Source organism: Ictalurus punctatus, chromosome 17 (genome assembly GCF_001660625.3).
Source record: "Ictalurus punctatus breed USDA103 chromosome 17, Coco_2.0, whole genome shotgun sequence".
Lineage (NCBI taxonomy): Eukaryota > Metazoa > Chordata > Actinopteri > Siluriformes > Ictaluridae > Ictalurus > Ictalurus punctatus.
Window position 1 is genome coordinate 1,420,115 of NC_030432.2, and position 576,716 is coordinate 1,996,830.

Genomic DNA, 576,716 nt, shown 5'->3' on the forward strand with positions numbered 1-576,716 from the left:
ACACCCAGATGGAGCAAGTGGTTGTGGTGCCATTTAGCTCTTGTAACTCTTAAAAATGTAACTTTTTAAAATCATTTTTTTCAACATTGAATTAAGAATACATGCGTTAAAAAAGGTGACAGACTATCTCAGGCGACAATCTTGTTTACAAGGTTTCTTTGCTGTTTTTTTTTTTTTTTTTTAGAATATAATTAGCAACCACATGAACTGTGGCTGACTAGCATTCACGCTAATGGCATTTAAGATTTTAATTAAATTGCATTTTTCTTCAAATTAATCATTGAATGTATAATTTGGTCAACTGTGTTGTTCTTTCAAAGTGACCTCATCAGTCATGACTTATGACTGAAAAGAAAGACCTTTTTTCTTCTCACAATCTTCAGCTAGTTCAGATGATGCAACTTCCTGTCGAACGTATAACTTGTGGAGTTTTCCAAATATTTCATAAATGGACATTTTTTTTAATCATTTAAAATATACGACTGATGGAAAAGCATGTATCAAGCATAAGATCTTAAATTAACGCCCACTTATGCAAGAATAATATGATTATTAAAGTATTTCAATGATGAAAATTGTGCTTATGCGTTTATTATGTCTTTTATATTTACTTTAGTTGTCCAACTGAACAGAATATGGGTTTAATTCCAGGATTCAAGTAGGACCACTTCACTTACTATGCCATGGAGCTGGTGAATAAACTCCAAAACGTGTTTCTGAACAGCATGTTGAATCCTCACTACACAACTCATCCTCCTTGATCAATTTGCTGCTGGAGCCACAGGTAGTGCTTTGAAGAGACAGAGAGAGGGAGGAAGAGAGATAAAGAAGAAGAGACTTCGGCACAGTGTGGGGTGGATGGATGAAGGGTTGCTATAGTTACAGAGTCTGTAAAACTCCCCGTGGTAGATTTCTCATCTTTAGGAAACACCCTGAGGATGTGGATAGCTCTAGAAGATGAGCAGACACCTGAGGAGATTTTCTGCGATCGTGGGTTTGTTCAGCTACATTAACGCTGGCTTCAGGCAGACAGCTCACATCGGAATTTTATTTATTTATTTATTTATTTTATCTGTGGTGCAAAAAATCTGTGGTGCAAATAATGAATCAGTGAATCAATTATGTATACAAATAAATACACACAAAGATTACAAATAAATAAAGACAAAGAAAGACATTAATAAATTGATAATAAATAAATAAATAAATAAATAGATAAATATCATGAAACGGAAAGAAATTAAGTAGACAGTACGAAAGAAAGAAAGGATTTTTTTTTTCTGTCAGTCTTAGTAAAGGAAGTGTGGCCTGTTTGCTTGTTAGTATCAGTGAAGGAGGTGTGGTCTCTGTGTTAGTTTCAGTGAAGGAGGTGTGGTCTCTGTGTTAGTATCAGTGAAGGAGGTGTGGTCTCTGTGTTAGTATCAGTGAAGGAGGTGTGGTCTCTGTGTTAGTTTCAGTGAAGGAGGTGTGGTCTCTGTGTTAGTATCAGTGAAGGAGGTGTGGTCTCTGTGTTAGTATCAGTGAAGGAGGTGTGGTCTCTGTGTTAGTATCAGTGAAGGAGGTGTGGTCTCTGTGTTAGTATCCGTGAAGGAGGTGTGGTCTCTGTGTTGGTATCAGTGAAGGAGGTGTGGTCTCTGTGTTAGTATCAGTGAAGGAGGTATGGTCTCTGTGTTAGTATCAGTGAAGGAGGTGTGGTCTCTGTGTTAGTATCAGTGAAGGAGGTGTGGTCTCTGTGTTAGTATCAGTGAAGGAGGTGTGGTCTCTGTGTTAGTATCAGTGAAGGAGGTGTGGTCTCTGTGTTAGTATCAGTGAAGGAGGTGTGGTCTCTGTGTTAGTTTCAGTGAAGGAGGTGTGGTCTCTGTGTTAGTATCAGTGAAGAAGGTGTGGTCTCTTTTCTTATTAGTCTCAGTGAAGGAGGTGTGGCCTCTGTGTGTTAGTATCATTGAAGGAGGTGTGGCCTCCTGTGTGTTAGTATCATTGAAGGAGATGTAGTGTCTGTGTGTTAGTATCAGTGAAGGAGGTGTGGCCTCTGTGTCAGTCTCGGTGAAGGAGGCGTGGCAATAAACTAGCTCTAAATGCTAATAATTATCATAGTATACTGAATTGTATGTTTAGATGTTCTTGTACCTCATTTAAGTGTGTATGATTTTGCCTCAGATGGAGATAATATTATGAAATAAATCAATAAATAAAAAGCTAATTACAGTGCTATAACGTGTGTCTGCATTCTCAACAGCACATTCTCAAACTCCCTCTTTCCCTTCCCCTTCTGTCATGGCTAACAAGAAGCCCCAAACCCTGTGCTGCTGTGTGTGTGTGTGTGTGTGTGTGTGTGAGTGTGTGTGTATAAGTGAGTGAAAGTCTCTTCAGTCTTTTCAGTTCTCTGGTCTGAGGCGATTTATGCACTCACATTCTCATTGTGTCTCTCTGCATGAGGGAACGAGAAACGAACACAAGGACATGACTCTCAGAACTGCGAGGAACTAGCTGCTGATTCGTGCAAACCCCTTACAGCTCAGCTACTCAGGAGAACGCGCATATGAGTCGAAGTACTGAGGGGTACTTGAGGGTTCGTGCATGACATTTTCCTCAAGCAGACTGTTGTTTCCTCGGTCTGGTTGCTTTATGGAGCTTTGTGCAGGAGGAATTGCGGCCGTCTCAATACTCAATGTGAAAATATTTATTATCCATTTCATTTCACACAAATAACGAATTCATTTAATTGGATTACTCTAATCACACCCCGGCCATGTATCACATGCGGTATACTGGGGGAAAAAAAAAAAAAAAACATACTTGAATATAATCACATGCTCTCTGTTTATGTCTGCTCCCAGCTATAGTTATTTGTGTTTGTTTGAAAAAGCATTTCCTTCATGAAGATTTATGATTTGATTCCATTCCTCTTGCTGGTAAAATCCATGACTCCTCATGACCTGCCATTTTAATAAAAGTCACATGGATGGTGATTGGTTACGAGCGAGCACTTTGAGTGCTTTTGGCTGTTAGTGGAAGTGCTAAGCAAATACCTGGAAATGCTTCGAGTTCAGCTTGTGACCTGCCTTCTTTAAAACATTTCATTAAGAGCATAATGCGAGTGATTTTCCTGCAAATGTAAATTCTACTGCTGTTTACGTTTAGATGCATGGAGTCAGGAGGTTAACAACGCCACCTTTAAATCCACTTATTCTCCGAACCCCAAGCCTTAGAACCTGAACCCAGCATTTTTGTTAATCATTTTCTTCCCATTTCTTTTCTTCGTTTCTTTTCTTCCATTCAATTTTCTCTTTTGTTGATCATTCCCCTTTTCTTTTCTTTTCTTTTCTTCAGTTTGTTCTCTACCCTTTCCCCCTTCCCTTTTGTTTTCTTTCCTTTTTTTTTCTTCACGCCCCTTGTTCTCTTCCATTCTGTTTTTTTTGTTTTCTTCCCTTTCATTCCATTTTCTTTTCCTGCCTCACTTTTGTTTTCCTTCTTTTGTTCCTGTGCTTTTTTCTTCCCTTATACACCTTTCTTCCCTTCCCTTTTATTCTGTTCCAGTCCCTACCATGTTCTTCCTTTCCCTTTTGTTTTCTTTCATTTCCTTCCCTTTTTTCCATTTCTTTTCCTTCTTTACTCCCTATCCCCCTTTTTATTCTCTTTTGTTCTCCTCCCTTCCCTTTTACTCTCTTCCATTCCTTTCTGCTCTCTTTCCTTCCCTTCCATTTTCCTTTTCTTCACTCCCCTGTATTCTTTCATTCAATTCCCCTTTCTTCCCTTCCGTTCCCTTTTGTTTTCTTACCTTTCATTCCATTTTCTTTTCCTCCCTACAGTTTGCTTTCCTTCCCTTGCCTTTTCATTTCTTTTCTACCCTTTCCTTTCCTTCAATTTCTTTTCATTATTTCCTTCCTGTCCCTTTTTTCTTCTCATCTGTTCTCCTCCCTTCTCTTTTGTTTTATTCCCTTCCGTGGCTGTCTGTTGTCTTACCATCCCTTCCATTTTTTCCTCCTTTCTTTTCTTCACTCCCCTGTTCTCTTTCATTCAGTTCCCCTTCCTTTCCCCTTTTTATTTCATTTCTTTTTTCTTTTCTTTTCTTCCCTTCCATACCTTTCAATGTTCTTCCCTTTTCAGTCTGTTCTTTCCCTTTAATTCCATTTTTAGTTCCTCCCTACCGATTCATTTTCTTCCCTTTGTTTGCTTCCCTTTTTCTTCTCGTACTTTTTCTTTCCTTACCTCCGCTGTTCTTTTTTCTTTTCTATGAGACATTATACTCAGCATGAGGAGTGCGTTATGAACATAATGCTGAACTTTTAAGTATGTGCGACACTGCGTTACGACTGGAAAGTGTAGGTGTTTCTGTTTCTAATGAGAGCGAGGAACGATTATTGGGTCATGAAGCAGAGACGAAGAAGAGCAAACTGCCTTCCTACTGAATTCAGCAGCCTCAGTGACTTCAAGCTCGACTTCTAAACAGCACTGTTTCTCAATTACCAAATCTGATTGGTCAGAAAGGGTTGATTAGTTTTCTATAACATCCCCGTCACTGGGGTGCACGCTGGCTTAGTGGTTAGCACGTTCGCCTCACACCTCCAGGGTTGGGGGTTTCCCAACCACTTCACCCCGCTGCCCTGTGTGTGTGGAGTTTGCATGTTCTCCCCGTGCTGCGGGGGTTTCCTCCGGGTACTCCGGATTCCTCCCCCAGTCCAAAGACATGCATGATAGGCTGATTGGCATGTCCAGAGTGTCTGTAGTGTATGAATGTGTATGTGATTGTGCCCTGTGATGGATTGGCACCCTGTCCAGGGTGTACCCCGCCTTGTGCCCCATGCTCCCTGGGATAGGCTCCAGGTTCCCCTCGACCCTGTAGGATAAGCAGTATAGAAAATGGATGGATGGATGGATGGGTCCCCATCACTGATTATTTTCTTATAACTGTAAATATTTTGCCAGGATACCAGGCAGGCTGCTGTATAATGGTTTAAACAGTATTGTGTTTTTTGGAAAGAGTATAAATTCTTTCCAGTGGACTGCAGTAAAACCGTAACCGTGCATCACTGCATTTACTGCGTCTGTTTTCAGTGTATCGTTAGTTTAATTTTCAGAAAGAGGACAGCACTGCTATGACCCTGAGGTTAAACAGCCGCTCAGAACCTCATTGCAGCATGTCAAAGGTCTTTTTTTTTTTTTCTCAGCGTAGGAGGTCGATATGAGTTCCTGCATTTATTATCTACAGTAGCCTGTACATCAGCTCACCAGCAATGTGTGTATGCGATGTTCCAGTCCTCATGCGAAATTGATCGGAATTCGAATGGTCAAGAAGTTATGAGAAAACCTACTGTATGAGCATTACTTCCACCCTGCCAAAGGTTTCAAACTTTTTCATATCCTTTTATATTAAAAGAAAAGAAAAGAAAAAGCGGGGAAAAAAAAAAACCTTCAGGTAAATCTGGACTTAAACTAAAACGACTATTTAAGCACTTTATTTATTTACACTTGGATGAGGCTAGCTCCAGCTAGGAGTTCAAACTCAAACGTCGATTAGAGCTCATTTGTTTGTTTGTTTGTTTGTTTGTTGTCGTTGTGGTTGTTGTTACGAGAGTAGGATTACTACTTAATCTTAATTTGAGCGAAACCGAATTTCTGTAATGCGTAGTCTGAAGAGGAAGCCTCTGTTTTTGCCGTTTTACTCAGGTGTAGCGTAAAACAAACAAGCTAATTATTTAATTACCCATGCACCATTCCTAATGCGTGTAAATGACCTGATTGATGAACCGAGTGTGAATGTTAAACAATTAGCGCCGCTTATAAAGGCGCACAGGGGCCTAAAACGAACCTAAATCTCCCGGGGGAGGTTTCTTTGAGTTAATTATAAACTATGCTTGCATTCACGCCGTGGGCTAAACATTTCCCCGGCAGCCATGAGGGCTAATTAAAAAATATTCAAATGTACTTTCCCCTGATTTCACGTTTCTGAAGTTAAATGCTAGCCATGCCCTTGGCGTCGTCCTCTTAGGAACTAACTTCTGAGAAACGCTTCAGAATTGCAATTCTAACTACCAGGTTCATTAATATGGAAGAGCTGATTTGGGCTAATGAACTGAAATGTCCTTTCTTGTTTGTGCATTCATAAACGTGCGATTTTCCTGAAAGCGTTCTCAAGGCCAATTTATAAGCCGACCCAAAGCCAATCCGCCTACACGAAGACTACAGAATTTCGTTTGAATTCGCAACAATTTGTATTTAAACTAGAGAGAAGGAACGAGTGCAAATGGACTCAAAGCGGTGCATTCGGGACGTCATTATTTTCCTATAACAGCGTGTCACGAAGTGCTAGTGTGAGTGTGTACATTTATATAATTAACATACAGTAAATGCTCCATGAAACAAAACAGTCTTTCCCTCACCAGCTTCTCCTTTTTCCCCATTGTCTTGACGTTAATAAGATTAAAAAATAACACAGCTTGTCATGTTACAAAGCACTGACACTGGAGACTCCTTCTATAAATATATAAATATGCATCTCCTTACAGGAAATTTCACCATATCAACAATCCACCATACTGGTCCCTGTGAAAGGGCTGTTACTATAGAAACGATTGTGGTGTTGTAATTACAACTCGCCCAACTTCGCCTGTCTCAATCCCCTTTGAATTGGTGCATGGCAACGTAGGGAAATTTTTCATGGAGATTTATCATGGCAAAAAGGACCATTTATTCTACCTTCTTTAGTAAAAATCCTTGGGCTAAAATGGTTGAACAAAAGCTCTGATAGTAGTTGACAGGGTTAGGACCTGAAGATTGCAGCAATTCCGGTGATCCTCAGCGGGGCAGAGTTAACAGGGTCAGATTCTCCGTTCTGCCAAAACTGATTTGCTAATGATGAGGAAATAAGAAATCTCTTTAGCGCACAAGGGAGCAAGAAGTGAATTATGGGAAGTGAATATGGAATACGGGTTAAACAGTATACAGTCCCTTCCGAAACTATTGGAACGGCAAGACCAATTTAGTGGTTTTTGCTGTAGACTGAAGACATTTGGGTTTGAGATCAAAAGATGAAAATGAGAAGAGAGTTTAGAATTTCAGCTGTTATTTACTGGTATTTATATGTAGACATTTTGTGTCAGACCACCCATCTTGTAGGCGAGCAAAAATACTGGGATATGTGACTGACAGGTGTTTCTTGTTACCCAGGTGTGTCCTGTTAGATTGGTTGTTTAAACAATAAATAGCTCTGAACAATTACTCTTGGTTTTAGCCTTCAGTTTCACGTGTGAAGACTGCGTTTGTTGTTTAAAAGCATAAACCAACATGAAGATCAGAGAGCTGCCTATGGGAGAAAAGCGAGCCATTTTGAAGCTGAGAAAAGAATGAAAGTCAATCAGAGGCATTGCACAAACATTGGGTATAGCCAATACATCAATATGGAACGTCTTGAAAAAAAATGAGACCACTGGTGTACTGAGCAGCAGACACCGAATGAGACACCGAACAACAACAGCTGATGACAAATATTGTGAGAGCTGTGTAGAAAAATCCAGAAACAACAGTTAGTAACATCAACAACCTCCAAAGGGCAGGGGTGAAGGTCTCACAATCCACTGTTCGAAGAAGACTTCAAGAGCAGAGATATAGAGGCCAACCCACAAGATGCAAACCGCTCATCAGCAGTATTCAGAAATCCAGATTGCAATAGAGCAATTCTCTGAACAGTCAGTCATATGGTTGTCCTATTAAGTAACTGGTCTCATAAACAGAAAACACATTACTCTGTTAACATTAATACATGAACTCAATTCTGAAGATTAAACTAAGATTGCTTAACTTATTGAATGTTATTAATTCATATTAACATTGACTGAAATCTAGTCTCACATTCACTCTCCACAAACAAAAGCATTTCTGCTTCATCAGTGAAATCAAACTGGTCATATATAATATCAACTTTTTATATATTAACATTCACCGGATATGAAATATACTACTCTACAAATATATATTTCTGTGAAATATATACCTTTGTACTGTCATTCATCTTCATTTAAATCTTTAAACGGTGTACTGGCCCTTTAATTCAGCTCGAACAGCTCGGCAAAATTTTTTTAGACTTGACAGCGAAACTTCCGCTTCACTGCTGCAGTGCCCGGTGTAAAATTTTATCAGTGCGGAAATTACAGAGATTACAAACTGCAGTTTTGTCGTCATTCCACACAAGAGACATCATCTTTACACACAGCACAAATCCGATGTGTATCGTGAAAAATTGCTTTTATCGGCCGATACTGATCATTGGCCGATAGATCGGTGCATCTATGTATATATATATATATATATATATATATATATATATATATATATATATATATATATAATGGACTCTGATTAATATTTTGGCTCATGGGCAGGAAACAGATGGCTGCACATTAAGATGAAGATGAGGCTGAGAATTCTGCACAGCATGGCGTATATAAACAGTTTTCCAACTAGTGAGAGAACCATGTGAAGACAGTGAAAAAATTCCCAAGGTAGCAAATTCCAAAGCCAAAGATTTCAGAATTGGCTTTTCGCCAGTCCAGGGTTTGATTGTGGGAACGCGGAGTGAAACAGGCGTCGCAGCTGTTGGTACACTCTTACGGTGTTTTCTCACTTGAGTCTGCACTCAGGACTGATTCCGAGCTCGTTTGGGGGACTAGCTTGATATCATTAGTTAAATAGTACATATCATGAGTAGTTAAATATCATTAAGGCGTCTATCTCATCTCCTGATCATAACAACCCGTTCCACTCCAACACCAAACTCGAAACAGGAAGTAACAGGAAGCAACATGCAGCACTGAGATCAGATACAGTATGTAGCTTCCGCACCTGATGTGAAGCGCCAGACCACTGTTTTCAAGATGACCAGGGCTCTCTAGAACACTTCACCAACTGTACTACACTCTCAAGGGAAATGGTACAGAGTCCAGAGAAAATGAAACCTGACAGAACCCTGAAAGATTTACCGGAGTTTTATCAAATAGAGCTCTTAGTAGAACCATTAATTAACTAACAAACCCTTAAAGAACCCATTTTTCCAATAATAGTGTGACTTTACTCAAGCCCTCCAGGATTTTACGATCACTGAAATTAGTGCACAATGAAGCAAACTCCACAATATTCGGAGGAGCTTAAATTTTTCAAAATTACCGCAAATTTGGGCCAAGGCGTGTCATGTGACATCATCGCAACGTGCATTCAGCCAAAGCCCGCTTCGATTCATGTGCGTTGAAAATTAGTTCAGTTAAAAGGTCTCATTTACCAAAAAACATCACTGTGAAAGACCGTGCAAAACAATTTCATGCAACTGCAATTTCACCAATTCGATTAGTTGATTGAAATTTTGAAAAAAAAAAAAAAAAAAGCCACAGCAAAATCAAGCACTTTTGGCCGCAACAATCAAAAAAACTCCATGAAATCCTGTACGGACTGAAAAAGACCCCTCATAGTTCATAAGCATGGAACATATAGCATGATGCTGACTGTAAGTGGCTGATTTTATTGGCTACTCCGTAGGCAAGGATTAAGGATTAAGAGAAACCAATTAAACTAATGAGATAAAAATATTATACTTGGTCATTTATTTATTGAGGAAAATGCTCAAATATTACATATCTGAACCTCTAGTATTAGCAGTTAATTTGAAGGTGAAATTAGACTCAGGTGTTTTCAATCAATGGGATGATGATCAGGAGTGAGTGAGAGAGTGCCCTGTTTTATTTAAAGAACAGGGATATAACAGAGTCTGATCTTCACAGCACACGTTTGTGGAAGTGTATCATGGCGTGCACAAAGGAGGTTTCTGAGGACCTTCACCAATTTGGACTCCACCCATCCACATTCACACATACCGCGTACAAATGGAGGAAATTTAAGACCATTGTTAAGATCCCCAGGAGGGTTCACTCAACAAAGATCACTCCAAGAGCAAGACGTGTAATAGTCTGCTATGTCACAAAGGAACCCAGGGTAACTTCTAAACAAGTAAAGTCCTCTCTCACATTGGCTAATGTTAATGTTCATGAGTCCACCGTCAGGAGAACACTGAACAGCAATGGTGTGCATGGCAGGGCTGCAAGGAGAAAGCCACTGCTCTCCAAAAAGAACATTGCTGCCCGTCTGCAGTTTGCTGAAGATCACGTGGACGAGCCAGAAGTCTAATGGAAAAATGTTTTGTGGATGGATGAGACCAAAATAGAATTTTTGGTTTAAATGTAAAGTGTTATGTTTGGAGAAATGAAAACACTGCATTCCAGCATAAGAACCTTATCAGATCTGTGAAACATGGTGGTGGTAGTATCATGGTATCATGGTTTGAGCTTGTTTTTGCTGAAGCTGGGCCAGGACGACTCGCCATCACTGATGGAACAATGAATGCTGAAGTATACCAGCATATTCTTAAGGAGAATGTCAGGACATCTGTCCATGAACTGAATCTCAAGAGTAAGGGGGTCATGCAGCAAGACAACGACCCTAAACACACAAGTCTTTCTAATACCGAACGGTTAAAGAAGAATAAAGTTAATGTTTTGGAATGGCCAACTCCTTAATCTAAGAAAAATGTTGTGGAAGAACCTGAAGCAAGCAGTTCATGTGAGGATACCCACCAACATCCCAGAGCTGAAGCTGTTCTGTACTGAGGAACAGGATAAAATTCCTCCGAGCTGATGTGCAGGACTGATCGACAGTTACCCCAAACGTTTATGTGCAGTTACTCCTGCACAAGGAGGTCACACCAGAGACTGAAAGCAAAGGTGCACATACTTTTGCCTCTCACAGATATGTAATATTGGTATAATATTTTTGTCTCATTTGTTTAATTGGCTTCTTTCTATCTACTTTTATCTACTTGTGTGAAAATCAGATGATGTTTTAGGTCATATTTATGCAGATACATGGAAAATCCCAAAGGTTTCACAAACACCACTGCATCTAGCTATTATCTAACTATTAAATATGGACTCAGTGTCAAGGGGAAATAAAAAGAAATGCATTATTTTCTGCACAAATACTGGCATAATGAAACTCGATGCCCAGAATTTATGCACACAATTCTTTCAATCTCCTAAGCAGCAGCCTCTGCATATTCATGATACGCGTAGTTACCTGAACCCATGATATTTTCCATTTAGATTTCTGAGTCATGCACTTTCAGGATCTGTCGTGCATATAATTGTAAATTGTGAAGCTGGTGGACGGGGAGTGTGTGCGTGTGCGTGTGTGTGGGTGGGGTGAGGGGGGGGGGTGTAAGATAATTTTCTGCACGTTATTTGGAAGCTGCTGAACGCTTTCTGTCTCTGATGGAATAAAACTCATCAGGCAAAGGAAATACCTGTCAGCACAAACGAAGACACCAGATGGACTGCGTGACAGATTGAATGAATGAGCTTTCCTAATAGAGCCCCTTATTTTCTTTTCGGAGAGAAAGCTAAGGAGGGATTGGGGTGAGACGTAAGGACGTCCTATAACAGCACGCCTCGAAGTCTTCTTTTAATTCCTTTTACAACACAGCAATTTGACAATGATTACATGAAATGGCTTGAGAGCCATGATTTGATTCCATATGGGATGGGGGTGTGATGTATACATTCTACAGAGCATTTGATTGGACGGAACACAACAGGAGTCATCCCAGAAGTGAATAACTACACCGCTCACCCTTGGTAAATATGAGCAAAGAAAGCTGTGAAAAATTGACTTTATTGTTTAACCTTTAGATCTTTTGTTCAACAAATTCACAAAAAATACTCTGCTCTCATGGATATCAAACAATTGCATACACAACACACGTTTATAAAAAAAAAACTTTGTTAAATATAGACATGCCACAATTATTGGCACCCGTATGAATTCATATGAGAAAAATATATTTGAAGTTTTGTTTTTTTTGCCAATATTAGTGGAGGGTACTATATGCAGTTAAAATGGAAAGAAAAGAAAAAAAAATCCAAAGTTTCATAACTTGCTGTCCATAATACCAAGGAACAGGTATAGCTCTGAAACACCAGTTTCGATTTCAACTTTAAATTGGGATAACGTTGTAATAATACAAAATCCTATAACCAGTTGTCATAAGTTATCATTAAGGCTGACAGTTAACATATTAATGCGTGTGGGTGGCTTCACTTCTGCCCTTCATTTACATTCTGTCATGCATTTCTCAGTCGTTGGCCTGTGGCCATATGATTTCCTCATTTCTCTGTAGAAAAAAAAAAGAAATCATTTCAGAATGCATCTGCTGCGAGTGCCAGAAATGAGTGAATTATGACGCTTATTAAACCTAATGCTGTTACGGAAAGACACAGACTTCCAGCAGAAGCACTTATTGTCAGAGTTTTACAGCGTGGTGTTGAAATATTTAAGCGTTGTTATGGCTGAGTTTTCTTCTCAATCTTCTCCTCATAGGAAGCATTGACACGGCACTCCAGTGTGAAAGATTATATCTTCCCCAATCATTTCCTTTACTTTACCTTGCCTGCAATTCGGAGACCTATCCGGCTTTTCTAAAAAAAAAAATAAAAAAAATTTTAAAAAATGTTTTAAATACACTAAGTGGAAGAGCAAACCTCAGTTGAGGTCCAAATATCAAGTTTACAAACCACATAGAAGGAAATCCCTGATCTCTAATATCTAAGGAAATATACCTGATGTATATTTCATGTAGTCCCCCCTCCCCTAGTTTCTCTGATTTTGACCTCTGCTAGCTCTTGGATTATGATAAACTATTTGCCTATGGTTAGGGTGTCCTCCTGTTCAGTGACCCCAGGCATGGACTTGGTTATTTCAGATGTAGAAGCTGGGTGTTGACTTGAGATGAGCAGAGCAAGCATGCACTTTTTGACCTCTCCATAACCTCCATTTGACACGGTTTAGAGATCAGATCTAGGCAGACCTTGTATTTAATTCTGTTTGCTGCTGTTCTTGTTGGTTCTGAGAAAACGATGACTCATTTCCAGATTATGGATGCGCTGTGTGTTCGAGTTAAACCTTTATATGACGTTTGAAATGAAATACCTTTCATACCAACAGTATGTGAGTTTTATTGAAGTACGTGCTAATATACCAGCGACGCAAGCAGAACGACGGATCCGTGCATTGTAGCAAAGCTAAATTCATAGCATTTGTCTAATGTTCCTGAACGACGATAAACCACTCTGTGTTGTGCTGTTATAGGAAAATAATCAACGGCCGAGTGGTGTGATGAAGCGAAGTTACTCTAGCGACTTCAAAGGTTATAGTTTTCCAATAACAGCGAGTGTTTTATTCCTCTTACACCGCAGCAATTTGCCAAAAATACAATTTCAATAACAGCACACCGTACTGTTTGTCCGTTCGTTGTTATGTTTAATGTGGAATGTCAACCTCTCTTTTTTTTTCTCTTGTAGTTAATTAAAAAAAAAAAAAAAGACGTAGCTTGTCATGTTACAGAGAAACAGCAACATGTAAACCCCTTGTTCCCTTTTTAATGGAATTAATGTTGGCCTTTTAGTAATAATTAAATAGAAGTCTATAATACTTTGCAGTGTTCTGGGACATCATGCTAGAATTAATTGAAACATTGACTAAATAATGTGTGTGTGTGTGTGTGTTGTATTCACAAGTGTGTTGAGTGCGAATAAGAGTTTAATTACAGCTGTTAATGTGCACTTGTGTGTAACACGGTCCTCATCATATCCTTGCAGGTTTACAAAACGACGCGTGATTTAGTGCAGAAAGCTGAGCGTGTGCCACGGTTATGATGATGTGCGAATTGCAGGTGATTTACTGTACATGTCGGGTTGATTTCCTGCCTCTCGGGGATGTGATTAGCCCATTACGCGGTTCAATCAGAGTCTTCAGAGGTCTGCTGCTCCTAATGAGGAAGCCCGAGATCTCATGGGAACATCCATGAACGGAAGAGCGTCATGAGCTTTGAGCTTTCGAAATATGCAGGCAGATCATAAGAGTGAGTAACTCGCATGTGGTGGTGCGCCGGATTCATACATGTTTAATGTTACAGGATGAAGGACGCAATGTGTAGGCAGTTTCTCACCGTGTCTATACTGTTAAGATTGGGAGAGGAGAACATACGGGGATTATAGTTCCATTAATGGGAAATTCTTAATGCTACAACACTGCAGTATAAAGACATTTTAGGCAATCGTGTGCTTCATGTGGGTGTGATGGTTATGTGTTAGCCATGTAGTGTATATACATACAAAAATGTAGAAACTGCAAGACAAACAAAATAACATGGTGATTTTTTTTTTTTTTAAATGGGTGAAAATATTATGCATGTATTTTCAATTATTCCTAACATGATGACTGCTTTTTGGAGTTACAGGATGAAATACTAACAGTAGAAATAACGTAAATAAAAGTGGTTTAAAAATAGGTCTATACTCTAATCAAAAGAGTTCTGGGGTTAACAGCGTTGCCAGACTTACACGGTGGATTAAACACATCTCTTGTCTGTGAAAAATGTATTTACGTGTCATGTTTGTAGTGCGGTTTGTGTCTATGCTGTGTGTTATTCAGTACATGCAAAAGAAAAATGCAGCTCAGACATGTACAACGGCATCTCAGGAATACGGACAGATCTTTATCGGCTCAGATAGAGAGGTAATTCGAAGCATCTTTATGGCGCACATCTTTAAAACACCTCAAAGATGTCAATGTTTGTTTGTTTGTTTGTTTGTTTGTTTTTTACCTCTGAGGCTTCAAGGCCCATCGATTTGCTGTTTTTTGTCATCATTCCCTGGCTCGGTGCAAAAAAAAAAAAAAAGAAAAAAAAGAGACAATTTTATGGCTGGATATCGAAATGCCTGAGGATATAAAACCCTGAATGGAAACTCTGTCCTGCTTCAAGTCATAAAGGGGTGACAGTACAGTGGATTTGGCGCATCATTGGTCAGTGTGGAGGTGTTTCGTTCAGAGTGGAGTCCATTCTGTTAGTGCAGAAATCACCACGACGTCCACCAACCAACACCAACAAACTGATTACGGTAGAACTTAATGTAGTAGAAACACTGCGCATCACCCTGAGAACAACATCCAGAGTTTTATCATCCAGCCAGTGAAGCATGATGGTGGTAGCATCACCACATTAAGAGTTGTGGAGACTAGAGCAGGCTAAAACTTTTGTATTTATTTGCATCAGTGTCTGGCCTTGGGAGAAGCACATATTATCTAGATGTAACTACATAAAGACATATCTGAGCGGCTTTATGGGCTGGCCTTACTGAAAATGTTTTCCATCTCCCGAGTGGAAGAATATATATATATATATATATATATATATATATATATATATATATATATATATATATATATATATATATATATATATATATATGTATGTATTTTTGTATGTGTGTGTGTGAGAGAGATTTATGACTGCCAGGCAAGCTGAACCTGCCATGCTGATTTATTATAACACCAGGGAAAAGGGTGTCATATTTAGAGAACTGCTGACAGAGAAGTGATGACAGAGCTGACAGAGTTTACCACTGTGTCATATTGTGTAATAAAACAAACAGCATCATGAGGGGTGTCAGTAAAACCGGCTGGGGAACATGGCGGTGTCTTTGTGAGGATTTATGAGAGCGTTTTTAGAATCCAAGGCCTCGCTTTGTAAAGGAAGAAATAAACTCAGGAGTCGGCTGGCTGTAGTCAAAATATCACCGTGTTAGACAGGTTTTCTATTTACCTCAACCAAATTACAAACACACATGATCGTAAGATAGAATACACATGCAAGGGAAATCAATCCACAGCTCTGGTGTTTTCTGGAAAAATCTGTTTTTACACTCTAAGAACAACGCCTTATTGCCTTGTCTGATTGGACAAAAGTTATTGATTCATTTTCTATAACAGCGAATCAAAGCGTAATAATAATGCACTTGTTTGACATTTTTGGAAGGAGTCTCCAATGTCAGTGCTTTGTAACAGTCAGAACTTTAAGTGCACTGTGTTTTACGTTTTGTAAATGTTAATAAAATATGATTCATTTCTCGCGGTACCCTAATCATTATCAATATCATTATCCTTTACATGTAAATGATGTGCAATGGGCTGCAATAAGAAGTCAGTATCTGTCCTTACCATCTGAATACTAATAAATTAAAATTACGGCTATAAAAATCACCTTTGACTCTAAACACTTCTGATCTTATCAAGCACGAGCTCGTACAAGTTCTAATGATTTCCTTATTGCCTTTATGTTCCTGCGGATTTGGAGTGAGAAATCATCAACATTAAGTATATTGATTATAGGCCCGCTGCCTCTTCGGGATGGACGCAGACGGAGGAAGCGATATATCCTCTGCCTTTTATTGTAGCTGCAAAATTTTAAAAAAGCATGTGTGTGAGCCAATCTATAAACAATTAAAAATTATGGATGGTTAATGGCAGCGCCATTTGTACGACTTGATTCATAATAAATTCAAGAACATCTGTTTCGCTTGTGAGAATTCCTATCTCCATATATATGAGATGCGCTGGAGAACTGCAACTATTACACTGATTCTATGGCAAAAAAGCCTGTGATTGACGCGGCTCTTCAGACTTGAGTTCAGATATGCCCTGAACTCTTCTTGTAGCCTTCAGCCATCTTGAAAACCTTGTCTAAAGTCACCCCAGGAGTCCTTTCTGTCAGCTTATTCCAGAGAGAAAATTGTATAAATCTGAGGACCAGAGGGGTAAAACGACCAGCTGCCAATGGAGCTCCCTGATACATATGTATTAGCGGATTCAAATAATGTGCTTTTGGCATTTTGTAAGTGGGAGTATTTGAGATTTTGGAAGGTTAAGGGATTTTGTCAATAAGAAGACTAACAGTCTGAGTATAGAGAGGGAAACAATACATTTTTATACATCATGATATCTGAAATATTTCAGGACTAACACCACTATAGCAGGATAGAGTTCCTTAAATGACTAAAATGCCAAACCAGGTAAAGCTTAATTGCTTAGAAAAGCTAGACATTCTGCTTTTTCTAGCAGTTTGCTTAGGAGACATGCAACAGGTTCTGACACAAGTCACTGATTCGTATTTATTTGACTTTCTTATCTTTTTAACAAATCAATGTTAAGTCTAATCCATAATGGCTATTCTCATCAAATATTTACTTGGCTGAACAACAGTCAGTGCACATCAGAGCAAATCTTCAAGCTTCTCTGAGAAAACGAGCATTAAAGAAATAAGGAATGCAGACAGAATAATGAGGAATTTGATTAAGGTTACTGACCTGAACAAATTCATTTCTTCGCAACAGATTCAGAAAAGTTTCCTAAAAGTGTAGGCTTTGTCAAATATGTCCTAGAATGTTCATTGACATGATATCATGAACAACTCTTAGAGATCTGAGTGCAAACCACAATGATGATAGAGTCTTTATTGATCATATATACAATACAGCACAGTGAAATTTTCTGTTCTTCACATACCCTAGCATGTCAGGAAGCTGGGGTATGTGAAAAAAAGAAAATCAGAGCACAGGGTCACCCATGACACAGCGCCCCTGGAGCAGAGAGGGTCAAGGGCCTTGGTCAAGAGCCCAACAGTGGCATCCTGGCAGTGCTGGGGCTTGAACCCCTGACCTCCCAATCAGTAACCCAGAGCCTTAACTACTAAGCCACTGCCCCTTCAGTAGCAAAATGGGAAATTGTTGTTGTTAATGATGATGATGATGATGATGATGACGAAAGGACACCATAAAGAACCTGTCTGCAATCTTGTTCTCTTAAAAGTGAACATTTATTGCTCACGAAGAAGTCTGCTGTTATCAAGCGTCTACACCGAGATTAGGTTTTATTACGAGTATCTAATGCTTATGTTGGGCATCTGTAAAGCATTTGTGCTTTATAAAATCGTGCTTTATAAAGTCGTATACTGCCTGATGTATCGTGAACGTATATCTGCAGCATGGATTAATGGGTGGGAGTATCATACTCCAAGGCTGAGATGTCTGTGAAGTGCCTCTGCAAATCTTTCAGCTCTCGAGTGCCCCACGCCAACACATTAAACTAATGATGGAACTAGTCACTGGAAGGATGAACTTTCAGTTAGAGAGTTCAATTTCAGTCTGTTCCACTGAGAATCCTTCATAAATGGGCTCAGTACCTCCTCTTCCTCTCGAGTGCTGATTCTGATGCTTGTCTTTATTTACATTTTCCCAAATGACCTTTTATTGATTGTCAGATGCTAATTAGAGATAAATGTCACCATGCATCTATTAATATAGACTTTAGTTGCATTTTTTGTCTAAGCTTTTTTTTTTTCTAGCTTTAACACATGTAGAGTAATTTCTAACCCTTCCTCTGACACAATTAGTATTTCTCCTGAGCACCAACAGCCGGTAGTCTTTAGTTGAATTATAATAAACCTTTCTGTGATCTCCTGTTTATTCATGTCGAATCTGCATATCATTCAAGCTCCGCGAGGCCCTCGCAGCCACAATAAACACGTTTGTTACTTGAGATATGCACTCATTTTCAGTCTGATTGCTCTGTAGAGGATCTGTCAGCTGGTGTTTGTGCTTCTTTTTCAGACGAAGAAGTTAACTTGTATGAAAGGTTATGGCATTGATATGAAATGTAACAAAATACTTTTTTGAGCACCAGAAATTAGCTTGCCTGCTCTTTTTAATGAGTGCTTAAGAATAAAACCTGGAAAGAACTCTTAACTGAAGGTTCAAACTCAGGGTGAATAGTCCAATCGAAACTCTTACAGATTTGTAGTAGTAAGACCATGATTAGTAAGCTGGAGAGATGAAACGTTAAATCATTGCTACAGGATGTGTTTATTCCAATCAGCAACCGGCCTTACAGTACCATAGGTTACCAGTCAAGTCAAATCAATTTACCAGTAAAACTCAATAATGAGTATAATAACTCAGATTTCCATCACTGAAACTAATTGCGTCACTGAACCCTGGAGGTCCGCAGCACTCACTTTAAGAGGCACTGATGTAGGGTATAAAAGCTGTCTTTGCCTGACTGGGTGTGTAGCAAAACATATTCAGTTATTACCTGGAAATAGTCAAGACAGTACCAGCAGGTAACACCTTTGAGGACAAAAAGCTCAAATAGCTACCCTGAGAAATCGTGTACCCTGACAATGTTCCAGGACAGCGTTTGAAAATGTGTTTTTACCATCATACAGTGTAGCCATTTGACTATTCCCCTAGTGTGCAGATTGTCTACCTACCTATCCTAGCATACTGTACCACTTAATCTGTAATGCAGGTGTGGAATTGCGATGCCAGACACAAATGTACGTATGCTCAGTGTGTTTATTAGCCCTATTGCAGTAATTGTCATCGGTACGCCACAGGGTCGGCAAAAACCAAGGGAATACCAATTGGACACGAATATCCAGATAGAAGAAACAACCAACAAAAAGTGTGCTAACAAGGACATATACCGAATGTGAAGAGATGGACATGCAGATCAATGAGAATATAATTATGTTGGGCATGACACTAACTCCTGTGTTCATTCTTTCGCTCAGATTACTGTCTTCCAATATTTTGCATGTACTCCCGGTGGGTTTTGTCCAGGTTATCACCCCACCCAAGGTCTATTCCTGCCTCATGTCCAGTCTTCACAAGGTAGATCCCAGATCCACTGCAACCCTGAAGATGAATGAATAATTTAAAATCACTGGGGGGCACAGTGGCTTTGTGGTTAGCACTGTTGCCTCGCATCTCCAGGCTTGTGAGGTCGAATCTTGCCTCCACCATATATACGCAGACTTTGCATGTTCTCCTTGTGCTTCGGGGGGTTTCCTCCAGGTACTCCAGTTTCCTCCCCTAGTCCAAAGACGTGCCTGGTAGGCTGATTGGCATTTCCAAATTCTACATAGTGTGTGAATGTGTGTGTGATGAGTTGGCACACTGTCCAGGGTGTCCCCCACCTTGTGCCCCGAGTTTCCTGCAATACAGTAGGCTTCAGGCTCCCCTGTGACCCTGATGGACACTATCAGTCTGATCCTGTGCAAAATTTCAAGGAATTACCATTCTTTATTTTCTTTGATACAAATAAACCTGCAGTCAGACAGCACCCTTGCAACTTATTTATTAGAATTTGCATAAACCAATTTGTATTTGTAACTCTTCATACAAATTACTTCGTGCAAATTCTTAGAAATATACAATCATGTGCCAATTACAGCCTTAATGGGGGTCTTTTTAGTCTTGTTGCCTCTGAATCCTCCATCATCCATTACATTTCACAGAGCTTGTGCTGCATTCAGTACGAAAACCGTTCTTTTTTTCTAACACCCAAATGCACCATACCAGCTATAAACCGTCTTCTAACAAGATAATTAGCACCATGGCTTGCTGCCCATGGAGATTGTGCTCACAAACACACATCGTGTGGTCTGCATTATTTCCAGATCTGTTCATAGTTATTATAGCCATCTTTGGAGAGTTTATATACCATAATTAACTCCTGGCCCTGGGCAAGTTGTTGTCGTATCTGTCTGATCCGCTGATTCAGTACGCTGAGGAATAGAGAGGATGGCCTTCAATCATGAGACATCTTAAAAATCACCCAATAGTACACGATCCTGATTGATCTTACTTATTTGGGGCTTATTTGTTTAATGGTGTATAGATTAAATACGCAGTTAACAAAGATTGGACTGAGTGGATTTGGATTTATAGAGAGCATTAAAAAGTTGCTTATTAAGCAACGTTTGTAATGTCGAGTAGGCAATTAGAAGAGAACGCTGAGGAAGTAGAGATGTCACTTTCCCTCATGAACAACAGCATGACGTTGTCTTTGATTAGACGTCCATCTATTGGATTCACTAATCAGTTGAAAAGCAACCTATAGCCATGTATGTATTGGATTCTTTGACAATGCATATGTCCTCGACTACATATATTTACTTTAAAGAGAATAAAGTAATGTAAACCACAACCAAATACACTATATGGTCAAAAGTATGTAGACACCTGACCATATGTGCTTGTTGAACATCTCATTCCACATTTAATTACTTTTGCTGTTATAAAAAAAACTCTACTCATTCATTGATCTTTAATACGCACTTTATTCTTTACGTGTCAGGGTTGTGATGGATCCGGAATCTATCCCAGGAATGCTGGTTGTGAGATGGGAATACAATCTGGATGGGATATCGGTGCTTTGCATAGATAAAATTCAGTCAGTTGTATTTGGTTAATAGTTAAATGAAGTTAATTGAAGATCTTTGTATTAAAGCGAGGTGACCTAAATGGTGTATGTTTGCAAAACTGGGTCGGAAGAAATGGGACAGGGCTCCTAAGGCTTCAGTAAGTCTGTGCTAAGTCGTGGGTTCTCGGTAAGTGGTGACATGTGCAACATTTTGTTCCAAAGTGGGCTGAGAAATACCACTGTGACAAAGATTTACAATTCCACAAATGAAAGAAGAAGAGAAGGTACGCATGCTTACCACGTCCCTGAACCGAAATTTTTTTATTTTTTTTTTACTTTTCATCAAATTTGAGTCATCTGGATACTTATGAATATGCTTAAGTCCATAATTGGTTCTTTTCAGGGTGCAGTGTGTTTCCTTATCAAAGAGGATCCCACACAGATCTTGACATAACCCCTTGACTTTGTGGGTTCTCAATGGCTGCACTGTTTTCCTGTTCTATTTAACCTGAGGAACATCTTGTTCTCTGACATGTAATGACCTTTAAGACAGAAACGCTACAGAGAGCGCTGACATTATGTAGGCGGAATCGTATTATTAACTTCTGTAGCTTTAGTTAAATATTCTCCTCCTCGGTGGACCTTATGCGGCATCATAATTCTACATCAGCATGTAGAATTATAGCAAAAACCACACACTTTTTACATTATATTCCTAAAAGACATACAAAGTTCATGTGAAATGTACTGTACACATGGTTTTTAGACGTGTGTGCATGTTATGTTTGACACAATTTCCGCATGTACAGTGAGGGAAAGAAGTATTTGATCCCCTGCTGATTTTGTATGTTTGCCCACTGACAAAGAAATGATCAGTCTATAATTTTAATGGTAGATTTATTTGAACAGTGAGAGACAGAATAACAACAAGAAAATCCAGAAAAACGCATGTCAAAAATGTTATAAATTGATTTGCATTTTAATGAGGGAAATAAGTATTTGACCCCCTCTCAATCAGAAAGATTTCTGGCTCCCAGGTGTCTTTTATATAGGTAACAAGCTGAGATTAGGAACACACTCTTAAAGGGAGTGCTCCTAATCTCAGCTCGTTACCTGTATAAAAGACACCTGTCCACAGAAGCAATCAATCAATCAGATTCCAAACTCTCCACCATGGCCAAGACCAAAGAGCTCTCCAAGGATGTCAGGGACAAGATTGTAGACCTACACAAGTCTGGAATGGGCTACAAGACCATTGCCAAGCAGCTTGGTGAGAAGGTGACAACAGTTGGTGCGATTATTCGCAAATGGAAGAAACACAAAAGAACTGTCAATCTCCCTCAGCCTGGGGCTCCATGCAAGATCTCACCTTGTGGAGTTGCAATGATCATGGGAACAGTGAGGAATCAGCCCAGAACTACACGGGAGGATCTTGTCATTGATCTCAAGGCAGCTGGGACCATAGTCACCAATAAAACAATTGTTAACACACTACGCCGTGAAGGAGTGAAATCCTGCAGCGCCCGCAAGGTCCCCCTGCTCAAGAAAGCACATATACATGCCCGTCTGAAGTTTGCCAATGAACATCTGAATGATTCAGAGGACAACTGGGTGAAAGTGTTGTGGTCAGATGAGACCAAAATGGAGCTCTTTGGCATCAACTCAACTCACCGTGTTTGGAGGAGGAGGAATGCAGCCGTTGACCTCAAGAACACCATCCCCACCGTCAAACATGGAGGGGGAAACATTATGCTTTGGGGGTGTTTTTCTGCTAAGGGGACAGGACAACTTCACCGCATCAAAGGGGTGATGGACGGGGCCATGTACCGTCAAATCTTGGGTGAGAACCTCCTTCCCTCAGCCAGGGCATTGAAAATGGGTCGTGGATGGGTATTCCAGCATGACAATGACCCAAAACACACGGCCAAGGCAACAAAGGAGTGGCTCAAGAAGAAGCACATTAAGGTCCTGGAGTGGCCTAGCCAGTCTCCAGACCTTAATCCCATAGAAAATCTGAGGCGGGAGCTGAAAGTTCGAGTTGCCAAACGTCAGCCTCGAAACCTTAATGACTTGGAGAAGATCTGCAAAGAGGAGTGGGACAAAATCCCTCCTGAGATGTGTGCAAACCTGGTGGCCAACTACAAGAAACGTCTGACCTCTGTGATTGCCAACAAGGGTTTTGCCACCAAGTACTAAGTCATGTTTTGCAGAGGGGTCAAATACTTATTTCCCTCATTAAAATGCAAATCAATTTATAACATTTTTGACATGCGTTTTTCTGGATTTTCTTGTTGTTATTCTGTCTCTCGCTGTTCAAATAAATCTACCATTAAAATTATAGACTGATCATTTCTTTGTCAGTGGGCAAACATACAAAATAAGCAGGGGATCAAATACTTTTTTCCCTCACTGTAGGGCATGAGATTTTGACACAATTCCTTTATTTTCACATTCATTTTGTACAAATGATTTGTCATTTTGACACATGAATCCATTTATTTTCATGTTAGTCTTTCAGATGATTTAATTATTTCCATGTGATTTATTTATTTATTTAAATAATTCAGTTTATTTCCACATGCAAATTTTTCACACAATTTATTTTCCTGTGATTCTTTTTTTTTTTTTTTTTTTAACACTCGATCCATTTATTTTCACATGAATTTTCAGTTCACCTGGGCATCCACTCGCTAGTGCGAGGGAGGCATAGAAGGTGAGTGTGGAGGCCCACCTCCTCCCGTGGAGAGAAAGCGGGACCGGGCGGCCACAGTCCCTGCTAATAGGCCTGATCTCATTATGATCATAAAGGCCAAGCAGATGGGTCATCGAGGGACGTATCAGGGGACGTGAGGTTGTTATGGCAGTTAGCCCGCAGTACTACTGTAGGGCTTCCTCTAACCAAGGCTGTCCCAACTTTTCAGTCTTCGCTGGTCAGTGAAGGGCACAGGACAAAAAATATCTTAGGCTTTCCCTCCAACAGTATGTGGAGAAGTTGACCTAACTAAAAGACCATATGGCAACGTGGAAACTACTGCCAAATGTGTCTCCATGGATTCTGTCTGCTGTAGAAAAGGGTTACCAGGTCCAGTTTAGAGCTCACCACAGTAGCCAGCACAGAGTAGAGCCCAATGTTAGTGCAGGATGTAAGATCCCTCTTGGTCAGAGGGTCCATAGAACATGTACCCTGTTCCCTGAGGGAGGGAGGTTTTTACAGCTGTTATTTCCTGGTCCACAAGATAGGAGTATGCAGCCAATTTTAGATCTGCGTCATCTGAACCATACTCTTTGGACATAGAGGTTCAAGATGCTGATGCTCAAACTTATTGTTCCACAGATTCAGTTCAAGGACTGGTTTTTGACAATAGATCTAAAAGAAGCATATTTCCACATAGAAATATTTCCCAGTCACAGGAAGTTCCTGAGGTTCACTTTTGGAGGCAATGCTGACCATTATCAGGTTCTTTCCTTCAGGCTAGCTTTATCCCCTCACACCTTCACAAAGTGCATGGATGTCACTCTGGCTCCCTTGCGACTTCAGGGCATCCGTGTACTAAACTCCCTGGACGACTGGTTAATTCTAGCACGATCCAGGGAGCTGGCGATTCACCATCGAGATGTTGTTCTCGCCCACATAAGGAGCTTGGGGTCCGGGTTGAACCTCAAGAAAAGTATGCTTTCTCCAGTGCAGAGGACAAATTTTCTAGGGGTTATATGGGCTTCTACTATTATGGGGGTGTTTCTATCACTAACACGCGTAGGGTCAATCCTATCAACATTGATGGAGATAAAGCCGGGTCTGGGCATCCCCTCCAGTCTCTACGAGAGACTGTTGGGGCTTATGGCAGCAGCAACCAACATCATACTGTCGGGCCTATTGCACATGATACCATTTCAGTGGTGGCTGAAAAGTCAGGGTTTAATCCAAGGACAAAACCTCTGAGAATATGTCTACAAGCTGTGAGAATTTGGAGTTGTCCCCGGTTTCTAGCCTCGGGTCACACTGTAGGGGCATCTCCTTATCACAAGATGTTAATGACAGATGCCTCACGGGCTGGGGCACAGTCTTAGACGGCTGTCCAGCTCACGGTCTCTGAAGCGGCCCTCATCTGGAGTGGCATAGAAATGTTGGCCGTATTTCTACCACTGAAATTCTTTCTTCCTCAAATGAGAGGTCACCATGTGTTAGTCGTAACTGACAACACAGCAGTGGTCTCATATATCAACCACCAGGGAGGGTTACATTCATGCCCCCTGTTTAGGCAGGCCTAATTAATTCTTCTCTGGGTGGAGGGAAAGTTTTTGTCAGTGAGTGCAATGTACATTCCAGGCAACTAGAATGTGGGGGAAGACATCCTGTTAAGGCAGGGGCTGAGGCCCAGGGATTGGAGGCTCCATCCCCAAATGGTGGAGTCCATATGGCTGAGTTTCAGCCAAGCGGAAGTGGATGTGTTCGCGTCCGAGGAGACAACACACTGCCTGCTGTGGTTTGCCCTCATTCCTCGTGGTGTGAGGAATGTCGGCTAGACCCAGTCAACTGCACAATAGCTACAGTCCTGGAGCTCTTACAAGGATGTTTCTCAGCAGGGTTGGCTCCTTCTACAATCAGGGTCTACTTGGCCACCATTTCAGCCAGCCATGCCCCTATTGATGGAGCTTCTGTGGAGCAATATCCTCTAACATCGAGGTTTATGAATGGTGCCGGGAGGCTGAGGCCCATCTGCAGACCACGTATACCTTCCTGGGACCTTTCTGTGGTCCTGGAAGGTCTGTCAGGTGTCTGCTTTGAGCCGTTAGAGTCAACATCAGAGAAGCTTCTGACTCTAAAGGTAGCTCTACCTGTTGCCCCTTCCTGCCTTGACCTTGCCCTGGATTAGCCAAGGCCTTCTTATATCCTAGGCCGGATTATATTTCTAAAGTGTCTACATCTGCTGCCCAGCTGGTAGTGTTGTAGGCTTTGTGCCCTTCTCCATTCCTCACATCAGAGCAAGAGAAATTGCACCTACTGTGTCCAGTAAGAGCTCTCTGTACTTAAGTCCACCGCTCCGGCCAGTGGCGTAAGTCGGAGCTGCTGCTGGTCTGCTTCGCGGAGACGGTAGAGGTGATGCTGTGTCAAAGCAGCGCGTCTCTAATTGGATAGTAGAAGCAATCTCTATCATTTATGAGGTGCACGGTCGGACTACGTCTCTGAGCATAAGAGCTCATTCCACTAGGGGAGTCACCTCCTCGAAGGCTTTGTCCAAAGGGGTACCCTTACAGGATGTGTGTGCTGTGGCGAGGTGGTCTACGCATTCATTCCCACATTCATTTGATATTACAGCCTGGATATACATTCCACCCCGAGGGCGCTTCCCACAGTTTGAAGCTCATGCATCGTCTCGTTCCCTTCTCAGGGAACAGGGTTACATGCGTAACCCAGACATTTTATGTGTTTTTTTACATGTATTATTTTAGGTTTTTTGAGTCATGTGTGGTCCGGGGTTTGATTCCTGCTGGGGCCATGCATGTGTGGAGTTTGCATGTTCTCTCCGTGCTGCGGGGGTTTCCTCCGGGTACTCCAGTTTCCTCCCCCAGTCCAAAGACTATGCATGGTAATGCATGGTAGGCTGATTGGCGTGTCTAAAGTGTCCGAAGTGTATGAATCGGTATGTGAGTGTGTATGTGATTGTGTCCTGCGATGGACTGGCACCTTGTCCAGGGTGTACCCCGCCTTGTGCCTGATGCTCCCTGGGATTGGCTTCAGGTTCCCCCGCGACCCTGAAGAAGGAGTAAGCGGTAGAAGATGGATGGATGGATGGATGGAGTCTTGTGCAATTCATAACGTGGTGAAATGTGCATCCAAATGTTTGTCACATAATCACACATGAAATATATGTATTTATTTTGTTTTTAGTTTCTCTCAATAAAACACTAATGCAGCTAATAAACTAGGAACTCATTGCATTAAAGCTCCAGACTCAACAATGATCTTGCTGTAAAACTCACGTGATGATTAAACTTGTACGTCAATGTGTCTTTTGCTGCTGTGTTTGAGCACATTAATGTGAAACTCCCTGAGCGCGTGCTGAGAACCGCACATTCGATTTTCAGACTGATGTGTTCCAGGAAAGTGGACATTATTTATGTTGGCATGCTTCATTACTGAACCCACTAGCTGGAGATACACATCATAAACGTCAGAGTTTCCATTTGCTCTCGAAAATATCCAATAGCATCATCATTCAGTGCACGATAGAAAGGTGGCTTTTTTTTAGGACACAATTTATGGACCGTATTTTGCTTTAATGCAAAAGAGACCCCACAGAGTGTGGTGGTTCTTTTAATTACAGTAAAATTGGTTCTCTGTCTAGGTTCACAACCATAGTATGAAGTGTATGAATGTTTCTCTTAGTTTCTTTGGGTTTTATAGAAATGTTGCGTGTACTTATGGAATTCCTGCGAACTCTCAAACCTATTTCTTTATCCCTAATAGCCATGGCTGTTGAAATGCTGACACGGTATGGACTTCGGCAAATATATATTTGGCCTTACTGTTATTTTCTCCAGAGTGTTTTGTGCTTCTAGGTTAAGTGTAAAGTGTTCTTTGGTCTATCCCATCAGGAAAACCTTATATATTATCATTTATTTTAGTATACTTATTGGGTCTTCTATCGATCTTTCTATCTATCTATCTATCTATCTATCTATCTATTTATTTATATATACATATAGATAGATAGATAGATAGATAGATAGATAGATAGATAGATAGATATGAATTTTAAGTTATTTATCATGTATCAAGTAACACCAATAATCCAAGCTTTATCTAAGATTAGACAAGGATGTTATATATATATATAGATAGATAGATAGATAGATATGAAGTTTAAGTTATTTATCATATATCAAGTAACACCAATAATCTAAGCTCTAAGATTAGAGAAGGATGTTTCTTAGAAAAAGAAATGCTTTTTAACATTTATTACATAATAAAATTTATTATCTAATTCTGGATCACTATTTTAATATTTTTTTTCGTGAAACTGTCATAAACTCTTTTATGACAATGTTATTAATATGGAAAGATTGTCTTAATGGTGCCTTAAATAATAAACTATAACCCTAAACCATGCATTGGTTTGTTACTTTGGGATACTTTATAGGTTGTCTGTAGAAAAAGGTTACATTCCTTTAAGAAGCTATAACACAACACTTAAATAAAGATTTTTTTTTCTATCATAGTCAATATTGTTAGTATCTACAGTATTAGGGGGAGAAAGGTAAAATCCCGAATCCTAAAGCGTTGATAAATTCATTTTTTTGTTTAGGAAATATCTATAGGTTCTATGTATGTTAACGGTTTTATGTAGAATGCCTTTAAGAAGCTAGAAGAACTAGAACAACTTATTTCTAGTAACTACACTCGTAGCAAAAGGATAAATCTAGAACTCTAAAGGGTTCTTTGATATGTTCTTCTATGGTGGAATCTTTCAGTGGTTAGCATTTCTTTAACAATCACTTAATAAAATTTCTAAACGATGATGGAAATCTGTCTTCTTTTAACACACTCATGTCTGCAGTCACGGCTGTGAAAAATTGAATAATTTTGTCTTATTTTTTGGTCTAATGCCATCAGTTTTCTTCCTCCACATAAATTTGAAAAATGACTTTGATGACTAGATGATTTCTGTCCAAAAGAAATAATAATCACCAATAAACTGTCAATGATGTGAAAGTCCTAATGTAGCAAATGAATGTGGGACGTGAACTGAGCTCATTTCACAGATGAAGTGCTCTCTATAAGAAGTTCTGGCTGATAAACAATTAGTTAAAACGTCCTTACTTGATGCATCGAGCATGAATAACCTCGCAAATATCACATTACTGTCATTGCTATTCATATGATGATGACTCATTAGATTATAGCTGCTAATGAATTCCAGCTCCATCTGCAAATCTTTCATTTTCTTTCAGAAACCCGTGCATATTGATATGTCTTTATGGAGTATAATTGTATTCAGGGTTTTCTTTATCATTGACATTTCTGCTTTGAGTGAATATTTCAATGAACCTTTTCAAAACCCTTCAATTTTTTCTTTATTTATGAATTTAATGAAGGAACATCTGGACTTCTAGAAGGTCGGTTTTGTCTGATTGGGAAACCCTTATTGGTTCTGGGTAGAAAGTAAAATTGCTTTAGGAAGCAAAAATCTCTAATTATTATTTTTTTATTCCATATTCTAAGTATCTACAACGTTAGATTTAGATTAGACAAGTGTTCTTTGGTTTGTCCCATTATGAAACCTTATAGGTTATATGTAGAAAAGGTTTCACATACAATCCATTTAGGAAGTTTGAAGAACTCCTGAGAAACAATTTATTTAAAGAGCATATACATATCGGGAATATAATATTTCTAGTAAATATAAAACGATTAAATGTAAAACCCTAAACTGTTCTGTAGTTTGTCCCCTTTGGGAAAATCTTATAGTATGTAGAACAGAGTTCACAGAAGTTAGAACATTAAAAAAAAAAAAAAAAGAAAGAAAGAAAAAGAAGTAAAGATATTCAATTTTCTTAGTAACTACACTGTTAAGGGGAACACTTTAGGATTCTTTGGTTTGTCCCAGTTGGGAAAACCGTAAAGGTTCTATGTGGAAATATTTTCATTTAGAATGGCTTTAATAAGGGTGGTTTAGTGGTTAGCATTGAGTGGTTAGCATTGAGTCCAAAGATTGACATTGATTGGAATTTCCAAATTGTCCGTAGTGTACGCATGTGTGCACAGTTTTGCCCTGTGATTGGTTGGCACCCCGTCCAGTATGGAACCCATTGGTTTGTCCTTTTGGGAAACCCTTATAGGTTCTATGTAGGAAAGGTTTCATCTAGGAAGCTAAAGTTCAATAACAAAACATTTGGAGGAACTCCTCTATGAAGTCAGTTTTAAATGTACAATGATTGGAAATAGCATCAATGACATAAAATCCTCCTACTCTGTTTATAGCCACAGATATCCCATTTCTATTAAAGATGACCCAGTTCTGGAGAGCATTCTCTGTGTGTAATAATGTAAACAATAAATAGCATGTGCTATAATGCAAATAAAATGGTTTACCCTTGAATCCTCCAGATCCCCCGTCTCTCTTTTTTCTCCTCCTCCGCCATGCAGTGAATAGACGCAGGTCCCAGACTCTAAATCAATCTTTGGATGAAATAATGAAGTGGAGAGTGCAGGAAATTCATTCGCATTAGGAGAACGAGAGGTCTTGACATTAATTAATAAACACAGAAGGTTAATCTGGTCAAGTGCACATTAGTCCAGGACATGTAAATGAAATAACTTCAGAAGGTCGGAGTTTTGTTTCCAGTGGTATCATTTGGATGAAATTGTTAGTAATTCTACTAGGACTATATTATATGTATTATTAATGTGACTGAATATGCATTTATTTATTTTTTTAAAGAAACTTTAACAGAATGGTTCACAGGGTGTCCGTTTGAGATAAGAGGTGTGTATTGTGGGATCCCACTGTACACAACAAAAAAAGTCACGTGACTTTCATGCAGGTGTGAGCAAGCTGTCAGATATGAAGCTTGCTTGACAAACCAAGACCATTTACAGTGATTACTCATTCATGCTACATTTAAATCAGTCATTTTACTCATTTGGCAGATGCTTTTTGTCCAAAGTGGCAATTTAGAAGGTTTGGAGTCTTGCTCAAGCCACCAGTTTGGAGGTATCAGGATTCAACCTTCTGATCATTCGTCCGAACCCTACCCACTAAGCTACTACTACTAGTTTGTTCATATCTCGGGAAATAGAACCGGCATATCTCCAGGAGATACAAACAACAATAATAACTGTGCATGTTGTAAACGTACACATCTCTAGTTGAGAGCAATTATCGACTGAAATTATGTAGAAGAGGTTGAGGATCTGACTTTTCTACTGCTGGGGTTTTTCCATAATATGTATATCTGGAGTACTACAGAGCTGCAGATGTAGATACAGATAGTGTCATTGTGTTGTACCTGTATTAAATGCTAATTCATGTTTAGAATCATGTCCTCCTGTTGTGCTCCGTCTTCCATGGCCTTGTGAAGGTGCAGAAATGCTAGAAGGTTGACTGTCTTATTCTGACTCTTGTTTCTTTCTCTCTCCACAGGTAAGTGTGCAGATCCTGAGAGTGACAGTCAACCTGATCCAAAATGGACATCATGTGTTCTGCAGAAATGCAGTAAGATTCACCTGAACTCTTTCTCATGCGCTTTTCTTTTCCCCGCTGTCTATCTCCATCAGTCTTCTCATTTTGCCTTGCAAGAGAGAGCAATTATCTCTAATTATGGGTTATTAGATCGAGCTCTTGAGTGGGAAATCAGCTTCAAGAATCAATTTCCATGGGAAGTAGGATATTTAGCACGATTGAGTTTTTGTGTTCAGTATATTCAGTCTTGCATTTGAAGTGGATTATCTTGAGCACTTTTTCAGTCTTTCCAACTAATACCAAGTCAATGTAATAGCACTGTTCCAGTGGACAGGGTGACACGATGTAGGATGCTAACTAATACAAATCCAGCAACATCTTGCCTGAGAATCCATGCCCATTTCTCGTGACATAGCTATTACCTGTGAAAGTAGTAGGAGCGCTGTGGGGCTTGTGAAGTGGGAACTAGTAATTGTGTGCTCTCAAAATGTGTAAAAACAGGTATATCTTTGTTGCAACTACTGAACAAGACATGAGTAGCAATACTTTAAAAACATAGCAGAAAGACTTTTTTCCCCCCGTTTTTGAATTGAAACGTTGTCAGATGATGAACACAAAAACGGTGTCTGGCAGGGAAAGATTTTTAGTCCATTCCCAGTAAATACAGTTAGCTGATATTAACTAATATTGTCTGTTGCTCACTAAGTCAAACACACCCCGATAGCTTTTATTTCACATTAACTAACTCAAAACATTCTCCAAATCGAAGCTGCCACATCAGCAGGAAATTAGAGTCAAAACAAAGCGTTGCATAAGGGCTAGGGGCAGCGCTTCCTGGGATGTCGGTTAATACCGAAGACTTCAAAACACCTACATAACTGTCAGTCATTCCAGATTCACATGTGTATCGGCTCATCAGTTTTATTAGAGAGCTAAAAAGAAAATTGGTGGATTTTTGAGTGATAAATCTTGACAGGTATGCATATGAGATTTCTTTATGCTGTATACTAATAGTATTTTTCATAAAGCCTTATTAGTCTGTATTAGGCTTGTTTATATCTATTGTTTAGGCGTTATTGATTTTCCAACGCTCACGATTACCCATTTTAAAATATCGCGATAAACGATTGGATCGTCCTGAAACACTAGCCCAAAAAAAGACAGGAATACCTAACGTCCACATGGCCGACATTCCATTATGTCAAAATATGCATAAACATCATGCCACTGATACCATCCCAGTCTATTATTGTGTGGGAATGATAAAATCGTTTTTAAGCCCAGTCAGCATCTTTTTTTTTTTGTTTTGTTGAGGTATTAATCATTCGATATTTATCACATATTTATGTCATGTTGGGATCCACCAGCTAGGACTCCTCATACATGTCTTTTGGTTCATATCTTGACCTCACGTCCATGCCTTTGACTGTCCTACATGCTCATCATTGGGGTAGAAATGTAGGACACGCTATTCTGTAAAGCCTCCCTTTGATACACAGCAGGTTGTGTGAAGCCCTTGTAGAGAAAACACAGCTGAAAGGATATGAAATTGCTTTCTGCTTGATTGCAATGCATTATAGCAGCAGGGGTGGAAGGATATTCCAAGTGTATGCTTTAACAGGTATACTGTTGAGTTACAAAAATGCACCTGCTCTATCAATACAAGGAGCAAATGATCAGCATGTTGAGTCTTTTAAATGAATACGACAAATGCGGTGCCTTTTAGCTGTTTTAACTCCTAAAAATCTTTTTTTTTTTCTTTTTTTCTTTTTTCAACACTGAATCTAATTGCAGAACACTAAATTAACAATTTAGTGTTCAACAATTAAATTTCCATAAAACACTCTAAAGTGGGATTTGGTGCTAATTATGAATAGCAGGGAAACAAACATCTGAAATATGCGATACGAATATTTATGCCTATTTTTTTTTAAATTGTCTATTTTAGACAGAACAGCCACTGAGTCATTTGTGTGAAATGTTTCACATTGTTTTTGTTTTTGTTTTTTTCTTTTGTTGTTGTTTTTTTCCATTATATATTCAAAGAACTCAGATAAGACATGTTCGGTATGAATGCTTTTTCTCTACGTGATGTTGACGTTGACATTATATACAGACAGGAATTGAACAGGAACAAAAGTAGGCTCCGATGGAGGAGATTTGCAGATAGACATGAAATAAAATAATTAACCTCGAACACCAGAATGACCTTTTTAATTAGAGTGCTGTTTGAGAGGCGCCTCTGAAGAGAATTTGTCCCAATCAGAGTCTCCGAGATCAAGGATTATGGCTTTGTATCTTCGCTGAGAGAGTGTCCTGATTAAAATGCTTCCCCGTGGATTCCATGTGTGTGGACTGTGATAAATTTAACTACTTCCTGTTGGTCATTCAGGGGACGGTCAAAAATATGGTGTCAGAATAAATAAATAAATAAATAAATGAATAAATTTTCACCAGGTGTGTGTGGAAATCGCAAAAATCCCCCGGGTACGGAGAACACGGAGCCGGCGCTCAGTAATCCGCTACGTAATTATATAAATATCTAGATTTAAACGTTTTTGTGTGTTCACATCCAGCGTTTATTCTCACTTCCAGAACTCATGACACTTACTACAGCTCTGTCCGTTGGCTCAGTTTAACAGCTTGAATCTACAAATTGTGATTCACTTCCTGAGGTGAGTCGATTCAGACTTGGAAAAAAAAATCCCCGAGGGCACCTTGCTCAGATGTTTTCGGTCCACGGTGGGATCGTTGTGTTTTCAGCTACTGTAGCTTAAGATCCGTATCGAGATAGAGATCATACCAGGGTGTCATTCAGATGGATTAAATGCTCTACATGTGTAAGAACTCTTGGAAAGCGACGTCTAGAGACACAAAATGTCCAATACTGATAAACCGGTCTTGAAAAGATACAATCTGACCAAAAAAAAAAAACCCATTCGGTTCTTATAGTGGTTCCTTGGCTGGTTAATGGTGTTAACTCTTTAAAAGGAAACTTTTCTGAAGTAATATCTCTGAATATTTGCGAATATATTAACATTTCTGTATTAATATCTCCATACTTGGTCACATGATCTTGTATTTTAGAAGCTTGATGTGCGAGTCATGAGTAAACATTTCTTCCATCTTGTCTTGTGATTTATCCATCTATGAGGAACACCATTTCCCAACAACATAACGTACCTGCTTGAGGGGAAGAGAAAGAACGCATCAACACCAAGATGAAAGATTTATCTTGACGTAGTCCCAGCTATTAAGGATACATTGAGATTAAATGTTTATCCTATTGAAAAATTCACACACTCCATATGTCTCGACTACAATTTACTCAGTCTTCCCACTGCGTTTTTGATGACGATTTTTCGTATCGGAATCCAAGAAACACACTCTGCCAAAAACACAGCATAGCAAATGTGTACTTATGCTAAAATGTAAAAAAAAAAAAAAAAAAAAAAATTTTAATTCACGTTCTTTGTCTTATCGTCAGTCGCTCGAGGCAGCTTCGAGCAAATGAGAAACTTGGCTCAAACACACTAGAGGGAAATGGGTCACTTATTCATGATGGAGATTAACTGAGTGATGTGGAAGTGTGTGCTGCATTACAGAACAGGCGATAAAATAAAAATAAAATGAAAAAACACACCGTTTTAATCTTAAAAGACAGGCCATCATGAAGAACTGAGTACGAAATCACATCAACACATTATCAGTGGAAAAAGTATTCTTTTTATTTGCCTCATCAAAAACTCTGGAAATGAGCTGGATGGAAAACGTAAAGTTACAGCTTTATCTCTGACCGATACAAAGCACTGACGCTGGACATTAAAAAAACGTCTAAAAACGTCACCGTATCAACTCTTTATTTCATCTGTTTAGTATTAGTCGAGCAGTTTTCCGAAGTAATCAATAAAAATTATTGAGTTGAGTGTGTGTGTGTGTGTGTGTGTGTGTGTGTGTGTGTGTGTGTGCGTGTGTGAGAATTACTCTCTGCTGAAGAAAAAAAAAAAGGAAACCATCACAGAAATTCTAATGGTTTCCACTATAAATGCCATCACAAACCATCAGCTGTTAACCATTAACACCATTACCAAATGGTTTCCATTACACAGTAGTAAATATGAAGGACGTAGGTCCTTAATGGTATCCGCTAGACATAACATGCCACCAACAGAAAGCAACAAATTACCAGTAGAGACCCACAGGGACCATTAGAGTTTCCATTAAAACCAATACAATTCCCATTGTAACCATTAAAACTACGAAATTAGGAATTCTGTGAGGGTTTCTGTTGTTTTCTTTTTTCAGCAGGGCAGTGAGACGGGTGATTTTTTTTTTTTTTCCCAGAGCTTATTACTTCCTTTTATTTTTCTTGGGAGTGCTTTTTCAGCATGTGCTGAATCTTTCAGTTAGCGAACAGACGGCAACAAAATCAAACACTACGCCACTCACGGCTTGTTATGTTCATGTTCAATGTGTGAGTGTTGTGTCAGCTTAGTCAGCTCTCTCTCTCTCTCTCTCTCTCTCTCTCTCTCTCTCTCTCTCTCTCTCTCTCTCTGGCTCACCACCCTCTGAAAGAACAAACAAAGCACATGGCCATAATTACATACAGAACCCAAAACTAAAAAAAGGCTTGACAGGCCACATACACAAGTAACATAGTCATTCCTATGAAATCCCGCACCGGCATCACTGATTAGTATGAATGCAGAATAAATCAGAGAATGAGTGTACCCGTGTAAATTCTTTGGGTTCTAGTTAAACTCGTGCATGAATGTGGACAGATGCACAGTAAATGATGTTGGTGTTGGTGATGATGGCGTTCTCAAGGCTCGCTGCATTATATATTACAAACACGCTCCTTCTTAGCAATACTGGAGAGCGTGGACTTCACTGCTATACTGATCTACACATCTGACCCATTACACAGACTGCCTCCTGCCACTCTGCTCTCATGGCCGACTGGTTTAATGACCCGAATGACTGACGCTCGGAAATGACGCACTCAGGCCGTCCTGATTAAGCCCTCATCAGTCCAAAAGAAAATAAACCGCTGCCTACAGACTATCGCTGTCTACAGCCGCTTCAACTTGAGTCAAAAGGCTCGGTGTTACTCTAGACTCCTGGACAGCTTTATTTCATCTTAAGATTATTTATTTCACACCGTAGCATAGAGGTCGTGACCTGACTACCACCCCCGTGCTTTACGGACTCTGTTTTACAATAGTTCATGTTCGGATCCACACCAGATCCTGCAAACATATAAAGCGTAAACTCCTATGTCCTGAAGATGTCAGAAGATGTCGGTAGTTACAGCTTTACCTCTGACATTCGGGACGCCTTCCAGAAATGTTAAATAAACCATAACACAGGTGTTTTAATCGGGTTACAATATGCATACAAGTCCATGTGAACGAGCTGTTACTATAGCAACGATACCGTATCACCGAGCGCATTAATATTAACCTCTGACTGGTCAGAGCTATTGTTTATTGAAAATGAAATCGGTACACCTTTTCGACCAATCAGAATCCAGACCTCAACGGCACTGTGGTGTAAAGACTGCATTTAAGGTATAAACATGGCATGCAGGTTGCCACAGGCTGAATTAAATTATATTCCACCAAGACAAGAGTCTACATGATATTCAGTCGGCTGAAGCAAATTCAGAGAGAATAGAGCTATTTTCTCAGGAGCAAGTGCATTTATTTTTAAATGAACGCCGAACACCTGAACTCTTCAACCTTCCTTCAAAAACGAAATATCCTCCTATCGCCTTCAAAAAGAAAAAAATAAAGAAAAGCCTCGCTCCAGGTGATGTGATCTCCATAATAAAACATCATGACGGATCTGGATTGAAAGTGTAGCGGGATCATCCCCGGAATACCAATGACCTGAAATGTCAGAATGTTTCATCACGGCATTAAAACAGCTTTAAAGCTGATGCATAGTTTAAGGAGGGAGTAAATGGCATTCTCAATAACAATGATACTATCTTTCCAGCTACCTCTAGAAACCGACAGGGATATTTTCTTCTCGTTCACACGCACGATCAGTATTCTGCTCGAACCGGTAGAATTCCCATTCACGTGTTTGAAAGGCTGCTTAACATTCGGCCGAGTGAAGCTGCAGAGGAATTGACCGGCATTCAAAGCCATTAGAGTTTTCCAGTTGAAATCAGACAGTGATGCAAGTTGGCTCTGGAGGATGAGGAAGAATTTTCACGCAGGAACCTTTACCAAGAATGCTTCACAGGGTATTTTATTCCACAGCACTGTTGAATTCTCAATTCTGATTAGTTAGAAGGTTCCGGTTAATTTTCTATAAAAATCTAAATCACGGGCTCTTGTTAATGCACCCGTTCCAATACAGGGACTGAATTTTTATAATTTTTTTCAACAGATTTAAAAATAACCTCATATAATTAATATGAAGTTTTCTGTAAGGATCTGTTGTATTTTTTATTTTTTTTTCTTAACATTTATGGAACATCCTCAACCCCGTATTAATGAGCAAAAATTAATTAATTAATTAATTATTTTTTTCATTTTACTTATAATAATTTATTTACAAAATTATGTAAGCTGTTAATCTACTTCTTGTATTTTATTAATGCAGTGTTATATTTGGAAAGATCCTGTACATGAAATTAAAAAATAACGATAATGGTACAATAATTGAACCGATAACTTGGCACTTGTAAACAAATTGATTTTGAAAATGAAATGAATATTAAAATAATTTTTTTTTTAAACCCCTTTTGTATTCAAATCTCTCCATCAGTTCTCTTTTATTGTATTTGAATTAGAAACATTAGTTAACATCATAAGAAATATGACTGAAAAATGCAGTGAGCAAATACAATTCAGGTCATAAGTTTACAGTTTTTAGCATCTTCTGCATATTTGACTCCTTTCCAACAGCGGCTATATGATTTTGATTGAGATCCGTCTTTTCACACTGTGGACGACTGAGAGACTCGTACACATGTACACTATTTTAAAAGGTGCAAACATTCACTGATACTCAAGAGGCAACACGATACATTAAGAGCCCGGGGTGTGTAAACTTTTAAACAGGACGGTCGGAGTCAAATATGCAGAAGATGCTGGAAAAGTAAAGAATATGGAGGACCTGGAGGATTTTTCTGAAGAACAGTGGGCATATTAACTGCTCAGGACAAACAAGGGACTCATGAACAACTCTCACAACACATAAAAACAGGTAACGGCACACAGTATGAAGAAATTTCAAGGGTGTGTAAACTTTTGAGCTGGTTTATTTGCGCAAATTCAGTTATTATTGTGTCTTGTGGACTCAATTAAATTATGAACATTTAGAAGATTCTACAGTGTGGCTGTAAACATATGACCTCAACTGTAGCCTGAAATTCCATATAGGATTTAATTTTTTTTTTCTTAACAGAACTAATTTTCTTAATCCGTTCCTCATATTTGAACTTCCTGATTATCTTGCTCGATTAATCTGTCTGCTCGTCCATTCTCTTCTCTTATCTTTGATAATAGCGACCGGCGCTTCACCTTTTCAGCTCGCAGTGTAAGAGGAGGAGTAATTACCTCTGCAACCTGCTTCACTGCTCAGAGACCTTTCACATCAAGTGTGTTCGCCAACGCCTCATGGACAGAGTCCTGACCCCAGCGGCTAAGAGTTCCTGCCGGACATGTTTATTGTTTTAAATATAGAACAGAAGTGAGGAGAAGCAGTGACAGGGCGTAACACGAAGCAAGGACCGTGTTCTCTAGAGTTCGGTCGCGCATTTAGCCCGAGTGTGCCTACATTACAGTGAAAAATATCAATATGAGCATAAATTGAATTCAGCATTGATTCTGATCATCAAATTGTTTATTTACCTACCATCATCATGAACAAAACTAGAAATGATTGTAGAACCTGCTTGGGAAGCTAAGAACCTTTAACTATGAAAGAAAACCCTAAAGAACCCATTTTTCTTTAGAACCTCATAACAGAAAGTTTCCTTTTTCAAACTAGCAGTAGAAGGTCTTTGGAAATAAGGAATCTTTCACTCAACAAAGGGCATTTTAAAGAAAAAAAAAAAAGAAAGAGTGTATGCAGAACCCTTTTAGATCACGTTCAAGTTTCCAAGTAGAACCCATTTAGGGAAGCTAAGAACATTTAACTATTCAAAAAAAAAAAAAAACTTGAAGAGCGCTTTTATTCTGAAAAGTATATGTAGAGCCTTATAACAGAAAGTTTTCTTTTCTCGAAGAAGGTTCTAAGTAGAAACCATTTACAAGTCAAAGAACGTTTAACTATCCGAGGAATGGTTACTGGACCCTTTTATTTCTACGAGCACCTGTAGAACCCTAAAACAGAGAAGAATGCTCCTAGTTCCAATCAGATCCCTTTATTAGTAAGCTAAGAACCTTTAACTATCCAAAGAACTCCCTGGAGAACCCATGTTTTTTTATTTTCCAATTTGTATGTAGAACACTTTAAATAAAAATAAAAATTTAAATAAAAAATAAACAACGACCTTGAAGAACATTTTTTTCTCTAAGATCACCTGTAGAACCCTGCAAAAGTGGTGTTACCATGAAGGGCTTTCCAAGTCCCTTTTAGCTCACTAAGAACTTTTAATTATTCAAACAACCCCCTGAGGAAGTGTCTAAGGAGAACCCTATGTTTCTTTTAAGAAAGATTCTTTTTTTTTCCCCAGGAGGGCTACAAGAAGAACCTTTAACTTTCCAAACAATGCTTTTAAGCGATCCTTAATTAAACCTCAACCTGATTATGTTCCTATGACTGCACCCTCAAAAGTGCGTTATTTCTCGAATAACTTTATTAATGTTTAGTTACAGTGAATGTTCTGAAACTGGAGACAGTTCCAAAAACAAATACCCCCTTACAGAAAACGTCACTATATCAATAAATATAATAGATTATTATGTGTTAGACAACAGCATGTTTTTTTTTAGTTCATCAATTTAAACCAGCTGATATTAGAGAACAAATTCTGACCAATCAGATTCGAGAATTTAACAGCGCTTAGTCTTAATAAATAAAAGAGTTTGGACGTTTTCCATCGCTGCACTATATATCAGTTTCTCACCATGGCATATAATGCAGATATTATTTAGTTTAGACTGAAAGCACACTCTTTAATTATTTCTCTCTCTCTCTCTCTCTCTCTCTCTCTCTCTCTCTCTCTCTCTCTCTCTCTGTGTGTGTGTTTACTCTCACTGTTTGTGTTTGTGTCACTTGAAATGACACATATAATAAAAGGCTGTCTTTCTCCCACTGAGCATAGAGTAAATGTGATGATGTAATTTTATCCTCAGCCATTGTTTTATACACAACAGGACATGACACGCTTTTACACACTGTCTATTTAGCAGTGGCTGTGTGTTAGTGTTTCTATTTTTTCTTGTCATTTGTTTTTGTTTTTGTTTTTTTATCCTGCATGGGCGTTTGTTTTTGCAGATTTAACGTTCATTACATCCTTCTGCACAGAGCAATGTGACACTTCGTGAACAAAGGCGCTGTTCGTTCAGCCGCTGTAGAAATTTTGAGAATTCGCCTTTTCATGATGGAAGTGACACGGACTCGATTTTTTTTTTCTTCTTCTTCTGTGATCTTGCCCTGCCCTCGCTACATACAGCAGGTTGATGCTTGTTCTGGCTAGCTGCCATTTTAAAAATCGTACTGATGCGGTAATTACTTTACTGCTGTTTCACTTTAGTCTGGAAACCAACTATTAAGAGGTTTCAAAATCGTTAGTAATTAGATAGAATTATTGGTTTTAGAAAACTGCTTTATTAATAAAACTAATGATTGATAGTACACTGAGGATCACTTAACCATAAAGTGTAGCATCAATAAACCACACGCACGTTTATTAGCTCGTGTTTATACCGTAACACATAACTGGTGATTGATTTTCTGAAGAATGAACCACATGGTTAAATACGTTTATATTCATAATATGTTATTGTTTCTATAGTAACAATGTACAAAGACCACTCCTCATTATCTAAGGCTATGTGCAATCTAATATATGTGCAGTTATTTAAACGATGAAGCTTTCTGTCAGGAGATGTTTATTTAACATTTATGGAAGGAGTCTCCAGTGTCAGGATTTGTAGCAGAACAGCAGAGATTACACACTGAGGTAAAGTAACATGACAAGCTGCAATATTATTATTTTTTGTCTTATTAACTTCAATAGAGAGAAAGAAGGTTGGTGAGGGAATGACACAAGTGAGAACAGGGACTAACTTGTTTCGCAGACATTACATGTTAATAATTGGCAGATTGCTGTGGTATAAGAGGAATAAAACGCTTCCGAATGTGCTGTGATTGGAAAATAGTAGGAAAATAATCAGGACAAAGACGGATGCAAGCGCAGATTTTCGGTTTAATGATGATGAAAACAAAACACAGAAAGACACTATGAACACGTGGTAATGTAGCAGAACTAGAAAACAAACCTGCAACAATACATAAACGACAGGAGAGCAAGACGTCAAAGCGAGACCTTGAGTGCTGTACAAACCGTGACTTAAATAGTGTGCGTATTAACCTCAAGCGTGAATCAGGTGCAGATGGTCATGTGACAGTGATGCAGTGGGATGCAGTGGCTGCGGGGAAACGTAGTCCCGAGCTAGTTCCCATATATTCATGACAGACATGGAGCTTTCGCCTCATTGTGGATGTATTTAAGAGATTTTAAGTGCCGAAATACTGGGCGGAGTTTATGATGATATTAAGGAACCTTTAGCAGAAGCTTTTCTTTTCAAAGGCGGATCACTTTTAAGGCCCGTTCACACCGAGATGGGTTTTTTTTTCCAGCACATTAAACTGTCTGTGTCTAAATCAATGACTGTCAATGGGAGTGTTCACACCCACACGGTTTATTATACACATGGTGTCAAAGCGGCAAATTTTTTAAGCGTCGAGGGGTTGGTTTTTTGGGGTTTCCTTGACTTGCTGCTTTAAAAACTGGCCGACCAAAGAGCATTTGTGCTTTTGTTCACGTGCCCAGAGCCGCTGGAGTTACATAAAAAACACGACTGTTGGCGCTCAAGCACAAAACTGTCCTGCACACGTCGATACCTGAAGAAGAAGAAGAAGTCGACGCAAGCAAGAAGCTGTTTTTCCCCCCTGAAGAGCACCTCAATATATTTCTCTTCAAAACATTCTCTCAGTGTTGCAGTCTATAGTAAATATCATTGTTTCTTTGTCACTTCCCTACAAATGTTTCACGTCTCTGCTCTACGATAATCAGCTGATTGATAGTCCATTGTATTTATTTTGCACCTGGCATATATTTGCATATAAGTATTCTTGACCTCGTATTCAAAAAGCTAAGTGTCCCATTATTGCGTCGCTGTATTATCACACTGACCACAAAAAAATGACTATTCGTTGTCAACACTTCATCAATTTGCAGGAACATTAGCGTTTTCAGGCACAACAATAGTTACTTTATTACCCCCCCAAAGAAAAATTAATTAATTAATTAATTAATTAATTAATTAAAATAGTGGTAAGCACGTTCGCCTCACACCTCCAGGGTCCGGGGTTCGATTCCCGCCATGGCCCTGTGTGTGTGGAGTTTGCATGTTCTCCACGTGCTGCGGGGGTTTCCTCCGGGTACTCCGGTTTCCTCCCCCAGTCCAAAGACATGCATGGTAGGCTGATCGGCATGTCCAAAGTGTCCGTAGTGTATGAATGTGTGTGTGAGTGTGTATGTGATTGTGCCCTGCGATGGATTGGCACCCTGTCCAGGGTGTACCCCGCCTTGTGCCCCATGCTCCCTGGGATAGGCTCCAGGTTCCTCCGCGACCCTGAAGAAGGACTAAACGGTAGAAGATGGATGGATGGATGGATGGATGGATGGGTCTTCCCATAAGTATCATTATTTATTTCAAAAGCATATATTGCTTAAAATTAGAACTTTAAGGATTTATCTTTAAAGAAGTATTTGTTGCAGTGGCCAAATCACCAAATTCCTTACATTTCACAGAAGTTTATACGTGCTTTAACTTTGACAGAACATGTTAGATCAAAAATATTATATAACTGACACTTGGAGGCAATATGATTGGAGGCAAATTGATGATTCAATTTTGATGTTTTTTTTCTTTTTTTGGGGGGGTGGGGGGTGGGGGGGGGTGGGCAGTTTTCACTGTGTGATGGACCAACAGAAACCAAAGCAGTCAATTTCCAGATATTACTTTTCCACTCGCTACATTTTAGTATTTCGCTTTTACGCATTTTTAAACATGATAGTCTGAGTGGTTTACTATGTATTTTATTCAAACAGAGTTATCGGAGTGACTGGAACGTGACAAGATAATTACAGCACTTTTCAGCAGTTGCCCTAGACAGTTACACCTCGTACTGTAAAAGGTCAGCCTGTCTGTGTAGGCAGTTAAATAGGAGGACAGTGAAGCTTATTTTATAGCAGGAGCACTAAACATGCTGTTTCTGCAATGGTAGAGTTGCATTTGTGGTGCAATCTGATGTTAATCAGTGAATCTGTAAATGGGAATTGTGGACAGTTTATTCTATTTTTACCGTTGGCCGTGTGAGTGGCGTGCCCGCAGACAAATGCCACATTTTAAAGCACCTTCAATTATGACAAATAAGCCCTTACAGCAGGGTCAAATATTTCATTTATCAAAAACCAACAGGATGAGAGCAAACTATTTAACCTAGTCAGGTTAAACTCTCTCTCTCTCTCTCTCTCTCTCTCTCTCTCTCTCTCTCTCTCTCTCTCTCTCTCTCTCACTCTCTCTCTCTCTCTCAGGATATGACTGTGTATCTGTTCAGTGAAATTGGGATTGGTTTTATTAACCATTGGACGAGTTTATTAACCATTAAACTGGTTTAGTACCCATTGGACTGGCTTAGTACCCATTGGACTAGTTAATTAACATTGGACAGGCTTATTACCCATTGGACTAGTTTATTAACCATTGGACTGATGTAGTCTCCACTGGACTAGTGTATTAACCAGTGGACTGGTTTAGTACCAATTGGACTAGTTTACTAACCATTGGACTGGTGTAGTCCCCACTGGACTAGTGTATTAACCAATGGACTGGCTTAGTACCCATTAGACTAGTTTTTTTTTTAACCATTGGACTGGCTTAGTACCCACTGGACTAGTGTAGTAACCAATGGACTGATGTAGTCCCCACTGGACTAGTGTATTAACCAGTGGATTGGTTTAATACCCATTGGACTAGTTTATAAACTATTGTACTGGTGTAGTACTCATTGGACTAGTTTATTAACCATTGGACTAGTTTGCTTCCCACTGGACTAGTGTATCAACCAATGGACTGGTTTGGTTCCCACTGGACTAGTGTATTAACCAATGGACTGGTTTAGTACCAATTTGACTACTTTATTAACAATTGGACTGCTTTAGTACCCACTGGACTAGTTAATTAACCAGTGGACTGCTTTACTACCCATTGGACTAGTTAATTAACCAATGGACTGGTTTAGTACCCATTGGACTAGTTTATTAACCATTGGACTGGCTTAGTACCCACTGGACTAGTGTATTAACCAATGGACTGGTTTAGTACCAATTGGACTAGTTTATTAACAATTGGACTGGTTTAGTACCCACTGGACTAGTGTATCAACCAATGGACTGGTTTAGTACCCATTGGACTAGTTAATTAACCATTGGACTGGTTTAAGGCCCACTGGACTATTTTATTAACCATTTGACTGGTTTAGTACCCATTGGACTAGTTTTTAATCATTGGACAGGTGTAGTACCCATTGGAATAGATTAGTAACCATTGGACTAGTTTATTAAACACAGGACTGGTTTTAGTCACCAGTGGACTGTTTTTATAAATAATTGTGGTTTTTCATAAACATTGGACTAGGTTCTAAATCACTAGACAAGTTTATTAGCTATTGGACTGTTTATTTCCCTTGCACCATATCTATTCAAATGCAATGTTTTTATTAATCAATGTATTGGTTTTATTGCCCAGTAGATGACCTATTGTAAAGGGGGCTGGTTTTATTAACCACTGGGCTTGTTTATTAACTGTTGGACTTGCTTAGTTCCCAATGGACTAGTTTATTAACCATTGGATTGGTGTGGTACCCACTGGACTAGTGTATTAACCACTGAACGAGTTTAGTTCCCATTTGACTAATTTATTCTCCATTGGTCTGACGTATTAATCATTGGACAGGTGTAGTACCCACTGGCCTAGTTTATTAACCATTAGATTGGTTTAGAACCCAAAAAAACTTTTCAGAAAAGCACAAAGTGACATGAACCACCAAACAGGTCTCATGTTGGTTGGCAAGTCAGAAAAACAAACTTGGAAGCCAAAGTGGTGGTGAAAGATGAGTCTTATTAATGAGTGAGTATGAGGAGATGTTTGGAAGAGTATTTGGAATTTTTGAGACATTTACTGCTATGCAGTGTGATGTTTCACTTTAACTGTGGCGGCAAACAGTTGTTGCATAAGCAGTTAAAGCGTCTCTTGATTTTCTCACTCCAAAGCTACAGCAAAGACAAACAACCTCCTCATCAACAATAACACTCATCTGCCTTTCTGATAATAAATCAAACCTCTAAATTACAAAAGATTTGAACGTCAGTGAACATTATTTCTGAACGCTATCTCATCAGCTGTTCTCTCTATGGAGGAGTTTCCCCCTCTTGAAGGCAGAATCTCGAGTGACATCAGTCTCATTATGACTCAGCGAGACACGGTCTCTGCTGCATTATGGGTAACGTGGTGTGTCGTTCACTCGGTGGATTCAGCCACAGAAATGTTATACGGCGTGTACTGGACACGTGGTCGAAAAGTGAATAGTAATAATGGTGGAATGACGAATGACATAAATGAGAGCATCAGTTTAACACATATTCATCACCCGTAAAATAATATCTCTCAGACACACCACGTTATAGAATTTGATATAGGACCTTGAATGTGTTTCGTGTTTCCAGGCTTGTACCGCCCCCTAGTGGAGTCTTCCGATAGTCGCATCACTTTTGTTATCCTGGAGGTTTTAAAATGTGTATATTGTTATCATAATTGACGCAGGATAGAACAGATGCTGATTATTCTTTAGCTGAATTTGTTTTGTTTTGCTCACTTCTGACCATAGTGTTTGTAACAGCACAGATTATACCGTATTATAAAAGAACGTTAAATTTGATTGTGTGTAGATATGGAAATATATACTTCATTTACATGATAAACAAGATATTAAAAGCTGCAAAAATTAAAGGACTAACACAGTGACCGAAATCATACTAAACCTACCTTTATACCCTTTTCCTAGTCGTTTCATGTCGTGCCACTGCGCTGTCGTAGTCTGGATTCTGATTTTAAGTTTATATATATGCACCTGTTCTAATATATTATCAGATATATTATAAAGCAAATTCTCCACATAAAGGGGTTTTAAAAAATGTGTGTAATCATTGATGTGGTTTTAATCATAATATAGCGAAACATAATTGGTTTGGGAAATTATATAACTACTAATCAGGGTTATATGAGGCTTTGTTTCCGATCGTTTGTACCGTGAATGTTGTTATTTATTTATTTGTTTAATTTTCTACAGTATTATATTAATAATCAGGCATCTTTGAGCATAAACTGTGATTTAATCCAACCTGCATTGTAAAGCAGCGCCCCCTCCTGGTGATTAATTGGATTGTTTGATTTGGTGATTCAGCTTTATGTTTTAATCGAGCCAGTGACATATTAAGAACAAAGAGACATCATCCCAATTGTCAAACCAGCTACAGTAAGCTTTCTTTTGTACTTACAATCCTAACCGACGTTGGAAATATTGATGACCCGGAACAGAACCGATCATGTTCACGGGTCATTAATGATCACGACTCGACGCCCGAGATCTCATGAGACAAGAGTATGTGTCGATTAATTTCAAAGCCTACCTTTTTCCCCCACAAACTGGTGCATGGGTTCATAAAAAAAAAAAAAAAAAAAAAAAAAAGCTTCTTCCAAAGCCACACTCACACTGTAGACCCGCTTAAAGCTCTTCCATTTGTTGATCATAAAATATTAACACCACACACACAGACTAGAAGCTGAGCAAGAGTGAAGGCTTTTACACTTTTCTTTTTTTCCAAAACGTCTTTTCTATAGTCGGAAAACAGCAGCTGTGTCCTTTTCCGACAAGAACAATGTTTGTTACGGGACAAGGGGAATGTTTGTTATGTCTTCCAACCTTCAGCTGCCTTTCTTTCCTAAACGATTTGTCAAGTGACACTGACACACCTCCGTGTCAGGTTATGAGTTTCTTTAGTATAAAAAGTGGTACCGCTTGTGGAAAATGCAAGACTCAGGGTCACACACACAAACACACACACACGCATGCACTCCATTTGTTAGCTGACTTGTGCTAGCACTAAAACTATAGCAAACCTACCAGGCATGGTCTTATTAGTGATGTGATTTAGAAACAGAAATTATTTATTAATATGTTGCTCTCAATTTTATGTAAATGATAAATTGGTCTAGTCGGATATCAGATATTCAAAATAAATAAATAAATAAATCAAGCAAAGGTGACGTGGTTGTTTGACTTAATATATATGTCTTAGAAAATCTTATTCATAAGACCATTATAAAATAAAATAAAATAAAATAAATGAAATCAGGTTTCTTGTGACAATTTTGGCAAATTTTTTCTAGTGTTTAAAATAACAACAACAACAATAATAATACTAATAATAACATTTTTATTTTAGAGATTTAAATCTTTTTAAATAACAAAATCGGTTGTTATTTAAAAAAAAAAAACTAATATTGAATATTGTGTGTGTGCATATACTGTATATAAAATAGAGATTTAGGAACAAATAGTATCCTTCTATGAGCTTATTTGTTTCAACTACAACACCGCTTTGTGTGTGTGTGTGTGTGTGTGTGTGTGTGTGTGTGTGTGTGTGTTATTCTGTATTTGTGTGTGCATGGATATTAAAGAGAGTTTAAAGAACAAACAGCTCTGTGTGTGTGTGTGTGTGTGTGTGTGTGTGTATGTGTCTGCATGTGTGTGTCTGTGTATGTGTGCGAGTACACGTGTTTGTGCATCACCAGCCCTCATTAAGGACTTTCGGCTGGTTGGTTGGCGAGGGCGACCGTATCCAAGCGGTCGCTCTATGGCGTTGCCATAGTAACAAGCGTGCCTCTGTCAAATCAGCAGCGGAAAGAGACAGAGAACACAGAGAGAGAGAAAGAGAGAGAGAGAGGGGGAAATCAGATAAGACACCAGTCCATTCACACAGCCAGTCTTGAATCAATTTACTCTCAATAACACAAACACACACTCTCACACCTCTCACACAATACTAACACACATTAATTCCCAAGATTGGACAGCCTCTCTGACACAGCACCACCTGCTAGAGAGACAGTGTATGACCATGTCACACACACACACACACACACACACAATAAAATTCTCTCTTTGTTTATACACCATACTACAGTACAACACAGTGTTCTCTTCCATGCATATTCATTTCTCTGTGCATAATGGCACAAGAAGTCATTACTTTTTCAGGAAATAAGGCGAACCATGTTATAAAAACATCAAACCTTAATGCAGTGGTGATCATTTCAAAAGCTGAGTTTAAATCAGCCATCAGTTGTTAAATAGACGGAAGTTTTCTTTTTCTCTGTGCTTAATAGGTCATATAAAAGCACTAAATTATTATAAGACATTTTATCGCTATTTGCGTGAAATGTGTTCTGCCTCATTTGTAAGTCACTTTGGATAAAAGCTTCTGCCAAATGAATAAAATGTAACTGTGAAAGCAAAGCATTATGGATAATAACATTTCATTTGCAACCAAATGTACGTTTATAATCTGTCCTCTTCCGCTGCTTCCACTGTCGTGCAGAAGTAAGCGGGTTCTGCTGATTTAATCTCCGTTCCTCTCTAGTGGGTTACGGTTCTGTAGTTGTTCTGGTTCTGAGCTGGGAGACCTAGTGGTTAGTACGTTTGCCTCACACCTCTGGCATTGGGGGTCTGAATCCCGCCTCTGCCTGTTCTCCATGTGCTTCGGAGGCTTCCAGTCCAGAGACATGTATTGTAGGCTGATTGGCAAACTGGAAATATTTCCAAATTGTCCATAGTGTATGAATGAGTGCGAATTGGGGGTGGCACCCCATCCAGGGTGTCCACCGGCTTGTGCCCCGAGTTCCCTCAGATGGTTTCCAGACTCCCCCATGACCCTGTGTAGGGTAAGTGGTTTGGAAATTGGATGGATGGATGGATACAAGTACGCAGGTACTTGTAACCTAGTAGTCAATATTATAGTAGAGAGTAAAGCATTCGGGAGACTGCGAGAGCAAAATTGGCCGTGACCAAGAGAATAACTGAGATCGAGTGAAGATACAGTCTTTAGGATATCAATCCAAGATCAAGTCCAAATGAAAGTGAGACCGAGTCAGGATCGAGACTGAAATCCATCAAATGTTTGTCCTTTACTTCAATTAGTTGGCTTAATACATGCATTACACCAATGGTGAGTCTGTTTTCCAGAAGGTGGAACAATGTCCGTGTGAAACGAAACGATAACACGGGCATTATTTAACAAACTCTTTGTAAGACCAAAACCATACTTAGTGAGATTACTGCCCAAGACAAAGACAAGTCCAAGTACAAGGTCCTACAACCATGCGGATGTGATTACACTCTTCCATTTCAATCAGAGTGATAACCGATGTGCGCTTTCCTCCGAGTCTTCACCTGCCCTTTGTCCGTAGACTTAAAATAGAGCGAGCACCCTGGGAACATGAGCGTGATTTCTCTTGCACGGGCAACCTGTAGCATTACCAAAACAGGACGTACATGTGCGCTTGTGATGTTTCTGATAGTCTCATAACCTGATGCAACGACCATCACGTACCACATTATGACTTAAAAAGAGCCCTTCACTAGCTTTCAAACAACACCAACTCAATGCCTCTGCAATCCACGGTGCCTGAGAAAGAGACCGCAGAAAACGGGCATTTTAGCCGACTTTGGAGCTCTAGTCCCAGCTAAGATGACCCCTCAGGTGCTACCGCGGAGCTCATTGTGTTTCATTCGATCATTTTTAAAATGCCCAGGTCAGAGACTTTGTTTATTTTGTCTTTTCTACACATACATGAGTAATCATTTCCCGTTTTGAACCTCATATTGACTGTATAATAGACCACTGCGGAAACATACTGTCTCTATATTTATCGCTGTACATGCGATTTAGAAGCAGTTTGAAAAGATGCAGTGGCTTCACATGTCTTGGAGGAAACACATGCTAGGTGTCACCACGAGTGGTATCTTAGATGTGATGGAAGGGAGTTAGGTAGTGGGTGGGAGTTCAGTTCAATTGATTAGAAGTACTGCCTATCATGTACATTATTGCATATTGTTAAAAAATTTGTCCTTAATTAGTGTAAGATGATACACAGATTTATTGTTTTGCTCATTGATTATGCTGATTTATTTATTTTTCTTGTCAACAGTGCAGCCTAAAGAAGCGCTGTAGCTGAAATTTGTCAATCGAACAAATGAAATCGCCTAAAAAACAGCGATGCGCTGGATCAGTTTTTGCTTTAACTCTGGAAACGACGAAAAGTTGAAAAAAAAAAGAAAAGCTTGACACACCAATACAATCTTACGTATTATTTCATATACATTATTTCATACAGCGTGTATATAGAACAAAATATAAACGTTAGGAGAGCGACATTGAGAATTTGGAGCCAGGCAGCTCCAGAAGTATTGACTCCCTTGGTAAAGATGAATTAAAAAAGTTTATGAAGGTCATGAAGATGATTTTCCAAAAAAAAAAAAAGGTTTAATTAGTTGTACCACACATTGGGTGGTTAAATATGAGAAGAATCTAACCTTTAATTAAAAGCTGTACATTTATTCTAAGAAAATAATAAAAATAATAATCCATCCATCCATCTTCTATACCGCTTTATCCTTTTCAGGGTCACGGGGAACCTGGAGCCCATCCCAGGGAGCATTGGGCACAAGGCGGGGTACACCCTGGACAGGGTGCCAGTCCATCACAGGGCACAATCACATACATACTCACACACCCATTCATACACTACGGACACTTTAGACACGCCAATCAGTCTACCATGTATGTCTTTGGACTGGGGGAGGAAACCAGAGTACCCGGAGGAAACCGGGTGAGAGCACGAACGTGCTAACCACTAAGCCACTGTAAAGAACAAAATGTAACATGTTTCTGTTCATATTTTTTGAGTGTTTAGGAAGTCTTCCCAGACTTCCTGTTTTGCTGGGGTGTAAAGATGAGGTGATACAGAGGTGAAATTCATGCATCAAATGGTGGGAGATTATATGAGTAGTATATCCTAAAATATAAATCAGTCAAAGTCAATACTAAATGATATGGTTAATAAGCTGGTTAATAACTATTTTTAAATGAATGAGGTTAATAAGATTATGGCACTTCTGGGGGGAAAAAAAAAAGCTGTAATGATTTTGTATTAACCTCTCTGTCCACCAGATGGCGATGTTCTATAAAGTGAAACTACTCGTGAGCTTCTTCACTGCAGGCTGATTTCAGCATCTTAAAGTGGACGCACGTCATCACACACACGCCATCTCTGTGCCAGCTCGAAATCGCTACCCATGAATAACTCGAGTCTTACTTTATTACCTGCCCAGGGCCTCTTCATAACTCATATGCATAGATATTAAAATGGCCGCTGATGTTCACAGCGGTCTGTTTCCCTTTTTCTCCCAGCATTCTTATTTATTTATCATTTTTTGCAGTTGCTCCAAGCAGATGCCTCGCTTGGAGGGAGGTTTCATCGCATCGATGCGAAAGTTGATATGAAGAATAGCTTGTCACATACTTTGTCACTGTTTCCGTAGGCGGTAAGACGGTGCTCGTCAATATGCCTAAGCCTTGGGCTTCTACTTCACTTTTCTCCTCGAGCAAAAGCCCACGAGCTGAGAAAAAGACGGCTCCCTTTATTTATAGCCGTTGATGAAACACTTCGGGTTGGTCTTCGACACTTATATTTTTAAAGAGAGTCAGATGTTTGATTGATATTCATAACATGCACAGAAAACCATGTTCTTGAAAAATCCTGCTTAGATTTCATCAGATGTGTAAAAGGCTTGACGGTGATAAAATATTACAGAGGCTCCCAGAATATGAAACAGAATATGCAGTAAGTTGATTTTAGATGATTAATAATCATCCTAACCATTCACAGAGCACTTTTTTGGCATGTGTTGAATTCATTTCCAATAATATTAGCAGCTACACAAAGTACCAGTAGTACTAGCTGTTTTAAATTCGTCTCATGACGCAAAAATTTGTCAAAGCAAACTCGTATAAACGCTTATAAATGATCACCCTGTGTTCACGGCCATTATTGCTTCTTTTTCTTTCCCACCAAATGCTGTCCAAATCACTATACTGTGGGCACTAGTAGCCATTTCATACATGACACACACATTATCTTTCGTTCTGTAATGATCGATGTCATGGATTTATTTAGCAACACATCATTTTTAAGGGAAATCGGCTTAATTAATAAACTGATTATTAAATAAACACAATTAATCAATTGTCATTAATAAACAGATTTAATAAATAATTTTATGGTACAATAATTCTATTTATATATACATAAATTAAACGGAATATAGTCAATTATGAAAAGGATAGGGTGCATGGTGGCTTAGTGGTTAGCACATTTGCCGCACACCTGCAGGGTCAGGGGTTCAATTCCCAGTGTGACCCTGTGTGTGCGAAGTTTGCATGTTCTCCCCGTGCTGCGGGGGTTTCCTCCGGGTACTCCGGTTTCCTCCTCCAGTCCAAAAACATGCATGGTAGGCTGATTGGCGTGTCTAAAGTGTCTGTAGTGTATGAATGGGTGTGTGAGTGTGTATGTGATTGTGCCCTGCGATGGATTGGCACCCTGTCCAGGGTGTACCCCACCTTGTGCCTGAGGGATAGACTCCCTGGGATAGACTCCAGGTTCCCTGTGAACCTGCAGGATAAGCGGTATAGAAGATGGATGGATGGATGAAAAGGATATATAATATAGCAATAAAGAAAGATAATTAAAATGGTCCTAAAAGTTAATTAAAGACTGCTAATAAGACTCAGGATCTAGTTATAAAGCGAAACAATTTAACAGTCATCCTTGTTCCTCTTCTTGGCATCTCTATAGGGGATTGCTTTTAAAGAATTAAACACTGAAGACATGTTCAAAATAAATATTTTACAATATTCTCTAAATACAGTGCAGCTACAGTATTGCGTTTCAATAGTGACACACTGAAATGCAATCACTGTCCAATCACAGCCCTAAGCCATACTTGGCTGTGTGGCTATAATCAGGGAAGGGCCTAAAAGCATTTTCCATATAAAGGAATACACCAAACACGATTAAAACGTTAATACAACTAAAAATATTTACGGCTCAATGCAAAAGGCAGATGTTATAAAGGCAGATACTATCGAATTTCTTACGTTCTGTGATGCTGTATCTTTCATGAGCACTCACCTGTCATTCTGTGCCACGTGTCATTCTGTACCTGTTAGCAATATTACAAGACTGCATCCACCCTTAATTGCTCATTGAGATAAAATGGTAAAATTTTGACATTTCCAGTATACTAATCAAGCAAGTAAATGGCACTGAAGCAGTAACAAATGTAATCACTGTAATTATCACCCAGATGGTTGCAGCCCATGTTGAGATTCTGAGATGTGACTTCCACTCGAGGCGTTCTATGTATGTTTTTTATTACCGTAATTGATGAGCAAGCAGAGATTCTCATGCAGAGCATCTGCACACCAGCGTGTAAACACCAAGGTGTAAACAGCCGGCTAGTCGCAATAGGACAGGCTGCAACATTTTGCAAACAACAGGGTCAAACTAAGTTATCCACTTTACCTACAGCTATGTGGAGAAAGAAGTAAGCGGCCATAATATATCCATATATTTATTCATTTGGGCATTTTTATGCAATGGGACAAGGTAGAACCTTAACCACTCACCCCTTAGGTTAGCTTAGATAATTATCAGATTCTGTTAGCCATTTTGCTAGCATTAGCAGTGGCAATTATTTACATATCTGAATGACTGTCTCTCAGAAATCCACTCAGGTGAGCACATGTAGGCTAACTGGCTAGTTTTAACAGATACAATTATGAAAATTTATATACTGTATGATGTTTGAAAAAAAAAAAAAAGTAATTAAATCAGGTTAGTTCAAGTTAGCTTGCTGACTAATGTTAGCTGGGAAGATTTTTAATTATAAATAATCTTGTCAAGAAATAATCTTGTCAGGTTAGCTAACCGGCTAGTTTTAGCAGATACAATTATTACAAACATCTACGTAAAAGTCCTGTCAAAAGGTCTGAATATTAATCGCTCTCAGAAAGTCTGCTAGGCTAACTTATGGTGGCTAGCTGGTTAGTGTTAGGAGTAGAGATTTTTAGTTATAAATATGACTTGAAACTCCTGTGAGAAATCCTGTCAGGTTAGCTCATGAGAGCTAGTTGGCTATGAAGCTGTGAAGATTATGAATAGGAATTTGAGAAATCCTGTCAGAAATTGTGTCAGGTTAGCTCATGTTAGCTTACCGGCTAATTTTAGCAAATACAATTATGAATATAAAAATCCTGTCAGAAATGTCTGAATATTAATCCCTCTCAGAAAGTCTGCTAGGCTAACTTGTGGTAGCTAGCTGGTTAGTGTTAGGAGTAGAAATTTTTAGTTATAAATACGACTTGAAACTCTTGTGAGAAATCCTGTCAGGTTAGCTCATGAGAGCTAACCGGCTAGCTAAAGATTATGAATTATGAAGATAGAGAATTGATTTTAAAAAACAAGATCATTTTGATGATTAAATCTAAAAATAATTATAATAATAATAACCCCATAATGTACATTTATTAAGTTTGTAGACACTGTATTATGGTGTACTGATGGTGTTTGAAAGCTTTTATGATTTCACAACCTATGATTGACAGACAAGAGAAATTATATAGCGCAGGGATATTATGGATGCTATAATAATTAGAATACTTAATATATTAAAATAATAACCCAGTTTCCCTCCAGGGTGACGGTAATGAGAAGATTATGCAACTCATAAAGTTTATTACAGCGGATATGAACTGTGCTAAAGGTCAGAATAACTGATGCGCAACTTTGCGCTGAGAAGCATCTAGAACTAAATCGTTAAAAAAACAAAACAACAACACAATGCCATTGACTTCCTAGGGTCAATATTTATAGATTCTCAGGATGAAGATGAAGTGGATGTTGTGAGTTGCACAGAGCTGAGACAATAAGCAAATCAGTTCATCCCATTATTGGCATATTTAATTTACTGTGATATTTATATGGTGCAAGCAACCTGATCTTTTTGTTGTTGTTGTTGTTTTGTTTTGTTTTAAAGAAATTTCACTTCTACTCACGCAAACTATGTATTCCCATAAAACTATAACTATAATCAAAACTCTGAAAAATGTCTGGGAAAATCAAAGAAGAAAAGTCATACTGTATTAGAGGGGAAACTCTCCAGCCTAGGTAGTTCAAAACGAATATAACATTTGAGTCTTTGAGAAAGACTCCTATGAATGATTCAGGAAGAAAATACACTAAACATTGTAAGAGACTTTAGATAAAAATGTCTGCGGACTAAAACGTTGCAAATGTAATATACTGTACTCTAAGAATGCCATCAGTTTATACGCTAATTTTCCTTTGTAATCATCACTGTTTAAATATAATGAGCTTGAACTATCAAATACAAGCGAATTAGCTGATCCTTGTTGTATTCTTGTTGTATCCCGAGTGGCACGACTAAAGTGACTAAAGTTCATCGCCGTCAGATTAACGATTTATGAACTATCCTTCGGGAAAGTCACGCCAAACTGCTGGATCCCTCTTAAGATCTATAATTCATGTGGTTTATGAGTGTCCTTGTCATACATGGAGATGATGGAGAGGCAAACTGGATGGATGATGAAATCCATCACCGGTTTATGTTTCCGATGTGAGGGATGAAACTATTAGATAAAGGTGAAAACGGGTACATCGGCAGTATGATGCAGTTGTTGGGATAAAACAGTGGATTATTATCTGCCATAACTTTATACACGTATGTCACTATTTTAATGCATTGGTTTTATTTAGGATTATGTTTAGAAGCAATTTCGATTTCTTGATCTAATGGCGCTTTTCCATTGCACGGTATGGCTCGACTCGCCTCGATTCTGCTCGCTTTTTGGCGGCTTTCCACTTTGGATTGTACCTAGTACCTGGTACTTTTTTTAGTACCACCTCGGTCGAGGGTCCGAGCGAGCCGAGCCGATGCTAAATGTGAGCCATGCACTGATGGAGTGGGGAATTCTCCTTAATTAGTGGTTCTGTGTTGTGCCTTAGTGAATGTGTGTTAATTAATACATACTTTGCGTATGGTAATATTCTATTAATTGAAAATTATGTATCATTTTATCTCATTACAGATCAAATTACAACAAATGTTTCTGTCTTAGATTTTTACATCTCACTTGTTACTGATTTCCAAACAAGCATTTATTGAAGTCACTCCTGATGCAGCTGAATTGAACTTACTCATACAGAGCACTAAGTAGGTTCTAGAACGTTAATAGGGTCCGTGTTCAATCAACAGGAAATGCGTTTGGAATAAGGCCTGACCGTGTATTATTCCTGCGTGAAGGCGAGTGGAAGATGGCGCTCATGTTGAGGCAGCGCTAAACTGCAGTGGAAAAGCAAGCTCAGAAAAGTAGAGCGAGCCGAGTCGAGTCTTACCGTGCAGTGAAAAAGAGCCATAAGTTTTTAAGTTCTAGTGCTGAACTACTTCATTTAAAAAATTGCTTAACAGATCATTGATTAAAACCTTGACCTTGGATTACATCAGTCTGAAAATATGGATTTATATTAATGATATACTATTAAAGCTTAACACTTGTCAGTGAGACCCAGTGGTGAAAGCATTATAGACGCTTATAAAATAAATTTACACTGATTAGCCATAACATTGAAACCACTGACAAGTGATATGAATAACATAAATTATGGCACCTGCCAAGGGGTGGGATATATTAGAGAATAAGTGAACAGTAAGTTCTTGATGTAAGGATCTGAGCGACGTTGTTAGTTAGTTCCGTCCGCGCAGCGGGGCGCATCGGGCAACAAGCATTCGCCAGCGGGCTCGGTCGGAAGCGTCGATTTCCACATCTTCCCACTTGACATCAAGCGCTCGTAGATCTTCCATGAATGTTCGTCGCCAAGTATTCCGCGGCCGCCCTACTCTTCTCTTCCCCCGTGGCGGCGTCCAGCGCAGCGCGATCTTTGCGTGGCGGTGGTCAGACATCCGTAAAATGTGTCCTGCAAAGCGCGTTCTTCGCTCTACGACCATTTCTGCCAGGCTGCGGGAGTTTGTTCTTCTTAGAATTTCTTCGTTTGAAATACGATCACGGTATGATACACCGAGTATTCTTCTCAGGCATCGTTGTTGAATCACATTCAGCTTGTGGATGACTGCCCTCGAGCTCTTCCAAGTTTCAGATGCATAGATGGCGGTTGGGATGATGATGCTATTAAACAGGCGAAGTTTGCTGTTGGTGTGGATAGTTCGCCTAGCCCAAATCGGTTGTAGCTGTTGGAAGACTGCAAATGCTCTGCCGATTCTGCGATTGACATCCACGTTAGTCCCACCATCCGCAGCCACAATGCTGCCAAGGTAGGTGAACTGTTTGACTTCTTCGATCAGCTGGTTGCTCACCGTGATCCGCACCGGCGTCATCCGGCCGACGGCCATGACGTTGGTCTTGTCAGTGCTGATCCGTAACCCAACTTTGGCTGCTTCGTGCTCCAGGCTAATGGTCATCTCCTGTAAGAATTCCAGGTCGGTCAGGCGTCCCTGGCCTGTCCACGGAATTCCAGACGCTGGCTGTGTTAGTGCTCGTCGCATGACGAAGTCCATCATCATGAGGAAAAAGAATGGTGAAAGAATGCAGCCCTGTCTGACTCCAGTCTCGATGGTGAAAAAGGCAGTATGACCTGTGTCCGTCCGGATGCAACAGCTAGAATCCTGATATAAGTTCTGGAAAATGGCGATAAACCGCTGTGGAATGCCATATAGCCGTGCGATGTTCCAAAGCGATTTCCGGTGGACGCTGTCAAACGCCTTCTTAAAGTCTATAAAGTTGACCAAGAGCAGTTTCTGATATTCGGAACTTTGTTCAATGATGTTTCGAAGAGCAAAGATTTGTTCAGTGCACGACCGACCGCTTCTAAACCCGACCTGTTCGTCCCGTAGAGCCTGATCGACTGCTCGCAGTATCCGTTTGAGGAGGACGAGACAAAATACCTTGCCTGGAACAGACAGAAGGGTGATGCCTCTCCAATTGTTACAGTCTGCGAGATTACCTTTCTTAGGTAATTTGACGATGACACCCTGTCTCCAGTCATTTGGGACACGTTCCATGTGCCAGCAGTCATTGAGCAGCGTAGTGAGCACCCGTACAACTTCATCACCACCCGCTTTCAGCATTTCTGCCGAGATTTGGTCAAGACCAGGTGCTTTGTTGTTTTTCAGATGACAAATCGCTGCAGCGACCTCAGCATCCATGATGTCGCTCATGTCCACTTCCAGCTCACAGGGAGGAGGAAAGACTGTAAAGTCGTGCATGGCTACGGGAGCCGGCTGGTTTAGGGTGTCTTTGAAATGTTCCACCCAACGCGCGTCCTGCTCTTCTTTGCTAACTAGCATCCTGCCGGTTGTATCCCTTATCGGCCCAGTGGAACCGCTTCGGGCCCGAGTGAGATCTCTGACTACACGAAAAAGAGTCCTGCTGTCACCCTGGTCCGCAGCCAGTTGTGCTTCAGTGCCCTTCCGGTCCAGCCAGTCCTTCTTGTCTGCTCGGCAACTCCTCTTGACCCTGCGGTCGAGTTCTCGGTACGCCTGCGATGCTTCATTTCGCTCCTCTTCGGTCTTTGCTTGATTGCGCTGACGTTTCTTGACCCGTCTTTCATCGAGCAACGGCCATGTCCGGTCCTGAATCCACCGTTCTCGCTGCGTTCCACGCCGTCGACCAATCGTTCTCTCTGCCGTCTCTATGGCAGCATCCTTGATCTGTGCCCATTGTTCTTCGATGCTGGCCGAGTTGTCAAGAATCTGGAATCGATTAGCGAGTTCAATGTGGAAGTGCTCGGCGTTCACGCGGTCCTTCAATTTCTCGGAGGCAAATGACCGAACGGTGTTGCATCCGGCCACTCTTTTCAATTTTAGTCGGATTGAAGTCACAAGCAAGTGGTGATCAGATCCGACGTCGGCGCCACGAAAAACCCGTACGTCACGTAAAGCCGAGCGCCACCGTCGATGGATGCATACATAGTCGATTTCATTGTGAGTGGCCCCATCTGGTGACCGCCACGTCTTTTTGTGAATCCGTTTGTGAATGAAATATGTATTCCCGATGCAAAGGTTGTTAAGATTGCATAGGGATAGGAGACGCTCTCCATTATCGCTCGTTACTGCTGCCGATCCATGAGGTCCGATCACGTTTTCCCAGCCCTGCCGGTCGCTACTGAGATGCGCATTCATGTCGCCAATGAGGATCTTTATGTCATGGTTGGGGATGACATCGCGCCGGTATTGTTTAGACCGCTGGTTTTTGCTTGTTGTTTCCGTAGCAAGATAGATTTTACGGGATCAGGGTGCTAGCCTGATGCCCAACCCTCCTCATTTTTCACCCGGGCTTGGGACCGGCGTCGGCGGAGATAGCGACGTTGACAAGGGCCAAATTGTGATGGCTAGACTACTGGGTCAGATCGTCTCCAAAATGGCTGGTCTTGTGAGGTGTTCCCGGTATGCAGTTGTTAATAACTACCAAAATTTGTCCAAGGACGGAAGGAACCAGTGAACCAGTGACAGGGTCATGGCTCATTGATACCCGTAAGGAGCGAAGGGCCGTCTGGTCCGATCCCAGAGAAGAGCTACTGTAGCACACAGTGCTGAAACAGTTCATGCTGGCTTTGATAGAAAGGTGTCAGAACACACAGAGCATCACAGCTTGCGGCGTATGGGGCTGCGCAGCTGCCGACCGGTCAGAGTGCCCATGCTAAGGTGGGCTGATCTGATGAATCACGTTTTCTTTTACAACATGTGGAGGCCCGGTGCGTGTGTGTTGCTTACCTGGAGAAGAGCTGGCACCAGGATGCACTACGGGAAGAAGGCCAGTCGACAGAGGCGTTGTGATGCTCTGGGCAATGTTCTGCTGGGAAATCTTGGGTTCTGTATTTATGTGGATGTTACTGTGACACGTACCACCTACCTAAACACTGTTACAGAACAAGTACACCCCTTCATGGCAACGGTATTCCCTAATGTTAATCCCTATCTCTTTCAGAAGGATAATGCTCCCTGACACCCTGCAATAAATGCTCAAAAACGGTTTGAGGAACATGACAAAGAGTTCAGGGTGTTGACTTGGCCTCTAGATTCCCCAGATCTCAATCCGATCGAGCGTCTGTGGAATTTTCTGGACAAACAAATCTGATCCATGGAGGTCCCACCTCACAACTTGCAGTACTTAAAGGATCTGCTGCTAACGTCTTGGTGTCAGATACCACAGCACCCCTTCAGAGATACTGTGGAGTCCATACCTTGACGGGTCAGAGCTGTTTTGTTGGTACAAGGAGGACCTACACAATATTAGACAGATGGTTTTAATATTATGGCTGATCGGTGTAGATTGTTGATATAAGGTTCCTTAGTGAAATCATGTACGTGTGAAAGTGTTGGATTTTCTCATGCCTGGATTGAAGCTGAAGTATTCTTGCAGCTAAGCAACACACATTATACTTCTAGGTCTCTAATTAATCAGAGCGATGGTAAGCAGAAATGCCTCGGGCGTTCTAATGAGAAAGAAGTTCCTCATTTTGCTCCGTTATAAATGGGAGCTTTTGAAACTTCAAGCAAATTGCCAAGATGGTGAGATCACACTGTGCAGTTCTCAGCTCTGTTCGGAAAAATGTGACATTTTAAATTGCTTGTGTTACAAAATAGTTATACCACCTCACTTTCTGAATGATTTTGTAAGGGAAATACGTCTTATTGCACTGCATAAGCAGGGAAATTGAGGCTTGAGATGAATTAAAGCTAAGGTTGAGTTTAGCATAAAACCCCTGTCACCACCAACCTCAGCCCAGTCCAAACAGGAAGGAGTTTCTATTTGTTTCTCAATCATCCATCTTGTCAATTCAGAAAATTCCATCTCTTGCATTAGCATTCAGGCTTACTTCTGAAGCACAGCTTTGGAGGGAACATTTGAGATCGCATGATGCTTTTAACTTAAGCAACTTACTTTTGAGTCAGGACACAACTGAGGATTTGAAGGTTAAGGGTCTTGAGCTACGATCACGATGCCAGCTTGGCAGTGCTGGGGTTTGAACTCATGACCTGCTAGAACTTTACTTGTGATGGATACATAGTATGTGCAGAAAAGAAACACATTTCAGTTCGTCAAAGTTTGTAGTTTCAATACTTTATATCGAAGAAAGTAGCCAGCAGCAGCTCATGGTCATAGATTTTGGTGGTGCAGAACAACATTAATAACGGCATAACGAATAACCTAAAAAAAATACGTTGAGAGGCTATCATGCTTGACTTATACTATAGGCTACTATCTAGTGATATTCTAGAGTAACTCCCATGTTCAACTATGTTTCATACTGCAGGTATGTTCCGCACGTGTCCCCGAAACATACACAGTAGAGCTCATATCTTAAACCAGGGTTGCCAGGTTTCAGCAAAATATCCAGCACAAGTACATCTGAAAATCCACCCAAAATACTTAAAACTACACTGAAAAATCCACGCATTAGAAAAAGAAAACTTCTTTTTTTAAAAGTCTTTACAGAAAATAAGTCCACTCACCACGGTGCACACGCATTTCTGATATACATTATCCGCTCCATAATCCCCCTTTTCCTCTTCCAATCTTCCAATAGAAATGTTTTTGTACCATTTTAGTCAAACTGTCTGCACTTTATTAGATTTAATTCTGATTATTTGATATAAACCTAGATCCTGGCGGCCGTGGAGTATTTTTAACCTAACGCAATCCCATCCGCTGCACCTTCCCCGAGCCTGGGGCAGTATGAATGCATGATGCCCCTATGGGTCTCTATTAGTGCTTGTTGCAATTCCCATTATTTGACCTCCCCCTATGGACGAACTGCTACTGAAAGCAATTACATAAAATGTTTACACACTCTCACACACACATATGAAATGTGTTTCCGTAATACTTGCTTTATTGGTTGCTGGGTACAATAAAATGATGGCAGACCTCCATATTTTTGTTTTATCTCTATAGTGTATGAATGTTTACAATCGCTTCTGGAAGCTGCTGTGGATAAGGGCAACAGTTAAATGTTGATTCAAAGGGAAGTTTGTCTGGATGTATATTTTGGCATCGGCTGTCATAATCCCGAGATATGCCTCCTTTTCTGCATGCAGGTGAAGGTATTTTCTTGACACAGATTTGATGAAGCTTGCTCCTGGTCCTGCCCTTCCCTCGTCCCTGCAAGACACAATGAATTATGTAAATGATAAAAGAAAATGAGGCTCTTTATGGAAATGGTGCAATCTTAATTATTAGTCGTGGATACATGGGGGTATCTCTGCTGAGAAAAATCACTGCTGATTTGTCATTTTCATAATTCTACATGCTAATGAAGAGCCTGAAAATGATGATAGAAGCAGGGCGGGAGGACTGTAATACTTGATAGCTTCACTCCGACACCGTGAGGATAAATAGACCAAGGAACAAGGTCGTGGTGGGCCATGTTGAAGTAATCATACCCTTATTATCCTCAGCCAATTTAAACAAATATCATTAGCCTACTTGTTTGTGATTATGCATATTTATTTCCATTATTTTTCGTTTTTTTGTCTCTTATGATTGTTGTTTTCTGCCTTCTGTGTTTATAACTCGGCACTGCTGAAAACGAGAGCTTGCCCTCCGTGTGCTTTTTCTTAGACTCGAATAAATGAAATGAATCAAGAGTGCTACTTGCGACACTTTGCAGGCTTGCTAGATTATTTGAAGGTGAAAATCAAGCCTGGCGGAATGCCACCTCTGTGAGCGCAAGAAAGAGGCTTTAGAACCTCATAATGAGGCCAAATCCCATCATATATCTGGGTAATTAATGGTTTAATGAATAGTTCAGGCAAAAAATAATGAACACAGCATGTTCCTTATCCCAAATGCACACACTAAAAGCAAATTTAGAATAGTGTTTCTTTATAAGAAAGTGTTCCAAACTTTAAAAAAAAATCAAGAAGGTTGGTTATTTTAATTATTATAATACATCTTGTTATTGATTAATTAGTTTTAACAGCACATTGAATTTTTTTTTTTCTTCTTACGTTCCATAGTCATTAACCTAGTTACTAACTACTGATTAACCTGTTCATGAGTCCATGGCTTCATTTTTATTCATTTATAAGTGTTGATTGACACTCCTTGTCACGCCATAGCATGTGTGAGAGTGCACAAACAGGAAGCAGGAAAGAAAAATGTAATGGACCGCACGACATGGTCGCTTTCTGTCAGCACTCCGTCTTTTTTCTTTCGTTTCATCTCCCGGTTCGTTATTTCCTTCACTTTCCCTCTCTTTCTCATAGTCTCGTGGCAGAGATAGCTTAGGAAGAGTGAGACGCCTGCTCCTGTCAGCTGCCTCTCAAAACATACCAGCTTTAGGAAGCAGAAGGAAATAAGGGGGAGGGGGTGGAGGGGGGACTTCTCCACTCTCCTTTTTCAATCTGCAGCATATTATTTTTTACCCCAGCACTCAATCCACTTTTATCAATTGAGGGGGGGGATGGGGGGGGGGTGAAAGCTGATGGAGAAAATGATGGTTTGCTCTTGGTTAGGGACAAGTGGGAGTCTTTAACACTTCGGTCCTGTTCGAGGACTCGAGGACAAGATTTCGTAAAGAGGGCACGCTGGAATGGAGAAGGAAGGTGATGGGACTGAGAAAGAATTGAGAGTGGGTGAGATGGGGCCATGTATTACCTGGGAAATCGTTTACCATCCACAATTTGGCAATCATCGCAGTGAAAAAATATCAATCTCATTTCCGACTCAGGTCACAAAATTGGTTGATGTCATAATTTCACGGCTTTCGGGGTAAGACTCTGAACATATTAAAGCACTGTTTTTACTTGTTTTTTTTGTTTCTACATATTTTCTACCAGACTCTAGAGCTACTTCCCATGTGAAACCAAAACTTTAAATACTTATCGTTTATAACACTGTAAAAAACATGCACTGTGGGTGTCACGATTTCCCCGCGAGCTAGCGCAGTCGCATGCAGCGTGCTCGGAGACCCGAAGTGCGAGCTCAAAGCGTGATCTGTTGGCGAACGCACGCTTTTGGGTCTTCAGTGACATTAACTTTGTTTATGTCCTACATGTGTTTTTGTTATGGTTTTTGTCCTGTCTCCGCTCCTGTATTGTGATTGGTTGTTACCCATACTGTAGGTGTGACCTCATTGTTCTCAGCTGTCTTGTGTTTCACCCCGATTACGTTTGTCATTTAAACCCCTCGTGTCTCTTTGCAATTTGCGAAGTATTAGTGTTATCACCATACCAAGAAATTATACCCTGTCTTGTGACTTTACTAATGCCTAGTGAACAATATGTGACTTTCATCTCAGAATTGCCGTACTACATGATTAATATCGCTTGCGGTCTGGTGGTTTGTGGCCATAGCGGTGTGCACACTACGCAAGCGATTACAATCAAGGCTCATACACTACACCATCTTTCGCCATGAGACAGCACTGCCTATCATGTGAGAGCTGTCTATCATATGACTTGGTCAACCCTGTGGTAGGAAAAAAAGAAAGAAATGTGATGGATGAATTGATTGGGGAGACACAGGCAGCAATGATTGCCTGTTCTGCAAAGAGAACTGGAGGTATATTACAAAGATATATAGCTTTTTTTTAATGCTGTGCGTCACCAAGAATCATGTCATCATGTTTGTTTTGATTTTTTTCTCTTCCTAACAACCATTTCTACATGATGTGCATCATTTATTACAGATCCACAAAATTAGTCTGCAACAAGGAAACTGGGGCTATGTGGTGTGCATACCCTGAGCTATCTTACACACATGCGAGAATATAAAAGTCATGTTTTCGAATGCAGGTGTAAGTCATATCTGGTTGAGTTTAAGTCGCATCTGGTGGTGTCTTCATGACTAGAAATAAGTGTGAAACAGTGATCGAACAAAAAGTTTTTGCCAAGAAACCTGATTTGTCTAAGAATAAATTTGTTGCAAAAGCTATGAACCCTTTTCTATATATAGGCTATATAACAGCTGCTAATTAGTACTCCATTAAGTGTAGATTAACGCTACGAACCACTTGCCCACGCACTCACAGCGTGGATTCAACATGTGCTAGCGCAACAAATTTATGGGTGAAAGGATTTTCTTTTCTTTTTTGACTTAAATATTCTGGTGATACACAAGAACCCAACACATCAAGTCCACAAGCTGTTATTAGGCCTGACTATGTTTCTTATGTTTCTTAGTAATGCTATGGTGTTTTGCTGTGTTCATGCTAATGAAAACTCCTTCGATATGGATCTCAGGGTAGTCCGAGGTGGCATCAATTCAGGGGTTTCACAGCATGCCATAATGAGCCTCATTACACTCTCCCCACGAGAAGAAGTGTGTTACACACACTTGTGTAGGGTTAATGAATTCCATAATGTCCCCTGCTTTCATGAGCGATGGGATATCAGATCATCAACTCTCTCCGAACTTAGAGTGGAAGAGCAAATCAGACATGGGGTATCATGCCATCTTGCTTTTGCAGTCTCTGAAGCTGGTAGCCATTTTCTCATTCTCAGGTGCGGCGAAGATTAGTTTTCTTCCCACAGGATTAGTACAGCTCCGTTTGATCTTCCTTCAGATATGATGTAAGAGCGGTGCAAAAGAGAAGACCGATATATTAACTCAAATGAACTAACGTCATAAGACGTTCCGGTTATTAAGATTAAAGTTCTATATATTTCCTCATACGCATGTTTGGATTGTCATTATCATTTTAGAGAGTTTACTTTCACTGCAGCTGCCTTACCATTATTGCTGGGTCTACCCCAATATAGTGGCCTTTCAATTGTAATCGTTCACTGTTTGTGAATGAAAACTCCCAGGTCAAGGCTTTAGAATTAGAACCAAAATGCTGTCTGGATGGCAGGTTTTGAGATATTAGTGAAGAACTCAAGTTTCACGTGTCCTTCCTTCAGCTCTTAAGCTCAAGGTGTTTTATTGCAGGATGTCCAAATGTGTTTGTGCAACAACAAAAAAATGACATCTTGTATGAAGCATACGCTAATTCAGTCAAGCTTAGTTTATAAAATGACTCAAGGCTATCATCACAAAGTGCTATTTACATGGTGCACAACAGAGCAGCTTGACAATTAGAGACACAAGACAAATAACTCAATTCATATTGATAATGGCCCAAAGCGTGCATAGCAAATTTGTAATGAGCAAGCATTTCCTCTGGATAAAGACATTACTTTAGATTTACTTTCAAATGACAGCAGAATTGTCCAGTTTACTGCATATTTACCTCAGAAATACTTAAGAATTACCTTAGAATTACTTGATTTACCTCAGAATTACATGATTTATCTTTGTATTGTTTGATTGACCTCAGGATTGACCAGTTTACCTCAGAATGAGCTAAGAATTACCTCAGTTACCTTATTTATCTCAGGACTACCTGATTCCCAGAGAATTGCTTTATTTACATCAAAGTTAGCTAAGAATCAAATCAGAATGACCTGATTTACCACAAAGTTGCCAGATTTGCCTACAAATTTTCTTCAGAATCACATTATCTACCTCAGACTTGGCTAAGAATTACCCGATTTACCTCAGAATTGCTTAATTTACACCAGAAGTCACTAAGAATCAACTCAGAATCACAATCACCTCACTTACAGCATAGTTGCCTGATTTACCTGAGAATTAGTCATAATTTACCTCATACACTCTCTCTCTCTCTCTCTCTCTCTCTCTCTCTCTCTCTCTCTCTCTCTCTCTCTCACACACACACACACACACACACACACACACACACACACACACACTCACTATTGTATTACAAGGATTAATGGGGCGGAAGAGGAGAGTGCTGTAGCATATCTATGAGCTCTTTAAAAAAGCAGTCATTTAATTGTTTCATCTGAATTTAGTTATTTTACTTGCTTATATTGCTGCTTAATGCCTTATTTTTTGCTGTGTGGCCAAAAACACAGCTGTTATTGCAGGACAATTAATTCTAATCCTGTGGGTGTGTGGTGGTAATGTATTGTCATCAAGACGCTTTCTTTGCAATGACCAGGTGGCCTACAGGAGATCAGGGCTCGGAAAAAATGGCCTTCGTGATTAAGCGGAAAAATGATGAACAGCTCACTAAAAATCTCCACAGAGACGTTCAGCAGTTTAGTGAGATTCCCATCAAGGCGGAGGGCAGTCATCCGAGCTTTTGTGTTGGATGACATTCTCACAGCTACTTTTCAGTCCAGATGATTTTCACTGCAGTTTGAGTGTATAGAGATGTCAGATATAATTCAGTTAAATTGTACCTGTATAGCAATTTTAACAATAGCCCTTTTCGCAAAGCAGCTTTAGATACAGTAAATCAATGGTCTAGACCTAAATTCCTAATAAGCAAGAAGCAAACCCTGCTGAGACAGAATGAGAAAAAAACATGAGAGGAAACCTTGAGATTCAAAAGGCATCCCACCGTGAGCTGAGGAACAACAGATAGACGTTGTAAAATAATAATTTGAATATAAAGTCATACAGTGTAAAGGCAGATCGGTTGAAAATATACAGGACGTCAGGTAAGAGTGAACAGAAGTGAATAGTCAGAGCAAAGCTCATGATATGGACCATAACTTAGAGTTCAATGACTTTCAACTCAAAATATAAAAACTGCACGAGCATTAGATATGGTTGCTTGCATTTGGTCCATTTTTGGTCGACAATCAACATTCTGTGAAAAACCCTAACTATGGCTACTTATTATTAAGCCATTTTACACTTACCATTGCATAACCGACCATCCCGTACTGTTTAATTATCTTATTTAATCTCTCAGTGGACTCAAATATATAGTCATCTGTAATCTGGGTGGCACAAACGTGCAGAAGACCTGCAGATGAAAAGGAGCTTGAACTTTTCAAATATTAAAAATATCAACAAAAGATATGAATGGAAATACCAGCACTTCAACACTTCAGTACAAAGGTTTGTAGGTTTTTTTTCCTTTTTTTTTTTTTTTTTTTTTTTTTTTTCTTTCTAAAAATGATCTAAAGATTAAATGAATATATGCTAAATATTTTTGGTCCTGATGATTGTGTGAGCTTGGCTGGTGTTCTATTGATGGTTGTGAGTTTAAATCCCAGTGCTAGGTCTTTGAGCAACACCCTTAACTGCTTAGCACTGTTTTTGGATTAAATCGACCTGGATAAAAGCTGATGGAAGTGCAGTACCATTCATGTTTTATTTAGCCGACACAAAATGCATCTCTTTTTATATCTGCATCTCTCACTTTGTCTGACTGTCTATTTCTCTCTCTGTCTCTTTCATTTAGCTATTATTATTTGAATTTCAGTGCTGTTGGGCCCAGATCTTTATGAATCCATTCACTCTAGTGATATATACACTTTATCCACTTCATAGTCCCCCTCCGGTTGATTTAAATGGCAGGGTGTATTCTGGACGCTGCTAAAATGGATGGCCATTAAGGCATAAAAAGCCATAACTGTGGTAGATATGGGAATTACCAACAAACCTCTCACCACCTCCCTTTTCTCACCTCATATTTTCTCTCTATTTCGGTATTCATCAAGAAAGAACACATATTCGCCGCAAGGTCTAGAAACACATACACTTATGGATCTGCAACCCTTCAATAGTATGCTGTCACCTTTGATCAGTATGATATGAATCCATTTCACTTCATTTTCAGAGTAGATTTTTACAGAAAATCATTTTTCTCTTTTATTCTGCAAAGGAGAGTACTGGCTGGGTGAGATTCAATATGCACTCAGCTTGTCGTTAGTAGCCTAATTATGATTGAAAATGACTCGTCACCTTTTATGTAACGAGACAATATACTGAGGCTTTGATAAAAAACACTTTTGCACAATGAAAGTGAAAAACGCTTGAAAATAATAATAATAATAATAAAGGTTTAGCCTGAACCCATAGCATGGTGCTGGTTCACTATTCAAAGATGGTGATTACATTTCCTTGTAAGCTATGGTTTATTTTAATGGTAATAAAGCCACAAAGAAATGGAAGATCAGTGCTCAGCTGAAAGATATTTTCTGTAAAAAGGAAGTACATTATGAGCAGAGAGTTAAAAATGCTACCGAATTCCCAGGGGATAGACATTTTGTTGGAAGATGGAGATCTCAATCTGTATTCTGATTAAAGATGCCAGATTTTTTTTATTTCCCTTTTTTGAGGAGCAACTTGAGCAGATCAAACCAAAGAATTGTTAAGATTCTGTATATCATATTCCAACAAAAATTCTGCAATGTAATCGTTTAATTGACCCAGTTTTCCAAACTTGGGAGATTCAAACTGCCAATTACCCAGAATCTTTTCCTCAATATTTGGCAGTGGCCAAAAAGTTTAACTGACAAGAGCAAAGAATCCTTTTTCAGTTGACTTATTTTATTATTATTTTTAAATGTGATTTAAAATTGAACCAAATGGTACTGTGGTAAAAAGAAAAAAAAAAAAAAAAAAAAAAAAAACTTATATGAAAGCAACCAAATTACCTTTCAAAACTTCACACATCATTTCTATAATTTACTAAAGAAAAAGATAGCTGTGATGCCATGTGTGCTTCTAAAAATGTTTATTCTCAGCTCTTAATGATTAACACCTCATATTGCGCCAATTAGTACTATCTTCTAATGTCATCATTTCTGCACGTTTCAGTCAAGAACACACGTTTTTGGACTTGTTAAAGACCAAATTTCGTTGCTAAAGTAAAAACAACTTGCCCTTTTGAACCGCTCTTTTACTTGATAATGAACCTAGCAATTCCACTCTCAGATCTCGAATAAATAACTTGAATTTCCTGAACATAAGTGCAACAAGATGATCAGATTATCCTTGTGTGCAGTATCATTGGACTTGAGGGGGCTATAATCGAGCAAAGGGCCATTTCAAGACGTAATTACTCCAGAGACAGATGTAGCGAGATGTTATTGGTTTGTAGACTGTTAGATTGGAGCTGTTACTGATGGTCTTCTACAGTGGGGCCACACATTCAAGTCTCATATTCATGAATTGAGTTCCTCATTTATTGACCAGCCTCTTGACTCAGACTTCAAAGCTTACAACTTACAATTCGACTACATGTCCAAAGCTTAAGGCTTGCATCTGATCTCAGACTGCAAAACTTATGACTCATAACTTGATTCAGACTTCAAAGTATATGACTCATTACTCTTCACAAACGTCAAAGCTTAGGACTCACCTTGCATTTTAAGTTTTAAGACTTGTAACATTAATCAGGCTTCAAAACCCGACTCACAACTGGACTCGAACAGCAAAACTTATGACTCAAAATTCATCTTTGACTTTGAAGATTATGACCCCCAACTCCTCACAGACTCTGAGCTCATAATAAAAAGTTTTAATTATATAGCACCTTTCCACAAGTTCAAGAACACATTACACTTCATATACATTTAACAGGACAAAATGCATTAATATACATTTCAACAGAAGTTATTACTGGAAATAAGACATCAATCAGTAATAGACAGATAGTGTGCTGAGAAAAGATGTGTTTTAAGCTGAGTTTTAAAGATAAAAAATAGAGGCTCTTCGGTGCAACTATACCGAAGGATCACCCACCAAAAGTGGTAGGGACAGACAACAATTTGGATTCAGAAGAACGAAGAGTGTGTACTGGTGTGTATGGATGGTAATTGGTCTGCATTCATGTAACGCTTTTATCCAAAGCGCTTTACACTGTGTCTCATTCACTCATTTACACACACCAATGGTAGCAGAGCTGCCATGCAAGGCGCTAACTTGCCATCGGGAGCAACTTGGGGTTCAGTGTCTTGCCCAAGGACACTTCCGTATGTGGAGTCACGTGGGCCGGGAATCGAACCGCCAACCCTACGATTAATGGACAACCCGCTCTACCACCTGAGCCACAGCCGCCCACCTGTGGCTGATTACCTATATAATGGGGTGTCAGATCATTGAGAGCTTTGTGTGCCAGGAGAAGAATTTTAAACTTAATACAGCCTGAGACAGGCAGCCACTGAAGACTAAACAAGACTGGAGTAATGTGTGCAGAGCGCTTGGTGTTAGTAAGAACTCTAGCTGCAGAGTTTTGGATGTATTGTAATCGGGTAATGGTTTTAGCTTGTAGGCCTGTAAAGAGTGAGTTACAGTAGTCGAGACATGATTATATGAAAGCATTAACTAGTGATCCTGCATCCTTCAATTTCCCTTGAGAATGGGGCGAAGTCGTGCAATGTGACGTAGATGGAAGAAAGCAGTTTTAGCGATGGGTCTAATGTGGGCTTCAAAAGTAAGAGATGGATTAAAAGCGATTCCCAGATTCTTAATGGTTTTAGAGGGTTTGGTCAGATTTCCATCAATATTGACACAAATGTCAATATTTGTGGCCCAGAAATCATGATCTCAGTTTTGACAGCAATGAATTTGAGGAAATAACTGTTCAACCAATCATTGATACACTCAGTTAATGAGCTGATGCCACGTGTTTCATCAAAAGGTGCGGATGTATAAATCTGGGTGTCATCAGCATACACAGTAAAATCCCTAGTGTTGCATTAACACCTGGAGTGTTCACTTGTGTCCAATGGATTTATATAAAACACTGTAGGGTGTAAATTCAACACTCTGGGTGTTAAATCAACACAGGGGATTTTGCTGTGTAGCAGTGATAACCATGACGGCGTATGATCTGACCTAGTGGGAGAACTGTAAATTATGAACAGTAGTGGACCTAGTACAGAACCCTGTGGGATACCCTGAGCAAGAGGAGCAGGTGGGGATTTGTTTTTCTCAATTGAGATGAAATATTATGTGTTAGTGAGGTAGGGAGAAAAACAGGATAGAGCAGTGCCGGTAACACCAATATCTGAAACTCGGGAAAGGAGTGTTTTGTGACATACAATGTCAAAAGCAGAGCTTAGGTCAAGCAAGAATAGAATACTGAAAAATCCAGAGTCAGCAGAGAGGAGGAGATCATTAATAACCTTCAAGAGAGCAGGTTCAGTGCTGTGGAATAGGTGAAAACCAGATCGGAAAGAGTCATATAGATTATTAGGTGCAAGTTTTGATTGTAACTGGGAGGCTACAACTTTTTCCAGAAGTAGATATCCTTAAAGCAGGTTAGAAATAGGACGATAGTTGCAGACGGAAGGGGGATCTAAGTTGGGACCTTTAAAGACTGGTGTAACAGCAGCAATGTTTTCAAGATCAGTTGGAACAATGGCAGATGTAAGACATGTGTTTATCATATGTTTAAGAAGGAAGATTGGGGCAGGGTCCAACTGACAGGATGATGAGTTAGAATGTAAAATTAAAATCCGACTGATGATGGGCAAGTGGGGGTGAAGGTGGAGAAAGGGTGGACAGGGTGGTCAGACATGAATGTTTGGTAAACAGAAACCATTTTATCTTGAAAGAAGTTCATCAGAGCTGTACAGGTCCTGAGCCGGGGGATGAATTAGCTTGTTCACCGTAGCAAAATTGGCCTCTAGGTCTACAACTTGCTTGTTGAATAATAGAGGAAAAGTACATTGAATGTGCAATGTTCAGTGCTGCCCTGAGAAAAAAACCCTCTTTTCATTGTCCGCAGTTCAGGAGTAAACCAAGGTGATGAGTGAGAAGATGAGGGAGTACTCCTCAAGAGCATCTGAGATAGCTGAATTATAATTTGAGAGGATGTTTGAAGAACAGGATAATTTCAGAGAGTCAGAAAGTAAGCGTGTACAGACAGAGGTGGAGAACGATGAGAGGTCGACCGCTTTTAGGTTGTGATAAGATACCACATTTTTCTTGTATGACTTACAGCGAGGAAAATTCAATGAAAATTCTATAAGTTTGTGATCTGAGATTCCAATTTGTGTACCGGTTGTAGAAACATCATTAAGACCTGATGGACAAACTAAGTCAAGTATATGCCCATGGGTATGGCTAGAAAAATTCACATGCTGTGTTAAATTGAAGCATTCTGAGACATTCATGAGTTCAGTTGTATTTGAACGGTCAGTATCAACATGGATATTGAAATCACTAAGCAGGATAACATTCATTGAGAACTGAAGCTTTGTTTGTTAGAGTGCGACAGTCCAAAAGTACCAAATCCTGACGAACAAATCTGGTGTTTTGATGTGGAGTAGTGACTCATAACTCAACTATGATTCACAATTTGGCTTGAACTTCAAAGCCTATGACTCATAACTCATCTTGGACAAACCTGTGACTCTTAACTTGATTCAGACTTCAAAGCATATGATTCATAGCTTGATTCTGACTCCACAACGTATGACTCACAACTCTTCTGAGACTTCGAAGCTTATGTCTTGTAACCTGACTCAGACTTCAAAGCTAATGACTCTCAACTCATCTTAGACTTTGAGGTTTACGACTCATAACTTGAATGAGTCTTCAAAGCATTTGATTGACAAACTGATCAACCGATGAGTTTGCGACTCACTAATTGTCTTTGACTTCAAACCCATCTCAGACTGCAAAGCTTATGACTCGTATCTCAAATCTGACTTCCAACGTCTACCTATCACAAATAGCCTCGGACTTCAACGATAACTCGACTTGTAACTCGACTTATGACTAGCAACTCATCTTGGACTTTGAGGTTTGACTCCTAATCTGAATTCGACTTCAAAGCCTGTGACTCACAATGTGACTCGTTTATGACTCGCAAATCGCCTTGGGCTTCAAATACGAATGACATAAAGCTTATGATGCAAAATGCGACTTCAAAGCATATGACTCAACTGGACATAATATTAATCCAACGTCAAATGACTCATGACGTGACTCGGACCTTTAAGCTTGTGACCCCCAATTTGAATCAGACTTCCAATTCACCGACCGTTGGCTATAGTAATTCATGCATAAAAATATAAATAAATTTTAAAAAATCAATTGTCATATCCTATTTATTTCAGAAATTATATATTGGTAAGAAAAAATTATTTAATTGAAATAACAACACTCATGCTGAATGAGACTAACCATCCCTGGAAATGAGAAAATTGGGTTGCCAGTGGGGGGCCAGAGGAATCTGTTCTCAGCATAGCTCCATTATAAAAGCTCTCCTGTGGAAGTTCAGTGTTTTTGAATCCCAGGCGTTTCCCTTTAGGCGTAATTAATGCACCGTTTTAAAATTGGCCCTGCATTTGGTCTGTTAGCATAAATGAGAAATGTCACGTGGATTAAAAAAATATGTATCCTGATCATTTGCCAGTTCCTACATAAATGAGCTGACAGCTTCATCCTCCTGAGCTTTCTCGCCTAAATGGACCTTTTTTTTTTTTGTGTGTGCGTGTGTGTGTCTGCTGACACAACACGTCGACACACAATCGACCTGGGGTGTGAGTGAGCGAGCGCTGGAGGTAATTTGCTATCCCGTAGGAGATGGTGTGATTTTGAAAGCGATGGGAAACACACTCTGTAAACATGTCTCCTCCGGAGAGCTCAGCTTTAATTTCTCTCCCAATTCCCAGGAAGACACAACCTAATCAGGAGATACCTGTTTATTAGGTGTGTGTGTGTGCGTGTATTAGTCAGTGAGTTGCTTTCATGACGAGTAAACGTGTATTATGGAGAATGTTCATGTGTGCATATTAGTGTATTTCCTGCCGAATTACTTTGCGTGAGCATGAATGTGTTAGTGTGGTGATGTCGCGTGTATTCCGAATCTCCCGTCTGTTTGGGCGTCGCGTGTATACACACAACCTCACACTCGTAACCTGTAATTACCAGAGCAGGACAAACCACAAAAAAATTAAAATTCGAGAGATTAGAGAGTAAAAGATTCCAACAACAAGACCTTAAATCTCACGTCCAGTTGTCTTTGCATTAATCCACAACCTTTCATTTCTCTCTCATCACTGATTGGTATGAACGTCATGGGCCTTGAAAATTTGCAGAAAATTCAGGATAAAACATGACGTTCTTTGACTGATTTGGCCGTTTCGGCCCTCGAGGCACCGAGCTCCGTCTCTGAGCGCAACTTCAAAGGCCTCCTGCTGGAATAATAATACGTGGCGGAAAAGTTTTGGCAAAAACCGCTAAAAGTTCAAAGGGCCGAAGTGCTTATTTCCCGCTTCTCCACAACGTCAAGCGCAGATGAACCGCCACTGAGTTCCCAGTATCTGACACTCTTTCTTTTAAAGAAAAGGTTTTCGCAATAATATGTTGATCTCGTATTCAGTCCGGTTCTGTTTAGATCAAATTCCGTCCGTCAGATTTTAATTACAACTGTATTTAATTACATTTCATTGATTTACAACTCAGTGATAGTTAATAAAAGCCAATTTAATTGCAGTATAAGATTTTTCTATGTAATCTGTCCTCCCGTCTTTGAAAGGTATTATTTTCCATCCTTAGTATTTCCTGATTTCTGTCTAAATGACATTTAAAAACATTTCTTGCTCAGCAAATAATAAAATGAGAACGTTCAAGACGTCAAACCAGGCTCTATGATTCGCTCTCTTTTTACTGTTTTTTTTCTTCTTCATCATTTTCATTACGGTCTCATTACGGCCGGTCTGATTTTAATGCAGGAATTAAATGTCTTTAAGTAGCAAAGGGACCAGAGGTACCCCAGTGGTAACGACCAGCCTAAGTGTACTTATTCAGGTTACTTTCTGAAAGTAAGCAATTTGTGCGGCTTTTGTATTCTGACAGATGCATTAGTAATGGATCACTTTTCCCCTTCAGGTTCACTGCTGCACACTTTTTTTTCTCGTTCAACCGGATATTGTGTAAAAATCCACATGCAAGTTCAGTTGTTCAGGTGAGAGCCTTGAAAGTGGCTGTGAGTCTATATGTTGGTAATGTGACTGTTCGTCTACATCTTGATCGTCTTGAAACAGCTGTTAGTGAATCTTTTATCCCCCCTTCCTTCAGTTTGTATCGGATCACCAGGCTTTCGCTTTTGAGGTCAAAACGTCACGCATTTTGCAATTCTCCTGTTTTTCAAACACGTCCAATTGAGATCATAAGTTTACGCACGCCTTGCAGAATCTGCAAAATGTTAATTAACGTCCTGAGCAGTTAAACTGCCCGCAGTTCTTCAGAAAAATCCTCCAGGTCCTGTACATTCTGTGCTTTTCCAGCCTCTTCCAACAGCGGCTATAGGATTGAGATTGAGATCCATCTTTTCACACCGAGGACGACTGAGGGACTCGTACACATGTACGCTATTACAAAAGGTGCAAACGTTCACTGATGCTCAAGACGGCAACACGATACATTAAGAACCAGGGGCGTGTAAACTTTTAAACAGGACGATCAGTGTAAATTATTTTTTTTTTTTTGTTGTTGTCTTCTGGTAAATATCTAATGTAGCTTCTGAAGCGAAAATAATAGCAAAATAATAATTGACACCAATCATTCTGTCTAAAAGTTTACACACCCCTGGCTCTTAATAGCCACCGTTGAAAAGGGGGCAACTATGCAGAAGATGCTGGTAAAGCAGGATTTTTTTTCTGAAGAATAGTGGGCAGTGGGCAAAAATGTACCATTCCTCAAAGACAAAAAATAATCTCTGGGTAAAGTTAGCATTTCTTCCGCATGAGCATTTCTCTCAGGACAGCATTGAAAAAAAACATGCACGGCTTTGCATAACGAATGAGCCAGAAGTGAAACAGCAACACCTTAGTTCAAGATGATTTCACAGAAGAAGAAAAAAATGCTTCTTTCTTTATTAAGAAAGACATTAGCATGCTAATGAATATTAATGAGCATTGAGGTTATGCTTATGAATATTCATGGTAAGTGCATGGCTAGAGTGAAAGAAAGAAAAAAAAAAACACAGGCTGTGAATTTACAGATTATATCATTAAAAACATTTATACCGCAGGGCTGTTGAACTCTTGAGTCTGATTGGTCAGAAAGTGTTTGTGTAATGGTTTCTCTGCAACATGAAAAACTGCATGAAAAAAAAAAAAAGAGTAACTCCACTTCACCACACCACCCCATCCTTGATTACATTCATATAACAGCGCAACATGGAAAGTTTTCTTCCCTACATGGACATGATTGTTGCTGATGTGCTTTACAGACACAAAAATGTCTACAAACGATATACACCAGCCCTAGGGTGAGAGGGCGGGGTTAGTGACTTCAGTGCGACGAAATGGGTCTCGCTTGTTTAGAATTCGTAGGATTCATGAGGCTGGTGTAAAAGTAGGGTAGAGGAGAAAATGCTTCATGTCTTCAGCTGCTTAGACACATCAATCATTTGAAAACAGACTACAGCTGGCTTCAGCATCACACTCCAACTTTGCCTTTTTCAAGGACAGTGCACTAGAGAAACGAGCGGAAACTTGGAGAGAGAAAAAAATAAACCGCAGCCATTTAACACAAATTTCTAAAAATAGTCTCGGATGCACGCGGATGTGTTGATGGATGAAGATAAGGACTATAGTCTCTTTTGTGCGAGTCATTACGTCTCTTGTTTCGCCTTTTTAAAGAAAAACACCATTTGATTAAATGGGTTTGTTTTTTCCTCTGATGCAACAGCAGTTCCATTTGTATCATGTGCAAGAAAAAAAAATAATTAAAAAAAGTCTCAAAAATATAAAAATAGGCTCAACACTGATTATTTTATGATGCTTTTGTTTTGTTTAAAGGTACAACACATTCGTTCTCTCTGGTATCCTTTGCACTGCTCTGTCCAAAACAAAACCCTGTTCACTACCTAGTACACTAATTTGTAAGCCCTTTTTTCTCACTGTTTCTCTATTTGTCTGTCTGTTTGTCTTTCTGTCTGTATGCATGCCTCTCTCTCTGTGTCTATCTCGTTCTCTCTCCTCTCTGTGTGTCTCTCTCTCTCTATCTATCTACTTAACTATCTCTCTGTCTATCTGTCTGTCTACCTGTCAGTCAGTATGTCTGTTTGTCCCTCTACCTGTCTATCTATCCATCTGTCTGTCAGTTGTTATGTCTGTCTACTCTCTGTCTCTCTATTTGTCTATTTGGCAGTCTGTTTCTTTGTCTTACTGTCTTCCTGCATGCTTCTATCTATCTATCTATCTATCTATCTATCTATCTATCCATCTATCTATCTGTCTTTCTGTCTGTCCACCTGGTTGATGTAGTACACTTTACAGTGTAGTGGCCTACACACGGTGCTTATATAGTTATCTGTTTTAGATGGATAACAGAGAGAAAGACACAGAGAGAGAGACAGACAGGAAGTTGCTGTATTGCTGTGTCATGGCGATGATGATGATGATGTGGCAGAAGAAACACTGACACATCATGACTTACTGAACAAAAAGCAGCAGACAGTTGTTTAAAGGCAGGAATTAACGAATTTAACAACAGGTCAATACACACACACACACACACACACACACACACACACACACACACACACATTTTCACTCTGTGCTTGCATGTTTGCTGAAGCTGTAAACATGTGAACTCTGTTGGTGTGTGTGTGTGTGTGTATTGCAGGGTTAAGTATTTTGCCTTTGCTGTTGGAGAAGTGTCTCTTCTTTTCAGCCAAAATAATTTTGACTTTAAAAATAAAAATAACTTTTATTTCAAGCCGTGAAAGCTTTGAAAGCATCGTGGACAATATCCTGCTTGTTGTTGGAAATCCCACAACTTAGTGTACAAATGATGTGCACGAGAAGCGTACCTGTACTGTATGCATGGCCTATAGATTGCATAAGGTCTGTTTTAGTGAATTGGGACGCGTCCACTGGAGGGACTGATGATTGTCTGGTGTTTGTGACGGTGTTTATTTGTATTATGCAGTGAATATGGTGTGTGGTTTGAGACACATGCACTGCAGACTGATGAGGGCGAGACGTTTGCGATGCTGTTTTTGTGGCCTATATACTGTAGTGAATAGGGAGTGTGGTTTGGGACACGTCAAGAGTGGACTGATGAGGGTGATTTTGTAGTCTATATACAGTAGCAAGTAAGTCGTGTGAATCGGGGCGCCTCAACAGTGAACCAATGAGACATAGGCAGACTATATAATGAATACGGTGTGTGATTTGGGACATGTCCAAAATGGGTTGATTGTGGAGAGTCAGGTGATATGGTGTTTATGGAGTTTATCTAGTGAATAGGACATGGGGATTTGGGCGGTGAGGTATTTGTGATGCCAATTGGTTTGGGACACGTCCACAGTGAAATGATGATGTCCCATTTAATGATGACTGAGTCTGATAAATTGTCATAAAAGCCAGATATTGCTTTAGACATAACTGATGATAAAATCCATATCTCATCTATATTTATTTCACTTTCTTTCGCTCCTGTTTTACTTTTTGTGACAAATTCCAAAACCTCAGCATTTCACGTAATAAATATTTTATGCCTATTGTGTTGCAGTGTGTTTGTGTGAAGTTGTGCAGTTATTATCCCAGCTCTCTTCCTCTTCTTTCCACACTTACACATTTCTTTCCACACTTGCCCCAAGGAAACACTTCGTTCTTCTCCTTTCTTCTCCGCTCCCTTTGACCAATCCTTCTCAACTTCTTATTCGTTTTTTGCCCTCCAGCCCACCTGCGCTGTCCTGACTAATTTAAACAAGCTTGCAGGTGTGAACGACGTCTGATGAAGAGGGAGCACAAAGATGAAAGGAGGATGTACTGTACGTACTTTCTGTTTGCGCTTCCTATTGAAATTCCTACAGCGTATGTCCAGTGCATCTGGAAAGTCTTCACGGCGCCTCACTTTTCCCACATTTTGTTATGTTACAGCCTTATTCCAAAATGGATTCAATTCATTATTTTCCTCAAAATTCTACAAACAATACCCCATAATGACAATGTGAAAGAAGTTTGTTTGAAATCTTTGCAAATTTATTAAAAATAAAAAACAATATAAAGCACATGTTCATAAGTATTCACAGCCTTTGCTCAATACTTTGTTAAAGCACCTTTGGCACCAATTACAGCCTCAAGTATTTTTGAGTATGCTGCTACAAGCTTGGCACACCTATTTTTGGGCAGTTTCTCCCATTCTTCTTTGCAGGACCTCTCAGGCTCCATCAGGTTGGATGGGGAGCGTCGGTGCACAGCCATTTTCAGATCTCTCCAGAGATGTTCAATTGGGTACCATGCTTCACTGTAGGGATGGTATTGTCCAGGTGATGAGTGGTGCCTGGTTTCCTCCAGACATGACGCTTGCCATTCAGGCCAAAGTGTTCAGGCGGGCTGTCATGTGCCTTTTACTGAGGAGTGGCTTCCGTCTGGCCAGTCTACCATTCAGGCCTGACTGATGTAGTTCTGCAGAGATGATTGTTCTTCTGGAAGGTTCTCCTCTCTCCACAGAGACACGCTGGAGCTCTGTCAGAGTGACCATCGGGTTTTTGGTCACCTCCCTGACTAAGGCCCTTATCCCCCAATCGCTCAGTTTGGCCGGGCAGCCAGCTCTAGGAAGAGTCCCGCTGGTTCCAGACTTCTTTCATTTACAGACGATGGAGACCACTGTGCTGATTGGGACCTTCAATGCTGCAGAAATGTTTCTGTACCCTTCCCCAGATCTGTGCCTCGATACAATCCTGTCTCGGAGGTCTACAGACAGTTCCTTGGACTCCATGGTTTGGTTTGTGCTCTGACATGCATTGTTAACTGTGGGACCTTATATAGACAGCTGTGTGCCTTTCCTAATCATGTCCAATCATCTGAATTTACCACAGGTGGACTCCAATCACGTTGTAGAAACATCTCAAGGATGATCAGTGGAAACACACTGAGCACCTGAGCTCAATTTTGAGTGTCATGGCAAAGGCTGTGAATACTTATGTATATGTGCTTTTTTGCTTTTTATTTTTAAGAAATTTGCAAAGATTTCAAACAGGCTTCTTTCACGTTGTCATTATGGGGTATTGTTTGCAGAATTTTGAGGAAAATAATGAATTTAATCCATTTTGGAATAAGACTGTAACATAACAAAATGTGGGAAAAGTGAAGCGCTGTGAATACTTTCCGGATGCACTGTATGTCATCATTAGGCAGCTCAGCCGTTGCAGCACGCCAGATACCATAGACACACACTAACTCCTCCCCCTTTTATAGGGCGCCATTACTTTCTCTCCCCTTAATTGAATGGCTAGTCTTATTTGCCTTAATGTATGACTATCTTTTGGACTTAAACGGCTGAATTTCACAAAATCTTAATTAAATTGCAGTGTAATTGAAATAAATAAGCGATTTAAACTCGACAGTGCACTCCGTATATATAAAATCGGAGTAGCTCATCAGCAGATCTGCGACTCGAAGCCAATTAATCGAGGTTCGCATTAGTGAGTCTCCTTACATTCAAATTTACTCCTTACACACTCTCGGTGCAGAGTTAAAAAAGTCGACGGAAAGTCTCCAGCAACTAGATTTCCAGCGGGGGAATGCAAGCAGAGGCCCATTATATCTCGACAGCTGCCTTGTGTTGTATATTTTATCATTTTGCCATGTTTCTTTTTCCCTATAGCACTCGTATGACTGGCAGATTGCTTTATAGCATGTGCAACGTGTCAGCCAGCAGCGTCTCAACTCTGGCCGTTAGCATTAGCCACAGAACAGACGGCTGGCCCTGGGGACTCGGTCCAGAACCGCAGAGGACGAAAGCACCGTTAGCTGTCAGGTTGAGCATGATTGATGCCGCTGCACTGCTCCAAACAATCTGAGCACTTACAGAGATATTAAGTGATGAATAGGACGCAGCCGGGGCGCTGCTAACTCTGTTAGCCTTTTCTCAGGAGAGCTAGCTAATAAGGGCTCGTTTATTTTTCATCCTGAAAAAGTGAACTCGAAAATCGTCCGGACAGGCTTTTATTAAGAGGATACCGTGGCAGGCAACGGTAATGTCAGGCAGATCACTGACATTTCATTAAATTGTTTGTCTCTCTGAAGTACTGCATCCTGTTTTGACCTTTAGCGGAGGCTAACCGAGCGTAGCACGACAAACCAAACGTTCTGATGTCCAAAAAGCTGGGCTACATCGGTGGTTCATTTAATTTTCCTCAGTACGTGATGTATATTTAGAGAGAGAGAGAAGCTGAGAGAGATCAAATAGAGATATAAGAATGATACTCATGTTAACTGAGAACCTTTTGCTAAGTCAAACTGAATAATGAATTGAAGCAAATCACAGTGTTCAACTTGTTGGTTTTTTTTTGGCAAAGATCACAGAGTTGTGAATAAATGTGTTTTTTTTTCCATCGGATGAAGATGTCGTGTCTTACAAAGGGCAAACCGATCCGTGGTTGCGCAGTGCCCATGTTCATCAGTTCATCTTTCTCCTGCTGACGCGATTAAAGAACAGATGGCTCATAGAGCTGACGATACACAACGCAATCACACTCTGTCCAACTTCCCCATTATTCTACTCACAGAATGATTTACAATCCTAATCCGCATGGATCACAGCTTCTCGAGTCCATAAGTATTTGGACAGCAATACATATTTTTGTGATTTTGCCTCTGTACAACGCCGCAATGGATTTGTAATGAAGCAATCAACATGTGATTGAAGTTTGTGGGTTTTGAGGGGTTTAACAGTGGAGTCCCTCCATTTTGACATGCTCAAAAATAACTGGACAGTCGATTGATAAGCCGTTTCATGATGTTCGAGTGTTGTCTGGTTTCCACGTATATTTCATGACAAATTAAGGAGATAAAACGGTCCGGAGTTGATTTTTCCGAGCGTTGAAATTTGCATTTAGTAGCTGTTCATGGGAACTCTTAATTTGTGTCACTGTCCAAATATTTATGGTCCTGATTGCGTACGGTACGGATGGCAGAGACGTCACGTTCCAAGAAGGAAGTGGGAATGTGTTTCCTTTAACAGGATGTTTTTGGTAGTTTAGCTATTTTTGTTGTTGTTATTGTTTTTGTTGTTGTTGTTGTTGTTAGTCAGCCTGTAGCTCGCATCCTTGTTTAGATTGATCAAGATTACTCTGTACTTCAAGGACAATCTTAAAGAATCGTTCATCTTTAAAGTGCAGTGACTTAATGCCTAAAGTCACTGCCTAATGTTACTCGAGATGTTTTTGAGAGTGATATTCTCTTAATTTCCAAAGAAATATGGCTCCACTGCGAAACTGTAGGTGATGTATAAGATTCAGCGCCATGTTGGACATTACACCGTCTTCCATCAATCCTGACTTTGTTAAGTTTGCTTCAACAGAAGAGCTAGGCACAAGCTTACCTATAATCCCTCTACAACTACAAAGGGTTTAGGGTTTCGGGCTTATGCTCTCGGATCAGAGATCACCTTTAGAAAGCGAGGGAGCGGCTCGCTCTCAGGGTCTTCACGCAAGCGAGTAATTTCCATAGTTTCTACTGTGTGCGTCTTTTTTTTTTTTCTTGACTCTTTTTCTTCTTTTACTCTTTTGTCCCGTAATATGAAAGAAGGCGGGTGAGAAAGCTGTAGAGAAACTCAGGCTGCGTTTTTCATCTCCTGCCAAAGCCGAAGCCCGACTGAACTTTTTCAAAGTGCTCACGATCAAAGCTCTTTTTATTTTCCCCTTGAATTTGGATGGTCTCGGGGTGCATTACATTTTCTCTTAAGTTTTTATCTAGGGTATAAACAGGCCTTTGGAGCACGACTGTTTTATTCACTCTGAAATAGTTTAATTAGTAATAGTGGCTAACAAACGGATCATAAACGATGAATCAAAGGCGAATGGGATAATTTCTCAACTCGAGTCATTTTAAGTAGTGGGTGGAGCAACAATCAGGCGATGGTGTGAGTTTGCTAGCTAGCTAATAATTAGATTCTTGCTCTATTAAAGTAGACTATTTTATTGTGTACATAAGTTGATTCATTCACGCCAAGCAACATTGTGTATCTTACTAGCGGGGAAAGATTATGAAGGACAGCATGTTGAGGAGCCATTAGGATCTCTGGAAAATACAGAGAGCAACGTACGTGTCTGAACTCTGAACTTTGTAACTGAGCATGTTTTTTTTTTAATGACATGCTATCATTTATCCATCCATTGTCTCTGCTTTTTTTCTGCAATGTTTTGAGTGAAGCTGCTTGTCTTTTTTATTTCCTTCCACTTTTTCCCCCTGATGAAGTCCTTTGTTGGGTTGATGGTGTGTTTTGGATCGTTGTCTTGCTGCATGATGAAGTTCCTCCCGATTAGATTGGATGCGTTTCTCTATAAATTGTCGGACAGAATGTTCCTGTAAACTTCTGAATTTGTTCTGCTGCTACTATCATGAGTTCCATCATCAATAAAGATGAACAAGAATGTTCCAGGAGCAGCCATGCAAGCCCAAGCCATGACACTACCTCCACCATGTTTCACAGATCAGCTTGTATGTTTTGGACCATGATTCAGAGCCTTTCTTTCTTCTCAATTTGGTAGAGGTTCATCTTGGTTTCCAGAACTTTTGTGGCTCGTCTCTGTATTTCTTTGCGAATTCCAATCTTGTGATATGGCCTCTATATTTCTGCACATGAGGTTTTCCTCGAACGGTGGATTGTGATACCTTCACAATCTTGGGCAGCAAGAAACAGTCACATTTTTCAATATTTTGATCATTGTAAAAAAAAATGAGTTGGGTTGAAACAAAAGGTGCCATGTTCTCAGACACAAACATCAAAAACACTTCCGAATTTATTTCAGATTCTGTGACTTTACATTCGCTGGCTTGTGTTGTACTAACTCGATGTTGTCTGACCTAGTGTGATGGGCAATCATTCTAATCATTCAGTTATTTTTTTTCTCTCGTCAAGGGCCCCGTAGTGGTCACATGCTGAATAGGCCCTAGCTAGGAGTGAAAGTCACATGGTCAGGTTTGTGATTAGCTGGTTAAATTGACAAGCTCATCTGAAAAACAATTGAGCATAACATGGCCCTTTACCTGATGGACAGATAGTGTTAAAATTTTCTTCCAATGGCAGTTACGTTTATTCCCCTGCATAGTAACTGAACCTTTTGCCGCCATATTGAGTGTGCATGTTGCTTGTCTCTCATCATGTTGTGCTCGAGCGATGCTTAATTACTGTGTGGCTGTGCTGGTTAAGATAGCATCTGATGTGCCTTTATGGAATCAGATTGTGTGTGTGTGTGTGTGTGTGTGTGTGTGTGTGTGCGCACAAGTGTGTGATGTGTCACAGAATGATAGCCCTTGTGACGGAGCAAGCTGTGCTCATTCACAGTGCGAGGTTCAGCTGCTCACTCTGTGCAAAAGTGAGATCGTCTGTGGTGTGTAAGTGTGTGCGAGTGTGTGTGTGTGTGCGCATGCATGGTCATGTCCAAATATCTTAATGTGAGAACATGAGGAAGACACACTTGTACAAAGAGTACAATTAGCCTTGAAGCACTGACAAGATGTCTGATGTTCTTGAGAAAGCACTGCGTGGTATTAATTGGAGCTAGCCAGCTCTCTCGTCTCAAATGAATGATTTCCTTTTCCTCGTTTTCATGCAGTTGAATCATTTCAGCGACTGATTTTAGTCAGAAATTGCTAACATTATGGAGAGAAAATAAAATCTAGTTGTTAGCACTTCAGCAGAGCTAGCTAGGTTTGTTGTTGTTGTTGTTGTTGATGGCATCTAAAGAGAAGAACAGATACACTTTTAAGTGATAAGGACCAATTTTGCTCTGATCCAGGCTCAGCAAATGGACTAATAGGTGTAAAAGTGCATCATTTTACTATTATGGAGATGTTAGCATTACAATTCCTACAGCTAAAAAAGTTTAAAAGATTTTTTTTTTTTTTTTTTTTTTAACAAAAATGCTTACAAGCATTATATAAACCATTGACAGTTCTTTGAACCTAAACATTAAGAAAATGTTCCGCTAACACAAAAACTGGTCGCCCCTTTTAGTTGACCTTTTCTTTAATAAAAAAAAAAAAAAAAAAAAAAGCTCTAGTTTGTCTTGTGTCAAAAAGGTCAGTAGCTTTCTTTTCATTCAACTTCAGCCATTATAAATTTTTTGGAAGCACCCACCACTCAACAAAAAACCACTTTCCCTTCCACTCTTCATTCTGGTATTAAAGATCAAGGTTAAAGTTCCCACTCAGCACTCATGTTGGCATTTTCAAGGCTCTAACCTTAGATGCTAAAGTGATTTCATGCTCAGGTTAAGGTTTACGCGCTTTCACTTTCTCTGTGGCCCCAAAATGGCGAATTCTATCAGTGAGAATTGTGCTAGGGAGACCATGCTAACTGGCCATCGGTCGTTTGTAAATATCATTCAAAGTAATTAGCTTTATTGGGGAGAAATTCTCTCTGTAAAGTCCACTTGAAATTGTTTTGTTTGTTTGTTTGTTTGTTTGTTTTTACTGTATGAGGCTCTTGGTGCTGTAGATCTAAAAAATCAAATTATTCATCCAATTTGCGCCATTTCTTTGTTCCTAAAATTCATTCAAAAAATAAGCTTTCAGAAGGCATTCCACAGTGTTAACATTGTGCCACCATCAAAAAACATTCTGTTCATTTAGTATTCCTGTCACATGCCAAGAACTGGACACTGGAAATACTATTTGCAAAAAGTGCCTGGACCCTAAGATCGCTGCTTGCTGTTATTCGTGTTGTTGTTACTGTTTTTCTTCTTATTTGTTCTTATTTTTTTTAAATCGACTTTAAACTATAGATTCATCTTCGTACCATTCAAAACATGACTTAGCATTGTGTTAATAGCGAACCATACTAAATGGTCCTCGGTACTGATTGCTAGCCACTTTTATTTCCCCTCGATTCATAACGAAGCAAGTTTGCACAGCTCTCGCCTGACTATCGAACTGACTCCTGCAAGCCATCTATCAGCCCGAGACACATAAGACCTGATGTCTGAACACACTCCTCCTTGGGGAAACGTCTCGAGTCAATAAGCTATCTCTGACCTGCGTGATTAGCATCCTTCTTGGCAATTTCTCTCCATCTGCTTTAGCTCATCATCAATTAGATGGGTGCCCTGGTTAGCGAATTAGCACGACAAATAGAGCCTAGCATGTTTCACAGTGACCCAGATGACTTCAAGAATGTCTGATGCATTAAATGGAAGATTTTTATTAACTTGTACTAACAATGTTATGTATCTTCTGACCATAAGTAAAAATCATTTCATAATACTGTCTATAACACATGTGCACGCACTTATGACAATATTATCACATCATAATAACAGTGCTATGTATATTTTCTGAGTATTAAATAAACCGAGCTTGATCATTAGGCTTATAAGATGTTTATGCATATTTCTAACGATATTATTACATGTCTATAATAAGTTATGTATGTTTACTTTGACCATATATCTTTTCTGTAACGTGAGTTTCATACGGTCGCTTATAAAATGTTTATAAACACTTATTACAATGTTATTACATTGTAATAACCTACTTCTGTATGTTTTTGGACTTACAACTAAAGCGAGCTTCTTATTTCTGTTTCTTTTCTAACTCATGACAATGTCGTGATGCCAGACTGACATAATATCTGTGCGACGCATTTTCTCTGACGCTAAATTAGTACCGTGACATCACCCGTATGTCAGTCACATGTCAGAAGAAGCGTCATAACAGGACCTTGCATCAACTGAAATCTCACTTGACTCAGCTGTGATGTCATTTTGAAATCATGGAGTGGAATAAGTTGTCATAAATGGTTGTGTAGGATCATGTCAGTTGGCATGAATATATAACTAATATAATGATAAAATAATGCCAGCATTTCTATTTATATAGCATTAATATGCGAATCCTGTAGTCTTCTGAACACTTAAGTAAAATACTGTCATTATTTTCATTTGAATTTCTTTAATGTATTTGCTTTGATATAAAGAGGGATTTTTAAGTTGAATTCTTGCCAAATACACTTTGCTCTCGGTGCTCTATTAAAAGGCCGCTGCTATGAGAATATGTGAACTGCCTGCCTCTTGAGTGCGATAGCGTGATTCAGCTGACATTTATAGAAAAGCTGGTGCTTTTTTCTTCTTATTATTGTTCTTATTATTTATTTTTTATTATTCCTTCCATATTATTCACGCATCAGAGGTTAGAAAGTTGCGTCTTGGTAAGCAGAGAGCTGCTGGCAGAAGACGTCTGCACCTGCAGGGTCATGATCATGTAAAGTTGACTTATTCTAGAAGAAAAAGAGAGAGAGAGAGAGAGAGAGAGAGAGAGAAAGAGATGATCATGGTGATGGAGTTTCGAGACGTATTCCGTCCCTTGGCTCTGAATCAATTTCACTTTTAGATGCAAAGTTTACCGGGTTGTAGTGATATGGCCTTTTATACACTAAATACACAGTGTTTTTTTTTTTTTCTTTTCTCAGATTTGGCAAATCAGACACTTGCTGACCACTTGCCAGCTTCATCTGATCTCAGGGCTGGATATTCTCTCTCTCTCTCTCTCTCTCTCTCTCTCTCTCTCTCTCTGACACCTGGTAGCTCGAAGTTAAAATATCAACTTTTTTTTTTTCGGGAGAGTGGCCAAGCAGTAGAGAATTGCCCTTTGGGAGTGGGAGAGGATATTTTAAGCTGTATCCAGTGTCTCGGTTGCCTAATTGGCAAAAAGTAGAGCCAAAACACCTCAGGGCATTTTGGAATTAAAAAAAAAAAAAAAAAAGGAGAGAAAAAAAAACCCCACTCCAAAACACAATACTGACATGTATTGAATGTGATCTGAGAATATTCTTATTAATTACTGTGTTTTTAATCCATTTGATAGAATGGATACATTTTTAAAGTGGAATAAATGAAATTTCATTCATAAAAACGTTCATCGTCTTTTCATGTAAATTAATTCCAGTTTATATTTGTATCAATCTGTATGCTATCGAGCGCTGAATTTCAAACAAATTATTCCCTGCTTTGAGTTCCGGATTCTGATTGGTCAGAAGGTTCCGATTCGTTTTCTATAGCAGCGGACGCTGGTTTTTATGTGCTTCCAATATAAACATCTGGAATTGTTCAGTGAGGGGATATTTATTTATTGAAAACTTTTTTTAACACTTTTTTTGCGGTTTCTCATTTTTTGCTGGGTTTTTTTTCCCCGTCTTATTAACTTCTTGCAACTCTACTTCATCGTGATGTTAATAGGAAATGTTCATGCTATATGAACATGTTATAACATGAAAATATCACCGAGGGATGCGGAAGTCTCAGCTTACCCATGATCTCCATCCAGGAAGCTCCAGCAAAGCGCTTTGTAACAAACTTCTAACAACCTAGAGCGAGCAATTACATACATAATAAATGCAGCGATTGCATTGTTAAGTTCTGTGCCACAAGACGCCATTTCACAAAAGCAAGAATCTGTCTTACATTTTAACACCTTCGGCGAGGAAGCGAAAGCACTCTACATGCTCAAATTTCACACCGAATAAAAGGTCATAATCAGGCATCGTTATTCCGCCTGAGTCGGAGTAACGCTGTGATCCTGCAGGAATATGAGACGGAGTGTTGGAACAAAAGGTTGCCATGAAGAAATGAGAGTTTAGAGCAAAGGCCTAGAAGGCGAGGAACCATTTTGGTGGAGATAAAAACAGAGTGAAGTAAAAGAACATAAAAAGTAAAAGAACATTAAAAGATCCATGTACTCCATGTCTACTGAATGTAGACACCGGTGAGCGATTCTGATTCTGGTTCTGAGTGGAACCGATTGGTATTCCGCAATTCCTTCTCCGGATTGATCTTTTTACATGAAGATTTTCCGTAAACATTTTTAAATGTGGTGGCCAAAGAGGGTCAGCGGAAACATTTGGGTGGCACGGTGCATCGTATCATCATGATGCATCATAGCAGAAATACCATGAGGCGTTACAGAACAGCTGCAGAAAAGATCGAATTGGATTCACAAGATGTAAAAATGTTTCAATTATTCAACTTATTTATTGTACGTTTTTTGTGTTCTCTACAAACTGAGCAATTGTCTTAGCATAAATTCTTCAATTCACCCTTAAAATTATATTTGTCGATTGTATATGTTTGTAGATTTCCTAAAAAAAAGAAAAGAGGGGTTCACCTTAAAGACATAAAGCTGTAAATTGTATGCTGAAGATCGAAGGTGAGGCGAAACTGTTTTCAGATATATTTGAACATACAGTAATTAATACAGTATAGAATGATAAGCTCAGTGCAGTTGTGTGGAATGCCAAAATGCTAAGATGCTCGGACTGTAGGCAATACTGTGACCTTAACTGTCCAAGCCTGATAATTAAAGGATTAAAAACATGTAATCGTTGACGTTTATTTAACGTTTATGGAAGGAGTCTCCAGTGCCGGCGCTTTGTCACACACAGAGGTAAAGCTGTAACTTTAAGTTTCCCGACATCTTCAGGACAGAAGAGTTTACGCTTTTTTTTTTTTCTGTTGTTGTTTTGTCTGTAACATGACAAGCGGCAGGTTTTTCTTGTTTGTTTGTTTGTTTTTTGTCTGATCAACTTCAAGAGAGTGACAAAAGAGTGGCTGGTTAGAGAACGCCCGGTTATAGCTCCTATAATGTAAGTGGAAACTGGAACTTGTTTGATGGACCCTATTAAATCCAGAACATTGAATGAAACCACAAACGGATAAAAAAGTATTTTGTTTTATTTAATATATATTTTTAAATGCAATCTTTGGTCAACTGCTGTGCTACGAGAGGAATAAAACACTTCAGGACATGCTGTAATGGGAAAATAATCATTTTTTGGTGCTCCGCTGTCATTGATTATTTTACATTTAGTGCTGCATTCTTTATGCGTCAGAATTTATGGTAAAATTTTAAAATGTGGTTAATTAATTATTATAATTTTTTTTCTTTTTAAGTAGAGCTTGTTCTTGCGTTAGTCGCTCCTGTTCCATCAGAAGGTGGCAATGTGACCACAGTGTCCCTGAATCCTGTTTTTTTTCCCCCTCTTTCACTCTCTTTGTCCTTCTGCCTTTTATCTTTGTCCTGCTGTGTTATTGATCGTTCTCACTCTCAAACAGAAGCGACTGAACCATTGAGCCATTGGACGTTCCCAAATCACCCTTCACCCACGGCTACGATCCAGCAAACACATGTAGTTAAGCATCGCCGTGGTGACCGCCACGCCTTTGCCGCACACTCCTCTCTCTGACACCAACTTTGTAAATATCGATTCTTTAGATTTATATCTTTCGCTCGAGAGGGACGGTGTGTGAGATGTATTTAAGAGCGAGAGGTCGGGAATTGGAGCCGTTTTGATGTACAGAAAAGTCCAATCGTCTAGCGTTCACCGCCAAGGTCTTTTTATTCCGTCGTACATCGAAAAGTAGTGCAAAACTCGACGCAATTCCCACAATGCATTATTTAAAACAGTCTTTTTTTTACATGTGAGAAATACCTCATATGAAATTGAACACTATTAATAACTACGACACTTGTCTGAAAGTCACAAACCTGAACTGCTCTCATTTATAACTCGAGCAGTACTTATTATTCAGGTGTATGTTGTTATTGTTATCATTGAAATTGGAGAAAAATAAACATTTGATTCATTCTTTCAGCTGTTTTGACAACACATTTAATTCACTGTATAAAATAAAAACAAATATGAAAGAAAGAAAAAAATCACATTGATATATATATATATATATATATATATATATATATATATATATATATATATATATAAAACATATTCATATATATTTTATAATATATGAAAAATAACAGCATGTGCTGGATCAAGTGCTATTTTATAGGTCGATGAATAATGAGTGTGGAAGCCATATTGTTAAATGAAACAAAAGTGATTTAATATGCTGAATAAACCGCTAGCTCTGAAAAAGAATGGGACTAAATACGTTTTTTAAAGCTCTTTAATCGATCACATATTCTGACAGCACGACTTTCTTCAAGAGCCTTATACGTTCATATGGATAATCATTTTCCTTACAGCGTCTGACTTCCTGAGTCATCGCTCGACATTCACACACTCGTCCTACGCGCTGTCATATCTTATTACGACCGAGGATTTACTTACTGCAAAGAAAGAAATCTGTTGAGCGGAACAGTTGTTATGAGGCTTTTCGAGTCCCTCAGCTCCCTTCTCTTTACTTTTTCTCTCCAACACAAACTCCTCACTCCTCCCACACCTCTCTTTCCTTGTTGCTCTGTGTCCACTTCCATATCCGTTCTAATCTTGCACAGTTCGCTGCGTTTTGTTGTGTTTATTGTAGATACAGAAACATGGCTCAGATATGACACTGTGGGATGTTCAGCGGAGCTGCTGGAAGATGAAGGAATGACGGGTCAGTGCGAATTCATTTTACCCTCCATTCTTTTTGGTCTACTTTCTTTATTTCAGAGTTGGAAATATGATGTTGCATATTGAGGCAGCATGGGAATTCGAGGCAGGGAAGCCAATAGATAAGGCAGATTTACACAAATGCAATTGATCAGGCAAGATGTTTTTATTTTCATTGTGATTTATCTCGTTACAGTGGCACTTGTCGAGGTGTGGGATATATTTATTAGGCAGCACGTGAACAGTCAGTTCTCGAAGTTGATGTGTAGGAAGCAGGAAAAATGGGCAAGCATAAGGATCTGAGCGTCTTTGATAAGGGCCAAATTGTGATGGGTAGACAACTGGGACACCCATGACCCTGTTGCCGGTTCACAGTTGTCCTTCCTTGGACCACTTTTGGTAGTTACTAACCACTGCATACCAGGAACATCCCACAAGAGCTGCTCTGACCCAGTCGTCTAGCCATCCCAATTTGGTCCTTGTCAACGTCGCTGAGTTCTTCACGCTTGCCCATTTGTCCTGCTTCCTACACATCAAACTCGAGAACTGACTTGCTCACTTGCTCCCTAATATACAGTATCCCACCCCTTGACAGGTGCCAATGTAATAAGATAATCAATGTTATTCACGTCATCTGTCAGTGGTTTTAATGTTATAGCTAATCAGTGTATATCCATCTCCAAAATTCCCCTGATAAGATCGATAAAACAGAAATCAGCCATGATGATTGACATCTTTAATCTGTGGAATTTGCATGCATTAAATTTATGCTGGATCATAAGACTACCTCTCTATCCAGCTGCTACACTCAAAGAAAACTTTACATGGCTTTCTTTATTAGCGTTTCATGTATTTTTAGCTGCTCATTATTGCTGCACAGAATTAATTAGCGCATCTGCATGCAACGTCGCATTGCTCAGGTAGGAACGAGTGCGCGAAACCTAATGAGATTTCCAGCTGGATTACTTTAATGCCCTGAAGGTACTCCTGAGCCATGATTTAAAAAAAAAAAAATAAAAAAATTCAGGCCCAGAAGGAAATCTTTTTTTTTTTTTTTTTTTTTTTTTTTTTAACCGTGTCACATATTAGCATCAGCCGCTGATGAAATTGTGATGAGTTAGCATACGGGCTCTCACTTGGGTGTTCAGGGAAAGTTTGAATAATGATGTCTGTGTTACCAAATAACAAGACTTGAGGTTTCTTTTCTTTTCCCATGTGCATATTAGAAATTTGCTCATCGTTAAAAGTGATCAAGGGTCTTACTTTTACTCCTTGATCCATGTTAATGGTTTTGTGTTGAAGATTGGTCCTAAATATATTGAAAAATTGGTAAGAATTTAAACAAGCAAAGTTGATTTGGCGGTATTATTTATATATATATATATATATATATATATATATATATATATATATATATATATATATATATATATATATATATATATTATTTATTTATTTATTTATTTATTCAAATGAGTATTTTTCCATGACAGGAATATCAAATACCTTCTTGTAAATTTACTTCGGGGAAAGCAGGGAAAGGTGTTAAATTTGATTAACTAATCATACACTTGAAGACATTTTAATTAGCATTTTTAACACTTATTCTTCTCATAGAATGCCTTGCACAGTATAATAGATTAGCACAATGCTAACATTACGCAGATAGATAATTGGCTTAGCAGACATTATTGTTAGTTATCCAGCAGAATCTAGCCAAGCTTGCTAGCACTACACTATTTGCTAGCTGTTGTGAGGTAAGCTCTTATATTGCGTAATTAGAATGGGCTAGCAAAGAACAAAAAACATGTTAGGTAAACTGTTTCATTCTATCAAAGTGGATCGCTGGCTATGCCATATTAGCCTTCAATTTAAGTAGCCTCTTATATTTTGTAGTTATAACCTGGAGATATCTTTGTTAGCAATATATACTTGTCTATTATATTGCATAACTAGCATGACTATCCTATGACTGTGTAGTTAGGTTTCCAAGCAAGCATTCATTTAACTCTCATGATAACGTCATATGATTCGCGTATGATCAAAATACCTATTCAAATTGACTTTCAAGGCCCAGACACATCTGTGTCTGAGCTAAATCAGAGCATAAGTGAGGAGAACAATGGTTTCCTAAATGTAGCAGTGGCAGGTGGTGATCTTCAGTATGGCTCTCGGTGGACTCTAAATGTGTGGTGATGATCATCAAGCAGTTAAGCTGACTTCCTCAGGCAGATCTGAGGGAATTAGAGTGGGTTTAATGCATGACATACATATTTTATCAGTCTTTTATTTCTTCCTTACATGATTGACAGGCAATAAGGTTTCATTTCATTCCTTCATGCACTTGACTCTGGCCCCAGGTTGAATTTTGGATGGTCGCTGGTTGTGCTGCTGAACTGATGCGTATGAATTTTCCTACAAGTGGGGCCAGTTTTTCTACAAGGTCACCTGATGGTGACAAAGTGGATAATCGTGATGGCGGTCATGGAAAGAGTTATTTTCTTGTGTGTGGCAGCTTGATTCCAGATAGTCCTCATTCATATATAGTAAATTTCATAGCAAGCTTAAGGGTCTAAACATTATTTTAATAACCATTTTGCTGACTGATACGACCCAGGGTTGGGCTATAATGAAATACATGTAATGGTGTTATGACCAAAGTCGTCATGTGCATTTTGCTGAGGCCTCATTGATGGAAAGATGGTTGTCTCTCTTGCAGGTTCTCCTATTTCAAGGTAGAATCTGTGCAGGTCAATCAGAGTGATCTTTGGTTTCTTGGTCACCTCCATGATAAAAGATGTTCTTCCCTAATTGCTCAGTTTAGCTGGACTATTGATGGTTCTAAATTTCCAATAACAACGACGGGGACTATAAAGCAGCAGAAATGTTCCCCAGATCTGTGCCTCAAGACAATCATGTCTCACTTCCTTTCCCTTTATTACTTGTTTTTTTTTTTAATGATACTATATGGCCAAAAGTTTGTGGACCCCTGACCATCAAACCCATATGTGGTTCTTCACACACAACTGTATACAATTGTATAGAATGTCTTTGTTTCCTGTAGTGTTATAATTTCCCTTCACTGGAACTAAGAGGCCAAACCTGCTCCATCATGACAACGCTGCTGTGCACAAAGCGAGCTCCATGAAGACATGGTGTGTTAATGTTGGAGTGGAAGAAATCGAGTGTCCTGCACAGAACCCTGATCTCAACCCCACTGAACACCTTTGGAATGAACTGGAACACAGACTGCACCCCAGGCCTCCTCACCTAACATCAGTACCTGACCTCACTAATGCTCTTATAGCTAAACGAACACAAATCCCCACAGCCACGCCCCAAAATCTAGTGGAAAGCTTATTATAACAGCAAAGGTGGACTAAATCTGGAAATCTAGGATGTTCAAAAAGCACATATGAGTGCTAGGGTCAGGCGTCCACAAACCTCTGGCCATATATGTACATGTAAATCAGATGACTTAGTTAAAGTCTATATTTTTTAGATACAGTTGATTTGTCTTTATTTTTCAGTAAAGTAGTTTTGATGAATAAGTAACAGTGACTTAGTAAAATGACTTTTTGACCCTGCTCTACTTTTTGAATACCTCTCAAAGTTAATATTTTCCATTACACTGGACTCAACCTGCTAGGAAACAAAACAAAACAAAAAACGATGACTTAAAAATCAGTAATTAGCATATAGCTCATTTTCATTCTCTCTCTTTACACAGCTTAATCACCGTGCTGTTAGTGAAAATTAAATTAGTTTCAGAGCGGATGGTTGTAAATGGCACAAACAGAAACATAATAATCTCATCTGTACAGCTTGCCTTACACTCAATATGATCACACTGCCATTTTTCAGCCTTCTGAACCCATTCAAGTCCTGAAGAAGGCGTAATTGCCCAGTTTCTGGATTTACAGAATGTGTCCCTGAGTCATAGAACACAAACACTCAGGATGAAGTGCTGATGGAAGGAGGTGCTGGTGAAGTTTGTTAGTTAAGATGTTCAGTGTATGGTGTGTTCATTCTGTCTCAGACACATTCACAACAGAAAAGCTTTCAGACCCACAAACAAAGCATTTCGATCCGATAAAGGACAAGGTCTCATGGAAACTGCCAATGGGAGTAAAGATGGTGGTACATTTCTTGTTTTCTTTTCCCACACTGTAAAATATTGTCCCTGTTGTATGGTTCCTATTAGATGTTCATTCCTAGTTGTGATCCCTGAACCAACCTGTGGTACTAAATCAGTGCCGAACCTAGTAGATTTATAAACAGTGCACATTACACAGGTGCAACTATATCTCCAGACTATTCATTTTTTAACAGGAGAACATCTTGTTGGTCAGATGTTTGGTTTGAATACATTCTGTAAGTCAAGAAATGGTCACCAACATATAGTGATTCGGGCTAAAATTCACTGCCGGAGTAGACACAGCATTAACCAAAATTTCACTGTCTGCGCCATTACATCAGTTCTTGAAAAGCCTTTAAAATGTTTCACAGGGTGATCATTAGTAATAGAAATCAAACACAATGCGTAGGTAAAACATATGAGATATCTGCTATGCACAGCTGTATGTTTCTGTTAACGGCTTAATAAAGTTGAGATATTTGTAATTGACGCTAGACACTCAATGCTGAGTAATTTCTGTACTTGATTCTGAAATAAGACTTAAATACATCTACTAGGACAATGGGCAGTAATTATTTCTCAATTATGTAGTAACACTTGATGGTCATTCAGTTACATCATGTGCAGCAGTGGAAAAAATTAGACCTTGGTTTGATTATTAACTCCAGTTTCTCTTTTGAAGCTCATGTAGATAATATTAATAGGATAGTCTCTTTTTTTTCATCTCCGAAAGCTAAGCTAAGCTAAAAATATATATAATGTTTTTTATGCTTTTGGTACGTCTAGGTTGGGACTATTGTAACTGTCTGGATGGTCCTATAGATAGATGTATGGCCATTTGTGACGGGTTAATACATCAAAACTTTAGATAAAAATGTATGTCTTCAGGTGGCCGGTGGTCCAGTAGGTAGTGCTGCTGTCTCACACCTCCAGGCTCTCCTGATTTGATCCTGAGCTCCGGGTAGAGTTTGATATGTTCTACCCATGTCCGTGTGGGTTTCCTCCAGGTTCTCTGCTTTCCTTCCACCACCCAAAAACAAGCCAGTAGACGAACTGTCTACATGAAATTGACCCTAGGTGTAAACGAGTGTGTGTGTATTTGGTGTCCTGCAATGGACTGGCATCTCATCCAGGCTGAATTTCCTCCTCATGTCTAGGGTTATGATCAAGAGATTAATGAAGATGAATGAACGTATGTATGCCCTCACTTTCCCAAATCTATGTTATGGGGACATTCTTCTTTGTCTGTCATTACACCCTTGAGCTGATGGCATGTTTCCCTCGACCTCATTTCCCCCTAAGATTATCGCTTATTCTGTATTTAGTCTGTGTCCCAAATCACACATAGCTGTACTAAATCGTATTCAGAGTGGTGTACAATATGGAAAGCAACCACAGTCTCAGACAAATTGCTATTTTGGATGTAATGTATCTCTAGACAGTATATTTTCACCATGACCTCTCATATACATACTTATAAATACAAATGCGATATGAAGGGAAGGTTTGAATTCTCAGCTGTTGTTGCTTGTAAAAGTAGTTTCAGGCCTCAGAGATGCTCTTTGTCATCTGAGAATAGGTAGAAAAAATAAGTGGTGGCACTACATTGCTGCTTTGTCATGAATCATTACCCATGCAGGATCGGGGGTGGGGGTGGGGGTTAGGAGACGGGATACAGCAGATGCAATGAGTGAGAAAAGCTGTTTCCTAATCAGGTGGAACAGCAGTGCGTCCTCTTATACCACCTGCCAAACAACACAAGAACAAACAAACCATGACTGCTATCTTTGTAGGCTCGTCATGTGAGTTCTTCAGATATCTTTTCTTGTTTAATTCATCATTACCAAGAGAGGTCCTGATAATGCTTTGGAAACTTTTTGACTCCAGTCTTTTAGTCGAGTACCTTCCATTTCTGGCCAGTATGTGCTCAATGGTTCCTTTGTAGAACATCAACAAAGTCTGATGTGAGTTTCACTGGAACACACAAGATCACGAGAGGTTACGAAGTGATATGAAAATTAGCACCTCCAAATCCGAGGCCATGGTACTCTCGCGCGAAAGACTGGGATGTTTCCTAGAGGTGCCCTTGGTCAAATAGTTTAAGTATCTTGGGATTTTATTCACAAGTGTAGGAGATGAGATTGACAAACAGATTGGTGTTACAGTTGCTGTACTGGTCTGTGGTGGTTAAGCAGGAACTCAGATTGCATACTAAGCTCTTTGGGCAATCTACATCCCTCTCGTTATCTATGATCACAAGCTTTAGGTAGTGATTGAAAGAATAATGTAGAGAACAAGAGAGATGGGAAGGTGATAGGGTGAGGAACTCAACAATCTTGGAAATCCTAGGAGTAGAGCCACTGCTCCTCCAAATCAAAAGGAGCCAGTTGAGGTATTTGGTGAACGTTACAAGGATGCCCCCTGGTTGACTTGCAGTAGAGCTGTATCACAGGTATTTCTCACTGGATGGAGACCACTGGGCAAATCAAGGATGGCTTGGGAATGTCCCAGAAGGTGCTGGAATATGTGCCCAGGGATAGAGACGTTTGTATTGACCTTCTCAGCTTATTGCTACCGTGACCCTCACCAGGAAAATGAAAAGATAATGAATGAATGCACTAGCCATGCCTTTCACCAGATCCTTGCAAGTTCTTAAAAATTTCAAAGTGATCATGATGGAATCTCCATGTTGCCAAAATGGCTGTCTTAAACGTCCTCCAGGAAAGTGCTGCTGAGTTTTCCTCAAAAGAGTGGAGGTGCGTAGTGTCCGTGCGCCTCTTTTCTAAAACTAAGCAAGCAATCGAAAGAAAAAGGAAACCGTGTCTGCACAAAACGATCAAGATTTAGGTCCCAGATGCATATAAATAGCGCTCAGTTGGTGGAAATGATACAAACAGAGAGACATTTCCGAATGTAATAATCTGCACCATTAGATAAAATGAGGGAATGTTGATGCAGGCCATCTTACATCCACTTTAGTCAGAGCCATTTGTGCATCTCATATCGCTCGCACATTAATGGAGTAATAATGCTCTGAATTAAGCAAATTTGAAAAGCAAATTTATTCCCTGAACGTCCCCTTTCTGCAAAGCGGGTGCAGTCGATGGCACCGAATATTTTTGGAAAGCCCACAATTGCCTTTTGATGTTGGCTTGTTCAGCCTGAGTGGAAAGAGACCTGGTGAATATTGGTGACATCCTAATTGCAACATGTTGTGCGGCTGGAACGATGAGACTTATAAAAAGATAGCGGCGAGGCAGTTCCTGTTTCCTGCTGCTGAAAAAATACAGGAAATTGAATTGCTCTGAACCACAATCGGAAATGGTTCATATCATGCCTTTCACTGTTCTTATAAACACAATGTGCGCTACACAAACAAGTCCACTGTCTGTTGTTCTGCAACACCAGTACACTGTTTTAGCAGTACACTCATTGAGTATCGAGTTACTCCACAAACTTGATTTATTTATCTACTAATCTCCATGGCACAACCAATTTATTTTAGAGTGACGTGAAAGCCAGAGAGTTTGACCATTTTATTCTTGGCAAAGATGTACTTTTCGCTGGATCTGATCTATCTTTGCTTGTCTCCCTTCCTTTCAGGCTTACACCATTTCTTATATACTCTTTTCCTAACAGGTTTTTGTCTAAAAGTGCCTACTTCCCACCATTTATTGCCAACATCACAGAGTGCTTGAGTATCTACTGCATCCTGGATTGCATCTTCTCACACATTCACATATCTTGGGAGGCAGACTGAGTGATTTCACACCTTTTTTATTTATTTATTTATTTTTTTCTTAAGCAACATGCTCGTTACTGGATTCTTTTTTAAATTATAGTATTTTTCTTTGTCACCTTTCAAAGAGTCCGTGTCCTTCTTTTTTGGTTAATTTTATTTTTTTATTTTTTTTTTGTTTAAATTAATTGCAGTGAAGTTCAGTCATTAGTTTTAAACGCTTCACAGAGTCGCTCTCACGTTGATGTTTCTGCTTGAATGATTTTGTCAGATTTCCAAACGATATAAATAAACTCTCAATCCTCTCTTTTTTTTCTTCTTCTTCTTCTTCTTCTTCTTCAAATGATTTTTTTTTTCCGTCCATGGCTATGTTTTACAGTACTCATGTTCCTCCGCTCTTATTCCTTCTCTCTCTGTTTCTGTTTAAATGCACGAGGCTTCGCCGGGTCACGCTGCGACAGCAGCACAAAGCAGCGTTGACTGTTCACTCTCTGAAAAGCCATGAAATGACCCGTTTCTATCTTTTCTTTTCTCTACTTTAGGAGAGGAGATGGAATATTCCAATGGCCTCTTCCTCGCACTGCAATAACACGTCGCTGTTCAATTTTTACATCTGTGTCTATGCCACATGCGGTCAACGTTTCTTTTTTTGAGGGGGTAAAATCATTCCAGTTTGGCTTGACAGCTAGCTGAGCACTTATCTGAGCATGACAGAGTGTTGATCAGTACTGTAATGATTGTGCATTGCGGTGACTGAGATATCAGATAAAAGCAGGGCCTAGAAATCTGAGCCTGTGAACGAGAACTATGTTTCTTTCAACCTGAGAACAAATACAGGATTTTACCAAGTCATTTTTTCCATGTCATAAGTATAGGAGAATTGATCTAATATTTATCTAAATAAAATAATATTGATATATGATTTTAAAAAAAATCTATTTATAGTCCAATTTAAGGGTGTGGATGTCTGTAGAATTGAGATTACCACATGTGAAATACATAAATAAAATAAAATAAAAATCAAGTGACCAATGCCAATGCTTTGGATTCAATGGTAGACTGATTAGATTGAAGACAGGATGTTAGTGAGGGACTGCTTGTCTATGATCACACATCATGCACCACTGTGACTGGAAACACACTGGAAGGTCTTGCTCTGTGTTTTTTTGTTTGTTTTTTTGTTTGTTTGTTTTTTGCTTACTCTATCACTCTGTTGCATCACAATATGTTAGGAATAGGTGTCATTCTTAGATACATCTGAAGCAGTTCCAAATAAAGCTCCAGTTAGCCTGACTCCGTCATTCGTGGCTTGGAGAAGACTCTGACCCAGTGGTGTCTGTTCCATTTCACGTTTCCTTTCTAGAGAACCCAGGGAGCGAGGGCCAAACCCATCAGAGCGTGGAGGAATATAATTTCTGCCGTAAGAAGCTTACAGCAGTGCTCCCTTTCGAAAACCTGGTAGCTCTGCTAACTTGTGACAGATGGCAGGTCAGCGTATGAGATACGAACCTGCATTTAATTGGAAGGCTTGATTGCAGTTATGTAACAGACGTACACGAGGATGAGAGCAGCGAGCCAAAAATGGCCAATTATTTTTGACATTCCAATAAAGTAAACTTTGCGATTGGCTTTCACCAGATGATCACTAAACACAAAATATGGAGTGGGATGTGAAAATCTGTGTACACAACCAAGAACTGGTTTTATTCCGTGAGCAATAAAAAACTGAATTTGCTTTTTTTAATGTATTTATTTATTTATTTAGTATATTTCTTTTTAAAAAACAACAACAACAACATAATTTAAATATCAGGCTAATCCACTTTTAACCTGCATGAGAAAGCTTTGTGAGAAATACCTGAAGATGCTGTAGTTTCTTTTTATCGGTTTTTGTGACGGCGCATACTTCAATTCAATTCAATTGTGTAAAACTATTACAATATATTCCTAATAACTGTTATGGCTTAGGTCCATATTTAGAGTCAAGTTCAGAAGTTATGTCAGTATATATTCAGGGAAAGTTCTGTGTATTCAGAGTTGAGTTATGCAGCCGCTTAGGTTTTTCTCGGCTCCCATTTAAATGATTAAAATCACTTGTGTATCGTTAACGACTAGCAGGTTTCCAGAATGTTTTTTGTGAATCAAAGCCTCAGAGATGGGGGTATACAAAATCCTTTAAATACAAGGACTTGAAAACAATCAGGATGTAATTTTATGGCCTGCTTTGGCCACGAACCCCATTTCCCACAACACACCACTGCAACTCAACATGTCCAAAATACAATTAGACGATTCACTCACTCATTCTTCTTCCCCAGACTGACATTAACATGCGTCTCAGCACACCATAAATAACCCGGTCTTTCACTCACACATCGCAACGCCTCATCCTAGCATTCATAGTGCCTATACCAAGCCTTTTGTTTTGCTCACATGTTTGCATTCAATTTATTGACTTTGTTTCTGTTGTTACTTTACTTATTGGAACAACTCTAAATACGACCCTTAATGACTTACATGATATTGACTCAATTAAGATGGTCCTCTATGGATTATTCCTACCATCCCATCTGCTTTAATCAATAAGGCCAGGCTGTGTTGACTTTTATTAGTGAAAGATATTGAAAATGAAATCCGTGTTAGATTTTCCTGTCTGGTAAAATAGAAACAGGGACTCGTACTTTCATACCCCAGTGTAATAAAAATAAAAAAAAAGGCTGCCATTTCTGATAAACACTCTGCCTGATTAAACCCTGCAACAAGCTTTTAAAGTATGGCCGCAAATGTGGGATTATTAGATATTATAATAAGCTCGTAAGTAGGAATTGGTGCGACGGAGACAGTAATTCAATTCACCAGATAAAAGCATGTTCAAGTTGAAAATTCAAGGAGCAGCCAGTAAATGTCAATTTAGGGCGAGATAACGATGTCTGGATGCTTATTAAATTTCCACGAAGCCCGGAAGAATAAAGAAGGCTGCTCGTTAGCTTGTGAAAAGGCATGTCTTGTGCTAGGATTAGATTTATGGTGTTAAATCAAGCAAGCCTTTGCCATTTGCGATGAAGTATGTCCTGGATGTGTTCGTGTGGGTGGCTCGACAGAATGGTTGAGTGCTTGTCAAGATGTTAGCCACCTTTCTCTTGGGGATCGGTTTGGCTCCAATTACCGCTATTAGCTTTACTTCCGTCTTTATATCTTGGACAGAGTGGTTATTGACAGTTGTGTTTCTACATATGAATTGTTTCTCCACTTCGCACATATGTACAGAGGCTGTGATCAAAGTGCAGGGTTGGTTTATTGGATATCCTTAGATCCAAATCCATTCTGAATTCATAGGGACTTCGTGGGTCTCCATGGAAACTTCATGCACACGCATGGGATTCCCTTTGAGCTTCAATAGAGTATTCATGGGAAATCATGGGGTATAAGTTAAACTGTATAAACATTCATATGAATTTCCTTTGGCCTGCTATGGAAGATAGCTAAAGCTCAGAATGCCTGTAGAACTCATGCCATAAAAGTTCCCATAAAAACCCATTAAATCCACCAGTTAAATTCTCAACATATGAGAATCATATTAACGGACTGCATAACATAGCAGCATGTAAAAAATATTTCACGTGAATGACTAAACCCTTGAAATCCAGTATGAGCCACAGAAATCAGACTGTGTTCCAATGGGTAACGCTTAAAAATCCAATTAGATTGTAAGATTGTAAGGCATTTTGCCTCACAGCTCAAAGGTCCAGGTTTGAGCCTTAGCTTGCGTTTCTGTCTGTTTGGAGTTTCACATTTTCTCTCCGTGTTTGTGTGGGTTTCCTCTGGGTACTACAGTTTCCTCTTGGGCTAAACCGCCCCATGTGTGAATACAGTACGTGTCTGCATGCTGTCTTACTGGTGTACCATCTGAGGGGAATTCTTCAACCCTGCCTCCAGGGTTCCAGCAGTTGGCTTCGGATCCACTGCGACCCAGACCAGGATAAAGCCCTTACTGGAGATGAATGAGTGAATAATTAAAGAAATCAATACTAAGAATAATAATGTGCAGTGTGCGGGATGCATGTTTACCTCGCACCTCTGGGATTGAGAGCTCGGATATCCGTTTCCACCCTGTTTGTGGAGTCTGCATGTTCTCCCCATGCTTTCGGGGTTTCCTCCAGGTACTCCGGTTTCCTCCGCAGTCCAGTGTTGTAGGCTGATTGGCATTTCAAAATTGTCCGTAGTGTACAAATGTGTGTGTGATGGGTTGGGACCCCGTCCAGGGTGTAACTCAGCTTGTGCCCCAAGCTCTCCCACAACCCTGTGTAGGATAAGCGGGATGGAAAATGGATGGATAGATATGCAGTGCAAGATCTATAATAGGAATCCCATTGGAATTTTCCAAAATGTCTTGCTCATGGGCACAAGAGCAGAAGAACAACAAAAAAAGATGGAACTTGCATGCACCAGTAATGAGATTTGGGCTTTTGGTGAAGGGTAGAGCCATAACCATAACCATGAATGTCCTAGAGCTATACAAACAACATAGGGAAATACTGAACAGCAAATTCTGAATTTATAAAGGGATTTTCTTATTTATTTATTTTTGTATATAACTAGGTCTGCAACAACTAACCGATAATAATCAATAATTAAAATCATGAACGACGAATTTCATTATCAATTAGTCGGGTCTGTGACGTCACTGTGGAGAACCCTCGTCAGTGATGTCACTTCCCGACACTGATAAACGCATTTCTGTGAATAAAACCCATCTGAGAAACAGCGGAGGTCACAGAGTGAGCTGCTGCGGGAAAAGTGCAGGATCCCGGTCGTCCAAAACATGAGAATGTTCTATATTAAGCGCTTTAAACAAACCGGTAAGTGTGTTAACGAGGCTCGTCGTGTCGGACGCTGCGACAGATGCGAGTGCTGTTTAATGTGTTCCAGACATGTTTTCTTCAGCGCAGAAATTACACTTTGACGTCTATATCCTTATCTGTAAATGTCAGAAATTCACGCCAGTATTTCCATTTTACTTTACATAAAGTCTCGTCCTGACAGCGAGCGAGTCTCCGTTAAGCTTCACCGAATAAGCAAGAGTCCACGCGTGATAGAAAGGAAGCGCAAGAACTCTGACTAAAATATACATTCTGATCAAATATGTTGCTCGATGCTATATTTAGCGATATTTATAAAGTACAGTAATTGTTTTTTTTTTTTTAATGAGAGCAGTAACTGTAATGGAGTTATAACATGTCATTGCATATAAATGTAAGAAGTGTCGTACATTTACAGAGTAAAGTAACGTTAGTGTGTTCAGATGAGTGAATGTGTGTTACTGAAGAACATTCAGCCTCTTACCACTTACCACTTAGTCTGTGCTTTTGTTTTGGGTTTTTTTTTTTTTTTTTTTTTAGCATTTTTAATATAGTGATTTAACTTTTGCTTTAAAGCTTGTGGACAATCAGTTTTTGTTTTTTTTTTTTTCAAAATATAATGTTAATATTTTTTAAAAATCCTTTGCACAATGTATAGCATAGACCACACAGATACATTATAAACCTTTTTCATAGCCTTCAATTTGCACAATGTTTTTTTTTTTTTTTTTTAAAGAAAGTACAGAAAATAAAAAATTGGCCATTTAGTCCAACTAATCGATTAATTGAAGAAATAAACGACAGATTAACCGTTTAACAAAATAATCGTGAGTTGCAGCCCTATATATAACAACGTTTGATGGAAGCTGGGCTCAGAGAGCAAATCAACTTTTATATTATGCTTCGGGTTTCACTGAAAGTCAAAGGCTTAATTTAAGTAGCAGAACCTTTCCATCGCTGGTGCAGAACCTAAACCCCTCAGGCCCTATTTATTTATTTATCTATTTATTTCCTCTGCATTTTTTGGCTTCCTGTCAACATAAAAGCGCAGTTTGGGGTCACTAAAAATGAAGATTTTTTTATTTTTTATTATTATTTTTTTTTAAAGCTCTCCAAGGTGGAAGCATTATTCTCAAGGCTTTACACTGATGTAAAAGTTTACATCATGCATTTGCCTCCTAATGGGCTGGTCTGCCTTTGTGAACATTTTCAAATAGCTTTTTCCCTTTCGTATGACAAAAAACACGACTCTTCATGTGAATGGAGATATTTTTCACAAACACTCTCTAAACATTGTGGAAAGGAATTCCTCTATGGGTAAAAAGTATGTTTTTAAAAACATCTGAATAAATGTGGATGGGACCTGAGTCATGATCTGAAAAGCGAGACTAGCTAAACACTCATGCTTGACTAGAGAGCACGGCCACTTTTGCTCATGGATGGCTGTCGCCACCGCTAGGCTTTGAACTCGCGATCTGTGGACGATAGTTTTCTGTTGTTCCACTCAGGAGCCCGACTTGCTAAACCTGTGTGAAAATTTCAGAACTTTTGAAACACTTAGAGAATAGAGGCAATCTGAAGATTGGCGTGGTTGATGGTGGATTCTGAGAAGCACCGTAATACGACGTTAATAAGGTTAACGTTCTGGATGTTGAGTTCATTGCACAATTCTGTGTGAAAAATGTCTTCCTGTTGAAATTGAGAAGTCATTTCTTCCTTGTTTGCAGCGCTCCTTCTCCATTTTTGGTCGATCAGCAGTTAAGACGTGATAAACACTGTGCTCCAATTAGTTCCCAATCTGCCTGTAAAATAAAGGCGATGTGCAGAATCCCACTGAGTTCATTACCAAAGCCGCTGAGACCAACAGGATGACGCAAATGTTCTTAAGCATGTTGATTAACAATAAGCCATGGTTAATAAACACTGTGATCATCATCACTACCAGTTGAATGTTATTCTTATTTTTTTTTTTTATTTATTATTCTCTGCTATTTTAGAATAAATATTTTAGGTTCGTCATCAGTGAATGAGTTGTTACTATGGAAATGTGCCACTGTCAGAGCTGCTGTTAAAGGAAATTAATCAGTTGTCGGTAATGAATTCAGACTTTTGGCTTGCACTACATAGGCATCTGACTCAACCCATGGTATTACATGTTATCTTGTGCTAATAGATACCTATTAACTGACATATGTTCAAATACAGCTGCAGTAATGATCATGCAGTAATGATTCTGGGTTTGTAATTGTGTCCTTATTCACGTCTAAGAGAGTTAAGTAATGGCTGTCGATAAATCACGGCTGTCATTTCTCAATGTCAAAAAACAGCCTGTTCTAACCAGATTCATTAATTGCTGGGTAATGGGTTGGATAGATATGGTGGAATTAAAGTGCTTGATAAGTCACATTATTTCAAGTTCACTAATGAACAGCGGCCTTGTAATTACATGGTTCCATTCGGGGAACCGGTGCCGTGAACAGGCTGCTCGATTTGTAATGGATCAGTAAATGGGGAAAAGTGGATGAAATAAATATTAGCTTATAATAGTGTGCTGACGCATTCAACATCCAACTGTTGTTAATTTATTTTTGTCATATCTATGTTCAGAGATGTCAACACGGTGCTAACTGAATTCATCAACTCCTGGATTGTGTTCATTTACCAATTTGGTATCAAATTTCTGAATGAAATAATGATCTTTAATCTGAGAGTTAGACATTGTTTTCTTGTCACTGTTTGTAAGACAAAGTTACAAAATTGGTTAATTGGTTAATAATGTTGGAAATGGCGTTATGAAAGACCATCTCCAGTCGTATAAATGAAAGCCAATGAGGACAATGTTCGATGATCGATCAAACGATTGGCTGAATTGGCTAGACTCTTGCTTAAGCTTTTATACAGGGCTTGTAGCATATCCAGATTACCACAGCATAAAGTAGTCTAGCTCTTTGTCTTTTGCAATTAGTATAATAAAATGTACATAGTCAGTAGTTTTAGATTGCATGGTCTGGCAGTTACTTGTAGAAGAAGTAAGTTTTGGTCATTTGGTAAGCAGCGGTCCAGAAAAGAGCTTGTGCCAGATAGTTTGAGTTTGAGTCTGGAAATGGAGCTACTGTTGTGACACCTCTATGGTTTCGCCTTGGGGCAAGAAATAGATGAAGGAAATGTTTTTTTACAGCTTGTCGAAATCCTTTTGTTTTCATCTGTTGTCACTGGGAATTTTTATTTTCGCTCAGAGAACATGGGGAGCGCTTCTGCATGTTAAGTGACGTAGAAAGCTGGATCAGATACACACTACACTCACAGCTCCATGAACAGAACAGTCTATTTATATACATGCCTATGTTGCCTATATATAGTTTGTGTGTGTGTGTTTTTTTTTGTTTTGTTTTGTTTTTTACAGAGCAGGTTTCCTAGCATGGACCAACCAAATGTCCACACACAGTCAAAACTGTCAGATATTCGTATGATTGTGGGGAACGTAAATCACCTAAATCAAACCAGAACAAATGTTTTTGCTCATTTAGCTTGCTTTTTTTTTTCTTTTTCTTTGTAAAATCAATCAACAAACAAACAAATTAACAAATAAATAAAATGAATTGTTTTACTAGGATCAAGTGATGTGCCAGGATTTCTGCCTCTTTTCAGTGAGTCGAATAATTTGTTTCAACTCACCAATAAGAGTCAATTACTTTGATTCCCAAATAACTCCTTGCCATTTGATTCAACTCACTAATAAGTCTTATTCTTTTGATTTCCAAATGACTCACTGCCTTTTAATTCAACTCACCAATAAGAGTCTATTCTTTTGATTCCCAGATGACTCATTGCCTTTTAATTCAACTCACCAATAAGAGCCTATGCTTTTGATTCCCAGATGACTCCTTGCTATCTGACTCAACTTGCCATTTGATTCAACTCACCGATTTCTTTCTCTCATGATAACTGAGCACCTCCTATTGTACAGTACAGTATAGTACACATTTCTTATACACACACATCTGAGAGTCGAGCACATGAATCACCATCCACGTGAACATTTCCAAGGAATCATTTAAGCCGTTACTGATAAATGAATACGGAACGAATGAATCAGAAAGAACTGACTCAGAGAGCCGACTCGTTCACAAGTGATTCAGAAGACACTACATTTGACACTATCCTATTGTTATGAGGACATTTATGGTTTTGCTTTTTTCTCAGTTGCTATGATGATATGATATATTTCTCCACACTAAAGTACACTAGTACATATCTAGCAAAATACACCAATTACACAAATGCACAAGAATTAAATTCCACTTATTGTAGAACATTTTTTAATTAAGTAAAACAAATATTGGTCTCAAAACTACAGCCTTGTCATATTGGTTATTAAATAATACATTCCGCTATGTTCAGAAGGAAAATGGCACATCAACTTTTATTATTTGCCTGAAAAAAATTTTGTCTTTGTTTTAATACTTGTAAAAGATTTTTTTTTATTAATAATTTTTGCAAAATTATTATTAGTGGGTGTTGTGAGAGAAGTAAATGTGAGCTTCTGGAGAAATGTGTCCTATGAAGTAAGAAAAACTTTTTGGTCTTCACAAAGGGCACACACACACACACACACACACACACACACACACACACACACACACACATACACATACCTACCTCAAGTCCCCGCTGACCTTCTGCCATTCTGTTAGCCATTTGCAAAGAGTGCTTTGGTACCCTGGTGTGGATTCAAGTGTGCTTGCGTTTGTGTGTGGGTGTGTGTTTGCGCTCCATCAGACTCTGAAGGAGAGCTGTGAGTGTTCTGAAAGTCTCTCACACACACGCACATGCACACACTCACACACACACTCAAGGCTGTTTCTAAGTACAGGCAAACTAGGTGGTTGCCTAGGGCGCCACCAGCTTGGGGCACTCCGTAAATGCAGTGATGAGAGTGTAACATTCTGGTTCTGGCTCCTTTCTCACACACACACACACACACACACACCTTCCCTGTTTGCATGTGAATACTAAAACATCCGAGAGGTAATACTATATAAGAAAAAGAAGTGGAGAAAGAGAACGTTGTGTCAGGCTGTTGAAGGAAAACAATCAACGTGATGTGTAGCTGCACAACTGTCCGGGCTGCTGTTATAGAAAACGAATCAACACCTGATTAAATGACCAATCAGAATGTGTGTGTGTGTGTGTGTGTGTGTGTGTGTGTGTGTGTGTGTGTGTGCGCGCTTGACTGCACTATGACCTCTTATATATGAAGGTTCAGAAGGAGTGATTATAGCTCCTCTGAGATGGTGTAAAAGTTCAGGAAATGGTTTGTGTGTGTGTGTGAGATTGTTCTTGATTTCTGCAGCCAATTGCAGACATTGGCACCAGACTTGGGGGGGCGGGCAGTTTGGGGGATGGGCAGTATGTTACATGCAGGGCCGGACTGGCCATGGGGAGAATCCCGGGAGAATTGCCCTGCTGTTTTTATTTTTTATTTCATTTAGTCATTTATTTATTTATTTTTACTTATTGATTGATTGATTGATTGAATCATTATTGTTTTATATTATTGCGTATCAGATGTGCTCAAGCGATCCTTTCCGTATTCGGCATTCGATAACGAATCGATAATAAACCATGAACCTGTTAGCTAGTCTTGACTTGCAGCGCTACCGTTCTCCTCAGCTCCGGCGAACAGTCTGGAGTCATCGCTGCACAGAGCGAGGATGGAGAGGAAGTCGGCCAGATGGAGCAGAGAGGGAAAGGAAAACCCTCTAAAAAGAAGCGGTGAAAATGTAACAGCACTACCGACCAGTTCAGGGCTTCAAGTGCAGCTCGGTCTAATCTGTAAATACTGCAGCTTTGTGTTCGCTAACTTAGCTAATCAAGTATTACCCACAGTTTCACTGCTAGCAAACGTTAGCACTATTACTATTACGCCACTCACAGTATGCTAAAGGACAGCGTTATCCACTGTATAGTTATAATACTAGTCATTTACATCTTAGACAAATATCCAACATGCAGTACATTTAGGGATAAAAGGCAACATCATGTTCAATATTAGGACTGTTCTAAATACATATTGTATGATGTAGTTAGTATTGCGCTAACGGATATTTAGGCAAGTTAGAAAATTATGTCTTCCCATAAATCTCAGGTATTTTAAGTTTTTTTTTTTTTTTTTAAATACCTGAGTATTTAAGTTTAAAAAAACAAAAAACCCACATTCCCCTAACGCGATGCTTTAATGTTAACTAAAAGAAATGTAGATTCTCTGCTCACAAATGTACAGTGAGGTTAAAAAGTCATCGTTTTTGTAATGTGGAGTTCGTAGCAGTAGACCTGGTAAAGAAGTGACAGGTACATGAAAAATGGCAACAACAGCAAAAAAAAAAAAGTGTCTTTTGTTTACCTCTCGTCTGCATTTAATGTACTTCTGCGAGTGAAAAGTAGAGCGTTACTGACAGCTTTGCACTTCTGGTGTTTGTTAAACGCTCGGCATACGCATGTACGCTGATATAAATTAGGACTGCTTCACTACCTCTAGGTTGCTTGTTTATGTTTTTATGGGATGTCAACACTGAGTGTAATAAATTTAATTTAGGAAAGAAGAAATAGGGTTGTTGGTGGTTTCAAAATTTGGTGATGGTGTATGGGGTAGCTTGGATAAGTGTGAGACTCCCAGTCCCAGTCCGGCCCTGGCTACATGCTAGTTTCATGAAAACACTCATTTTATGCTAAACGCTCTTTTTTATCCAAGAAAACTCTTTCAACACCTCCTTCAGTTCCCACAGGTTTATGCTAACATTACTCATGTGTAGCATCTGTATTAGCATTTCTACATCATTTTCTTTCTCTTCAGTTTGTCCTTAACTCCCATGTGGACATGATTCATCCTCTCTCTCTCTCTCTCTCTCTCTCTCTCTCTCTCTCTCTCTCTCTCTCTCTCTCTCTCTCTCTCTCACTCTCACTCACACACACACACACACACACACACACACACACACACACAGAGGCAGAATGATTACACACTTATTAGGCCGTTAAGTCCATTTCAGAGTCATCTGATTGGAATGACGTTCAAACACCCACTTTAAATATTTCTTACACTGTAAAATATTAACCAGTGTGCAAACAGGAAGATGGACAGCATCGTCTATGCCATCTACATCTTCAGTTCTGTACTGTTCAGTTCTGGGTTTTTAAAAAAAATCTTTTTTGAATCTTGAATTCTTTGCTTGTTAACGTAATTTTCGGAGGTCTTCTTGGAGTTAGTACACTTATAGTAAAGGAGGCGTGGCCTTTGTGTTTATCAGTTACAGTGAAGGAGGCGTGGCCTTTGTGTTTATCAGTTACAGTGAAGGAGGCGTGGCCTTTGTGTTTATCAGTTACAGTGAAGGAGGCATGGCCTTTGTGTTTATCAGTTACAGTGAAGGAGGCGTGGCCTTTGTGTCTATCTTTACAGTGAAGGAGGCGTGGCCTTTGTGTTTATCGGTTACAGTGAAGGAGGCGTGGCCTTTGTGTTTATCAGTTACAGTGAAGGAGGCGTGGCCTTTGTGTTTATCAGTTACAGTGAAGGAGGCATGGCCTTTGTGTTTATCAGTTACAGTGAAGGAGGCGTGGCCTTTGTGTTTATCAGTTACAGTGAAGGAGGCGTGGCCTTTGTGTCTATCTTTACAGTGAAGGAGGCGTGGCCTTTGTGTTTATCGGTTACAGTGAAGGAGGCGTGGCCTTTGTGTCTATCTTTACAGTGAAGGAGGCGTGGCCTTTGTGTTTATCGGTTACAGTGAAGGAGGCGTGGCCTTTGAGTTTATCGGTTTCAGTAAATGAGGTGTGGTCTCTGTGTATTTCAGTTACAGTGAAGGAGGCGTGACCTTTGTGTTTATCAGTTACAGTGAAGGAGGCGAAGGAGGCGTGGCCTTTGTGTTTATCAGTTACAGTGAAGGAGGCGAAGGAGGCGTGGCCTTTGTGTTTATCAGTTACAGTGAAGGAGGTGTGGCCTCTGTTAGAATGCATTAGATCAGTGTGTCAGTGTCATCTTTGTTTACTCTCTCTCTCTCTCTCTCTCTCTCTCTCACACACACACACACACACACACACACACACACACACACACACACACACACACACACACTTCATGTTTTACTGCTTTGAAACAGTTTGTTGTGTAGTGGCAAGATGGTGAGAAAGCAATAACGTGACCTTGGTCTGCTAAAACACTGACACGTTTCTAAATAAAACTGGGTGACTCTGGATTTTATTTCAACGTGGAAAAGCAAAGCTGCTCAGCTGTAATTCGGTACAAGCAGTACTCCTGTAATAAACACTGGAACTGACGGAAACATTCCTTCAAGCGGAAAAATTGCAGGAAGTGCAGACAGATTCAGATCAGAATAGGTACAAATGTACAAACTGCACCAAGACTGCGTAATCAAGAATACCAAAGGTATTCGTACATAAAGTGTTGCTAAATAGTACACCAACAACTATAGGTTACCATGGTTACCGTGTGTGGGGAAATTTATACTTACGAATGTTAAACTGACTTAAAACGTATGTGATTTTAACTGAAATTATGAGTTTTTTTATTTTGTCAGACACTCGTACAGTATATTCGTGAGGTCAGGAATGGGGGCGGGGTTAGTGTTCATTCAACACCGATATACATGTGTATATAAAGTAAATAATACAGCGATTATAAAGAAAGACATGCACTTTCATACAGCTTTGCCCTTTAAGATTAGCTTAGTATTGTTTGGTCGTGTAGATATTTTCCTGGTGACAGACCCGAACAAGAAATGTGTTTAATTCCCAGCGTTGTTGGATTTAGGTGACGAGAGGGCGCGGACCGTGAACTCCATCTATCCACATGCTATGTCTTGCATCAGCAACATGGAGATTTTAATGAACTTTGGTCATGCTTAAATGCATCGTAAGAGCTGTTGTAATTCACAGGCTGGAGTAAATATATGAATGCAACTTCATCTTCAGCTCTTGTGCGTTCGCCCTTCTGTGTGTGTAGATGTGTGTGTAGATGTGAGTGTGTTTAAGAAAAAAATAGAATAAATAAAAATGCAGTCATCAAACATCTCTACAAAGTCAAAGCTGTGATGGATTCCATTCATTACAGGGAGTGTGGTCATCACAAACACACACACACATCTATACACACATATCTATATCTATATCTATCTATCTATATATCTGTATATCTATATATATATATACATAAATACATACATATATATATATATATATATATATATATATATATATATATATATATATATATATATATATATATACACACACAGACACACACACACTGGCACTTTATGATAAGTGGAGTGCTGAAGCTTTAAACCATCCAAGAAGCTTCATTTGGCTCACTTGGACCACTAGACAGCGTTGATCAATCGGGCGAGGAAACGGCAAACATCACTCAGCGCTCTTACCCTTTCCTCTCCCCTGAGTCGAGCTTAACGTTGATCTGATATTCGGGCGGGAGAGAGAATAAAAATGAAGCCGAGCGTTCATCCGAATTAATGAGGCTGCCAAAAACGCCCCAGACCTCTTAAGCGATTGCCTATTCGGCGATTCCAGACGGAGATAAGCCAGCACACACACACACACACACACACACACACACACACACACACACACAAAAACAGAAAAGAAAAAAACCATGCACGTTAGTGCCAACGGTTAAACAATATGAATCGACGCTGTCTGGAAGAAGCGCTTAATGATGACAAAGTGCAAACGGAGGCATTAGGATCCGCCCAGGCGAAATCTGCTAAACACCTCCACGCTGGCCGCCGGCGGGTAACGATTCTCCGGGCCCGAAAATTGGGTCTGACATCTGACGCAAATGACTTACAGGAAAAGTCCTCCGATGCTGCTCTTTATCATGCAGCTCATTGCAAAATTATTCATTAATTTATTATTATTATTATTTACATTTAAAAAGCACGCCGGGTCATTTTCCATCGCATATGTAGGGTGCCGCTAGGAAACTTTCTTTTTCGCCCTTATCCATTAAAATTCTAATAACTCCTGGTGTTCAGAAGCGGGTGCAGGGTGCAGCAACATGTCCTCGACTTTACATCTATTTCCATTTGCACTTCAAAAAATAAATACCCTGCCGCCGGCACTATTTGATGTGTGACGGAGGTGTTTATTCGCCGCCGTGCAGGCATTCAGGATAGCAGCGTCGAGGCCGCCCCGTGGCCCGAGCAAACTCCAGCTACTGCTGCTAATTGCAGACTACAGCTCTGCTGTTGAATATGCATTAAGTCTTTCTCTCTCCCTCGCCGCTGTTGCTGCCGTGTGCTTTAATAAGCCCCTGTCATTAGCGGTTTCCACACTGTTTGCATCCTGAGAAGGGTCTTGTAAAAAGAAATCTCTAATATATGCGTTACAGATTTAGTTCTGCGACTTTCAGTGAAGCTACGAAGCGGATGTAGTTATGACTTGCGAGCTGTATGCGAAAATCATCTCATCGTGACACAATGTCATGTTCAAAATGAAGATAGGAAGATATACCGGATATATGCGTAAACTACAACGGTGGCCATTTTGAACGCAGAATCGATTTATTAACTGATCGCTAGCATTATCGTTTCTATAGCAACGAGTTATGCGAGGGTGCTCCACAATGGAATGGTGGAATGTCTCTCTTGTAAGGGGAGAGTTTATTTAACATTCACGGAAGGAGTCTCCAGTGTCAACGCTTTGTAACATATGAAAGAAATCAACTTTGTGGCGGTAACATTAACTCAGTAGCTTCGTCACGCCACCCTGTCGTCGATTATTTACATTGAACAGCAAGACATGATGTGTTTTCTTAGTGTCATAAATATCTGCCTTTGATTATGAGGGACATTAGAGTCTTCTCATGCCAGAATCCAGGCTCTTCGTGTTCTTGGATGAGTTCTTCTTCAGCCAGCATTACTACGCAGCTGATATACATCCAAACAAACACACTCAGAGCTCGGCGCCACTCATATTTATGCAACGTCTTCAATCTGATCTGCAGCAGCCATCTTGGACTGTCGGAGATCCTCTCCACTGCTGGAGCCTTGTGAAATATTCATCACAAGGTGTATTCTGTCAATTTTTTTTTTTTTTTGCCAAAAGACTCAATTGAGATCCATCCCAACCTTCCCCTGCTTTACTCTGTTTTGCTGATGGAGGAGGAAATGTAGCTCTGCCATATAGCGAACGCTGCCATTTTTCACCCACTCATCTGTTTCACCATTTTTCCTTCCCAGGGCTGAAGATAGGCCTTGTGTTTTTTTGTTTTTTTTCTTTCCCCGGTGCGTGTAAAAACATTCAATATTGAAAAGCTACGATGTGAAAGGAGCAGTTCGAGTTCTGATGAGGATGGCAGCTCAGCAATACGTCCCTGATATGTTGCTTTAGAGTCCATGATGTCTTCGGAGTATTTCATTTGGTGCGGTTATTTAATAGGATTAGGTCTGATAAAGGCTGGAACTGAGCTTTAAACCTTCCGAGAATTTAGAAAATGTGACGTATTCTTGAGTCAAGTGAATTTAACTTTTTTTCGTTTTTATTTTTTAAAGTGTTATAGGTGATTCGGGCTGAGGTTCAATGCCTTTGCAGTGAAACACTTTAATCACGAGTAGGCCTTTCGGTTTTGAGGCTGATTTAAAGATGGTTGATGTCTGTTTATGAGGTCAAGAAAAGTACTTTTCCTGTGTGTGTGTGTGTGTGTGTGTGTGTGTGTGTGTGTGTGTGTGTGTGTGTGTGTGTGAAGAAAAGGCAAGACTAAGATGTGTGCTCGTTGACTCCTGAGCCGATAAAACAAAAAATGTTTACACAAAAGCAGCAGTGGATGAATGGAGAAGTGCACCAATGCTAGTCTCCGACGCGGAGCTAAATAAAAATGTGCAAAATTGTGGATTTACGTTCTTCACAGCATGAGATTTGCTTATCTCCGTTTCTTACAGAACCCGCTGGGCAGTCTCCAAGACACACATACACGTACATACAGACATATAAACAGCAGTAATCAAATACCTGCGGTGTTCTCTTCCCCTCATTTGTCAGAGAGACGAGCGTTGTCGAATGTACATCGAAAAGCCTGCAATCTGCAGGCAAACAGTTATAATTGGCCACAGTCTCTGGGTGTCAACAATCTGCCAAAGAACCAGCGCCATTTCAAGAGCTCTGCCTCCAGAACACACTGAATTTAAATCCAATCAGCATGCATTGTGAGCTTCCAAGGGTTAGGAGTGCAGAGCTACATCGGAAGCCCTCCGAATTATCGCCTTCTACTCAAGTGCTCTCTCGCTTTCCATAACAAATAGGATCTGCATGCGTAGCGAGCGTGAGATGCATGACACAGCAAATTATACACGCACCTCTTTCTAGTTATTATCCTATTCACCTGTATGGCTACAGGGGTTTGATTCAAGCAAAGCTATAAGCGTTTCAAATGGGCACTTATTTAACGCGAGTGCCACTGAAATTGTGATTGACTGACGCGTTTTATACCAAAGCTCTATTACTGTACCACTGGGAAAATTAAAAGTATTGTTCAGAACTGCTGAGAAACATACTAACAGGTTAGACCACCAGCATCACGAACAGTGTAATGTACTGTAGGATGGTCACAGGCAAGCATCCAGGAAAGCCGTGATGGTTGCTTCGGCAAAAGATCTGAGTGCCAACAAGTTTTTGGAGGTTGATAAGTAAGCACTGCATGGTTGGGATTCATGAGAGTCTGTTGTGGTTTTATTCACCCTGGTTTGCTTACGTTTTTAAAAAGAAATTTAAAGTGTATACAGTAGAAATACTTACTGAGGCAGCTGAGGAATGAAGTAGGGAGAGTATCACAAGGCCAGCATTTTCTTTTTTTTTTCTTTTCTTTTGGCCAAATATTACCATACATACAATGGATATAAAAAGTCTACACACCCCATTAAAATGGCAGGTTTTTGTGATGGAAAAAAAATGAAATGAAAATTCTACCCTCATTGTGAAATTGCAGTGTATAAAAATTCCTATAATAATCCTAGAATTGATGGGGAATTATAGGGAAAATAACAAAAAGTTACAATAACCTGGTTGCGTAAGCGTGCACACCATTTTATAATTGGGGACGTGGCTGCGTTCCAAACGAACCAATCACATTCAATCTCATGTTCAAAAGTAATTATCATACAGCTGTCATCAATGAAATTATTCTTATTTACCCCAAATATAGCCCAGCTGTTTCGCTAGGATTTTCTTGACATCTATTTATCATTTATTATTACAGAACTCGCTTTTGCTGCCAGTATTGCTGCTATACCTACTCATTGCTGCTACACTACAAAATTGTTTACAGCCCATGTTCTGTGTATTTGTTGTCCTGTATATCTACTGTTCTGTTCTGTTTTTATCGTCCTGCACTCTCATGATGCTGTCCATTGCACTTTATGTAGTCTTGCGTACTGTTCTGTGTCGCACCATCGTTCTGGAGAAATGACATTTCGTTCCAATGTACACAAGCTATATAGTGGAATGACAGTAGATAGCCACTTGACTTGACTTGACGTCTTCTTGGATTCATCTGACTGATGAAGCCATGGTCTGCAAAGAGCTTAGAAAGAATGTATCCATCCATCCATCTTCTATACCACTTATCCTTCCTACAGGGTCATGGGGGAACCAGGAGCCTATCCCAGGGAGCATCGGGCACAAGGCGTTGTACACTCTGGACAGGGTGCCAATCCATCACAGGGCACAATCACATACACATTCACACACCCATTCATACACTATGGACACTTTAGACATGCCAATCATGTCTTTGGACTGGGGGAGGAAACCGGAGTACCTGGAGGAAACCCCAGCACACACAGGGCCACGGTGGGAATCGAACCCCCGACCCTGGAGGTGTGAGGCGAACGTGCTAAAGTGCACGCTAAACGTGCACCCCAAAGAATGTATCTCACTTGTCAAAATTTAACGAACAGAAGCGGGGTATATAATAATGCCAAAACATTCTATATACAGTGAGGGAAAAAAGTATTTGATCCCCTGCTGATTTTGTACGTTTGCCCACTGACAAAGAAATGATCAGTCTATAATTTTAATGGTAGTTGTATTTGAACAGTGAGAGACAGAATAACAACAAAAAAATCCAGAAAAACGCATGTCAAAAATTTTATAAATTAATTTGCATTTTAATGAGGGAAATAAGTATTTGACCCCCTCTCAATCAGAAAGATTTCTGGCTCCCAGGTGTCTTTTATATAGGTAACGAGCTGAGATTAGGAGCACACTCTTAAGGGAGTGCTCCTAATATCAGTTTGTTACCTGTATAAAAGACACCTGTCCACAGAAGCAATCAATCAATCAGATTCCAAACTCTCCTCCATGGCCAAGACCAAAGAGCTCTCCAAGGATGTCAGGGACAAGACTGTAGACCTACAAAAGTCTGGAATGGGCTACAAGACCATTGCCAAGCAGCTTGGTGAGAAGGGGACAACAGTTGGTGCGATTATTCGCAAATGGAAGAAGCACAAATGAACTGTCAGTCTCCCTCGGCCTGGGGCTCCATGCAAGATCTCACCTCGTGGAGTTGCAACGATCATGAGAACAGTGAGGAATCAGCCCAGAACTACACGGGAGGATCTTGTCAATGATCTCAAGGCAGCTGGGACCATAGTCTCCAAGAAAACAATTGGTAACACACTACGCCGTGAAGTACTGAAATCCTGCAGCGCGCGCAAGGTCCGCTGCTCAAGAAAGCACATATACATGCCCGTCTGAAGTTTGCCAATGAACATCTGAATGATTCAGAGGACAACTGGGTGAAAGTGTTGAGGTCAGATGAGACCAAAATGGAGTTCTTTGGCATCAACTCAACTCGCCGTGTTTGGAGGAGGAGGAATGCTGCGTATGACCCCTGGAACACCATCCCTACCGTCAAACATGGAGGTGGAAACATTATGCTTTGGGGTTTTTTTTCTGCTAAGGGGACAGGACAACTTCACCGCATCAAAGGGATGATGGACGGGGCCATGTACCGTCAAATCTTGGGTGAAAACCTCCTTCCCTCAGCCAGGGCATTGAAAATGGGTCGTGGATGGGTATTCCAGCATGACAATGACCCAAAACACACGGCCAAGGCAACAAAGGAGTGGCTCAAGAAGAAGTACATTAAGGTCCTGGAGTGACCTAGGCAGTCTCCAGACCTTAATCCCATAGAAAATCTGTGGAGGGAGCTGAAGGTTCGAGTTGCCAAACGTCAGCCTCTAAACCTTAATGATTTGGAGAAGATCTGCAAAGAGGAGTGGGACAAAATCCCTCCTGAGATGTGTGCACACCTGGTGGCCAACTACAAGAAACGTCTGACCTCTGTGATTGCCAACAAGGGTTTTTAAACCAAGTACTAAGTCATGTTTTGCAGAGGGGTCAAATACTTATTTCCCTCATTAAAATGCAAATCAATTTATAAAATTTTTGACATGCGTTTTTCTGGATTTTTTTGTTGTTATTCTGTCTCTCACTGTTCAAATAAACCTACCATTAAAATTATAGACTGATCATTTCTTTGTCAGTGGGCAAACGTACAAAATCAGCAGGGGATCAAATACTTTTTTCCCTCACTGTACTGGGGAACACTGTGAAGTGGAGAAAATGGGGCACCACAGTGACATCACCAAGTATAGGACATCCCTTCAAATTTTACAAAAGGACAAGGCAAAAACTTACCAGGGAGGCTGCCAAGAGATATACAGCAACATTAAGTGAGCTGCAGGAATCGCTGACAAGTACTGATTAGTACTGACAAGTACTCTCTGCATGTGACAACAATCTCTCATATTCTTCACATGTCTGGGTTATGGGGTAGGGCGAGTAGACAGAAGCTCGCTCTTCCTCATAAAAAAAAAAAAAAACAACCAACCTCAACCAAATCACCCCAAACCATGTGGCAAAGTGTGTTATGGTCTGATGAGACCAATTCCAAACTTTATGTCTGGCACAAAAAAAGCACATCACCAAAAGAACACCATACCTATGGTGAAGCATGGTGGTGGCAGCATCAGGCTTTAGGGCTGCTTTACTTCAGCTGGGACTGTGGCTCTAGTGAAGGTGGAGGGAATCATGAATAGAACTAGTCAAGAACTAGTCAATTTTGTCACAGAACCTCCTGGAATCTGCTAGAAAGCTGAAGACGAAGAGGACTTTCACCTTTCAGCACGACAATGATCCAAAGCATACATCCAAATCGACAAAAGAATAGCTTCAGCAAAAAAAAAAAAGATTAATGTTCTGGAACGGCCCAGCCAAAGCCCAGGCCTGAATCCTATAGAAAATCTGTAGGAGGAACTGAAGCGGGTTGTGCACATGAGATGTCCTCATAATCTGACAGATCTGGAACATTTTTGCAAAGAAGAGTGGGAGAATATTCACAAGTCAAGATGTGCCAAGCTGATAGACTCTTATCCAAACAGACTGAGTGGTGTAATAAAATCAAACGGTGCTTCAACTAAGTAATAGTCCAGGGGTGTGAACACTTAAGCGATTAGGTTATTCTAAGCTTTTTATTTATTTCAATCTTTTTTTCTCTGAAATGGGTTAGTTTGGATTTCAGTGGCATTGTACAGGTTGTAATTTTTACATCAAAAAGTTCTTATATGATTTTATCTTTTGTTTCACAAAAACATGCTGTTTTAAATGCACTGTGTAGACTTTTTATAACCATTGTATGTTTCACCAGACAAAGGAGACAAGATGTCGAGTTAAGGCTGTTGAGTCGATTGTGCCTAGTTGATGCTGTTGAGGTAATGCTGTAAGAGTGACGCTGTTGAGTTGGTGTCAGATTGTCACTGTTGAGTTGATGGTGCTTAGTTGATGGTGCCCAGTTTCTTCTATCCAGGTAATACTGTTGAGATGGTAATGTCAAGTTGCTGTTGTTGAGTTACTGCTCTTCAAGAAATGCTGTCAAAGTGATTGTGTCATTGAAATTATGACCAAAATTAGACAAGGTCAGAAACATTTATGTTTCCTGCATGACATTCCTCGGTTAAAGCCCCAGGCCAGTATCATATGTTGTCCACAAGATCAGCAGCCCACACCTGAAAGAGCTTACCTTTGATTAATCCAGACCAGGATTATATGTCACTAACTTGGAAAAGAATCTTACATTATTGAATATGTGGTCAGACTCTGAAAAAGGCCAAAAGATAGCTGGTTGCCACCTGGTTATGCCATCGCTAGGCAAATGGCTGGGATCAGCAGTTTCTTAACTGCTTCCTAGATACCAAAGCCCTTGAGTGCTCTGTTTTTACCAAATGAAAATTCTTGAGTGAGTTACCAAAACCTGCAAGAGTTAAAGAATTTTGGTGAGCTGGAGCGAGAAAAGCATGAAACTGCGGTGGATCGGTTTTGAAAACCACTGTTTTAAATGACTATCTATGAGAGAGTATCATTATCTAGTAGTAGTCTTAAGGATACCGTTGATGACAGGAAAAACTGACGGAACATACCAAGTGTTATACATGTAAGGCTCTCCATGAGCTGATTTCTGACAGAGCGATATATCCCCAGCAGGAAAGAAGAGAAGCCATTACGTCAATTCACTACCATGATGTCAAGTGGAATCTACTGGAAAAGAGCAAATGGCAAAGAACATTTCAAAACATTTCTTGCACTTATCACCCACCCCTAGAAGATTTTTGGTTCAGTTGGATGGTCGTGTTTATGCAAGGAACAACAAGGGTGGAATTGTCTGTCCTTGAGCGGCAAGCTCCTGTGGAGATGCACAGAAGCTATGGCAATTGAAAAGAAATTTATTTCTACAAATGGGCTGTAGATAGTCTTGCACTATTATCTCTGCCGTATCAAATACGATATGAACCCAGAACAGCAAGTGCTCATGTGAAGCAAGACAATGAAAAGCAGAATCTCGTGGTGACACTTTACCCTTGGGTCCTTCGGATTTGAAACTAGGTAGGTCTGTACAGGTGTGGTATACGAGTATACAATCTAACAGAAATGACACGTAGGCAGCACGTTTTATTTATTTTTGTACTTCTTTCTAACTTCTTTCTCTCCTCTTCTAGTCGTAAAAGTCATTAAAAAAACCCTGCTGCAAGCCTGAGGCTATCTATTTAGCTAGCTAGCAAATAGCTGTTTTTTTTTTTTTTTTTTTTTTGAGCAGTACAAAGGCACAATGACAGTCGAAAAGAAACTTTTGTCTTAAATGCATTATAGGGCCAAAAGTTTGTGGACCCCTCTCCATCACACTCGTATATGCTTGATGAACATACCATTCTAGATTTATTCCCCCTTTGCTGTTATAATAAGCTCCACTCTTCTGGGAAGACTTTCCACTAGATTTTTGAGTGTGGCTGTGGAGACTTGTCCATTCACCCACAAGAGCATTAGTGAGGTCAGGCACTGATATTGAGCGAGGAGGCCTGGGGTGCAGTCAGCGTTCCAGTTCATCCCAATGGTGTTCAGTGGGGTTGAGGTCAGGACTCTTAATGGACCTCAGGGTCTTCACGGAGCTCGTTTCGTGCAGGAATGGGCCCCTTAGTTCCAGTGAAGGGAACCTGTAATGTTATAGGATACAAAGACATCTGTTATATGTTAATACATTACCAAGAACAGACTCGGGACAGGAGAGAATCAACTGTACGAACTGACATGTATTCCACTATATAGAGAAACATCTAACTGTTTGCTCAAACTATTGATTTTTTTTTTTTTTTTACTTCTGAATTTGTGTTAACACAATACGAATGAGCTGTGCATTTGGACTCAACAAAACCTAGTCAACCCAGACCTATTAAACCAAATACTGTTATTTTTCTTTAATAAGGTATAGCTTCCTGTTTACACTTTATATTTCAGATCCAGCCCAGGAAGGTTTTCTGATTAGATTTGGAGAACCTCTCATAATGTCATGTACAACCAACCATATTTCATAGACAGCAATAAGATTTCCAAAAACAGCAAATATTATCTGTGCTGCAAATTTCCAGTTCCAATTTCTTTTGCTGGCCATGAAGATATACAGTTACATTTTTTATCTTCTTTCCCAAGCTAGATAGAGGTCACCATCCTTTTTTAAGTTAAAAGGTGATTTGAAGGCTACGACTCTTTCAGAAAACTCCGTTTGGTATTCTATCATAAGCAGGAGGTTATGGGTCCTCATGTGGAGAAAAAGCACCTGCGCCAAAGCTGATTTCCAATCTCTGGGCTTGCATCCTTGGAGTGCCCTCTCCAGCCTCTCTATGAATGGCACAAAACAGTGCAGAATTGCGAGTGTAGTCAGCTTAGAGGCTTTGAGAAAATGCAGGCAAATCCCATCTGTTCTCTCATCCTTTTACCTCATACGCATTTCTGACACTTTGCCGTGTTGTCTACAGACGCTGTGAATGCAAACTGTTGCAAGTGCCAGGAGTACAGATGTTTTCGTGGTGCTTTAACCTTCCTCCTGCCTACACAGTCTTACCGAGACATACGCCAGGCATTTCTCGATCTTCAGTTCATTTCAATTACCAAATATTTATTGCTCAGATCATCTCTGTAACCTTTATGCGCAAATGCTAAAGATCGAGGAAGAATCATACTTTGTGTTTACTTTCTGTTCATGTTTATTTCCTCTGCATACACAAGACATGCTATATTTCAGCGTGGTTTTAGGTGCACCAACTTATTTTCAGCGTGGTTTTAGGTGCACCACGTTTATTCATGTCACTGGCTGCACTTTTCTGCAAGGACAAGGAGCTTGGAATTTATTAGATTTTATATATAAAATATTCATAAAAAACCATGAGCATAACTTTTCATGCTAATTCTAATAGTTTTTCGTTATTAACAGTCCTTCAGTTTACAAATTGAACACAATTTCTCTGACTTATATGGCATTTGTTTCAAAATTTCATTTCAATCAAGGCATTTTTCACTGCTATATACACCGATCAGCCATAACATTAAAACCACCTGCCTAATATTGTGTAGATCCCCCTCTGACCCTTCTCCACAAGACCTCTGAAGGTGTGCTGTGGTATCTGGCACCGAGACGTTAGCAGCAGATCCTTTAAGTCCTGTATATTGCGAGGTGGGGCCTCCATGGATCGGACTTGTTTGTCCATCACGTGCGGTCAAACCCTCGATCGGATTGAGATCTGGGGAATTTGGAGGTCGAGTCAACACCTTGAACTCTTTGTCATGTTCCTCAAACCGTTCCTGAACAATTATTGCAGTGTGGCAGGGTACATTATCGTGCTGAAAGAGGACACTTCTATTAGTGAACACCGTTGCTATGAACTAGTGTACATGGTCTGCAACAATGTTTAGGTAGGTGGTACGTGTCACAGTAACATCCACATGAATACAGGACCCAAGGTCTCCTAGCAGAACAGTGTCCAGAGCATCACACTGCCTCCACCGGCTCGCCTTCTTCCCATAGTGCATCCTGGTGCATCTCTTCCTCAGGTAAGCAACACACACACACACACACACACACACACACACACACACACACCTGGCCTCCACATGATGTAAAAGAAATTGTGATTCCTCAGATCAGGCCACCTTCTTCCATTGCTCCATGGTCCAGTTCTGATGCTCACGTACCCATTATAAGAGCTTTCCATGGTGTACAGGGGTCAGCATGGGCACTCTGACCAGTCTGTGGCTACACAGCCGTATACACAGCAAGCTGTGTGTTCTGACTCCTTTCTATCATAGGCAGCATTAACTTTTTCAGCAATTTGTGCTACAGCAGCTGTTCTGTGGGATCAGACCAGACTGACTAGCTTTCACACTGCATGGGCATCAGTGAGCTTTGAGCACACATGACTCTGTCACCAGTTCACCGGTTGTCCTTCCTTGGACCTCTTTTGGTAGGTACTAACCACTGCGTACTGGGAAGACCCCACAAGTCCTGCTGTTTTGGAGATGCTCTGGCCCAGTCTAGACTTCACAATTTTGGCCCTTGTCAAAATCATCCATTTTTCCTGCTTCCAAAGCATCAACTTCAAGAACTGACTGTTCACTTGCTGCCTAATATGTCCCACCCCTTGACAGGTGCCACAGTAATGAGATAATCAGTGTTATTCACTTCACCTGTCAGTGGTTTTAATGTTATGGCTGATCGATGTATATGAAAGTAGTGTGCAAAAGTTTGTTTACCCTTAGAGAAACAATGAAGAGCACAAGAAAATATATAATTTACAGCAACAGAACCTTTAGTTGCTAAGGTTTCACCAATGTTCATTAAGTACCACTAGTAAGAAAAAAATGGTACAGTATTTAAATGATATCAGTTCAAAATCCTTTAATTACTTGCAGGTCCACCACTTGGCTGTTATAACTATCTCCAACCTTTCATAATCATTTCTTTTATCATCACGAGTTATTATTATTATTATTTTTATTTTTTTTTTGTAGTTTAAAGGCTTTACTGTAGCATGTATCTTTGGGATAAAAGAATTAGAAGATTTTTTGATGCCAAAACTGAAAACCAAGGATAAACTCAAAAGAGCAGAACACCAAATCAAATGAAGTCCTTCAAATAGAAAAAAAAAATAATAATAATAAATTGGAAAGTTGTATTAATTCCACTCAGTGTCGTGCTGTTATAGCAAAATAAACGATAGGGTGGTGTGATGAATCTGAGTCACTGAGTTACCACAGCATGTACAATATGTTTTTCTTCCTTTTGTACCCCAGCAATTTGCCAACAAAGACAATTTATTTATTTAATAACCATCAGGTTCTCACTTACATAATACGTGTACAAGTCCCTGTGCACGAGCTGTTAGTATAGAACTGATAACGTATTCGAAGAATCATATTAATATAACCCTGCCCTGCTGTTATAGAAAATTAATCAACACCTGCTGACCAATCAGAATGCAGAATTCAACAACACAAAATTATGACGTGAAAAAGCTGATCTCCTCTACATCCTAAACCTAAATTTAACCCCAAAGCAAGACAGCTCAGTTCTACCCCAAAACATATCCAAGATACCCCAAATCCATTATACAGTTAAGATCATGCTAACCAATAGACAGTGCATTTAATGTGATGCTCGGTCTGCAATTTAATGACGAACGTCGTGCTTTTTATTTTTCAAACTTAAGCTGGCTTTGGGTTTACCTGATGTGTCAGCAGAGTATCCTGCTGTTGCGGTCATTATGTGACTGTGCTGAAAAAGGACCTGTCACAAAGAGCGATGCACACATCAACTGTTCCTTGAAATGGCATACTTACTGAGTCACCATGCTGAAGTTGTTTATTTTCCTATAACAGCACATCCAAAAGTGTTTTTTATTCCTGTCATACTAGTGCAATTTACCAAGAAAAACAAGTCTGTTCCTGTTCTCACTTACATTATAACAGCTATAAGCAGTGGTTCTCTCTCTCTCTCTCTCTCTCTCTCTCTCTCTCTCTCTCTCTCTCTCTCTCTCTCTCTCCCTCTCTCTTGCTCTCTTTCTCTATTTCTCTTGAAGTTAAAACAAAGAAAAACACAGCTTGTCATTTTATCGAGAAACCACAAAGTGTAAGATATTGGAAAAGTTATAGCTTCACAAAGCGCTGACACTGGAGACTCCTTCCGTAAATGTTAAAATAATCGTCTCCTTACCTTGTCCACCGTACAAGTCCCTGTGAATGAACTGTTACTATAGAACCCATAGTGTATGAGAACGAATGCTGGAACAGGAACCGTCAGAAATCGGTATTTATCATGAATGATATCAGTAAAATGTATAAATGTGTCTAAAACCGTGCAAGTAGAAAACTAAGAAATATATACAGTGTTTACACACTATTCATCGGGAGTTTACTGCTATAGAAGTCTTTAATAATAAAATCTTTTCTGATATTTTTAAGCTGGATTTTTCTTTGTTTTGCCAAATTCACCGAAGGGGAAAGGACGTGGGATGTGACAGGCGTTCATTTGCGGCAAACTTGTTGATCAATAAAACCCAAATGTGCTCTGTGGCACCGTTTAACATACTGGCACCGAAAATTGACTTGACAACAACAGTCAGTCCCCCCAGGATTTCTCGATTTTTGCAATCGCAGAAACAAACGCAAAATCGAGCAAACGCCGCAATATTTGGAGGAGCTTGCAATTTCTCAAAATGACCGCAGGTTTGGGCCGAGACGCGTCATGTGGCATCATCACAACAAACATTCAGCCAAAGCCTTCTTCGAGTAGGTCTCATTGACCAATAAACATCACTGTGAAAGACCGCGCAAAACTATTTCGTTCAATTGCAGTTTTACCAATACAAGTAGTAAAAAAAAAATTGTAAAAAGCCGCAGCAAAATTCAGCATTTATGGCTGCAACAGTCATCAAAAAACCGCTCAAAATCCTGAACAACAAACCGACAGAGCTCCAAGTCGCAGCCTGCTCCATCCTGCAGCGCGTGCACAATTCTCTCCTGCCCTACATGGATTTCTAATCCCCTTGATTGTTGCTCTTCTTGAGAGATCATTTGTTTAGGTACAGGAAGAGACCTGCGAAACCATTAGACCCTGAACAAACATAACGCCCTTCTTTAATTGCTGTTTGCTTCGTTGGTTTAGGGGACAGCAGTAAAACGTAGGCCTGTTTCATAAACCGTGAGTTATTAGGACGTAAAATTAATTTGTTTTAGGAGAGCTAATGAACAAGTGTGCAGATATGCCGGGTTCGGGCCGGGGAAGAGAATACTATTGAAAGTGTGAGGAATTTAGACAGTTCGGTAGAACTATTTAACTACAGTAAAACACTGTTCAAAAGGAAAACCTCATAAAAAGAGTATTATAAATCTGCGGGTGGGTGAGTTTGGTGTGTGTGTTAATAACTATGGCTTCTAGTACTGTGTCATTAGTCTATTCATGGAGTCTAATTGAAGTTTTCTAAAGACGCAGCTCGTCACAGTTGGCTAACGCGACACAGAGCATTCATAAACTCTGAGCACATTGTTGTTGTTTTTTTTTTTTTTTAAAGATAATCCCTAATTCCTTATTAGTTGTGTGCTTAATGATTGCACAGAGAAGCAATACACAAAAGGAGCTCCAGCGCCACAAAACAGCCCTGCTTTCAACGTTTCATATCATAAAATGCAACATTCTGCCATTAAAGGATAAGTAGGAAATATAAAACATGGAACAGTTAGTTCCTGTTGCATTATGGAAGTTGTAAACACCAACGCTAACGCTACAAAGAAACATATGCAGTAAAATGTAACCTTGGATTATAAATGGCACAATTTTTGTGATGGACCTATTATAGTGCCCCTGATTGTTGTCATGGTTACAATCCAACTTGCTTACTGAGTACATGGAGAATTGTTTTAGAAATAAGATGAAATATTTGACTGGATCTGCTTAATTATTTAAGTATGAACTGTGGAACAATGTCCTGATATTAAAATCTTTTCTTCAGATGAGTTTCTTTATAATGAATTAAAATGTAATGAATTATAATTACAGACATATAGATAAAATAACTGTTTGCAAAATCTTTCCAATGAAATAATAAGCTGACTTAATAGTTAAAGTGAAAATTGTTTAAATATGTAAATTAGTATAGAATTTATAAAATGAAAGTTTCTCATAAGATGTTGCTATTTAAATGCTTTGTTAGCATAAAGGTGTGCTTTTCCACTCATCTGCATAAAGAAGTGCTTTTGTATGCATTAACATAAAGGTGTGCATTTTCAGTATATTTGCAGCAAAAGGTGTTTGTTTGCTTTTTTCACTCATGTGCATAAAGTTGGGGTTTTATTTGCTCGTTTGCATAAAGGAGTGCTTTTTTTTTTTTTAGACATTATGTTAATAAAGGTATACTTTACATTCATTTGCATATAGGCATGGTTTTCATTGCCCATGCTTTTGTCACTTAGTTGCATAAAGGTAGGGTTTGTCTACTATTTGCATGGAGGCGGAGTCTTCCACTTATTTGCATAAAGGCATGTTTTCTTCACTGATTTACGAAAATGTCTGCTTTTTCACTTATTTGCATAAAATCTGTTTTTTTTTCATTTATTTGCATAAAGGCATGTTTTCATTACTTAGTATTTAGTATGTAAAAGGTTTCTCTTTTATTGCAATATTTCTCAGCATATTTGCATCAAGCCATGTTTGCTTGTTTGTTTGCTTTTTTTAAAACTCATTTGCATAAAGGTGGGGTTTTATTTGCTCATTTCCATAAATGAGTGGGTTTTTTTAAGCATTAATATAAAGGTGTGAGTTTCATTTCTCGTTTGGTGTTCATTCATGTCTTTGTCTCATTTGCATGGAGGCGGAGTCTTCTATTTATTTGCATAAAGGGATGTATTCTTTACTGATTTACATAGACGTCTGCTTTTTCACTTATTTGCATAAACTCAGGGTTTTTTTCACTCATTTGCATAAAGGCATGTCTTCATTACTTACTATTTAGTATGTAAAAGGTTTATCTTTTATTGCAATATTTCTCAGCGTATTTGCATCAAGCCGTGTTTGCTTGTTTGTTTGCATTCATTTGCATAAAGGCGGGGTTTGCGAAGGCGCGCGCGTGAGTATCCCGTTGCCGTGACGACCGGGAAAGCGTGCCAACCGCGCGCTCGCGCAGGGGGGCAGCACCATCAGCAGCGGCGGCAGCGCGAGCGGCAGCAGCGATGTATAGCGGTGCAGCGGGAGCGCGCGCACAGACCGCGGAGAGAGAGAGCGCGCGCTCCGAATCCACTCAGGCTGTGCCTCCTCGCGCAGCGAGCGGCGCATCATCACGGACCGGATCTCTGCGGCTCCTGTGTTTATTTTTTGTACCCCTGAACTCGCGTTTTTTTTCAGAGCGAATCCGCGCACAAAAGTGAGAGAATTTTTTAGGAAACAGTTTCGGGACGGTTTGCAAAGCCACTCGAGCGCTTTTCATCACCTTTATTTTGAGCACGCACATACTTTTTTCCCCTCCTCTTCTCTTCTCTGTCTTTCTCTTGGATCTATCGCCGCGTGTTGTGTGCCGTGATGTCAGTGCGGAGGAACGCGTGCTGCTGGTGCCACTTGCACGCGACCCTGTTCCGACTGCTGTGTGTTCTTCTGCCCGCAGGCTTTCCCGCACGGAGCGTGGACGTTCAGCGCGCGACGGACAACATCACCGTGCGCCAGGGAGACACAGCCGTCATCAGGTAAGAGGAGAGAGAGAGTGAGTGTGTGTGTGTGTGTGTGCGCGCGTGTGTGCGCGCGTGCGGGTGCAACTTTTGCGCTTGCGACTCCACGCATGTGTGATCCTTTAAACTATTTTACGCATAATTCCAGTCATGCATTCTAATACTGGAGACCATAAAAAAAATATGAAAAAAATCTCCCAGATGTTTGAAAAATAAAAATAAAGCGAGGAAAATAAAATGCGCGTGTAAATTTTTTAGAGTTGTGAGGCTTTCTGCTGCATATTGGCAGCTTGTCTTCGGGGTTAATCTGCATGCACTTCATCAGCTGCTCTCCTGCTGCGAGGAAGAAGTGGTTCACAAATAAATATAAAAAATCAGATGAGCATGATAATGCCATCTGCCATCCAAATATCCAAATGGTGCTATGGACAGCATGGTGCATTTATTTATTTATTTATTTATTTATTTATTTATTTATTATTAAAAATTTTAATCCAGTGATTTTCTTTTGCATTAAATTTTATTTCAGCACTAGAAACCACAACTCACCATTATCATAGTTATTTCTCCTATCAATAAATTCAACTGGAATCTAATGATGATTTAAATAAGGTTCAGAAACAAAGGTGAGACACTGCATGTAGAAATGACAATTTCGGTCATTTGTTCAAGATTTTTTTTTATTAAATTGCATCACAGAAACATGTTTATTTCACTGTTTGTTTGCCTTTATCACGACCACCATATTATCTGAAACCTACATATTCGACTTTGAAGAACGCTTAAGCTCCACCCTCTTCACGATCGCATCACAGCGCTTACTAGAGTGTAAACACCTTAAACCGCTTTGTATTCTTCAAAGCGTTTTCTTTCCAATCAGAGTTTTTCTACACTCAGCAGCAAAATTCTCAGGTTTTAGATGCAGTCATGAATTTTTTTTTAAAAACGACAACGAATTTCCTCAAATTGTTTACAATTATTGGATCGCTGTTATTTTTTTATTAATTTTTTTTTTTTTTAAACAAAGTACGGTGTTTTCTTGATTAAAGAATGAAAAATGTAAAGCAGATTTCCCAGGAAACTTTGCTCCGAACGTCTTTCTCTCGAGAGCGTTTTCAGTGAGAAATAAATAATTAAATTCTGACTTCAAAACTTCACAAGACATCAAAAGAGTTTTGGTTGTATTAAGTATGCAAGTGTATACATATTTAATTACTAGACGCCTCATTTGCATGCATAAATTAGAACGAACAAAGCAGTTTAAGAATATTAGCGATCCACTGATTACAATATCTTTTTTGTTTGATTGTTGTGAAAAATCACTTGATGCAACCGAAGTGTTTTGCCCTAAAAACATCTTATAAATAGACAAAATATTCTTGTAGGTTTAAATAATGTGCCTATTTTTTAATAGCTTGTTGTTGTTATTTAATGAATCTGTAGTTGGTGGGTGGGTGAGTTTTTATTATTTTTACATTTTACGTTCAGAAGAACAAATTCAGAACTGCAAATCGGACTGCGAACGACTCGTTTAGACTTGCAGATTCACCGCTGTGCATTTTGAAATTTGGAAAACTGTTACAACTTTAGATTTTTTTAGTTAAATCTTTTTTTAAAACCAATATCCATTCTCCACACCACTAATCTATTTTCTCATAGCTAAGACATTCCTCTTATTATTATTATTATTATTATTATTATTATTATTATTATTATTATTATTATTCATTATCAGTAAAGTTACAATTGACATCATATTATGCGAAACTGATTGTTAAATCTTCTTGTGATAAGCTAGTTTGAATAATAGCCGAACGCCCACTACAACATCTCTGGGAAATTTGAAAAAGTTTGTCCAATGACGAGGAACAAGTGAGTTTTGCTAGCTAAAACAGAAGCAAACTACTTCCTGTCCCCAATGACCACACCGAACAACCACCCGAGCAACCACTGGTCACGCCTTTCTTTGTTTGTTTGTTTTCACGTTAACGATTATTTAGAGGCCTAACATTTGTTTTTGTTTTTTTTTAGTTTGTTATTAGCCACAGTTAGCTAATGATATTAAATTTGTAGCTGTAAAGATCTAGCCCAGTATTATTTTAGCTGGGATTTTTGCTTGTACGATGAAAAACAAATGAGGTATTCTTAGCTGTGCGATTTTTATGTCACATCATGTTATTTTTTTCCCCTCCCAAATTGCCATTCCAGTAAAGTCATTGGGTCTAACGCGGGCATGGTTAAGTCATGGTGAGAGTTGTGTACTTTAACCCAAGGCATGAGAATTTCGACTGAATTACAACAAGCAAGACTGAATTTCATTTCATTAGAATTGAAGACATGTACAAACTCTAACTTTACCCCGAACCCTAACCGAAACCTTGAGTTACTTAATGTAAATATCCTCTGACACGTCAGACAGAGCTCATGAAGAACTTGATAACAATCGTTAGAGCAGGACGAGGCGAGCGGACAGCTGTTAAATACTTAAACGTGCGACGAGCACATGGATCTCCACCCCGAGGACTGGAGATAACAACGCCTGGCGTGACTTCTGACAGTGAGGTGATTCTCATTACATTGTCGTCTGACAGATTGTAGGTCTTCCATAACAGCACGATGTTTGTTTGCAGGACTCCTTTATGAGGAATATGATCGTTTTTTTCTCAACCAGGTTTGTTCAATTCCTCCAGGACAAGATGAAGAAGAAATCCAATTATAGCACAATGTGATGGTTGGGTTTTAAAGATGTTCCTTCATTACCACTAAGAACAAAAACTGGTTCAGGGTACTTGGGTCGATCGCCATGTCCAGGTTTCTTTTGGGGTGTCCAGTTTCCTCTGTCCTTTGAAAAACATGCATCCCCCGCAAATCTCCCCATTTTATGTAATTTGGTCCCACTCATCAAGAGCTTCTGATTCCTTCTAACATTGACCTCTACGTTCTTACTGTCTGCTCAAACTCTGCAAAATTTGCCAAACTTTGCACGTTTCTTCTTGACATAGCTGTTCGAACTCTGCCAGAAGTCAGACACTGCCTTCTTCAAATCAGGCCTGGATTCAGACAGGGTCATGACAAAACTGACTTTTTATTTATTTATTTATTTATTTATTTTAGTTCTTTTCTAACAATTTTTATTGCTTGGTTCTCCACGATACGCCCACATTTCAGTCTTCTCTTGGACTTTTTTTTTTTTTTGCTTGTGAAAGCTCTGTAGTTTCATATTTCTAACCATATATATATGCAAGGTTTTAAAATAGCCACCAGGTGTTTGGGGAGGAATAACAGACTACCACTTATCTTATCTTGTCTGAAAAACAGACTACCACTTGTCAAGACATGCAATTTATTAAAGGTAAGAGCGCCACTCTGTTGTTCTTTAATATGAAATCATGCCACTGGGGAAAATTAGAAAGTTATGCAAGAAGTATAAAGCAAATGCTCTGTAAGAAGCTGATTATGAGGCTGATTTAAAAAAAAAAAAAGAGGCTTTCATTAAGTTTTAACGAATGGAGAAAATAAGCGGTATATTCTTGCAGTTGGGTGATTACGCCATGTGGCCCTTTTAATATTAAGTTGATACATTGTCATTTTTAAAAATGATTGAAAGAGAGCTTAAAGGAGATTAAAAATGATCAGTTGGTTTGGTATACCTTTGACATTGTAATAACTAAAACCTGGGGATGGGTGTGCTAATTTTTGCACACTGAACTGCTGAACAGCCAGTGACTTGTCTTTTGCTGCACACACCTTGGCTATTTTCAGTCTTAACTTCCTGTATCATGTGCTGCTGAGATTAGAGTAGATTATTTGCTTGAAGCGATTATTGTTTGTTTATTTGTAGTGTATCATTAAATGGTTTTCGGGAGTCCTCACGAGTGTGCGCAGGTTTGTATGCGTGAAGGTGAATTTGTGAGAATTTGATTGCTCACAAATCTCCGACTTCCTGTCAGCGCTCAGCTGCTTGTTTGCTTCTCTCAGGACTTTCATCTGCGCATCATTCGCGAGATACCTTTTTATGTGAAACAGTCACTTGACTGGAATGTTGCTTTCATTCATATTTTTCATCTTTTTTTGTTTTTTATTTTGCTTGTTCATGGTGTAATTACTGTATACCACTGTTTAATGCCATTTACATTTCGGCTGCAAACGTTATCCAACGGCGGCCTGTCATGTGGAGCACTGCTTCTCAAAATGGAGTCCATAGACTCTGAGTTATCCGTGATGTACATGCAGGACATCCATGATTGTTTTTTACTTTGTTCTGGAAATCATAACCCATTATTATTATTATTATTATTATTATTATTATTATTATTATTATTATTATTATTATAGTTATTATGCTGACTACTGAGAATATCCAAAATGATTGTACATATTCAAATAAAATGTTCCTCGGAGGTCTGTGGAATTTATTTTAAAGCTAAAGGCATCCCTTACTGCAAAAACTTTTGAGAACCCCAGGTGTAGAGCGCCCAAAAGAAGTTTTGCCTAGATCAACTTTTACGGGTTTGTTTGCAGAAAATATCCATTCAAGCGTTTATTTTAAAAAAGTGGGGGAAAAAATATGGCACAAACGCAAATCTGTCACCAAAAGTTAATGAAATGAGGCTCTCGAGGATGACTCTCAGTACAATGCTCCCGCCACCATGCTTCACTGTAGGGATGGTTTCTGAAAAAATAACATTACATGCTATAACATGACATTTCTTGCGTCACACAAAACAAATATTTTGGGAAATATAGTTTTGTATTTAAAATAAAGTGATTCTACTTAAGAAAGCATCTCAGTTTTGTTTTTATTAAAATCAATTAAAATAATTGACAAATAGTTGTTTTTAGTTAGCTCTAGCTGCTTTTTTTTTCATGTGAATCCATCAAAGTATAAAGAATTACATCTGTCCTCTGAAAAGCTCAGCTTATTGTCAACAACAAACTGAGTTAGCATGATTCCTCAAGTTTAGAAAATTAGCTTACCCTGTGATGATTTTATAGCATTGAGATTCAACAGATCCATTTGATGAGAACTGTTTATTTCTGTTTAGCTAACGCTACAATTGCATCACATTGGCATTCAAAACGCAGGCGAATTGAACACCTCAGCGAGTGCTAATCGGTAGTCTGTATATCAAAGTTCTCAGGCACTACTTGCGGAGGATTAGCCTTTGCCATTGTGAGGCTAATGAAACCTGTTGAGTTGGTGTGAGACGGGTTCGAGGTGTTTCAGTGTCCTCTCTCTCTCTCTCTCTCTCTCTCTCTCTCCGTCTCTCTCTGCATCCCTTTCTCTCTCTCTGAAAGGTTTTGACATTCCTCCACATAGCGAATTGTAATTCTCCAGACCTTTAGAGGTTTTGTTAAACTCGATTTGGAGGCCCTGCACAGCCTCTGGCTGCGTTTCTGTATTCATGAGAAGCATCAGCGATGATGAAAATGAGGGATGAGAGTCTGTGTGAGGCAGGGTTGTTGTGTACGGTAGCCTGGAGGAGTCAACTAGACCCTTTTCCATCAGCCTCGGGCTATGGTGGAAATCTCCTGCTGTATGTCTCTAGCCTGTGTCTGCTTCGGTTTCATAAACAGTGCTAGAATATATATATCTATATACATGTGTGTACTGTGTATTAAGATCTAAAATTATATATTCCAACAATGTAAAAAAAAGAGCTGAAATTAGGAGTAAGGAATGTGTGCGTGTGTGTTAAAAAAAATCCTGACTCCCCATTTCAGGTAATTTTATTATTATTATCTATCTGTCCATTTTCTGTACGGCTTAACCTACACTGTGTCGCAGGGAGCCTGGAGCTTATAGGAGACTCGGGGCACGACGCGGTGGACACCCTGGTCAGGGTGCCTACCCATCGCAGGGCACAATCACACACTCATTTATACACTACGGACAATTTGGAAATGCCAATCAGCCTACAACGCATGTCTTTGGACTGGGGGAGGAAACCGGAGTACCTGGAGGAAACCCCCGAAGCAAGGGGAGAACACGCAGACTCCGCACACACGGGGCAGCGGCAGGAATCGAACCTCCAACCCTGGAGGTGTAAGGAAAATTTGTTAAACACTAAGCCACCGAGCCCCCATATTATTAATTTTATTATCCATCCATCCATCCATCTTCTATACCGCTTATCCTTTTCACGGTCACGGGGAACCTGGAGCCATTCCCAGGGAGCATCGGGCACAAGGTGGGGTACACCCTGGACAGGGTTCCAATCCATCGCAGGGCACAATCACATACACACTCACACACACATTCATACACTATGGACACTTTGGACACGCCAATCAGCCTACCATGCATGTGTTTGGACTGGGGGAGGAAACCAGAGTACCCGGAGGAAACCCCCGCAGCACGGGGAGAACATGCAAACTCCGCACACACAGGGCCACGGTGGGAATCGAACCCCTGACCCTAGAGGTGTGAGGAGGACGTGCTAACCACTAACCACCGTGCGCCCTAATTTTATTATTATTATTATTAGTAGTAGTAGTAGTAGTAGTAGTTGTTTACCACAGTTTTATACTTTCCTCTGACCATACTGAATCTGACAAACCACATACAGAATAAGAATTATTCGCTAATATTCAATAGATTCATTTTAATCGTTAATTGATGGATGAAGTCAAAAGGACAAGATTAGAAATGACAAGAATAACAAGACATCAAGATCTTAACTAGAAATTGAGTTATGAAACAGTGAGATAATAATTTAAAATAATCTAGCCATGAATCTAGTAGGTCAAAATAATGGCATATTAAATCAGAATAATTACTTAATATCTTAATAATGCGATAATGCCTTGAAATAACTACATACTGTCTTGAAATAACAAGATAATGCCTCAAAATAGTAAGATAGTATCGTGAATTAATGCGATAATACCTCAAAATGATGACATATTATTTTAAAATAATACCTCAAAATAACATATTTTAAAATAACAAGATACCATAATACCTCAAACTGATAAGGTGATATCTTGAAATAATGAGATAATACCTCAAAATAACAAGATAGTATCTTGAAATAATGAGATAATGCCTTGAAATTATGACAATATTTTGAAACAATGACAATACCACAAAATAACAACATAATATTTTGAAGTAACAACATATTATAATTTCTTGAAATAAAGATAGTACCTGGAAATAACAAGATAATATATCAAAATAATAACATAATAGTCGGGGTGAGGGGAAATAATTGTTTGTATGATGCATCACAATACTTTGTTAAAAGATTCTGCATCCAAGAGATTGCTTAAAACCCAATTCTCCAAAACATTTAAGCATTTTCACTTCAGATGATTTAAGAATACATGTTTATGTTCGAAATGCCAAAGAGGGAGCGATGTCATTGCAGAAGTAACAAGTAGTAAGTAACATTCACAGCAAGTAGTCAAACCAGCACTTTCTTTTTTTAAAAACTGACATTTGGGAACACTTTGGGTTTTATGAAGCCGACAGTAAAAATGGCTTTGCAAGACGTTTGCAATTTGCCAGACCTATTACGTCAAGATCAAAGACTTTTCCGCCCCACAGCTAGCATTAGCAGGAAAAACCAAAGTTGTATCATAGTTCACACCAAAATCTGAAAATAAATTTATTCCATGTTTGCAAAATAGTAATTGGGATGCTTTGGATTGAATCATTTGGATTGAAGTCGTAAAATATTCATATCTGTTTTCGTATTCAGATTTAAACTGGAATTGGGCATGTTTTTTTTTTTTTTTTTTTTTTTTTTAATAGAATTTTTCCCACCCTCGATGTGAAATTACAACTTCTAAAAATGAAGTGAAAAACAATCAGAAACATTGTATGAAAAATTAGGAAAAACAAAAATGTTACAATAACCTGGTTGAATAAGTTTGCACACCCTTTTATAATTGGCGATGTGGCTGGGTTTATATTCAATCTCATGTACAAAAGCAATTACCATCCAGCCGTCATCAGTGAAATGAGTCTGTTTAACCCCAAACAAAGACCTGCTGTTTCTGTAGGATGTTCCTCACATCTTCTTGGTTTCATTTGACTGCCGAAGCCATGGTCCACAAAGAGCTGACAGTGCCTGTACGGGGGTCTCACTGTCCAAAAGGAGTTGATCAGGAGACGGGTACAGTTTTTTATTTTACCAAACCGTGGAACATTGTGATTGCCATCATGATCAAGTGCAGAAAATGGAGTACCGCAGTGACGTTAGCAAAAGCATTACGTCCCTCCAAGATTTACAAAAGGACAGGACAAAAACCTACCAGGGAGGCTGCCAAGAGACCTACGGAAACAGTAAAGGAGCTGCAGGAACATCTGACAAGTACTGATTACGCTCTGTATGTGACAATAATCTCTCGTATTCTTCACATGTCTGGGCTATGAGGTAGGGTTGCTAGACAGAAGAGCTTTCTCATGAAAAACATCCAAGCTCAACTAAATCACCCAAACCATGCGGCAAAATGTGTTCAAAATTCCAAAAGGGATGTTTGGTGCACATCACCAAAAGAACACCATCCCCATGGTGAAGCATGGTGGAGGCAGCATTATACTTTAGGGCACCTTTTCTTCAGCCAGAACTGAGGCTTTTATCAAAGTGGAGGGAATCATGAATAGCTACAAATACCAGTCGATTTTAGTGCAAAACCTTCAGGTGTCTGCTATTAAGCTGAAGACGAAAAGGAATTTCACCTTTCAGCACGACAACGACCCAAAGCACACATCCAAGTCAACAAAGGAACGGCTTAACCAAAAGATGATCAATGTTTTTGAATGATCATGAGCTAGAGCCCAGACCTGAATTCAACTGAAAATCTGTGGGGTGACCTGTAGCGTGCTGTGCACAGGCGATGCCTTTAGAGTTTTTGAATGTTTTTGCAAGAAAGAGTGGGAAAATATTGCCAGGTCAAGACATGCCACACTGACAGACTCTTACCCAAACAGACTGAGTGGAGAAATAACTCCAAAAAGTGCTTCGACAAAGTATTAGTTTAGGGGTGTACACACTTATGCAACCAGGATATTGTAAGTATTTGACCCCCCCCCCCCCCCACCCCCCCCCCCCCCCTACAAAGTGTGATTGTTTTCCGCTTTATTCGTATACTTTGCAATTTCACATTAAAGATGGGAAAAGATCTGACATGATTGATCTTAAGAGACACGTGGTGACACGTGACATCAGAGTTGGATGACAGGATGAAAAATATAAACCTCACGATTCTTGGAGACATTTCTACGATACACCGTGAGCATCATGCATATTAGCGACCACACTGCCAGCGAAACAGTACAGTTACGAAGTGAAAACAAGTGAAAATCTGAGTTCAAGGATACATTTGTCGACAAAATTACAGGACAGGATTGAAACGTTTGTCTTCTTTCTCCTTCCTTTGTATTCACGACCAATCTGAAAATAAAACGCATGTTCAGCACCCAATGCCCGTTTCCGTAACAAATGACAAGAAACCCGGACGAAATGGAGGAGCGGATGAGAGCTGTCGGAGTTATAAACATCCGGCGGAAAGCAATTCTTCCCTCATCCTGCTGAGAAAGCCTTCCGTCACGTTCATGTTCTTACTTAGCTACGATGCTCCAACACCGTAACTGACACATTAGATTAGCGGAATTATCATTCGCCTTACGCGTAGCGTACGGTGCCTGTCTTAATAATGTAAGAAATAGAAGGGGAAAAGAAACACCCCAGGGCATCCTGATATAGGAAAATAATCAACAACAGCAATTTGGTGACGTTTGAATGACACATTTTATCTGTTAACAGTTAACACTCCTGTCCCTTGCATAAGTTTACACCCCCTATTAACTTTACCAGATTTTAAAATAGACTTACTTGGGAATTTATAAAAGAAATCTACACAAAATAACCCAAAATATTGACGCAAGTGTGTGTTTGTCTGTGTGTGTGTGTGTGTGTGTGTGTGTGTGTGTGTGTGTGTGTTCACTTGCACTTTAACTGCAAACAGTTGCCATCAGAAATATCAGTTGAATGGAGTCAATAATTAAAGTGTCACATGATCTCAGTATAACTACACCTGTTCGTGGAAGAAAGCAGAGTTTGTTCAAGAACATATCTAAACACACAGCATCATGAAGACCAAGGAGCTCTCCAAACACAAAAAGTTCTGGAAAAGTATTTATATATATATATATATATATATATATATATATATATATATATATATATATATATATATATAGTCTGGAGTTGCCTTTAGCTTGGATAAGGAGGGTCCTACTGAGTCCTTGGTGATTTAGGACACTTCAAATGTCGCTCTAAACCGTCAATCACGCGAGCTGTTTATCTTGTTTTCTCGGACACAACGAGACCCCGTGTGCACACTTTGTTCGAATCCATTTGAGCTAAATGTCCGGATGGTATCTTAGGAATCGCACTCTCATTTAAGTACCCGAGGATTCTGGGCCTCGCGGCTTTCTGTTCATTCAGTCGGAGCAGCGGCGTCAACGTCAGCTTCAAGGGGCTTTATAAGGCTTTTCTCCCACATTTCAACAGTTTTAATTGCTTTCCAACACATGGTGGGTGCCGATGGCAGCGCAGAGAGGAAGAGAGAAAGAGAAAGTGTCGGAAAAATGACATCACTTTATTAAAACATTAATGACACGTCAACAGTTCTGCCCTGGGTCAGTTCTCCTCTCATTCTTTACAATTTTTTTCCCCCTCTCACTTTAACTATTTTTAAAGAAAGACTGACAGGAAGACAAAACAATGCACAGAAGATGTAAGTGTGTGTGTGTGTGTGGTTGTGACTTTCCTCTAAGCTGACACCTTGTCAACACTTCATCAATCACTGGATAAATTTGAGCGCTAGCAAAGAAAGACCTCTTTTTTCCTTTTTTTTTTTTTTTTTACCACGCAGTCCATTTCAGGGTTAAGGCAAGGTCTCGTGTTTTCATATCAGCGCTTGTCAGGAGCGAGCGGCCCCGGCTTCGTGGGACCACTACGGGCTCAGGCGCACACGTGTTCCACGCTTAGCGAAGGTTAATTTGCAGGTTTCAGCCACAGCATTATTGGTTTTGTGTTTGAAGCTCTTCATCGGGATCCTCCGAGTCGGGGAAACGCCGCAGGACAGGTTGGTAGCTTGTTTGTTTGCTTGCTGGACGAGAATAAAAGTTTAAAAACATGGCGGAGTCACTTCAGCTGGGAATCACGTAACTGATGTAGTTTTGTAGCCACAGGAACTTGTACTGCAGATGCTCTACATAAACAAAAATGTGCGTGATCGTAGATGTGGTGAAATTTTCTGAAGGGTAAGGAAGGAGATGTTTATTTCACATGTATGGAAGGAGTCTCCGGTGTCAGGTAAAGCTGTACGTTTACGCTTTTTGTGGCTGCTCGCTCACAGGACAGTTTCATTTACATTACATGTTGCTAAAAATGGATAAAAAAGTGTCTTAATAAATAACAATTATACCATGATTGCAGAATAAAATATTTTGCCGTTACAGGAAAATGATCAACTTCATGGTGGGAGCAGTAACAGTATTGTTGATTATTTTTCTGGAACAGCACCACACAGAGCGTTTTGAATATTTCATGCAGCTTTGGACCTTGTGACTTTTATTAAGTTAGAAATGATGCAGTGTAAACAGTGCTTGCACCAGATACAGGACTGTTTTTTTATTTATTTTTTTTTTTTCTGTCTCTTTGTGTGTATGTGTGTGTGTGTGTGTGTGTGTGTGTGTGTTGAATAGACTGTGGCGATATTGATATTTTCAGGCTGAAATTGAATTCGAACTCCAACCTTGTTAGTTTGTTTCGTTCCCCACAGAGCTCAAATAATATTAAGCTCTACATCGTTACATTAAATTAAATACAGGTACAGATTGGATTTTCCTCTCCATTTAATTCTGCTAGGGTTGTGTTTTGTGTGTGTGTGTGTGTGTGTGTGTGTGTGTGTGTGTGTGTGTGTGTTGTGGGTGTTTTTGTTTCAGGCAGGAATCTCGAAAGACTTGTTAAAATATAATATTGCAGTTATATGGCCAAACTGAAAGCACGGTATGACTTGTGCTGTATTAAAATCTGACGCTGAAGTCATGAACTCTAACTCCGCTTACAACATAACGCATCGCTCACAGGATGTCCTACAACTACAATAAACAAACTATGACTTGGGCAATATGCGAAAGCACAATTCGATTGTTCTTACTAGTTTCGAGATCTCATGTTACAGCACTTCCATCCATCTCTGACTGCCTGCTGTTCCGTAAACATATTCCACATATTATACTTTATAGGAGATCCTTTTTTTTTTTTTTTTTTTTTTAAATGTTTGGAACAATCTATCACTGATTTTTTTTTTTTAAAGTTTCTTTTTTGTTTTTTCTGCTTTTATTATTATTTGTGTTAACCTTTACATTACTTTTACTTGAAATATTGCAGTTTTATTTAATTTAGTTATTTTTGTTATATTTTTATTTGTTATACTATATTTCATTATTGGGCTGTTCTACGATTTTATTCTTGATAACCATATATTTACTTATTTGTTTATTTCATTTTGTTTATTTATTTATTAGAGCTGCATTTAAAAAAATGTAAATGCATTTATTATTATTATTATTATTATTATTATTATTATTATTATTATAGGGGGCGAAGCACCATAGGTGCTTTTCAAAACCGTTCTCCCATAACAGACTGGCAAATGCCTGAAACTGCAAGTCATTGCAAATCATATTATTAAGGGGCCAAGCACGGAAGGCATGTAGGCACCCTATAGTTATTCCGTTTTCTCCTTCTTCTTCTTCTTCTTCTTCTTCTTCTTCTTCTTCTTCTTCTGACTACGTTGTCTATGGCAGCCCATATAGAACCGTCTGGTAAAAAGTTGTGAAATTTGGCAGATTGATTTGGGAGGGTCTAAAGAATATTCTGACCAAATTTGGGCCAAGTGCTGCCAACATTCTAGCGCCACCATTGCGTCAAATTTGGGCCTAATTTGGAAGTACATTTATAGTCATAACTTTTGAACCATGTGTCCAAAATTCAAAAGCTAGGATTCCCCGGGGAGCAAGACGAGTTCAACACCCTGTGATGTCAATTTCTGAGAAATTGTATTTTCCGCCAGCTTGGATTTTGTCAAAAACAGTTTTTTTTGCTATTCCTTCTACAAATTTTGTCCAATCAGCACCAAACTTGGCACACGTTGTGTTCAGAGTCTCCCAAAAGTTATCAAAAGAATTTTGAATATTCTAAACAGTTTTCCTGTAATATTGTTGTTGTTGTTGTCCTTTTTCAATTTTTTTATTTGTATCATACATTTTTATATTTTGTATTATTTTCCTTTTTTCTCTAATTGCTTTTTTTTTCTTCATTTTTATTATTTGTGCTATTATTTTTTTTGGAACACTGCATTTTTATATGTATGAAAGACACTATATAAATGAAATGTTGTTGTTGTTATTATTATTATTATTATTATTATTATTATTATTATTATATAATGAGAATGGAGATGCCATGATACATTATGCTTAAAAATAATTAATTAAATGATTAAAGCACGTGTTGGTCAGAAATCACACAGAACTCTTCCATGACAGAAAACATAAAAACCTGATTTGTTTAAGGCTCATTTGCATTTTGTGCTATAAAGGCTAACATAACCATTAACAAGTTTTATACTGTGCAGCCTGAATGTACACCATCTCCAAGCACACGGGAATGTTCTTAGTAAGAGCTTTCTTCAAGTGGATTAATCCCAGCCGATTGGGATCCACTCCGCGATCAGAGCGACGCCTATGTTAGGACTATGAATAACTCATTTGTCATAAAGGCTTCCTGTTTGGAATTTTAAATGACGGCTGCCGAGAAGGCCTGAGTTTAGGACTCTCTCTCGGATGAGCGCTAATGGAATGAGGCGCACATTACTCATTTCCTGATCCGTGCTCGGCTTCGATTAGATGGAAACAATTTAGCATCTCGTATGAATGAAATCCGCTCAACCGCTCGAGTAATTAAAAAATAGGACAGCCCTGTTTGGCGAGTAAAAGCAAATGTTTTTAGCTTAATGTCCAATTAAGGCAAATCAAAGGGTCTTTCGAGCGCTGGGAATTGTTCTGTCACGTAACAATGAAGTGATAGCCAGGTTTTGAGTGAATGAAAGATTCCTAATAAACTCTTGAACACATGCACACCTATAAAACATTGGAACTATTCCACAAGTTCAACAGGATTCGTTAATTTCCTGGAGATCATGAGAAGAAGAAAAATAAGTCATTATTTTGTCTTTTCTGCCTGATGACAGTACAATCCTCTTACACAAATTATAGACTGCAAGTAAATGATAAATTAATTATCTATATATATGGGCGTATATAAAGGTAGGGGGGTGTCTAAAGGTTTCTCATTGGAGAAAGGAGCTTTTTGCTTGGAACTGCATTGGCCAATCAGCGTTAAGTATACAGATACCTCATTTGTTTTGGACCGGAAGAATATGATGAACGCTTCCAGTATTTACATTGCGTTAGTACTTCTCAGACAAAACTTTCACGGTTTTAGTTTGCATGTGCTTACAGAGAAACATACAATTGTTAATCATAGTTGTATTACAAGTTAAACAGTAGAAATGGACACTTATATGATACATGTTTTTTGCTATCGTGTGCAGTCAATCCAATGGTAATAGACAAGAAAGCAAATTTCGAACTTATGAACTTAACTTCTTTTAAGAGATATTGGTATCTTTCAAATAATCATTGTAATTGGTTTTTGATTAACTGCTGGTACACCAAGACCAAAACAAACTGGTGATGACGTCAGTAATCCGTGGCCGTGCCGTCTCAATGATAGAAAGAAGTTCTGAAGATAAATTTTTATCGAATATTTTTATTGTCATTATCACCATTCTGACAGTCAAAGAAGGGAAATAAGCTTAGGAATAGTGACACACCCGTTGTCTACGTCAGACTTGTCACTTCCTGTTAATAAACCTGTTGGTCAATAGCGTTTAAGCTTACAGTTTAAGCCCTTCAGCGGAACAGACAGTATTCATGACCAATTGAAATGACCTTTTGACACGCCCATACCTTTCGACACGGATTATATTAATGCCTCGATCCGAAACGAATCCACAAATTAAGACAAATATGACTAGCGGTTAAATTAGGACAAAAGGAGGAGGAGTTATTATGTGTCTATGGTAACCGATGCTCTGCAGTGGCTGAGCTGCATTACTGGAAGTCTTAGCGCGTGCTGTGCTTAGGAGGCGCTCTTTCACCAGTTAGTCACAATTGTTTCAGCTCTGTGTGAGCTTTTCTGGCTAAATGTCAACGTGCCATGAAAACGCTTGGAAATGTATGGCTGATTTGCATTTATCTACGAACATTTTGAAGGAAATCGGTGACTTTTGTGAGATTTTTGAAAATCCGAATTTTTCATGTTTTCATTTTGCAGGTTGACTTTTAGCACAACTTTACTAAATGAACGTTTAATAAGGACAAAGAAACCTTGTAAAAATGAGATATTGTTGCCCGGCGGTGGATTGAAACCTTTTTTTTTAAGAGCAGTAAAGGCACCTCAATCGTGGAATCACCTTTAATTCCATGTTTAACTTTCAGCACGTTCTCCTTGCTCTCACGGGAAAAAGGGATGTCTCTAAAATTGCGTCATGCAGACGAAACTCTGGCTTGTGTTGAGCGTTCCTTTTTGTCTTTTTCCTCTCTTCTCCTAAAGCATCCCTACATGACTGGTGTACTTTAAATAAAGATCCGAACGCCATGACTTTCCTTGGCGCATGTCTTTCACTTGTTCTTTTTTTGTAACAGGCTGTGTTTTTATTAACGCTCCCTTACATATCAACTCTCCTGAATCTCTTCCTTTTCCTCTCCAGACGACGTGACGACGAGTGGTGACGGAGATCATGCCCAGTGCAGCTCTTTATCATATTGTAGTATGTGCCAAAACGCACACGTTTATTTCTCCTAATTTTGTGCAAATGTTATTGCCCCCCCGCTGCATGCTGTATTCTAAACAGGCGGCTTCCTGCTGCTGCCCGGCGAGGCGGCGATGATTAATTTGCTTTGTGCTGCGGCAAATGTTGCGGGCTGAAGTTTGGCGCGACACGATTAATTTTACATGCCAGGGGCTTGTTGTAATGCATCAGCTGAATAGATCCATGTAGCACGGAGAAGGTGCTATCAGCTTGTTCATTGCACCTAAATCACTTTGAGATCGTACTTAATCTAGTCGGCGTATTGCTATATTATTAGATAGACTTTACTTCACAGGGAAAAGAAAAAAAAATTATTTGGCACGACCCCAAAATCAGGCACTCTGAAAATCTGTTCAGAGCAGCAAAAAGACAGATGGAGGCTCTTTCAGAGTGACGAGCGTAAAAAATGCTTGGGGCGACTCGAAAATCGAGCCGAATTCCTTAAACGGGGGCGTGTTTGTATCAACACAGACGGAAATGTTGAACTTATTTAACACCATCTTCTTAATATTAGACAGCGCTGGAGGTTAAAGCTGCATCCGATTATTATAAAAAGAGATTTATTAGCTTCCGACTAAAGCACGATAGAAAATTCACCCATATGCCTTCGTTGATGGCGCCGTTGATGGGATGCTGAGATCGTACACACTTTATCTAATTTACGACGTGGCCTTGACTGCATCTTGATACCGCAGTCGAAAGTCACCATATGGTATGACTATCACTTTTTTCAAGTTTCACATCACAAAAAAGCAGTGTTGCAAAAAAAAAAAAAAAAAAAAAAGAAGAAGTTTTTGTTTTTGTTTTTTAAAAAGGAGAAAAGTAATAACCTGGGCCGCATTCCAAAAAAATCTGGAAAAAACAAAAACCCCACATTCATTCAGTGTAATCTACTTGGTGCCAGTGTGGAGTTTTAATTTTTAAATGATGCAGTTTCCTCTGATTCCACATAATGTGTTTCAATTGAACCTGTTTAAACTCATTTCCAAGGTCAGGGCAAGAACTGAATTCAGAAGTTCGCTGCATCACGGATGGGCTGAATGTTCAGGAGGTGAGAATTCTTTTCTTTTTCTCCTTTCTTAATAAGGATGTTTCAAGAAAACTGAGAAGCTCCACGTTGACGTCAGGTTCGCTTTTGAAGCGTTGTGCGTTGGAAAATTGAGAGGAGTCGAAAAAATTCAGATCCTGTAACGTACGAATTTTGTAACTGTGCGTTCAAGTCCTCCTGGGAGGTTCATCTTTACGAGTCGGGGAGTCATAATTACGACGTCACTTCGGTCCGAGCAAGATGGCGGTGTACCTTCTCTTAATTAACTACACTAAAAAAAAACCAGCGAGGTTGTTTTTTAACTCTGCTTCTAGAAAACCAAGAACAAAGAACGCACATCCGGAAAATCAGCTTCTGAGACGAGTAAACATTCAATTTCGACAAATTTACCGTCGACTTCAGACGTCACATCCATTCATGGTTCCACCGTGTTTTTTTTTTCCTGACACGCCCCAAACACAGAGCTCAAAGAAAGTTTCCCACTCGTAATTACGTCTTTGCGGTAGCGTTCAACATGTAAATACGATCTTTCCGACATGACTTGAATGGAGTTAGAATGTTATAGCCGAGGTAAGACAAATCCCGCTTAGCTGTTTTTTTTTTTTTTTTTTGGCTTACGTATTGATGTACTGATCAATGTCGTGCATTAGAGACTCTCTTACACTAGGTGGCATTGTTGACATAATGCGATAGTGAAAAACCGCTGCTCAAGAAAGATCCGGCATGCAACTGATTTTAATCATCTCAATGAGGCGCTTCCATTAAGAAATCAGCTTAATGTGCGCAACGTGCGTAACCCGACTCTGAATACGAGAAACTTTCCCTGCAAAAACACTGTAGGCCTAAAGTCTATTATAAGTCTATTATAAGTCTATAGTAAGTCTATTCTAAGTCTAAGTTTATACTAAGTCTATACTAAGTCTATTATAAATCTATACTAAGTCTATACTAAGTCTATTCTAAGTCTATACTAAGTCTACAATAAGTCAATTATAAGACTATACCAAGTCTATTATAAGTCTATACTAAGCCAAAAACAAATTTGACGATTTATTTCCTGTTTCAGGAATCATGCAGCCTTACACATTATGTTTAATTAGTTTCAGTGAAAGTGTTTTTTTTTTTTTTAATAATTTTTCTTTTTAAATAAAGACAGCTATCTATCAAGTCTGAAACATTTTTGGATTGTCTGAAAAGGTTCAGATTCACGTCTTTGTTGTTGTTGTTGTTGTTGTTGTTGTTGTTGTTGTTTATCAGAAGTGCGTGTTGCTGCAGTTGCTTAAAATCACAACGATTCCTGAGTGGATCCTTAATGCAGTGGATTTAGCATTCAGCCTCAGTGTCACACTCAGCTACAGAGGACGCTTGTCCTTCCAGCACTCTGAGCCATCTGTGGGTATTTGTGTGTGTGTGTGTGTATGTGTGAGAGAGAAAGAGAGAGACAGAAAAGAGTGAGCTAGCCAACCTTTTAGCATTTCCAGTCTTATACATTGCTTCAGGGCTGGGCTAGAGTGACCTGATTCAAAGTCTGTACAGCGACACAAACACGAATCACACACACACACACACACACACACACACACACACACACACACACACACAGTGCTTTAACCCCACAGCATGGTAATCCATTCACGGTCTGTTGCAAGCACAGGCAAGACTTTCAAATCAATTTAATTTCTCTCATAACACACTCCGAACATGCCCATCTGACTGCTCCGTCATTCTAACCTGTCAGACGAGTTGCTTTTGCTTAAAACTGAAAATGTAAAGTTAATGAGACATTTTTTAGTTTATTAGAGTTAACATGTTTGGAGGAAAGTATTCTTTCAAAACACTGTCCGACCTTCAGCGCGGGTCCTCGGCGCAGTCCTGAGGGACGGAATTTCACATTTTTATTCCGTTCCAGGTACAAATGCAGCGGCCGGTGAAGGCTGTCGGATGCTAATGATCGGGCTCAGGTGTGTTCAGGGCTAGAGCTGGAGGAAAACCTGCGAAACTTTTTCTTCGTCTTCGCATTCAAAAGCAAGAACGTTCAGTGAACAAGAACAACGACGATCTTTAGTAGTAGTAGTAGTTCGTTTTTTTCTTCCCCTGAACAATTTTTATTCTGTAGTTAAAACGATATTTCAACATTTCTGAAAAGTAAAATTACAATAAATCCAAAGTTACGCGCTAGGTTTATTGTCCGCATCAATACTGTTCCCGTCAGCTCGTGAGTCCGGTCAGTGCTTTTAACAGGTTTTATATTCTTTTCTCTCAGCAAAACCTCGACCAAATATCGTTACTGAAGGAATAACGAGAAGAAGAAGAGTGAAGTCGCTCAGCATTTCGTGTTTGACCGACATTCAGGAGCAGCGATGTTCTGGTTGTTGGAACTGAAAACACACACATTATCCATCGGTGAAGCAGATATAGTGCCTTTACTCGTCTACTAATGGTAGCACCAGTGGAAGACATTTTCTGGTAATATCTATATCTACACAAGAAGTAAATGTTTTAGCAACTTTTTTTTTTTAAGAATGTGAATATTACGAATCCTCACTGAATATAAAAACAACAAACAAACAAACAGAACCGACTTCACTGAGGTCAACTCAGGTGCACAACCTGCCTTAAAATGTTAATGAATGATTTTAAACAGACTCAAATCAGACTCGAGGACAGGGTTGTTCACTACGCGGCCAGGAGCACAAAGGGTGACGACTGAAGCGACTCATAACCCGATGATTCGAGATTATGATTCATTATGATTTTCTGAAAAAGTACAAATACTTACGCTTACAGATTTATAATTGAACAGGCTAGCACGATGATTTGTCCGTACTCTACCATTCACGAGCTAAGTCGACCTCAGCTTCTGAACAAAGTTCAGCCCACGTATCTAACGGAGGAGGAAACGAATCGAACCGTATTGTATCGTAGCAGACTCTCTAGGCCGAATCATCGCCCCATGAATCAAAATCGTAGTAGCGCCATGTGTTCAGATAGCAAAATCGTTGCCTCGAGAATCCAGATCGTATCATGGCATCTCAGAATCAGAGGTGTTGTCAGATATCAAATCAAACGTAGCCTCAAAGCGTTCCCTCCAGCTAAAGTAGAAAACTACAAAGTCTTAACTTCAAATGTAAAAGTACAAGAAAGATTCACAAAAAGGAAAGTCTTTTAAAAGCATGATTTAACATTTAATACCCGTCTCCTCCACTTATCTGATATTATGCAGTCTTATATCGCAGGTGAGTTTTGCGCTGGATGTGGGAGGTTTTTTGCAGCTAGTGCGTTGTGGGTAATTGGAGCGTGGGTAGGTGTAATTAAGCTTTAATCCCATTTTAGTTGAACGTGACGTAACGGCATGCGTTAGACAGCAAGCGAGAAACCGTGAGGAGGGAAGAGGGAAAGATGAGCTGAGAGCAATGCGAGCGGTGTCTCACGGGAAAGAGAGACAATGAATGAATGGATTGGCTTTGAATAGAGGCACTAGGGGAGAGGGATCGGAGGAAAAGTGGAAAGAGAGGAAGAGAGGAGAAGATTACAAGGAGAAGAAGTGACTGGTAGAATATGGATCAAAAATGCGATGAGATGTTGGATGAAATAGAAGGTGGAGTGTAGGGGAATGATCTAGAGGAAGGGATAAAAGAAGAGACGACATGGAGAACAAAATTAGGAAACGGCATATCCGAAAACATAATTCATTATTAGCCGTGATTGGGAATGGAAGTTGGAGGAAGGAAAGAAGAGGAGAAATGGCCGACTGAGGATGAGAGAAGGACAGAATGGGTGTGGATGTGGAGATGGAGAGAGTACCACAAGAATGAAAGAGGAAATGGGAGAGAAGACAGCAAGTGGAGGAAAAAATAAGGAAAGGAAATGGAAGGAAAGTAGAGAAGAGCTGATGGAGTGAAGGGGAGAGAACAAAAGAAGCTGAAGAAGTGAGAGGTAAAGGACTTAGCACGAGGAAATAAGAGTGGAGAACCAAGATGAAATACAGAAAAGGCAGAGGGTGTCGAAGAAGAATGGAGAGAGAAAAGAAGAGAGGAAGATAGACGGGAAAGGAAGTAGACAAAGACGGAAGAGATGAGAAGGGAAAAGTGAAGTAGACAGCATGCTGGAGGAGAGATAAAGTGAAGATGAGAGCTATATCTCACGGGAAAAGCCGGCGAGTGAAATGGATTCATCCACAGGAAGAACGTAGGAACAAAACCCGTGTTTCCTTTGCGTTTGAGTGAAAGGCTTCAACTGTGATTTGTCAGGAAGGTTAGCGAGAAAACAACATCATTTACATCTTTCAGCCGTGCGTAACAGGACACTTAAAGGTTCTGCAAGCTCCTAGCAAGTTTTATTTCATAGTGAACTCACTTTAGCTTGTGTACGTGTTATCCGTGCTAGTCAGTTTGTTCAACAGAAAGTAGCTAGCTCAGTTAGCTAGTTTACATGTGTCCAAGACAATATTCTACGTCCCTCCTACACAAGATGAGTGAAAAATGTTTAATTTAGCCAAGTCTCTCTGCTTGTCAGTTTGGATCTGCAATAAAAAGAAAAACAGATTGTCTGGGTTTGTTTTTCTAGCATTTTGTTGTGTTTTGTCTGTATGTGTTTCATTAGCATGGATTAGCTACTTGTGAGTAAGTCACGGTCACTGTTTGCTCTTTATGTCTTTTGGTAGTTTGGGTCTAGCACTGGGCCTTGCCCAGTTGCTTCCTGTTTGTGCCAAAATTTGTTTTTCTAAATGAATTGCAAAATGCTTCATTTTACATGATTTGCCTAAGAAGCTTTACCTAAGTTGTGCAATACTTGGGTTGATAGCTATGCCAAACCTGCCGACGCATTTTGACTAGGCACTTAAAAAATACGCAATACAAATGGAAAATGAGCCAATCGACATATGAATCTGGAATGATTGACAGTCATTTTGAGCTCTCTGATATTAGCTGACACCCTGGAAGCCCCACCCCCTTCCCTTAACCTCACGTTCTCTTGTTTCAAACTCGATTTCTCTTTGTGTCAATGTTTTGAGTTGTTTTTGAGAAATTTAGGCCATGTGAATAGTCTGCATTTATATAGCGCTTTTATCTAAAGCACTTTACATTGTGTCTCATTCACCCATTCACACACACTCACACACCAATGGTAGCAGAGCTGCCATGCAAGGCACTAACTTGCCATCGGGAGCAACTTGGGGTTCAGTGTCTTGCCCAAGGACACTTCGGCATGTGGAGTCACGTGGGCTGGGAATCGAACCCCCAACCCTACGATTAGTCGACAACCCGCTCTACCAACTGAGCCACAGACGTTTTTTTTTTTAACAATAACCAAAACAAAAATGCCATTTTTATATTCTTCTATGAATTCCTGCTTCTCCAGTTCCCTGAAAGAGAACAAGATAACCTCATCAAACAAATGCCTGCCAAACGCACACAGCTGTTCTCGATGTATCTGTTTTCGCACCACAGCCAATGGTAAATTCATTGCTTGCTGTAATATTTATAAAAACATTTCATTCAGGATTTCAAAATTCAGATAAAAGCAGGTGGGCAGAAACCCTGCTAGAGCAGTTTTGCATATGGAGCTTCAGTGGCCAGGGATCAGGTGGTCTTAGCCCTCATTTGGGATGCTTCAAGAAGGGAATTGATACTGGCAGGTTGTAACCCCCCTCTCTCTCTCTCTCTCTCTCTCTCTCTCTCTCTCTCTCTCTCTCTCACTCACTCACACACACACACACACACACACACACACACACACACACACACACACACACACACACACACACACACACACACACACACACACACACACACACACACACACAATCATATCACAGGCTGGAGTGTGAGCTTGGATGCTTTATGAAGGGACACACACACACACAAATTTCCGCTGCCATGGCCACACTTTTTCTATAGGTTTTTCCCCCTCTTCTCAGCAGTGCTTGTCTGATCATCTCATTCCTTCCCAAATGCTATGGTAGTTATTCATCAAATCAATATTTTTTAGAAGTGCATTTTCGAAAACTGGACTCGTTTGGATTAAGGACCTATTTTCAGTTTAATCATGGCTCTCAAGTTGAAGGCAGGTGCTGTAATTGTGGCCGGGTAATCGTGAGCCACTGCCGTGTTGGTGTAATTATAACATCCGCCTGATGGATCTGTACTGTTCTGGCTTTGCTTTCTCTACGTGTGTGTGTATGTGTGTGTGAGTCTGTGCGTCTGGCTTGTACCCTTGTCTGTTCTTTGATTAAAGAGGGAAATTTAGCCTGGATGTGGGTCAAGAAGTGGGTTGCCCCAGTTTCCTCTTTGCTCAGAGAGTGTTCAGAAGGTCTTGAGACGCTTTTCTTCCACATCGGAGCCTTGATAACAAACACGACAATTCAAGCACACAAGCCACTAGGTGATAAGTGCTTGCAAAATTGCACGCTTGGTTTTTAAAATGGGAAACAATTTTTAAAATGTGAACTCATCCCCTCTGTTTGTGATCTGCCTGAGAGATATAAGACAAAAAAGGCTGGATTTTGTCAGCCATTATATTAGCTTTCATGCGTCATTACACTTCCGTCCACTCCAACATGCTCACCTGCTGTTCGTAATTGGTGAGATTCAAGCATAATCTCTTAGCATTTTTTATTGCCTTCCTTACTGATTAACACATTTCCTCTTCCATTCTGTTACTACTCCTCCATGTAAATGCTGAAACTGTCCGAAGTGGCTGCGGCGCTCGAGTTGATTTGTATGTGGCATGTCGAGGATTGTTGTCTATGACTGGCACCATCAGAGAACCACAGCTGCGATGTGTCAGTCTTGATCACAGCTGTCTCACGGTCCACCCTGACATCTGGATCCACCACAGTTTAGCTTCGGGACTGAGCAAAGCGTGTCCGATTGGTCACGCACACCAGGTGTGATGGTACAAGTTCTGTCACATCTCTATGGCTATTTGATTCACTGGAAGTCAATGATTGACTTGTATTTGGAACATGTTTCTGTAAAATGGACAGACTAGCATGATCTTCAGGAAGGGTATACTATAATAATGTGATAAAGAGAAACAGCTGTCCTTTTCCTGAGCAGGGGTCATCAACTGGCAGAACTGGCTAAGTATTTTGAAAGGTAGATGTCATATTTATGGCTATAAACTAACTGTTAATGGTTAAAAGGTAACTGTTGTCTGCAAAAAGTCACGTTAGCCACACCTTTGTAAGCAAGTAATTTTATGGAACTGGATGGTTGAATAACACTGATCTATGGCATGGGCAGAAAGAGTAGATGAATCTCCAGAATATTGACCAATCGAATAGCAGATTACTGGGCCAATGTATGCCTATTAATTCTAATCCTTGTCTTTCCTGCCCCTTGACCTTCACACCAGAATTCTGCTCAAGTACAATGGTTCAATCAAACATCACAGGCTCTCAGAAGAAAAGTTATTGACATTCCGAAAGCTGGACGAGGTTACAAACAGATTTCTAAAGACCTTCGCCTAGACAGAGTACTCAGAAGAAATCTTGGTCTACACAAAACTTTCAGATCTTTCAGATCGTGCACAGTTTTGTTATTTCATGCTTCAGCTCATGGGGTTGCATTTCAGTGGGTTTGAGGTCAGGATTCTGACCCGATCTTTGTAAAATATTTAATATTTTCTGTTTAATCCATTTTGGGCTGCAGTCAAGCAGACAACTATTAGTTATTAATAGAAAAACTAGTTATAAATAAAAAAAACTTTTGTAAGGCTAAAATTCTCTGATGTTCTTCCTAGGAGTACACGTCCAACAAAAATGAGCGCAAAGACAATGCAGACAACCGCAGCAGAATCCTCAAACTAGAGATGAGCCCCTTGAGCAGCTTGGCCAAGTCAAACCTTGAGCTCATGATCTTCTGAGTAGTAGCCCAGAGCCTGCTTATCCAGGCCACTCTATATGGTTGATCACCAGTTATAGATAGTTTAGAACTAATAAGGAGGTTCCCCTACTGAGTAAACACAAAGTTTCACATTTCCCTTTACTGACCTTGAGTCTACCATTTCAATGGTACATGGTATATTTGTAGCTTACTAGATGATCTGTAAGATCAAGGCCCATTGTAGAAGTCACTCATCCAGGTTCCCAGACTTCTCACGGGCATCGCCATATCTGTTACACTCTTAGACAAAGAGGTCAAATCTAGAACCTTCAAGGGTTCTTCAATTTTCCATTTGTTGAACCCCTGAAAGAAGTCTTTACTTATCAGAAAGGCCTTTCTGGTATGAAGCCAAGAACACGTTGCCGGTGATCACCAGTTATAGGAAAGGCTTATTACCAATAATGAGGTTCCCCTAGTTATTAAATACAAAAGTTTGCATAGTATCCATAACTGGGCATGGTTCTACCAGAGCCACGCATCCAGGTTGACAAACTTTTATCACAGATATCAGACCACACCTATTACACAGCAGGGAGGGTTAAGGGCCTTACTCAATGGCCCAGCAGTGGCAGTTTGGTAATGCTGGAGCTTGAACCCCTGATCTTCTGATCAGTAAGCCAGAGCCTTAACTGTTGAGCCAGTAAAACCCTGGAGTCAGTTGTCCATCTAGCAGGGACCAAGCAGGACCTGATTCACTTGTTTAATCAGTTCATCTTGGTCTCCAATCAAATATCAATTGTGTCTCCTATTTTGCTAAAATCAAAACCTTGCAGCCACACCAGCCCTTTTCGAAGATCGAAGTCCCCTGCCTTAGAGGTTCCATCTAGAATCCTACCAGATAATCTTTCCTTAGCAGAAACACTTCTAAAATTAACCCATTTAAGTAGTTATGAACTGTTAACTATCCAAAGAAGAAGCCATGAAGAACCTTGTTTTCAGAGTGTAGTGTAGGGAACTGAATTGTTTAACGCTTTCCCCACACCGACACACCTGATTCATCTCACTTGTTAATTAGCAAGTTTAGTCTAGCATGCTGTAGTGGGTGATCCCTCTGGTATACAAATTAGAAAACATTCATTATAACACCAGTTCTATGAATTCATCTTCTCTCAACAAGTTTTGCAAGCGCCTGAAATTAGCACTATTACACTGGCTGCACATCCGGTGTTCCAATGGATGCTGGAAATCTGACAAAATCCTCCTCAACAGCTGGATGTATGAATATTATCCCCTTTATCAAAATGAAAACTTGGTTGCTTCCACATTTTGAACTACAGAATGTCTCTGTAAATGTGTCTTGTTTTGCTCAGGCGTATGTTATGGCTTCATTACATACATTCAGTGGTCACCAAACCTCCACCTGGAGGTCAGAGTTCAGTTCCGAACCTCCACAGGAAGGGCAAATTTGTTTCCAACCCACCTTGTACTGTACCATCTAATCTGGTTCCTCTGATTCCACCTTCCACCCATGTCCTGGACACCTGTTTACCAAGACCTTCTGGACTTTTGGTTAGTAACTCATGGAGAAGTACGTTTAGTTCATCTCCTATTTCTGAAGCTCTCAGTTTAGCTCTTTTTCTGATCTGTAAATCTGAGTTTTTCTCAATTCCTAATCATGGATATGCAGTTGTAGATGTAGTACTCCTGGAGATTTGAGATTAGCTCCACTTCTACTCATGGAGATTGGAGTCCCACTCTTCTTCTCCTGGAGATCTGAATTAAGCTCATTATCTAATCCTGGAAATCTGAGTTCAGATCATCTTATACTCCTGGAGATTTAAGTTTAGCTCATCTTCTACTTCTTGAAACTTTTGAGTTTGCTTCACTTCTACTGTTGGAGTTCTGAGCTTAGCACATTTTGTAATCATCGAGAGCTTAATTTAATTCCTCTTCTACTCCTGGAGGTCTGAGTTCAGATCAACTTCTACAACTGAAAGAAATCTGAGTTTAGCTTATTTTGCAATCACAGAGTTCTGAGTTTAGGTCAATTTTTCCTCCTGGAGAGCTGGGTTCTACTCATCTTCTAATCATCTTCCTTATGAGTTCAATTCTGGTCCAAAATCTAACAACACTAATTTTGGTAATGAGGATTATCTGATTCCAAACCTCATCAAGTGTCCTCCTCAAGATCATGGTTTATGTACAGTTAGAATTTTTGCATTTAACCTGTAGAGTATTTGGTCTAATAAAGACAGTGGTGGTGTGGTTGAAGAACACTGAGTTTCTCTAGACCATTTTGCTTTAACCATGAAAAAAATTGACCGGAGCTGGGCTGAAATTAGCGACGAGTGTGTGACTCATGGAAGTAGAGCTGAGGCTTTTTGCTTGGTTCCAGCAGGGTTAAGTGGATTATAAAGCCCTGTGGTTATCCTGTCAGCTGTGACCGACTATGGCAAAGAGGAATTCAAAGCATTCATTCACTCAATGCCGTGTGCAAACGTTGCATTTCTGTCACATCTAGGCAACAAATTATTGCTCTATATGCCCTGTCAAATAGTATAATTTGTGCCGTTATTATTGTGATTGAGACTGGCAAACGGGGGTAATTGTGTAAAGATATTAACGATGCCGAATTGGATTATGATGTCAATCTCTTACTCCCAGCTGTACCTAAGCTGTTTTATAAGTTTCAGGTTTTAATAATACCAACCAGCTTTTCATAAACCTGGCCTACGGTGCTGACATTTTAAACTGTGCCATAATGATAGCAGTTGTGCCGCCGTGAGTCTTGGCCATGAAAAGGCATAAGACGGAATGACTTGAATAAGCATGGCAATTCAGTTGGGGCTTCAAATGAATGCTTTCTCACTCTTGCTTATTGGCCACATATTGTCTGATAGCCAGTTAAACAGAGTGACCATGGGCTATTTCGTGCAAGACTCTTAGACGCAATACAGGTATTTCTTAGGTACATTTATCACCTGTAAACCAAATAAAACTGGATTTTGACATGTCCAAAAGGTTTCAAAGTAAATACAGGTCGTATTCAGTTTGGTACTGTTTGCAAATACGTCGCAATCTGCGAACTGTGTCATCCTGAGTGTTGACATAGTTGCTATCTTCCCCGATCAGCAGGGAAACGTTATCAATACTCTGCCTAGCTGCCTAGCGAAAGCATTACTTTCATGAGGAAATCGATTGGTTTTGTGAACATGACGGCAAAGCAAATGACACACAGCACAGCTCCGTACAGCTCAATTAGACACGCACACAAAACGGTGCTAATGAAAATGATGCGATTAGGAGCACTTTAATTTTAGCGAAGCGTTTTGGGAGGATTAGTGCAGACTATTGGGGAAAGGCAACGACAGGAAAGGAGGGGTGATATATATGTATACTGTTTGTGTGTGTGTGTGTGTGTGCTGGGCTCTTTTCTTTCATTCTCGCATCTGGAGCTTAGATTATCTCTAATCTGTGGCTCTTTCATTTCATTTGACCCAATCCCAGGTCAGGCCTGCATTACTAGGGATGCTATCACATATGCAGTTTTGTTGTTGTTGTTGTTGTTCGATAAAATGGAACCCTTGTGTGTTCTATGGTAACCTCGGTGCGGTTCTTAGTCAGGTGACAACACAGCAGTCACACATTCGGGTTCGGGTGCACCTGAGCGAGGTGGTCTCGGTTTGATTTGAAGTGAACGGTTCGATTGCACTGAGGAAGCGATTCGACTCTGCAGGAAGAGAATTAAACATGTCGTGAAGCTTTTTTTTGCGAATTGCTGAATTGCTCCAAAGCACAGAGCTGTAGTGTTGCAGAAATGCCACGTGTTCTGGAAATTTGCACTGATGAAAAAGAGAAAATAAATGCTGGATGTGACACAAAACTAGTGATTTATATAATTATCTAGTAATTTACTGGGCATCTCTATGCTTTTTGTGATTTCCTCTTTTTCCCATTGGCGCTTTCTGACCAATTAATGACAGAGTTTGCTGGAGCTTTTTTCGCTTTTTAGTTCTTTTAATTATGTGCCATGTGAAATCACCCCCCCCCCCCCCCAAAAAAAAAGAAGCCAATGAATAAATTTCGCTCTGATTCGGATACTTCTGACTTGTTTTGTCCTAAAAGAACGACTCAAAGCGACTGGCTGAAAACCCTGATCATGAGCAAAGTAACCGCATTAGCAAGGTCATTTATGAAATAGGCTGAGGGGAAAATGCATGTTGTACTCAGACTAGGGTCATGTCATCCCTAGAACATCATTTCATCTCTCTACGTCTGTACATAGTGGTGACGAATTCATTCTGATGTGTACATGTACATGCTCAAACTTGTTATGTCATGACCTCTTGTGGGCATATAGCGACTCAAAAGATGTGGGTGGGAATGTATTTAAACATATTTTAATTCTTTTCGCAGTGGCTCACTTTTGCGACTAAAACTGTAATTGCATGTGAATCAAACAGAGAGAGAGAGAGAGAGAGAGAATGCTTGAAGCATTCAAAGCTGGATAAGCCAGCTGTAAACCCTAGATTCTCAGAATTTCCGAATAATGTTCTGGCTCAACAGAGGCCTAAATGGATCTTCTGCGGTCCTTTCACAGAGGAGGTGTGAGCTGCATTGCTGCATGCACATCAGCAAGCTGATTTCCACAAATTACTTAGCTAGCTAGCTAGCTAACACTGCTTGCTAAATAGCATGTACACCAAGTTGTGTGCTATTTAAAAAAAGATAGCACTTGAATATTGTATGCATGTATATATATATATATATATGTATATGTGTATTTATAATACATATTCTGGTCTGTTGTGAGAGGACAAGTTACATGTTTATATCACTCTGGGTGTTGCTAGCTAACACTGCTTGCTAAGTAGTATGTATTCCAAGTTGTGTACTATTTAAAAAAAAAAAGCACTTGAATACTGTGTGTGTATATATGTGTGTGTGTGTGTGTGTATATATATATATATATATATATATATATATATATATACACACACACACACACACACATATATATATATATATATATATATATATATATATATATATATATAGCTCTGTAGTGAAAGGATAACTTGCATGTTTATTTCACCCTGGGTGGTGGTGTTTTTTTTATCAGTTATATCAAGGATATTTCAGAACCCACAGTTTTTTCAGTGTGTGTTCTTGAATGTAATTGTGTGTCTAATAGACTGTGGCAGTTCAAAAGCCACAGTAGACGCCCTCTTCATGTCCGTGTGTCGGGTTTAATCCCTCGGCGGTTCGCCTGTATCCATCGCACCGTGTTAGCAACGCACGTGTAGCTAATGAAGAAATTCTTTTGCTCGTCCTGAAATGATTGGATGTGACAGCTAAGCGAATGGGTTAAACTAGCCCTGATCTTTAGAGTTCATTTCAACACTTCCTTTTGGACTTTTTTCTAGTAGTCCAGCTGCGGTTATTTGACGGTTGGCGTGTTTTAAATGTATCCTTCTGAAGTTATTATGGATTATAACACAATGCTGTTGAAACGCATGTTTATAACTTATATAACGTAAGTGGTGATAAGGACGAATATGTTTTGCGGTTGTTCCACAATATTAAATGTAATTATAAATGGATGAAAGTAAACGGTCTGCACTTATATAGCACCTTTTAAACCACTATAAAGCACTTTACATTGTTTCTCATTTACCCATTCACACACGCACTCACACGCCTGACAGCAGAGCTGCCGCGCAAGGCGCTAGCTTGAAATCGAGATCAACTTCAGTGTCTTGCCCCAGGACATTTCGGCATGTGGGCTGGGAATCGCACCACCAACCCTGCAATTGGTGGAAAACCCGCTCTACTACTTGAGCCACAGCCGCCCCATGCAACGTGCTAACGCTGGCTAGTTTCTAATCATGTTTTACATTTTACTAATTGTATTATTCCTAAAGCGTAGAAAAAAGCTACAAAATTGAAGCAAAAATGCAGACTGCATACATTTCCAGAGTTTTATAGACAAGTCAGCATTTTCCCTCATTTCCTGTCATTTCCCTGTGCTCTGAGTGGGGAATAACGAATAGCCTTGTAAAGAAGTATATACAGTTGCAATATGGTGACTAAACAAGTAAAATCAGTCACGATGGATATCCTACTGTAGATTCTATAAATCCCAATATATCTCAGAAATAGCTCTCGCCTTCTGTGCTCTTTCTTTCCTCCCTTTCTTGCTCCTCCACCACCTCTCAGTCTGACTACACCCCTGCGGTTCTCAAATTGAGTGTTATTGTCACCCTCTCTCATCCCACTCTCGAGTTGGCAGAGCTTCTTCCACCTGCGACCGCAGAGGATTGTGAGAGGTTTAGCAACGCTGACTCCCAAATGGACTTTTCCAGTAAACTTTACTGAACAACCCCTTTTTGGAAGCCTCCAGCAGGGTCTGCTGAAAGTCACGAGATGGTCCGCCATCTTCATTTTTATTGTCGTGCCACCTGTCTGCAGGTGTACAGGACAAAATATCAAGTCTCAAGAACTGAAGGTAATATACAAGACATTTCAGGGTCATCTTCTGACCATCTAGCAGCTAGAAATGCTCAGATTGAGATAAAGGAGAACATCTTTCTTTTCTGAAGTAGAACTTTGTAAATCTAACTATAACTAGATCGAAAGTTTGACACGTAGTTCACTAAGAAATTAATAATACATATATAAAAGTTTATGTACCTTATCCAAACAAGTGCTTTCCGTAGGCTGATTCCTGTTGTGATTCTACCTTGGCGTGTAGCTTTTACACCAGAACACCTGCTAAGAATCGGATCCCAAATGTTGGTTCTGAACGTCCGCCATATTGGCTCCTAGCTTGTATCTCAATCTGCTGGGTTTCAGATGAAATGCTCATCACAATCAATCACACTGAAGTGAACATGCCTGCCTCCTGCTGTCAAGCTGCACACTTTTGCTAATTAAGCTGCTTCAGCATTCAAAGATGCTCAGACAGATCTATCTTAGTCTCAGCATCAGAAGCCCCACCTACAGACCACAGAGCGACCTCTACATGGGGCAGCAGTGGCTCACTCGTTCAGGTGCTGGGTTAATAATCAGAAGGTCATGAGGTGATGGCTCCTGCATTACCAAACTGCTCTTGAGCAAGGCCCGTAATCCTCTCTGCTCCAAAGGCATTATAACATGGATGACCCTGCACTCTGACCCCAACTTCCTAATAAGCTGGAATATGTAAAGAAACGTTATTCGCATTTCTGGCCACAACCCAGTGCCGGTCCTAGCCCATTTGCTGCCCTAGGCGAGATTCATTGTCAATGCCCCTCCCCCACCATGATCATTATCGTCCATAATGCATCATCACTGACACTCACACACTTCACACACCAACTGACACACCAACAGTGATGACTGAGAAGTATGATGTAGCCTACTTTTTAATTTTATTCAAAAATTAATAATAAAAATAACACAGGTGATGAGTGTTGTGTTGCACTTAATAGAGCGATGCAGCTATGATGTAATTTTGTACGGCAAAACCCGGAGACGAGTTAGCATTTTAGCCCTTCAGTTCCATCGTCCTGTCAGTGGGTTTTTTTTTTAATGGGATTTTGGTTAAAAATAAGGTCTGTGGCAAACATGACCTCAAAATATTTTTATATTTTTTGTCCAGCGTACCGAAATGCAACCACAACTAATTTTTTTGTTGTTGGAAGTAACCGGCCAGGGATATTCATGCTCAGTTTACAATCATTTAAACATACATCATAATAATAAGCTTTAGAGGCACAATTATCAAACATACGTATTTTTTTAACTTTTGTAAAAACTAGATCAAAATAAAACTTCTTTATCCCCCAAAGAAAAACTATCCAAAAGAGATGCACGTGTAAACAAATGGAATTTTCTAAAAAAAAAATTTAATAATAATAATAATAGAAATGCACCATGGGCACAATTCCCAAAACAAAAACGAGAGTAAATCCCTATGATGGAAAATGTTTTAAATCAAGTTTGGAAAAGTTGTGGGAAGCTTGGTGACGGTGACGTTGAAGTCGAGCGACCGTGGTGTAGTTCGTTTATAGCGTACGTTTAGCTTTTTATTTCTGGCGATTGTATTTAGGTTTCAAACTTCATAAGAGTTGTGTTCATTTGCGAAAATTATCTTGATGGACAAAACCTGTTAGTATTGTAAACATTTGTGGATCACTAGTTTATTTTTTTCGATAATCCAAAAGCCTATGTGAAAATCCTATTGGGTTTTTGTTGAGGGAACCGGTGTGATACTACTGTAATCCGGTACTAAAGGATGTCATCCCTGCACCACTCTATACAGCCTTGCACTATACAGCCTTGCACTATACAGCTCGGCACTAGGGGGCACCAAATAACCAATTTGACTAAACAAACTTTTCTGAGGTAATAAAAGACATGAGGAACGTTAAATGTAGCTCGGTACTAGTAATCGGATTCGGTGGGGCGGCACCCCAAATATGGTTACGCCATAGGCAGCTGTCTAAGACGCCTAATGGATTGACTGGCCCTGCCACAACCTTCAGGATCTTGAAGGTTGCAATCTGGATAGCTGTTCATATTTCTGTACGCCAGAACCTATTGTTACTGGACTGAAAAGTGTCACGGGATCACGTCCTTGAATAAAAAGTGCATTTCGCTGTTCAGAAAATGTCTTACCCTGTCGCAGGCACCAATCTTGTTGACCATGTGACTTGTGTTATATTTGAAATATTTCACAGGAGCGATTGCAGTATTCTTGAGGTGGTTCTTGGCCATGTTTAGTGACAAAATGCACCAGACTTCCCATCCCAATGCAAAAGTGGGAGGACGATATCTCAGATCTCAACCCTTAATCACACGGAATGAGGAACCTATCCGAGGAGATCACAGCCGCTGATCATATCCCGTGATGAATAATACTCTCCGCAGTCGAGAATATCAGATTAAAAACTTTTACCTGTCCTGCCCTTTAATGTCCTTGTAAGCTGTTTATCCGTTTCTCGATTAATTTAATCTTCGCACATCGTTTTGCCATGATGCGTTACGATCTACCGTACGAATGCCATACGTTTTGAGAAATATATCTAATATCTCTGTAGGAGCATTCCAATTAAAATGGTAATTTAAAAAATAAGAGTAAAGTGCATAGAGGTGCAGGAGCATTCACAAACCCAAATCTTATTGCAATTTGATGAAACATCACCCGCCGACCCAACCTCCACCCACACACACTCAAAAAAAAAAAAAAATGGTAAAATGGTGTTCACTCGGTCATGGCCATCTCACACACACAGCTCCGGCTCTGTAGTCACGCTAATGAAAAGCTGAGACAAGCTGAACTCTCTAGAGGCTAAATGCAGTTTAAGAGAAGAGTAATTCTGCAAGGTGATCATTATTACAGAACTGAAAGTGATAGAGAGTGAAGAGTTTCACTGTTAGCTCCTAAAAGCAAAAAAGCAAGAGCTCCTTTTCTCACTCCGCATGTTCCAGTGAAATCAAACATTAAATGAATGAGAAATCCAATGCATAAGTAGCAAACGCTGGACTCGAAGTTCCAGCTATACGACGCTGAGTGATGGCACAGACTCGGCTAGTTAGCAGTCACCATGAGATTATAAGCATCATGGTGGTGATCGCGGTTTTAGCATGAACGTTGAAGCTTCTGATCTGAGGGATTCTGATCTGTTTGAGCAGAGGTGAGAGAGCTAGACAGACTAAAGGACTAAAGCGCCGCTGCATCGCTGTCTTTAGGTTGAGATGAAACGAGGGTTAAATTCCACTGCACCAGTATTAGCAGGAAGAATGGCGTTGTGGGTAATCTGAGAACGGAGAGTGAAAATAAACTGACACGTTGATGAAACCCAGAACTTTCATGATGAACATGAATATGCAAGTTATTTTAGGTGGATTGTTTCCCTTTAACTATGGTAAGTGTATAGTAAAAACTATTTTGAATGAAAGTACCATAAGCGGTAAGGGTTGGGGGTTCGTTTCCCACCTTGGAGCTTGCATGAGGATCCCTCTGGGTACTCCGATTTCCTCCCCCAGTCCAAACACATGCATTGTAGACTGATTGGCATTTCCAAATTGTCCATAGTGTGTGATTGTGCCCTGCGATAGGTTGGTACCCAGTCCAGGGTGTCCCCCACCTTGTTCTTCAAGTCCCCTGGGATAGGCTCCAGGTTCCCCAACCCAGTGTAGGATAAGTGCTACAGAACATGGATAGATGGATGGATGACTGAAAAAATGTAAATTTCCTTATAATTAGAAGTTTATTCACAGTAACGAGATGGTTAGTAATACCACATATTTAAACAGGAAGCTGGAAAACCCTGTAAATTAGAGCTCTTCTTACACAACATAAATATCCAGAACAATACAAGCTAAACCTTGAACCTAGAGGACTGTAAAAGAAAATGTTACTTTGCACTTTAATTTTTAGAGTCAAGCTTTAAGTACAAATTCACAAAATAGTACCACCACAGTGTCAAGAAATAGTAACGTTTAGTACCTTTTTTTTTTTTTTTTTTCCCCCAGAGAGCGTATTTTTCTGTACCAAGTTGTGCCATTACAGTCGTCAACTCTTAAGAAGGCAGCGGAATTAGACGACTATGGCGTGATGCAGTTTTCCTGCTGATGGCATGATTATCTGGAACTTAATGACCCGTCGTCTTCACGATTAACTCCAGACTCGTTCTCAACATAGCAGTATTACCGATCCTTCAAAAGCAGCTCGTTTCTGGCTTTTTTCTTTTTTCTTTTTTGATGCTGCAGGGGTAACAGAGTATGTCGTGTGTCGACTCCTTGTGTAATCAATACGACAAACAGATGATTAATCTTCACTTTATGGACTCGTAATACTTTATAGACTCACATTGAAACCTGTATTATCGTCAGTGGGCCTTGCACATGTTTACAAAGACCACGAATATGGAGAGGAAGAAGAAGCAGAATGAGGAAGAAGAGAAAGAATTTGTAATAGATACACCAGGAAAGATAAAGAAATAGAGATAGCAAGCGCGAGATAGGACGAAGCGAAGAAAGCTTCTGGCATTATTCATCGTGACAGTATTTATTTCTTTACTTGTTTGCTTATCTTTTTTGGAGAGGCGTGCTTAGATGCTCGAGGCGGAAATTAATCTCTGTTTACATTGGAGAGATGCCCAGGACATTCTGGGTGTCTGCGTAATGTCGTTAGCAAAACTCGGTAAAACAACAGTTCTAGCTTAACCTCCAAACAGATTTGAGGGTCCAATTACGGGCATGTTTGATTGCCTCGCTCAGTGAAGGAAGAAACATTTCTGTACGTCGAATTAGACTCTCAAAATGCTTAGCTGCATTAGTGTTTTATGCAAAACTGCACGGCTGTTGGGGGGCGATAGGTAATTTCATGGCAGTTTATCGCTAAATGAGAATGCTGTTCGTCTAGGCGAGGCGACCGTTCAAAATCCATGCCGATTTTGAACCACCGGCGGGATTTTCTTCCGTCTGTCTTTTATTAACGGCTTTTAATAATGGACGGCAGGAGTTTTATTGCACCCGGTTCCCTTGTTGTACTGTGCAGGAGTCATCGCAGAAAGCTGATGCTGGGTTTAAACCTGTAGTATATAGTACTAGTGTCTCTTCCCACCCCTTAGCTGAGCCGCCGGCCCGCTGGCTTACCGCCATCATCGCTTCCACCTCATTTCAGAAATGAATAAATACTCACCTTCAACAGCCAAACTTTGTGAAGTCTTGCCAGTTATTCTCTAACATGCTGTATTTAGGCCTGTAATAATTATGCAATTTTGTGTCTGCCAGTTAATTGGATTATGCTGTAGTGCTGCTCGTGCTGATTAATTTCCTATACGAGCAGCTTTGACAGTAGTGCAGCTGCAAATCACAGGGTTATGCTATGTATATATAATATGCTCGTTGTAATTTCATTTCTATAGTAACCTTTTGTACTGGGATGTGTATGGTGGTTGCATACTTTTTATTCATTTATAGCCAGAGCCAGGGTTGAGTCTGGCCAGGACTTGGTTGCTGCTGGAAGTGGTATTAGTGAGGCCAGAAGGGGGTGCTCAGCCTGCCGTCTGTGTGGGTGTTAATGCCCCAGTACAATGATGGGGACACTATACTGTAAAAAAAAAAACAGCATTGTCTTTTGGATGAGACGTTAAACCAAGGTCCTGACTCTCTGTGGTCATTAAAAGGCTCAGAACACTTATGGTAAAGAGTAGGGGTATAACCCCGGTGTCCTGGTGAAATTCCCTCATTGGCCCTGCTCTATCATGACCCCCTAATTGGTTACATCACTCTCCTCTCCTCTCCACCATTAGCTGCGGTGTGGTGGGCGTTCTGGAGCAATATGGCTGCCGTCATATCATCCAGATGGATGCTACACACTGGTGGTGGTTGAGGAGCCCCCCCCGTACTATATAAAGCGCTATATAAATGTAAGGAATGAATTATTAGATGTTGAACATCCACAAAACGAGTTCCAGTTATCACCTCCAATCCTTTACCTTCACCAGCGTCTCTTCTCTCTTCTCAACTTCCTTCTTGAAGTTAATATGACAAAAAAAAAAAAAACGCACATCTGTTCACGTTACTGAGAAACCGAAAAGCGTAAACTCTGTCCTGAAGATGTGGAGAATTTTTTTTTTTTTACCAGCTTTACCTCTACATGTTACAGAGCTGTCATTGGACTGACATTCTTCCGTAAATCCTACATTACACACATTGTTCATTAATCAATTTAGCTGAAGCGTCTACTATACAAGTGAATAAGCTGTTACTATAGAACTGATAATGTATTAGAATAAATGAAAATTGCTGCATTAACCTTACTCTTAGAATATCTCCATGTTTGAATTTAACTTTTTGTATGGGGCAGTGAAGGATGCTGTTGCGTGATTCGGGGGGTGGGTGGGGGGATGGTTCCTTCTCATGGTTATGGTGGAGCTTATTGCTAGGAGGATTTAACGTCCCAGTGAAGTCGGTGTAGGAGTCTGAGCTCAGCCTCAAACCACTAATCCATCATGCTTTTATTTATCACTGCTGTCATCCAGAGTAATCCGGATCTGCCTGTTCGGAGCCCTCCCTTACCGAGTTGTCCCATTCTAACGAGGCTTTGCAGTATGGGGAAGATTATTTTGCCCTTAAGGCAGAATAATGCAGTAAGGAAACCACTATCGTTATGGTATATAGGCATAGATAATGGCCAAAATTCTGCAAAAGTGATTCATTGCTTGTATTATATTACATTATTACAAAAAATAAATGAATAATACTATCTATGACCAAAACTATGTGAACAGCTGACCATCACAACCATATGTGATTCCTCCCCAAACTAGCCACAAAGCTGTAGCATTACAATTTCTCTTAACTGGAGCCAAGAGCCTGTACATGTTCCACCATGACAGTAGTGGAGGAACTCGAGTGTCCTACACAGAGCCCTGATCTCAACCCCACTGAACACTTTTGGGATGACCCATAACGCTGACTGCACCCCAGGCCTTCCCAGAAGAGTGGAGGTTATTATAACAGTACATGGGGACTAAATATGGAATGGGATGTTCAGCAAGCACATATGATTGTGGGTTGTGATAGGTAGGTGTCCACATACATTTGCAACGTTTTAGTAGTTGTCCTAAGAAAATCTCGAGCTCTTTCAAAGTTGTAAGCAGATGCCATGAGCCAACGTGTTTTCACCCCTTGTTGTCAGCCAAACTGATTGTCCCCAATATGAATTGGTGCCTGGGATGGAATTGAGCTGTTTTCTGCACAACTAGGTCAGAAGTCTGGGACATGGGCGGCCGAAGGGAGGTGGGGACGGAAATGCGCAGCCTGGGGCGTCTGATTGAATGTGGCCATGGATTGGATCGAATCAATCCCAATAAGCCTTGCGCCATGCCTCATACGCGACTCTGAGAAGCAGGAGTGCGGAGATGAGCGCCGCCAGGACCAAATCTGATTTACTGAAAAGCGGGAGCAGCATAATGCTATTAGACAGCTCTGAATGAATGACAGAGCGAGGAGGGGAGGAAATAGAGAAAAAGGGAGGTGAAAGAAAGGGCAGAGCAAGAGAGAGGGATAAGGAGCGGTAGAGTAAGAAAAGGAGGGAATTAAGTGCAGTGAAAGACAGGGCTCTGGAGTTAGGAAGAGATCGAATCGCAAGTAACTTTCAAAGACGCGTGTTCGGGATGATAATCCCTGAAATCATCCCAATATCATTTCGCAGACTTGTGCCAAAACACAGAGGGAGTCAACCCCGGCAAGCTCTCTTTGAAATCTCAAACTCCATTATAAGCGACACGTTACAAAGCATATGAGCAGAAAGAAATTCTACTGTAGATGTTTATGATGCTGAATACAGATGAATAAAATTAATGACTTTTATGTCTATTATTGGTGGCTAATGAGACCAACCAATGCCCTGCCAGGCCAACACGAGAAGCTGTGCAATCTGTAGACACTGTAATGTGTGTGTGTGGTGTTTGTGTGTGTGTGTGTGTGTGTGTGTGTGTGTGTGTGTGTCTTCACCCACGATTTTGACTACACACAAAGGCTTATTAGGGAATGTTGTGTGTGTGAGTTAGTTAGTTAGTTACATTTATATAGCACTTTTCTAGACAGTCAAAGTGCTTTAAATAGTATGGGGGGGGGGGGGGGGGCTCTCCTCAACCACACTGTAGTGTGTGTGTGTGTGTGTGTGTGTGTGTGTGTGTGTATGTATGCGCGAGTGTGTGATGCAGCAGCAGGTTAAGTGGAGCACAAAGTAGCACTCTACTGATGAGTGTTTTAATCCTACCCTATCAAACACATGTGTGTTTACACTGCCTGATACAGAGTGTGTGTTTGTGTGTGTGTGTGTGTTTGTGTGTGTGCATGTTTGTGTGAAACCGCTGTAAAGCATTAGCTGGCTTGATTTAAGCCGAGGTTTAGCTCCATCACATATTACAATTTCTGTGTTGTGTGTTGTGTGTGTGTCTGTATATATATATATATATATATATGTATGTATGTGTGTGTGTGTGTGTGTGTGTGTGTGTGTGTGTGTTGTGACCTATTCATGCTGCCATCCCAACAGAGATTATGCTGACCTACATGGTAGCTGTATTGAATTAATCTGCCATGGCCCAGGGCTCCGTTTACTTTATTGGGTTTTTTGTGTGTGTATGTGTGTATGTGTGAAATAGATCAGTGCCTCTGATCTACTTTGAATGGATTTAGTTTCCTGTTAATGACCTTCTCAGCCTACATTACTGCTGCAGATGAAATGCACGCACACACACACACACACACACACACACACACACACACACACACATCATAACCTTAAACTCATCAACCATAATCCCACTAACCCTAATCCTAACCTTGTTAACTATGACCTCACTAACAACCTCAGTAACCATAACACCACTTGCTATAATCTTACCCTCACTAACCATAACCCTACTAACCATAACCTTACCCTCACTAACCATAACCCCATTAACCATAACCTCACCCTCACTAACGATAACCTTACCCTCACTAACTATAACCATAACCCTACTAACCATAACCTCACCCTCACTAACCATAACCATAACCCCATTAACCATAACGTTACCCTCACTAACCATAACCATACTAACCATAACCCTACCCTCACTAACCATAACCCTTCTAACCATAACCTCACCCTCACTAACATAACCTTACCCTCACTAACCATAACCCCATTAACCATAACGTTACCCTCACTAACCATAACCCTACTAACCATAACCTTACCCTCACTAACCATAACCCTACTAACCATAACGTTACCCTTACTAACCATAACCTTACCCTCACTAACCATAACCCCACTAACCATAATGTTACCTTCACTAACCATAACCATAACCCTACTAACCATAACCTTACCCTCACTAACCATAACCTTACCCTACTAACCATAACCATAACCCTACTAACCATAACCCTACCCTCACTAACCATAACCATAACCCTACTAACCATAACCTTACCCTACTAACCATAACCATAACCCTACTAACCATAACCTTACCCTACTAACCATAACCATAACCCTACTAACCATAACCTTACCCTCACTAACCATAACCATAACCCTACTAACCATAACCATAACCCTACCAACCATAACCTTACCCTCACTAACCATAACCATAACCCTACTAACCATAACCTTACCCTACTAACCATAACCATAACCCTATTAACCATAACCCTACCCTCACTAACCATAACCATAACCCTACTAACCATAACCGTACCCTACTAACCATAACCATAACCCTACTAACCATAACCGTACCCTACTAACCATAACCATAACCCTACTAACCATAACCTTACCCTACTAACCATAACCATAACCCTACTAACCATAACCTTACCCTCACTAACCATAACCATAACCCTACTAACCATAACCCTACTAACCATAACCTTACCCTCACTAACCATAGCCCTACTAACCATAACCATGGTCTCATTAGCGGAAACCTTAACCTTAACCGCAATAACTATAACCTTCTGCCTCTCCCTCTGGAACTGGTAACCAGATCTCTCTCTCTCTCTCGATCTCGATGTAAGCATGGTAGTGGTAGGATTGTGGATGAAACAGTGAGCCATGAGAAAGGAATCTGAGAGCTTTTTTCAGCATGAGCGCCAGAGGGACTACACCTAACTCTCTCATTCTCTCTCTGTCTCTCTCTCTCTCTTCCATCTCGTGGCATTTCTAACCCACCACTAATGAACATATCATTGATCTCACACACACTTCTTGCTGATGTGCATTTGTCTTACCACAAATGTGGTGCATATGAAGTGAGAAACAGGAAAGAGCTGACAGAAATACACTGATGTGACAAGGAGCTAAACAGCAAAAGTGTCACATGATGAAACGTCACATAGGCGCTAAGCTACCTATTTATTACTTATTCACATTTATTCATTATTCTCTCCCTCTCTCTCTCTCTCTCTCTCTCTCTCTCTCTCTCTCCCTCACCGCAGGAGAAGTAACCAGTGTACTCTCTCTCTCTCTCTCTCTTTCCTGTCTCTTGGTATTTAAAACCGTCACTAATGGACATAGCAGTGATAACACACACTTTCCTGCTGATGTGCATTTCTCTTACACACATCACATCACCACAGACTGTAAATGATTCCAGTGTGTATTCTGTCTCGTACTGTATTCCTGACCTGTGTCTTGGTTTTTGAAAAGAAATGCTTACAGATTTATACAGTTAACCCAAAGTGCTCACTTGCCCTTGACTCACTGGGAATGAATTGCTGATGTAATTGAGAGTCATGTGTCTGTGTACACTGTGTACTCTGGACTTCCAGAAGTGTTTTTGGTTTTTTGGGTTTTTTTTTCAAGGACAGCCAGAAAATGCCCCCCCCCCCCCCCCCCCCCCCTTGGGAGAAGGATAATGAGCAGTATAAAGCTGAGATCACATTCATTTCTGAGGAATGTAACTTGGCAGTTGCTTATTTCTTGAGCTTTTCCATTTTGCTCATTATAAATAAATAAACTGACTGGAAAAGGCTGGGCAAAACGACGAATTATTGTAAAATAGTACAGTTATTTATCTAAGTTTTTTTTTTTTTTTAATATTACTAATCAAAGAACAATGCTTCATATCCAAACATGCCTGTGGACTGGGGGAGAAAACCAGAGTACCCGAAGGAAACCCCCCAAGCATGCAAACTTACAAGCTTTCCCAATGTCCATGGTTTTAGATTGCATACATACTGTATGCATGTGATGGTCCGGTGTCCACTTTCTTTCGGCCATAGAGTGCACCCTGCAAACACTGCATTGGTTTTACTAGCAGGCCAGCTTGGCCCTATTTATTTAATGGTCCGACACACACCACTTGTGTCCGGTTTCTTGTCCTCAAAATCAGCATTTCTTCCTATTCCTTACATTCTGTCATCTATTTATGTATTTCCAACCACTCGCAATAGTTTCTGCTCTCCATACCGTCCATATCTTTTTCCTGTAGCCTTGGAAATGGTCATGAAACTTTAACAGCGCCACCTGCAGTACTGAAGCGCTTGTACATGATTCCCAGCACGAAACAATGAAGAGTGTGAGAATCTTGTAAGCTCACGTAGGCGATTTGGTCTTCACAACGTTGTACTGAATACAAAAAGGACCATGTAACCTTACAAGTGCTGTTTATATAAAACGGGCTCCAGCTGCATGAGGACCTGCAGAGTTTTGCTTATATTATTCGTAATAAATGGCAATATAAATATTCACCAGAGCTGAGGTTGATGGAAACTTGATAAATTGATTAGCCTTTTTTTTTGGGGAGGGGGAAATTGTAAAATTCCATTTGAATGGAAAAGTACGTCTATATCCTGCATGTTCAATCTGTCTTAATTAGCAGTCCTCTGCATTGTCTTTTTTTTTTTTCATTACTTTTGCTTGGCACGTATTCTACATGCCCGTGCCAACTCTCCTCATTTGTTCCAGAGGGAGTGAGGGAGATTGAAAAAAAAAACGAGTGAAGTTCAAAGGCCCGGCATTAATCGTCTCTTTGTCTCTCTTCTTTTTTTTTTTCTTTGCAACGCTACGACTCGCGTTTTCGTCATTCAGGCTGATTTTCTGTGCAAGATTTGCATCAGCTCTGTTCATTGTCATAACAGGGAAAGAAAACCAGATCCCAATTAGCCGACGCTAATAACATGACAAGGTCACTGTTGCTGTACTCAGTGCTTAAATTGTAATGAAACTCCCAGGGGGTCCCATGCTAGTCTTTAATTGGAATCAAGGAGATCTCCATCAAGAAATTGTACATATCATGATAAATGCTGAACTCACAACGTCACCCCCTGCTGTATGGAGAAAATATCAGTTCATCCTTTGATTGGTTGTTGGGTTTTATTTATTCGTCAAAATGCTGTTAAACTGCTAGCGCGTCCGGAATGTGAGCTAAACTTTCACATACTGTACGACTGGACGATAAAACGGTGTGATCGATAAAACACTTGGGGGTGTGCTGTATAATAAGCAACAGTGGGGTCGTGTGATGAAGCAGAGTTTCGTATTGTAATCGACAGCAGCTTACAAACAAACAATCAAATTCATTAATTCATTAATTAATTAGCTTCATGAGTTGACATTTTTTATCCTTCAGGGTTTTTTTCTTCTTCCAGGATTTAAAGCAGTTTTGCATTTCATTCCACAGAGCTCTAAATAAGCAAATTCTGGCAACCACAGAGACCTGAATATGTAGACCTTTTAACAACATAAATATTGATGTATATTTTTGATTTAAGTTAAGACTCCGAATATTATAACTAGTAACTTTTATTTTTTGCTTTTCTTCAGTAGATGATTAAATATTCTGTTAACGTTGAATACAAATGCTTTAAACCAAGTATTGTATATAGTCTAATATTTTTGTCATGTCTCCTATCCCTAATTTTGTCCTATTTGATAAATTAATACGGTTAAAGTCACCCTGAACTCAAGAATGCGATGTTGAGTGTTTAACTCCTCTTAAAACTTTGGGGCGGGGCTACATATGACCTCTATTAGTCTCAGGCAATTCATGTCTGAAACTAAGGGCTACCGAAAAAGAAAAAAGTTTTAATAATGACATTTTCATAGGTTTGGGTGCTGTTAAATAAAGATATGATGAGACTCAGATAGTGAAATCCCTCTCGTGACCTGTTCTAGCTAGCTAGCTGCAAAATTAGCGAATGCTAGATGATATTAGGCTGCTAGGGAGATTGGCGTGTTCAGTTTTCGTGCCCGTGTCTATTCCTAAATCCTGCCATTCTGAATAGAGTAAAAGTGCAGAGATGCTGTAGAAGGCTGTGTTTTTAGTCGTTTCTTGGATATTAAAAACTTTAACTTTGTAATTCGACTAAAATAATCTTTTACATTCTGTCAAGTCCTAAAAATATCGAACACTGAATCACCACAGCGGGTGAAATCCTGCAACTTAACCTTTTTCACTGTTGTGGGTGGTGTGTGTGTGTGTGTGTGTGTGTGTGTGTGTGTGTGTGTGTGTGTGTGTGTGTGTGTGTGTGTGTGTGTGTGTGTGTGTGAGAGAGAGTGACTGTGAGAGACAGATCTATAATTCTTGCTGTAGTTCTAAAAGTCAGTTGTTGGGGATGAATGATGAATCATTTGCTAATCAGCCTTTTCATCACTGATAGATCACAGAAGGCCACAATATGCAAATGAAGGGACGTGAGGGGAGGGGGAGTGTTGGGTGTGTGTGTGTTTGTGTGTGTGTGTGTGTGTGTGTGATTATCCTGAACAGTTTCAGACACTCCAGATGTGTGTTTGTGTTTGATGAATCACGGCTGTCACAGAATCTAACAAACACAGCTCCTATTAGTCCTATTTAGGTTTTACACAATATATTGTTTGTTATTACACTGTTGGTCTGTTGGTATTTTTGATCAGTTGCGTATTGTGCTATTACTGTGATGTAAAATATAATAACAATTTTGTTATTATACAGACAAAATGCTCAAGCAAAGGAGTACACACACACACACACACACACACACACACACACACACACACATACACAAAATACTCCAGCAAAAGTGATACTGACAAAATACTTGGTTACATTTATGCATGCAAACAAAATGCATACAGACAAAATAGTCAAAATAATACTGACAGATAAAGTACTCAAGTGAAGTAGTGCATACACACAAAAATACTTAGCTGAAAATAATCCATACAAACAAAATACTCCAGCAAAAAAAAAATTGTAAAAACAAAATACTCAGATGAAAATAATGAATGCAGACAAAATGCACAAATAAAAATGATACTATCAAAATACTCAGGAATAATGAATATAAACAAAATACTCAGTTAAAACAATACCGACAGACAAAATACTCAGTTAAAACAATACCGACAGACAAAATACTCAGTTAAAACAATACCGACAGACAAAATACTCAGTTAAAACAATACCGACAGACAAAATACTCAGTTAAAACAATACCGACAGACAAAATACTCAGGTTGGTTGGAAGAGCAATAATATAATATATATGCATGTAAATGTTTATTGGACTTATTATTGTTGTCCATTAATCGTAGGGTTTGCAGTTCGATTCCCGGCCCACGTGACTCCACATGCCGAAGTGTGCTTGGGCAAGACACTGAACCCCAAGTTGCTACCAATGGCAAGCTCTGCTGCCATTAGTGTGTGTGTGTGTGTTCGTGTGTGTGTGTGTGTGTGTGTGTGTGTGTGTGTGTGTGTGTGTGTTTTGAACGGGTGAATGAGAAACAGTGTAAAGCGCTTTGTAGAAGCGTTAAAAAGGTTAAAAAAGCTCTATGTAAGTGCAGCCACCTTACCATTAGAGAATCACCAACAAGGCTCCTTTAGAAACGTACCACAAGAGGAAAAATCACCATCAGAGAGGAAAATCAGTACGTTTACATGGACAACAATAATTGGATAATAACCCGATTAAGACGATATTCTGATTAAGAAACTGGCATGTAAACAGAGATTATTGATGACCTTAATCTGATTAAAGTCACACTCGAAGTAAACACAAATGGAATTAAGACGTGTGGAGTATTCCTGTTTTAGTCGCATTATCGACGTGCGTTACAGACATGTACACACCTTAATCACACTATTAACGTCGTGTGAGAGTTTTCACCGCATTGTGCGACAGGACACGTACACACTCGGCAGCGCTCAACCGTTTTACGACTAACAAGAGAGCACGGCTGCGTCCCAAACTGTGTACTTACCTGCTATATAGTAGGAGATATACATGTATTTTGGCTACTATATAGATGGTAAGAATGCAGTTTCTGACACAGCCCACGGCTTCAAACAGTCGTCTATGTGCACGTACAGCACGACAAATAATTAACTGCACTTGAAGCTTTCGTAAAATTAAAAATAAAAACACCCGAAACTGTATACGGTCCCATAACGAAGACCAACTGTACGTCGATACGTGAAATTCTGGAGGGACGTCGGACGGCGTGGCGTGGCGACGTAATGACGTGTGCCGTTAATCCATCTATGTTCTATAACATGTAAAAACAGGAACATGAAAGGAGTATTCTAAAAGCGACTCATGTAAACACCTTAATCATATTATTGTCTTATTCAGAATAAGGTCAATTAGATTACTGCTGTCCATGTAAACGTAGTCACTGTGTGGCTTTCAGTGAACAGACTGGTATTTTGGAAGAGACTGATTAACAGCTCTTCACTGTCACCTGGTTTTCATTCAGTTTCAGTCTGAAGCTGCTGCCTAACACACAAGCTTGTGAGAAAATCATTTCCAAACTCATTTCCAAATTCACAAGGAAATCTACGAACGCTTATACCGCTCACTCCACACCCTAACCTTAACCCTTTATAACTTTTCTTACAAAGTTTCCATCATTAGTAAATGCTGACGGTAAAATGATTTTTTTTTTTTTTTAAATACATGGCTGAAAACCTGTTTTTGTGGAAGCTTGTGTCTAGTGTAGGGCAACACTATTAAACATGCATGATGTGATGTTAGCAGAAAGGTTAAAATATTCCTGAGAGCTCGACAGTGCTATGTCTGAATCACAACAGACTGACAGGATCTTTTTCTTCTAAAGAAATAAGAATACAACCAATAATAATAATGATAATAATAATAATAATATACAATACGCAGACAAAATAACCAGGCAAAACCAAATAGAAAATACACAGGCAATGTAATAAATACATAAAAATATACTGCATACACTCAGGTAAAACTAAAATAGTAATATAAACCAAATACTCTGGCAAAAAAAATAAAAAATACTCAGGTGACAAAACACATACAGACAAAATACGTTACAGAGTAAATACAGAGAACTAAAAATTTACAAATAAGATACTCTGTACAGAAAAGCACTCATTCAGAAATAAAGCATTCAGACAAAACAGACTTCAGACCGTATAGGATTTCACCTTCGAGTTTTTTGTTTATTTGTTTGTTTGTTTGTTTGTGAATGTTGCCGCCAAAAATACTTGAATGTTTTTCTGTGCCTTTTTTTAAATTTCAAAATGTGACTTGTGGAGTTTTTTGTGCTATTATTTAGTTGTTTTTTTTTGTTGTTGTTTTTTTTTGCAGAAAACTACTCGATTTGGCGAAATCACATTTGCATGAAATTGTTTCGCGCGGTCTTTCGCAGTGATGTTTGTTGGTAAACAAGATCTTTTCAGCTGTACTCATGTTCGACACACATGAATAGAACAGGGCTTTAGCTGAACGTACGTCGTGATGACTTCGCCTGATGCGTCTCGGCCCGGATCTGCGGTAATTAAAAAAAAAAAACTCCAAAAACACCTCGTAATATTGTGAGTTTGCTCGATTTGCATTCATTTCTGCGATCGCGAAATCCTGAAGGGTCTTTAATATAAACACGATACTCGGGAGACGATACTTAAATAATGCATACAGACTAAATACTTAAGGGGAAAAGAAATGGCACGCAGAAAATACTCAGGCAAAAGTAATAAATACACAGAAATAATAAGTGCATGTAATACTGTATACTCAAGCAAAGATAAAACATACAGAAAAACTGATAAATGCTCCAGGCACCAGGTGATAAATAACAAGTCCAGTTAAAATGCACAGATAATCCAGTGAAAATACTCAGGCAAAGGGTAATAAATAAAAGGGGGGAATAATAAATGCAGATAATATTATGAGGCAAAAATAATACATGCAGCAAAATATATTAAATTAAGATGAAATGAAACATAATGACATATAAACTCTGCAGTACATTTCAGCTAATGAGAATGTATGCTAAAGAGAATGTGGAAGAGAAGGTTAAACGGACGCATTGTGAGTGATTTGGTGGTCATACGGTGATGTGTGATGAGGATGACGCACTGCTGCCGGAGACCGCGCTGGAGCTTACGTGTGATGAAATGACCTCAGCGCTAATCTCGACTCGCACGTCAGCGGAAGAAAAACAAAAACGCTCATTTAATCTCATGAGCGAGAGAGAGAGAGAGAAAGAGAGTGAAAAAGAGCGCGAGGTGAAGGTATAAAAGACGTAAAGGTTGGGTCATGTGATATTTTCAAAATGGTGTCATGATATTATTATATAAGATAAGACAAGACAATGCGTTATTAATCCCCAGACGGAGAAATTAGGGATAATATCATATCAATATAATAACATAAATGCCAGCGCCACATCAAAAGGAAGAAAAATCCAGATTATATTTTATTTATTTATTTATTTGTTTGTTTGTTTATTTATTTAATCGGATGCTGACAGAAAAAAAATGATTCAACATGAAACGGTTCTGGATTCTGATTGGTCAGCGATAAAGCCGAGTTGTTCCTGAAGTTGATGATTTTCCTATAACAGCGCAATAGTGGACGAGTTGCGAAACAAACAACACGTCGTACAGTTTTGTCCAGGTATTTACAGTTACGTTTATAATATTGTGCAGCGCTGTTGAGTTCTGATTGGCCCGAAGGTTGCTGATGAATTTTCTAGAACAGCAGGTCTGACACTAACGCAGCTGCAAATCACAGGTTTCTGTTAACACACTCGTTCTAATACGTTATCGTTTCTATAGTAAAAACATGCACGTTTATGGAAGGAGTCTCCAGTGTCAGCGCTTTGTAACAGTAATCTACGTTAACTTTGCCAGTCTTTAATTCATTTTTTTTTTTTAAAGCAGTTGTTGGCAAGTTGCTAAAAAGGCTTCCGGACATGCCGTTATAGGAAAATAAATCAGCATGTGTTGCAAGATATTTGGAGAAAGCTATGCAGGCGATGTTGGAAGCGTGATAGACAGATGGCCGGAGTTGAAGGATGTCGAAACAGACGAGACGTTTGCGTTTGTTTGACTCGTTTTTCATCCACCTGTCAGGTGCTCCATCAGCCGTCAGCGTCGCACACGCTTCCTGTTCGGAGTTTGATAACATCATTTCTCCTCGCCGGAGTGATGCACAACCTCTGGGTGTGTGCGCGTGTGTGTTTGTGTGTGTGCGTGCAGACTGGAATGATGTGCAGCATGTGTTTGTTTGCGTGAGGTGTGTGTTTGGATGGCACGTGCATGAAACACATCATTCATTGAGTCCACCTGTCTTCCGCAAGAGCTATCGGTCCGCTGCGGTTCTCCAACCCATCCATCAGCTGAGATACCCCATCATCAGAGGCTTCCTACTGAGTGTGTGTGAGTGTGTGTGAGTGTGTGTGTGTGTGTCTAATGCCTCATAAAAAATCTGGTTTTAAATCAGTGCAGACACCAGCACTATTCTGCTGAGAATTCTAACAAGTTAGAATGTGTGTGTGTGTGTGTGTGTGTGTGTGTGTGTGTGTGTGTGTGTATGTGGGTCGCCAGCTATCAGATGACCCACTGAAAGCTCAGACAAACTGAAGTGCCATAAAACGTGCCTCACTGATAGATTCTCTCCCGTACTGCACCCTCGCATCCATGATTCTCTAGAAATCGCTTGTAGTTTCATTCTCTTTCGAGTGTTACCAGGAGAAGGGTGCTGTAGTAAAAAAATGAGACACACGGACAAGTGTTCTTCTTTAAAAAAAAAAACAAGGTTGATTCTGGAAAAACTTGCTACCTTAGAGAAAGTGTAAAAGTCTAAGTGCAGTACCATGTCCTTTCCTATTTCCTGTTTCCCGGCTGTGTCCCAAACTGCGTGCGAGGGGGTTTTAATCTGTTTAATTCACCCGAATGCCTCTCTGAGGAACGTCAGTGACCAGTGCGCTCGATGAGAAGATGATATTTCATAATTCTCTCTCTCTCTGCTTAACTCATGTATTGGAATACTTTTTCCATGGGTTCATTATTCAAATTCTTCTTCTTCTTTATTTTTCCTCCCACCAGGCTTTGCAGGATTTCGGACCGGACTTCACCTTTAGTAAGAACGAAAAGCTTGTCTCAAGCTTGTCTCAAACGGGTTTTACAGGGATGATAGCATTTGATATTTGTGCCAATACCACCCTTTAAATTTCCCAGTTCCTGTTACGATAATAGATCATTAATAGTTAAAGTAAATAAATAAAGGTAAAACTAACTTGGCTTAAACTCTCACTGTAGTCACTATAAGTCTTATCCAGAGTTGGCAACATAAGTTCAAAACTTGCATCAATATTTACAGTGGATATAAAAAGTCTACCCCCCCGTTAAAAATTCCACGTTTTGGTGATTTCCCGCCTTTGATGTGAAATCGCACTCTTTTTAGAATAAAGTTAAAAGACATTTTATGTGGGGAAACGAAAAGGAAAGCGTATACACTCCTAATCTAATACTTTTTTGAAGCACTGTTTGTTTTTATCACAGCACTCGGTCTTGCAGCGTGTAACAGTCTTTCTGCTCGGCACATCTCGCCTCGGTGATACTTTCCCAGACTTCCCTTGCGAAAATGTTCCAGATCTGTCAAACTGCGAGCGCATCTCCTGTGCACAGCCCTCTTCAAGTCACCCCACAGAAATTTCAATTGGATTCTTCTGGAGTCTGAGCTCTGGCTAGGTCATAACAAAAAAAAAACAAAAAAAAAAAAAACAGCTGAAGCCTTTTGTTTATTGATTTTGTTTGGGACGTATGAAAAAACCGTGCCATAATTGACCAGTATTTGGAGCTAGTCATAATTAAAGCCCCAGGATTAAAGCCCCAGTTCCAGCTGAACGGCTGAAAAGTAGTTCCAAAGCATGATGCTGCCACCAAAGTGCTTCACTGAGCGTATGTATGGTGTTCCTTTGATGATGTTTGTGTTCATCCTTGGACTCATTAGACCATAACACATGCTTTAGTTGGTTGTATGTTTTGGCTTCCGCCTAGCCACCCTACCTCATAACCCAGACATGAGAAGAATACAAGAAATTGTTGTCACGTGCAGAGAGCAATCAGTACTCGTCAGATGTTCCTGCAGCTCCTTTAACATCGCCGTAGGTCTCTCGGCAGCCTCCCAGGTACGTTTTTGTCTCATAAATTTTGGAAGGACGTCACTGTGGTGCTCCATTTTCTCCACTTGTTGATGACGGCCTTCACGGTGTTCCATGGTACATCTTATGTTTCGGGGAAAAAACATTTCCGTAACCCGTTCCTGATCGATTCCTTTCACGAGGTCCCTTACACGCTCTCGTATCAGCTCTTTTTATGAGGACCATGGCTTTAGAACTCGGATGAAACCAAGAAGAGGTCAAGAAAATCCTGCAGAAACAGGATTTTCTTCCATTTACATAATCACATCGATTTCACTTTGATACCGTCTTTTTGAAATCATCTTTCTGTGATAAATAATGGAAAACGTTACAGTTCCCCGCTCGTTACAGTTCCTCGTCATCATTCGGGGCGATCGAACTGAAGGAGATGAAGGGTACAATCTTAAAAGCCGACTAAATTGAATCGACAGGTTTTGTTGTTGTTTTTTTTTTTTTTTCTTTTCCAGAAAGGAAGGTGAAGATGTGCAGCAGACGCTGAGAAAGATTATGAAGCGAGTTTCAGAAAAAAATCTGCATGTGCTGTTGAGTGGGCGAGCGATAGAGAGAGAGAAATGGAGACAGAAAGAGAGAGAGAGAGAGAGAGAGAGAAATGGAGACAGAAAAAAGAGAGAGAGAGAGAGAGAGAGAGAGGTAAACAAGGTTAATCTTTTCAGTCTGTTTGCTTGACAGAGCGTTCCGATCTTCTCGTCCTCATCTGGGCCACAATTCCCAGTTCTATACTTAGTAAGACAGCTCTGTGTGTGTGTGTGTGTGTGTGTGTGTGTGTGTGTGTGTGTGTGTGTGTGTGTGTGTGTGTGTGCCTTGATCTTTTAAAAAAATCTGACAGACTCTCAAGAAAGCACTCCCAAGAACAGATATCTGGGTAGATCTGTGCACCCATGCATGCCTAACATTGTGTTATGTTGTGAGTGCGCGTGCGTGGGTGTGTGTGTCCGCCTTATGCCACACTTTCATCATGGCAAAGTATATAATTTCTCTAAAGCCACGAGTGTCATAACAGAAATCTAACCTGATCCTGTGATTCACGTGTGAAATTGACACATTGTTTTTGGACGCGTCATGTTTTTCACGTGAAGGGGTTTTTGTGTGTGTGTGTTTTTTCTCTGTTAGTTTTTTCACATGTAGTTCATGTGGCTTTATTTATTCACATGCTAATATTTCACGATTCATTTATCTTCATGTGCGATCCCATATTGTTCACGTGATGTCTGTCTCTCTCTCTTTCGCACACACAGGCACACACACACACACACACACAGGTCTTCCAGCACTTTTGGGAAGCTGAGCTCAGATCAGCAGACCCTTCAGTGCGCTGAAGCACTTAATACTGGATTTGTCTCAAATATCACTGAGGGCGAAGAAAAGTGATCTCAAGCTGCGTGATACCGCAACCCCTCAACCCCGGTCCTCACTTTGCGCTAATTGACTAGAGTATGTGTGTGTGTGTGCTTGAAACAAAAGATGACTTTCTTTTTCCCCTCACATCGTTCACCGAGCTCCTCTTTTAAACTCACTTTTATTGCACATTTCATTTTTAACGTTCATAAACCTGATGTAAGGAACTGTCTCGCTTTTAACATAAATAAATTGTTCGATTACGACGATCCGCCGTGCGTAAACGAGCATCCGGTTTAATCTAATGCCCGATCGCATCCGATGCATCTTCCTCTAAACTGATGTAAATGTTACTGTTAGGTCCATGCATTAATAGAAATATCATTTGGAAACCTCTGGATTTATAATAAATAAAGAGTAGGCAAACTGAAATTGGTTTTATTTTAAAACCGTACCAGGGAGGATTCCGAGAGACCTACGGTGACATTAAAGGAGCTGCAGGAATGTCTGAGAAGCACTGATTGCTCTCTGCATTTGACAACAATCTCTCGTATTCTTCGCATGTCCGCGCTATGGGGAAGGTCGGCTAGACGGAAACCCGTTCTCACAGAAAAAAAACATACAAGCTCAAGTAACTAAATCACCCCAAACCATGTGGCAGAACGTGTTCGGATAAGATGAGGCCAAATCTAAAAGGTATAATAATTAGATCATTGCAAAAGGTATGTTTGGTGCAAAAAAAATAATAAATCGCCAAATGAACACCATCTCCACTGTGAAGTGCGGTGGTGGCAGCATCGTGCTTTAGTCCTGCTTTTCTTCAGTCAGAACTGGGGCTTTTATCAAGATGGAGGGAATCACAAATAGCTGTGTCTGCTAGAAAGCTGAAGATGCTAGCCGATTAAATAGTTTATTTGTGTAGCGCTTTTAACAATGGACGTCGTCTCAAAGCAGCTTTACAGAAACGTATAAACACAGGATAGAGATTTTAAGTGTGTGAATTTATCACTATTGAGCGAGACGGTGGTGACGGTGGTAAGGGAAAAACTCCCTAAGATGTTTAGAGGAAGAAACCTTGAGAGGAACCGGACTCAGAAGGAAACCCGTCCTCATCTGGGTAACGACGGAGAGTGTGAGAGTAAAAGAAAGTTGATTATGGTGTTTATATGAAGTCTGTTTGTTGAACTAGTCCACTGTTCACTAAAGGAGACCTGAGTGTAAAACTGCATGTGGTCATTGCAGTCCCAAGGACATCGCTGCAACCGTAGTCCCAGCAACCACAGCGAGAACGTCTATGTGGAATTGAGGTCCAGAACCATTTCAATGGTTCTTCAAGAGGTAGTCTCCAGTCTGCAATCTACAGGCTGCACTTCCTGGAGTCATCCGCAGTGGCAGGCTGTAGCCTCCAGTTGATGACAGCTCCATCCAGAGGTAGAACATCAGGATGGATCAGGCAGGTCCGGAGAACAAAAAGGATCAGGACCACTGGCATCTCTATATCATCATGTGTAGCTCAACAGAAAGAGAGAGGGAGAGGGAGGTAAAGAGAGGGAGAGATTATTAGGTATGCTTACTGTCCCATGATGGATAAGACTGTGTTTGCTTTGCTGGATGGATAAGACTGCTTTGCGTAAAAGAAAGTCTAGTCATGGTAGGCTTGAGTAAACAAATATGCTTTCAGCCTAGACTTAAACACCGAGACTGTGTCTGAGTCCCAAAAACTAATAGCCAGGGCCCAGATCTGAATCCAACTAAAAATCTGTGAAGTTTTAGAACTCATTTCACAGACGTTCCATGACGTTAAATGTAATTATAAATGCATCAGACATACATTACAAGGTGTTTTTTTTTAATAAGTAAAATTGTAAGCAATTTTACTGTGGTATAGGAGGAATAAAACCTTGCTATAGGAAAGTAATCATCTCCAAGGTCCTCAGTGACTCCAGCAGCAGCGCAACCTTGTGTTTTGTGTTGTCTTTCTTTACAGTTATAATGCTTTGGTTATGTAAGATGTGTTACTGTTAACACTGAGCTTTGGGTTTGAACCATTCCACATCACACACACTTTCTCACACACACATACGCGCGCACACACACACACACACACACACACACACACACACACACACACTTTCCTCTTGGCAGAGAGTTGCTGCACTTTCACTCATGACACTGAGCAAACCCTGCAAACATAATGAAATATATATATATATATATATATATATATATATATATATATATATATATATATATATATATATATATATATAGACACACACATAAAAGTTTTGAGTCGAGAAACCAGTACGGTGTGTGTGTGTGTGTGTGTGTGTGTGTGTGTTGCAGATTCAGAGGCCTTTGCAAAAGATAATTTGGTCCCTTTGTTTCCTTCTTACCATCGAGGAAAGACTGTGTGTGTGTGTGTGTGTGCGTGTGTGTGTATGTGTGTGTGTGTGTGTGTGTGTGTAGAGGCCGTAATGCACTGTAGCCTGCTGACTTACTGTAATTGAAATGTCACATTTGGATCAATTGCCTGTATTACTGCGACTTTCTTATGGTAATGATTCAGGTCCCAGTGCTGATCCAAATGCAAGCATTAGGGTGTGTGTGTGTGTGTGTGTGAGTGTGAGTAGGGATCATTTATTCGGCAGATGCTCTTATGCAAAGTGCCTTACAACTGAGGTGTGATATGATTTAAGCGTGAAGCTCAGAATCTTAACCACTGCACTGTTATGGACATGGTGGTATGCGTCTGCGGAAGGAATAAAACACTCCGTGTGGTGCTGTGACGGGAAATTAATCAACGCCAGGGTGCTGTGATGAAGCGGAGATACTGATGCCACTCTGAAGTTGATTATTATCCTATAAAAGCACGACACAGTGTTTTATTCCTCTTCTACCACAGTCTGTGACTACAATTGTTTATTTATTAAAGAACAACACGAACAATACTTTTTACCCTTTTCTAGTTACATTTATTCAGCGTTGTGGGATGTCTCTCTCTCTCTCTCTCTCTCTCTCTCTCTCTCTCTCCCCCACACACTCTCTCTGTCTGTCTCGCTCCCACACTGCCTCCCTCACATTCTGTCTCTCTCTCTGTCTGTCTCGCTCCCACACTGCCTCTCTCACATTCTGTCGGTCTCTCTCTCTGTCTGTTTTTTTCTCTCTGTCTGTCTCTCCCCTGCACTGTCTCTCTCCCACACTGTATCTCTCACATTCTGTCTCTCTCCCACAATGTCTCTCTCTGTCTGTCTGTCTCTCTCTTACACTATATTCGCCTCTCACTCTGTGTCCCTCTCACACAATATCCCTCTCTCTCTTTCTCTCACACACTGTCTCTCTCATTCTCATTCTGTCTGTCTCTCACTCTCTGTCTCTCTTTCTCTAAGTCTTCCCCTCTCACACACACATACACTATATCCCGCTCTCTCTCCTGTCTCTCTTCTTATCTTTCTTTCTCTCCCTCACATTATGTTTGTCTTTCACTCTCTGTCTCTCGCTCTTCCTCTCTCTCTCACACACTATAGCCCTCTCTCTCTTTCTCTCTCTCTCACACACTATAGCCCTCTCTCTCTCTCCTTCTGTCTTCCTTCTTATCTTTCTGTCTCTCTCTCTCTCACACAATATGTTACTCTATCTCTCTCCATCTATCTCTCTCTCGATCTCTCTCACTCTGATGATGATAAGTCTGTGTCGTGTTTTATTCTGATCAGTCTTTCTCTCACTGTGTCGTTAGCGATGGTCACCGGCTCCATCAGGCGCGTCCTTGACCACTGCCTCGACCAATCACATTCCTCTCTCAGTCGCATTATTACACGATCCGTGGGCCAGGATTGGCCCAGACATCCATCCTCGTTCGTTAAAGTCCCATTAAGTGGAGGAGGAACATGCTGCTCACCTGGAATTTACTGACTTTAAAGGATTACGTTCATTAACGCTTTGGCTGGTTAAATACAAACATAATGGACACAGTGGTGTGTGTGTGTGTGTGTGTGTGTGTGTGTGTGTGTTAGGTGGGTGGGTAGGAGGGCTCTAATGTTTATGGAATACAAAACCAGCAATATAACTTAATGATACTGAACCACTGAGTGCTATTTTAATATTCCTAGCACGCACATGTTTGTGTGTGTGTCAGTGAGTGAGCACAACATGTTGAAACACCAATGAAATTATGCTCCGTCCCCTCAGAGAGTGCGCAGAGGAAGCACTCTGCCTAACCCAATAGAGTTTTAACGTGACAGAAGGACAACACACTTTATTGACTCCGGCAGTTACTAGCCTCATACGTTAGCATGATTAGCTAATGGTGATGGAAAAAAAAGCTCTCGAGTGCAGATGAATCGTTTTATTTCTCTATAGACTGGTGTGTTAGGCGGTTTAGTCATAATGACACACCGGCGGATTAAAGACCGAATTTATTGATGGATCCCTCTTTTGTTCATTTGGTTACATGAGCCTAGTTGTAGATCAGGGGTTCGCAAATTAGGGGTCACGACCCCACATGGGGTCTCTTGATTTATAAATGGGTTCATGAGAAAAACTCATGAATCTCCTTTTTGTTCCATTCAGGTATTTTACAAATGAATATTAAAAATACTGAAGACGAATGTTTGTGCTACTATTTAGGAGTGTTACTAGGAGTGTTACTAAATTAATAGGATAAATATTTATTTTAGTCTGTTTTCAGAAATAAAAAAATGACAATTTCCCCATTCATCTACCTAAACAAACTATCCTTGTTTCTGAAAACTTACAGTATGTACTATTCTAGACTGTTATTGAGTATTACTCCTATGCAGTTAAAAATAAAAACCCTCTCATGTCACCTTCAATCACCATATCATATCAGTCAGTGGATTTTCTAGCTTAGTAAATACTTTTGAATTTAAGTTTCCAATTTGAGATGCTGCTCATGACAACATTCACGATGACAGCAGGAAGTTTACAGAGCTCTTTAGTGTGTTTATCGTTTGTTCAGAGTGCAGTTCAACTTATAAACCTGACGGACTTGAGATGTAGACAATTCATAACGTTTATTCTGGGTCGTTTGCCCAGAAACGTTTGGGAACCCTGGTGTGTAGAGGGAAATTACTGCTGGTATGAGCACAGGGTTCGATTGTAGCTGTTTATCATGGATCATGTATCATGTCTGACTCGGTGCTCCGAACCCAAAATGACACTCTGCTACAATGTAAAGTAGTGAGTGTACAGCTTGTGTAACAGTGTAAATTTGCTGTCCCCTCAAAATAACTCAACACACAGCCATTAATGTCTAAACCGCTGGCAACAAAAGTGAGTACACCCCTAAGTGAAAATGTCCAAATTGGGCCCAATTAGCCATTTTCCCTCCCCGGTGTCATGTGACTTGTTAGTGTTACAAGGTCTCAGGTGTGAATGGGGAGCAGGTGTGTTAAATTTGGTGCCATCACACTCCCTCATACTGGTCACTGGAAGTTCAACATGGCACCTCATGGCAAAGAACTGTCTGAGGATCTGAAAAAATAATTGTTGCTCTACATAAAGATGGCCTAGGCTATAAGAAGATTGCTAAGACCCTGACACTGAGCTGCAGCACGGTGGCCAAGAACATACAGTGGTTTAACAGGACAGGTTCCACTCTGAACAGGCCTCGCTATGGTCGACCAAAGAAGTGCACGTGCTCAGTGTCATATCCAGAGGTTGTCTTTGGGAAATAGACGTATGAGTGCTGCCAGCATTGCTGCAGAGGTTGAAGGGGTGAGGGTTCAGCCTGTCAGTACTCAGACCATACGCCACACACTGCATCAAATTGGTCTGCATGGCTGTCGTCCCAGAAGGAAGCCTCTTCTAACTTAAAAAGTGACAACCCAGACGTGCGTTAAGGGGAATCTCTGACAAATACAATGATGATAATTCAGGGTCATCATCTGAGAAACACAACCTAACTCTATTGCAAATAAAAATGTGTATATATATATATATATATATATATATATATATATATATATATATATATATACACACACACATACACACATATATATCAAAGGATAACAAGGAATTATTAAACTGTAGAAACAGGGTAATTGTGGTAGAAGGGAAGTCTGACTTCTCACACTCACAAGTATTTGAACAAGAAGCGAAGAAAATAAAAAGATTCATCCTGAAGAAGAAACAGGAACAATCTGAACTCCTGTGACTTTTCCACACAAAGTCTTGACGTTTGAGTCATCAAAACAAACCGTGTCAGGCCACGCCGACTCTGCCTGCTGCAGCACGTTTACTATCTATAGCATGTTTCTGCTAGCTCATCTCCAGCATGTTCATTTAAAGCACCGACCTGCTTGCGGAAGGTGGAAGTCTGCGTTTGCTCATCTCAGCGGGACCGGTGGGGTCGGGATGCGTTTCTCTCGCTCTCTTTCTTTTTACATTAACCTCCGAACCTCGGAGAAGATTCATTTTCGTATAGAACGACCTTAATCCGCCGGCCGGCGCCGCTTTGCTCGCGGCCCTTTGACCTTTCAAAACTTAGCGCTGAGTGTTTGTTTTGATTTGCTATTTCTATTAATACATGTGCATGAAAACCAATTACCGTCGCTAAGATGCGACAAGGAGGCCGCATCGCGAGCTTTAAATCAAAGTTGGGTGAGACACCGATTCATTTCTCAAAGGTGCAAAAAAAAGAAAAAAAAAAGGTAGCCGTATTTTTTATTTCCCCTCTAGCTGACCCGTTGACCTTGCCTCCATATCCGTGCAATTCGTGGCACCAGGACGGTTTCTCCGCAATGTTAATTACTTCTGTCTTCCACTCTGTTGTCTTTTAATAACTCTTCGGTCCTTCCTGCTATCTCTAGAGCAGTAACAAATGGCCGTTTGGTATTCGGGTGAGTCTTAAATGAAGGTCTTGGTCTGATAAACGTCACCATTCTCTCTTTCCGTCTCGGTGCAATTACGCTGACCGGGCTTTTCTTCACACCGAGCGCTAATCCTCCGCTTGCTTAATCGGCCGTAATGCAGAGCAGAATGAAGGGCATGGCTGGCTATGATTAGGAAGGCGGGACCGTGTCAGAAACTGAACGACGTGGACTTGTTTAAGGCTTTAGAAAAGGAGTCGTCAATGTGGTGGGTGTATTTTCCGATAAGCTTACTTCCTTCTTCGTTCTAGTCGCTAGGTTAGAAAAGCTGGAGATTCTTATGGCCTCTGTGAAGACGAGCGTAAGTATGAGATGAGTAATTTAGCGAAAATATCAGATTGCAGTGATATATCGTGATGTTTTACAAAAAGGGGGTGAAAAAAAAAATCCTTTTTGCTAAGGGGTTGGAGTTCCTGAATGACAGCATGACAACATGTTAATTACGTATGTTCTTAATTACAAAAAAAGTAATTATAATGTAATTAATAATGCAATTTTTTTATATGTAAAAAAAATATTTATTTTTTTACTTGAAATGAATTTATTACAAATAAAGAAATGCATGTTGTACCGTTGGAGAAAAAGAATCAACAATGGAGTAGCAATGAACCGGAGTTACTCTTACCACCCCAAAGTTGATTATTTTCCTCTAACAACATATCACCAAGTGTTCGATTCCTCTTATACTACAGAACTTTGCCAACAATTATTTATTTACCGAGAAACCGCAAAGCGTAAACTCCTCTCTCCGGAAGATCTTGGAAAACTTGAACAGCTTTAGCTCTGTCTCTTATAGAAAGCGCTAACACTGGAGACTCCTTCCATAAACCTCACCGTTGCAATAGAAACGCAATAACAAGCGCATTAATATTAAACCATATCGTTCACGACAGAAAATTTATCAAAACCTTCTGACCAATCACAATCCAGGATTCCACAGCACTGTGTCTGAAGGCTTTAGGTGTTTTTTTTCCTAAAGGTCCTAAAGTCAAAGGCCTCTGTGAAAAGCTGATAATATTAAATGATTAAAATCTGGAAATGGAATAATGGGATATTTTCTATAGGTGATATTTTAAGAATATATTATTCTGAACATTGTTACACCTTATTAAATACTTATCTAAAATCATGATGTATTTTTAAATACAGTTCTTGCTAGCAGATTCAGAACTAAATCATTTGAGAGCTGACTGACATTTTGGGTCCAAAGCGAGCGATCAGAGCTTATAGGTCAACGTTCCTGTTCGTTGCAATTTAAAATAGCGTCTTTATAATAGCAGAGAGAAATGTCAGGTGTCTCGGGAACCAATGCTTTTGTATAACAGGGTCTCACTTTTCTGTCTGCTGAACTTGCGTTATGCAAAACAATGCCCTGTTTACACGACTCTTTAACTGTGGAAATCTACATTCAACTAGAATAGGAGTTTTTGTAGTGAAGAATGAGAAACTCGAGTTTCTCATTCTTAAATGTAATCCAACACATTCCTATTAGTTTGTTAAACGAATGCATCTTGGCAGTGTTCATTTTGGCAGATAATTTGGATGGTTTTTTTCTTCCTAGTTCTAGCCATTAAATGTTCATTTTTTGTTTGAAATAGTAAATGCATTCCTTTTTCTCTTATATGGAACACAAGAACTTTACAAGTGCACGTTCAGTGACTTTATTGGGATGTCAGCAGATAGGCTAGTCCTAGCTAGCTAATAGGTTCTTATATTAGCCAGAGACAGACACTACAGATAAGACAAGAGACATTTCTAGATTTTTATTTCTAACAAAAAAATGATATTGAAAAAAACCTCATCATTTACTCACCCTTTAATGCCGTTCCAGACCCGTGTGCATTTCTTTCTTCTGCAGAACACAAAAGAAGATATTTTGAAAAATGTTGGTAACCAAACAGTTTTGGTGCCTAGTGACTTCCTTTATATGGACAAAATAAAAACAGTGAGACGTTTCTCAAAATATTTTCTTTTATGGCCCAAAGAAAAAAGTCAGTCATTTTTGGAACAGTATGAGGGTGAGTAATTGATGACAGAATTTTCATTTTTGGGTGAACTATCCCTTTAATGCTAGCATACGCTGAGAAGGAGACAGGTTCGGAGTGTATTTAGGACCGCACGTGGCCAGGTGTACGGCAACCAACGTGCACTGCATCACATTTACTTCCCTTGTCCAATAACGCCTTTAGAAATAGTGAACGCAAAAAGATAAGGTTTTACCTTTGTCTGATGGAAAATACCGTTCCATTTCCTCAGTGATTTTGAATACAAAAGCTCATCGTTTTGTATTCATCAATCGTCATTTTTCATCTTTGTCAACAAAATTAACACTGCCTCTTGGTTACAGACTTCGCAATGAAGCTCGTCACTGATGTGATGATGGATAATGGAGCTCCATGGTGATGACGGAGAAAAGAAATGTCCCTGTTCAGGTCCTTTACAGCAGAGGCTAAGTGCAGTCATGCTGTCTGAGCGAGTGGCCATGAAGCAAGTCATTAAACGTCTACCGCACCAGAACAATGAAATGTGCCATTTATTGATGATGGGTAATTTGGCCCGGCCATGCCCCACCCCTTACTTTAAACCCCGAGACTCGTCTGGCTTCAGTACATATCATCAGTGCTGAGCTGGTGCTATTTACACCTCGGGCTGAACGTGGCGAGGTTTATGGCCCATAAATTGAAACGGCCTGAGAGGTCCTTTGAGGAACTGCGTGTTGAATTCACAGAGGGCGAGATGCAGAGGTCACATATTTCAAAGTGCAATATTAGGATGGTGACTAAAATGCTAAGCGTTCTTGTCCTGAATAGAGTGTCTCTTCAATGGGTCAATGCCTTAGAGATGGCATATAAAGGACATATGGTATGGTGCAAAATTGTACGATCATGATTCGGAAGATGACTTTTATTGTCGTGTATCAAGATCCAATGCGGGTTCTAAATCCGTCTTTTATTTTTAGGAATGAAAAAAAAAATCATTATCTTACAGATCTTATGAAACATCTAAACGCCCTGCTTTGTTACTTTAAACTTTTGTTGAAAGTGTTTTACTGTACATTTCATTTACAAAAATACACACCCTTCACATGAATAACACCTGATATGGAATAGTTGCTCAATTAAATGTGGCAGACAGGGTATCTGATCTATGAATAGTGTAGCTCCAGTCAACAATAACTTTGCCTCTCTAGGGATCTCTGAATAGTACTGTTTTCATCATTTAATAAAGTTGTGTGTAAATGTTTTTGTAGGCCAAAGCGAACTAAAACTTCTCAGCAGATAAGCAAACGTTTTAGAGATTTTTCTTGCACTCACGTGCACATTGTGATAAATGCCAATCAGTCATAAATTATTGAGTGCATTCAAGGATTTAGTGATGGGCACAAACGCCATAAAAGGCAAAACTCACAAAGAGCTGAAAGATCGCACCTTGAAGCGCTTCCTGCTCTAATTCTTCCAGTAATGCAGCTCAGCCACTGAGGTGTGTCGGCTACCATAGACACATACTAACTGTTCCTCATTTTATTGTGCACCATTACATTTGTACTTATTGAACAGCTAGTCTTATGTGTCTTAATCTATGGATTTCTTTCGGATGGCCAAATTCTTTCCATCTTTTCATAATGGATTTAATAGTGCTTTGCGCGACGTTCACACTGAACAGCTGAAGTACTTGAAATTACAATTCTTTACGATTTTTATTTGTATATAATTTTGCTAACTATTTTAAATGCTCCCCCTACTTCAGTATTACGGACTATGCAGTGTAGGTTCATGGCATATAATCCTACAAGTCCATTTCAGTTGTGCATTGTGGGGAAGTTCAAGGGAGTGAATACTTTTGCAAGCCACAAGCTTACTTTTGCAAATAAACAAACATGTTGTGGAGCATCTATACATCATCTATACTAAATTGTGAAAGTGGTAGCTCAGTGATTAAGGCGTTGGGCTACTGCTTGGAAGGTTGTGAGGTCAAACCCTAGTACTTTCAAGCCACCACTGTTGGGCCCTTGAGCAAGGGCCTTAGCACTCAACTGCTCAGATGTATAAATGAAATAAAATGCAAGTCGCTCTGGATAAGGACGTCTGCTAAATGTCATGAATGTAAATGTAAGAGTGTTGGTGTGGAAGAGTGATATAACATTCAAGTTGTGAAAAAACTACATCATTATTCAAAATGAATTTTAATTGAATCGAACGTGAGAAAGTCCACCATCTCTTCTAATGTGTACCCATGGTAGTTTCATTTGAACCAAAATAACAGTAACAATTTAGCAATAGTGTCTCACAATGACGGTAAGAAAAATGTAACGCTCGCAGTGAAGGAGTAGGTCATTTTTCTGAAATGGAGATGAGTAATGTTGCAACAACACCACAATATTATACCGATGTCGAGTTTGGGATCAAATTTGTCCATTGAATTAACAGAACAGAAGTGAGAGTCTGAAGAAGTGCATCATTTATACAGTCCTCAGTGAAACCAGCGTGTCTTTACATTCGGTGTCGGTCTTTCAGTGTCTAAAGCATCTCTAAAGCTTCTCTGAAGGTTCAGAGTGATTCATTGTCCTTTTATTGTGGTGGAATAGCGCCAATACAGCCATTCTGTCTGAAATAAGTGCAGGATGAGAAATGATCATTACTGACCTTGAAAGGATGCGAGACTTAAATATTTTAGATGGATTTTACTTAATTGCACACAAAATCCATTTGGACTGTGCTGTGCTTTTCTTGTTCATTTGATTTTTTTTTTTTTTATATCCTGTAGATGAACTTTATCACTGCTAGGCATAATGATTAATGCGAACCTCTTTTTTCCATCACTAATAGTTGTCTAGCTTGACGTCCTCTTACTATTCTTACAACCTCAAGCTAATATACTGTAGAGTACATTGCATAAGTATTCACCCCCTTGATCATACTTCATCTACACAAAATAAAACATAATATTGCAAGTAAAATCCTCATCCCCATTGCAGTGAAATGCCTAAATTAGTTCTGGTGCAGCTCACTTACCATGAGAAGTCACATAGTTGAATTCTTGGTTGCTTCTCTGACTAATCCCTTCTTTTTGGTGAACGACCTCCTCTAGGCAAAGTCGTGGATGTACCATATTCTTTCCAGTTTTTTTTAAATGGATTTAAGCTTGCTCTGTGGGATGTTAAAAGATTGTGATGTTTTTTTTCATACTTTTCTATAACTCTGTCATGAACTTGTTTTGATGGTGCCTTGATCTTGGTGATGCTTTTTGTTTAGGTAACACACGCTGGGTTCTCCCAGGGGCAGGTGCATTTATATTGAAATCATGTAACACTTTCGACGTCGTTGAACTAATGATGTGACTCCTGATGGCCACTGGTTGCCCCAGACATAATTCAGGGTTTTCACAGCAACAGGGGTGAACACTTACGCAATCACAAATTTTACAGTATATTTAAGTATTAAGTACAAATTTTTAAGTATATTTTTGCAAACTATATATGGATTTCTTCCCCCACTTATGAGTCAGTTCCATGTTGTAACACTAAAAATGTTGAAAAAATTTAATGGGGATGAATACTTATGTAAGGCACTGTAAAAGGAAAAGAGATGACAGAATTTAGTTCACTCAGAATTTAGCGGATGAAATGTTTCAAGCTGTAGATCAGTGAGTATCAATGTTTTATTTAATTTGCTGTCATTTGTCTTGTCTTTTACTGCAAGAGATGAACATAAGGCCATGTCGCAATGCTTTTCTTAATTGCCGTTAAACAAGGTAGTGAGTTTCATTTTTCTCCTTGGAAGGCCACCATTTCTTGTGCAAAAATATTGCTGTCTTTCTTTGACATGACCCCAGTCAAGAGGAAAAATAATTAGCCTGCTGTAATGGAGGTGGTAATGAAAACCAAATGTCTTTTCGGGATGAGCTTGGGGATGGGATCTCTGAGTTGAAGGCCTGTCTGTGTAAGGAACCTCATTAAAAAAAAAAATCATAAAACGTTCAAATGTATTAATTAGTTTCATAGTGTAATCAGCTTAAGACTTTAAATTAAAGGGAGTTGTTGTTGATTTCCTCCTAACACCCAAGGCTGACTTCATGGTCACATTAGTACGAAGGTTGAAGATGTAAATGGCAATGCTAAAATACTAAAATTCAATACATTTTTATGACTAGCATACAAAGATAAATGTCTTAAGAATCCGATTTGTAGAGAAGAACTTGGTCATGGCCACACATTTAGACTTTGAAAATGAAAATGTCCAAACATTAAGAAATGAATGGTTTCCATCTGGTTCTTCTTGCTCCCTTCATTGGATATACTTTGAAAGAGTTCAGTGAGGATTTCCGCTAGAGCCGAGAATTTTAATAAGGTCAGATGTATCGAGAACTTGTCTCCTAAGATGTCCTTCAGATGTTGTGTGTGGCTCTGAAAGGCTCCATGGTTTTATTGATAGAGGCTGCTTCTACTGATGCCAGCCAATGCTGCTTACTTCCCTTTTGTTGTGGTGATTGTGATGGCTTTTGTCGCAACATCAATGAAGGCTCCAGGGTTTAGATAAAATCCATGATACATATATTGTGACATGGACTGTATAACAATGAGGCTTTGCATTACTGCTATGTAGCTCATTCTACATTGGAAGTACCAGTTCACAGGACAAAGTTTGTCCTTTGTAGAGCAAAAATAAAATGGAAATTTAGGTTTCATGGCTTTTATGAGTTTCTGGAGCTGGATTGGGTCGATCTGATGATTTGGAACTTATGACAGAATGAAATGTTTAGAAAAAACTCAGGTCAATTACCTCAAAACCCATATATTCTAATATAATATATATCCTCAGAAACGGTTCCAATAGAATTAGGGCAAATGCTAATCCTACATTGGAAGTACGAGTTCTCTGGACACAGGATGTCCTTCCTGTTTTTTGATGTTGTGGATATGAATGTTGACTGATTTAAATCGCTTGATCATGTGATTTGTTTTGTTTTAATGTTCTATGAGTAATCTTCCAACAAAAAGCTTCCTTATTAAATCGGGTTCCAGGCAGAACCCTTGTAGGAGATAAAGAAACCTTAATTTTCCAATAAAACATATAGAATCTCTCAAGAATCCTTTTTTTTTTTTCGTGTACCAAATACAGAGAAGCTAAATGTTAAATGCCTGACAGTTTCTTCTTTCTTTAAAGACGAAAATAATAATCAATAACCTGTAGTTTGTACAGCAAACTTACCCAGTTAATATATAAAATGGCTTTTTTAAGGTTTCACTGGATAATTAAGTGTTTTTAGCTTCCAAAGTGGGGCTCTACATGAGCCATTTAAAGAGTGTTGTTATTAATGGGATGCACCTAAATTAGAATTATACCACAGCGCTGTTGAATTCTGCATTGAAGGTGTTTAATTTTCTTTAACAGCAGCTCTGACAGAAGTGTAGCTGCAAATCACAGTGTTGTGAATGTTATCATTTCTGTTTAAAAGCTCATTCACAGGCACTTCTATGGCAGATGGCCCACGTAAATGCATTTCAGAAATATGTGTCATCATTGAAATGGTAAAGTCTTCTTTAAAGGGATGTTTAATAAAAAAAATTTAAAAAAAGATTAATAGTTGGGGGATTGCCGTGGTTTAAGAGGAATAAAACATGTCAGGATGTGCAGTTATAGGAAAATAAACAACCTCTGGGTAGCAACAGTAACTCCACTTCATCAAACTGCCGCATTGCTGTTGTTTTTTTATTGGATTTTGACCACTTACTTACGTAACTTATATGCTTACTTACATAAGTTCTGGAACTGTGGCATTTTGCATCAGAAGCAGAGATTGATTTTAATAATCTGGAGAACAGGGGTCTTCCCTAAAACTGGACAGTTATGTTCATTTCAGATTTTAGTGGTGTTTAAATTGGGGGGGATCAATATTTAGTTGCACATCGACTGTGTTGCCTGACATCGACCAACTTGTCTCACACTTTAAGACCATAATATGTGTCAGAGCACGTGCTCAAAGAGGTGCTTGTTGCTAGTGATCATTGTGTAATTGGCAATGTAGGTAATTTTCTTCCAGATGGATCTTACACGAGGTCAACTTCGGCTTGTGCGCCATGATAGCCCAAATGCCTGATAATGAATGCTAATTTTCCCCAAAAACAAAACTTCAGCTACAACAAAATAGAATCAGGCATTTTTAAGCTTTTTCCTTTTTTTAACGCAAAATTAAATTGCTCTGAAACACTTTCAAGGAAGGCAAAAAAAGAGCATTGCAAAGAAAACATGTTTTCATTCTTTCCACATGGAGCTGTCAATCACAGCCACAGCTAACGATTTTTTATTTTTTTGCTCCTGACCCATTCTTTTGCAATACAAAGCAGCAGTCGTTTTAGCTCCTCAGTCTAGCTGCTTCCTTGTTTTGTTCTGTGATGAATGCAGCTCCCATCAGAGCCTTTTATACCACAGAACCACTGGAGTCCCATCTATAGACTACGTTCAGCAACTTCGGGCTGCAGGAACGACCCCAATCGCGACCCCAATCAGCCGATGACTGTGCAGGCCTGGCTGTTGGCTAAACACAGATCTGGTTGAGGAAAGTGAGCTTATGAGAGAAAGAAATACAGAAAGAAAGAAATAAAGACTTAAATCCATTGGTGATCAGTGGTGTTGGTGTGAAAGAATGATGGAACATTACAGTTGTGAAAAAACTACAGAAATTAAATTGTAAACTCGCCTTTCTGTAAAGCCCAATGTTTATTTAATCAAACACAGAAAAATAAAAACAATTTTAAAGAAGCCCATTTCTCCTAATATGTTCCGTTGGCAGTAATTCAGGTTTTACCAAGATGGCAGTAAATTGACGTATAAAGTCTCACTAGTCCTAGAACCATCCATGTCCAGAACATCAGCACTTTCAACATAAGATTCGGATTCATAAGAGTCCGATTGTTAAAACAGATGTATGTAAAGTAATGATACCAGAATTTTGACTTCAATACTAATACCAAGTTTAAGATCGTGATTGTCTATGAAAATGATAGTAACAACGGTCATCATCTGAACATCCAATGTTTTTTTAGATTGAGCACAAAAAAATACAATAAAAAACTTTTCATATGTTAAATAAAATAAAGAAGTACGTATGTACCAATGATTTGGAGTTTGTGCCACACACTTAGCCAGTTAATACATACCCTCTTTCTCAAAGGTTCTTCACAGGTTCACTAGATAATTAAAGGTTCTTAGCTTCCAAAAAGTGTTCTACATTAATCCCTTAATGGTTCTGTCAGAGAAGTCTGCATTTTGTATGAGCCGCAGCTAAATTAGGAATAAACAACCTATGAAATAAGGCTAGGAATAATGGTGAGGCTTTGCATTACTGCTGTGTATTAGGGGAAATGCCTTATCCTTCACTAGAGGAGACCACTCCCATCAGACTAGAAATGTTTCATCGTAAGATCAAGGTGATCAGGCAGGAGAATGTTGTTAGTGATTTGCAGTTACGCTTCCCTCTAAATAGAGCCAAAAATGTGAACATCCACAAGCAACTGTCTGGAGTATCGATGTAACAAGAACTGCATAAATGAAAAGTAAATGCCATCCTGGGGGTTCTTTTGTTTGCATATTAACATTAAGACAGATGTTTCTCCTTTGCAAGCTTATAAATAGTTATTTATTAATAACAGGAGTGGAGTGTGTCAATGTGGGTGTGCTGCTGGGCCCACGGCTGGTGCACCAGAGAGGGCTCCTAATTACCCAATGTGCCGTTCGCCTTAAAACCCAGCGTAGTTGTAGAGGAGCAAGAAATTAGCTCTTTTTTTTTTATGATTTTTTTTTTTTGGCAATTTTTTGGCAAAAACAATGACCTTGAATAACAGCGAGGCCAAAGCAAGCAGTGTGTTTCAGTAACAGTTTAACACTTTTACATGTGTAAGGCACAATGAGGACTTGAGGGGTGGTTAAAGGTCTGTACTAGTCCTAGGACTCAGAGGGAACTGAGTAAGCCTCTAATCATCACCTGATCAACTCTCATTCGATGAATACTGCCTCACTCTTAAATTACCTGCAAAATTGTTTAAGGCAGTACAACCTTAAGTTTCGGTGAGTGATGCCCATCTGCTAGACACTTCAGTGTTCATAGAAGGTTTTTTACTCTCATGTAGGCCGGGAATAAGTAGTTTTTACTTTCATGTAGTGGGAGTAGGCGGTATTTACTCTCATGTAGGCGGGAGTGGGTGGTTTTTACTGTTATGTAGGCGGGAGTGGGCAGATTTTACTGTCGTGTAGGAGAGAGTGGACGGTATTTACTCTCATGTGGGCAGGAGTGGGCGGTTTTTAGTCTCATTCGGGTGGGTTTCCACATGCATTTATGCATTCAGTAAAATAACTGACATTAGCAAATGCTGCTACTGATGCTACAGCTGCTACTGAATTAGCCAAGCCAAGCTAATTCAGTAACTGTTATATGCTGTTGAAGGGAAAACAGTTTCTGCAGTGTGTCTCTGCTCATGTATATCACATTAGAAACCACCCCCACCCTACCCCACATGCACAGAGGCTAAATAAACAGGCTAATATTTGAGTTTGGCTTAAGCTCAACCAGTCATGTAATTTTCATCAGTTTGACCCTCGCTAGTATCGAATGCCCCTCATCGATCGTACCTCATCACAGCTTCCCTCCTTAGAACAGGAAGTGCTTAATGAGGGGACACATCAGAGCCGTGTGACCTCTTGACCGCTACAGCTTGAGAGCAACTGATGAGATTCACTCTTATCTTCTACCCGTAATTAAACATTGCTGAGAGGACCCTGACACAATTGTGTGTGTGTGTGTGTGTGTGTGTGTGTGGTTGGTTGTAAGCTGTGTGTATATATGTATAGTGTGTGCATGTGTTGGTGTGTTTGTGCTTGCTTTTGTGTGTCTGGTTATGTGTGGTTGTCTATTGTGTGTGCAGAGCTTTTTGATGACTCACAATTTGAGGTGTAGAGGATCAGACACACTCACTCTCTCGCTCTCTCTCTCTCTCTCTCTCTCGCTCTCTCTCTCTTCACTTCAAACTGTGATGGAAATGCACCATCAAGAGTTGCAGAAAAAAAGTGTGTGTATGTGTGTGTGTACTTCCTCTAGACATTTTGATCCTGCGTTTACGTGAAAATGATGGCTGGTATTTGAAGATTTGAAGCCTGCTCTCCTTTTTCTGAATGTGTGTGTGTGTTATACAGGAGAGCAGTATGTTCAGCACTGACCTCTGACCTGCTCATTTGACGAAGCCACACTCATGGTCTGTGTGTGTGTGTGTGTGTGTGTGTGTGTGTGTGTGTGTGTGTGTGTGTGTGTGTTACATAAAAGTTATCTATTTCCTATCAACCAATCGAATAACTTTGGTTATGTCAGGGGCGGAGTTAACTGAAACCTCACATTACTGCAGACATACTATGTGACTATGAGCCTCTTCTGTGTGTGTGTGTGTGTGTGTGTGTGGACAGAAAGCATCAGAGGTGAACCAAGCCTGGAGCAAGAAAAAAAGAAGTGTGTGAAATGAAGAAATGAAGAGGGTGAATGAGCAAGCGGGAGTGGTTGCGTGTGTGTGTGTGTGTGTGTGTGTGTGTGTGTGTGTGTGTATCCCTTCATAAAGCATGCAAGCTCACACTCCAGCCTGTGATATGATTTCCAGTGCAGTGCGTATCGATTACGGCTCAGTACCTCCTTCCTGAGAGACCTGCATTTTCTGTGTGTGTGTGTGTGTGTGTGTGTGTGTGTGTGTGTGTGTGTGTGAGAAGCGTGAGAAGCCCCCCAGCGTCTGTTGTGTTCCTCTGTGAAATTTCAATTAGAAAGAACTTTATCACCCATTGCCCCTCGGAGACAACACCACATCGTGGCTATCAATAACAACAGACCTGCATGTCAGAGCCTAGAGAACTAACACACACACACACACACATACACACACACACACACATATACAAACACACGCCCCTTTCCCTCAGTGTTTTATACTTATAGTATGGAAGTATTTAGAGTATATCAGATTCTCTCCTCGTCAGCGGACTTGAAAGGCGTAAATCTTCAAATCGATTCTTTTTTTTCCCATTGTGAGCTGGATCTAAACATCATCCCCTATGGTATTTACAGGTTTGGAGACTAACGGAATCCTAAAACGTCGACTCAGCTAGCTTGTGTAAGCTTTTGAATCGTCAAATGCATCCAGTCCAATCATTCCACAGCCACGGTGCTGTTGAATTCTTGAATCTGATTGGTTGGAAAGTCTGCATTGTATTTGTACGAGCACATGGCTCAGACAGTAGTTTGGACTGTAATGTTAATGACACGTTTATATTAATGAGCTTGCTCTAATGCATTAGCGTTTCTATAGTAACAGCTCATTCACAGGGACTTGTACAGTGGGCACTCCATATAAAAATAAACAGATTTACAAAGCTAAAAGTTTTCCATGTTTATTTAACATTTATGGCAGTATCTAGTGCCAACTGAACATTTAGACTTTTTGCACTTTCTTGGTAACCCTAACCCTAAACCCCAACCCCTAAAGCTTACACCTAACTGCTAACCCTGACCTAACCCTTAATCCCAACCCTTAACCCTAAACCTAAGCCTTAATCCTTAACCCTAGCATTTAAAAAAATGTTTTCATTAACTTAAAGAGGTTAGTGAGGGAACGACTGATGAATGTAAATGTAACTATAAATGTTAAAACTACTGCTTGTTAGTCGTCGTAAGACAAAAAATCAATGTTGAAGAGAGAATAAGATTAGATGTAGTGCAATTATTATTATTTATATATATATATATATATATATATATATATATATATATATATATATATATATATATATATAAATGTACGCATACAGTGCCTTGCAAAAATATTCAAACCCCTTAAAAGTCTTGAGATTGATCTGGATTACAAATATTTTGGGCAGTGACATTTTATTTTAAAAGACTGACTCCTAAAATTAATTGTTAATGGTTCACTAATTGTTAATTAAAATGCTGGCTAGAACAATCTGTGTGAGTAGAATCTGCAATCCAGATGAATCGGATGACTTTTAACAGGGTTGAATGAGGTTACTGCAACCAACACAAAATTGTGTATTTATACATATTTCAGACTTGCTAGCTAGCTCAATAAACGAACGAAAATAGCTCTATTCTAAAAGAGAACCTGGGATTTAGTCCTGGTCTGAACGTTTTAGACAACCATGGCAACAATAAAATATATATTTTTTTAAAAGTCTTCAGATTGCTCGTGAAATTTGTTAGGAGACATAAGTCAGTTTGCACAACTGCCATTTCCGAAGTGGACTTCAATGCAAGGTGCACCTGTAAAAGAATTTTGAACAATTCTTTCATACCAAGTCAAAAGTTGAATTGTTGTAGACAAGAGCTAGTCGTGCTATTTTTTTTTTTTAACTGGGTCATGCAGGTGTGGAGACAAACTTATAAAAAGCTGACCCACTGACCACGCCGGAGGCCAAATCTTTTTCATGTGAGAATGGCCAATTTCCAAAAAGTCTGGTTTTTTTTTTGTCAGTTCCATTAAATACTGTTATGTTGAATGATGGTGCTTTTACACTCTTTTTTAAAATTACTGTAACCGTAGTAACTAGCGTCACCTACCTATCTAACTAACTAACTATCCCACAAATAGGAGGTAACACATAGGCCAAATTCCCTTAATCATTAATAACATTAGGTAAGACCAAGGAATATAGCTGTGATGTGCAGCAAAAGGTTGTTGAGCTTCACAAAATGGGGTGTGTCTATAAGAAAATTACACATGCAGTGAAAATGCCCATTTCCACCATCAGGGCAATAATTAAGAAGTTCCAGTCAACTGGAAATGTTATGAATCGACCTGGAATTGGACGTGTGTCTATATCGTCTCAATGCACTGTGAAGAAGACGGTTCGAGTGGCCAAAAAATCTCCAAGGATCACAGCTGGAGAACTGCAGAAGGTAGTTGTGTGTTGGGTCAAAACGTCTCCAAAACTACAATCTGAAGTCATCTACATCACCACAAGGTATTTGGAAGGGTTTCAAGAAAAAAGCCTCTACTCTCATCCAAAAACAAACTCGAGCGTCTTCAGTTTGCCAGACACTACTGAAACTTCAAATGGGATCGGGTTCTATGGTCAGATGAAACCAAAATAGAGCTTTTTTGGCAATAAACACCAGAGGTGGTATTGGTGCACACAGAGAGGTAGCCATATGGAAAAGTATCTCATGCCCACAGTTAAATATGGAGGTGGATCTTTAATGTTTTGGGCTGTTTTTCTGCCAGAGGACCTGGACATTTTGTTAGGATACATGGCATCATGGACTCTATCAAATATCAACAGATATTAAATGAAAACCTGACTGCCTCTGCCAGAAAGCTTCAAATGGGTCGTGGTTGGATCTTCCAGCAGGACAATGATCCAAAACATCATCAAAATCAACACAGAAATGGTTTACTGACCACAAAATCAAGGTCCTGCCATGACCATCCCAGTCCCCTGACCCGAACCCCATAGAGAACCTGTGGGGTGAACTGAAGAGGAGAGTCCACCAGTGTGGACCTCGAAATGTGAAGGATCTGGAGAGGTTCTGTATGGAGGAACGCTCTCAGATCCCTCGCCATGTGTTCTCCAACCTCATCAGGCGTTATAGGAGAACACTCAGAGCTGTTATCTTGGTGAAGGGAGGTAGTACAAAATATTGACTAAAAGGGTTAACATTTATGGAAGGAGTCTCCAGTTTCAATTTAAGAAATCTTCGGGAAATTGGGTGACGTACTTGAGAACTTGTTTCATTCCAGGACATTAAATGTAACTACAAATGGATTAAAAAAAAAGAATGTTGTTTTGTTGTTCGTCTGTAAGCAATGTAAACTTTTCAGAGATTTAAGAGGAGCAAACAAGCTGTTATTGGAAAATAATTAATGTCCGTTGATTATTTTCCTATAACATCATGATATGAAGTGTTTGATTCTTTACTATAAGCAGAAAACGTGCTTCCGATACAGCCGAGGTTATAAAACATGGCAGAGCTTTCCATGCTTCATCCGTGGCAGAACATTGGAGTGGGCGGCCTCTGATTCCCATCATGCCGCAGGGGTCCGACGCTAATCTGAGAGGAGGAAGCTCTGGGAGAAACAGAGAATGACAGAGAAACACCGCAGGGTCTCGGCCTACATCTGTCCTTCCTTTCCTCTCTCTCTCTCTTATACACTCACAAACACACTCACACTCACAGTGTGTGTGGGTTGGCTTGTAAGATAAGCAAATCCTTTCATGTGATATAAGTAAGCGTGAGGCAGCTGATTAAGAGAGCCTACGGAGAAGAAGAGCGATGGAGAGAGGTGCGAAGACAGAGAGAGGGAATTGAATTTGAATGGGTGTGGAATGAAAAAAAGGAGAATCATGAAGGGAGAAGAGAAATAAAACAAACACAAGGACACCAGCGATATTGTGTGTGTGGGGTGGGGGGGAGTTCAGAGAGAAAGAAATTGAAGTAATGAAAGAGACTGAAAAAGGAAGGTGAATTAAATGAATGGGGGAAACAGAGGGGAAGAGAGGGAAATAAAGTGCCGAGATCAAGCTGCTAGTTTAATGGTGAGGATGCACACACACTATCCACAAAATGCTAAAGTAAGCCTTCCTTCTCTTCAATAAAACACCAGACTTTGTCAATCAATAGAGCTCCACATAGTCACTAGGAGAAAGACAAGAGCGTCTGTCTGTTCATTGCTACTCCATGTCTGTCCACCCGTCCATCCTACTCATGCGCTCTTCGCTTCTTTCACTTCTTTCTTTGCGCCCTTTGTAGATAAGACAAAAAAAAAAAAGACTGAAAGGATGTCCCAGATAAATTGCAAAGAAAGTTTTTACCACTGGCTGTGGAAAAGTTAGTGCATAGTCATAAGAAAATAATCAATGACGGATGGATCGTGTGATGAAGTGGAGCATCCCGAGGATTAATGTTTTCCTCTAACAAAACATCCTGGAGTGTTTTATTCCAATGATAAGTTTTTTTGTGTGTTTATAAATAGCAGCACACGTCATAGTTTTTATCCTTTTGTCGTTACATTTAACATGTGGAACAAGTTATCGCTTAGCAGCTACTGTCTAAACAGTTGTTCCTGCACCAGCCTCTCTTTTATTTCTCTCTATTGAAGACACGGTTAATCATGCTACTGATGCTGGAGACTCCGTCCATAAACATAAAAAAAAAACCATCTAACAATTTACACAGGTTTTTTTTTTTTTTTTTTTTTGTATGGAGCGTCCTCCGTCCAAGTCCCTGTGAACAAGCTTGTTACTATAGAAACGATAATGTTTTTTTAGAAAGTTAATGAAGACCTTCTGACCAAACGAATAAACCTAAATGACAGACTGTAAGACTGAGGTGTTTTGGTTAAAATGCACCGTTTGAGAATTTTTAGGGTTGGTTAACAAGAAAAAAAAAAAAAAAAAAAAGTCCAAGACACACATTTCAAAAGAACTACAAGACATTAAGATCATATTCTGTCGCAGGAGTCATGTTTCATTGCAAAGACACTAAAATCGATGTGATGCTTGAAGATGGTGTCCGCTGAATCAAATCAGACAAGTCATCAAAAGAAAGTTGTGATATATGAAATATGAAGAAGTGGTTAGTTTAGCACAGCGCACCAACGCTCTTTGTTAATCTAAATTAACATGAAAATGCTAAATAATGTGCACAGTGTGCTGCAAATGTCAAACAATTAGGCTAGGTAAACAAATTGAAAGGAATACAATACTTGATAGAGTCAGCTATGTGGCTATGGTTCATGAGGTGCTTGTAGTCATGCAAGCTAACGCTAGCTAGTATTTGTAGTCAGTAAAACGCTAAGGCTAGGTAAACACAGCATATTTGAATGACTAGCATAAGTATTTGACAAAGTAGTAAACCACACCGCTAATGCTAACATCATTCGAGGAATTTAATGTTATTTGTACATGCCTAGCTAGCCAGTGATTGATACGGTCATATTACAAGCTGTATTTTTAAAAGTTACCTCATCAGTCAAGATCATAATATCACTAAATATAACGGGGGTGGGGGGTGGGGGGGGGGGGGGGTTGTTGATATCCGCACGATATCATATTGAGTAATTACATCCATAAACATTGCAGAAGCATTTAAAATTACGTGTTCGTTTGACAAAAGTCCAGCCACCGAATCCATTCAACACTAAATCCATTCACCATGCCATTTCAGGGAACGAATGTGACTCAAGGCTATTTTGGGATCCAAATCGATACATGGATTTCTTTTGGCACACTTTAATGCAATACTCTGCCGCTCGGCCAGTTTGATTGAGTTGGCTCTTGACAAGCAGACAGCGTTGAGCGTTTCAGACTCGTTCGATTGCTCACGCATCCTCCAAGCCCGGCTTGATATATGATTTTTTTTTTCTTCAACATGTCAAGACATATCAAGTGTCTCACTGGGCAATGGATATGTACTTTCGCAATAAATAAAGATGTTTTATTTATAAGTGTGGAAGTCTTTCTTTTATTTAACTTCATTTCTTCTTTGAGTGCAGATAATGCCATGCTGTTTTTATTTTGTAATATTGCAGGACGATTGCTGGGCTTGAATGATGTATAGTAGGAGTTTGTGCACAAGCAGTGCGAGAGGTTTATTTTTATTTTCTTTCGCCGCAGTGTCTCAGCGAGGACCTCTCCGTCTTGGAAGTGAAGCCGTTCCCAATGGAGCCAATTTACTCCACTTCGGCTATTATCAACAGCCACACCATTTTTTTTTTTTCTTTTCAAACTTTTTATTTCTTGATAAAATATGGCTCTACTTATGCTACTCATCGTAGTTGTACAGAAGCTCCGCCTTTGAGTTAAAGCTCAAAACTACGCCCAAAAATGGCAATCTTCATAAGCACCTGTAATGATCGACAGCTGCATAGAAGTTTTGAACTCGCCGATATTAACTGACACTCCATGGAAGCTCCATCTCCCTCCCACCATCTCCCATTATTAATCTTTCAGTTTTCCCCCTTGAAGTATATGTCCTCGCACCTCGGTGTCCTCACACTTTGTAAACATTAATGTGAAACAAAACGTATTAATGTATTTCCGACTTAGCTAACATTAGGCACATACTGCATATAATGTAGTTAACGTCTTTTAACTAGATTTCTTAGGGATGCCACTGAAAAAAATCTTACCCCTCTTCGGTTGGTTGCTGTCATGTGATTGGGGAGAGCTAGTTAGTGGGTATAATTTTACAAATGAGCCCATTGGAAGAAAATGAAGTAAAACAAAACAAAACAAAAATACAGTTTGTTTTCCTCAACCAATTTCAATAGATGTCTTTTGTTTTGTATTGTTTACTGCATATTAGCCCCACCCCTTCCCAGGACTGCTCATTAGTACTTTTCATGGTTCTTTGTTAGAATTCAGCACTTCAGACGCTAGCTTTCAGATTTGAACCGGCTAGATCACAGGTGAATCGACCACCATACTCTCGAGAGTGGTTTTCCACAAACAAAGCCCATGACCCGAGACCTCTGATTCGAGAATTATAAGACACGTTGGGATTAACTCTTCCTGTTGCACTAGCTGGTTAATTAAAGGTCAGGTGCACGCACTCTTTTTCCTTTTCTACCTTCTGCTCATTAACCTCACAAAATCAATATGTTTGCTCGGAGCAACCTATCTCAATCCCGTCTCAATTGTCTTTTGAGTGTGTGCGAACCTATTTTCTTGCATGAAGTTCAGGACCATCACTCATGAAGCGATGCCTGAATGCTGAAATATATTCAGCCTGGTGAACAAGAGACAAAGAGAGAGAGAGAGAGTGCGTGAATGAAAAAGGCTCTGGAAGCTAAAGCTGCATGAATTGCATGTCAGATGAAGTGATATTAAAGGTGGCGGAGCGGATCATGGAAAATAAGCTGTTTAGCGCCACTTTCGTCTGTCTAACGATGTTTTTATTTACCCGTTTGTGAGGCCACACTTGCATGTTTGCCGCCTGTCTGCTCTCATTCACGCTTCCTGAGTGTGTCTCTCGTTGTTTTTGCTTATGATTATTCACGTCTGGCGAGTTTCAGGACCTTGCCCAAGGACTCCGAGTCTCATTAGCGAGAAAAGCAAGCAGCACCAAATTGTAGTAAGGTACACAAAAATAACACATTAAATGTGTATCTTACCATTTTCCAGCTACATTCATCCATCCATCCAATTTCTATACTGCTTATCCTACACAAGGTCATGGGGGAACCTGGAGACTATCCCAGGGGACAGGGCGGGGGATACCCTGGACGGGGTGCTAACCCATCACAAGGCACAATTGCACACAGACTCGCACAGTTATTCAAACACTACGGACAAATTAGAGATGCCAAATTAGGAAACCGGATTACCTGGAGGAAACCTCCAAAGTATGGGGAGAACATGCCATCTCTGCATACACAGGGCGGAGGCAGGAATCAAACCACCAACCCCAGAAGACACTTAGCTGCAGCTGAGATTCGGCTCAGCGACAAGATGACAGTGGGAACGCTGAAGCGTTCTGTTTGAGAATAGCATACAGATGATGAGGTGAGAAAGCTGGACAAACTGAAAGACTAAAGCACCGCTTCATCACTCAGTTTAGGATGATGAATCGAGGGCTAAATCCTACCTCACCACTAGAACAGCATTGTGGGTAATATAGGAAACCGTACTATGTCGAGGACAGAAGTATAAAGCTATTTGGACACCACTGAAGATCAGGTATAAAGATTAACACGCAAAGTGTATTTTTCCTTTAACTTACTTAACAACTTCCCTTTTTTCTACATTTAAAATGAAACACTTGAGCGCTAGCTCTAGCATGAATGAGTTTAGAAAAAAAAAAGGCAAGGTTAATGGAGCTGAATCTAACATCACATACTTTAAAGGACTTTTTAGAAGCAAGGGATTGTCACGTTGATCGCATGATTTATCTTCCCGGTTGCCGAGGGAACGCTTTGTCTTATCACGTTAGTGCTCTATTATAGCTTCTTTTCTTTTTTTTTCAGTCCGAGCAACTCGATCTAGCCCAGGCCCCTTCGGCGACGGCTTTCATTCGATTATCTCCCGTCGGAGGCGCGGAAAGAAACGACTCGGCATAAGACATGATTCATGGCTTTCCAGCAGATCTTATAACTATGTATTAGCATCACTGTCACAGTACATACGCCGTCTCCACCTGTTTCATTTTCCACCCTCTTGTCCGTGGGATTGTTTCCAGAAAAGGAAAAAAAATGAAATCGCATGCATAATTGGTTGAGTGGTCACAAGTAAAAAAATAAAATAATAAAATAAAAAAAACAGCAACAAAAAAACAAATCTGAATCCCGACTTCTCCTTTTCTCTCTTTCCTTCTGCCTCCTGCTGCCGTCAACCCCTGGCTCTGTTGTGTTCTGCTTCCTGATGCAACTCCAGGTAAGAGAAGCTGCCAATTTATTCACATGCCAAACTTCAGTTCATGTTCGTTACTTAGTAAAGTTCACTCCCATTGACCCAAACTGTCTCTTCAGACTTGAGAGCAATGCAACTGCGATGTTTATTTTAAAACATCGAACTATCTTCTGTCCGTCTGAGTTATTAGAGATATAACAACATTTATGCAAATCGAGCAATTTAAAAACGAATGCAAACCCTTCCCTTTCTTCAGGTGTGTCTCTTATGCACTGGTATCTGAAGAGTTTTTTGTTTGTTTGTTTGTTTGTTTGTTTGTTTGTTTGTTTAATTCGTACTTGCTTAGTAAAGGATAAAAACAATTTAGCAAAAAACATCCACAGTCAACATTTTCTATCCCTGACTTTTTCAGGTTTAAAGGGCACCTATTATGGTGACTAATTTTGTTTAAAAGTGTTTTGGTTTCATACATGCATCCAAGGTCTAAAAACACTTTAATGTGCACATTATCAATTAATTATCAAATAATTTAAATCGCAGCATTAATTTTTTCCCCCAGTGTCACAAAGACTCTTTTATTGATCCATTCTAAAGGGTTCAATCTAAACCCCTCCTTTCAGAGAGCATACTCTGCTCTGATTGGTCAGATTTCACAGTCATGTTGTGATTGGTCTATCGCTGTCAGCGTGTCAAGAAACACCCACTACCATAACGAGTTTCAGCCCCATCTGTCAGCGAGCAGCCGATGAAGACCAGAGGCGGGGCTTTTTGTGACAAACCTACGTATGTCAGTACAGGAAGTAAATTCTGTAATTACTAACGAGTCGTTTCAGTTGTGCAGAATCGCTTCCTTCTTTTGAGAGTCAATAACTCTGACATAATAACAATAAGTCAGACATTTTACCTCGCTAGAGCTGGGTGATTCTTGAAGACAATTTCTTTTTCAAGATTCTTGAAGACATTTTTGACGATATATGATGGGTATCACAATATACTGTATACTGTAGGTTTGCTAAGAATTGTCTGGCAAAAAAAATAAATTAAAAAAAAATTTGAAAAACCAAATTGAATGATTTTTCATTCAGTTTTTTTTTAATGCCTAGAAAAATAAATTACCACCAAAAAGGAGGAAAAATGAATTCAGTTAAAAAAAAAAAAAGATTCAGTACAAAATTTGAACAAAATCAGCTGCCAAAAAAGATACTACAGTTCCTCAGATATCTCAAAAAACATGCATATATTCTATCATGCTTTTTTAAATATTATATCTTCAGGTGTGTAACCCGATTCTGAATACGAGGACCTTTCCCTGTATAAATATTGACGTAACATTTGGACTTAAGTTACTGACTGATTCGTGGTGTCACTGAAACAAGTACCAGGTCTATACGTAACAGTACTATAGTACTGGTTTTCTACAGTATATCCTAACAGAGCTTCCACTAGTATGTTTTTCCACCTGAACCTTATTTAATGCAAATGTAATGTAAATGTTTACGTGGAACACTTTGACTAATTCTTCCATCGCTGGTATTTTTCAATAAAACTACTGTATATAAAGTGTAGATAAAACTATATGACGTGTAGATCTGATGGTGTACGGACATACTGTAGGCGCATGAGCGAAGAAGGAGGAGCAATGATGCGGTTCTGCTCCTCCACTTTGTACTCGATTCAAAAAGTACGAAATACTTTCAGTGCAAAAGTTCACGGCGTGAATTACAAGGTGCAGTGCAGTTTGACTTTATTTGAAGAGCTACTCGCATGTTTAGTTAAAATCATACACTTTCCGACATAAAAGTTTCTTCTTGCTGAGCATTTACGCTGCATCTACAGGCATGAGAATGTAACTGCTGGATCCTTTAAGATGTAATGAAAAAAATCTGAATACGAAACTTTTTGAACTTCATTTTAATTCAAAATCATGTCAAACTACTTATTTAAAGTATTTAAATCCTCATCGTCATCCTCGCATGTATTGTTAGAGTGTAAAGGTTCTAGTTTTTAATTTGCGTTACACTATATGTATTTATGTTTTTTTTTTGTGTGTTTTTTTTTGAACAGCTGCTCTCAGACTTCATAAGTCATAAGTGAGTTTGGAGTGAAACGGTCCATGTTGAAATCCGTGTTCATGATTTCATGCACATTTAGGAACGTTTAGGACTTACAGCTGCTCAATTTTTTGCTCACAATCACGAGGTTTGTGAACTTACAGGATTTAGGTCACTGTGAAGGGAAATGAACATTTGGTGAATATAAATTCGATTTTTCCATTTGAAAATTCTGAGTTATATTAAAGGGACACCTTGTCCACCTTGGTTCCTCTTCTTCTTCTTCTTGCCTTCCTTCTTCCTTCAGTCAGCTGTTATTGCTCAAAAAGGAAAATCCACCCTGAATCTTTATGATTCAATGGCCTCTCAAATTTGACTGTTTTAGTTTAAACTTATTTCATTGACATGTTGGGTCTATTTCCTTTACATTACCCACAATGCCAATACGGGTGCATTGGGATTCAGCCCTCACTTTATTGCTAGCTAAAAAGAGAGATACAGCTGCGTTTTAGTCCTGTACTTTGTCCAGCTTCTTTCGATATTTCACTTTCGATATTTTCACTCACAGAACCAACAAGTTGACAAATTTGGTCACTTGCTTAACAATAAAAAGGTACTTTTCATCCATCCATCCATTTTCTATACCGTGTATCCTTCAGGGTCACGTGGAACCTGGAGCCTATCCCAGGGAGCATCGGGGACAACGTTTGGTACACCCTGGACAGTGTGCCAAGCCATTGCAGGACACACAATCACATACACACACCCATTCATACACTACGGACACTTTGGAAATGCCAGTCAGCCTGTCATGCATGTCTGTGGTCTAGCGGAGGAATCCGGAGTACCCGGAGGAAACCATGAAGCACGGGGAAAACATGCAAACTCCGCACACACAGGGCAGCGGTGGGACTCAAACCCCCAACCCTGTGATGATGTGAGGTGAACGTGCTAACCACTAATCCACCATGCGCACCGGTACAGTTCATTCCAATTTTTATTTTCAAAGTCTTTTATACATACCTCCAGAACAATTTGGTGTCTGCTAGTTAATGTATTTTTGCTAATAAAGAACACACTTCAAATACTCTTGATCGCTCTTTTACCTGTATTTCCAGAGAAATTTGTTTGTTTGCTAGTCTGTAAATGCATTTTTGTGCTTGTAATACATTCGTGCTTGTGAAGTACAAACTTTTTCACTTGAAGATCCAACAACAAAAAATTGCAAATTTGGTCACTTGCTTAGCAATAAAAAGTTAAATTCAGTCCTAGCTTGTTTTTTTTCCCCCCAAGAACTCGATGTTCCAGACTAATTTGTTGTCTGCTAGTCTGGAAATGCATTTGAAGTGCATTTAGACGCTATTTCATTTACTTCCTATGTCTGCATGGGTGTGTGTGTGTTTGTGTGTGTGTGTGTGTGTGTGTGTATAGAGAGTGTGTGTACAAGTGTGTGTACAAGCTGTGGTAAAAATGGAAGAGGATGTCATACGAGGAGCTGTGCGTTTAAGATAAGGCCCGGCTTAAGTGAGGCATGAAAAGGCTTGACTCTGTATCTCTCGGCCTCGTTTCTTTTTTTCTTTCGCTCTCGCCGCCTTTTCCAAGGAAATTTCTCTCTAACCGTATTTGTCAACATCACAGGTGCGAACTGAGCTGCAGGCGTTCTGGCCGAGAAGTCCAGTTACTGGCTTTAAACATAGCGGACAGGTCTTACGGGGTGTGCGATCCGAGTGTATGTGTGTATGTTTACGCAGGTGTGCCGAGACGCCTCAAGGCAAAACTATCCGTATTTGTTGATATGTGTACAAGTAGGTGTGTGTGTATGGGTGAACTCACAGCCTTGGGTCATTTCCAAACCCTCTTATATTTCCCCACAATCTGTTTTTTAGTGCTTCTCTGATCACTAACACGCTCTGATACCCGGTTCAGGTGTGTATTGTGTCTGGAAGGTGAGCGATCATGCATGAAATCAGGCTACACACACACACACATACACACACATTCTCTTTCAGGGACCATTCTGCACCCTGTAATGAAACCAAATCGATCATTAATCGACAATGTTAAAGGACACGAGATCTACAAATTAGATTACAGATAGTGCCATAGAGTGCGTCACTAGGAATAAACGATAGCATCGGAGCAGCCTACCTTGCTACAAGGTTGATTTTTTTTATTTATTTCTTTTTTCTTCTCTCAGTATTAAATGTGATTCATTTGTAAAACTGAACCCAGCTGAACACTGTAATTCCATATTTGGAATACCAACTGTACACCTGTACCAGCATGATAGACCAGGGTTCTTCAAATCTGGCCCTCGAGGTCCACTGTAATGCAGAGTTTAGCTCCAACCCTAATCAAACTCACCTGAACAAGTCTTCAGGATTACTAGAAAATTACAAGCGGGTAAGTTTGGAGGTTGGAGCTAAGCTCTGCAGATTTGAAGAACTCTGTTATATATCATGCTTCACTGTTGTCAATACTTAGTGGTTAGTACGTTCGCCTCACACCTCCAGGGTCGGGGGTTCGATTCCCACTGTGACCCTGTGTGTGGAGTTTGCATGTTCTCCCCGTGCTGCGGGGGTTTCCTCCGGGTACTCCGGTTTCCTCCCCCAGTCCAAAGACATGCATGGTAGGCTGATTGGCATGTCCAAAGTGTCCGTAGTGTGTGAATGTGTGTGTGATTGTGTGCCCTATGATGGATTGGCACCCTGTCCAGGGTGTACCCTGCCTTGTACCCGATGCTCCCTGGGATAGTCTCCAGGTTTCCCCGTGACCCTGAAAAGGAGGAAACGATATAGAAGATGGATGGATGTACGGATGGACTGTTGCCAATACAAACCTCATTGATAAGCATGAGCTATTGTATAACAATCACAAGCATAATTACTGTAAAATACTTAATTTTTTATTATTTGTTATACTTATATGATCTGTCCATTTCTCAAAATGCATGAATGAAGTAGGTTTCCTTCACCCTATACTTACCTAGGTACCCTAAAACAATTAAGACTGAGATTCAACCCCTTCCCATTATTGACCAAATTGACCCTAAAAAAAAATTGTTTGATATCCATGAGAGCAGAGTATTTTTGTGATTTTTTTTTTTTTTTTTTTTTTTAGCAAAAGATCAAAAGGTTAACAATAAAGACAATTTTGCAGTATTTGCCAATATTAGTGGAGGGCTCTGTATGGACCTTGTAATGGGCTCTAGGGATCAATTTTTGTTCCAAGGAGCTAGGACTACCCTGAAGTTTCCGTAAACAGCTGTATTAACAAAATTTCTTGTGTGCCATGACACAAAGATGGCCATTGTAGTTAAACCAAGTAAAAAAAAATGATAACAAAAAACTGGTGGTTTTGTGATGCCAATCACAAAAAAATAGAAAAATTAAAAATGGTCAAGTAACCAACTTTACAATTTTTGGACCACTTGAGATGGACTCACCCTAAATTGCTGTGGTACAGTATAAATGGAATAAAATCTTACAGCATGGTAACAGTCATGGTCACTATTAAGCCAGCTAATGTTAAGTAAACTCTGTAATATTTGGCTGACCCATGCTCATGCTTTGCCGTTTTCAACCCCAGAAACGGCTCTTCCTTGGGAAAATGAAGAAGTTGTCATAGGAGCCATGAGAAAGAAACAAGTCCTATGGTTCCCGCTTGCAAAACTCTGTATGATGACTCAGCATATGCTGATCTGACAAGCTTAACCAAGGGTTTAACCAGGAATTGCATGGATCGCAATTTGTTTGGACTCAACTACTCACAAATAAAAACAACAGCTCTTGCTAAGTAGTGATCAGCGCAGCCTATTTTGATATATTTCAGTGAACTCTCACTCTTTATCCCTCTTTAAGACTACAGACTATTATTCAGATCAAGCCACACTGCCTTGAAAGCTAAACACGGATCATAATGTAATACCCGAAGATTAAACTGGGGATTTACTTTGCCATTGCTATTTCTGGAGCTTGGCTTCTCCGCAAGGCAACTTCATAAATAAGAACAAATATGCCGTAAATCAGCTGTGTTTTATTCATTCGAGCGGCTTTCTCTTGGGTTATTGTGCCGCGAGAATGGCATTAGATCAAGTCTTATTAAAGAGGCGAAATCAGTTAACATAAACTTCACCGAGTTCAGCGTGCTTAATTAAAAGCTCTCAGCTGGAGCTGCCTTCTCGCTGGCTCACCTCTCCGGGGCGTTGCTCGTCTTACGACTCACATTTCAAGTGTACTATGCAGACTCCATTGGATAGGGAAACAGATGGAATTAATTAACATCGAACTTGCAGAAGAAGCCTCGAAAAAAAATTGCCAATTACTTCCAAGGCATTGAGTTTCTCGCTATCCTTCTCCGCACCATCACAGTGTGAAACATTGGCAAATAAAAACATAATTTTGGGTCTTTAAAAAAAATTGTAGAACTATGAAGATTTTAAGATGTAAATAACGTCTACACAAGTTAGAAATTTGTGCATTGTTGTACACAAGTTGTGATCAGTCCCCTCATCAGGCTCACGTTTATTAGTACAAAAAAAACCTTCTTGCATAGTGAGCACATGCTTGCCTTTTAGTACACTTCACGTGCTTTTGTTTCTGTTCTAGTCCCGTTTCTGGTGGATTACCTGATTGTGTTCACCTGTTCTATGTTAATGTTGTCTTTTTAAACTTAGCTGTTCCTGTCTTTTGTTGCAAAGTCTTACCATGCCTTTTGTGTCCTTAAGACCAAGCCATGGTTTCCTAGTTCTCTTGTATTTCCTGGTTTCTGCCCTTACCCCTCTTCCCATTATAAGAATATGCATTATCCATGTTTCTTACTGTCTGCCTGTTTGTTTGTTTTACCTGTGCCATTGACAACAATTATGATTATTGGACATGCCCTAATAAACAACACACTGAATAGATACACTGCCATCCTGTCACATTCAACCTCACCTTTCAAGCTTATCAACAATGTTTTGCTTTTAAATAACAGCAAAATGTGAATCCATTTTTTATTAGTCTTGGAATGCATTAAAGAGAGCATAATAAAGATATATGCTCTGATATGACTATTTTGCTTGCTAGCATGTGCTTCCTAATTATAACTATGATGATGCAACTCAGCAGGTATTTGTATGTGCTACATAATTTCACTAAATGATCTCTGCCTTAAGAAACAAAGGTAGCTTACTAGTTATATTAAAACTAGCCACACATGAATCAATAATAATAATAATAATAATAATAATAATAATAAAATGTCCATGCTGGAGCTGCTGATGTACTCAGGATGCGCCCAGAGCTATTCTTAAACCTGTTTTATTCCCTAAGCCACTTGAATCAGGTCAGATCGAGAATAGCTAGAGAACATTCATTATCTGGCTGAAGTATGCTAGAAACCTGGAACAAGAAAAAAAAAAAAAAAAAAAAGATCCTCAGAAAGGAACCTTTGCATTTTCTTTTTTTTCTTTTTTCTTTTTTTTTACATTGTTATGGAAATGCTTAAACTTCGACATGAATTTCAGTTCAGGATAAAACAGCATCCTTCCATAGGCATCAATCTGATTCAAGTGAAGACCTGCAGGAACTAATGAGGCCATTCATGGACTAACAGGAAGACAGCATGAAAAAGAAAGACAGCATTAAACATTCCATCCAGAGAACTGCAACTGTCCCCAAACTACACACATTTCTAAATCTACAGCTCTGCAATAGAGTGCTGTTTTCTAAACTAAGCTACAAAAGCTGCCCCATCAGTGCACCATCTGGCTAAACATATTACAACCAAAGCGCAGGGAGAATTTTTTTTCTGTATTCTCAAGTAAATCCATTATTATTAACTAAATAACATAAAGAGCACCAGCCGATGACTTGCATTACAAAAAGATCCCTCAATTATTCTTTAGAATGTTGACAGTACTAGATTTCTTCTAGGGTTCTTAGTACCGTTTCTGAAAGGGAGACCTTCATTGCAGTGGTATGCATAGATCTGGGAAGTGTTTCCCCAGAGAGACAAACTGAAGAACCCTCTAGGGAGCCAGGTTTATTTTAAGAGTGAGGAAGCTGCATAAGAATACACAACTAGGATGACTATACAATAGTGATCAATGGTACAACAGTCTGCAGCAAAATCACAGAACAGACAAGGAAATAAATAGATATGATGAGGCATGTTGCTGTTGGAAAATAACCATGAGGGGGTTGTGCGATGAGTGATACACTACAAAGTTGGTTCTTTACCAGTAATAGCATAAATAATTCAATTCAGTTTTATTTGTATAGCGCTTTTTACAATGGACATTGTCTCAAAGCAGCTTTACAGAAACATATAAACATGGTATACAGATTTTAAGTATGTGGATTAATCCCAATTGAGCAAGCCAATGGGTTATCAAAAACATCTGGGTTATGCATGCAACCTTGTTCCCTGAGAAGGGAACAAGATGTTGCGTTTAGCATAACACTATGGGAGCGCCCATAGTGTTATGCTAAACGCGACGTGGAGTTCCCTTTTTGAAAGGGAACTTCCTAAGATGATATGAGGAAGAAACCTTGAGAGGAACCAGACTCAGAAGGGAACCCATCCTCATCTGGTTAACAATGGATAGTGTGAAAGTAAAGGAAAGTTCATTATGGTTTGTACATGAAATAACCTACAGTTGCAATAAAAATTATTCAACCCCCATTGCAAATCAGGGTTATTGTCAAAATTTACAGACGTTCAGCTGTTTGCAATGAACAAATCAAACAAAAGCAATTTAAATAGTTCAACACAATGAATAAAACTTACAATCAAAATTATTCAACCCCTTCATGGAGAGCATCTTTAGTAGATGCTTGTCATGCTTGCCATAAAGATGCTTTAGTAGAGCATCTGTTACTGTTATGACCTACAGCAAACGAGATGCATAGCCAGACACCAGCTTCTGGCAGCGTTCCTGAGGAATCTTATTCCATTCTTCATGAGCAATGGCCTCCAGTTCAGTAATATTCTTGGGTTTGCGTGCTGCAACCGTCTTCTTCAAATCACACCAGAGATTTTCTATGGGGTTCAAGTCAGGTGACTGTGATGGCCATGTAGAATCTTCCAGGACTTATTCTGTAACCAAGCCTTAGTGGAATTTGAGGTATGCTTGGGATGATTGTTCTGTTGAAAGGCCCAATGACGCCCAAGCTTCATCTTCCTCACAGACGGCATGACGTTTTCTCCTAGGATTTCCGGATACATCAATGAATCCATCTTGCCTTCCCCATGCTGTAGGTTTCCAGTGCCAGAGGATGCAAAGCAGCCCCAGAGCATCACCGAGCCACCACCATGCTTGACTGTGGACAGAGTGTTCTTTCCTCATTCTTCTTCCTCCAGCCATACCGCTGATCCATCGTGCCGAAAAGTTCCAGTTTTATTTCATCGCTCCACAGAACAGAATCCCAAAACTTCTGTGACTTATTTATATGATTTTGAGTGACTTTTCTTGTGCTTTTGGGTCAGTACTGGTGAACATCTTGGAGTTCTGGCATGGAAACCTTCTGCGTTTAGTATTTGCCTTACTCTGCTTACTGAAACCTCAGTGCCGTACACTCACCAGAAGCACCAATGATCTCTGCTACAGAGTTAGTGGTGCCTCGACGGTTAAGGCTCTGGGTCCCTTGAGCAAGACCGTTACAAACCATGGTTCTTTCTATGTTGTGCATCAATCAGTCAATGGAAACTGATTGCAGGTAGGAACTAAAGTTGTGATTAGGGAACTGAAGAAACGTCGAATCACATACGCCATAAGATTGGTCTGAGGAACCATTCAGAATATATAAAATCTCAATTCCAGTGTTGCTTTGTCACTGAAATTGTGGCTCTGTGGTGCTCATGTACATAGAAAATAAATGTTGCTTTTGTTGCATGCTAGTGTTAACGTAGAATAGGATTAGCAGATAGACAGTGGAAATAAAACTGGTGTCAGATCAAAATGGGAGGTTATAACACTGAGCCAAGAAAAAAAGAATAGAAATAGCAGCAGCTGGATAACTTTCTCCTTGGTTCCAGGCCACTATGATTTTCTTTCTCCTTTTTTTTTTTTTTTTTTGAATTTTGTGATGCAAGTCTTTGCATCTCTGTAATGACTTCCTTTCCTATCCCTTAGTTCAAATGCCATGAAGGAAGAGCTTATTTCACAGACCGCTAGCTACGGTGAGGGCTAATGTTCGAGCTTAGCCTTTTGCTTGCTGTTAATTAAGTGCTCCAGAATTGCTACCATGTTTCCATATATATCAGACGTGAGTGTTAAAATAACCTTAAGAATGTATCCGAGTTTGCGTTTAAGACCAAATTTCTTTTTTTTTTTTTTTTGTTTATATTGCCTTCATTTATTTCATTACACTTATTTATCACCAAGCACCATCTAAAAGCTGACTAGCTGATTGTTTTGGGGTTTTTTTCTTCCACAGACACTGCACATGCTGGTTAAATATACGAGCCATTACATGGGGATATGCTCAAGTAAACAGATTAATTTATCCTCTTTTCCTCGAGGGTTTCTGTGCTAACGTTACAAAAATGAGTTTAGCATTTTTAGTGTTGTAATGAATAAATTTAGACAGTGGTTAAACAAATAATGTATCATAAAACTGCCTTAGAGGACCAATGGATTATTTGGAAGGAAAATTACTGAAAGACTGGAAAAAAGCTACATTTCCTGAACTTATGAAGTTGGTTTAGGAACAGTAAAATAAACATTGTTCATTTAAAAGATGTACTGTAGGTCCGGAAAAACCGACACGCACAAAACAACATTGCAGATGTAAAAACAGTTATAGCTGCACCTTGAATCCTCAACACATAGTTTGGTACCATCATCAGATTAAAGTAAGGGGCGTGGCCAAAAGTCTGAAGCTAGAATTGTATATTGTACTGAGCATAACATGTATCTATGAGTTTTCTCTTTGCTGTTACTATCGTGATTGCGAGTTTGAATCTTGATGATGCCAAAGCCATGCGTGGTCAGAAGTCCAAAAAAGCAAAACTGGCTGTGCTGTCTCTGTGGGAGAGGCAGAATTTCTCTCTCACCTGCCATTCATAGTCAATCAACACTAGCCAATCCTGGGCATCTGTAATCTCATGTATGCAGAAGAAGGTAGACAGTGCTTTCCTCCAAGTATGTTACACAGACTCTGACACCTGTTAGCCCTCACCTCTTTGTTCCACTGCCCCCTGGTGGCTCGGGGGCCCTATGCAACTTCATAAACCCCACTTGTAACTAGAAATAAACATGTTTTTTTTTCCTTGGATGAAAAAGACAACATATTGAGATGAGTGAAGGAGGAAAATCACGTGGGGTGTTTGGAATCCGAGAGAAGAAAGAGAGAGACATGATTAAAGCAGTCCTGGGTGAGCGCTTTAGAAGTATCTATAGTGTCAGTTCTCATGCGCGAAGAGCAGATCTTTAGCACATGCACACACACACACGTTGTAACACTTTGAGAGTCATGGAGATGTACCATCATTAAGATATTTAGAGGACATTCTAAAGTGGTGATTAAGAAGAGGAAACATGACAGAGAGAGAGAGAGAGAGAGAGAGAGAGAGAGAGAGAGAGTTTGTGTGTGTGTGTGTATGTGTGTGTGTGTGTGTGTGTGTGTGCACGACTTGCTGTGATGTTAGACAGCAGGGCAGCATGTTCAGAGCTGACCCTTTGACCTGTGCACTTTATTTGGATTTGAGAAATCCACACTCACAGTCAGTGTGTGTCGTTGCACATTATGGTACTCACACACAGACACACACACAGTAAGAAGTACAAACTCTGGATGTCAACTAGGCCTGAATTTACCACCTGGGCTTTCTGGGAACGTCTGGAGCTTGTGCTCCAGACTTGTTACTTCTTATTACTCCATGGACCTAGAACTGTTGGGGGAGGGGCTTGCCATACAGAACATACAGATTGGTCTCCATCCACAGTCTCCATCTTCACAGAATGACTAACTTGGTATTCCTCACTCAAGGTAGTTGTGGGTGTCTTTAGTTCTTCAAAGAGCTCCATAATTCAAGTTACACAAAATATGCCAGAATTACATAGTTCTTAAAGGGGTTGTAGAAGTGTAGTTTCAAAAAAGCATTCTGGAATGCTTTAGTTCTTCAAAGGGAGCCACAACTCTAGAATAATTCAAAAGATTTTAGAACTCTTTGGTTTTTCAAAAAGTTCCAGAACTCTAGTTTGACAAAACATTTCAGAATCCTAGTTCCAAAAAACCCTTGAGAAGCTCCATAACTGTAGCTCTAAAAAGATTTTTTCATTCTTTAAAACATTCTAGAACTCTTGTTTCAGAAAGGTTCTTCAAAGAGTTTCAGAACCCTCAATTCTATAAAAAACCTGAAGTATTTACTTCTCCACAGAGCTCTATAAATGTAGTTTCACCTAATGAAAGATCTGTAGCTCTATAAAAAGATTGCAGAACTTTTCATTCTTTAAAATGTTCTAAAGCGCTTGTTTCAGAAAGAAGTCTCATAGTCTGTAGTTCTTCAAAGAATTCTCTAACTCTAATCCCACCTCAAGATTGCAGAACACTTCTTCAAAGAACCTTATGACTTTAATTTCAAGGAGATTCAAGAATTATTTAGTTCTTCAAATAGTTTCAGAACTCTTGATTTCGAGGTCTGTAACTGTAGTTCCACCTAATAGTATCACCACTCTTTTATTCTTCATGGAGTTCTAGATGTATAGTTCCACAAAAAAAAATCATTTAGTTATTTAGTCTAGTTTTAGTTTAGTCTCTTTAGTTCTTCAAAGAGGTCCAGAACTCTACTTTCACAAAAAATTCCAGAACTCTTTAGTTCACCAAAGAGCTGCGTAACTACTCAAAAAGATTCCACAATTATATAGTTTTTCAAAGAACTCCATAACTCTAGTTCTTCAAAAGATTCCAGGACTCTAGTTTAATACAAGATTTCAGGACTCTTCAGCTTAATTTCCTAGTTTCCCAGAGCCACAAAAAAAAGTTTTATGTCTTCAAAGAGCTCCATAACTGTAGTTCCACCAAAAGATTGCAGAACATTTCATTCTTTAAAAAGTTCTTGAACTCTAGTTCCAATTTTTTTTTAAAATATATAGTTCTCCAAAGAGTTCCATAACTCCAGTTCCACAAAGATTCCAGAATTATTTAGTTCTTCATAACTCTTATTGTACAAAAGAAAAATCTTTATTTCTTCACAGAGCTCCATAACTGTAATTCCACCTAAAGATACTACACCTCTTTAAGTTCCAGAACTGTAGTTCACAAAACAAATTCTCCAAAGTCTTTAGTTCTCCAAGGAAGTCCAGAACTCTAGTTCTCCAATATCCATGGGGCCAGAGGACATACCCACTCACACACTCGCACAGACAGACACACACACTCCCTGTCTGTCACCCAAGCTGGCTGTCTCAGGAACATTGTGTGAACCGTAATACATCCAGCACACCAGTTCAGCCTGTAGTGTCATTGTACATATCCAAAATACACTCACACACACACACACACACACACACACACACACACACACACACACACACACACACACACACACAAACTTTCTCTGCATCCTGATCTAAATTTCACTCTCTGTCTTGCCCTGCAGTCACATTAGGAACAGCCAGTGCAACTTGGCCCATTTTTGGTGTTATCCATCTTTCTATTTTACACACACACACACACACACACACACACACACACACACACATTTCAGTCTCCAGTGTCACTAGGTGCCCATCAGCATTTTTTTTCTCCAAGTGCACGTGAAAGGAATAGGAAGCTCTGACAGTGGCTTCAGTGTTATCTTTTCTTTACATATCCACTATGGAATGAATCCATCAGCACTTTTTTCCTGTCATTTTTTGTAGTGTAGTACTCACCAGTTTTTAGGCAATGTTTGAAGTGGTGCATCATTATAACAAAATGGATGTACTGAATATTCAAAACTCTAAAACCCAGGAATGTCCTAAACAAATTTCAATGCCAGTTGTCACTAACCCTGTTCCTGGAGATCTACCTTCCTGAAGACTTTAGCTCCAACCATAATTGTGCCCAGCTAACCATCTAATCATTGTCTTAAATGGTAAATAGTCTGCACTTATATAGTGCTTTTTTTAACCTTAGCAGTTCTACAAAGCATTTTGCACTGTTTCTCATTCACCCATTCATTCATTCACACACACACAGCAATGGTGGCAGAGCTGCTATGCAATGTGTGAGCTTGCCATTTGGAGCAACTTTAGTATCTTGCCCAATGACGCTTCGACACTGCATGTGGACCGGGAATTGAACCTCCAACCCTACGATTAATGAACAACCTGCTGTACCGGCTGAGCCACAGCCGCCAAAACTTAAAAAGTTCTTGATCAACTAAAACAGGTGTGTTAGATTTTGGCTGGAGATGAAACCTGCAGGAAGGTAGCTCTCCAGGAACAGGGTTGGTGACCACTGCTTTCCATGAATTTTTCCATGGTACTTACCTTTCTAGTCTTAACTCAATAAGCAGTAAGATGAAATAAAAACCTTTCAGGACTTTCCATTTTACAATATATGAAACATAATGTGCACATAACCCAGACAAGTATAAGCAAAATAACTTGAGTGAAAGGCTGAACCATTATCACCTGTCAAAAAAGCAGCATGTAAGGATATAGCAGTATGAATGCACAATGGGTACAGCTCAATATAGTGCTTTATAGGTGCTATAAAGTGCCAGTGTGTGTATATATCGTTATCCCTTAGGGCCTTGTGCCAGAGTTTTATTCTTGTCCTAAGCCTCATTCTTTTAAGGCTTTAGAAAGTTCAGTTTTGAAATAAACTCTTCTAAAGCGGTCATATTTCTAGTAGACAGTGAAGATGATGGGGTTATGAGGTGAGCAGGATGTGGAAATGATATATGCTGTAGTTTGTAATCGTCAACCTCCCATCATGATCACTGGCTGGCAGGGTGTACTCATTCACAACTTTGCAATCTAATACATCAGGCAGTTCTCAAAATAAACTCTGCAGTTTATCAGCTGGCCGTCAGATGAAAAAGGTGGGAAATTATTGTATTTCTTGTCTTACTGGTTCGCCTGTATGCTATGCTTTATTCCACTGGTCAGGGACCTGCATTCCTACAAAGTTTTGTTCCAACACCATTCATGTACACCTTCTCCAAGTAAAAGTTCTTGTTACCATAGAGACCTGATGCATTTTGGAGGTTTTGTTGTATTGGCGAATTGGGATGGAGTCAAAACAGGGACAGTAGACAACTTTAAGGCTTCCCAACTACTAAAGGGGTCAGCAATCCCTCTTTTGGCTCAATCCCAATTTGACAAAGTTTCAAAAGCCCATTCCTGCAGACCTACTTACAAAGTTTGTTCCAATCATATTCAAAGACACCTGCTCCAAGTAATCAAAGGGCTTTTAAGCAGATAGGCCAGGTATGTTTGGGATTTTGAAGCTTTGCTGATTTGGGCTGGGACCAAAAGAGGCACAATTGGCAGCGTTAAGATTTCCACCCTACTAGATTAGTTAATAATGCTTCTTTTGGCTCCATCCCAAGATTACAAAGCTTCAACCCATTCCTGAAGACTTGCCAGTTTTTTCTAACCCTATATACCTACATCTGTTGGGATGGAGCCAAAAGGGGGATTGTTAAGCACTCTGGAATAATTTGGAAGTTTTAAAGCTGTTAACTGTGTCTTTAGCAATTGTCATTATCTGGAGAGTTTTATAGAAGTGCTTTCTGGTCTCCGTGGAACATATATACTAACCCAAGCACAAATAAGTCAGGGTCTAAGAATATCATCAGTCTAAAACTTAGTCTTGGTGTGAAAACATCCATTTGGGGAGCCAAGGGAATTGTAAATGGACTGCACTGCACTTATATAGCACATTTTAACCTTAGTGGTTCTACAAAGCGCTTTACATTGTTTCTTATTCACACATTCACACACACACTCACACACCAAGGCACTAGGGAGCCTGCCATCAGGAGCAACTTGGGGTTGTCTTGCCCAAGGAAACTTCGGCATGTGGGCAGAATCAAACTGCCAGCCTCACGATTAGTGGACAACCCACTCCACCACCTGAGCCACAGCCACCCTGGAGAAGTTCTTTCCACCACATTGGTGCCAGTACAGAGAAGTCTTGGTGCATGTCTACTGTGTCTCTTGAGGCTTAACAGAGTCGTGATGGTGGTTCAAGAGCAGGTTTAATTGTCAGGTAGTTGGGGGCTGCTCCGTTTTTTGCAAGCATTGGTGTTTTAAATCTGATGCAAGCAAGCTACATGGAGCCAGTGGAGGGAATTATGCAATGGGGTGATTTGGAAGAAATTGGGAAACAAGGTATGCATCTGCATTCTGGATCATTTGCTGTGGTCCTTTGATACACAAGGGAAGACCTGCCCTGAGTTGCAGTAGTCTAATCTTGAGCTGATGAGGGACTGAACAAGCTCCTGATTGGCCAAAATGGAAAGAAATGTTGAGAGATTATACAGAGTAGGACAGAATACCCATGAAGCAACATATTGAGGGATCTTATTACACTGCCATGCGCTTTTACAAGATTGAGTGAACTATTATGCCTATTATTAAGGCATTAACTGGGAATTGTAATTTCTAAACAGGATTAGAATCATTGAATAATGTGGCATAAGAAGGAAATCCTGTGGAATAAAAGTGCTAACCCATAAAATTATTACTCGGCTTCCATAGATAACATTCATTCTACATGTAAGATCCAAATGACAGATCATTCAGTCCATTGAGTAATTAATTGGGTTTCGAATAGAGATGAGATGGATGGGGGAGATGGATGGATATATATATATATATATATATATATATATATATATATATATATATATATATATATATATATATATATATATATACATACACACACACACACATATATATATATATATATATATATATATATATATATATATATATATATATATATATATATATATATATATTTCCTCTGAGAAAATGTGCTGTTCCATAAAATGACTTGATCAAAAATCAAAAATGAATTAGTCTGCCAATCCTCAAGGTGTTAGGGTGGTTGGATATATTTTTTAAGACATATGTTCAGTGGATAATGTGGAAAGAGAGTGAAATCTTTATTTGAAATGATATATTAACTGTTTTTAGTGTGAATATACAGTTGGAATTATGAGCAAGTCATCAACATATTAAGTGGGTTTTTTTGGATAGGGAATTTTTCATTGTGTGGTTTATTGATCAAGGTCTCACAAATGTTATGCAATAGCAAAAGTCAAATTGATTTTGTTTGAAATGCACTAGAAATAATATATTGCTTGTGTTAACAAAGACTAGAATGATTGATACATACATGCTGACAATAAATACCTGATTTTATACAAGAACACACTGGCAGTTTATACGACCCATCTACACACAAATACACACACCAAAACATGCCCTGATGACCATAAACATCTTTTAATGACCCGGTTCCTGCCCCGGCTGCTTGACACAGGCCTGGTGAATACATTACTGTCCTCGGCTCCCCTCTGATTCCATTATGCAGCTGTCTCCATTTTTCTAACCTCATTTAGCCTTGGGCGGTTTCATTAAGTCTCAGAACAATGCTGTGCCATGCCGCAGATCTTATGGAATGGAATGGATTTGTTTTAAACAGGAAAAAGGTCCACCTGAGGTAACCTGATATTTCAATTCGAGTGAACAGAGCCACCATCTGTCAGTATGTTTGAGTGCTACTGTTGTTAAAGTTAATTTTACATTCTGTATATGCAACTTAAACCTTGTTTAATAAAAGATCAAACGTCATTATTTTAAATTAAAGGAACAATTTGATTGATTTGCATGCTAATATTGCCAATCATGAGCAGACTCTGAGCACAGCAAAAGCATTATGCAAATGATAATGCTAATTGGGTGCAACTAAGTTTTACTGCTTATTAACCTTTTTGGTTAAAGGTTACTCAATCGCATCCTGAATTACTCTGTCTCCTGTGAAGACAATGTGTCCAGTGTTCCCTGGTTTTCTGTGTTACCGCCATAATCATGCTTTTACATTATTGTTGGATCCTTTTGCAAATTTCTGCCACTTTTTGTTTTTAATTAATCCACCCCAATTTAAAAATGTCAGATGCTTTTAACCAGTTGTTTACACAGGGGCAAATTAGCAGCAAGTTTCTACTTCATGCTAATTGTATGCCATATGTGATACACATGATGGACTTGATATTAGGAATCAGAGTTGAGACATGTTAACAAAGTTCATAGCAACAAAGGGATGTGGTTTTGTTATAGGACAACAGTGGTGCTTAGCACAAATTAAACTAACCCAGTCAATATGGCCTAACCAGGAACATGCATAATTTGCACAAAGCAACCAAGCATGTGAACCAAGCATTCACTTCTGTTCAAGTGTAGAGGTGCTAACATCTACAGTTTAGCTAGAACATTTCTGATTTTCACCCCTTGCTACAGTGATACAGGAGAATAGGGCTGTAGACAAGACCTCCATTGTCAAGTCCAAGACCAGGACTAGCCAAGATCAAGTCAAGAACTAGTCTTAAGGCAGTCAAGATCAAGTCCAAAAGAAAGCAAGACAGTCAAGATTGATCATCAAATCCTTTCCAAAGCCAAGCACTTCAACTACTTGGCTTAATTCATGCACTGTGCCAACAGATATAAGTCCAAGTACAAATGCCAATACATCCAAGACAAGTACAAGTCAAGTACAGAAAACGTCTCAAGACATTCCAAGACCAGACATGAGTCCTACAGCCCTACAGTTTTCTGATCTTCCAGCTAAAGTAGCAGTCTCAGACCAAACAGGTCAGTGGTCACTAACCCTCTTCCTTGAGATCTACATTCCTACAGGTTTCATCTCCAACTAACATCTAACACATCTGTTTTAGTTGATCAAGAACTTCTTAAGGCAATGATTAGATGGTCACGTCGGCACGATTATTGTTGAAGCTAAAGTCTTCAGCAAGGTAGATCTCCAGGAATAGGGTTGGTGACCATTGCTCTAGGTGAACTTTTACCTGAACTCTCAAGTCTCAGTCTTGTAAGCCAAGAGAAAACAAGAAAGTGGGACTGTGGCTCCTGAAGCCACATTTAAATGGTATGATATTGCTGTTGCAGACAACAATCACATTTCATAAAAGAATTATTTTGTTGTGATTTGACAATGCATAATAATATACTCATCAGTGGCTGGATTCAGTGCCACTGTGGCTAAAGCCACTGATGCCAATGTTTTTGCAGTGTGAGATGTTTTTGATTAAAAGCTTGGAGTTTGAGGGCTGCTATAATGCACGTATGTATAGTATATATAAATGGGAAAGTCAGTGGTTAGCTCAGCAGTTAAAGATCTGTTCTAGTGACTAGAAAGCTGATGCTTAAATCTCACTACTTCCAATAAAAACAGGTAGGCATGAGCAAGATCTGTAACCATCTACTGGTCATCTTTACACTCGCATTGAATTCTGGATTATTGATTCAATAGTTGTTTGTAGTTGGATGCAAATCAAGTCTGCTTTATTACCTTTGGTGAAGGACAGAGTGTTTAATCATAGCAGACATTAATGCATTAATAACTTATTCATGCATTGTTTAAGGGCAAACAATGAACCCTGGATAAAATCAGCTCAGGCATCATGATTAATTAAATGCTCTGTGGCTTTGAAAAGCCTTTATATGGTGGAATTTTGACATTTTCTACTATATAAAGATCTCCTTTGCATGCATCTCAACCAGATGTAAAGTTCTAGCATTGTAAAGTTTTGTAACCTACAAAGATGAAAAGGGTGAAAAGCACATTTCAAGAATCCACTTCCACTGATATACTTCTAAAAATGAAATGACGTGATATATGTTAATGTTTTGTAAAGTTCCGGTGTCATAGTAAAACTCAAATTTCATCAAAACCTAAACAAAAAAAAAAAAAACATTTAAAAAAAAAAGTTTTTTTTCTATAATTTTTGGCTGAATTTAGCCCATTCCCTTTCAAAGGGAACTTCGATGTTGTGTTTAGCATAACACTATGGAAACGCCTCTTGCATGTGACAGGTATCTGAAGCTTGTTTAAAATCATGCCTATTTATAGGCCTGCCATGATCAGATGACGTGGCAATTAATCGCGTTGCGTGATATAAATATGGCACCTGTGAACCATGCCATCAGCCTTTATTATCTTCAGCGAAAGACAGCATGTCAGCTGTTTGTGTAAAGAAACAAAAAGACACTTAATTTCCTTGCTATCTTTTCTCAAAATCTCAGAACTTTTCTTTCCCTTTAAAAAAAGAGGAGGAAAAAAAGGAATGAGCGAGAGAGAAAAATAGGAGTGAGAGAATTCATGAAGTGTGTTACGGTTTGCTCCTGTCTCATCACGGGGAATAGTGCACACTGTCTGGGTGAAGTGTCTAGGTGTAGCATGCGATGGCCACTTCGAGAGGCTGTGCATGGTAATGCCTACATTAAGCAGCTTGGCTCGCAACTCACGCTCTTCTCAGAAGCCGAAGCGAGTTGGGTTTAAGAGCCTTGTGGATCTGGGCTGGCTGCTGCCGAGGCAGCTAGCTGTCTCAGGTTCAGGGGATCGCTTATGGATCCAGAAGAGGAGCCAGAGACGAGCGCTGCTCTATCTCTTGCTCTGTCTTCCGGATTCGGCACCCCTCCAGATTTTGGAGCTTGCATCACGACCCCTCCTTCCGCTATGGAAAGCCAAAATGGGACACACACACACACACACAAAAATAATAGTAATAATTACTGTCTGACTCCAAGGAGCCAGAAGGATGTGCTAAAAACTGAGAGCAGCATATAAAGAGCTGCTTGAAGTGATTACTAAGGCTGGATGAGCCTTTTTCTCACCAGTGAAAGTAAATCTCTCACACTGCTGAAACTCCCCTTTCTTCCAGAAGTGCATGACAAATTATCAGGCTTCTGGGGGGAAACCATGCATAAGCCGTATTTATAACCCCACGATGTTGGATTATTCGGCCATTGTGGGGAATGAACGGCATAACTATTTAGCTATGCTGAAGGTGGAGGAGGCACTTGAGAGCTACCTCTCTCCATCGACGGCAAGTAATTAGGGGGGCCGGCTGTATAAGGCCACCGTGGCATTGGTGGACAAGGCCTATGCGGTAGTAGTCTTGCTTGTGGGTCACTGCAGACAATGACAGTGTTGCAGGCCTACCAAGCAGACCTGCTAAGTGAGCTCGACATACGGCGGCATTCAGCCAGTTCCTTCCCTGTTGTGTCAAGTTCACCCGACATGAGGTTGTTAGGGCTACTGTAGGGCCTCCCCTAGCCAAGGCGGTCCCAAGTTTTCAGTGTTCTCTGGTCAGCGAGCTGTCACAGGGCAACGGAAATCTGATGCTTTCCCTCCAATAGAATGTGGAATAGTTAATGTCACTAAAAGACCATCTGGCAGCGTGGAAACTATTGCCAAATGTGTCTCCATGGGTTCTGTCTACCGTAGAAAAGGGTTACCGGGTCCAGTTTATAGCTCGACATCCCCGGTTCAGACGTGTGCTCACCACAGCAGTCAGCACAGACCAGAGCCCGAAGTTAGTGCAGGAAGTAAGATCCCTCTTGGACAAAGGGGCCATAGAACATGTACCCCATTCCCTGAGGGAGGGAGGTTTTTACAGTCGTTATTTCCTGGTCCCCAAAAAAATAGGAGTATGCGGCCAATTTTAGATCCGCGTCATCTGAACTGTACTCTTCGGACATACAGGTTCAAGATGCTGACACCCAAACTTATCGTTCCACAGATTCAGTTTGAGGACTGATTCTTCTGGAGGACTGTTAATTCTAGCACAATCCAGGGAACTGGTGGTTCAACATTGAGATGTTGTTCTCCCCCACATGAAGAGCTTGGGGCTCAGGTTGAATCTCAGAAAAGTATGCTTTCCCCAGTGCAGTGGACAACTTTTCTAGGGGTTATAAGGATTCTACTACGATGAGGGCATTTCTATCCCCAACATGCGTAGGGTCAATCCTGTCAACACTGAGCAAGATAAAGCTGGATCTTGAGACTATTAGCGCTTATGGGCCTATTGGACAGGAGACTGTTCAGTGGTGGCTGAGAAGTTGGGGGTTTCGTCCAAGGATGAAACCTCGGAGAATAAGCAGTGTCACGCCGCGATGCGTACGTGCTCTGAGAATCTGAGTGTCCCCAGTTTCTAGCCTTGGGTCATACTCTAGGGGTGTCTCCTTAGCTCCTTAATGGGCTGGAGCATGGTCTTAGACAGCTGTCCAGCTCATGGTCTCTGGTGCGGCCCTCATCTGGAGCATGGTGACTCAATCAATGGAGTCCATATGGCGAGGTTTGGCCAAGCGGGATTGCATGTGTTCACCTCTGAGGAGACAACACACGGCCCGCTGTGGTTCACCCTCACTCCTCCCGCACAATTAGTGCTGGACGCCATGGTGCACATGTGGCCGAGGCCACATCTGTACGCTGTTCCCCCATCTCGCTGCTCCCACAAGTTCTAATGAGAGTTCGCCAAGACAGTCTATCTCTGCTACTAGTAGCACCTTATTGGCCAGCTCGAATATGCTTATGAGAGATAATATCCCTGCGAGATGGCACTCCTTGGGAGATTCCCATCCACAGGGATCTACTGTAGACCCAGTGAACTGCACAATAGCTACAGTCCTGGAGTTCTTACAAGAACATTTCTCAGCGGGATGGGCTCCTTCTACAATCAGGGTTTATGTGGCCGCCATTTCAGCCAGCCACGCCCCTGTTGATGGAGGCTCTGTGGGGCAACATCCTCTAACTTCTAGGTTTATGCGTGGTGTCAGGCGGCTGAGGCCCATCTGCAGGTGCCCCATTTGAGCCTTTAGAGTGGATCTACTGTCTCAAGCCGGAGGGCTGATTTATCACCCTCAGCCAGAACTATGGAAACTGTGGGTCTGACCTCTGAGGGGCACCAGCTCATAGATTCTGGTCTCACAAATGAGATTGTAGAGACCATGTTAAATGCTAGAGCACCATCCACAAGGAAATTGTATGCACTCAAGTGGCAGATTTTTGTCTTGTGGTGTGAAGAACATCAGGTAGACCCAGTGAACTGTGCAACAGCTACAGTCCTGGAGTTCTTACAAGAAGGTTTCTCAGTGGGGTGGGCTCCTTCTATAATCAGGGTTTATGTGGCCACCATTTCAGCCAGCCATGCCCCTGTTGATGGAGCCTCTGTGGGGCAATATCCTCTAACTTCGAGGTTCATGTGTGGTGTCAGGCCTTTCTGTGGTCCTGGAAGGTCTGTCAGGGACCCCATTTGAGCCTTTAGGGTCAGCCTCTGAGAAGCTTCTGACTCTAAAGGTAGCTCTTCTGCTGGCCCTGACATCTCTCAAGCAAGTAGGAGACCTACAAGCTCTCTCTGTTGCCCCTTCCTGCCTTGACTTTGCCCCTGGATTAGCCAATGCCTTCCTGTATCTTATGCCGGATTATATTCCTAAAGTGCCTACATCGGCTGCCCTCCCTGTGGTGTGGCAGGCTTTCTGCCCTCCTCCATTCCCCACACCAGAACAAGAGACAATGCACCTGCTGTGTCCAGTAAGGACTCTCTGTACTTATGTCCACCGCTCCGACCAGTGGCGTAAGTTGGAGCAGCCGTTGGTCTGCTTTGGTGGTGACAGTAGAGGTGATACTGTGTCAAAGCAGCGCATCTGTAATTGGATAGGGGAAGCAATCTCGATTGCTTATGAGGCGCGAGGTCTTGCTACGCCTCTGGGCATAAGGGCTCATTCCACTAGGGCGGTCGCCTCCGTGAAGGCTTTGTCCAAAGGGGTATCCTTACAGGATGTGTGTGCTGCTGCAGGGTGGTCTACGCCACACACATTCATTCATTATTACAGCCTGGATGTTCTTTCCACCCCGGGCTCGAGTGTCTTGCAGTGACCCTCCGGCTTGGGTCTTTTTGAACAGGCCGAACCCTCGGTATGACGGAGTGGGTATTCTCGTTCCCATAGTGTTATGCTGAACGCAACGTCGAAGTTCCCTTTGAAAGGGAACGTCTGTGTTACGCATGTAACCCTGTTCCCGGAGAAGAGAACGAGACATTGCGTAGCTTTGTCATACCAGGGCATGCCTATGAATTGCGTCTTCGCTTCAAATAATAGAGGCTGATGGCGCGGTTCACAGGTGCCATATTTATATCACGCGATGTGCTTAATTGCCACGTCACCTGATCATGGCAGGCCTATAAATAGGCATGATTTTACACAAGCTTCAGATACCGGTCACGCGCGAAAGGCGCTTCCCATAGTGTTATGCTAAACACAACGTCTTGTTTCCTTCTCAGGGAACAGGGTTACATGCGTAACCCAGACGTTTCATGCAATGAAATTACATTAACCAATAACTATCCACCTCCCTGTCAAAACGTAACCAAAATGGGGTCACAGAAAATCGCAAATCGTAAAACAAATTGTTGGCGGACTCACCTTCAGCTGATTTAGTACTGTTGTTTGTGGCTGGCAAACAATTATCCAAAACTCACTGGACAGCTACAAATATGGTAGTTTCAATGGTAAAATATAAATGAAGCATGCTAAATGGCAGAAAAAAAATCTTGCTCACATTGAAGAAAGTTTTGGTTGATGCAAGCCCATTTTATGCATGAGATAATCATTTCCGACTCACTCTGATTGATGACGTAAGCAGAACGTAGTCATTTAATCTTTAATCACAGGTCTATTATTGAAAATTGGTCTAATCCAAGTTGGTTTTTTTTGTTTTTTTGTTTACCCTTTCTGCTGAAGTTCCCATCACACAGTGCAATGCTGCCAAAGAGGAAAGACAAACTTGTAATAGTATTGTCTTCTTTCTCCCTGTCCATCTCTCTCTCTCTCTTGTCTTTTTTCTCTCTCCCCCTGGCAGTCGGGAGTGCCAGCAGGCACGGATAATTGAAACACTTGTCCGTTTTTGGAGGAGGATCATGGTTGGTGGAGCTTGACATATGGTTTTCTTCTTTGATGTGCATTAGTGGTCTTCCTCCAAGGAACAACAAGAGCTTTTTCACAGAGCAGCCATCAGCCTTGCCTCTCCACCACGTCCTCCTTCTTTTCTTCACATGCATGAGTAGTGATGGTGCGAAACAGACACTGCATTTAAATGCAATACAACACCATACACCTGGAGACTTGTCAAGGGAGAATATCTGGAAACATATTTAAAACTTATCTTGCATGTTTTGCTGATTGATGAGCCATTATTGAGGATGTTCTGTTGTTTCAAGTCCCTTAAATGGTCACGTTTGTTTAAAACTCTTCAGATGATGTTGAATTCCATTTAATTTGTGTGGTTAATTTAATAATACACATTGTCACAAAGCAGCTTCACATGAATACAGATGTAGTGTAAGGCACATAATTAAGTGACCGAGGCACGTAAAAACTCCATGAGATGACATGAGAAAGAAACCCTAAGAAAAACCAGGCATCAGACAGTGGGAATATAAATCATTACTCTTCCACAACTGTATTAGCATAACGCCAAACAGTACTAAGTGTGTTGAAAGGATGCTTACCATGAGTTCATCATCTTTATGATTACAGCAGCCGTTCTGAAGTATGACTCTACAATATCCAGGTGAGATTTTCCATTGAAGCAATTGTAAGACTTGGCTATAAACTGGTTTTGGGAAGTGCCAATATTTAAGGTACATAAATATACACATGTGGCCATCCATAGCAGTAGAAAGTGAGTCACAAGAGCAGAAAGCCCCAAGCAGGAAAAGAGTATCAGGATGAATCAGGCAGGTCCGGAGGGTGAGACGAGCCATAGCAGTAGAAAGCATCAGGAGTACATGTACAGCTCGACATATATATATATAGAGAGAGAACAGATTATTAAGTATGTTAACTCCCTATACCCTGAAAGGTTTATGAAACTTATGAAGTTTATGAAGATACTTTCTCAGTTTCTCAATTCCTTATATTTACACCTAGATGTGTTAAACAACATAAAACATAGAACATTTTGTATCACACCACCCAATTTTATCTGAGCAAAAGTATAGGACCAGATTAGTCTTGAATTATATTAAAGTAAATAACACTTAACACTTGGTTGCATATCCCTTGCTTGCAATAACACCACCAAACTGTTGGTTTCTTTACTGTTGCTTTTCCAGGATTTTACCACAGCCTCTTTTAAGTTGTTGTATGTTTCCAGGGGTGTTCTCCCTTCAGTCTCCTCTTCAGGAGGTGAAATGCTGCTCAACTAGGTTACGGTCTTGTGATTGACTCGGCCAGTCTAAAACCTTCCACTTTTTCCTCTCTGATGAAGTTGACAGTGTGTTTTGGATCACAGTCTTGCTGTATGATGAAGTTCTACCCGATTAATTCGGATGCATTTCTTTGTAAATTGTCAGACAAAATGTTCCTGTAAACTTCTGAATTCATTCGGCTTCTACATCATGAGTTATATCATCAACAGCTTAGTGAGCCTGTTCCAGAAGCAGCCATGCAAGCTCAAGCCATGACACTTCCTCCACCATGTTTCACAGGTGATGATATATGTTTTGGATCATGAGCAGATCCTTTCTTTCTCCACACTTTGGCCTTTCCATCCCTTTGATAAAGGTTAATCTTGGCTCCAGAACTTTTGTGGCTCATCTATGTATTTCTTTGTGAATTCCAATCTGGCTTTCTGATTCCTACTGCTGATGAGTGGTTTGCATATTGTGGTGTAGCCTCTTGTGGTAGACCTTCACCCTGCCCTGTGGAGGTTGTTGGTGATGTCACTGACTGTTGTTGTTGTTGGGTTTTTCTTCACAGCTCTCAAAAAGTTTGTCATCACCTGATTTAATTGGCCAACCCATTCAGCGTCTGCTGCTCAGTACACCAGTGCTTTGTTTCTTTTTCAGGACATTCCATGTTGTTGTATTGGCTGTACCCAATGTCTGTACAATGCCTCAATTGATTTTCCCTCTTTTCTCAACTTCATTTGGCTTGCTTTTTTCCACATAGACAGCACATTTCCACATTTTCCCTGTTTTCCTTCTGACCTTCATGCTGGCTTATCCTTTTAAATAACAAATGCAGTCTTCACAGGTAAAACAGAAGGCTAAAACCAAAAATAGATTTTCAGAGCTATCTATTTTTTAAACAGTTGATCTACAGGATGCTCATGGGTAACAAAAAACACCTGTCAATCACATGTTCCACTATTTTTGCTCACCTACAAATTGAGTGGTCTGATGCAAAATGTGCTATGTTCTGTGTCGTTTAACACGTCTACATATAAATACCAGGAAATCAATCTTTTGATCTCAAACCCAAATGTCTTCAGTATACAGCAAAAAAAGAAAAAACTGAATTGAACTGGCCTTGTTGTTCCAATAGTTTCAGAGGACACTCTGTGTGACTCATATATAACCATAGAGAGTTTGAGATCTTTGTTTTCTCTTCAAGCGACCCTTGCAGATGTCCTCTTCACATTACGTATCATGAGGCTTTCAGGCTTTATTGGTGCTGGCTGAACTTGATATCAATATATTACTGACTTCTTAAGAGTGATTGATGACATAATTCTGTGCCTGAACAATTGCTAGTATGACAAAAAATCAATTTACGGCACTTCTACACGTCACCAACATGCCATGCAGCTGATAATTCAGAATGTATTAGCAAGAAAACAGAATCATGTATGCGCTCATCATGATTAGCCTTCATTATGATTTGAGTCATTGATGTTTTGTAATAATTTCTGTTCAAATTTGGATGAAAAGACCACTCTTTCCATGGATATTCAAATATTTTGAAATAGTAGTGATAGAGAAGTGTCCATAAATATGATGCAGTATTGCATCGATGTGAGTGGTTAGTAGCCTGGTTACAGCCAGAGTGTGTGTGTGTGTGTGTGTTTGTGTGTGTATGTGAGGCAATGGGAGTGCATATTTGTAGATATGGAGAGGCGTTGGCATGTTTGTGTGTTGTTTGTCCAGAAAACTTGTCTCTTAACAGTTTTACATTACTGACGTGGGAGGCTGAATAACCTTGCAGCAGATTTGTTCTGATGCTGACTCTGAGGTTGGGCATTCAATAGCTTGAACAATAAGTGTGGTGCTTATGCTCAGATATGTTCAGAAATTTCTGCAATGGAAATAATTCATACATTCAATACATTATAATGATCAGTGATGGGGACTTTCTTTGGATTTTACCCGAATTGACTCCACATTGTGTTGTGATTGATTCCAATCCACTACTTCTGTGTCTCAGGAGAGCTAAAAGTCTGGGGAAATGAGTGCTAACATATGGTTCCCCCAAGCATATGAAGATAGCACATATTTCAAAGTGAACACTCATCAAACAATATAGAGCAGCTGAACTCACTGGGAGGGAAGCACTAAAGTCCATATGCAGAGTCTGTGATTTAAATTCAAAAGTTATGTTAATATTTACATAGCAGAAATTTCCTCATATTCAGAGTCAGGTACATACGTAGCTAGAAGAAGCTGCCCAAGCACTTCCCTTTAGTCCTAGTCATAATTATCATACAAATCACTGCAAAGTTTGTTTAGTTTTACATTATGGCTTCCACACTCATTATTCAGCTGCTTGCAAAATAGCACTTCAGCCAGCACATCCTATTATTTTTATTTTGCATGCCAATTTTACTCCTGCGCACAACTTAATAAAATCATGAGGCACTAAATTGAGGTCATGAAATCGTACTGTTTGCAGTGGATGCAGGCTATTACATCACACTTTTAATTTATTTTGATGATCAGATTAATAAAAGAATGACAATACTTTTGGTTAATTGGATGTGCTCTCCTGTAAAGAAAGCGTTGCAATAGTCTGAAGGACAAGCTTTAACCATTGTACCACTTGCAATACCATGAGTTAAACTCCAAGTATGCAACTGCTCTCAAGGCAGAGATGTGGAAAGTGTATTGTTTATTAAAGCACTCTAGGGACGGGGTTTGTTTCTGTAGTAATGTACTTATGGCAAGCTTGGTGTACTGTAAATAATTGAAAGTGGTAATGGAGGCTCGTTCGAGTGCACCGCGTCTTCAGGCCCTGCGCACTGAGTAAATAAAAACAGGTACGTAACGAAGTTCTTTTTAACTACGGCACAAACAACAGAAGGTAGTTTTTTTTTTTTACATGAAGATTTTGTTTATCTCCAGAGTGTGAAACCGAGAAGGTTGGAGGCATTTAGTGTGTTCTCCTGGGAACTGCTATATTTTAGCACAAAGTGAATTTCAGCAGGAAACAGGATTTTTGTGGATGTGTTTGGCTTGTGAACATGTAAGTTTAAAGAAATTAAATCATTTTTTAAAAAAGTGACCTTTTTCTCTTAATCTAGAATGGAAGAAGTATGTCTTAGCAAGTGAAATTATCTTGAATAGACAGTATTCTGACAGATTATTTATTATATATTATTAATAGTATATGTTAGCATAGTACATATTATATGCGATATATATAATTTTTTTAACAAGCATGAATCGATTAACATGCTACATTAAAGAGGATAATAATCGCAAACTCGTTGACTACAGTCTGTATTATGCACTTAACTAGCTAATTACCTTGCCATGCATTGTTATATTATCGCTTTTTTCAGTTCCTGAGCAACAAAAACATGGGACTGGGTAGTTAGCTTTCACTTGCTAACTAACAAATGTATCCTTTGTCCACCTATAGCTTTCCAGCTGACAGGAAGTAAAATGTAATGTGCCTCTGGAGCTTCTAAATTTTATTAGAGCAAGTTCCTCATGGCCACACTGTTTGAAAGTTTTTCTGTATCATTATTTTAGCATTAACGTAAGTTAGCATCAGTTAAGCTATCTAGTTCTAATCTGCCTCTGAGGTACTGCGAGATCAACTCGTGTTGGCACCCCTCCTATACCCACAACAGCTAAAGAAATGTGTCTGGAGGTCATGTTCATGCTAGCAGCTCTTCTGAGGTCCAAACGAGTCCAATTTCTGTCAGTCAAGGCAGTTAAGTAAAACTTGCCCTCGCCGTGCACTCCACATCAGTTTGCATTTGTTCCGTTACAATAAGCGCAGCGAAGACTCGAGTGGGAGGAAACGATCCTGAGTCAGCAGGAAAGGCGCTGATTGTACCAAGAGGAGGGGAAGAGGTGTTAAATTGAACAGATGTTCCCATATTCCAGCTGTCTTCCCGCCCACTAAATAACATCATTCCAGTTTGTGGAGCCAACAAACATGTAGTAAAGATTCCTACATTACAGTGATGATGTTTCAGAGGAAGTTATAAACCATACTATCGTTAATAATAAATCGATTGGGGTAAAAAAAAAAAAAAAAACCAGAAATGTGAGAATTTTAGTTGAGATTTAGCATCAAGCAAACAGTGTTGATGAATCCGAGGCTTTTATTTTCATGCAACGCTTACCCGAGTTAACTGATGACTGGAGTTATGATTCTGTTATGTTATCCTTCACCGATGTGCTGAGTGGTGGGCAATTTTAAAAGAAACACTGGAAGCAGGAAGCAACTTGCTAATGGAAGTGAGATTAGCTTAATAGCACCAGGTTTTCTTTCATCAAAAGAGATGCTAAAAAAAAATGGAGCCGGTAGTCTTTTCCCTGTTAAACCTTTTATCACATTACAGCAAATGGTTGGATGTGTATGGTGAGACTGATTGTAGGTTTGAATTTTGAACGTTTTATTAAATGTATAAATTTGAGTGAGCTAGAGAAGGTAGGAAAGCATTCCATGCATTCCATCAATTATTTTGATTGTGACATACAAGGCACCACTAGCATTTAGAGCCGTATGGGAAAGTTCCTCATATTGTGTGTCAGATTACGCAGCTGCTGTCCGTAAAGGGGTGATATGTTTTGTTTTGTTTTTTATCTTCCCCGATGTGTAATTATTTTTGCAAAAAAAACATACAAAATTTAGTAATTTATGACCTTTTTCCACCCTGTCTCTGACCCTCTGACTGAAACAATCAGTTTTTGTGTTTTTTACCTTTAAGATTTCAATGTAACCACCCAGCGCTATGATTGGCTAACATCTTTGCCTATGAATTAGTTATCAATGCCTCCTGCCATAGCACATAGAGATATGGTGACCAAATACAACCAGACCAAATGTGGGCCAAGTAGTAAGTTTGTGTGGGACGCCTGTGGACTCGCACCACTTATATTCATTTATATTTATGTCTCTTGTATCAAACAATGCAACAAAGAGAAACATTACTGCATAAAAAACTTAAGTGGAAAAAAAAAGGATTTCTTTGGATTGACCTCACGTGTGTCCAGTTTGAGTGAAAACTGACAGCCTTTGATGCAAGTATAGGTCTCTGCGGAAAATAAATAGGCGTTTCCCAATAAGTGGGCATCTTTAGACCGGATAGACATTGTTCAACCATCCAATCAACTATGGTTAGGGTTTGGGTTATTTTAACAAATCAGGTAAAGCAGTTGTAAAACGTCTATCCCAGTTTGAAAATGCCCAACAATTGGAAGACGCCTTTTTTTGTTCTGCAGTGACACCATGCTCCTTTGATGACAGGTTTCAATACTTTGCTCACAGCCAACGCCCCCTGGGGACGATTGCTTTGTCAGCGATGCAAATGATGTTTTTCGTCTGTTTCAGTTTATAACTTACTGAAATATCATCATAGAAACATGAGAAAAAATAACTAAAACCTTTAGTGTAACACTTTCCCAGATTACGGGTAGGGAATGAGGAAGCTGGAGACAGGCTTGGAACAACTCAAAAGGCACTATATTCCTTATCTTTCGCTTTTCAGTGGCTTTATTTTATAGACGCACGCACACACACAGCTCTGTGCTGGTTGGCTCTCTCTGTCTTTTGAGGCGCCCGTCCCTCTTGTTTTTATTCTCACCTCGGCTCATTCAAACACAGAACATTCATTGGTATAATTCCCCACAGATTAGCAATCTTTACCATTCACCTTCTCTGGCTCCGCCCTCCATTCACAAACTGCTCTTTATTTCCAAGCAAAATGTTGGATATCATCTTAAGTTGTGTGATGCGGTTCAAAGGACTAAAAATGCTGTGTGTTACGACACAAAGCGGGACATCTGGTCATGCTATGTGCGGAACTGTTTTCAGCGACCGAGCCCCAGTGGGCGGGGCCAGTGGTGCGATGATGTAAAAGTAGGTGTCGATGTCTTTCTGTAGGGGCAGTCATACGCAAATATTTTTGCCCGTGTGAAATCACTTTGTACTGAGGAGGACGTATTAAGCTATGACACTTACAGGACGTTTTAATGTTATAATGACCTTTTATATGTCAAAAGATATGTCAGAAGAAGGAACATTTGACCCCTTTAAACGTTCCTTTAGGACCAGAACCAAATCAAGGATAGAAAATTGACGGAAGAAGGAAATAGTGTTTGTAATACTGTGTCAAATAAAAACAAAAGACAATATAAAGATGAAAAAAAACAAACTAATATGGTGATATATGAGCAAGACACTGAAATAAATCTCACAGGAGTCCAGTATTTCGCCAATATATTGCTGTTTACATAACTATCACAATAATCACTTCAAATTTGCTCAACAGCGCCATAATTATGTACCTAAATGCGGCCCATATCAACAAGTAAGAAGCAGAACGTATGTGTTAAAGGAATCCTCTCTGTCTACATTTTCCACAGAAAAAGAAAAGGAAGGTAGTAGCCCCTAGTTAGCACAGTGTAATTTGCAAAATAGTAATTGAATGCCTCTGGGTTTAGCTGGTTATTAGCTACATTAGCATGAAAATGTGATTTTGGCCACAACACTGAACACTAGATGAATGTGACAATACAGGGCCGAAAGGCAGTCTATTTAATCAGGCCGGATAAGAAGTACTTGTTAAGAGAGAGCTCATGCCTCTGGAGTTTTCATCACCTTTTCTTCCTCTGTGTGAAGAATCAAGTGGAAAAAAAGCAAAAAAAAACTTCCCAGTTTAGAAAAAATAAAGCACAAAGCATTGTGGCAAATTCGCTACAATGACGGCAACAACGGTAAACAGCCTTTCCATGGCTATTTTATAATCTCAGCCAGAGATGTTAGCACTTGCGGCTAACATAAATGATTATCAAGAGTAACATGTGGACAGATTGCTATGCTAATTTGCCGTCATGTGCTGGCTGCTGCCCGAGGACATGCCTAGATTGGCCTAGTAATGGCACAACTGCTGTCGTTCCAGATCCTGATAATGCTCCAAAATCGTTTCTCACACCAGTTCCCCTGTTGTTTTTTCTGTGCCTTTTATATTTTAGTAGCTTTCTTTCCCACTCTTTCTCTCTTTTATTAGTGTGTCTTCAATGTTCTATTCTATTCCGCTTCCTCACATTATGCTAATTTTACATTCCTCCTGCTTTCCATTTTTTTTTTGTCAGTGAATGTCTTTTTCAGTGTGTCCATCTCTCTTTCTCCATATGTCCGTCGTCTCTCTGTCGCGGCTTCCTGTGGAGAAATGTGCATTTTAGTGGTTTTAACTCCAAAGAGGAAAGATTTTTGTGTCACTCTGACTAAATGAAAGACATCTCACATGCCTGAGAGCCTGAAAATCTTTTAAGTGCATCAGGAATATGCACTCCACAAGGGTACAGAGCACACTAGGGGTTGGATAGACTAATGCACTACCACACTGTTGTGAGGACGTTGACTAGTCGGGGGGCTGTTTGTAATTTCAGTGCTACTAGATGATCCTAATAAAATCTTGCCTGAATTCTAGAGATTGTGTCTGTAGAACATGTTCTCCATGTCCAACTATATGTTGAGGATCATCTAGTGATAAACCTGTTAAAGAAACTATGTTCTATTTACATCATCAATCAGCATAATGCAGAAACACAAACTTTGTACAAAGTGCGGTAATAAGGATGTGTTTTTCTGTCTGTTAGCATGTTTAAAATAAATAGACACAAAACAGGTCCAGACATTTGAGGAACAAACCAATGACATGACAGGGGAGGAGGCAGGAAATCAAAATCAAAACAAGAGCATTTGACAAAACATAAACAAAATTCACGTCACTAGCAATATCATGGTTGACTATTAAAAATGAATAGCAGCGAAACCCCTAGTGCGCACACAATACTAAAGATGTAAAGGTATAACTATACTTGTGAGGACTTTCTTAACCTGCACTCCACTGATAGGTTGTATAGTCATCAGCAGACCTGTGAGGTTTTTATTCATATTTTACTGTACTCTTGAGGACATTTGTTCCACATGAATAGTCTATTTCACTGCGAATACGCACTCAGAACGTGCAAACTATTTGCTATTAATATGGTAATCTCCCTGCAGAACAAAAGGAGAGGGCTACTGTACTCTTCCAGGAGAGAACATTTGAAACTCAGCAAGCTGCGTGATTAAAACAGCAAGACTCAGAAGACCTGCGGGAAAAAGAAAAAAAAAAGAACTCCCAAAAAGAGATTCATGGGTTATTCATAGCGGCATCTGAGTAAAAAAGATCCAGCTTACTCTCAGCTGGACATCCTTCCTTCCTCAACGCTAACATCAGTGTGACTTCCTGATCAGCTGAAGAGTTTTATGAGTGTACTTAGCAAAGAAAATAGCTACCCCACTGAATCAGACCAGCTCTTTAGATTGTCTTGCAATCTTACTGTGACATTTCCTTTACAATGGCCAATTTATATCCTTATAATCTCAGGCCAGAATATATATATATATATATATATATATATATATATATATATATATATATATATATATAAAATACTAGCCTTTTTCCTACTCCTTGCTATATTTATATTTATCTAAAATCATTTTTAGAAGATCATTTTGAGTAGCATTCCTCGTAGATTGGCAAATTGGATCTCGTAATAAATAAAAATAAAATACCAGCGACTGTTCTGCAGGGGGAAAAAAAAGCCATGCGGGGGAATGGAAGGTGACAAGTGAGAAATTGCAATTTGTCCAGGATGGTTGCGTGGGAAAAGGAAATGATGGTGGAGGAGAAAAAAAGTGATGCAAAATTTCCACAGTTTTCATATTTGCTACATGGTTTAGCAAAGAGCAAAGAAAAATCAGGCTTTAATTGTTGACACAAACTTTTGAGGACACTACAAATGGTCTAGTTTAACAATAATAATAATAATTGATGCACCTCAGTGTTATAAGATTTGATTTAGTTTTTAAAAACAAAAAAGCATATAGGGCTGTATTCGGAGTTAAGTTGTATATGTGTGGAGAGACCTGAATACAAAAATTGTGCACATCAATACATTCAGACCTCAGGCATAACAACAGACTACAGCGAATTAACTTATCCTTTACATCGTGGTCACTTTCTCTTTTTTTTAGAGGAAAGCATGTAGAATGAACAAAATCATGTGCTATTTTATAAGCCAAATAATGAGAGTGGAAGCTATGTTCTTAAATTAAACCAAATTTGCAGTGATTCAAGTTATAACTACAGCTAGAACTATTCATCATGTTCTAGAAAGTTGATTGCTATTCACCGCTTCTACAAGCAGAAGCTTCCCGGTTCAGATATTATCCTGGTATCAGGTATTATATGGTAACAGGTCGAGTGCTGATTGAGTAGCTGGTGTTGGTGCAGTTCACATATTTAACATATTTGCTACAACAAAATAGGAATTCAGGACTTACAATGGATTCCAAGATATCCACACAGGCTGTGTGTCCAGAAAATCCAGGCAGGCTGTCAGTCTCTCTGAAGGCAAAGCTAATATCCACATTTCACCTATACTGGATTACTTGTCAGACAAATGGGTGCAGACTGCACCCTAATTCAAGAGGGTTCTGTAATATAATATGTAGTACAAAAGCATGAATTGTACCAATCCCTGTCTCTCTTTTGCTCTCTCCGTCCGGCACCTTTGTATAATGGGATTTTCGCTTGGGTAATAGCGTTTCTAATGAAAGCATTGTGCACGTTTTCTATATGTACCTCCCTGATTGAAATGTGGTGTAACAAGGCTGTAGAGTGTGAGAAGAATATATCGAGGAATGAAACGACTGAACCCTTCATATATAGCAGGTGATGGAAGTTTTTTTTTACTCCTGCTTTTGACTGCCACCAGTAGAGGTCTTCTCCTGAAGAGCTCTGAAGTGTTTCAGGATGTGTGTTTGTGTGCTTGCAGTCTGCCTTGAACACATCACTGTTAGAAAGGAGAGGAAGAAGTGTGTTTTCTGCAGGACAAAAATACAGACCTGACACCAGGCTGGTTTTTCAAGGCTTCTTGCTGTCTGTTGGATCTCTCTCCCTGTCTTTCTCCTACTCTGTCTAAGGAGGAAGTATCCAACTGATCCATATACGGAATCAGGACCAATCAAGAAAATAGGCTGGAAAATGCTTCTTGAGGCCTGTAAAATTCCCTCTCATAAACACAACTACATTTGGCATATATGTTTACATGAGTCACATGACTACTTGCTGGTGCACCACATGAAAAGTTTTGTGCTTGTATTCCAGGCTTCAAAGGGCTCCACACCTCACTATCTATGTAATTTTGTTCAGAAGTACTCTCCCAACTTCAGAGGATTCTAAGATCTAAGTGATCCTCAGTGGTAATATATATATATATATATATATATATATATATATATATATATATATATATATATATATATATATATATAAATTCAGCTTAGTGTCTGAAAGGCCTTTCTGTCTCCATTCTTTCTGTGTAGATCTGAAGATCTACAACAAGACCTAGACTCAAAGGTTGTTTGAATAGTAAATTGTTCAAGCTTGAGATGAAGTTTGCAACAGTTTGGCCACATGTGCTAAGATACCATACATACCATACTGCTCTGGAGTGCGGAGATCTGCATAAAAAAATGATGTGGACCAAATAAGTTGAAAGGAATAGAGAGATCAGGGACCTGATCATAAAGAAGGAATTTATGGCCAGGAATGTCGGCCTTGTTCACCAAACAAGGAGGGGAATTGATCTGAAATCGAGCGCCACCTTTAGCAAAATGCTCTTTCTGAGGTTTCCCTCACTCAAATATTAGCTAAGGACCAAAAGTCTGCATGGTGTTGCAGAGGGTTGTGTTGCCACCTTGCAGCTCTTGGGTCCCTTGTGTGATCCTGAACGCAGGGTGCTGTATGTAGACGTTTCACATTTTTCCATGTGTCCACATTGGTATCCCTTGGGTTTCCAGAGGGTATTCCCTCTGTTTTTTTCCCCCTATCTCCCCAAAAGAGGCCTTCCAATCAGGAAGATAGGACCATGTAGAGCAATGGGTACATATGCCACTGACATGTAGCCTTGACCCACAATTGCCCCATGGGTGCCAAAAGGCTGACCTTCTGTACTTCCTTTTCTGCATTAGGATATATGTAGAGAAAAGTCCCACAAAGTAAAGATTCTAAATTTGAGTGGTGAAGCCTATTGAGTTGAGCAGATGTTGTTCCACTTCAGAAGTTAATGGAAACACAATTTACATTTTGTTTTGAAAGCTTCTCCGAAATCCACTTCAAATTGCTGAAACATTTGTATGGGAACATTTCCACAGTGGAATATTTCTTTCTGCCATTATTACCTTAATGCATGCTGATGCACATTTTTAGTTTCTTTCCAAAACCTTCTTAAGGCATCCAATGGAGAATACTGCAATTTTTCATAACTACAGTATTCCATCTCAGAGTCTTTAGTTTGTCCCTCTGGGGGAAACCTTAAAAGTTCTATGTAGAGGCCTGCAAGCGAGAGTTTCTCTTTTAGAGATGGTTTGAAACAGATCTCTTTAACAATTTATAGAACATTCAAGAAACCACTTAAGCAATAATGTATGAAGATTTTACTTTGATTTTGCTATTTTTGGTATAATTTTGGTTCTATATGCCACTGTTTGTTTGTTTATCTTGGGTTTTATAACCTCGCTTTATAATAGTTCTGATAGGTTCAGCCTAATTAATGGAAAGGCCCAACCATTAGACAGCGATTGATTGGTTATCAATAGTTATTGCTGTAAGCTGGACATATTTGATTTTGACTGTGGTTTAGAAATCTCTGAAACATTTATATTTACATTTACGTCACTTGGCTGACCAAATTGTCTATGAATTAAGAGAAGATATACAGTATCTCAAAAAGTGAGTACACCCCTCACATTTTTGTAAATATTTGATGATATCTTTTCATGTGACAACACTGAAGAAATGACCCTTTGCTACAATGTAAAGTAGTGAGTGTACAGCTTGTATAACAGTGTAAACTTGCTGTCCCCCCATTCACACCTGAGAAATTGTAACACTAGCAAGTCACATGACACCGGAGAGAGAAAATAGCTAATTGGGCCCGATTTTGACAAAAATGTGAGGGGTGTACTCACTTTTGTGAGATACTGTAACTGAGGGCATTGCCACTGCACAAGGTTCTTGCCCCTGCCCCTGGTCGACCCCCATAATAATAGGGGTTTTAAGCATCAAGGTATCTCCACTAGAACTGTGGTGATATGTCTATTCAGCCACAATAACATTAGCGAAGTCAGGCACTGATGTGGGGTGAGGAGGCCTAGGTGTGCAGTCGATATTCCAGTTCAACCAAAAGGTGTTCCCACCCTGAAAGCATGCCAACTTTGCACTTTTGGCTCCTGGCTACAGATGGAGGTTGCATGGTTGGAATTCACCCCCCCCCCCCCCCCCCATTTGAGTAGATATGAACCTTGTAATTTCTGAAAAATTGCCCAGGAGCATTGCTAAGATGGTCACCGAATGGACAGACATTTTTATAGTGGCAGGATGCACAAAATAGATCTTTGTTTGTTTTCTTAAAGTCCCTAATATCTGTTTAGCGCTGTCCCTTGGTGGTACCTTTCCTGTAATGAACAAGGTAATGGGGGTCTAATACTTGACTGAGCATGACAACATATGGGCTACAGTCAGTAATTGGACAATTATAAATCTTTTTAAAAACTTTTACACATGGTTTTCTGAATAACGATTAAGTTTGTTAGAAGTCTGTCTCGCTTGTTCTTGTTAAATCCTCAATCAAAACAAGACTCAAAAGTGTATGAAATTCTCTTCCTCACCACCTTTATCTCTCACTGTCAGATGGAAGTGTGTGTGCTTGCGTGTGTGTGTGTGTGTGTGTGTGTGTGTGTGTGTGGCATTAATAATGCAGCGATGATGGGGAACTGACATACACACTGACGCTGGGATAGAAGGAGAATGCCAACACACTGTGCTACGGCATTAAGTAAGCATTACAAGAATATAACATGAGTGACAGCTGCATTTTCATCTTACACTATACCTCATGAACGTCCGCTGTTATTACTGCAAAAGAAAACATTAAAACACTTTAATGCCTGTGTTTTTTTATGTATTTATTTTGTCAAAACATCTACTTCATGCTAATTGTATTTGAAAATGAATGTATGCAAAGGTCAAGGGCAGCACCCTGGTTATACCCACCTCATCTTCTGATAGTCATGCAGCGATATCATAGATGGCATACTGTATCATCAGACTTTTAACATGAGCCACAGTCCTCAGAAAGGATTAGCGGAAAACTGAACAAATCCGGCAAGAGCCTTTGTAGTGCACTGAAGCCTTTTCAATTATGAATCATCTTTTAAACATCACTGTTGTCATTTTGCAGATAATTAAGCTACTAGTTTATAGGCAGAGCAGATCCACCTGACACCTGATTAAAGACACTAATATGAGCTGAGAACAGGCTTGAAATATGACATGACTGTGAAATTGGCTGATAAGGTTCTTTAAAACCTTTTCACAGGCACTGTTTTTTATTTTTGTTTGTTTATTAATTTATTCCTCTCGATTTCCCGATTCTGATTAGTCAGAAAGTGTTGATTCATTTCATGTAACTGTAGTTCTAACTTGCAAATCTCACTTGTTCTAATTCTTTATCGTTATCATCGGAAAGGAGTCTCCAGTGTCAGCATTTTGTAAAAGAAACGCTGTAAAGCTGTATCTTTACCTGTAACTAAGTTTTTCCGACATCTTCAGTACAGAGGAGTTTATGCTTTACATTGTTTTTTTGGGGGGGGTTCCACTAAACTGACAATCTAAATTGTGTTTTATTAAGTTGTAGTAAGTATTAACACAAACTAAGCTGTTTCACAGAATGTTCCACAACATTAAATGTAGCTATAAACTGGTTTAAAAACAGGATGCAAACATTCATTAATGAATAAACTATTCTTAGTGTTGGCAGACAAGTGGTTTGGTAAAGGTAACTTGACTTCATCACACCACCTCATCTGTGATTATTTTCCTATAACAGCATGACACACATTGTTTTATTCCACACAAATCATTTATTTTTTTTACATGATAATTAAATATATAGCTGCAGCTTGGTACAACATAATCCACTGTCACTATGGCTTCATGCAATAAAGGTGTATTTTTCCCTTTAAGAGCAAATCATTGCACCTGATGCGTGTCAAGAAGCCCTGGAGTCTAGCACAGCTTTCTAGAACATTCTGAAAAAAATCATTTATTTGGACAGACTTGATGCCCACATTCCCTAGATACTTGCCAACAGCATACAAATGCTTAACATAGGCCTAAGTATATATATTTTTAAAAACCAAATGCATTGTCTCTCACTAATGCATGTCAGTGTTCCAGGTAAAGAGAAACGGAGTGCATGAGAGCGAGCAGGAATGAGAGCGAGGCAATAAATGAGGGACGCTGTCACTCACATGGCTTCTTCTTCTGTAATTATCTCTCCCTCGCACCAGCTTCTGTCACCGTATGGAAGGTGTATAAATACTGTAGTTAAATTCATAGGTAGACGAGGTAGTGAGAGTCCAGGGAGAGTTCAATAGCTGCTAATGTGTTTGTGTGTGTAAGCACAAGAGAGCGAGGCAGATAATGATGAGAATGAGTTTGCTTATTATGCGGACGACTCTTAAAGTATCCAAAGCATATGACAATCTTTTATTGAAAAGGTATTTACATTTTTTTTTTTTTACATCTGTGACAGCACTTCCTGTTATATTCATCTTATACCACAGCATTTTGCCAACGATTACATCTTATCCATAAAGGAACGACTCATCTTAATTTTTATCCACTTACAGATACATTTGATGCTCCACGAAACATTAGTTCCTGTTCTCAGTCACATTATAGCAGCTATAAACAGTTGTCACATCCCTCTTGCTCTCTTTTATTCTCTCTCTTGAAGTGAATCATATCATGTCACCGATGAACCGCAGAGTCGCTGCTTTACCTCTGACTGTTACAAAGCGTCTATGCTAGAGACGATTTTATAATAATAGCTAAGCTAATCGTACAAGATTAACTATAAGTTTATTGATGGATTGAATTGAAAAACAATTAATCAATGACAATTCGCATTGTGGCTATTTGTAGAAATGATAGCATATTGTACTGATTTATGAAAAAAGTCCGTACAATACAGCTACATTTATATATATATATATATATATATATATATATATATATATATATATATATATATATATATATATATATATATAAAAACCATTTTTTTCACTAAATGTAAAGCATTACAATTTTTCAGTTATGAGCATTACCATTTTGTGCTATGTAACATTATATAAATAATATTTTATGTAATATTTTAAATATTTAAAAAAATAAATAAATTACCACACAGGCGAGAGAGAGCCTTTTTTGTAAACACTAAGTCTAGACATAGTCATTCATCGTACACCGTCCATGTTCTTTCAGTATTTTCAGCTCGTATTGCATTTACTGCCCGTTTTGTTATTTATTAAATGAGTAAACACACTCTAAAACAGCTCCATTGATAGAAATAGATAGCACTTTGGCACTACCCATGTGGAAATGTCAGGGAGCATTAAGATCATCTTCGAAGTGAAAACGGACTAAAATGGACTCGCTCAGCCAATGATTGCTGAAAGGGAAAGAAGCATACATCATGCCTGGGTTGTTTTTCTTGGTTTTTCTCCCCCCGATCAAATAGTGTGTCGACATCAATTTTTGAGCAAACGAGAACATGCAAAATTGGAAGTGTCACTCTGAAACGCTATTGTTTTGTTTTCCTTTCGTCTCACTCTATAAGTCAAATGCACACGTCTCAACACAATATCAGCTACCTTTACTGTAATATAAGCATGAGGGGTGTGTGAAACGGAGAATGCAAATATAATTCTATATGCATGTTTGCAGCCTGATGATAACCATTCAAACGTTTTATCAACAGTTTTTTTGAAAGCTGCATGTTAGTCACTTTGCATGGAGAAGATCAGCATAGAGGCATCTTAATCAGAGACGTGGCTTACAACAAGGACTGAGTTTTTTTATAGTTAAAATTATGAATGAACACAAAGTTTCTCCGGAAGTGTTGCAACAATGGCATCTGCAACATTTTCGTAATTCAACAATTCAAAGCAATAAATTAAAAGCATCATAAAATCACCTACATCCTTAACAGGATGTGCTGGATCAAGTGCTATTCTAGGCGGTGCTGAATAATGATTGTAGAAGCCATTTTGTTCAGTTTAACTAATGTGAAAATTACATCTAGGACTATTCATGCAGCAGTCTATTGGCGATACAGTAGACTCATTAGATTGTTTATTTTGTTTATTGGATTTATCATTCCATTTGAAAGGGAAGCAACAGTCCTCATTTTCTATACCTTTTCTATAACAATTTCGGTCCTCATTTTATATAACTGTAGTTGTTTTTGGTTTTAAAGACAAGGGTTTAGTTTAGATACTGTTGTGAAAAACTCTGCCTCAGATCTTAGTAGATCTGGAAAATCCGGCAACCTCAGAAGTGCGAACAGTATTTGAATCATTTAAATTTGAAAGCTTAAGCATGTATGTAACTCGATTCTGAATACGAGGTACTTCCCCCCAGTAAATATGGATGTAACATCCAAATGTAACTAAAATTCCTTCCTAAGCTAGAAACTCATACTAAAGCGGTTATTGAATATAATATAATGCAGTAGTGAATAATATAGTATTCTGGAGTATTACAAACACACACGCAAAAGCATGCGGATATATGGAAAGTAATAGATTGTAAACATCTTTGCAAATAAACAAAATCTCCCCAGAGAATCTTCCAGAAGATCAAAAGACTAAATTAACCCACAATTTGCATAATAATGAGCTGTAATTGTTTCTCTGATATTTCACACGATAATATGAATTTGACAAAACATTGAACTGAGCAGAAAGAGGAAGAGGAAAAAAGAGACAGAGACAGGGCAAGATGAAGAGAGACCAAGAAAAAGAGAGAGAGTAAAGACCAACAGAGAGAAGGAGAGAGAGAGAGACAGACAGACAGAGAAAGGTAGACAGAGTGACAGAGCAAGATGGAAACACAGACAGAAAAAGTGAGAGACACAGAGGGAGGCAAAGAGAGATAAAATGAGAATGACAGAATGAGATGGAGAGAGGAACAGAGAAAAAGAGAGAGACAGTGGTAGACAAAGAGAAGCAGAGAGAGACACACAGTGACAGAAAAAAGGAGACAACAAGTGAAAGAGGTGTGATATACAGTGAGGGAAAAAAGTATTTTATCCCCTGCTGATTTTGTACGTTTGCCCACTGACAAAGAAATGATCAGTCTATAATTTTAATGGTAGATTTATTTGAACAGTGAGAGAAAAAAATCCAGAAAAACGCACGTCAAAAATGTTATAAATTGATTTGCATTTTAATGAGGGAAATAAGTATTTGACCCCTCTGCAAAACATGACTTAGTACTTGGTTTAAAAACCCTTGTTGGCAATCACAGAGGTCAGACGTTTCTTGTAGTTGGCCACCAGGTTTGCACACATCTCAGGAGGGATTTTGTCCCACTCCTCTTTGCAGATCTTCTCCAAGTCATTAAGGTTTCGAGGCTGACGTTTGGCAACTCGAACCTTCAGCTCTCTCCACAGATTTTCTATGGGATTAAGGTCTGGAGACTGCCTAGGTCACTCCAGGACCTTAATGTGCTTCTTCTTGAGCCACTCCTTTGTTGCCTTGGCCGTGTGTTTTGGGTCATTGTCATGCTGGAATACCCATCCACGACCCATTTTCAATGCCTTGTCTGAGAGAAGGAGGTTTTCACCAAAGATTTGATGGTACATGGCCCCGTCCATCGTCCCTCTGTCAGTGCCACCACAATGGATAGCCCATTCCAGATGAAACAGGACACAATTCCCTCCTCAAGCCCAGGACTAGCCAACAAAGTGGCCCAACTTTGCAGCACAGCCTGTCATTGCTGGAGGTAGAGATAGTGGAGCTGAGTGAGCGAGTCCAAGTCCACAACACTACCATTACAGACACATACCAACTCAGTGACCAGCTATGCCAGATCAGAAACCAGTTGAAAATTTAAACCCAAGAACTAAAGGAGGAAATTAAAAGCCTGTTCCAGGACAGAGACACACTCAAAAGAGACTTTCAGAACTTAAACACAAAATAGGCAAGGAACTGAAAATGAGAGAGAAATAAGACAAGACCTGAGATGGGAGCTCACTGATCTAAAAACTGAGCTGAAACAAAGGGACACCCTGATAAAGAACCTCAGAGCACAGATGGTGTGTCCCTCTAACCCTCCAAATACTAAGCATTCCCTGCCCTCCACCAGCTCTACACAGCCAGTATTCAGCTCTGTACTGCCCACACCAAACCTCCACAATACAACAACACAAATTGTAGCAAACACACTTGCCACCCACAGAAATACAGATGAAAAGCCACAACACCCACTCCTCACACCCCTGCACCCTGCAGCACATCCCAGACCACAGCATCAAAATACAGAGACTGACACTGCCATCTTTATTGACTCCAACGGAAAGTTCCTGCAAGTGGGGGACCAGAAAATCAATAAATTGTGGTTCCCAAGAACAGCTGATACACTGATACTTTTTGACCCCAGCTTTGGCACGCCCTCCCATATCCTCATCCACACAGGCACCAACGACCTAAGAGCTCAGCAGGAGAAAGTTGGATGGCAGAGTAGCAGAAAAGGCCACAGAGACCAGCCCCAACTCAAAGATCATTATCTCAGCCCTCCTACTCCACAGAGATTTCCAACCAGAGTCAATGCCGATATCTCCAAAGGGTGTGTATGCCATGTGCACCTGGTTTATCTCTCCACCATTACAACAAATGACCTCTATGACCATGTACACACTATAAAAGACATGGTCAAAGTGTTTGCAAAAACAATTAACACAGCATGGGGCAGACACACCACCTCAACACCTCCCAAAAGAAGACACCCATCAAACCACCAAAAGAGTCACAACCACCCGCATGCTAGAAATTCACTGGCTCTCCATAGAGAAACCCTTCCTATACAAAGACATTACTGGGGACCTCAACACCATTCTACTAGGCAGAAACATCCACCTACTGCCATCTCCCAGCCACCCCCCATTTACAGAGACATCATTCTATCTTCCCAAAATCTCAGCATGGTGCGCCAAGGTTCAGACTCAGGTGGACAGATAATTTGGTACCATTCTAAATTTCACAGCTACAATAACACAGTAAAAACTGGCAAATACCATATCTGACTAAAACTCAATAAAAAAAACTAGACATTTTCTTATGTGCCATTTATATCCCACCATCAGGGTACCATACTACAGTGAAAACATGTTTTATACATTAGAAAAAGAAAAATGCGATTTCCAGGCCAAGGGAAATGTGCTTATAGGTGGGGACCTAAATGCAAGAATATGATTACTGCCTTATTTCATTGACACACTAAGGCACTAAGTACACTAATAGTAAATTGTACTGTATAAATAACAATACTGTGCATCTTCATAGATGATGATTGTCCATAAGAATGGGAAAGATCTCCTGCAGCTCTGTCAAAGTCTGGGTATGTACATTGTCAATGGTAGAGGGGACACTTTAGGGAGATTTACATTTTCCTCACCTCTTGGAAACTGCACAGTAGATTCTGTGATAATTGATCTTTTAGCACATTTACTGTTAAGGCACTAAGCCCCCTGTCTGATCACAGCCAAATCACTGTGTATCTCAAAAGAACAAATACTAACATCATCACACAACACTGTAAGCTGTACCACATCAGAAAACCATACAGATGGACTAAAAACAGCACAGAGGAGTACCAGAAAGCAACAGGCAGCCAAACAACACAAATGCTCCTAGATAACCTTCTGGATAGCACCTATGCTCATACTAAAGCAGGGGTCAATTGGCTGTGAAACACATAATACAATCTAAACACTGATAAATACCATCTGTAATCAGTGACGATTTGTTATGAAAGGAAATAAAATAAAGAATTGGAATAATCTAATGAAATAATAGGATTTAGTAAAGATTAGACGTCTCCCATCTTACACAAAATAAAGCCGATAATAAACACCTACACGGTGCGAAAACGACCCACAATACCGTTAATGTACTTATCAACACTTTTCTTCATTAAACCTCTTTGAAAAAAGAGCAAAACTATCATGCCTAAAGATGAAAAATAGACAAAACCACATATCCAACAGCGACAATAATTGGTTTGACCTAGATTGCATCAATATTAGGAAAAAGCTCATTGATTAGAACATTACAACTAATCAAAAACACAGAGATCCAAATAACACAGAGATTCACCTCCATTACTGTGAAACACCAAAACAATACAAGCACACACTTCGAACCAAAAAAAGCACAATATACAAAAAAGCAATTGTTAATGATTGACAAATCAATCAATATAAACCAATTCTGGGACAATTGGAAAAACCTGAAAAAAATTCATCATGAAGAATTAGAAAAATGGGAAAAACCATTTCCAAACTCTGTTTGAAAAAGTTGAAACTGGCACAAATTGTAGACAAAATTCAAATAAATAAACGACTGGAAGAACTAGAATTAATAATCAAAGTCAATGAAAACCATTTAGATATGCATGCCCATTACCAAAAAGGAACTCTTAGACCAAATTAAAACCATAATCCCCCCCCCCCCCCCCCCCCCCTAAAAAAACAGGAAAGATAGAATATTAAATGAAATGATAAAACATAAAATTTCTAAATTCTAATTGGCCATCCTAAAAGTATTCAATATTGTTCTGAGTGTAGGACACATCCATGACATCTGGAATCAATGGCTGATAACACCAATCTTTAAAAATGGGGACAAATTTGACCCAAATAACTACAGATGAATTTGTGTGAGCAGCAACCTGGGAAAGATACAGTGCATCCAGAAAGTATTCACAGCGCTTCACTTTTTCCACATTTTGTTATGTTACAGCCTTATTCCAAAATGGATTAAATTCATTATTTTCCTCAAAATTCTACAAACAATACCCCATAATGACAACATGAAAGAAGTTTGTTTGAAATCTTTGCAAATTTATTAAAAATAAAAAACAAAAAAGCACATTCACATAAGTATTCACAGCCTTTGCCATGACACTCAAAATTGAGCTCAGGTGCATCCTGTTTCCACTGATCATCCTTGAGATGTTTAAACAACTTGATTTGTGTCCACCTGTGGTAAATTCAGTGGATTGGACATGATTTAGAAAGGCACACACCTGTCTATATAAGGTCCCACAGTTAACAATGCATGTCAGTGCACAAACCAAGCCATGAAGTCCAAGAAATTGTCTGTAGACCTCCGAGACAGGATTGTATCGAGGCACAGATCTGGGGAAGGGTACAGAAACATTTCTGCAGCATTGAAGGTCCCAATCAGCACAGTGGCCTCCATCATCCGTAAATGGAAGAAGTCTGGAACCACCAGGACTCTTCCTAGAGCTGGCTGCCCGGCCAAACTGAGCAATCAGGGGAGAAGGGCCTTAGTCAGGGAGGTGGCCAAAAACCCGATGGTCACTCTGACAGAGCTCCAGCGTGTCTCTGTGGAGAGAGGAGAACCTTCCAGAAGAACAACCATCTCTGCAGCACTCCACCAATTGGTCCTGTATGGAAGAGTGGCCAGACAGAAGCCACTCCTCAGTAAAAGGCACATGACAACCCGCCTGGAGTTTGCCAAAGGGCACCTGAAGGACTCTTAGACCATGATGAAACAAAGATTGAACTCTTTGGCCTGAATGGCAAGCATCATGTCTGGAGGAAACCTGGCACCAGTCATCACCTGGCCAACACCATCCCTACAGTGAAGCATGGTGGTGGCAGCATCATGCTGTGGGGATGTTTTTCAGCGGCAAAGAAGAATGGGGAAAACTGCCCAAAAATAGGTGTGCCAAGCTTGTAGCATCATACTCAAAAAGACTTGAGACTGTAATTGGTGCCAAAGCTGCTTCAACAAAGTATTGAGCAAAGGCTGTGAATACATGTGCTTACATGTGTTTTTTTGTTTTTTATTTTTAATAAATTTGCAAAGATTTCAAACAAACTTCTTTCATGTTGTCATTATGGGGTATTGTTTGTAGAATTTTGAGGAAAATAATGAATTTAATCCATTTTGGAATAAGGCTGTAACATAACAAAATGTTTAAAAAGTGAAGCGCTGTGAATACTTTACAGATGCACTGTATTCCTTACAATACACAATGTCCTGAGTAGAAGTCAAATTGAATTCTTACCAAATCATGGCACATCTGACCACATCTAGATGTTACATACTCTTGAAAAATACGTTGTCCAAAACAAAAGGAAAAAATTTTGCCTGTTTTATCAACTTTAAAAAAGCACTTGATGCTATCTGGCACCAAGGATTATTTTATAAACCTATTGAATGTGGGGCACAGGGGGAAAAACCTATGACTGTATTAAATCAATGTACACTGAAAGTAAATGCGGAATAAAAATTAGAAACAAATGAATGTAATATCTTCCCCAGGAGCATGGAGTGAGACAGAGCTGCTGCCTAAACCCACCGTTATTCAACATTTACGTAAACTGGAGCAATCAGCAGCTCCCGGTCTCACTCTGTGCCACTCAGAAATCAAATGCCTGCTCTACGCAGATGACCTGGTCCTGCTGTCTCCCAATGAACAGGGCCTTCGGCAGAACCTGGACCCCCTGGAGCAGTACTGCCAGACCTGGGCCCTGGCAGTAAACCTCAAAAAGACTAAAATCATGACCTTTCAGAAAAGATCTAGATCACAGGGAACACAACACACATTCCCATTAGGAAATAACCACATAACTCACTATAACTATCTAGGACTAAAAATCAGTTCCACTGGCAACTTCCAGTCTTCAGTGAATGAACTTAGAGATAAAGCCTGCAGGGCATTTTATGCCATCAAAAGACAACATCCTTTAGAGATTCATGTTAGAATTTGGCTGAAAATATTAGAATCAGTAACTGAGTAATTGCCACTCTATGGCAATCAAGAATTCATCAAATGGGAAAAACATCCAGTTGAAACCCTGCATGCAAAATTCTGCAAAAAATATCCTACATCAACACACAACAAACAATGAATGGAGGGAAGAATTTGGCAAATATCCTAAAAAAAAAACACAAAAACAAAACAAAACGGGCAATCAATTTCAGGAAACACCTAAATCTCAGTGACCCCCAATCATATCATTAGAAAGCCCTCCAATACCAAGAGCTGATCAAAGCAAATGCCCCTTCTTAGCTGGTCCAAAGGACCAGATCAACAACACCTACTAACCCCCACCACACCGACATTTCATATTTGTTCAGAAGTCAAACAAATCAGATGAGATCAAATTACAATACAAATGAAACAAAACATGGCTCCTACAGCAAAAAAGGTTGTGCCTACACTGCAACCAAAACACTCGAGACAGAGCTGCACTTCCTAACAGAATGCACAAAATATACCCACACATCCGAGAAAAATTCTTCCCCAAAATAAAATACACACACCAAACATTTCACAATCTATCAAAGAAGATAAAGACTACTGTATATTAGCAGCACAATATGCCCCAGCCTGCCACAATATTAGGGACAGTGAGTGATCTGCCTTGCCTTTGTGATTCTTGCAATTATTGTGATTGATCCTTTTTATTATTATTGTTTTACATATTTTTACTAACCTTTATTAGTAAATTCACTTTTATCCTGTAATTTTACACATTTTACATGTATCTGTGACTGTAATCGTTGTTAAAACACAAAGCACCTTTACAGAAATCCGAACAGCTGGAATCATACAGTGAATCCGCCTAACTTCATCGTTACCCCCGCAAGGCCTTGCAGAGCGCTGTATCCAGGTCATGAAATCTTAATGTGTGTGGGATGTAGGCTATTTTATCAAGGTTTAGATTTGTGGTTTTCAGTTGTTTTGAGGTGAAACCATTTTACCGAACAATTCGATATAAAGAAACAAAATGGTGGATTAGCTGTTCTTTTTATCAGCGTGTTTAAATTTTCTCGACTGGGATATTGTGTAAAAAATCATTTTCTTTTTTTAGGTTGATAAAGGCAAAACGCACTAACCTTTATCCTCCATGTTGCAAATCAGACACACAATCAAGAATATGTCTTAGATCTAGCTACTGCACTAGGAGTCGGAAAAAAAAAAAAGAAAAAAGAAATATAAGTTTGTTTTTTTAAAACATCAATCTGTACAAGTAAGAATGCCGAGAAAAAGGTTATAAAAGAAACACTATTTTAATACATTAACTGCTGCTTCTTCTTTTCATGCCACCAATAATCGACCTCACTTCACTATAACCACAGCGACAGATGGATAAAATGGTTATAGTTAAGATCAAACTCAAAAAAAAAGGAAATTTGAAATAAATAAATGAATAAATAAATAAAAATAGGGTGGAAATAGTTTTGAAAGAAAGCTAAATGAATAATTCAATATCAGAGTCTCCAGAGATGCCCTGGTGTTTATAATGAGGCAATCAGGATGGAGAATAAATGGACGCAACCCAAGATTTAAATATTCAATCACAGTCTGCCTTTTAAATTCTGCCACAGAGAATAATTACATTTCTGATGCATCTCCATCCAAGTATGAGACTTTGTAGCTTTTTTTTTTTATTCATTCATTATTGATTATATTTTGCTTCAAGACCTGATGAAGATCTGACAGTTTCTGAAATACAGGACACAAGGATCACATGATCACATTTAATATTATTTAAAGGTCAGTCTGATTTTAGAACCAGCTGTACTGTAAACAGTAAATGATCTGGTAGTTAATGCCAGGGAAAATAGTATTAGTTTTTCTGCTTGTCGATGTAATAGTGGATTCGCATTACATTAAAATGATTAATGTAATTATATGGTTAGAAATTAGTCGTTCCTGTCACATGCACTACTGACACCTAACAGGCAGCTAAATAATATATTAGCATCTTTCACTGCACAGTTGAATAGTGAAAAATGTCACTTTTTTATACAAATGAGAGTTAAAGGTCATTAGAAAATGATGCATGGTCAATATACTGTACTTTTTGAAAGAAATAATTTATGGATCAGAAACTCCTAATGTTACATGCTGTATTTGACACATATGATCATAACAGTCTCATGAACCAAATTTTAAAATGTGTCTTAAAATAATATGATACATCCTTTATAGAAGAAGATACTGTGCATTTTTTATGAGATGCCACAAAGATTCTGCCCAAATTAATTTCAATGCCACTGTTATCGCCTTTTTGTTTTCTTTTTTCTTTTCTTTTCTTTTTTTTTTTTTTAGCAAAGATGAAATACGTCTGAGGTCTGAATACAAATGTCCCTTTCTCTTTTTGAAGGGAGGCCCCTTTCCGTTTTTGATGCTAATACATAGGGTGCTAATACATTGTACAGAGCAACACATAAGGTGGATTGAGTTGATAAAATGGCTTGTTAGTCAATAATTGAATCTAATGGACTAGCACTTCTATAAATACAAAAAAAAAATCTAACCAAAAAAAGCTTAATAAAGGGTTAAAGTGGAGCCTTTTTGAATTGCAAATCCTCTGTGTATCATTTTCATGATGATTTCCTGTGGTGAATAAGGCAGTTTATTTGTTGTTTACCCAATTTTCATCAGAAATTTAAGCCATTATAATGATAAAGTTCGACAATTTTGTGCATAGCGGCAGAAAAAAATTCATTACACAGAGAATTACACTGTTTCTCGACTGCTTTTTATGTGTGATCAAAAAGATGCTCACCAACCCTTCACCTCCATTTACACATATTTATCTTTTTTCAGAGAGAAAAACAGTGAGAGAGAGAGAAAGAGAGAGAGAGAGAGAGAGAGAGAGAGAGAGAGAGAGAGAGAGTCAGCCAGCCAATTAATCTTTCAGCTCTGATACTCAAAGCTTGCAAAGAATCAGCCTTATTACTTTCTGCTGCTACTCACAAGATACACATGAAGATCATCATAGTATACACCACAGCGCTGTTAAATTCTCGATTCTGACTGGTCAGAAGGTGTTGATTACTTTTCTGTAACCGCAGCTCTAGAGATTACAGGCTTATATTAATGGGGTCATTTGAAAAAAGTGAGTCAGATGAAGCAACGATTGTTTATAGCTGCTATAATGTAAGTGAGAACAGGAACTAACATGTTTCCTAGATGTTCAAGAACAATAAATGCAACCATAAACCGATTTATTTAAAAAAAAAAAAAAAAAAAAAAACCTGTCATCTGAACCCTTTACTGCTCAGACATTAATTTATCTCCAATTTTTTTGATGGGCAATAATACTAAACTACTATTTTCCTATGTAACTGGAAAAAGGGGGTTTTCATTTTGGAAAAAAAATAAATAAATAAATGCCATGTCACATGACCAGAAAGTGCTGTTTGCACATGGCATGGTGAAGGTCATCATTGGAGGCTCTTAAAATTTGATTAATTTTTCAATATTTTTGCAAAACTACTTAAAAGAAAGAATTGTAACACTATCAGACGTAAGTTATCATTTTATTTTTGGTCATTTTAAACATGTTTATATATTTTGAGTATTCTGTTAAATGGTAAAATGTAATTGATGCCATATGTCAACACCATGCGATAATGGAACTGTGGTTTGTGCTTTTGTGAATTGAAACAGGCCTACATAGAAAAAACATTTCACATTTCACGTTCAAGGCTGTTTCAAAGCAGCCATTTTGCAATTGCACCGTATTTTCTAAATTTTATGCTTCAAGAGAAAGTATTAAAAATTCAACAGAAAGAAATCACCCAAAACAAGTCTGGATCTAATTTTTGCATGTGTTTTGAGTGAGTACTGAAAGTACATCCACATACTTTTTACAACTGTAATACTTTTCTAAAATAGATAATCTTTTACACGCTTACTAGGTGGCAAAAAACTCTGCAACGTATAGTCTGGAAAATGCAATAATTGTAATTGTAATCTCATACATTTTGGATTATTTTTGATTGCTTTCCACCATTGCACATTGTTGTCATATGGCGGCAATTTACCAACTACCCCTAGTTAGAATTTGAATTCTTGAACATTCTTTTTGTGTAGTTTTAATAATAAATAAATAGATCTCACAATTTAATTGGAATTAGTCTGTAAATGACTGAGGATTATAATATTTTTTAAAAAAAAACAGCTCACCTCAGGCTAAAATCTTCAAAACACTGTAGCTTTTCGGCCATTTTCAGCTAATTGTCTGTCTCATACGTGTGTAGCCGACTGTAAATTAATTACAGGATAGTTTTTTTATTTTTTTTTTAATTTAGTTTACACTTAATTAGCACTTCTATCTGATCCCCCTTTTTAATTAGCAGTTAATTCCCAGGAGTATCCATGGCTCTGTAGTGTGGTGAACGTCTAAAGGAAACGGAATGAATTATAGGATGTTGAGGTGGGATGGAGACAGCGTTTAGTGTTTGATGTATAACCTGACTCCCAGGCGGCTGATGTTCCTTGCATAACTGTAAGGGATGAAGAGATGAAGCCTTGATCTCTGGCAGTATTTCAATGTATTCTTGACTCTGCAATCACTGCAGTACACACCGTTGAGTTTAATTCCGTTTTAAAAGCTCGTCATTAATACATATTTCCAACAAATCAACTCGTTTCTTTGTCGATTGCTGACAGCAGCCATTTTAGGATTTTCTGGGATTCAATATTAGTGATTAATCCTAAATTGCTTTTGTTGAGCAATAACCCGGAAAAAAAGCATAATTGGCTAATTTTTTTAAAAAGGTAAAGTCATGAATACTTTCTGATGAGGTTATTGCTTCCTCAGGATTCCAGGGCATTCCCATTAAATCCCCAGTGGGTATGCAATCTGAATCCTATAGTGAACTGGTACTTACTGAATCTTACATTTTACATTTATACCATACATTTTCTCTGTCTTGAAGTTAATAAGAAAAAAGAAATGCCAAAACCATTATTTTATATTTATTTATTTATGTGTTTATTTACAAAAAACAAATTTACCCGTTTATTAAGGAACCTACCCTGATTCTGCCCATTTTAGCTCTGAAGATTCCTTATATGCAAAGTAATATTCCTTATATTTTACTTGCACCTGTTACTTTTTTCCCATTTTCCATATATGATCTTATTAATGCTCTCTTCTGTGATTGGTTGTTTCTGGTCCTTGCTTGAGGGTTGTGCACAACGCTAATCTAGTCATTATGAAATGTGTTTGACCTCTTCTCATCATCGATGCTAGCATTACTACATCATAAAGCCGTTGGAATATTCCGGGCCCTTCTTCACCCTGCGAAAGAATCAATATGTGGTTTTTCTTTTCCCTTCCCAGCGTCGTCAGCTTGCTGAGGCCTGATATTTGTGCGAGAGAGAGAAGTAGCTGGAGCAGATCAGTAATTAAAGAGCTATTTCGCTCGCCTGTAAAAAAAAAAAAAAAGAAAAGAAAAAGAAAAAAATCTCATCTCCGTTTCTCGCTCTCGTCTAACGAAAGGGTGAGCGATAACGATGATGATGAGGAGGAGGAATCAAAAGCGAATTATACACTCTCAGTGTAGTAAATGGGCTTTCGAGCATTAATTACTTTTGGGTGGAGAGAGCGCGGGGATGAGTGGAGATCGTAAAAAGACGTTAGGATGGAAAGGGGGAGAGAGGGAGAGAGAGAGAAAGATGGCAGGAGTGAAGAAGTTAATGGAGTCTCTGGCTGCAATAAGTCTCGTATAAAACACACAGAGATAGAAAGAGCTGCTCTGGTCCATTTATTGCTTTTGCAAGCTTACATCTTCAACACACACACACACACACACACACACACACACACACACACACACACACACACACACACACACACACACACACACACACACACATTGTAATTCCTCCCACTGACACAATCTCGCTGTCTCTTTTTTCTCACACTTCCTCCCTCTTTTTCTCTCAAGTTCTCACTTGCCCACTTCCATCCATCCTCCAGCACACACGCACACACACACACACACACACACACACACACACGCACACACACACACACACACACAGAGCTCGGAAGGAAGTAGCAGAGATCATGGGTGCCTCTCACGAGTGTACGTACTGTAGCTAGTACAGTTAGTTTGTTTTTATTTAATTTAAGCTGAGAACAAAGCTAGTACGAAGCTGAGAACAAACATGAACAAAACCAATTTTAACACTGATTAGTTAATTAATTCAGTTTGTGTTTTGTTCATCAGAAATTGAAAGAAAAGAAAAAAAGAAGCTGGACAGGCCACACCTACAAGCGACGACAGTAACCGTAATGACATGTCCACAAGCAGCTACCTACATGTGACATGAGATGCTAGTGCATGTTTGAGAGCTTCAGCAGATTTGCAATGCCTTTTTTTCCCCCCAAAGCTTTTGTCCTCAGCATTTTCAAAAATCAGCTTGTAGAGACAATCCTCATTAGTAGGCACACACCAGTTGCCCCTCATGGACAGGCACGCACACACGCACGCATGCATGCACACACACACACACACACACACACACACACACACACACACACACACACACACATACACACACACACACGCACACACAAAAACCAGGGCTTTAACAAACACCATTATCCTCTAATCCGCCAAAGCAGGAGTCGTCATTATGCTAGCTGAACGCAGTGTGTGTAGCATTTTCAAATGCACGGATGTGCTCATTAGGGTAACATTAGTGATCTGTCTGCAAGATGAACACTCCAATCCATCACATGCACACACACACGCACACACCTTCTGAAGGTTCAACAAATGGTTGGCTTCTGGAGGGTTTATTAGCAATGCAAGGAAAGACAAACAAGCATTTTTGATGAAGTGAATGCTAATGAAAGATTGCTCTTTGTCTGTGTGTGTGTGTGTGTGTGTGTGTATGTGTGTTGGAGTATAATAATGTAGGTGTACACTGGGAATCTGTGGGAGGATTATCTCAATTTATGCAAGAACATATACCAAAAGGTGCCTTGGTTCTATATTTGAAACATATTGAAGCTGAAACTCCAGCTGAACTCTCTGAGAGCTGTCCTAATGGGTGTGGCTTAATGTGCTCGCTTGATTGACAGGCAACAGGTGCAAGCAAAGAGAATGCATTAGAATGTATATTTGAATATATTTCAATACTTTAATAGCTAAGCATGAAAGTCTAACTGGTGCACCGCAGAAATGGCCCAACCCATAAAATCTAACGGGGTTGTGATTTCATACATTCAATATGAACTTGGTTGTTTCATTAACTTATATGGAATGAGTCTCCAGTGTCAGTGCTTTGTAAGAGTCAGAGGTGTAACTTTATGTTTTCCGACATGTATTTTTTGGTCATGAATTTTTAATAGCGCCACTTGCGGTACTGGAGCACTCACACGTGAGGAGTGAATACGATCCCGCTGAGAGTACGCAAGCCTGGTTTCGTCTTCAGGCAAACCTCACAAACACTTTCTCAGCATTAAGTATGCTGAAACCTTTTTAAGGCATCAGGATGAATCAGGCAGCACAGGGTGAGAGGAACCACAGGAGGAGAAGTGTGTCAGGACATCTCGAAAGAGAGACAGAATAGATTATTAGGTATGTTCTTAAACCACCTACAGTGGTTTCAGATGGTGTACACTGATTATAGTGCAAGCACTGTTAACTCCGGCAGGTCTAGTAGTGACTAAAATGGAGAGCTAGAAAGCAACACAGGCAAGGGATGTAAAGCATCCTGCCAATCAAGGAACCTGAGTGATCACGCTCTATGCCCATGAACACCCCCCCCCCCCCCCCCCCCCCCGAGGTGCACCTTTACCAAAGAGAAAAGCTATTTCACAGAATGCCAGACTAAACAAATAGGTTTTCGAGCTATACTTAATAATTGTATGTCTGAGCCCTGAACATTAACAGAAAAGCTGTTCCATAGCTGGAGGGGATTTGTAGGAAAACATTCTGTCTCCCTACTGCAGTCTTGCTTATTCTAGGTACTCGTAAATGTATTGCACTTTATTGTCATTGTGTAGCAAAACGAAATTACTCTCGTTACACCCCCAAAGGTGCATTTAAAATCTAGATATAAAAGAAAAATGTCCATTTAAAATAAAACAAAGTACAAGTAATTAATAATAAATATACTAAAATACAATAGTTAATAAATACGAATGATTAGCATAACAATACAATAAATCCATGCGATATAAAAAATAAGGAAACAGAATCATAATACAAACAAAGCTGCTCAGAATATATGCCGTGTATATAATGCACGAGTATAAATAACCAACATGGTTATTATTGGACAAGTATATAGCGGCATGAATTATTATTACATGTATTATTGAACAATGAGTCACACATTGCCATCATAGCTTATTATACATGGTCAGACAGAGAAATATCAGAGTTTAACATAGTTATTGCTTTTGGGAAAAAAACTATTTTTTAGTCTGTTTGTGCGTAAATGGGTTGATCTAAAGCACCTGCCTGATGGGAGGAGCTTAAACAAGTTATGACAAGGGCGAGTGATGTCCTTGCTAATGTTCTTGGCCCTTCTCAAACATTGAGGCTTATGAAGGTGTTCAAGTGACGGCAGATCAATGCCAACAATGTCCTGTGCTGTTATTACAACCTGCTGCAGGGCTTTTTTAGCAGCTTTAGTACAGCTGCTATACCAGGCTATCATACAGTTAGTCACGATGCTGTCTATAGTGCATCTATAGAAATTGAAACAGCTTCTGGAGGAGGTTAGCTCTCCTTAGCCTTCTCAGAAAGTAGAGGCGTTGTTGTACTTTGCCTACTATACCTGCAGTGTTGTCACCCCAGGAGAGATCCTCTGTGATGGTCACTCCCAGGAACTTGTAGCTGGGGACTCTCTCCATGACCTCTTCTTTGATAGCCAGAGCCATATCAACCTGCAGTTTTCGCCTGGTGTCTCACTGAAGCAAAGCAGGGTTGAGCAAGTACCTGGATGGGAGACCTCCTGAGTTGCTGCTGGAAGGGGTATGGGGTGCTCACCCTGTGGTCTGTGTGAGTCCTAATGTAGTGACAGGGACACTATACTGTAAAAACAGCACGGTCTTTCGGATGAGACGTTAAACCAAGGTCCTGACTCTCTTTGGTCATTAAAAATCCCAGGACACTTATCGTAAAAGAGTAGGGGTATAACCCCGGAGTATTGGCGAAATTCCCCCACTGGCCCTTCTCTATCATGGCTCTCTAATCATCTCCATCCCTGAATTGGCTACATCACATTCTCCTGTCCACTAATAGCTGGTGTGTGGTGGGCGTTCTGGTGCACTATGCCTGCAGTTGCATCATCCAGGTGGATTCTACACACTAGTGGTTGAGAAGATTTCCCCCCATACAATGTAAAGCGCTTTGTATATAATTGTATTTTGCTATATAAAGGTAACTTCACTAACTAACTAACTAACTATCTAACTAACTATTTACTGGACTGTGGGTGATCTTTTTAGTGGTCCTAAAATCCACAATCTTTTCTTTGGTCTTTTTGATGTTTAAGACCAGGTTATTGATGTCACAACACGCTGTCAGGTTCTGAACCTCCTCCCTGTATTCAATGTTGTCTGATGTGAGCCCAATGACAATCGTATCCGTCTGCAAATTTAACGAGGATGTTTGATCAGTTTGACAGTTATGGGTAAAAAGTGAATAAAGGAGGGGGTGTGGCACACTGGTACTCAAAGTTAAGGTGGAAGATGTATGCTTGGGGTCGGTTGGTTAGAAAGTCCAGTAACCAGCTGCATATGGAGGTAGTTAGTCCTAATGCATGAAGTTTGTTGATCAGCTGGCTTGGTACAATACTGTTAAATGCTGAGCTGTAGCCAGCGAAGAGCATCCTGCTGTATGTGTTGGGCTTTTCCAGGTGTGAGATTAGCTCTGGCAACTCTGTAAGATGATATCTCCTGATTTAAAGGCTATGTCCCTTGCCCTGAGCAGCAGTTTGACTTCATTGCCCATCCACGGTTTCTCATTTGGTTACACTCTGATCTTTTTATTAACAGTGCTGTTATCTACACGATAATTAATGACGGCACAGATTAAGTAAATGTCTCTAATTCTGACTGACGTGTGTTCAAAGCAGTCCTGGAGTTGGTTAATAGCAACTGCAGATAGAACTTTAACAATCCTGCTAGTTGGTTTAGCACAGTTAACAAGGGCTTTGTACGCAGGGACAAGAAACAAGGAGAGATGGTCTGACTGTCCGAAGTGGGGACATGGTATTACCTTATAAGCATCTATTATGTTTGTATAAACATGATCTATGGTGTTTTCACCTCTAGTTTTACACTTTACAAATTGGTCAAATCTGTGAAGTACATTCTTAAGATGCGCTTGATTAAAATCCCCCAGCGATGATAAAAACTCCATCAAGGTGTTTGTTCTGTTGTTTACTGATAACATATAGCTGCTCCAGTGATAACTTAACATTAGCCTGAGGTGGTATGTATAACAAACGGCCATAACAATCACAACTGTATATTCATTGGGTAAGTAAAATGGTCGGCATCTTAGTATTTAATATTCCAAATCCATAGAGCAAAACTTGATCGTAGTTGAATTAGCGCACCAGGAATCATTAACATAAACACAAAGTCCTCTGCATGTTTTCTTACCAGATTCGGTCAACACGATGTAACGTACGGCTTGCTAGCTCAACTGCAGTGTCTGGTATGCTGGGGTTCAGCCACATCTCCGAGAAAATCAGAAGGCAGCAGTCCTTTGTAGTTTTAAGTGCGACAATTTCCAGTCTAAGCTCGTCCATTTTATTGGTAAGTGATCTAGTATTCGAAAAAAAGACACTAGGGACAGGGGTTTTATGTGGAGCAATTCTCTCATTAGTAGGCCTGTTCATTTACCCCTCTTCTGCTTCCTCTCCCTGGGTCACCTACATCATCTCCCTCTGTGAATAGGAATCAATGATAGACCCAGTGATCTGAGAATCTCCTGTGGTATTGTTTCCGAGTTATAATAATAGTCTGTGTAGTTCGAGTCGATCTGTAGCAGCGTCTGGTGACCATGGTAAGTGTTCGCACTCGTTTGTTATACAATGATAGTCAATATTAAAAACATTATTAACATTTTTTTAAAAACCACCTATGCTGGGAGCACAAAGCCGCAGCGTCTGTGTGCGCCGGCATCTTATATCTGCCTTAAAGATCCTGTACCTGTTGATTGAAGCAGACATTGTGGAGCATAATAGATCTGTGGGGTGAGCCCAGACACCGCACGCTTTAGATATTTTACATTTTAATTTGTTTCAGGTTAATATCTTGTCGTGCTACCTTGTCATATTGCTACCACCATATGCCTTATGCACGTTAATGAGTTTTCAGATCTCAATCATTAAGAATAAACTTTTATTAATTAGATATCTGCCATGTACTGTGTTTCATCTATTAAAAGCCCTCTGGTCTATTAAATCTAGCTTACTGGTGGAGCTGTAATGTTCAGGATTAAAAGTCAGGCAGCATTATGTGACCCAGTCCAGCAAGTGAGTTTCATTTGTTGGGTGATTTTGATTCGTCCAAGCAGTGAGCAAGGTCAATGCAGTTGAGGATAAGAAGAAACTGGATTGATTTCATACAGTCGGTTTTGTTGCCAAACCTGTCAGCACTATATCACCTTGATTTGAGCTCCTTATACACTGCAGTTTTTGTTTGTTTCCACTTTTCTTTGACTTTGTTTCCTCTTGCTCTACCGATCAGTTTCACCTGTTCCTTGTTTCCCGCCTTCTTATTTGAGCTCTTTGTTTTCCCCAAATCCTTCCTTCTTATGTCTTGCTTCTTAATACAGCTAGAAGTGATGAACAACTGTGACTCCAGCAGAGCTGTGCTGGTCTGTCCACAGTGTGTGGTCTACGTGGGATATATGGAGCAGCAGTTCTATAAATAAAGATGAAATTGTGAATTTGGTTACAACCTTACAGCACTACAATGAATGGTTATTCATGCCATTCAGTAACCTCTGTATATCTTTTGTCCTTAAAAGTTTGAGCTTTTCAAAAGACTTTGTTAGACGCAGGAATAAGACACATGCGATGAGGGGTACTGTATCCAAAAGCAGCAGAAGCAAGCAACTTAATTAGCATTAATCAATCATGGACATCACGGAACATGTTAATTAGCCCTTTATATGTTCACCTGATTTAAATAGTGGACAAGAAAAGCTCACACGTGTTTGTGCAACCTAAGCACCTAGACTCATTAGCGCTGTGAATTTAGTGCACTAGCTAGCCACATTTGTTGCATGTAATTGGGTAGAGTTGCCATGGAGATGAGTGTGTTCTGCGATAAGTATTTCGCTCAAACTTTGATGTAATTTTTTAGCCGAAACTAATATTATAGAAATCGAAGCCACGAGGCCAGTTTTGCTTGCTGATGCAAAACAACAATCAAATGTACAGTAGAATAGACATAAATTAGCCTTAGCAGCCTTTTTTTTTATTTTAGCTTAATGTAATTTTAATACATTTGTGTGTTTGCGAAATGCTTAAATTGAAGTCATCAATCTATTTCCAGACTCTCGAGTGCATTGTGTCTAGGTTAATATCTCAGGGGTTGAGAAACTGGGTTGTTAATATTATTTTTTTTAGAATATTAAACAGTTTATTGTGTCACAGCCATCAAAACCAATGAAACCATACCTTAGACAAAACAGGCTTTGAGGGAATTCTCATTTTATTGTCGTTTGAAAATATTTTCATTGTTTCGTAGTGGGTGAGAAGCTCTGGAAAGCGTTATTAGGGCGGAAAGTGAGTGTGTTTCATATGTCGACTGAATTTAAAACAGTGAGAAGTGAGAACTTCTTTGGAAATACACGAAACCGTTCAAAAAGATGTCCGAAAGTCCCTGTCAAGAGATTTCCAACTTGAAAAAGAACGTTTTGTAATCTTTCATACGTCCTTCAGAGTGAAAATGGACACACTGACAAAGAAATGAAAAGAATTCTTCCTTTGTTTCTGGCAGTCAGCAGTAAAGTTTGGGCCGTTGTGCACTGCAGAGTGTTGGATCAGCAAAACAAATGGCTGCTGAAAAATGCATTAAGGTTAAATAAACAATAGGCCTTCCCTGAGACTCCTGGTGGAGCATAGTTTAATAAGAAGCACCGTTGTTGGCCAGTTCAAGACCGATCTAAATCAGTCTGCTGTCCCTGCATGTGCATGATTACATAATCATTTCCCCTGAATAATTTAGCATCACTAGAAGAGCCTTGTAAAATTTATGTCCTGGCATTTTGTTTTTAGGTCGAGAGTCTGAAAGAGTCCAGAGAGATAGTGAGACCAACAATTTGTGAAGTAAAAAATGAAAAATTACATACGGTTAAGGTCAGGATGAGGGGATATGTTTTCATAGCTTTCATAACTTTTTTTTCTTCATTTATAGAATCCAGTGAAATCCCTCTCTCTCAAGAGAAAATAGTACAAATAAGTGACTCCACATTTTTCCCATTTGGAGAAACCTTTTTTTTCTGCATTTTATTTTCCTAACTTGAACTATAACTATACCCTCACCATCCTAACTTATATTATAATACAAACCATGCACCCACCTTCCATACTGCTTATCCTACACAGAGTTGCAGGGGAGCCTTGGGCCTATTCAAGGGTACTTGGGGGACAAAGTCGGGGACAGCCTGGATGGGGTGCCAACACATTGCAGGGCACAATCTCATACACACACAAACACACACACACACACACAGACACACTACGGACAATTTGGAAATGTCAGTCAGCCCATAATGCATGTCTTTGGACTGGGGTGGAAACCAGAGTACCTGGAAGAAACCCCCGAAGCACAGGGAGAACATACAAGGACACGTTCTACAAGGAGGCAGGATTCGAACCCCCAGCAATGCAGAGGCGCTTTACTCGTTTATATGAAAGCTTCAACTTTTAGAACAACAACGCTGTCAATTATCTCCTAGATCTCTAGCAAGCCCTTTTGATACTCTGCTGGCGTATAGCTAGAACTTCGAGTCCAATTTTCCTTTAACTTTTCATATGAATTCTTGGGAATTTGTAAAGGCAGTATTGTCCCTAGAGTGTAAAAGGTTGTTTCCTTTACTTGGTGTAATAAGTTTTGTGTAGTATAGAAAGTGTGTTATCAAGGTTGTGGGTGGGTGAGTGTGATATATAGGGGACCTGATCAGCAATCTGATGTTCAAAATGTGCGTGTGCGTGCATCTGAGGGAAGGAGTGTGTGATGTATAGTTGATATGAAGAGTGTGAGTGGGCTCTCTGATCACAGAGAAGTGCTGAGGGAGCAAGATGGAGCACAGAGGAGGTGAGAGAACCATCCTCTTCCTTCTTATACTGCAATTTGTTTCTTCCTCCCCCACTCCTTCCCTTCCTCACTTCCTCCCTCCCTCCCTCTCTCTCTCTCTCTCTCTCTCTCTCTCTCTCTCTCGCTTTTTCTCTCGGCTGAGTGATGGCATGGAGGTTTCAATATAACTGCAAAGTAGGACTCTGGTCTCCGATGGTAAAACATCAACGCAAAAATATAACAGTCAAGCTGTTCCAGAGTTCATACATCTGCCACTCAATCTCAGAAGCAGCAGTCAAGAGGTTCAACAAACAAAGCTATATCTCGCCTGGCATGCAGCACTGAGTGAAATACTAACCCAGAGTTGAGTTACGTGTATGTCGTGAGGATTTAATACTGAAATTGTGCACAATGGTATTCAGACTTCAGATAAATCTGTAGACTCAAGAAGCGCTGTTCAGGGAGTTATGTACATGAGGCGTGTTTTAGTTGCACACGATTCTGACCTTAAACTTAAACAACTTTTTTATGATATTTTTACCTTTTTCTCAAGTTAGGAGCAGCACTGTAAGGAGCAGCATCTGACGGTTTGGTTTAATGTTTTGATTTCTGTTTTATGTTTTGGTCTGTACATTCAAAATATTATTGAGGCCAATATTAAACACATATCTATGACTCTAATGATTTAAATAACAGTATCGCCCATTTAAAACCATGAACCCCCCCCCCCCCCCCCCCCCAAACGGAGGACATCAGAGGAGATATTTGGAAACTGAACGTCCTCATTCAGCTTTTTCTTCATACCATGGGCATGTCTTCTTTATAGTGAATAACCATTGGCATTCTTTTATTACATTGACAACCCAAAATAGTGAATTAAAGGCATGATACATTTACATTTTTCTACATCCCACACACATTATCATTATATGACTTTGATTTAGTATCTCATGGCTTTGTTAATTTGTGCACACAAGTAACTGTTGGAGCATGATATATTTTAAAAAAGTGTTAAATAAGAGTGTGTGCTGGATCAAGTGCTTTTTTTTTTTATAAGATAATAAGGATGGACGCTATATTGTTGAATTAAACCAAATGTTGCACTAACGTTTGCCTCGCACCTCCAGGAATGGGTATTAGATTCCCATCTCTGCCCTGTGTGCATGGAGTTTGCATGTTCTCACTGTACTTTGGAAGGTTCCAGCAGGTACTCCAGTTTCCCCCATTCCAAAGACATGTGTCGCAGGCTGTAAGTGTGTGTGCGATTGTGCCCAGCGATGGGTTGGCACCCTATCCAGGGTGTCCCCAAATCTCCTGGGGTAGGCTTCAGGCTCCCTGCGACCCTGTGTAGGATAAACAGAAAATGGATGGATGGATATACTAGACTCCTTATTTCTTCTTACTAGATTTATTTCAGTGCTTACCATCTTCATCTACCGTTTTTTCATCTAGTCTTTTTTATTTTCCATTTTTAAATCCTCTCATTATTAGGATTAAAGCCAAGTGCTTATTTTTAAAAAGGGTGGTCTAGATACTATTTAAAAAAAAAAAAAACATTTTGTGAACTCAAACAACCTGGCGATCTTGGATGGCACATAGTTACAGAACTACGTATATGGTTATGATTTCAGGACTACCGCAAATTTGTACAAATATTACAACAGTTTAGGGTTAGGGAAACGTTTTTTTGTTTTGTTTTGGTTTTTTTTTTTTACATCTATTTTTTTTTAATAGACTTAACACATTTTTCACTAGAGACCAAACAGTCTTCTTTATGCCAAGTAGAAGTAGCAGCAGGACTATGATTATAATTATGATTTCCCTGGATGGTGATGCATCATGATAAGCACATAATCTGTTCTTCTATCTCCAGCAGTCGCCGACCCATCAGTCTGTAGCGCTAATTCACTAAGTGTCTCTGGCCGTGCCTTAGGACCATTAACGTCTGGAACATTACAGCGTGTGTCCATAATTTTTGTAAATTGTGCAGGCTGGGACATTTTTTAACATTTCCCACTGGAGAATAGCAGCAGCAGTAGCAGCAGCAGGAAGGGTGTCATCTTGGGATTGTTTTACAATGCTTCCAGCAAGATGATTATGCATGATACTGATTTGCTTAATAAAGATCTTCACTGTTGTATAATTCATATTTGATTAGATTGTTGTGATGTTGTAGTAATAAGTCCAATATGGACTGGAGCAGGAATCTCCATCTTTAGTCACGGCATGACATAATACTGCACAGTTTCCTGTTTTTCGTGTTCAATCACACCTGATTCAATTCAAGTATAAGTTACAGTATAAGGTGTGTTAACTGTATATGATGCGCTGCTGATATTTTGCGACATGCTGCTAGTAACCTGAGTCACTAGCAATAAATACAGGCAATAACAATGTCAAAGAAGCTAGTCTATAATGAACATTACAGCTAGGAAGGGTCTAGCTGTGCAGTTCAATGTCTCTCGGGGATGTAAATTTGATCGTACTTGCTCTACACTAAGGAAGTTTCCAGTTGTATGAGCTCAACCCATTGGGTTTTGTGTGTAATTGGTTAGAGTTAACAGTAGTGCAATCCCGGTGCTCATGTTCCACAACTGTTTTTGAGAAGACTACAGCTCTTCTCTCAAAACACAGCCTTGGGAGAGACATCCTTATCTGAGATATTCCCTTACTGGAGCCAGCTCAGGAACACCGCCAAGAAAGCTGTAAGAGGAAAGCCGGTGCATCCTTCTCGCTCCCTCAGCAATGAGCCAGATCTTTTTGTTGACCTTCACAGAGCAGAGCTGTTGCCTCTGTGCTTCAAATTTTTTGTCTTTATTACTGTTTTTCAGTTCATTACCTCATTAAAAGGTAAACATAATTCAGGCATGTTAAAGCACTTAAAGCCATATATTTATGAAGTTGTGGGTTTCAAAGGAACTCAACCACTTTAAGAAATAGTGGGGTACTGAGTTTGGAGGGGTGAGGGGGCAAGTTTGGAGCAGACAATTGGCAGTTTGTGGTTGTAGTGGTTGGGTTTCATGGGTGGGTTGGCAGATTTGGAACAGGGAATGGGCAGATTGGAGTGCTAGTTGCTGGGTTTAGGGATGGCTGGGTAGGTTTGGAGCAAGGAATGGGCAGATTGGAGTGGTAACAGCTGGTTTTGGAGAAGGGCAAGTTTGAAACTGAGTGAGAGGGGGCTTGCATTTTTGGAGCAGGCAATGAACAGGTTGGGCTGGTAGTATCTGGGTTTGGAGCGGTGGGTGGGAAGAGTTGGGACAGACAATGAGCAGATTGGGGAAGTAGTGGCTGGGTTGGGTGGAGGGATGGGTGGGCAGGATTGGAGCATGCAGTTGGCACATTGGGGTGGTACTGGCTGGGTTTGGCACCATTAGTGTTTAGAGTGGATGTGGAGCTTGGCTTGAATCATTCTTAGCTGGATTCTGGAAGGCTGCGTTTTTCTCAGTCAATAAAGCAACTAAGACAGGAAGGGGGCACAACCCCTTTGGGGTTCAAATTCATGATATGCCAACTTCCACTGGCCCTTTCTCTCAGTCAGCAGTCGCTTCTTCTTCTTTTTGTTCTACTTCTACTCATTAGTGCAGTTCCTATTTTCCTCCTCCTCTCACAAGTCCACCTCTCCATCTGTCTTTCTCTGCCCCTGTCTCTCTCTGCTCTATCTGTCTCTCCTTCTGTCTGTCTCTCTCTCCTTCCCCCAGGCGAGGCCTTGGGCGTCCAGCTCACACATCCGTCACTGCACCAGCCTAGCTGTCAGACAGAGAGAGAAAGATTGGTTAGCTGTTGTTTAGAGCTAATGTCGATCGGGTAGACAGGCCCTGGTGAAAAGCCCTCGTTAGTCAGCAGTAAAGTGATGGGAGAATGGCAGAGCAATGGAGAGTAAAGAGATAGAGAGTGAGAAAGAGGGCCAGACCTCAAAACATTTACGGCATCAGGTATGTGGTTAGCCACAAACGTGATAAAACTCAGGTTCATTTGATTGGATTTCAACCTTTGAGCAGCGTGTAGTATTCAGACTGTCCTACTGCAGAGATCATCTATATTTTACAGCAAAAGTTTCTCTCCCTGATGTGTTGTGAGGGTATTTATACACTCTGCCTCTTTCTCTGTCGGTCCCTTCTCTTTTCCTGTCAGGTTGATCTTTGCATTCGACACTTTTTGTAAAAAATCGATACAGAGGCGCAGAAAATATGTCCTATTAGGGACTGACTTGTCTACTTCATGTCAGTTTGTCCTGTACATGAAATGTGTGTCATGTACAGCAACTTTTTATTATTTTAATATTTTCTCTCACCTACCTGTCAAGGATCATAAGATGCACATTTTCTGAAGGATAGTATGAGTTGTAAATTATTTCACCACTCATAATGGTAGCTCATGATAGACCTAAAGGTTATCAAGAATATATCATGTATTATGTATAGTTTCTTTATTCCTGTGACTGAAATTCCATTTTTTTTTTTTTTTTTTTTTAAATGAGCAAACACAGTGTGGGTGTTGCAGAATCTATCATCTGTAGCACTTCCTGTCATTGTTACTATGTAAGCCTTACAGAACAATCCCATGTCTATCTCTCTCTGCCCAGGTGTTATGTAGATGACAAGGTGTCCAAAGTGGCCTGGCTTAACCGCTCCAACATCATCTTCGCCAGCGAGGACAAGTGGTCCCTTGACCCCCGTGTGGACTTGGTGACAAAGGGCCAGCTTGAGTACAGCCTGCGCATTCAGAAGGTGGATGTATATGACGAGGGGCCCTATACCTGCTCGATCCAGACCAAGCAGCAGCCCAAGACCTCACAGGTTTACCTTATTGTACAAGGTGAGCTTAGATCTCAGGCTAGGGATTTGGATGATTGACAACCTGTCGGTTAGCTGACAGCTCAGAGGCACTTGTCATTGCACTACTGTGGTCTTAATACCTCAAACCAACTACCTTGGGCAAGTACTTGCCTTACAGTCATCAAGGACACTGTCTTCCAGCCTGTCAAACAGACAGAGATTTAAATATGTGTTTGGGAATGAATGGCAAAGTTTATGAGTAGGGTCATGGCTGGTTGATTCCATGATATCATGATGGAGTAGTGGCATTTTTGACACAACCACATTATGGCCATGCACTAAGTAAATAAGTTACTTGTCAGTCTTCATGTGAGATGCGGCAAAATATTCAAACATGCATTATTAAAGACCACCAAAGATGATAGCTACGGAATTAAATGGTGTGCATTGAGCGCAATACAGCAAAACATATAATTTATGGGGAATTTATCTAGCATTCTCTTATTTCATTATTCTATCCTGTAATGCTATAATAACACTGATTGCGCTTATTAGCCACTCTGTCCTTAACCTCAACCTTTTGTGCAGGTTTATCATCAGTATGAACATGTCGCATTGGTAGGAAAAAATCTTGAAGGCTGCTTACAGACGACAAGTGTTTTCCAATTTGGTCTCTTATCAAAGCAGCATATATTCAGTAAACAGTTTAGTAGCAGTTGGAAGCAGTCGTGCAAAAACATCAACATATACGTGCTGTCTGGATTGATCCCTACTAGTCATGGTTCAATGCTAATGTTATAATACATAATTAAAGTCCTGCAGACTTTTTTTTTTTTTTTAAAGGTTAGCGTTAATCCCTATTTTTGACTTAAGGATTCGTTTTAAATAGGGAGGTGAGGTAATGCAATTATTACCAGAGAATTTCTTTTATTTTAGTTCCAGCCATCATTTCAGTAATTTTTTTATAGACTGTCTATTCAAGATTACACTGTATTTTACTTTCTATGAAATGAGTAGTAGAAATAGCTCCAGGTAATATATATCCCATCTGAATTTCCATGTTTGTCTTTTCTTGAGGGGAAAGCGATTTTGTGGTATGGCGATGCTACAGGAAACGGAGAGATACTCCAGTGAAATATATATTTACATTACGTCACTTATCCGTTTAAAACTAATCCAATCCGAATGGAGCTTTATTCTCCATTTTGAGTTGTGTGCATTAAGCTAATGTCTGCTATCTCACAAATCTACCCTTTAACAAACCGTTAATGGGCTGTCTCTCTTTCCGATGCCGATACTGCTAAGCAGCAGAAAGGATCTATAAGAACAATTTGTACAGTCCTTAAATCCATAGAGTCAGCGCTAATGCTTTAACCATTCATTTGTATTGTCTTTAAGTACTTTCGGCTTTCTGTGTCTTTTGCTTTGGGATTCCCATTCATTTCACATTGATTAGACCCAGTTTTTGACACGCTTTGGAGTTCCTTTATTTTTTCATCATTGTGAAAGAAATAATGGTCATGCTCAGAATTTGGGCCACAAAAGAAGAAGATAAAGTTTTGAATAATTACAAATATATATATTTTTAAAAGCTTTTCTTTGGGTAATTACTTGAATATGAACAGTATTAACAATTAACATTAAAGACCCATTCAAATATTTTTCATTTAATAAAATGTTTGCTTAGACGAAAGGCCCATATTTGCTTAGACATCTGTTAAGGTATCCTGCTCCAAGACCAGTTTTTTTGTGGGTTTTTTTTTTTTTTGCTACAGAAGTCGCTTTGGAAGACTTTAGTACATTTGCCCTTGCTATGCATTGTTTTTGTTCTTGGGTGCTTGGGCAGGTTGAAATGTTTTTGGCAAAGTGCTGAAGAGATTTATGCCTGCTACCTCTAGGGAGGCTGAAAAGTGACCGATCTCATTTCCTAAGCAGGAATGTGTTCATTATCCCTTTTGTCTTGTATCGTATAGCATTTTGTTCCTATAAACCATAACTCCTTGCACAATTAAGCGCAATTCTTTTGCACTTGCAAATTTCCCTAGCTGGATGGCATAAAATAAATAACTGTATGGCGATGTAAAAAAATAACTTCACAAAACAAAGAGCGTGTGTGCCGTTCATATTCGGCAACAAACTAATAGGGAGTTGTGCTATTCTGTTGCTATGCCTTTTATTGTTGAAATAGAATAAAGGGGAGATTTTCACCAGTTTCAGAGGGGAATTTTAGACCACACACAGGTTGTTGGGAGTACCACAATCCAGGACAGACATTACATCTTTAAATTCTGAAATCTCATTGGTTTGAACCTTTAAAAAAATATTTTAAATTCTGCAAAAGTGTTTTCTACAGTAGGAAGCTCTTCAGCTTTAGAAGAGTATAAAATGCAACCAAGTTATTGAATTGTGTAATTTATGGTCCCCAGAGAACCATTTCAGCACACTCTCAGTTGGTCTGGACTGTAAGAGGGAGTTTTTCAAGACAGTGGTTGTCTCAATGCATGAGTTGCTGTGATCTCAGCAAGGCAAACCTCAAATCTATTTTTCCACAGGCCAAAGTCGCAGATTTTTGCCAGCACTGCATGGGTTCTCCACGGGCCTTTTTTTAACCATCGAGTACAGCTCGACATGTTTTCTTCTACGCCTCAAAGTCACTGCCTACCAAGCTGGAGGGTGTCTAGCTTACCCACTGTTCTGCCTTATGGCAATGTGTGTATTCTTCCTGTGATGGTGTAATCAGATCTAATCTGAGGGTGCGACTGCCTCATCAAGCAGCATGGTGAAGCATCGGTTAAAAATAATTTATATGCAAATGAATGAAAAGGATTGGTCATACCAGGTTAATGTTGAGGACCTCTAGCTCTTGAAATTATAAGTGTAGCTGCATAACAGTTCCAATTACTTTGCTTTGTAGAATTAGTTATAATTATGAGCTTTTGTGTTTCAAAACAATTGTTTAGATCTTAATTAAAAGTGTATTCATCTAGTATTAGGTTATGGTAAGGTCATGGGTGGATTTATCATTTGTAGCTTGGCTGAAACTTCATTTGAATAAAAGTTCAAATGCACAGAAACATTATTATCAGATTTGATATTGCGCTAATAGACCAGCCATTTCTGAGCTAATCTCTAGCTCAGTTTCTTCAGAACCTACTTCTCACAGTTATGCCCTCAGTGGCCAGCCCAATACTAGACATCAATTGAAATGCAAAATTTTTGAATAGTGTTAATTGTATTTTTCATCATGGAATTTCATAGCAAGTCCCGCCGGGGCCATGTGTGTGAGGAGATTGCATGTTCTCCCCGTGCTGCGGGGGTTTCCTCCGGGTACTCCGGTTTCCTCCCCCAGTCCAAAGACATACATGGTAGGCTGATTGGCGTGTCTAAAGTGTCCGTAGTGTATGAATGGGTGTGTGAGTGTGTATTCTGATTGTGCCCTGCGATGGACTGGCACCCTGTCCAGGGTGTATCCCGCCTTGTGCCCAATCCTCCCTGGGATAGGCTCCAGGTTCCCTGTGACCCTGAAAAGGAGTAAGTGGTAGAAGATGGATGGATGGATGGATGGATGGAATTTCATAGTTGATAAAGCCAAGATTGCACAAAGCCATGATTTGGTATTAAAAACAAACATTGCTGTGGTAGGTGTGATCAAATATATTGCCAAAATATGTTCCTGATTCCAGATGTGATACTTCATGCAGACATTGTTTCATCTTTCAAAAGTTACTGAACTTTAGCCATTTATAACATAGATCTCAATTCAGTGCACTCTCTGCAACCCTGCAACCACTGAAGACACCGATTGCTGTTCAAGCCCTGGGCACCATTGCGAGTAAACAATGGGGTCATCTCATCAAATTATCTCATTGAGACTAGTGCCAGGCACAGTAAGCTGACATCCCATGTTACCTTGTTATTGAATACCCTAACTACCCCACTGAACAACTGACAGAAATTGCCACCTGTTACTTTGAATATCATGAGGTCTTCAGTAAGGCATGTGCTGTCCCTTGTAATAGACCCCATCACTGTACCATTGATAATCTTGTCTAACACTCATCCTCTACAATCAAACATTCATTCCTTATCCCCTGCTAAGAATATGGAAGAGAGCCTTGAAAGAGTGTAGCTAAATCCCTTCAACAAAGGTATATAAGGCCAGCTACATCACCAGGTTTGGCAAAGCTCTTCTTTGTCCAGGAAAAGGAAAGGAGGCCGGTGGCTATGTAATGACCACCAGATCACTCATAGATATATCATTACGCATTATCCCTTGTTCCTTCCGCCCTTGTACAACTAAAATCAGCTCTCATATTTTTTCAACTAGAGCATATTAACTGAGTCTGAAAAGCGGGATAAATGGAGGAATGCCACTACATCATTTCACTATGAATGTTTACATAATGCTGTATGGCCTGGTCAATATCCCTTCCATTGATGTACACTATATAGCCAAAGGTAGATAGTCACCTGACCAATCACACTCATATGTGCTTGCTGAACATCCCATTCCAGATTTAGTCCCACCCTTGCTGTTATAATAAGCTCCACTCTTCTGGGAAGGCTTTCCACTAGATTTTGGAGCATGGCTGTGAAGATCTGTTCATACAGCCACAAGAGCATTAGTGCGTTCAAGCACTGATTTTGGGTGAGGAGGCCTGGGGTGCAGTTGGTGTTCCAGTTCATCCCAAAGGTGTTTGGTGGGGTTGAGGTCAGGGCTCTGTGCAGGACACTCGGGTTCTTCCACTCCAAGCTTGGCAAACCATGTCTTCCTAGAACTCACTTTGGGCCTCTTAGGCCCAGTGTCCAGTGAAGGGCAATCATAATGCAATAGCGGAATGATAAAAAGAAATTCTAGACAACTCTATGCTTCCAACTGTGTAGCAACAGTTTCTGGGAGGCTCACACATGGCTGTGATGGTCAGGTGTCCGCATACTGTTGGCCATATAATGTACCAAGAACTTCATCTGTTACCATTCCCAAAGCAACCTTAGCCATATCTAAATTAATAACACTTCCAGCCCTTCGCACACCATTTGAATCTCCTGACCTGTCATTACGATATTTTGACATACCTGCTCACAAAATTTTTATATAATTTTCCAGAAGTCTCGCTCCAGCACTCATGCATGTGGCATTACTGAGCCATTGTTTCCATTCCTGATTATTTGGTTCCAACCTAAGCTTTGTTACATTTTGCCCATTTGGTCTGGCTTAGTTCCTGCCCATTGGAGGGTTTAAATGAAAATATAAGTAATTTTTTTTAATGGGGTTTTCATAGAAAAGTTTCACTCAGGTCAAGAACAAATCCTCTAGAATTATACATAAGTAGAGTAATGCAATACAAATACTAAAATAAAACTCTACACCTAAGCACATGGACCGGAAGCTTGTAAGCAGCTTTAATCTTAAAAGCTGCCAAAGTGTACCTTTTGGGTCATTAATAATAAACTGCTCTGTTCTTTTCCTGTAAGTCACGTTGGATAAAATTATGTAAGACAATAAATGTAAGATAGCTGACTGGTGTGGACAATGTTCCTCAGCACCATATCATAAATTGAAGATGTTACCGGTATCCATGAAAATGTTCTCTCAGCAATAGTATTTATGTACTATGGTTTAATACCATCCTCTCATTAAAGAGACCGAACATAGACTATTTGAATTATGGACAAATCATTACAGTATTCAGTTTTGCTGAGCGATTTGCTGTATGTTTAATTCTGCAGCCTTAAACTCACCTAACTAAGCATTTCATCCAAATACACTTTCTATTAGTTTCAATACACACTCGATTTCTCTTTTCTAGATCTCCATTATCTTCTCATTGCGTACATGATGCACACAGATGATCATTTCTTATCCCAATGTAATTAGAAGTGCACAGCGTGGAGCTGGATAATTAATACGCTGATTATCACCTTTGTGACCCATTTGCTGTACACTCTTTTCCTTAACATTCCTTTTGGAAGAATAACTGTCTGCTGAATCCAAATGAAGCATTTCTACTCTTCACAGTGCAAATTATCGTGCTCACAAACCATCCAAAATTGCACGCTGTGAGCAGGGAGACCAATCAAAGTTGAGTGCTTCTTAGAATTCGGATTAATCACAGGAGTCCACAAGTGTCATAGAGACAAATCGTATATATCCATCTTTGATCATGCTGTTCACCCGGAACCGAGAAGCGGTAACGTGAGGAACTTTGAGGCTGCATAACTTAATCACATGACCAACATTAAAATAAGTCGAAGAGCATGGAGCGATTTTGAGAATGATTTTTGGAGTAAATGGTTAAATGTAATATTAATAATTAATCAGTGGATTGTGAATACCTATGATCTGGTTATCTTCTTGAATAAGCCAGGATTACACAAGACAAGTTTGGCATGATGCAAGTGAATGTTGATGCACTTTTTTAAATTGTGTATACAAAAAGCAGTTTGCCATGTGACCAAGAAACTGCGGGGGAAAAAAACAGCATAAAACTTCTCTGTCCTAAAGACTTTCCTGTGTTGGAAAACTCACCTCTTATTGTTACAATGGGCTGACCCAGGAGACTCCTTCTGTAAATGCTACGTAAATGTTCTTTACCACATCAATAATTGCACACGTTTTTTAAATCCACTTTTTGGAAGCTTCTGCTAGGGATGTCACAAGAACAGATACTTCGGTACCAAGTCGGTACCAACATTCTTAAAACATGCCGGTACTTGTTTTTCTGCAGTAGCTTTGGTATCGTTGGTTATGAAGGTACCGAGTTTGCAATTCTTCCGGAACTGAAGGGGGCAAAAAATACGCGTAAGTGTTTTAGTCGGTCCACAAGTGGTGAAGAAGAAGAAAAACGCCTACAAGCACACAGGAAAAACTACATAAAATGGTGACAATTTTAGCTCCGCCCCGACTCGTTGAGAGGAAAAGAGAGGAAAGCTCGTTGAGAGGAAAGGTAGTGTTGGTTGCCGGTGTGTAACCGATGCTATCTTTCATTTTAAACACAGCGAGGAAACACCTGGAATTTGGAGAAGCACCTGAAAGACGGTCCTATATTATGTTTGTTTGAGGCAGCTGGCATTGTGGCCGTGAAACCGGCTAACGTTATGCTCCATGTAATGTTGGTAATAGACAATTATTTGTCAACGATGCTAACGCATTGTAATGTTATAAACTACCTCCTAATGGGCCACCATGCATCGTCATTCAGCACGTGTCCTGTCAGCTAAATGTAATAATGTCACTAATAATAAATAAATAATAATAATAAATCTCTTTGGCCTGCCACCACATCAGTGAATTTAAACTAATGCTTGCATTCAGAGTAGGGGGGGGGGGGTGGGGGGGGGCTGTACCTTAGGAGTGCACCTTAGCACTTAGCACTGTTTTATTAGTCATTGTCAGACAGTGTTTGATAACTAAAATAACCCCACATCCCTCTCTCTCTCTCTTTTTGCCAGTATTAGCCATACGAGGATGTCCTCCAGGAGTTTTTAATTTTATTTTAAATGTTTTTTTCTTTTTTTATACCACATCGTGGTATCGACTTTGGTATCGAGTATCGTGTACTTTTTTTGTGGCATTGGTACCAACTACTAGATTTTTGGTATCGTGACATCCCTAGCGTCTGCCATACAAATCACTGTTTAAATTGTTGCTATAGAAACAATAATGTGTTAGGAAAAAGCTACTGTTCTAGAAAATTAATCAATACTTTCTGGCCAGTCAGAATCTTGGTTTGAACCTGGTTATAACCCGCTGGTCTTATGACCATATAGAGGGATGTAATGGCGCCATTAAATAATCATCAGGTTTACAGTTTCTGCTAGCACTCGCTACTTAGAAATGTAATTTCCTGACTACAGTGTGGAGGCAGAGGAAATGTTCTTGTAATTACATGTGATCTAGTACATTTCAGCCCCCCTCTGTGATTACACGGAGCGAGATTAGACATGAAGCCAATATTAATAAGGTGCTTTCACTGCCTGAATCATTCAACCTTTTTTTTCTTACAAATTGCAACCCATTCGTGACAGATCGCGGTGTGTTTTGACGTCTCAAAAGAGCATGAAGTAAATGATTGCAGACGTTCAAAATTCTGCCAAGTTTTGCCTCATTGTTTTGCGCTTCTGATCCACAGAGACACTGAAATTTCGTTTCATTGTAATATTATGTACGCTTCTGTGTGTGACCTTTGCATCTCCGGGCCTTATGGGTCGAGATTTCTGTATAATGTTTGTTACATTTGAAGTACTAAAATGGAAATGCAGTGTGCGCGTGAGAGGTCGGTGAGTAATGTGGCAGTAACAGCAGTGGGATGGACACACTCGTTGGCTTTGTCTCATTAATGGTTTCTGAAGCATTGCAACATGCAATTACTCTTCCTCGCTTGCTCACTCCCTCCTTCGATCTCACTCTTTCAGACTGTGAAGTCCTTTCATGAAGCCACACAGCGGGTTATTAAATATTTATGGCTTCTGTATTTATCCCCAAAGCACAATGTGCTGGTATTTAGCAGGGAAGCGTGAAGAACTGTGCAGGAGAAGTGTGTGTGGGTGTCTTTGTGCCCAAAGTGTGAAGTAAAGGTAAAGACCAAGGCGCCTTGACCTTTACCAGTTATCTCAGGACAGATGCAATCTTTTGGCCCAGGTGCCATTGATAGAAGAAGAGCGAGATCAAAAAGAATGGAGAGTAGAAAGCACAATCAGAGCTGGAAAAAGATATCAAAGTGGTAATCCAGCACTCTGGATTGATGGTGCCACCACCAGTCTTGCCTGGTTTAAGCATTCCCTCCGGACTGCATCATTAGTACCCACTGTACATGCTGTGACGAGGAGAACTTCACTCTCATCAAACCGCTGGATCTCACTTCCTGCTTCACTAACGCTACCGGAATTGTCTGCTTCCTTTGAAGCCAGTACCCCTGTAGAATCCCTTGATGTTTTAATGATAGAAATAATCTAGCATTCTGTTTTCTCCCCGGGCCGACTAGGACGAAAACGCGGTGAAAAACAGGCTCTTCTTTTCATCTTTTTTATGCTCTGCCAACATGAAGCTCATGCATTTAAATGGCGCAATCCTGTAGCGCTTCCAGGTACGGACAGGCCGTTCATTGGCGAAGATCCCATCAGTCCAAGGGCAAAAGTATTGCAATGTCCAGACAACCTTAAAGTACTGCGAGAACATTGGCTTTGAAGAATGATCTGGTGTCTGACAGCAAGCATGCAAATGTCTGGGTACTTGTTCATTGACACTGGGCTTTTCAAAAAGCTTGGACAGAGGTTTTCAGTCAAGTGAACTAAGAATGTACAGATGTTTACTAATATTACATTCATGAAAATAGCCTGTCATCATGGATTAAAATAATACCAAAACCTTGGTACCTGGTTTTAGACAGTGTGACAGTGTGACGGTGGCTTAGTGGTTAGTACGTTCGCCTCACACCTCCAGGGTCGTGGGGTTCGATTCCTGCTGGGGCCGTGTGTGTGTGGAGTTTGCATGTTCTCCCTGTGCTGCGGGGGTTTCCTCCGGGTACTCCGGTTTCCTCCCCCAGTCCAAAGACATGCATGGTAGGCTGATTGTGTCTAAAGTGTCTGTAGTGTATGAATGGGTGTGTATGTGAGTGTGCCCTGTGATGGACTGGCACCCTGTGCAGGGTGTACCCCACCTTGTGCCTGATGCCCCCTGGGATAGGCTCCAGGTTTCCCCGTGACCCTGAAGAAGGAGTAAACGGTAGAAGATGGATGGATGGAAGATTTTCTCTGTCAGATTAGCTGATTTTCCTCTACCAATAGACCTGTGATTAACAAAAATTAGCATGTTCTGAATACGTCATCAATCAGTGCAATCCGGCTTGTGCAGAAAATGGCCTTGCATAAACACAACAGCATTCAAAGTGAACTATTCTTCGACAGTGTGGGGTTCTTCACAGTTCCAAAAATCATAGCGTGTATTCCCAGCTTTTTCGTCTGCATTTTAACTGGTAAGATAGATGGTCCAGTGCCTTTCAGATCACTTTAAGTTAACCAGCTACATTTAACCATGAAAATGACCATCTGTCATTCCCAAAACACAAAACCTATAAACTATGGGTATATGTTCCAGGAAACAATGTTAACACGAATGGAGATCAGTTGAGTGAAGACACGTCAATGAAGGTCGTATTTAAATGCCTTAAGTAAATTTTACCTGAGGTGATGAGATGTGGATGCTGCTAATAATCAAATTGATTTCCAATTGTAAAATTATAATTTTTCGGTCGAATTAGAATGCAAACTTTAAATGTATTTTCTCCATTTTTCAGACTTTAAAATGCTAGACCTTTACTTCTGGTTGAGATACGTGTAAAAGAGAAATTAGAGTTGAAATTGAACTGGAATTTGACCATGTGAAGGGTTTTCCCAAGTCTCCACACTTAAGGGATCAGAAAAGAAAGGAAATTATATGTATGAGATGGAACATTTTCCTCAATTAGAGCAGTCAGAATGACAGTTGTGAACTTTTCATGAAGCACTCGTCCAGTGCATAGATCCACAGGATTCCTACGGGATTACAGAGAATGGCATACAAGATCCTTCATTCAGTTTACCCAAAAGAAGAAAACTTGGAAGATGGCTGTCCTTATGTTTCCCTCAACTTCACCTGACATGTACTTCTTTAACGTTTAAGCATGCTTGTTAGGCAAAATCTTGCCGCTTCACTGTGCTGGCAGAAATGAGCTACCACCTTCAGTCTGAAAAGCCCTGGGTCTCTAACTGCCTCAGACAAAATCTACTGATTTTTAATGAACAGGATTTGGGAGATGGTGCTAGGTGCTATGGTAGCTACTGATTTTTAATGAACAAGACATGGGAGATGGGCGAGTATTCATGTGCAGGATGCTTATTTATAAAACTCAGATCACGAACCAAATCTCAATGCCAACACATTAGCAACAGACAAACCCAGGAAGAAATTAACAACCAAACTAAGGCCAAATCCCCAAAAGAGTATTCAAGTCAAGGCAAGGTTCAAAGCAGAAGAATAGCGATCACAGTATACAAAGCTCAGAAATTTCACAGACCAAAGGGTAGGCAAGACTTTGCAATGAGGCCATACTTTACATTGAACAGGAAGGGATCTAACTAGACTTCAGGGGAGGGAGAGGGAGGTGTAATGTCCAAAGCTAATCTGACATTGCATTGATTTGATTATCTTTGCATTGCTTTTGTTTTCCTGAACATTTTTTATTTGTAGTATACTATGTTATAGTTTTTTGTTACAGAATAGATTACTCTGATTCTTGTACAAAGCAATCTTTCAAGTCATAAATGTTTGTTAGATGCATTGTATTACTGCACCTTCAGCTGTTTTGACATTTTGTAAGTTGTTCAAGATAACAGTGTCTGCCAGAAGACTAAATGTAAATGTAAATGAAGGGGACAGCCTTTATCTAGGGCATGCAAATGCCACTTGAAAATACTGCCTACTTATACAGCTGCATCCTGAATGAAATAAAGTGGCCATCACAATACTTTGAGCTGTCCAGAAAAAGGATATGATATAATGTGTTGCCTATCTTATAGCTGATCACTGACTCTGGATAAGACAGTGTTTTAAAATTTTGAACATAATTTTTTTAAGATTTGGAAATTCTGTAAATCAGAGTGGAGGGACGTAAACACCAGTATAGATTGAGCTAGATAATATGGCTGAAAAAAAAAAGTTATCATTCACTGGAGTGGACAGAATTTCACTGAGGTGAACTGGTGTTTGAGAGATATCTTCCTAGCCTAATCAAGTCATCCAGTTGTTTTGTCAAGCCTCTCAGTTATGCATGATTTTGACCGTCAGTTTAAGTCTATTTTTCCTGCCTGGTATTACCAAAAACAGTATTAAATCCAGTGCCACTGTCCGACAATGTCACATCCACCATGGAAAATTCCCCTCCAGACCACTAGAGGGCAACATCACTCATGATTTGATCGTTCTTTTGTTGTCAGGTCACTTCCTGTGTTTGGGCACTCCAGTTTTGTGTTCCCCTGATTAGGTCTGTATTTGTTGTCCTTGTTGCTGAGAATTGTGGTTATGTTGTTGATACCGTGAGTAGCTTACAGTTCTGTTTAGTTTTCCTTGCCTTGTCTAGGCTTTGTCTAGTGTGTTATTGTATTTTCTGGTTTTGCTACTTTCTCTGCCGTTGTTTGTTTGGAATGTGCATAACCTGACTCTGAATACACGTAACTTTCCCCACATTAATACTGATGTAACTTTTGGATAGAGTCACCAACTCTGAATATAGCCCTGTGTGTATGCTTGAATGCAATGGTCCATGGATACACTGGCATGTTGATATCACACTCAGTGTGTATAAACATTACCAGAGCTGATCTCTTTCCAGCCAGGCCTCAGTGGTAAACATCCACCACTGATTTGGATCCACCACTGAGATGTACATGCAGTATTCATTACCCATGCCCTCTTGCTCACTAAAGCAAAGAGATAATGTCCCTGATGGCTGAACCAAGCATTAGTCCCTTTTGATGTTTAGCCCTCATCATGGATAAATATTTATGCCGGTACTTCCCGCCCAAAATGACCTTGCAAACATGGACACATCATTCCCATTCATTATAATAGCAGTGTAGTGAAGCAGATCATCAGTGTAATATGATATTTCTGACACCCCTCTGTTGTAAACAGCCTCATAGTGCTTAGAGATGATTGCTGAATAGTAAGAGGTGAGAGGTGATACTTTATGGATTGAGATGTATTCCTAGTCCCCTGCCTCCTTGGCTATGCTTACAGATGAAGATATATTAACGAACTAGTCGGAGTTAAGTCAGTCAAAGGGAAGGGACCTAAAATAAATTATTCAAGTCTTTCAGCCCCCCCCCCCCAAATTTTCCAAAGATACAGTAAATCAGCACAGATTCAGCTAGGAAGGATTAACATTCATTGGAAAGGAAGGTGTTTCAGAGAGGCGGAGTGGTGTTGCAGAGACGTCTTACTATCCTACTCAAGTCATCCAGGTTTATTCTCAAGACTACCTCAGACCAATCAACTGGTTTCCCCACTACACTATTGGACGTTGTGGTCACTATCGGACCACGGTGTCATAAGGCCAGCTTTATATTGTACTCAACCAGGATTGAACCAGCAATCACTGTTAAGATATAAATTGGAAGCATACTAATTGACAGTGACTTGGACTGGGAAAGTGGGGGCTCAGCAGTTGAGGCTCTGGGCATTTGACCAGAGTTTAAATTACAAACTGCCACTGTTGGGTCATTTAAAAAATATATATTTTCTTTCACACTGACAAGAACATCTTTTTACAAGCAGCCACTGGCCAAAAAGACAGCACAATAGTCACCACAAACAATATTCAGACACAGGACATAACAAGTAACACTTAACAGCACTGCAAAACAATTCAAACCAGCATTCATACTGAAACAACTGCCTTATGAATAGCTTAAAATCTAATAACCCTTTCTAACCCTCGAACTTCTCTAATTTCTCAATTCAACTGTTAATCAATGTAATTGAAAATGATGCGCCATGGTCCAGCAAATTATATGTGCGGATAGAGCCAAGTACTCAAAAATGAGTCTCTCAGAGTGGCACAACTTGAGTGGGCAATATTTTCCCAATCTTTCTTGTAAAAACATTTCTAGATCCATCAAATTGTAAGGGTACCTCCTGTGCACTTCCTGCTTCAGGTCATCCCACAGATTTTTAGTTGGATTCATGTCTTGGCTCTTGGTTCTTTTGGTTAAGCTGTTCCTTTGTTGATTTGGTTGTATGCTTTTGGTCATTGCAATACTGAAAGGTAAAAGTCCTTTTCATCTTCAGCTTTCTAGCACATTCCATAAGGTTCTCTGCCAAAAGTAACTGGTACTTGGAGCTATTCATTATTCCCGCCACCTTCACTAAAGCTCCGGTTCCAGCTGAAGCAAAGCAGCCTATAAGCATGATGCTGCCACCACCATGCTTCACCGTGGGTATGGTGAAATTTTGGTAATGTGCTTTTTTATATTGCATCAAAAAAATACTTTTTGGAATTGTGGAATTATTATATCTTTTTGAATTGGTCTCATCAGATCATAACACATTTTGCCACATGTTCTGGGGTGATGTAGATGGGCTTTAATGTTTTATGTGAGAAAGGGCTTCCATCTAGTTATCCTACTCTATAGCCCAGACATGTGAAGAATACTAGAGATTCTTTCACATGCAGAGAGTAATCAGTACTTGTCAGATGTTCCTGATGTGCCTTTAATGTTTCTGTAGGTCTCTTGGCAGCCTCCCTGGTAAGTTTTTGTCTTGAACTTATGTACATTTTGGAGGGGTGTCCTGTTCTTGGTAGCGTCACTGGTACTCCAGTTTCTCCACTTGTTGATGATAGCCTTCGAGTTGTTTCAAGGTACATCTAACAGTGGAACTTTTTAATTTTTTTACTTAATTTTTTATGCATTGTAATTTCACATCGATGATTCTGACAGGATTTATCTTGGGTTAATTTTTTTTTCGTCACAAAAACTTGCCATTTTAACAGGGGTCTGAAGACTTTGTCCCCTGTATATCATAAATAATTCTCAAATAAATATCAGATGTGTTTTAGATAATAATGAAGTAAAGTTAGTTAATGGTACTCTTTCTCTGTAGGAGAACATGGTCTTTTCCTTTGACATTGTAGATAGCGGGAAGGTTGCGGAGGACATATGTACGTTCTGGTTCCCATGAGGCCGTTATTGAACCACCCCTATTTGATCAGATTCATCCAATCAAGGGCATGGAGAAGAGACTAATTAAAACCAGAACATAGCCATAATCAATGTCCGAGTGCTCATCAGAGGGGAGGAGAGAAAAAGAGGGGGAGAGATTGAGACAGAGGGGAAAAAAAAAAGAGAGCAAGAGAAATGGATTAGGCCACTAATTCCTAAGCACATTGGTTTGTACCGATTGCCCTTTTTGAGATTTATCTCTGTCAAAGATGGCATTAGACACATTAAATAGAGCACTAATCAGTGTGAAAATCGGTTGTTTGATTTACATGTTATGCGCTTGGCTTGGTGAAGAGCTGAAGAAACGTCACATCACATATTGCGGCTTCGTGTCACGGGACTTAAATACATATTGAATGCTAATGCTAATACATGTTGCTTGCTAATGTGAACGTATCAAGCACACCCTGATACACCAAATGTGTACATATGGAGAACCCTGACTTCCACTTCCAATAGACTGAGTGCAAAACACACCACACACTCCCAATCAGCAGCCCTGATGAGCTCACAGCATGGCATATTAATTGTTGAGCATGTATGCAGTGCCAGTGTGCGATGCCATGCCCCTGCATCAGCCCTTTCCTGCTGGAACATCTGTTCCACGACATGGCGTCCTGACAACACAACCTGACATCGAACAGCGCGATGGTGTGTTTGTGTGCTCCGGGAAAAGCTGATGTGTGTGTGTTGTGAGGCTGAGAGAGGCACAGCCAAATAGAGAAACAATTAGGCGTCTCGTGAAAAAGGGCCTTGGGGTGGATGGGTAAAGAGCTTCGAGTCATCGTGGCTCCAGGTCAACTGTTTGTTTCAATCTTTACTGCACACGAGGGGACTGAGGAGTGGAGCTAATGCATAATGCATGCACAGCTCGAAAGAGAGAGACAGAGAGACATGACGGAGAGAGAGAGACCTGAACTGCACTCAGTAATGACTTCCTACCTCAAATGTTCTCCGTTGATATTGCTCCAGAGTGCAGCATATGAAACAAAATGATGAAATGTAACACAGCTGCTCAGCGTTCGCACAACACATTCTGCAATCCTCAATGGTCAGAAGGTTGTTGATGAATTTCTTATAACAGCAGCCCTGACAATAGCGCAGCTGCAAATCACAGGTTTCTATTAATGCGTTCGTTCTAATACGGTATTGTATTATAAGCCCATGCCATTGTGTTTATGTTAATATTTATTAATATTACTAATCCCTAGTAATATATGATGCTATACCCTAAATGCTATAACTGACACATTCTGATGATATAATGAATTATTTGTACGTTATTGAAGAGTCTGGACATTAAGTATGTGATATGATTAAATGTATTTTGGGATATGAAGTGACAGATATGAAGATATTGCAGTTATACATGTTTTATCTTTATCACTAGTGTTTATTCAATTGCTTTTATGCACGTCATCAACTTGTAATTGCTTTGGCAATACTTCGACAATAAAGCAGGCATGCCAGTAAAACCCAGTGAACTAAAACGAATGGAGCGAGAGATGAAAAGAGGGTCAACAGAGGCGACACTGAAATTTTGTAAAAATCCAGCTGGAATGACTTGAATATCAGTCTGTAATTAATATTTTATCTTCAGTGGCCTCAAAGATTTATTTTGTAATAAATTTCGGAGTTTCTCCAAGGTTTAAACGTCTTTCATTGAGGTGTTGGTTTAGTTAATGGTTTCCCACATTACCCACAACGCTGATAGTGGTGCGATGCTGTCCACACTGAAATAAAAGAATTTCAAGAAAGTAAAAAAGCCTTGTTTCACCGGAAATGAGTCTTATTTTTTGTGTAAAGATATAAATAATCTTGTCAAGCATCTTTTATATTAAAAAAGTAATTTCATTTCAATAAAATATAACTTTGTCTTAACATCCTCCAACTATTACTGAGCTATATAGATCAAGACACACCCCCAGGGGCGGGACAAACACACGACCCGTAACGGATGAGTTACCAAATGATTTTGATTGTTTGCCGATGCTACCATAATGAAAGCCGTTTTGGGTTTTATCCTTGAGTCATTCCAGCACGAAAAAAATAAAAATACAATTATGTACAACAATGCAGAGGAAAACTGTTTTTTTTTTTTTTTTTTTTTTTTTTAATGCTTCGGTTACACAAACTCAAGCAAGCTGTCAATTTTCTTCCAAACTTTCAATTGTGAGAGAAGGAAATAGGAAGGAAATAGGACAACAAAAAAAAACCCAGCTTTCCAGAGATCGGCCGTTTCCATCTCCATGTTGTCATTATTCCTGTGTGTGTGTTATTAGCTCCTCAATCACCCAAACCCCCTGAATGTAAATTGAATCTCTCCTGCTTCTCCAAGGGCCAACAAAAATCAAATATCATCTACAGTAGCCTGTAGTTTTTGGGGGGGGTTTCCATGAATGAGTTAATGCCATTTCCTGAAGAAACCCATATGTCATGTGTCGGGAATTCGAGGTATTGTGGCAGAATAAGAGTCATACATTTGCGTTAGGTTGATAGTTGTGCATATGGTCTCAATTTTATCGCATTTTTCGCTCACTGAATTACAGGCCGTGACTGGTTTGTCTGGAACAGACGAAAGAAAAGGCGTTTGTGTATACAAAGATAGAAATGTAAAAAATAATAATAATAAATATCCACAAAGAAGTGTTGAAGTTAGCATATGGGGAATGAGGAAATGCTATGCCAGGATCTTCATGGCTGCATGTGAGATTTGGCTGATGCCCGTTCACAATTCTGCACAAAATATGTGAAGTATTTGGATGGAAAAATAATAATAACTGAGTCATCGCTGTGTATCTCCTTTTATAGAACTGGAGCAAATTTCTAACTGGCCTTTTGAATTTGTTCCAGTCAGTTTTTTCTCAATTCAGCACGTTTGCCTCGCACATCCGGTGTTGGGGGTTCGACTCCCGCCTTTGCCCTGTGTTCACGGAGTTTGCACGTTCTCCCTGTGCTTTAGGGGTTTCCTCCTGGTACTCCAGTTTCCTCCCCCAGTCCAAAGAGGTGCGTTGTAGGCCAGTGTTTGGGTAAGTTACTCAAAAAACGTAATCCACTACAGATGACTAATTACTAGTTTAAAATTGTAATTTGATGGCATTACTGATTACTGCATGGAAAAAAGTCTTCAGATTACTAATTACTTTACTTTCACGTTACTTTCAAAACCTATCAAACCTACAAAAATCCACTACAAAGTGAAACCCGTACAGTAGTTCTTTCAGTAATTTTAGTGCATGTCAGAAAAAGTCAGATTTATCATAAAACCTGCCTTGAGTGTTGTCGCTGTTTTTAGGACTTCCAGACCGATAAAATAACTAACTAGGCTAGTTTGGTGTCGCTAGCCAATGGTAAGCACAGCTAAGCTATCATTGTATGGGTTTAGCTGCTACAGTGCCATGTAGAGTACATTATTTTTCCTTCTGCTCTGCTCAGATCATGTTCGCGTAAACTCAAACTCATATAGACATTTACACACCTTGTTTTCCTGCTCAGCTTCAACCCATTTACTGGTTTAAAAAAAATCGCTGTATATCCATTTTTGCTCATACTGACTATGTGAGCTAGAGTTTGGTAGAATTGAGAGACTGTCAGCCAATAAGACACGAGTATTTCCACGTATTTTCCCCGTAAACCCCGTCTGATTGGTCTCGCGTCAGTTCAGTTACGCAGTGACAAACTGCTCCATGTGTTTGGACGTGATTTATTTTAAAAATGCATTTTACTTCATATTGTTTTCTTAACAATAAATTTGCAAACGCAAGTAACGTAATTTTATTGACATCAGTAACTGTAATCAAACTGCATAAATTTAAAATGTAATGCGATACATGGTATGGTATGGTGTTATCAGGAAAAAATAATTAGATTATAGTAACACGCTACACCCAACTCTGTTGTAGGCTGATTGGCATCTCTAAATTGCCCTTAGTGTGTGAATGGGTGCGATTGTGCCCTACAGTGGGTTGACAGCCTGTTTAGGGTGTCCCCCGCCTTGTGCCCCGAGTCCCCTGGGATAGGCTCCAGGCCTTTAGCCTTGCCGCACACCGTCCTCAGTTTGTATGTTGCTGATTTTCACAGCATATTTATGTGTTTGAAGCACTACACTGTTTTCAAGAACTTTTCCAATGATATGAAGGAATCCAGTCTAATGTTTACTCCAGACGTTGAGTGTAATTCTATATCAATTCATAATGGAACAAAGGACCTTCGGATTACTTTTCACGCTGATTCAGATCGAATTGAATATTTGCACATAGCTGTTACAAGACTATTTCCCCAGGAACATAACATGCCCTCGCTGAATAGTTTGCAAATGGCTAATTGGAATCATTTATTAATGTACTCAATCATTTCACTGAATGAAGATTCACCCATGTTTCAATTTAATAAGCCCTGATTTTGGCCTTGAGGATACATTATTTATTACTGAGGAAAGGGATTCATGTTTTGTCGTTCGATCTGTTTTTCAGTTTCTCAGTTAAGGGAATGCTATAGAGATGAAATGAAGCTCATTCATTTTGAATCACCAGTTCCTCTGAGACAGATTAGTCAGATTTTATTTTATTTTTTGATTGAGTCTCTGTGGGCTCTCTTCTGCTGGCACTCATCATTGTGTCTGGTCAGCAGTAGTTCTTGGGTGTAAAAGGCAATTGATCCTGACAGTGCAAGAACCTTCTCTGTATAGCATTCGAGCTGGCTCTGTAAACAGGTACTATGTACTATGGAGCAGAGCAAAACAATTATGATGAAACAATTATATACTTTTCGCAGATGCTTTTATTCAAAGGTGAGCCTTTGAAGGCTAAGTGTTGGATGGGAGGTGGAAAAACACCCTGTATACATAATGGGATCAGTTCGCACCTTGCAGCGATTTAGCATGATTTTTGCAAGGTTGGAGGAAACTGGAGGAAACCCGCTTCAGCATGGGGAGAACATGTGAAACTCCACACGAACAGTAACCCAATCTCAGGATGGAACCCTGGATTTGTGAGCACATTGAAGGTACAGTGACAAAATCATAGTAGGAAAAATTCAGCGTACTATTTTAATCCCATATTGCACTGGGATAGATAGTGTACAGTACAAATGATGTAACTTAACAGCCATGATATTCCCACAATGCACTGCGTTGTTTGGCTTGATTGCATTGTTTGGTTTGATTCATGCTCCCCCTCACCCTTTTCTGAGGAATTCAGCTAGTTACTATGGCAACCTTCCTCCACACTTCTCAGACTTTTTTTTAATTTTTTTTTTTATGAATCAAAGGAACAGACAAATCATTTTGTGAAATCGATTCTGTAGTCACGGTCACTTTACTGTCCTTAGGTTTGATACAGATTAATAATTGTGTGGATAGCGAGTTAGTTAACATGCTTGCTTTTGAGACAGAATGAGACATCTGTGGCAGAATGATGATCAAACACTTGTAATTTAGTGTAGGAAATCATTTTTTCAATCACCAGTTCTGGTCTCCTTTGTCAGTATTCAGTGTGATGCTCATAATTTTCCTGGGGAATAGTGAGCAGGGGACCAATGCGTACACCCATGTGTAGGGTCAGAAGGTTTTTAAAAAAAAAAAAAAAAACTTTAAGTACGATACGCTAAGAGCCGGGGGGTGTAAACTTTTGAACAGGAGGATGGGTGTAAAATGTTCTTATTTTGTCTTCTGGGAAACATGTAAATATCACATATCATAACTGGTTCATTTGTGTTAATTCAATTGTTATCGTGTTTTGTGGACTAGATGTAAACATCTGTTATGTGAACTAGCTTATTCATGGCAGTGCTACACAAAAAAACTAAATAAAAATGCCATTTTTATGATCCTTTTTATTTGGAAAAAAAAGGGCTAACATTTTGCAGATTCTGCAAGGCGTTTGTAAATGTATGAATACAGTAGAATCAGACCGTATAGAATCACAATGCCAAGAATCAAAAAGATATAGATTCATATAATGTATAGTCTCGGAATAATTGGAACCAGGATGTGTAGATTTCGATTCCGTATAATGTGAATGTATAGAAACAGGATGAATAGAAGCTGTATGTATAGAATCATAATGCGAAACTTAGAGTGTATAGAACTGGAAGGTTCTGAAACCTCTGAGCTCTGGAAACGTCGGGTCTCATTCCAGTAGGTGTGGCCTCCGTGTGTGTGTGTGTGTGTGTAGGAGGAATCGATCTCCAGTGTGGCAGCTGTGCAAGTGTACACAAACTTGGTGACCCCATGTGGCCCTGCACTGATGACATTGCTCTCCATCACACCACCTCTGTCACTCCGCTTGTCTGTCTGTTTTATTCCTCAGGGGTCAGAGTGGGGAGTCAGAGTGAGGGGTCCCGGGGGGGAGGAAACCATCCATCCTGTCCTCTGTTCCTTCTTTCAGTCTCTCTTTACCTCTGTGTCTCTCTCTCTTACTGTCAGTGTCTCATTCTGTCCTGCTCTCTTATCCTTTTCCTACGTGTGTCTCTCCGTATATTTCTTCTCTCGCTCTCCCGTCTGACTATCTTTAATTACTTTCTTCATCTTCCCTTATTCGTTCTCTCCCTCTTTATTCTTTTTTTATTATCTCTCTTATTCTTTTTTCATTACCTCCCTTAATTCTCAACCCCCCCACCCCTGAATTTATTTTTCATCTTCCTCCTTCTCTTATTCTTCATACATATATATCCCTATCTCTCTCCCTTTCTCTGTGGAGAATTGTTCTTTCACTCTCCTTCTCTTTTTCTTTATTCTTTCCACAATCATATATATATAATTTTCACATTGTTCCCTTCTTAGTATATCAATCCATTATTCTCCCTCTCTCTCACCTTTAAGCTACACTCTGTTTCCCAGAGCCACTCGTGGTTGTGACCTCGTTGCACCGATTTGCTTCGTGTTGGTGCTAATTAGCAGCAATTCTTTAAACATTTAGGCTTAGGGGGCTTCCTTGGGGTCAAAGGGCAAAGCCGGAGGGATGACGGCAGGCATGGAGGGACGCAAGCCCTGATCAAACATGCATAAGACACAAAGACTCTGACAATACTAATTACCTTTAATCCGTGTGGTGCATTTAATTATACTGTAATAAAGGCTGCTTTCTGACTTTGGAACATTTAGACAGGAATGATACAGTACTATTTATCCATTTGTATTTACAGTTAATGTTGTGGAACATCCATGACACAATCAATTCCTGCTGTCACTTCCGTTATAGCAGCTAAAAAGAAACATTCTGTTGTATCGGTCTGCGCTCTAAACAGGATTGTCTTGTTACAGTTTATCTAACCGCATGCATGCATGCAAATTAGTTAGCTAATCCAAAACAAAGACTAGCTACCTACGTACTAGTTCATATCCAACTAAAACAGCCAGAAAGGGGAAGTTTTGACGAAAACAGTATTTTTAAAGACGAATGGACAGAAAAAAGGAGACTTCAAATTGGCGTCACATCTTTTCATCGTGAAGTGAAAGTGGCTGTCCCGATCTCGCCGGCAGATGGCGCTGTGGCGTCGACGTGCATGGACGTCTGCAGAGCGTGCGTGCACGAGATCACAGAGTGAGAACTGTTTCCTATGGACACGTGCCTTTGTTTTGGTTCTGTTCTCTTCCTGTTCAGGCATTGGTTGATGTTCGAGGGTGTGTCATTATTGGTCCCAGCTGTCTATGTTCAAGCGTAATTATTTTTGTTATTTAAAGCCCTCGTGTTGCTGTGCACTTTGCGCAGTATTAACGGAATAAGTGAATGTAAAGGTGAAGACGTTAAAGTATGCTAAGCGGTCGTGTTTTCGTGTCCTGTTTCTGTTCCATGCCTCGCATCCAGTTTCATTTTTGAACCTCGATTATCTATTCCAGTCTAGACCGCATTTCATGTTTAGTGACTTCAGTTTAAGAATAAAGACTTTGATTTGCGTTTGCTTCTGCTTCTAGTCTCGTTTCGTAACAGTGGCCAGTTTCTACGTTAACTCTCTGGTATTTTTGCTTGAACGTTTTACATTTTTATGCTTCTCAGTGTTATAATGCCTTTAAAAAATCTATTTATAAATAGCTCAAGGGTTTGGTATCATTGTTTTCAGCAGAACCTCAGCTTTTAGAACGTATAATTTTTTAATTTGCTTTTAGATGTTGTATTGATTGATTGAAACAGCATGCAATATTCACATTTCTACTGAATAAATGAGGAAAACAGGCTGAATACAGTGTTTTCCTCATTTATTATCTCATTTACATTATCTATCTATCCATCCTTCCATTTTCTGTACCACAGGGTCATGGTGAGCAGATAAATGGTATGGAAAATAGATGGATGGATAGTTCTAGCTCTTAAAATCAAAATTACTTGAAAACTTTTCCGGAAGGGAATTCGCCTGTTGAGGAGTGTATCAGTACCCTCAACTATGCCGTACTCATTATTGTTTTTGGTTTATTTATTTTATATTAGTTAGCCTGAAAAATACCATCCCTAATGTTATTATTATTATTATTATTTTTATTATTATTATTACTTTCTGCCTGTATGGAAGGCTGGAACCATTAAGCGTCCAAAGAATCATCTTATTTACATTTCTGTCTTCGTTTATCACCTCATGTCCCCCTCTCTCTCTCTCACTCTTGCTCTTTCATCATCCATTTTTTTTTCCCAGATCATTCTCCTTCATTATTCTGTTATTCGTTCTGTTATTCTATGTGGTTTAACATATTGCCCAAAAATGTGACCGCAAAAGATGTGTAAAAACCAAGCAGCCAAAAAAAGCACTTGTAGGATGAGGTTTTTAACAAAAAAAAAAAAAAAAGCAAAGACTAATGCAATAAATGTATGAGCAAGCGAGAGAGCGATACAGGGACAGAAAGAGAGAAAGACAGAGTATGAGCGGGATAGGGACAGACAAAGAAAGAAACAGACATACGGAAAGAGAGAGAGAGAGACAGAGAGATGGACAGAGTGAGAAGAATACAGAGATAGACACAGATGGAGAGGGATAAAGACAAAGAGACAGATTGACAGAAAGACGGGTAGAGACGGTGAGATATAGAGAGAAACAGAGAGGGAGAGACAGACAGACAGACAGAGAGAGACAGCTTGACTCAGAGAGAGAGAAAGAAACGGAGACAGACAGACCGAGAAAAATGCAGCGATAGACACAGACAGATAGAGAGAGCGTGAGATAGAGAGAGGCAAACAGAGAGACAGACAGATAGAGAGAAAGTCAGAGATAGAGAGGCAAACAGACAGAGAGTGAGACAGAGAGGAAAAACACTAACAATCTTCCATCTTATAATAATAATAATAATAATAATAATAATAATAATAATAATAATAGGCAAAACAACTTTATAAAAGAGTTTTTCAAGTCCAAAGATGCCACACATGGAAATGTAAGTAGTTTCTCCAGTTTAAGTGAATCATTGTGTATAATGTTTATTTTACACTTTGTTGTTCATCAAGGGTGCCAGTCATTCTTTATGTACATGTATGTATGAAAATATAATATTATTAAGCAGTAACATCATGTTGTAAACATAAGCACTGAATTATTTCAGAATTTTAGACTTGTCAGACCTGTACCATCAAATGTTTGTATTTTATTTTATTCCATGTTGTTTTCCTCTCCCTCTCTTAGGGGTGGTTGTAATAATTCAGAACAATTGCTTTTTATCCTCCGAAGAGAACATTTCAAAGGTTCTATGTAGAAACCAAGCGCAAAAGAGGCTCGAGAAATGGCTACAAATAGAAATTTCGAAAGACAGAAATGGTGAAATATTCAAAGAGCCCCTGAGGAACGTGCTCGTGTCCTGCAGGCTGAATGCTAATGAGACACAGTGGATTAAGTCAAAGTAAGCATGCAGTGTAGAAAATCTACAGATTTCATGAATTTATTTTTTTTTTTTCAGCAACTCAGACATTGAGACGTGAACGTTTGGCACTAATCTTATTTGTTGTTATTTGCTTTGTTAAGTGATTAAACACGCATGGCATAAAACACACACACGCGCAAGCTGTCTTCTGCTTTCTGCACTCATCACTTGTGTCTAACTTCTTTTCCGCGCTCGCTTCTCACTTCCAAGAAAGATCCATATCGTTTTTATGCCACATCACGCCTCTCGCGTCTCCCTGATGCTCTTCATCATGGAGCCGAGCGCTGGCACGCTGTGATGTATTAAACGCCCACAGCGCGTGATTGATCACACCTAAACTGCTGACCGGTGTAGAAGCTCTACCCTTCTCCCATCAAATATGCAACTCACGCCTTCCTTCGTCACACTTTTGATTTGTTAAATCTCACCTTCAGCTGATAAATACCTGCTGAAATGGAAAAAAAGAATTTAAAAAAAGATGAGACCAGCATAACCAGCAAAGGACACACTGGCTCTAAACAAGACTGTGCTAGTTTGATGATCTTTTGCTGATCTAGATGATGAGAAGTAATAAATTATCACTATTATTATTATTTCACCACAGTGGTGTTGAAATCCGGTTACTGATTGGTCAGATGGTGTTGATTAACTTTCTATAACAGCAGCTCTGACACGTTTATATTAACATGCTCCTTCTAATACGTTAACATCTATATAGTAACAGCTCATTCAACGAGACTTGTACATCAGACATAAAAAGGTGCGTAATAGTTCATATGGTGAAGATGCTTGTAAGGAGACGTTTATTTAACATTAATGTAAGGAGTTTCCAGTGTCAGAGGTAAAGTTGTAACATTAAGTTTTCCGGCATCTTCAGGTCAGTGTTTACCTTTTTGCAGATCCTGACTAACATGACAAGCTACGTTTTGTTTGTTTGTCTTAATAACCTAAAAACATATTCACTTGTTAGGATATATCGCAGGATAAGATTTTCGCTTTAGTGTTAACAGCAATTTAAACGAGACACTGTCGAGCTAGCATGATCAGCCTTGACACTAGTTGCTGTTATAAGTTAGGCAGTGATGTCAAACTAGCATGATTAGCATTAGAACTAGACACAGTTATGATCTAGACAATGTAAAGCTAGAGTAATTCCTGGTGCATTACAGGAGAATGGTTTTGAATATCAATAATCCTTTGATAAATTTCGTTCAACCAGGTCTCAAGATGATGAGAGCCAAATTTGGGCATGTTGGATGTAATGGCAGTTAGATGTAAGCATTTTGAGCATGTTACTGTAACTTTTGACCAGTAGGTGATGCGGTCACAAAATTTGTTGCATAGCCTTAGGTCCAGGTCATGTTTTGAAGATGACTACAAAGTTTTGTTGAGTTACAGCTTCACGTCCTGTTTGGCCGCTTCGCTGTCAGATTCGTTTTACCATTACAGGCAAACCGTTTGGAGTATTCAAATTGTTCAAATTATTCTTTTGATACCGTGTGTGAAGCTTACTCTGAAGATGACAGCTGCCAGATTTGGTGAAGACAATTTGTATGAGGAGTAGGGGAAAAAATCTATTTGACAAAATCCAGGATGGTGAAATATCAAATAGGTAGAAATTGATGTCATGGAGTGCGTTACATTCCTCTTGGTCCAATCCAGGGACGCCTGGCTTTTAAGTTTTGGCTATAGGGTTCAAAAGTTATGACATGGAAATACTTACAAATTAGGCCCCAATTTGACCCGATGGTGGCGCTAGAACGTTGGCAGCACCTGGCCTAAATTTGGTCAGAATGTTCCTTATACCTCCTCAATCAGTGTGCCAAATTTCACAACGTTTTTACCAGATGGATCTATGGACTGCCATAGGCAACCTAGACAGAAGAAGTAGAAGAAGAAGATATAGAATAACAATGGAGTGCCTACACACCTTGGGTGCGTTGCCCCATAATAATAATTATAATAATAAAAATTTTCGTTCCTTTTTTTTTTTTTTTTTTTTTTTTTTTTTAAAAGATATTTGGATAAGCAAACATTTGATCCTCTTTGAAACTGTGCCCATTAATGATGTTGATATACTTGAACAAAACGAAAGGGAAAATAGCTTTTTCAATCATTTATTCAACAGAAATATCAATAGATGTGACATTCTGCTGTGGAAAAAGTAAGTACACCCATGCAGGTCAAATTTATGCAATCTCTTTCTGATTGTAGCGGCATGCACTTTGACACCAACAGTTGCAAGATTTACTAGCAGATCCTGTAATGAAAATTTGGGGTTCTTTTTGCATCAGACAATCTGCTCTTAGGCTGAATTTGCTAGGACAGCCAGTCCTGGACAAATTTGCAGTCGTTTGAAATCTGTGCCATTTGTAGATTATTTGCTTCACATTATTTGGAGATCTTTTTAAATCTACGACCTTTTTTTCTGAAGGCCTTACAGAACTCTTTAGATCTTGGCATTATGACACCACACACGTCAATAATAAATGTCACACCAGGCACACGATATGAGAGGGGTATAAATAAGACAGGTTCCACCTGTACTCCCAAAGCAGGTTCTAATCACAGGCACCCAATCTTGAACACCTGATTCTGATTTTATGGATTTGAGAGTGTCATAAATGTAGTAGAGTACTAACTATTTCTGTGTGACTGATCTGTTTTTTGTTCATTTAAATTGTGATAATTACTACAAAATGACAATTTTATGTGTCATTTGATAGCATGTAGGAACTTTATTAATAGGCACTATTTCAAAGAGGATTAAATGTTTGCTTGTCCAAATATGTAAAAAATAATAATAAAATAATTTCCATGGGGTGTACTTATTTTTTTCAAATGACTGTGTGTGTGTGTATGTATGTATATATATATATATATATATATATATATATATATATATATATATATATATATATATATATATACACACACACACACACATACATACATACATACACATATTATAATTAAATAATCAAACACACAGTATATACTGTGCAACAATTATTGGCAGTGGACAAAAAATCTCCAAGGATCACAGCTGGAGAACTGCAGAAGTTAGTTGTGTCTTGGGGTCAGAAAGTCTCCAAAACTACAATCTGAAGTCACCTACATCACCACAAGTTGTTTGGAAGGGTTTCAATAAAAAAAAGTCTCTACTCTCATCCAAAAACAAACTCGAGCGTCTTCAGTGTGCAGACACTACTGGAACTTCAAATGGGATCGGGTTCTATGGTCAGATGAAACCAAAATAGAGCTTTTTGGTTATAAACACTAGAGGTGGTTTTGGTACACAGAGAGGTAGCCATATGAAAAGTACCTCATGCCCACGGTTAAATATGGAGGTGGTTCTTTAATGTTTTGGGGCTGTTTTTCTGCCAGAGGACCTGGACATTTTGTTAGGATACATGACATCATGGACTCTATCAAATACCAACAGATATTAAATGAAAACCTGACTGCCTCTGCCAGAAAGCTTCAAATGGGCTGTGATTGGATCTTCCAGCAGGACAATGATCCAAAACATCATCAAAATCAACACAAAAATGGTTTACTGACCACAAAATCAAGGTCCTGCCATGACCATCCCAGTCCCCTGACCCGAACCCCATAGAAAACCTGTGGGGTGAACTGAAGAGGAGAGTCCACCAGCGTGGACTTCGAAATTTAAAGGATCTGGAGAGATTCTGTATGGAGGAATGGTCTCAGATCCCTCGCCATGTAGTTTGACTAAAGTGTTGACTAAAAAGTACAAAGGAAGTATTGACTGAAAGGGTACAAAGTATTGACTAAAACTGTGGCACACCTATATTTAACAAAGATTTTTTAAAATATATAAACCTGTTGTGTTTGCAATTGTTTCAGTATTTATTTATTTTTAACAAAAGATCAAAAGGTTAAACAATAAAGGTAAATTTGCCTTCTTTGCTCATATTTATCAAGAGTGCCAATATTACTGGAGGGCACTGTATATATATATATATATATTACTCTTTACACTGATTTACAAAGCATCCATTAATTCTTTACTCTGTCCTTGTGTTGACACTCAGTCTGTTGTCCTCAACAGAAAATCTCAGTGTTTGCCAAAAAACAAAGCTCAAATCCCATTTGCGAGCGATTAGCGGCGATTTTACAGAATAATTGACCTGGTTCAGTGCCAGAAGATTCCAATTAGGATCTTATTGAGTTCTTTAGCTCGGCGTTAAGCGCTTTAATCACTTTTCCTCGCCCTCGACATGAGGCAACACGTCCCTCTGAAGCTCTCGTAAATAATGAGATAGCATCTTAATTAGGTGACAAATTAATTAGAATATGAACGTGAAGGTCTTGTAGTAATACACCAAAGTGACTGGAATCTCCAGGACATTCCCCGTGATGTCATTAAATGTCATGGAAGCAAGTCTGGGGGTGTGAACTGGTGTGTAAGGATGTAAGCATTATCATTTGTATGATGATAATCCCCCCCTTTTTTTTGGTTTATAAATGGTTATGCCAGTATATTTTAAACATACATCATAATGTACTATTAATAACATGGATACTTTAGGAATTTCCCAGAAATAGTTTATGTCCAAATCTTGAGTCTAGTACCTCTCAAGGTTTCTTCTCAATCCCATTTCAGGGATTTTTCCTCACTACTGTCACCCCTGTCTTGCTCATTTGGGATCTAAAGCTACGTATATCCAGATTTCTGTAAAGCTGTTTTGTGTTGTAACAACGACTATTGTCAAAAGTGCTATACAAGTAAAATGAATTGAATTGGCCATGCCTGGCTTTTGCGATAGTGCTGCGCTACAGAAAGCATTGTGTAATCACCCATTTAACCACAATTCTAATGTTTATCTGTTAAAAATGAGACTTCTTGCCTCTTTCGACCACAAATCAGATTTGCAGTTGCTAAAAAAAAGTGAATTCTGGAAGGAAATTGCTTGTGAATAAACTGGATTCATGCACAGCAAAGGCAAATAACCATCTCATCAACAGAATAAAACCAGTCTTGTCCTTTAAAGGTCTCGTTGAGGAACCTGAGGAACGGTTGTCCTTTGATGAGACATGGTGCCTACAAAGCACAAATCAGTGTATTTCTCACTGCACTGGCCTGTGTATATCAAGTTTTCAGCATTTTTTGGATGTGCCGGAGTGAGTCTCGACGTCACACGGGAATGTGAAGTTTACTGAAAATCCTCCAGAGTTTTTCAGACCCTTCAGGCACGTAGCATAACAACGTTGCCCATTCACTCTGGGGTTTGAGGTAACAAGACATTTTCCGGACTTCTTTGGGCTGTGTCTGCTTTCTTGACTTTGGATTCCTTTCCCTGAAAACAGTCACTGATCAAATAAATGTGAATAAAATGGAGAAAATCTAAGGTTTTACTTGTGCTTCAGTGGTTCTCTTAGTATTCAGTGATGTAATGCTTCACACGGGTGAAAAATAAAAATATCTTTTTGCTGGTGCATTAATCAAGCATGCTGTTGTAGATATTTGATAACTGTGCATGGGATATGAAGAGAGCCAATCCATTACAATAGTGTCAACAATCTATTGAATGCTTTAAGCACCAGCGGTAGAACTTTAAAATAATTCCTAAAAGACCCACAATGCCAGTGTAATCGGGTTTATTTTTTCATAATATTTTTTTTTCCTGGCAGTTGAGCATACAACATACAATCAAGCCAGAAGGAAAGACAAGCATGTAGCAACATCTTAGAGTTATGAAAAGTGATGCATGGGTCTAACTTGAGGAATGTTTCTCAGATGAAAGATAGCTGACCGAGTGACAAAATACACCCAACAAGAAGAATTTTATCTTCATACGGTTTCACTGTATTCATACACATGTGAAAACTGGAAGAGTTGTAGTGTTTAGGAGGAATGGTACTATCTCGTTTAACAGATATGTACAGCTATGTGTCATCTGCATAACTATGGAAGTCGATGCCATAGATGCGTATAAAAAGAAGGGAATGTGACCAAGTTTGAACCTCTGTAGAACGCCTTGAGTAAGGAATGTCTCATGTTTCGGCCACCAAAAGTATCAAGATAGAAAATACTTGGCTCACAAGAACGGGGTACATTATATAGCCAAAGGCTTGTGGTCTATCACACCCATATGTGGTTCTTCCCCCAAATTGTCACCACAAATTCGGAAGCACACAATTGTATAGAATGCCTTTGCATTCTGTAGCATTAAGACTTCCCTTCACTGGAACTAAAAGACCCAACTTGTTCCAGCATCACAATGCCCCTGTGCACAAAGCAAACTCCATGAAGACATGGTTGGATGCTAAGGTTGGAGTGGAAGAACTCGAGTGTCCTGAACCGAGCCCTTATCTCATCCCCACTGAACACCTTTGAGATGAACTGGAACACCAACTGCACCCCAGGTCTCCTCACCCAACATCAGTTCCAGACCTCACTAATGCTCTTGTAGCTGAATGACCACAAATCCCCAACTCCACGCTCTAAAATATAGCGGAAAGCCTTCCCAGAAGAGTGGAGTTTATTATAACCAACCGCAAAGGGAGACAAAATCTGGAATGGGATGTTCAACAAGCACATGAGAGTAATAATCAGGTGCCCACAAACTTTTGACCATATAGTGTCTCTAAATACGAATGCGGAAAAATGATTACCACAGCTTTAACCGCTTGAGAATCATTAGTTTGAGAATTGTCATCAGTACTAGCTGGATACTAGATATAACCGAGTGCAAGGAGAGTCATGTTGTGAAGGTTTCTACAAGCTTCTGTTCATTTGTTTTGAAGGACTGGGCAGTCTTTACCAGAAAGAGATGAGCACGGTCTGTAAACCAAGAATTTTTTTTTACAAAATAACACTAAGCAAAAAGACAGACAAGATCTGCTCATCTTAGTTAAAACCAGATGGTAGTTACTTGAATGCAGGGAGGAAGGATATCTGGCTATGGTTAAGAGTCAGAGGGTTCAACTTTGCCAGTGCATGATGCTGACACATGCTGAAGTGGCTGATATTAACCAAAGGATCGGTGCTAAATTTTCAATAATGCAGATGATTCCATCTGTTACCAGATGTCAAGCGAGTCTGATTGGAGAAGGAGTTTGCTGCTGGTGCAGAAACGTCCTGCTCAAATTCTGCTTGGTAGAAAATATGTAAGATCTTAGAAGCAGCTTAACAGCAAGCTGAAGTTTCTCTATTTTCCATGCTTGCTACTATACTAGCAATGCAGATACCAAGAGGGATTTCAACCATGTTCATAAAATGCAGTCAAGTCAGAATCACGAGGATTTGTTCTGGCAGAGAATGTTTCAGCTTCTTCTGAGCCTTTATGTAAAAAGTATAGTAAATCCTGCATTATTGCATGGACCCTGGGATATGGTGTTTGATATTTATATGTATAATATTTAATTAAACACTCAATTTCATTCACACGTTTTGTTTCCTTTTCAGTTCCAGCCTTAATTTACAGAGTGTCAGAGGACGTAACGGTGAACGAAGGCAGTAACGTCACCCTAAGCTGTCTTGCTAATGGTCGGCCCGATCCGTCCATCACCTGGAGGCTGCTCAACCCATCAGGTGAGTGAAGAAGCCAATCAGAGGTCACTGGTAGCACCCCAAAGTTGATTATTTTCCTATAACAGCATGTCCAAGAAGTTTTAATTCTCTTATACCACAACGATTGATTTTTATTTATTAAAGATTGACAATGTGGACTCCTTCCACTCGATCTATAGTTTAAGGCATGTGTCACAGCGTGTAGCTCCGCCCACACAGTTACCTCATTGGCTGTTTCGGGTTATCTTCAAGACTGATTTTGGAGGTGGAACAGTTTAAAGAAATGCTTGTGTGCATCAATAATACTGTATTTGTTTACACTTCTATTCAGCTATATATATATATATATATATATATATATATATATATATATATATATATATAGCAATATATTATTAATTATGATATTATAAAGGCAAGTAGTAATAAATAAATAATTAAAAACACTATTCTACTTACCTATGCTAAAGTGAATGAACCACAAATTTTCACAGTCCAAAAAATAAATTACATTAACTTGCAGGACTATTCGCACTTGGGTCACGGCACCAATTCTTGCATGTTTTTTTCACTCGGTTGCGATTGTTCTTTTAGGTCAGATTTTAGCACTAAAAAAAAGTTAGTCTCAGACTCAAAGACAGATTCTTTTTTTTCCCAAAATGAGCAGATAAATCACATTTGATCCAACCATAATGAATTATCTCAAAGAGTTTCTAAGACGGAGATCAGCTCTTAGCATCAGATTAATCTTCCATAGTGCCGTTTCGGAAGAACAAAAGGTCTTTTTGAAGAGTTTAGAAGTTAAGAAGATCTGTTGCGCACATGCTTGAGAGATCAGGAAGACTGGCAGACATTTTGTCTTTTTGATTTGCTGGGGTTTTTTTTTTTTTTTGAACACTTCACATCTGATATTTTCACTTCTATCGAGCATGTTTGTGAAATGCCCAGGGTTTGAATATAAGCTGCGACAGATCTACAGGTCTGTGACAGATTATATTATCCGTGCTACGATCAGCAGTTGAAGGGAGCTGCGATTTACACTACCCGTCAAAAGTTTGCAGACACTCGACTGAAATGTTTCTCATGATCTTAAAAATCTTTTTATCTGAAGGTGTATGATTCAACGTGTGCAATCGGTGTTATACAAAAATATAATCGTGCCCACATATTCATTTCTGTCATTAGAAAACTAACATTTTATTTACAATAAATTTTATTTATTTTTTTATTTATTTTTTTAAACGGACGACTCTGAGTGAAATATTCCGAAAAGCAGGCAATAAGTGTCCGGCGTAGGTGTGAATACTTTTACTACCTTTAATACTGTTTAAAAAGCAGCTCAGGGAAATTTCTCAAGAAATCCGGTGAGAAAACACCAAGAATACATTTCTGGAAATTCTAGGGAAAAAAGGTGTCTATTTTGAAGATACTAAAATACCTAAATTATTTAGATTTATTTTTGATTTTTTGAATCATAACATATTATTCTAAAATTTTGAAAAAAAAATTATGAGTGTGTGTAAACTTTTGATGGGTAGTGTATATATATATATATATATATATATATATATATATATATATATATATATATATATATATATATATATATATATATATAAAAGGTTTTTTTTAATACGTCTTGACAGTATTTTGCAGTTTGGTTTGTCTTTGTAGAAGTTTGACTCCAAGTACTGGCTTAACAAAAATAATTTTAACTTAGACATACTGAGAACTTTACTCAACAATAAAGTGTATTTTTAAATGTTATTTAACAAAGAAAAACGTATAATTGTCAATATGGTGAAGCTTTCTGTATGAACATTTATTTTAACATGACATTTATTTATTTTGAACTAACTTGTCTCACAGATGTCAAACAACATTAAATTTAACTCTAAAGGGACAAAAATGACCACAAGTTGTTCTTTAATAAATAAAAACTGTCATTTTTGGCACATTGCTCTAGTACAAAGAGAATAACACCGGACTCAAGTGATAATACACAAGAACATGGAATTTATTTACAAGGTTGTAATAACAGTGTCTGTGTGGCTTTGTGGATCAATGCGCTGTGGGTGTGTGTGGGAGAACACTGTTCACATGACCCATGCTATCCGGCTTGTTATTTATTGCGGGGCCACTAAAGGTCACGAGCGGCCTTGACTTTGAATCAGTCAGCTGTGTGTGCTTCGAAAGTTTACAGGCACCAAACAGCCCTCAGGTCAAGGATGATCTAGTGGCCTTTTATGTTCAAGAAATGCAATTTCTTTAAAAAAAACAAAAACAAAAAAACATAAAAACTTGTATTTGAGATAACTGTTGAAATACATATATATATATATATATATATATATATATATATATATATATATATATATATATATATATATATATATATACACACACCTTTGGACCTGAGTGGCCAATACAGTTATTTCAATCAAAGACAAAATGCTTATAAATAAATAAAAATTCTCATCATAGAATTCTTTCCATGTTACTGGGAACAAATAGCAAAATGGAATCCAGTTTAATAAAGTTACATTTAGGAAATGTGTAGCTGTAATGTTAGTATGATTAATGAAAACCAGTTAGGATGAAACTTTTTGTATCTGTGGATTCATATCAGCATCTTCCCAGCCTAGTATGTTAAGCTGACATGTCACTAAATTTTCCAAAGCAGCAAGCTCTGTGGAGTGTTCGCCAAACTAGCAGTACAGGTTTGGAATAAGTGACGTTAACTTTGCGATTAATACTATAATCCTAAAAAAAAGCATAAAAAGCTCTAATTTAGCTTTAATTAGTTTAAATATCCTGTGAAGTGCCTTGAAACGTGCCGCATTATTTGACGTGTTGACGTATATTTCCCTAAAACATAATGTCAGGGCGGGACTTATCAATTGGCTCCTCCCCCTTTTAACAATTGTATCACTTAAATCGGCACAAAAGCAAGGCGTGTGCTGCTGGGTGGGGGTGGGGTGGGGGGGACGGATAACATCAAATGTAAATGTGATTGGACTGTAATTAGAGCTTTCTAAGTAACCTGATTAAATTAAATGCATGCTATTGGATATAATGAGTTTCCCAGACCTCTACAAAATCAGAAGACCCAAATGGATATCAGATTCCAGGACATTAGAACATTTTTGAGCAAAAAGTCTCAAGGTGAACGTAAAAATGTGTTCATAATTAGTATTCTGTGTAAGAGAAAAGTAAATTGTAACGATGATGTTCATTGTCTGTGCCTAGGAGTTGAAAACGACGAGGTAGAGTGGTTAAATGGAGTCATTTAACTGTTAAATAGCGCCATTATCCGCACTTGCACAGTTCAAAGGAAGCAATTAGACACGCTGTGGCATCAGAGACCAGACTTGGATGCAAGTTCCGCCCCTGTTTCTGATGCAAATACAGGAAATGTAATACTTTTTGTTTTTGCAAAATATGAGTCAAGTCTGAATATTGATATAAGAAAAGATCTGCAGCCGTCTGTATCTCGGTGTGAAAATTATGATTTGGTGAGAATGTGGTCGTGTTTTGGCCTGCAGCCTGGCGTCTGATCTGCAGGTCAGGTGACTGCGCTGCCTTCGAAGTCAGCCTCTTAATCATCCCCTAATTAGGACGCAAGAAGAGGCACTCGAGAGTAATTAAGGCCGAAAGCAAGCACCGGGGCTCCAGAGGGCCGCAGAATGAGAACACACACACAAGTAAAATAAAGCCTGGAAGTGTGTGACACACACATACACACTAATAACACCTTTAGTCTCTGGTGTCATATTTGTGTACTTTATTGTTGATTTAGTGTTGACGCTTTTGCTCTGAGCAGAACGTGAAACTAAAAAAAAATTAAAATAAAAAAATAAGTGTGTGTGTCAGCGAAAAATGTAGCTCACTCAATTCTCCCCTTGTTAGATCATGTTTAATTTGCCCCTGCTTTTAACAGTAGCACCTCTATCCAGTTCTTCATTTACATGCTACACCACAGTGCTGTTTAATTCTGGATTCTGATTGGTCAAAAGTCGATTCATTTTCTAGAACAGCAGCTGTGGCAGTAATGCAGCAACAAATCACGGTTATACAGTATTAACGCACTCCTTCTAATGCTTTATGGTTTCTATAGCAACAGCTCATTCACAGGGACTCGTCCAGCAGATCCTCCACGTAAATGGATTCTTAAAAACACAACATAGTGGGGTGTAATAAACGTGCAAAATAGTAAATGTGCATCATATTATACTGTTTAAGGACACCAGAACTGAGAGTGTGCAGCATGGAAGCTCATGTCCATCTAATCAGATTTCCTGATATACTTCCACGATCTACCTTTCTTGGATGGAGGATGTGATGTCAGGAGAGTCTGCGAGGGTTGTTTTTTTTCCCGCCACGTTCAAGTCTGGTCAAACAGATTTGATCTGACTGTCAGTACGAGGGTTTTTTTTGTTTGTTTGTTTGTTTGTTTTTTAATTGTTGCATCCAAAAATGCTTGATTTTGCTGTGCCTTTTTTTTATGGAAAACTACTTGAATCATCGCAATCGTGCGAAATTGTTTCGCAGTGATGTTTGTTGGTAAATTAGACCTTAAAATCAGCCGTACTCGGGTTCGACGCATGTGAATCGAAGCGGGCTTTGACTGAATGTGCGTTGTGATGACGTCACCGGGCCCAAATCTGCATTCATTTTGAAAAAATGAGACTGCAAAATCCTTAGAGCTAGCATGTGCCACTCTAAACCTGCTGAGTAGGATTGATGACCCTCGGCTCTGAATGCGGTCTTTCGCAGAGTGTTGGTCATGACGCAATTCGTTCCACAACACAAAGCGTTTATTTAGCAACAAAAATTTGGGTAAGAAAAAATTCCTTCTAACCTGAGGGAAAGTCTCGGAGTCCTGAAGTGGAGTCTTACACAACGTGTGGTTGACTATAGAATTGGTACGTTTGGTTTCTTTCTGCCTCACTGTTTTTTGTGGGGGGTTTTGTTTGTTTGTTTGTTTGTTTTACAGAATGAAATTGAACAAGACAAGGATAAACATATAATTGACTAGTGCACGTTTTAGTTCACTAGCACCTGCAAGACTACAACCCGTAACACCTGCTTTACCTCACACTCAGTAATCAAACACTGTTATATTGTTGAGCAGCTGTTAAATCCTCTCCTCATAGCTGAAGTGCTGTAGGTTGGGATTCGGAGCGCAGTGTAGTCAGGATTGTGTGTAAAGTCGGCCGTATTCCTCTGCAGCTCAGGAGTAAATACAAAAAAAAAAAAAAAACATCAAAGGGACCTCAGGGCTGTTTTAAGGCCTTTATCTGAGAGAAGAAGAGGGCAGAGGTTAGGAACACGGACTACCAGCACAGCTGACTTCAGGACACAGCAGCTAGCTGTTATAATTTGGTTAATAGGTACGCAATAACTTGCATAAAAACACCCGGAAGCATCAGCATTGCTTCACAGACACGTTGTCTATATTGTCTCTCTCATTTCTCGCAGGATATAACGCAACTTCTACCAACATGTCAATTCATATGGGACATGATTTTATTTCTACTGCTCATTTCATATAACGTAAAATGTGCTGTAATCTTACCAGATAACTCCGTAGAGCCCTTTCGAATGTTCTGTATCTTTGCGTAAATATGACCTACAACATCAGAGTTTCACACAATACTTTTGCCATTCACGGATATGTAATGTTGGATTATTTTCCCCAATAAGTAAATGTAAACCAAGTATAATATATTTTTTTGTCTCATTTGTTTAACTGGGTTCTCTTTATCTACTTTTAGGACTCGATTTTGTTTTAGGTCATATTTATGCAGATATGTAGAAGATTCTAAAGGGTTCACAAACTTTCAAGCACCACTGTAGTTTTTAAAACTAAATCCAACTAAATGAAACTAATCCAGTCCCGATAAGGCTTTAAATATGTGCCGTGCCTCACGCCATCATGTAATTTCCACGCAATGCTGGATCGTGCCCGCTTCTAACCCCCTGTGATATTTCAATCAAACACACATGAAAACACACAAATTGTTAACTAGCTTGGCTCGAACGCGAGCTTCGACATCTCTTTCTGTTTAATGACTTGAGCAAATACCTTCGATTCTTTCTGCTGCTTATTCATAACTGTAGGTTTCGAGGTGGAAGTGTGTGAGAAAGGAGTGAGGCTTTTGTGTGAAGCGCACTAAAAGAAAAACTGAATTTATTTCTAAAATGCCTAGCCACACGGGATTAAAAGAAGACAAAAGTAACTAAAACGGCAGTTTCGAGGTTGCGTGGCTTCGTTAAACACCCCCCCCCCCCCCCCCCCCCCAAGTATTTTGTCTAAGTATCCACTTAGACAAAACTAAAGAGATGATTGCGATGTGACTGTTAAAAAATGAAGCCCGTGAATAAAACATGGCTGCTGCTTCGGTTTTTTGTTCTCTTGATGATTCTCGAAACGCTTTTTAACTCCCTCATGAACCATTTTTCTTAAATAAGCTAAAGCTGCTTGTGCTGGTGAGAACAATGGCACTTATTGGCAAATGTGTGTGTTTGTGTTTCATCCCACACATTTCTTCTGGGGCTTTTTGCAGATCGTGACCTCTCATTTGAAACCGCCGCCATAATCGTTCAAACACGCGCCCCACACACACATACACTACCACCGGTTGTTCATGTTGCCAGCTGTCTCAAATTACATACACATACAGCTGAAGTGTGTGTACAGAAACATCATACACGCTGTGGATCAAAAGCATGTAACAGAATTGTTTCAATTCGTTTTCTCACTAGTGTTTTTTTAGTTGTTGTTGTTGACTGTAGGCTCACAGGAAGCTGGAAAGTGACGCGTGACGCGTCCTCTCTGAGCTTTTTCCACTGAAGTGATGAATGTGTGTTTAAATCACACACACACACACACACACCTATCAGGATGTGTTGTTACGTTGCGCTGCTGTAAGCTCCTTTGTGGTAATTTATGAATGTGTTTGTGTCACAGTGATGCATTAGTCACAAACACGCGACACAAACTTATCACCATCTGCATTCGTGTAAGGTGTTCCTACACCACAGAAATCTTCAGACTGCCTTAGATCTTTGTGCACGCCGATCTAAATACAATACTTTTGCCACTCACGGATATGTAATGTTTATATAAAAAAAAAACTTTATAAAACATTATAAAAGGTTATAAAGAAAGACCTACAGTTAACTAATCAAACTCAGAGGAATTGAACTAACAGTCAATATTGTTATTAAAAATTTTTTTTAAAAGAGTGCTAAAATGTTCAAGATAGGTTTCGTTTTCTGTGGATAGAACCCTACACCAGAACGTTCCCCAAAGCCCTGGAAGTCACTAAGGACCCTTAACTATCCGACGAATATCAATATTTTATTGAGTGAAATATCTTGTTTGATGCCATCAACTTTCTCGTTGCTAAGCTCTTTATATCAATAAAGAGCTTAGCAACGAAAAAGTTGATGATTAAACACACAATCCCGATCCACACACGCACTAACTTTTTGACCTCAGTCGCTCACAGGGATGTTAATGAGTGGAGACGAAGGCTGTTGGAGCTGAAAGGAGGTGGCGAAGGACAAGGCTGGCAGACTTTCTATAATTCATGCATGTATAAAAAAAAAAATGCATATCTGCAGATCAACCCTGAGGCTGAAGAGTGGGTGGAATGTAGTGTGTGTGTGTGTGTCTGTGTGTCTGGGGGGGGGGGGGTTTAGCCCTTTATGAGGACCAATCGATGAGTTCTGAGATTTAGTTGTTCCCCATGATGCAAAAATAAGTATGATTCATTGTTTCAGTAATATACAAGTCAATGGGAGAGCTCACTGGGTGTGTGTGTGTGTGTGTGTGTGTGTGTGTGTGTGGATTGTCACATATTCTTTTCTTCTTTGCAGTTTCTTTTCTCCTGTACGTGACAATATGAGGTGATTACTGAGATTGAAAAGAAAATGAATTTGGCACTCCATTTTCTCCCTCATGGCTCCGCCACATTAGCCCTCGTTTCTCACTTCGCTCTGCACACACACACACACACACACACACACACACACACACACACACACACACACACACACACACATACACATACAGCGATGGCACACCCGCTCTGCATTAGCATGATGTTAAACGAATATGAGATGTGATTCAGAGCAGCTACAATCACACAGAGAGTGAGAGAGACAGAGAGAGAGAGAGAGAGAGAGAGAGAGAGAGGATTACCAAAGTCATTGTCTTCATGTGTGGGATAATAATAAAAGAAAAATAGTCTGCATGTTCTTTTGTTTCATTCCATTCCATGCTGTCTGTCTCTCTGTCTCTCATTTTTCATAATGCATATAAAAAAATAAAAAATCATAATTATGCGGACGCAGAATTATGCGGTCGTTCAGATTTGAAAGAACATGTTACATAGAGTTTACGTAAAAAATATTTCTCAAAGTCTCTCATGAAAACATGACTTCATAGCTTACACTAAATTTAACTTAAACAAGTTTCTAATCACTTGTTTCAGTGATGTAGTGTGAATATGAACAATTCACGTAGTATTAACAGGATCCAGTTACGTTATGAAATCTCGCGAGGATGTTCACGCTGACGCAAAGAAATGAGTGTAGTAGTAAAATGAGCTTAAAGCATTTCCACAAAGGGGAAATGTCACTGACTCACAATTATGTTGGAATTAACAACTCAACATAACTTAATCATGTGGTTTAGGTCAGAATTTCTATAATGATGATGATGAGATTCGTTATAAACTGTCATTTCTTTACTAGTTTAGACATTTTTGTGTAAAAAGTTTAAATGCTGTCGCCGTCAGCCATGTTGGATTGAGAGGAGCAATGCTTAATGGAGTAATAAAAATCAGAATAATAATGGATATATAAAATTCTGTTGTTTTGGGATGTGATTTACATCTCAATTTTAAGAGATTAACATTTTAAGATTGATGGAAATAGATTCTGATAGTGGGGGGGGGGGACGCAGCATGTCATGTTACCGAGAAACACCTCTGTCCTGAAAATGTTTCCGTGTCGGAAATCTTCACGTTATGGTTTTACCTCTGAATGTTACAAAGTGCTGAAACTGGAGACTCCTTCCAGTGTCAGTTACAAGTTTTAAGAAAGTTTATGTGGATAATCCGACATGCAAGTCCCTGTGAATGAGCTGTTACTATAGAAACTATACCGTCTTAGAACGAGCGTATTAATATAATCCTGTGATTTGCACCTGCAATACTGTCAGAGCTGCTGTTTTAGAAAATGAATCAGCACCTTCTGACCAATCAGAATCCAGAATGAGCCAGTTTTTCATCCATTTATTATTAGAAAGAGGTTTAAAAAAATATGAATTAATAATTCGGATGAACGGATTCAGTTTACTCGAAATACTCAAAATAACATTATAAAAACTGCACATCCATTACGATTTCATGAACCCGGTTTTGTATTGTTTAGACTGTGCATCCAATTTACTACATCAGCACATGAAATGGAAAAAAAAATACGTTAATTTCCTGACTGGTCCACTGATTCACACTTCGGCATTTTTATTCCTGCCAACGCGTCGCATCCTCTGTCGGTGTCAGTACAAAATATTCCTCACGGTTCAAAAAAATACGATGACTCTCTCAAGTGCCATTACGTTATTTCCATACACCAAACAGCTAGATTAAAGATTAAAACCACTGATGGGTGACGTGAACAACATTATAGGGTAGGGTGGGATACGGTGGGATGTATTAGGCAGCAGGTGAACAGTCAGTTCAAAATGGGCAAGCGTAAGGATCTGAGTGACTTTGACGAGGGCAAAATTGTGATGAGGGTCAGAGCATCTCCAAAACGGCAGGACTTGTGAGGTGTTCCCATTATGCAGTGGTTAGTACCTACCAAAAGTGCTCCAAGGAAGGCGACAGTGTCATGGGCAAACAAAGCTCACTGATGTGCATGGCAAAAATTGTTCAGGAATGGTTTGAGGAACATGACAAAAAGAGTTCAAGTTGTTGACTCGGCCTCTAAATTCCCCAGATCTCAGATCGAGCGTCTGTGGGATGTGCTGGACAAACAAGTCCGATCCATGGAGGCTCTACCTCACGACTTAAAGGATCTGCTGCTAATATCTTGATACCAGATATAACAACACACCTTCAGAGGTCTTGTGGAGTCTACATTTTCAATAGATTTAAGCATAATATTAAAGTATCAATTCCCTAATCCTATTCCTAAAGAAAAATATTTTTAAATCATTTAAATTCAGTAGGTCAATTGTTTTAAATGTAAAAATGTACAATTAAACTCCCTTGCTTTTTTTTTTTTTGTTGTTGTTACTTAATACTCATTATATCGTCTGAAAATGACACTTTTCTCCTCCATAATCACTCACCTCTCTAGTCAGCGTTCACCTCCGCTTACCCACAATGCCTTTGGTGAGTTAGATGATATGAGGGCTCCATAATGAGGCATGCTAATTAAGACAAGCAGTCACACACCTACACACAGACTAGCGAGGGCAGGAGAAGATTCTTTCAGATTTGCCAGGGCGTCTTACACACACTCGCGCGCACACACACTTTCAAAATGGATACGAGATGTTTCAGGGTCGATCATGTCTCTCGTTAAATTTTTTCACAAGCATGTTATAGAAGCCTAATTATCAGCTTGTACCTGCTCTTTCACCTCCTTCCACCAAAACATTTTAGAACCCGCGCTCATCAAAAGTTAGCTTCACGATAAAATGTTTTATTTGTGTCAGTGTATTAGTTAATACAGTGGTGCTAGCTGCAAAAGTCTAGTGTGGCTTCAAACAGAAGCTGCAAACTCCTTCGCTCGTTAATAACTCGATTAGCACTATGTTAGCTGACTGAACGTCATCTTGTCAGACTATGAGCAAAAATACTGTATGAATGAGCATCAAAAATGCTATCTATGACTATTAACGGTCTCGTCAATGTTATTATTTACTTTTACATTCATTAGTCCTGATGGAAATGATCCCTAATGCTAACTGGGACCTTAGTGAACACTAGTTCCTAAGTGTAGTTCCTACACTGTTCCTAACGCCATACAGACTTCATATAAATCCATAATGAACTTTTTCACACTAACTGTTGTTACCCAGATGAGGATGGGTTCCCTTCTGAGTCGGGTTCCTCTCAAGGTTTCTTCCTCTTAAAACATCTTAGGGAGTTTTTCCTCGCCACCGTCGCCACTCAGTGGCTTGCTCAGTTGGGATAAATTCGCAACTTTAATATCTGTATACCATGTTGATATTTCTGTAAAGCTGCTTTGAGACAATGTCTATTGTAAAAAGCGCTATACAAATAGAATTGAATTGAATAGAATAGTTAGCTAGCTAACAATAGCTAACTACGTTCAATACTTATTTCCCCCACTGTAGCTGATTAGCATGGATTTTTTTTCTCTACAAAGCTAACTAAAAACCTAGTTGGTAGTTTTTTAGCTCATTTCAGCTGAGAACTTTTGTGAGCAGTTTCCTCAGTCTGACTGAGAATATCATCCAACATTTTGAATATCAACAACAATAAACTCATTAATTACTAGTGATTCATTGATACTTTTTTTGACGCTTATTTTCACTCATTAGTGTTGTCTGTAGATGTTTTTTCTCGCCTAGCCCTAACCCTTGTGTTTACCACAGTGTTTGTTTTTGCTGTGTGCTGCTACCAGTGAACTTATTGTTCTGAGTTGAAGATGTCAGTTGTATTGAAGGATGATGTCCTGGTTCACCCTGTAGATTTTTTCAGAGAGCACAGCTTACAGTCTGCTTTACTTTAGTCATTAATCGTGAAATATGTCCAGATCAATGTCACTTCGTGTCATTTGTCATAGCATATGTCACATTGTATCACCTAGTATTGATGTTGGTATAAGAGCATTTTTTATAATTTTTTTTTTACAACTATGGGTAAATTAGCATATGATGTCAGACCAATACCTTATACCATTATCTGTATCTCTATACCACTGTTGATGAGGATGACGACGATGATAATGATGACACTGGTGCTAATTTTGTTTCTGTTTTATGTCTCAACAGCTGAGACCCTGGACGTGGGTGAGTATTTGGAAATTTCCGGCATCATGCGCACTCAGGCCGGCCGCTACGAGTGTAAGGCTAACAACGACGTCGCTACACCCGACGTCAAGTACGTCAACGTGGTCGTCAACTGTAAGTATCTGAGTCCAAAGATGAAAAAGGACAATTTTCTGTCATGATAACTACTTCACTTTAGTTGACAGATTATTATTAACTGGAGATTTTTATATTGACATTTGAAGGGGTGTTTTTTTATTTTATTTTAATTCCTGTTTTTATTGGCTAGCATTTTAGTTGACAAATATTCAGAGTTTAGTGCCCTTAAATTAGTAATATCTGTCTACTCATAGCCTTCATAGTCACTTGCTAGCATCTGGTATTAGCAAAGAACACATAAAACATAGCTATGACAGTTCATATATTCACCTTTATTATTTCTTTCGAATTTTATCAATGCTAACCGTAGATGCAATGAGCATTAGTTAGCTAGCTAGCTAGCTAGCTTGACCTTTGCTACAAAACTAATTGTGTTTAAACAGCCAAGTTGTATTTTCAGCTGAGAGAACTCTTATTTCCTCAGTCCGAGAGACCATACCATCCACCGTTTTAAATCTCTACAACAAAAACAATATTATATCCTAATTATAAGCTTATATAGAATAGAGATCCACCGTGACGATACAAATCCACCACAAATAAATAAATATATAAATATGCCCTTAATGGTGTGTTAGTACATTACAATGAATATATAACAATACTCTGTGGCCTGGTAATATGCTAATGTCTCATGCAAGTGAATTTTGAGATTGAATAGTTTATTACAGACCAATACAGAAATGCTTTGTCATTGATTGATTTTTATTTATTCTTTTCATATTTTGCCTGTGGCAATATCATTATCTCCATGCCTCAGACATAAATTAGCAATCAGCACATTTTAAAAAAGTTATCAGAAGCATAAAAAAGCTTTCGACTCGTGCAGCAGTCTTATTTCGTCTCGTTCCTGCTGATATTTGCCTCAAACGTCAGGGCTGATATCGAAAACTGACCTTTTTGTCTGCACGGGTCAACTCGTGTTTATTTCGGCACCCCCTCCAGCACCGTCTCTTTAGCCCTGCTTCCGAGTGCGTCTCATTCCTCACGACTTTTCTTTGCACCCAAGTGGCATATAACAAAACACGCCTGAAAGCCTGTCCTTGCCAATCAATCCTACCTGCTGTTCATGAAGGAAGGGATTTGCAACACCACAGACCAGGGTTTTTTTTGTTTTTGTTTTTTTTTAGCATATTGTTCAATTTATTTTTTTGTTGCTATTTATAATATATTAAATCAACTGATTCGTTTGCAACAAATCAAACTGAATTGCAATAACGGATTTATCATAAACGTATAATCATACAGTACAATCAAACTCCTTCTATCGATGTTAAATAAATTGCAGAAAACTTCATATCAATAGTTTCTAATCTGTTAACTGTAGAAACGATAACATATTAAAGGACAAAAAAATGTAAGACAATTAAGCCTTAAATTTCACTTCTCGTCCAGATCTCTTGAAAAGCCGCTTTGTGACCACGTGTGCTGTTAGAATTGCTTTATTTAAAAAATGTCATTAAACTGAATTTAGTAGTGCTGGGAATCCTTTCAGCATTTTGACCCACAATGGGTCATACTGAGAGGCAACACAACCAGGACCCTGATGAGCCTGTGTATACAGTCTGAACCCAAACACACACACACACACACACACACACACACACGCTGAATATATTACACTGTTTAATATGCAGCAGCGATGTGTTTATCGGGAAAGTTTCCAGTCTCAGCACCGAGGAGGATAAATAACGTAATATAATACGAGGATCATAATCTATAACCGCGCTAGAGCCGCTGTGTGTTTATCTCGGGCTGTGACTCAGTGTAATATATTTTACAGCGATGGCTGCAGTGTGTCGCTCTCCTCAGCTATTCATCTTCTTTTATCCTTGGGAAATTTAGCCTTTTGTTTTCTATTGTGTAGAAGATGAAGGTTTTGTTTATGCTGGAACTCTCTCTCGTATAGATCCACCTTTTATTAAAGGGGCTAAGAGCTCGGAGACACAGGTGGGACGTCCCGGAGTTCTGCAGTGTGACGCCACAGCAGTGCCCAAACCAGAGTTCGAGTGGTACCGAGACGACAAGAGGTACAATCTCTGCTAGCATATACACCTATTACGCTTGGCATAGAGTGACTGTTGCTTACCGGAGAGTAACTGATACTACTATTAAATAACACTGAGAGCAAGACTGCTAGTTAATACACTTAGCAGTGCGTGTCATGGTCCAAGTCCGGGCCGGAGCCTCTGGGTGTTTTTTTTTTTTTTTTAACCCCCCATTTTTCCCCTTCCCAGTGTTTCCAGTGTTTTCTCTCCCTCTTGTTTCTGTTTGTGTGGGTGCTTGTCCCTGGGCGTGACACTCCACTTCTTGAGAGAGAATTCTGCTAGTACATTTGCTTAGCATTCAAACAGGAATCCTACTAGTAACATTGCTTAGCATAAGGTTCTAAACCCATTAGCAAATTAATTTAAATGCAGACACTAATTAGACTACTAAATTTGCTTATCATAGAGGGACTAATCCCACTAGTAAAATTGCCTAGCATGCAAAGACTATGCAAATAATGACTTAAAACGTAACACAATAATTACATGTGCTTATCATGCATAGACTAATCCCCCTAATACAATTATTTCTCTTGCAGAGACTAATCCCACTAACAAAATTGCTATTAAATTTGGTAAGAATACAAAACTAATCACACTAGTAAGTTTGCTTAGCATGTAGAAACTAATCCCACTAGTACATTTGCTAAGTATACGGAAACTAATGGCACTATTGAATTTGCTTAACATGTAATGAAAAATATATACGTAATAATAATAATAATAATAATAATAATAATAATAATAATCTCACTAGTAAATGTGTATGGGATGCAGAGGCCAATCCCACTAGTTAAAGTAAATCCCACTACTAAGGTTGCTTAGCATATCGAAACTAAACATTCTAGTACATTTTCTTAGCATATAAAAATGAATCCCACTACTTAATTAGGAATTACTTCACTTAGTAAATGTTCTTAGCATGCAGAGACTAATCCCACTGGTAAAACTGCTTAGCATTCAAACAGGAATTCTACTTAGTAACTTTGCTAGCATAGGGTTCTAAACGCATTACCAAATTAGTTTAGAAGGCAGAGACTAATTAGACTACAAAATGTTTATCATCATCATAGAGGGACTAATCCCACTAGTAAAATTGCTTAGCATGCAAAGATTAATCCATTTTAATTCATAATTAATTTAAATTTAACATAATTACATGTGTTAATCATGCAGACTAATCCCTCTAATACATCTGTTTAACTTGTGGAGACTAATCCCACTAGCAATTGCTGGTTGTATATAGACTAAACCCAATAGAAAATTTGCTGAGCATACAGAAATTAATGCCTTGAATAAATTTAATAAACATACAGAGACTAATCCCACTTTAAAATTACTTACAGACTAGTACATTTCTTTTTTCCCCAGAAGGTCTAATCCCAGTAGTTTGCTTGGCATAGAGGGACTAATCAAGAATGCATTGATGAATCGCAGTACTACATTTCATTAGCATAAGGGCCTAAACCCACTAGGGATTTGCATGCAGGGGCTAATCCCTAATAATGAAGCGTTAAAAAAAAAAAAAAGACACTGAGTTTCTGGTGGATTAGCCACACTTACTGTACAGATACTTTATATACTAATAAATACAATGACCAATGAGCAAATACCCCTGCTAGTGAACACAACATAGAGGAACTGTTTGAACCTGAATTCACTGAGCGTGTGCTTCTATTTACTATAAAATATTGTAAAATGTTCTCTAGTGCATTAGTCCTGCTCACATGCTAATGTTTCAGCCTGTAAACAGTTTGATTACATGCATTTCCCTGTCTATTATTGACATGTTTATATCTTCTAAAGTTGTTCTGTGCAGCGTAGTACAGGTTCACTTAATTATAGATTTCTCTCTCTCTCTTTCTTTCTCTCCCTCTCTCTAGGCTGTCGAACATGCAGGGGATTAGTATCCACATCATCGGCTCTCGCACTGAGCTCATTGTGGCCAACGTCACAGAGGACGATTACGGAAACTACACCTGCGTGGCCACCAACCGGCTGGGCATACACAATGCTAGTGTGTTTCTCTACAGTGAGTACACACTAAAAAAAAAAACACATTGTCACACGTACATTAGGTAATGATTAGGCTGGGTTTTGGTTAATGGCTGTTAATAAAATATAAATAATTAGTATTTTAAAAACTGCAGTAAATTTGGATAGCATGCAGAGACTAATCCTCTAAAATACTTAGCATGCAAAGAGTAATCCCACTTAGTAAATGTGCTTAGCATGTAGATACCAATTACAGTGCAGCTACTTAGCATATAGGGACTAGTAAATTTACTTGACATGCAAAGACTAATCCCCTAGGGAATTTGATTATAATGCAGAGACTTGTCCTACTAATCCCATTAATCAACTGCCTCACCTGAAGGGACAAACCCCACTAGAAGAAAATGATAGGCATAGAAGAACTAATGCCACTAATACACTTGATTAACATACAAAAACTAATCGCACTAGTACATTTCCTTATTCCACTAGATTATTTTTGACATAGAGACACTAATCCCACTAGAGAATTTGTTTAGCATGCAAAGAATAATCCCACTGGTGATCTTTTTAGCATACAGAATTTAACCCACTAGTAAATTTGCTCATCATTGAGAGACAAATCCTACTAGTAAATATACTTAGCATAGAAAGACTAATCCCCCTAGGAAATGTGTTTATCATGCAGAGTCTAAACCTACTAATCCCACCAGTATGTTGCAGAACATAGAGGGTAGATTGCCTAACTTAGAAGAACTAATGCCACTGATACATTTGTTCAGCATAGAAAAATAGTCCCAGTAGTAAATGTCCTTATGATATATGGACTAATCCCACTAGACAATTTTTAGCATGCAGATATTAATCCTGCTGGTAATCTTTTATTTTTATTTTTTTTAGCATAAAATGATTTGAAACCCACTAGAAAAGTTTGCTTATCATAGTGAAACTAATCCCATTAGAAAATGTGTTTAGCATGCAGAACATTTGCGTATCATTAAGGAACTAACCCTACTATAGTTGTACTTAGGATGCAGATGCTAATCCCTCTAATAAATTTGTTTATCATACAAAGACTAATCCCACTAATTAATGTGCTTAGCCCATAGTGGCTATTTTATACTAGGAATATATCTAGTTAATCAAATTCCAGAATTTCAGTTGTGGCATGGTCTTGTTTACAACTTTTCAGAATAAAATCTGACTAATTGTTTGTCAAACAGTCTTACCTGGGGGAAACTCATAAAGCAAAGTCACCCTAATGTGCTTATGATAACAACAGCTCACAAACCTTTATTTCATAACAACCACAGGCGAATCATCTTATTAAAGAGCTATGAAACAGTACAAACCTCACTTACAGTTTTCAAATGAGGCAGGCTGTTTACACATGCCAACCTAATCAGAGGATAATTCATTTTATTTATCTTAATATCAAATAATCAAACAAACATTTGGAGAAATTTTCCAGGATGCAATTCACATTGTGGCCACCAGATGTGGCCACCAGATAGTTTACATAGTTTTGTCATTATTAACTAGGTTTAAAGTTTGTAAAGCATCCTCAGGTTTCAGAAAGGCACACTATTTATTATTATTATTGCCAAGTTCTTAGAATGCGTTCCTCACTTTTGCCAGCAGATGGCACACTGCACCAATGAATGGCCTGTCAATGGCTTATCATTTCTACAGGAATTATTTAAATATATAACATATATATATAGTATATGTATATGAAACGTAAAGAGTTTACTTGTAATCTTAGTTGTAATTTTTTTTTACAATAATCTTGAAGGGTGCCAATGATTTTGGAGTTGTCTGTTTATTATATAAATTTCATTAGAATTTGCATCATTTAGTTATTCAGCATCTCGCACACACTTGTTTATTTTCTTCTCTCTCTCTCTCTCTCTCTCTCTCTCTCTCTCTCTCTCTCTCTCTCTCTCTCTCTCTCTGTTCAAGGACCTGGAACCGGGCGGGACATCAATGGCTCTGCCTCTGTGTGTCAGTCATTGTGGCTTCTCCTTCTGCCCCTCCTCCTGCCTCTACTCAAGTGTTAATGCTTAGCGCTGCACTCCTTCACCACAACGCTCCTTATCCCGCTCTTCTTCATTCCTCCTCTCACTCTAACTCCCGCCTTCTCCTCTCTCCGTCAGACTGTTTGCATTTCCATTCAGTATAAACCGTGCCTCCTTGCACGCAAATCTAGGTACACTTCCGATTACAAAAGTTGAACAGAACGGGCTAGTCGTGTGCTTTAGTGTTGAAATTTTCAAAATGAGAATGGATTACCAGACCTGAAAAGAAGCAGCAAGATGCTCTTTCTATGATAAATTGTTATTATTTACTTGTTTTTTTTTTGTTTTTTTTTTTACTTTGGCTTGTTTTGTTACATTCGCAAAATCTAGCGAGAGCTATATAACGCTAACGGCAACGAAATCAACCAATTCGTTGAAAAAGTAACACATACTGAAGGGAATTTCTGGATAAATTGATTCTAGTCTGTGTCGAATGTGTACCATGAATGTCTAGCGTTAGACTTAGCAACTAACACTTAGCATCATTGTCTGGAAAGTAGCCAGTCAGTAACTTTTTTGGAACCTTTTGAATCTTTGCAAAATACTATAAGAAGCACTCGGAATGTCTCCTGGACTTTATTAGCACCTCATTCAGTTTGGGCTTACCAGCTAGCAGATATATATATACGTAATGCCTGACTCTAAAAGTGCTAAAAGGTAAACTGTAAGCTAACAGTGAAAAATCTAACAAACTAGTCAGGAATCTTTGTATACAGCAGGCCTGTGAAAAGCTCTGAAATAAAAACATAGTGAGACCTCACTTCCTGTTAGCAAACTCAAAGTTAGTGAGGGAGCGTAGATAGCTGCTGTGTAATTGAAGCGGTTGAATTTAAAATGAATGAACAAATTTGGTTTGTGAGAGCAACACATCCTCCACACTATGACCTCACAATTCACAAATCCCTGTGTGGTGACTGTGAAAAATGAAATGTTATAAATGAAACGGTCAATATTAGCGCTTAGCAAGCCAAGGGTCTGAGGTATGTTTTCATATGAAATGGCTCTTGCTAGAATTCCCACAGGTGAGAGTTTTAATTAAAAGGGAATCTCTTGTTGCACTACTTGAACAACAGAATCAAAAACTGAGGGTGTGTGCCGAGAGATGATCGTTGTTATTATTTTTATTTTATTTTTGTTGTTGTTGTTTTACTCCACATGTAAAACAAGTTCTGTTCTGACATGTTGGGCGTCACTTTAATGAAATCTCATTAAACCATATTAACCGTGTTTCTGCGGGGGGAAAAAATGTTCCATCACTTTACTGTGTCCATTTGTGGAAAACGTACCATACTGCTAATCTGTGTGAGACTTTTTTTTTTGGACTGAAATGTACGACACCAATGAATGCTCTGCTTCTTCTTCTTCTTATTATTATTATTATTATTATTATTATTAATATTATTATTATTATTAAAATAATTCTCATTTCTTTTATGAATTTTTCAAATGGAAGCTCACAAAGCTGTTTTTTCTTTTTTTTTTTCATTCAAGATTTCAATTAACGTTGTATATATGTACTTGAATCCATTGTCCTTATATATAATTATATATATATATATATAAATATATTATTAAAAAAAAATGAATATATTATGTCCATGTTTCTTAATAGGCTAGTGGATTTGTCGAGGATTAACTTGTAGTGTTGCATCTCGGTGCACCCTGTAAGTAAAATCGATTAGGAGACAAAAAGATTTTAAATATCGGGGGAAAAAAACAACGCGTTACTGTAACCTCTCGGGTGAAAGTTAGAGCAACTGTACCTTTGCGCTGATCTTCATATTTTTCGTTTTTTTATATAACTTAACGATGATTCCAGTACAAAAATGAGAAAAGCTATGCGCTTGTTGCCAAAAAAAGTTTTTAAAAATAAATAAATGAGGAAGCTGCAGTATTGTGCCATTTAAGATGAATTATAATGTTTGTTATAAAATTCTTTATAATTTCACTTGCTAGGTTTATGTTAAGGCTACGTTTGGCATTTTGTTTAAATGCGACATGGTTCTCCATCATATTTGTCCACCTTGTAGATTCATTTAAAAATCTTCGTAAAGTTACGAAGGATGCTCGATTTTTCTCCTTGACTTACGATGTGCTTACACTGCGAGCCCCGCCCACAATTGTGATTGACAGCGCCATCAGCCAATGAGCTGGGTCGATGCCTTGTTAAATCTACAAACATGTCTCTGTCCAAAATGCTAGAATTCATGACTAGTTAGCAAAACTCCCCCAAAACCAAAACAACTCGTTACAAATGGTGCCACGTTAACTAACTGTAGCTACACAGCTATGTTATCTGTATTTAGAGGTCGTATTTGTTAAGTTTCCCTTTTTTTTTTTTTGCAAGCATTTATGTGGTAGAGCGCTAACTCATGGGTTACTAAACTAACAGGCGATTAGCTAGCTACTACTATTACTAACTATGTTGGACAATTCTAGCATTTGGGATACAGCCATAGAACTGTGTGTGATTGAACTTCTTCACAGTTTAGAGTAGGCGAAGCTAATCATAAAGGGCTAGTGATTCCCTTTAGGCTAAATTTTTTTCCCTCCCGCAAAATATTCAAACGATTGCTTTACCTGAATAATTCCACAGTATATGTCCTCCTACTCTAAAATGTGACTGTTTTGCGTCCCACCTGTTGAATGCTGATGTGCAAATGTGTGTATATGTTTGAGTTTTATGTGAATGCACAGACTTACACAAGTTACCAGGTCCAGCTAACAAACAGCTGCCTCACGTGTTAGCCTTTCACGCCCACATAACTATGTTTTCCTGTACATTTTTTGGTTGTTGTTTTTTTCCCCATACGTATCTGTGAAGTTTACACCCTCATTACATCGCAGCAACATTTTGTAACAGCTTTGTTTTGTTCCAAGGTTACTGCAATCAATTTCTTAAAAATCGTACGTACTGTAAAAGTACCGATGAAACGTTCAGAAGCTAAATAAAGTCATTTGAATTTGACATGATGCGATTAAACTGGTGACTTTTTTCTTTCTTTTGTGTTTGTTCGTTCGTTAGTTCATTTGTGGTGGTGTGTGACTTATGGTGTGAATTCTTTCATATGAAGAACAAATAAACTAACAGATCTCGAACATAATTTCTTGGTCCAACTGTTCCTTTAGAGTCTATTTTTATTATTATTATTATTATTATTATTATTATTATTACTATTACTATTATTATTAACTCAATTAATTTTGATTTATTAGTAAATAATCAGTTCAAAGTTTCTTCCAAATACCTTTCTTTTCTTTTTTTTAAACAGCAAACCAAATATTCACAAAATTATAAGCGAGGTCATGTGGATGCACTTTATAACCAGCTTGCTAAATAATTTCTTATATAATGTGTGTTTGTTTTGATTTGGTATATTTTATATATATATATATATATATATATATATATATATATATATATATATATATATATAATATTATATACACACACACACACACACACACACACACACACACACACACATATATATATATATATATATATATATATATATATATATATATATATATATATATACACAGTAAGTATTGAACTTGTCAACATTTTTTCAGTAACTATATTTCCAATGAGGTTAATCACATGAAGTTTTCACCAGACACCAGTATTAACTCAAGAAATCCGGAAATATAAAGAATTCACAACAATAAAGTCTATAAATAAAGTTATGTGTAATAAAGTGGAATGACATGGGGAAAAAAGTATTGAAAACACTAAGAAAAAGCAGTTCTCCAAGGCAAGGTAAGGCAAGGAACCAGCTGAAATCCATAAGTAATTATACCTCCTATCTGTGCAAATTAATATCAACTGGGCTGATTAATTAATATTAATTGATGGTCTATAAAAAGGCTTTTCGTTACCAAGGTGTCACAGAAGAAACATCTCATGATGGGTAAAAGCAAAGAGCTCTCCCAAGACCTTCAGAACCTTATTGTTGTGAAACATATTGATGGAATCGGATACAGACGTAATGAAAAACTTCTGAATCCTCCAGTAAGCACCATTATCCACAAGTGGAAGCAACATCACTCCATCAACCGACCACACACAGGAGCTCCTCGCAAGATTTCTGACCAGGGAGTCAGAAGAATAGTAAGAAGCATAGCCCAAGAGCCAAGGACCACTAGAAAGAGCTCCAGAAACACTTGGAGGCAGCAGGTACCATCGTCACAGAGAGAACAATAGGCAATGCACTCCACTGCTCACGCTCACCCGAAAGACTCCATTACTAAAGAAAAGGCAGGACGAAGCTCATTTAAAGTTTGCTACAACTCATTTGGACAAGCCTATGAAATACTGGGAGAGTGTAGTCTGGTCAGACGAGAGCAAAATTGAACTTTTTGTCTGTCATACTACCTACCATATTTGGAGAAGAAATGGCACTGCACATCACCCTAAAAACACTATAACAACAGTGAAGTTGGGAGGTGGAAGCATCATGGTGTGGGGCTGTTTTTCATCACATGGTACTGGCAGAGTTCATATAATTGAAGGAACGATGAATGGAGCCCTTCACCGGAAGATTCTTGAAAAGAATCTGCTGCCATCCACCAGGATGATGAAGATGAGATGTGGGTGGACTTCCAGCAGGACAACGATCTAAAACATACAGCAAAGGTCTCAGAGAAAAAAAAAATTAAGGTGTTAGAATGGCCCAGACAATCACCGGACTCGAATCCAGTTGAACAAGTTTTAAAGACAATATGTTTAGTAGAACGGGCCAAAATCACACCTGAATACTGCAACCCATTAATTTCTTCATACAGGAAGCGTCTTGAAGCTGTCATTACAAACAAAGGCTTCTCCACTAAGTATTAAATACATTTCAGTTAGCGTGTTCAATACTTTTTTCCTGTGTCATTCCACTTTATTACATATAACTTAATTTATTGACTGTAATGTTTAAATTTCTTTGAATGTGTGGATTTATTGGGTTAATACCAAAGTGTTAATAATAATAATAATAATAATAATAATAATAATAATAATAATAAATCCATCCAGCCGTTTTCTGTAGCACTTATCCTACACAGAGTTGCAGGGAGCCTGGAGCCTCTCCCAACGAACTCGGGGCACAAGGCTGGATGGGGACACTCTGGATGGGGTACCAACTCATGACAGGGCACAATCATACACAGCTGCACACTATGGACAATTTGGAAATGCTAATCAGCCTACAATACAAATCTTTGTACTGGGGAGGAAACCGGAGTACTCAGAACAAACCCCCGAAACATGGGGAGAACTCCACACACACAGGGCGGATGAAAAATTCTAACCCCCAACCCTGGGGGTGTGAGGCATATGTGCCACTGTACCCCCCAATAATAATAATAATAATAAGAGAAAGAAGAAGAAGAAGAAGAATGTTTGCGTCTCCATACACAGACACTGATGCGCTCACTCATTCTCTGATATTACAAGAAGCCAAACTATTCAGAACTATGTTCATTACTGATTATTATCACTCTCAGCTAAAATTCAGACACAGTGCACATTGCACACAGTGACATCTGATTTTTTTAAAATTTTAGATTCAAAAATCAAAGTGTTGTGAAACTGATTATAACTTATCATAAGAATTATGATCTCTTACATTCACTAGATTGTTTTGCTTAAAAGGAAGTCACACTCATTTATTTTTAATAGGGTTACACATAAAAGTTGTCAGGTCTAGTACGGGAATTTATAAATATTTGTTTTCTCATCCAAGCTCTCACTGCAATTCCTCACCCCTCACAGTGTGAACAATTTAGTTCCATTTTATTTGTGTAGTGCTTTTAACAATGGACATTGTCCCAAAATAGCTTTACAGAAATATATACATTCAGGACATAGATTTTAAATGTATGAATCTATCCCTAATGAGCAGCCAGAGGTGACGGTGGTGAAGAAGAAATCTTGAGAGGAACCAGACTCAAAAGGGAACCCATCCTTATCTGGGTGACACCGAATAGTGCAATAATAAATAAATGCCTTCTAGAATACCTTGGCCCCAAACACCTTGGAAGTGTGTCTCACTCCAGCGTCTCACCAGCGGACACTTTCAGAAGAGGGAGACAACCACCAGGAACACACCTTCTCTCAAGACTGAATGGTCAAAACAAATCATACACTACATCTTTCAAATATTCATTATTTCAAAGTAGTAAATAGGCTTGTAGACAGTTTTGCCCATCAATTGAGGGGATTCAATTGAGGAGATGGGGACTAGGGCAAGTATCATTCTTGTTGTCGTCTCATCTTCATGTTCCAGCTTTGAGGAGTTCCAATGTAAATGTCAAGTACATTTACAGGTGCATCTAAAAAAAATGAGTTCATTTATTTCCATAATTTCATTAAAAAAGTGAAACTTTCATTACACATAAAGTGAAATATTTCAAGCCTTTTTTTGTTTGTTTGTTTTAAACGTGATGACTACGGCTTACAGCTCATGGAAATCAAAAATCCAGTATCTTAAAATATTAGAATAAAGAATTTATATTTATAAAAAACAAAGTTTGCAAGAACTTTAACAGGAAGTTCAAGTGACATTAAAGTTAAGAAATACAGTTTAACATTGTGTTCTCGGATTCAGAGACTGAAACCATCAACCGCAAAGTCAACGAAATATTTTATATTTTACAACTTAGGGAAAATAGGGACATTTCCAAACCAAGCCCACTACAATAACACACACACACACACACACACACACACACACACACACACACACACACACACACACACACAGTGCAGGTCACTGTTTGTGTGTGTGTAAAAGCCCTCCTGCTGGTCGGGTTAGAGCATTACACACTGTCTCTCTTGGTAAATATACTTAAATATAATTTTAATTAATTAAGTATTATTAATTAATCGTTATTTTGATCTTTACATTATCATCTGTAAAAAAAAACATGATAAAGTGATACACAAATGTGTATTATTATTATTATTATTATTATTATTATTATTATTATTATTATTATTATTATTAATGCTGTTTGCTGCTTTATTGTGGTTAATTATAATTATTAACTCAGTTAATTCCTGCAACACTTGAATGTATTTTAGGAAATCACAGATTGTTTCAGAGAAAAGGTTCCGTTAGGTTCTCTACTGCATCCGGTTCTTAGCTGAGAGTTTGTGGAACTTCAGAGCTGTAGGTGAATACACATTAAAAAAATTACTGAATTGAGAGAAAAAATTCTGATCTAAATAATAATAATAATAATAATAAGGAAAAATACAGTTCCACTACACATATTCAGTCAGTTCTTGGCCCCTAATAACGACACTTTAGAGCCTCCAGAGAAAGTAACCAGTGTAAAGGGAATTACTGATCTGACCACATGACCACCACAATTCTCCATATTTTTAAATATTTTATATTCAAATATAATTTTATTCATCTTTCCCTCTGTGTCTTCATGATTTCTTTTATGGATTTAGTGATCTCTGTGTGCTATTTAAATGATTTAGTGGTGAGAATAAAAACACAGGATGACATGGAACAAATAGTTGGGTCTGGTGTCCAATCAGGGTTTGCCTCATTAGCATCTTGGAACTGGGAAGCTACTAAGGAGTCCTTAAGCAGAAGTCTTATGTTTTCAAAAAGACCTGTCTGAGATAGTATGTTTCTCTCTGTATCGTGTGGGAGAGGGTGGAGGAGGGTGGAGGGGGGTGAGTGACCAGTGATAGTGTGGGTGAGAGGTTTTTATACAAAGTCTGTAGTCCACACACTCATTTGCTGCTCCATTCATTTCACTCTATGGGTGATGCAGGACACACACACCACTGCCTCCATCACACCTTCATACTGCTACAGCACCAATTTTTATTCTTAAACCTGCCAAAATACCGATTAGATCCAGAAGGTTCAGTAACCACAACAATGAACCTTACTCACATCTAACATTCCTTGTATCAGCGTTAAGTCCAGGTTTCTTCTTATAAGCATTATGCACCTGTACCTGTTACTTCTGTGGTGTAGTAATTAGAGGGTGCCAGTACTGTGGCTCCTGATGGTTCAGGTTCTAATATGCCTTTTGGCTGGTTTAAGAATAAACTGTGCTGTTTTATTGGGGTGTGTTTCATGAAGTCCAAAAACACACACTCACAGACACTCGATGCTTCGGTCTTGCTGCAGTGGTTAGTGTCAGTGTTGGTGTTCCAGAAGGTGTGCTCCTTTTGGCTGGTTTAAGACCAAAAATTGCTGCGGCTTGATGAAGTGATTTATAATGATAAAAGACCAATACACACCAGTTGCTTCTGTCTGTCTGTGGTGTAGTGGTTAGAGTTCATGTTTGTGTGGCTGTTGTTGTTTGTGCAGGTTCTAACCCTCTTTTTGGCATGTTTAAGAATAAAAAAAGTTGTGCTAAAGCAGTATGAAGGTGTGATGGAGGCAGGGGTGTGCAAGAGACTCTTTGGCTCAGTCAGTTGTGTCGTTGCTTCTGTGGTGCTTCGATCAAAATCCAACAAATGCTCTCAGATAACAGAGTAGGAGGTGGTGTGGAAGTGTAGACCATGGTTGGGTGTGTTCCTCTGGAAGCTGTGAAGGCTGGGGGATAGGTGGGGGATAGTGCAATAGGGGTTGCATTGGAAATCTCAGGTGGAGTGGCACCGCACCCCCATGAACCCACATCTTCTGCAGCCCCACCACTAGCACACCCCCTAACCACTACACCACTGAGGGACAGAAACAGTTTTGGACTTTTGTTGCCATAAACCACTTCATGAGGCTGCACAAATTTTTGTCTTGAACCAGCCAAAATGCAGAACAGAACAACACCTTCATGAACCCCAACACTGACACAAACCACTACATCACAGAGGAACAGGAATAAGCGGCATGTGAGTGTGTGTTTTTTGGTCATCATGAAACACTCCACAATACTACAGCACAGTTTATTCTTAAACCTGCCAAAAGAAGGGTTAGAACCTGCACAAGAAACAATCACTGGACAAACACAAACTCTAAGCACTACACCACAAAGGGACAGAAGACACAGCTGTGTGTCGGGCTTTTGTCGTTATGAATCACTTCATGAGGCTGCAGAAATTTTTAGTCTTACATCAGCCAAAATGAAGAACAGAACCAACACCTTCTGGAACCTCAACACAGACGCCGACATAAACTCTAACCGCTACACCACAAAAGGACAGGTACAACTGGTGTGTGTCAGACTTTTGTCGTCATAAATCATTTCATGAGGACACAGCAATTTTCAGTCTTAAACCAGCCAAAAGGCAGAAGAGAACCCACACCTTCTGGAACCCCAGAAGTACAGTATAACAAATGTTTGGTAATTATGATCAGAACTGATGCAGGTAAAAAAAAAATAATAATAATTGAAAACAGTGAAAGTGGAAAAATATATTAATATATAATATTTCTATGACAGGTCCATACAAAACAAAAATGTCCATGTCAAAAAAACTGTAACTTTTTTTTAATTGACATTTTTTAATATGGGATTAATTTTTACAGGTTAAAAAAATAGTAAGCATGAATCAAAAATTTTAAAACGCACTTACAATTATATTGCACAAAACTGAAACAAATTCAATGTTTTCTGAATCGCACACAAAGTCATGATTTCCTTGGTTATATTACTTTGTTTTTGTGCTCACTGACATTTTCTGCTTTTTTTAACGCTTGCGTTGTTTTTCCAAATGCTGCAGTTCGAGTTTCATGTAAATCAGGGCGGACTAATAAAAATATATATATATAGTCGCGACGGAAAGACAGCCGGCACGCAAGGTATTAAAATCGCTCCTTCCCTGACTACCGCGCGGGCACGGAAGGGACAGCCCTGCGTCAAAACCGATGGCAACCAGAAAGCACGTGACTGTGGGGCGGAGCTGCCGACACACCTCCGACTGGTGCGCCGATCGGAAAAAATCCACCATCCAGCAGACGAGGGAAGAGTATAAGAGGCCACTCTTCCGCTCATTCAGAGAGAAGTATCTCTTGTGACATGTGCGCGTCGCTTCTCCCAATACTCGTCATTAGTTTGACCTTGGCATTTACTAATCGCTATCTCTCTCTCTCTCTCTCTCTCTCCCTCTCTCCTTTTTTTTTCCTCCTCTCTTCCAGACGACTCGGATCCCGACGAGGCCTCTGCTCTCTGAACACACCCGCGGTGTTGCCTGTGACCCTCGCCCAATCGATGATCCTGCTCAAAGAACTTGGCTGGAGCGGGGCCATCACCATAACCTGCATCCATGGGGATACCCAGGAAGTCCCTGTGGCTAAGGTCCAGATCCGGAGTAAAGCTGGGGTCTGACTCCTCCAAGTTGGCGTTATTCCCGATCTCCCGGTGCCCCTGCTCCTCGGAAGAGACTGGCCAGGGTTCCCGGCTGGCCCAGCAGGAGGACGGTCACTTGAAACACTGCTGGGCCCAGGTGCGAGTGATAGAGGGAATCGACCAGGACTCTAACCTGAGGCTTCCCTCCTCCTACTTCCTCGTCCGGGGTGGCCTCCTCTACCAACGGGCCTGCCACTGAGGGGAGCAGGTGGATCTCCTCATAGTGCCCAAGTCAAAAACCCAAACACTGATGCACCTGGCCCACACCCATCCACTCGGCGGCCACTTGGGGGCGTGAAACAATCTGGAAAAACTGAGGGATCGCTTTGTTTGGCCAGGAATGGACGTGGAGGTCCTGGGGTTCTGTCAGCAATACCCTCAGTGCTAGCGTACCGCCCCATGGAGTCCCACGCCGATGCCTCTCATCCCTCTGCCCATCATAGGCGTTCCCTTCGAGCGGGTCGGCATGGACCTCGTGGGGCCACTTCCCAAATCCACCTGGGGTCACGAGTACATACTCATCATCCTAGACTATGCCACCCAATACCCCGAGGTGGTACCCCTCCGCAAAGCCACCTCCCGCAATATTGCAAAAGAGCTGCTGCTCCTCTTCAGCCAGGTGGGGATACCCAAGGACATTCTGACCGACCAAGGTACACCCTTTGTCTTTAAGCTAATGTCTGATCTGTCTCGGCTGTTACAGGTAAAATACCTAAAGGCGTCCGTCTACTACCCCCAGACCGACGGGCTCATCAAGAGGTTTAATCAGACCCTAAAACAGATGTTACGGAGGGTGTTGAATGAAGAAGGAAGGAATTGTGACCTCCTCCTGCCCTATGTCCTCTTCGCTGTCCGGGAGTGCCCTCAGGCCTCCAAAGGCTTTACCCCTTTTGAGCTCCTCTTTGGGGGGCGGCCTCGAGGACTCCTGGACGTGGCCCGGGAGGCCTGGGATGAGCAGCCCTCCCCATTCTGCTTAGTCATCAAATACGTAGAGGAGATGCAGAAGAGGACTGACCAAGTAGCCCCGATCATCCAGGAACACCTAAGAGCCGCCCAAGAGCAGCAGAAGCGAGTGTATGACCACCCAGCACAACCCCGGGAGTTTCAACCTGGCGATCGGGTGCTCCTCCTGGTACCAAACAGTGGCTGCAAGTTCCTGGCCATACACCATCCTTGAGAAAAAGGGGAGGGCCCGCTTCATATCCACCCTGGACCTGACCAAGGGATACTGGCAAGTTGCCCTAGCCCCAGAGGCAAGACCAAAGACGGCCTTCAGCACAGCAAACGGCCACTGGCAATACCAGGTCCTCCCCTTTGGGCTGCACGGAGCGCCCGCGACATTCCAGCGGCTAATGGACATTGTCCTGCGATCCTATCACACCTTCGCAGCCGCCTACCTAGATGATGTGGTCATTCACTCCTTCACCTTGTCAGACCACCTGTTCCAGCTGGAGGAAGTCCTGAAGGAGCTCCGGAAGGCCAGGCTGACGGCCAACCCCAAAAAGTGTCACTTGGGGCTGACCGAGACACAGTATCTCGGGTACCGTATTGGCCGGGGCTTGCTCAAGGAGATATGTGGCTGTGGAGAGAGAGGCCCTAGACATCAAATGGGCCATCAAGGAACTATGGTACTACCTGGCAGGTCGGCACTTTGTCCTAGTGACGAATCACACTCCACTCCAGTGGAGGGCCAAGGCAAGATTGCAAGATTTCTCGTTCCAGGTCCAGCACCGGGCAGGGGCCCACCACGGGAATGCAGATGGGCTCTCACGATGAGACGCACTCTGGGCTCGCCACGCAGCAGTAGTAGGCTTGGAGCTGAAAGGGGGGGTACTGTCACGACGGACCAACAGTCGGCACGCAAGGTATTAAAATCACTCCTTCCCTGACTACCGTGCGGGCACAGATGGGACAGCCCCACTTCAAAACTGACGGCAACCAGAAAGCATGTGACTGTGGGGCGGAGCCGCCGACACACCTCTGGCCGGTGATTGGTGCGCCGATCAGAAAAAATCCACCATCCAGCAGACAAGGGAAGAGTATAAGAGGCCACTCTTCCGCTCGTTCAGAGAGAAGTATCTCTTGTGACATGTGCACGTCGCTTTTCCCAATACCCGTCATTAGTTTGACTTTGGCATTTACTAATCGCCCTCTCTCACACTCTCGCTCTCTCTCGCTCTCTCTGTGTTTGTTCTTTTTTTTCCTCCTCTCTTCCAGACGACTCGGATCCAGACGAGGCCTCTACTCTCTGAACACACCCGCGGCGTTGCCTGACGGCACGAGAAAGCCCCCACGCTTCCAGGAAGCTCCGACACGACCCTGGAAGAACTCTGTAGTGCCAGCCACACACACTCCCAAACACACCTCCTCAACCTTAAAAGACAAAAGGAAAGAAAATAAAAGCAAACTTCCCTGACCACCTGACAAACGGCCTCCTGTGTGTTTGTGCTCCGCCGCTCACGGGCTTTTGCCCTACAAAATATTTTATATATATATATATATATATATATATATATATATATATATATATATATATATATATATATATATATATAAATCATCACTGCAAACAAGTTTCCTCTGTAGGCACCGTTGACTTCTGCCACATAAAAGATGTCTCCACACTGTCTTGTCCATCTATTCAACACGGTAGAAAAATTAACTAGGAATAAAACCACCAATGAAACAGGCACACGATTATTATCATTATATAGCAATGAAGATTTCATGAATTTTTTCATTGGAAAAGTTGAAAATATTAGATGTGAAATTCAGACTATTAAATTAAAACCAACCAGTTTTATAACTAACCCTGCAGATGATAATATAGCAATATCAGATCAACGATTAGAATGTTTTACTCCCTTTAGAGAGACCGAACTAGCTTCATTAATCTCTTCAGCAAAATCATCAACTTGTATACTAGATTCTTTACCTACATTTTTCTTTAAACAGATTATTCCAGAAGTAATCAAACCCTTTCTAAATCCATTCTTTATCAATTTAAATCAATCAATAATCAATTCTTCCCTTAGCACTGGCTATGTACCTAAAATCATTTAAACTAGCGGTTATCAAACCCCAGATTAAAAAACCTGACCTTGACCCCTCTCCACTGTCCAGCTATAGACCAATATCAAATCTCACCCTTCATCTCCAAGATATTAGAAAAGGTTGTAGCACAGCAGCTATGCTTGTACCTACATAGGAACAACATTCATGAAATGTATCAGTCAGGATTTAGACCTCATCATAGCACAGAGACAGCATTGTTAAAGTAGTAAATGACCTACTACTGGCCTCTGATCAGGGCTGTGTCTCCTTGCTTGTGTTACTTGACCTCAGTGCAGCTTTTGATACTATAGATCATACTATTCTCCTTGATAAGAAAATGTTGTTGGCATTAAGGGAACAGTCCTCTCCTGGCTCAGGTCTTATTTGACCGATCGTTATCAGTTCATAGATGTAAATTAAAGACTTCTCTATGCATACCTGTTACGTCGCGGCGAACTTGCGGCTGCAATTCTCAGAATGCAGTGCTGCCTACAAACATGGCGGACGAGAACTACACTTTCCAGCAATGCCCGGGTTTGAGTTGGCCGGAGTACTGAGTGCGAACACCTGTGCTCCACCATAAGTTAAAAAAGGCCTCATTAATGGCGGCGTTTCATGGAGTAAACGCTCAGTTATCGTGACTCTGTTGTTTGACCAAGCCGTTGTATGCATTCTGGATTTTCCTGGTTATCAGATATATTGCCTGTTTCTCATTTACGATTCCCTGCCTTGTTTGGATTGTTCGCCTAATCACCTGACCTTTGTCTGTCTTCCGTGTTTCCTCATCCGTCTATTCTACGCACGCTAACGTGCCCGTCCGCGCTTGTCTCCAACAGGTATTGTAACAATACCGAGGTTAAATTTGATGTTCTGTAAGCTTCTGTTTTAGGCCCACTCGTTTTTACTTTATATATGCAATCTCTATGTAAAATTATTTGAAAACATGGAATTAGCTTCCACTGTTATACTGATGAAACACAGCTGTATGTTTCAGCGAAGCTAGAGGACAGACAGCAGCTTAATACAGTTGAGAAATGTGTAAAGGACATTAGACACTGGATGCTTATTAACTTCCTGTCCTTTTAATTCTGACAGGACAGAAGTACTTCTACTAGGACCACGTGTAGCTAGAAGTAAGCTTTCTGATCTCACAATAACTCTGGATGGAGTTTCCGTTTCATCATGTACAGCAGTAAAAGACCTTGGAGTGAAATAGCCTTCTTTCATGTCATAAATATTGCTAAGATAAAAAATATAATGTCACTACACAATGCAGAAATATTAGGTCATGCTTTCATCACCTCTAGACTAGATTACTGTAACGCCATACTGTCTGGATGTTCCAGTAGGAGCATAAACAAACTCTAGTTAGTCCAGAATGCAGCTGCTAGAGTCCTAAACAGAACCAGAAGATACGACCACGTCACCCCGATCTTATTCAATTCAATTCAATTCAATTTTATTTGTATAGCGCTTTTTACAATAGACATTGTCTCAAAGCAGCTTTACAGAAATATCAACACGGTATACAGATATTAAAGGTGTGAATTTATCCCAACTGAGCAAGCCACTGAGTGGCGACGGTGGCAAGGAAAAACTCCCTAAGATGTTTTAAGAGGAAGAAACCTTGAGAGGAACCCGACTCAGAAGGGAACCCATCCTCATCTGGGTAACAACAGATATTGTGAAAAAGTTCATTATGGATTTATATGAAGTCTATGAAAAATGTTTATATTTATTAGAATTAAATATTTCCCAGGCTTTCTCCATGGCTGACTAACCTAATGTTAATGGAAAAAAATGTTGACTTAAATTAGCAATTTATTTTTATTTAATTAATATTACTTTTTACAATTAATTCTTTTATATTGATATAACTAGGTTTCTACTAGTGTTACTGGGGTTATTATGCAATTTGTACTATTGATTGATTTTTCAGCATTTTTATTATAAATACACTTGCCAAATCTTTACATTCTTATTTTTGCTTTCTTTTTTCTGTAATATACATAAATATTAAAAAAAAGGTATATAATAACATTTATTATGTAAACTACATTAAGTTAAAATATTATAATGTTTAAATGAGTGATAAATCCATCCATCCATCTTCAACCACTTACTCCTTTTCACAGTAGAGGGGGAGCCTGGAGCCTATCCCAGGGAGCATCGGGAACAAGGCAGGGTACACCCTGGACAGGGTGCCAGTCCATCGCAGGGCACACAATCACACACACACACTCCTATTCATACACTACGGACACTTTAGACACGCCAATCAGCCTACCATGCATGTCTTTGGACTGGGGGAGGAAACCGGAGTACCCGGAGGAAACCCCCACAGCACAGGGAGAACATACAAACTCTGCACACACAGAGAATCAAACCCCCAACCCTGGCGGTGTGAGGCGAACATGCTAACCACTAAGCGCATGAATGATAAATATAATATGTAAATTCATCATTATTTGGTCTGCAAGTCCAATATTGTCTGATCTTGGGACAGATCCACTCTTACTGAACTCCATCAAACTATACTGATTTATTACGCATATAATCCGTCTCTTTCCCAGCTGCTTCACTTCCACCTCTTCTTCTCCATCAGTTTGTTTACGTGTCCTTTAAAACTAGGTTTAACAACAAAACAAACTGCATTTTGCACACCACTAAAACACCTGCAGCTGTTTCTGGGTAAACTTCGTAGAAGTTAATGGCCGATGTTCTCAACAAAATATTTTATATTTTACAACTTAGGGAAAATAGGGACATTTCCAAACCAAGCCCACTACAATAACACACACACACACACACACACACACACACCCCTCATCTCCTCAGTGTTCTCAGTTTGGCATCAGTGTTGTCATGGAGCTTTACACTGGTAAATCTTAATAGGCTGTATCTCTGAGGGAGTGCATTAATGCCTAAGGAATGGGCAGCTTACAATCAATGCTGAACAGTTTATACAGGTTTTAGAGCAACACATGCTTCCATCCCATCTTTACTTCTGAGACTCTGCCTCACTATAATCCTCTCTTTATACCCAATCATGTTACTCACATGTTGCCAATTAACCTAATTCATTAAGCAAAATGTTCCTCCAGCTGTTTCTTTTTAGTAACATTTAGGTTTCCAGCCCAACTTTTTAAAGAAAAAATAGTATATTTCCTCATTTTATACATTTGATATGTTTTCTATGTTCTATTGTGATTAACATATGGGTTTATGAGATTTGCAAATCATTGCATTCTGTTTTTATTTAAAACTTTTTTTTGCAATTAGGGTTGTAGTTGTACCAATAATAGCCCCGATAGATAGTAGTAATAGTAGCTGTTGCTGCTGTACTACTGGCAGTTACTAGTAGTAGTAGTAGTTGTTACTGAGAGTTGTAGTAAGAGTTAGTGCTAGTAATAATTGCAAAAATAGCAGTTGTGGTTGGTAGTAGTACTAGTAGTTAGTTGAAGTTGAATTAATAGTAGTCATAGTAATAGTTAGTATTAGTTACACTGCTAAATGTATTATTTTTGTCGTTATAGAATGAAAACCAGAGGAGCTTTGATCAGCTTTAGGAGATCTGTGTGTCCTGGCATTTTTTTTTTCGAGGCCAAAGCCAGCTTCTTCCGCTGCAGTGTGTTGGAAATACATCAAACTCTCCTCGGCGGATTAGATGGGTGACCGGCTTGGTGAGCGTACAGTAAACACGGTAAACACCATTTTTCCAGTCACTGATACAGAGCAGCTGTAGAGCCGCAGGGTCTCTGGATGGAGAAATGCTCATCATGGGAGGTAAACATTCACTTTTTGGCAGTCCTGAAAATTATGCCAATAATTAAGTGAATGAAAATTAATTTCTCAAATAAAATTTGTGCCTGAGTTTCCTGGCCATCATCAGTAACACTGAAATATATAACTATTAGAGATGCGCTGATACTGATAAGTGATTATTCAGTGATATCAGCCGATAACAATAGTTCTGCCTTTTATACCTTCTTTTAAATTAATAATAATTAATTCCACAATTCTGAAAGAAATGCAAATAAAAACTTTATTCTCTCCATTTCAACAAGTTGTCCAAAAAATAACTGTTTTATCAATAAAATGTCCTAAAATGAACCAAGAAATGATGTGGAATAATTTATCATGTACCATCAAAATGTATGCAGTAGAACATTAAGGTAGGGAAAAAAATAAATGTAAAAAAATAAATAAAAATATTCATATTGCCTTGATAATCACCACCATGGCAACTACCTCATTTGCTAACATGCTAAAACCCTCCACTGCACAGTGTTGCCCTCAGACAACGGAAAGTTTTCTTAAGCCCCATGTCCAGTACATGTTTCTTTAAATTATTGCAACCAACCAGAATGATCAAAAAAGTATCAAAGAACAATCCAATGAGGTGTGGGAAACACTATCAAGCATCATTTGAAGCTGGGACTTCCTTTTCTGACACATGGTCACAGGAGCACATGGTGTGAGTAGAAGGTAAGTTTATTTGCTTTACTATTTTTACTTAAAATGACATTGACTAAGTAAAACGTGTGCGTGTGTGCGTGTGTGTGTGTGTGTGTGTGTGTGTGTGTGTGTGTGTGTGTATGAAGGTGTAGAGAAGCCTTTTGTCAGGTTTTATGAAGTTATTTTTAATTTTCATGTTCAGAAATTGAGTTTTACATTGTGCGTTAAGGGCCACTTTTCAAGGATGTGTTTGTATATTTTCACATGTACTTGTGTACAATATAAGCTCTAAATATATTTGTATGTACTTTTGTTATTGATTAGTTATTCAATTTAACTTCTTTTAACACATTTTGACAGACAAATGGCAGGAATTTCCATGATACCAGACGCTGATCTGAAAAGATCTGGCCCTGGGGCCTTCCAGGAAAAAAACGGCCCATGTTGGAGACACCCAGCTGCTTGTAGTCAAATTGTTTGACAACAGGTCAGTCAAACTCCTCAGTAGCTATGTGGGTACTGACCTGTAGCCCATGATAACAGATGGGACAGAGGCCAGAAGAAAACCATTAAGGTCCCATGCCCTGCAGCAGTATCCACATACAATCAGCACATGGGAGGTGTTGACTTGTTGGATTCCCTGATTGCTTTATTTCGCACCAACATCTGTTCGAAGAAATGGTACCAATGTTTTTCATTTCATAGATATGGCAGTGGTGACATGTTATCTACAGATGAGATTGTGCTGACAACGGAATGAAGGAAAAAGAGCAAATGCGTCTTTATACATTCAAATCCCAAATTACACAGTGATTGTGCAAACCTCAGAAAGATGCTAGAAAGAGAGGGCGAACCAGCAGTGGTATTTCCCCAACAGTATGAAGAGAAGAGAAGGAAACAAGGCCCCACGGCTCCCATCCCTAACTAGGATGTCCGCTTGGACAATATGTTTAACTGGCAAATAATGTGTGACAAGAAGGGAAGATACAGGGTTCCTGGGTGCACAAGAACACCTAAAGTGAAGTGCAAAATTGTAATGTACACCTTTGGTTAACAGCAGAAAATAACTGCTTTTTGAAGTTTCACAGAGTAAAATCTCATAATATGAAGTATGTGGCATGACATGTTACACAATACAAACCTACACCTGTATCAAATAGAGTATGTAGAGCACATGGTGTGAGTAGAAAGTACATTTTCATTACATTTAGTCATTTAGCAGACACTTATCCAAAGTGACTTACAAATGAGAAAATATAAGAAAAGCATTGTATCAAGCAGAGAACAATACAAGTAGTGCTACTATACAAGATCTTAAATTGAGTTCTAGTAGAAGCAAAGTGCACATAGTAGAGGTGTAAGTGCCAGAGTAACTTTTTTTTTTTAAGGGTTGATTACAGTACGTGTTCACGGAAGAGGTGGGTCTTTAGCTGTTATTTTTGTTTGTTTGTTTTTTTGTTTTTGTTTTTTAAGATACTGACAGATTCTGCTGTCCGGATTGAGGTTGGAAGTTCATTCCACCACTGAGGGACAGATAGTGTGAAGGTTCGGAAAGGGACCTTGAGCCACGCTGAGTTGGCACTACTAAGCATCGGTCAGTGATTGATCGCAGATTGTGTGTGGGAACGTAAGCCTCCAGGAGAGTTTTGAGGTTGGAGGCGGCTATTCCAGACAAGGTTTTGTACGTGAGCATCAAGGCCTTGAATTTGATACGGGTGGCTACAGGAAGCCAGTGGAGGGAGATGAAGAGGGTTTGACAAGGGTTCTCTTGGGCTGGTTGAAGACAAGACTTGCTACTGCATTTTTACTCATCTGAATGGGTTTGATGGAACTGGCTGGGAGGCCTGAGAGTAGTGCATTACAATAGTCCAGTTTTGATAAGAGCCTGAAGTAGTAGCTGTGTAGCCTTTTTGGTGAGAAAGGGTCTGATTTTGTGGATGTTGTACAGAATTAACCTACAGGACCATGCAGTTGTTGAAGTGTGGCCTGTAAAGGTCAAGCTGTCATCAAGAATCACCCCAAGGTTCCTGGCCGTCCTGTTTAGCTTGAGTGTGGTTGAGCTGAGCTGTACAGTGAGGTTGTGGTTGATTGAGGGTCAGGCTGGGATGACGAGAAACTCAGATTTTGGCAAGCTGAGCTTAAGGTGATGTTCCCTCATCCTGTCCGAGATGTCCGATAGGCAAGCAGAGATTCATGTAGAGACAGATGGATCGTCAGGCTGGAAGGACAAATAGAGCTGGGTGTCATTAGCATAGCAATGGTATGAGAAGCCATGAGACTCAATCACCTGCCCCAGAAATGTAGTGTAAATAGAAAAGAGCAGTGGCCCCAGAACTGACCCCTGGACCCCAGTTGTGAGCTGCTGAGTTTCATAAATATGTCCCCTCCAGAATACCTTGAAGGATCTGTCAGGGATATGATTCCACCTAGATCAGAGCCGTTCCAGTGATGCCAGGAGGCTGGAGAGAGTTGCCTTGACAGGAGGATCTTATGATTCACAGTGTCGAAAGCAGCAGAGAGGTCGAGTAGGATGAGGACAGATGATCTAGAGGTTGCTCTTGCTAGTCGTAAGGTTTCAGTGACAGAAAGCAGAGCAGTCTCTGTGGAGTGATTGCTCTTGAAGCCAGACTGCTTGGTGTCCAGGAGGTTGTTCTGTGTGAGAAAATTGGAGAGTTGATTAAAAATGGCTCTTTCAAGTGTTTTAGAAAGAAAAGGGAGGAGGGAAACAGGTCTGTAGTTGTCAACTGCAGCAGGGTTAATTGACATTTTTTAAAGCAGTGGGGTAACCCAGCCCTGCTTAAATGAGGTAGGGTATGTGCCAGTAGAGAGGGATGTGTTAAAGATGTCTGAGTGCAGGTATTAGTGTGGGAGAGATGGACTGAAGGTGAGAATTATGCTAATGTTATAGTTTGGCTAGGGTTACTATTATGCTAGTGTTAGGGTTGGGTTAGGGTTAGTATAATGCGAGTGTTGGGGTTGGGCTTGGGCTAGCGCTACTATAATGTGATCGTTAGGGTTTGGCTAGGGTTACTATTGTGATAGTGTTATGGTTGGGCTAGAGTTACTACTAGGATAGGGTTACTATTATGCTAGTGTTACGGTTGGGCTTGGGTTACTATAATACGATGGTTAGGGTTGGTCTAGGGTTACTATTATGCTAGGGTTGGGCTAGGCTTACTATTGTGCTAGAGTTAGGGTTTGGCTAGGTTTACTATAATGTGAGTGTTAGGGTTTGTCTAGGGTTACTATAATCCGATGGTTAGGGTTTGGCTAGGGTTATGATTATGCTAGTGTTAGGGTTGGGCTAGGCTTACTATTGTGCTAGAGTTAGGGTTTGGCTAGGCTTACTATAATGTGAGTGTTAGGGTTTGTCTAGGGTTACTATAATCTGATGGTTAGGGTTTGGCTAGGGTTACGATTATGCTAGTGTTAGGGTTGGTCTAGGGTTACTATTGTGCTAGAGTTAGGGTAGTTAGCTTATGCTGGGTGATGTCTTGTCTCCACAGGCTTTACGGAAGTTGTGGTTTCCACGCTTTCATGCTATACAACACATAGCATGCTGCCTCACGAACGTCCAAATTCATGCTACCAACAACTGCAAACCAACAAACGTTTCCGGTAACTGTTGATCAATCCTGCACGCCAGCTTGGAGGAATTTTAGCCCATCCCTCATTACAGGACAGTTTCATCTCTGGGATTTGGGTGGGTTTCCTCACATAAGCTGCTTGCTTCAGGTCCTTCCACAGCATTTCTATTGGATTAAGTTCAGGACCTTGACTTGGCCATCCCAAAACATTGACTTCATTCTTCTTTAACCATTCTTTGGTAGAACTACTTTTGTGCTTAGGGTTGTTGTTTAGCTGCATGGCCCACTTTCTCTTGAGATTCAGTTTATGGACAGATGTCCTAATATTTTCTTTTAGAATTCGCATGTATTATTCAGAATTAATTGTTCCATCGATGATGGCAAGCCATCCAGGCCCAGATGAACATTAACATTTGCCAATGCGAGAGAGGCTTTTCATTGCTTAGAAGTTACCCTGGGATACGTTGTGACCTCCTGGACTATTGCATGTCTTCCTCTTGGAGTGATCTTTGTTGGTTTACCACACCTGGGGAGGGTAACTATGCTCGTGAATTTCCTTCATTTGTACACAATCTGTCTGACTGGATTGGTGGAGTCCAAACTCTTTAGAGATGTTTTTTTTAACCTTTTCCAGCCTGATGAGCATCAACAACTCTTTTTCTGAGATCCTCACAAATTTCCTTTTTTCATACCATGACACTTCCACAAAATTGTGTTGTGAAGATCAGACTTTGATAGATCTCTGTTCTTCAAATAATACAGGGTGCTCACTCACACCGGATTGTCATCCCATTAATTGAAAACACCTGATCCTAATATCACCTTCAAACTAACTGCTCACCCAGATGCCAACAAGGTCTGCACCATGCACACTTCCTTTACAGAATGTGCTTTGCAAGGTCTTTACAAGAAAAACAGGATCCAAACCCACATGGACTATGCACAGTGGATTGGCAGTTCATCACCTTAACCTCTTGCTGACATAGCTCATGCATATGAAATTACATCCCAGTCTGTAGAGCAAAAAAGAGGTTTCGGTGCAGGTTCTTTGCCACTGTCGTCTGGACTGCGGAATGCGTTCTGCATTGACGGACCTCCAGAGACACAAGAGTCTTACAGCAGCTGTGGCCAAAAACCATTGAAATACAGCTCACGGTTGCGAAACACGTAGCAACAGTACTAGCTTTTCAAATTTCTCCAACCTCTCTAGTGTTAGCATATGGACCTGTACAAACCTTTCGACTTGTAGGTGCGAGACAGACTGCAACAAAGCCAGACACAGTTGTAAAGAGGAGGCAAAACAAGCTTGCGACAAGAGTGGGATTTGAACACACACGTGCAGAGCACAATGGATTAGCAGTCCATTGCCATAACTGCTCGGCCAAAAACAGGGCAAAAGGGACTGCGATAAATAGTTTATCTGTGATAAACTATTCTTCACAATTCACAAATGACCAAGTGTTAGCCACTTTACTGGAGCTGATGGACCAGGAACACCAGAGGTAATGTCCTCAATGTCAGTGTGAGTTGCAAGTGAGAGCCATTACTTGCAACGCTGGTTTCCTAGATTATTTATCTGTAAACATGTGAGGGAGAAATTGGGTTATAAACTTGACTATGTTCAAAAGTCAATCTAAAAAAAGATTACTTGTAGATTAATCATGCAACAACTTATTCATAGCACCTGTAAATTCATTTTTCCTAGGTAATTTTACTGACTGAAAATCAAAAAAGTGTCACATTACCTGGGATGATGAGTTGAATGAATCAACATGCATGTTATGACAGCTGGGGGTGTGTGAAGTGTCGAAACCGAGATCAGCTGGATCACACATTGTGACATCTGGATGCATCTCATCCTCCTGACCTTCAATCTGCATCTCTGGCAGAGCGATGCCCATTTCACCATGCTGCAGCAGAACCAGCAGGTCTCCCCTGTCAGACCGTGCCAGCAAGTACTCCACAGCTATACGCTCACCTGCCATAAAGAACCATAAAACATTCTGAATTGACAGGAATAGATCAGGGTGAAGTAACAAGCCTGGCATATTTATTGAATGTAGCGCTGTTAATGAATACTCAGTTATTTGACATTAGTTTAATCATTCTCAAAAAAAAATTCAATCAATTAAGAAAATAAAATCACACAGACAGAAGAACGCAACCTAAACGGAATGCATTCAACCTAACATTTGGACACATCATATCACTGTCATGGTATCACTTGTTAGAGTTGGTCATATTGCCAGTATACATTGTAGTCCAGCTTCTAAGCTTTAAACAGCACAAATTGTGTGACTGTCAAACAAGTAGTTATTTAAATTAATTAATGGTGTGATTGCAATTAAATAGCATCCTGAACTCAGTGTTGAGAGTCACCGGTGACTTTCCCAGGTGGTATGAATTATGGCAAGAGTGCACATTCGAGGACTCTGTTGCAGTTCAAGTGAGACATCAAACGCACATCGTAGATTTTAGTTTGTGATGTACCACTCCTATCCACAGCTTGATAAGCTCGGTTGATGTTCCATCTAGATGCACCCTCAAGCATGTACATCTGAGTGTGCAGAGCATTACATCTCCACCCTTAAAAGACGAGATGTTTCACATTATTTAAATACTAATTGCATTTAGTAAATTATTTCCCCTAATTAGGGAATATATTTCCAGAGACAAATACATAAGACAATTAATTTCTTGTGACCAAGAATTCATTAGCAACCATGTAAATACAATAAATGATTAATGTAAAATATATACTTATACATACAGATGATATTTTCATACAATTTCAACTTACCTGGAATAAAATTGCACTGGTGGCGATGAAAGCTTTCCAGAGAAGAGGACCCTCTGCCACACCTCAGAACATCTAGGACCTTGTCTCCCTTCTGTAACCCCAAAGCCCATTTTTGTGTAAGGCTGAACACCGGGTGGATCTTGGATGCATGGCAAGTGCTTTTGTTGTACCTCCCACACACATGTCATGCTAGCTGGATTTACGAGGCGTAAAACTGTGGTGTCAGTCAGTTCCCACATGGAGTCCAATAGTCCGTGTATCAATGTGTGGGTTTCTTTAACCCCACAAGTCCTCCTCCTACAGCGCTTGGCCAGCTCACTGGAGATGATGCTGGACATAATTTGGGCTTCTGTTGGAATATGACCCCCATGTTGTTTTAAAAGCTCTGCCTTCTTTGCCTCTAAGATGCCAGATGTCATCCTTGTCCCGTTCAAAAATACAGCTGGACAACTTTGAGCAAACCATACCATACAGTGGATGGCGCTCTGTTGTAAGACCAGTAGTGAATCTCCTCATAAAGTGGAAAATATCAAGTCTCACTTTGACTTTCCATGGTCGAAACCAGGTAAGAACTGGTGTTACACCTGTACCAGTGAAAAACAAGGAAAGAATTTATGCATTTTCTTATATTTCAATTTCCAACATCAAGCAAAAATACTAAGGCTATGAGAGCCCAGGTTCAGGGTTCCCACATTCATGGAAAACCTGGAAGTATCAGGGAAGGTTTAAAGATGTGATTTCCAGGATTGACAGTCATGGTAATGAACAAAATCCTATAAAGTCATGGAAACTTCTATAGTGAATACATGGTTTTAGTTATGATCAGCTCAGACCTGCTAATATTGCTCTGTGCAAGTGCTAACACAAATTACATAAATGATCATTGGTGGTAATTCAGCAAATATCGCCACAAATTTTGAGAATGTCTTTTGCAATTTCATTCATTTTAGGGTGGAAAAAAAAGTAAAAATTCCTGGTAGGAAACGATTGAAGGTCACACACCAGTCTCACTGCAGCCATCCCTGTCAACATAACATCTGGCTCTGGCTCATCAGCATCCCTGTAGCACTTGACAATGCCTTGACATAAGTCATCTAGACCAGCTTCCTCACCAGTTGTTAAGACACAGTTCAGGACTTGGCCAAACTCATTACCGATATTGGTCATCCATGTAGCCGTGTCCACAACGCCACCAGCAAGTTTTTTGGTGATCTATGAATATGTAAACATACAAGTTAGTAAAACAATCAATGAAAATCAATTGAAGTTAACATATTTGCCTACACACACACACTTACCTTCTTTGTAGAATCAAACTTCAGGATTCTACCATATGTTGAGGTAATGACACCTTTCAACTCGTCAAGATGACCCAGGATCTCGTTGGCATGGACTGTCTCAAACCATTGTGCCAGGGGTATGGGGCAAAACGGTGGTGGGCGCTGATAAATTGTTTGACTTGGTCAGGGCACTGCTCTTCTTGTGAAGCTCACAATCTGACAGGTAGTTTATGCTCAGTCTTGCCCACTCCTCACTGTGAAGCTCTTCATTTGCTTGCTGCAAGTAACTTGAGCCGTTTCCTACAGTTCTTAGCTTCAGCAAAGTTACACATTTTCTGTCAAGAGCAAGCTGAGTGGTGAGAACAGCCGGGAATTTGTTTCGATGGGAAGGATCTAGTTGCTTAAGAATCTCCATACTCCAAGGGCAGACAGAAATCATACACTTACTGCAACAAGGATAGTCTGCTCCAATTAGGTAATATCTGGAGTCAATATCAATGACTTCCCTCACTTTTGTGTAGATTCCTGAGTGGTGCATCTTCCTATTGGATTGCGTGCATTTCAAAGGAATGCCCCACATGCGCATTGGTGCCCACAAAAACATGCACTGTCTAAAGTAGCTGTCTGGATCAGGAGGTGAAGTTGTGGGCTTGCAAGGTCTTGGTGGATGAAACCAGTTATGTGAAAACTGCTGTTTCAGCTGTCCGTTGCAGTCATAAAGACACTGCTATCCACTTCTGGTCTGCTGGTTTAGTTACTCTACAGAACTGTTCGGGAAGAAAACTCGCCCAATTTATTTCTGGAGGCCTCAGGTTAAAGGGTGTTGTGGATGGTGTGTGGGGTACACTTTGTGGAGCTCCTTGCCACTCTTGGGTGTAAGTGGGTTTTTGTGTGTCAGCAGCAACTGTTGGATGTGCTTGTGCAGCTACAGGATGAATCACAAATGATGTTGTGGGAGGAGCTGCAGTTGGATCCACAGTTTTTCTGACTTGGTCTGCAAAACTACTCAAAATATGGTCATTTTCAATGTGCTGAAGCAGTCCAACTGCACCCCAGACTTTTGCGCCACAATGGTCACTCTTGGGCATGGTAGTCCGACAGGTGTTCAGTGTAATCCTCCACATCGACTTCTTTGCTACATAGACCGCACTTGATTACATTAGATTCATTAGCCCGAGCACTGGTCTGTGAAGCCGACTGCTTTCCTATGCTGGATTGTGGCACTAGCTGCTTTCCTATGCTGAACTGTGGCGCTGGCTGCTTTCCTGTACTGGTCTGTGGGGCTGGCTGCTTAGGCTGACTCCCTGGACTTAACCGTGTCTGCTGAGCTTGTGTTTCAAACATTATTCTTTTTTTAATTGACACAATACAAATGAATAATGAACATGTTTCTGTTATCAAAATGTACATACTGGAAGAAATATAGTAATATTACTGTTATATGGCAATGGTCACCAGCACAGGTAAAGTGATCATGTTTACCATTACATACCTTATGATAACCACATTTGCAAGGGATTCTTTTCCCAAAGAAGTCGTAAATACGGGTCTGGTTGTGTGATGGACAGTTATCAAGACTGTGCAACGCATCCTTCCACTTCTTTACTCCTGGCCTCTTGCCTGTTGTGAAGTGGCACTTCCCTTGGGTGTACTTGCACAGGATGTTTCTTCCTCTTAAAACATCTTGCCACCGTCGCCACTCAGTGGCTTGCTCAGTTGGGATAAATGCGCACCTTTAATATCTGAAATATTTGATATTTCTGTAAAGCTGCTTTGAGAATGTCTATTGTAAAAAGCGCTATACAAATAAAATTGAATTGTCATACTAGTAGATGTCAGACTTACCGGTCTTAGTCATGTCTACAATTATGAAACAGGCTAAATATCAGTCAACTTGAGCTCATTTTTAGGTTAGTGATGACATGAATATAGTTCTATAATTCATGTTTATGTACATGGATGGTTATCTAATTATATATGAATTTCTTTTATGTCGGCATCAAATACAATCGTCCATTGTAAGGCAAATAGATCATTTTTAAACTAAAGAGTGCTCAAAGTTTTTAGTTATCTAAAAGCAGTATCAATTATAAAGTGAATCGGTTAACACTGGAGATTTCTTTTTTACTGTTTGAATAAAATATTTTGACACGTCCATCCATTTTCTGTACGGCTTATCCTACACAGTGTCGCAGGGAGCCTGGAGTCTATCCCAGGGGCTTGGGGCACAAGGTAGGGGACACCGTAGAAGGGGTGCTTCATACTGAAATTCCAGGACTTTCAAAAACTTTTCAAGCACTCTACAAGATGTAGTTAAAACATATTCTCTATTTCTTCTTCTTTTAAATAATAATAAAAAAAACACAAGCACATTTTATATGTTGCCTTTTCCAGCAATGGACTAAATTGGCATTTTCCGGACATTGCTTCCTCATCACCATAACATCAGTATACTCCAGATGAGTGACAGGAGCACTTTAAAAAAAATAAATAAATAAAAAAATAAAAAAAACACTTTCAATGGAAAGTTGCTAAACGTCACTAGATGAGGTCATGCGCTAATTACCATATTCATTACACCATTCTGCCTAGTGTCTGTTTGCTTCTCTCATACTCTCCGTGTTCACACAATGTATTTTAATTTCACACAATGTATTCAAATTCCCAATGAAGCTGTTCTCCTTTACATATTTTCCTGTTGTCAGACAGTGGAACGAGTATGAATCTGCACTGCTAAAATCCTGATTTATAAGCACGAAATGGACCGACATAAGTTAAATACAGTGGCTGTGCTGTGATTTTGGCTACATGTAAAATGATCACTCAGAAAGTTAGAAGTGAATGAATGAGCTGCTCCTCTCTGCCCCTCACTGTACAGAGTAGCCGCAGAGAGAGGTGTGTCTCCGGGGGGAAGCAGGACTTCCCCCTCACGGGGCAATACTGGGCACTCTCTTCTACGAAAAGTAGCTAAGGTTTGCCCAAAAAAGCACTAGATTTGTATCAAGGTGCAATTTTGAAGAAGAGAAAAAAAAAAGAAAAAAAAACGCTAAACAGAACATGAACATGCAAACTCCGTGCACACAACCCCAAGAGTGTCCCGCATTTTAACACATTAACTGACTTTTCCCCAACTGTTACTGCACTGGATAAAGTGCAGGCAGTTGTAGAATGGCCCACTCCATCAACTATAAAGGAGATAAAGAGATTCCTGGGGTTTTTCAAACTTTTACAGGCTGTTCATCAGAAATTTTAACTCTATAGCGCACCTGTTGACATCCCTGCTGGGAGGAAAGCCAAGACGCCTGTCCTGGAATCCAGCTGCCCAAGCAGCACCAGAGCAACTGAAAAATGCATTCACACCCACCCCCTTCATCAAACACCCAGACCCGTCCAAGCTGATCGGGGTGAAAGTTGACGGCATAGGAGCCGTCCTCTCACAACGATTCCAATTCACCCTGTCATACAGACCCGGGTCCAAGAACACTAAGGCGGATGCCCTCTCTTGTTTGGACAGCAGTGAGGTTCAGAGGAACCACGAAGAGTTCATTCTTCCTCCATCCTGTATCATCAATGCCCCTAGAGTGGGAATTGGCTCAAACATTAGCAGACATCCCCAGGTCACAGGTTCCTGCAGCATGCTTCTCTGGAAGATAATTTGTGCCTGAACGGTACCGTCAGGAACTCATTGTCTGGGCCCACACAGTTGTTGCCACAAGTCACCCAGGTGCAAACCGCACCTACTCTCTGTTGCAGGTTAAGTACTGGTGGCCTAAAATGGCAAGGGAGGTACACCGAGTAGTGGCCTCATGCTCATTGTGCGCCCAGTGTAAGGTCCCACAGACATTACCGGCCAGCAAGCTCAAGCCCCTACCCTTACCAGAACAGCCCTGGTCCCACATCTCCATTGACTGTCACAGACTTACCAGAATTCCAGGGTAACATGACCATTCTGGTGGCGGTGGAACGATTTTCAAAGTCTGTAAGGTTCATTCGACTCCACTCCCTCCAGGACAGCCGAATTACTCTTTCAGCACATGTTCAGGTACTTCGGCATCCCAGAGGAAATGGCCAGCGATCAGGGACCCCAATTCACATCCAGGGTATGGTCCAGCTTCATGGAGAAGATGGGGATCACTGTCAACCTCACATCTGGCTACCACCCACAAGCGAACAGCCAAGTGGACTTAAGCCCGTTATCATGGGACCTTTAGCCATGGATGTACCCCCTATACCCCCTCCTGTCCTACTCGAGCTCGAAGGGCAGCCTGTCTACCTCATCAAAGATATCCTAAACTCGCGGCACAGGAGGGGTGAGCTGGAGTACTTGGTCGATTGGGAGGAATACGGGCCAGAGGAACAGTGCTGGGTGCCGGCACAGGACATTCTGGACCTGCAGCTTTGTACAGACTTCCACGCATCACACCCTGTACACCAGGACCCCGACGGAGACCCAGAAAGGACTCTGCTCCCGGAGTGAGCCCTTCTGGGGGGGAAGGGGGGGCGCTGGGCTCTGTCATATCACAGCCAAGCCTCAGTTTCCCAGGAGACACCGCTGACTGCAAGAATGGCCACTGAGAACTACACTTCCCACACACGATTGTGCTCACTGTCCCCAGAGTTCTAATCGCACACAGCTGCTTCCAATCACACACACACACACACACACACTACAGCATTTAAGAGACTATGGAAGCAAACAGACTTTGCAAAGTAATATGTTCAGTAGACTTGCACTCTGCCACTTTGCCTTAGTGTATTTTGACCAGTATTTCCGTGCCTGACCTCGTACGAACTCTCTCACCCTTTGGATTATTCTGCCTGGACTCGGTCACCCACAACTGCTTCCGTCTCCACCCTCGGAACGTGACAGTCTATTAACTTTCTATAACAACTGGGATGAGATTATCTTTGAATTTATTGAGGTGGACATTAATTACCTGAAAACAGCCAAAAACATAACGCTAATGTTATTGTTTTAGAAATAGCAGCAGGCTGGCGTTAGAAAAAATTTATCTCGTCTATCAAAATTGCTCATAGCCACAGTCCTGTTCAGTATCTGCTTAAAATGTACCTTTTTTCCAGTCAGGATAAATCTTTCCTCATCTAACGGTTTACATTCCGATTCCTTCCAGAACTCACTGTCACCTAGCAACCAATTAGGGGGATAATGGATGCCCAACTGGATTAATACAAACTAACTCAGCTCTTTATCTAAAATGGTGGCGACATTGTGCATCTCCAAGCACAAACTTACAACTGAAACGAAGATTCATATGAAGGCTGTCCACATAACATGCAGAATTAATCACAAAAGCATCACACAAATATTCTAACATTCATTTAGTATACATTTTACATTCATTTTAAAACTACTCAGCAGATTTTAATGAAACTTTGGTCCCTGTTGTTGATTATATTCATAACAGCACTCCTCTTCATGTTTTATTCCTTACTAAATGCAGTTCTTTGTTTTGCTTGGATGGCAATAAAAGAAGCTATTGAAACAGTCAGTTCCAGTGGTGTGAAATACACTCCAATGATAACGCCAGGGTATATGAATAAAACAGATATAGATAAATAGTAAACAGATACATATGCATACATTACACTTCATGATGTATTCGCTTCTATCTCTGATCATCTAATCAAAGATCAAAATCTTTTCTCTAAATGTAAGAGTTAACATGGAATTAGTGTTCATACTAGAAATGTTAACTAGATATTAACTAGACATACTAGAATCCTAATTCAGAGTGTCCACATTATTTACATTTGATTATAAGAGTTTCAGATTTCTAGGAAGAAATAACACTGGGACACTAACGGTCACTGGAACATACTGAAGCCCACTGCTGCTTTGTGACAAGGTCACCATAAACAGCTGGGGCTGATGAACATCTACATCCATAATCCCAACAGCAGGATGAGCAGCACCATTTCACAGCCACTGGATGAAGTGAAAATCACAAATGTTTGTTTAAAAAGTAAACAGAGCAGACAGTATAAGTCAAAGGAAAACCTGTCTCTTGTATTTTACAGAAGACTTATTTCTCCCCAGTGATCACAGTAACTTCTGAACAGTTTACACACAGTTAGAAGGGGTTTACAAAAGTTTAAAGTCTTGTATGGTGATTCTTGTTGACTGACTCTGCACATTGAGGAAATGTTTTCCAGCAAACTTTGCCTTTAATCCAGGTGGACGAAATAAACTCCACATCACTGCACTACCGCCATCCCTCTGAAGTGAATAAACTGGTCCATTTATATAAGAAGTGCTATTTTGTTTGGCACAGACGCTGTGGGCCACCATGTTTTGATGTCACTCACGGAGTTCAGACCATCTTATTTTCCTGCGTAGGAATTGACAACGTTTTCTTTTTTTTTCTACTGATCATTTTCGGTAATTATGAGTTATGAGCCCAAATCAAATGTATTTTGTAAAAAAATAAATGCAGCTATGAGCCAACACTGGATTAAAAACATTTTAAAATAATCCACACAGCTGGGTTGTATAAGAAGCAAGATTCAAGTGATTTAAGCTGCACCTCTGATTTAAGAAAAAAAAAAAAAATAAATAAAATAAAATAAATAAAATCACTTATTGTACATATAAATTTCAACATTTAAATCGTTTTTCAGCAGCTCGGTGTAAGTGATGCACGGATTCGGTTTCAAATGATAAGCATTCAATAGAATCAAATGAATTGTTAGGAACATTCGTGTTAAACAAGAGTTTATTTAGTTCAGACTTTAAACTGAAATGCGTGTGAAGAGAAGCCGTTCAGTGTCCATCATTCAGAGGAAGTTGAAAGGAGCTGTGTTTCCTCTGAGAACTGCTGAGAGGAGAGTGTGTGCATCACCTCTGTGTAAACCATCTGTGTAAACCATCACCATCCTCAGGGGGAACAGTTTAAACACACATTCAACTTTAACCTTTAGTGCAAAAAAAACAAACAAAAAAACACTAGTGCTTTGAAATAAAAACATATGTAAAAGAACGTTTCATTTACACCAGTAGTTTACAGTGCCATTTTATTTATTTTATTATGACGAGTGGATGTAATACACGGCTATACGATGCTAGATGTATTAAAATCAGAATTTAATAATACTGTTCAGCTGAACACAACACATTTTACACTCAGTATTCTGCTTCCTTTAAAAAACAAACAAACATTCAATCATGTCATAATTAACACAATTTTAGCACACCAAGTTTTTACTAAAAGATGAAGTTAAAGACTTTCTTTTACTGGCTGGACTGATGAGCTGTCTCTGCATGTGTATCAGTCTCACACACACACACACACACACACACACACACACACACACACACACACACACACACACACACACACACAGGTGACTGACAGCAGGAGGACAAACAATTCTGAATAATAATAATAATAATAATAATAATAATAAGTGAAAATTAAAAGTCTGTTAATATTTTACAAAATATTTGATAATTAGATCATTAATAGTTCCTGACTGTTGGACAGGGCTCTTATAGTAAAATACTGAAAGATGAGGTGGTGTGATGAAGCATGTTACTGTTAGTACGCCGACATTCCTATAACACACCCCCAAGTGACCCAAGCAACTTGCCAGCAATTACACTATTTATTAACGATGGACAGCTAGTACTTTTTTTCCCATTTATAGTTACATTTAGTGTTGTGGAATGTCTGCAAAACAAGATAGCAAAAATAAGTTAGCAGAAGCTTTCTGAATGTTATTATTAAGAACTTTTGGTTCCTATAGTGTGCAGTCAGGTTCTCTGGGTGTTTTGCAGTTGCAGGAACATTAACACTAACCTTGCCATAATGTGAGAAGCATTCAAGGAAAATTATAAGGCCAAACTTTACTTCACGTCTTTCTGAACATTCTAAATATTCTGAACATTATTAAACATTCGTATGTGTCCTGTTAGCTGGGTAAATTCCTGAATCCTCAAAGTATCACAGAACACAGGTTATCTTGGTTTGAAAGAACATTTCAGAACAGTTAGTAAAATCAACAAAATGTTAAGTTTGCAAATGATGAGAATAAACACAATGCAGGTTCTTAGATGTGATATCAGAATGATGTACTTTTAGGAAAATCCTGCTGTTGGTGTTTTTTTAAAAAAAAAAAAAAAAGACCCCCCCCCCCCCCCCAAGGTTTTATTGCACCAAAGCAAATGACCAAAGTCACAAGCTTATTAAACCTATTTTTGGAATTTCTTCTGCTGGCAGAAAAATTTTGCATCTTTCATTTTCAAATTAGCAAATTGTTTGTTGTACATCTGTAGAAATTAGAATTAATAATACAATTCAAAATTGATCATGTACATTAAATGACAATGATAAAATGTTTTATTAAAAACTAACCTGAATCAGTTCTCTTTAGTTGTGGATGACAATAGTAGTGACTTTCTGTCAAACTGTCAAAGTAGTGTGTGCTGATTTATGGCCCTTTGTGCTTCTCAGGCCGGCATTTCTGCAGGTAAGCTAACTTATGACCATGGGGTGGGGGTAACCCTATCGACCATCAGTGGGTCAATCTGGCTCCTGTGTGTCTGGACAGTGGTGGAGAGGGGTGTGTGACGGGGGAATAGCCCCACTCCCAACAAAGGTGTCTGGTTTTAGGGGGGAAATACATCTGAAAAGCGTATCAATATTTAATATTGGGCATGTGTTTGTTACTGTGTGGGGTTATTTTGTTTGCGTAACCACATTGTTAGAAATAGCATGTTTGAATGTGTACATATACGAGTAGAATATTTGTTTTGTGAAATAAATTAAAACAAATGTTGATTACGTTTTTAGGGAGCCCGGTTTGCCTTTGAATAAAAAGTTTAGGCAGTAAATGTTTGTTTTTTTAAAAAAGAATCTGTTTAAAGGAATCATGTGTTACATACCATCTAAACATAAACCTTTAGGAGGTAAAAATGGTTAAAAGAGCCATTTAAAAAGAATCGTGCATATTATTTGACTTCTAAACAAAGATCCTTATGAGGTAAAGATGTTAGTGTTGGCTAAAAGAATCGCCGTATTCTTTAAACTAGAAGATAAGTTTTCCCAAGATGTCTTCCATTCGCTGGGTTAAACCAGTAATGACATGAAAACCGAATCACCTCCCTCTCTCTAAATCCCGCCACACATACGTGTTTTTATGCCCCTTTCTGTTTTTCCTGACCAAGAGTTTTGTGGGGGAGACATGTATTTTATGACCAGGGGGTCGTGGTGTAATCCTATCAGTTTGTTTTTGATAATGGGTTTATTGTGTAGGGGTGTTAATCACTTTTAAATGTCGTCGTTTTAAATTTCATCGAAGACAGTCTGCAACTATCTGACACAATGGCGACTCCGACAACTCCTAATATCCCTAGAAGACTGTCCTGCATCACACCTATAAGGACTGATGAGAAGTGTGAGGAGTTAACTTTTGCTCCAAGAAAAAAAAAAATGTTAGTTTGTCAAAAATTCTTCGTGAGAATGACATTGTAAAGGAGCTGATGTTTAACCCTGAGCAGGGCATTACTAACTCCGGAGAACCTCTCTTAAGACCGCCCTCACGCAGCAATGATTAAAACAGGGTGGCCTGTGTTACAGTGAACACATATTACAAAGATGTCTGAAGATTCTGCACGTGCGTGCTACAGCAACACCCCGGAGACAGCGCTGGCTCTGCCTGACAACGCAACACTAGAATCCGGGCCGCAAACATACGACAACAGGTGGCTAGATAATTTCTGCAAGGAATTAGGATATCACAACCTAAGCTTTCTCTCAACTCCGTACGGAATCAGCAGCTCTTTAACTGGCGCCTGTGCCTATGTCAGTATTGATGACAGACGGCTGCATTTGATCTCACGCATTCAAGATTATAAAAGTGACAGTCGTGGTCCTTCTGGAACATTATCAACAAAAAGCTGAAAGAACTCTGTCTGGGGTGCGAAGTGGATCACCCAAGTCAGCTTAGACAGTCGTGTCTGTTCGAACCTGATGCATATTTCTTTGACAAATACTTTGAGGAACTATCGCGTGATCTGGTCAAACCCAGACTTAAACATTTCATCGCTCAATCATTGAGACAGTGTGGCTTGAGGGTTAACCCCCAGAGAATTCAAGAATCGGTGGATGCCGTTCTGCACGAGCTGCGGGACGAAGTGTACATCGTGCAAAGGCTTAACGATGTCAGAGAGAAACTTGTGGATGTCAGCAGCGAGCAGATAGTCTACAACGCTGTGGACAGCTGGAAGGGGGTCACACCAGTCATTTGAGATGGGAAATGCGTGCAGAGCTACAGGATTAGCAAAGAGTCTGCTTAAGCGCCATATTAGGTGCGAGATGTCCAGCCTATTGTACAAATGCCTTATGGACTGTGCTGTAAACAGATGTTGACCCGAGGCGTTTAACAAATCTCGTGAATCAGATGTGTCTTGTGTGAGGTACGGCGTGCGATTGGACTGCTTTGTTGCATGTGTGTATTAAATGCATGCAATCTGATTTGTGCTTCCATCACAAAAATACTATATCTTGTGACTGAATGTTAGAATTGTAGACATTTTATGTGTGTGTAGCTACCTACGTGTATGATTTGTGTAATCCTGTCAAGAAATGAACAGATAACATTTATTGCCTATGTTGTTGAGAAAAACACTGATGTGTAAAACGTTCCTACATTCCTTCAAGGCTGTATGAGGACGTTGTTCTCTTTTACTGAAATAACGGCCAAAACCATCGCTGTCATTCATTATGGAGACTGAAGTGACATGTCTGAAGAAAATGAAAGATATTGATTACATAGCCTGCTTTCCAAACGAGGTACTTTAAGGGTTTAAAAAAAAGAAAAGAAAAAAAAAACACCTTTTTTTATAGACGGTGTTTTAAAAGAATCGTGCGTTTTGTTTCAACTATAAACAAATTTTCAGAAAATGGTTTGCCAACGAGGATACTTACGCAGAACTGTTGATACATAAATAAGCTTTTGTCTATGCTTTGACATCCCATGTCCCCACTGGCTGACAGTCTTTGTGTAAATTTATGACCTCTGGTAACACAGACATGAATGTGTGATCTTTCCTGGCAGTTGTCTGTCTGTGGGAGACAAAGAAATGTGATTTCTGGGGTTTTGCTGACTAGAATGCTTACAAATGTGTTTATTTTAACAAATTAAGGAGAGAGTCCTGTGTCTCAGTGCTTAAATAATGGTTAACACGTTGTAGTTAAAACACAGAAGAAACTCTAACTATCTGTTACAATGTCTGCTCTGAGAAATCTTAATACCCCTAGAGAAACGCTGTGTACCAACAAGAGGAGCTGTTGAAATGAGAGAGGACCTGACTTTTGCGCCGAGAAAAAAAAAAAAAAAAAAAAAAAAAAAAAGTTAGTTTGACAATTTTTTCATGAAGATATTGTAAAGACGTTGTTTAACCCTGAGCAGGGTGTCAACAACTCCAAAGATCGTGTCTTAAGTCCGAAGGTTTATTTAGGAGGTAGAAAAAACAGTTAAAGATGTTTTAAAAGAAACAGGTGTTTAGTCCATAATGGTAAAAAAAGAAAAATGGTTGTACTCCAATGTCAAATAAATTGGTGGAGACACACTGAGTACATTTCTGTTCCACAGTCTATAAGGATCCCTACCCTCAATGTAGAGTGACAAATGTACACACCCTCCATGATTGTTACTTAAGATTTAAACATTTTTATTTTGTGATGGCAACAAAACTGTTGTACATTTGGTATCTGGTGATTTTTAGAATTAGACCCCAACTGTCAAATATGTTTTGGCATAGAATGTGAATTGCTTTGTCAGGCAAAGAGCACGATGGTATGGAAAGAGTATGATGAGGTGACCTAATGCTTAGGAGTTCTACAGTACTTTGACGTGGAACATTCCAACATGGCCCTCAGAGAGGCATTATCTAAAAAAGGTACGAATATATAATATAGATCAGATAACCAGTATGTCTTTACCCACTCCTGATATGGAGTCAAAATGATTACTTTTTATTTCCTTGTATGGGATTATGACCGTGAGCAGTCATACACTATAAGCCAAAGTTATAGAAGCCATCGAGTTATTTTTAAAAGGTTCAAAAATATTTTAACAGTTAAGGCACATTTCTAACAGAACAGAATATCAGACATTTAGTATAAACTAGTGTAAAAAAAATTCTCTGAAATATTTCGGTGAAAATATTTTTCCATATTAAATACATTATTAGAAAAGATGATACAGGCTTTGTTGAGAAGTTACCCACTCATACTTTAACAATTTGTTTAGGAGCATCTGAATCTGGCAAATAACTTATTCCATTTAGACATGCAATAAAAGTTAAACAAATTAGGAAGAAATGACTTGTACACTGCTGCTATGGATATTAAGTTGTTCAAACTTCAGTGTGATCCATAGAGTAGCAGAAATTTATGGCAACATATGAATACCATGTGGAGGATTAAGTTGACTAGTCAGTTACAAAGACTTGTCCTTGTGCAGGCTTATCTTCACACCAGCAATGCCTATTGACACGTCTTCTACAATGTCAACATATAAGAAAAGGCAAAAAGTAATGAGATATATAAGAACATATTTTATCTAATATAAAGACATAATGAAAAAACATTATTTAACAAGGTCTGCCATTCAGCCCTCTTATACTTAAGAGCATTATCAGTATTGTACACCAGTTGGGACAGTAGTTATCTTTCAGAGGTCAGATGAAAAACCACTTTTTGAGTCACAGTGCCAAACTACTGGCAGAATATTTCGATACTTCCTTTTCAGCATGAAGAACTACACTTAATTTATGACGGGAGGGGGGGGTAACCCTATAGAGTATATCAGGGGGTCAGTCTGGCTCCTGTGTGTCTGGTGGTGTGTTGGAGAGGGGTGTGTGTGGGGGGAGGGGTGGTGGATAGTCCCCCTCCCAACAAAAGGTGTTTATGTTAATGAGTATTGTTTTTGGGTGTGAAATACGTCTGAAAAGCAAATCAGTGTTTAATATTGGGCTTGTGTGGGGTTATTCCATTTGTGTAACCACATTGTTAGAAAAAGCATGATGTTTGAATGTGTACATATATGAGTAGAATATTTGTTTTGTGAAATAAATGAAAACAAAATGTTGATTATGTTTTTAGGGAGTCCCTGTTTGCCTTTGAATAAAAAAGTTTAGGAGATAAAGCTTCTTTTTTTTTTTTTTAACAAAAAGAATCTGTTTAAAAGAATTGCACGTATTACGTACCTTCTAAACATGAACCTTTAGGAACTAAAAAGATTAAAAGGGCTGTTTAAAAAGAAATCTGTATCACTTGGCTTCCAATAAATAAATAAATAAATAAATAAATAAATAAATAAAATACCCCACATAAGCCTTTAGGATGTAAAAATGGTTAAAAGAGCTGTTTAAAAAGAATAGCGTGTATTACATGACTTCTAAACAAAAGATCCTTACAAAGTAAAAATGTTAAAGTGCTGGCTAAAAGAATCTCTGTAATGTTTTAAACTAGAAGTTTTTTCCAGAGATGTATTCCATTCGTTGGTTTAAAGCAGTAATGACGTTAAACTGAGTCACACCTCTCTCTCTGTCATGATTCCCCCTTGAAGCAGCGTGCTCCAAGCGCGAATGCGCGAGCACCTGCTTTTCCAATGTTGACAGCAGTGACATTTCAACATGTGCTTTTGTTATTGTTTGTCATGTCTCCTCCCCGTCCTGTCATTGGTTGTCATGTCACGTGTGTCCGGATTACCCTCAGCTGTTAGCAGTTGCGAGGGTAATCATGTCAGTTTATATACCGCATGCCTCGCAACACTCAATGCGGAATATTAGACTAGAGTAGATGTGTTCAATGCGGCCCATAGTCAGGGTCATGGTTAGGCTCGTTAGTTTAGTTTACTGGTTTCTCCGCTACCAGTCCCTCGCTGTATGCCACGTTTCATGTTTTGTTTATCGATCCTGTTTTCCGTACCACGACCTTGATCTCTGCCTTGCCCAAGTTAATGCCTGTTTGCCGATCGTCTGACCTTGCATGTTTTGGATTACGATTTGGATTCGTCTGCCTGTCTTTCTTTAAATAAAACTCTCGTTCGAACTGCGATTGCATCCGCCTTATCTTCCGTTCCGTCACAAGACGTGACACTCTAAACACGCCCATACACGTGGTTCATCGGTAGACAGTGCGTTCTGTCAAGCTGTCAATCGATGTAGTGTGTTAATTCATGATCTGTGTTTTTCCTGGTTTGTAGGTTGTCTAATTTATGGGGCTTTGTTTTTCCTGACCAAGAGTTTTATGACCAGGGGGGACATTGTGTGATCCTATCAACTTGTTTGATTATGAGTTAGTATCTGGGGGGTGTTAATGGATTTATGACACACCCTACAATAGGTGTGCTCAATGTTTAGAAGTAGGGTCAATTATGCAAATTCTCTAAGTATTGGCTGTGTAATTTTAGGTGAAGCGTCTGCGTCTCATTTTAGCTCACCACTAAGGTTTTATATTTTATTTTGGAGAATACTTCAAAGAGGAGGAGCTGCTTCTTCTATGTTTTATTTATAAACAAATTTATGGGGTTTATTGTAATGGTTTCTGAACAAGGCAAGCGGTATGTACATTTTGTTATTATTGATAAGTATTTGTTCCTATGTATGATGCGTGTGTGTACAATGATTACTTTTATTTTACACAAAGGGTCAAACACAGAAGCTCCACGAGTCAGGTTGGAAAACCCCGTGTTGGGGAAGCTCTGTAATAATTAGATATTTGGCTGTTATGTTTAAATGTAGTTTATGCTGTTTTATGTTTGTGTTTGTTTACTGTTCAAGGCTTGTCACACCTTGTAAACAAGATTGCCACTCCCAAGTTCAAAAATAATGTTGTGGTTTCTACTGAACATCGTATACCAATAAAATCTGGAAAGGCCAAGTGTAAAACAGTCGCACTCTGAAAAGCAGTGAGACCGTTTCCCTCTGTAGACAAAAAGGACAATCATCTTACACTGGGGTTAATAACAGAAATAAAAGCGTTTACAGCCACAATACCATGTAAAATTCTCCACCGTAAATCTCCAACCCTTTTTGTGGCTTATATAGCAGTCTCCACACAGGTCTGACCTCAATGTCAAGCCCTAGATGAGCTCTCCAAGGAGTGTCAGCCCTACCCCTTAGTTTGCTTTTGTTTAACACTTTTACAAACCAAGAATACATAAGTCCCCCCCATGACATTCAACCTGTTTGTGAGAGTCCTTATGGGACACCAACAGCTATCCCATACAGTCTTTAAAATCAGGAAGGGTCACTTCAGGAAAGGGGTTCGTCAGCAGTTGGGTGACCATGTCCATTACAGTAGTTGTTCAGCAGAGACAGTTCCATTTTTGTAAGTTCACACTTCCACATGTTGAGCAGTTGGCTTATGACCTTGGTGGATGTAACTCTCGAGAGGCTAAGCCTGCAGCATCGATCAAACCAGGTCCACATCGCTCGACCACATGTCCTAGCATGACAATACCAGCTGAACAGAACTGCATCACAAAGGGTCTTGCTACGTGCTCCACATTTAAACAAGTCCCATGCACCACTGGTTCCTTCAGCAGCCAAGATAGGGTCTCACAGCCTGTTCTCTGTTTGTGGAACATCCCTCACACAGTAAACAGTCCATGGTAGAACATTGGGAGATTGTGCAGTTTGTGAGAACTCAAGTCCATCAACCACAAAGACTCAGCAAGACCCAAATTCTGGCCTTGGGTCAATATGATTCGGGCTAAGGTCATCCAAACAAGGTCTCTGGGCCCAACAAGGAGCCTCTAAATGAACTGGAGTTGGAAGGAAGCACCCCTGCTGGCGAGATGAATGAGTCCCTGCCCTCCTTCCTCTTTGGGGTAAAAAAAAAAAAAAAAGTACACTCTGCAGGACCCAATGCAAACGGTGCCAGAAAAAGTCCACCAATACTGCTTGTATTTTAACCAGCAGTTGTGCTGGAGGGTCTACACATGCTAAATGGTGCCACAGCATAGATGACACCAAGTTGTTATTCACAAGTGTATAACCCCTGAAAGACATGTGTGGTCAGATCATTTCCATTTATTTAGACATCCTTCAACCTTCTCAAACATTGTCCCAATTTTTTCCTCACAAAAGTATCACCACCAAGGTAAACACCAAGATATTTAAAGTCACCCTTGTTCCAACTTAGCACAGCAGGTAAAACCAGTTTCTTGCTTAACTCATCACCGATTGTTATGGCTTCACCCCCCCCCCCCTCAGGTAATTTTAGCAGAGGACACCAAAATCATTAATGTTTTCTCCAAGGGTGTCAATATCTTCTTGTTTCTTGGTGATGACGACATCATTGGCAGAAGCAGATAATTTAAAAACTGTTTCACATCCAGGAAGGTTTACACCTGAAGGAGACAGTCTTAATCTGTGTAGGAGGCTCTATGGCCAAGGAGTACAGCATGCCAGATACTGAACAACCTTGTCTGACTCCTCTCTGGACCTTAAAAGGAGTGCCTAAACCACCCTTGATAGTTAAAATACTCTCAATGTCGCTGTACAAGACTCTAACCATGTTTATAAAACCAGAGCTGAACCCATCTAGCAGTTGCCACAAATACTGATGTTAAACCCTGTCAAAAGGCCTTTTCCTGATCTAATGAAATCAAACAGATTTCACAGCCCAATGAATTGGAGAGGTCCAAAACATCACGAATTAGGATGATATCAGATATCAACTTGTTGGGTATGCAATAAGTCTGATCGTCATGAACGACATGCTCCATAACTTCTCAGCCTCATGGCCAAGACCTTTGATAAGAGTTTGTAATCAGTACTAGGAAGAGCCAGGGAGAAGAGTAAGGATTGCTCTCCTGCAGCTCAGTGGTAGTTGTCCTTTGTTCAAACTGCCTGAGACAAGCAGTAGATCTTTTCCGATCACAGGCCAGAACGCTTTATAAGAGTCCACAGGAAGACCATCAATACCAGGTTCCTTACCGCTCTTTGGCTCTGCAATGCAGAAAGTAGCTCAGCAGTGATTTGAGCTTCCAGCTCTGCATTGACCTCCTCGGAGACCTTGCGTAAACCCCCATAAAAAGGACTGTGCCACCTCTCTTGGAACTCCTTCCTGAAAAGTTTCTCATAAAAAGCAACTGCACATTTATGGATCTCCGCAGACTCCTGTAGCAACTGCCCGGTGCTGGACCGCAGAGAATGCATGAGCTTCCTCTGTCCATTCCTGCGTTCAAGGCCACAGAAAAAGTGAGAGGATGCATCCATTTTGACAACGTTTTGATGACGAGAGCGAACCAGAGCACCTTGGGCAGAAAAACCCAACAGGTTAGATAGAGCTGACTTTCCTTTGGAGAACTTTAAGATGTTCTTTTCTTGTGGAGTCTGCCAAATCCTGCAGCTTCACCATTTCACTCTCCAAATCTTTCATAGACCTCGTCATATCCCTTGTAACATTGAGTGTACTGTTTGCACAGCTGTTTGATCTTTGCCTTCCCTATGTCCCACCACTGTTGTAGACAAGTGTATTCAGATTTTGTTTTGTATAACTTCTCAAAAAATATACAAGAACATCCTTAAAAACATTATCAGACAACAGGGATGCATTACAATGCCAGTAGGCGCTATTGCATTGAACATCCTTGACAAAGATGGAAACTTGGACAAGGGAATGGTCTGAAATAGCAACTGGGTGTATTAAACAGCTTCCAAGTATGTTGCTTTGATGTGTGAAGCAGTAAAATCTATCAAGTCTTGCCAAAGACAAAGAATTATCTTTTACATGAGCCCAAGTATATTGATGCTGAGTGGTGTGGAAGAGCCTCCAAACATTTGCATCGATTAATTTAACCAAACATCCCTAGCTAGCTCCACGTGGCTCTGGGTGGTTTCTATCCAGCATCGCTTTTGCAGTGCAGTTAAAATCACCACCCAGGAACATGTCAGTCATCACCACAATTACTAATAACAGTATTTAAAATGTTTATGAAAACCACCCTTTCTGTGCCTACAGTTGGATCATACACATTGATAAATCAATTTGACATTTTCAAATACAGCTTGTATTTTTAACAAATGATCCTCAATGATTTCCTCAGTTACACAAGAGATGGGTAAAAAAAAATCTCTAGAAAACAAGGTGCAAACTCCACTGCTGTTACTGCTCTTAGGACATAAATATTTCCCCATCCTATTCTTTCTTCCATGCAGTTTCATTATCAGCTGTGCTATGTGTTTCTCGTAAGATTATATTTAGCTTCTTGACCTTAAACAAGCTGAAAAGGGACGCTCTCTTCACATCCTCTCTAGCACCATTAATATTTAAGGATCCCAGCTTTGTGTCACACATAGAAAATGTTAAGCTGCATTAAGTAGAAACGTGAGGTTGACCAAATAGGGAAGAGCAAAATGTGAGAGACACTTAACCATCTTTCGCTATTTGCGCGCTAACGTTTGTCAGTTTTTTTTAAGACGATAACCTTGTTCGGCAAAAGTTGGCTGGTCGGTGCTTTCCGTGTTTTTCATAAACAGTTTAATAGAGTCAAGGAACAATTTTAAATCTGGGAAAAACTCAACTTTAACTGATCTCATGCCTTTTGTCCTGTTTAAAAACAACTGAATTTCAGTGAAAGAGTAAGCACCCTGTCCATCTGTGAGTCTCCACTTACATCACTTTCACCCTCTGTGTTTATAAAACAGTCCTCTGACTGAGATGAACAGCCCATTGGATTAGTCTTTGACACTTTTGAAATTTGTTCAGTGTGATTTATTTTCTGGGTTTTTCCTCTTGGTGGATAATTTGGAAAGATCAGCATCCATTAAAACATCTACCTCATTAGGCAACACTTCCTCCGTTACACCATCTTGTTCGTTTTGTTCACCCTCGAAGATAGCTATTGTCTCGGGTTTCCTCCTGCGAGGCCTGCATGCTTCCCTGCGGTCCGTCCGGTACCGAGCCTCCGCTTTCGGCTTTAACGGGCGGCGGATCCTCTGCGTGAGCAGCTGGCCGGCTCTCACCTGCTCTCTCCGGGCATGAGCGAATCACATGTCCTACAGCAAATCCTCCTACAAAAATCACAACAGCGCTGTTCATTCTAGACACAGATTTAATACTTTCATAACCAACAATCTCACCGACTGCTAAACTACACTCCTCTACCAAGCACTCGTCAGGTGGAGACAGTTTATTGGCGTGTCGGCGAGTCAGTTTGTGAAAGTTAAACTGTTCACCTGCTGCCATGCTGACCGGCCATGCCGACTCCAAACACACAAATAAATCACCACCTTAAGAAAAAAAAGAGGATTGGAAAACTCACACCACCACGTTCACTCCCAACACTCACTCCAAAAAAGAGAAATAGAGGAAATAGATTAAAGAGTCTAAGGAAAGATAAACGCTCTCACACATGCAGCTCTCATGCTAGTCACACCCACTCCCAGCATACTCCAGAGAGAGGTGATTGTTTAACTTCATTACTGCTTTAAACCAACGAATTGAATATGTCTCTGGCAAAAACTTAGTTTAAAACATTACGGAGATTCTTTCAGCCAGCACGTTAACAATTTTACCTTGTAAGGATCTTTGTTTCGAAGTCATGTAATATGTGCTATTCTTTTTAAACAGCTCTTTTAACCATTTTTACATCCTAAAGGCTTATGCTTTTTTTTTTTTTTTTTTTTTTTTGAAGCCAAGTAATACTGATTTCTTTTTAAACAGCCCTTTGAATCATTAGTTCCTAAAAGGTTTATGTTTAGAAAGTATGTAATACGCACGATTCTTTTTAAACAATTTTTTTATTTTTTTATTTTTTTAAACGCTTTACCGCCTAAACTTTTTCTTCAATGACAAACCGGGATCCCTAAAAACAATCATTTATTTCACAAAACAAAATATTCTACTCATATGTACACATTCAAAACATCATGCTTTTCTAACAAATGTGTTTACACAAAAACGAAATAACCCCACACAGGAACACAAACACATGCCCAATATTAAACGTTGATATGCTTTTCAGACATCCCCCCCCCCCCAAAAAAAAAAAAGACTCATTAAAACAAACACCTTTGCTGGGAGGGGGGCTAGTCCGCCCCCCCACACACCCCTCTCCACAACTACCCAGACACACAGGAGCCAGATTGACCCACTGATACAGTCGATAGGGTTACCCCCACCCTATGGTCATACATTAGCTTACCTGCAGAAACGTCAGCCAGGGAAGCACAAAGGGTTATAAGTCAGCACACACTACTTTGACAGTTTGACAGCAAGTGTATGTTATAACTACTGATTCTGTTAGAGAAGACAGATCTAACAAAAAAAGGCAAAATTTGAGAAACTTATTTACTGTATTGCAGAAAATAAACATGAACAGGATTATTTTAATTCTAGTTGCCAAGTGTGATATTACTGTTATATACAAGTTAGTGACTTATCACTGGTTGCGATATGATGATTTTGGGTAACTCTGGTACTTTCAGCTACAGGAAAGGATTCTCAGGTTATAACTGATATGAATAATATAAATCTATTAATGGAAATTATTAGTAAAACTGCACAAATTTCACTCCAGCAATATACAGAACAAAATATAACAGCTTGAATGTATCAGTTAAATGCATTCATGTATCTTTCAGCAAGAACTGTTTTGAAGGTGTGTGTTTAGTGTTTTAAAGTGTTTCCCCTTTTCTTGTGCTCCAGGCATTGTTGTGTAAATGGACTAAGCCTTTGTTGATAAATGAAGGAGTCAGGCGCTGAGAGTGTGGGGAAGAGAGTTCATTTGGACCCTTCATCTATAATCGCATAAATTAAGTGAAAGGTTTTCTCTATTTATGCCTCATAAGCACAGAGATAAAAGGAAACAAAAACTTAAGGGTTTACAAAAGTTCTACAGAAATACCGTGTGTCAAAACAAATACTGTAAAACGTAAGTTGGGGGGTGAGAAAGCAAAACACTGAGACATTCCAAGTTGGGACTGTTTACAGGGCATGGGTGCTTGGTAGGGCCTGGCTCTTCCCATTTCAGAAGAAGCCACTTTGTTCTGCCTTAATCAAGCACCAAGAGTCAAAAGAAAATGGAAGCCATTTATGGAGCGGATAGTGACAACACTTTGATCATGGGAGATTTAAAAAACAAACTTCCTTAAAACCTCCTTAAGCAGTTGTACAGCCTAAAAAAGATGTATAGTAATGAATATATAATTATTTTCTATAATGACTAATTAGAAATTACATTTTTAAATGTTTTATTGTTTTTTGCTTGCAGAGGTGCATTATGGGAACATTCCAAAGTTCCACTGCACCCTAAATGGCTCTTTTAGGTGAACTGGCATATAGGAGGCATTTGGAGTCTTATTTTTCTTTTCAGGCATGTAGACAATGCTGTTCCTCATGCAGTGGCATTGAGTGGAAATGCTTTTGTGTAAACCTTTTACCCAGCATATGAGCCGTTGGTGAACGCTGAGCTTATTTATGTTACGCACGTGTGTTGTAAAGGACAGTATTTTATTAAAAGATCTCATGTAGCGAGTGAGCCAATGCACAGATCAGGAGCTTGGCTGCACACTTAGGTTTTAAAAAGAGAAGGTAAAGGTCGCATGTGGTTCAAAGAGAGAGCGAGCGAGAGAGAGAGAGCATACACATGTGCTATGTGTGTTATATATTAGTTTCTATAACTAAGTGTGAAGCTGCATTAGCTGCTGTTGCCAGTTTCAGCTAGTCTTCTCAATGAACACTTCCTTCACCATTTACAGAGTGATGTCTAAACATGTCCGTGCAAACTTTAAACAGAGTAAAGTCCTCCTTTTCTACTTTTACATTAGCTTATAGCAGGAATGATTTTAGATCAATTACTATAAATACATAGTTACTAATCATTGTTTTGAGGAGCTAATTATCGACTTTAGACTAACATTACTCACTGTTGTAGTGCAGCAGTTTCAGTGTAAAATGTTGCATGAATGAAGTTCAGTGCAGTAGCATAGAAGCAATAGTCACTCAGGCCTGTAACTGTAAAACTGAGGTTAAAGTAGCTTTTTATGAGATTTACATGTTTGTGGGCCATCATGGGAACAGGCTCATCAAAACTGTACAGGTGAAGATTTAAAAAAAAAAAAAAAAAAATATTTAAAAAAACCCACACACACACACCACACCTGTTCTTTTTCCAGTCTTCCACTGGCCAGTTTGGTAGAGTATGTGCCCATGATAGCCTCAGACTATTCTTAACTGACAGGAGAGGAGCCTGATGTGGTCTTCTGTTGTAACTCATCCACCTCAAGGTTAAATTTTCTCTGTATTCTGAAATGCTTTTCTGCTCACCACGGTTGTAAAGAGTGATTGAGTTACTATAGACTTCCTGTCAGCTCAGATCAGTTTGATCATTCTCCTCAGGTCTCTTTCATCAACAAGGTGTTTCAGCCTGCAGACCTTCTGCTCACAGATTTTCTGTTTCTCATCCTGTGTAAACTCTAGAGACTGTTGTGTGAATATCCCAGGAGATCAGTTTCTGAAATACTCAAACCAGCCCATCTGAGACCAACAACCCCATCATAGTTTAAATCACAGATCACACTTTCCTCATTCTGAAGTTTGAACATTTACTGAAGCTCTTGACCTGTATGATTTTATACATTGTCCTACTGCCACATGATTGGCTGATTGGAGAACTGCATAAGTGAGCAGGTGTTCCTATTAAAGTGGACAGTGAGTGTTCCATTTCAGCCCAGTAAATAGGAACCAGATGACTTCAGTGAGGGAGATGTTGAACTTTGGCCATTATAAGCAGCACTTGACAAGACCGTTCTCTCAGTCATATGATACATATGCCCTATGATCCATCATGACTTGCAACTAAATATAAATGAGTAAATGAAATTCCAGTGAATAAAAATACACTTAGGACAGGTAGAGTTAAGTGCTACTGCCAGGAATCCCCCTTAGAGCACAGAGCTTTTATCTGTGCTGTTTGCTGAGCCCATGCTCTTATTGTGACGTTTATTTCACCTCCTGTTCCTGTCTCCACCCCTAGGGTTGTTACCCTGATTGTATGCAGCTGGCCCTGTTTAGGTTCTAATTAGTTTCTCTACTGAGTCCCTCTTATTGCTACATGTAGTTTAGGAGTTGTATTGGCATGTGTTTGGTGCCCGTTATAGAAACAAGCAGCTATTAAACTTTGTTAAAAATGAGCTTTAAGGTGTTTTGTAAAAATTTGCAGTGATGCAAATATTTATATTTGCATATTATAGGAATATTTATAATGCAAACTGATTATAGAAACAGTCAATGTTTTGTGTAGACCACAACATGATTTTAGAATAAATCTAATGTTTGTGTTTCAGGTGGAGAATATTGCTAGGTTCCTGTATTTCATGGACCCCAGCAGCGGATCCTGTTCACTAGCATGAATGTTATCCATAGTCTTTCAACAAGCTCTTGCAAGCTGGACTCAGCAAGCAGATGCTCTAGAACCTTCTGAAAAGCATTAAAAGGTAAGCAGTGTGTAGTAGATATTAATGCACTATGCTGTACTGCAAGAGACTGAGTCATAGGAGCTGATTTAATTGGACTACTTTATAAAAAAAAAAAAAAAAATCAATTATTCCAAATGTTCTTGTAGTTCAATGTTTGCTGCACAAATCTCTGCTTTGATGACTTTTGTTGATCTCCAAGCTCACCCAGCTTGGTATCAGCACTTCTCTCTGCAACTGGGTTTGACTTTCTAACTAACAGGCCCCAGTCCATCAAGTTAGACAACCTTTTCTCCTCAATCACCCTGAACACCAGCATGCCACAAGTCTGTGTGCTGAGCCTGCTTCTGTACTCCCTGTTCACCCATGACTGTGCTACTGCTTATGGCTTCAACTCCAAAATCAAGTTCACAGATGACACCATGGTGATAGGCCTGATCGAAGACAATGAGACTGCCTATAGGGATGAGGTTCAGCACTTGCCCAGGTGGTGTGCAACAAATAACTTGGAACTTCTCAAGAAGACGAAAGATCATTGTGGACTTCAGGCGGACTGGAAGCCAGGCCCCATCAATGGACCTGTGGTGGAGCGTGTGCCTGGTTTCAACTTCCTTCGCATCCACATCTCCCATGATCTCACCTGGTCCCTTAACACCTCCACCATAGTCAAAAAGGCACAGCAGCACCTTTACTTTCTAAGGAACCTCAAGAAGGCACACCTGTGTCCTAGGATCCTGGTGGACTTCTATTGCTGTACCATTATGAGCATACTCACTAACTGCATCTCAGTCTGGTAGAGCAACTGCTCTGCTTCTGACCGCAAAGCACTCCAGCAGGTAATTAAAACTGCCCAACAAATAACTGGCACCCAGCTACCCACCACTGATGACATCTACCACAAGCATTACCTTGGCCAGGCAAAACACATCATTAAGGATGCCTCCTACCCTAACAATGGACTTTTCACCCTCCTCCCTGCTGGCAGGCGGTACAGAAGTCTACATTCCTGCACAAGTAGGCTCAAGAAGAGCTTCTTCCCCCGAGGCTGTGACCCTGCTAAACTCAAACCCTCCACTCTAAAATTCCACACCTTGTATTATACTGTACTGCTCAGTACTTTATTGGACAGTTATTATTGGATGGTTACTTGCACTATTCATATTTGCATTCTGAACCTCACTGTTTACCCATGTTCTGTACATATCATCCAATTGTACATATGTTGATGTTCATACTGTACATACCTCTCATTTGCAATCCCTTTCTATTTTAATATATTCACTGCTAATGAAATGCAGTTAGATGCTAACTGCATTTCATTAGCTCTGTACTTGTACTCTGCTTAATGACTAAAGTTGAATCTAATCTAGTCTCATGTATCACCTATCTAATCAGGTATCATGTTATGTGTCACAGTTGTGGCTTAGGCTCTGGGTTACTGATCGGAAGGTCAGGGTTTCAAGCCCTAGCACTGCCAAGCTGCTATGGTTGGGCCCTTGAGCAAGGCCCTTAACCCTCTCTGCTCCAGGGGCACTATCATGGCTGACCCTGTGCTCTGACCCCAACTTCCTAACATGCCGGGCTATGCGAAGAAAAGAATTTCACTGTGCATACGTATGTGATCAATAAAGACTCATGTGTCTAGTGTCATGTATCTAATGTATCATGTGTTTAATGTTTTTTTTGTTTTTGTTTTTTTTGTTTTTCTGGATACACTCAATGTTTCATCACTGTATGCACATTTACAGTACCTGCTTTTGTTGATCTGTAAGCAGATGGATCAACTAATATTGCATACATGATTAGATACATATCATAGCGTCTCTCAGTATCTGTTTGGAGATTATAAAATATTCGTCCATAAAGTTTTGCTTGCATCCTTTTTCAAACTGTCTTTTTAAACCAGAAAATCTAACGACATCAGCCTTTAAACTTGAATTTTAGTTTAGGTGAGAACAGGCCGTAGAGGGTTTTAAGAACTCTGACGGAATTGGCTTCATTGACCGACGGGTTTCATCTTGATGCTGGAATGGTAGTTGTAGGCTTGAATCTGATCCTGGACTACGGTGTATTTTCTCGTGTTAAAAAGGTAAAATCTCCACCTCCTGGTCTTTAGCGTTCTGTACACACACACACACACACACACACACACAGTGATCAATGTCATGTTTGGAAGTTTGTTTAAAAAAAAAAAAACCATACACACAACCTCCTTCCCTTGGTCAGTTTGTAGTTTTTTGGGGATTATACCTTCCTTTAGAATGCAATCAAAAGGCTTTAGTTACCTCCAGTCTGGTCTCATTTTGAACACACGTACCCAGCCATGTTTGGATAAAATCTCTATAGACGTGTTCATAAGTTTTGCCTTGTCATTATTCTGACAGGTTGCTCATATTGACTAAATCAGCTTGCCATCGTTCACTGTTCTTTGTAGATACTGGTTTATGTAGACTGTATGCATCCTGCTCTGCTAGCTAGTTTTTCCATCATTAGCTCTTTTACCCATTTTCTCAATAGCTCTTTGCAAACTCAACGCCACCATACGAACCAGGTTCTAATGCCGTATAATATATTCATCAATCGTTCATTTTCGAGCGTCAATGCAAGAATGATCAAATGCAAGTGTAGATTAAGCATTTTATCGCAGAACATGTGAGCACGGTATTACATATTCAACCCGAGTAACATTTAACTTTGTCATTTAAGTCACAGGTTTAGACATTATTAGTTTTACATTCAAACAGCAGGGCAAAACATGAAAGATAAAACTTGATACAAGTGTGTAAAGGACATAAATTACTTACAAAATGTCATCAGCATTTTTGTTCGTTTGGCTTCAGACTTTTCTTGCAGTCAGAATAGACATGGCATGTTTTGAAGTTTCCCCATGTATGCAGCTGTTCAATGGGTTCCAGAGAGGAGTGAAAGGTTCAGTAGTCCACAATGTTTTCATACACCTGTTTGTTGAAAAGGTCTTTGGTTTTCCCTTTGACCTGGTTCAGCACGGTTTTGATGCAAGGCTCATCTCGCCATTCACACATGATGGCTTCAGCAATACCTTGAATTTTTTCCAGGGATGGAGTGTGTTTGATACGACACAGTTTCAGACCTCTTGTATTTGAACCATGGTTTAAACAGTTTTTCTAGCAATCTGTAGGTGTTTAGATGCAGACTTGTCAGGATTGAACAAACATGAGTGTTGGAGTTGACTCGGATGATCGATCACGCACCTGGGGCAGTTGTCCTTCAGATCTTGTGATAGTTCTGTCCAACAGTTCTCCCATAACCACACATGATTGCCATCTTGGTGTTGGTTTTACGTCAGTCTCATCGATCGTTGTCAGATAGGTCAGATTACTTTTTACTAGGTTTTTGCCATCTTAAAAACCCGAACTAGTCACCCCATCATCCAGGATAGCAGCAAAGTTTTTTTTTTTTGTTTTTTTTTTAAATAACTGAGTTCATGAGCCATGTGGCTTGTTGCTCAGAACGCTTTGACTCAATATGTAGTCAGTCTCATCATGTGGGGAGGGGTCTTGGAAGGTGGAGTTTCTGCTCAAGAGTCATATATTATCAAGAGATCTTTTAGCCTTATTTTTGTTACTTCCAAATTTTTGCAATAGTTCATCGATTTGTTGGAAGTAGCGTTGTAGATCGTGCCAGCTGGTTTGTTCATACCTCACGTCACAGTTCTCCATCAGGTGCGTCGTCACCAGTTAATACAGCAGCACAGTGCAGTGAAACCTGCTTCTAGGAGAAATTTGTTGGTCTGATTTGGTATTTGCATTGCAGACATGTACTGCGCCATTTATGTCTGTACGCATCCAAGGAAAAGAAATCCATTCTAACCACGTCAAAATCCTTTACTATTTTCTGAACTTTTTCCAGTCACCCTCGCCAAAAGTGACGGTCTCAGTAGCACGGCCCCAGTGGATGTGACCCATGACCGAGAACTTGGAGAAGCAATGTCTCCGTTTACCGCATTGAAAAAAAAATCCGGCTGTACATCCATTTGACATTACCCAATATTGAATCTTTTCATGCTCTAAATTTTTCTAATCTTCCCAAAAAAAAAGATTGAACTACTTTTTTTGGTGCATTAGGGCAAGCCATGTTGAAAGCTTATACAAGTTGTTGTACATATGGAGTTTTAATAAAAAATAAAATAAAATAAAAAAAACCCACACCACTCAAGGGTTTGGTCTTCTCAAAACTTGGTGTATATACCACCACCTATTGGATGTAGCATTTTAATTTCTTTTGTCCTGATTGGTTAGGGGGCACCTGTGTGTGTATGCAACAGGTTACAAAAAAAATTATATAAACCATTATCCATTTTTAACCCTCACCTGTTAAAGTGACAGTTGGTGATGACCTTAGCCACAACTGTTAAGATAATGAGATAAGTGCAGACCACATGTAACATTATCTTTGATCTACAACTCAACATTATGATTGATGATCTTTGACTTGCCAAGATAATTATAATTGCTGATGAACTTTAACCAAGACCTGTAAAAACCTATTAGTGATATGGACCATACAAACCAATCCTCTCTCTCATGATATTAGTGGATGGTTTTCTATGGTTGATTCTCATGCCTGTAATAGTTCTCTCACATACACATGTATGTGTGATATATAAATAAAATAAAAATAAATAAATAAAAAAAGACTACACACTATGCTTTTTGTAGCATTAAACTAAAAAGCTTTCACTGAATGAATGTCAGTGTGACTTCTTCCTGGTACCAGATGAGAGGAACTCATTCAGTGCAGGGTCCAAATTCTGCTTCTGTGATTGGTATCAGACAGAATTTAACAAGTAGATATTGTAAATGTGAATACAGTGAGGCAAAATTGATAGTGGTTGTAGCCAGAAAAATACAGTGATAAAACATTATTGGTAATTCACTATTCTACAGTGCAGAATGTTAGTGTGCATATATGCTTGTATATCTTACATGCACAGTTAAAGCATGAATCAGGACAATGTACTTTGCTTACTGCAGAGTGATGCACAATGCCAGATATGTTCAATGGTATCTTAATACCTTTGGAAAAAAAAAAAAGAAACAAAGCATCAAAAAATTTGCTCCACAGAAGAAAGTCATGAGTTTGGGACCTTATAAGGAATTAAGTGATGAGAATTATGATTTATGGTTAACTCTCCCATTAACAGAAATTCGTGATGACCAAGTGAAGTTGCATTTAGTTGTTAACAGGTTGGTGAAAAAATGCTTAAATATTTCAAACTGCTTTTGGGAATAATTGTTTTACATTATTTTCAGTTTGAATTTTACTGTAGCTTCCCATCATAATGTAATATTACACAGTACCAGTTTCTAAAGAATGTGTACTGTACACTTAAGGAATGAAAATGCAGAAGTGTTAATATCCATATTTAGTATTTAAAGTAAGCACAACATGTTCATGTGCCTCATGTTTAAGGATGGTTCAATGTGGAACCAACTGTAGAGTGAAAACCCTTGCTAGCTTATGGCATGGGCAAGCAGGGTTTATCTACATACAGGTAATATGAAAGTTTAGGAGCAGATTTGTGAATGTTTTGTGCACTTTGAAGAACATCCCCAGCAGGACTTGAACTAGGAATGCTCTTCTACCCTGCCACTAGGTGGACTTACTACTGATGGGACAAACATTAGTACAGTGCAGAGTGAGGAGAAGAAAGGTGGAGAACATTGAAGACCACACAAAAGTAACAATCAAACAAAGCAGTCTTCATAATTAAATAGGAAGTAATAATAAAAAAAAAAAGCAGTGGTTTTCCATAACTTGGTGACTTTAAGTTTTCACCAATATTTATAATTCTAAAGAACTACATTAGTTCACTCTTTTCAATCATCTTAGAGCTTAGTTTTTCATCTTTCTTTTCCTCCACTTTCCATTCCTGTTTCTTTACTAATTTGTATTTTCTTTTACTCCTTTTCTTTCTCTTTTCACACTTACCTCAGGCAAAACCATACCATACTAGTCACTTCTCTACAAAGGAATGACGAAAAGAAGCGTCAAAGTCTCGCCTTAGGTATCCTGCCTGGTAGGTGCAGGCAATCCTGGTTAATCAGCCTTGAGAATTCTGGGTAACTGAGTTCCCCCACACGGCTACTCTTGCTGTGTGGCGCTGCTGCCCTCTGCTGGCATCCAGGGGTGTAGCACAGCCTCTTACACCTCACTTGTGCCTTAATATGTCTTAAAATGCGACAAGCAACATATGGAGAAACAACGTATTTGTTTTAAGTGCAATGATATGGCAATTACAATTCCATGGATGCAGCATTCCCTATTATTGAAACACAACATGAGTTTTAATGCCGTAAAAAGCATTTTATTTTGTTGGAAAGAAATGGAATGGTAATGGAGCTGATTGGCCTGCAGTGAGTGACGTAGCATGTGTAAGCGAGTTCTCAAAAGAGCCTGACACTGCCAGTACCAGCAGTGTGATCCTGACTCCAGGACATGAGTCAAAATGGTAAAGGCACAGCTACAAAATAGCATTCCAAATAGTGTCCCCAGTGAGACCCCTTTTTCACAGAAACAGCACATAGGCCAGTGTCTGTACTATTTCCCAAAGCACCACCTCAGACCAAAACATTTCTTTAAGTGCCTGATGAATGTGAAGGTGTCAGGCTTGGACTAAAGTCAGAGCAAAATGAATCAGTACCGTAGTACACTCTCTCACTCAAAAAAACAGACATGGAAAAGCATTTAAGTACATTGGTAACTGTTCTATAAGGCAGAAGAGTGACACGGCACTACACACAGCCAGCTGCTATTACTGGGACAACACCACCGATGGACTCTGCACGGTCAGATGGGAGAACTATACAATAATAATAATAATAATAATAATAATAATAATAATAATAATAATAAATTTTATTTGTTGCCACCTTTCATAACACTCAAGGATACCTTACATGAAAGACAACATACAAATATAGCTGCAAGCGGTTATTACCGGGATCCAAGCAAAAACGGCTTGTGTATACAATAGAGTTATACGGTTGGCCATGTCTCTTTTCAAATATAATACAAGTCTAAAAGTGACTCTGTATGGAAGTGTTATTCTATGTACTATATTACAATAGACAAATAATATTGTCTCTTCATTTTAACTGTACAGCAATACATTCGGTCATGTCTGGCATCTTGACAAATATGTTTTCAGTATTTAGGATATATAAAAATATGAAGGTATTTTGGAGATCACAGATTTCTTTGCAAACTGATTAGACTTAGATTGTTTTAGACTTTATTAAACTTTAGGAAAATATAATGAATTTTATGCATAGTGGACCAATTGAACCATTTATACAGAGATTTTAAACTATGAGACCTAAAAGGATTTGTTATCATGTGCCTCTTTCTGGTGGACAGCATTAGAATTATGGTCTTCACCTCTCATTCTCATTGATATAAATGGCTGATATTTAAAAAATTGTTAGCACTCAGAGCATCAGAAATCCATGAAACATGACATGTTTACCCAGAATGTCTAATTCTCCATGTATACCACATTTTGTGAAGTTCAAAAATTGCGTTCAGAAGATATCGGCCAATTAGTCATTATGGGCCACACCCAGAAACATATCAGCCTATATCTCAGATAAAACGATAAAACAAATTCTTTTGATAAATTTCATGAGGGTCTGGGGATGATACATGCCAAGTTAAGAATTGAACATATGACCTAAGATGAGTTTGAAAAAGTATTTAATTTTTTAACAAATTAGAATGGTCAATAATTTTTATAGATAATCAAGAATAAAAATAAAAGTTATTTTATAATATTTTTTTTTAAAAGTTTGAACTCTGTATTCGGGAGATAGTAATAATAATAATAATAATAATAATAATAATAATAATAATAATAGTAGTAGTAGTAGTAATAATAATAATAATAATAATAATAATAAGAAGAAGAAGAAGAATAGTAATAATAATAATAATAATAATAATAATAAAACTTTATATGTATATAGCGCCTTTATATAGCACCTTTAAAGCACCTTCTAAAGGCACAATAAGAAAATACCCAAAATAAATAAATACACACATATAAACAAAACATACAAAAACAAAGAACAGACTTGAATACAAAATTGTTAAAACCATAAACTAAAAACCCAATGATGAGTTTTTAGGTTAGACTTAAAAATGCTTAAATTCTGTGCATCTCTAGTATGAGCAGGGAGTGCATTCCAGAGTCTATGAGCATAGGACGAGAAAGCCCTGTCCCCTACAGATCGCAACCATGTCTGTGGGACAGCCAGTAGACCAGCTTGAGAGGAGCACAGATGACACTTGGGAGTATATAAAGTTAAAAGCGCAGACAGATACTGAGGGGCCAGTCCATGCAGTGTCTTATATGCGAGCATAAGGATTTTAAAATCAAGGCGAAACCTGACCGGGAGCCAGTGCAAGGACTTCAGTATTGGAGTGATGTGTTCATTTCTCCTGACACCAGTTAGGATTCTAGCAGTAGAATTTTGCACACATTTCAAATTAATTTAGTGTGGCTTTAGGAACCCCAGCAAGAAGTACATTGCAGTAATCAATACGAGAAAAAAACAAAAATGTTGATAAGCCTTTCAGTCACAGGAGAAGATAGCACAGGGCGAAGTCTAGCGAAAATTCTTCACAGTAGATTGTACATGTGGGTCAAAAGAGAAACTCTAATCAAAAATTACTTCTATATTTTTTTATTTTGTTTGGAACTCCAAAGCAGAGCCATCTACCTTCAACATTAGTGAACCAGCTTTATGAAGCAGATGTGAAGAGAAAATAATCAAATCCTCAGTCGTATCACTAGTAAGACACAAAAAGTTTTGGGTCATCCATGTTTTTGTCTCAGAAATACAATGTGAGAGAAAAGAAACAGTCACATTTTGACCAGGCTTGGAATGAATATAAATCTGAGTATCATCTGCATAGAAGTGAAAATTAAGCCTGAGTGTTCTTAAGAGCAATCCAAGAGGAAATATATAAATACTAAAAAGTAAAGGGCCTAAAATTGATCCCTGAGGGACACCAGTAGGAACAGAGCCAATCTCAGACCTGAAACCACATAAAAACAAACTGGCTGTGATCAGAGAGATAAGATCTAAACCAGTCAATTTGAGAAAAATTAGTTAAAAATGTGCCAGAGAAATTAGGCAAGCAGAGTGTTGAAGAGGAAACCAGTGTAGTATGAATAAGGTTATGAACATTGTCAATTTTACAGTGAAAAAATGAAGAAACTTATTACATAACTGATTTGAAACAGGCAAAGAGGTGCCAACATCAATTTGGAGGAGTTTGTTTATAGTACTGAAGAGATGCATGGGATTGCTTTGATTATTCTCAATAATCTGGGGAAATAGGTAGATCTTGAAGACTCAATTGCAGCTCTATATTCCCCCAAGCTGTCTTTCCAAGCTTGAAGAAATAGTCACGCCACTTGCTCAATTTTATGACAAGCTGCGTTCATACAGCACAGGTTGTCATTATCCCAAGGAGCAGAATGAGCAACAGTGACATTGTGTGACTTTATCTACAAGAGGAGCTGATGAGAATCCATGAAGAAAGGAAATGACAGAGTCTGCAAAATCTGTTGCATTAATTGATTTCCATTTACGAAAATTAACAGTGTGTGAAGATGATGTACAAAGAAGAGGCTGTTCCAGATTTAAAAAGATGGTCAGAAAGACTGACCAAATGTCCAAATGGTCAGAAAGACCAATATCAACAGAAGACAGCTGAGACACAAATGAATCATCTGAAATCACAAGGTCTAGGGTATGACCTTTGCTGCGCGTGGGGCCACTAATAAATTATGTAAGATTAAAACAATCCAGTAAAAACAAAAAAGTCCTTTGTCATCACACATTTTATGATTTGTCATTTTGGTCAATGTGTATATTAAAATCCCCCAAAATAAGGATTCTCTTGAATTTACCACACAACATTGACAATTCAGCAAGCTCAGACAAAAAAGCTTCATTTGGCTTAGGTGGTCGATAAACGGTAGCGATGGCATATGCTTTGGAGGCAGAGAGACTCAACACAAGGCGTTCAAATTATGTAAACTGTGGTACACACAGTGCTGATGTCAAATTGCAGTTTGTGTACTACAATGATTCCCCCACCTCTGCCAGTGAGTTGCGGGAAATCTAACAACACATAGCCATCTGGAGTAATCTGGCTAAAGAGAAGTCCATCATTTTGTTTGTGCCATGTTTCGGTAAGAACAGTAAATCCAGTTTTCTATGTGATGATGTCCGATAAAATCAGAGCCTGTTGTTTACTGAATAAACATTAAATAATGGAGCAAGTACCGGGCTCTGGGACACCGCAGAAGACAACTCCGATTGGGAAAGCGGAGATAAATTACTGAGGACTGCACCAGTTTGAGACACTCTTTTAATCTGTTGCCAACTCATAAGAACACTGATGTTAGAGGAAGAAGAAGATGAAAGGTTGTAACTGTGTCCAAGACTCCGATGTATAGACCATCTTTGTCTCAATAGGCCAGCATTTCAACAGTGTTCATAAGCATCATTTTGCAAATGATAGTTCTGTTTTAAGTTCAACAGCTGGTGTGCAGTCTACCTTAAAGCCATATTTCATGAGTCCAGGACCGAGCAGACCCAAGGCAGCATATTTTCTCGATAACGCCACAGGGATAACTCCTCCGATTAAGCTCCAATGTCCTACAGAGAATGCAAGCAGATAAAAGCAAGAATCCAAGGCATGTGTAATAGTCCCATCACATCACAAGTGTACAGGATGACTTGAACAGCAGGATTACAGAACCCGTGTGAGAGGAATGGCAGCCAAAACGCACCAGTGCGCCCAATCGACCAGAACCAGAGATATATCTCGGTTAAAAATGGGCATTGGCTGACCAACTAACTAATATCTTCAAAAAGCATTGACAAATCAAAATTATTTTGATAACTTTTTGTTAGGGAGGTCTTGCGATGATGCATGTCAGGTTAAGTGTGAATGGGATCAACGGCCTAAGAGGAGGATGAAAAGTAGAAAAACAAAAAAGTAGATTTTTTGAATTAATCAAAATAGCGGAAAATTTTTCATGATGGAAATGAAATCAGAAATATTCATTTTGTTCAGCTTGACTAAGAAAATCAGAGAAAAAAGAATTTTGATTCTAGTCTGTATGGTTGCGGAGATATGAGTGAAAACAAAACTGCTTAGTATCATGCCACCTGTGGTCTAATTGGTGTGTGTGCATGTGTGTGCACCTGAGTGGTGGGGGGAATTTGCTAAATTTGGTGTTTCTAGGACTTACTGTTTTGACAGACACTTTAAGGCCAGAAAAAGAACAATAATAATAAATATAGCTGCAACAGCAATTAAGGGGTCAAGCACAAAGAGGCTAAATGAGGAGCTAAACAAGCATGGCAGGGAGCATCAATAGCAATTTAGACATTTGTATATGATTTTAGGCTAAATGTTTCATGTTTCAAGTCATAAATACAATTAATTTTTATATGATTTAATTGCTTATCATGTTTCACCAATAGGTGGCGATGACACCAAATTGATGTGGTGTGGTCAAGGTGGGGTGTCAATGCCACACACAAAGTTTGGTGTGAATATGCCAATGTGTTGCTGAGATACAGCCTCAGATTCAGTTTGGCATCATGCAATCATTTTGTTGATGCATTAAATGAGAATGGTTTGGTATAAAAAATCTTTTGATAAATTTTTGTTGCCATGGTCTAAACATGATCTGAATCAAATTGGGTAAAAATTGGGCCATCGTTCTAGGAGGAGTTCGGAAAAAAGGAGTTTGAAATTCAAAATGGCGGACAGCAAGTTCGACTGACTCTGGCATAATTCACACATCATTGTTCTCGGCATGACACAGAATTTATCAAGCCAATTTTCATTACAATAGGCAAGATTATTCAAAAGCTATATGGATAAAAAAATGTAATTATACTTCTTCGTCTCAAAGCTTCTTGAGTACATTCATGGCATGATGCCAATGACAAATACCAAGTTTTGTAACGGTACTCCAATGCCTTCATAAAATATAGCATTTAACAACAAAATTCTAAATGGCTCCAATGCTCAAAATGGCCAACATGAGAAAACTGCCTACAGTTCGACTTGGGATGCCATACCGAATCTAATGAAATAAGTCAGGTCAACCTATTCAGAAGTTATAAGCAAACTTGGCTATTTTTAATATCTCATGTCCTCTGTGCAGATACCCTCAGGTAATGCTTGTGATTACAGTTACCAAGTTTCGTCTTAATATGCCAAACCATTGCGGAGATACAGCCTCATGTCCATTTTGGGGTGCACTTACTTGAATTTGTTGATGCGCTATACGAGAACAGTTGGGTCTATCAAAAAGCTTTTGATAACTTTTTGTCAGCACGGTCTGTAGATGATTTGATTCAATTTTGGTGAAAATCAGACAAGCCACCTAGGAGTAATTCGAAAAAGTAGGTAGAAGAAGAAAGAACACTAACGAAGAACGGTTTGGGCTATCAAAAAGCTTTTGATAAATTTTTGTCAGCGTAGCCTGTAGATGGCCTCAAATTTCGTTAAAATCACATGAACGGTCTTCTGGATGGTGGAAAATCTGGTTAGCTGGAAATTAAAACCATGGGGTCCATTTGGTTCAGCACTACAGGTACCAGAACTTTCAGTTGCTCTGCACCCGAATTCTGGAACTCACTCCCAATACATCGTCAGCTAGACTCTATTTCACAGTTCAAATCCCAAATTAAAACACATTTGTTCAAATTGTTTATTCATTATAATGAACTAATCTATATTTTTCCTTCATCTATTTTGATTTTGTCTATTTATTGCATCTATACTGTTCTTATTGTATGTTGCTTTTCTTGTAAAGTGTCTTTGAGTGTTATGAAAGGTTATTATTATTTTTATTGTTGTTATTATTATCATTATTATTATTATTATTATTATTATTATTATTATTATTATTATTATTATTATTGTTATTATTGTATAGTTCTCCCATCTCCCATTGGTGGTATTGTCCCAGTAATAGCAGATGGCTGTGTGTAGTGCCGTGTCAATCTTCTGCATTATAGCCCAGTTACCAATGTACTTAAATGCTTTTCCATGTTTTTTTGAGTGAGCGAGTGCTCTATGATACTCTGTGTCCACTGGTTCAGTTTGTTCCGACTTTAATCCACACCTCTATAACACCTTTGACATACTCTTTATCAGCGTTACTCACATCATCAGGACTCAAGCCAGCCTTCATGTTCATCAGGCACTTACAAGACATTTTGTGGTGAGCTGGTGATTGTATAGACACTGGCCTGTGCGCTGTTTCTGTGAGCAAGGGGTCTCATTGGGGACACTATTTGGAGTGCTATTGTATAGCTGTGGCTTTGCCGTTTTGACTCCTGTCCTGGAGTCAGGATCACACTGCTGGTACTGGCACGGTCAGCCTCTTTTACAAATTTACTTAAACATGATGTGTCACTCACTGTAGGCCAATCAGCTTTTCATTATCATTCCATTTCTTTCCAAAGAAAAAAATATATTAAAATGCTTTCAACTGCATTAAAACATGTCATGTTGCAGTAATAGGGAATGCTGCATCCATGAAACTGTCATTGCCATATTATGCACAAATGCTTTTTTTCTCCATATGTTCCTACTAGCAATTTAAGACAATTTAAGGCACAAGAGAGGCATAAGAGGCTGCGCTACACCCCCGGAAGCCAGCAGAGGGCAGCAGCAGCACACAGTGAGAGTTGCATGTGGGGAAAGGCAGTTACCCAGAATACTCCAGGCTGGATAACCTGGATTGCCTGCGCCTGCCAGGCAGGGTACTTAAGGCGAGACTTTGAGCCAGCTTTTTGTCACGCCTGTGTAGGGGGGTGACTGGTATGGTATGTCAAGGCTTTGTCTAATGTAATAGTAAAAGGAGCAAGAAAATGAATAAAAGAAAATATGAATCAGAAAGGAAAGTGGATAAAAGTATGGAAAGAGTGATTTAAAGAAGAACCAGGAAAAGAGCCAAAATTTAAGACAAAGATCTAAGACACAACTGAAAAGTGCAAACTAAGAGATAAAAAGTATGTTTTGGGAAGTATAAGTATTGGTGACAACTGAAAACCGCTTCAGTTATGGACAACCACTGCTATTTTGATATTTTATTTGTCCCTATTTAGTAAAGAAGACTGCTTTGTTTGATTGTCATTTTGGTGTCTCCTTTGTTTGGCTTTTCCTGCCTCTTTTCTCCTCACTCTCTATTGTCTGTCCCATCAGCACTATGTCCACATAGGGGTAGGGTAGAGGAGCATTTCTGTTTTAGTCCTGCTTGGGCCTGTTTTTCAAAGTTCACAAAACATACACAAACCCTTTCCTAAGCCTTGATCCTGCCTATATAGCTGGTTCCACACTGATCTGTCCAATGAAGCAAATGAAGATGTCATGTTGGTCTAAATACTTAACATGAATATGAATAAAACACTTTTGTATCTCTAATTCTTAAAATTACTGTAAATATTGGTACTGTGTAATACTACATTATGACTGGAAGCTACAGTATGGTTGGAGTCAAAAACTAAAAACAATGTAATTCTTTTGTGAATCTCAACCTGATTTCTGCATTATTTCACCAACCTGTTGAAGAGAATTAAATGCAATTTCACTTAGTCATCATAATTAGAATTTCTCTTAAAGGGAGAGTTCACCCAAAATTATAATTCTCTCATTATTTACTTACTTATGAGGTCCTAAACTTGAGACTTTCTTCTGTGGAACATGCACAAACTTTCAGAACTGAGTTTTTATATTTTAAAAGGTATTAAGATACTGTTGAACATTTGGCCATGTACTTAATTATGCAGTAAGCCAAGTACATTGTCCTGATTATTCATGGTCTATTTACCTGTGCATATGTGATATACAATGTGTAAAATTCAATATGCACACTAATATTCAACACTAGCATAACAAATTACCAGTAATGTTTTATCACTCCCCCCCCAATACAGTCACAATCAATGTTGCATCACTGTATTCACATTTACAGTACCTGCATTTGTTGATCTGTAAGGAGACTCTGGATTTAAGGAGATGTAGGGATAATGAGCTCTTTGGGTTAAAATTGTTGGGCTCTCCAATTATATGTAGCAAAAATTAGTTGTTTAAATTGAGCTACCTATATTGTCTACCAAATATGCGGGATAGACGAGCAGATCAGCTCGCAATGGGAAATTTGGCTGATTTTAGTATTTCTGATCAACTGTTTGTCCAGTAAGAAGTTGACCTTGGCATATTCATTAATTATGCATTAGATACTACCTCTAGTCAATGGCAATAATAACCTAAATACAGTGAAACATTATTTGAAGAGCATGTAGCAAGATCAACAATTCAAATCAACAGACCTCAAACAATAAGACATGTTTGAGGCAGAGCATATGGCTTACATCCAGCCCTAAGACAAATAGGGGCAGGACTAACCAGAAAGAATTAAAATCCAACTTTCTGCTCTCGCCCTTCGCCTCTTCAGCCCCTGGCTTGCTCAGCTCAACTCATCTAAAGGTGGAAGGAAGGCTCCAATCAGCATCTGCTTGGAGACCCATCCTAGAGCTCCCCAGCTTTTCAAACCTTCTGCCACCAGCTCTCCAAACATCCCTCATACCAGAGGCCGTTTTGTTCATTATTCCAGTTGGTCTTCCGAGATGCCACTCAAATACTGACCAGACCACAACATAAGGAAATCCCTTCAACAACCATGGACAGGCTAGCAATACCCCAGAATTTAGCCAAGACTGGTACATAATATTAAAGTTTAAAGCCCTACAAATTGTAGTGAAATTAGATTGCTAAAATTGATGGTTGGCTCAGGTCATAGTCTGAAATTACATCCTTTGTTATAAACTCAGAACTTCGCTCAGTTAAGACAATTTTCACTTCTGCTTGCGTGCGTATGTGCACATGTTAGATTAGTTTCCATCATAGAACAGTTCAATAAAGTTTAGTCCATTTTTAGGAACATGTTTGACTAAACAATCCAAAATTTTGCTATATATATATAAAAATAGGAACATTTGCAAATAAGAATTGAATCAAACCACAAAATCATTGCCAAGATCATAAAAGATGCAGTTCAACAAATTAACCACTTGGTAGTGGAACAGTAGTATAACAATTGGGAGGCTGGTATTACACTGTTAGCTGATTTCCACCACCACCCCCCCCACCCCAAAAGACTGAATTTTGGGTGCCAGCTTATCTCCCAGGTTGAGCATTACCTGCTGAATAAAGTGATAACTGTTTTACACTTAGGATGCAGGGCATAAATCAGACCTGAGGCAGGTCGGCCAGTTCATCCAGCACCAAACTCCCTTCCAAGATGATGCTCACTTTGAATGGGTTTAGCTGAGGACTTTCTGATTCGAAACAGAGGATCCCCACTGGCGTTTGACCGAGTCCTTTTCAGTTGCATCCGAACAGAGAAAGAAACCGTGACAAAAAAGTCAGCTGAACTCGCTGAGAGAAACAAGCTGGAGAAAACATATAAAATTGTTTTAAACAATGTTTTTCACTGTTAAAAGAACAGACGAAAAAACGTTAAGTTTCAGTGGGATCGTGGCCACCACTTTTGAGTGGAGAAACTAGCTAGTTAAAAGCTGAAAACAATGGGGGGGGGGGGGGGGGCAGTAAAAATTAAGACTAGGCAAATGTCTGTCGAACTCACCTGGCAGTAGTTCAAGCGGGAGAAAACGTCCAAAATTGTTTCAAACTGTTTTTTTTTTTTTATCACTGACAAAAAGCCTTTCAATGGAAAATAAAAAGGATAAAAACTGGCTAAAACATACTTTCTAACAACTCAACAGCTCCTCGAATTCATTTGCAACCACTACAAAATGGCTTCCCCTGCCTCTGCCAACAGCTAACCAGTGGGGAGGTGTGGTCAGGACAAAAACTTAATAATTTTAATTCATTTAAATTATTTACACATTGAAATGTCTACAAATTAGTAGAATCTACTGAATTTTTTTAGTAATGCACTCAAACTTAAATAATTTAAGTATGTTGTAATTAAATTAAGTAGATATTAAATCTGGGATAAGTGTAGTAATACTATCTACATGAGCATCAAATGATGGACTGGAGTCAATATTCACACCAAGGTCTCTTACTGCTGCACATAACAAAAGTGAGCCCATCTGGACTTACTATGTGATCAGAAAGCTTACTTCTAGCTACACATGGTCCTAGTACAAGTAATTCTGTCATCAGAATTAAGTAAGTGGAAGTTAATAAGCATCCACCGTCTAATCTTTTATTCAAGGTTTTTCAATAACCAACAAGTTCAAATATGTACAGGTAAATACAGACCCGTACAAGACCTTTTTGTAGCTGCAAAAGAGGAAGCCATATTACAAACGCACATAGGAAACGTTATTGATGTAGGTCTATAGCTTGACTGAGGTCGATGCTGTTAAAAGAAACATTTAGTTAAGTGATCTAGTATACAAGTTGATTTTGCTGAAGAGATTAATGGAGTTACTTGGGTCTCTCTATGGGAGTAAAACATTCTAAATGTTGATCAGCTATTGCTACATTATCATCTACAGCAGGGATCTCAAACTCTACTTACCTGGGGGCCGCTGGGGGTAGAGTCTGGGTGAGGTTGGGCCGCATCAAGTATTCCACAAAAAAGGGTTTCAAGTATTCCGAAAACAGTACAACCAATCCAATCTTAATCTTTAATAATAATAATTCAGAACATGCAGAACATGAACAGTTCTTCAGAACATAGGCTTCTCTTACTTCCTCCTACTCCTTGCTGCCAGAGACTTGGCAGTGCTTCCTCTTACACAGCTGAGCCACATTTGGCTTGAGGGAGGAAGCAACTGAGACCCTCAGTATGGCTCGAAGATGCTCATCTGTAAGTCTGGACCTGAACTTTGATTTATTAAAGTTCATAGTGGAGAAGAGCTTTTCACACAGATAGGTGCTCCCAAAAAGGCACATGATTCACTTGAACATCTTGGAAAGCTCAGGGAACGTGGGGGGCAATTCTCTTAAATTGTCCAAGCTTGTCTATTTTTCCACTCACCTCCCTGAACTGGCTTTGAGTTCAGAACTGCACTGCAGGTAAATTAGCTCCATCTGAAGCACAGGGGGGGCATCTTCCACATCAAAGGAGAAGGGGTCAGCAAAAAATTTGAAACGTGGCTGTGTCTTGAAGTCTGCAAACCTGTGATCAAATTCTTCCTGTAGCTTTACAATGGTATCAGCATACTTCTCACCACTGAATGGTGTGTCTGAATCCATGAGTGCCTTGCATGCTGGGAAATGGCAGAGGTTTGTCTGAGAAAGCTGGGCTTTCCATAACAAGTTTTGTTGAGAATGCTCTGACATGTCATATGCAGCACTGACAAGCTGGCCCTGGCCTTGTAACTTCTAGTTCAGTACATTCAGCTCCTGTGTGATGTCAACAAGAAAATCTAAGTCCATTAGCCTTCTGGGATCACTTATTACAGGAACAGCCATCCCATCGTCATCCATGAAGGCTTTCACTTCTGCTCTCAACTTAAAAAACCTCTTCAAGACGTCCCCCCTGCTAAGCCAAGGTACCTTGGTGAAGTAGAGCACATCCTCATATGCTGACTCTATTTCCTCCAAAAAGGCGTGGAACTGCCGGTGCTTTAAGCCCCTGGATCTGATATGGTTGATGCGTTTCACGTTGTCAGACATCGTCTTTAGGCGGTTCGGTCACCATTGCTTCCGTTTTGCTTTCCAGTATTTTAGGTAGGGACGGGGTCAGTTGAGCGGTTTCCTGCTCTCCTAGTTTAACCAAGTTTAAAAAGTTTTGCAGTGCCAACGCATAGAGTTTCGCCTTATCGTAATCGTTCAGATCAGTCCTTGACAAAATACCTTGTATTGCATCGTCCAAGTTGTTTTCAACAGTCTTTCTTAAGCTTTCCTTCTCTGCGGTGATATTTCGAAGTTTATCGAGCTGATGTTGAGGGACTAAATACATTTTCTCTGCGGCCTCCATGTTAATTGTTGCAGGATGTGATTAAGCTGCTTATAAAAGCAATGGCTACACTGAGCAAAGGCAGAAGAAATCCTCTGGATTAATTACTAACTTTCCTTTTTCTTTCTAGGGAAGCTCTTTTATCCGCAAATAGTGTGATCCATTTTTTTGTTTTTAAAACCCGGTACTGTTTTGTAGTCTCGTGGAATGTTCCCCTGAGCATGTTTAAAGCTAGTTAACATATGCTCAGGATGAGACCTGTGGGCACATCGTGTAAAATATCCTTTCTCCTTCGGGGTGGAGACCTGTGTAATGAATTCAATAACAGGAGGGTTTCATTCAATCAGACATTTGTTGTCGATACTTTTGTTTTTTTTTTCTTCTTCGGAACATACACAACCGGATTCTCTCCCGGAAACAACCCTGACCGGAGACGAAGTTCTTCTGGTATGTGTGCTTTCAGGTCAACAAATACCCGTAAGGTCTAGAAACGGCATCGAGAAAGCATTCTAAAAAATACTTGCTGTTACCCGGATACATTTGACAAGCCAGTATGCTGATCTGTAATTTGTCTCTAGGGTTTTAAAAAAGAACCATGTAGTTGTTCAGGTTGATTGTTCTGCTAGTCTTGCCTTGAAAAAACAAGTTTTGACACATCAAAACACATTAACAGAAACTATATACACTGTAGGGAATTAACCCGGGGGAAGGGCGGAGCACAGACCCACAAGAGACAGGTTGCAGTCAAAATGGGTGTTTTATTTGTCCGAGTGTGAGCTGTCTGTCATGAGGGTGTGGGAGTGCGTGGGGTTTCGTGGGGGTGTGGCTGGCGTTGTGACCTTCTCGAGGGCGTGGGTCTCCCGTGCCATCATCCACCGTTGAATGCGATCTCGTCCGCACTTGCACAGTGAGTGAGCGAGTGAGTGATGTTGGCGTGCCTATATGTCGCTGAAAAGCACGCACGGAGTCTGTCTCTTAGCCGCCCTTTTTTTTTTTTTTTTTTTTTTTTTTTTTTTCCCTCTCCTGTACGGCCGGAAGCGCGTCCTTTTATCCTCCTCCGCCGTCGCCTGAGTGGTGGAATTTTCCCGACGGACTCCCCAATCGCTGGCCGGTGTAGCGTCAACTGTCCCGCCCCACCGTGACGGTCCTTCCGGCTGATGGTGTGTTTGGCACGAGGCTGTCCGCTTCGTGCCGGTGCGGCAGTTGGGGAAGTAGCGACTTTCTTATTATGTGCGCCGGCTGTCGGTCCGTCGCGACAACACATACATGAATAGTCTTAATATCCATAAGGGAGAGTTGTAAACTCGGGTAATAAAACGCGCTTATCGTACACAACCCTGAACCTTTAGCTGTGATTTGTTTCTCAAATGAAACCCCTTTTTATCTCTCACAATTTGGTTACGCATAGTTATGAGTTGACCGGTTTGATCCGGATTTTTCACTCGCTCGTCCTCCAGATCCATCAGGGACTTCAAATTGACAATTTCAGAATTGATACAATTTAAAGTAATGCATTTTAGCTTTCATGGTTTTTCGTCTTACAGTTTTGTATCCGTAGGATTTAGGACCTGCGCTTACAAATTCTACGATTTTCTTGCCATCATCTAGTTCGCTGGGAGGACAACCCAAGTTAACGCTTAAGGGCAGCATCTAGTCACCTTCCTTACTTTTAAAAATGACACTGTCGGTGTCTGTGTACAAACAACGTTGAGCCAATCGATCCATCAAATTATACAGCTCAAGTCTAGCATACGCTGTAGTGAAAATGCCGATGAATGCATTAGTGTTCAGCGGTTTAATCAGTCTCTCGTATGTGTACCGCCACTGCACCAATGCAACCTTCTCATTCAAAAAAGAGAACTGACTCTCATTATAAATATCAGAACATGAAGTGTTAAACTCGGCATGATCGTGAAATAAGGTCGTGTTTGATCTGTCTGGTCTGACACATCTTGCCCCACAATGAATTTAGAATTCGTTCTCCTTATATTTGCGAATGTACATGCGTTTAGAGGATTCATCAACGACCCAGGATGGATAACCTGAACTTTCCTGTTTGGTCTTGAACGTTTTAATATACATATATTATAACATTTATTTATTCATCTGTTTATTTATATAAGTGCCGCACTTCAAACCCTTTTAGAATTTTGTAACCTTTTGACAGTTTTCTCAATTTCAACAGAAGCCCATGTTCCGGTAAGAGCTCTCTCCTTATCTGTATGATCGCATTGTTTTAGCTGATGCTCGGTGCACGTTCTACATAGAGGAAAGAGGAGTTTGCTTTTTACACGAAATGGGAGAACAGGTGAACACAGACCCCTAGGCAGTAATACGTTTGCTCTGATATCAAAATATTTCAGTGGTTTGAATTCACGATAAATGATGGGGTGATCGATCAGGTACGTTTTTGTCTTATTTACAAATGGGTAAGAGGTAAAATCAAAATAATTGATTTTCTCACCGGGCTGAGCTACATAATGCAAATGTAACACATTTGTTCGACCGCTGTAAAGAGCATCTTGTGGGTTTAAACGCTCAGTAAAGTCAAAGTCTTTTAGAAAGTTTAGCACGCGGTTGTCGTTTTTCATTTCATTCCACTCGTGTTCCCACATCAGAGCGACTTGCAAATTCTTAATTTTCTCCATCGATTTTTGACGGACAGTTCCGAAGGTAGCTTTGGATGAGCTAAGAGGATGCGGGGTCATTGAAGGAAAACACTTTTCACACCCGTGATAAAAACATCCAAGAAACTCAAACCTTACGGTTCCCCCATCTTCACAGTAACCATCTACGTAATGGGTACAAACTTGACTTCACTTGCGTTCAACGCGTGTCGAATGGGTAGGTTTTGAGTGTTCGAAACGTATGCAAGCCATTGCATGGAAGGTGTTGAGAGATTTCTCTCCGGTGATGTAATTATCAAGCAGCGGAATAGCTAAAGTGTCTTTACGCAGGAACTTGGTTCTAAAGATTTTCATGCACACAGATGTGATCGTTATGCATTTAAAAGGATTGACCTTTTTGTACTTTTCAGAATTTCTTCTCTGAAAGTTAAACAGCCCTTTCTCAAAATTTCTACATCGTTCACACAGTATTCGGCCATCTCTTTCTTGAAATCAAAGACTTTGTCAGAAACCGTTCTGTACCGCTTAAAGAATTTTTCTCTATCCTTATGCATCATGGCATTTACACCATAAAACTTAGGGTCAGGATATGGTCCTACGTAATCCTGATGTTCTACGGTGTTCCAGAAATGGGGAAAATAGCCTTTCTTGCTTTCCAAAAACTCCATGGCTTACAGGATGATTACCAACTTCATTGGTAAGAATGATAGCCTATCACTGTAGGACTGGTGAAATGCTGTATTGATGAAATACAATTTTACTGCCTTGTGCGATGATTTCAGGCGTGATTCCTTCTTTCACTTAAATGGTTTAACAAAAAGGTATGAATCGAACCCTCTAGCGTTATACGTGATAAACGTATAACTGTTTATACATATAACCAAAGCTGTAACTGCGCTTCCTTGTTGCTATGAGCTGTATACACGTTGGTAGATTAAAGCTAATTCCGGTATTCGTATTCAGTTTCGGTCGGGAGTCGCTCGTTCACACGACTACTTTGTTTTGCTTAAAGAGGCGTGCTCAGCTGTGAATCACTACAGTATTAATGATTAAGAAATGCTGAGGCGGAAGCGTCAGCCCTTGTCGTGTAAAGACCTGCAAGTCTACCTGCGTGAGTCCACCGAGCAAGGACACTGACGACACCACTCGTGCGGCTAAGTATACTTCCTTTTTCCCCCTTTATTCCTCTTGCTGTTTACACGGGTACTAACATGTGTCATCAGTTTATCCCTGTTATTTGCCACAGGCGACCCGTGGCATACTCCCAGAAAAGTACGCAACTTGGACAACCTACGCTCTCTGAATATGTCCCTCTCATTCTCAATCGGACATTGCCGTCAACAAGGCAGCTTTCATTCCTGCCTTTGCAACCCACTCCAACCTCAGTGTGCTGGTTCTGACTGAGACCTGGATCCATACTGAGAACACTGCCACACCCGCTGCCCTAGCCTCCAACTTCACATTCTCCCATACCTCACGTCCCAACAGACAAGTGGGTGGTACAGGTTTGCTTCTTTCCAAAACATGAGAATTTACCTGTCTTTCTCCCTCTCTTGCTCACACACTTCCTTTGAATTTCATGCTGTTAGTCACTGACCCTGCCAAAATGCACTTTCTTTTTGTTTACCGTCCTCCAGGTCAACTGGGGAAGTTCATTGATGAATTTGACACGCTACTGTCCACCATTCTGGACAATGGAACTCCTCTTCTGGTCCTTGGTGACTTCGTTCATCTAGACAAGCCACATGCAGCTGACCTTTTTTTTGACCTCTTGCTCTCCTTTGCACATTTGACCTCAAGCAGTTCACCACACCAGCAACCCACAAAGCCGGCAAACAGCTCGACCTCATCCTCACACGTAATTGCACCACACAAAATCTTCTCATTACTCCTCTCCACACATCTGACCATTTTCTTCATCCAGTTCTCTATTTCTCTCACCTCACCCCCTTCACTTCCTCCACCCTCTATCTTTTTTCATCGCAATCTTCGCTCCCTTTCCCCTTCACATTTCTCCTCCGTTGTCACAACCTTACTTCCCTCTGATAGCCACCTCTCCTCACTTGACTTAAACACCGCAACTGACATGCTATGTTCCACCCCAACATCTTCTCTTGACAGCATCTGCCCCTAACCTCCAGACCTGCTTGCACATCACCCTAAGAGCATCTGAAAGGAAATGGCATAAATCTAACAATCCAACTGACCTAACCAATTACCAGACACTTCTTCCTCTTTTTCCAATAGCATCTCCATTGCTAAAGCCACATACTACCAAGAGAAGATTGTCAGTTCTCCCAACAACTGCACTCTCTCTTCAAAACCTTTTCTTCTCTTCTCTGTCCCCCTCCTTCCCCTTCCACTCTCACTGCAGATGACTTTGCCACTTTCTTTTCCAACAAGTTTACGTCAATCAGGAACCAGTTTTCAACCCCAGACTGACTCCTCCTCCATGCAACACCCAACTGACTTCCTTCTCTCCCCTCTGAGACTGATGTCTCTAAACTCCACCTCTCTAGCCGTCCTACAACCTGTCCTCTTGACCCTATCCCTTCTCACCTTCAGTCCATCTCTCCCACACTATTACCTGCACTCAGACATCTTTAACACATCCCTCTTTACTGGCACATACCCTACCTCATTTAAGCAGGCCCAGGTTACCCCACTGCTGTGGTTGACAACTACAAACCAGTTTCCCTCCTCCCTTTTCTTTCCAAAACTCTTGAAAGAGCCGTTTTTAATCAACTCTCCAATTTTCTCACACAGAACAACCTTCTGGACACCAGGCAGTCTAGCTTCAAGAGCAATCACTCCATGGAGACTGCTGTTTTCCATCACTGAAGCCTTACGACTAGCAAGCGCAAGCTCTAGATCATCTGTCCTCATCCTACTCGACCTTTCTGCTGCTTTCGACACTGTGAACCATAAGATCCTCCTGTCACCTCTCTCCAGCCTGTGCATCACCAGAACGGTTCTGCACTGGGTAGAATCCTACCTCTGACAGATCATTCAAGGTATCATAGAGGGGAGGTATTTCAGAACCTCACCAACTGTCAACTGGCGTTTCACAGGGGTCAGTTCTTGGTCCACTCCTTTCTTCTATCTACACTACATCTCTAGGGCAGGTGATTGAGTCTCATGGCTTCTCATATCAGTCAGACATGGGCAGCCGTGGCTCAGTTGGTAGAGCGGGTTGTCCACTAATCGTAGGGTTGACTGTTCGATTCCCGGCCTTCAGATGATTCAAGAATGCAGCAGCATGCCTCATCTTCAACCAGCCCAAGAGAACCCATGTCACACCCCTCTTCATCTCCCTCCACTGGCTTCCTGTAGCTACCGACATCAAATTCAAGGCTTTGATGCTCACCTTCAAGACCTTGTCTGGAACAGCACCCTCCTACCTCAACTCTCTCCTGAAGGCTTATGTTCCCTCACGCAATCTACGATCGATTAGCGACCGAAGCTTAGTAGTACCTACTCGGCGTGGCTCAAGGTCCCTCTCAGGAACATTCAAACTAACAGTTCCTCAGTGGTGCAATGAACTTCCAACCTCAATCCGGACTGCAGAATCTCTCACTATCTTCAAAAAACGGCTAAAGACCCACCTCTTACGTGAACACCTAACCAACCGATTTTTTAAAAAAAAAAATCAAATTTGCACTTACACCTCTACTCTGCACACTTTGCTTCTTCTGGAACTCAATTAATGGATTTTGCATGGTAGCACTACTTGTATTGTTCTCTGCTTGATATATCGCTTTGCTTGTATTGTCTCATTTGTAAGTCGCTTTGGATAAAAGCGTCTGCTCAATGAATAAATGTAACTGTTGTATGTATTACAACGAAACTTCTTAAAGAAGGCACTGATGCCATCATCCCCTTCAGCCACCCACTCCTCTCCCTCAAAATCAATACAGCATATGAAATTAGCTACATGAGTTCCTGTTTCCTGTCTAGTCTTGAAATCATAAAACACACAATCCTCATTGGCGCGTTCTTTCCTAGCTCGCTGTATAAAACTCGCTGTATTTTTTTCACAATTCAAAAGTTGGGTAACGCATAAGGCGAAACACATGTCTCTGTGAAAAACGTATAATGCTTAATTTTCTTCTGTATGGGTTCTAAATTGAATATATGGCCTATTTTCCTTCGAATTCCACCACCCCGAGGTGTTCAGACAATCTGGACGACTATTTTCAAGAGTATTATCCGTAAAAAAATTTTATTTACTCTGAATTGCATATTTTGAGCATGGTCAGAAAAGAATGTAAATCGAGGACACCGTTGTCTAATTGAACACGTGATTAAATGATCGTATCACTTCTGATTTCAACTGGTGACTGCATCCTCAGCAGAAATTTAATTAGCAATTTCAATCACACTGTTTAAAGTCTCTAAAACATAATTATAAAAATCTGCAAAGTTGTCGACATTAGTGATCAAAGAAATTCACTCTTCTCCTAATCTGTGTCGTTGAATCTTTCACGATTATTCTAATATTAGGATCTAACCCATCACCATCTTGCTCAACTCGGATATCAGGCGATTGCATGTTTTCCATTGGACAGTTGTACTCCATTATCGTTTTCCGAATTTTGTGGAATATTGGCGGGGTTTTCGACCAGGTTAACCAGACTGTCATTTATCCTCATAAGACTTTGATTAAGTTCATATCATGAGAAGATAACTGTCTAGTTTCCTGTGCGATTTCTGGAGTTGAACCGATATTGTGATCAGGAGATAATGCCATATTTTCATTGAGTTGATTCACAGCATCTATTAAACAAGGATTTATCTGCAGAGATAGTCTTTGTTACAGTTACAAAATAACCTTAACGAACAGACATTGATTTAATTAGAAAAATGTCAAGCGCTGTCACCGGCCTGCTTGATACAGTTTGACCAGAATTTCGGCTGGGATTTTCATTTTGATTATTGCTCTAGTCTGACGATCTTAAATTTTCATTCAACTGATTGACTGCATCGATTAGATCAGGGTTTATTTGTACTGAATGTGTCACGAATGGAGGTTGAGCCAGAAGCAAGTGCAGATGATAACATTTATTTAAACAAACATACTATGAAACAAAGACACTAAGACAACGTGGAATAACCCTGTGGCATGGAACAAAACACCGAGACATAAACAACAAGCGTCTAGGACCACGAAAGACAAGCAAACAGTGCAGACAAGGACTATATATACACACACGAGTGCTCATTAACAAAACGTGAGTCAGGTGCAGGTGGTCATGTGACAGCTAGTGTAGTGCAGTGGCTGATGGGAAGTGGAGTCCAGAGTTTCTTGATGTGTGACAAAATGACCATGTTCATTTAGGTTATTTTGTAAATCTAGCAGACATTGATTTAATTCAGAAAATGTCGTATGGTGTCACCGGTGTGTTTGATGCGCTGTAATTTGGACTCTGATTAGGTCTCTCACTAACAACCTGGTGTGACAGAATTAAACTTTCATTCAGCTGGTTAATTGCTTCAGTTAAACGTGGGTTCAGAGTTGTGTACAGATCACGATGTAACAGACCATTTGAAGAACTCTGGTTTCCATCATAACAGAAATTGTGGGGTAATGGAGTATTTTCTGCACTATATCTATCATTTTTTTTTTTTTTTTTTTTTTTGATCGACTTTATGTTCACTGTGAGGCAACTATTCAAATTCTCAAGTGTGTTGTATAGTAAAGGGACAAAATCCATACCTTGACCAGATTCAAATGTATTATCAAGCTGCCCAAAGTTTTCCAATAAAGCAGTCTTTGCTTGGAAGAATTCATGCCAAGCTGCGCAGATCTCCTGTAATTTGAGGTCAGGTTGAATGTCGGTTTCCCAGTTGAATTCCTCATGCTCTTCTACTGCATCAAAATTTTCGACGTCACAGAACACGTGAGTTTTTATTTTTTGTTTTTATTTTGTGCTGGGCGAATATAAGGTAAAATATACCTCATCTCACCTGAAATATCACAGTCATAGTTACGATGCCCTCAACTTCTGAATGACGCAAACAAATATAAATACGTATGAAAGACTTCACAGCATGAAACATCCATAAGTTTGTTATGACTTACGAGTAGAGCACAGATTCAAAAAGTCTCAATCGGATGTCTCGGGGAAACTCCTCATCAGAAATCACAACGCTGTTGTCTAAAAACAGTAAAGCAAATAAAACATTTTTAGTAACTTAACAGTTCCCTTTCAGCTCACTACACAGATCTAAGAGCCAAATTTTAATTACCTAGTAGACTCGAATTCGTTTGATACGTTATCCTATACTCTAGAATCAGATGAGCTTAGTTCGGTCTTGCTCTGTAATATAAGCGTATTTGTTAGGCTATTCAATACATTTCTGTTTGCTCCAAGTGCCATTTGTGTGTCCATGTCGGTGGTGGGCTGGGTTTTCTTTTGTCCCCCCCCCTTCTCTAGACCCCACCTACTGCAGGGAAGACAGTGTATTGTTTTCTTTTCTTGTAGTTTAATTAGTTTTCTTTGGTAAAGTTAGAGAGAATTTGTTTATTATTTTGGCCTGGTCGGCTTCTGAAGATTAAGGCCACTGTGTATATAAAAGGTGCTCTGTTTGGAGAATAAACAAACGCAATCTTGGTCTTGCCAACCCTTTTTCTTTTTATTTATTCACTTATTTATTTTCTCCTTGTATGTTGCGGCCCGACCTAGACCGGGTTTGTAACAGTATTGAACATTTAAATTTTAGATATAGTATCATACCCAATTACGTAATGACCAGATAAGGATGATTGTTGTACTCAAAGATTTGGTTTTAAATTTATGTCAATATCAAATGGATAATTACATAAACATTGTATTTCAATTCATAATTAACTATTTTAATTGTTTAAAATGCATCTTACCTGCTGAGAAATCCATGGTGTCTGGAAGTTTTGAAGGATAGTCAGGAAATTCTTTTGAGCCCTTCAAACTATTTGACTCTTTGCTGATTTTTTGTTTGTTTGTTTTCTCCCCCAAACTATCCAAGTGCTCGCTTTTATAGACAGACATGCACACGTATATGAACCTATATAACGTATGTGTGTGGGGGGGGAACACACCGGAACTGGATTTTACGGGGGTTGCATCAGGAAAACTATAGGTAAAGAACATGCTGCAATAATTATCATTAACTTCGTCTCTCCAGATAATGACGTGGGTGATGACCTTTTTGACCTAGACCTAACTCATGTGTTTCACAATTTATGGGAAAGAAAACGTGTGTGTGTGTGTGTGTGTGTGTGTGTGTGTGTGTGTGTGTGTGTGTGTGTGTGTGTGTGTGTGTGTGTGTGTGTCTGTCCAGTATACATCGGAACCAGATTTATCATAATTATAACTGATTAAGATGACCCTTTCACCTGTCATATTTAATGATGACTACCTTTGACCTAGACCTGTCACATCCAATTAGTGATTTTTAGTAGCTTACAAAATATACAAAGTATATTCTCTCTCTAGCATCATGTTGTTCATCCAGGTGAGTGTGTTTTGAGTAATTTTCCATGTAGTTGTGTCATTGGGTGAAGCTAGTTATGAAATGTGAGTGTCATAACATATGACTTGTCAGTCATAAAGTTGATATGTTTAGTTTGTGTATAGGGAATGTTCCACTCTCTCCATGTGATGTGTTGCTTGTATTAGTTTGAAGTAGGTCTTGGTGTCTTATTAAATGTACTGTGACTACTTGATGGCCTGTGTGTCTGTATTTTCCCCTTCCCCAGTCACGGATCGGGGTTGGGATTTGTGTTAAGGTTAGGCTAAAGGATAGGGTTAGGTTGTGGTAAGGATACAATGTTTCCCCCCCAATCACAATGATCCATTGCATGGTTGAATAGGGAACCAAGGAAGTGCACAGGCCTGTGCTTGTTACTGCACAGCTACTGTTCATACAGCAGACCCCGGCTTGACGTCTGCTGATTTAACAAATCTAATTGAGCCTAACTCTAAGTTTTTCAGTTGGTGGGTCACGAGCTTGTTCTTAATGGACAGTGGAGGATGGTATTCAGTTGTCTGGGATTAAGTTGTTACTCCTGATTGAGGCTTTGCTGATGATATTTGGCTGTAATTCTACCCGAAGTTGGGGTTTCTTCTTTTCCGTAGTTGAGTGTGGACATCGTTTAGGTCCAAGTTGCTACTCCTGACTCAGGCTTTGATGATGGTGTTGACCATGATTTTACTATTTATTTATGCAGGTTGGGGTTAGGGCTAGACTTGGGCATCAGAGGTTATGGTTAGGTTTAGGAGTTAGGGTAAGGATACAATGACACCAAGCCCCCCCCCCCCCCCCCATCACAATAATCCATTGCGTGGTTGAACCAAGGAAGTGCGTGGGTTGGGGGGGTTAGGGGGTTAGGGTAGGAGCTAACCTGTATGCACTGGCCATCTTATGTTGCTCACTCAACTGGATTTCCCTCCTATGATCGCCATTCTATTTGCATCAATTTTTTCTTGTTCTTTTCTCCAGGACCTATACCGACACGGGTTGGCCTGTGGGACTGTGACCCAGAATGATTTCCAGAATGACAGTGTGTTTTTTGGGTCATGGGGTTAGGTTTTTGAATTTACAATGACCACCCCCCCCCACACACACACACACACACAAACAGTCCTGGAACTGCTAGGTTAGGTAGGGAGTCAAGTGAAGTGCCCTGGCCGGTGCTTGTTAAGCACTGCTATAGCTCAGATAGTTAGTTGTCTTGTGAGTTGCCCGTAGTTGGGCTTTGTAGATTTTGCACAGTTTTTAATCTATTGAGTGGTTCAAGGTGACATGGGGAGGAGGGACAAGATTTTAGGGACAGGGGGAGGAGGTTAAGTTTTTTAGTCTTTGATTAATTCATCAGATTGACTTTTGGTTTGAGTTTGTTTTGTCTAGGTTGTGGGCTGTGCTTGCTGATGTTATAGAACATGAGTCTTGGAGTATTTGGGGAGTTAGAGTTTAAGGGATAAATCTAAGTTGTGGGTACTAAGGTCAGAGTTGTGTGTTAGGATTAGGGACAGTATTCAGATGTACGTGTAAGGGTTAAGCATTAAGGTTAAGGCTAGGTGTTACGGTTAGTTTAGGGATTATCTTAGAATTAGGTTACAATTTAATTTTATGTGGGTTAGGTTTAGGGATTAGCTTACAATTTATTGATTTTATGCGGGTTATGCTATGGTTTGGGATAGGTTATGGTTGGTTAGTTTTAGGGATTAGCTTACTATTTATTTTATGTGGGTTAGGCTACAATTTTGGACTGGTTGAAGTTAAGTTTCAGGGTCAGAGGTTATGGTTAGGTTTAGGGATTAGGTTACAATTTATATATTTAGACATTTTACATTTATTCACTTAGCAGACACTTTTATCCAAAGCGACTAACAAATGAGAAAGATACAAGCAAAGCGATATCAAGTAGTGTTACCATACAAGATCCATTAATTGAATTCCAGAAGTAGCAAAGTGCAGAGTAGAGATGTAAGAAGTATTATTATTATTATTATTATTATTATTATTATTATTATTATTATTATTATTATTTTAAAAAAATTGAGTTGGTTAGGTGTTCATGGAAGAGGTGGGTCTTTAGCTGTTTTTTGAAGAGGGTGAGAGACTCTGTGGTCTGGATTGAGATTGGAAGTGTATTCCACCACTGAGGAACAGTTAGTGTGAAGGTTCTGGAAAGGGACCTTGCACCACGCTGAGTTGGAACTGCTAAACGTCGGTCGCTAATAGATCGCAGATTGCGAGAGGGAACGTAGGCCTTCAGCAGAGAGTTGAGGTTGGAGGGTGCTGTTCCTGACAAGGTCTTGTAGGTGAGCATCAAGGCCTTGAACTTGATGCGGGCAGCTACAGGAAGCCAGTGGAGGGAGATGACGAGGGGTGTGACATGGGTTCTCTTGGGCTGGTTAGACAGATTAGGGTTGGCAGTTAAGTTTGGGGTTAGGGTCAGGGTCAGGGTAGGGTTTTAGGAGGGTGGGCGCTAACCTGTATGCAGAGGCAATCAAGGTCGTTCACGCAATTGGACTCGCTTCTCATTCAGGCCTTGGGGAAGTATAGTGCCTAGTTTCCTAATCCAAATCTTTTCTGCTCTTTTTCTCTGGGGCACAGACCACTGCGGGTTGGCCTGTAGGACCATCACCCAGAAGGAGTCCCATCCGTGCTCTAGAACGTGTTGGACAAGGTAAGTATTTTTCTCCTTTCCTTTCAGGATGTTATGTTTGTGCTGGGTCATTCTGACCAGGATGGTGTTACCCATCTCGCCCACATATTGGGCTGCACTCTTTTTGCAGGTGACGAGGTAAATGGCACTTTTGCTCTGTGCAGTATTTTTGCCGTATACGGTGCCTGGTCAGTGAGTGAGGAAGACTTCCTTTGTGGTCCTGTTTGGGACGTATTCTTTTTTTTTTTTGTAGGAGTATTGCCAGTGATGTCTGGGTTTTACGTGGTGGAGGGTATGGAGTTTGGCTCTGATTAGTCCTGCAGATTTTTGTTCTTGCAGAATGCTGCAATGATCCTGTGGTCTCTGAACGTTTGTGTCTGTCCCAACAGGTTCTGGAAGTTGGATCTGACCACTTTGGTCAGTTTCACTGCGGCCTCGAATTCCCTGAACTCATCCTCAGAGTGGGTCCATACTTCCCAGACATCTAAATGTCTGAAATAGTGAAGGGGCTGTTTGTGGCATCCGGCTAAGGCCAAAGCCTCCCATTCTGCAGTAAAAATGTTGGCGTAGGCTGGGGCGAACCTCTTGCCCATCGCCGTGCCTTTTATTTGCAGGGGAAAAAAATTCACCATTGAACTCAATCATTTCGGCTCAAATTAATGTCCAAAAGTTGGATGAGCTCCTTGTCAGGCCTGGAGGTGTCAGGGTGTTTTTTCAAAGATATTTTTTATCGTCTGTATTCCCTCTTGGATATTGATGTTTGTATATAGGCTGTCTATATCCATGGTGAAGAGGATGGCTTTTTGTGGGCTTTGTAGTCCTTTCACCTTATGCACAAAATCGTATGTGTCTTTAATATAGCTAGGGTGGCCAGTCGACAGAGGATTCAAATAGAAATCCAAGAATTCAGTCAGGTAGTAGGTCTCGCTGCAGCAATCCAATGGGTCCTCCTGGGGGAATTTCACAGGGCCTGCTCCATTTCCCTCGGTCCTTGTGTATTCCTGGGAGCATGTGGAACCTCCTGCTTCTCAGTTCTGCATTCCCCAGTAGGTAGGATTTTTGGTCTGCATTAATGTTGGTGTGTGTGGTTTTTTTTTTTTTTTTTTTTTTTTTGGTGTGTACAGGTTTTGGGCTAGACAAGACATCCCCTCCACACCTAGAGCTTTAAGCAGTTCTGGATGGATCTCATCAATCCCTGCGACTTTGCCACTGTATAGTTGTTTGACTACCTCAGTGACCTCCACCAGGGAAATTGATGATCCCCCATCAGCCTCCTGGTGGGGAGGGGTTGCGGTTTGGTGGCCTGATGATCTCATGGCTGCTTTTTGCAGATGATGTGGTCCTGTTGGCATCATCTGTCCGTGACCTTCAGCACTCACTAACTCGGTTCACAGTTGCGTGTGAAGCGGCTGGGATGAGGATTAGCACCTCTAATTCTGAGGCCATGGTTCTCAGCAGGAAACCGATGGAATGCCGGCTCTGGGTAGGGAAAGAGTACTTAGCCCAAGGCAGAAGGCAAAGCTCTAAATCTACTGGGCAATTTTTGTTCCTACCCTCACCTATGGCCATAAAGGCTGGGTAGTGACTGAAAGAACTAGATCATGGGTACAAGTGGCCGAAATGGGTTTTCTCAGGAGAGTGGCTGGCTTCTCCCGTAGAGATAGGGTGAGAATCTCGGCTATCTGAGAGGAACTCAGAGTAGAGCCGCGTCTCCTTGGCATTGAAAGGAGCCAGTTGAGGTGTTTTGGGCCCCTTGTAAGGATGCCCCCTGGGCGCCTCCCTAGAGAGGTATTCCAGGCACATCCAGCTGGGAGGAGACCTCGTGGAAGACCCAGGACTAGGTGGAGAGTTTATATCTCCACACTGGCCTGGGAACGCCTCGGGATCCCCGAGTCAGAGATGGTTTATGTGGCTCGGGAAAGGGAAGTTTGGGGTCCGGTGCTGGAGCTGCTGCCCCCGTGACCCAATAACAGATAAGCGGTTGAGGATGGATGGAGGTTTTGGGCTATTTCTTTTACCATAGGTATAGTGTCTGTGTAGATTGTTTTTTCCAATTTCCTATAATATTTGGGGTTGTTTAACTGTTTGAATCCCTCCCATAAATATCGTTCCCGGTCCATAATTATTGCACTCCCTTTGTCTGCAGGTTTCATAACAATCTGTTTATTATCCTGCAGTTGCTTGAGAGCATCCAGTTCTCCTAGATTGAGATTCAGCTCTTCCTGGGAAGGTCTAAAATATTTTTTAAAAGTTTCAGATCAGTCTCAAACAGCGTGTGGAGTTCTGCGGGTAGTTTGTCTGCCGGTGGGGTCCAATCCGATTTGGGTGTGAATGGAGGGGGGTTTTGATCTGTGTTGTTATGGAAATAAGCTGCCAATTTGAGTCTCCTGTGCTACTGTTGTAGGTCGAATGTTGTTTCCTACCCATTCTGCCCGATGGAATGAACGTCAGACCCTTGTCGAGCAGGCTAAGTTGTGGGAGAGTGATGTGGAATTTTTTGGATAGAAAGATAACGTTTCTATTCTCCTCCTGTACATGCAGGCTTGTGTGGAGATTTATTTTAAATGTTTCTCATGTTTCTCGCTGTGTCCGCTGTCCAGTGAATCAGGTCACCTCCGGTTCCAAATTCCAAACTGGGCAGGGCTGGAATATGTTTCAGGCTTTTGGTGATATGGGCGTTCAGAATAGCCAACTGTTTTTGCTCCTTGGTTGGAAGCATTGTAGAAAAATTCACCTTTGGCACCCAGATTTGTGCCGAAGGAAATTTTTCTTTGGCCACTCTTAAGAGCACCTGCATCTGCTTGATAGCAGTTTCTTTGGCGTTGTTTGTCGTGCCCAACGCCAAAATTATGTGCTCTGTCATTGGAGACTGTTTTTTTTTGCTGATCAATACCTCCATATGTTTAAAATTGTCCACCGGATAGCTTTCTATCTGTAGGTCGGGGTTCTTGAAGGATGGCATTCTGGACAAATTGGAGTCACCGACAATGAACCATTTTCTCTGGACAGTCAGTGTACAGTCAGCCTTTTTTCTGTTAGATTTTAGGTGTCTGTTTGGCCCGTCCTCCTGCATGTCACACTGCATTCCCAAAGATGCGCCGGGTTCTATGTATAAACGGGCCTGTGTGGCTGTCTTGAGGCTAGTGACTTTGTCGGGGCTTAAAGTCACTCTTTGTAAACAGACATTGTCTTGTTCACACTCCCCTGGGTCCTCAAGGCAGATGAGGTCATCTTCCTGTCTGACACAGGGGTGAGGACACCGCAGAGGAGTGTGTTGTTCTTTTGGGGAGGCTGGGAAATTTAGGGAAGTGTCCGAAACGCTGTCTGAGTCCTCCTCTCTAATGGGGGACCAATCGTGCAGCGGGTCAGGCATCGTGGACACTGTAGTGGAAATTACAGGCAGTGATTTTAATTCTGTCTCAGTATGTATTAACGCCTGCATTGTGACTGCATTTGGGTCTCTGTCTCCTCCCCCCTGAATCGGGAGGAGGAAACAGCATTTGCCATCTCTCTTCCACCAACCCGTGAGCCTCATGAACAGTTTTGTCCTTTAGTCTTTTGCCAATACCATGTTTTGCCCACACGATGGTAGTGCTGAAGCACTCTTCCCATTCTTTGGAGGAAAGGTGCTGAAGCTTGGCCGTTTCTTCCATCAATGCATCTTCGTAGTGGTTTTTAAGAATCAGCATTTTGGTATAGGCCCAATATAGGGCATGTGTTTTGGCGTTTGGCAACGCCGGTTTGATAACCTCTGACAGGTGTCTTTCAGTTTTATTAATAGCAGGAGGCTGTTCCTGGCTGATGTAAGGTTGCAAGAGCAACCTCTAGATCATCTGTCCTCATCCTACTTGACCTCTCTGCTGCTTTCGACACTATGAACCATCAGATCCTCCTGTCAACTCTCTCCAGCCTGGGCATCACTGGAATGGTTCTGCGCTGGGTGGAATCCTATCTCTCTGATGGATCCTTCAAGGAATCATGGAGGGGAGGTATTTCTGAAACTCAGCAACTCACAACTGGCATTCCACAGGGGTCAGTTCTGGGTCCACTCCTCTTTGCTATCTACACCACATCTCTAGGGCAGGTGATTGATTCTCATGGCTTCTCATAACATTGCTATGCTGATGACACCCAGCTCTATTTGTCCTTCTAGCCTGACAATCCATCTGTCTCTGCACGCATCTCTGCTTGCCTGTCGGACATCTTGGTCTGGATGAGGGAACGCTACCTTAAGCTCAACCTGGCAAAATCTGAGCTTCTCGTCATCCCAGCCTGTCCCTCAATCTACCACAACCTCACTGTACAGCTCAGCTCAACCACACTCAAGCCAACCAGGACGGCCAGGATCCTTGGGGTGATTCTTGATGACAGCTTGACCTTTACAGACCACATCTGAACAACTGCACAGTCCTGTAGGTTCATCCTGTACAACATCAAGAAAATCAGACCCTACCTCACCGAACAGGTTACACAGATACTAGTCCAGGCTCTTCTTATCTCAAAACTGGACTACTCCATCAAACCCCTTCAGATGATTCAAAATGCTGGAGCACACCTCGTCTTCAACCAGCCCAAGAGAACCCATGTCACACCCCTCTTCATCTCCCTCCACTGGCTTCCTGTGCCACCCGCATCAAATTCAAGGCCTTGATGCTCACCTACAAGACCTTGTCTGGATCAGCACCCTCTACCTCAACTCTCTCCTGAAGGCTTACATTCCCTCACGCAACCTGCGATCGATTAGTGACCGACGCTTAGTAGTTCCTACTCAGCGTGGCTCAAGGTTCCTTTCCAGAACCTTCAAAGTAACTGTTCCTCAGTGGTGGAATGAACTTCCAACCTCAATCCGGACCGCAGAATCTCTCACCATCTTCAAAAAATAGCTAAAGACCCACCTCCACCATGAACACTAACCAACTCATAAAAAAAAAATTGCACTTACACCTCTACTCTGCGCACTTTGCTTCTTCTGGAACTCAATTAATGGATCTTGTATGGTAACACTACTTGTATTGTTCTCTGCTTGATATCACTTTGCTTGTATTTTCTCATCTGTAAGTCACTTTGGCTAAAAGTGCCTGCTAAATGAATAAATGTAAGTGTTATTTTTGTGGTGTACCAATTTAATAATTTTAAACAGTTTTAGTTTTGTCACTGAAACAGAGTTTTAGTGACAAAGTCAGGGTCATCCGAGTGCTTAGGCTTTGTGTTAGGTTTGGGATGTGTGTTTTTGTTTTTCAGGTGTGGGCTCGCAGTGCGCACTACGTTCTGTACCCATTGGCGTGATTCCTTCGCAAAGGCTTTTGACCGAGCCATAAATGTTACGGGTCCTGAGAGGGCCCAGGTTTCAAAAAATTGCAGTCTGCCAGACTGTTGAGGAACACACTGCAGTGAATCGGTGCTGTTCTCATGTGGCCGCAGTATTTAACCATGTCTGCATAGGAAAGCATTCTCTCTCCCTGTGCATTACGTGGGGCTTGGTGACCACCGTATTTGACTGCTTTCGCATAGACGAGTGCTCTCTCTCCCAGCACATGGTGTACGGGGTTGCAGTAAGCATGGGGCATGGGCCAAACCCTGCCCTGGACAGCACGTTTGAGTCCGCGTGTGAAGACCATCCGATCGTCCCTTTCTTTTTTTTCAAAATATTTTTATTGAGAAAGAAAACATACTTCCTATCACATAGCAACAATACCATTCTCATTTTTTGTTATACTTACACATACATAAAAAGTGTAGAAAAGAAAAACAAAATCAAAGACTACAATCAAACAACCCCCCCACCCCGGCTCATCATGGCTAACCAATATCTATATCTGGTTATGTATATATTATAAAATCTTCCAATGAAACAATAGGGAACGTCTTGCTGTTAGGGATGTGAAAGCAATAATCTTTTTGTGCAGAGGTTAATGGAACTGAGCCATCAGGAACCCCAAATATACCAATTTATGGGCAAGGTTTTAAATCTACTGAGAATAGTGGACATGGTAGTAAAGAAACCAGTCCGAAAACCATAGAGACCTGGCCAAAACATATGGCCAAGATGACAGGGAGAGCCATGGCATTTATCACACTTGTCCTCTACTTCTGGATATATTAGAGAAAGACTTGACTTAGACAAATGGACCCTATGTAAAACTTAATTGTATGAGTCCAAGACGAGCACAGGAAATGGTTGACTGTATCCTACCTATAGCACGTTGCCAACACTCTTCACTTATTTGTATTCCTAATTCCATTTCCCATGCATTCTTAATTTTGGTAATCGACTCACTACCTAATGCAAGAATAAAATCATAAATCTTAGAAATCATTCCTATCTGATGTGGATTGTTTGAAAACAAGCTTTCCCAAGCCTGTTCAGGAGGCACAAAGGGGGAATTAGGAAAACATCTGGAAACAATATTTCGAATTTGAAAATAACAAAACAGATGCGTCACAGGGAGGTCATAAGTAGATGACAGATAGGCAAAGCTATCAAAGATACCATCAGCATACAGATTTTTACATTTTTATTGCCCTTGTCATACCACACTGAAAATGTAGAGTCCAAACACGATGGAGGAAATAAGTGGTTGTTGCTTAACAGACCCAAAGAGGATGCGCCTACAAATTTAAAGCGCCGTCTAAATTGATACCAAATCTTAAATGAGTTAAGGACAACTTGATTATCAGTATATAGAGAGTTTTGTAAATAGAGAAGAATAAAGTAAAGCAGGTATAGAGGATTCCCTACAAGATGATAGTTCCAATTTACACCAAGAAGATCCAGGAGATTTAACCCTTGAAAAGTTTATAGCAAAGTTTATGGATGTGCGCAGCCCGGTAATAGAATCAAAAATTGGGTAATGCAAGTCCTCCACTAAGTCTACATCTCTACAATAAAGTTTTACGAACCCTTGGAAGCTTCCCACCCCAAATAAAAGAACAAATTATTTTATCCAATGAATCGAAGAATTGTTTTGGCAGAAAAAGAGAAACTTGCTGAAATAAGAAAAGAAACTTTGGTAATATATTCATTTTAACATTGATCCTGCCAATTAGAGAAAGGGGGAGGTTACCCCAAATTTGAATGTTGGATTTAACCTTTGAGATAAGGGGAGTGAAATTAGCTGATACAAGATTAGATAAAGAACATGTCACATTGATACCTAGGTATTTAAACCTTGACTGACTAAATCAAAAAGGTAGATCTGACTGTTTGAGAGGAAAATGCTGCAGTATTGACGGGAGAACAGTCACTTTTCTCCAAATTTAATTTATAACCCGAGACAAAACTGAAGGTTTCCAGAACAGCTAAGACAGTAGGCATAGAGGCAAATAACAATACAATAACATACAATAACAAATCATCAGCATATAGCGACAATTTATATTCGACATCGGACTATTCCTTTAAACAAGTGGGAACATCTTAATACGATAGACAGAGGCTCAATAGCGACAGCAATAAGCAGTGGGGACAAAGGACAGCCTTGGCTACACCCTCATCCAAGAGCAAAATAATCAGAATAAATATCGTTCGTATGAACCCTGGCTTTAGGGGATGAGTAAAGGAGGCGAATCCAATTAATAAATTTATCCCCGAATCCGAATTTCCTAAAAACTGCAAACAAATACTATCACTCAACCCTATCAAATGCTCTTTCAGCATCTAAAGAAATGACAATCTCTGGAATCTCAGCCGAATGCTTTGAATAAATTATATTAAAGAGTGTACGCGTATTGAAAAACAACTGACGTCCCTTTATAAAACCATTTTGCTCTTCAGATATAATATAAGGGAGCATGTTCTCTAAACGAGATGCAATTACTTTTGCCAACACCTTTACATCTGCATTAAGCAGAGACCACGGTCTATAGGAACCACAGGAGGTTGGATCCTTACCCTCCTTAAGGAGAGCTATAGTGCCAATGATGCTAATTTTCCAATAAACCTTTTAAATTCAATTGGAAACCTGTCTGAGCCAGGAGCTTTGTTAGATTGTATAGTTTTATCTGAATTTAAAATTTCTTCAAGAGAGAGTGAGGAGTCCAGTTGCTTGGCAGTATTAGAATCAATAACAGGGTTACAAAGGTTTTGAAGAAATGCATTCAATTTAGTATTGTCTGCAGGAAATTCGGATTTATAAAGTGAAGAGTAAAATGACTTAAAAGTAGCATTAATTTCCATGGGCTCCGTAGTGACAATATTATAAGTGTTTTTAATACTAGGTATGAGACGGGTAGTGGCCTGTCGCCGTAGCTAATGTGCCAATAAACAACCTGGCTTATCACCATGTTCGTAGTATGAACCACGAGTACGCAACAACAAGCGTTCTGCATCTTTAGTCGAAATAAGATTAAATTCCGCCTGCAAGTCGAGACACTGTTTAAGATGTTCTGGAGAAGGGTTCAATGCATATCTTTGATCGAGGCTACTGAGTCCAGATGTGAGTTCATTAAGCCTAGCAGTGTGCCTTTTATTAGAGAGAGCGGAGTAAGAAATAATCTGCCCTCTGATATAGGATTTAAATGTCTCCCATAACAATGAATAAGAGGTGGAGTCATTCTGATTGAAGAAAAGAAAGTCATCGATAGAAGTTATAATGAACTCTCAGAATTCACTGTCTGCCAAAAGTAGAGAGTTAAATCTCCAAGGTGGTGGGCAACGCTTACAAATAGAAAGTTGAATATCTAATTGTAGAGGTGCATGGTCAGAAATTACAATACCCAAATAGTTCAAAGAAACTACACAAGAATTAAGAGTACCGTCTATAAAAAAAATTTTTAAAAATCAATCCTCGAATAGGAATGATGCACACGGGAGAAGAAATAAAACTTTTTAAGAGAGGGGTTACAGGATCTCCATGGATCAACAAGAATGTTCTGACACATAAAATCAGAAAATGTTTTAGACATAGCAGATTGATTCAGAGTACGGGGATTAGACCGATCTAAGTTTGGGTCAAAAACACAGTTTAAATCTCCTCCGAAAATCAACAGGTGAGTATTTAAAAAGGGGAGGTTTCTCAACAATCTATTAGCAAACGTCACATCATCAAAGTTTGGAACATATACACTTACCAACAAAACTTGTCTTTGCATTAGGGCATCAGCAACTATAATATATCTACCATTCACATCAGCAATAACCTTAGTGGATGAAAACTGTGACCTTGTGCCAATTAAAATAGCTACCCCCTTGCCTTCGAATTAAAGTTAGAGTGGAAGACTTTACTCACCCAAGGGCAGTGTAACCTATGATGATCTTTATACATAGGTGAGTCTCCTGTAAAAATACTATATCAGAGTTTAAACGTTTTGAATGTGTAAAAACCTTAGATCTCTTGACAGGATTACCCATACCTCTGACGTTCCAGCTAATAAATATTAGAGGTGTGCCTGTCCCAGCTGTGCTGGGGTCAATATTACTATTAACCATTTAAATTAAGTAAACCATAGGAATACAAATGGCCAATTAGAGCCAAAGTGGGACCCCCCTCCCACAACAAACCCCCAAACACACACCAAAGTCTCCATACAACAAAAGAACAAAAGGAGACAGCAGTGTTTCCCCACAGTAACCAAAAGTTATTCACAATGTGAAAACAACTCAGAGTAAGCTGAACTAACCAAAAAATATTACCAAAAAAAGTCTCAGTAAGAGAAAAGGCCCCTACTGCATTTAAGATTGAAAAACAGTCTGCGCGCAATAACAAATATAATCTTTTAAAGACTTGTTACAAATTAGACAAAATACAGATAATGTAACAGTGTAGCATGTAAGGCTGAGGAAAAAATACTAACATAATTTAAACAGAAACTCTAACCTAGTCAGAGCATCAAAAAAGAGAACCACATTATTAGAGGTAGATTTAAGGAGAGCGAAAAAGACGCCACTGTCATAGGTGAGGCAGCTCACCCAGATGTCAAGAATTTGACATAGTCCCCGCTGAAACAAAGTCTTTCTGAACACCGTAATATGTAATGCGAAGCCAAGCTAGGTGAAGTAATCCATAGCGAGCGCCCTCAATTACTGTAATCCGAGTGTTAGGGTTTGGCCAGGGTTACTATAATGTCAGTTTTAGGGTTTGGCTAGGGATACTATTATGCGAGTGTTAGGGTTTGGCTAGGGTTACTATTATGCTAGTGTTATAGTTGGGCTAGGTTTACTATAATGCGAGTGTTAGGGTTTGGCTAGGGTTACTATTGTGCTAGTGTTAGGGTTGTGCTAGGTTTACTATAATGCTAGTGTTAGGGTTTGACCAGAGTTACTATAATGCGAGTGTTATGGTTTGGCTAGGGTTACTATAGTGCGAGTCTTAGGGTTTGGCTAGGGTTACTATAGTGCGAGTCTTAGGGTTTGGCTAGGGTTATTATAGTGCGAGTCTTAGGGTTCGGCTAGGGTTACTATAAAACGAGTGTTAGGGCTTGGCTAGGGTTACTATTATGCGAGTGTTAGGGTTGGGCTAGGGCTAGTATTATGCTAGTGTTATGACTGGGCTCGATTTACTATTATATTAGGCTTAGGGATGGGCTAGGGTTACTATAATGTGAGTCTTAGGGTTCAGCTAGGGTTACTATAAAACGAGTGTTAGGGTTTGGCCAGGGTTACTATTATGCAAGTGTTATGGTTTGGCTAGGGTTCGATTATGCGAGTATTAGGGTTTGGCTAGGGTTATGATTATGCAAGTGTTAGGGTTGGACTAGGTTTACTATTATGCTAGGCTTAGTGTTGTGCTAGGGCTACTTTAATGCAAGTGTTAGGGTTTGGCTAGGGTTACTATTATGCTAGTGTTATGGCTGGGCTCAATTTACTATTATACTAGGCTTAGAGTTGGGCTAGGGATACTATAATGTGAGTGTTAGGGTTGGCCAGGGTTACTATTATGCTAGTGTTAAGGTTGGGCTAGGGTTTCTATTGAGCTAGAGTTAGGTTTTGGTGAGGGTTAATATTATGCTAATGTTACGGTTTGGCTAGGGTTACTATAATGCTAGTGTTAGGGTATGGCTAGGGTTACTAGAATGCTAATGGATTCGAATTCGGAGTTTGATGAAGTAGGAGGCGAAGCTGGAGGCTCCTGCTGATTTCTATTAAAATTGTAATTAATTTGCGCTTTCCGGGCATACAATAGATTTTGACTTAGCACTTTTAACTTTGTGGTACATTAAAATGTCTGGAAAGAACATGAAAACCCGTGGTAGCATTCAGACATGACTGAGGCCAAGTGTGCACGCCGTGAGCGAGTCCCCTTCTTCCCCTGAATCCGCACCACCGAGCAGTGACTTTGACTTCGCCGCACTCAGGCTCGAGCTGTTGGCTTTACTGAGGAAGGACATCGCCGATATTTTTGAAAAGGAGCTCCAGGAGACTTTCAGGGTTACGCTGTCTGCTGTTCAGCTTGACCTGCAGGCTGTGAAAACACAGCTGGCTAGTGATAAAATCGTTACCGAGGCTACCATATCAACACTGAAAAGTACTGTTATGGAAATGGAGTGCGCTCTCTCCGGTTGCAACGATGACATAGCACAAATGAAGGGTTGGGCTAGGGTTACTATTATGCTATGATATGATGTTTATCTGTGATGATGTAATGTTAATTTATTGTGCAACCCTGTCCTCTGCTCTGCATTCTATCCACAAGCAGGTAAAAGTGGCATTTCCAGCTCTAGCCAAAGTTCCGCTGCATTATCTGCAGCCCGGAGAGTGGATTGTGATCAAGGTCTGGGCCATTCTAGATCCTTTTCGTCACTCACTCCGTGGTAAAGGCCAGCCAGAGAGCCATGTGGATGCGTGCGAGCCACAGCAGGAGGGTGCCAGAGCCAAGCACTGAGCTGCAGAAGATGGGACTGCAATAGGAGAACTAGACTATAATTCTCTATCAAGAGGCCTCTAGGAGGACCTATGCTCGCAAGCAATGATCTGCATATACACACCCACACACATGACGCACTGCACCCCGACAGATCAACACACCAATCCTATGCGACTCCATGATAGACGGTCTTAAGTGGTATCTAGTAGCCTGCGAAATCACGGACATGTAGTTTTTGGAGAAAATGTTGACGACACGGAAACTGTACTCTTAGAAGAACTGAACTTCATAAGTGCATACTATATAGCCACGTGACCAGGACAGAGGTTAGACAATGTGACTTTACTACCTCACTTCTTACACCCCAAAGCTCCCTGACCAAAGACTACTGTTGTAGACTAAACACAAATCATTAGATGTCGACCTGCACATCCACTCATACATACAAACCTATTCCTAATCGTGCACCCTTGTCCTGGTATAGGTGGTGTCTTTTAGTAAGCCCTGTCATAGAAACAAACTCACAAATCACTGTCTAATTTTGTCTAATTTTCATGACACGTTTTAGTCTAATAGTGAATCTAGCCCCACCCTAACACTGGCATAATAGTAACCCCAGCCAAACCCTAGCATTCGCATTATACTAACCCTAGCCCAACCCTAACACTAGCAAAATAGTAACTGTAGCCAAACACTAACACGCGCGTTATACTAGCCTTAACCCGTCCCTAACCCTAGCATAATAGTAACACTAGGCAATCCCTAACACTTGCATTAAAGTAACTCTAGCCCAACCTTAACCCTAGCAAAATAGTAAACTTAGCACAAACCTAACACTTGCTTAATAGAAACCCTAGCCAAACACAAACACTCGCATTATAGTATCCCTAGCCAAACCCATACTCTAGCACAAGAGTAACCCTAGCCAGACCCTAACCCTAGCATAATCATAACCCTAGCCCAACCTTAACACTTGGATGATAGTAAACCTAGCCCAACCCTAATACTAGCTTAATAGTAACCCTAGCCAAACCCTAACACTAGCATAATAGAAGCCCTAGCCAATCCCTAACATGTGCATTATAGTAACCCTAGCCAAACCCTAACTTTGGCACACTAGTAACCCTAGACCAACCCTACACCTAGGACAATAGTGAACCTACCCCAACCCTATCAATATGATAATAGCAACCTAGCCAAACCCTAACCATCACATTATAGTAACCCTAGCCAAACCCTAACCAAACCCTAACACTAGCAATATAGTAACCCTCACCAAACCCTGACACTAGCATAACATTAACTCTAGCCCAACCCTAAGACTCACATTATAGTAGCCCTAGTCCAACCCTAACACTCGCATTATAGTAGCCCTAGCCCAACCCTAACACTGGCATAATAGTAACCAAAGCCAAACCCCTACACTAGCACAACAGTAACCCTAGCCCAACCCTAACCCTAGCATAATAGGAAACGTAGCCCAGTCCTAACACAAGCATAATAGTAATCGTAGCCAAACCCTAACACTCGCATTATACTAACCCTAGCCAAACCCTAACACTTGCATTAAAGTAACTCTTGCCAAACCCTAACATTCGCATTATAGTAAACCTAGCCAAACCTTAACTCTAGCACAATAGTAACCATAGACCAACCCTAACACTATCATAATAATAACCCTAGCCAAATCCTAACCATCTCATTACAGTAACCCTAGCCAAACTCGAACACTAGCATAATCCTAACCCTAGCCCAACCCTAACATTAGCACAATAGTAACCCTAGCCCAATCCTAACATTAGCATTATAGTAACCCTATCCAAACCCTAACACTAGCATAATAGTAACCCAAGCCCGACCCTGACCCTAGAATAATAGTAACCCTAGCAAACTCTAACAGTCACATTATAGTAGCCCTTGCCCAACACTATGTTCTAGGAGACTTGGATCTCCGGAATTTGTAGGCTCAGCCCTGACGTTGTTTTTTGCTTAATGTAAATACAAGCGATATAATATGCTAAGTTCATATATTATAACTTCCTTGAAATATGTATTATAATTAAACTATGTAAAGAACCTCAACCTTGACAGCCCGGGGAAATAAAGTCGTGTCAGTAGAAAAAGAGGTCCAAGAAGAAAAAAGAGAACAAGCCTGCCCCAAGGTAACCAGCGATATGGAGAAAAACGGATTGGAAAATCTTCCGCTTCAGGAGGTTTATCCTGACGTTCTCCAACGGGACCTGCGAGGTTTACAACTTGACACGTTGGATGTGAAGAGAACTGAGGAATTAATATTGGAAAGTAATCGTTTAATGGAAAAATGTGATAGAGTGCTGAGTGTCTTGAATCAGGTGGCTGAATTGGAGAAATTGATAGCACGCTGTTGCGACGGACCTCCAGCCAGTGCGCATGATAAGGAAGTTGCTCCTTCCCCGACTGCTGCACAGGCACGAAGCGGACAGCCTCGCACCAAACACACCATCAGCTGGAAGGACCGTCACTACACCGCTGTTGACTACGGGGCGATGAAGGAGGGAGTCCTGGCGTGGTGTGGGCGAATCCCCTACCAGGCAGCAATGGAGTTCCATCGCTGGGCCTATCGGCCGGGGGCCTGACCATGCGGATAGCTGAACACCCTCATCCGGATAACCAAAAGGTGGCTCCAGCCCGACCAGCATACCGCCGCGGAGGTGGCGGAAAAAGTGGCCATAGACCGTTTCCTGAGGGCATTGCCCCGCACAGAACGCCAGGCCGTAGGGGTGCAAGCACCAGCAACGCCCCAGGAGCTCCTAACTGCCCTCGAGCGAACAATAGCCACCCTCGATCTCGGAAAAGGTGAACAGCGGCTCCTCGACAAGCCCCTTGGTGCCTCTGGCCCCTGGCCCGACCGCCAACACTGTCCCGGCACCTGTAGGACCCGCCGGAGGTCACCCGTCCGTGTAACCGGAGATGGAACACACCAGGCCGACCCAGAAGCCATAGTTAGCGGGCTGCGCCCTCCATTTACGGCAGCCACCGGATGGCCCCACCCTGATGGTGTGGGTTGAGGGGAGCCTGGTAACCACCCTGCTGGACACCGGGAGCATGGTGACCCTCGCCCGACCATCCATTCTACCCAAAGGACTTTGCCCGGGGGGGTTCTCACCGTAACCTGTATCCATGGGGACACCCGGGAAGTTCCAGCAGCCGAGGTCCAGATTTGGGGTAAAGCCGGGGTCTGGCCCCTCCAGGTGGGCGTGATCCCCGTGCTCCTAGTACCCCTGCTCCTTGGAAGGGACTGGCCAGGATTCTCGATGGGCCCGGCTATCGAATCTGGCAGGCCGCGGCAACACACGAAGAGGACCTGGGCCTGGCAGGCCTACCTGGCCCAGGACGACGGAGACGCTGCCACGGAAGGTAAGGCTCCCCTACACACTAATCCTCTGTCTTCTGTCTTTCACCTGGTTTGTGATGCTGAAGCCACAAACAAAGAAAATCGAAGCCGTAAAGGACTACCCTCGACCCACGTCAAAGAAACAGGTACGTGCCTTCTTGAGGTTGGCGGGGTACTACCGGAGGTTTGTGCCTAATTTCTCTGCTATAGCTTCCCCCCTCTCAGATCTCACAACGAAGGGCCAGCCGGACCGGGTTAAGTGGTCAGCCGAAGCAGAGAGGGCCTTCCAAGTCCAGAAATGTGCCCTCACCAGCGCGCCGGTACTGCGCAAACGGGACTTTGGCCTCCCATTCACGGTGCACACCGATGCATCCGAAACCGGGCTTGGCGCAGTTCTCTTACAAACCTTCGACGGAGAAGAACACCCAGTCCTCTATATCAGCCAGAAGTTGTCCCCCGCTGAGAGGAAATACGCAGCCGTGGAGCGAGAGGCCCTGGCAATAAAGTGGGCCATCGAGGAGCTGCGGTACTACCTGGCTGGCCGGCACTTCGTCCTAGTAATGGACCATGCCCGCTTACAGTGGATGGCCAAGGCCAAAGACATGAACGCCAGGGTAACCTGCTGGTCCTCACCTTACAGGACTTCTCATATCAGGTCCAACACCGGGCAGGGGCCCAACATGGGAATGCAGATGGGCTCTCGCAGCGAGACACGCTCTGGGCCCGCCACCCAGCGGCAGTAGGCTCGGAACTGAGGGGGGGTACTGTCGCGACGGACGGCCAGCCGGCGCACATGATAAGAAAGTTGATCCTTCCCCGACTGCCGCGCAGGCACGAAGCGGACAGCCTCGCGCCAAACACACCATCAGCTGGAAGGACCGTCACGGTGGGGCGGAACCGCCGATACTACACCGGTCGGCGATTGGGGAGTGAGTCGGGAGAATCCCACCACTCAGGCTACGGGGGAAGAGTATAAGAGGATGCTCTTCCGCCCGTGCGAGGGAGAGTACTAATTCACAGACCACGTGTGCGTCCTTTTGCTGCATAAAGGTATTCCGACCTCAGAAACGGCAACATAATTTCTCTAATCTATCTCTTTCTCACTCATTCTCTTCCCGAAGGTTCGGGTGCAGACGAAGACGCCAGCTGGTGAGATCACACACGACGGTGGATGACGGCATGGGAAACCCCCACACACTTACTGGGAATCCCGACACGCCCTTGAGAGCATCGCAACGCCAGCCACACCCCCACAAAACCTCTCATACTCACCCACACACGCCTCCTCACTGCAGACAGCACAGAGTAAGAAAAATAAAACCTTAATCACTGTATCACTACAACCAGTCTCCTGCGTATCTGTGCTCCGCCCTTCCCCGGGCTATTTCCCTTACACACGCATAGGTATGATATTGAAGCATATTAGTGAACCATAAAAGAACATGCATTCTGTTTCTCAAACCACACAGCTTCCTGTTTTTCTCTTAAGAAAACAAGTTAGCATTCTTTACCAATATGTTGAACTTTATGCTGTACGGTGTTCTGAGAAATACCTGCTATATTCTTGTTTTTCTCTTAAGAAATTGCCATATGCTTTTCTGTGAATTCTATTTTATCTCTTAAAAAACAAGTTAGCACTCTGTTGACCTTTATGTTTTCTGCTGACAATGCTGCTACATTCCATTTCATTTCTAAGAAACCAAGCTACAGTGAGGGAAAAAAGTATTTGATCCCCTGCTGATTTTGTACGTTTGCCCACTGACAAAGAAATGATCAGTCTATAATTTTAATGGTAGTTGTATTTGAACAGTGAGAGACAGAATAACAACAAGAAAATCCAGAAAAACGCATGTAAAAAATTTTATAAATTAATTTGCATTTTAATGAGGGAAAAAGTATTTGACCCCCTCTCAATCAGAAAGATTTCTGGCTCCCAGGTGTCTTTTATACAGGTAACGAGCTGAGATTAGGAGCACACTCTTAAAGGGAGTGCTCCTAATATCAGTTTGTTACCTGTATAAAAGACACCTGTCCACAGAAGCAATCAATCAATCAGATTCCAAACTCTCCACCATGGCCAAGAGCAAAGAGCTCTCCAAGGATGTCAGGGACAAGATTGTAGACCTACACAAGTCTGGAATGGGCTACAAGACCATTGCCAAGCAGCTTGGTGAGAAGGGGACAACAGTTGGTGCGATTATTCGCAAATGGAAGAAGCACAAAAGAACTGTCAATCTCCCTCGGCCTGGGGCTCCATGCAAGATCTCACCTCGTGGAGTTGCAGTGATCATGAGAACAGTGAGGAATCAGCCCAGAACTACGCGGTAGGATCTTGTCAATGATCTCAAGGCAGCTGGGACCATAGTCACCAAGAAAACAATTGGTAACACACTACGCTGTGAAGGACTGAAATCCTGCAGCACGCGCAAGGTCCGCTGCTCAAGAAAGCACATATACATGCCCGTCTGAAGTTTGCCAATGAACATCTGAATGATTCAGAGGACAACTGGGTGAAAGTGTTGTGGTCAGATGAGACCAAAATGGAGCTCTTTGGCATCAACTCCACTCGCCGTGTTTGGAGGAGGATGAATGCTGCCTATGACCCCTGGAACACCATCCTCACCGTCAAACATGGAGGTGGAAACATTATGCTTTGGGGTTTTTTTTCTGCTAAGGGGACAGGACAACTTCACCGCATCAAAGGGACGATGGACGGGGCCATGTACCGTCAAATCTTGGGTGAAAACCTCCTTCCCTCAGACAGGGCATTGAAAATGGGTCGTGGAAGGATATTCCAGCATGACAATGACCCAAAACACACGGCCAAGGCAACAAAGGAGTGGCTCAAGAAGAAGCACATTAAGGTCCTGGAGTGGCCTAGCCAGTCTCCAGACCTAAATCCCATAGAAAATCTGTGGAGAGAGCTGAAGGTTCGAGTTGCCAAACTTCAGCCTTGAAACCTTAATGACTTGGAGAAGATCTGCAAAGAGGAGTGGGACAAAATCCCTCCTGAGATGTGTGCAAACCTGGTGGCCAATTACAAGAAACGTCTGACCTCTGTGATTGCCAACAAGGGTTTTTAAACCAAGTACTAAGTCATGTTTTGCAGAGGGGGTCAAATACTTATTTCCCTCATTAAAATTCAAATCAATTTATAACATTTTTGACATGCGTTTTTCTGGATTTTTTTGTTGTTATTCTGTCTCTCACTGTTCAAATACATCTACCATTAAAATTATAGACTGATCATTTCTTTGTCAGTGGGCAAACGTACAAAATCAGCAGGGGATCAAATACTTTTTTCCCTCACTGTAGTGCATCAAACCTCATCTTGTTTTTCTCTCAAGAAAGCGAGCTAGCGTTGCACACTTTTCTTAGAAATAACTGCTACACTTTTGTATTTCTCTTAAAAAAGCGAGCTAGCACTGTACGCTTTTCTGAGAAAAGACTGCTATATTCTAAGTTTTTCTCTTCAGAAAGTGAGCTGGCATTTGAGCATCAAGCTTAAACCCTAGCGCCTGAAACCACAATAGATAAAAGTATAAATACTTGGAATAAGCCTGCATTAATTTGCCACTTCTCGGGTGAAGAACTTGTCGTTTTAATTTCTTGAAAAAGGAAACCACTATTCAGATCCTGCGTGGTCTAAGGATTTTCTTTATTTTATTTTTCTTTATATTTTGAGTTAAAAGTAATTGTAATCCTTTTGTTCTTTACTTTAATAAACCGAAGTCTATACAAAGGACGATTCGTATATTTCACCGTAAAGAGTACGATTCCTTTTGTTATTATATGTCTTCAGAGAAGAAAAAGGACTTCAAAGGGTTCTCGAGCCCAGAGGCACGAAAGCTTCACTTCCTGAAAAAAGGTAAGAGAAAGTAATTCTACAGGCTCTATCAGTTGTATGATAACAGTAGTGGGTAGAACACAGAATACTGGGATAAGGAATTCCAGGGAAAATATTACAACTAACACTCGCATAATAGTAATACTAGCTAAAGCCTAACCACTGCATTAAAGTAACCCTAGCAAACTCTAACACTAGCATAATCCTAACCCTAGCCCAATCCTAACATTAGCATTATAGTAACCCTAACCCGACCCTAACACTAGCATAATAGTAATCCTAGCCCAACCCTGAGCCTAGCATTATAGTAACCCTATCCAAACTCTAGCACAATAGTAACCCTAGCCCAACCTTAACCCTAGCATAATAGTAAACCTAGCCCAACCCTAACATAATAATAAAACTAGCCAAACCCTAACACTCACATAATAGAAACTCTAGCCAAACCCTAACCATCGCATTATAGCAACCCTAGCCCAATCCTAACACCAGCATGATAGTAACTTTAGCCAATCCCTGACAAGTAGCATAATAGTAACCCGAGCCCAACCCTGACACTAGCATAATACTAACCCAGATCCATCCCTAACACATCATAATAGTAACCCTAGCCCAACCTTAACACTGGCAAAATAGTAACCCTAGCCCAACTGTAACACTAACATAATTGTAACCCTAGCCAAACCCTAACACTAGTATAATAGTAACCCTGGCCAAACCCTAACCCAAGCATAATAGTAATCCTAGCCAAACCATAACACTTGCATTATAGTAACCCTAGTCCAACACTAGCACAATAGTAACCCTAACCCAACCCTAACACTACCATAATAGTAACCCTAGTCAAACCCTAACACCAACATAATAGTAATCCTAGCCCAACACTAACACTAGCATAATAGTAGCCCTAGCCAAACCCTAACACTCACATTATAGTAACCCTGGCCAAACCCTAACTCTACCACAATAGTAGCCCTAACCCATCCCTAACCCTAGCATAATGCCCATAATGGTTTCAAGAGTCTTTTGTACAGCTGAAGTCCATTTTTTCTGTGTTGCAACTCTATTTCAGATTGTCTTCTTTATAATTTGCTAATTTTTCAGACTTGGCATTGAAACCGGAAATGCTCCAATTTCCTATGGTCAGTTCTAGAAACTGGTTAATCTGTGCTGCGCTGTACAGGTAATCACACTGTTGGTGCAATGTTCTCTCCCTGCTCCATCAATGTTCTCTACCTGTAGCAACTGTATTGCACTGTGCGCTTTCATTCGCCGACATAACATTTTCTTAGGTTGTGTTGACAATTCTACAACTTTGCTCATCTTCTTCTTATCATATTATTGTGTCCTACAACTCAACAGTCTCAATGTGTTTGTACCTGAGATCTGTGACTGCAGAAATGCAGACCTTCAGCCTTAATTGGAAGGTATTTACATCCAAATTGGATGAATTACAGCACTTTTTATACATGCCACCCCCCTTTTCAAGCGACCAAAATAATTGGACAAACTAAGATAATCATAAATTAAATTGTAATTTTTATACTTGGTTGCAAATGCACTTTAGTTAAGGACTCTTTCAAGAATTCATGAAAGGGTTTTGCATGCTTAGTTTCCAGCTATTTTGAAATTGCTCCTTCACACTGTGAACTTTGCACTTTTTCCTGTAGCCATGACTAAATATTATTCTGTAATTTCATTTACAGGTGTCAGAGGGAAAAAAAGTTAATTGTTTTAACACAGTCTGCTGCCATTATCAGGTAAAAGGAAAATTGCAATCTGTCAGCCAGCCACCTATTACACATTCTAAGAGAGAAGCTGTGGGCCAGTAAACATCTTTCTACAGGCCAGACTTTGGACAACCCTGCCCTAAGCCGTGATTAGCCTGTGCTTTTATAAAAACAGCTTCACTGTTACATCTCGATTACAAAAATCCCACATCGTAATTCACTGTTCCCTCCATAGATAAAATAAAATAATTAATGCAGAGTAACAGCAGCACTTAAGCACAGATGAAGGTTAAATTCATTATTCACAGGATTCAGGTTTAAAAAGCACTTAATCAATTACAAAAACCTTTAATTATCAGCAGTTAGCGGTTTATTGCTGTCTTAACTGACAGCATGTTATATACATTTATTTTTTGGTATCCTATTTATCTTATTGAATTCGATATTAAAATCTGTATACAGACCTGTGTTCCTACCCAAGGAGAGTTTTTTGACATTTATATACCAGATGTTCATTCCTCACTCTAGTACCTACACTATTTTTCTATTAATTATACTGTAGCTGCTGAAATATTATTATTTATTAAATTATGATAAGATTAACTGAAGAATTAAGTGTAAGTATAAAATGTTAAACATCTACACCATCTCTGTGCATTTTAAGATCATTGTTATGGAACGACATAACTCTAACCTTAACCAATTACCAAACACTTTTCTTTTTCCCATAGTATCTCTACAGCTAAAGCTGCATACTACCAGAGAAGATTGGCAGCTCTCTCAACACCCATACTCTCTTCACAGCCTTTTCCTCTCTTCTAAGACCCCCTCATAACCCTTCCATTATCTCTCTCACTGCAGATAATGTTGCCACTTTCTTTTTCAACAAGGTTACATCAATCAGGAACCAATTCTCCACCTCAGACACCCACAGACAGGCTACGCCTCCATGTAACGCTCAACTGTCTTCCTTCTCCCCTCTCTCAGAGACTGATGTCTCAAAACTCCTCCGCTCTAGCTGTCCTACAACCTGTCCTCTAGAACTTATCCCTTCTCATCTTCTTCAGTGCATCTCTCCCATGCTACTAACTGCACTCAAACACATCTTTAACACATCCCTCTCCACTGGCACATTCCCTACCTCATTTAAGCAAGCCCAGGTTACCCCACTGCTTAAAAAACTGACACTCAACCCTGCTGCTGTTAACAACTACAGACCTGTCTCCCTCCTCCATTTTTCTGTCCAAAACCCTAGAAAGAGCTGTTTTTAATCAACTCTCCACTTTTCTCACACAAAACAACCTCCTGGACACCAAGCAGTCTGGCTTTAAAAGCAGTCACTCCACAGAGACTGCTCTGCTTTCCACCACTGAAGCCTCATCCTACTTGACCTCTCTGCTGCCTTTGTCACAGTGAATCATCAGATCCTCCTGTCAACTCTCTCCCACCTAGGCATCACCAGAAATGCTCTGCACTGCATGGAATCTCTCAGGAAGATCCTTCAACGTATTGTGGAGGAAAGGGGTATATGAAACTCAGCAACTCACAACTGGGGTTCCCCAGGGGTCAGTTCTGGGTCCACTGCTTTTATCTATTTATACTACATCTCTGGGGACTGTGATTGAGTCTCATGGTTTCTGAAGTCACTGCTATAATGATGACACTCAGCTCTATTTGTCTTTCCAGCCTGATGATACATCTGTCTCAGCATGCAGCTCTACCTGCCTGTCTGTCATCTCTGACATCTCGGTCTGGATGAGGGAATGCCACCTTAAGCTCAACTCTGCAAAAACAGAGCTTCTTGTCATCCCAGCCTGCCCCTCAATCAACCACAACCTCAGCATACAGCTTGGCTCAACCACACCCAAACCAATCAGGTCCAGAAACCTTGGGGTGACTTTCGATGACAACTTGACCTTTACAGACCACATTTCAAGAACTGCATGATCTTGTAGGTTCATTCTTTACAACATGAAGAAAATCAGACCTTATCTCACTGAACAGGCTACACAACTACTAGTCAAGGCTCTTGTTATCTCAAAACTGGACTATTGCAGCTCACTACTCCCAGGCCTCCCAGCCAGCTTGCCTTGTTTTCAACCAGCCCAAAAGAACCCATGTCACTCCCCTCTTCATCTCCCTTCACTGGATTTGTGTAACTGCCCGCATCAAATTCAAAGCCTTGATGCTCACGTAAAAGACCTTGTCTGGAACAGCACCTCCCTACCTCAACACTTTCCTTGAGGTTTATGTTCCCTCATGTAACCTGCGATCAGTTAAAGTCCTGTCAGTGCCTACTCAGCAAGGCATGAGGTCCCTTTCCAGAACCTTTTAACTGACTGTCCGTCAGTGGTAGAATGAACTTTCAACCTCAATCCGGGCAGCAGAATCTGTCACTATCTTCAAAACATGGCTAAAGACCCACCTCTTCTGGAACACTAACCCCTAACTTACACCCCCCATCCCCCCCCCCCCTTAATTAAAAAATAAAAATAAGCACTGGCACTTACACCTCTACTTTGCACACTTTGCTCCTCTCTAACACAATTAAAAATCTTGTATGGTAGCACTGCATGTATTGTTCTCTTGAGATATCGCTTTTCTTGTATTTCTTCATTACTTATGATGACCCTGCAAGCCTGGGAGGTAATGGCGAATGAAGGCAGTCCAGAAACAGTCAGCCAACACCTGACTATGTCTCCACCTCTATCTTCCGAGCAAGTTGTTAGAGTTGTACAGGACCTGAGGTAGAGAGGCATCATGGCAACCCATAAGAAGTAGGTTTGAGTCACTGGATCTCAGTCTGTGATATCTGAGGATACATAGCCAAGAGGTTTCGCATTCAAGATGCTCTCAACATCCACCAGAAGGCTTTGCAGTACTGATTCTGGGACTGACTGCTCTCGCATGATTACACGCAGTGCTGTCTTAACTTTTTCACCTCACACTCCCAGGTTCCCCTGAAGTGAGAAGCACTTGGTGATTTTGGCAGAACCGGATCTTCTGCCCAGCCAGCAGCTCCTGAAGCCTTGGTGACATGGCGTTGAAGGTCTCTCATACTTCTCCATCACCTGCAATTAAATTAGTGCCATTATTGCAAAGCAGTTCTATGGGCTTGCCTTGTCGTGCTTTGAATCGATTCAGAGAGAGCAGGAACGCGTCAGTGTCCAAATGCTCTAATAGATCCAGATGCACACACCATGTCGTCATACATTTGTAGATAATCTCCCATCTTTTCTCTTGGCGGTGACCAACTTTGACTATGAATGGGCCGAAGCTGTCTACACCAGTAGAATGGAAAGGTGGCTTAAACAGGTTCAGCCTGCAGGGTGGTTGATCTGCCGATCGTGGAGTTTGAGGCTTGGCATGCCACCACTGACAGTCTTGACAGGTGTGCTGCTGTTTACAAATAGCTTCTCTGCCTCAAAGTACTCAATACTGACAACGCAGTTCAGCTAGGACCCTTTCTGAGCCGGGGTGAAGGAGTTGCTGACCTGTCTTAATTAATAGCTTGGTCACGTGATGGCCAGGGTCTAACACAATTGAATGTATAGTCTCTAGGTCAAAGTCACTGGCATGACGTAACCATCCACCAACTCTAATGAGACCAGTGGCCCCCTCATACTCAGGGGTAAGAGAGCCCAGCCTTTAAAACCCTGACTTCAACAGGGAATGAGTCACTTTGAGCCTGTGCCAGGAGGAGCCTCTCTGCTTCAATATAATCAGAAGCTTCAACAGGAGAGTCATTGTCTGTGCTGGCCACCCCGTGCAGGGATTTAACAGTGACCTGGATAAGCTCTTGCCATGTGTAGAACTGGCCTGGATCAGGAAGGGAACTTCTAGGCATGGAAACGCTTCCAATAAAGGCAGCCTTTTTTAACTCATTGAAGTCTAGTCTAGTCCTAGTCCTCTCCGGGAACCATCACCTTATCATGGTGGAGAGGTCTGTGTGTCCCTGTGAACCTGAGGGCTGTGTTGTCTGGAGCCTTGTGCTCCTGGTAGGGTCTCCCAAGGCAAAGTGGTCTCAGGGGAGGGGTCAGACTAATAATGGTTCAGAGAAACCCTCATGAAGAAAGCAAAGAGAGGAAGAGTTACCCTGCCCAGAGGAAGCCCGGGGCCCCCATCTGGAGCCAGGCCCAGAGGGAGGGCCCGACTGCGAGTGCCTGGTGGCTGGGTTTGCCACAGAGCCCTGCCGGGCAAAGCCCAAAAAAGCAATGTGGTGCCCACCACTCATGGGGTGAACCATGGGGGGGGCGTTGCTACACGGGTGGCAGTGAAGGTCAGGGGCCTTGACAGACCAGACTCGGGTGGCAGAGTTTGGCTCTGGGGATGTGGAACGTCACCTCTCTGTGGGGGAAGGAACTGGAACTTGTGCGGGAGGTGTAGCGCTACCAGTTAGATCTGGTGGGGCTTACCTCTACGGTCTCGGTTCTGGAACCATACTCCTGGATAAGGGATGGACTCTATTCTACTCTGGAGTTGACCAGGGTGTGAAGCGCCAGGTGGGTGTGGGGATACTCACAAGTCCTCGGTTCAGCGCCGTTACGTTGGAGTTTACTTCGGTGGACTAGAGGGTCGCCTCCTTACGCCTGCGGGTGGTGGGGGGAAACTCTGACTGTTGTCTGTGCATATGCACCAAACACCAGTTCAGAGTACTCGGCCTTCTTGGAGGCCCTGAATGGAGTGCTGTATGGGGTACCAGTAGGGGACTCCATAGTTCTGCTGGGGGACTTCAACACACATGTGAGCAATGATGGAGATACCTGGAGAGGCATGATTGGGAGGAACAGCCTCCCTGATCTAAACCCAAGCAGGCGTTTGTTGTTGGACTTCTGTGCTAGTCATGGTATGTCTATAACGAATACCATGTTTGAAATTAAGGAGGCTCATAAGTGTACGTGGTACCAGAGCACCCTAGGCCAAAGGTCGATGATCAATTTTGTAATCATATCATCTGATCTAAGGCCGCACGTTCTGGACACTCGGGTGAAGAGACGAGCAGCGCTGTCAACTGATCACCATGGTGAGTTGGGTCAAGTGGTGGGGGAAGACTCTGGACAGATCTGGAAAGCCCAAACGGGTAGTGCGGGTGAACTGGGTACGTCTAGAGGAGGCCCCTGTCCGTGAGATCTTCAACTCACACCACCGACTGAGTTTTTCCGACACCCCTCTGGAGATTGGGGGCATTGAGCCTTAGTGGGCAATGTTCAAAGCCTCCATTGCTGAAGCTGCGGTGGAGAGCTGTGGTCTCAAGGTCTTAGCCATCCAACTGAAGAAGGAGGCCTTCTGGGATGTGTTATCCCAGAGGACTCCAGAGATAGTTACAAGGTACCGACAGGCCCGAAGGGCTTCAGAATCTGCCGTGAAAGAGGCAAAGCAATGGGTGTGGGAGAAGTTCAGAGAGGACACGGAGAAGGACTTTTGGTCGGCACCAAGGTGTTTCTGGAAAACCATCCACCACCTCAGGAAGGGGAAACGGGGAACCATCCAAGCTGTGTACAGTAAGGATGGGACACTGTTGACCTCAACTGAGGAGGTAATTTCATGGTGGAAGGAACACTTTGAGGAATTCCTGAATCCTTGAAGTGCCCTTGTGGATAGGAATAGTCAATTCTGTTTGGATCACATTGGCCAACTGGGCACTCAGCTCCAAGCGAGGCATGGACAGGCATTTTCTCTGTGTTACTCTAGACCTGGCCAAGAAAAAGGTTAAGGTGACCTCTCCTTGGCTATTTGTGGTACGGAAGTAGGCTACTGAACCATAAGCTCTTTCTGATGAATCACTAAAGACATGAAGCTCTCGGATGACAGAAGTGTTGTCATTAGATGCCGAGGTGTATGCTCAAGACAACTGCACCTGAAGGAAAGTCGGGAGTTCTCCTACCCAGGCAAGCCACTGTTCTCTCAAATGTGGCTGTTCAATGGGATTGTCCCAACCGAGGCTGTGTTTCCAAAGGTTTTGGATGAAAACCTTGGCCCTGGTAGTGAATGGGATGAACCCCAAAGGGTCATATTGACTTGCCAAGGTCCTATATATATATTCCTCATGGTAGGCACAGCAGTCTCCGTAGGGCGTAAATTGTACCTCAGGGTGTCATTGATACAATTCCAACACAGACCAAAAGTGGGTTCTTGGAGGTCAGTGCTGATCTGTGCCAACCAGAGCTCGCTATTAGCACATTTGGCATCTGTGGGAAGGTGTTGAATCATGGATGGTACATTGCTCACCCATTGTTTTATTTTGAAGTCTCCATCGGAGAGCAGCTGGCACAGTCCATCCACTATTGGGCTTCAGTTGCGGTTGGCGTGCTGTGAAGGCAGTTATCAACATAAAATTAATGTTCAACTATGTCGACTAGGTAAGCCATGTCATCTTTGTGTCCTTGAGCATGGTGTTGGAGGGTGTAAATAGTACAACATGGGCTGCATGTAGTGCCAAACAGAAGTACCTGCCATTCATCAGGTTCCACCTCCCTAACCATGTCCTGTCAAAGAAACCACAGCACTGACTTGTCCCCAGGCAGCAAGCGTACCTGGTGGAACATACCTTTGATGTCCCACTGATAGCGACAGTGTGCTAGTGGAATCTCAGGAGGATACCCAGTAAGCAAGGTCCCAAAGTCAGCCCAGGAATCAGATGATCATTCAAGGATTGTCCCTGATGTTGAAATGAACAGGTAAAGACTATCCTGTCTTTACTGTTGTGATGCACCATATGGTGCAGGATGTACCAAGACTATGTACTCTTGTTTGCCTCCTCTGGAGTTACCTTAGCCACATAACCCGCCATCTCCAACTTTTGGATCTCAGTGCAGTAGTCTTTAGCCCTCTTGGGATCCCATGCCAGCCTGCATTCTGTGCTACGTAAATTAGGGAGCACAGTCTGCAAAGAGTAAACTCACCGATGTTCGTTTCAGCAATGGTGTAGTGGAATGATGAACACCGTCCATATTGTGGCATCTTGCAGCAGGGTGTAAGCCTCTCGATCATGTTTGGACCTGGTGACCATTTTTTCATTGTAAAACATTGTGCGATAAGGGCCACTTTTCAAGGATGTGTGTTCTAACATGTCCAACATGTGTTTGTATGTTTTCACATGTATTTGTACATTTGTACAATATAAGCTCTAAATATATTTCTATGTACTTTTGTTATTTATTTTTATTTAATTTAACATCTTTTAACACATTTTGACAGAAAAATGTCCGGAAGTTCTGTGATGGCAGACACTGATCTGAAAAGATCTGGCCGTGGATCCTTCCAGGAAAAAACGGCCTATGTTGCAGATGCATGTAGTCAAATGGTTTGACAGCAGGTCAGTCACCCTCCTCAGTAGCTATGTGGGTGCTCACCCTGTATCCCATGTTGACAGAGGGGACAGAGGCCAGAAGAAAACCAATAAGGTCCCATGCCCTGAAGCAGTATCCACTTACAGTCAGCACATGGGAGGTGTTGACTTGTTGGATTCCCTGATTGCTTTATATCGCAGCAACATGCGTTCAAAGAAATGGTACCACCGCCTAAGTTTTTCATTCCATAGATATGACGGTGGTGGCATGGTGGCTTCTCTACAGACGAGATTGAGCTGACAACGTAATGACGAAAAAGGAGCAAATGCGTCTTTATACCTTCAACTCCCAAATTGTGCACACAGTCTGGGCAAACCTCAGAAAAAAGTCAGGAAGAGATGGGGCAAACCAGTGGTGGGATTTCCCCACAGTATAGGAGAAGAGAAGGAAGCAGGGCATCATGGCTCCCATCCCTAATCAGGATGTTTGCTTATATGGATGTTACACTCGCAATTTCTGGTATTTAAATTTTTTTCCAAGGCCCTCACTGGCATTCCTTCTTCTAGTCACAGAGCTGTGCGCATCTCACTGCACCGTTGTTCTGGCCAATTTAATATTTTACCACGTCTTCATTATTGCTGAGATTATTATTGCTTACTGTTGCACATATTTTCTGTCTAATCCTAAGCTCATGTTTTTGGTGCTTCTTAAACATCTTGTGTGTGTCTATTTTTTTTTTTAACTTTATGCACTTTCCATGCAGTATATTGATACCTGTTTCTTACATTTCTTTGCACATGCTTGTACATGTATAAATGTTAAAATATATGTGGATATATTTTAGGTGTTACCAGTAATGTTTTATCTCATCTCTTTCTCTCTGTTCTCTGTCCAGCTGACCAATGCTCATTTTCTCTCTCTCTCTCGGCTGCTCAATCTCTCAGGCCTAGGTGAACATCTATGTCATCAGCTGGCACATTTGGCTGTGGACATTACAGCTCTTCTTGGATGGCTCTGCTCTTCACCTGTACCCCAGGGTTTCCTCATCCTCCTGCTTATCGTATCATTCCATCGCTGACCTATTCTCATGCTTTCATTTCATTTCAGATAATGAGATTCTGCTGCACTTGTAAACACCACAAATGTATTTTTTTTTAAACAAACAAACAAAAAACTTAATTTGCAAGAACATTAACAGGAAGTTCGGGTGACATTAAAATTAATAAATAAAGTTTAACATTGTGTCCTTGGATACAGAGATGAAACAATCAACTGCAAAGTCAACAAAAATATTTAACATTTAAAATTTGGAGGGGAAATAGGTAAATTTCCAAACCAAACCCACTACAACAATGCGGTCGCTCTCCCGCTCTCTCGCTCCAGGTCACTGTGTGTGTAAAAGTGCTGCGTCGCCCCCTTCTGTTCGGGTTAGAGCATTACACACTGTGTCTATCTTGATGAATATACTTTAATATAATTTTGAAACTTGTGTTAATTCTCAGATTTCCATATAATTCATTAAGGATTCACTTAATCATTATTTTGAACTTTACATTTATTATCTGTAAAAAAAAAAAATGATAGTGATACATGAAGATGTATTATTATTATTATTATTATTATTATTATTATTATTATTATTATTATTATTATTATTAACAGGATCTGTCTTTGATTAATGTTGTTTGCTGCGTTATTGTGATTAATTGTAATTATTAACTCAATTAATCCCTGCAACACTTGAATGTATTTTAGGAAAACACAGATTCTGAAGTCCAAAAAACACACTCTCACACACAGGTTGTTTCTGTTCTTCTGTGGTGTAGTGGATTGTGTCAGTGTTGGGGTTCCTGAAGGTGTTGGTTCTGTTTTGCATTTTGGCTGGTTTAAGACTAAACATTTCTGCAGCCTCGTGAAGCGGTTTATGATTACAAAAGGCCAACATACACTTGCTGTTTTTGTTCTTCTGTTGTGTAGCGGTTAGCGTTTGTGCTAGTGGTGTGGTTCCAAGTCTGCCTTTTGGCTGGTTTGCAGGGTTATGTGCACATCCTGCAGAGCAGACAAGGAGAGTGTGTGTGGAAGAGGGGGCAGGTGAGGGATGTGCAAATAGGGGAAGGGAGGAGGAGATGGTCATACATAGAAGTTGGGACTCTCTAAAGGGATTGGGATTATAACGTCCCTGCTCACTCACATGTGCTCATCCTTCTCTTTCCCCTCAGACTGCCCCCACCATCCCTTGCTACACCTCCAATGCACCTGTCCACTGTAACTCAGCTGCACTGCATTTACACAGTAACTCTGAGACTAGACCCACCTCCACCACCACAATCCTCCACTGCATCCTGAGTTCACACCCACTCACACAACCCTCTTCCCAACTGCTTTATTATCTTCCTCCACCTATCTCCCAGCCTGCACTCACACAACCCTCTTCACAACTGCTCTATTATCTTCCTCCACCTATCTACCAGCCTGCACTCACACATCACCTGTACCTTCCAGAGGAACACACCCATCCACAGGCTTTCACACCCCTGCCTCCATCACACCTTCATACTGCTTCAGCACCACTTTTTATTCTTAAACCTGACAAAAGGAGAGTTAGAACCTGCACAAATAGCAACCATCACATAAACATGAACTCTACCCACTATGCCACAGAAGGACGGAAGTAATTAGTGTGTGTTGGACTTTTGTCGTCATAAATCATTTCATGAGGACCAACTATTTTATTCTTAAACCAGCCAAAACACAGAAGAGAACCCATACCGCCAGGAACCACACCACTGGCATGAATTCTAACCACTACACCACAAAGAGACAGAACCTACAACTGTGTTTTGGACTTTTGTCATCATAAATTATTTCATGAGGATGTAGTCCAAAAGGCTGAAGAGAACCCTCACTTTCTGTAACCCCAACATTTATACAAACACAAACCACTACACCACAGGGCTACAGAAGCAACAAGTATGTGTGCGTGTATGTTTTTTGGACTTCATGAAACACGCCCCAATAAAAGGGCACAGATTTTTCTTAAACCGCACAGTATCAAACCACAGTATCAGCACCCTCTAACCATTGTACCATAGCAGGAACAGGTGCAGAAGGCTAATAAGAAGAAACCTGGACTTGATGCTGCAACGAGGAATGTTAGATGTGAGTGTCGGTGTTGTGGTTACTGAACCTTCTGGTTCTAATCTGTATTTTGGCAGATTTAAGAATAAAAAGTGGAGCTGTAGCAGTATGAAGGTGTGATGGAGCTTCCCATTTCCCAGATGTCTTTGCTATTATGCTAATGAGGTAAACCCTGATTGGATGCCAGGTCCAACTATTTGTTCCATGTCATCCTGTGTTTTTAGTCTCACTACTTAATCATTTAAATAGTACACAGAGATCACTAAATCCATAAGAGAAATCATGAAGAGACAGAGTGAAAGACAAATAAAATGATATTTGAATATAAACTATTTAAAAATATGGGGAATTGCAAAGGCCATGTGGTCAGATCAGTAATTCCCTTTACACTGGCTACTTTCTCTGGAGGACCTAAAGTGTCGTTATTAGGGGCCAAGAACTGACTGAATGTGTTGTGGAACTATATTTTTCCTTCTTATTATTATTTAGATCAGAATTTATTCTCTCAATTCAGTAATTTTTTATTGTGTATTCACCTGCAGCCCTGAAGCTCCACAACCTCACAGCTGAGAACTGGATGCAGTAGAGAACCTTTCCTCTGAAAGAATCTGTATTTTCCTAAAATACATTCAAGTATGGCAGAGATTAATTGAGTTATTAACTATAATTAACGACAATAAAGCAGCAAACCGCATTAATCAAAGACAGATCCTGTTAGTAATAATAATAAGAAGTAGGAGAACGGGCCAAAAGCACACCTGAATACTGTGGCCCATTAATTTCTTCATACAGGAAGTGTCTTGAAGCTGTCATTACAAACAAAGGCTTCTCCACTAAGTATTAAATACATTTCAGTTAGCGTGTTCAATACTTTTCTCCTGTGTCATTCCACTTCATTACACATAACTTCATTTATGGACTTTAATGTGTGGATTTCTTGAGTAGATAACAAAGCCTGGTGGAAAAATTCATGTGAATTACCTCATTGGAAATATATTTACTGAAAAAAATGTTGACACATTCAATACTTATTTCCTGCACTGTATATAAATACAATATTTGATATACTATGCCCTAACGATGAAGGTCTTCTTGATATATATTTCACAGTTGAATTATTTTAGTTTTTCATTCTCTTACTCTAGATTTTTCTAGAAAATAAATAAATTAAAATAGCTTGTAATTTCCTTTTTTTTTTTTTTTTTTTTTTTTTTTACAAAACATGTCTCCGGTTTGTTCTTGCATTAACCTGAACTGAGCCAGTTTCCCAGTTTAGAGTGACTCGTGTGCTATCGCTAAGGAGGTTAGTTTCAACCCAAAGCAGCAGTTTTCAGAAGCTAACGCTAGGTAGAGCTGTGAAAGAAGCCTTCTGCCATTATCCCACTTGAGCAGCAGCCATTAGTGTCACTCACTGCTGTGTATTTTAGGAGGAAATTATTTACCTGTACAAGAGGAGCTTATTCATTTTGGGGCGTGTTCCAAAAGATATTAAGGTTGAGAGTTCTGCGTCATTGGTCATTGCCAAGATGAACTGATTAAAGTTCTATGATCTGTAACTGGATGGACGGAATAAACCACGTCAGGGCGTGTGGTTATAGAAAAAGAATCAGTGTAGAGGACCCTGTGTTTATTCCTGCCAACGATTCGAATTTGTCATTTGTTAAAGAACGACACATTGTACTTGTTTAACATCGTTGGAACATCCACAAAACCAAAAAGTGCAAAGCATAAACTCCTCTGACCTGAACATGTCAGGGGAAAAGCAAACGTTACAAAGCCGACCGTTCCATAGCGCTGGCACTGAAGATTCCTTCCATCGATGTTAAATAAACAATACTTCTCCTCAGAGAAAACTTCACAGTAAAACTTCACCATCCCTATGAACAAGCTGTTACTATAGAAACGAGCACATCAATATTATTCTATGATTTGTCAAAGAAACTGTTAGAGAAAAAAACTTTCTGACAAATCAGAATCCAGAATTCAGTAGTGCTCTGGTATAATTATAACTCTCTCTTTCTCTCCCTCTCTACTGTATATATAAAGGATTAATGGATAAAGGGAAACCTAATATTTTAATATGATACTATTTTTTCTCCAACACTGAGAGGTTGTAAAAATAGCCATGTTACAGAAAGTGAGACAAAAATGCTTTTGAGTTAGAAATCAATAGATTAATGATTTTTTTTTTTCTTCGGAATCTGAAGTGAGGTGAAATCAGGTCACGTGAATTTGAAGTATTATTTGAAATTACTGAATGTAAAAATTAATTATGTTTTTTTTTTACTGTTAAAGTATCTGTGCAAATCAAATATATGTATATTTTAAATATAATATATAATACATAGATGGATAGATTAATAAATAGCAAAAAGGTGAAAAATGAAAGTGGAAAAAATGTCTCTTTTGCTATAACAAGGAAATGTAATGTAACGTAAGATTTTATTTAGGTTCAGGGTTTTTTTGACTTCACACACACATCCACACATAAAAACAAACCCATCTTGTGATGATAATTGGCACATTTTTTTTTTATTTTGAAAACAGACATTGAAACTTTTTTAAATTTTATTTCTTTTACTTTTTTTCTCCACAATTGAACTCCTTTTAGATTCAAACTGGACATTGCACTCTCACGTGAACATAGGGAAAAAAAAGGCTGATTTGTTTTGTTTTTTATTTCTTTGTCATTATTTTGTTCGATTTTTATCTTTCGTTTTCAACATCAGCTCAGGAAAAATTCCAGTCGATATCATCAAACCGCCATTAACAACACCGAGGACATTGAGAAAGAAGCCACAACGTTTTGGTTACTCGTGACTGCGAGGAGGGTTTTTTTTTTGTTTTTTCCCTCTCAGGAGGAAAATTTCCATGCAAATGAGTCAAATGGGTTCAAGCTATCCATGAAACGCTGGCCAAAACAATGCATCAGCAGAAAACACTGAAAGGGAATCATATAATACTTCTCCCTAATAAATAGCAGTGCACTATTACTACTGTAAATGGAAAAGGCAAATATATATATATATATATATGTATGCATGTATGTATGTATGTATGTATGTATGTATGTATGTATGTATGTATGTATGTATGTGTATGTGTGTGTATGTGTGTGTGTGTGTGTGTGTGTGTGTGTGTGTGTGTGTGTGTGTGTGTGTGGGAATAGCTAGAAATGCAAACCAGGGTCGAATGGTTTCAAGTTGAGTATGAAATTGCGCCTCATGTCCCTTTTTTGTGACATCGATGAACGTACAATGTTGTTTTCTCGCACATCGAAGAAGCAGCCACGTTCTTGCACGTTCACTGCTAGCTTGAGCCGCAAAGTTGCGTATGGAAACTCCCCCCCCTCCCCTCCCCACCCCGCCCCACAAACCCCTCCCCAAGATGTAAGAAAATCATTTTGCCACACAAAAGAAAATATATAGGACCAAACAAATTAAAACTGACTGTCTCCACAATCAGAGGGCAAAGAGCAACCGTTTAATTATGTTATAGTATTACAACGGCGGTTCTTCTCAAGCACACTCGGCCTTGTCCTCCTCGTTCGCCGCCCCTGAAACGTCACCCTCTGCCTGCTCGGAGTCTTCTGCAGCATCTGTTTATCACAAAATATCACAAGAAAACACTTATTTTGACAAGCGTGTTGATTGTGTTGTTTATGTCAGCCTTATTATTTATCTATAACAGCATGTCCCGAAGTGTTTATTCTTCTTATTACAATTTTTATTTTATGAAAACATGTAATTTCTTTCCCAAAATCCACCCAAAAAACGGAGCTTGTCATGTTACAGAGAAAGCAGAAAATTCTTCCCAGAAATCTCAATGTTACAGCTTACCTCTGAGTGTTACAAAGCACTGATACCGGAAACTCCTTCCATAAATGTTAAATAACCGTCTCCGTGAAAAATGCTTATATCAGCATGTCAAAAATCTCAGACATTTTGAAGAAAGTTCAGCAATAATGCAAAGTTCTTTTTTGTAAAAGTAATCTTTCCAGTAACAAAAGCTAAATTGGTTAAAAAGTCACAAACACTTAAGTTAAGCTATAGGGTTCGAGCTCACAGGAATTCATTTTGTGAAGAAAAAAAAAAAATCCAAGTAAATTACTACCTTAAATCATGTATGGATTGGTTTAATGGTTATAATGATTCTACATTGTTGTGGAATTCACAAAAGAAACCTTGGATTTAAATTTGTGTAATGTTAAGGTTAGGGTGAGGGGAAGAAATTATATTAATGAGACACCCTCTTAATTAAATCATCTTCACACCTTACAGCGTCATCAAATTTCTCCTCAGATTGGATTGATATTGATTTACAAGGACACAAAACCAATGGGTGTGGTTGGCGGTCATAGCTGTCATTAGTGTAAAAATAAGTCATGACAAATTATTTGCTCTCGCTGCGGTTATCAACAGCAAATTTTGTTATCAAAATGTGGGTTTTGTATGAAATCTAAAATAATCAGTTGATGAGATCAAGTGAAAAGCTATAAATCAATCATCTTAGAGACACTGGCTTTACAATAGCTTTACATTTATTTAAATAAGGGGAAATTCAAACCAAATGCAATTCCTCTCACTTGTTTAAACACCAATAAATTTTGTGCTCCAACAGTTTGAAGCTTTACTTTCAAAAGAGGGTGTAATTCTACAGTAAACTGGCAGTAAACATGATGGCTGCAGAGTCGGAAGAAGAACATCTATAAAGCCTAATTGTGGTCAAGTCATGCACTTAGATTTAGTTGAACAGCCACAGTGCTATAGATCTCCGGCCGAAACCGCTGAAGGCCTCAAGTATAAACTATAACATGCAGAGGGAAGAAATCGATTGTGTAATTTGGTTAGGCCGAGACTCATCCTGTTTTCTGTTCAGAAATCATTGACATGCAATAACAGCCCTTTGTAAAGCATCATTCATGTTTGGTGAATTATCTCCATGCTGAGATTTTACACCGCTTGAACATCTGTGGTGAATATTTTTGAATGTCCGTTCCATGATTCCCATGAGTTGTATATCTTTTTCCAGTGCTATGAAAAGAAGAGAACAAATCTAATCATTATGTCTTTTTTGTGTGATTATATTTTTGGATAAAGCTGCTACTATTCGCTCTAGTAGTTAGGATGTGTTAATGAAAACCTCATCACGCAATTCACACACTGCCATTTTTAGACGTCTTCGAGATCAAATAAGGAGCTGCCAAAAACATCATCAGTTAATTTAGTAAGTCTGGTCTTGTGACATTGTTGTTACATTAAAATCAGAGTATGACTCTTCCTGATTGTAGTTTTCAAACAATTCTGGAATATTTATATTGACTCATTTTGATTTTTTTTTTCATTCAAAGAGATTTACAGAATAAAATTCAAGCACAGAGCAGTTAGTGGTTAGGGATCAACAATTAAAGGCTAGTGCCTTTGGTCCTGGATCCAACATCTGTGGGCTTGGGGCCTCATTCGAAGGCCAATAAATTGAGGCCTAGTGGTGGTGCTCAAAGACTGAGCAGTTTTGGTTTCGGGGCCTTTCTCAGGGGCTCAAGAATTGCGTATTAGTGGATTTGCTCAAGAGCTTACCAATTGTGGACTAGTGGCCTTATCTTAAAGGTACAACAACTGAGGGCTTGCTGTCTTACTCAGGGGGCCAACAATTAAGGGCTCGGGGCCTCACTTAAGCGGCCAATGATTGAGGACTAGTGGCCTGTTCAAGGGTTCGACACTTGAGGGACAATGGCCTTGCTCAAGGGCCCAATAACTGAAGTATAGTGGCTTTGCATAAGGGAATACCAGTTGAGGCTAGTGAGCATTTGAGGGCCTGGAGCATCAAAGAAGGACTCGACAATTGATGGCTTAGGGTCTCAATCAGGATCTCAAAAAGTGACATCTAGTGCCCTTGCCCAAGAACACAAAAATTTCCATTTAGTTGGCTTGCACAAGGGCTTCACGATTGAGGGCTAGAGCCCATTTCATAACTTTACATAAGAATTGGTTGGTATGAATTCTTCTAACCATGCTGGCTACTTAAGTTTTTAACGGGGGTTTATAACAAAGTGCTTTTTTTAGTTATGTCAGAAACAGATATGGAGGCTCAGTTAAATCCAAATAATACTGGGAAATCAGATCTCCAAGAATAACATAAGATGTAAAAGATGTTGCAATAAGTTATAAACACTAACTATGCCCTAAAAACTAACGTCAGTTGTTCAGATCCAGTTAATACTGTACATCTTTAACGTCTTGACGTAACTCACCTGGTTTGTCTTGCGTTTGGTTCACCTCAGCTTCACAATCAGCTGTCTCACTAGCAGTGACAGGCACGTCGGCTTGTTTGGCTTCCGCCTTCTTCTCCTCCTCATTTCCCTCCTCCTTCTTCTCTGCATCTACATTCTCTGAGGGCTTCTCAGCCTCGACGTCTGCACTTTCTGCTTCTTTAGGCTTCTCTGCTTCCTTTGGTTCCTCCTTCACATCCTTTTTAGGTTCTGAAGGAGAGGTAGCAGGAGCTTCAGCCTTGCTTTCCTCTGCTGCTGGAGAGTTAGTGGGACTTTTGGCCTTTTCCTCCTCCTTCGCAGCTTCGTCTTGTTTATCTACGGTGGGAGAAGTGGCTTTCTCCTCTTTCTTCTCTCCCTCATTATCCTCGGCCTTGGCCTCAGCAGCAGGACTGTCCTCCTCCTTGTCATCATCCTTCATTTTTTTCCGGATTATGTGTCCTCGGAAGCTCGCCTGGATCTTGGTGGCAGCCTTGTGGGCTTTGTCTTCTGGTTTGGTGCCATCTTGCTTGATCTCCTGGTCAGCCTCTTCGGTCTTCTCAACCTGAGGAACAGGAACAGCATTAGAAGAGATCACAAGCATTTTTAGATGACTTGCCCTTTAACAGTCCTCTTCCGAATCTTGCCAATCAGTGGCCTGAAAGGCTAATCTGACTAGAAATATCAGCCAGACTATAAAGCTGCTGCTGATTAATTGAATTTCAATCCCAGATCTGGCAGAGAGACTGTTGGGCACTTGACCAAGCCTCTTAAACCTCAACAGTTTCTGGAGTTGGGCAAGTTGCAGTGATTCAAAGTATGCAAGGCAAATAAAACAACTGACAAAATTAACAAAGTGCAAATTGTTCAGTGTTTGTCGTTCACAAAAGGGTCAGTCACCAAAGACTCAACCGTATTTAGATCAATGGTTTCCACTGTAAAAAGAATGAAAATGCAGTTGCAATGCATTGATTTAGTATTATTTCCTCACTCCCTCAGTAAGGATTACCTTGAGGTTCCTCAAAATGTGATAAAAAATCTCATCAGTAGATGAGATTACAAATGATGGCAATTTCCTGTCCTTCATGCAGTAACCTCTTTGAAATGTCATGATCTTGGTTCTGGGATCAGTGGGAACTTGGAAACAAAAAATAGCTTGCATGAATCTTCAGTAACTACTTTATTGCTGTGGATCTGGAGTCTAGCCTTGGAACACTGGATGCAAGTCAGGAATACACCCTGGACATGATATAAGCAAAATCTTTGATGTACTGATAAGTAATCTTTTAATTCTTCATTATCCTTCAATTTATAAAAACTCTAAAGAACACAGAATGCCACTGAAAACCATTGGTGACCCTTTTCCAAATATAACGATGTACAAGATGCTGTTTCTTAATTGATCAAATTTTGTGAAAGGCGAATTCATGCACAGTTAACTGAAGTGTCAAGGGAATAAACTGTCTTTTAGGGGATAATCTAGGCTGTTTCGTCATCTGGTGATTGCTAGAGTGATGCAGCCAAAATGTGGCTTTTCAGGGGCATGAACACAATCCAGCAGCTCCAGCAAATCTGGCATGCTGTGCTTTAATCGCTGTTCCAGAGCCACACACTCAACAGGAGTCCGTGTTCAACTGGCAGATTTCAAGCTAGCAGGAAATCTACAGCTGTTATTTGTGCAATTAGCAGGTCATACACCAACTATGGATTTATTAGTGTTTCTTTTTTGGATGGTTATGCTCAATAATGAGATTCACAATTGCTAACAATGCTCTAGCAATGTTTTGAGTGTAGATATTTTTTTATGGACTTCAAATAATGATTAAAATTAACAAAGGCTTCCAAATACACCACATGTTTTGCTTTGTATTTTAGATAGTAATCTAAAATATGAAGCAAGACACGTGGTGTACTTGGAAGTTTGAGAATGCGACAAGTGAAATATACCAAGAGATTCCAAAATATGATTTGACAAAAATATAAACAATTTGATCTACAATCAGAAATCATCAACAATCTTACAATAAGCCAAATGTTACAACAGCAGCATGTGATTACAACAAAAACGCATGCAAGAAGCAACCATCACAGGTCTGTAATCACTGTAGAAAATACTCTATTTGTTAAGATAACTCTCTTAAAAAATAAACTTTAAAAGTGGCTGGGACACGATTCGAGCTTTGAAATAGATGACTGAATTCATGGAAGCAGTGAGAAAAAAATCTTCACCTAACTAATAACCATGGGACATCAAGGCACCAACATCAAAGACTCCAAGGGGACATCCAGCCGTGCAGAATTGAAAACATTACTGACATGTTTTGATGCCGACTCTAAAAGGATTCCAATCAGTTGACTGCAGTTAATGGACACAGATCTTTGATAGATGCTTCGTCTATCTCCAAAAGGACATCTGGGCTGGTTTCCTCATTAGTTCACTCCATTAGTTTTCTTATGGACCGCCAGGAAAGATGAGGTCTCAACTCTGTGTGTAATGTGTGAACAAGATGCTCTGCCCTCTCATTACACTCTCGCATGGCTCAGTGCCTAAGATTTCCAGGGATCTATCGACTAAGTGCACTGGCATCGTCCACCCTCTGAATTGACCACAATCCATCTACTCTACAGAATACACTTCAAGGTTTAGTGCAGATTGATGACTCGTGTAACAACTTTACTGAAACACTTTCACACTTTTCGGAACTGGGGGAGCAAAGTCAGCATGATTCATTACAGAGGGTTCGTTCATACATCATTTAGTCTGATTGAATGGTGAACTCTGGTGTGTTTTCCCCCCATGATGCAGTTCATTACGCAGGTGAGAACACGGCAATCACTCTTAGGTCCGTGAGCTTCTGACCGAGGTGGTCTCGGTCCGCTTTCAAGTCAACTCTAGTGTGGTTCTATTGCAGTGAGAAAGCAATTTGACTCAGAATCAACCAGACTGCAAGAAGTGAATCAAACATTCTGCATGTTTTGGATTGTAGCTTTTTTTGTAGATTTGAGCTGCTAAACTGTGCCATGAAATGCAAACAGAGCCTAAGGACAGAGCTATACAGCAGCACTACATAAATATGAAGTGTTCTGGAGATGTTGACCGATAAACAAAAAGAGAAAATAAACACTGGCTGAGAAACAAAACATCCACCCATCCACCCATTCATCCATCTATCCATCCGCCCATCCATCCATCCATCCATTTTCTGTACCAATTATCCTACACAGGGTCGCAGGGGAACCTGGAGCCAATCCCAGGGAACTCTGGGCAGGAGGCAGGGGACACCCTGGACAGAATGCCAACCCATGACAGGGCACAATCGCACACTCACACACACACACACACGCACACACACATACCCAATATGGACATTCACACACTACGGACAATTTAGAGATTCCAATCAGCCTACGACGCATGTCTTTGTACTGGGAAGGAAACCGGAGGAAACCCCCAAAGCACGGGGAGAACATGCAAACTCCACTCCATTTTTTGGAATTGGGGTTGTAGGTGTGAAAGTGTGGACTCTTTTGAGAATATGTATCCATTTTAAAATATCTTCCAAATCTAGAATCCAAGATGTTGTTGATGTATTGTCTAAGATGATGCAGCCTGTATAAAGGTTTTCAGATCTGCAAGGTAAATAAAACTTCATCAGATCAGCAATCATCAGGCATGATGCTTCTTTCTGCCTGATACAAATGGATCAGAGTGGGTTTCACACCTCTCCTTCTGTCCTTCTCTCATGTTTGCCAGGAACCACGGAGAAGCCAAATGGCAGCAGCAGAACTGATCCATGATTGCTGTAGATTGAAAATGTTTCACGTGTTAAACAGGGGAATGATGTACAGCTTTTGGGCCTACTGTGCCTACTCTTCTCAATTTGTAGCGAATGAAGACTGAAAGGAAACGATGGCTGCTGGTTTTAAAACTCCATAATTCAAGCTGCTTGAGAGAGACCAAATGTAATAAAGCGAGGTTTACAGCCCTTAAAGGTGAGTGGCTGGATAAACGACTGAGGCAATAAGGAAAGGTTAAGGAGTGGCGCCAATTGGCGGTAGGAAAGGTTAAGGAGAATTTTTCAAATGGGTCTTTAGCAATCTTAGGTAGATTGTGGTGTAGGGATGCATACAGCTCGTTAAAGAATTTTCTTTAAGAAGTTGCTAACGATATTGAAATGTCGATTATTACTTGATACTGAATCTGAAATATTGTTTCCAAACAAACGACATGATAGAACTGGACCTACTTTATGTTACATTGCACTAAGAATAATTCAAATATTTCAGGCTAGATTTGCTACAGAATATGATCAAATTAATCCTTTTTTCCCTCTGATCCAGCATGTTTTCATGACACCACCATGCCCACAGCGAAGCATGGTGGTGGTAGCACCATGGATATGGTTACATGATACATGGAAACAGCCGGATATGGAAAACTGGGACAATCGTGACAACAACTGTGCAAAAAATTTATATCTGTTTAGCATACTTATGCAAGGCTTAATTACACAGCCCCATCGGTGACATCCCTACCTAATCAACATAATTTGTGGCCACAACTTAAGGAATGAGAATTAGATCCTAATGCATGGTCATGATTTAGTAAAGCCGTGGGGATGAGATAATTAGGATAATTAAGGGTAAGAGTTCTACGTTATTGTGCTTTAATACGAAATCAGATCACTGTAATAATTTAAGGTGTCTTCAAATGATAAATCAACTTGTTTTCATAACCTCAGGAGCATTTTAGAAGCACTATTCGGTGTAATACAAGTGGATAATCTCTGTTTAGTTGAGATATTAGCATGCTAATATGCACTTTGTTTCACTTAGCATGCTAAGTTGTACCATCTACAAACAATTCCAAGGAGAAACCTTTAATTTTTTTTTTTTTTTTTTTATGGGGGAGGAAGGCACTTAGATTAGTTTCAATTTGTAGAAAATGGAAAGAGGTGAGTGATGCATTGGTTTACCTTTTTACACCAGGATCCTCGGCTGAATTTCCCCACCAAATGGCTGTTATTTTAATACTCACATGTCTCTAATGAAAGAAAATAAAAATAAAAATAAACAAAAACATAACTGAAATCATGTAAATGAAAAATGATTAAACATAACGTATGAACAACATGATACCTGGAAATTAAATGCTAATCAAACAAGTGCATTTTAAAAGAAATTTTAAAGAAAGGTTGTCCAAGCACACAAAAAAGTAGCCATAAATATTAATAATGAGGTGAATCAGAATAAAATTACATTGCAGGCAAAAATGCTGAAAATGCAAAAGCAGTATATTGAAAAAAAAAAAAAGGCAGTTAATTATTTATGAATTATTGATGAGAAGCCTGCTGGATTGTGCTCCATCAGGGATTGGGAATTAATATATAAATTGAATTCTCACTAATTTGACTGATTTACATGAATTATAACGCAAATAAAAATGGACCACTTCCGTACAAATTGTAGCAAAGACCCCAGATACCATCTTGACCCAGTTAGTTCTGCGTTTTGTTCACATACACTCACATTTGCTCCTTATTAAGCTTTATTGGTTTATCTTAGCAGCATCAGGCAGCACAGAATGCAGACTCAGGTCCTGAAACGTGTCCAGATTCTCCTGTTGGTCTCTTGTTTATTGGATTCTTCCCACTAATGGGCTACACTTGCCACATATGGTGACTGGACATTGGCATTTTGTGAAGGAAATGAGAAGATAAACGAGCTAGCCTCACTGTCAACCCTAATGCCTTTTTTTAATCACATTGAAGGAAACGCTTCCAAAGACATCTATAAGGCCATAATGTGCTTTAACTCAATAAGCAATCGATACACTCATCTGATTCAGTTAGGTTGTATGACTTTTTAATCATCTCCTGGGTATTTTACTATAAAGCAGATACTATTATGTTTGGATACTACGTAGGTTTATGGCACCACTTCTTGCTTTCAGCTATGGAATATTTTTCACCCAGCGCTGTCTCATAATTTTTCAAATGAGCAATGATCATGCATACAAAATCCAACAAGCATAATGCTCAATAGAAATGCTCATGCTCATTAGAAATAGGAATTTGTAATGAAATTGGTGGATTTTTAGCCCGTCGTAAGACTTCACACATGATTTCTACAGTTTTGTCTTATCAAATGAATTAAAACATATGGCTGTCATATTTCTGGATTTTCCATTCAGGTATATTTCACATTTTCAAAATTGAAACCATAAAAGCGCTGGATGGAAAACCTACCGTGTATCTCTGTCTCTTTACCCATGATTGCATGTATATGATTTTAATAGTACTCCTTAAGGAATTTTCTCTTCTGAAGTCGCTACTTTAATACTGAAGCGTTGATTATCACTTGATACTGAACATGAAATACTGCAGTCTTTAGTGTGAATCAGACCTACTTTATTGTTATATCGTGCTATGAATAATACAATATTTCAGGGTAGATTTTCTACAGAATTCTTTCCTCCCCCCATACCAATCCAGGATGTTGTGATGACACCACCATCCCCACAGCGAAGCATGGTGGTGGTAGCATCATATCGTGAGGGACCAATGTCCCTCACGATATGATGCTACCACCACCATGCTTCGCTGTTTCTTGCTAAAAGAAGAAGTCATGTGACAATATTGTGACCCTGATAAAGAACTAATAATGGAAACAATTATGGTGAGCCATGGTGTTTTTGTTCATTTTTAGCAATTATTTTATCCTAGTCAGGGTCACAGTGGATTCGGAGCCTATCCCAGGAACTCTGGGCCAGAGGCAGGAACAAACCTTGAAATCCAAGGAATCTAACTTTGGATCTTTGATTGAGCATCGATTTTGAATCTAGAGGTGTTTTATGGTTTTCTAATGGGTTTTGATGGTACCCTACAGCTGGTTTAATGGTTATTCAATAGGCCTGATTGACTTCTGTGATATTTACACCAGTAATGATTCTATAATGATCACGTTGCCTGCAGGGAAATCTGAAAAGAACGGGCACATTTCCAATGAATATGCAACATTTTGGTTAATTACACACTGCTTGATCTATAACTGAAACATGGATGAATGGATTCTTAGAAACCACAAAATTGTTCAATGGAAACCCATTTCCATTTTGAAGTAAAACATTATGAATATTTTTTTACTGGGAAACTACTGGTTGATGTTCAAGCTTTTTAAAAACAAGTTTCTTCTTTGTGGCATTTATAAATGACAAAATCCCACAGTGTGGGTTACAATTGCATTCAGTCCGCCATAAAGTAGGTACATTTCAATCAACTGTTTGTATAAGGCTGTAAATGAGATTAGAGCCCATGCAGCAAGTAATAGCTCTGAAACCTGTTGCTTGCATTGTGTATTACGCATGGTATTACTGGGGAGCTCCGGTAATAGGTGATGTCTTGTAGCTGCCACTGCAGAATGACTCATTTCTCATGAGTCACTCTCATCATTATAGACCCCCGAGATCACTTGAGAGCATGACATCATCTGCTGTTTTATCCCGAAAGCCATTAGGGTTTTTGTTCTATAGCAGATTACAATTTGTCATGTGAACAAAGCAGGACTGGATAAAGCGTAGATCTTCTAATAAAATATTCCAGTAGACTGAGCCAAACTCGAACTCCGAATAAGCGTTGAGAAGACCAGCATGGTATAGTATCTGCTGCCTTGTGATTTTAAATGGTGGATCTGAAAGCTGACACTAATGTGATTCATAGCAGCGATGAGTAACACACAGATGTATGAAATCATCTCCATTAGCCAAACCAGAAGATAAAGAAGCCAAGCAAGAGTAAAAAGCGTGTATCGCATAATATGGTTACGCAGCTTGCTTTTTAGTCGTTTCAAGGAAATGTCTGTCTTTCGGGTTTAATATAGATGCCATGTTCTGATATAATCCTACACTATGCTATATTCCGTTCTCCCTCGTCTGTCAGGAGATAATGCCCTTTGTTCTGCCTCAGACCAGTCAGGGATTTATTACCATGTTTTCTTGTATGCTGATGATCTCTTCACACTTCTCCTTAACTACCCCAATGCCTTAAAAAAATTTTTTTTTTTTCCTTTTCATCAGGGCAGCTGATGTAACTCAGCACGGATTTTCAATTCGAAATCGATGAGCAATTTTCCCTAATAGGCACACTGGCATCGAATCAATCACCCAGGGCTTTTTATAAAAACTGACACGAGCTCAGATCGCTCCGGCTCTGTCGGAGGAAGCCAATCAAAGTGATTGACGTGGAACACACCGCATGAGGCGACTTCATCGGCAGGGCAAACATAACTCACTCGTGTTACGAGAGCGCCTCCGTGGAACTGCTTAATGAGATGCGAGGGCTCGCAGGAATGTCATGTGTAGACAATGGCCTTGATTTCCCAATGACAATTGACTCCCACTAGCATTAAACAAAGCCTATAGGTTAGCAATCAACACTATTTCTGGATTTTCAGTGATATCTCCAACGGAAAAAAGTACCGACTCCACAAGTTTTAATCACAACCCTGAATATGACTTTATTTCTTCTAGGCCGCTATGTACTAAGCTAATAAAGCTCTTTTGAAATGATACACCGAGTTGCCGGTTGGTACATTCTCAAGAAAGCAGTTCAGCAAACCCAACGGAATCTCATTGGCCTTTTACACCAGGTACATAATGAGGCCACTTTGAGGTTTGCATTGGTTGTACCTTTGGGAAATCAATGGAAAAACCAACTAGTAAGGTGGTGGACCAACACGAGCCACCAAACAGCTTCAATGTGCATTGGGATCAATTCTGCAAGTCTCTGGAGCTGCACAAGCATGATGAACACTGTTCTACCAAGAAAAAGGGGAAAAAATAAATATAAATATAAATATATATATATATATATATATATATATATATATATATATATATATATATATATATATATATATATATATATAAAATGTTCCCTCAGTTGGTGTCACATCTCCAATAGGTGTTCAATTGGCGAGTCTAAAGACTAGCATCATTGCTCATGGTTTACATCATTTTTAAACTCATCAAACTATTCAGTGGGCCCTCGTACCCTGTTGATGTGGGTGGGGGTCGTACTAGAAGAGACCACACCAATCATATGAGAAATGTTTCATCATGGAATAGAGCTGACAGATGGACACATGAAGCAATAAAATAAAATAAAAGCCCCATGTACCATAACAGAGGCACTGGTTGTTTTTTTGTTTTTTTTTAACTTTGTATGTTTATAATCTAGCAACTCAAATGAAACACAAGCGCCTCTATTCTTCTCCAAATGCTACCAAGGTGTCAATCAACCTGTGGCTCAAATCATTTACAGAACTACACTAGATGTTGATTTCTAGAACCAAAGATCTGAGAATGAGAATTCAAATGTTACTTTGTTGTAAATACCATAATCTTACAAAGACAGCACGTGCACCTATTGCACTGTGATGATGCAGATACATAGACGCGTGTTGTTGGTTGTTTTTTATTATTATTATTATTATTATTATTAAATAAATGTCATGCATAAAGGTTGTTTCATTAAAAAAAAAAAAAAAAGTCAGTTTAATCAGAGTGCAGCTCCTGGTAGCCTGTAATGTGCATCGTGGAAATAAGATGTGTGCTTTATGGGGCGCGGATGTGTGAACCACGCCCCGGTCCGAGTGTTTAAATGCCCTCCCCTCCCCCATACTTAAGGACCCATTAGGGAATTCAGGCCTGGGCTGAAGTGAGTGAGAAGAAGCAGCTACAATCCCAATTACCGGTGAAGTGTGAAGAAAAATCTGCAGGCGCTGTCTGTTGCTTTTTCATGCACATGAATATTCAAGGTTTCCTGCTTAAAATGCACGAGTGTCAAGGCATGCACATGCAGCGAAGGAGCACCTGCGTGTGCAATGAGGCTTAAATCGCTATTGCAACGCTGTTCCATCAGCTGCGATGTCATGCAGAATATTTCACCAAGGTCTGATTTGCACGCTCGCGCACTGGTGGTTATACAATCCTGTCGTTTCGTGCATATTAATAGTCTGCTTCAAATGCACGAGACTGACACGAGAAAAACGCGTCCAGATCAACCTTTTTTTTCCCACGCCAGCGTTGCTATGCATCGGTGCACAGTTGCGAGCTTTTATGACAAATGATTAGAATTGTATTTTGGGGTTGTTTTGTTTTTGATTTTTTTTTCTTTCTTGTGCAACCAAGCTTTGAAATTGTGCAATGACAAACACATTTTTGGGGTAGGGAAATTTTTTTTTTCTAATATCTTTGGTAGCCTGCATACTCGCGCGTGCAGCAGTAGCATCGCCGCCACGCCCTTTTTATTCCCTTTCATCTTCCCGACGACTCCGCGGGGGCGCGCGAATCCAGTCCGGTTGCTAATTCACGCGCTCGACAAAATCAGTTCGTGCATATGATTCGGAATCGTTCCGATTAGATTTTATTTATTTAAAAAAAAAAAAAATCACAAATGACTTCCTGGCGTGCATACAGTAGAAGGAGTGTAAAAAGCCATCATTTCACGCCTTAACTAGTGCATTTAGATAAGGATGAGGGAGTCGTTTGAGATGCGGCGCGAGATATGACAAGTACCGGCTGCACCTCGTGACCTCGCTGTTCTACTTTTCAGTGCATCGTCTCGCGCGCGCCTCCCGTTTTGTTTTAAGGAGGGAAAAGCATGGCAGAAGTGCATCTTTATGCACTGCAAATTCGGTTATAAAGAAAATGTTTTTGCGCTCGTGCATTTGCGAGACGCGTTCGGACCCGCCCTGCATGCCTGGAGCGCACAGACAAAGGACCTGAAAAGCCACCGAACAGGTGCGGATGTACCACAAAACCTCCTCATTTTGCAATGCACATTTGCAATGCGTGATCTTTCCAAAGAAATCATCTTAAAATTCCTAATTCGGCGCGTGCACGAATCCCCCATGCAACCCACGAGTTCAATGCACCCCACCCTTTTTCTCTCTCTCTCTCCATCTCTCTTCCTCTCTGTATCTCTCAATCTACAACTTCTGCACACCGGCACCTAAATTAGACTAACACCGTTATTATGTGTAGTAATCGTCTCAAAAATTCCTCCAGCATCCAAATGACATTTTTTTGGCATCCTGCCAGAATGCAAGAGAACTTGTAATACAGTGCATGCTATTAATTAAAACTGAATCCACAGAGGAATCACCCACTAGCACCTGAATCACAGGTGCGAGCCTCGAATGCATTAAAAAAAAAATAATAATAATAATATTTTGAAAGAATTGAAAATCTAACTCTATCAAGCTCTCATCTGAACAATGAATCACATCTGAGCATCATTTGCATGAACATGAAGTCTCCAGGCATGCTCAGATGTTAATTACATTAGTAAGGCGTGTCAGTTGTTGGTTTGAGGCTAGCTGACAGCACAGGAGTCACTGTGATTAAGATTCCTTCATTTACAGAATGGTTAAAAATAAAACCCCGTATTTACACTGAAAAAGAAATTAGAGACAATAAAATGAATATTTTTTTTTTAGAAACGAAATAAAAAATTACCGGCTTTGTTCTTCTTATACAGCAGAGCATGCTTGTGGTATCCTTCCTTTTTTTGCCGCCTTCTTCCCTTTTTTGCACTTCTCTCACACTCCCTCGCTCGCTCGCTCGCTCACGCGCTCTCTTGCTCTCTCTCTCTCTCTCCCTCTCTTGCACACACACACACTCGGGCTGTATCAACAGCTGAGGCGTCTGATGCTTTTAGTCATTACAGTCAGGCCCAAACGCGCGCGCACACACTATGGCTGGTCGCTCACTCTGAGGCAACAATGAGCGCACCCTCTAAAGCCCTCCTCTCTCTCTCTCTCTCTCTCTCTCTCTCTCTCTCTCTCTCTCTTTCTCTCCCCCTCTCTCTCTCACTTACTCTTTCTCTCATACCCCTCCATCCTTCTGAACCCACCCATTGTGCAGGCGGTAACCCCACCCTTTCCTGGAGCTCCTATGAATGACTGAACATATCCAATCTGTCTAATTCCCACCTCTACACTACACACACACTACACACTATATACACTGTCATCCCCCTTTATTCTTTTTTTTTTTTTTTTTTACACCCCCCTTTCACTCCAAGGCCTGGGCGGTGGCCGTGCAGGTCCTCAGCATGACCCTTTCACAGGTTGTGTGGTCGTTAATATCAGGACACTCAGTGTGTTTGTTGTCAATATTAACGCAATAGAAAGCCTCTCCAGTGTTTTTCCGAGTGCTGTTCACATGGTAACGGGGCTGACTCGATAGCCGTGCAAAAGCCCCGGGGTGTGGAAGTGTTTCTGGCATCTCCTGCAATCACACACACACAGTGTATGGCTGTAATGACCAGGATCTCCCTCAACCACCCCCTCTCTGCAGCTTCCAATTTTGCAATAAAAGGTCGAGTCCAGGTGTAAATCCTAGTGCACTCTATTACACATGTAAGCACACTTCATAGGGGTAGCCTCGGTTTCACACTTAACACTACATATTTCCCTGCAAACTACAGATCTGAATCCTAATTGAAGCCACACAGGATATATAACATGCTTCAAACCCTTCAGGGGTAGTGCCCTATAAGTCCACTATGGAGGGATTTGGGATTTAGCTCCTTATTGTTCCGGGGGGGGGGGGGGGGGGGGTGATTCATGTGATTGTGTTCATGTGATTGTGTGAAGAACATGTGATGGTGCATTTCAGCATGTTATACCCTGAAATCATGCATAAGTAAAAACGTGTGACGTCATGTGAACACTATGGCAACACATGTGGAAAAGAAATGAATCATGGGGAACATGTGAACAGTACAGAAACCAATTGTGCGAGATCGTCTAATGTGAAATATTCAACAACGTGTTCAAATTTGTCCTTTGTGTTAAAATAAATCCATCATGTGAAAACATGTGGAGGTAAAAGAATCATGTGGAAAAGCACATGACTATAAATAAATCACATGTGAAAATCACATACAAACAAAAAGGCAGTGCGGAATGTCAAACGTGCAAAAAAATCTGTGAGTCAGGTGGAAAAATTCATGTGAAATTAAACGAATCATAAAAAAAGAAAAACGAGGAAATAAACAAATTGTGCATAAAAATCACACATGACAATAAATGTGTTTGAAAAAACCATGTGTTTATGTTACATAAATTAAAGGGGGGGGGATCACATGAAAATATATTAATCATGCGAGGGAAAAATCATGTGGAAAATAATAGTGTTAAAATCATGTGCCAAGAAAAGAATCATGTATAAACTTTACATCAGAAAGTAAATGAATGGGGAGGGGGGGTAAAAATCATAACAGCAAATGACCCATACGTCATATAAATTAATCACATGAAAATAAATAAATCTTAATAAATAAAACTAAGTCACCCTTTTATAAAAAAAAAAATCAAATGAAAAATTATTTTTTTAAAATAAAAAGAATATGAAAATGAACCTTTTTTTTAAATCATGTGAAAAAATTTATTTATTTTGTTTTAATCACATGAAAATAATGAAACTTTTATTGAAAAAAACATTAAAAAGCACCAGAAAATAAATGAATTAGTGTGTGTGTGTATATATATATATATATATATATATATATATATATATATATATATATATATATATACACACACACACACACACACACACACACAGTATCTCACAAAACTGAGTACACCCCTCACATTTTTGTAAATATTTGATATCTTTTCATGTGACAACACTGAAGAAATGACACTTTGCTACAATGTAAAGTATTGAGTGTACAGCTTGTGTAACAGTGTAAATTTGCTGTCCCCTCAAAATAACTCGACACACAGCCATTAATGTCTAAACCACTGGCAACAAAAGTGAGTACACTCCTAAGTGAAAATGTCCAAATTGGGCGCAAAGTGTTAGTATTTTGTGTGGCCACCATTATTTTCCAGCACTGCCTTAACCCTCTTGGGCATGGAGTTCACCAGAGCTTCACAGGTTGCCACTGGACTCCTCTTCCACTCCTCCATGACGACATCACGGAGCTGGTGGGTGTTAGAGACCTTGTGCTCCTCCACCTTCCGTTTGAGGATGCTCCACAGATGCTCAATAGGGTTTAGGTCTGGAGACATGCTCGGCCAGTCCATCACCTTCACCCTCAGCTTCTTTAGCAAGACAGTGTTTGTCTTGGAGGTGTGTTTCGGGTCGTTATCATGCTGGAATACTGCCCTGTGGCCCAGTCTCCGAAGGGAGGGGATCATGCTCTGCTTCAGTATGTCACAGTACATGTTGGCATTCATGGTTGCCTCAATGAACTGTAGCTCCCCAGTGCCGGCAGCACTCATGCAGCCCCAGACCATGACACTCCCACCACCATACTTGACTGTAGGGAAGACACACTTGTTTTTGTACTCCTCACCTGGTTGCTATCACACACGCTTGACACCATCTGAACCAAATAAGTTTATTTTGTTCTCATCAGACCACAGGACATGGTTCCAGTAATCCATGTCCTTAGTCTGCTTGTCTTCAGCAAACTGTTTGCGGGCTTTCTTGTGCACCATCTTTAGAAAAGGCTTCCTTCTGGGGCAACAGCCATGCAGACCAATTTGATGCAGTGTGAGGCGTCTGGTCTGAGAACTGACAGGCTGACCCCCCACCCCTTCAACCTCTGCAGCAATGCTGGCAGCACTCATACGTCTATTTCCCAAAGACAACCTCTGGATATGACGCTGAGCACGTGCACTCAACTTCTTTGGTTGATCATGGCGAGGCCTGTTCTGAGTGGAACCTGTCCTGTTAAACCGCTGTATGGTCTTGGCCACCATGCTGCAGCTCAGTGTCAGGGTCTTGGCAATCTTCTTATAGCCTAGGCCATCTTTATGTAGAGCAACAATTATTTTTTTCAGATCCTCAGAGAGTTCTTTGCCATGAGGTGCCATGTTGAACTTCCAGTGACCAGTATGAGGGCGTGTGAGAGCGATGACACCAAATTTAACACACCTGCTCCCCATTCACACCTGAGACCTTGTAACACTAACAAGTCACATGACACCGGGGAGGGAAAATGGCTAATTGGGCCCAATTTGGACATTTTCACTTAGGGGTGTACTCACTTTTGTTGCCAGCGGTTTAGACATTAATGGCTGTGTGTGGAGTTATTTTGAGGGGACAGCAAATTTACACTGTTACACAAGCTGTACACTCACTACTTTACATTGTAGCAAAGTGTCATTTCTTCAGTGTTGTCACATGAAAAGATATAATCAAATATTTACAAAATGTGAGGGGTGTACTCACTTTTGTGAGATACACTGTGTGCATATATGTATATGTATATATAATATATATATATATATATATATATGTATACTCACAAAAGTGAGTACACCCGTCACATTTTTTGTAAATATTTGATTACACCTTTTCATGTGACAGCACTGAAGAAATTACACTTTATAAATAATAATTTATAACTTTATAAATAAATAATTATAAATAAGGTGTGTGTGTGTGTGTATGTATATATATATATATATATATATATATATATATATATATATATGTGTGTGTATGTTGTAATATTGGAGAGGAATAGAGGTGCTTGTGTTTCATTGAGTTGCTAGATTATTATAAACATATAGACAAAGTAAAAAAAAAAAAAAACCCAGTGCCTCTGTTATGGTACATGGGGCTTTTATTTTATTTTCTTGCTTCATGTGTCCACCTGTCAGCTCTATTCCATGATGAAACTTTTCACGTGATGGGCGTGGTCTCTTCTAGTACGACCCCCACCCACATCGACAGGGTACGAGGGCTCACTGAATAGTTTGATGAGTTTAAAAATGATGTAAACCATGAGCAATGATGCTATGGTCTTTAGATGATCTCAAGCCAATTGAACACCTATTGGAGATGTGACACCAACTGAGGGATATATATATATATATATATATATATATATATATATATATATATATATATATATATATATATATTAATCACGTGAAAATAAATGAATCGTTTAAAAATGAATGATTCTTGTTGAAAAAAATCAGGTAGAAATAAATAAATTGTGTATAAATATCTCATGTAGAACTAAATTCAATTCAATTCAATTCAATTTTATTTGTATAGCGCTTTTTACAATAGACATTGTCTCAAAGCAGCTTTACAGAAATATCAGCACGGTATACAGATATTAAAGGTGTGAATTTATCCCAACTGAGCAAGCCACTGAGTGGCGACGGTGGCAAGGAAAAACTCCCTAAGATGTTTTAAGAGGAAGAAACCTTGAGAGGAACCCGACTCAGAAGGGAACCCATCCTCATCTGGGTCACAACAGTTAGTGTGAAAAAGTTCATTATGGATTTATATGAAGTCTGTATGGCGTTAAGAGCAGCCGTAGTCCCAGCAGTCTGGAATTAAAGAAGATTTGAGCTCCATCCAGAGGCAGAAAGGATCTGGATCTCTAGTATCTCCATAAATTCGTGTGGGGCTCGGCGAAAGGAGAGAGGGAGAAAGTAGAACAGAATCTAGTCAGGGTAGGCTTGAGTAAACAAATACGTTTTAAGCTTAGACTTAAACACTGAGACTGTGTCTGAGTCCCGAACACTAATAGGAAGACTGTTCCATAACTGTGGGGCCCTATAAGAGAAAGCTCTTCCCCCTGCTGTAGCCTTCACTATTCGAGGTACCGTCAGATAGCCTGCATCTTTTGATCTAAGTAGGCGTGGCGGATCATATAAAACCAAAAGGTCGCTTAGATATTGTGGCGCGAGACCATTTAGTGCTTTATAGGTTAATAAGAGTATTTTATAATTAATGCGAGATTTTACTGGGAGCCAATGCAGTATTGATAATATCGGTGTGATATGGTCGTATCTTCTAGTTCTAGTTAGGACTCTAGCAAATGAATCATGTGGGGAAAAACCACATGAGGAAATAAATTAATTGTGAAAAATTAAAACGATTAAAAATCGTTAATTTCACGTGATGGTCATGTGACTTTTCTGAATAGGTTTATACAAATAGTGTTATTTCATATAAAATGTGTTTAGGGTGCTGAAACTGGATGGCCCTGATTATACAGTGCACTACAAATAGTGCCAAAGCTATTATTTTTTATCCTATGTACAGCCCCAATTCTGAAAAAGTTGGGACAGTATTGAAAATGCTAATAAAAACAAAGAGGAGTGATTTGTAAATGTACTTTCACTTGTATTTAAACAAAAAAAAACATATAAAGACAAGGTATTTGATGTTTTACATAATCAACTGCATAGTTTATTTTGAAGGTAAACGTTTATTTTGAAATTGACACATGCAACGCGTTCCAAAAAAGTTGGGACGGGGCAATTTAGGACTAATAGCAATGTGACGAGTTGAAATAAGACGGTGATATGAAACAGGTGAGGTAATCGTCTAATCATAGTATATAAGGAGTCTCCAAAAAAGGCTGAGTCCTTCAAGAGCAAGGATGGGTCAAGGCTGCCAGCAGATGCATCAGTGAATAATCAACACTTTGAGAACAACATTCCCCAAAGACTAATCAGTAGGATTTTGGGCATTTCCCCTTCTACAGTGCACAATATAATTAAAAGATTCAAGGAATTCGTTCAAATCTCGGTGCGTAAAGGGCGAGGCTGAAAACCACTTCTGAATGCGGGTGATCTCCGATTCCTCAGACGTCACTGTCTTAAAAACCGTCACGAGTCTGTAATGGAGATCCTGACATGGGCTCGGGAACACTTTGGTAAACCTTTGTCCGTCAACACCATTCGCCGCTGCATCCACGGATGCAAGTTAAGGCTTTACTATGCAAAGCAGAGGCCATACATCAACACTTTCCAGAAGCTCTGCCCACTTCTCTGGGCTCGGTCTCATCTGAGATGAACAGTAGCACAGTGGAATCGTGTTTTCTGGTCCGACGAGACGACATTTCAAAGGGGAAAAGGACTATCCAAGCTGTTATCAGTCCATATGTCCAAAATCCAGTGTCTGTCATGGTATGGAGGTGTGTCAGTGCACATGGCATGGGTAACTTGCACATCTGTGGTGACATCATTAATGCAGAAAGATATGCACACATTTTGGAGCAACATATGCTGCCACCCAGAACAGGACAACGCCAAACCACATTCTGCCCGGATTATAAGCGCATGGTTGCATAAGCCTGCAGTCCTGACCTGTCTCCCATTGAGAATGTGTGGCTCATTATGAAGCACAAAATAAGACAACGAAGACCCAGTTCAGTTGCACAGCTGAAGAAATGCATAATTGATGAAGGGGGGAAAATTCCACTCGATAAACTTAACCAACTTGTGTCTTCACTCAGTGTCCAAACACTGAGTGTTCGTGTTTGAATGATTCGTTAATTATTAGGATTGGCGAGCTGCTGTGGTGTAAGAAAAATAAAACACTTGGGGATGTGGTGGTAACAGTATCTCCGCATCATGACACCACCCTGTCATTCATTTAGTTTCCTATAACGAGGATGTTTTAGTCCTTACATAGGCAATATATTCACTTGGAAACAGGAAACACTGGAGGTGTTGGAGTTACAGTTAGATCGTATCATTATCTTAACATCACAAAGACTGAAAAGCACTTTACATATCCTCATACAAGAGATTAATCCAATTAGAATCATCGTAATAGGTTTTGTAATGAGAACAATCCCTGCCAGCGGTTTAAATATTATCAACGTTCCAGGATCATTCTCCACTAAAAGGCTTTATTAGAAGTCATTGTGTCTAGCTGTAAAACTTACGATACAGTATGTTTCAATTATTCTCCTCGAACACAGACCTTCTTGCTGGGGCTAAATTACAAACGTAAAAAAAAACATGCAAGAAGGAAAAGGCCTCGGTGGGAATATGATTCTTTTATAGCATGGCCTTGTGCTAATGTTACAGGACGCAGTCATATACTACATGTGTAACTAAATTGCTCTTTATTGGACACCATGTGCACTATATACAGTTGGTTGTAAAAAACTATTATTTCATAAGCAATGTAGAGCACTTAGAGAAAGACTAGATAGATAGAGCCTAAATCACTCCCTAATGTACTATAAAGTGCACTAGAGAGGGTGTAGTACCTATTATTTTATAGCCTGGAGTAGGGAGCACTACCACTGAATTTGAAACCAGACCCTGTTTACTACATAATGCACGAAAGAGGTTATAAATGTTTGTTGTTGTTGTTGTTTGTTTTGTTTAGCTTAAGTTTCCAGAAACTGTTTCCATAATATCGTTAAGGCCAGATATGGTGCTGATCTCAGAATCTTCCAAGCAAATTATCCTCTTAGAACTTACTGTTCCCTGGGAGGACCATATTGAGGAGGCCAGTTAGAGGAAGAGAACTAAGTACAGCGGGCTGGTAAAGTGTGTCGAAGTAATGGCTGGTGAGCAAGGTGCGAACCCATTGAGGTGGGATGCAGAGGGTTTGCAGCCCAGTCTCTCGGTAGGGCCTATAATATGCTGGGCATCAAAGGGCCCAGTAAACTAAAGGGCCTGAAGTCGGCCATGGAGGCAACGGGAGTTGCTTCAAGATGACTATGGATCAGGACAGGAGAACTGTGGGTGGGGTACTGCTACCTGGACACAAGTCGGGGCTTGATCATGGTCTGATGTTGAAAGACCCGAAACACCCGATGACCCCAGGAAACATCATTGATGATGTGTCCAGGTGCATCACATGGTGATGTATGTTAGAAGCTTGTTTAAATGTACCATATACTAGTGCACTACTTATAGAAAATCTAGCAAGATAGATCAAAAATTGTGTTATAAAGTGCACTACGTAGGGTGTAGTACCATTATTTTATAGCCAGTACACTGTAGCACTTATATAATTATATGGAGTAGGGATCTGGATCTTAACTAGCTCTTTATAGTATTATTTCAGAGCCTATGCAGTGCACATACATGGATTATAACAATCCTAAATAATTCCCAACTGGACTATAAAGTGTCCTAGATAGGGTGCAATACCATTATTTTATAGCCTGTACAGTACACTATGTAGTAAATAGGGTCATATAGTAGTGCTCCCTACTCCATAAATAAGTGCTATAGCATAAACAGGCTATAAAATAATGGGTCCTACGCCCTATCTAGTGCACTTTATAGTCCAGTAGGTAGTGGTTTGGGATCTATCTCTAATCCCTGTATAAGTGCACTGAATAGGTTATGAAATAATAGTGCTTAGAACCTATTTAGGGCTTTAGGATCCAGGTTCCTACTCCATGTGCACACTATACAGGCTACATATAAAACCATCTATAATGAATTCTATACCCTAATCAGGACTTTACAGTCCTGTAGGGATGACTGTGTAGGCTAAATAAATAACAAATGAATAAATGAAATACTCTCAACTCCAAACAGCTTTTAGTAGAATATTTACTAGAATATATATAAACTGTGCACTAGCCGTTTTTAGTAGCTAGCTAACTGGCTAAGTAGCAGCTTGACCAGCTGACCCCTAGCTTCATGTAATAGATTAAGTAGCTAGCATTAAGTTTTTTTCATGACACAATGATCTGAAGCTTAGATCTGAAAGCTAACTACATGCTGACTAGTAGAATTAGTCCCAAGGTTTTTTGACAGCGCCATGGTTGACCATTTACACCATCTCATGGCTATTTTTAATTACAATTTGCACCTCACCTATGCTAAGTTAAATGGTTTCGGTCAGGTTTCTCTGATTTGTGTTCTCAGAGGCTGATCTGAGAGCAGTGTTTACTTTTCATATGTGATTATTTTTTTATCTCATCATACTGACCTGAGATCAGACAGCTAATCACTAAGTTGAAAAGTGACACAGATTGAAATGCTCTCTGTGCTTGTGCTTTATAGCCTCATATGTAAGTATAGGATAATATAAAACACAGTACACACTGTTGTGTGTGTGTGTGTGTGTGTGTGTGTGTGGTACTCTTAAAATGTAAACTCTTTAAGTGCTCCATTGAGGCACAGGAGAGATTAGACATCGACCAGCAGAAGGCTGTGGTCTTGTCTGTCAAAGCCTGTTAGCATCCACACACCCACCCACACCCACACCCACCCCCACACCCACCCCCTCTCTCTCTCTCTCTCTCACTCTCTCTCACTCTCACACACACAGTCTTGGACCAAGGTGACATTATAGGGATATTATAGGGGGATTATAGGGATATTCCCTTCCATATGACAGGATGCAGTCTTATTGTGATTAAAATGTCACAAAGGGCGTGTTCCAATCACACATCCGGAGGCGTGTCCGATCTCCTCTTACAATCAGCATGCATTTTCTTTTTTCCTATGTGTTCAGATGTGAGAAATTGGAATCTGAAATTTATTGACTGAAGCAATAGGCCTTGTCTATTTTGTCTTCATTATAACCTCATTCATATGAGGTTCATATTTTCCCTACAAGGTTACCTAGGGTATAAAAAAAAATCACTAGATACATAAAGAGAATTGTAGAATGTAGACATTATCATTATCTATCTGAATCCTTAATGGCTCTTCACAGGACATGTGCTGTAAAGGGATCTGGAGCTGAAATTTAGACATATAGTACAATATATATAGGGCTCTAGAGCATAAATGTACACATGTAGTGTGCAACATAAGGCTCTAGAGCATACATGTACACGTGTAGTGTGCTGCATAGCGCTCTAGAGCATAAATGTACACACGTAATGTGCTACATAAGGCTCTAGAGCATAAATGTGCATGTGTAGTGTGCTACATATGGTTCTAGAGCACAGATTTACGTATAATATGCTATATAGAGCTCTAGAGCATAAATGTGTAGTGTGCTGTATGGAGGAGAGGGCTCTAGAGCGTAAATGTACACGTATCATGTGCTATATAGGGCACTAGAGCTTAAATGTATAGTGTGCTACATATGGTTCTAGAGCGTAAATTTACACATGTAATGTGCTATATAGGGCTTTAGAGCATAGATTTATGTGTAGTGTGTTATAGAGGGCCCTAGAGCATAAAATTACATGTGTAGTGTGCTATTAAGGGATCAGATCACAATATTTTGTGATCTGGTTTGGACATGTCAATACACTTTATAGGTTCTAAAAACATTTCTACCTTTCTAGGACACTTATACAGGGAGTAGGGATCGGAAACCACACCGAATCACAAACTGGATATATAGTGCACTAGATAGAGCGTAGAAAGGAATATTACATGGCCTATGGACAGGGCATGAGATCCCATTCCATGTCTAGTGCACTTATATAAGGGAATATATGAGCTGAAATCCCATTTGATGACTTATTGAATATACTGTATATAGTGCACTAGTGATCAGAATAATGTAAACTCAAAAACAAACAGCAAACGGAACTGCATACAAATTTGTACGGAATCTTCCTGAATCTTTCTCGAGTCAATCAAGTCTTCAGACTGTGGAATATCCACCGCATCTTCATGGGTCAATAACGGGGGCAAAAGGTCATAAGGTCACTGTGCCAATATAGCTGTCATGAATTAAACATGTGAAGAAGTCATTTATCCAGAGGACACACGTCCTCCAGGTACATAAAAACTAATAAATCAAAAATGTGCCATGAGGGACGTTGATCAAGAGAGCCTTGAAAAGCGTGCAAGAACAGACATGAAAATAATGCCTTTCTTAAATATGCAATAAATTATTTACCGTACTTCAGCTCTAATGAGCATGCCACCATGGCCGCTTCTGCTTAATGAATATTCATGATCACCTGGAAGCTGTCCGGTGTCTCAGGTAAACAAATGCCTGTACTAGCACTGTTAAAGAAGAAAATGCCCACATGTCTCATGTATGATATAATTTAGCATTCAAACTGATGCTGTTTTCAAAAAAGTTGCAATGAAATGACTATTTAATTGCTGTTGGCGTGAATGACTGTTATTGACGAATTGATCACGTTGCCTGGTTGAAGTGTCCAACACAACGCAGCTGCTCATTCGCATATTAATACTTTTTTTTTCTGTCACCAGGAGTAAACACAAATTGTGCGAACATGCTAAGCTTTTTTTTTTTTTCAGCTGATAAATAAAAGACATGATTAAAAAATGAAACCTCATTCCCATTATCAACCTGTCCAATATGGTGAAAATAAAAAGACTGAATGGCACAAGACTAAAGAAAATGCAAAGGCACCCCATGTCCCACCAGCTAAACAGCTAAATGTCCAAAATACACTATCCAATAAAAAAACACTGTGCAACAAGATAAATGTCTGACTAAAAAACTAACTAAGGATCTGGAGAGATTCCGTATGGAGGAACAGTCTCAGATCCCTCTCTATGTATTCTCCAACCTCATCAGGCGTTATAAGAGAAGACTCAGAGCTGTTATCTTGGCAAAGGGAGGTAGCACACAAAGTATTTACTAAAAGGGTGCCAATAATTGTGGCACACCTACATTTTAAGAATTTTTTTTTTTTGATAAACTTGTATTTTGTTTGCAATTGTTTGATATCCATGAGAGCAGATTATTTTTGTGAATTTCTTTTAACAAAAGATCAAAAGGTTAAACAATAGACAATTTTTCACAGCCTTCTTTGCTCACATTTACCAACGGTGCCAATATTAGTGGAGGGCACTGTAACTAGTGTCCACTCAGCTGAATATCCAATGTCTGAGAAAAACTTAAAACTATTGCTAACAAGCTATCCGATGGCCAAGAAACTGGAAAAAATCAATCCAACCAGCTAAATGTCCAATGTTGGAGAAAACAGAAAACCAGTTAAATTCAGAATGTTCATAGACATGTAAAAAATAATAATAATAATTAAATAAATAAATAAATAAATAAATTTGTAAAACAAGTGGTAGTCCATTGTCCAACCAGCTCAAGTTCAATGTCCAAGCAAATAGTTAACTAGCTAAATGTCCAGTGTCCAAGAAGGTGGAGAACAAACCAGCTTAAATATCTGTCTGAGAAAGATATCAGAGAAAATGGAACACCAGTAACTCATTATCTAAATATCTAAATGTCCAATAAATTGGGGGGAAAGACCTTTCCAACCAGCTAAATGACTGATATTTGAGAGAAAATGGAATATCAGTGTTCAACCAGTTAAATGTCAAAAAAGGGGGAAACAAATATACAAATAGCTAAATGTGTAAGTCCACTGCCAAAACAGCTTAATGTCCAAAGCCTGAGAAAATGGAATAACAATAAGTAACTAGAAGCCTATTGTCCAACCTGCAAAACTCCAATGTCCAAGAAAATGATTAATCAGAAAGTATCTAAAAGGTCCATCTTGCTTCAGCTAAATGTCCAATGTCTAAGAAAATTCTTAAACAAATATCAAACTAGCTAAATGTCCAATGTCAAATAAGTAGGAAAAAACACTGTCCAACCAGCTAAACATGCAATGTTCAAGACCAAGACATATGGAATGTCAAGGAAAACTAACTAACTAACTAACTAAATGTCCAACATCGTACAGATTTGCACGTCACCTGGTCGGAAACATAATAAATGGTTAAAATTTGTATGAGGGGGCGGAGTTAGTGCTCTCACGCTAACACATCACGTGGTTTTGGCATACGATCAGGTCCACAGATGACGCTACAAGTGTCTCGCCTGCTGCCGTAAATAGACCCTGTTCCCAGCGTGAAGCCTTGTAACGATGTTCTCAGCATGATCATGCAGATCTAGGGCTGCGTTTCAGCCGATTAACATCACTCTCTCTCGCTATCTCTCTCTCACATACAAACAATGAAGATACAATACCTAATCAAATCCATTCAGATTTTAGAGTTAAAAAAAACACCACACACACACACACACACACACAATACAATAAATATATACTGTGATATATACAGTTGCAATCAAAATTATTCAACCCCCATTGCAGATTTATTGTCAAAATGTACAGACGTTCAGCTGTTTGTAATGAAAAAATCAAACAAAAGCAATTGAAATAGTTCAACACAACAAATGCTTCAAGTGGTTTCCCCAAATTCAACTGAAAATGCAACTTATAATGACTTCTCTAGTCCTAAAATTATTCAACCGCCTGAATAGAATCCCTCACAACAGCACAAATATGCAAAATCAAGGGCTTCATTAGTTGCACCAGGTGTGCTTGAGCTGGAACACATGAAATACCTGAACTGGCTAGGTGTAGAAAATGTATGAAATACCTGGATGGGGCAGAAAAAGGAAACTATCAATGGCTGCAAGCAGAATTCTGAGAAGGCAGATTGTGAAAAACCCTCAAGTGACTACAAAAAACCTGCAGCAAGACTTGGTAGGAACAGGCACTGAGGTTTCAGTGACCACAGTAAGGTGCGGACTAAATGCAGAAGGTTTCCATGCCAGAACCCCAAGACATACAGTGCATCCGGAAAGTATTCACAGCGCTTCACTTTTCCCATATTTTGTTATGTTACAGCCTTATTCCAATATGAACTAAATTCATTATTTTCCTCAAAATTCTACAAACAAAACCCCATAATGACAACGTGAATGAAGTTTGTTTGAAATCTTTGCAAATTTATTAAAAATAAAAAAACAAAAAAAGCACATGTACATAAGTATTCTCAGCCTTTGCCATAACACTCAAAATTGAGCTCAGGTGCTCAGTGTGTTTCCACTCATCATCCTTGAGATGTTTCTACAACTCGATTGGAGTCCACCTGTGGTAAATTCAGTTGATTGGACATGATTTGGAAAGGCACACACCTGTCTATATAAGGTCCCACAGTTAACAATGCATGTCAGAGCCCAAACCAAGCCATGAAGTCCAAGGAACTGTCTGTAGACCTCCGAGACAGGATTATTACTGAACCCAAGTATATTACTGAACTGGAGGCCATTGCTCATGTGCAACGGGCTGAGATTCCTCGGGAACGCTGCCAGAAGCTATGCATCTCCTTTACACCAGGTCATAACATCAAAAGGGTGCTCTACTAAGTACATGCTTGCCATGAAGGGGTTGAATAATTTTGAGACTGGAGAAATCATTATAAGTTGGATTTTCAGTTGAATTTGGGGAAACCACTTGAAGCATTTGTTGTGTTGAACTATTTCAATCACTTTTGTTTGATTTGTTCATCACAAAGAGCTGAAAGTCTGGAAATGTTGACAATAAACCTGATTTGTACTGGGGGTTGAATCATTTTGATTGCATCTGTATGTAATATGCAGAATATAGAGTGTGCGTGTGTTCTCTCCAAGCAGATGCCTCCAGCCTCCATCATTCACCCCTATAAGGAGCGGTTTCCTCCACGGCAACGGTTACTGCAGCAACCACAGCCCAAGACAGGCGGCATCCTCCTCAGATGACTCTGGCTAACTGTAAGCACTCCTCCCCCTCTCTTCATCTCTCTCTCTCTCTCACACACATTTGTTCACAGGACCCCAACAGACACCATAAAATCCTCGATGATGCTCCCTTCTCCATGGCAACAGGCCAGAGAGGGAGAGAGAGGGAGAGGGGGGGGGAGAGAGAGAGAGAGAGAGAGAGAGAGAGAGAGAGAGAGAGAGAGAGAGAGAGAGAGATTTAGCACTAATATGTAGTGCAATAGGGAATTTTTGGTACTCAGCGTATGCGTATACTTTATATGCATTGGGTATGAACTCATGTCTTTAACACCCTATTTAGGGCACTTTATATCCAATAGGGAGCAATTTGGGATTCAGATCAGATCTAGCTTTATACTAGCATTACTAATACTAGTCTTCAGAAACTAAAGGTACATTTCCACCAGAGGAGGATTCGTATTTCTTGGTACTTTGCTGTAGAAGTGGAACTAAACACATTTAATCTATTTTCTTAGCAAGGATCCATACCAAGCAGACCTGCCAAATCATGTGGGGGAGTAAAATATGTAGGGGGGGGAAACCCCATCATTTTTGATATAGTGCCTGTATCTGTTTAGTGCTCCAACTATCCACATCCGTATTTGAATTCAAACCTTAACTGGGCGTGGCCTACACTTGAAGTTCGTTTTTAAACATTAACTCTACTCTTATGCCCCGAAAAACGGACAAAAACAAAACAAAGCAAAAATGGCAGTAGTGTGAATTCAAGAAACGTGCAAGTAATCCCAAAGTAGTTTTGTTTTGTAATTGCCCGCAAAATTTTCTGCCGAATATAGTCGTTTTCTGTTTCGCAAAAATATAAACAAACAAGCAGCCTTAAACGTAAACTCCTGTGACATCACCCCCCCCCACAAAAATAATTTGTGGCCGAAATTTCGGTGCATCCCTAATAAATATATAGTAGTTCACTAATGTAAACTATGGCTCATTTATTGTTAGCTATGCGAATACATACATTGTTAGATTAGATTTCACGTTAATGAATTCAACGTTCTCCATTTTTCAGAAAATGCAACAGTGCAATTTTCAAGCGAGATGAGAGATGACTTACGTGAGATTGGGGGAAGGAGGCGGGGCTTCCAAGGGGCCTCGGCTAAACACTATGCAACTTTAAATCATTCCAGACTCATATTTCAATTGGCTCATCTGTCTTTTTTGTTGGGAAAACCAACAATTTTGTGTATTTTTGAGCGATTACTCGTGACCGTATACTCAGCAGGTTTGTATTTGTTAAACTTTACATTTATTTTACAAGAGCTTACCGAAGTGTGTTTTATACACATATAGGCGACATAACATATTCCCACCGCGCTTTTCATTTTATACGAGTGGCGAGTCAAAAATCGACTCAGTGTTCCCAAGTCACAGCAACAAAAAAAAAACATTGCGTTTTGTATGACTGATCTTTGAGGCCCCATGTTATTTTAATTAAATGCATCTTCGCAGCCTAGGGAAGGTGAGTGCATCTGTGTGCGCATGTGGCACTAATTAGTGAAAACGCAGCACCAGATTGTCATGTTCTTGCTATGGAAGTTATTCAAGATTAATCTCCCTACGTCATCTATAATATGTAAGCAATAAAACACTCCGTGTTGTAGGAAAATAATCAATGATGGTATGGTGTGATAAAATTATTATTATACAGTGAGGGAAAGAAGTATTTGATCCCCTGCTGATTTTGTACGTTTGCCCACTGACAAAGAAATGATCAGTCTATAATTTTAATGGTAGATTTATTTGAACAGCGAGAGACAGAATAACAACAAGAAAATCCAGAAAAACGCATGTCAAAAATGTTATAAATTGATTTGCATTTTAATGAGGGAAATAAGTATTTGACCCCCTCTCAATCAGAAAGATTTCTGGCTCCCAGGTGTCTTTTATATAGGTAACAAGCTGAGATTAGGAACACACTCTTAAAGGGAGTGTTCCTAATCTCAGCTTGTTACCTGTATAAAAGACACCTGTCCACAGAAGCAATCAATCAATCAGATTCCAAACTCTCCACCATGGCCAAGACCAAAGAGCTCTCCAAGGATGTCAGGGACAAGACTGTAGACCTACACAAGTCTGGAATGGGCTACAAGACCATTGCCAAGCAGCTTGGTGAGAAGGTGACAACAGTTGGTGCGATTATTCGCAAATGGAAGAAACACAAAAGAACTGTCAATCTCCCTCGGCCTGGGGCTCCATGCAAGATCTCACCTCGTGGAGTTGCAATGATCATGAGAACAGTGAGGAGTCAGCCCAGAACTACACGGGAGGATCTTGTCAATGATCTCAAGGCAGCTGGGACCATAGTCACCAAGAAAACAATTGGTAACACACTACGCCGTGAAGGACTGAAATCCTGCAGCGCATGCAAGGTCCGCTGCTCAAGAAAGCACATATACATGCCCGTCTGAAGTTTGCCAATGAACATCTGAATGATTCAGAGGACAACTGGGTGAAAGTGTTGTGGTCAGATGAGACCAAAATGGAGCTCTTTGGCATCAACTCAACTCACCGTGTTTGGAGGAGGAGGAATGCTGCCGTTGACCCCAAGAACACCATCCCCACCGTCAAACATGGAGGTGGAAACATTATGCTTTGGGGGTGTTTTTCTGCTAAGGGGACAGGACAACTTCACCGCATCAAAGGGACGATGGACGGGGCCATGTACCGTCGAATCTTGGGTGAGAACCTCCTTCCCTCAGCCAGGGCATTGAAAATGGGTCGTGGATCTGTATTCCAGCATGACAATGACCCATAACACACGGCCAATGCAACAAAGGAGTGGCTCAAGAAGAAGCACATTAAGGTCCTGCAGTGGCCTAGCCAGTCTCCAGACCTTAATCCCATAGAAAATCTGAGGCGGGAGCTGAAGGTTCGAGTTGCCAAACGTCAGCCTCGAAACCTTAATGACTTGGAGAAGATCTGCAAAGAGGAGTGGGACAAAATCCCTCCTGAGATGTGTGCAAACCTGGTGGCCAACTACAAGAAACGTCTGACCTCTGTGATTGCCAACAAGGGTTTTGCCACCAAGTACCAAGTCATGTTTTGCAGAGGGGTCAAATACTTATTTCCCTCATTAAAATGCAAATCAACTTATAACATTTTTGACATGCATTTTTCTGGATTTTTTTGTTGTTATTCTGTCTCTCGCTGTTCAAATAAATCTACCATTAAAATTATAGACTGATCATTTCTTTGTCAGTGGGCAAACGTACAAAATCAGCAGGGGATCAAATACTTTTTTCCCCCCTCACTGTATATGAAAACAGCACAACAAGTGTTTTATTTTATTAATACTACAGCAACTTACAGATTATATTGTTTTAATTTATTTTTTTAAGAGCGTAAATAGATACAGCACAGACTCTTTCATTAAATCGAAACGATGCTAAGAGTATAACAAGATTGTAAGAAAATCGAGACTGTTTCCGAAATGTACGTAAAAGGGGAATACTGTAAATGATAACAGGAAGTGTGTAAAGCGTGTAAATGATCTACACTACTCTTGTGCGTGAAAGGAATCTAGAGACTAACACGGCTCTCAATATAACCTCCTAAGAGCTATTCTAAGTGTTGAGTCATGATCGAGACAAAAACGGGAAAGTCGTAAGTGTGTGTCGGTCTTGTACTACTTAATAATACGGCGATCGTATTATATTATTTCTACATACGTTTTCCAGCTTGTTTAAAGCAGGAAGTCACTTCAACAATAGCTCAAACAACATGTCCGTGTCCTCTCTGATGCATTTAAACCCTTTATGCAGTCTGTCTTTAAGTGTCTGAATAAAGTAAACGCCTGCATGTACACATGCCTTATCATTTAAAGTCAGCTTCCTCCTGCGGTACCTGCGGTTCACTTCCATCTGTTGCCATTTTGCTCTTTACCATAGTAAGAGGGCCATTAGGGGAGGGGGAAAAAAAAAACACAGCGTCTGGAGAGAAGGCACTGCTTTCCACTGGGGGGTAGGGGCACTTTACACTAGAGATGGATTCGACCACAGGGAAAGAACTCACAGTTGCCTACTGTGGATATAACAATGGAGGCCAGAATAATCAAAACATATTAACATATAGCACATATCAGTGATGTATCCATCTTAGTTAAGCAAAACAATATTAAAACACTGTGAGAATACAATACTGAGAGACAACAATAATAGTTTAAAAATCACAATTCCATGAAATTTGTTTTGCACGGTCTTTCGTAGTGGTGTTTGTTGGTAAATGAGACCTTTCAACTGTACTCATGTTCAAGTGAATCGAAGAGAGCTTTGGCCGATGACATCACAAGACGCGTCTCGGCCAAAGGTCCTCAGAATATCGCAGAGCTTTCTAGATTTTTTGGTTCATTTCCATGATCGTGAAATTCTGCTTAGAAGCTACATATAGCTACTAAAGTTTTTCAAGAGAACTAATAAATAAATAAATAAATAAATGCTGCACAGGCCACAACATCCATAAGTTTAACAAGTTAGTTGTTCGCTTATGTTACAGCAGCGATAAACAAAAACGCAGCTTGTCATGTTACTGAGAAACCTGAGAATGTCGTAAAACTTAACCACCGTTACAAAGTACGGTTTGTAAATCCGTTTATTATTAGCGGAACGTCCGCCAGTAACGTAATCAGAACACACGCGTTCATTTTCTGTAACGTTAACATTAAACACCAGTCAGATTTTAGATTTCAACAGTGCTCGGATGTAATCACAAACTGAAATTGCATTAAAGACATTATTATTTCTGCTTCAAAACAAGATTTTTTTTAAAACACATTGTGGGACAATTAACACAACTAAATGTGTAATGATCTGAAAAGGATCTCTTTACTTGAAATGAACATCAGTGAATCGATTTCATACTCGATGTAAAAACGAGAGCTTGGAACTATGTACATATTTTATTTATGATTTTTTTTTTATTATACAATATAGTTACAAGATCACACTTTTACATCCTCAAATAAATACACAACAAACCTGGGCTGTTGCTTTACAATCTTACATGAGCATCTGCGATTGTGCATTTCATAATAGTACAGAAATATGTCCATATAGGGATGATCATTTAAAAAAAAAAAAATTCCATTCAATTTTCATTTAGTGAATGATGCCGGAGTATGTGCAGAGGGCTGGATCTATTTCCTGTTAAAAAAACGCAAATGGTACAAAGCAGCAGGTTGACGCTCTTGTAAACAATGTGCAATAATGTGAAATAACAAACACACCAACAAAAAAAAAAAGATGAAAAACTGTAGATGAAATCAATCCACTTCAATTTCTAAATATGAACTGTTCCGGATAGTTTAGAAATATATTTACTGGTTTATTTTAAATTGTCCTTTTTAAACTGTATATTTTCTACAGACTTCATTAGCTACATAGCTCCAGTCCAAATCTAAGGCATACCTTTTATTCTAGAAAATTCCAGCAGTCCTAAAAATCCTTCTAAATCAGCAAGGCTAAGTTAGTTTTATGCAAATACAACACCTTAGCGAGTGCTACTTTATTTTTTTTCTTTAGCTAAAGGGCGCCTAACAGCCTCCTCTATAGTTTAGTTCAAAACCTATTCATCTTCCATAAACCTTGAAAGATGGCCACTAGAGTCTGCAGCTTCCGTTTGCTATAGCTAGTGTAACCAGTAATACCGTTAATAAATACTTTACGCTGATATTGCTAATCAGAAACTGTAGCCTACCATGTAGCCTGAATTAGCATGACTCGGCTCCTTTAGTATGGATAAAGTTGCTCGGATTAGTGTTAGAAATCTTTAGAACGCCTGAGATCTACAGGCTCAGGAAGTCAGTTTATCAGACAAGAAATATTTGATGCTAACCATCAAGAGAAAGCAAACTGCTTTTTAGCACAATACGATAGTAAATTAGCAACAGTTGTAGCGATATTACAAATGTGACAAGAAATACTTCACTCAGCGATGCTAACATGGCTAACCACGGTGAGAATCACTACATTAGCCACATTAGCATTTGTGCATGGTCTCACAGTTTCAAAACGAATGTGAATCCCATCTCAAATTAGGAATAGCTAAAATGCTACTAGTGAACTAGCGACACAAGGTTGCTTTTGCTAACTTCATGCCTAGCATTATTGTGTTTTAATGGCTGGTGTTGGTTGTGTAGTTGGAGTAACAGTGACTAGCTTTTCTAGAACATTCTGAACTGAGGTTGTTAAAGCTAACAGGAAGAAATGTAGCGCTAAATCAATCAAGCTAGCAAGAATCCTATAGACCGCAAGCTGAAGGAACTCTGCTAAAACTGAGTTTGGATCAGTTCAGCTCAGATCAGACCAGCTGGAAAGCATTTGTTTTTGTAGTAAATGATAGTAAATGAAGATGTCTGCACTGAAGTTTTTGCCTGTTTTTCCACCAGAGCATCGTGTCAGATCTAACACTGCGATTCGGCCTGTGGTTGTACTGTATTACTTTGTTGCTTCTCAAAATATCTGCGGCATTCTTCATCGGAGTCCTGAAGCGGAAACAGAACAAGACGTTCAATGGTTTTGCACCACAAAAAAAATAATAAATAAATAAAAATAAATGATCTACAAACATGACAAGGGCTTCTGGAAATGGTTAGCTTTAGAAGCTATAAAAAGGTGGACAGGCCATGCCCACAAGTGACAAAGTCATAAAAGTGAAAGAGGGTCATTTGAAGGACGTCTAGAGGACCACCATTGTGCTGTGGTAGCTATCTAGGTTAAGTACAGTATGGTACACACCTAGCTAGATACTTTGCGATTCATGTTTAGTTGCTAATGACAGCCTCAACTAGCTATAATTAAATATATAGTTAAATATACCGTATTTAATGAAGAGAACTTTTTATGTTTAGCAAACATGCTCAAATGACAATTTGCAATGCTATCTAGCTAGATTTAGTGGATATTTTCAGAATTTTTAGGATGATTTTACTTATGCCTTCGCTCATAAATATGAGATACCAACCTCCATATACATTTTGCAGCACATGGGAGGCTTCTGATTTGGTGAGGGGTGATGGTATCCGCACTCCTTACTGCAGAGAATCAAAGACACATTAAGAACACACAGCGCCTTGATAAGTATTCACAGTCACGTTCTGTGGTGTTACAATGTGAAAATTGGAATTATGCAGCAAACATTTTTGAATATAGAAAAAGACATACACTCTGCATCCACTTTATTAGGAACACCTGCGCACCTGCTCGTTTGTCAGGCCGATCATCCTGAGATGCTTTCTCCTCGGCATGGATGTACAGAGTGGTTATTTGCATTACCGTAACCTTCCTGCCAGCTTGAATCATTCTCCTCGTAACCTCTCTCATCAACAAACCGTTATCACGTCATGTACCGCCACCCCCCGAAATTACGATGTTTTACGTGAAGCTCTTGATTTTATTATAAACTAATGAGAGCCACATGACTGGCTGATTGGATACGTGCACCAATGAGCAGGTGTACAGGTGTTCCCATTGTAGTATAAGCACTGTGTATAAAAATAAACCACAATCGGATTAGATTTTATTTTCGGACAACTTAATACTCATTAATGCCTTTCATTTGAGTCTTATGACATTCTATGTGTTGCCTGGGCCAGGATATAAAGGGATATAATCTGATCTGAGACCTGTATGGGAGCATTTCTTCCCCATCAGTGACCTCTATGGGCGAGTGATGGCCGAGATGCGAGGTCTTGAATCGTGGAGAGCAACAAGGACAGAGCATTCTCGCTAACAAGACCAGTGCTATCAGCGATGACGGCAGGAGGACGAAGAACAGCAGCACAGCGATGTCCGAAAAGTGCACACTTGCTTCTGAGGGGGGAAAAAAAGAGAAGACAACAATATTTGGAACTGAAACGTTCAAAGAACGAATGTTCATTTTAGCAACTGATTTGGATTTAATTTTCACTTTTGACAAAAACACAATAGTTTTACTCATTTGGTTATTGTTATAGTTACAGTCTAGATTTAGCTACAGCAATTTTAGTCACTAGCTGCGTTCACGCCATGTCGGAATTACAGTCATTACTAGATGACAACCTGGAGTTGTTCACGTCCTCAGGTTCGGAATTAAATGAATCCGTATGAGTTTTCGTACGAGTTTGGACTGCAAAATTACATTCAACTGTATTGTAGGTCTGTTTATTTTTTTAGAGGAATTTTGCATTAATACAGACTTTGTGCTGTGTGTTAGCTTAACAAGTGGCTGAAACGATCAAAGCTACGAGTTTCTAACATGGAGTAACTCCTTCATAGAAACCTTATTACGCTGCATACACTTACTAAAAATAATTGAACTGCAACGACTTTAGTGAGTGGGCTCAGTTATGCTGGGCCTAGCTACCTAATACATTATACAGACACTACTATATAACAAAATAAATTCACTTGTATGAATGAGTGCACAATAATGAGGAGGAAAAATGTTTACCTTTGTACGTTACGTTTACGCAAGTTCTGATATTTTCGTTGTTTTATTTGTTGAGGGGAACGTTATTCAATTTTGTCATATGCTTTGATTGGAAGGTTGGATATTTATTTAGTTATTGCTTTGTTTTAGTCACAGAGGAAAATCAATGGTGAAGATTTCCCAAGACTATTCTTCCTCCAAATAGCATTAAAACCATCTGTCAAAATTTAACAAATAAAACAAACAAACAAAAAAAACTCATTTCGGCATCCGTTTTATAGTATTTACTATAGTAAATCAATTTTTTTTTTAATTATTTCAACTTACCATATGCATGCTTATAGTGAATAAATAGCAATGCAATTCTAAACTTTTGACCAGTGTTTATACCAGTAAAATTTTAGGTCTGCAGCCCAAAAGTAAGTGACGTCGGAGACGTGCTTGTTTAACAGAATAGATCTAAAATGTCTCTCAAAGCGTTTCTCACTCTTGAGGCTGACGGTGAGGATGGTGTTTGAAGGGGGACCCTGGAAGTCGGGCGGGTTGCGAACGACGCAGCTGTAAGTGCCATTATCGTGCAGTGATGCGTTCAGAAGCCTGATTGTCGCGTCGCCTCGCGCCGGGTCACCATGCCACTGCACGCGCCCATTGAAGTGCCCTTCCTTCGGAGGGTACGCCAGCAAGTAGAAGTGGAAGAACTGGGAGGAAAAAGTGAAAAAGAGAGAGTGTGACGGTGTAGCCTGGAAAGATGTCTGCCTAAAAGATGTCTGAAAGCTCGCTAGCTACATGGAATTACCGTACAATTTCACCCAACGAGCCTAATGCATTCAGTTTGTAATCAGATAGCGTGTCGCAAAATGTCTGCTATACTCCTGCACTGTCACATCATCATCATCATAACAAAGAAGTGCGCTTATATTGGATATAAAAAAAAAATTGCAAGTTTTTGTGATGTAAAAAAAAAATGAAACCAAGTTAAATCATGTCAGGACCTTTTTCACCCTCATTATGAAATCGCAAATATCAAGTGACAAACACCCAGAAATGTTTTTTTGGGGAAGAACAAAAAACTTCCAATACCCAGCTCTCATAAGTGTGTGCACCATTTTATAATATAGATATAGAATGTGGCAGTGTTCAGAATCAACGAATCACATTCAAATTTGTGTTAAATACTAATTAATGTACACCTGCCATCAATTAAAGTGACCGATTACCCCAAATAAAGTCCAGCTGTTCCTGCAGGATTTTCCTGCCATCTTCTTACTAACATACAATTGGAAAAGCCATGAAAAGCCAGCTTACAAAGCAGGTACGGGATCTCATTGTTGGAAAATATCAATCAGGAGAGGGTTACAAAAGGGTTTCCAAGGCACTGGATACACCATGGAATGCTGTAAAGACAACAATCTACAAGTGGAGAAAATACTAACAACAGGATATCAGTTTAAAGTTGAGAAGTTCAGGAGAAAACTGGTCAGGGAGGCTGCCAGCAACATTAAAAGAATTACAGTAACTTCTGGCAAGTACTGGATGAACATATGACATATGACAACAATCTCCCAAATTCTTCATATGTCTGGGCTATGGGGTAGGGTGGCAAGATGTAAGCCTGTTTTTAAACAAAAAAATAACAAAAAAAATACATCCAATCTCCCTGAATGGTCTGATGAGCCCAAAGTTAAACCTTTTGGCCACAATACCAAAAGATATATTTGAAACACACAAAAAAAACCCAAAAACAAATAAACAAAAACAAAAAAAAACAAAACAGCACATCGCCAAAAGAACACCACCCCGGTGATGAAGCATGGTGTTGGTAGCATCATACTTTGGGACTGTTTTTCTTCAGCTGGAACTTGGGCTTTACTCAGGGTGGAGGGAATAATGAATAGCTCCAAATACCAGTCAATTTTGGCACAAAATCTTAAGGATTCTCCTAAAAAACTTAAGATGAAGAGGAATTTCACCTTTCAGCATGACAACGACCCGAAGCAAACCTCCAGATCAACAAAGGAACGGCTTCACCAAAACAAGATCAAGGTTTTGGAATGGTCCAGCCCGAGTCCAGACATAAATCCAATCAAAACCCTGTGGGGTGGCCTCAAGAGGGCTGTGCACAGGAGATACCCAGCCATAATAATGATAAAATAATTCAAAATGTTCCAAACTGATTTGACTCTTACTCTTTTATATATCCGCTGTATGCACAGAGCACATACAGTGGACAAAGTTTTAAAATGTTTAAAATGAATGAAGGTTAATGACAAAAAATGATTTTTTTCCCCCCTTTCTCTCGATTATCTCGTACCTTGAGCAGGGAATGAAACTGAGGCAGCGGGACAGATGGACCTCTAGATCAAAAGTCGGAGAGAGACGAGTGAAGTGTCCAGTAATTGTTCGATGACATTTAATCAGAGAGGGAGGGAGACAGAGAGACGAGCGAGAGCAAACAGATGAGCCGAGAGGAACTTCATGGCCGTGTACACGCTAATCTGCTGATCAGAGAGCGAGCGCGTGTCTGAGTCGAGCGTCCTTACTGTTCTCTCCGTCCATAACACAGCTCGCACTTCTTGTCCTGAGCAGCAGTGGGCGCTATACAGTAGCGTTTGCGTGGGTTTGCTTTCTTTTGTTTGGTGGGTTTTGGGGAAATTTGCATAAAAAGAAGCCTCCAGTGTCAGAGATAACTTTTCCGACATCTTCAGGACAGAAGAGTTCACGGACTTCAGCTTCTGGTGTGCTTTTGGTTTTTTTTGGTCTTGTAACAGGAACTAACATGTTCCCCAACATTAAATGTAATTATAAATGGATAAAATAAAAATTTTTAAAAAGTACTACATGTGGTTCATACATCATAGTGAACAGTAACACTAAGTGTCGGCACTGAGCTCATCCTTTCCTCCCGAAAGAGACGACGAACTGGTGACGTCGATGATGTCATCACAATGACGAGGAGAAATCTGGTAAGCCCCAGAGATTATTGGAAGTGGAGTAACACAATCCAATTCAATTATTTTCAGTTACGTAATCGAGTCGCTTTTTTTTTTCCCCCTGATAACGAGAAAATCTCTCACGGTGTTTATGTGCATTAGTTAATTAAAGCGGTGTGTGTCAGAGCCGTGTCTCATTTACATAATAATCTATTACACACTGTGACAGAACCAAAACACAGAGCATTTGATAAATAGACTAATGAAGTAGACTGATCAAATTCTACAAACATGATATCAGGTTTACGAGAGAGAGAAACAAAGAATGAGACAGACAGAGACAAAGCAAGAGAAAGAAAGAGAGAGAGAGAGAGACAGACTGACAGAAAGAGAGACACTGTCACTTTCGTGCTGTGTCTGTGTGTATGAGAGAGAGAGAGAGAGAGAGAGAGAGAGAGAGAGAGAGAGAGGCAGAGAGATAAACAGAGACAGAGAGAGGGAAAGACAGAGAGACTCAGAGAATGAGAGAAACAGATGCAGAGAGAGAGAGAGAGAGAGACACACACACACAGAGAGAGAGAGAGAGAGAAATTTTTCCTTTTAATCTGACAGTGACATCATCGTTCCTCTGAGAGCTAATTAGGTAGAGTGGCTGTTTGAGCAAGTGCCCTTAATTCACTTGTCTGTCTGTCTGTCTGTCTGTCTGTCTGTCTGTCTGTCTGTCTGTCTGTCTGTCTCTCTCTCACACACACACACACACACGCGCGCGCGCGCACACACACGCCTAGTGTTATGTTAAATATCTGGAAAAGGGGCGACGATGACATCATTAGTGTTAGCTAAACTCACACGCACTCGCACTGATTCTTGTTTTAAAATTCCTTTCAATTCTACACTCGCTCGCTCACATATATGCACACAGCTTTAAATGTTGTGCCATTGAGTTCTGTCAGTCACACCTCCCAGCCTTTACCCTCTCAGGCAATAATATCGGATGTATATTTTAAGTCCCAACATATTTAAAGCAGATTTATGCGACTCGAGCTCAGACTGAAATCACTCTGGTACCCGGGTGGGGAGTGAGTTTGTCTCAATTCACCTTTTAAGACGAGTTTCCCATCGCCACGAGCACTTTTCCAGAGCTTTAACGTGGTCTCTGGGAGCCGTATTCAGAGCTGCGTGTACATAGCGAGGATGTGACGCTGAAATCGTGCACGTCGTGTTCAGACCTCGGGTTTTACAGCGAACTATTCGGAAAGTACGCAGGCGTGACGCAGATGGGGCGGAGTTTGTGTTAGAACATTATGATCACACCACATCGATCACTGTGATCGTGATCCAGTTGATCGTGTGTTGAATTTTGAACATTTAAAAAAAATTTTTTTTTTTTAATTATTTTTATTTTTTTTTAAACGTTCCCTTATTTTTCCAAACTGTAGTGAATACCAGAAGAGTAGAGTCATTCGTACTGAGTTTGAAAATTAAAACACTCCTGGCAAAAGACGGCTACTTTAGCACAGAATTCCATCACAGAGAAGAACTGAGTCATTTTAAGTGAAACGAATCCTCATCCAGGTTCACGCGGTGTCAAATAGATGTGGTGAATCATTCATATGAGGTAAGGGATGCGTGTTCAGTCTTTTTCCCAGCAGGCTTTTGGTAGAGACTGTACACACACACACACACACACACACACACACACACACACACACACACACACACACAACCATCTATTTTTGCATCTCACATCAGCAAGCACACAGCAAATCCTCTGGACCAATCCCTGCCTCTCCTTCTGGATATTTCTCATGAAGAAATAAAATTCAGAATAATACATAAAAAAAAAAACACCAAAAAAAAAAAACCTACTTACTCTAAAAAAAAATTATCAATATTTAAGAAAACTTATAGACGCTTAAAAAGAAATCACTGTGTGTTAAATAACCCCATGAAGCATGCCTATATGTTTGAGCTCTAAATATTTCGAGCGTTCCTGCTCATTTTTCATGAAGGGTACCAATAATTCGTGAGTTGATGTTTATATTGCATACGCTATCGCCTTATTTAATCATAAAGGTACTCACAACTTGGGAAGGGCCTCCGCTCTGAGGTCTGAAGGACCAGTCGATGGATATTCGGCTACTCGGGCGATGAGTCGAGGTGAACTGGCAGGACAGGGTTACCATCTCGCCCTGTACTGCATTTATCTCCTCCGGAGCGGTCACCTTTATACAGGACGCCGGGCCTGACTGCAAAACTGAACGGAGAAAAGAAGGAAAATCCAAAACATTAACAGTCACAACCATGGAACTGAAAAATTCATTCATTATTGTAACAATCTCAGTAAAACGCTTGGGGGTGTGTTGTTGTAGGAAAATAATCAAAAGGCGGGGAAAGTGTTGGTTACACCAGAACGTTGATTAATTTCCAATAACAGCAGATCCAGAAGTGGTTCTTTCTCTTCCCTCACAGCAGTACGTCAACAATTGAATGTAATCAAAAGTGTTGTTTTCCATACAATGTCCTTTTTAGTCTCTTTTTTTCCCCCCAGTGAAACTGTTAACTGTTGCCTTAATCAAATCATTGATCTTTTAAGAATTATTACTAAAACATTATCATGTTTATTTTAAGAAAACTATTTACTGCTCACGACAGGACTGACGAGTAATGCTACCTGACAACTCCTCACGCCCATAAATACCTTCCCTGTATGACATCATCATCTATACCCTATAGCAGTGGGTTAACACTGCACCTATTCCCTAAGCACCGTGTTATACCATGACCGTTCTAATGAACACAATTAGACACGTGTTCCGTAACATTCAGGAATATATTCCCTGCCATATGGACGCTAGTGGGAATACTAGTGTTGGGAATCCCAGGCTGCTTCCACTTATTATTCCCACACGATTTCTGGTTCAGAAATCATGCATTTACCTGATCTTGTTTGAAGTTTTGTTTAGTTGTTTATATTTCATCATGTCATTAAACTGGGTATAAGGTCATCTGCTTGCACATTACAAAAATAAATTAGAAAAATTATTATGTGCAAGTGTGGAAGTGCAAATTCTATGGGTTGGTCTGTCTGTCTGTCTGTCCACCTATGAGTCTGCTCGCCTGTCCGTGCGGCTATGGGTCTGCTTGTCTGTCTATGAGGCTGCCTGTCACTCTATAGGTGCAACTGTCTGTCTGTCTGTCTGTCTATCTTTTGGTCCATCTATCTTTATACTTAATCTACCTGTCTGTCTGTCCGTCTGATGGTCTATGGACCTGACTGTGCTTTGTCCAATGGTCTATGGGTCTGTCTGACTGTCTGTGTGCACGTCAGTCTATGGGTCTGTTCACCTCTCTGTCTGTCTGTATTTGTTTGGTTCCATCTCTTTTCATATTTCTTCTACCTGTCTGTCTGCCTGCCTGTCAGCTGGTCTATAGATCTGTCTGTCTCTACACTCCTCTGTGGGTTCTTTGTATAATAAAGCATTCTTAGTTTCCTAAAAAGGTTTCAGTGGAACCCTGTCTGATAGGGAAACACTCTGTTGTAGAACTGTACAAAGAACCTCTGAGGGTTCCTCCAGGGGGACAACAGAAAAACTCTTCTAGATTCAGTCTTTATTTCCCTATATCTGTCTATCCATGATCAATCCATCTTACACACTACAATTGGTCTTTTTATCAGTGGTCTCTGTTACTATGTTCTGTGTATCTGTTTTCAGTCTTTTTGTTCATCTGTGTAATATGATGTCTGTATATGATCCTTCTCTACCCACGGATCCATCACGTGTTGTTATTGACTTTTCCGCAAGTTTGAATGTAAAGTGTTTGCTGAAGCATCTCCTGTGTGTACTTATGTGTAATAGGGATTTGAACAGGGGTGTGTGTGTGTGTGTGGGGGGGGGCAGCATGATTCTTTCCTCGATGGACTATTAGTGTCCCATTTTTGACCACTAGGTGCAATAATAATTCCATGATGCTAAATGAGGCAGTAATCCCGCTGCTATATCTAGAAAGATGAGCAAATCAAAGGAACATGGCATAATTCTGAAACATCCTGTAAAACTTTTCATCACTTGCACGAGGTAATTAGTGTTTTGTTGGAACTGCCAATTTATGGGACCTTTTTAAAGATTAACACATTTGCGCATACCGTCACTACATTCCTTTTCAAATGATTAAAAATCAGCGCAATTTACTAATAAATCTGACGTTTGCAACTTTTCAAACCTGCACCGAAACGGGATGTGAGCAGGTTCATCTCGGCCACTTCTGTAAGCGGCGTGACTCAGCCCTGTAACACTTGTTCTCTTTGTTTTAGCCTCCGAGATTCTGCAGTAACGACGGTACTACAGAAGAATACGAGTGAAAATGACCCGGCCGTTGCTCTGGTGATGGAAAGATCCCAGTGAAAAGGATCCCGAGGACGTTTGCTTTCAATCGGTTCGTTCGCAGCCTTTCTGCCTGTATGAAAACCTTGATTAAACTTCTCCCTGAGGACTTGCATGCATTTGTCTGAAATTCAAGGTTTCTCGGTAGGCGTCTTTTCATACCTCTCTATCTCTGACCTTAAAGTATGTGACGTGAAAGACAGGACGAAATCCATGATCATGTGATCTGCACTTTTGCCAGTGGCCTTAATCGACTAATTATCTAAAGTTTAGTAACCAACTAGTCATCTAAGGTTCTAATTAAGGACTCAACAACCACAACGCACTGGCGACATGATAAATCCGGTGGGTCATCCACGACCCAGGTGTATGTGCAATATACCACGATCCTTCATATATGCGATATTTGTCTTGTATGTGGTTTTATGTGCAACATCTGTTTTGGTTGTTTACTTGTAATTAAGTATTTTTGTGCCTTTTTTTTTGTCATTTCAAAACAAAATCCCATGGTGCGAATAAATCACATGTGGGGGGAAAAACAACACACTTGAACAATTTAAATGCCAAAACAAACAAACAACAAAAATCAACACCAGACCAGTTGTTTGTCCCCTTTCAATAATAATAATTGATTTATGAATCATTCTAGTTGTTGCCTTTTAAATGGATCCAAATCGACTGATCGTAACATGAGCGGTATAATCGTATCTGCACACGCTCAGTATAAGCCGTCTTTCAGTCCTAGTGGTATTTTTTTTAAAGCATGCAAACACACCAGTGTGGTGTATACAAAATAAACATGTTGCCATTTAAACCCGTTTTCGTATTAGCATGGACGAATCCTAAGTCGAACTCCTTCCAATAGACAGGAAGTGTGGTGTTAAAAGGTGTTTCATGCTCTTGTTTGTGAAAAATGAGAAAGTGTAAGCAGATACAATAATGGAGTGAAACGCACGACGCGGCACCATCCAGCTGTCCTGACCTGAACTTCCCATACGGCGACACCCGCACAGCACGGTGTGTGGAGGTGTGAACATCGTATATATCTGGCTAACAGCACAGGAAATGTAGGAGGGGCCAGAAGGAAGCACTATACGTGTACACTAAACATGGCTTTGAGAAACTCATCCACAACCAACCAAGCAACGGCAGAGTTCAGCTGATTATCCAACCCGATACCTCAGTCTTGATCTCACCTGTACGAATGAATGAACAAATTAATTAGTCGATGCATTAAACACAACACTGCATAAACTTACTACATTTTTACAAACACGTGGCTGTCTAGGAAGTGAACATTTTAATTCATTTACATGCTGAAACTGTACTTTAGTTATTAAAATTATCAAAATGTATTGCTATCCTTTTAGTTATGTTTTTTCCATGAGGGCAATAATAATAATAATAATAATAATAATAATAATAATAATATCATGACATTTTTCTCTTTCTAGCAGCTGATCTGAAGTAGTAAACTTTTAAAGTTGGAAAAATTCTTCTTTTATCGTTATTGGGATTTGTTTTTCTTTTTATTAAAATTATTTGCCTATTTCTTTTTTAAACAATTCTACTGTTTTGCTGGTAGATGGTTAGTAACCCATACAACATGACAAGGATACATACCGTGTACTTTAGAAATGTCAAGGTCAAGATAATTTTTCTGTCCTTTTTTTAAATTAATTTATTTTTTTTTATAAACACCCTGCCCTAGCGTTCATCACTACATAACAGTGTAAAATTTCATCCTAATTATTATTATTATTATTATTATTATGATTATTATTATGATTATTATGCAACAGATAAGTTTCTTGGAATTCAAATTAAGGAAATTTAGGAGATCTGATTTGGAAATAAATGATTTTACAAAACAAATTGAGAATCACTTCATTTATTGAGTGATCAGAATTTTTTTTAGTTATTACTATTAATAATAATAATAATAATAATAATAATAATAATAACTATATAAAGCACTTCCAGTTCTCAACCATGCATAAAGGCATTATATTTAATAATAACTAACAATATTTATAATTATTATTATTATGATAAATCCAACAGACATGTTCACTTTGAATTCAATTTACAGGAATTTATGAGATATGATTTTTAAATTAAATATCTTTGTGCATTAAAAGTAAGAACTGACGTCAGAAACACACACACCCACAGACATACACACACACACATATACATATACATACATACATACATACATACATACATACGCTTGTTTGTTTATTGAGCACTAATTTTTGGTTGGGGTCTTTTTGTTTATGAAAAAAAATGTATTAACCAACAATTCCTACTTGTCTACTCCACTTCCTGTCTCGAGTCTGTCTTTCGCGTTAAAATCGCGTCTCAATCCCAAATCCCCGCCTTCTTCCTGTACAGGTGCACAAGATGTAATACTAAATAATGGCCACTACTCTCTACACTCCAAGTCTTCAGTATGGATCCATTTGGGCTCGAGCCTCGGTCACTTCCGTGTTTAAAAACAAACAAACTTTTCATGACTGTTTGATCAACCATAAAACGCGTGTGTGTTTATCCACAGTATAAAAATCACACATTCTGCCATTAAACACTCGAGGTTTGTGATTTATTTATCAGCTACCTTTAAAAAAAACAAAACCAAAAAAACGCCATTTTTGAACGTCACCAAAAGCGGCTCGCGCTTTCTTTCCTTTTAAAATAAAAATAAAATAAGACTTTAAGGAACACTTACCGAGGCTGAGAAATAAAACTAAATACATCCCACTTCCGGAAGAAGTCCTTTGTCGTCGTATCAAATCCATTTTAGTACTGCAGTTAAGTGTAAATGTATTGAAAATATCCACAGAGGGAAGTTTTGGATTAAAGTTTCGACTCGTCCATGTTTGGGTAAGACTGCACCTGCGCATGCGCAGAGCTTTCTACCTGTTCGACAGGTGTTTAAGGCGAGGCCAGGAATATGTCGCGTGATTGTTGTTGTTGTTGTTGTTGTTGTTGTTATTATTATTATTATTATTATTATTATTATTATTATGGCCGAGCACCAAAGGTGCCACGCCTCCGGTGCAAACCGGAGGGCGCATGCGCCAGAGGTGCAGGGCCCTATTGTTTTCACCATGTTTATTATTATTATTATTATTATTATTATTATTATTATTATTAGTTTTTTTTTCATGCATCCTTGTGATTTTAAGGGCCTAAACATACCCGAGAACTCACGAAACTTGGCAGACGCATCAGAACCAGTGAAAAATGTAATATTTACGTAGGGCATGGGCGTGGTCGAGGAGCTCCATAGCGCCCCCGAATGCAGGCAATGGTCGGGATGAAGTTCCTCCAATGTGCATGAGCTTTACCATAGTCACTGCTCTCATCAAGTGCGACAAAGTTCACATGGTTGTATCTGACTCCACCCAACAGGAAGTCGTCCATGTGGGATGAAATGTTGGATTTTCAAAGTTTCCCGTGGTGTTTTGAGAGATTTAAGATGGTTGAAAATCCATGAAAATGTACGTATGCATTTGTTTTGCGAAATTAATTGATGTGATGTTGCATTTTATCATAGTTGTGCCTCATCGGCTCCATAGCACCACCTACGTTTTAAATGCACATTTGACACCTTTGGAATGCTCGAAAACTATTTGGCACACTTTTTAAAGTATGGAAAAATTATAAATTTATTTAGTCATTTAACGTAGGCGTGGCAAAATGGTCTAATAGCGCCAACTACAAAATTTCACCGATGTGTGCTACGTTTCACTTACATGTACGAAATTTGGTAAACATGTGTAAGATGCCAATACGTACAAAAACTTGTCTTGAACCAATGTCCTAAACTCAACGGGAAGTCAGCCATTTTGATTTTTCTCGAAAATTTTTGCTCCGTTTTTGCCATTTCCAGGCCGCATACTTTAAAGTACTGCTCCTAGAGATTTCATCACATTGGCATCATATTTGGTCAGGCTCATCTAAAGGCCTTGACAATGCTAAATTGCGAAGCTTTTGAGTTTTCGTTGCACGACGTGGGCGTGGCGGTCTCACAAATTTCGATGTTTCGCCATGAAAAAGGAAGTTGTTATCACTCAAACATAGAATGTCCAATCTGCTCCAAACTTCACGTGTTTGATAAAAGTCCCGGCCTGAAGACATCTACATGCCAATGTTCAGTTATAGTTCCACCTGCTGGAAACATTTTCTGTCATGTTTTACACTAACTCAGACATACAATGTTCAGTCTGCCCCAAACACATGTTTTGCACAAAACCTGGCCTGAGGCTATATACATGCTTATATTCAGTTATAATCATAGCGCCACCTACTGCCAACAGGAAACATTTTACACTAACTCAGACATTATGTTCAAACTTCACCAAACTTCACATATTTGATACGAATCCTGCCCTGAAGACACCTACATACCAATATTCATTCATCATTATACTGCTACCTGATGGCAACAGGAATTGCCATGTTAAACACTAATGTATCCCTAGCAACATATAAAATACTAGAAAAACATATAATATACTAGAAAAACATGCTAGAAACATGTTAGAATATGCTAGCAACAAATTTAGCTATGTGCTAAAGCGTGCTATTACTGCTATTAAACAGGAAGTTTTTATAAATCGAGCATACAATGTTCAATCTGCACCAAACTTCATACTAATTCTCGCCTGAAGACATCTACATGCCAATATTCAGTTATAGTCATAACGCCACCTGCTGGCAACAGGAAATTACATGTTTTACATCATGATACACTCCTAACAACATATAAATGCTAAAAAAAAAAAAAAAAAGTGTGAGTGACCCTGGCAGAGCAGACCAAACGTGCATCCGATTGCGAGGACCCTTTCATCACTGCTTGCAGCTTTAATTATTATTATTATTATTATTATTATTATTATTATTATAAGAGCTCATCCCAGGAAAACTGGGTGTGAATACACCTGGAATGGGATGCCAGTCCATCACAGTGTACCACCCACACACGCGCTCATACTCACATAAAGGCGATTTAGACTCTCCGATCAGCTTATAGAATTTAATATACATGTAATAATAATTATAATTGAGGCTACTCCTTCATATAATATATTTGTTAAAGGTGGGATAATAAACGCCGTAAAAGATTAGTTTGACTTTCTGATAACTTGAATTAGCAGTAGCAGGCTGATGGACAGAAGCAAGAGGAGCCATTATGATTTGACATGTTCGTATGTATTTTCTATAAAGATTTTTGCTTCCTTTTCTTCCTCTCTCAAAAGGGATCCTTGTTCGGGGGTGCGGTGTCGTGTTCGTTTTTTTCCCTCCATCTCCCCTCGTCCTCTCCTTTCTTCCCTCCATCCTCTCTTTTTTCCCGTGAGAACAGACGATCACCCAAAGTCATCCTCGTTGCTATGCCAACGGAGAGCACGATCAACAGATTCCGGTTACACAGAGAGAGAACCGCAAAGAGAGGGAGAGACGGAGAGGGAAGAGGAAGAAGGGATCACAATGTTCTCTTTTCTTCAACAAAGGTCTCTTCAAACTCTGTCTCTATAATCTCATATATGCATTCATTGTGTCAAGTTATAAGAAAATCAACTTGTTCTTTCAGTAGATAGATAGATAGATAGATAGATAGATAGATAGATAGAGAGAGAGAGAGAGAGAGAGAGAGAGATAGAACTACAATATTTGATACTACAAATACTACACAGTTTTAAATGGCCTAATGCTAATTAGATAGATTTCAACTCATGACTTTGCAGTTATTTAAAAAAAAGCACACTTTTGGTGAGAATTGTAAAATGGAAATATTATAGGCCAAACAGAACTTACTTGTATAGGTAGGGGTGTGTGTGTGTGTGTGTGTGTGTGTGTGTGTGTGTGTACGTGTGTGTACGTGTGCGTGCTTGTGAGAGGGCTGAGTGAGCATTCTGGGTGTAAGGGTTAGAGGTTAAGCTGGTGTCGAATTTCCTATAACACTGAATGGTGATACTTCAATTTGCTGTTGAAGTACAGTATCACTCACACACACACACACACACACACACACACACACACACACAGGTAGCTTCACATCCTGTTATTGAGCAACTAAGTCGGTAATGAAAACACAGATGTGAGTAGAATTTGATCAGTGCTCTCTCTCTCACTCTCTCTCTCTCTCTCTCTCTCTCTCTCTCTCTCTCACACACACACACACACACACACTCATTACTATATATAAATAATACTTTTGCTTGTATAAATATTCAAAATATCTTGACTACAATACACTATGATTATATTACACTATACTATTTAATATACTACACTACACTATGGGTTTACTATGATAGACTATGATTATACTACACTAAACTATGATTATACTACAATACACTATGAGTGTATTACACTAATGTCCAAAGTGGCCGTAGTGTATGAATGGGTGTGTGAATGTGTATGTGATTGTGCCCTGTGATGGATTGGCACCCTGTCCCGGGTGTACCCCACCTTGTGCCCAGTGCTCCCTGGGATAGGCTCCAGGTTTCCCCGTGACCCTGAAAAAGATTAAGCGGTATAGAAGATGGATGGATGGATGGATGTATTACACTATACTATGATTATATTACACTATACTATGATTATATTACACTAAACTATGATTATACTACACTACACTATGATTATACTACACTACACTGGTTTTATTGTGATACACTATACTGTTTGATTATACTATACTGCACTATTCCTTTATTCGCGGCTAGACTGATATTATACTACACTATTGTTATATTTCACTACACCACACTACAGTTTGACTACACCACATACGCTGTACTACATTGTACTGATGTACCTTGTCGATTTACTACCCTACTCTATGGTTTTATAATGTTTACATTATGATTTTTACTATAGTACAGCAATGCTACACGACAGAACCCACTTAAGTTTGTACTCCCAAACTGTAACAACAAGGACAGGATGGGAATTCTGGACCTCCAAGCAGAATGGTCACAGCTTGAGGAAGAACTGAAGGTACGATAACATTAGCAGGTTGACTGAATACTCACCTCAGAGCCAGGAGTTCCTCCCTACAGTAGATCACTGGAAGGAGTCAGACTCACAGCGCCCTTGGCAGAGTGCTGGTTTCAAAGGATGTTATCGCCGTCTTCCAGACATGTGACCGGTTGAACCGCACTACCCATGGACCCGTCTACAGTTCATCTGCCCGTACATGAGCTTGTGATCCTACCGTTCTGATTTTGAACTTTTGGCTTGACTGTACCACATCCTACTCTGTGATTTCTGTTCACACGTCTGTACACAGAGTAGCAAAAAGTTAATCAAAATACAATTAAGCATCATTACTTTTCCATTACCGCAAGCTCTGGCACAATTAGGAGTTGGATGTGCTCGGCTAGCGTCGGGCACTGAGGCTTTTGCAAAAGCAGCTGGCAGTTTTTATGCCTGCCAGAGAATCCTACCACCAGCCGAGCTTTTTTATTTACTTCACGTCCAAGCTGTGTGATCACCAAAGAAAGTTTTTGGATGTGGTTTTTTTTTTTGTTTTTTTTTTGTAGGCTAGCCTGGATCTGTCAACAAATTGTGTGTGCTTAAGGATAGTCCCATTTTCATCTAAATGTTGTACTCACATTGGGAATTTTACCTATATGGATGAAGACAGAGGCTATCCTGACTTCTCATCACCCTTCCAATTACCCTTGATAACCCTGTACCAGGAGCTGGCTTCAACTATCTTTATACCAAAGCATTATGTTTCACCATTCATTATTCTGCACTCTCAGAATACCCTTAGCTTTTGTTTTATTCCCTAATTTTCTCCCTAATTTAGGTTTTGGCCAATTCCCACCCACCAGTTAGCTCTCTTCTGTCATATATAATAAGACGGCTACCAACCAGATAGGGCAAAAGCTATCATGTGCGTCATTCTAGACATGTAAAGCCAGCGAACTGCATCTTGGCTAACTGCTGCTCATGAAGCATCACTGGGCAGTGTAACACAATTGGAGGAAATCGCATGCATGAGCTCACAGGCACCCACGATTGGCTAGTGTCACTGTGATTGACAGCTGAGAGACAGTATGCTATCCTTCCCATCCAGAGAGCATGGCTAGATTTGCTCTCTGCTTTGCACTAGATAGCCAGTCCCCCCAACTAAAGACTTTTGGCTAGAAGATTTTTTGAATAGGGAGAAGATGACGAGGTGGTGGGTGAGGTAACTTCATCAACTTTAAAGAATGTGGTCTTTCTCCAAAATTTCAGTTATTTAATCACAATGAAGGCAAAATGGTGTTGAAGCCCTTGAAGCTGGCCACCTACAGTGTGTCACTGCAAGCTGTAACATTTTGTGCAACATCTGTATGACCACTGGGGGTATCATGGATCCAGAAGTGCAAATGGGACCAATGATGTGGATACGGAACATCTCAACCACTTGTTGTTCCTGCGTGTTCGCAGGCTTCCTTATAAAGCAGCAGTACCTTTTCCACAAACCTTTTTATATTTTCCAAGAAAATCCTCTGTCTCCACTTGCCTCTTATCCTCTCGTCCGCTCGGTCAGCTTCCCACTTGAGAAACTCCAAAATAGAGTTCTGCTTTTGCCTCTTGGCAGGTAGTGCTGGTCACCTGTCTGGTCGCTTCCAGCTGTGACAAAATCTGGAAAGACAACTGAGGAAATCAGAGCAGGTTCCCAATATGGAAAGCCAGATAGATGGGACTCCGGCCAAACACCCTGTCCATGTGGGAGAACCATTTCCAAGTTGAAACAATTTTCTTTTGATTCATTCCTTGAGGTGAATGATAGCTTCTTCTGATCTTGCGAAGTCAAAGAGTTCCATAAAAGTTCTTTGGCTATGTTAAAGTTGATGCAAAGTCACATTGCTTCTTTGGAAGGACTTATCGTTCCCTAGTGTCCCATTTCTTTCAGGACTGCCCTAGAAAACACAGTGTATTTTATTTAAAGAACCTGTTACAAGACTTAATATATTTAAAAAAATAAATAAAAAAAAACCTAGGGTTAGGGTACTATAGAAACATCCCTAGTGGTTTAATGTGTTTTGAGCATGTGACTAAATATAAATGCACCCATGAAGAACAGATTGAAGTCCCGTCACATAAATCATATTAGGAAATGGTCCGAGGTGGATTCTTTCTTACCAGATGCTACACATGTGCTAATTCTAAGTGTATTCCTCTCATACAGTATATTTCAGGATTTTATAGTATATTATAGGATCCATATTCTGTACTGTTTATCCTACTCATGGCTGTAGGGGAGCCTGGAGCCTATCCCAGGGAACTCGGGGCACAAGGTGGAAGACACCCTGGAGAGCGGGGCCAACCCATTGCAGATATTATGAATTATGAATTATGAATTTCAATATTTTGTTGCTTAACACAGGAAAACAGTCATATCAATAGGGAAAGTATCAGCCTGTTACTAGGCAACTACCATACAGTATATCGGCAAATAAACTGACAAGACGCTACCAAAGGAATGAAAGGAAATCATTACTGTGTATAAAAAATCTGAAGTATAACAATTTATGTTTATAATGTTTTTTTTTATTCACCAACATATTGTTGATTGAGTTATTTGATGATTTTTTAATCCAATGTCCAGAAAGGGGTTTTCAGATATTTCTACACACAAATTACTGCATCAAACTCACAAATACCTAGAAGTCAGAAGGGTCAGCGTTTGCATTTTTAAAGAACACAAAGGTAGTAGTGATGGATGGTTCAGAAATTATTTGTACTTTCTGGATGACTCTTGTAAGCAAATCAGGCGGGTTAAATCACAAGCATCAACAATTCCACTATGTAACAGGTTTATTCGATGATACCATTCGGTTGTTTTTGATACCATGCTGTTTTTTTTTTTTTCATAAAAAATTTAACTCTGATTCTCCACATGCGTGATGTCATTGTCTTAAATGGATGATGATGTCATGTGTGTGGGCAAGTGCTGCTCCTCTGACACTTTTTTTTAAAAAATCTCTTTCATGAATAAAACAGTGTGCGTTATAAATAGTTCACAGTCAAACTCTTTTCCTCTCTAGTTCACTGTCCAAATGGTGTGACTCTAATTTGAACTGATTCAAACCTGACTCACGATTCTCTGATTTTCTGTTAAGCCGCAAATTGATTCCTCAAATCACTTGTTAACCGTTCAAATGTACTAGTCTGATCTGAATGAAACTTTACTCGCAAGTATTTTATTCTCGTGTTCACTTGAATCAAGTGAGTCACTTGAAACCTGATTCATGATTCTCTGAGCCACTGTTCAATTGAGCTACTCTGAAATGACTCTAACCTGACAATTGATTCTTCACTTCTATTGTTCACCATTCAGGGGTGCCAATCCGAACCGACTGATACCTGGCTCATGATTCTATCATTATGTGGTTCTCTGATTCACTGTTAGAAATGAATCTATCCTCATAACTGATTCTTCAGATCTCTTGTTCATGGTTCAAGGGTGCAAGTCTGAGCTGAATGAAACCTGAGTCACAGGTGTGTGATACTCTGATTCACCTGAATAAAATAGTGTGAGTCTGAATTGAATGAAACCTGACTCACAATTCTCTTATTATCTGGTTCACGTTTCAGTAGAGTTACTTCAAGATAAAGCTAGTCCTAATTAACTCTGACCAAGAAGTGATTCTTCAGGGCTCTTTTTCACTGTTAGAGCTGAATTTAACCCGACAGTTAATTCTTCAAACTTCTTGTTCACTGTTTAGTTGTGTGAGTCTGAAGGAAATAAAAGTCAACTTGTATGTCTCACAGTTCACCTGAATCAAATGGTGCAAGTCTGAGTTGAATAAAAACTGATTCATGATTCTCTCATAACCTGATTCTCTGTGTGAGTAGAGCTACTGTGAACGGAATCTAAACCAAAAAGTGAATCTTCGACTTCAAGTGATTCTTCTTCACTGTTCAGTGGTGTGAGTCTTGTCTGAACGAATCAAATCAAACCACTTGTAGTTCATCCAACCTGTGGTTTGCCTGAATCAAATTGTGAACTGAATCAAACCCAGTTTGTGATTCCCTGCTTAATCCTACTTGGCACCTGATTATTTTATCATCTACTGTAAATTTCAATTGTGTAAAACAGAAGTGAATCAAAAGACCAACCAGAGAGACACTCAGTACATTTACATGGACAACAATAATCCACTATTAACCCAATTAAGACGATACTCTGATTAAGAAACTACCATGTAAACAGCCATTTTTAATTACCTTAATCCGATTAAGTTCATACACAAATTGAATTAAGACATGTGGAGTACTCCTGTTTTAGTCACATTATAGAGGTGTATTACAGACATGTACACACCTCAATCACACTATTAACGTCATGTGAGAGTTTTCACCGCATTTTGCGACAGGACATGATCACACACGGCAGTGCTCAACCATTTTACGGCAAACAAGAAAGCATGGCTGCGTTCCAAATCGCATACTTGCCTACTATATGCCTATAGTAGGAGAAATACATGTATCTCAGCTACTATATAGACGGTAAGTATGTGGTTTGGGACGCAGCCCACGGTTTCAAGCAGTTGTCTATTTGCACGTACAGCATGACAAATAATTAACTGCACTTTAAGTGTCCGTAAAAAATGTAAATAAAAACACCCAAAACTGTATACGGCACCATAATGAAGACGAACTGTATGTTGATACGTGAAATTCTGGAGGGACGTCGGACGGCGTGGCGCGGTGACATGTGACGTGTGCTATTAATCAATCTATGTTCTAGAACATGTAAAATGGGTACATGAAAAGAATATTCTAAAAGCAACTCATGTAAACACCTTAATCACATTATTATCTTACTCAGAGTAAGGTCAATAATTAGATTACTGCTGTCCATGTAAACGTAGTCACTGTTGCCTCTTTAATTTTGAATTCTGTCTTCTTCTTTTTTTTTTAACTACACTGTAACACCCAACATTTCTACAGCATGTAAAGTGTTCTTAGCAATAAATCTAGGTTTTATATTGCGAATATGCTCTGTGATATGATTATGACACAAAATAATCTTCTTTCCTAGCTTGCCATATAGATAAAATAACACTCTAAATGAATGATCACACTAGGCATTATAGCTGTTCCACATTTCAGCTATGAATCAAATTTAATCCAAAATGCTCATCTGTATTTTAACCATTTTTCCCCCTGGCTTTTCATTTCTCTGATTTCCAGTCTTACACAAAGGCAAAAACGAGGCTCGTGACTTCACACAAGTCAGCAAAACCTTCGGCAAAATTAAAAAGATATATATCAATTTCAAAGCTGCGAGGTGCCAGTTCAGGCACGGAGCTGAAAAACAAATCATGCTGACTAATCGCAGTGCACATGCACACTCAGCACTCTCATGCGTGCTCGGATACAGTGTTTCTCGATTATGGGACCCACATTTTTATTAATAATATATACCAAGAAAAGTACTTAGCACAAAGGAGTCACAGCTCCAGGGTCCCTGGGTTTCCTCCGGGTACTCCAGTTTCCTCCATTGGCTTGAATGATTCCTCAGACCAATCCTATGGCATGTGTGGTGTGAAGTTTCTTCAGTTCCCGCTTACAACTTTAGTTCTTACCTGCAATTAGTTCCCATTTACAACCCCAATTCCAAAAAAGTTGCGACGCTGGGTAAAATGTAAATAAAAACAGAATGCAATGATTTGCAAATCCCACAAACCTATATGTTATTCACAGTAGAACATGGAAAACATATCAAATGTTTAAACTGAGCAAATGTACCATTTTAAGAAAAAAAAAAAAGAAGTTAATTTTGAATGTGATAGCCACAGGACGTCTCAAAAAATTTGGGACCACCACTGACCAACTAAGACATCTAAGACCAGCCTGACCAGCTAAAATAAAAGTGGCCAAAACACCTCTAAAACCAGCCTGCTCTACCAGCTAAGACCAGCCAACAAGCTTAGGCTGTTTTTAGCTGTTTTTTTCAGCCGGGGAATCATTTACACAAAATCACAAAACAAATAAATTAAACGAAGAAAGCTGAAGAAATCTGAAGTAAAGACAAAGTAATAGCTTTTCCTCCCCGTCTGTGCATGAAGAAGGGGGGGGCCTCCTGATTTTGCTTGCCAAAAAAAGAGCGAGATTAAAAACAGCATGGTGTCCAAAAGAGAGAGGGGTGGAATTGTGCGCCGGTGTTTTTGCAGAGTAACTAGAATTAAACAAAAGATTCTAAAATATGAATTAAATCATACAAAAAGCTTATACAGTATACAGTGTAATATAAAGCATATCGATTTTATTAAAGTCATCACTATCAGACAAACTGTTACATTCCTCCCCTCTCCATTCCCACAGACTAGCATTACAGGAAACAGACTAAACCACAAACTAGCATTACAGGAAACAGACTAAACCACAAACTAGCATTACAGGAAACAGACTAAACCACAAACTAGAATTACAGTAAACAGGCTAATCCACAATCTAGCATTACAGTAAACAGGCAAATCCACAAACTAGCATTACAGTAAATAGGTAATCCACAAACTAGCATTATAGTAAACAGGCTAACCCAGAAACTAGCATTATACTTAAATGAGGTCCAATAATAGGGAGGTTTTTCCATCCTTCTGAATTTTTGCACATGGTATGAAGGTAGCACGACTTATTAACTAGAGTTATAGTAAAGGCTAATCCTCAATCCTTGGCATTGTAGTTAACAAGCTGCATTCACTTTATAGATGTAATTACGACTTTTTGTTGCTTTACTCTGCTGGCTGGTAATAAAATTAGCTAAACAGTGTGCCAGTAGGATTGTAATCAAGTGTGTACAAGTAGATAAAAAACAGTGGTTCATGGTGTTTATATCAGCTTAATATGATAGCAAATCGCTTCATGTGCATTGTCCTTGCTGTCAAGGTCAAATCTATTTCAGCTGAATTGACTTCTGAGTCCATAAGAGTGTATTGGAAACAGTATTAGAAGGCACACATTTATTCTCTCTCTCTCTCTCTCTCTCTCTCTCTCTCTCTCTCTCTCTCCCACACACACACACACCATGTAACAAAATCAATACACACATACAGCACAGCCATGCCAGAGGGGGCACTGGAGAGGAAGTGCAGATTTGATGAATACATGCTCTCCCTATATCGTCACATTGTCCTTCACATTCGTTCCTCCACCCCATTCGTCGCTGCGTCTCTCACCATACCACAAGGTCTTTTCGTTCTTGAGGGACTCGTTCTTGCTCCATCCTTTTCATTTTCCGACACTGGCGTACGAACATGCAGATGGCCAGGACAACAATCGCCAGCAGCACAGCGCCGCCGATGGCCACGGCGAGAATAACGATCTCAGAGAAAGGAGCTGAAAAAGAACATGGAGATGTTTGAGTACCAGCTCTGCTTTGAGGTTTTTTGAGAACTTCTCCTCGACATGATGACCGTCTCACCTGAAGCGACGACCCGTAGTTGAATTTCTCCAACATTCCCATGGACGTCGGGCGGGTTCTTCACCTGGCAGCTGAATGTCCCGTTGTAGCTGAACATCACGTCCCGGACCAAGATGGAGGCGTCACTCGACAAAACGTCCCCCACAAACACCACCTTCTTCTGGAAACGACCCTCGCTTGGAGGAAATGCCTTCTCATGGAAGTAGAACACCTTCAGTGTAAAAAATTTCATATCATACAGATGGACTTTTGGTCTTTTATTTAAGTTTCAAGGTAAATATTTGCTAAGGCGATATTATACGATGATATCAATATCGTGATAATACAATTTTTTGAGCTATCATCAGTATTTCTTATAACAAATACGAACCGAATGGAATCATCAGATTAACATTTTTATTTTAAAAAATAATAATTCAATAATAAAGTGTTCAAATTTTCCAAATGTTTCCATTTTCTTTCTATTTCAGTGTTTCTTTCTATTTCATAATTTTTGTAAATGTTATATAAAAGTACCATGAAAATTTTACATACACACATTGAAATCAGGGGATTGATATTGAACTTTTTATTCTTCATTTTTTTATGTTTATTTTTTATATTTAATTATAAAACGTTACGATTTTCTGTCTATTTCAGTGTTAAATCATGTTTGTAGATGTTAAATAAAAAGTATAATCAAACTATGAAATTCTTCCAAGCTGTCGGGTCGATATTAAATAAAACATCAGGAAACGGAAATCGGGTCGATATTAAAATGTTGAGACATTTGTTTTATAATAAAATGTTACAACTTTGTACTTTTATTGCTGATAAATCAATTTCTAGAAGTTTTTAAAATCATTACAAATGTGAAAAAGCGTGAATTATTTGCAGAGTTTTTTCTCCATTTGTGTTAAATGATTTAGTTTTACATAAACAATATTTTGACATCATTTTTCAAAGTTGATTTTTTAATCAAACACTAGTGTTTTTGCCGGTATATGTCATGATACATATCGAGTATCATGGAAATGTCTTCAAGAATCAACACACACAACCTCACAACACAAACACACAGAAAGTATGAGTCAGGTGTACAGTTGAGTGAAAAACAATTACAACATGACATAAATATCACTGCAACTGAGCCTCAGTCAACAAGGTTTTTTTGTTTGTTTTTTGCTTTTTACGAGCGCCGCTGACGTGCTCATAAAAAATGCACTTCATTGAGGCGTCCAAGGACTTGAATGAGTCAACACGTGTTTGTTAAGCTGTATTTTAAAGCTCAAATGAGTCAACAAGAATCAGGAACACGGCTCTCATGCGAAAAATAGTAACCTTTCACGACCAAAATGTAAAAAGGCGAATTGATTTTGTTTTGCTATTAACATCACATTAAACATCTTCATTTCTTCCATTTCAGTTTAGGTTGCACAAATCCTTACGCTCAATAAATGCACACGACTAGGGTGCCAAAACTAATGATAAAAACAGTTATTGTGTTTAGTCGTTCATTTTATTGTTAAGTTTTTTGTTGCTCTAGAAAAGATAATGTATCAGAACAACCACACTGACCAATCAGAATCCAGATCTGAGCAGCGGAATAATGCTTATAGAGGTGCGTGCAAATGTTTGTACACCCGTTGAGGCGCCAACAATTTGGTCATTTATATCAGCAAGACATTGAGTGTAGTAGGTTTCATTATCACAAGATTATTTCTGCAAATGATTTTGCTTCATGCTTCATTTCATTGAATTTTTTATCCTCTTGGAATTATTTTTATTTTATTTTATTCTTTTCCACCTAGAAAGCTCTCTTTATCTGTGTATCTGTGGTGCACCCACACCCTAGTGCTCTAACACACTCACGTGTTGGATAATGTCATATAATCAGATAATCAGATAATGTCTCTCCACTTATACTAAAGCTCCACGCCTTAAATACACACACACACGCGCACGCACACACATTTGCAGTTCATGATCGGCTGATAAAAGGAGGTTGGACTCGCTATTGGGCACCGCCTCTCGCTCGTCCGAGCCTCAGGAGCCCTCTGGTGGCTGCAGATGTAACACCTACATACCTAGAGATGTAACTGACATGCTGAGGGAGAATACATGGACACACATTTTACACACACACATTGATATACACATCACACTGGTGAGCAGTATGACCTACAGTCTCCTCATTGCCGGGGCGGAGAGGCCTGAAACTCCAGGAGATGGTCAGAGTCGAGCGTTTGATCGGGTGCGAGCTCTGGAACGTGCACTTCAACCGGATGTCCGTGCCGTTCACCGCCTGCACGCGACCCGACGTGTACACTTGCATCGCAGCCACGCCCTGCCATCCTGCAACACACCGTAACGTTAGATGAGCAATCAGCAACAAATAATAGACAGCAATGTATAGTGATTTAGGCAAATTCGAACACAATATCAACAATAATAATAACAAAGAAGATCCTGGTAAGTTGGCATCATGTGGTCTGTATTTGCATACCGTAACATGATTGGCTCATATATTTTATTATGCCATAGCACCTTATTGTCACAAACTTAGTAACATTTGTATAATTCAGTAAAGCAACAGAAGGCGTTCACAAAATTGTCTAGAGATCGCGAGTCTGAATCCCAACAAAGCCACAGCCATCGGTAGCTGGGAGTCATTAGAACAAAATGGGAGGGGCATCCTCTCTCTCCCCTGTCAATCACAGCGACACTAGGCAGTCGCAGGAATCTTTGAGCTCATGTATGAGGAAGAGGGCGGATAACACTCTCCTCCGACTGTGTTATGCAGCACTGCGTCGGGGTATAAGCAGCAGATTAAAAGGCTGGCTTAACACATCTCAGAGGAAGCACAGGATAGCCTTCACCCTCGCCAGTGCATAGCTGTCATGTGACAGGGGAGAGTTGGTAAGACCAAACTAGGGAGAAAATGGGGAAAGTCCTAATAATGGTAGGTTTATATGTAAGTACCCAAATGTCTCTGTTTCATCATATAATCTTATTCTTCACCTTAGTATATATAAAACACTAGAGGATAAGGATTCTTTGGTACTTGGCCCACCTAAAAAAACATGCTAGTTTAGTTTATACTGTATAACGGGTCCAGGCACTCTGTATTTTAAGCTTTTTCACTGCTTTAATCTCAACTGATTCATCTCATCTACTGTATATCGGACTTAAACTAGCGAATTTGCATATATCAAGTTATTCATTTAACATATCATGTTTAATAATCCTAATTTTAATCAAGGTTTGGTCCTCCAGTTACGTATGTCATTATTTACCTGAGTTATACAGTATATTCCGAGCTTTACATACATACGAGGGTGACTCAAATGATAATTGTTTTTCGTTTTGTGTTGTCTATTGCATTTTTTTTTTTTTTTTACATAATCATTCACTGACATCGTCCAGCCCTATAACCAGTGTCTGGATCCCACTAGAAAGAAAAAAAAAACTGGATTCAATGCTAATTCATTTCTAACATAAAAATCTACGATACAAAATACAAAAAACGCCAAGCAGGAATTAACTCACAAATTCCGTTTAAATGAGAGTATAGACACAGAATCACGCATTGTCGGATGAGATTCACACGCTTGCTGGAGATATACTGTATATGGCGTGTGAGCGTGCGCATGGGGACTGGGATCCTGCGGGACACAACATAAAAGATGTGGGAGCATCCGCCTTTTATTTTTGGATATGAAGCCCATGGGACAAAGAAAGGCCACGTTCATTAAAATGAGAATTTCTAAACAAATCGTATTCGTTACTGTCCCAGCTTTAGAAGGCTCAAGAAACGTCAGTTTTCATCCACAGAAAGTCGACCTATATATTTGTGTCTATGAGGAATTTACACACACACACACACACACACACACACACACACACACACACACACACACACACACACACAGGCTTATACATAAACCTGCAGTATAAGCAAACTAGCAAACTGTTCCAACCCAGTGCAGGAGAAAAGTTGAAGTACATCATCCATCACCTTCCTACTGAGAAACACTTCTGAGTGTGTGTGCGTGTGTGTGTGTGTGTGTGTTTACCTTGAGGACTGCTTTTACAGGCAAGCATCCAAGCCATCACTACGTTATAAATTGTCATCATAAGTAAAAGACAGAATTTCCAGTAAACAATATCTGAGATTTATATTTGTGAGATTTATCTTTAACGCCACAACGGATGTACGATATGCATATTGAGTGTTTCATTTCAATATGACTTCATCCGAAAGGATGGTTTGAGTAGGATTTAACCTTGATACATGCAAGCAGGCTGCTGTTAACCTCATCAAGCTAACGGCCATGTTATTCAGCAAATGTTCTCACTATCATAGATAGTTAACTTTACGTTTAAGCTGCTTCTGTTAGCTGACACGAGGTTCTTTATCATCTTTATCAAGGTGTGGATAGCAACATGAGTTAGGCTAGCTTAATTGCCGGTTAATTAACAGTCCGTGCTATTAAGCTGAATTGTCATTCTACTGTATTTAGCTCATTTTCTCAGTCTCCCGCCCCTTTTATACATCTGCGATTGTTTCCATGACTACATGTTGGATGTTAGGTCACTTCATTCTTGACATTTTCAGTGAAAACATTTCACTCCACTCTAGCAAATAAATATTAAATATTTTTACGACAATTTTACACACTGGTATTCAAGTAAAAAACGGTAACTAAGGAAAATTCCTCGCAGGCAAAAATAAACAACGAATAATACAACTGAACGGAAATAGTAGTCACCTGTTTACGGTTAACCATCAATTATAAATAAGTACATTTGAAGTGTTTAAATTTCATCGTGCTGCTTCACGTTAACACTTGCGCTGTTTTGAATTTGCCGCATAGAGAATAAAAACACACTTCTCTATCCGAATGTTGTTCAACGTTCGTTTTTGTTGTCAGCGGGTTTTTTTAACGATCTCATCAGTTAAAATTAAACTCAACTGCTGGTTTACCATCGTCTACATTGTCTTGGTTACGTAATATCAGTTTAAAGCCGTGTTTAAATGTGTCACTACATCCGCGTACGTTTGCGTTGTACAAGGTAAGAAAACAACAACAACAAAAAAGGCCAACCAATCATAAACAAGCATTTTCAATCAGGGAGAAATAGTCTGTTTTTATTAAATACTGCATTAGGATGGACGTACAGCAACAGTGGTGCAATGTGGCAAAGTCAATTTTGAAAAGATATGGTGAAAAGCGACAATAATGGGGGGCTTTGGTTCCTTGGTTCGATGTATCCATTCCAGGTCTCCTGCTACGAGCTTAAAGTTTTTCGATTTGACCTAAAAAAAATACCACAGTGCCTTTTATAAAGCGATTTCCTTCCAAAATAGTATTTTTAGTTATTATTTTTAGTAGTTTTTTTAGGATTATTGCACTACACTGGTATTACCGGTGAAACCATGGCAACCGACAGTGAACTAAAGATAGGACACACCCACAAGCGACCAGCGTAGAGCAAATTGAGCGACGTGAGACGAGAAACGGCTGCCAGTGTGAGGACAGGGTTAGGCTTTATATAGAAAAGCGGTACAGTCTTTTCTCAGCGGAATAAGAGATGTCTATTCCGTCCTGTGTGTTTATTTATGAAGCCGTTTTTCATAAACTGCCTCTATATATCACCTCTGTGCAACACTGGAAGGTCAATAACAGCCATAAAACCCATAAATAATGCGTATAAACATGCAGACTGCGCTGCCGGTTTGTTATATACAGCTACTGTTTCAAATGATTAATAAACCTGAAGTGCAGTGCCTATAGAGGGTAAAAAACAATATGCACTGGCTACTAAGTGGAGGATTTTAATAAGCGTTATTTATGGACGCTAGATAGGTAACCTAATCAACTGGAAATTGCGTTTAGACAATAAATAAATTAAGTAAAATGCTCGATTCATTTTGTCCTAAAATAAACTCTTGAGGAAATAGATCCTCTCACCACATTGTTGTACCACGTCATGTAAATATTTCACGAAAGACTTCAACAGACAGAAGGGGGGGAAAAGGCTGAGTGAACATTTGTTTATAACTGCTAAAACGGAAATGAAAATGTAACAATAAATGGATAAAAATAGTACCACGTATCATTCGGTAATCTGAATCACTCTCTGTGGTATAAGAGGAATAAAACATATCAGGAAGTGACATCATGGGAAAATTGATAAATTGCGTTTTGGTAACAGTAACTCCGCTTCATCATACCACAATGTCGTTGTTGATTAGTTTCCTACAACGGAATGACTTGGTTTATTTGGAATTAAAATTGGCAGCAAATTGGTAGGAATTCATACAAGTTTGGTGTGAAGTGGTGTGAAGTCACATAAGGGCATTGACATAAAGATATTGCCTTTCAGTGTGACACGTTTTCCTCATGTACAAATGAAAAGCAATACCACCTGTGTATTGTGTTTCATGCTCTCCGTGACTCCCCCCCACACACACCCTACACACCCCCCACCCACCCTACCTTTTCTATCTAGCATGGAATCTTCTCCACAGTAAGTGACACCTAATTAACCTACATTAGATTTAAACATGATATGCTTAAGGTGTGTGCGTGTGTAAGTAGGTAAGTATGTAAACAGTTACTTTAACTGAATGTGACTTACTGTTAAGAGAGAGCAAGCGAGAGAGAGAGAGAGAGAGAGAGAGAGAGAGAGAGAGAGGGAGAGAGAGAGAGAGAGAGAGAGAGAGAGATGAGGCTACTCTACAGTAGTTATTTCCTGTTTAAAACCTGAAATAGGAACACAATGCACAATGAGAGTGTTAGTGCAGCATTGTCCTACACACACTTGTTTTTGTACCTGCAAGGCATTAAACGCATGCACATACTTCTCTCACACACACACAAACACACACACTCACAGAAGTGCATTTATACAGACACACACGCAGATTCCGAGAGCAACAGGACAGCACTTGTCTGCATACCTTCCCCATCCCTCTGTATGAGGTCCTCACAGTCCGCCCAGTCCTCATGAAATAAATAGTGTTTTTACACAACATACAACGTTTATTTGAAAATCTAAAAGAGCCAGAATATTACCTTGTGGTTACCTTATGGTTCCGGTAAGGGTGAAGTTTAGGTCTAGGCATAGCATTAATTAATTACACTCATCATTAGGTCAATGTAAGGTCCTCACAAAGATGAAATGAATGTGTGTGTGTATGAGTGTGGGTGTGGATAAGGTGAATGTCAACACATGTTAAAACATGGGTGTATGTGTGTGTATGAGTTAATGTAGGAAGGAATATAAAAGCATTTATTTCCTTGCAGGCACAAAAAAACAAGCAAACACACAAATTTTTCTGATTGCTGGGTGATTATGAGGACATTTGACTCTATCCTATCATTGTGAGGACCATTGGTCCTTTTTGGATAAAGTTCTTTTGGCGCTTTTAGTTTTCGAATAAAAGCTGTCAAACACTATGTTTTTGTGAAGACTGGATGATTGAGAGGACATTTTACATTATCTTATCATCATGAGGACCTTTGGTCCTAACAAAAGTACTAAAAACACACATTTTATATTTCGAGTGGTCATTAATCATTTTAATGAGTGCCCTGAGTTCTTATTAAAAGGATTATTATCCTTTTTTTGCTTGTTTTTTTTTTAAGCTGACACACTTATTCTGTCTTGTCTTGTTTCACTGTCTTGTATTCGGAACTTTCTGGAAAAATGCACTTTCCATTGAGAGATTAAAAGTTTATATTTATCTCTGAAAGTTTGTTTTCTTGGCTACACCTGCTGCCTCATTCTTCCCTAAGTGATCTGCACTGCTTGCACGATCACTTCTAATCCAATTTTCCAGTGACAGATATGGACACAGCGCTGTCAGAATGGCATGTATCACTCAAAGAGGATTTCCACATGTTCATGTATTCCTGTTTGGTGAATGAAGTAAGCCAAAGTGTGTGTTTACAGCCTAGTGTACATGTTACACTGGCGTTTTGATGCAATGTTTTTTTTTTAGTGTTTTAATACAGATGGAAAAGGTCAAGGTAAAGGTTTCTCAATAAGTCCGGATTTCCAGCTTCATATAAATAGTATGGAAGAAAGACCACCTTCTTTCTAGTTAACTCCCATCTCTCTTTTTCTCCATTAGTGACAAAGTTTCTGCACTGTTTCCCTGTTTCCTCCTTACTATTCAACACCTCCTACCCAATAGTCTTTAGTGGTGGGGTCTGGCTATCTAACACAAAGCAGAAGCACCCAGAACCCTTTAGGGTGTGGTTTGCCACAAAAGCAAAAACACCAACCTCCTGACTGTCCCTGAGGTCCATTCTGGGAAACACTGTGTAGATTATTATTCCAGGACAACTCCATGCAACTCAGTTCATGACTATTTTTGGGCATTATTGTTGGGGAAAGGGGCGGTGAAAGCGAAAACTACTGTACTACTTGGAGCATTCAAGTGGTGTGGAAGCACACAAGGTCAGACAGTCTTTAATCACTAGCAGGAAACAGGAAATCTCTAAATAATGCTGCACTGACGCAACACTCAAATATATGGGAAAGTCATTTAAACCTCAACACATTGTCTCAGATGGCTTAATAATGTGTAGACTTACACAACATATTGTTTTTTAAATGATCTCTATATTATTAACCCTTGCTTTTGCGATGTGTTTGCGGTTTCGATATGCAAATGAACTCTTAAATTTCTCAAATTTCTTCAATCTCATTGTAGTTCTTCTGTGCTGTAATCATTCTGACTCTTACAGTATGTCAATGTATGAAAAGGAATTCTCAAAGGAATTCTTCAATGTTTTAATGTTTTAAGAGGTAAGCTAGCCAATATGTAACCTACATCTGAATCAAGCTTTCAAAACACATAAACCAACATCCTAAAACCTTGACAAAGACCCCCAAAGCTAAGATCCCAACACAGATCTCAATTTTCAAAACACAGGCTTGAAAAAATGTCACAGAATCCATGAAGATCCCAACACAAGATCCTGAAGCAAGCTCCCAACCCACTTAAACCATACCACCTAAAACAAACTCCAACTACACCTGAACCAAGCTTGCAAAACCTGTAAAGGTTTTAAAATACCTGGACCAAGAACACTTAATGGTTTAAGTGTTCCAGCACAAAGAAGGTCTAAAAATATATATATATATATATTAACCAAACTTGCAAAACATCTGAAACAAGCTACCATCTGCACCAAGCTCGTAAAATAAATAAATAAATAAATAAATAAATAAAATAAATAAATAAAACATCTACTTCTGTTTAATCAAACCACAACCAAGGTCCCTAAATACCTGAACCAAGTCATGAGATCCATTCATCCATTTTCCATACCACTTATCCTACACAGGCCCATGGGCGAACCTGGAACCTATTACATTTACATTTATGGTATTTTGCAGATGCTCTTATCCAGAGCAACTTACATTTATCTCATTCTTCTTCTTTTCGTGTCAAGGTTCCACTTCATAGTGGAACCATCATGGTGGAAGGATTAGCCTCTCAGCAGTATAATACTGAACACTGCCCAGGGTGTGCCAGGGGAAGCTCCTTCAGTGCACATTTATCTCATTTATTCATTTGAAGGTTAAGGGCCTTGCTCAAGGGCCTAACAGTGGCAACTTGGCAGGGTTTAAACTCATGAACTTCTGGGTAGTAGACCAACACCTTAACTACTGAGCTATCACTGCTGTATCCCAGGGAACTCAAGGCATAAGTCAGGAGACACCCTGGACAGGGTGCCAACTCATCGCAGGGCACAATCGCACACACATTCACACACTATGGACAAACATACAGGAGGAAACCGGAGTACTCTGAGTTAACCCCGGAAGCATGGGGAGAGCATGCAAGGTCTACGCACACAGGGCAGAGGCAGGATTCGAACCCAAAACCCTGGAGGTGTGAGGTAAAGGTCCCAAAATCCCTGAAGCCAGGATCCTAACATGGGATCCTAAGTGAAGGTCCTAAAATACATGAACCGAACTTGCAAAAGACCCAAAAGAAGCTCCCAACACAACTATATTCCATATCATGCAAAACTAATCTGGTGCGAGGTACTCGGTATGTTTTCACCTGCATATAGTTGTAGAATAAAATCTCGAGACAATACAAGGGGTCCCAAAAGTCTCCATACATAGGGGACTAACACGGTTGTGCCTTCATCAGTGGATGTTCGTGGACGTCCACTTCTCGGTTGTTTCGCAAAACTTCCAGTCTATTTGAACTTGTTAATAAGTCTGGCGACAGTGTCGTGTGTGATGTGCTCGCCATGTTTCCTGTTAAAGTCCATCGCAAACTTGTGACAGCTTCCCGATCCAGCCATGACAATTAGTTCAATATGTTCTCTTTTTGTCAAAGGTGTTCTTAAAGGCTATCTGGAAAAAAAAAAACCTATAACATAAACTAAGTATGAACATTCTTGGTTGGCATTTTGATAAAAAGTGTTAATTTCCCCTATGTGTGCAGATTTTTGTGACACGCTGTAGTTTATCTCTATTGTGTATCCCTAATATGTAGCAAAACAAGTTCATATTGTACATATAATATTTTAGTCCATGCTATATCAATAAAATTACAGTTGCAAGATTGTTTTATTTTACTCTGTATTGAACAGCCCTAATATAAATATTAATGCCAGTCTAAACATAATTTTAACCTGCATATATGTCTGTTAAAATTTTTCTCAAAATTTAGATAAGTAGACAGAGGAACTTGTTTTTTCTTCATTTCCTCACCTGAAGTGAAGAGCAACACCGGGAGGAAGAGGAGGAAGTGAAGAACCCGTTTGACACACATGTGGAAAAAGTTTGGAGACACTCCTGTTTACTCCGAGAAGGATTTACGTCGCCTTCCCAATCCCCGACAGGCTCCTGCTTTAACACGGTGACTAACACAGCGGGTTATAATGATAGGAAGCCCTGTCTCTCACTCACTCCTTCACTCCCTCCCTCCCTCCCTCATATGCTCTATACTGTACATGCCTGCATTGTGCATGCTGATCTGGATTACTGAAAGTATTACTGTAGTTCTCAATGTGTTAAGTCAACATTATACATGCTCATTCAACATAACAGGCATTAAATCAAGACTAAACGTTCATTACACACTGTGTGAAATAGTACTTTAATACAGTACTCTAGGAATTACAAGTCACTGACCCCACCTTTAATGTTGAATATGAATTCAACATTAGAGGTGGGGTCAGCGACTTGTAAAAAATTCAGCTGCTTTAATAAAATATCTACTCTAATGATGTGGACCACCAACCTTCAACCAATCAGTACAATAAGACACCTCTACTCACATGTCAGTTTTGATATTCTAGCCTAGGCAGCATGTGTGTGTGTGTGTGTGTGTGTGTGTGGGTGGGTGTGGGTGGGTATGTTTTGTGGGCGTGGTTTTGAAGGGATATTGTGTCGAATGTGAACGTAAACATGATTATGTTTTTAAAATGTAGCATTTTGTATTTTCCCAATACAAAACTAACAGAAATAAAAACATGAACAAAAAAAACCCTGACCCAAGGTCCAAATATGGGAATCATGTATCATCTTGGATGACTACATGAGCAATCCTACAAATATGTCATATGCGAATGAGTCCTCTAACAAAGCCCAGAATATTTTACCTCAACATCATGCAAATTATGCAAATGAGCTCACTAACCAGTGTGGGTGCAATATATGTTTTTGGGGGCGTGGCTTTGGGGAGAACACTGAAGCCAGGAACTGTATTTGTGTAGAAAGTGAACATAACTCAGCTGTTTTGAATTAACACCCACATGCAATACTTGATAAAGTGATAAACTATTTATAAGAAAACATCACAAGATAGGTAGCAAATAATAAATATGCAAGCAAACAGGAGTGGGGTTTAAAAATCAGTCTCCATGCACACCTCCAACACTGAGCTGCTATTTAAAAGCCAATTAGGTCAAAGGTGCTTTTTATCCGTTCTGGTATCTGGTTAAATAATCAGGAAGTGCGCATTGTTTCAGAAGAGGTGTGCCAGGTTTTCTAGTTAAAGGCTGATAAGATGTTATTATTGGTGCTTGTGGTTGGACTTAAACTATAAGAAATGCTTATTTTCTCCCTCTAAAATGTGAAAATACTGCCATAGATCAGACAACTTACATATAGATGTGTGTGTGTGTGTGTGTGTGTGTGTGTGTGTGTGTGTGTGTGTGTGTGTGTGTGTGTGCAGTACACAATGGACTTAATAGGCTTAAGCAAAGCAACTACAAGCAAGTTGTAATAAAAAGGTTAAAAGTGACATGTTAAAAAAATAATTAATTAATTAATTAATTAATTAAACTCTGATATCAGTCCTGCATGACTAGTGTACTGTGATATGGATTATTATGAAACAGTTTATTAATAAAAGCAGTTTATTGTCATCGGAATCCAAATTTCACCTGAATTTGACTTGACTTGTCATTCACACGGACGAACATTACGTTGAGCTCAAATGAAAAATAACTGGGAGAAGTTAAAGTTGCAGTACGTAAAGTTTTGCTAAGAAAAGTCAAATGAAAGAGTAAAATGTGAGTAAAAGATGCTGTTTCTGCAGGGCTGTAACTCGCACCGCAAATCCTAAAATAATTCAAATTGTGTTGCAAATTGTGTTATAGTTTAACCAGACAGTGGAGCCAAAAACAAATTCATACTGCAGCAGACAATTTATTTAGTTAAAAAAAAAAAAAAAAAAACATTTGTATTGTAGTATAAATAAAGGTGGATTGAGTTTATATCTCCACCTGATGGAGCTAGAGGGTCCTATGGCAAGCCAAAAGAGTCAAAGATTTGATGAAAGATGGTGCTGTGTGGAACAAAAATCATTCAAAATGAATTCTTAATGAAATGTCAAAGTCTTGCCAAAAAAACAAGTCTCACAAAAAAAAAAAAAAAAAAAAGCATGAAGAAAAATGTTGAAGGTTTCGGACTGTTTACCACAACAGTCCCTAAAGGACTGCGTGATTTTGCGAGCGCAGAAATAAACCCAAAATCAAGCAAAATGTAATTATTAAAAATTATCGCAGATTTGGCCCGAAACACATCATGTGACATCATCACAAAGACAAAGCCCTTGTTGATTCATGTGTGTCGAACATGAGTACAGCTAAAAGGTCTCGTTTACCAACGAAAATCACGTCGCCAATTCGAGTAGTTTTCCACACAAAAAAGCCCTAATGAACGCAACTCAGCATGTTGCATCGCAAATTTTGAAAAAAGCTACAGCAAAATCAAGCATTTTTGTCTGAAACAATCAGAAAAAACTCTCATAACTGTACTATAGCAATTTGCCAGTGATTCTCTATTATTTAAAAAGCATGTATTTTCTATCCATTTATAGTTACATTAAACATTGCCAAACAAGTCGGTTCCTGTTCTCTGTTTTCTCACATGCTTGTGATGTTACCAAGAAACTGCAAAGCGTAAACGAGCGCATTAGTACAAACCTGTTCTTTGTAGCACTACTATCAGAGCTGCTGCTATAGAAAAGTAATCTTCACATTATTTAAACAGCTTCCGACTGATCGGAATCCAGAATTCAATAACGCTTTGGTATTTAAACATTAACAGCACTCCAAGCAGTTAAAAAAATTATAATAATAATGCCTTACAAACAACGTGATTGTGTGACAGGTGCAGATGGAACGCTGAGCTTCTGATGGTTTCTACTTCCTGTAAAATTGTAACAGGAAAAGAGAGACAGAGAGACAGACAGAGAGAGAGAGAGAAGTAGGTGACAGTAGAAGCTGACAGACAAGACTAACAAGAGTTAGTTGGAAATATAATATTTTCTTTGAAAGTCATTCTGTTCCGTGGATGTTTTGAACTTAAGCTATATATATATATATATTTTTTATTTTTTTTTAAGTGAACAAAGCTACAAGAAAGAGAACAACATGTGCAAAATGAAGGGATGCCAAATGATCTACGTCTTTTTCTTCTTCGCAGTCGCCATTACCGTCGTGGCTGGGCAATCTGGTAAAACAAAAACAAAAATTCTCTTCGTTCATTATTAATTTCATATTTCTATTTCCATTTCATTCTTTTTATAATTGAGCAAAGCTTTTGAAGTTTTTTTTAAATGAATGAGCGAAGTAAATGAAAAAGTTCATTATTCGCTATTAAGAATTTATCATTTATTTATATAAGAATTCGATGTAAAACTGAAGCGCCGTTGTTTTTTTGTTGTTGTTTTTTAGGAATTTGTCGATAATAGTCGGAGCATTCATATTAATACATGATAATAAATCCTTAATCCTAAATATGAGCCCTGCTTTTACAAGTCATTTGTTTTTGCATATTTTTAAAATAAAATAGGACCTTAACAGGATTTGGTAGTGAAAATTTACTGTAGGAATTTCAGAACTTTCAGAAAAAGTTTAGATGTTTGTTTAGTAAAAAATGTTTTTAAAAAAACTGAAAAACTTGAAACCCTTTATGTTAGGGAAACATAGTGTTGTGATGTTCTACATTTGAACCATAAATGTTTTTCTCAGATGGTACTCTAAAAAAAAATCATATGAAATACAAGTTTTTAATCTGAAGTGAAAATAAGTAGAATTTTACAAACGTCGGACATGAACCGTGGACTTCTACTATAATTCCATTAACGTGCTCTTGTAGAATGAAAAGTAAAGATAAAGGAATTTTAGCTTGAATGACTTATTTGAGATAAACCTTTGCAATGCGCACGAAAGTTTAGTATTTCCGTTCACTAAATATCAGTCACGTGACGGGGGGGGGGGGGGGGGGGTTGGGGGGGCTCTTCACACATGAACATGAACATCCTCACTGAGGGAAAGTGTGTGTTCTGACTTTCTCACCTCAGCAGATGTGAGTATCTCGGGTACCACAGTCACACTGACCTGTCCAGCTGATCCGGAGGACACCATACAATGGTTCAAATATGCACAAACAGACCCACTCTCACTCCCAGCAGAAACAAACACCTATAGCATTTCTAATTACACTGACAAGAGCGATGGATTCTACTACTGCAGTTATGGAGCAGAATCAAAAAAACATCACTTCTACATCAAGGCCAAGGGTAAGTGCAAATGAATACATACATCAAGCTATTTTTCCATCCAGGTAGCAACACAGTGGGAATTTAAGCGATTTCTGTGTTACATTGCAAAACAATGTCAGCCATAGCAAATAAAACTTTCCAAGCCAATCTTTGATGTTAAGTACCAGGCCAGTCAAAATTCAAGATTTTTAATGCTATTTTTGCGTTAAGTTGCAGAACAGCATCCACTGAAGTTATTCCAAAGTGAAGCATTCATGATATTTAGCAAGGCAACAACAATTCAAGCCAATGTTTGTGTTAAATACCTGGACAATAGTGCGTAATGTTATTTAAAGCTTCCCACGACGACACAAATTAAAGCAATTTAAAGACAATTTTTAGTGTTAAGTCACACAACACTAATTAAAGTAATTTAAAGACATTTTTAGTGTTTAGTCACACAACAGCACAAATTAAAGCAATGTAAAGACACATTTTTGTGTTAAATCATATGATAACACAAATTCATATGTTATGTAATGTTCATTAAGAATCTAAAATAAAAAGAGGAAATTCCAAGTGCACCATTTATTTTCTAGTTAATGTGCATTTACCATCCATCTCTCTGTCTCTGTCTCTCTCTCTCTCTCTCTCTCTCAGTGTGTGAGGGGTGTGTTGATATGGACATGATTGTGGCGTTCGGGGTGGTATTCGCAGATGTGCTGATCACACTTGGGATTGTGGCCATAGTTTACTTTTGTGCTAAGAATAAGGCTGGAACTGCTGCCCCTCAGAGAGGTAATGCACACACACACACACACACACACACACACACACACACACACACACACACACACACACACACACACACACGTTCCAATGCACACAAATAAATTAATCTATTTTTTTTATTTCTGTGTTACAGCGACACAATCACGTCAACCACGGGGACCAGCAAGGGGACCTCCACCTCCTGACCCTGACTATCAGGTAAAGTGAAGTGTTTCTGTGTGTGTGTGTGTGTGTGTGTGTGTGTGTGTGTGTGTGTGCGTGTGTGTGTGTGTGTGTGTGTGTGTGTGTGTGTGTGTGTGTGTGTGCGTGCATTACCTCTCTGAGGGGCAGTAGTTGCAGCCTTATTCTTAGCACAGAAGTAAAGTATGGCCACAATCCCAAGTGTGATCAGCATATCTGCGAATACCACCCCGAACGCCACAATCATGTGTGTGTGTGTGTTTGATTCACTGTAACATTGTTTAAAACTTCAAAACATTTCTTTGAAATACATTATATATGGAATGTTACTGGATTTGAATTTCTGCCATCTTGGCACGTTTAATGTCACGATGTGCTTTACAACTGACCAATCAGCAGCTACCGTTTAAACCCATGTGTACATATACTGTATACACACTCACATTGCAGGTGCACACTGTAGCGCCCCCCCCCCCTCCTTTTTACCTTATACCCTCCTCTTTCTTTCTTTATTTTTCTTTGTCTGTGTATTCCACACTATATACTTTGTTCTTTTTGTTTTTAGAATTTTTGTTCTCTAATTCTCTATTTCTTTTGCTTTTAATTTGCATTCCTTGCGACCTGCATTTTCCATTACATTCTTTTTTTCTCCTTTTCTCTTTTACTCTTTCTTTATTCTGTCCCTTCTTCTTTCTTCCCTCTGCACTTTCTTTCTTTTTATATTATTCATTAATTTCTTTCCCTTTTTCTTCCTTCTTTCCATTGTGATTTTCTTTCTTTATTTATTTATCTATTCATTTCTTTAAAGCTTTATTTCTTGTCTTCTCTCTCTCTCTAATGACTACTGTCTTTCATTTTTTTACTATATCTCTAATAACAGTTCTGTCTTTCTTTATCTATTTACTTTTATCTTTCCTTCTTTATATATATAGATAGATAGATAGATAGATAGATAGATAGATAGATAGATAGATAGATAGAGAAATAAATTATCTAATTTTTCTATCTCTCTAATAACAGTTCTTTCTTTTTTCTATCTTTTTAATGACTTCATACTTTCTTTCTTTCTCTATCTCTCTAATATCAGTTCTTTCTTTCTTTCTTTATCTATTTACTTTTCTCTTTCCTTCATTCCTTCCTTCCTTCCTTCCTTTCTTTCTTTCTTTCTTTCTTTCTTTCTCTCTCTCTAATGACTTTGTTCTTTCTTTCTTTTTTCTCTATTTCACTTCTTTCTCTATTCCTATTAACAGAAATAGAAATAGGATGATATTTCAGAGGCCACTCATTGCTTCTGAGATGAACAGTATCACATCACATCAACCATATGTTAATGTTTTCGGATTTCTATATCACTGTTATAAAATCAAGTAAAAACATTTTGTTGATTTTTTGTTTGTTTGTTTGTTTGTTTTTTCCATTTTGCAGCCTCTGAACCCGGCCACACGTTCCAATGACGTGTACGCTCAGGCACATCAGCGGCGATAGAGGACCTCTAATCACCGGAGCGTATTATAGACATCAGCTTACATACGCATAGGAACCCTGCACACGCACGCACACACACACACACACACACAGAGTAGTTTTTGCTAAAGAAAAAGGAAATTCTCACTTGTATTAAACGATATTAATCACATTAACAGAAAATGAATTAATCAGTATGAGGAAATAAGTATATGCCAGACACATGCACTGTATATAATATATGTGTATATGATATACAGTATATCAACGATATAATGAGGAAATAAGACATTAAAAAATTAACTATTGTTACCTTACGATTCACCACCGGCTCTTACACGTATAGTATATTCTTATAGATATTCATATAATACAAATATGAATATCTGAAAGAAATACATAATGCCGTATGAACATGTTGTAATACAAATGTCATTAATTATCACAAAAAATGAAAAAATTTTGCAACTTTTAAACATTTTTTTACAAAGCTTTTTAGCAAATAGTAAACAAGAATGTATGTTTCTTTTCCCACGAGTAGCTTTAGATTTCTTTTTAATTCCAGTGCGACTTTCAAATTGCGTGTGACTCGATCGATTATTCAGGTTATTATATTATGTTACTAATGATGTGACCTAAGGAAAAAGCACCTGGAATTTTTTTTTTTTTTCAATATTTTACCCTGCAGTAAGGTATCTTAGTTTGTACTTTGTACTTCAGAAAATTAAAACCGATCATACTTCGTAACTTATTAAATCATTCTAATGAAAACATACAGAAACTTGACAGGTCACTGGTACATGCTTTAGGACCTAGAGGACATAGTGTGGCTTCAAAAAGTATATAAAGCATATAATTAATTGACCTTAAAGATTACTGTGGTCGTTTTAAAGCTTATATTGTATTTACGACCACAGACTTTGCTTGTATTTCCGCTTTCATTCAGTAAATTTAATTTTCATTTACTTCAAACTTTGAGGTGATTTTAATTTTAATTTGTGATCATTAATAAATGGTAAAAGACACAGTTCTTAACTATGATAAACAATGACGCTTATGCTACAGGATTTATGAATGCTAGCGTTATACAAAACAGTGTAGAAATACTTTTAAATATTCTAGTATTTATTTGTGTGCCTTGTTTTTTGGGTTCAAAGAAATTTTCAGATTTCTGAAAAATCTCATTCTCCATTGCGCAAAGGATTACTATTGGCTTAGAAGAGTTTTTTTGTTTGTTTGTTTTTAAATCACTATAACTTTCTTGGTATAAAGCTACTAGAACATTCTTCCAAGTAATAATCAAATGTAAAGCAATATGACATTTACATGCTAAAAGTTTCTATTTCTGTGCGTAAATACGTACAGACCATCTCAACGAGCACGTTTACGTGACATGATTTCACATTTTAATAGAAATTCAGATTAGGATTGTTTGAAACTCCACTGCTGATTCATACAGAATCACGCTCGCCATGTTGACTAGAAACGAGCTGGAAATATCAACATGACTGATTCTGTGGGATGTCAGGTTTCTGTTTTACGACTTGTTTTTAAACACATCACTGTTCCAACCAATCAGACGGGTTGACTCATGGAGATATAAACTTTTTTCCTTCGTCTAAATTTTTTTAAAACATATGTGCGTGTATATATGTGAGCTTTTCTCAAATCGATATCATACTTCTTTTTTTTTCATGTGCCTTAAATGCTGTTTTTTGTTATGAATTTTGCACAATAAAGTTGCATTTGCAGTCAAATACGTATGGATGGTTTTGTTAGTTTTCATTTAAAAATGTTTTTTTAAAGCATTACCATATTATTATAAGACATACTGTAATGTGAAATAGCCACAAATACGTTTTTGTTTTTGATGTATTTTTACATCAATGTCCAGACTTTATGAGTAATGATCATTTCATTTAATGATTACAAAAGAAATTATGAACACTAGGGAAAAAACGATTTTATAAGCATCTATAAACAATCACGACAACAAAATTTCAATTCAATTCAGCTTTATTGGTATAGCGCTTTTAACAATACACACTGTCATGTAAGCAGCTTTACAGAAATCCAGTGGTGACAGTGGTTGAGTTAAAACTCTCTGAAATGACTCTCTGAAGAAGAACCAGACTCAAAAGGGAACCCATTCTCTTCTGGGTGACACCGGATAGTGCAGTTATAGACATATACAGTATGCCAGTGGAAAAAAAGAGTGCTGAGTGTGTGTTCAGTCTGAGAATATTGTGAATCTGGGTCAGATTATTGTGAAACTGGGTCAGAGCATCTCCAAAACGGCAGGTCTATTGGGATGTTGCCCATATGCAGTGGTTAGTACTTACCAAAAGTGGTCCAAGGAAGGATAACCAGTGAACCGGTGACATGGTCATGGACTCCCAAGGCTCATTGATGTGCCTGGGGAGAGAAGGATAGTCCATCTGGTCTGATCCCACAGAAGAGCTGCTGTAGCACAGAGTGCTGAAACAGTTCATGCTGGTTCTGATAGAAAGGAGTTGGAACACACAGTGCATCACAGCTTGCTGTGTATGCGGCTGTGTAGTTGCAGAGCGGTCATTGTGCCCATGCTGAATCCATGTCCGTCACCGAAATCTCCTACAATGGGCATGTGAGCATCAGAACTGGACCATGGAGCAATAGAAGAAGGTGGGCTGAGCTGATGAATCACGTTTTCTTTTACATCATGTGGAGGTCGGGTGTGTGTATGTGTGTGTGTGTGTGTGTGTGTGTGTGTGTGTGTGTGTGTGTGTGTGTGTGTGTGTGTGTGTGTGTGTATCGCTTACCTGGGGAAGAGATGGCACCAGGGTGCACTATGGGAAGAAGGTGAGCCGGTGGAGGCGGTGTGATGCTCTGGGTAATGTTCTGCTGGGAAATCTTGGGTCCTGTATTCATGTGAATGTTACTGTGACACATACCACCTACTTAAACATTGTTGTAGAATAAGTACACCCCTGTATGGCAACGGTATTCCCTAATGTCAGTAGCCTTTTTCAGCAGGATAATGCACCATCCACACTGCAATAATTGTTCAGGAACGGGTTGAGGAACATGACAAAGAGTTCAAGGACTTGACTCGGCCTCCAAATTCCCCAGATCTCAATCTGATCGAGCGTCTGTGAGATGTGCCGGACAACCCAGTCCGATCCATGGAGGCTCCACCTCACAGCTTACAGGACGTAAAGGATCTGCTGCTAATGTCTTGGTGCCAGATACCACAGCACACCTTCAGGAGGTCTTGAGGAGTCCATGCCTCGACGGGTCAGAGCTGATTTGGCGGCACAAGTAGATCACAAAAAGAAATGGGCCAATGGTGGAGCCTTGTGGAACACGGAATTTTACTTCAGAGCCTTCAGAGAAAACAAAAGGTCTTCTCTGAAGGCTTTCTCAATCTGTAGGGGGAAAAAAACAGTTGATATTTTCTATTTCTCAGGTTCACCGCGCCCACACCAACCATATTATTATTATTATTATTATTAAAATGGCCCTGCATCATTTTCCAAGAGCCTACTGTTGTCATACTGTAGCTAGTTAAGTAGGTTCATAATCGCACTATCCGGTGTCACCCAGATGAGGATGGGTTCCCTTTTGAGTCTGGTTCCTCTCAAGGTTTCTTCCTCATAGAGTGTCAGAGATTAGTTACCTGATTTATTTATTATTTATTTCAACTCTATTTTCTATTCTTTTCACCCCCACTGCGACTGCTTGATATACTGATAAACCTTTTCGCCAAATGATAGAGCAAGATGAGTCTTTTCTACCATATTACCATAGCAACAACAGAGATTAATGCTATATCCATTGAAACCTCCTGCCAGGGATGGCTATGCCTTTTTTAATTTTTTTATTCCGTACCTCATCATATTTTGATCACATACTTCATACATGCCACTGCGCTACTCGTGAGCCATCGAGCTTACATCATTCTGTCACATAACTACATAACAAAAATGGACTTACATTCTAATTTCCTGGCTGTGAAACCAATTTATGTGAAATTTACTAGCAAACGTAACTGAACGCATCTCTGAATTATAAATATAGACCATCAAAATATATACTGCAGTATGAAATACATCATTTCTAACATGCATGAAGTGATAAACAGTGGAAAAGTTAACTCTTGGAAACAGTGGCAAGAGCTGATTAGAGATGATTCAGGGGGAAAAAAGCATCAGTACAGTGCTATTGCGTCACTTACGCCTTGCTGGAACTGTACGCTATGTTTAGATATGAAAGAATGATTAAAGTCAAGGAAATTGCACACAAGGCAGCGTGTACATGTTCATGTCAGCTTATTTACAGCAGTCTAATAAAAGAAACCTCAGTGAGGTTTTGATTCTTTTTGCTCATTTCCTTTGTGTCTGCATGCAATAATGGCATATAATACAAATCAGTCTTAGTTATATTTAAGTTATTTGGTTACAACAATTTTAGTTAGCTAATACTGAGCCTTTTTTCCTCAAATACAGTATATTATTTGAATGCAATAGTGTTTAAGTCCTTCCGAATGACCTTTTTATCATTACGTGCTTACTAAAGCTTTCTCCAACTCCATCTTTATGTATAAATTGGCTAAATGAAGGTTTTTCATAACTTTTCATTACTTTAGTGAGCACATTGATCACACTTAACACCCATTATTTAAAAATGAATATGCATAGTAATATATACGTAAGTAAGTCTATTTTCATGACTTTTGTGAGCTCTTATCAGATCAGTCACACTAGATGTAGCTAGTTAGTATTTACTATATTAGCCTTACAGGACACAAGTTAGCACGACAGATTGTTTCTCCAAGGATAAAGCTTTAACGTTTAACAACTTGAATTAATTCTCTCATATAATATATCTCTCACATAATCTCATATAAAAAAAAAATTGATAAGTGTGCAAAGGTGAGTGGGGAAAAAAAATATCTAAATCAGTGATTAAATAACCACTGACACGTTTGTCATGGGGCAAAAAAAGAAAAGAAAAACATCCAAATCTGACTGCCTAAACATGAACGAAATGTTGGTGCACAAGCTCTCAATAGCTTTTAAATACCACAGAAATCTGGTCTGTAATGCTTCTGCTTAATGTCAGCCTTGTTTTAACCCACAATACATTCCCATAACATTTCTAGATTTTTAGAACATTTTCTAACATTAGCGACAACTAGTTGGCACAGAATTGTAAGTTATCTGCAAAGATCTCACTCTTTATAACACGTTCCTATTTTAATGGCAACATTATGACATGTTTACTGGCTGTAAATGTATCTATCCTCCTGCTTGCGAAAGTAAAACCTTCCTCTAAAGTGAACAGACCAGATCAAGTTAGCAAAAGAAAACAAATGAAGATAAACGCTAACATGATCCGTGATCGTTTTAGCCGTAAACCAGCACAAGGGTTTAGCGGGAAATGAGTATAGCGTGCGATTTTGTAAGTTCCATCGCGTCGAAACATATTAACATCTCAATAAAGATTTCTGTTCTTTGAAGCGTTTTACCTCAACGGAAAGTTCGATTTCCGTTATAGATGCATGCGTACATAGCTAATATGATGCTCGTGGTGATAAACGGCATCAGTCAACATCGCCACGTTTTCGAGTGTCAGTCATGAGTGACGTGATATGAAAATTACATTTGTTTTGATATTTTCACTGCTATTCTGATAAAAGAGTGAAATAATAAAGATGTGTGTGGGGGTGTGTGTGAGTGGGCGTCAGGCTAATCATGTGTGCCCCTTTCATGTACACATGATGTTAGGGGTTTTATATCTGAATGTGTGTCAAGCACTGAAACTTTGCAGTATTTTGGTGATGAAAGGAAACCGCAGGCTCATTCGCTTCACCTGATTAGCAGTTACTCGATAAAACTCCCATAATGTATTGATAATATAAGTCCAAGTTTTACATTATATATGAACTGTAAATATGTACAGTGCGTCAATTATTATAAATTAATACAGAATCCAGTATTCTATAGGACTATGTTGTAAATGTTGATAAGATGTGACACCAGTGATCCATCGATAAAATATGTTTCACTTATGTACACCATCATAAATGTACGTATGTCACAAAACCTATGCTATGTTGTATCTGTGTCCAGTGTTGCTCCTTATTTCTGTTAATTCCTAGTTCTAGTTGGAATTCTGCAAAAATTAAACAAAAAATAATTATAATTTTATGGCCCAAAATGTATTTCGGCTCCAGTTGAGCCAACCTCCTCGAGCCAACAAAAATTCGAATGCTATTCATCGGTCATTTATAAGGCACATATCCAACAAGTCTAAATGTTCTTTGAGGTGAAATAAGAATCAAGCCTTTCTCCATTGGAGATTTTATAGCTCTAACTCAGCTATCAAATGAGCGCCGGCCCTATAACGACCCACATACCACAGTGGGAAGGAAAATGATGGTGAATTTCTACAAAGCTGTCTCTGTGAACACAGCCACAACTCCACCATAATGAGACCAGACCTCATGATACGGACCAAAACATACAGCTGGGACACTTTTGGCCTGAAACTGAAATGTCACACCACCAACAGTTCTGACATTTATGATTGATGTCATTTGGACATTTTTTTTTTCAATGCAATTTTATATGTATAGCACTTTTAACAAATGAACGTTGTCGCAAAGCAGCTTTACAGAAACATATAAACACAGGATATGGATTTTAAGTGTGTGAATTTATCCCTACTGAGCAAGCCGATGGTGAGGAAAAACTCCCTAAGATGATAGGAGGAACAAACCTTGAGAGGAACCATTTTTTGCCCCATACTCTAAATAATATGAAAACCTTAAATGTGAATGTTGGGCCATAATGTACCGCCTTAATAGAGGTACAACATTACTAACAAGAAAATTCTAGCAGGCAGAGACAAAAAAAAAAAAAAAAAAAAAAAAAAACTTTTACCACCTGGCATTTACATGTTTATTACAAAAAAATTAGGAATACAAAATGCTCAATATATATTGAAAGTTGTAATGTACAAGGCAAACTATAGAAAATAAAAGAAAATAGGCTTTTAAATGGCTTTCTAATGCCTCATCTTTAATAGATAAATTTGGCACAAAACAAAACGCAAATCTGTCTTTAGCTTCATACGTCTTGAATTTTATTCGAGTCTGTTCTGACCGTTGCATTAGCTTAGGAAGTAGAAAAGTGTAGTTTTCTGGTACATCACCATAGCAACAGGACAAAAATTTCAAATGCTACAGCTAAACTTTGGCATGTAGATGGCTTTTTATGTGCTGTAAAAGTTAACATATGAACTTTAGCGTCTGCAGTTTAAAACTAAGACAACCTAAAAATCCCGACCCGCCATGTTTACTCCACCTGAGGTTAAATAATCAACTGCTAATTTTATAGCCGCTACCTAATTAACACTTTACACTGTTACAACCTCATTAGAGAATCATAAGCAGCCAACAATGTACTGATGAGTTTGTCGTAAAAGGATATTTACTCCCAGCGTTTAATTACCAGAGCCGAATCGACTACAAGAGTCGACTCATTCACAAACGACAGATCATAAACATGTAAGATTTCCTGAAGACCCGGACGTAAAAACGTAAAAAAATAAAATAAAATAATAATAATAATAATAAAAAGTGGTGTTCTCATGCACCGTATGGCTTTTGATCATTGTTTATGAGCTTATTATATGCTGTTTTTGAAAATGTTGTCCTCCTCTTAAATGAGAAAGTGGGAAAGAGACCAGCTAGTTAGCAAAAAAAAACAAAAAAACAATTAAGATAAACAGCTGACTGTAATTAATTGTAAGTAACATATTTAAAGTAATTAACAGCAAGATGAAGAAGGTAGGACGTCGTTAACGGTTCAGACTTGTTGAAAAGACGTTTAGTCAGCCATGTTAAACACAACACTCTTCACCCTAATCGTCATGCAACCTAACATAACATCAATCGTTAGCTTGAATGAAATCACGTGAGGGAGAGTTTAAAAGCAAATACAGCTATAAAATTCATATATATTGAAACAACCTTGTTGGTTTTAAAAGTTATGTGGGTTCACAAGATGCTTCATATGTCATTTGTTTGTTGTTGTTTTTTTGCACAGCTTTGCTTCAGCTGAAGGAGCTACATTTCAGCGCTACATTTTGTGTTGAAATTAATATTCTTTTCAAAACACGGTGTTGCTGTTGCACTCCTATTACCATTCTCACTGATGTTTATCTCCAAATGTTCTAAATGTGGAGTACAGTTCTTTTTTTAATGATCAGAATCACCATGTGTGGTGCACCATAGATAATGAGAGGGGGGGAGGGTGCTAGGTGTAGGTGTTAGGCTGATTGTGGGTCTTTCTCACACATACACACACACACACACAAACGCACACATACACACACACACACACGCACACACACAGGATGTTACACGCCGTGTATGTGAATTGTGAGTGTGTCAAGCGTTGAAACATCACAGTAGCTTAGCTTGTGTGCACGCTTCTGGTTCATAAAGGAAAACCACAGCACATTAAGCGCTGAAGATTAGCATCGTCGCTATAAAACACCATAATGCACTCACTGTTCGTTAATATTGTTTAATTTTTTATAACAAAGTTTAATTGTACAGTATATACAGTAGCAAAATATGTCAAATCATCACGAGCAATTTTTAAACGAACGTTTTCTAGCATGGTCTACTTTTGTTTTTATGTCAACAAATTAATAAATATAACTACAAAAATACAAAATGGCTCTGAAAATAATATGTTAATAGATTATTATTCTGAATATATTTTAATACATAATAATAACTCTATGTTTTGGATCAGAAACCCACAGCGTTCACTTAGTAAAGAGTGCTTTATTAGATTTACAAGCGTCACAAAAAGAAACAATAACCTTTCAAACGTTAGCTTTCATCTTTTTGCATATCTACAATAATTGCAATCGAATCCATTCAATCTCAGGTCGCTGTATTATATTACAAATTTGCACGTTTGCCGATCTTTTTCAACAACCAACATAGTTTCATCTTGATCTATAAAAGCAATTACAGGAACAGTATCAAATACAGAAGAAAAAAAATCTTAACACTTTGAGGACATATGTTAAAAATAATAGTTAGAAAGAATAAAACAGGCGATTCTCAAGTTACCTGATCAACTCAACTAAACTAGCTCGCCAAACTGCCATGTTATGAAATAATACTTGTAAGTAGATTTGTAGTTTAAGATTGCTAGCCACTGTTTACCATTTAATGGTACAGAGGTTAGCACTCCTACATAAAAATAAAATATAAACTTGATCGAGGGCGATAAAATTCTCAGCATGAATTTTACAAAAGTCTGGAATTCAGAATTAATTATTAAAATAAAACACAGTTTTTAGGTGCATTGCTAATTCTATGCTAGCAATCCATTCAGAAGGAAGGAAACATAATTAAGGACAGGAAGATAAAAAAAAACTGCGCTATGTATACACAGATAACTCTTCTCCATGCCTATGACCGTTCTTTACCTGCCCACTTCTTTAACAACCTTTGCTTTGCTTTACTAAGTCTGCTTACATGTGGAAGTCATTCCATGACCATTTCTTAATACTTAGAGTATTCTGTACTTAGCCACTTCTCAAATTTTATTTTGAATGTTCGACTTTGCCGCTTCTGTAGGTCGACTCGGCTCTTTCTTCCCTTGGCCACTTTGCTAAATGTACTTGAATCCATTTTAAATACAAAACATTTTAATAAACGGTTATTAAACGACTTCACCTTGCTTACCACCTAAACATTCAATTGATTTCTCGTGTACACAAACCAATGAGTATTCTTGATGATTTGAGCATAATTAATGCTGAATTTTTTACCCTCATATAAAATTCCTGTCTAGTTTTAGTAAAAGTCTGATCTTTATTTATTTATTTATTTATTTTTAGATTTTGCTATCTGTAAAACACAGCGAATTCTGGATTCTGATGGGCCAGGTGATTAATTGTGACCACCTCTGAATATAGTGACTACTGCATATCTTGTGTAGTAACAACTAATTCATACAGACTTGTATGGTGGACGTTTCATGTAATCTAAGCTTAAGTTTTTCAGTAAGGGGATGTTTGTTTAACGTTAATGGAAGGACTTACGTTTCCCGCCACGTCAGCAGCAAAATTGCAATTGTTGGCAAATTGCTGTGGTATAAGTGCAATAAACAGTTTGGGGTGTGCTGTTATAGGAAAATAATCAACGTCACGGTGATAACAGTAACAGTTTGATTAGTTACATAATTCAGGCTAATCACAAGAAGGCAAATTTTAAAGATTATAACTAATATAATATATCTAATAGCCTCTAATAGTAAAATCAGCAAAGCAGCGAGCTAAACAAGACGATTTGTTTGCGAAAACTGACCTTCGACTTCACCTAAGTGAACAACAGATAAGGAAACAGAAACTTTCAGAGAAAAACTGATCGCTTTTATTCGATCCGTCAAACGTGATGAAGGACAGTCAACGCAGTTAATTCCAGTTAGGCTTGCTACACTAGTTTACGACGTTAACTCAAACTGTGCCGAACATCCATATACAAGTAACGTTCATACATTTAGAATGACTTTAATATTAAAATACCTCTGTAATTTCTTCATAATTTATAATAAATTTCAGCGTTTCTAGCCTTATGTATGTTTATAAATTTATGAAATTCATTCATTATTACCCAGCATTAACAATATTCATCAGGGCTACTGCTTAACTATGATACTGAAAGACAAACGTTTTAAAAAAACAAAAGCACCCATAGGTATATTAAAATGTATTTTTTGTACGAACAGACGTTGGGGTTCCCATGACCAGTTGAGTCAAATCTGAATTTAAAGATGGCGTCATATGAAAGTGATGATGATTATGACGATGATCACTTATGTCTGACTTCCAGCCTGCTGTACTCGGAATTCTGACCTGGATTCAGTTGCTGGAGAGAAAAGAGAGGTAGAAAGGTTACGTCTGTTCCACATGCTAACGTTTATTAACCGGCGTTTACAGGAATGTCTATAGCGCTATAAGTTGTAAGAACTCGCAGTAAAATAAAGTGTAAAGCAATAAAGATAATTATGGTTATCTTTGATGTTTGGATAGAGAGGCGTTTAGCATCTCTGTGTCCTTTTTCAGGAGTTAGCAGTGTGCTGATGTGTGTGGAGCGCTAATCTCTTAATTATCTGAATCTGTTTAGCAAGCAAGATTTTATCTGACTACTGATTAGACTACAATGCCGAGTTATGAGATCTTCTTCATGTCTTTTTGTGACACAGTATCAATCCACAGTGGACCCTGGGAACTGGGGAACATAGGTCCCTTTGTCATGTGTTCTTTATGTGGGAAACATAGGACCCTGGGAATATAGATGCACTCCCAATGAATTCTAATAAATTAGCGTTTGGGATTTGCCCAATATTGCAACAGATTGAAACATCAGTCACATTACTATTGTTCCATACCTGATACGTTTCTCTATCTCCGTTGGTGATTAGATTCACTTTATCTGATGCTAGAAAACAGAACAGAAGGTCACTTAGACAGAGAAAAGCAAATTAATCTACCATCACACAACTTCTATAAAACATTCACTGCCACTTACAGCCATTTCACACATCAATCAGTGTGATGGTAATAAAGTGTAATAAAGAAATCGATTTCTTTAGGAATTGTTTAATCAGAAGGAAGAATATATCATTATATATTGAGAAATCTTCAAGTATTCGTCTAGATTTTATTGGCAATCTAGCTAACAACAGCTACTTTTACTGGATTTCTGAGGATTTATAACTTTCTATCCAGTTTATAATTTTCTTTGCTAATCCTAGCCAATAAACTAACGAGAGCTAATCCGGTTTCTGAGAGGATTTACAAATAGGACATATTTGTAAATGATTATAAACTTCACAGCTTGCTAACAGGAGCTAACCTGACTGAATTTCTGAGAGGATTTATAACCTTTTCTTGTGTTTATCATTTATTTTGCTACTGCTATATTTCTGAGAGGATTTTATGTCATATTCATAAATGTTTTTTAATTCCTCAGGTAGCTAATAGGACCTAATCTGATTGGGTCGCTAGGAGGATTTCTGAGAGCATATTAATAAATGTTGATTATTAGCTAACTAAAAAAAATTTTGACCAGATTTTTTAAATGAATCTAGGTCATATTCTGAAATATGCATAATGTATACTTCTAACACTAACTAGCTCGCTAACATGAGCTAACCTGACAGGATTTCTGAGAGGATTTTAAAGACATATTCACATTGTCCATAATCTTTACTGCTAATGCTAGCCAGCTAACAAACATGGGCTAACCTGACAGGATTTTTAGATTAGGATTTGATTTATTCAGGATTAGATTTATTCAGATTCACAACCTTCTCAGGCAGGCCAGCTAGTTAACTTGTCCGGAGTTATGAGAGAATATTTGTTCATAATGCACAAATCAACAAATCAAGTGCAGTCAGTTACTCAGAAATGTTGAGGGGAATTTTTTCATGGCTTTGAGTCTTTAAAAATGTTCATGAACATAAGATTTCTCTAAGGAGAGCTCTCACTGTTGGGGGTTTCTCCTTATTAAACATGACTGACCTTTGTTGCCAGAGAAGTTTTTGCCTTTGGGCTGCGCTGTAATGCTATAAACCGCAAAGGCAATGAGAAAGGTGGCCAAAATGTTCCCCACGATGATGGCAGTCAAGGCAGGTGTGTCCAGCTCAATACAGTTGTCACAAGCTACAGGGGGAAAAATGAAAAATTGTCAAATATGTGTAAAGGTTCTGAAAGACTGGGTGTACTCCCAAGTCGTGTATTACGGGCACGAGAAAGTGACAGAACAACTCTATAACTGTTATTATATAAGTGATAATATGAACAACTTGTTTCACGTGTTTTCCCAAACATTAATAAACATACATTTTAATAGCTGACAAATTGGTATGGCATAAGAGCAATAAAACACCCAGGACATGCTGTTACAGGAAAATAATCAACTTTGAGGTCATAACAGTGACTCATCTGCTTCGTCACACCTCCATGTTGTTGATTAGTTATATAGTTAGTCCTATAACAGCGCAACAAACAGTGCATTTATTTCTTACGTAATACTGTGTTTCAGGAGCATTTGTGGTAGTGGACACTAATTTTAATTTTATAACAACACAGAAGGATAATGTAATGTATATACATTCTGTATATAACCACGTATATAAACAAGAAAGCTAACATTAATACAAGAGAAAATGTCTCTTTTTTTTTTCTTTTAATGTGCATCCACTAATGAAACACATGCATAGCTTAGTATTTTGTAAACTGAACAGATGCTGCATTTATTATGTATCACTTGTGCATTTTTACAATGTTGAGTAATTAAAGTTGGAGCACTTACTTCTGAATTTAATTGTAATTTCATAGATTTTTTCATTTTTAGAACACGTATACACAGAATTTAAATCTTTGTAGGGTAAATTGATCTCAACTGGTGTACTTCCATTTTCCAAGCTCCATTTGCCATTAGTGCATGTGAATGTAAAGAGATCAGGTGTCTTCTTCACTTTGAATAGTTCATTTTCTTGGCCAGCTGTGGGGAAAAAAACAAAGAAAAAAATGATGTTACAATTTACCCTAACAAGTTACAGTTTAAAGCATGATATGAGAAATATATACCGTTATAATTTATTTCTTTAACAATAAAACATACAACCACACAAATATTTCAATGAATGTCATCTTTAATTTACTTAACAAGAAGCATTTACATTTTGATAAAATGTAAGTACTTTATATGTAAAAATAATAAGTATTTAAGTAATAAATACGATGAAGTTTCGTGTATATGTATACTACATTTAAGTCCAATATTTGCACACTGTTTAAATATGACCTTTTATTTGATGTAAATGACTTTATAACCTGTGGAAAAGTAAAACTTTTTATTTGTAATTTGCTCCTTTACGGTGCCTTGTTAATACAATATATTGTGTGTATTAAGTTCTTTATAGATTACTCCATTATCAATTTATTGTATTTGCCCAAAAACTAAAATCCTGATAAGCTAACTAACAACCATGTTACTAAAATATTTGATTATATAGTTTATAATACACGTTAAGTTAAATGTTGTAAAGTTATACAGTGATATGTTTAACATTGTTGAATAGCATTTTTTATTTTATTTTAGCCTTTCTGAATCTACACTAACACAATATACCACAATGAACATACTGTGTTGTAATTTCTTAATTTACTTAATTAGTACCTATTAACTAATTACATTTACTTGTGCAGTTATAAACACTGGATGAAATAAAAGTCATAAAAAGTCAACTTGTCCATTTTACCTTTACATCTTATTAGATTGTTATATATATTTATCATTTTATTTACACCAAATCCAAGGTCATATTAAAGACTGAACATGTTCATGAAAGTATCCGACACACTGTCAGACTTTGAGATGTAAATAAACATGCAAACTAACATTAATTCAGTTAGGTAATAACGATCAATGTGTAAAATATTAACACAAACTACTAAACAAACTGTGCAAAATCACGCATCATGCTAACTGCTAAAGTTTCTCATCAGTTACAAAGTAATGTAAAGGATTAACATTGCCACTTAATTTCTCAAACTTATTCCTTAGTTACTTATCATATTTATTCAAATATTCATCCGATCAAAGGTGTCATGTTTTAACTATAAAGTAGAATTGATCAAAAATGCATTGCAACCTTAAATTTGAATTAGAAAATGTTAGTAATTTAGCTTATTGTAATAAAGTGAACCTATATTCTCCCTACAAACTTATTTTCACTGATGTTAAACAAATAAAATAGTAGAAAAAATCTTGAATTTATAATGGTATATAAAATAGTGAAATAAAAAGTAATACATACTGTTAATTTATCTACGTGTACATTTAAAAATTCTTTATTTAGGACCCATGTTCCCTTATTTACATCATATCTATGGTATAAATAAACTAAAGACAGAATTCATGAACAACAATGACCAAAAATCCCAATCAAGCACATTAATAATAATTATTATTATTCATTATTAAAATTATTATAATTATGGTTACTGGCCAGGATGTCACTCTGAATAAAATCCAAATTCATATACACGTTTTTAAATTGTTTTCAAGTTTGGTAAAGGTATGCATTAACCCTAATTAAAATAAGTTGTGCATTCCTTCATACAAATCTATATCATTATAAGGTTATTTACTTACGATTTCAATTCATTTAGCTTGTATTGTATGTTTTGTAAAATTACACATTTTCATGTTAAACCTCAAAGTAAAGCACAAAATCACTCCTACTTACAGACCAATTTCTGCATCAGCAAGCAGGTAAAAAGAAACAACAAACTTCTCCACTTCATCTTGTTCAGACTTCTGACTTTATAGGTGAAAAGCAAAAGTTAGACTTGCTTCATGTACATCAACATTACAGCAGGCAATAGTACGAGTGTGTGTGTGTGTGTGTGTTTGGTTGGATAGTTAGTTGCTCGATCCAAAATGGAGGACAATCTAGAAACCAGCGTAGCCATTTGTCTTGTTACGTTCCGCCATTTTAACTTTAATGTTGTGCTTCTTTCTAACACTGAACACCATAAATAACTGTTTTTACAGTAAATCTGACTGATAAGGCGATTAATACACAACACTACTATTAAACTATTAAACCCTACTGAAATTAACTACGATTTATAACTACATAACAATAGCCTTTCTAAATGTAAGATAATGTTATTCTATAATGATGCAATATATAGATTCCACTTTAAATTCCATATTTTACCAGTAAAGTTTAAACTACTGCAATATTCCTTAACACTATAACCAGACTACCGAAATTAGGTTTTCAAAATAATACCGTTCTGTAAATGGGAAGATAACATTAATCTATAGATGTACTTTATTAACGTTGTGTGTACCATAAATTACAAATAAAAAGAAACACCTGTTTTGACCAAAATCAAAACATCTAAACTATAAAAATGTCCTTACCCCAAATACACACTCTTCTTCACTGTAAGTCTTTCTTTCTTTCTCTCTCTCTCTCTCTCTAATTTGGGCGCTTCCTACACACAGAGGAAGTGCGTGTGTGTGTGTGTGTGTGTGTGTGGACTTGGTTCTCTCATGTCGCATTAAATGAAATATACATCTAAAAGCATGGCAGATAAATGACACACTAACTTTTAACGCAAAAAGAGTTCCAGGTTTGAGTCACTTTTGGCCATTACACTCAAATTTAATGATAAAGTTAAGTTAAAATATGAAATAAACAGCAGTGAAGTAATTTTGAGGTTTATTATAACTCAACTATAGTAATTAAATTTCAAATAAATTTCAATTTATTAAACCAAGCATATGACACTTGGCACTAGAAAACGTAATGTTATATATTTAATAATAATACTTTGCTGTTTATCCAAAGAATTATTTATAATTTATTACAGCTAGATTTAATTTCAATTAAAAATGTCTACAACATGAAGTCTAGATGAATTTCATGCTAGAAAGTTAAACACTGCTTTTGTAGCCTGTGGTAGTTGTCAGCTTACAAGAACTCATTTCTATGTTATACTCTCGATTCAGAGCAGCAGGGATCCCACAAACAACTTCCTGTATTTCAACCGTACACCACAGAAAGGCACCTGTGTCTCCCACAAAATACACTCCCACACACACACACACACTTAAAGACTATATATTACAAATATTTTCAGAGAAAATTCCCAATAAACCATTTCAGAGGCAACACATTTGCATATGTACTTACCATACATATGTACAACTTACTACTATTAAAATATAAAAGAAAAATCCATTTTACATTCACTAGTTTTAATACAAGTTCATTTGTCTTTCTTAATTTCACTACTTTGAAGTTCATGATATATATTTTCTACTTTTAAATTTGCTCTATTTGCTCATTTTAAGTTACATTAGTTCTTCATTTATTTGCATTGCACACAGTGATACATTGTGAAAGTGAAATTATCTTGGGAATATGGGAAATGTGTTTAAATCTCTTATTATGGGATTATTCCGCCTGTTTTTAGACGATTTTACTTATTTCAAGGTTAAATATGTTCTAATTCCATTGGCAGATCATTTGGTTTCTTTCTAGAAAAAAAGTTCTTAAAATGAGAAATTATTTGACACTAAAACCCAAATATTTCAAGCTTGAAATGAAAGTCCAGAAATAGGTTTAATAATCATATATTTGGTTTATTGTAATCATGTAATAGGAAATAGAAATACTAGATACATTTTACTAGGAGATATTTTCATTTGCTAAGATGTCATGATTTGCAGTGTAATACTTCAAGGTCACTACTTTCAGGGTCCCTGAAGAAGGAGTAAGATAAGTAAGTAAGGAGTAAGTAGAAGATGGATGGATGGATGGATTTTCTAATTTCACTATATAATGTACTTAACTAGATGTTTTATTATAAATATTCTTAAAACACATCTTTTTTTGTAAACAAACAAAAATTTACAAGGATGTTCACAGACAGCTCCCAATAAAGCCTTTCAGAGGCAACACACTTACATACTTAACATAGTTAGAAGGTTTTACTAGTTTAAAACGTTGTTACTTTCAAAATCATACATTTACTCCGAGCTTTAAAACAAACATTGTAAGTTTTTAAAAATGCTTTTAAAACACTTTTAAGTTTTCTACTTTAAGTGACTACTTTTACGACTGTAAAGGGTATCTTAACATATTACGGTAAATTTATTTGTGACTTCTACCTTCTTATACTACTTTTATAATTATATTAACATTATCATTAATCATATTATCATATTATCAAGTTCACTGTAAGAACACAAGTTTATTATACTATAGTGCATGATTGAGTTATAGTGCATGATTAAGTTCACTATATTTGGTACATATTTTAAGGTCACTGCTTCTGAAATGTTTTACAGTAAATACACGTTACACTCACACTGTACTTTTAAAATTATGCATTTTTTATATTGAATTTTAAGCTCACAAGTTAATTTCGCTACTCTTAAGTTCACTAATATATTTTCTACATTTAAGCACCATTTTATATCATATGCTATACATTTCAACATTATAAATTATATGCTATACATTTCATTTAATTTGCAACTTTTATCTTCATCACTTTTAAAATTATGTTCCTGTATGTTTGCTACTTTAAAGTTCACTAATTGTAATAGCTGTAATAGTTCATGGATGACTCCTTTTAAGATTTGAATGAAAAGTCTTTTTAAGATTATAATAAGTTAACTATCTCAGCTAATGTTTGAAAATTCATGAAATTTAATATAATAAGAAAAACTTCACAATTGTTGCTTTATTACATCAGTACCATGATTGTTACATCTTCACTAGAAGACCCCTGAAGAAAAAAAAATTCTCTTTATAAAATGTTTTAATCTACATATGAGGAAACAGTTTTAGAATTAGAGGAACTGATCTCAAAACTACAGCTCCGGTTCATAAGCAGTACTGAATCATTTCATGTTCATGTTCAAGTTCAACTGTATGTCTGATTTATTATTTCATGCAGTGATGATTTGGTTCATAAATCTTACTGATTCTTTTTTACTTTGAATTCTCATATTCATACTGAATCATTTGACAAATTTGACAGTACAATCTTGACATGCAGATGTAATATTAAGTTCATATTTAGTGATTTATTATGAGATATAATTTCATTCCTGTTTGGAGTTTGATTCAGTAGCAAATATGATTCAGTGTAATCTTATTATGCGCATTAAATATAAAGATTTCATATAATGAAATTTGCTACAGGTGTGCCTTTACTGATACTTGCTACAATTGTGCCTTTACTTTAGGTTCATAACGAGTGTTCATTTTGTTAAATCGTCCAGGTTCCACTCTGTATCTGATTCATACACAGTCTGATTCAGTGATGATTTTACCTTCATACATTTCATTGGTTTCTTATGTGAATCAGTTACAATATTGATTCGCTTTATCTCCACCACTGATTTGATATCTGATTTATTTGGTTCAGTGACGATTCTGTGATGTTATGAATATGTGGTTGTGTGTGAAAAGAAAAAATATATACACACCACTCAAGTCTCGAATCATAGCACCTCCTGCTGGATGGAAAGAACCAAATCTCTCCATCTTACCTTTAATAAATAACTCTTGACATGTAGTATACTTATATATATATATATACACAGAGTACATTCCTTATATGTACATGCAGAAAATATACATGTAAATATACAAATACATAAGTAACCTCTGAGGTGTAGTCTTATCATTACAAATATAACTTTCATCATTATATTATTAGAATTTATTTAACATTCTCTTTGATTACACAAAGACCATGGAGCATTCCACATAGCAGCACAGAATTCTGAGTAATGACTCTTCGACAGCAATCTCTTTATTATTAAAGATCCTATACCTGGATATGATGTTCAATTAAACTTGTATTAATTCTACACACTTTGATATCATTTTCATTTAATTTCTTCAGCATTGAAATACTGTTCAGATCTTTTTTTTTGAGAGAGAGAGAGAGAGAGAGAGAGAGAGAGAGAGAGAGAGAGAGAGAGAGAGAGGTGGAATGATGTCATATGATAAGCTCACAATATAATAAACATACAACCCAATATCAATGTTTTTTCTAAGCTTTCCTAAGAGCTTTAAGAAAAGCTTTTAAAGGCGTCATTTCTGTAATTAATACTTTCATTCATTATAAGAACTCTAACTGTCTATGTTTGCAGCAGCCATTTTAAAATCTGAATACCTAGCATGGGTAAAATGTGGATTTATTCATTCATTTGTTTGTTTTATTTTAAATGACTTGTTTGGACGTTTTGGAGGAAAATTAATTACATAATTTATAATTCGATATTAAATTACAATATTAAATTTTATATTCGAATATATATAATATAATATTATAATATTGTGTGTATACATTATATTATCAATTACAGATATAGTTATAGGTAATCGTTTATATAATATAAAAGCGATATGAAATTAAATCGAGGTTGCTATACTAAATTTATTTAATTTTTTTTATATTAAAATCTAAAAAGGGCAAGTTCATCGTGGGATGAGTGTGTGATGTGTGTAATGTGTGTGTGTTGAGAAATACAGTCAAAGCCAGATCTCTTCGCTGCTTGTGCTGCTTACTTTGTAGATGTAACCGACCATGGGGTATCTGGCGAAACCTGAAAGGAGAAAAACAAAAACGCTTCATTGTGAAAGGAGCAGACTTAACAGACTTTGCATTTATTTAAAAACGTGTACACGTCTCTAAGTAGACTTCAAACACACACTTTCAGATGCCGTGACCTCTGACCTCTGGCGGCGTAGGCCAACGAGAGGTCCTCTTCCTCCTCCTCCTCTTTAGTCTTCCGTGTTAAAGTGTTCTGTTTGGAGTTCGGAAGCCGTCCTGAAAACACGGCAAACGATACACCATGATCTAATGTCTGATTAAAACTAGAATTGTCCAATTAAATACACAGCCTATTTTAAATATTTTTTTTTAATTCAGTGATGTTTTAACTCTGATTCTGTTAAAAAAAAAAAAATTTTGATCATAGAATTTTTCTTGGAAATTTGCATTTTACACATTATAACACCACACCCAACAACCCCAACAAAACAACCACAGCCAAAACCAAAGGAAAGGGGGAAACAAAAGACAATAACAAACAAACATTCAAAGAAAAAAACAAACAAACAAAAAAAAAAGGTAAGATGATTAGTGTTGTATGTAAGAAATATAATATATAATATATATAAATATATAATTTATATATATATATATATATATATATATATATATATATATATATATATATATATATATATATATATATATAATATAACAGAAATATAAAATACAAAAACTTTTTTTCAAATGATGTCACTGAATAAAAGATGAATGTGGATGTAGGATCTCATGGATATTTGATTCGTTCATGGGATTGATTCAGTGGTGATTCACTGCAGTCTTGCCATTGCAGATTTAATAGATTCAGTTTATAGACTATATTACTGTGTAACAGATTCATTCACAGATTTGACTCAGTGATTCAATTTACAGATTTAATGTAATTCCTATTAGGATTATTAGCAGTGCTGATTCATTTCATATTAATGTTTAACTCGATACAGATTTGATTCTTGACTCATTTTCTTTTATTCATTATGGTTAATAAGCTGATCAGTTCAGCTGTGTAATTGATTCATTTGCCTATTTGATTCAGTGTAGTCTTGCCTTTACAGAGAGCGATGTGTTCGTTGAGCGGCACGTTGGAGGGCAGCGACATGTTCTCACGTGGCAGATACACGTGGCTGTTCACTGGCATATTGTCTGATCTGTTACTGATAAGAAAGACAAATTGTGAATGTTGTGCAAAAAACCAATCACGCACACACACACACACACACACACACACACAGTGATGCCTTTACATACCATTCTTGGGTCATGGGAACTGCGACTGGTTCCTCTGGAAGAAAAACCAGGAACAGGAAAGCAAAAATAAAGAACTTATTGTATTCCATAATTATTTGAATTTTTGGAGTAAATTTCCTAGATGCTAATGCTCACCAACCAATGCGTACCAATGATTTTGGTTTTGTCCTTATGCAGAAGACAGAGCACCATCAGAGTGAGGATGAGGAGTGTGACGAAGCCCGCAACACCACCCGTGACAATCCCTAGCACCGGCACTTCTACTCGAGACTGCAGGAATTCTGGGAAAAAATAAGTACAAAAAGTAAAGGGACCTGCAAAGGACAATTTTTTTTTTGGCTAATTTCGACTATTACATCTTAGTATTAGTATATTTTGACAACTTTAATTATATTAATTTTTTTAAAATACAAGAAGCACTGGTGCTGTGTTAGGACATTTAGAAAAAATATATATTACTATTAATAAACTGGATAAAATGGGGTGGCGATGGGGTATTTAACATGGTCACTTGACCAAATATGGTCATTTTGCACAACTACATAACATTGGGGGAAAAAATTGATGATCAGTTTGATTCTCTCTAATCTAATTGTGGATCTAATTAAATTTGGCAATTTGTGAAATTAATTCATTAACTGATTAGGATAACCCGGCTCAAAATCTACATTGAGTACCTGTGAGTGTCAGGTTGGTGTGGGCAGCGCCGAGGCTGTTGTTGGCATTGAGCGAGACGTTTCCTGATAGGCTGCTCAACATGACCTGCAGACTGTGATTGGCCAGCCACGGGTAGCTCCGCGAGTCCAGGATGAGGAAGTCAGAGGTGTTGGCCACCAGCTGGCCGGACTGATCCACCCACGTGATGGTGGCGGGGGGGTTGGAGCGAACCAGTGCAAAGAGCACCAAGGAGATCCCGGGGTCAGAGGTCTCGCTGTAGTGGGCGTTGACTCGCAGAATCTCCGGCTGAACTGTGAGAAAGATATTTTTGGGATATTCTTAAACTTTTTTTTTTTATTAACTATTTATTACACTTCCTAAACCAACCTCTTGTGAAACCCAAACAAGATTGCAGATGTCCCATAAATAGATTATTAAGTTATATGCATGCAGGAATGGTTTATGTCAGGGCAAGGGTTAGCACTTGTAGATTTTTAACCATAAGTTAAACTTTTGAATCCAATTAAATCTCCCTTTCACAATTTATTATGTGAATTTGTTAGAATTTTGATCAGAGATCAGGTAAAAAGCAAGATAAGACCAGTTCTACATTAGCTGGTTTCCATCATTTCAATAGTTGGGTGCCATTATTTTCCTGAACTGGACCTTACAATTTTAAAGAATTGGTGTACATTAGCTTCCTGAATTGGTCTTTGCGCCAAGTTTCAGAATTGGCCTCTTCTATTTTCAAGAATTGGTCTTTACTAATCTGAACTGGGTTTCCACTAGTAGAGGTTGATTGATAGTGGATTTTACCGATACTGATAACTAAGTCGAGTGGTACCAGCGGATAACCGATTAATTAACCAATAGTTTTTAAAATTGATACCGAATGAAAACATAACACTCAAAGTAAAATACTGCTGAACTTTATTACAAAAATGAACACTACTAACTGTACCATGAAAAATGTACTGTACTTTTTAAAAATAAAATAAATATATAAATATTAATATATATTAACTACTCATAAATATGAAAGTAAATAAAAGATTTACATCCAAACTGAACCAAAAAGTAACACTCCAAATAACAAATAAAAATAGAGACATCCAAAATGAATTTAAAAAAAAAAAAAAAAAAAAAAAAAAAAAAAAATACTTCAAATAACACAACAAAATTTTTCAGTGAAAGTTTTTATTTCACCTCTAGAGGCCGCTCTAGAGCGGACCATTCTAAGCCGGACCCTTCTCAGCTGTTCCTGCAACAAACGCAACCGGGAAAAACTATTGGTGTGGATTTTTGCAGTTAACTGATAGTTCCAGAAAAAGGTTATCAGTGCTGATTAATCGGCAAAACCGATCGATCGGTTGGTCAACCTCTATACACTAGTATCCATAACTAGGCTAGCTACTTTGCATAATTAAGTCATGTGTCTTCTACCTGCTGTCCACGGTCAGTAACATTCACCCTTTCTGCTCTAATAATCCTTTTATTCGATGATCATATGTCAGATGTGTGTATTTTTCATTACTCACACTGAACGTTAAGGACAACAGTGGCATTGTAGCTCTCTCCACCATGCGGGTTGGATGCGGCACACACCAGCTCACGATCCCACTTCTTCGGCCGGAGAGTGAATGTGCTGTTTCGCTCTGCACTGTACTTCATCATTCCCTTGTCATTCGGCGACGTCATGACCAGGCGCCCCGGCCCACGGCTACCTGAAACCTCACTCTGTCTCTCACCATTGAGGTACCAGGAGAGCAGGGGAGGGGCTTGTGGAATCCAGCCCTCTGATTGGCAACTGAAATTACGAGTGATGTTTTCTTGCACAGTGACCTCGGAATGTTGGCGTCCATCAATCTTGGGGGCGGGGTCAAGTGCTCGTGCATGGCCTATATATATATATATATATATATATATATATATATGAAGGCACCAATGATAAAACGATCAGAGTCACATTGTGCTTGAATTCCAGAAATTGAATTGAAAAGTTCACAACCTTCTTATGACAGAATAGTTGAGAACAGAGAAAATCTTGATGATATATTCACTAGACCCATTCACAGTCTTTATGAAGACACCAAAAGTTATCAGCCATTATTGTTTACATTGTGTTAACTGAAGCATGCGCGGACTCTGATCTTTCTTTCGTGGCTATTCACAGTAATACAGTGATGAACTTATACTAATTTATTCAACTGAGCATCATCAACATCACTTAAATACTGAAAACTCACAGGCATGATACATCAATCTCAACTGGAATATTATTAATTATTAATTTTCATATTAATATTTATTAATTGTTGATATTATTATATTAATATTACAGCAATTACTAGTGAGATATGTTGAAGAAATTTGACAGCAAGTTAACGATGAAATTCACTCAGCTGGGCGTTCGCCATTACTCAAAGCCTATTGGCTGATTTCGGTCATGTGACTGGACTCTGATCATTTTTCCATAGCATGGCTTTATTTTAAATGGAAAATTCTCTGACCCTGATCTTTCTATCATCCAAGTACATCTATGAGATCATTCTTCAATGCTCACTCAACAGCCGTGGATGCACATCTCCAAAAAATACCGTTTTGTGACTCTGATCGTTTTTTCATTGTAGTCTTCATATTATATACAACATTCTGTATTAGTGTTTGATAATAAATATATTGATGAAGTTAGTAATGATTCATCCCGGTCCTGCTTGATTAAGTAAATGACCAATGTTACCATTTAAACCATTTAAAAGTGTTTAGAAACTTTTTCAGCAAACAACCGTTGTGTGAATGTTCCGCAACTGTATCTTGCAAATCCATATTCGGTAAATGTTTTGGCATACTTTTATGCTGACTTCGGGTGTTCCGCTGAGTCAGAATTCTTTCAGTGTTATGGAGGATCTTGTGGAGGTAGATGGACGGAGAAATCTGTTCATTTATTTTTATTGCTGAACTCCTACGCTAAAGCAGCGTGTCAGGATTGCAAAATACGCGAGATTCTGACCAATTAATATTACCAATAACTATGAAAACGGAAATTTTGAAAGGTTACTGCAGGTCGAACTGAAGAGTGTACATTCTATTATAGTCTTTTTTTTATCCACCTGCTATCCTGACTTGCTGTGCTAACGTAGGAGTTTAGAAATAAAAGTGGACAAAAGTCTCAATTTATCTACCTCCGCAAGTTCCTCCAAAACATCGAGTGACTCTGACTCAGTGGAACAACAGAAGTCAAGAAAATCAACACGGAAATATGACAAAATATTAATTATGATTTTACAAGAGTGGCGGTAAATACAGTGAGGGGAAAAAAGTATTTGATCCCCTGCTGATTTTGTACGTTTGCCCACTGACAAAGAAATGATCAGTCTATAATTTTAATGGTAGATTTATTTGAACAGTGAGAGACAGAATAACAACAAAAAAATCCAGAAAAACGCATGTCAAAAATGTTATAAATTGATTTGCATTTTAATGAGGGAAAAAAGTATTTGACCCCCTCTCAATCAGAAAGATTTCTGGCTCCCAGGTGTCTTTTATACAGGTAACGAGCTGAGATTAGGAGCACACTCTTAAAGGGAGTGTTCCTAATCTCAGCTTGTTACCTGTATAAAAGACACCTGTCCACAGAAGCAATCAATCAATCAGATTCCAAACTCTCCACCATGGCCAAGACCAAAGAGCTCTCCAAGGATGTCAGGGACAAGATTGTAGACCTACACAAGTCTGGAATGGGCTACAAGACCATTGCCAAGCAGCTTGGTGAGAAGGGGACAACAGTTGGTGCGATTATTCGCAAATGGAAGAAGCACAAAAGAACTGTCAGTCTCCCTCGGCCTGGGGCTCCATGCAAGATCTCACCTCGTGGAGTTGCAATGATCATGAGAACAGTGAGGAATCAGCCCAGAACTACACGGGAGGATCTTGTCAATGATCTCAAGGCAGCTGGGACCATAGTCACCAAGAAAACAATTGGTAACACACTACGCTGTGAAGGACTGAAATCCTGCAGCACGCGCAAGGTCCGCTGCTCAAGAAAGCACATATACATGCCCATCTGAAGTTTGCCAATGAACATCTGAATGATTCAGAGGACAACTGGGTGAAAGTGTTGAGGTCAGATGAGACCAAAATGGAGCTCTTTGGCATCAACTCAACTCGCCGTGTTTGGAGGAGGAGGAATGCTGCCTATGACCCCTGGAACACCATCCCCACCGTCAAACATGGAGGTGGAAACATTATGCTTTGGGGGTGTTTTTCTGCTAAGGGGACAGGACAACTTCACCGCATCAAAGGGACGATGGACGGGGCCATGTACCGTCAAATCTTGGGTGAGAACCTCCTTCCCTCAGACAGGGCATTGAAAATGGGTCGTGAATGGATATTCCAGCAAGACAATGACCCAAAACACACGGCCAAGGCAACAAAGGAGTGGCTCAAGAAGAAGCACATTAAGGTCCTGGAGTGACCTAGGCAGTCTCCAGACCTTAATCCCATAGAAAATCTGTGGAGGGAGCTGAAGGTTCGAGTTGCCAAACATCAGCCTCGAAACCTTAATGACTTGGAGAAGATCTGCAAAGAGGAGTGGGACAAAATCCCTCCTGAGATGTGTGCAAACCTGGTGGCCAACTACAAGAAACGTCTGACCTCTGTGATTGCCAACAAGGGTTTTTAAACCAAGTACTAAGTCATGTTTTGCAGAGGGGTCAAATACTTACTTCCCTCATTAAAATGCAAATCAATTTATAACATTTTTGACGTGCGTTTTTCTGGATTTTTTTGTTGTTATTCTGTCTCTCACTGTTCAAATACATCTACCATTAAAATTATAGACTGATCATTTATTTGTCAGTGGGCAAACGTACAAAATCAGCAGGGGATCAAATACTTTCTTCCCCTCACTGTAACTAGGAGAAACTTCGAGTCGCAGAAAATTCGTAACATCCTTTACAAAAAACGTTTGTGAAATAACAATGTTAAATATTACGTCAGCTAAAACTACCCTAGACCTTTTGGTTCCTCACCTGTCCAGCCCCAGGTAAAGGTGTGCAAAAGTAGAACAGAGAACCTCGCCCTCCACACGAACTCCATCCTGTCCTAAAGTAAGCGTGTTCGCAGAGGAGGGGTGAGAAAAAGATATAAATTATATAGAACAGGGCCAGAACAAGATCATAAGATTAACACCTTGTCATGCACAGAAGAAATTCTCAGAAGACAGCTACTTGTCTTATTAACTTCGAGAGTGGGGAGGGGGGAAAACGTATAACATATAACGTACGTGAGAAAAAAAAAGCACAATATGTTCGTCGATTAATTAAAAGTGCAGGCAAACCGCTGTGGTACAAGAGGGTTAAAGGTGACACGTCGTTTTACGAAAAGAATCAACTATGCATTGGTGGGAGTAACTCCGCTTCATCGCTGATTATTTTCCAAAAACAGCACAGCATGATGCATTTTATTCTTTACATACAGTTACAAGATCGTTTCTAAGTCTCGAACCGTATTTTATCAAGAATCGTCCAAGCTCTAAATGGGCTCGGAAAGTAATGGATGGATCAAACAAGCGGAAATACTCGATAAGGGCAAGTTTTTTAATTTTTATTTATTTTAAAAAGAAAGATTGAGAAGCTGCATTTAAAAGTTAAACTATAACAGGCTAAACAAGCTACGTATGATGGTAAAGAGATATAGAAGCTACTGGAAGATGGATGGATGGAAACAGAGAGAGAGAGAGAGAGAGCAGATCTATGTCAGAGAGGAGAACGAGAGGGAAAGAATGACAAACGAGGCATGATGGAGGAGTGCGAAAGCGATGACGCTCAGAGCTCGTCAATAATTCATGGCCAGTGTGTTTTGATTTCCGAAAGAAAGAAATTCTGGTCCGTTCCTGAGGAACGGAAAGAATAATACTAAGCAGCCTGTCAAGTAGAACAGCGTGAGCAGGTTCTCACACTGATCTTGGCAATCAATACGAATCAGGATCGATTAGAAGTCCAGGGAACGTTTCAGAGATTACAGAACAGTGAAGGAGGCCATATTGTTCTGAACGAATGCACGCTCACCAAAACCTTCACACACAGTGTTCTCTCATACACAATGATCTGAGCACTGAGACGCACTACACACTCACTTCATCATGATGTCAGTGAATCATACACTAGAATACACTTTCAGACACACACACACACACACACACACACACACACACACACACTTACCTCAGGGCAGATGTATTAGTCTGCTGTCTTTTATCCGTCTGTAGATCCATGCATGCCTGCAGGAGCTCATACACTCGCTGCAGCTGGCACAGTGTACACACACACACACACACCAGAGTATTGACTCTGCGCGTGATAGTGTGTGTATGTGAGTAAGGGTGGGAGGTTGGAGGGGGGCATGTACACTAATGTAATCTGTGCAGTCACCTTGAGTGTAGATCTAATCAGAGATGCACTTTATTTTCACAAATAAATTCATATTTACACACAAATTTGGTCACTGTTATTGATTACTTTGCTGCAGCCATTGATTGAAATGCAAGAATCCTCTTGTATAAACCCATCAGCTTCACTCATGCTCCATTACTCTGGCCTGAAAAGCCTCTGCAGTGCAGACCCTCGTGCAGACACGATCAGCAGAACCCGGAGCATCCCTGATGCTGACACAACACAGCCGAGAGCTGCTCTTCATCTTTCGTCCATCAAGAGCAAAACCGGAGACGTCGCTCACTGATGACTCGCATCTCAGCACTGGTCAATTTTTAAGGAGCAGCAGCTTTGAAAAGACAACAGAGCTGTCGGACTAATTCCAGGATTGGTTGTTCTGGAAAAATATCAGTCAGGGTTTCCACAGAGCGCCAGTAAAATCCCTTATTAACCCGTGACTTGGCCCAAGGGACGTCCAGTCCTTCTTGTTACTAAATGTGTACACCTGAAATATTTTTAAAATAGACTTCAACTGTAAGGAAGCTGTTGAAGAAAAACTTTTTCAGGCATTTGACCTTGACCCTTTTTGAATCCATTCTAAAATCGAAATCTTCTGGTTAAAACGATAATCCCGTATAAATCCGATAAACATTCAAGCACTCGTTCTTGAGATATTGCACTAAAACGAGAATCTCAGTTGGACGGACAGGCAGACAAACGTCAGTGTCCGGGTAAAGAGGGGATTGGTCAGAGAAGCAACCAATAGTCCAAGGGTAACTCTAAAGGTTGAGCTGTTGACATCTACAGCTGTTCAGAAGCTGTGCACGTGAAAACCTGTTCCGAGTTTCCAAAAGACATGTTTGAGACTCAGAAAAGATGTGAAAAATGGTTCTTTGATCTAATGACATCACAATGAAACTTTTTGCACTTGTCACAATGTGCTACGTTTGGTGGAAATCCGACACCCTTCGAACAGCATCCTCACTGTGAAGCATGGTGGTGGGAGCATCATGTTGGAAGTTATCCTTGGCCCTCTTTGTTGCTTCTCTGACTAGACAGTGTCATAGGTGTGCCATATTTGTTCTATTTTTTTTTTTAATAACGGCCTTAACAGCGTGTTGCAAGATTATAAAACTTCTCCAGAACGTTGATTTCATCGCTTCTTGGTGTCCATGACGTTTGTTCAGCTTCTGGGGTCTTCCAGGAACAGGTGTATTTACACTGGGACCAGGTGATACACTTATAACGGCACACACGTCAACTCCATTCAGCTGCTTATTTCAGTTCACTTCAGAATCAATTTAGAGGTTTCACAATAACTTCAGGTCAATACTTCAAAAAAAAAAAAATTTTTTTTTTTTTTTTTTTTAACATTTGTAAATAGTTTTTCAAACTACTAATCAATTTTCCTGAAACACCTCAGTATTATGGGATATTTTGTGTAGATTCATGACATAAAATCCCAATTTTTAAGTCCTAGCGGATGAGCCGTTACCAGAGAAACGATAACGCATACGAATGAACGCATCAATACAAACCTGAGATTTGCAGCAGCACTATCAATCTTATCATTTTTGGATTCAATTTTTTGTGAATGGGAGGATTTATCCCTATTCTCAGGTATCATCACTCTATAAACCTCCCTCTTTCTGTCTCCCCTCTGAGTGTATTTAAATAAAATGGTGCGTCTCTACTAAAGGCACCCTTCTAATGATTTTCAGCTCATGAACTGAATGAAGAAGAGTCAAGATTTACACTGTAAATGCGAAATTTCCATTTCATCATATGGCGCCCCTCAAGGCTTTATCATAGGTCCGGTTTTATTTTTTTTGTCCTGCCGTTAATAAAGCAACGTCTTAAAAAGCAGCGTGGTTTACACCCAACTTTACACACCGCTATGACTGAAACGATGATAGTGTTTCAGTACAGCTGAAAACATTTTTAAAAATAATAAAGCAAGAGAAAATTTGTAAAAATAAAAAATTAAATTGATTAATTAAATAAATAAAAATAAAGAAAGCAAGCTAGCAAGCAAGTGGGGAATAAATATCTATAAAATAACTGCCAAAATTGATAGTCTAAATCAAGAAAGCAAATTAAATAATTAAATAAAAAGAAGACAGGAAGAAATGAGGCTGCATCGATATCCATTTACTCTAACAATGATATTAGCCATATAATAAAATATTTTTTAAAAGAAAAATAAATATATTAAATAAATAAATTTTAAGAAAAAGAAATATATATATATATTTTTTTTTTAAAAAAGCAAAAAAGAAAAAGAAATTAATAGATCAATCAAAAAGAAAGAATGAAAAAAATGGGGTTGGCGTTAATATCCATTCGGACATCCAGAGAAAAGGGGAAAGAACAAAATGTAAATATCGGGGGAAAGTATTAAAGGAATAAAGCAACTAAAAATGAAGATAAAAGAAGGAAAAAGTGCATTAATTTAAAAAAAAAAAGAAAAACAATAAAAGGACAAATTCAATAAAAAACAAAAAAAGGGAGAAAAAGAAAGAAAAATCACAGAACAGTGCAAGTTTAGCAGTGGAACATAACCATATGACTGTTACACACACGCGCACACACACACACACACACACACACACACACAGAACACCCAACCATCAGCTTTTTATTCATTTCTTTATTTATATATATTTATTATTCTCTCAGTTTGTTTGGAATTCTTTTTTTAACCATTTGTTGTTGCAGTTTAGTATTTTTTTTGTACTCAAAAATGAAACAACAACAACAAAAAATTAATAAAACCAAGGAAAAAAATGAACAAAATAAAATGACTGGGAGGAAGAGAAGGAATGGGAGAGAAAAGAAATGACGAGGACGCTGCCTTTATTGACGATGACCCAGCATGCACCTGGGGCATGGGGTGCAAAACACTACATACACACTAACACACACACACACACGAACGTTTAGTCCATTTGCGAATGGTCGCTTCTCAGACCTGTGTTGTCTGCACTCACAGATCTAGTGCACTTCTTCCTTTTATTAGCCGAGTGCTGAATTCTCAGCTAATCGTTAACGTTACCAATGCGTGAATGTTAACCAATGGTCGTGTCCCAAATCTCACCTCAGCCCTGTTCACTTCAGACCGATAAGTGCACGTGAAATGCTGCTAGCTGAAACAGGTGAACTGTCATAGTGTGCACTTCAAACCTAGTGCACTGGAGCTACATGACATTTGGAACACGCTGAACTTACCGGATCGCGTCTTTGGACAAATATAATTAAGCGCCGAGGGTTAAATTCAAGAGTCTGTGGTGTTCTGGAGGCAAACCTCAACCCATGTGTTTGTGAGTGTGTGTGTGTGTGTGTGTGTGTGTGTGTGAGAAAGAGACAGACATGCAAAGGGAAGGACCGGACTGCGAGTGCGAACGTGTGGTGATATGTATGAGCTAGCATCTCTCTTAAACACGCACACAAAGTGGCGGCTGTGACAGTGCGGCGCAGCAAGAAAACAAAAAACAAAAACACAATAAAAAGCAGCAAAAAAGTTAAAACATAAAAAAATACAAATAAAAATAATTACACGCTCCTCGGCCTGTGGGATAAACGAGCATCTCTCCGGGGGGGGGGGGACAAAAACAAATAAAGAAATATATAAAAACATACACGTGTACAGAAACACAGAAATGTTGGCGATCTATACATGGCGTCACTGTACAGGAAGAGGAAACGGTGATGTGCCGCGCCGCAGCCACGGCCCGGGAAAAACGGATGGAGACAAAGGAGTGGAATGAATGCAATGAGGGAGGGAGGGAGTGAAAAGAAGAAGAAAAAAAGGGGAGAGGTTAAGAAAATAAAGCTCGCTTTTAAACTGAAAGTGCAGGATCGTGTGTGTTCTTTTTTTTCCTGTTTGCAACACCGATTATTTTCCCCCTCTGTTTTAATATTAATAATTGTCATTATAATATTATAACCATAAAACTTCTTTTACAGAAAACATTAACAATAATAATAATAATAATTAATAATAATGATCAGAATTCCTACATGAACGTTAGGCATAAAAATGCATTTAAAAAAAGAAAGGAAGAAAGACAGAAAGAGAGGAGACGAAACGAATGAGAGCCGGTCATCCTGTGCCATGCCGAAGGTCTCCGGGCCCCGTCCACCCCCGCCAGCGTGTCAGAGTAGACCGCTCTGCGTTAGGCTGCTATCAGAGCTGCTCCGGAATGATCCATTGTAGCGCTGCGGATGGGGGGGAGGGGGGAGGGGGTGGATACGAAACGCTGACGCTACCCCGCTTCCAATAAAAATCAAAGCAAAACAAAACAAAAAAGGACAGGCTTTTTGTGAAATACTTTGGGTTTGTGGCTTTGTGTGTGTCAGAATGTGTGTGTTTATATTTATACAGATGCGTCTACGTAAGACTGTGTGCAGATGCCTCGCTATGGCGACGTCGACGAGACAGAAGGGGGCGGGCCCGATGGAGCAGATGGACGGTTGGGGGCGGAGTCAGAGGGAGACTGAGTCACCCAGTTCGTCCAATCGGTGGGAAGAGCTGGACGATGAGCGAGCCTCTTCTTGGAGGGTGCGCACATGCACGCACACACGCACGCACACACGCATACACACACGCATACACAGATGATGGAGGATTGGCATGACGCAGCTGAACACAGGAGACGGGTATGGAGCTTTATACACACTGCACACACACCTGGGGGGGGGGGGGGGGGGGGGCTGTCAGAGATTATTTATATTCAAATATATTTATAAAGAATTTTAGAACCCGAACACACACACACATACACACACCACATTACCGATGTGTTAGACGCCAGCCTGCTCCATGCTGTACTGAAGGTCTTGGGGTTTGTAGGTGAGCAGCATGTCGCTGGTGCAGGAGGAAGGGTAACACGTGGCCGAGTGCAGCTCGTCCTCCACGTTACACACTACACACGTGCACACACACGTTAATATAACCTGCAGTCCACAACTCAGTGTTTTTGCTATTATGGAACTCTGTGTGTGTGTGTGTGTGTGTGTGTGTGTGTATGTGTGTGTATGTGTGTATACCTGACTCCTCCCTCTGGTGCAGCTGCTGGCTTCCAGCCAGAGACGTCTGGCTAAGTATGTCAGACATGCGGGCGGAGCTTAGAGCCTTCCCGGCCAATAGGCTCATTCCAGACATTTCTGCCTGATCCTGCAAAGCATGCGAAAGAGAAACGCGTTTCAGTTCAGGAAAAAATAGAACATATCAAAAATTTTACAATCCTTACAAAGGATTTTCCCCAAGATGCCGCGCGTTTTTGTGCGAGGCGAGGGACAGGGAAGACGTACGTAGGCATCGTCGGCAGTCTGGATGGTGTGATGGCGCTGCAGCGAAGCCCGAGGCCGATACGCATCTCCCTGAACAGGACGAGGGTCAGCCTCCATCAACACTACAGTGAGAGAGACAGAGAGAGAGAGCAGTACTTACAACAATATTCACTACAGTATGGCCACTTATGGCTAGATTATAAAATACAACGCTGCGTGTGTGTGTGTTCACCTCTCTGTGCTGTCGTCGTGGCGACCTTGGCCAGCAGGCTGTCATGGTAGGCAGCGGCAACATCGTTGTCGTCTTCCTCCATGCTTTCTGAGTGAGCAAGAGGCGGAGCTTGGCACTCTGAGGGTGGAGTCCGAATCTGCAGCAGGTGGTGGTGGTGGTGGTAGTGTGTTGGGGGTGGAGCCTGGGGCGTGGCCGGGGGCTGGGTTGGCTCCAACATCAGCAGATTGTCACTGTAATCCTGTAGGCAAAAAAGATATTTAAAAAGGTGTTCTGGCTTTTTGCACAAAAAGTAGTGACAGACGCAGCCAATAAAATCGCACCTTTTAGTTTGAAAAGCTTTTAAAAGTAATAGTCGAATAAAAAAATTTTAAAATAAGAATTTGATATTAGCTAAGCCCAAATAATTCCAGAGTTCGCAAACTTCACATAAGTTAATTTTGAATTTTTTCCAAAATTCAGCAATAAATGATCAATCGAGCTCAAAGTATTGCAAATTGCAGCTCCAAATTTCGAACATTTAAAAGAAAATGGACTCCAAATCATTAACAATTCAATCTTTCTTTCAATAATCAAAAATAAGGTAATAAAAATGAAGATGCACTGACCATGGTTATTACCTGATTGAGCAGCAGATTGTCGGTGTATTCTGGGGGCGGAGGCGGCGGAGGATTGTTGTTGTTATTAGTGGGCATGGCGGGCACAGCAGGCCGCGAGCGTTTGAGCAGGTTAGCAAGGTCATGTGGTGTCAGACGTGGGTCGGCATGGCCAGTTAGTGAGTGCCGTGGTGAGAGCAGGCCCTGCAGTACAGGTGTGACGTGGTGTTGGTGCTGCTGCTGCTGCTGTTGTTGCGCCACGCGGTACTCTAGAGGCGTCGGAGACAGCAGCGCCTGCTGCAGGGCCGACGGGCTGCCGTAAGTGGGGTAACCGTCCAAGCCGGGAACTTTGAGGGATGCCGCCTGGGCGTAGGGGTTGTAGGTGCCTGTGCCTACGTGGGCGCTGAACTGGGCGTGTTCGTATGCCGACGTCGAGCAGTGGAAACGGCCCAGACTGCGGCTGTGGTGAGGAAACAGAAAAGGACCGATATCTGTATCAGACATCGGACATCGTTCTACACATTACACAAGACACCCTGGCTGTCACGTTCGACTATGACGTGTAAACATAATTTGCACATAATGTGCTAGATTAGACTAATTAGTTGACAAACATTCAGTAATGCATCTACGGCAATTGGTATCCAAATCCAATCAAATGTTTGTCTACGATCTCTGCTACATCTAAGACCAAAAAAATTACGTCCCAAATCTCACACTACTAAATAGTGATACGTCAGAACCACAGCCTTTCAGCCAATCACTGAACACTGTGTGTTTCTCAGACACTCCATTCTATTCTGACACAGGGGGTCTAGGTTTTCACTTACACATCCAATCACGGTTGGGCAGGTTTGAGTATGTTCGAGGAAGAAAATTACCACAACCACAGTTCTATCTACCACTTGGGGGTTCTATCTGCAATGTTAACACCAACTGTACCTCTGACACTGAATCCATAATGTCCAAAAACAGGATAAAAAATAATTTAAAAAAAAAAAAAAAAAAAAAAAAAAAAGTCATCTACAAAACATCTTTGGGAGGAAGAATGCTGACAACAAAGCGACAAAGTACAAACCACTGAGATGACAAAAACAAAGGAGTAAAATAGAAACTTTGACAAAAATTAAATTGATTAAAAAATAAATACATACAAGTAAATTATTAAGTTATATAACAAGCATTGAACGAAAAACTATATTATCCGTATCTGAATGTTAATATGAATAAATGAAATAAAATTAATAGAAGACTTCAATTAGCAGATGAGAAAATAAAGAAGTGAGAGAAAGAAAAAAAAAATAAAAAGAGAGTGTCCCGGAATTCCAAGCCCAAGCGTAGACGTCCGTGGTCAGCATTAGCACCTGTGTGTTTCTGCGTTGTCTGCACTCAGCTGCTTCCCCAGTACTCTGTGACACGGCGTTGCTAGGAAACTCTGCCTCTGGGCTCCGCCCCCAAGCTCCACCTCTTGCACCTGGATGGTAACCGGCTGCTGCTGGGCTAACGCAACAGCTGCATGGGTGGGGCAGGGAGGCTGTGGCGGCTGACTGGCCAGGGTCATGCAGGGCAGGGCGGAAGGCGGCGGGCTGCCACCGGAGGATTGGTACAAGTCAGGGGTGTGCTGGAAGGGCCCACCTGGGGGCAGAGCAAAAAAGGGGGCAGGGCAGCTTCCGTTATGTGATCATTAACAGATTTCTCAGACCAGAAATGAATGAGGGAGAAACAATGTGTGTGTACCATGCGCCGGAATCATCCCTTGGCTTCCTGGTGGTGGACTCTGATTGGCTGGGCTGAAGAGGTGGTTGCTGGGATGTGTAGGTGGCGGGCTGGAGGGCTGAATACGCAACCTGAGAGAAAGAGAAACACAACTATAAACATGATTCTATCTTCCGCTCTAACACAAAGTCACTATGTGTGTGTTCACCTTTGTAGCTGGTGGGTAAGATGACTGGGCTGGTTTTCTCCGTGTCCCAAAGAAAGGGCCTGCAAAAAACAAGTGTTCATACATTTTATATATATACTATATACTTTGCACATTAACACCCACTATATGTATTAAGTGTATAAAAGAAAGAGAATGGACATCTGATTGGTTACAGTGGTATTTTGATTGGATAAAGTGGTGTTACACTGCAGTCTGATTGGTTACCAGCATTAGGTCTGGTCTCTTGCTGGCTAAAGAAATTACTTAAGGGACAGAGAGAGAGTGTGTGTGTGTGTGTGTGTGTGTGTTCATGTACCTGTATTTGCTGGTGTAGGATCTGCTGTTCTTGCTGGTAGAGGATGTGCTGCTGCTGTGTGTGCTCCAGTAGTTTCTCATCCTGTGGAGCAGCATACATCTTCTGCAGCTGCTCACACTCCTAACAAACACACACACATTAGAAAACGAGTGCAAGAACCCTAGCAGGTTAAAGCACCATTTCTTGTCCAATCATGGTCAGCACAGGGTTGTGGGGGTCAAAATCAAAAAATAATTTTCAAAAAACAAAAAAACTTGAAACATAAAATAAGGATGCAGCCATTCAGGAGAGACTTGTCATTGTAGAGTTCGTCATCAAAGTTAAGCTTAAAGTTAAAGACTTCATGTACCTGCTTGAGCTGTTTGATCTCTAGCTGCGCTTTAAAAGCCTGGATCGTCGCCGCTCCATCTGAGAAGCGTCGCACAGGAGAGAAGCGCTCCATCGGTAAGTGCAGTGTGTTACAGTCTTTATAGGATGACCTTTGAGACACACACACATTCATTAACAGTTGTACAACTGGGAAATGTACACAAATAAACATCTTAAAAACTTATTTTACTTCAGAAATAACGATTATACGTTTTGAGATACAGATATACATATACACACACACACACATACATACACATATACATATACATATATATATATATATATATATATATATATATATATATATATATATATATATATACATATATACACACACACACACACACACACAACCAGTCAAAAGTTCCCCCACCCCACACACACATTTTAGAATAACAATAAAGTCATCAAAACTCTGGAATAACACAAATGTAAGTATGTCGTGATAATAAATCCAAAATAAAGCAAAATAATTGAATATTTTATCATCTTCAAAGTAAGCACCCTTTTCGCCTAGAATTTCCAGAAATGTATTCTTAGCAATTTCTCAGCCGATTTCTTGAGGAATTTCCCTGAGATGCTTTTTAAACAGTATTAAAGGCGTTCCCACCAATGCTGGACAATTATTGGCTGCTTTCCTGAATATTTCAATCCGAGTCGTCCGTTTAAAAAAATATTTTTTGTTTGTAAATAAAATGTTAGTTTTCTAATGAAAGAAATGAATATGTTGGCACAATTATATTTCTGACTACAACACTGATTTCAAACTTTTAATCATACACCTTCAGATCAAAAGGTTTTTAAGATCATGAGAAACAGGTCAGTAAAGTGTCTCTAAACTTTTGACTGGTAGTGTAAATAAATATATATATATATATAAATAAATCAGTTACCCTATACCATACTGACTGATTATTTCAGCAACTAAACTGGTTGGGGCAAACCAAGAAACGAGCAACCCTGAGATGCCATTTAATCATTGCCTTAAGAAGTTCTTCTAATCAACTAAAAGAGGTGTGATGGATTTTGGTTGGAGATTAAACCTGCAGGAAGGTAGATCTCAAGGAAGAGGGTTGGTGACCACTGCCCTAGACCAGGGGTTCCCAAACTTTTCCAGGGCAAGGCCCCCCAAATGGCATTAACATTTGGCCGAGGCCCCCCTTTTGCAAGATGTCTTTAAAACAGATTAAAAATACAGACTTCTGAATATATCCCCCTTTGTTTTGTTTTTTTTTATTAATAATTACATCTTTACATTACATTAGAAACATTGATTGTGTGATGTGTGTGGTTGTCAGAGTGAGAAAACATACTAGTGGGAGGGATGGGCTTGGTGGCTCCGACACAGTTTGTCAAGCGTGGCCAAATTGTTGAGGCCCCCGGGCACCCCCCACTTTGAAAACCACTGCCCTAGACGAAGCCTATTGATTAGGTGCCCCCTGTACATCATCCTACATCAAAACTGACAAATTAGATACTCTAGATCAAACTGATCATGTTGTGAACTTATTAATTACCCTAGACCAGGTGTTTCTAATAAAATCTGCAAAGAGCTCAGAGGACACTGGAATTACACAAGTGGGATCCGGCCAGTTTATGATAGGGTGGAATAAAATCCTGCTGGCACACTCCTTTTTTTTTTTCTTTTCTTTTTTTTTTTTTTTAAAGATATGTTTGGTCTAGGTACAATAGATTTGAGATACGCTCTAAACCAAACTGTCCAGCTAAAAACCTTAGATCAAATCTAATGGTCTAACCTAAATTTGTTACATTAGACCAAATCAAATATTTAATTAACATTCATTGCTGATCAGTTGCTTACCTTCAACCAAGTGCATTATTTATTCTAAACCAGGGTTCATCAAATCATATGGGATGTTGGGTCCGATCAATTTCCACTCCCAATTTCCTAAGAGTCAGTAATGATGAAGTAACCTAGCAGTCGGTGTCTGATTATTCCACGCTAAACTGATCAAATAGTTGCCTAACCTAAATTAACTGATGACTTACTGCAGCCTCAAATGGCCAAATAGTTATCCTAAACAATTAGTCACCCAAGACTGAATAGATTCACACATTAAGGCATTTGACATTTAATTTCTAGTGCTAATAATAATAAATAAAGTAACTAAATTAACTAGCCTGCTCGATCAGTTATCCCAGACCTCTCGGTTGGTTATCCTACACCACTTGGCCGGTTACCCCACACTGCTTAGTCAGTTACCCCTACACAGCTCGATAAGTTACCCCAGCACTGCTCAGTCGGTCGGTTACCCCAGCACCGCTCGGTCGGTTACCCTACATCGCTTAATAGGTTACCCAAGCTTGCTCGAGTAGGTACCCAAGACCGCTTAATCAGATACCCTACGCCGGCTCGATCTGTCACCCTAGCCTGCTCCATCTGTCACCCTACACCGCACGATCAGTTACCCTATGCCACCTCAATCAGTTACCCTACGCCGGTTCGATCAGTTACCCTACGCCGCGTTACTACAGAATGCTCAGTCAGTCACCTCAGCCGGCTCGGTCGGTTACCCTACACTGCTCGGCCGGTCATCCCCACACCGCTCGATCAGTTACCCTACACCACTCGATCTGTTACCCTACACCGCTCGGTTGATTACCCTTGCACCGCTCGGTCGGTTCCCTAGCCTGCTTGATCAGTTACCCCAGACCGCTTGATCAGGTACCCTACGCCGGCTCGATTGGTTACCCTAGCTTACTCGATTAATACTCCAGACGGCTTGATCAGTTACCCTACACCACATTACACCAGATGGCTTGATCAGTCACCCTACATGGCAAAATCAGTCACCCCAAACCGCTCGATCAGTCACCCTAGCCTGCTCGATCAGTCACCCCAGACGGCTCGATCAGTCACCCCAGACGGCTCGATCAGCTACCCCAACCCGCTCGATCAGCTACCCTAGCCCGCTCGATCAGCCACCCTACACGGCAAAATCAGTCACCCGAGACCACTCGATTAGTCACCCCAGACCGCTCGATCAGTTACCCTACACCGCGTTACTCCAGACGGCTCCATCAGTTACCCCAGATGGCTCCATCAGCTACCCTAGCCCGCTCGATCACATACCCTAGCCCGCTCGATCAGTTAACCTACACTGCGTTACTCCAGATGGCTCGATCAGCTACCCCAGCCCACTCAATCAGCCACCCCAGCCCGCTCGATCAGCCGCCCTAACCCGCTCGATCAGCCACCCTACACCACATTACTCCAGACGGCTCGATCAGTTACCCTACACCACATTACTCCAGACGGCTCGATCAGTTACCCGACACCGCGTTACTCCAGACAGCTCGATCAGTTACCCCAGCCCGCTCGATCAGCTATCCTTGCCCGCGGGATCAGCTACCCTAGCCCGCTCGACCAGTTACCCTACACCACATTACTACAGACAGCTCGATCAGTTACCCTAGCCTGCTCCATCTGTCACCCTACACCGCATGACCAGTTACCCTATGCCACCTCAATCAGTTACCCTACGCCGGTTCGATCAGTTACCCGACGCCGCGTTACTCCAGAACGCTCGGTCAGTCACCTCAGTCGGTTACCCTACACTGCTCGGCCGGTCATCCCCACACCGCTCGATCAGTTACCCTACACCACTCGATCTGTTACCCTACACCACTGGATCTGTTACCCTACACCGCTCGGTTAATTACCCTAGCCTGCTTGATCAGTTACCCCAGACCGCTTGATCAGGTACCCTACGCCGGCTCGATTGGTTACCCTAGCTTACTCGATTAATACTCCAGACGGCTTGATCGGTTTACCCTACACCACATTACACCAGACGGCTTGAACAGTCACCCTAACCTGCTCGATCATTTACCCTACATGGCAAAATCAGTCACCCCAAACCGCTCAATCAGTCACCCCATACCGCTCGATCAGTCACCCTAGCCTGCTCGATCAGTCACCCCAGACGGCTCGATCAGCTACCCCAGCCCGCTCGATCAGCTACCCTAGTCCGCTCGATCAGCCACCCTACACGGCAAAATCAGTCACCCCAGACTGCTCGATCAGTCACCCCAGACCGCTCGATCAGTTACCCTACACCGTGTTACTCCAGACGGCTCCATCAGCTACCCCAGCCCACTCAATCAGCCACCCCAGCCCGCTCGATCAGTCACCCCAGCCCGCTCGATCAGTCACCCCAGACCGCTCGATCAGTTACCCTACACCGCGTTACTCCAGACGGCTCCATCAGTTACCCCAGATGGCTCCATCAGCTACCCTAGCCCGCTCGATCACATACCCTAGCCCGCTCGATCAGTTACCCTACACCGCGTTACTCCAGACGGCTCCATCAGCCACCCCAGCCCGCTCGATCAGCCACCCTAGCCCGCTTGATCAGCTACCCTACACCACATTACTCCAGACGGCATGTTCAGTTACCCTACACTGCGTTACTCCAGACAGCTCGATCAGCCATCCCAGCCCACTCGATCAGCCACCCTAGCCCGCTCGATCAGCCACCCTACACCACATTACTCCAGACGGCTCGATCAGTTACCCTACACCACATTACTCCAGATGGCTCGATCAGTTACCCTACACCACATTACTCCAGACGGCTCGATCAATTACCCTACATCGACCCGCTCAATCAGTTACCCGACACCGCGTTACTCCAGACAGCTCGATCAGTTACCCTAGCCTGCTCCATCTGTCACCCTACACCACACGATCAGTTACCCTATGCCACCTCAATCAGTTACCCTACGCCGGTTCGATCAGTTACCCGACGCCGCGTTACTCCAGAACGCTCGGTCAGTCACCTCAGTCGGCTCGGTCGGTTACCCTACACTGCTCGGCCGGTCATCCCCACACCGCTCGATCAGTTACCCTACACCACTCGATCTGTTACCCTACACCACTGGATCTGTTACCCTACACCGCTCGGTTAATTACCCTAGCCTGCTTGATCAGTTACCCCAGACCGCTTGATCAGGTACCCTACGCCGGCTCGATCGGTTACCCTAGCTTACTCGATTAATACTCCAGACGGCTTGATCGGTTTACCCTACACCACATTACACCAGACGGCTTGATCAGTCACCCTAACCGATCAGTCACCCCAGACCGCTCGATCAGTTACCCTACACCGCGTTACTCCAGACGGCTCCATCAGTTACCCCAGATGGCTCCATCAGCTACCCTAGTCCGCTCGATCACATACCCTAGCCCGCTCGATCAGTTAACCTACACTGCGTTACTCCAGATGGCTCGATCAGCTACCCCAGCCCACTCAATCAGCCACCCCAGCCCGCTCGATCAGCCACCCTACACCACATTACTCCAGACGGCTCGATCAGTTACCCTACACCACATTACTTCAGACGGCTCGATCAGTTACCCTACACCACAGTACTCCAGACGGCTCGATCAATTACACTACATCGACCCGCTCAATCAGTTACCCGACACCGCGTTACTCCAGACAGCTCGATCAGTTACCCTAGCCTGCTCCATCTGTCACCCTACACCGCACGATCAGTTACCCTATGCCACCTCAATCAGTTACCCTACGCCGGTTCGATCAGTTACCCGACGCCGCGTTACTCCAGAACGCTCGGTCAGTCACCTCAGCCGGCTCGGTCGGTTACCCCACACCGCTCGATCAGTTACCCTACACCACTCGATCTGTTACCCTACACCGCTCGGTTGATTACCCTTGCACCGCTCGGTCGGTTACCCTAGCCTGCTTGATCAGTTACCCCAGACCGCTTGATCAGGTACCCTACGCCGGCTCGATCGGTTACCCTAGCTTACTCGATTAATACTCCAGACGGCTTGATCGGTTACCCTACACCACATTACACCAGACGGCTTGATCAGTCACCCTAACCTGCTCGATCATTTACCCTACATGGCAAAATCAGTCACCCCAAACCGCTCAATCAGTCACCCCATACCGCTCGATCAGTCACCCTAGCCTGCTCGATCAGTCACCCCAGACGGCTCGATCAGCTACCCCAGCCCACTCGATCAGCTACCCTAGCCCGCTCGATCAGCCACCCTACACGGCAAAATCAGTCACCCCAGACTGCTCGATCAGTCACCCCAGACCGCTCGATCAGTTACCCTACACCGCGTTACTCCAGACGGCTCCATCAGCTACCCCAGCCCACTCAATCAGCCACCCCAGCCTGCTCGATCAGTCACCCCAGACCGCTCGATCAGTTACCCTACACCGCGTTACTCCAGACGGCTCCATCAGTTACCCCAGATGGCTCCATCAGCTACCCTAGCCCGCTCGATCACATACCCTAGCCCGCTCGATCAGTTACCCTACACCGCGTTACTCCAGACGGCTCCATCAGCTACCCCAGCCCACTCAATCAGCCACCCCAGCCCGCTCGATCAGTCACCCCAGACCGCTCGATCAGTTACCCTACACCGCGTTACTCCAGACGGCTCCATCAGTTACCCCAGATGGCTCCATCAGCTACCCCAGCCCACTCAATCAGCCACCCCAGCCCGCTCGATCAGCCACCCTAGCCCGCTCGATCAGCTACCCTACACCACATTACTCCAGACGGCATGTTCAGTTACCCTACACTGCGTTACTCCAGACAGCTCGATCAGCCATCCCAGCCCACTCGATCAGCCACCCTAGCCCGCTCGATCAGCCACCCTACACCACATTACTCCAGACGGCTCGATCAGTTACCCTACACCACATTACTCCAGATGGCTCGATCAGTTACCCTACACCACATTACTCCAGACGGCTCGATCAATTACCCTACATCGACCCGCTCAATCAGTTACCCGACACCGCGTTACTCCAGACAGCTCGATCAGTTACCCTAGCCTGCTCCATCTGTCACCCTACACCACACGATCAGTTACCCTATGCCACCTCAATCAGTTACCCTACGCCGGTTCGATCAGTTACCCGACGCCGCGTTACTCCAGAACGCTCGGTCAGTCACCTCAGCCGGCTCGGTCGGTTACCCTACACTGCTCGGCCGGTCATCCCCACACCGCTCGATCAGTTACCCTACACCACTCGATCTGTTACCCTACACCGCTCGGTTGATTACCCTTGCACCGCTCGGTCGGTTACCCTAGCCTGCTTGATCAGTTACCCCAGACCGCTTGATCAGGTACCCTACGCCGCCTCGATCGGTTACCCTAGCTTACTCGATTAATACTCCAGACGGCTTGATCAGTTACCCTACACCACATTACACCAGACGGCTTGATCAGTCACCCTAACCTGCTCGATCATTCACCCTACATGGCAAAATCAGTCACCCCAAACCGCTCAATCAGTCACCCTAACCTGCTCGATCATTCACCCTACATGGCAAAATCAGTCACCCCAAACCGCTCAATCAGTCACCCTAGCCTACTCGATCAGTCACCCCAGACGGCTCGATCAGCTACCCCAGCCCGCTCGATCAGCTATCCTTGCCCGCGGGATCAGCTACCCTAGCCCGCTCGACCAGTTACCCTACACCACGTTATTACAGACAGCCCGATCAGTTACCCCAGCCCGCTCGATCAGCTACCCTTGCCCGCGGGATCAGCTACCCTAACCCACTCGACCAGTTACCCTACACCACGTTACTCCAGATGGCTCGATCAGTTACCCTACACCGACCCGCTCAATCAGTTACCCTAGCCCACTCGATCAGTTACCCTACACCACGTTACTCCAGACGGCTTAATCAGTAACCCTACACCACATTACTATAGACGGCTTGATCAGTTAGCCTAGCCTGCTCGATCAGCAACACTAGCCCGTTCAACCAGTTACCCTACATCACGTTACTCCAGACGGCTTGATCAGTTACCCTACACCACATTACTATAGCCCGCTCGATCAGCTACCCTAACCCGCTCGATCAGCTACCCCAAACCACTCGTTCAACTACCCTACCCGTTACTCCAGATGGCTCAATCAGTTACCCTACACCACGTTACTCCAGACAGCTCGATCAGTTACCCTATACCACGTTACTCCAGACGGCTCGATCAGCTATCCTAGCCCGCTCGATCAGTTACCCTACACCGCGTTACTCCAGACAGCTCGATCAATTACCCCAGCCCGCTCGATCAGCTACCCTTGCCCGCGGGATCAGTTACCCTAGCCCGCTTGATCAGCTACCCTACACCACTTTACTCCAGACGGCTTGATCAGTTACCCTACACCAAATTACTATAGACGGCTTGATCAGTTACCCTAGCCCGCTCGATCAGCAACACTAGCCCGCTCGACCAGTTACCCTACACCACATTACTCCAGACGGCTCGATCAGTTACCCTAGTCAGCTCAATCTGTTACCCTAGCCTGCTCGATCAGTTACTGTACACTGCTCAATCAGTTACCACAGACCACTTGGTCAGTTACCCTAACCTGCTCGATCACTTAGCCCAGACCGCTCGATCAGTTATCCAAGACTGCTTGTTCGATTACCCTAGCTCGCTCAATCAGTTACCCCAGACTGCTCGATCAGTTACCCTAGATAGCTTGATTAATTACCCTAGAGTTAATTACCCTTCATAAACTAAGCTTGATTAGTTACCCTTAGGTGCTTCAATTCTGCCCCAAACCTGGTCGATACCTTAGCCTAAATCCACTCATTTGACAAATGACAATATTTTTTACCCTAGATTAAGAAATCAGTGTTTCAGACTTGTTAATTAGTTGACTAGACAAAACAGATTTGTAATCCTAGACTATCCAACTATAATAAATCAGTCTTTGGGGTATTTACTGTACTAAGTGACAATGGCACAGTGATAAGTCATAATAAGGTCATAACAATAACGTCATGCAGGTCATGCAGCACTCGGGTCATCCATGTCCAGTGTGAGCCCCACACACACAGACAGAGTCACACAGTGTGTGTGTGTGTGTGTGTGAGAGAGAGACTGGAGCTGGAGTTCACACCAGAGGTCAGGCAAAGGACAAAGGTCAAACCAAAAGACATGCATCTTACTCACGCTCTCAGTCCAAAGCCCTAACACACTCCCACTGTGAGTCGCTTAAATGCTGTTGTGTGTGTGTGTCTGCGTGTGTGCGTGAGAGTGTGTGTTCTCTCACCGTGAGTGCTCGGGGGTCCAGCCCCTTGTGCGTGCTCTCTGAATGTCGTTTGAGAGCTCAGTGGAGGTGTAGCTCGAGCTCGCTGCGTTGTGCGTTGTGTGTCGCTTGGAGCTGTTCGCCAAGTACCTGTGCCGTGGGAGTGAAGGGGAGGGGGCGGGTCAAAGACAGGAAGCAGCACGAATCAGCTCTCTGATTGTCCGCCTCTCTGACAGGTCCAATTTGAAGACAGGATGTGTCCTTTGCGTTTTGTTTCGGATGCTCAATGCTATTAACATTATGCAAAGCTTAGTCAGAAGCGAAGCCGGTTCTTTTGTTTGTTTGGTTTTAGCAACAGAGATTTTTGGAGAATTTAGAATTTTGAAATTAGATTTTATGACAAGCCCAAACTCATTAGGATTAGGGATGAGAAAGAGAGAGAGAAAGAAAGGGTGGGGGAAGAGGGATAGCGAAGGGAATGGTGCCCCCAGTGGCAGAAAGCAGTGCTGCAGCCTTTAGTACGCACCCTGCACCCGACGACACCCAGCACAGCGAGCAGCTCCCACACACCAAAACACACACACACACACACACACACACACACACACACACACACACACACACACACACACACAAGCAGCAGAGAAGCGCTGTAAGCCACAAGGGCACACACACACACAGCTCCTAAACACTACGACACACACACAAACAATCCTACACATAGCCTGTGTATGTCCACACTTCACCACTTTCAATTTGTGTATGAAAATTTGTGCGCAGCCGTGTGCCGATATTACATTTTCATATCCTGAAAACAAATTAACGGTATTCCGTTCTACATATAAAAACACATTCTGTCCTCCATCTTTCTTCTGGAATACAGAATTCCACAGAGGACAAGAACAGAATCGGATATTAGCAGGGATATTGACATGGCCAAGATAACAGGACTGGTTGTAGTAAATATCACGGTACAACTAATCATCAGCACACGGCTTGTTTTTTTTTTTTGTGTGCGCGCAAGTCAGGTACAGAATCTTTATTTTTTTTAAAGAACAAGAAGTGACATATTACAAAGGCTGCATCAGTGAGCATTATTAGTGCAGTAAATTAATATTTTGAAAGTTGTGCCGTGTGGAATTGTGTTTGCCGTGTGTAATATGGGTCCTGAATGTTCTAAAGCTGTGGAAATAAAGTAATTCTGGGTGAGTAAATTTTTTTTTTTACGCTCGAGCCCAAAGAATCCAGATTCTTCCTTCAGAGCTTTTAGGACAAGATTCAACACTGTTTTAGTAGTTTAATTAATTCAAAAATCATTATTAAACCTAAAATCATTCTTAAAATTCACCAACCACACAGAGAAAAATGAATTCTGTTTCATTAAATAATTAAAACAACCAAATTCTAGTGATTTTTTTTTCTTCTAAAATTCACCTAAAATAAAATCATTCTGAAATGTAAATATCCAACAACCTAAAATTTCCCTACTCTTAAATAACTTAAATAACTGTTATTTAATATGTAAATTTAAATATTTTTTCTAGTGAATTGGGTCCCAGCAAGCAGATTTGCAGGAAGAGATCTGGAGCAACAAGCCGATCATTTCTCTCACACACACAAGCTCACCTCTGCACTGCCTCTGGGTCCGGCTCTCCGTCTGACCCCTCCTCATCCACGGGAGCGACGGCTGGAATCGGATGCTGGAGAATTTTTTTTTTTAAGAAATTGCATTTCTCTGATAAGATACCAACACGATACTCTACATGAAACTTACTGCCTGTAGTCAATTTTTTTTAAACGATCGAATTATTACAGTATATCCTTTGTTTGTTTTATACACTCCACACGGGGAAAACTTTAATACACACAAAATTCTGAACCTATCATGGACAAATTCAAACCCTAACATGCACTTAATACTGAGCAGGTGCAGAGTGCACTTTGATGTTTCTCTCCTTGTGAATATTCATTTGACAAATAAATATGCATGTGGCTAGAATTGTAATATTCAATTGTTTTGTCATATAAAAACTATTTGTGGTAATGGATTAGGATTTGGGGCTGTATATGTGGGGTGACACAAACACACACTCACAGGGCTGGTGACGAGCGGTGACTGGCCGCGTGGCCTCTTGAGCATCTGCTGTGCGTGAAGCTGGATGTTTGCGCCTCCGTCTGAGGCCCTGCGACCCAGCGGACCCATCCCATTCAACAACTGCAGAGTTGGGGGCTGAAGGAGGGACTGCTCCTATACACACACACACACACACACACACACACACACAGATAGCCAGAAAAAAGGAGGCAGATGAAGAAAAATAGCATTTTATACATCACAAATGGTTAAAATAAGTTGCACATACACACACACACAAAGGCATGTGTTACCTTGTACTCGAGCTGCTGTGTGGGTTGCAGGCTCTGGGTGGGCATGAAGGTAGGTGTGTGTGTGATGGTGGGGGGCAGCTGGGGGAATGGAGCCTGAGGAGGGGCACGCACAAACCCTGGAGGTAACTTCAGCTCCTCCTGCATCATCTCAGTCCTGGGACACACACATCTAGATCAATACACTTATCACATGATCTGCTGTTCAATGCTACCTATCCATACATGCAATAAAAAAATTACACACACACACACACACACACACACACACACAGTGTGTATACCTGGGGTCCGGCACGCCAACAGTGTGGCGTCTCATAGACAGATATCGCGCCATTGCTTCTGGACTCGGCTCCTCCCCTTCATCACTATCCAACGCCATCGTTCCGTCAGGCTGCGCATGCGCACACACACACAAACACAGATAGTTAAATGTGTTTTCATGATGTGTTACTGGAGGAGGTTTCGGACGCAGAAACACTCACCTCCACAATCTGGTTCTCGGGATTTATGAGCTGGACATGAGGCACGGTCATGCTAACGGTGTTAGCTTGATCCTGAAATAAGAAGACAGAGGGAGTGTTTGCGACTAAAACTTTTACACTGAAATCACTTCATCTCAATTCTCCCAACATAAAGACTGCCCCAGCTGTTCCAAAGCTCCTAATTTCTTAGAAATGAAAACATTAAAACAGTAGTCTAATATCAGAACAAGTGTTCTGGGGCTTTGCTTGAGTTAAAAGAGCCCCCAATTTACTGCGTAACAGAATATGGGCACATTCACAGCATCGCCTTAATCTTGATGTCTAGGATTTCTGTTCCTGTCATTAGTTGTTTAATAATAATAATAATAATAATAATAACAATAAAACATTTTAATTCTGTTGCACTACACAAGATGCAGCTCAAACTGAGATCAAAAGCTGCTTTGAGGGCGTCATAAATATTCATTTCAAGAGGATAAATTTGAATATTTATGAGGCAGCCTTGTAAAAATGAATATTCATAAGACTGGCTCTTGAAACTATCCATTAGGTCTGATGTCGCACCATGGAGCGCACCTGCACAGCGTTGAGGGGGTAGCCGATGGGGCGAGGGGTAGCGGGCGGAGCCACGCGCAGGGTTTTGTGCCTCTTGAGTCTGTCCAAAAGCAGACTGTAGATGGCGCTGTAGTGATCATACGCATCTGTGTGCAGTGACTAAGGAGCACACACAAAGAAAGAGAGAGAGAGAGAGGGGGGAAGAGAGAGAGAGAGATGTACAGTAACTATGTGGATAGTATGTACAGTGTCAAGAGGTGAACATGAAAGATCTGGAAGTACAATATTATCCCTGATGGCCGTAGTTAATTTAATTATTAGTGATTGTGTATATAAACTTTACAAGACACCCAACACTTAAGCAACTGTTTAAGCCATATAATCAGTTTAGAAATGAAAACAAAAGCCCCAGTCCTTGAATGCAACAAATCAGAAATATCTCTGTAACCATGGCAACAGCAAAGCATTGACTGTAAGTATCTTTTAAGCATAAGATGTGGTGTGCTGGACAGTGGGTGACTTAGCCATGAGCCGAGCTCAAAGTTAGCTACAGAATAAGTCCATTTTTCACACAAGAAAGTCACTCATGACACTCAATCTCTTGTGGGCATACACAGTCCAACTTTCTTAGTTCTGTTTTTGTTTTGTTTTTTCCACACAGAATTTAGATGAGAAACTACAGAAGCTGTATACATGATGTGCTCTGCTTCATTGCCAGATTAACAAAAATAAGCAGACCGTACTGGCTACATACTCTCACCAGAGGCACTAACGATCCCTGCTACTACTTCTTTCCAAGCTTCATTTTTCTTCCTAATGAGGTCGTATATGACATGATGGAGGAAGGTGTATGACGTTGAAAAAAAAATAAATAAATAAATAATTTTTTGAAAAATTCCAGGAACTTCACTGAAGATCAAAAGAAGAATCAAACAAAGTATATGCACACATTATTTCTTCTTTTTTCTCTTTAGTCAAACAGTAAAGGGGAACTAACTGCAGGTTGGGAAAAAAAATTTGAGAGTGGGGAACTGAAGAAACGTCGGACCACATGCACCAGTACTAGCGGCGCACATACAGAGCAACTGAACGATCATCTGTAGCTGTGATGATGGAAGACAAATACAACATACACTACACACCAAAATAATTACTGTGGAACTAAAATGGGAAGCACATGCACAGACTCTATAGAAACAAGCTGAATGTGGGGCAACATTTATTTCATGGCAAATTTCCATCCTACACAGCCGCCAGCTTTGGTTTGACATCTTAAACTTTCTATGAACATTTTTTGGGCGTTTTAATTTGAAACGGCAAATCAGCTCTATAATGATTTCTACTATCTGTGTATGTGTGGATATGTTTACCTGTAAAGTGCGCTCTCGGTCCAGTCCCATGTCGGACATGGCCATGAGAACCTGCTCGTTAATCAGCGCTGTCTCCCTCTCGGTCTTCACCTGCTCACACTCGGCTATCAACTAACACACACACACACACACACACACGCGCTATGTATTTCACTGGTCAAACATTTTTCACATTTTCATATTATATAACATAACAGTATCTAATATTTTTACGTATATGGAAAAAAGAAAAAAAAACCCACTTCTACTACTCAATTGAATTGCCTAACTTTTTCAGCTATATAACCCGAGTCCCTGAATGTAGTACAATGAGCATGTAGAGTAAACAGAAAGGATGTTTACGTGGTCCTATAACACATAAGAATGTAAAATCTTGCTAAATATCTGGCAAGAATTTTAAGATTGTATGTGACACAAGCACAAAAAGTTTCACTGCCTAATATAAAAAGTCAAAATATCTTTTAAACACAGCTCTATAACATGTATGTGTGTGCGTGCCTCACCCTGTCGAAGTCGGGGTCTGGGTCTCCCTGTCTCATCCATTTGTTCTTGCAGATCTGCTCCATGGTGAGCCTGCGGCTCGGCTCCAATACTAACATATGCCTGATTAGATACTCGCAGTCTGGATCACACACACACACACACACACACACACACACACACACACACATAATATCAGAGCCAAGAGTAAGACCAAGTTGCAGCCACACTAGCAAGTCAGCCTTGAATTAGCTTTTTAGTTGTGGCTAACGTGCAATTTAATTTTCCTGAATTAATTTAAGGCTAATAACGTATTTAGGGGCAATACTACATATTAACAATACTACGTAAACTAATACTACATAAACAATTTTTTTTTTTCAAATTAAAACATACAAAGAAACGACAGTAATGGCATCCAATACATGGAGTAAGACTCTCTATTATGGAGTCACTTGGAGTCAGATTAGTCAGTAAGTATTACATAGGAATCTACAAAATTAGTGCTTCCTCCATATTGAAACGTCTGTGCTGTAAGATGAAGTATCACTGTTTCAGAGACCAAGCAGCTGTGCTACTGGTCAACGATGCAAATTCACCTGTCACAGCTGACCACAGATAAACAAAGATGTACGCAAAGATTCGCTCATGAAATTTAGTTCGGAGGTTCATGATCAATCATTTCACTTGATCGGATTTTCACAAAATCAGCTTTGGGTTCCAGTAAAAGTAATCAATAGGTCATCATTTTACAAGTCGGCGTTTCAAAAAGTATTACAAAAGCCAGAGTTTCTGACTAGTTAAAGTGTTTTTTTCATTTCATAATGAAGGTAGGACAGTTTACATAGTCAAAGGTGGAAAATCCAAAAAAACAAAAAACGAGACTTTTTTTTTTTCCCCAAGATGACATAGCCATTTAGTCATTCGAGGACAATGTAAAGGCACAATGGCAATGGAAATTGGGGGATGACGGACAACATTTTCCTCAGATGTAAATTCTTATAAAAAGCCCCAATATTACCAAAATATCCACTTTAATGGCTAAGTTTCAGCTTGCTAATCATTTAAGTGATAACAGGAATGAGATCAAATTAACAGGAATATCAATGTTTACCTCAGATTTCTTAGTAAAATGCTAACAAAAGACTTCATCACACCAAAATAATTTTAGCTAGCTGAAACTTAGCCATTAAGTTATTTAAGAGCAACGTAAAGGCACAGTGGCCATGGAAATTAGCCAAAAGTGTCAACATTTACCTCAGATGTATTGTTAAATTGTTAGGAAAAGTCTCCATATGACTGAAATTACAATTTTAGTTAGCTAATACGTAGCCAAACTGTTTATAATGACAAAGAAGACGGTGAAAATGAAACAAAAGTGTCAGGAATATCAACATTTACCTCAAATATGTTGGTAAAGTGCTCGTTACAACCAAAAAATAACAATATTAGTTAGCTTGAACGATTATAAGAGCAATGAAAAGGCACAGTGATGGTGGATATGAAAGAAAACTGTCAGGAATATCAATGTTTACCTCAGGTTTCTAGGTAAAATGCTAAGAAAAGCCTCTAATACAAACATTTGGACTTTTACATGGTGAATATCAGAACTGAAAGTGTGTACCTGTGGACATGAAGAACGGGATGCGGAACTTGCCGCTGAGAACACGGGCACGAAGGTTCTGCAGGGTGCTGCCGTCGAACGGGAGAGCGCCGCACACAAGCACATACAACACCACACCTAAGCTCTGTACACACACATACATGCGCGCACACATGCGCAAACACACACAAGATTCAGTCAGGTGACCAATCAAAACAAAGCTACCTCACATCATCATCAAATGCTGTTGTGCTCAAGCTAATTGTTTGGTAGCGTATGGTAGGGTGTCTGTGTGTGCGCGTGTGTGTGTTCTACCCAGATGTCCACTTTGGGCCCGTCATATTCTTTGCCCTCGAACAGTTCTGGAGCAGCGTATGGAGGACTTCCACACCATGTCTTTAACAACTGTCCCCGAGAGAACA

The 576,716-nt window shown here is 39.7% G+C and overlaps 8 protein-coding genes and 1 long non-coding RNA gene across 20 annotated transcripts in view; 3 read left to right on the forward strand and 6 right to left on the reverse strand.

The window, feature by feature from the left end:
- The first annotated feature begins 92,717 nt into the window (after nucleotides 1-92,717).
- Nucleotides 92,718-333,945, forward strand: lsamp (limbic system associated membrane protein). Of its 2 annotated transcripts, XM_047161572.2 has the most exons (8): nucleotides 92,718-92,917; nucleotides 131,704-131,782; nucleotides 280,327-280,559; nucleotides 312,550-312,675; nucleotides 324,701-324,832; nucleotides 326,766-326,886; nucleotides 328,788-328,936; nucleotides 330,862-333,945. In XM_047161572.2, the coding sequence occupies exons 1-8, from the start codon at nucleotides 92,911-92,913 to the stop codon at nucleotides 330,957-330,959; spliced, it is 945 nt and encodes a 314-aa protein (XP_047017528.2). In that variant the 5' UTR covers nucleotides 92,718-92,910; the 3' UTR covers nucleotides 330,960-333,945. The 2 variants fall into 2 exon arrangements, with proteins under 2 accessions (XP_047017528.2, XP_017346537.2); XM_017491048.3 differs by lacking the exon at nucleotides 92,718-92,917 and having other exon boundaries at nucleotides 131,040-131,782.
- A 45,604-nt stretch (nucleotides 333,946-379,549) lies between these two features.
- Nucleotides 379,550-381,576, forward strand: LOC108277471 (uncharacterized). Its single transcript, XR_001815124.3, has 3 exons — nucleotides 379,550-379,648; nucleotides 379,794-379,943; nucleotides 380,185-381,576. It is a non-coding gene; the product is annotated as an uncharacterized LOC108277471 (long non-coding RNA).
- A 64,709-nt stretch (nucleotides 381,577-446,285) lies between these two features.
- On the reverse strand, nucleotides 446,286-460,977 carry gap43 (growth associated protein 43). Its single transcript, XM_017490348.3, has 3 exons — nucleotides 460,667-460,977; nucleotides 449,155-449,713; nucleotides 446,286-446,502 (listed from the first exon to the last, which is right to left on the reverse strand). Exons 1-3 carry the CDS (start codon nucleotides 460,694-460,696, stop codon nucleotides 446,423-446,425), a joined length of 669 nt encoding a protein of 222 aa, XP_017345837.1. The 5' UTR covers nucleotides 460,697-460,977; the 3' UTR covers nucleotides 446,286-446,422.
- Nucleotides 460,978-480,310: 19,333 nt separating this feature from the next.
- mpzl3 (myelin protein zero-like 3) lies at nucleotides 480,311-494,065 on the reverse strand. The gene is made up of 6 exons (XM_017491421.3): nucleotides 493,885-494,065; nucleotides 488,853-489,025; nucleotides 484,326-484,536; nucleotides 483,054-483,240; nucleotides 482,393-482,462; nucleotides 480,311-481,913 (listed from the first exon to the last, which is right to left on the reverse strand). Exons 1-6 carry the CDS (start codon nucleotides 494,057-494,059, stop codon nucleotides 481,833-481,835), a joined length of 897 nt encoding a protein of 298 aa, XP_017346910.1. The 5' UTR covers nucleotides 494,060-494,065; the 3' UTR covers nucleotides 480,311-481,832.
- Nucleotides 494,066-504,414: 10,349 nt separating this feature from the next.
- Nucleotides 504,415-516,494, reverse strand: LOC108278367 (myelin protein zero-like protein 2). The gene is made up of 4 exons (XM_017491704.3): nucleotides 516,331-516,494; nucleotides 507,764-507,933; nucleotides 505,600-505,810; nucleotides 504,415-505,514 (listed from the first exon to the last, which is right to left on the reverse strand). The coding sequence occupies exons 1-4, from the start codon at nucleotides 516,389-516,391 to the stop codon at nucleotides 505,351-505,353; spliced, it is 606 nt and encodes a 201-aa protein (XP_017347193.1). The 5' UTR covers nucleotides 516,392-516,494; the 3' UTR covers nucleotides 504,415-505,350.
- Nucleotides 516,495-519,282: 2,788 nt separating this feature from the next.
- Nucleotides 519,283-524,808, forward strand: LOC108278371 (T-cell surface glycoprotein CD3 epsilon chain). Of its 4 annotated transcripts, none has more exons than XM_053687460.1 (6): nucleotides 519,283-519,375; nucleotides 519,476-519,585; nucleotides 520,439-520,654; nucleotides 521,276-521,413; nucleotides 521,541-521,605; nucleotides 523,013-524,808. In XM_053687460.1, the coding sequence occupies exons 2-6, from the start codon at nucleotides 519,504-519,506 to the stop codon at nucleotides 523,070-523,072; spliced, it is 561 nt and encodes a 186-aa protein (XP_053543435.1). In that variant the 5' UTR covers nucleotides 519,283-519,375; nucleotides 519,476-519,503; the 3' UTR covers nucleotides 523,073-524,808. The 4 variants fall into 4 exon arrangements, with proteins under 4 accessions (XP_053543435.1, XP_017347198.1, XP_047017380.1 ...); XM_017491709.3 differs by having other exon boundaries at nucleotides 519,284-519,375; nucleotides 520,436-520,654; XM_047161424.2 differs by having other exon boundaries at nucleotides 519,299-519,585.
- A 7,065-nt stretch (nucleotides 524,809-531,873) lies between these two features.
- Nucleotides 531,874-539,182, reverse strand: LOC108278320 (T-cell surface glycoprotein CD3 delta chain). Of its 2 annotated transcripts, XM_017491612.3 has the most exons (6): nucleotides 539,073-539,182; nucleotides 538,387-538,461; nucleotides 536,445-536,636; nucleotides 535,652-535,792; nucleotides 534,517-534,566; nucleotides 531,874-533,993 (listed from the first exon to the last, which is right to left on the reverse strand). In XM_017491612.3, exons 2-6 carry the CDS (start codon nucleotides 538,442-538,444, stop codon nucleotides 533,937-533,939), a joined length of 498 nt encoding a protein of 165 aa, XP_017347101.1. In that variant the 5' UTR covers nucleotides 538,445-538,461; nucleotides 539,073-539,182; the 3' UTR covers nucleotides 531,874-533,936. The 2 variants fall into 2 exon arrangements, with proteins under 2 accessions (XP_017347101.1, XP_017347102.1); XM_017491613.3 differs by lacking the exon at nucleotides 539,073-539,182 and having other exon boundaries at nucleotides 538,387-538,674.
- A 3,436-nt stretch (nucleotides 539,183-542,618) lies between these two features.
- On the reverse strand, nucleotides 542,619-554,173 carry LOC108277753 (transmembrane protein 25). Of its 3 annotated transcripts, none has more exons than XM_017490648.3 (9): nucleotides 551,422-554,173; nucleotides 550,228-550,300; nucleotides 546,736-547,095; nucleotides 545,218-545,508; nucleotides 544,690-544,821; nucleotides 544,541-544,574; nucleotides 544,340-544,446; nucleotides 543,416-543,508; nucleotides 542,619-543,284 (listed from the first exon to the last, which is right to left on the reverse strand). In XM_017490648.3, the coding sequence occupies exons 2-9, from the start codon at nucleotides 550,292-550,294 to the stop codon at nucleotides 543,211-543,213; spliced, it is 1,158 nt and encodes a 385-aa protein (XP_017346137.1). In that variant the 5' UTR covers nucleotides 550,295-550,300; nucleotides 551,422-554,173; the 3' UTR covers nucleotides 542,619-543,210. The 3 variants fall into 3 exon arrangements, with proteins under 3 accessions (XP_017346137.1, XP_017346138.1, XP_053543190.1); XM_017490649.3 differs by having other exon boundaries at nucleotides 543,393-543,508; XM_053687215.1 differs by lacking the exon at nucleotides 551,422-554,173 and having other exon boundaries at nucleotides 550,228-551,403.
- An 85-nt stretch (nucleotides 554,174-554,258) lies between these two features.
- Nucleotides 554,259-576,716, reverse strand: part of sik3 (SIK family kinase 3) — a 32,178-nt gene continuing 9,720 nt past the window's right edge. Inside the window, exons 5-26 of one of the 5 annotated variants that reach the window (XM_047161499.2) lie at nucleotides 576,610-576,716; nucleotides 576,316-576,439; nucleotides 574,715-574,833; nucleotides 574,212-574,322; nucleotides 572,851-573,000; nucleotides 572,287-572,358; nucleotides 572,086-572,195; nucleotides 571,805-571,958; nucleotides 571,512-571,664; nucleotides 571,043-571,116; nucleotides 569,441-569,566; nucleotides 560,335-560,464; nucleotides 559,986-560,105; nucleotides 559,670-559,728; nucleotides 559,483-559,592; nucleotides 559,110-559,380; nucleotides 557,758-558,205; nucleotides 557,153-557,390; nucleotides 556,942-557,042; nucleotides 556,678-556,804; nucleotides 556,425-556,553; nucleotides 554,259-556,318 (exon numbers count right to left, since the gene is read on the reverse strand). The exon at nucleotides 576,610-576,716 is cut by the window's right edge and continues 18 nt beyond it. In XM_047161499.2, coding sequence (XP_047017455.2) covers nucleotides 556,432-556,553; nucleotides 556,678-556,804; nucleotides 556,942-557,042; nucleotides 557,153-557,390; nucleotides 557,758-558,205; nucleotides 559,110-559,380; nucleotides 559,483-559,592; nucleotides 559,670-559,728; nucleotides 559,986-560,105; nucleotides 560,335-560,464; nucleotides 569,441-569,566; nucleotides 571,043-571,116; nucleotides 571,512-571,664; nucleotides 571,805-571,958; nucleotides 572,086-572,195; nucleotides 572,287-572,358; nucleotides 572,851-573,000; nucleotides 574,212-574,322; nucleotides 574,715-574,833; nucleotides 576,316-576,439; nucleotides 576,610-576,716 — 3,026 coding nt within the window. In that variant the 3' untranslated portion in view covers nucleotides 554,259-556,318; nucleotides 556,425-556,431. The remainder of the gene's footprint in view (nucleotides 556,319-556,424; nucleotides 556,554-556,677; nucleotides 556,805-556,941; nucleotides 557,043-557,152; nucleotides 557,391-557,757; nucleotides 558,206-559,109; nucleotides 559,381-559,482; nucleotides 559,593-559,669; nucleotides 559,729-559,985; nucleotides 560,106-560,334; nucleotides 560,465-569,440; nucleotides 569,567-571,042; nucleotides 571,117-571,511; nucleotides 571,665-571,804; nucleotides 571,959-572,085; nucleotides 572,196-572,286; nucleotides 572,359-572,850; nucleotides 573,001-574,211; nucleotides 574,323-574,714; nucleotides 574,834-576,315; nucleotides 576,440-576,609) is intronic. The other 4 variants (XM_017490645.3, XM_047161500.2, XM_047161501.2 and 1 more) reach the window with 4 other exon arrangements.

What these genes read in the sequence shown, in the direction of transcription:
- lsamp (XM_017491048.3), top strand. Translation starts at nt 131,622, where the DNA reads ATGTCAGTGCGGAGGAACGCGTGCTGCTGGTGCCACTTGCACGCGACC. An exon ending in GGAGACACAGCCGTCATCAG is followed by an intron (nt 131,783 to 280,326) that starts GTAAGAGGAGAG and finishes CTCTCTGCCCAG; the next exon opens with GTGTTATGTAGATGACAAGG. An exon ending in CGTCAACGTGGTCGTCAACT is followed by an intron (nt 324,833 to 326,765) that starts GTAAGTATCTGA and finishes TCTCTCGTATAG; the next exon opens with ATCCACCTTTTATTAAAGGG.
- gap43 (XM_017490348.3), bottom strand. Translation starts at nt 460,696, where the DNA reads ATGCTCTGCTGTATAAGAAGAACAAAGCCG. An exon ending in GTATAAGAAGAACAAAGCCG is followed by an intron (nt 449,714 to 460,666) that starts GTAATTTTTTAT and finishes CCTGTTCCTCAG; the next exon opens with GTTGAGAAGACCGAAGAGGC. An exon ending in CCAAACGCAAGACAAACCAG is followed by an intron (nt 446,503 to 449,154) that starts GTGAGTTACGTC and finishes TGTGATAAACAG; the next exon opens with ATGCTGCAGAAGACTCCGAG.
- mpzl3 (XM_017491421.3), bottom strand. Translation starts at nt 494,059, where the DNA reads ATGCGCAGGTGCAGTCTTACCCAAACATGGACGAGTCGAAACTTTAAT. An exon ending in CCTCACCGTCAGCCTCAAGA is followed by an intron (nt 483,241 to 484,325) that starts GTGAGAAACGCT and finishes TTCCCCCCTCAG; the next exon opens with AAGCAAGTGTGCACTTTTCG. An exon ending in GCTGCAAAATGTATATGGAG is followed by an intron (nt 481,914 to 482,392) that starts GTTGGTATCTCA and finishes TTTCCGCTTCAG; the next exon opens with GACTCCGATGAAGAATGCCG.
- LOC108278367 (XM_017491704.3), bottom strand. Translation starts at nt 516,391, where the DNA reads ATGTGTGTCAAACGGGTTCTTCACTTCCTCCTCTTCCTCCCGGTGTTG. An exon ending in GCCCCGGCAATGAGGAGACT is followed by an intron (nt 505,811 to 507,763) that starts GTAGGTCATACT and finishes TTTACACTGAAG; the next exon opens with GTGTTCTACTTCCATGAGAA. An exon ending in ACTACGGGTCGTCGCTTCAG is followed by an intron (nt 505,515 to 505,599) that starts GTGAGACGGTCA and finishes GTTCTTTTTCAG; the next exon opens with CTCCTTTCTCTGAGATCGTT.
- LOC108278371 (XM_017491709.3), top strand. Translation starts at nt 519,504, where the DNA reads ATGTGCAAAATGAAGGGATGCCAAATGATCTACGTCTTTTTCTTCTTC. An exon ending in CGTCGTGGCTGGGCAATCTG is followed by an intron (nt 519,586 to 520,435) that starts GTAAAACAAAAA and finishes TTCTCACCTCAG; the next exon opens with CAGATGTGAGTATCTCGGGT. An exon ending in CTTCTACATCAAGGCCAAGG is followed by an intron (nt 520,655 to 521,275) that starts GTAAGTGCAAAT and finishes TCTCTCTCTCAG; the next exon opens with TGTGTGAGGGGTGTGTTGAT.
- LOC108278320 (XM_017491612.3), bottom strand. Translation starts at nt 538,444, where the DNA reads ATGAAGTGGAGAAGTTTGTTGTTTCTTTTTACCTGCTTGCTGATGCAG. An exon ending in GCTGATGCAGAAATTGGTCT is followed by an intron (nt 536,637 to 538,386) that starts GTAAGTAGGAGT and finishes TTTTCCCCACAG; the next exon opens with CTGGCCAAGAAAATGAACTA. An exon ending in AAACTTCTCTGGCAACAAAG is followed by an intron (nt 534,567 to 535,651) that starts GTCAGTCATGTT and finishes TCTGTTTTCTAG; the next exon opens with CATCAGATAAAGTGAATCTA.
- LOC108277753 (XM_017490648.3), bottom strand. Translation starts at nt 550,294, where the DNA reads ATGGAGTTCGTGTGGAGGGCGAGGTTCTCTGTTCTACTTTTGCACACC. An exon ending in TGTTGTCCTTAACGTTCAGT is followed by an intron (nt 545,509 to 546,735) that starts GTGAGTAATGAA and finishes TCTTTCTCACAG; the next exon opens with TTCAGCCGGAGATTCTGCGA. An exon ending in GTTCCCATGACCCAAGAATG is followed by an intron (nt 544,447 to 544,540) that starts GTATGTAAAGGC and finishes CTTTCTTATCAG; the next exon opens with TAACAGATCAGACAATATGC.